Here is a 497,141-nt window from a genome sequence, read left to right on the forward strand (position 1 = left end):
CATGAATGAACCCTTTTCTGTGGGATCATTATCCAACTAGAAAAAGGGCTCCTCCAAGCACAGGTCTCCACCAGGCCAGGTCAGGTTATTGTGGCCTCCTAGTGCAGGCGCAATAATAGGCCAATGTGAAAAGGGTGCCATTCCTTCTTACACCTTTGATGGCAATTGGATGTGCAAATTCATGTTTTGAGGAATTTTCTTCCAAAAATGTGTTCTGCAAATACCACCTGTTGGTGGCACAATAATGTGAAAAGGGTGGGATGTATTCCTCAGCCTAGTAGGAAAGTGCATGAAAAATAAATAAAGTAGACATAAATTGCACGCTGCGTTCATGATTTGTGGCTTTTTGTTCAAAACAGGCTAATCATGCAGACTTTAGAAGCCAATTATGATGGAATATGAAATATCAGACAGATCCGTCTTGATCACATGACTATAGAGATACTGTGTACCGACCGATTTGTGGGATTTTTGGACAGAATCTGGGGGAGTAATATAAAAAATGTGTTTTACAAAAGTCGGCCTCCTAGTGGCGCTATACAAGGCAGATGTGAAAAATGCAGGTCAAAGGTCCTCTAGGGAGTGTGCCTCATAGTGGCACCAAAGAGATAAAGAGATATATAGAATCTCTTTGGTGGCACTATAACAGGCCGTTCTGGAGAATTTGGGGAAGAGGTTCATCATTGACATCCAGGGAGGGAGTGTGTGCAAAGTTCAAAGTGCAAAGTTTTGCATCGACCAGGCCAACGGTGCCGGAGATTATTAGCTGTACACAGACGGACGGACGGAGTGCAAACCACTCTCCCCATCACATGCCTTCGGCTGGTGGAGACAAAAATAGTAGATCTACAAGCTCGCAGTGGCTTGTGCTGTGAGTGAGCTTGTGCGAGGCGTTGTGAGCTTGTAGGTCTGATGTTTTTGGCACAGAGGTTTGGTGTAGCTAGAGTATTTTGACAGTGGTGTCAAACAAGTCTATGAAGCTATGAAATCTACAAAAAGGTTTTGATTGATTGATTGATTGAAAAATGTATTAACAGTTTGCAGAATTACAGTACATTTCAAGCACAAACTCAATACAAAGGCTGTTAACTGTGAGTGGACGACCCAATTAAGCATTACACTTGTTTACAACAGGGTCCACCATGTTCAATTCATCAAAACATTACAGGTTTTATCTATTCTACAGCAATAATTAATAAGGAGTCCTTGGGCTGAAAACACATGCTGTTTTTGTATTAGCAGAATATCATTACAATTACAGGACAAAATGCAGTTACAATTCTAACATTTCTAAATAATGCTATACACTCGTCAGCAATTTCCTGACACCCAACTAGCCAATCACAATGCCAACGTCCCTTCTGGAGATGGGATCTAACCGGTTTCCTAAAGACTGCTTGCAGACGTTTCAGGCAGCTACACGGACACCTCAAGTTGCACTGTGTGTGTGTGTATGTGTGTATGTGTGTACGTGTATGTGTATGTGTGTATGTGTGTGTGTGTGTGTGTGTGTGTGTGTGTGTGTGTGTGTGTGTGTACCTCAAGTTGCACTGTGTGTGTGTATGTGTATGTGTATGTGTATGTGTATGTGTGTGTGTGTGTGTGTGTGTGTGTGTGTGTGTGCGCGTGTGTGTGTGTGTGTGTGTGTGTGTGTGTGTGTGTGTGTGTGTGTGTGTGTGTGTGTGTGTGTGTGTGTGTGTGTGTGCCGTTACCACTAATCTCCAGCACGGCACCGTTGGCCCGATCCATGCCAAACTGCACACACACACTCCCTGGATGCCAACTATGAACCTATGCCGCAAATATTCCACAACGACAACGGCCTGTTATAGCGCCACCATGAGGCGCTATAACAAACACATTTCTGTAGATTACTTTATCCATACATCACTCAATTCGGTATATACACTATCTCCATAGTCATGATGTGATCAACACGGATCTGCACCATTTCCCATATTCCATCCTGATTGGCTAAATTGTCAGGTTACAAACTGTAAAGTAAGCTGGCGAAAACTTCTGGGAACTCAGATTACAATCATTCCAACAACTTCCTCTATCTACTCACTGTCTATTGTGTCCACGTGCAGCAGCATGGCAGCACCTCGTGTTGTTGAGTTCCTGTTGTGACAGAAGTACAGTCCAGTGAGGGAGGGCTGCAGAGAGGCCAGAAGAACCAGCACCTGTCCTGACCCTACCTGGACCAGGGAGCTGGAAGCAGGAGGCCCAGTCCTTACCATGTGTACTGGTGGCATCATCATTTGACCTTGATTATATACATGAAAGGTTAAAAAGTACTCTTGTTTACCTGTTACAGACAAAGACACTCCTTGACTTTTAAAAGTGTCAAATCTTATAATTTGTCGCATCACCGTTTTCCACTCTATTGATCCTCAGGGTGCAATCATGGTGTTTATTACCAATGTATTCAGTACGACCTTGATATGAAAGTCATTTAGATAAATTGATTTCAGGGTCCCAGGAGATTATGCATCAGTGACAGTGTGACCCACTGGGTATTCATATGAACAACTGATGATCTACTGATGTCGCATGGAGATGGATTAGTTCAAAACTATAAAGAGAAGTCAAAGTGAAAACCACTAAAACGTGTTGTTCCTTCCTCTCTCTTCACACGTTACTTCGATAAATTTAGGATACAAAACATATTAACTATACTGACTTTTAGTCATCATTTAGTTTAAATCAGCACGCATTATGAGACAATCGTATGTATTTGGCCTTGGGCCCTCATAGTCCGTGAGCCAGGATCCCAAATCTGGGGTCATCTGTACCAATGGGCTGAATAATTCTCATAGTGATTTTTGGGAAGGTATACATCCCTAGTGCTAGGAAAAATGTGATACAAGATATTATCTCGTCTGGACAAGATAATAATTATCTTGTCCGGACGAGATAATATCTTGAGAGAGAGAGAGATAGAGAATTCATCAGTATAGTGACATATGGCTCGACTAAGTAATTGATTCATTTTCAGTTAATATATTTGAAATTTATTGAGAATGAAGGGTGCAGATGTGTGCAAACATAGGCGTTATGGATCGTGGACACAATTCCAGAGGCTAAATCAGAATTATTTATTGTTGTGCAGCATGCATTTGGACAGGGGATTTGGGACTTCCCAGCATGACTTGGGAGGGCATACACACATGATTGGTTTATTGTTTTATTGCCATTTAATTAACTTATTGTTTACCATGGGGATGTGTAGGAAGGGGGATTGGGGCATTGTGTTGTTATGATTTATGTGTCAAGACAGTGGAATAGGGTTAATTGTGGGGAACACCCTATTCCTGTATTCCATTGTGTGCTTATAGCATTTGACAGTTGTGGAAAGTAACTAAGTACATTTACTCAAGTAGATCTACTGTACTTAAGTGCCATTTGGAGGTAGGCTACTTAATTCTACTTTACCATGGTGGAGTCTAGGGGTATTTCCAATTGTCAATACTTTCACTTGTACTCCACTGCATCTTATTATACTTTTTACTTCACTACAATTATTTGAGAACTTTAGTTACTATAGTTGTAGATTTTGATTATTACAAAACATACATGAACCACTTCAGCCCCATTTAAACTGAAATAGTTGTTCTACAATCTCAGTGCATGTTGTGTACTGCTGATTTCAAAGGTTTTAACATGTGATAACTTGTGAAACGGGGACATTCTGCATAATGAATACTTTTACTGTTGGTACTTTAAGTATATTTTGATGCCAATACTTATGTACTTTTACTCAAGTGAATTTTGATTACCATACTTTTACTTGTAACAGAGTGTTTCTACATTGCAGAATTGATACTTTTTTACTTAAGTAAAATAATTTACCGGTAGTACTTTTTCCACCACTGGCATTTGAGTGAGTGGTTATAGGCCAAATGGATGACACAAAAATGCGAAAGGCTATTGTTTCCATTGTGGTCCACGAGGACAGAGGAACTCACTGTGGTGGAGTATACTCTGGAGAAGTACTGTAGTTAGTTAGTAAGTAAAGACGAATGTTAAAATGGCCTGCAATGTATATCGTCTACGCTACATTATATCATGTACAAAACTGTTGCAAGGACACTTCAACACGTAGCCATGGATAAGTGCCAGAAGTAGGGGGCATCATCCATTTGAGGTATTTAAAGCGATCTGTTGCCCTGACCGTGAAGAGAAGAGTCAGCCCCATCATGGTGTCAATGCTCTCCTCCAGCCCCTAGCCATGGTTGATATCCACCATATAATCGTTGAGCAGCTGGGAAGGAGGTGGGGTTGGATTATTTCATGCAGCTGTGAGAGAGGCTGCATGAAGCACACACACTGGCACAGAAAGCACTTGCAGAGGTCGGCCGGGGCTCGCCAGAAACGGGCCCAATTTATTATTCCTAATGTGTGAGAGTGGAATTTGCCTTTGGGGCCTGGGTGTGGGTGCTAATGTGACCCCTCCCCTGTCACCGAACCATCCATCCATCTTCATTCGCGTATCCGTAGTCGGGTCGCGGGGGCAACAGCTCCACCAGAGAGCTCCAGATATCCCTCTCCATGAGTAACTTCCTCCTGGGGGATCCCGAGGTGTTCCAAGACCAGTGAGTCTATGTAATCCTTCCATCGAATCCTTGGTCTGCCCTGGGGTCTCCTCCTAGTGGGACGTGCCTCAAGGACCTCCCTAGGGAGATGTTCGAGAGGCATTCTAACCAGATGCCCGAACCACCAAAGCTGGTTCCTTTCCAGGCAAAGAAGCAGCAACTCTACTCCGAGTCTCTCTCGCGTAACTGAAGTTCTCACCCTATCTCTAAGGGAGATGCCAGCCACCTGTCAGACAAAACTCATTTCGGCCGCTTGTATTCGCAACCTTATTCTGTTGGTCATGACCCACACTTTATGACCATAGGTGAGAGTAGAAACAAAGATTGCTCAGTAGACAGAGAGTTTTGCCTTCTGGCTCAGCTCTCTTTTCGTTACAACAGTGCGGTACAGCGACTGCAATACTGCTCCTGCTGCTCCGATTCTTTGGCTGATCTCCTTCTCCGTCCTCCCCTCACTCATGAACAAGACCCCGAGATACTTAAACTCCTTCACCTGGGGTAATGTCACATTCCCTACCTGGACTGCACAAATCCATCGGTTTCCTGCTGAGAACCATGGCCTCAGATTTGGAGATGCTGATCCTCATCCCAGCCACCGTACACTCGACTGCGAACCGGTCCAGTGAGAGCTGAAGGTCTTGGACCGATGGTGCCCTCAGTACCACATCATGTGCAAAAAGCAGTGAAGCAACCCATAACTCACCGAGCCGTATACCCTCTCCGCCACGACTTCGCCTCGAGATCCTTGACGGCCTTTACTGCATGTCACCCCCCATCTCTCTCCCCATTTCCTGTCAGCCTACTTTCTATCCCTCCATAAAAAATATATAAAATAAAGGCGAAAGCCACAAAAAAACATTAAAAACATTTGGTGTCACCGAACCTTCGTAGTAATTGGACTGGACCATGTACTGTAATGGGCGGAAGCTGTTGGATGTGGTCCACTTCTACTACACTCTACAGCCGTGTTTCCAAAACAATTTTTGTGTTGGGGTCATAGATCCATTTTTATAGGTCATGACTTGAGTAATTATCTGTTTTTTATGTTTCCTATACAAAATGTTTGTATAAACATAGAAAAGAAGTCAAACATCTTCCAAAGCAATTAAAAAAAGTCCATACATATTTCTTTAAGAAATGGCTCATAGATTTATAGGGCTTAAGTGGTTAATTCATAATTTTTGTAAGTCCCAGTGAGACACCAAATTGAGGTTTTGGGCTGCAGGGGAACCACTGGTCTACAGTAGGCTACCTGTTGCAGCTGGTATAGCGGGCCACAAGCTGGTCCCCCGCCTATGGGATGGGCTGACACATTAGCCTCTTACTGACCAGGTGGAGGAAGGACCTTCTGGGTAAGGGACTGAGGTGCTTATACCCCAGTACCCATAGGACTTTCTTTCTGCATGCACGGTTTGATAGGGCACTGGGCAGGGGTTCTCAAAGTGGGTGCCGTGGCACCCTACAAGTATGCCGTGACAAAAGTCCAGGGGTGCCGCCGAATACTTTCAGAATATTTGGAATTTATCAATATTACTTCTGTTCAGTTCACTTTAGATCGTGTAAAAACGGGACCTCAGTTGCACTGTACTTTTTCTACATAAAATCTGTTTGCCAAAAATAGCTGATCTACAAGCATTGTAACGCATGTTAAGGAAAAATGTACATATATATTTCCATACTGTAAATATGACATAAATGCTAAAGTAATGTCGTTCAGGGATGCCGTGGATGAAAAGCTATTTACAGTGGTTCCCAGTTCCTTGAGACAAAACACAATAAATAATACTTAGTTTGAGTGGTCTTGTTTTTAATGGACCATTACTGCCTCCTAGCGGGGGGTTAGTGTAAGTGAGGGTTAAAAGGGTGTTTAGGGTCATAGGAGTCCCTGCCACAGTAGAGTGGTGGACAATGTACTCAACGGCCAGTACTCGAGTATACTTGCTTTTAACCCGTAGAACACTAACGTTGGTTGATTTTCACCCACACAATGGTTATGGGATTTCCATTGTGTTGCACTTGCTGGTGTCTGAGGTGGGTGATTCAACATTCAAAACAGGTAGTACGCAGGGCTGTTGAGTGATATCCAATGAGCACTTCCAAACTCAAACACTTACATCATTGATGGATATGTTTCTGAACTGCCCACAGCCCTCCCATGAGACACAGACTGAGTAGAAAGAAATTGTGGTATTTTATCATGATCATTAGTGAGGACCAATTATATGAAGATAGGTTGAAAACTGGTGAAGTGGTCCTTTAATGGCAAGATGGAAGCGGTCTGCATATGGTCAGTAAGCCAGACAAAAAAAAACGAGCCAATCGGTGACTGTGTTTCAACTTCTGTGTGAAACACAGTCACTGATTGGCCCGTCATCTTCTGATTTCTCATACTCGCTCCCAATGGGCCGTCCAGACTGATACCGTGGAGGGACGTGTGAGTGAATCCACGTTATCAGTCTGGCTGATGCCAGGCCAACTGTTCACTAGACTGCTGACAGTCAGTCTCCCCCGCAGCAGAGAGTGGTCAACATCAACAGATTGAAACCTTTTCTTTACAAAAAGAAGCAGAGGGAAAACGTGTTGACATGTTACTTACTCATCATGAGTGGTAAAAAGGATGATATTATATAGGAAGTTTGCTATTAAAGCATAGCCATGGTTCTCAAATTGTGGTGTTCCCCCATCTGTATTTTGTACAAATAGCCGATGCATATACGGTTAAAATTGTTGTGAATTTGTGATGCTATCTCATTTTGCTGTCGAACCCCTGAATCCCCTCAAGAACCCCTGGAATCCCCTCAAGAACCCCTAGGGGTTCCCGGACCCCACTTTGAGAACCACTGGCCTACAGCTCTTAGTCAAACTGCATCAGTAGCCTATTTAAGCCGTAATACTGAATGTTTTCCCTTTTTTCTTTTTTAAATGTGATAATCATTGAAATTCAGATTCACTTGGCCATATATGATTTATTTGGATTGCTTGATTGATTGCTTGATTGATTGATTTATTGGTTGGCTGGTTGATTGATACTTTATTAACAGTATACAGAGGTACAGTACAAACAGTTATCCTGCTAAAAGGATAACACAAAAAGGGAATGTTTCCATTGTGGTCCTATGTATTCAATTCATCAAGACATAAAGACAATACAATAATATACAATATAGCCCATGCAGTGATAGTCTGGCCATGCCAGGCTAATACAATACTACAGTATACTTACTACAGTATAGCCCTACAAGAAATCATCAATACTAGGAGAAGTCAGAAGTAAAAGTATATTTACAGAAAAAAACAATGGGGAGAAAAATATTTTTGCAAGCTAGAAGACTTATTTTGCAAATTGCAAATTGCTAATATTTACATGTGCTCTTTCGACAGTTTTAAGAGCAGGTTAAAAACATTTTTGTTCTGTAAACATTTTCCCCATGTTGTTACCTGACTCTCTTGTATAGGTCTATGTTTTGTTTTAATCCTTGTACTGAATTTTTGCATTATTACATTATGTCGTATTTCCCTGATTTAACTTGATTGTTTATGTTGTCTCCATCATACAGCACTTTAATTGTAACATTGTTTCAAAAGGGGCTTTATAAATAAATTTACCCTTTAATGGTGGTTTTGAAGGAGGGTTGGGAGTCACACTTTTGGATGGCTGGTGCCTGGTGGTAGGCACTGCAGGGCATTCCACAACGATGTCCCTCAATGGAAATGCAGTTTGCCAGAAAACAATATGAAGAACAGAACATTGAATATCCATAACATACAGGATACAGTCAACAACACATTACATCAGCACATTGTACATGAAATACAGGCAACAGCTGTGGTAGCCTGGCTAATAAGCCAGACGCGAATCAGCCGTTGGCAAATAAAAATTGCCTGCCACGACAGTGTGATATTAGTCTGGCTTATTAGCCAGGCTACAGCTGTGGTCCATCCACATACGTACCACGTGTAAGGCAGTCAGATATCTGAGATATGACAATATGAATAACAATGTATGAATATTACATTCATACAATATGTACATGTACGTTGGGATTGTAATCATCATCATCGTCTTCTTCATAATTATTGTTATCAGACAATAGTTATTAGTTGTAATGCAATTGTGTCCTTTAATAACCTCTTCATAACAGACAGTAGCACAGCAGCAGCCTCACCTGGCTGGTAGAACAACAGTGGGGCTTCTCCCATGGTCGCGTTCCAGTGCACGTCTGTTCGACTGAGAGCGCAGCCTCCCATAGGCGCAAGCGCGTTACTCTATGGTTGAAGTGCATCGCGATGCAGACGTCCTGGAACATACCCCACCGTGTTGTGCGTGACGCTCATGTTTCTGTCGAGGAGGAGGGGCATTGTTGCCATGTCTGCTTATTCTAAGCAACTTTGGACTTCTTTTTCTGTAAAGTTACTTGTAAATGTTGCTGATGCTTTGTGGTTTTAGGGCTGGTTTCTGAAGAGTAGTTGGTTTGGTTTGGTGGTTGGCCACTCAAAAAACATTATTATTATTTACTCCAGTGGTTCAGAAAAATGTTCATGACAAGTCCAGGACCCCCAATTGAGTTATGTATTTGTCCCTATAAAAGCCCCATCTGAAAACGTTTTCAGATGGGGATGGGAACGTTTTATTTCAAGATCTACTTCTACAAGCTCACAATGTGACGTGACGACGCGTTGTGAGGTTGTAGATCTGCAATTTTCAACCTGAAATTTGTAAATAGGTTTAAATTGCTTCTTTTGGGGTTGTTGTCACTTGTTACTGTATGTTTTTCCCTTTTTACTTCCCTAACTTCTCTAAATGTTCTGATGAATTGAAAATGGTGGACCCTGTTGTAAACAAGTGTAATGCTTTATCATGGTGCCGTCCACAGTAACAGTTTTTGTATTGACCTGTGCTTTCTTTTGAAATGTACCCATTCTGCATACTGTTAGTGTTAATAAATACTTCAATCAATCAATCAATCAATCAATCAATCAATCAATCAATCAATCAATCAGGTGGTTATGTTCCATTTGATATCCTTTTCCTATATCACAGCAGCTCCCGAATCTTGCTGCTGTTGCTGTGTCTGCACAGTGCACATTGTTGTACTTCGCCCAGCAGATATGGGAGTATTTTTGTCATTTGACATGCTTAAATGCTTTCAAGGCATCTCCTTGGGTGATTGTATTTGCAATCTCCTTCTCTCGCAAAATCTGGCAACATTAAGGAGGAGGAGGAGGGGGAGGGGCTAGACGCAGACTGTTACTGACACGTAACAATCGGTGCATTAAATGTAGTTAGAAAGAAAGCAGCCGCAGCATTGGCAACATCATCGTTACTTTGTATCCAGTCTGCTCTTTGATGCTCACTCCACCAGAACCGCGGCTGTTGTTGTTCGCACATACGTCTCCTTCTTCTTATTCTTCTTTTTCTTCTTCTTCATTCTTCTTGTCGTTGACGCGCTGGCGGCGGGGACGCGCAAAATGAGGTTCTCAACGCTGGTCTCGCTGCTGAGGCCCGTCGGCCCGGTGATTATCGGCATCTCTCTGGGCTTCACGCTGAGTTTGTTGAGTGTGAACTGGGTGGAGGAGACGGTGTGCTTCCTCGACAACGCCAGGTCGTCCGGCGACGATCCTGCCATAGCTCTGTCCCAGCAAGACGGCGCAGCCAGGAGACCCAACTCCATAGCGAGCACCACTGGCAACGATGCGGACTCCGAAGAGGACTTCCAGCCGAGGGTCGTCCCGTATAAACAAGTCCAGCAAAGTCCGAAGAAACTTTTTCGGTAAGGCAATGGAACAAGAACAACACTTATGTGGCACGATTATTGCCCAATACTATGCTGCAATGTCTGATTGGCCTAGACAGCCTATATGTTTTTATTATATGGTTATTATAACTTTTCTTGTGACCACCGCGCTCTGACTTAACACTTAAGGTGCGTTACCCGTTCAAATCATATAATGGAAATAAAGGTGATGGGTCGCACACTGCTTTAGTTTTTATTCGGGCATGGTGAATTAAAGACAACAGACGTGTCGGCTATCCAGCCTTCATCTAGCCGATTCGACCGTTATCAGTCGAAACGGGTGCTTCATCAGTGTCACTGATCAGTGTTACTGATGAAGGCTGGATAGCCGAAACGACATTGTCTTTAATTCACCCATCACCTTTATTTCCTTTATTAAGGTTGCCATTTGATTTGCATTGTCCCATTTGCTATTCTGTAAAAGCTGTGTAACATAATGCCTCTTATGTGTGCCACTTATGTGTGCCACTTCACACTTGTAAAGGAGACGTGTTTTATACTATAGTTTAAAAAAAATAGCCCATAATGTAACAATCTTATCCCAAGTTACACATTGGGCTATTATTAATTAACCTTAGGTGTGTGTGCAATATCAATCTTGTCCAGGGTTCGTGGGCTACAATGAATGTGGTTATGGCAATTTGGAAAATGACAACAAATCTCACTGTAGTTATTCTTAAAGTGGGGTCTGGTCCATGGTCTAATCTGCTATTTAAAAAATATTTGCATTCATTTTGAAAACTTTAAATGAGACATTTTGCATATTGAGTACTTTTACTTTGACATTTTGAACACCATACTTTTACTTCCAACAAGAGTATTTCTACATTGTGGTAATGATATTTGTACTTGTTGGTAAAACATTTGATTAGCCTAATTCTTCCATCACTGGAGTTGTGTCCTTGAAATAACTTATTTTTTCGCCAGATCAGATAACCAACGTTGCTCTGTTCTGTTCTGATGACATCACTTCATATTGTGTTGGTTGTCTGGTTGGAAATAACTGGAGAGGTTGTGTTTCCATGACAATAGCCTACCAATTAGCTTGATTAGGCCTACCCCACATTCCTGTCTAGAAACTCCACAGGTTCTGTTTACCCTCTGGGATCCAAATTCAACCTAATATTATGCACTAAACTAAACCACTGGTTCTCAAACGTTGTGAACCACTATTAACCACTGTTAACCACGTTAATGTATTTGGCTGCAGACCTCCATTTGGAAATATGCTGTGTGTGACCCCTGAAGACAAGATTTGTGTTAACATTTTTTTCTAATTTATTCCAATATTTTCACAATGTTTCAAGATAAAAAAAACACAAAAAACATTCAAAAGCAGCAGATCTACAAGCACACAACACATCTCACTGTAACGCGTGTGAGCTTGTACATTGCCCCCCCTTTTTTATTTTTTTGGGGGGGCTTTTTCTGCCTTTATTGATAGACACTAGACTAGACAGGAAGAGAGATGGGGAGTGACACACAGCAAAGGACGTCAGGATCGGGACTCGAACCCGCGACACGCTGTCAGGTTGGATTATCAGCCTGGGTGCCCAGATGGCTATACGCCAGCGGATACAGGCTTTAGTTCTGACACTATTATTGGTCTGACAGTCATTAGATCTACAACCTACCTCAAACCCTAACCTAAGCATAACGGCAAGCACGTACGCATGTTCGAGCGCTAGTCCGACCGTTGTTCCCGCATGTCGGATTAATGTCGGAATTACCATCGGATCCCTACCCGTCTGGGCCTACATTGCCTATTTTTTAATAGGTTTGAAGTGGTTAAACAGATTGTCATGCTATGTTAACTAATTTTCTTGGACCCCACATTCAGAACCTCTGCTCTAAACACTGAGAGTGTACCATTTGGTTACATTCATATTTCATAAACTCTCAGGGTTGCAAATGATAGGAGGATAGTACTGTGTTCAGGTTGTTCGGCATCTATTATTCAAGCCCAGTTTACGATTCAAGATTTCCTTTTATGTGATCCCATCACTACAGCAAAATGTGTTAGTTTTGGCTCCTTGACATGTAGCAACAAGACAAATTGTGATCCTCAATCTTATGTCTTTTTATGGGTTCTTTTGTTTTGGCCTGGTAAATTACTGTCAACAGTGATCTTACAGAGACATCTTGAATGGTCGTAGACTCGTAGTGGGCCAAGCCAATGCAGACTACAATCAGAAGCATCCGCTTTGAATGTTATCACCAGTAGGTTACTCATCAAGACCATGCAATGGAGCCAGTAGGCTCTACTGGAGCCTACTGGCTGTGATTAGGAAACGCAGAAGTGAAATTACGACTTGGTTAGAGTTAGGGTTAGTAATAGGGTTAGTAATAGGGTTAGTAGTCGGACAACGCGACCAGCGCCACTGGCTGACAACAACAACGTCTCCGCTCCAGTAGAGCCTACTGGCTTCATTGCATGGTCTTGATAAGTAACCTACAGGTTCATATGGGTTGATAGTAACATTCAAATCCGCTATCAGAAGTCAGGTTTCAGACATGCAGAACAGCATGGAATGTGCGCCGGTCCATGGCCAAGTATTTTCTGTCAACCATTTTGACCCTCAACAAATTGCAGAGGTTTTGTCTAAAACCTTTAACCCTTTAAACACTTGAACCCTAGCATCTGTATGGGAGAGACCATTAGTACAAGCTCAAAACATGTTGCAATTTCACCCCCTTTAAGCTTGTAGATCGGATATTTTTAGCGAAGAGAATGGAAATGATAAAAAGCAGTCCAAGTACAGAGCCGACTCAAGTCCCGTTTACTAAGTCTAGAGGCTGTGTCTAAACAGCTGTGAGTTGGTGCATTATTTGAGGTATAAGCCCTAGTCTTTTTGGCACAGTGCTAGTAGTTTTTACAGGCTCTTGTCATTGTGGACATCAGTGATATGTGGCTTAAAATCCCTCAACATAATGTCATTAATTATAAGCGTAATGGTGAGTAAAACAATATCACAAAAGTGATTAATCTAAGGGTTTTATTAGATCACCACCGTATTTGCATGTTTACTTTTCCATCCAGGGCACGCTGCTCTTTTGACACAAGATGGAGCTTTGTGCTCTAGTACGGCCATTCTATGGTTAGGTTTGGATCCTGTCCAACGTCAACAACTGACTTCCAAACATTACCTCTTTTCCCTTAACATACTTTCTATATTACTAGGATTCAGAACAGCCATGCTATGCATGAAATATGCAAAAAATATACTTGAGGTCTGGCTTCTCCACCGTATCTGTGATGGTAGGGATGAATCACGCATGCTGCTGCATGCCTTTTGGAAGTGTCACTTTTACTGGTAGTTCTTAGGCCTGTCACAATTATCGCATACTCTCTTGTGAGCTTTGTAGATTGGCTATTCTTGCTATTTAAAAAAAAAAGTTTTGTATAGTAGGCCTATTCAAGTTATTTGTCATATCTGCCCTGCCCTGTTTGCCCTGCTCTGTTTGTTTACAAAGCCTAAAACGCAAACGGAAATGCGGTAATTTCATTTTAAATTTTTCATATGTTCCAATGGTCCATGCCAAAAACACAATTAAAACATTAATCACAATTATTTGTGTGACAATTAAAATGTCATGACTGTGATGTTACACCACACAAGCTGTTGCATGCCTTTGGAAGTGTCACTGTTGCTGGTAGTCTGACACATCCAAAACCTGTTTGATGCTTTTAACAGGGCAAAGTACATCAGCACAGAGCTGGGGATCCGAGAGCGCCTCTTTGCCGGAGTCCTGACATCCAAGAGCACCATCAACACGCTGGGCGTGGCCGTCAACCGCACCATCAGCCACCACCTGGACACCGTGGTCTTCTTCACGGGAACGCGCAACCGCAAGGTCCCCCATGGCATGTTCGTGGTCACGCACGGGGACGAGAGGCTCATCTGGAACATGTTCCAGACCATCAAGTACGTCCTGGAGCACCACGTCAACGAGTACGACTGGTTCTACTTCGTCCAGGACGACACGTACACCGAGGCGGACCGCATCAAGGCCTTGGTGGGCCACCTGAGCATGGAGAAGGAGCTGTACATGGGCAGTCCGGAGGAGTTCATCGGCGGGGAGATGGAAGGGAGGTACTGTTACGGGGGGTTTGGCTACCTGTTGTCACGGGCGCTGCTCCTTCGTTTGCAGCCCTTCCTGGAGAACTGTAGGAACGACATCCTGAGCGCCAGGCCGGACGAGTGGTTGGGAAGGTGCATCATCGACTATGCCAACACCAACTGTGTCGAAGAACATGAGGTAAGTTTAAAAAGCAATTGATTATGTTTTTGACCGTGGACCCACAGAGTTCTGTATTTGTCAACAAAAGAGTAGGGAGACCAGCTCCAACCACTGCAGATGTATTAGTTCTATTGCGATATCATCCATAGTTTCCCAAACACTGGGCCGGGTACCATATGTGTCATAAATAAGGAAACACAATAGGGATGCTCCGATCAGGTTTTTTGGGACCGATCTCGATTACCGATTGTTTTTCTCATGATTGGCGGCCGATACCGATATTGTGCGTAAGGGGAAAACGTTTTATGTTTCCAAAATGATTATATGTCAAAACGGGGAGGGGAGGAAGGGGAGAATGTTTAGGCCTGTCACAAAGATGCAAAATTATATTATACTATATATCTGATTGACTTATACCACTTAAATGTTATAAGACGGCTTCTCCAGATAAATTGCGATCACAGATAGGGTAAATTGCGATCACAGAGAGGGTAAATTGCACCGATCGGCCGATCACCGATCGGAGCATCTCTAAAACACAATGAGCTTGTAGATCGGCTATTTTCACTAGTTTGGGTCCTGGGGACCTTTTGTGTCTCGAGCTAAAACGTTTGGGAACCCCTGTGCTACCATACAGTGTGGTCAAAATAATGTTTTATGTTCATTAAAATGATTCCCGAATTGTAGCTTTCAAAAAACATGTGGGAATAGAGTGCATAAATAAACAAGGTGACATCATTTTGTTTGGCCCAGCATCAGTCAGGAGACTCAGTTGCATGACAGAAATGATTCTGTGCCTCTGGGAATGTCCTGACATGAAACAGACAGACAGCTGTGTTAACACTGCAGTGACAGAGCTAAGACAGCGTGGACATCTGTATTATAGACAGTGGTGGAAACAACTAAGTAAATTTAACTGTACTGTACTTATGTACAGTTTTGAGGTACTTTTACTTTATTTGAGTGTCCATTTCTCCACACTTTATATACTTATATTCCTCTACATTTCAGACACAAATGTACTTTTTACTACAATACTTTGTAAAATAGTTTGTAGTTACTTTGCAGATGAATAATGAATATTATTATTACAAAATATATTGTCGCTGCCGGGGAGAAATCTCTTTATCTCTATATTCTAACTTTTTGTGTTTTTTCGTGAATTAAATTAATGCCCTACTTGGTCATACTACAGCGTCACACAAAAGCATCAAAAGTAGCAGATACACAGTATCTAGAGTAGACCAGAGCTATAGAGTAAGACAGAGTTACGACAACTCAGTTCACTTAATGGGGCTCCAATGGCGGCTCTTCTACATAGACTTCTATTGGCGAATAGGGACACTGGAAGTTTACATTGGAGTCTATGGGTTCGCGCGAGTACATGAATGAACCACGTGGCCGGGCTGTTTTCTGCCCCCTCAATGTCGCAACTCTGTGGCTCTGGAGTAGACAAGCTCGAAACCCAGTGCGAAGTGACATGTTTTGAGCTTGTAGATCTGCTGTTTTGGACATATGAGGTTTCCACCCGAAAGAGACAATATATGTTATTAACCACATACGCCCCATTTTATACTTTGGCTTTTCGGAAATAGCCGATAGAAATCTGCCATTTTCAGTCGACAGTACATCTTGGGATATTCATCAATACTTTTGTACTTTTACTCAAGGACAGTACAGGACGTTTCCTTGTAACAGACGGACATTGTGGTATTGCTACTAGAGTACTTGAGTACTACACCAGTGATTATAGAGCAGACTTGTATCCTGTCAGGCAGTAAAAGCAGCTGTTATAAATGGATAATCTGTCCAGGTGAGTTCAGGTAGGGTCAGGGTGTGAAAATAAATCCCTTGTGGACTCAACATGCCCTATTCCAGTAATGTCATTAACGTGTGAGGTCAAGAAGCTGAGGAGAGACCATTCTAGTAGTACCACTAGTACTGGGTCAGGTAAAAGCAGTGTGGAGCAGGATGTCTTCAGCCTGTGTCATTTTATTTATTCTCTCCAGTTAGGTCCTATCTATATTATATGAAAGGTTCATAACCTACGGTATGCTAACCCTGTCAGTCCACATGCAGATAGATTTATGCCGTTTTTGTACTGGTGTGAATGGTGATAGAATGAAGTTTATTCCTCTATTCTATCCACTAATGGTTCATACATTATGCAAACCTAACATGTTCAGCCTTTTATATTGTTTTTTGTAATGACTATTGTGTACCCGGTTCATACCTGTATCTATCAATGGACTGAGTGGGTAGAGAATCCATCTGGGAAACAGAAGGTCCCTGGGTTCGTGCCCTGGCCTACGTATGTGTTGAAATTCCCGTGAGCAAGACAAGAGCAAGACACTTAACCCCCAACTGCTCCCTGAGCACTGTACTAATTGCGCTCAGTGCTCCTAATAATTACAATGGGTAAATGCAGAGGACAAATTTCACTTTATGTGCAAATATACAGTGAAAAAAATACACCAAACGAGTTGGGAGTAAATACAGTGTGTCATTTAGGATCCACTTGACTTTAGAGAGCCCTACCGCTGCTCAAATTAACATGAATGTCTTAAAAGTCAATTCCAGTGTCCATCAAAATGCTCAGTTTTGACCCACATTTGGTTGCATTTGGACACAGAGTGAAATTAAAACCCATGATTATTATATCGCATACGAGTGTCCGCATTTTATTAACATACAAAAAAGTAAGGATTAAAAGTAGCAATATCATACACTATAAAAATACTCAAATGTATTGGCATCAAGATATACGTACAGTACCAAAGTACTAGTACTAATGGCAGATATATTTTGGTTGCACAGCACACATGCTCCCAATTATTTGTTGAGGTCCCACAGATTACATTTAAGGTGCATGTGTGATTACTATATCGTCTGTCGGGTGGAAACCTCATAATGTCCAAAACTGATCAAAAACTCTGTTCAAAAGAAGCAGATCTACTAGCTCAAAACGAGCTTGTAGAAAATATGGAGATAAGAGGTTTCTGCCCGACAGCAACGATATGTTTTCTAATATATCTGTAACTAGTAATAAAGCTGTCAAATAATTGAAGTAAAATGTAGAATATTTGCCACTGAGGTGCATTAAAGTAAAAGTATACCACAAAATTGTACTTAAGTAAATAGTACTTGAGTAAATGTACTTGGTTGCATTCGACCACTGGAAACGATCTTGTTAAGTGGGAAAACAAAGGAGAGAGAGTTTGGTGGTCATCAGGGCGCCTCAGGCGACGAGGACTCCCGCAGAGAGAGAGAGAGAGAGAGAGAGACACACACACTCTCACACTCTCTCTCACACTCTCACACTCTCTCTCTCTCTCTCTCACACACACACACACACACACACACACACACACACACACACACACACACACACACACACACACACACACACACACACACACACACACACACACACACACACACACACACACACACACAAACACACAGAAAGTAGGGGAAAAGTCAAAAGAAAAACTCTGGGAGGGCGGATGAAAACAGTTGGCATTTCACTGTGGTGATGGTGGAGGAAAGTAACTAAGTACATACAGTACACTCAAGTACTGTGCTTATTTTGTTTACTCCACTACTACAGTCATTTAACGACTTTAGTTACTAGTTATTTCGATCATTTAGATGATAACATCAGCTATTTCCCCCCCACAAAAGTGGCACTATGTAATTTATTTTAATGAATAACATGTTTGTCTAATCAGTATGTTAATTTGATATAACATAATGCAATTGGAGTGGTTGTATTTTGTCTCTCTGCTCTCCCTAAGACATTTAGATTGTAATTTGTGTCAAAGGTCATGCATTTCTCACCTAGACACAGGATCTGACACAAAGCTTGACCTGATTTAATTTATCCCCTGAGCAAGCAAGCTCAGCTCTATGGTCTCTATGCTCTAACCATATATGTGTGTGTGTATATACTGTATATAGCACTTGAAAAGAAACCAGGTTCAAAGGGAACCGTTTAAAATCCAGGGTAGAAGAGGATAGTGCAGCTTTAAGCCCTGGCTGTGCTCGCAGAGAGAACACAGAGGCATCTATTTAGCTGGAAAAGCCCAGCAATGACAGGCATGTACAGTATCTACTGATAATAATGTGACTCGAGGAACGTCGGGTTTATATTTAGATGCACAACGGCGTCGCACACTGAAAATAGCTGATATTTTAATGCACGGTGTGCACTGCGTTTGTAAGCTTGAAAATCGGTTATTTCCGCTGAGAAACATCAAGAACGGGGGGCCGGCTGTAGCTGAGAAGGTAGAGAGGTTCTCTGGTAAACAGAACTAGGGCAATGAAACTATATACTGTATCGACGCTGTCGGGTAGAAACCTTATCTCCTTATTTTAACTTTAACTGTTTTTTCACACTAAAGTATCAAAAGTAGCAGATCTGCTGTTTTTTAATTTGAAGACTGAAAAGTAAATATTTTAGACATAAGAGGTTTCCACCAGACAGACGTTATGTAGGTGTATCAAATTATCGAGAAGCAGGTTTAAATTATATTTTTTTACATTACAACAAATCAAAATCTACTCTGGTGTAGACTGAAATAATATTATATTTTACCTCGGCCCGTTTTACTAAAAATAGAGGGTTCAAAACATTGATTAATACAGTCTAAAAAAACAAACATGCAACAAGTCATATATTAAGCTTCTGTGCTACTGTAAAGATGCCAAGCTGTTGGCAAACATTAATAAGACAGACTGACCTTCCATCAAGCGGTGATTTGATATTTTTGTAATTTGTCTTTTAATAGCTTGATCAGATTGGATTCTCTCTCTTTTTTTTCCTCCTCCTCTGCTCAAGCTTCCTGGGCCGTTCTGTTTAGGTCACTTTTTCCCAGCCTGGGGAGGGAGTCCAACATTTTAAACATGTTGCGTAAGCTATGTTCAGATATTGATACCATTACATTTTCGGGAAACTAATAAGTAATAAAATAAGTTGCCGCCACAGGCAGTAGGAGAGGCGTTAAATGCCGAAACAAGAGTAGGCCTAAGACAAACATCTGGCGCACGTTCACACGTATCAAAATCAATATATGCATTGCCTTGTCTGCACATTTTGTATATGGTTGTTAAGCAATGGCCATGGCTAACTACTCCCACATAACATAATTGTGGAGCACATTAACATTGTGTACACTTTATTGTATCAAGATAAGGTTGAACATTTAGCAAAGTGCTCCCTTTTAAACCATTAAGACCTGAGGCCGATTCTACAAATGGCTTCTAAATCAACTTTCTCAAACTTTCTTCGTGTCAAGGAAATGTTTTGTGCCAGGGACCCTCAGAAGAGAAGATTTGTGATCACAATTATTCAATACTTCAAGATTTTTCAAATTATAGCAGATGTACAAGCTAGCTTTGAGCTTGTAGATCAGCTATTTTAAATAGCTAAAATCTAATTATTCTCTTTCCCGGTTTTAAGAGAATAAGATGTTTCTCTTTTCTTTTCTCTTCCAGGGGCTTCAGTATTATCATCACAAGCTGGACAAAGATGCTGCTGATCCAAGCGAAGAGGAGAGCAGTGTGCAGTTTGAGAACGCCCTGACCGTCCACCCCGTGGCCGAGCCGGAGCAGATGTATCGACTGCACAGGCACTTCAGTGAGATCGAACTGCGGCGAACCTACGAAGAGATCGCCAAGCTGCAGGTAACGGAAAACAAACAAACTAGATCACTGGTTCTCAACGTGGGGTACCTCCACGGGTACCAAATGGACCCTCACAGGTCTGTAATCACCAGACAAAGAGAGACGGGGGTTTGGTATGGCTGCATGGTATGGAATGCTGAGTTACAGAGTAACGTAAAGCACTTGTTCTCAATGTGGAGTAGAGGGGCCGTCAGGTTTCCTTTGGGGAGATTCTAAATGGACCTTTTACAGGTCCATTTAGAATCCATTAAATGGGGGGCTGTGGCCACATGCTTATCAAACTGAGTCTTTGAAATTTAAAAGTTTTAATCACTATTCAAGATCCCTTCTGCTCATGTCCAAATCCAAATTGTACTAATTGGTCCTAGTATGAAGGTCAGGTCCTTGAATAGGTAATTGTGTTCACTTAAATTGTCATCCTTAACTATATATATAATTGGTCCTCACTAATGCTCATTATAAGACCATTTCGGTCTACTCACCCTGGGTCTCATTGGTGGGCTGCGGCCAGTTAAAAAACCTGCCTACCGATGATGTCATCGATGGGGGTTTCAAGGTAATCAGGAAAGTTAGCGCTGAAACGCGCAAGCCATTGTTCTTGCATTAATAGAAGTTTGCATGTCACAATCCCTTTGAAATGAACCTGCCTATCGATCTGCCATCACGCTCCTCTGAGACGCAGAGTGAGTAGACATCTTATAATATAATGAGCATTGGTGTTGTATTGTGCATTGTATTTTGTTTTTGTACTTTGATTTTGCGACCATAGGTCGCAGATTACTATCTGCGACCTATGATCTGTCCGTCAGTCGTGACATCACACCTCGTGAAACGTCACAGCACCATATACGGCCATCAGTCCATCACGCCTCGTGACACACTCCATATATGAAGATCACGACAATGACCTCATCAAACCCTGGATACGGATAGCCATACATGGAGAAGACTGGATCATCACCTAGATCTGTATATATGGAGCCGGCCAGCAACTCTACATCTGACCTCACTCAAACCTCAAACCCTTTGATCTCCATATATGGAGCTGACCTGTTCTGACATTCCATATATTGATCCTTCCCCACCCGTCCTTCCTTTTCAATGTCTCCCTTTTCACTGATACCTGCCCATTCAAACTCTAGATGGGCCTACCCCAAAGTTATTAACAGGCCCGAAAATTAAGGCCTACCTGGGCCCTCATCAAACCCTGTACACTCAAGACACTGCCCTCCCTCCCACCCTTAGATCTCCATATATGGAGCTGACTTGTTCTGACATTCCATATGCTGATCTGACCTCATCAAACCCTGTACACTCAAGACACGCTCCATATATGGCCAGACCTCATCAAACCCTGTACACTCAAGACAGTGGCCCCGCTGCCACCCTTAAATCTCCATATGGAGCTGACATTCCATGTGCTGATCTGACCTCATCAAACCCTGTACACTCAAGACACGCTCCATACATGGCCAGTACAGAATTCAATCCATATGTTGATCTGACCCCCCATGCCAAAGCGCCAGCGCTCGCGCAGCAGTATCCCGTCACCCAGTCGGATGCGTGCACGATGCTTCTCGCACTCAGGGCTCCTACTGGTGTCTCAAAACTGTGTCTCTCACAACTCCTTGTGAGTGGTCCACAATTTTTATTCTCGCATGTGCTTTTTATTTTAATATGCATGTTGGGGAGTGACACTTTAATAAAGGTGACCAATTACATGAAAATGGCTGAAGTGCCTCCTTTTAACACATTCCGCTCACATTTCCACAGGAGCAAATAAAGAACGTGAGCGTGGTGGCCTTCGACGGCAACCGGACCTCCCAGTGGCCGGTGGGTGTCAATCCGCCCTTCGAGCCCAAGTCCCGCTTCGAGGTCCTTCGGTGGGAGTACTTCACAGAGGAGCAGATCTACGTGTGCGCCGACAGCTCTCCCAAGTGCGAGCTGCAGGGCGTCGACAAGCTGGACGTGGCCGACATAATCGACGTGGCCATGGGCGAGCTCAACAGGTAGAGCTGTCACCATTACACATTTTAAGTTGACGAATAATTGCGATTAACGATTTAATTGTGTTTCTGCCATTGGGCATTGGAGCATTATGAATAGAAATTCCAATTCCGTTTGCCTTTTAGGCGTTTTAGGCACAGGGCAGATATGACAAATAACTGAAATATACCAAGAAATTACTGGAATGTTTTATGAAATTTATACTTAAAAAAATAGCGGAAATAGCTACAAGCTTACAACACGTCACAAAGTGATGCGTTGTAAGCGTGTAGATCTGATAGTTCAGCTTTTTGTATGAACATTTTTCAACGTGGACATGATTATGACAAGATAATTGCGATTATCTCAAATAATTGCGATTAGACCATTTTGTAATAATTGTGACAACCTCATCAACAGGAAGTACGAACCTCTGCTCCATCTGAAGAAGCAGCAGCTTATCAACGGGTACCGGCGTTTCGACCCCACCCGGGGCATGGAGTACACCCTGGACCTGCGGCTGGAGGTGGTCAACCAGAAGGGCCACAGCCGCTCCATCACCAAGCGCGTCCACCTGGTGCGCCCGCTGAGCCGCATCGAGATCATCCCCATGCCCTACGTCACGGAGGCCACCAGGATCCACATCATCATCCCCCTGACGCTGCAGGACCGGAGCTACGCCAACCGCTTCTTCGAGGTATTCGCCTCCAATGCCTTTGAGACGAGCGAAAACGCCGTCCTGACGCTGCTGTTCATCTACGACCCGGTGGAGGCGCAGCAGGTCAACCACAACGACATATTTGCCAGCGTGAAGGCGCAGATCACCGCGTACGAGCGCAAGTACCCCGCCGTGAAGATCCCCTGGATCAGCGTGAAGACGGAGACGCCGTCACAGATCAAGTTCATGGACATCATCTCCAAGAAGCACCCAGTGGACACGCTGTTCTTCCTGGCCAACGTCGACACCAACGTCAACTCGGAGTTCCTGAACCGCTGTCGCATGAACTCCATCAACAACTGGCAGGTGTTCTTCCCCGTCCACTTCCAGGTAGGGCTGCCTGTCGCCATCATCAAATTGTACTTGACCATTCATTGTCCTAGAAATAATTCACCCTTTTAGTTCTACTGTATCTCTTCTCCACTAGTGTCCTCCCAAACATTTTAGTATAGTTATTTGTTGACGAAATTGACAGTACATTTAGTCATAGTTTTAGTCATCGCTTTGTTTTTATTTAGTCCTCATTTAGTTTTTGTCAGTGAAAAAATGTTAGTCGGCGAACATTTTTCGTTAAGTTTGACGACATTAACACCGCTACTGTGACCGGCCTACTGTACTTGCAGGACTACAACCCCGACGTAGCCTACCACAACCAGCAGCCGCCGGCCTCCGTCGACCTGCTCCGGGACTCGGGCCACTTCGACCGCCAAACCTTCGACGAGGCGTGCTTCTACAACTCGGACTACATGTCGACGCGCTCGCGCATGACTGCGGACGTGCAGGAGAACGAGGAGCTCCTGGAGACGCTGGATGTCTACGACATGTTCGTCAAGTACTCGGTGCTGCATGTGTTCCGGGCGGTGGAGCCGGCGCTGCACCAACGGTACCGCCAGCGGGCGTGCAACCCGCGCCTCAGCGAGGAGCAATACCACCGCTGCGTGCAGAGCAACCTGGAGGGCCTGGGCTCCCGCTCGCAGCTCGCCATGCTGCTGTTCGAACAGGAACAAGGAAATAGCACTTGACCGCATGTCTCATGACGACTCTTTCTCTGTGTGTGTGTGTGGGTGTGTGTGTGTGTGTGTTTTGTACTTACTATACTTGTGAGGGCCAAATGTCGCCATGAGTAGCCTATAGTAGAATTTCAGAAGGGGGCTTACAATCAGGAAAAGATTCAGGTTGTATTATTCTGGTTGGGGTTAGTATCAGAGATTTAGAGGTTAGGTTTAGGGGTTAGACTTATGCCTGATTTATACCTAGTTGCCTGCTGGTGTCATGTACAGAAAAGAGCCAATATATAAGCTCACAATGCGTCGCAGCGCAATGCGTTGTGAGCTTGTAGATTTGGGGCTTTTAGGGTAAAAAGAAGCAAAACATTTTGAAAATGCCATTCATAATGTCCTTTGCAAGTATAGTAATACAAAATGTGTTTGTGTGTTGGGCAGAGTTCTAGCTTGTGTGGAGAAATGAATGCAGTACATTCCTAATGAATAATTTTCTGCGAATTGTTTACAGTGTAAGTGATGTCCATCCATACAAAAGCGGTGCTGAGGAAACAAGCAGGTTTCCTTTTAGCACTACTTCTCTGCTCCGCTGATAGTAGATGGCTCAGATGGGTAACCGTATATATGTTTATAAATATATACACAACACCACAATCTGCATGCGTTTTGAGGCCTGCCGAGCTTTTGATGGTTTGCTCATTGGAGCATGCTTATCAAAGCACAGCTTCGTGTGTGCACTGTATGTGCCTTTCACATCTGTTTGCCATCTGCTGGATTGGATTCTTCATTGGATTTGTAGTCATTTCGATGCTGTCCACGTGTGCAGTTCAACACATCTCCAAACACTTCTACTTTCAACAACATTAAACCCTGGCGTCCCTATTTTGGGAAAATGTTATTAAACAAAACTCTTGTCTACAGAACGCAATGCGTCACAATGGGACTTGTTGTGAGCTTGTAGATCTGCTATTCATGTTGAATGTCCGTGGCCCCAGAAATGGGATGCTAGGGTTCATGTGGTTCAAGTTCTATGGCGTTGTTGTCGGGCAGAAACCTCCTATCTCCATTATGAGGTTTCCACCCGACAGACGATATTGTACTATGATGATTATATTTGTTGTTGAGTGTTAGATCGCATCATAGTCATTCCAACTATACCTTGTTATTTAGCCATAAAGAACAAACAGTGTTGTGAAGTAGTATTCTGTTACAGTTTAGTATGGAAGCACCAAGTGTTGGCACTGATATATGGACGTTGGGTCCAGTATGAGATTATTACTGAAGATATGCAAGAATAGATTGCTATTGTTATGCCATCATCTGATACCCTTGTCTAGAGAGTCAGGCTCCAACTGTTGATTATCATCTTAGCGATTTGAATAATTGAGAATGACTTTATTTTTTTATATATATCAATGAATCGGCGGGGAAAAATCCCAATAGATTTCTTTTGTAATTGACAAAATCAATTACTTTGGTCTCGTGTGCGAAAAAAACGAATCGCATTGTGACGCGTTATGAGCTTGTACAGTATATCTGTTACTTTTGCTGTATTCAGAAAAAAAGTTACATTTAATTTCTCCCCCATTATCTTCAATAATCGATTAAATTGATTAACTGCTGAAATACTAGAGATGAACAGAAAGGCTGTTTTCCAGTGCTGGGTCAGCTCCAGTGCATGCAAAGCTCCCAGGCTGTTTTCCAGTGCTGGGTCAGCTCCAGTGCATGCACAGCTCCCATGTTGCAGCTTATCCTGCATCCTGTCCTATTCCAGTAGGTCATGATGGAATTATCCTGATCCCATTCGTCCCAGGCTTGTACATGCATCTCTACTGGTGGCAATGGACTCTAGACGCTGTCAATATTTAGCCTCCCAAAGGTCATAGAGAAGGCTCCTGGCCGTGGGATCAGGGGAGTTTATTTAGATTCTACCTTTCCTGGATAGATCAATGCCTATCCTTGACTTTGTCAACAGAGGTCAATATGGGGGTGAGATGAAAGAATGCACAAAGGTCACTTTCTGGTCAAATGGCTATTTTCGACTGCAAGGACTAAAGCGAAAACCTACTTTAGGCCCTACACAGGATCGTGGTACAAAAATATCCGAAAAATATAGCTTGTAGAGCTGCTATTTACACAGTTTCTTACATCTTCCCCCTCAGGGGTGGTTGCGGTTATGACAAACAAAAAATACTAGCAGCAAGTCTCAGGATACTGTTGCCGACTTGCTGTTGGGCAGAAACTTCGTATCTCCATATTCAAACTTTTTGTGTTTTTGTAATTTCATGCCCTACTTGAACATACTACAGTGTCACACAAAAGCATAATTTGCTATTTTTGAATTTGAATCCTCCTGAAAAGTAACAGTTTAGGAAACTTGGTTTCCACCCGACACTATGGAAGGTTATGGTTCTGAAGTTAAGGCCAATACCATCTTCCGGTTCGGAAAGGCTTCCCCAAAGCACAGGTTCAGAGAAAAAGTTCTCAGATCATCTGAATGATGTCAATTTGTAGTTATATCACCCCCCTCCTTTCTGAACAAAGGTTTGGTCGTCTGAAGTATGGACCGCGATTTACCCTTCATAGTCGAAAAAGAGCCAAAAGCCATGGCCAATTCTTTTTTTTTTTTTTGTTTTTTCATTTGTCTTTTCAATTGTTAGAATATGAGATTATTAAGAATGTAATTGTTATGATTACATACATATTTCATGAATGTTGTCTGTCCAATTCAAGGAATAATAATTCTGTTTTGTGGCCATCATTATCATCAAGATGTTTTATCTAAAAAACAATATGTCCATTCGCTATTTGTTCGATATTAGTCTCACGAGCCAGACTGTTGCCAAACATCATATTCAAATGCTTCTGTCATACAGTCAGAATAGAATGGAAATGACAAACAGACGACAGTTTCCTGTCTCGGCTTTCGGGATATCGACTATTGTTGACGTTAAGTTATTGAATAATACTGTGGTTGTCTACTTACTCTTATCCAGGTTGTCGCTCTCTCCCTGTCATAGTGTACTCTAAAGCACTGGTTCCCATTACAAGTCTGTAACACTCAGGGTGTACAAATGGAACCAAATGCATCCGTAGGGGTCCATTTTGTTCCATTTGTACACTAGAGTAAAGTTGATACTGCAGGTTTTACAGTGCAGATGAACAAGAGGCCTTTATTTTGGCGGTGGATGTAAGCAGATACTGGACAACCTGAGTTCTGAAATGTCAGTTTTAAATTAACAACGTGCAATAACTGTACATTTTAATATGTAAAGAGTTTGATAACTGTCCAATTGAGGACGGGAGTTTTTATAACTTTTTAATTTCATTTGACATGTGCCGCGATGTGCAGTGGTACGTTTATACAGTATATTATTTATATATAACACTGTATGTGATTATTGCCTGAAATTTAAAGATGTATACTTCCTCGTTTTGCTGATGTTCCTTCCTTGAATACACTGTAAATGTACTAGCCAATACTTTTACTGTATTTGTTATTTTTCTCTGAGATGAACACTAATGACACTTTTCATCGTGAAACGAATGCATTTTCTTTCCTTTTTTAATCTTTGAACAAATTCTCTTGTACAGCAAATCCAAAGAATAGTAGGCAATCTCTTTCTTGTTGTTTTTTTAATGCTTCAGAAATGTCACGTGTCCGGTGTCGACAATAGCCGATATCTTATCTTTTTTTTCCCTCCTCCCAATTATGCCAATTCCTCCCCACACACATTTCTGTGCTGCTGTGTCGCACACAGAGCTCCAAAAAACACACCGTGGGTGCTGTAGATGGGTATGTAGATACACGTCCGGCACGCAATGCCGTCATACGATGAGCGTACAATGTTGGATGATAGTGTACACCCGGGCCCCATTTCCTGCTGTATGCTGTATATGATGTATCGCTGCATTCAGCAATGCCACACATCCCCGTGCCACATGCTGCCTTAATGTATGATCTACAACCTCAAAGCAAGTTTAATCTGTGAGGTATTTTTGGCACATGACACTGTCCTACAACTAAGTAAAGTATGGGGCTTAAAGGACCACTTTTGTCTCTACTCACTGTGTCTTAGACTTAGAGGAGGGCTGTGGACAGTTCAGAAACCTTTCTACAAATGACATCACTGGTCAGCATTTCAAACATTACAAATACAAATAATAATAATGGAACATTATTCTATTTCAGCATACAAACTTTATTTTTTATCATCTTGGAATCCACACTGACGATGTTATTGCTAGGCAGGTTTCTGAACAGCCTAGAGCCCTCCAATGAGACTCATAGTAGGCGGTTGTCCCAGCTTATAATGAACGTAATTGGGACCAATTACATTGAAGATAAGGTTGAAAATGGGTGACGTTAAAGGGGAAAACCACCCATTTTCAACATTTTACTATGTCATTAATATACCTTAGAGCTGTTGTGTGGAAATAATAAAAATAATTAACATGGTGAAACACATCCTGATGACATCATCAAGATGTGTTTCACCATGTTAATGATTTTTTTCAGACCTCTAGTTCTAGGAAACACAGAATTACTACATTACTATATCAGTCACCACTGTCTTCACTATAGTTGTGGTGTGGACTCGTTCATCCACTTGAATTTGAAGTATTTTAAAAACAATATCTTCATAGTTGTAGTCGTAGTGTGCAATGTGGACGGCACATTAGACAAAAACACATGCTGATTGATTACGTTGCTGTCGGTCAGAAACGTCTCCATATTTGAACTTTTCGCACAAAAGCGTCAATACTTTTGCAAATTTTTATTTTTTTAATCCTGAAAAGTATGTTTTAGACGTTTCCACCACAATTGGCTCAATTAGTCAGCAGGTGGTGTACATACGGCTCATGGTATCCCGTTGCTACAGCAGCGCCCCCTACTGCTCGCGACAAATCACACCCAGGTGCCACAATGTCCCGTGTATTGATCTGGTCAGTGGTTCTCAAACGTTATTTATTTATTTCAAGGACCCCCAAAACTCTCAAGAGTTACGGATCTGTCAGGGTCCATTTGGTACCCCCTAAAGGTACCCTGAGGGTCCCTGCGTGGACGCCCACCTTTGAGAACCACTGACCTAGTGTATGTCTTTTGGATTTATACGCTGCGTTTCTTTTTCTCCATCTGCCATTAGTGATGTTGGAAATGTACGAGATGAAATAATGCAAATCAAACGGGAGGTAGTGCATTCTATGTACATTGTATAGATATGTTCTCTTTATTTTTTGTTTGCTTTACACACCACCAGCCTGTCAGATTTAAAATGTTATCTTTTGCATTTGTATGTGTGCATTGCATACCTTGTCATACTATTTCACTTGTATTCTCTTTTTGATCATTTTTCAACCAGATTTTTTTTAACGGCTCGATCGGCAATTTGAATACGTAGGCTTTCAATTTCCACTGTTACATTGGCCTTTGTTCAGCAGTTCATACAATGCAGGTACCAAAGTACTTTATTTAAGTCCCTTTTGATAGTAAATTATTTTTTATCACACACAATCTGTTTCCAAGTGTTTTCAAATGTACATACATTTTGCATTCAATTGTATACTTACAATTTTAAATGAACTGTGAATCATTGTAATTATGAAATAAAAAAATATTTAATTATGAACATATTGTATGGGCTAATTTTTTTCCACAGTGGTAGAGTGATCTGTAGATCAGAAAGGCTTTGCAGGTAGATCGCATGACATGGCCCTAAAAATATATATAATTAAAAAAGGAAAAAGGCATCTGCCACTTGAATTAAGCTGACTTCATTGATTAACATCAAATCGGGCCTGTCAGCTCAAACCCACAATGCAATACTTTGTTTTCAAGAGTGTTGCACACAAACGTCAGATGCATTACAAAGTTAGACAAAACAAAACCGTACCAATTCCATTTCCGCCCTCTTATTTCCCATTCCAAGTGCGTTTGTCTTATGTAACACCAGTGCCGCTATTCCAAAGCCCCTTCAGGTACATTTTTTAATTATTTTCAGCAATGATATAATATTTTTTGTTGCGCTGGTCATTTTGAGTTTGAAAGTGTGGGCACCCCTGGTCTAGTATCACTTGGATAGTGTTTTATGCAAAGGAAAAGCTGTCTGTACACTCGGAGCTAAAGTGGCACTATGTAACTTTGTCCAAGTTATGTATGTTAAAGTATGTTAATACTAGCCTATAACTTCACTGGTGTATTTTGTCTCCCTGCTCTTCTTTATTGAGACATTTAGATTATATCAAAGGTCATGTCTCACCTAGATACAGGATCTGACACAAATTTATACCTTGAGCAAGCATTAGCTCAATGGTTAAAATGTCAAGACTTGCGCTGGAAACAGGGTTCAAATCCGGGGTGGAAGAGGAAAGCTGCATAGTGCAGCTTTAAGTTAACCCACTAATGATTGTACAGTCTGGATTGTTGAATCCAGAGATAAAATGCACATTTTCATGGTAAAAAATATGATATTGACTGGGGTCTATATATAAATATATAAATTAGAAAGGTTGTGAATAACTTGATTTAGACCATCATATTTACAAAATCCAGTTTGTCCTTTAGGTGTCAGTAAAGGAACACATATAGCCTATATGTATACAGTAGTAACCTATATTGTACCAAACCATACAGATCCCTCAACCCAGGCCTCTCTCAGACTCAGGTGAACAAATTCACAGTTTATGGTAGGCTACTTCACAACGACATCAGTTGGAAGTCTTTTTTTCCCAGATCTAAAAAGGACTGTAGGCAACATTCCTGGCCAGCATAAACCAAACCACCACAGGGCAGAGGACATGTGGGCCAGCAGTGTTGCCAGATTTTGCAAGAGAAACAAGCAGCCAAGGGCCATGCAAACAAGCCCAAAAGAAGTACGTTTGACCACTTCATATCAGCTATTATCCATTTTCAAAAACATATTGGGGGAAAAAAATATATTTTTGGAAACATTTTAACACAAATCTTGTATCCAGGGGTCTCTGGCACAAAATACACGTACATATTAATCTGGGGGTTGTTGACGTGAAAAACGTGACATAGGAAGCAAGCCCAAATAAGCAACTATAGAAACGAGTAAAAAAGAAACCACAACTAACCAATATTTACAAGAAACTTTACAGTAAAACAATGCCAAACGTCGCTTATAATAAGTAGACATGGCAACACTGGTGGCCCACTCCACCATCTCATCCAACGAACGACCTGAGGTATTCCTGATGTCTGGCGAAAAAAAAGAGGGAAATTGCCTCGAGAGTAAATTACAGCTTTTTCCAGGTTTCCATATGCAATACCCCGAGGCCTGCTGTAACCACATAAGTACAGAGCAGCTTGAGAGTTAATTGCATGTCATTACTTTGTACTATGTTTTTTCATACAATCCCAGGGACTTTCTCCTCCTCCCCTCATGGACACCGGGGTCATTTTGACTTGCTTGTTTTATAACGGCAGCGTTAAAAAAAGGAAGGGGAACTTTCCAAAACCATGTCTGTTCCGTGTGCAGCGGTGGAAGTACAATTAGTTGTTGTCTGGCAGAAAAACCTCTCATCTCCATATTTGTTTTTTCGTAAATTAACAGCCCTACTTGATGATACTGCAGCGTCACACCAAAGCATCAAAAGTATAGCCTAGCAGATGCGCAAGCTCGAAACGCAGAGCAAAGTGGCACGTTTTCAGCTGTGCAGTGGTGGAAAGTAGGCTAAACTAGCTCACTTTCCTCTTCTACCCCGGATTTGAACCTGGTTTCCTGAGCGAGCAAGTGCTGAATCGTTTTTTTTAACCATTGATACTAATAGCCATATGACTATGCCCGCTTGCTCAGGGGATAACATCTACATACATGACCTACCTGAAACATCTTCCAGAAAGTATGGCTACGCAGACGACCTTGCCATCATGTTGAGTCGTCCAACGTGGAAGGTGATGGAAGAGGGCCTGAATGAAGATATGGGCACCATGGTGGCATACCTTCGAAGGTGGCGTCTACAGCTCAGTGTCGGTAAGACAGTCGCAGCAGCATACCACCTTAGCACCAGGGAAGCAAGGAGGGAACTTGAGGTGAGCGTCGACGGCAAACGCCTGGAGGTCCAGCAAGCCCCGAAGTACCTTGGCGTGTGTCTGGATCGGACACTGTCCTTGAGACAACACCTTGAAGAACTCAAGGCCAAGGTGACATCCAGGGTTGTGCCTCGCTGGAATAACCTGGGGAGCCTCCGTTAAGACGCTGTCCACCCAAGCCCTGGTCTTCTCCGCAGCAGAATACTGCGCCCCAGTCTGGAGCAGAAGCCCTCGTCCTGGCCAGGAAAGCTCAAAAGCACGACTGGCCCATCCTGCACAACACCACAACAACTCCAGCGCCTTCCAAGCAGACTCAAGTCCTGCCACCCCTAGAACAAGGCAGCACAAGAGATTCTCAACTCCACCTCTGGGGACATGTCCAGAGATGCTTGGTTGGCAGCAGCGTGGAGCAGGAGTGGGAGTCAGCCGGGCCCTCCGCATGCATTGCTACATCTGGGAACTAGGAGATGACGCCATATAGAAGGAGATGACCTACATCGCCAGCAATGGACTACACTGAACCAATTACGAACAGGGGATGGGCGCTTTAATGCATCAATGCAGAAGTGAGGATTGGCGGACAGTGCGGCATGCCAGTGCGGTGACCCTGAGCAGACCTGAGCAGACCGCCGACCATATCATCAACACCTGCCCCCTTATACAGATCACCCTCGGAAGCCAGCTTCTTTGACCTGGGACCAGAGATGCGGGCGTGGCTCCACGACACTGAGTTGGACCTCTGGCGTTACACGAAAGAAGAAGAAGATCTGTGTCAGATCCTGTGTCTAGGTGAAACTTGACCTTTGACACGAGCTAAATGTCTCAATAGAAGAGCAGTGACCCAAAATACAATCACCCCAATTAAGTTATATAGTATTAACATACTCTACCATACAGATTGTATAAGTTATTTTGCATAGTGTGAGTGATGCTTTAAGTACTGTAGGCATGAAATGAAACCATAGGCTGATTTTGTAGTTTGTGTTCCAGACCATTTCACTATTTTCAAAAGAGCTTGACACATTTTGAAAATTAAGTATACTTTGATGCCAGTACTATTGTACTTTTACTAAAATAAATTGTTAAATAGAGAGTATTTTTTACATTGTGGTATTGCTGCGTTGCTTTACTTAAGTAAACAAAATGTACATGCTCTGGAAATGTATACGGCCCAACGATCTGACCCCTAAGTGGTCAGATGGGTGGGCCGCAAACACTTTTGAGATGTTCAAGTGGACCCTGATGCGGAAAAGGTTGAGAACCTACCGTTGAGATGCTCTTGCTCCTTTCTGCAACTCTGCAACTCATTAAGTGATATTTGCAAGGATAAACCACTGGCTCTCTGGGGTGACAAAACCTGAAACATTTTACACAGGGATGGAATTACTGCATTTTATATGTAAGTATATACATGTACTCTTTGGTATTTAAAAAAAAGACAAATATTGCACTTTTGTCTCCACTATATTTATAGGAAGTTCACTAATGCATTACGAATTAACCACTTTAGCTCTACTAAAAAAATAATAATATAGCAGATCTACAATCTCATGTCAAAATGCAAAGTGTTGTGAGCTTGTATATCTGCTATTTTTCACTTATATTATTAGTTTTTAATTTCTACATTTTAATACAGCAATGTATTAATATAAAAAAAAAGAAAATGCACTTTCTAATTCCTTTGATTACTTAAATGAATGTCAATAGCACTCCAAAACATGAACTCAATTACAAACTGCGACTGAGCTACTTTCACTAGTCGATAGTGTAATATTTGACAGGAGTATGCAGACTTTGTGGTTGAGCATACTTTACTTTGTCCATCATTGTGCATATAGGTGAATTCATCACTGGACACTGGTATAAACATGAGCTTTGTCATCATAATAAGTGAGCAAATGAATCTGGATGCGGATTTAGGAGACGGTGGCTTTATCAATCTAAACTTTAATAGTCATTGTATTTACCATAACATTTATAAAATGTGTTCTAACAGAGGCAACAGTCACAAGATTAGACTTCTGTACAAAATGCTGTAAAGCAGTACTTGTTGTCAAAGTTATTATGTCCCTTTTGTGTTGTCTCACTTCAGTGGTTCTCAAACTGTTTATTGGCATTCGACCACAACTCTGAGTGTACAAATGGAACCAAATGCCATTGGTTCCATTTGTACACTCTCAGAGTTACAGACCTGTAAGGGTCCATTTGGTTCCATTTGTACATTCTCAGAGTTACAGATCTGTAGTAAGGGTCCATTTGATTACCAATTCATCATTTAGCTCCCTCTGGAACCCCCTCAAAGACCCCGGCCTGGGGGACCCCGCCCAGACCACACTTTGAGAACCACTGTCTTAGAGGGTTTTATCAACGTGAAAATTGCTTCTTGACTTTTGAGATGGTTACAGACAGCTAGTTGCATTGTCCTGCACAGGTCATTTCCCCTCACTGGTCAAAACCTAAAACATTCAGTTGGAAATAAAAATAAAAATAAGCAGCAGAGATTCAAAACGTAACATTGTAGACAGGATGGCTTGCTGAAATTTTGAGAATATACAAAATGCAAGAAAGAATTCAGTTGGGGAAAATAAATAAATAAAGACAAAAGCACAAAACAGCAGAGATTCAAAATGTGATATTGTAGACGGTGGCTGGTTTGCCGCAATTCTGTGAATATACAAAAATGCAAATGTCACTTTTAAATTTACTTTTAATGGGGTAATGCGCCTAAAAAGACACGCCTGGGGACATTTTAAAGTCTACTCTGGTTTTGTGTGCACACCTCAGACAGTTTTTGCTTGACAGTTGCTTGATTCAATATTTAGATAACTGATATTTTGTATCAGACACGTCCCCCTCTTCCAACTCTGATAAACCCATTGAACTTCAAACTCCATCTTAACTGTCAGATTCTGGTGACTGATATTGCCCTTGAGTATTATGCGTGGGGTGGCCTTTTTTTTCTTTTCTTTTTTTTCTTTTTCCATTTACCAATATTTGATTTTATACCAAAAATTGCTTTTTTTTATTTTGTATCGACCCCATTTTGTATCTAAAGTGTTTTATAATATGAAATACACCATTAAACCCTATACTATTTCAGGAGTCCTCCCCCATCCCGAAAAATAGCCAATCTACAAGCACACATGCAGCAACAACACGTCGCGTTGCGTCGTGAGCTTGTAGAGCGGCTTTTTACACAGAATGTTCTCCCCTTCAGAATGTATAGGACGCTGGGGTTAAGTGGTCTGCACTGCAGTCACAGAACAGAAAGCTGAAGAATGTGAAGAATGTGCTAGGCTTCATGTCACAAGGCCTTCTGCTGCAGCACAACACACCAACCATCCAACCATCTGGTCGCGCGCATGGCCTCAGCCTGCATGCCACTGGTTCACAAACTATGGCTCACGACCCAATTTGGGGTCACACAAACTTTTTTTTTGTTTTTTTAAACATTCGTAACTTTAAAAAAAAGGCAAAAATGTTTCAAAGGATTGGCTGTTTGAAATAGTGCTTAAGTGGTTAATTCCTAATGTTCACTTCTTTTATACATTTTGGATCCCGGGGGAGACGCCAGATTTCTCTTTTGGGCCTTGAGCTGAAAAGAGAACCACTGCTGGACAGCACACTATTCAACCATGTGTTTGTGATACATCTGAATCAAACAAAATGCTGTAAAGCAGTCAAAGTGATTATGTCCCTCTGTGTTGTCTCATTTCAGTGGTTCTCAAACTGTTTTGATTGGTATTCAACCACAACTCTGAGCATGTACAAATGGACCATTGGTTCCATTTGTACACTCTCAGAGTTACAGACCCCTAAGGGTCCATTTGGTTCCATTAGTGCACTCTCAGAGTTTACAAATCTGTAGTAAGGCCACTTTCAAACTGGCATTTTTGCCCATATTATTTATTTGTGAAAGGACAACTCTGTTTGTCGCTGGCAGAAGCACCGATTGTCATGCACAGCCTGGCTGGTACAGGACGCCATCGGAGAGCATGATTGGGAACCTTTTGAAAATGTCAGCCTAACACATGATTATGCATATTAAACAACCAGTCACAGCCCATGATTACTAGCAGACAGGGAGGAGGGAGGAGGTGACAAGGCTGATGACCACCGTGGACCTGCGGCATCACAAACAATAATCACAACACAATGTGCCAATCAAATGGAGAGAAAATAATTGTTCATATACTGTAAATGTGATTACACAAGCCAAGAGTTGCTCGTTGTTTTATTAAAATATGGTCATTGGCTGTGTGTGGGCTGCCATTCTTTGTCTTCTATTATTATTATTTAATTTGTACTTCTGCTACTTCTATACTTTTGCATTATCTCAATATCACAAATTAATTATCTTGAGTTAAAGAAAATATTACTAAATTTGTATCCCACGATTTTTGTAACCCTTTTATTCACCCATTGTCTCAATTGTCTAATCAGGCAGAGGGAGTGTAGCGCCCAGGTTTAAATTAGATGTAATCCTGGGCGCTACACTCCCTCTGCCAACCTGGGGAGAGCAACGGACTGACCCCATGCTTCCTTAAATGCATGAGGAGTCCAAGCCGCTTCTTTTCACCTGATGGGGGAGTTTCCCTGGTTGGATGTAGCGCGTGAAAGGAACACGTTATTCCAACCAGTTCCTTTCCCCTCCATCAGGCACCCCGGCTGGCCGGGGGGAGGCAGTATAGGGACCAGGACTACTGCATGTTTTTTGGTAAGGGTGCCTACCCTAGGCAACACGGGGAGAACATGCAAACTCCTCACATAAAGGTCCTTTTGCAAACCCCACTTATGGGCACCTATGGGCACTGATGACGCGGAGGAGAGAACACACCTGTAGCGCCCACAGCATCCCCAGCAGGAATCTAACATAGGACCTTCTAGCTCTGAGGCGACAGCGCTACCAACTGTGCCACCATGACTAATTATTTTTAAACACACATCTTCTCTTCTGGGGGTCCCTGGCACAAAATAAGTTTTGAGAACTGCTGATTTAGGTCTTAATTTTTCATTTGAAAGAATATATATATATTTTATGTATCCTTAGCGTGCTTGGTGCAGAATAAGTTTCCGCCACATCGTGCCACATTTGGAGCTTGCACATCTGCTACTTTTGCTATTTTTTTATTTTAATCTAGAAATGTAATTAACTGTTTTGGACATATGAGGTTTCCTCCCGACAGAGACCAATTGAAGTGTTGATCTGCACAGTTGAGATTAGATCGGGTTTCATCACTCATGGAACATCTGTAATTTTTGACACATGACAGATGTGTCCAAAAAGTATAAATCAGGCAACAATGTGGAAGTAGGAACTTCTCTACATTGCATGTGGTTAATTAAAGTCTGTCGATTGTGAAGGAGTAAGGAAGAGAAAACAATGACCATCATTCTAAACAATGCCTTTTTTTATGGATCGAACAAACGTTTCCTTTTTTTTCTAAAGCTGTGTATTCATTTTATCAGGAGCTGCAAGATTTCAGTTGTACAATAGTACTACAATCATGAATGTTATAAACATCTTCTCAAAAATGTATAAATAAATTACTAAAATTAATATTACAGAAGTTATATACTGTATAAACAGCATGTAAAGAACAACCATTGAAACAGAACTTTAAAAGGTTCATTAGTTTTAACGTTGGATTTTTTTATGTACAGTTATAATCCTGCTACTGTCTAACACCTTTAGCACAGACCAGACAAAGTGGTTTATTTTCGTTGCTGTCGGCCTAGTCTCACGTAGCCAGACAACTATTACACAATCTAGAGTCTGGAACTACAACTCCCAAAATCCGAGTATAGAAGCTTGCATTTCCGTTCACGAAAATATATTTTAAAATATCTTTACATTTTATTTTGTATGTCCTTTTCTGCTAAGCAACAAGCTATATATGCTTAGGTGATTTCTATTTACTGTATATTAGGATAAATTTGCGCGACTGTAAAGACGAAATGAAAGTGGGGAAGAGCCTCCACTTCTACGTTATCGCTTACTCATGATAGAGCTTCCGTTGCTTGTATGACGGAAGCATTTGAAAATTGCTAAATGCAACAGTCTGGCAACGCAAGACTACTGTCGGCCATAAACCTCTTATCTCCATATTTTAACTTCTTTTCATAACCTACTTTGTTGTACTACGGTGTCGCACAAAAGAAGCAAAATGACAAAAATAGCAGATCTACTTTTGTAGATCAAAGATTTTTGCTGAATCCTGAAATGTAACAGTTTTGGACATATGAGGTTTCCACCCGACAACAGCGTGGAAGGTTGTTGACTTCCAATCCAAGATAATATATGATTAGAATGAAATAAATTCACAATATTCTCTCATATTCTATAGGCTGATTGGAAATGGAACAATGGCCTGTTGTTATGCATTATATATATTTTTATGTTGTATACAATATAGAGGGGTAATTATAGTAATCTCTTAATAATAAATACATCATTTGCCTTGGTGTAATGCTTCAGTATATGGTACAGGTGTATTTTCCGAGAATTAAGCAAATTAGTTTGAGGAGTAGGCCTATGGAGAAAAAAAAGGGAAAAAAAACAATCATTAAGGTGATCACTGATCATCGATCTCTCCCGATCGACCGATCGATCGATCAATCAATCAATCAATCAATCAATCAATCAATCAATCAATCAATCGATCAATCGGATTGTTCTTTGTTTCTGTGTAAACTGGATCAAGATGACAACGCAGTTCCTGTCCTCGTAGTGGTGACTGAATGAATGTACCAGAAAATGATTGGTCCTGAAATTGCAAAATTGCTTCTCACTTCTCGCTTGAAAGTGGAACAAAGTTGGGGGACAGGGTGGGGGCTATAGGTTGTCCATACATTGTCCAATGTGTGCCTACAACATGTTACGTACAAGTGGTCTGTTTAGCAGCGCTAATTTTGGCGTTCCACTTTGGCTGTAGCTTTTCCACTGGTGACAGCAAAGGAGAAGATTCTGTGACGGAGATGCCGAGGGTCTCGGTTTATTATCGCAGTGCTTCCCAACCTGCGTGGGGGGGGGGGGGGGTCTTGTCTGTTTGGAGGTAGTTCAAATTTTCAAACTTGTTGCACAAAATCCTAAAGTTTTGCTTTCACCTTCTGCCTGTATGATCTCAATGTGATATCAGTCCAACTTGTCCTACAAAAAAAATGTTTTCATAAAAACAGCAGATCAGATCTAGCAGATCTGCTATTTACGTTATTCGGTGTACAATAAGTAGCATATCGTTGCTGTCAGGCAGAAATCTCTGATCTCCATATTTTAACATTTTTTTCATTTTTTCCCCCTAAATCTACACCCTACTTGTTCATACTACATCAGATAGCAGATCTACAAGCTTGAAACAACACGCTTTAAACTTGTAGATCTGCTACTTTAGCTGTTTTTAAATTTTTATCCTGAAAGTAACAGTTTTGGAGACATGAGGTTTCCACCTGACACTGTGACTATATAATATAAGGGCTAACATGTTTGAAAATCACAAGTGTGCGTGCTCGTGTGTGTGTGTGTGTGTGTGTGTGTGTGTGTGTGTGTGTGTGTGTGTGTGTGGATCTCAGCTTTTGTCAGATGTACGGTAAGTAGAGGGGTTGGGAACCATTGTGTTATTGTACGCCCCCCCTGTCCACGGCACGGGGACCACTCACTCACATCTTTTGTTGTCATCAGGACAGGAAACAACAAACAACAACAAGAACAAACAGGCTGCTGCTTCTAGCAAGCAAAGTCCTCGAACACGCCTCCGTGGCGGACCCCTCCTCCTCCTCCCCCTCCTCCTCCTCCTCCTCCTCCTCCTCCTCCCCCTCCTCCTCCTCCTCCTCTTCCTCCTCCTCCGTGGTGGTGGTGGTGGTTGGGGAGGAGCGTGTTGGCGTACGGCGCCCCCTCTGGGTGACTTCGTGTCATGTCACTGGGCTCCTGCGTTGGAAACAAGAGCAGAGGCAAGAACAACATGTGTACGTTCATCAAAATGCACAATTTAACCACTTAGCTCATTAACTACCAGAGTCTCTACATACGTAGCCTATTGCATTCCTTGCCAGCGTTTTTGAGCATTCTATTACTAATCGTTCAAGACCCACAGAATATTGTGTTCTATTTTTTGATTGATAATTGATAATTTATCGACAATAAAATGCAAACAGTACAAGGGTACAGTCAAGCACAAATGGTCCAAAAGGATAGCACCGAAGAAAGACCTTGCGGTCTTGTTTCCATCCGGGTCCCATACATTCATTCAAAACACAACAATGACATCAGCAATGATGTATCTCAAACATAATTAAATATGGGTATATGTTGGAATAGAAATAAATTGGGAAAACAAAAAGGGGGGGTGGGGGGCTAAAGAGGTGGGGCAATCACATTCTCTCCCTTTGACCTGATGACAGTGACAGATGCATTTTCAGACCTTTTTTTAAAGGAAACCATTAATTTGCTTGTTTTCGTTGTCATATAAACACCTAAAAAAATCCGAATGAAAATGCTCAATGCGATTTAAAAACCATTCCGATGTAACTGGCCGGATTATTCCGATGTTGAATGCGATTGATTGATCGCGATCACTAATAAAATAAACATGTTTGGAATAGGCTAGCCTATGTATCTGGATTGCTACTAGGCTACAGTGCAACAAGGGACTCACAGAAAGACAGTGGGGGAGAGGACGCAATGCCGTCATGACCCGCTGTTCAGTGAACAAACACACACACACACACACACACACACACACACACACACACACACACACACACACACACACACACACACACACACACACACACACACACACACACACACACACACACACACACACACACACACACACACACACACACACACACACACACACACAGTCCCAAGAATATGCTATTATCACTATAATGTCCATCCTATCCCCTTAAACTTTTATAGGCTAAATTGCCTATTCCAAGTTGCAACCAAAACGTCATGAAACATGACGGCTTTGCAGTTTAATTGTAGTAGTAGTATTAAACACCCAATTTATTCTCTGGTAGCCTACAGTACTGCGCCCGGAATATATTATGCCATGCCATGATGATGATGATGCGGCGATGGTGTATCGTGCAGATAAGTTACATTATGTGATGTACAAGACCACAGATAGGACACGTTGTCAGCCTGTAGATCAGCTCTTACACAATGTACGTGCATTGTGCAAAGACGAAGCACAAATAAATCCAATAGCCTTGTGAGGCGCGCAGCTCAGAAAAGTTGATAAATGCGATGTCCCCCCCTCTCTGTTTACTGCTTTGTGTGTGTGTGTGTGTGTGTGTGTGTGTGTGTGTGTGTGTGTGTGTTCAACAGTCTCTCTCTCTCTCTCTCTCTCTCTCTCACAAATAACGAGCGACCTTGATACAATAATAATCAGTGTGTTGCGTGCCCTGGCCGTGCTGCCTATTTTCACACCCAATCGGACTTTTAATAAAGTACAAAACGAGATGATCACCTTCCCAGAGGAGAAGGGGACCCGCAGCAGGTGAAAAAAACATAAAGACGTATATGCCCGCGCCCCAATCCAATCAGAAGCCTTCCCAGCCCCAAAGCTGCTGCGGAATGAAATAATGGGATTTAAAAGTATCGTCTGTAATGTTTGTATTGTTAGGTTGTTCAGAAGGCACACAAAGACAGGCTGTTCAATAGGCTTTATTAACAGGACTGCATGGAGTGCTGGCTGCATACTGACTGAGACATACTGAATGAACTGCCTATATTTTATGTGTCCAACAGATGGCGTAGTTTTACATGAAATAACATGTCTCATGTCTTGAATATCACATCGGATCGTCCATGTAAACACTCATTCGGAATGACCATTTCCCATGTAAACTCGCAGCAAAAAACATTTACTTCCGAAGTATTTTATTCTGAAGTATTTATTCGGAATGACAAGCCGTAATGTAACCGCGGCCATTGAGATGTTAGAGAACCAGGAGGTGCAAGCATAAGGGCTGAATAAGAGCTCCAGCTAGTGTCCTGAGAGCTCTCTTGTTAACACTCCCATCGCCCAGGACGAAGTTCTTTGTCCTTTCTATTAGTAACGCCCGACGCCCAGGACGAAGTTTGATCCAAAAGACGAAGTTTATTGATATGAAAACGGATCGCATCGCTCCACAGCCTGGGAGCGCCTGTTGTGCAATCCTCGATGTTTAGCCGACGACAACGAAAATCTTAAAACGTTAATAACTCACGATCTAAATCATCCCGTCTAATTATAAAAAAAGATCCTGTGTTAGATGGCCCTCCACGGTCCAGTCGCTAGTCGCGATAGATTTATTCCTACCTCCCGTTGTTGTCGATCGCCTCTAGAGTGGTGTGGCTACATCTAGCTGCTACAGCCACATCCGGAACAACATCCGGTCCGTCGGTCAAAGTGCTCCGTGTTTATAAATCGACTGGGCACTATAATTTAATGGATTAAATAACCCCGGGCAATTAAAGTGTTAACAAATGAGGAGATTCTGCCCAAAGAGTCCTTTGGTTTACTCTTTTGATCGCTCTTGTTGCCTTTCCAGTTTCCTTCACCTGACAGTTTATTGTCCAGGATACAACCCAGATATGTAACCTCTTCTTTGCTAGAGATTACCATGTCATCAACTCTGACTCTAAAATCATTTACATTTACTCTACTGAGGGAATGGTTGGACCCAAAAAGAATGGATTCTGTTTTACCAAGATGCAATGAGAGTTTGTTATCAGTAAGCCAAGTTCGGATTGTAGTAAGTTCTGAGCTGAGTGCCTCCTCAACCTGCATTTTGTCTTCTCCGGATATCAGCAGTGCTGAGTCATCTGCAAAATTTGCTATAAAAGAATTGCTATAAGAGGGTTATGACCTACCGGACGAAAAGCCAGTAAGTATCTAGTGTACTTAATGAGGTATGCGAACCAGTGAGCTACAGTACATGACTGCAGGGGAGGCTGGAGACCAGAAACAACTGTGTGTACCTTGGCTTTCACGTCCTCCAGTCCCACGGTTGCTACAGCACTGGTCTGCTGCTTGTTCTGCTGCTTCTCCTCCTTCTGCTGCTGGGGTCTCAGCAGACGCTGCAGCCGCTGCTTCATCACCTGGGAGACGGAGAGAGACGGAGAGAGAGAGAGAGAGAGAGAGAGATCTCAGCATTACAGCAGTACTATTCTGCCTCCTCTGTGGTGCAATGCACTGCATTCACAGACTCAATTGTTATGTATAATGTATATCGTTGCTGTCTGGCAGAAACCTCCTATCTCCATATTTATACTTTTTGTGTTTTTCGTAAATGCTTGACCTACTATCATGTACTATGATTGATGACCCATGGTTGATTGATCATACTATGGTGTCACACAAAAGCATCAACAGTAGCAGATCCGCAGGCTCGAAACACGACGCAAAGCGACACGTTTCGTGCTTGTGGATCTGCTACTTTTACTGTTTTTGAATTTGAACCCTGAAAAGTAACAGTTTTGGAGGTATGAGGTTTCCACCCGACACAGACAATATCGTAGGCCTACATGCTTGTTTGGAATGTAGCATTATTCTTTTTTTGTTCTATTCTTAATCGCTGCCATATACCTCAGGTTTGGACCTCAGCTAATGACATTTCATTTCATTACTACTCTGGCATTTCAAATAAAATACATTTATTTTACAACTCATTGAAAAGGCAAAGATCTCCCTGTGCTCAGTTAAGGTCAGGCACAGCCAGATTAGCTATAGAAACAGGACCAAACAGATACACTAGGAAGCATACTGAATGTTCTATTTGTAGAAACTATTGTACATGAAATTAACTTTATGCCCTATTGTGGGGTATAATGGGCTGAATTGTGATTGTTTTGATTGGATAAAAGGATTGGACAAAAGGAATTGTGTCTGGGAATATCAATATTACTGTACATATTGATATTGTGACATGATATATATGGCGGGTGTCTTTTCCTAGTTTAATCACCCATTTTATACTAAAAATGTTCACAAATGTTTAAAAATAGAGGATCTACAAGCTTACAGCGTATTGTATTGAATATGTTATGAACCTGTAGATCATCTCTTTTTTGTGAAAATGTTAATGTAAATTACAATCAGAATAGAGTTAACATTTTAACAATAACACAAAACTATTACTAGGCTACTACTATTACTACTTCTACTATTATTATTACTACTACTACTACTGCTGCTACTACTGCTACTACTACTGCTGCTACTGCTACTGCTACTACTACTACTGCTATGCATATAAAAATGTAAAAATGCAGCCATCAATGTGAACCTGAAACAGTTAAAGCAGAACCAACATTGGTTAATTTATAATGACACGGATGACTTTGAACGATCTTCTTATTATAAATGTCTGCTTTGTCCATATCAGACAGAATTTTAGAAAGGAGCTATTAAAGGCACTCCAATGATTTATAAAACACAATTCCCTTGAAAAAAAATCATGCTGAAGAGTAATGGAACAGTCCTATGGAATAACGATTGGTTCTACAATTGCCCTTCTTGGTCCACGTTTGCTGGTGGTATATTTTCAGCCACTAAAACATCTGCTATGTGAGTTGTGCACTGTAGGGCTGCAACTATTGATGTGACATGATAGGCTGCAACTATTGTTTATACATTGTTTATACATCAACAAATCAATTAACCCACGTGTTATATTTCATTGTACAACGGCACCATGCAAACTTTGTGAAAATACCAGATCTACAAGCTCACAACACGTATTTTGTGAAATAATTTGAAATGTTTTGAAACTTGCCCAAAATAGGGATAGATTATGAATCAATAATTCTATTGGATGCGGTGCATCTGGTGTTGTCGAGCGTCTTTGCAAACACAATTGGCCTGTGTTCGGGAGAGGGAATCCGGGCAGGGAGATTTGTCACTGCACGCACTCCTACGTAGCGACAACGTGTGTGTGTGTGAGTGTGAGTGTGTGCGTGTGCGTGTGCGTGTGTGCGCGTGCATGTGCGCGTGCGTGGTTCAGACAGGCCTTGTACCTCGTAGATATAATCCAATATTTCTAAGATTGTCAGGATGCTGGCTCCGATGAACAAGCCCATCTGGCCACCAATGTCACCTGTATAGGAAGAGGACAATCACAGCATAATGGATGCTCACTTCAAGGCCAAGCGCAGTGAGTGTACACATACTAGCAATATTCTGACTGAAGCTGTTATCTTGTGAATCTTATCTTCTGAAGCGTGTAGACCAGGGGTCTTCTTCACCACCAGTTCTAGAACATTGGTTCTAGAACTGGTTCCGTTCTAGATTCTTGGAAGGAAGGAACTTTGCTTTCAAGGAACTGGCCATTTTCTGGTTCCAGTTCCGAACCCAACCAATTAATTTTCAGTGGAAACACAACATGAAGTCTGAACTGGTTCAATATAAGGTGGGGGAAAACCAAACCTGTTCAACTCTGGTGTAAAAGTAGCTTCAGAGTGTACACAAATGGACCCATGGCCTAATGCATAACAATCTAATACTAATCCAGTTTTATTACATTGTTCCGTAATATTTTGCCACACACACACACACACACACACACACACACACACACACACACACACACACACACACACACACACACACACACACACACACACACACACACACACACACACACACACACACACACACACACACACACACACACACACACACACACACACACACACACACACACACAGTACTTGCAGCCTATAGAGCATACCCAGTAGACCTGCTACATCATAGGCTTTCTTCTGCTCTATCGTTTCATAGTTCAGAGCTTCAAAGAAGATGTCCAACACCAGGAAGTTGTCTCTGGAAATAAAGAACAAGCAAGTGTTAGGTACAGTATGAACATTATAGACCGGCTGTTTTCCAGTGGTGGATAGTACTCTACTTACTGTAAGTACCCCTTTGAGTTATTTGTACTTACTACTTAAGGTATTTTAAATTTCCAATACTTTTACTTGTACTCCATGATTACAACCTGAGTTGCCTGAGTTACATAGTAATCGCTCATTGCGTTCGCAATCACTGCATTCGCAATCACTGCGTTCGCAATAAACAAGTGAAATTGAAAGTGACGACACAGCGAAATGAGCAGATTGTATTTGTATTAAAGAGATGGAGAGACAGGGAGACCCCTGTTATTAACAAACACTTTATACACCTTAACAAAATACTTTTTGTGTAACCCAAAAAATATCACTTACCCTAACTATAATATAGCATCACAATCAGTTTAACCACTTTATTTTCATTCGAAAATAGACGCTCAACATGCTCACAGTGCATTGAACTTGCAGATATGCTATGTTCTCGAGATCTATGTATCTCGAAAATGAGAAGAATTGGGAATATCAATTTTCACATTTTAACAACACAGATCTAGCATGGTGGTGAAAATCCTTTCAGATGGGGCGTCCGTGGCTAAATACATTTGTAATTTTGGGGGTTCCTTCCTTGACACAAAAAGTCAAAAGTTTCAGAACCACTTGCTTTTTAAGACCGAAACAATAACGTCGCAAATCCATCGAAGGTTTATGTTCTTATAGTTTCATTCTGGCCCAAGCCACATCGCCATAATAAATCCAGGGTGATTACACTAAACACACACTATATTGTGTCATTTTCATGTCTGCAGTAAATTATGGTGATGGCACTGTCACGCCACCGGCAATTAACATACTACATACATCACCATAATGACTGTGAGATTATGGGGTGGATAACACGAGCTACAAAATGATCCCAGACGACAACGATCCGTCACCGCGGGGAGTCATCGTAATGAACCCGAAAATGACCTGCCTGGACGACGTGGATGGAGAGACCTTACTAAAAACTAAATTGTCACCGTCGGGAAAGAAACCTCTTATGTCCATATTGTATGTAAATTAATGATCTACTTGATCATACCACAGCGTCACACAAAAGCATCAAAAGTCCAAAGAAGATACGCAAGCTCAAAACGCGACACGTAGCAACGCATTTTGTGAGATTGTAGATCACCTAGTTTTGGCGAAAGAGATTTGGTGTTGTTAACAGAAAAAAACGGTCCAAGTACAGAGCCAGCTAGAAAAAGTGTTCCTTTGGAGCAGAGGCCAGGTCAGGTCGGTTATTGTGGACCAGCAATGTGCTGCATGATTTGAGGCTCCTGCAAACTTTAGATGCCAATCTTATCCAATCAGGATGGAATATGAAAGATCGGACAGATCCGTGTTGATCACATGACTATAGGGATAATGTGTACCGACACGCGTGAAGTTTGGACAGAATCTGTAGTAGAGTAATATCAACAAATGTGGTGGGCGGCGCTATAAAAGGCCGATGTGAAAATTGATTCCCTAACCTCAAAGAAACTATGGCTCAAAACCACAGTCCCCGGTCCCCTCCTATACCGGATGCAGTGGTGTAAAGTAACTACGTGAATTTACTTATGTACTGTACTTAAGTACAATTCTGAGGTATTTGTACTGTACTTGTCTGTCAAATTTTCAGTACTTTTATTCCTACTCCTACTCGCGATGTGACGCATTGTGTGCTTCTAGATCGGCTATTTTCAACTTGACTGCAATGTAGTATTTTCTACATTGCAGTATTGATACTTTTACACATTGGAGTACTTTTTCCACCACGTACTACTGACCTGATGTAGTCTTCTGACTTGTCGTACTTCCTAGAGAGGTAGCGTGCGGAGCCCTTGCTGGGGATCTTGACCATGGACAGCTCTTTCCCATAGCGGGTCAGGTTGCACGGGGTCTCACATGGACACGTGTCCCCTGTGCTCTTCTGGAGCAGGGCTGCAGAACCGAACCAATTCAATTCAAAGGAGCTTTATTGGCATGAGAAAAATATGTTTACATTGCCAAAGCAAGTATCAAAATATAAAAACTTGAAAATGGGGAACGTATACAGTTGGAGGGTGTACACATCATTTTGAAAACAGAGCTACTGTATGTCACATTGCGTCGTTATGTTATGCAGGGTATAAAGCTAAAGTAGCAGCATTTTTTTTTCGCAGTCATGGACTTTTTTGTTGTTGGTCAGAACCACCACAACCGCAGTACAGTCAGTCATATTAGGAGGCAGAAACCTCTCATCTCCATAATATTGAAAATGTGTGTGTTTTACTGTTTTTTCCCCCTTAAATTAACGGCCTACTTGATCATACATACTAGGTAACCAACCAGGGGTTCGCGAGCTACCAGTAGCTCGCACAAGCCATCCAAGTAGATCCCGGAGTGAGCGGGTGTCAGACTGACAGGCAGCCAGTCCATCACTACCAAGAACGTGCATTTAGAATAGCTCGCAGTGATGGCCCCAGACATGTGTTGGGCCATCAACTGCGGAGTTTGTTTGTTTGACTATTATGCACAACTTGTGCATAATAGTCATGCATATCAGAACAGAACAGTATAAAAACCCACAGAGCTAAACAGCCTCTCACGCACTACTATACCTACACAGGCAAGCATGCAGTGACTACTCTACTCTGACTATGGAAGATCTGGCGGAAAGAACTCATAATCATCAATAATCATTTCCACCAGGAATTGGGAGCATGCATCCTTCCGACTTAGCCATGTTTTGGCTCAGCGCAAGGCACCATTTACGGACAGGGACATGGTTAAAGAATTGCTGAATGTCACGGTGGACTGCTTGTTTTCTAACCATAAAAACAAGGAGGAATTTAAAGCATTGATACAAACGTATTCAAAGACTTGAATACTTTCAGTTTGACGAGTCCACTGATATGTCACGGACACCGCCCAGCTAATTGTGTTTTTCCCTGATTTTACCACCAAAGAGGACTTTCTCGCCCTTATTCTGTTGAGAAAAAGGACCCGGGGTGAGGATGTGTACAATGCATTCAAGGATTGCGTGCATGAAGACAAGATTCCTCTTCATAAAATCCTATCAATGACAACAGACGGGGCCCCAGCGATGCTTGGCGTTCAATCAGGATTTGTGTTTGCATTAATTAACTTCGGATGAAATGGAGATTTCTGAACTAGTAACTGACTATCCACTGGAGGACAGAGCTAGAAAGCAGGACTTTTTTGTTCACTTGTGAGCAGAGAGAAGTATCCCCTGATTGTGTCTTGTGCACTCAAATGCCTACTTTGGCTCCACTTACTTATGTGAAATGGACTTTTTACAAATGAAAATAATAAAATCCAAGTTTAGAACTCGTATGACTGACTCACATCTTAATGATAGCCTCAGACTGGCAATCACTAACTATGAACCAGATTTCAAAACGCTTGCAGATAATGTGCAGTCACAGCAGTCTCATTAAAGGTGGGCTGACACTGAGAGTATTGTATCAGTCACCATAACTGTTCAAATATATGGTCATGTACTGTATGTATTTGTCATTTGAACATCTGTAAATGTGAATATTCATCGAACTGAGAAACCAAATATTGTGCTATATAAGCAATTCATTTCATGTCCTTTGCGTTTTGTTTTATTAAAAAAAAACTCAACAAATAAGATAATAATAATAATATGTATATTTCTAATACATTTGTCTTAATATTTAGGCATTAATTATATAACTATCAGTTATTTATTCTTAAACTATAGACTATAGATGTGTGCACATGCATTGAGCCTGTCAGAAATCGCAAAAAAACAAGTGTTTTTTTTAACAAACTTTAGTGGTAGATCATGGCTTACAATTGGGAATAAAATGGGCTCTTGGGCTTGAAAAGGTTGTTTACCACAGCGTAACACTAAAGCATCAAAAGTAGCAGATCTACAAGCTCAAAACGCGGTGCGATTTCGAGCTTGTTGGACTGCTGCTTTTGCAATAAAAAAAAAACATGCATCCATCCTTCCTCTTCGATGTCTCCCTTTTGACTGATACCTGTCCATTCAATCTCTAGACGTGCCTGCAGTGCAGCCACGCCTGGCAGCCGGCGAAACAGGTCCGAAAATTAAGGCCCGCCCGCTACCACCCTTAGATCTCCATATATGGACCTGCTCTGACATTACATATGTTTTTGTGACCAACTTTTTATTTTGTTTTTTTAAAGAACCGCGGGTTAGCACTGACATATGTTGATCTGACCTCTAGTCTGATAATTCTCACCTGTCATTTGAAATACCTATCACAGTCTGTCACAGTAAGGGTTCAGACTAATTGAGGTAGAACATAGCATCACACTTTTTCATTGCCTGCAATGCAGAAAGTCTTACTTTCTGCTTCTGCAGATGTCTGCTCAACATCATCGCAGAGTGGGTTGGCCAATTTACATTGGCAGACATCTTCATTGGAAATTGTTAAAGCTGACCTGCCATCACCAGAGATGACTGAACAGGAGCAGACGTCATAGGAAGAAAGAAATGCCAATGCAAGCTTTCGCAAGAAGTGTGATCTTCTGAGGTGGGAACGTTCACAGGTTTCTCAATTAGTCTGAACAATTTATGTGACAGCCTGGCGAAAAAAGTACAAAGACATGCACATCCAACCCAAACCTGGGCAGGTGCCGAGCGATGAGTATACTGTACAAGGATAAGAAATGAATACGCGTGTGACGCACACTGTGGGCTCCGATGCTCGTGATAAGTGCCTTTATTTGCACAAATGAATGACTGTGACGTTTCGAGCACAATGCTCTTCCTCCATGACAGCCTGGCTAAGCTATGAGTCAGACTCATATCACACTGTCAATTTTTTTTTTTGCCAAGGCAGATTTGCGTCTGGCTTATTAGCCAGGCTAACTATGATAGGCCCCTGAGGCGACTTCATCTTGGACACAATATAGCAGTGATTTTCAACCCTTTTCAATCAAGGTCCATTATTCTCAGCATTTGAGCCACGGACCACCATTTGATGAGATTTTGCCTCTCAGACCCAAAACTAAAGAATATTTTGTTGTTGTTGGACACGATGTTGTCCAAAATTCTATGCTGTATCGAAATAACAATTATTCTTCATTCCCTGATTGTGTTCTTGTAAATTATGTAATGCAGATCTTTAACAATAATTTAACTCTTGAGAGACTAAAATTAAACCAAATTTGGTTTCATTTTACACTCGCAAGAGTTAAAGCCCCTCAAGGACCACTGGTGGTCCCGGGCCACTGGTGGTCCCGGGCCACGGGTTGAAGTGCTTCAAGTGGTGTTCTATCTGCTTCCATGGAGGACTACTACTTTTGGATCTGGTTTGCTGAATACGTTTTTTGAACTGGGAAAGCAGTTTTAATGGCATTTAACTGGGATTTTAGTGTTGGATATTCAGTCACTTCACTTTGTGCTGCACTGCAAGCTTTACTACTGCTATTTTTTATAATTCTTTCAAGTGTGAGAACTTATATACTAACTTAGAAGGCATTTGTGGAATGTGGAATCGGCCTCAGGTCTTGTGGGTGGGTGGGTGGGTTAAAAGGCATACAGGCACACAGTGTTGCTTTGTAGGCTTGTACTGTTTCCAAGGTTCAGTGAAAGCAGACAGTGAAATAAATACCTGCCATGGAATGAGATGCAATGCATTGATGTTTTGCCAATATGGAATGGAGACAAAATAGTCACCGTCGGGTGGGAAACAAACAAAATGTTACTTTTCAGGAAATGGAGAAAGGAACCAGCTGTGCTCCAAATGAACTGTAGCTACTGTTTAGTAAGTGCTTGTTAATTTTTTTTCATTGGTTAAATATGTTTACAACCCACACCAACCAACACTTAATCACTTAAAGTGGCACTATGTAACTGTTTTCTTGTTTTAATGAATAGAAAGTGAGTATTTTAATATAATATAATTTACAGTCTGTGTGGTATGTATGTTAATTAAAGTATGTTGTTAATACAATATAACATATACAATTTGGGGGGTTGTATTTAGCCTCCCTGCTCTTCTTTTGAGACATTTAGAGTGTGTCAAAGGACATGTCTCACCTAGACACAGGATCTGACACAACATGATTACATTCATCCCTTGAGCAGCAGGCCAGATCTATTGGCTCAATGGTAAAAAATGTCAGCACTTGCGCAGGAAATCAGGTTCAAAGAGGAAAGTTACATGCAACAGGAAAATCCATCCAGCAAAAAATAGACGAGTTTGTAGATCAGCCATTTTTTTACTTTAGCGTGACAATGTTGTCTGACAATGTAGGGAATTAAGTTATGAGGGAAAAAACACTCAAAATGTTGAAATATGGAGATGCAAGGTTTCTGCCCAAAAGCAACAAAACACAATTATGCACATTCACACAGCGAGCTGAATTTCTTTTCGACATTAGTGTGACAATGTTGTCTGACAATGTAGGGAATTAAGTTATGAGGGAAAAAACACTCAAAATGTTGAAATATGGAGATGCAAGGTTTCTGCCCAAAAGCAACGGAACGCAATTATGGACATTCACACGGCGAGCTGAAAACAATGTTACACACACACATGTCAAGTGCACAAACACACAGAAAACAGATTGTTTTCTGAATTCTCTCTTCAAAATCTAATTCCATTCAGTCCAAACAAAAGAGAGAAAAACCACTGATAACGACAATTAAAAACTGATGATTAATGTCTTTTACAACTCCTATAATTAGGCTATTTGTATGCAGGAGCAGCTGCATCTATTCTTGGGACTGACATGAGGGGGGGAAACCCACCACCTACCTATAATATATAAATTATAATTTAACTTATTACCTTTCACAAAGGCGGGAATTTATTCACCCCATTTCAATAGAGACTATAGATTTAAAAAAAAATATGGACCTTTCTTGTTTGATATATCTAAGATTTCATTCGATCCGCCCATTAAATGGTCTCAGTGAACAAAAAAAGAATGAGATAATTAAATTTCTGCCTTATTTGCCCCGGTAGATGATAATTGTACATATTCCTCTACCCATGGAACTAATAAAGCATCTCTTTTTAGTGCCATCAAAATGCCTCGGCTCCTTTGTGCCGTTCTAATGGTGATGAGAATGAAGAGGGAAGAGAGGTCGGCTCGGCGGGTCGTGGGTTTCATGAGCGTTCATGAACAACGCCCCCGTTATGGATGCCGTTACTGTCGGGTAGAAACCTCATACAGTATGTCCCAAAAAACTGTTACTTTTCAGGATTCAAATAAAAAGAATTGCAAAAAATGGCCGGTCTACAAGCTCAAAAGCTTGTCGAAAGCAAAGCTTTTGAGCTTTGTTTGTTTTGCTATTTTTGCGTGACACTGAAGCATGACAAAGTAGGGCATTTATTTTTACAAAAAAGAAATAATAAAAAGTTGGAGATGGATATAAGAGGTTCTGCCTGACAGCAACAATATAGGCAGTAATAGAAGCATCACTTTGTTTATTAAAAACACATTTGCAGTGTGATGGAAACAAGCGCGTCGAGAGCTTGAATTGACACAATCACAATGAGGGGGAGAAAAAGTAATCAAGCGAGCCCACCTGTGTGTGCGTTTACGTAATGTGGGTTATTTACTGATGGCATTGCCGTTTCATTTTCAATTTTCATAATGAGGAAAAAAGAAAATGAAGGAACGAAGAACCGTTGCCTTACCGAGCGCTTTGTCGACACACCTGATTTTACTGGGAGGGCAGATATCGGCGGTTCCTGGAAAGAGAGAGAGAGCAAAGTACACAGAGAATGAGTGTTGATCAATCAGGGGGACAAAATGATCAGCCATCCGTGTCTGCATGCCGGGGGGCTTATCAATCACTCATCTCGTCAGTGTCAGGTGGAAACCTCGTAAGTGTATGTCCAATACTGAAAAAGGGGAACCTGTGTTCCAATGGATCCAATGTAGTTAAAATGTAGTTGACTGAGTTCTCTATCCTGATTGGATAAAATTGGTTGCATTTTCAGTTTATTAAAGCGCTGGAGAGACAGGGAGACTTCTGTTACATTTACCCTACCTTTAACCACTTGCACTTCATACATTAAAAAAAAGCCATAAATTAAATATGGATATACATGGTTTCTGCCCGACAGCATCGATTATTCTCCAAACGAAGGCTGGAAGCGGGAGGAGATGAGTTTCATCCACAGTGACGCGGGTCGTCTCAGCGTCTGATTGCATTGAGAAATGGAGCATGCTGCTGGACTGGCTCCACCCCCAAAGGCAACGTTTAGAAAGTCTTTAAAAACCAATCAATGCCTCACCTGGTTGCAGACAAACATGTCAGGCTGGGGGGTGGGGTGGGGGGGTAATGACATGTTTTTAAAGTATTTATTCATATGGTTCAATGGATTGAGGGGAGGGAGGGAGTGTGTTTGGAAACAGAGACAGCAAGAAAAATTTAAAATATCCCAGAGTTCATGTTTTTTTCTTCCAGGGACCTCTCTTGCTCCTCTTCAATTTGTGAAATTAAATATTTATTAGGAGACATTACGGTCGGCACGCAGGGGAACAAAAGGTTTAATTATGGTGAGACTGAGATGTGAGATATCATGGGCTGCGGCGCTATTCTTTCAGTGGGGCTCTCAATGGAAACAGGTTCGCTGTTTTTTCGGGTGAAGATGAATCTGTCAGACATTGGACTGATTCATCATCTGAAGAAACCCAGTAAAATGGTGCTCGAAGACTAAAGCATTATCATTTTTGTAATTGTCTTGGCTGTGGAGTCATTTATAGTGCATGATTTATGCCAGTGATTTCTAAAACTTTTTAATTTCAAGGACCCCGGTTTGATATGCATTAGGCCACAAACCCAAATTTGAGGTGATCGCCCCCCCCCCTGCCTCTCTGGAGTTTCATCAAATGTTAATTTGACTCTGAAAGCTAATGGTACAGGTCCATTATGGTTCCCAACTATCTGTTCCATTTAGCTGGGATCCCCTCAACGACTGTTAGGGATTTTGCTCTTCGACCGTAATCTCATATCGTTGCTGTTTGGGCATAAACCCCTTATCTCCATTTCGAGCTTGTAGATCTGCTACTTTAGCTATTTTGTATATGGTTTCCACCAGACAGAGACAATCTGATATTTATTTGTATGTATATCTTTCACCTGCTGAACGGAAATTAGTTGACTGTCTCTGAAAACACATTTTGAGATGCATGCACCTGGAGGAAGGAAGAGAATCATAAACATCAACGTTTGCACTAACTTTGTAGAAAGATAAACTCAAATGGCATAACGACTGTCTCTGTTTCGAAGGAAAATGGGCCTCATGTTCACATGCTATTTCTTCCTCCATCTATTGTCTTTATGCTAACAGTTTTTGTTTGTTGATGAACTTGTTATGCCTTCATCTGCTGTGTCTTCCTTTTTTTCCCCCCTTCTTACATTTTTATCCCACAATTACCCATTTTTCACCCGTTGCCAATTGCCTAACCCTAAACCCTAAACTGTAATCTGTAGGGCGTTAATAAAAAATCACACCTGTGTGAACTGAGTGGTGCAACTCCCCCTCTCCCCTCCCCTGCCTCTCTCTCTCTCTCTCTCTCTCTCTCTCTCTCTCTCTGTAATTAGCAGGCAACAGTGCAACACTATCTCTCTCTCTCTCTGTTTCTGGCACAACAGCGCCACTTTTGCTCCTACTGGTACTCTAAACATAGTCACATAGGTTAGGACGGACATTGCTGTTCCTTGGAGTGGTTGCACCACTCAAAAATAAAACGTTAGAATATGGAGATAAGAGGCAGCAACAGCAACACATTGCTTCAAGCCTCACCCGGCATGTGGACCATCCTGCAGCTGCACTCTTGAACCACCTGGCGGGTCTCGCAGCCCAGGCGGCACGCGCTGATGCTGTAGGTGTCGTAGCCGGGGATCATCTGCTCGTTGCTGGAGCGGCAGTTCCCCCAGGGCTGGGGCAGGTAGGTCAGCTACGTGCACGCACGCACGCACGCACGCACGCACGCACGCACGCACGCACGCACGCACGCACGCACGCACGCACGCACGCACGCACGCACGCACGCACGCACGCACGCACGCACGCACGCACGCACGCACGCACGCACGCACGCACGCACGCACGCACGCACGCACGCACGCACGCACGCACGCACGCACGCACGCACGCACGCACGCACGCACGCACGCACGCACGCACGCACGCACGCACGCACGCACGCACGCACGCACGCACGCACGCACGCACGCACGCACGCACGCACGCACGCACACACACACACACACACACACACACACACACACACACACACACACACACACACACACACACACACACACACACACACACACACACACACACACACACACACACACACACACACACACACACAGAGAGAGAGATCACCCCTGGCCTGTAGTGCATAGAGAAGAGGGGAGCTCCCCCTCCCTCTCAACAAGGTGAGCCTATAATTTACAACACTATAGCCTAGTTCTTAAACCTTTTCATGTCAAGGACCCCCAGATTGATATGTATTTGGCCGCAGACCCCCATCTGAAAATGTTTTTTGCCGGAGACCTCCCCAGAAGACAAGCTTTATGCGAAAATAAAATAGATTATTCATAATATTCGAGGCGTGCTCTTTTTCGGAAATACTATGGTCACTCACAGGTTGCGGAAGAGCGCCCTCTAGCGTAAACCATTGAAAATGCCACAAACGTGTCAATGGTGGTCTGGGCCGGGCGTTGACGTTTTTTTACATTTTCTTTTTCTCTTTCTTTGGTTAAAATAATAAATAGCTCTATATCCTGATAATCAGTAATCATTAACTTTAAAGCAGGGGATTATGAACTAGGGACCACCAACCTGACTAAGAATCAACCTGGGGACCACTGTTGTGTTGGGAGGGGGGATATGGGCGTGGTGTGTGGGGAAAAGGTTGACATTAAATAAAGTAAAGGGATTAATTTAATTTGTTAATTCGAGTTGAATGAAAACAAGCCCTTTGCAGTCATTAATTATGCTACTGGTCCAGCGCTAAAAAGATCGAGAACCAATGATCTATTCCTTTCCCGCGGTTACCCTCATTCCGTTCTCTTAACCTTCTGTGTTTTGTATGAGCGAGCAGACACATGCGATTGATTATGGGCACATTTCCTAATAATCGTGACTCAACAAGGCTCAACATCGGGTAGGCTACACTTTACTAGGCTACTTAAACGTCTTTTTTTATTTATATAAATTATTAGATGATTACATTTTATTCATGAAATACTTTTGAAACATAATTGGTTTGTAACTGATGAACAATTTTTTAAGGTTTTTTTTATATATAAAAAAAAGAGGGATATTTACTTGCGACCCATAAAAATTGGTCCAGTGATCCACACTTGGGGGCTCCTGACCCCAATGTTTGGGGAAACAGTGATCTAGAATTCTAGACTAGAGGCTAGTGTTTTGATGAGGAGGAGGAGGACCTACCCTCTGCTCCTGACAGGAGACAAAGGTCTGGAAGCCCGGGGAGACACCGAAGCCCAGCTGGTGGATGTACGGAGGCTCGTCCTGACTGTGGATCTGAACCCTGATGCCGGCCTCCAGGGACGTCTCATCTTCCAGGATGAAAGGGGGGGGGGGGGGGGGGGGGAGACGGACGGACAACAGAGGGTGTTCAGCCAGCGCTCTCCTCTGACAGCCCTCAGAGAGCAGGTTGACGCTAATTGCAGACAATGTAACAACAGTCACGGTCCGACGAATGCAAGACGGCATGCAGGGATGAATGATGATAATAATGATCACAGGGCAATTATGAAAGCCTGCATGGGCAGAATAATGTCATCAAGGGTCATTTTTGTTGTATAAAGGAATCAAAAGATATGCGTGTGTGTGTGTGTGTGTGTGTGTGTGTGTGTGTGTGTGTGTGTGTGTGTGTGTGTGTGTGTGTGTGTGTGTGTGTGTGTGTGTGTGTGTGTGCTCTGGTTTTTATATCTTTGTGGGGACACAAATCTGTTTACACAGTCACGTCATGGGGACCAGTTACGGTATGGGGACAAAAAACCTAGTCCCCATGAGGGAAACCGTTAAAAAACCAACCCAGGAGATGCTTTATATGTGCCTGTGAGGTTTTTAGCCTTGGCCCATAAGGGACGTTTTTTGATCATCGTGTGTGTGTGTAAGTGGTGCTCAGTATCTCCCCCTAAGGGTTTTAGCTGCTATTGCACTCATTACATTCTCACACACACTTTTGTGGCCGCACCCACATCATTATGTGGCCCCACCCACCCTGTTCCCCACAAGGAGGGATTATACCATCAAATTGAGTGTTAACAGGTGTAACAGAACAGGAGATTCCAGTGAAGATGGCAGCAAAAGCAAAACACAAGGTAAGCTATTTTTTTCTGAATGAACAATTAATAAAAACAGTGCTCAACCACAGATATTTGAAAAATCACTATAACCAGTATTTGACCATAACATTTTGTGAATTAGCTCTGATTATTAAGCTAGCTCAGTTAGCTAAATTAGCTCATACCATTTTGTGAATTAGCTCTGATTATTAAGCTAGCTCAGTTAGCTAAGTTAGCTCAAATGGCTCACATGGGCTGAAGACAGTTTAGATCAGTTAGAGGGATTGCTTTTCCTGTACTTTTAGGTTAGTAATGACCTTAAAACTACTGTTTTGTAACACAAATAATTTTGTGATGAAGTTAAGACACTTAGCTTCAGTTTAGCTTCAGATATAAGGATGATGTTGTTTGGTGGTAATTTCATGTAATGTAATCCAATGTGAGCTCCTGAAACGTTTATTTTGCTATTATTTTCTGTGAAAATAGTCAGAATGGGTATACAATTTCGTTTTTGTGTTAGGACTTTCTACTGTATAAAGTATATATGTTGAGTTTGGTCCAGTTTGTAGTGTTGTAGCATTAGCTTCCTTTAGCTGCTGTCTTTCTGTGTAGCACTGTAGCAGTGCAGTCAGTGACTCTGCAATGATGTGATATTAAAGAAAATGGTAATAATAGGCAGAATAATTGAAACATCAGAAGACGTCCCCATGATGCACATTAGCACGGGGTCCCCAATATGCATGTCTTAAGATGTGTGTGTGTGTGTGTGTATTTATGCAAGCTTGAAGGCAAAATATTGAAACTTCAGAAGACGTCCCCATGATGCACATTTAGCACGGAGTCCCCAAGATGCATGTTTTAAGATGTGTGTTTGTGTTTGTTTGTGTGTGTATTTATATGTCCCCGTGATGCACATTAGCTTAAAGTGTGTTAAATGTCCCCATATATCACAGAACTGAAAGTGTGTTCTAAATACCTACTATGTAACAAAATGGTATATTGGATTACATCAGGATGTTGTAATACTAGTAATATTATCTTACATGAGTTATTTCGAACTCACTTTTATCCAAAGCAACTTCCAATAAGTGCATTCAACATTGATAGTCAAGTGCACTACTTTCACATGCCTAACTCTTTTAATATTCAATGAATCTTATTCTAAACAGATGTTGAATGACATGCCTGCAACTGGGGGTGGAGACTCCCCCACAGACACACATGGCTCCAGCAGTTGCCAAGACATCCACTTCCATTGAAAAGGTAAATGGGGAGAGCACACCTTACAAGGATGTTGTGTAATGTCCTAATGTCTAGTATGACTGTCCATTCTCTCACACACTCACTCGGTATAATGATGTAAATTTAACAACATAGCCGCAGCCAACTGGTGGTGTTTTTTCCTTTACTGGGGCTTATCAGACTTAACATTATGGTAATGTTTCGGGGCCGGGCCAAGCCATGGGTTGGACCAGTTCGGGTCCAGGCTTTATTGTAAGGCCCGTTGAGAACTCTAACAGCATGTATGTCCCCGTGACGCACATTAGCCTAATGTAAAGGGATTAAAAGTCTAAATATTGTAGATCACATAATAGGCAGAATAATTGAAACATCAGAAGACGTCCCCATGATGCACATTAGCACGGGGTCCCCAAGATGTATGTTTTAAGATGTGTGTGTGTGTGTGTTTGTGTGTGTGTATTTATATGTCCCCGTGATGCACATTAGCTTAAAGTGTGTTAAATGTCCCCATATATCACAGAACTGAAAGTGTGTTCTAAATACCTACTATCTATCTACTATTTAGTATGACTGTCCGTTCTCTCACACACTCACTCGGTATAATTATGTCAATTTAACAACATAGCCGCAGCCAACTGGTGGTGTTTTTTCCTTTACTGGGGCTTATCAGACTTAACATTATGGTAATGTTTCGGGCCGGGCCAAGCCTTGGGTTGGACCAGTTCGGGTCCAGGCTTTATTGTCAGGCCCGTTGAGAACTCGTCCCCGTGACGCACATTAGCCTAATGTAAAGGGCATTAAAAGTCTAAATATTGTAGATCACATAATAGGCAGAATAATTGAAACATCAGAAGACTTCCCCATGATGCACATTTAGCACAGAGTCCCCAAGATGCATGTTTTAAGATGTGTGTGTGTGTTTGTTTGTGCGTGTGTGTATTTATATGTCCCCGTGATGCACATTAGCTTAAAGTGTGTTAAATGTCCCCATATATCACAGAACTGAAAGTGTGTTCTAAATCCCTACTATCTATCTACTATTTAGTATGACTGTCCGTTCTCTCACACACTCATTCGGTATAATTATGTCAATTTAACAACATAGCCGCAGCCAACTGGTGGTGTTTTTTCCTTTACTGGGGATTATCAGACTTAACATTATGGTAATGTTTCGGGCCGGGCCAAGCCTTGGGTTGGACCAGTTCGGGTCCAGGCTTTATTGTCAGGCCCGTTGAGAACTCTAACAGCATGTATGTCCCCGTGACGCACATTAGCCTAATGTAAAGGGCATTAAAAGTCTAAATATTGTAGATCACATAATATGCAGAATAATTGAAACATCAGAAGACGTCCCCATGATGCACATTTAGCACAGAGTCCCCAAGATGCATGTTTTAAGATGTGTGTGTGTGTGTTTGTTTGTGTGTGTGTATTTATATGTCCCCGTGATGCACATTAGCTTAAAGTGTGTTAAATGTCCCCATATATCACAGAACTGAAAGTGTGTTCTAAATACCTACTATCTATCTACTATTTAGTAGGACTGTCCGTTCTCTCACACACTCATTCGGTATAATTATGTCAATTTAACAACATAGCCGCAGCCAACTGGTGGTGTTTTTTCCTTTACTGGGGCTTTTCAGACTTAACATTATGGTAATGTTTCGGGCCGGGCCAAGCCTTGGGTTGGACCAGTTCGGGTCCAGGCTTTATTGTCAGGCCCGTTGAGAACTCTAACAGCATGTATGTCCCCGTGACGCACATTAGCCTAATGTAAAGGGCATTAAAAGTCTAAATATTGTAGATCACATAATAGGCAGAATAATTGAAACATCAGAAGACGTCCCCATGATGCACATTTAGCACAGAGTCCCCAAGATGCATGTTTTAAGATGTGTGTGTGTGTTTGTTTGTGTGTGTGTATTTATATGTCCCCGTGATGCACATTAGCTTAAAGTGTGTTAAATGTCCCCATATATCACAGAACTGAAAGTGTGTTCTAAATACCTACTATCTATCTACTATTTAGTATGACTGTCCGTTCTCTCACACACTCATTCGGTATAATTATGTCAATTTAACAACATAGCCGCAGCCAACTGGTGGTGTTTTTTCCTTTACTGGGGCTTATCAGACTTAACATTATGGTAATGTTTCGGGCCGGGCCAAGCCTTGGGTTGGACCAGTTCGGGTCCAGGCTTTATTGTCAGGCCCGTTGAGAACTCTAACAGCATGTATGTCCCCGTGACGCACATTAGCCTAATGTAAAGGGCATTAAAAGTCTAAATATTGTAGATCACATAATATGCAGAATAATTGAAACATCAGAAGACGTCCCCATGATGCACATTTAGCACAGAGTCCCCAAGATGCATGTTTTAAGATGTGTGTGTGTGTTTGTTTGTGTGTGTGTATTTATATGTCCCCGTGATGCACATTAGCTTAAAGTGTGTTAAATGTCCCCATATATCACAGAACTGAAAGTGTGTTCTAAATACCTACTATCTATCTACTATTTAGTAGGACTGTCCGTTCTCTCACACACTCATTCGGTATAATTATGTCAATTTAACAACATAGCCGCAGCCAACTGGTGGTGTTTTTTCCTTTACTGGGGCTTTTCAGACTTAACATTATGGTAATGTTTCGGGCCGGGCCAAGCCTTGGGTTGGACCAGTTCGGGTCCAGGCTTTATTGTCAGGCCCGTTGAGAACTCTAACAGCATGTATGTCCCCGTGACGCACATTAGCCTAATGTAAAGGGCATTAAAAGTCTAAATATTGTAGATCACATAATAGGCAGAATAATTGAAACATCAGAAGACGTCCCCATGATGCACATTTAGCACAGAGTCCCCAAGATGCATGTTTTAAGATGTGTGTGTGTGTTTGTTTGTGTGTGTGTATTTATATGTCCCCGTGATGCACATTAGCTTAAAGTGTGTTAAATGTCCCCATATATCACAGAACTGAAAGTGTGTTCTAAATACCTACTATCTATCTACTATTTAGTATGACTGTCCGTTCTCTCACACACTCATTCGGTATAATTATGTCAATTTAACAACATAGCCGCAGCCAACTGGTGGTGTTTTTTCCTTTACTGGGGCTTATCAGACTTAACATTATGGTAATGTTTCGGGCCGGGCCAAGCCTTGGGTTGGACCAGTTCGGGTCCAGGCTTTATTGTCAGGCCCGTTGAGAACTCTAACAGCATGTATGTCCCCGTGACGCACATTAGCCTAATGTAAAGGGCATTAAAAGTCTAAATATTGTAGATCACATAATATGCAGAATAATTGAAACATCAGAAGACGTCCCCATGATGCACATTTAGCACAGAGTCCCCAAGATGCATGTTTTAAGATGTGTGTGTGTGTTTGTTTGTGTGTGTGTATTTATATGTCCCCGTGATGCACATTAGCTTAAAGTGTGTTAAATGTCCCCATATATCACAGAACTGAAAGTGTGTTCTAAATACCTACTATCTATCTACTATTTAGTAGGACTGTCCGTTCTCTCACACACTCATTCGGTATAATTATGTCAATTTAACAACATAGCCGCAGCCAACTGGTGGTGTTTTTTCCTTTACTGGGGCTTTTCAGACTTAACATTATGGTAATGTTTCGGGCCGGGCCAAGCCTTGGGTTGGACCAGTTCGGGTCCAGGCTTTATTGTCAGGCCCGTTGAGAACTCTAACAGCATGTATGTCCCCGTGACGCACATTAGCCTAATGTAAAGGGCATTAAAAGTCTAAATATTGTAGATCACATAATAGGCAGAATAATTGAAACATCAGAAGACGTCCCCATGATGCACATTTAGCACAGAGTCCCCAAGATGCATGTTTTAAGATGTGTGTGTGTGTTTGTTTGTGTGTGTGTATTTATATGTCCCCGTGATGCACATTAGCTTAAAGTGTGTTAAATGTCCCCATATATCACAGAACTGAAAGTGTGTTCTAAATACCTACTATCTATCTACTATTTAGTATGACTGTCCGTTCTCTCACACACTCATTCGGTATAATTATGTCAATTTAACAACATAGCCGCAGCCAACTGGTGGTGTTTTTTCCTTTACTGGGGCTTATCAGACTTAACATTATGGTAATGTTTCGGGCCGGGCCAAGCCTTGGGTTGGACCAGTTCGGGTCCAGGCTTTATTGTCAGGCCCGTTGAGAACTCTAACAGCATGTATGTCCCCGTGACGCACATTAGCCTAATGTAAAGGGCATTAAAAGTCTAAATATTGTAGATCACATAATAGGCAGAATAATTGAAACATCAGAAGACGTCCCCATGATGCACATTTAGCACAGAGTCCCCAAGATGCATGTTTTAAGATGTGTGTGTGTGTTTGTTTGTGTGTGTGTATTTATATGTCCCCGTGATGCACATTAGCTTAAAGTGTGTTAAATGTCCCCATATATCACAGAACTGAAAGTGTGTTCTAAATACCTACTATCTATCTACTATTTAGTATGACTGTCCGTTCTCTCACACACTCACTCGGTATAATTATGTCAATTTAACAACATAGCCGCAGCCAACTGGTGGTGTTTTTTCCTTTACTGGGGCTTATCAGACTTAACATTATGGTAATGTTTCGGGCCGGGCCAAGCCTTGGGTTGGACCAGTTCGGGTCCAGGCTTTATTGTCAGGCCCGTTGAGAACTCTAACAGCATGTATGTCCCCGTGACGCACATTAGCCTAATGTAAAGGGCATTAAAAGTCTAAATATTGTAGATCACATAATAGGCAGAATAATTGAAACATCAGAAGACGTCCCCATGACTCACATTTAGCACAGAGTCCCCAAGATGCATGTTTTAAGATGTGTGTGTGTGTGTTTGTTTGTGTGTGTATTTATATGTCCCCGTGATGCACATTAGCTTAAAGTGTGTTAAATGTCCCCATATATCACAGAACTGAAAGTGTGTTCTAAATACCTACTATCTATCTACTATTTAGTATGACTGTCCGTTCTCTCACACACTCATTCGGTATAATTATGTAAATTTAACAACATAGCCGCAGCCAACTGGTGGTGTTTTTTCCTTTACTGGGGCTTATCAGACTTAAAATTATGGTAATGTTTCGGACCGGGCCAAGCCTTGGGTTGGACCAGTTCGGGTCCAGGCTTTAATTGTCAGGCCCGTTGAGAACTCTAACAGCATGTTTGTCCCTGTGACGCACATTAGCCTAAAGTAAAGGGCATTAAAAGTCTAAATATTGTAGATCACATAGTGTGTGTGTGTTTGTTTGTGTGTAAAAGTCCCCATATATTATGTGGGAAATCAGGTAAATGGTGCACTCACTGCACCTGACTTAGTCACATGACCACCAGCAGGAAGGATAAAAGTCTAGTTCCTCCCAGTAGAGAGCCATTTTGAGTCTGCCACAGACAATAGTGTTCCCCTCTCATACAGGGTGAAGTAGAGAAGCATGGTAGGCTAAGCTTTTGTTTTTTGCGGCTAATGCTGCCAATGGCTTTTGTTTGAGCACATGCCACTGTTGGCCATTGTTCATCTTTGCACTTTAGTCTGCATCCTTATTGTTTTATTTGACCTGATTTAAATGTATTTTTTTATATTCAAATGACTTGACCATGCACAAATTAAGTGATCTGCTGCTGTTCCTAGAGACCTTGAGATACTGGTAAAACAGTGTAAATATATATATTCTATGCACTGCATGTGTTTGTGTATTTAAATGCAGCTTTGTAATATCATTGTCTTCTCTTTTAGCTGTGATGCTGTTGATGTCCCCCCTGCCCTCGCATTGATTGTACTGTGCTATAATTCACTGCAAATCAAAGTAGGTTTTATTGTTTGTTCTTTTAATAATGATTTGAATGCAGTGTTTGTGTACTACAGTACGACTAGGGCTGGCAACTAATGTATTTTTATGTTTCCTTAAAGAGACCAGTCCAGCCACAGTTTTCCACTGTCATTTTACCCTTTTGTTTTGTTTATTTGAATTCTCAAGTTAGTTTACAGTAAGGGCATGATTTGAATTGTTTTCTTACTGGCATGTTTTAATAGTTTTCTCTCCATTTCTGTTACAGTGTAACCTTGTTAACACTAGCATGTCTGAAGTCAAATCAGACACAAGTAGCATGTGCTTAAATTCATATTTAGAAAATGTTTCAGATGTAAAACAATTCTGAGATGATGGACAAAATTACCTCTCAGACATGCTAGTGTTAAAGGCCGGGTCCACCCCGCTGCACACATCACTTTCCTCTCCTGTTGGGACTGCACTGTGGGACCTTTGGGTTTTATTGGTGTGTATTTGTTAACCCCCTGCACTGCATGTTTTGTATTTATTTTATTGTTGTATTGCACGATTTGTTTTTCGTGCTAGGCCTGTCCCCTTTCTTTCCCCAAATGTATTTGAGCTAATTATATACTTGTCACTTTATTATCTTATCTGCCTCACTGACGTATTGCCCTAACCTTTTAATATATACTGTGTAGTTATATATAAATAAAGTTGTTACATTTTCCACAAATGCCTCTCGTACATTGTTCCTGTTAAAGGGGAAGTTGGTCAAAGTTTACACTCTAGGGCAGGGTTCCCCAATTAATTTTCCTCGAGGGCCATATTTTGACTAGGGTACCAGGCTGGGGGCCGAGTCCGCACGCGTGAGGTCGAGGTCTTGCCCTGAAAATTCATTTTCAGGGCAGGACAGTTTGACATGCATAGGCTACTGACCCCCATTTAATGCCATTTATATCTGGGACCCCCCTCAAAAAAAAAGAAAAAAAATGTTTTTTTTTTTGTTTTTTTTAATTCTTCCGCGGGCCGCCAGGGGGCGCTCCGCGGGCCGCAAATGGCCCGCGGGCCGCCTATTGGGGAACCCTGCTCTAGGGGTTCCTCCTGCCCCCTCAACAAGCGGGAGGTGGCGTAGTCAGGATATTAGTACCAATTTGTTCGCTTGTACAATTAAAATGTGTCATTTATTTATGTCAACATTGTGCATTATCTATGTCAGGGTTGGGCAACTTTGATGATGGAGAGGGCCACTATATTTTCAGTCACTCCAGGGGGTCACAATGCATATACTGTCAAAAATAGCAGTCTACAAGCTCAAAATGTGTTGTGCTTTGACGCGTTTTGAGCTTGTAGATTGGCTATTTTTTAATTGGAAAACTGAATTATGTTTTAGCTATTTGTGAATTTATTATTATTATTATTATTTATTATTATTATTATTTTCCCAAATGGATTCATATGGTATGTTACCTTAATAACTTAATTACAAATTCATTGGACATGAAAGAAGGCAATAACATTTTAATACTAGTCATTAAGTTATAGACTGAAGTTGCCCGTTTGGAATTAAAGCTGAATGATATATCAGTATTTTGATTAAGCCCATATCTGGGAATGCCCATATATGGACATATTGTAGTCATAAATCCATATGACATCAGACATCTATGCATGTCAGACGTCAGTCATCTACATATGTATGTAGCAATACAGCCCATATATGGAGATACCATATATGGAGATAGAGGCATCAGTAATTAATTGTAGGACTCCCCTTTATGCCCATATATGGAGATCCCTGATGCCATCAATATCAAGTCCATGTCATCAATATTAAGCCCATATCTGGAAATGCCCATATATGGACCTATTGTAGTCATCAATCCAGATGACCTAATCAAACACTCAAGGTTGCCTCTCGCCCCAGGGCGTTTTACTAGTTAGTAATTACACTTGTTGCAAGGTCCCCATTAATCACATTAATTCAAATGAGGTCCCCATCAACCATGTTAACCAGATTTTTCACAAGTCCCCATATGGCATGGTCCAGCAATTACTTCATCAATTCTGATATTTAAAGTCGTGTATAAGCTTACAAAGCCATAGTTGTTATACCTGATTTTTTTCATAGCTGTATAACCTTTAGAAAGGGTGGTCCCCACGAGGGATGAAAAAAATGTTGGTCCCCACAAACCACAAAAACCAGTGTGTGTGTGTGTGTGTGTGTGTGTGTGTGTGTGTGTGTGTGTGTGTGTGTGTGTGTGTGTGTGTGTGTGTGTGTGTGTGTGTGTGTGTGTGTGTGTGTGTGTGTGTGTGTGTGTGTGTGTGTGTGCGTGCGTGCGTGCGTGCGTGCGTGCGTGCGTGCGTGCGTGCGTGCGTGCGTGCGTGCGTGCGTGCGTGCGTGCGTGCGTGCGTGCGTGCGTGCGTGCGTGCGTGCGTGCGTGCGTGCGTGCGTGCGTGCGTGCGTGCGTGCGTGCGTGCGTGCGTATACAGAGTAATCCGTTGCTGTCGGGTGGAAACCTCATACAGTATGTACCGTATGTCCAAAACTGTTACTTTAAAAGAAAAACACGTCTCAATGCAATGCGTTTTGTAGATCGGCTATTTTTGCTAACTTTGTGTCTGTGTGACACTATAGAGTAGTATGTTGAAGTAGGGCATTAATTTACCAAAGAAAAACAACATACAAAAAATATGGAGATGTGACCTTTTTGACCGACAGCAACTACAGTGTATATACTGTATAGTGTATGTATATGCACACTGTGTATCCACACATATAGTGACTGGTAGATGTATGGGAACCGTGAGGTTCCTAGTTCGATCCCAGGCTCCCCCAGAGTATCCAAGTGTCCTTGAGCAAGACTCTGAACCCCTAATTGCTCCCGGTGTGCAGGTTAGTGCCTTGCATGGTGTGTGAATGGGTGAATGTAATGCACAATCTATGTAAAGCGCCTTGGATAATGTTGCTATATAAATGCACCATTTGCACACACACACACACACACACACACACACACACACACACACACACACACACACACACACACACACACACACACACACACACACACACACACACACACACACACACACACACACACACACACACACACACACACACACACACACACACACACACACACACACACACACACACCAATATAAAGTGATGACTTTATATTGTGGGGGAGTAGTGTTGTGATAAATGTCATCATGTATGTAATGTATGTATGTGTTCCAGGGATGGGGGATGGAGGTATGGAGGTATTGTTGGACTTAAACCTCCAGAGATGCGGCGCAGGGCTGTGTGACATTAGATAGGATTGTGTGGCTTTACTTGTCTCTCTCCAGATGGGTAGATATTCGTCCTGCTGGATATCCAGCATGATCTCCAGGCCGTTTCCCATCCCGCCCTGCTTGCTCTTCCTGGACGTGCTCTTGTTGCCGTTGAACGTGTAGCATTTCCCATAGCGGGTGTAGACCTGCGTGGGCGAGAGAGAGAGAGAGAGAGAGTTAGATTTCCATCAAGGGAGGAAGAAGAGAGGGGACGGGGGACGGGGCACGTCGTCGGCATGATGAAAACATGACAATGTCCATCATTCCCGTGCCGTGAGGGGTATCGTATATTCGCCCAGCGACGGTGAAATGAAGCTGGAGATACCAGAGCGGAAAATAAACAACACAGGCCACGGCTGAGCTGTGGCTTGTAACTGTAAACTCAGAGCTTTTTCATTCCATATCTGTTCCCCCAAAACCTCCACGTCCATCTAGGATGATGGATTCTTTTAAGGGGGGGGGGGGGATTGCATGCATGCACGGCACGCCAAATGCGGGAATGTCTCCCCTCCGCTATGCCCTTTTAGATCGATTTGGATAGAAACACAGTTTGTTGTCAGAAAGGAGCAGTGATGGAAGAAGCACTTTTTTTACTCAAGTAAAAGTACCAATACTGAAATGTAGAAATACAATACAATTGCTGTTAAATAGTCTATAAAGCCAAAACATTTCACTTGAATAATGTTGATAAAACCGCATCGGAATCAACAGTGCAGAGCAAAACTTTGGTGTGTGTGTGTGTGTTGTGTGTGTGTGTGTGTGTGTGTGTGTGTGTGTGTGTGTGTGTGTGTGTGTGTGTGTGTGTGTGTGTGTGTGTGTATGTGTGTGTGTGTGTGTGTGTGTGTGTGTGTGTGTGTGTGAGAGAGAGAGATACACAGAGTTATTTAATGAAAATCAAGATGTAATGCACGCACGTAGGCTATACGCTATCAAAAACATTTCGCCCTGTGTAGCCTGGCTATTCCTGTGGGTGGCGTGCACGCAGAGAGAGAGAGAGAGAGAGAGAGAGAGAGGCGTCCTGTGTCAGTTGTGCGCTTGTATCACGGCATCCTGCACGTGCGTGAGATGTCAAAATGAATTGGAATAAAACACAAATGATGTAGCCTATATGTACCGGGTCTGGATCACATCTTGGTGAACTCTTGCAGTGTGTGATGCCTAGTCGGCTATCAAGCGTTTAGTGTGAAAGCCACACAGATATAATGACAGTCGATTTAAAAAAGGACTCCTGTGGTGTGAAATACATAATGATCTGATGACTCGCTGACAACTTTAAAACTCCTACAGTCTGTAGGGGTCATATCAGAAGGCATGAAAGCATCTTTAATCTTCTTTTCAAAAAGAAAAACACGAGGCATCACATCAGCACATATCAGAGAGGCCGCATCTCAAGGAGACACATAATCTCTGTGTTTATGTCCCTGATCTGAACGGGGGGGGGGGGGGGGGGGCCGGGGGGCAGGTGACAACAGTCTAATACATAAATTCAGCCATACCACCAGTAATGGAAGCATCAAAGAAGAGGAAATCATGTGGCAAGAAAGTTCAGCTGGGCCACAGATGACAGTGAAATGACAACGGAGTCAAAACGATTTGTCCGTGTGAATATTAAAAAAAAAAAAATTGTTGACCTACAAGCTTGTAAATTGGCAATTTTTGGCCAAGAGATTTGGTGTAGAAAGTGATGTTGTATACTGTAACTCAAGTCTGGTTCTCTAGCAGATTTACAGGGATCCGATGATAATTCCGACATTAGTGCGACATGCGGGAACAACGGTCGGACTACCGCTCGAACATGCACTGCTCCCGTGCTTGCGGTTATGGTTAGGTTAGTGTTTGAGTTAGGCTGTCGGTATAATGACTGTCGGACCAATAGTAGTGTCGGAACTAAAGCCTGTACCCGATTTACAAGCCAGCCAGCAAGTCTCTATTCTGACGTGTCGCAACAAGATGTGAGCTTGTAGATTGCCAATTTTCGCTTTTCAACGCCACTGTGGTTTACGTGTCAAATCGTCGATATAGAGGTGGGTAAAAAAAACCTGCTCCTTGATTCACCTAAATGAGCGAGATCAAGTCGGTTCAGGTTCTACAGTATATGTTGGTTTCGATATGTTTTCAGTTAACCACGGGGAACTTTTAGCCAACGTTAGCCATCACATTGTGAGCAATGTGATGTGAGATTGGGAGACTAAATGGGCCCGAGTGTGTTTTGGGGCGAGCGTTCCAGTTACCACGAGAGGCCCCAGCTTGTTCCTCTTAATGAGTACTGTGATGTCTAAAAAAGGGATGGTCGGGGGGGGTGGGTGTGCGAGATGGAGCGAGCTCTCATTTGCGGAGCGCGGGTTGCTGTGTGTTCTAATCTGATAGAGTTTCAGGATAAATCAAAGCTGCGGTCGTGGTGCCATCATCATGGTGCAAGCGGCCCCACATGGGCTATTGTGTGCAACAGCAGCCCTGCTGTTTCACAATATCCACAACAGTAATTACGGACAGAAACAAGTGGGGCCTGCATGCCCGCCCCAAGCCTTCATTGTTGTTTACCCAGGGAAGATGTATTTCCAGGAATGTCTACCGGACATCGAGGCCTTTGATCAGTGTGTGTGTGTGTGTGTGTGTGTGTGTGTGTGTCTCGCTCTGAATCCCTGACGTGTTTGGTCCCAATTGTCACTGAATGTTCTCACTTTATTCTTTATTATATTCTCACTTTCGGGTGGAAAGCTTTTGTGTGTCCAAAACTAGTGAAAGTATCGGTTTTGCAGTATAAGGTTACAAAGCTCATCGCAACACATAGTGAGCTTGTAGATCTGTTATTTTCGCTATCTTTGTGCGACACTTTTAAGTAGAGCATGCATTAATTTACGAAACATATATTCTAAATGACTGCTATAAAGTGTGCATGGTGTGCATTCATATTAATGTTTAGGCTAATTTCAGACCTACTTGAACACTTAGTAAACTTGATCTTTCACTCTGTACTTTCCCTCCCCACCAAGCCTCTTGGCCAGAAATATCAACTATTTTGGTTAAAGTTCTCCTCAGAATAGGAATTATATATATATATATATATATATATATATATATATATATATATATATATATATTCTATCACACGAAGATTTGGTGGCCCCCTGTAGTAACTTTGAGGACGGACGGGTTATTATGAATTCCACCAACGTTATGGGATAGACCCACCTTACCTATTATGTCTGATTGGCTCCCTAGTTTTACTGAGATTATGTTTAGGGTTAGGTTTAGGGTTAAGGTTTGCAGGCCCAAATAAGCAACTACACTTTAGAAACAAGCCCAAAAAACGGAAACCCGCATGCGCAATTACCAATATTTACAAGCCACATTTCAGAAAAACGTCTCTTATAATAAGCATGGCAACACTTGTTGGAAGTGATTAATTAATATGTACATGTATATTGTCCACAGATTGGTTGTGTGCAGAAGTCAGAACGTCCTATGACTGCCAGTGGCCACATTAGGAGGGGGTGCTGTGTTCTGTATCCATAAATGAACTCTTATTACCTAGTCCTAGCCTGACACTAGCCTGACACACTTGTTTCACTTCATTATTCAGACTGAAAGCCCTGCATGGCAGCAGTTTTTGGGATGAGCGTTGCCAAAGCGGCAGTCTTCGGCGATTGGTTCACACCAACCAATCAAAATAGTAGCAAAGCAGATGACGTCGTTGTCAATGTGGCTAACCCGGTTGCTAACCAAACAAACGAGCACTACTAGCATATAAACAAACACGGTAAAATATGTCGGATGATGATGTTTCTAAAACCTGTCGTTTCTGTAAAGATTTAATAGCCAGATCGATACAGTCGCAAGTTACCACAGTGGGGGCAGCCATGCATGTTTGTTGTTTGATGTCATCGAGTTGAAACGACGCTGATGGCCAATCAGCTGCTGTATCAGACTTTCAACCGAATCTAACACCGTCACCATGCAGGACATGTTTTTTCATGGGCGTGGCTAGCGATTCAGAGCTGGAGCCACCGAGCCAGACTAGTATATAGGCCTATACGTCATGCTCTTCATTTTACGTTAAGTGCGTGCACGCATGCATGCACATGCATGCGTGCACGTGAATGCAACTAAACCTATAACCTTTGTGTGACACTCTTGCATCAAGTAGGGCATTCATTTACGAAAGGAAATCATAAAATGCTGAAATATGGAGATAGGTTTCTATTATACCCCACAGCAACAACATTCAAGTTGAACTGTAGACAATGTTGAATATTTGGATAATTAGTTTGAACAGATGCAGTCACATCTCAGCCAAGAGTCTCTCACACTGCACTTTGAAGGGTAAAAGTATAAGTCTGAGTAATACTGTCAACCACTTTAAATATTTTCACTGTACTTGATTAAGTAGCCGACACACTGATTAGATTAGATGTGTTTATGGAGAGTGAGTTGTCTGTTGCATGTCTGTGCGTGTGGAAATTACAGTAATCATATTTAAAGTCAAATTAAATTATGTTGAAGCATTTTAGAGCTCTGGCGCGAACAACGATCTCAGCCCAGTTCTAAAAATGTCGCTACACTGAGCTTATCGTCTCCGTCGGGTGGAAACCTCATATGTCAAATTGTTAACTTTTCAGGATTCAAATTCAAAAAGTGGCAGATTGACAAGCTCAAAACGTGTCGCTTTACGTCACGTTTCGAGGATATGGACCTTCTACTTTTGATGCTTTTGTGTGACGCCGAAGTATGATCAAGAAGGGCGTTCATTTACTAAAATACGCAAAAGGTTACAATGTGGTGATAAGAGGTTTCTGCCTGACAGCAACGTTAAACGTTTTGATGAGAGAAACTAAGCACTTAAACCCTGTACACCGCATGCAGCGGTTCACAAAGTGGTCCTTTGATGGGGTTTCCAGTGCTCCACAGCTAGATTGGTTGATATAGCCTATCATCAAAATTGGTTTGAACACTTTAACTCCATTTTATAATTAAGCTATTAGAAAATAGTAATCTACAACATATCAAAAAAATTGCAGAGTTTATAGATCTGCTATTTTCTTTTTAAGTTTGTATCAAATCTGGAATCATTTTGAACATTTTAAACACCTTCCCTGGCAGAGACACTCAATTTGGGTGTCCTTGACATGAAAAGGTTTGAGAACCACTGATGTATACTTACTAAACTAAGAGGGGTTAGCTCTTGCTTTCACTTTTTGTATTCCCTCTAGGGGTAGGCAACCTTTAAGATCGATCACACTAAAATCATTTTTGACCAAAGATATATTAAGAATCTGTCTGGAGTTGCAAAATATAGTAGTTTAATTTTTTCCACTTGCTCTGGAAAGGTCTTTCAATATATTACTTTTTTGTTATTTACCAACTTCTCAATGCAGATCAAGCATTTCAGTCAGCCAGCAGCATTGATGGTGACAGCAAACAAATATGTCCAATGTTCACGCATTATTAAATTCTGTATTTTGCTTCAAGACGTTTATTTGTATTTTTATTTGGTGCAGTAGGCTACACTATTTTTTATTAGATTAAGAATACGTTTAGGCCTACAGCGATGATACATTTAAATGAATAATTATTAATTTCCGTTATTCTTTTGCCAAAGCAATAGGGAGCCATTTAAAGCAGTATAGTTACTTGTCACAGACCCCCAAATGAATATGGCTTGAGGCATCTTAGTATTTGTCTGGCTTCTCTTTTTGGTGGACTGCATGGCCCATGGGTTGCATCTGGGGGAGTTAAGCTGCCTACCTATCATCGATTCACCCACCCTCTCCCTTCATTGACACACTTAAGCCCTCTGCAGACAAACATATCTGATCCTCCAGGCTAACGGAGAGGAGGAGGCAAAGGAGGAGTATTCAACTTTGTTAAACAATCACAAGAACCCCCCTCCTCCTCAAATAAGCAACATATAAAAACAAGACCCAAAGAAGAGACAAAAAACTAAATCTGTAAAATGAAGGACAATATGGTGTGAAATTGTGAATGAACACTGTTATGACTTATTCCTGGACCTTTTCCGTTAGATGTGTCTGAAAATCTTGTAAATCTATGGAAATATCCATAGATTTAAAGGTCTGACAGAAGTGTCCGTAGAATAACGAGCAATGTCATGTCCTGGCAGCAAATTAATAACCTCACAATGTGACACTTTGACACAATGCGTGCAGCCTATTTTCAGAAAACGAAAAATGGCAATTGTCTCCACCAGCCAAAGGCATGGGGAGAGTATGTTTTGCACTGTGTGTGTGTGTGTGTGTGTGTGTGTGTGTGTGTGTGTGTGTGTGTGTGTGTGTGTGTGTGCAGCTAATCTCCGGCACCGTTGGCCCGGTCGATGCCAAACTGTGCACACACACTCCCTGGATGCCAACGACGAACCTCTGCCCACAACAGCCTGTTATAGGGCCACCATGAGGCCGATCTTTGCAAAACACATTTCTGTACATTACTCGTACACATTTTAACCATACATCACGCAAATCGGTATACACTATTTCCATAGTCATGTGATCAACACAGATCTGTCCGCTTTCCCATATTCCAATCCCGATTGGCTAAGATTTCCTTCCAAAGTTTGCAGGATGCACGCACATTCCCACTAGGCAGAGGAAATGCCACTTAAAATGGCACTTAAAAACTTTCAACTCAGCCTCATGGTGGCACTATAACAGGCCAATTCATGTTTTCACCTATAACTACATCAATCTGTGTACAACGTTGTATGCACATTACTAAACATTATGAACCAGACGGCAGATTATTGCAAAAATAAATAAGAGTTTATAAATAAGAGTTTATATTACTCCAAACATCACAAATGCTATTATATTCTAGTTTGGGGATATTTTTGAAACATGTAAACAACACAAATCTTGTATGGGGCCATTAGGGGTGCATGCACAAAATATTTTCAGATGGGGGGTCTGATGTGGACAGATACAAATTAATTTGAGAGAGAACCATTTAAACAATATTCAGAAGCAAGCCCAAATAAGCAACTACACTTTAAACAAGCCCAAAAAAACACCCAACTATACCAATATTTACAAGCTACTTTACAGAAAAGTCCAAAGTTGCTTATAATAAGCGGACATGACAATAACAATATACTGCCTGCGTAGCTTACTAGCTTGCCTGGGTTTTCTGCACTAAACACTTTGGGGCTCTTGTCTTGAGAGGACGCCAAGGTGTTCTCAAATGATATCCTGCGAGACCCCGGCAAATATTTCCCATCATCTTCGCCCAAGAAAATGGTTGTTGGCAGCATGCTCCTCTTCATTTTTCAGTCTCAGAGCCTCTTTCTGCACCAACCCCTTCCTCCAAGGCACCTACCCCCACAATCTCTCTCTGAAAGGGCTGCATCTGCGACGTGATTGATGGAGCATTTTTTTCTTGTTAACTTCTTGCGCCAAATTTAGCAAAAAAGGTAACAGGACTGACTTTGGCAATTCCCGAGCAGAGACTTAGTTGGCACTGCTGTTTGACTATCTAAACGGCAACAGCATGGCAGTTACAAAGCCAATGAACGGAGGAGGTATTGCATTCCTATAGGAGTAACTTGAGAGCCATTCAAGAGTTAATCACTTTGGCGCTTTAGTTGTTTCGTGTTCTTTTTCATTCATTTCAAGTTACAGGAACAAAGCTAGAGCATTCAGACTCTATGATAATAATTAATAAATTCACTAAAATGGACTTTACTACTCAGCATCATTGTATTGGTTCCAAGGGCATTGCGACTATAAAATAAGAGGGTGGGATCTAAATAGCAACCATCACAGCACCACTGGAGCATTAACATCAATCTTTCACCCATAACAATGACACACTTTGGAAAGATGCCTGCAGTCTGCAGCTCATTTGCATCTTTCTCACCCATTATGATTTAATTGGGTTTAATCGCAAGCATTTAAGAGTCTTTTGGTGTGTGTCCCCAGTCCCCCCCTGCCAAGTATTTTATTTTCAGTCCCCCTCTCTCCATTTAAATACATTTAGAGACACAGGCACTTGCCATAATTCATAACCCCTGAAACACTGGCTATGATATCCATCTGACACTTACTGTACTCCCATGCCACTTTGATATCCATCTGACACTTACAGTACTCCCATGCCACTTTAGCTGTCGTTTTAACCACTTTCAAGCTAAATGCTGAATGTTAAATGTTCAAAATAGCTCAATGTGTCACATCACTGTTCTATTTTCGCTACTCGTAATGCAACAAATTATGGGCTTAAAGTGGTTAACCACTTGAATCTTGGCGTCTCTAATCTGGGGGAGTCGGGGAGACATTTGGCTCGCTAGGCCGTGTTGTGCCAGGTAGCACCAGGTAAGCCTGGCATGGCCACTGGCACACTGCCTAACCTGAGGCGTTGTGAACTTCACAAACAAAATGTAATGCCTCAACTCTACAGTTGCAAATAAGTGCTTGTTGCCATAGTGGTGGGTACCAAGTTCAAATGATAATTATTTTGCAGGGTCTCCAGTTCAAAAAGTATTTTGAGGGGGGTCGCGACCTGAAAAGTTTGAGAACGCTTCACAGAGTGCATCATGAGAAAGCAAATCACGAGTATAGCAGGGAGGATGTTTTGTTAATTTAAACAGGGCGGCAGCACTATTCCACCCTCTACTGATTGGCAGCTCAGAGCCATTACAAGGCTGTCTTATGCAGGTTTAAGGTTGAGACAGGATGTTCCATGATTTAATGGCTTCATTACAGCCCTCCGGCAGAAAGCACTGATTGAGGGATTGAATATTTACATGATTTCAGATCCCCCCCTTCTCTCTCTCTCTCGCTCTCTCTCCAGGGCATAATGTGACAGCTCTGCCAGGTGAAAAGCACAGGCTGCTGGGGTAGATTTACTAAGTGATTTGCATCACATGCATCATCATGGTGATACAATGAAGTAATGTAAGGATGTGAATGTCAACATGTGCAGCGCTGCACTGAGACGACACATCACGTCACTGTCGGGCAGAAAACGTATTGTATCTCCATATTTCATCTTTTTTGTGTTTTTGATTTTCTTTTCAATTATTTTTCCAGAACTCAATTGCCCTAATTATTACTTCATCGTATGACAGTAAGAGTCAGGAAAAAGTAGCCAATCAACAAGCTCACAATGCGTCACACTGTGACGTGTTGTTTTGAAAAATCATAGGGTTGGTAACTACTGAATCCATTGGAACACGAGTTTCCACATAATGTGACATTCAGACATAATAACACTGCACTCTGACTATTCTTTGAGAGACACATGCGGTGTCCGAATCCGCCATTGCTTCATGGGGTGAAAAACAAAACAGCTTACCATTGGAATTGCATTTATGGTTACATTTTATGGATTTATTTAGAAAATGGCACTGGCAAATATTCAAAACTTTCGACGATTCTGCCAATAATCCTATTCTTTGAGACACACAGTTTTTTGGGGACAAACAAAAAATCACACGTTGATCCCCTTCCCCTATTCGCTCATTCTAGGATATGACGTATGTGTAGTCAAATACAAACTTGTTTCCATCGTGGTCCTATTCATCAAGACATTTAAATACATACAGTACAATGCTCTTTTATGGCGGTTTTGATTTGGTATAGGGGGTGGGCACAGGGAGTAGTTTCGCTCAGAACGAGTTATTCCGGTTGCCATAATTGTTCTATAGCTCTCAATGTGGCTAGATAGGTACACTACATAAGGAGGCACTAGACGTACTAACATGACAGACAGTTCTAGACTCAGGACGTGAACTGAACACACTACAACGGATTTAAGGATAGAACATGGGTCGGGCAATGCATGCTAGATAAGTAAGTAAGCAAAGGCACACTATTTGGAGAAAGTTACTCAACTGAGCGGATTGGATCTATATAAACACACAGAGTGGGTGACAGTGAAGAAGACAGATTATGATCTCCTATACCGTTTCTGACAGAAGTTAACATTTATCAGTATCTTGTTTGTGGAATGAGCTTTTGCACTCTTGATGTAGCCTGATTATCCGACTGTAGCTTTCTTGAAGCTTCAGTCTGACATTGTCTCCTGTCTGAGCGATTTCAAGGGGGAGGGGATTAGAATTTCCCTCAACCAGTAGCCATTGGTGTTGTTTTTCCCTCCTTCCTCTGTGTGTTGCGCTGTGTGATGACGCTGAAAACGGGACTCGGCGCTGATTGGTTGTTCATTAGACCCACCCCCACCACCGATTCTCATTGGATAATACATTTTTGTACCGAAGAAATTATAGGTTCACAGTGCAACACCAGACCAAGAGACGGAGTCCACTCAGAGAGTGGGCGGGGTCTTTGGGCTGGATCCAGGCTATTCTTGATGACTAACAACCGTCGATCTATGGATTGTCATAATCGTTTTGTGGTGGGCTTCGTTGGTGATCTCCAGATGCACATATACGTAGTAAATGAGGAGTACACAGTACAGTCAAGCAGAGATAATAACAAAACCGTTTTATATTATTATTGTTATTATTATTATTAGTAGTAGTAGTAGTATTATTGTCACTAAGTGACAAGCCATACGACGTCTCTTTGATATATCCGACATCTGATCCACACACACACACACACACACACACACACACACACACACACACACACACACACACACACACACACACACACACACACACACACACACACACACACACACACACACACACACACACACACACACACACACACACACACACACACACACAGCAGATCAGAATGTGAGGCAACAGGAGCTGTGCACCATTAATCTTCAGTCTCTGAACTGTGCACCTGGGACGCATGCTTGTCTGATAGGATGCTGAACACATTGCATTTATAGTGCTTACTAATTCCTCACTTCATTAAACTACTGACTGGGTTGTACTGTACCGTATGTATGTGTATCTCCCCCCAAAAAGATAAGATTCAGAGCAGAACTGTACCTGTTTACCTCACTCTGTGTCCAGTACCCCCACATTTTATATATATATATATATATATATATATATATATATATATGGCACTTACACATATGTAGATTTGTAGCTGGAGATTCACTGCAGTGCCAATTGCACTGCAGATGACCCAGATGACCCAGACCCAGATGTTTCCTTCTGGCTCTGTCCGGTACGGGAAATCCAACCTGGGAACTGTTCGGCAACAAGCGTGCTCCTCTAACCATTAGGACACCGATCGCTGCCCCCAAAATTCAATAATACAAGTCACCCACACAACCATGCACACAACGGTCATCATCATTTATGACCTCCGCTATGACAAGTGACCTTTGAGCACAGCGACACGGAGGACCTCTAAGACTAACTGACTGCAAAACAACAACACACAGATCCAACGCACACGGACAACCAGATACAAATACTCAAAAAATAGTACTTAAATTACAGTACAGTAGTAAATGTACTTGGTTATACTGTCCACGACCACCACTGCTGCTATCACAGGTACACTCCTCATATCAGCTGTCAATGGTATCCAGGGTAACCTCCCTGGGATGTCTCAGCGCTATGAGAGACACAGACAACATCCTCTATAGTCCCCACCGGGTACTGTGGCCTCGGACAGCACAATGTAGATTAGAAGCTCCTTGTTACATTCATACAACATACAGTATACAGTACATGTGTAAGCTGCATGGCTGGCTTTTTTCGCCCTAGGTCATCTAATACCTTAGAGAACTGCGGATAGTTTTTTGTCACACAAAACCACGTGTACACATTCATTATCCGCCCATTATCCAACCGCATTAATTATATCATCCTATTAATATTAAAGGACCACTTCACCACTTTTCAACCTATCTTCATATAATATGTCCTCACCAATAATCCTGATAAAATGGCACAATTCTTTTCTACTCAGTCTGTGTCTCATAGGAGGGCTGTGGGCAGTTCAGAAACCTGTTCACCAGTGACGTCATCGATGGGAAATCCAAGCTAATAGAAACTGCAGGCTTTCCATTCCTGAAAAACTTTAAAAGGAAAAACTTAAAAAAATCTTAACTTAAAAAAAAACTTAACTTAAAAAATAACTTAACTTAAAAAAAATCTTAAAAAACACAAAAAAAAGAGAACTTAAACAAAACCTTAAAAAATTACGTAATTTATTCTAATTGTTGTTTTTGCAATTTACGAGCTGCGTTCGCTTCCCGCGTTCGCGCGTCTTACTTGTATATACCATATCCATGGTAACAAACCGTCCGCTCTGTCTTCATTCACGCTCTCACATCCCAACGTCTTTTCATAATGCATATCCAGCTGTCGTCGGCAGGCTTAAGAACTTACATCACTCGCTATCCCACGCCAAACTTGTATTCCTCCTGTCACGGTGCAACCCGTGCCCTATATATATATATACATACCTGTACATATGCATCAAACTGCTTTCTACTGTATAACATGCAAGGACTAATGTTTTAAACTAGTGTGTTGAAAACCGTATGTTCACGGATTTGTTAGTTGTCTCATCTGCACTACTGGTGGAAATTCCCTTGATTAGGAATGGGCCAAGTGCTGTGCAGATATGGGGTGTTTCTTATGCTTTGAGTAGCTAATCATTGAGTTTTCATTCTGATTTATACTTGTTTAATGGTAACACATTATTGAGAATGTTTAGGTTACTTATATGCAAGGGCTTATTTATGGGAGCATTTATTAGTGAAGTATTTGAGAAGAAATTTGCTAATTGAGTCTGTGCCCAGTGGTAAGACTAAGATCCACTCCTATTTAAAGGAGGCTGCAGGGACAGGCTAGTTAGAAGTGGGCAATGACACAGGTAACATCCCTGAGGGAGAGCTACAGGGCTTTGTGTGATCACGGTACAGCCTGAAGAGAGTTCTTATCCGGTTGGGTTTTGTTCAGTAGTCTTAATTTCTTTTTGTCCTTTTTCCAGTATTATTATTGCTATTTTCCTGTTTTCGCACTGTTGAATCTGTACTGGACTTTAGTGGAGGCGTTTTGGGGAAAAATAAAGACCCTTAAACTGCATTTCTGACTGTTCATGGAGCCTTGGCTGTTCGGGCAACTTTACACCAATTATTTTTACTTAGTTTTAATCTCTCTCTCACTGCCTGTTGTTTTGAACGTTAAGGACACCAGCCAACGTGTATAGGAGGCAAATGTGCACCCCATTCGACTGGTATCATGTATTATGATGAAATACTAAATAAAAAATACTACTACACGCCGATATTTTGTGCGTTTTAAATGCTATAATAGGCCTATACTGTAGATAGATTCCATTCATTTATTTCCCGCATTATTTCACGCAGTTTATCCAATATTATTTAATAATATATTGAATTTACCCAAATCTACCCTAATCTGAAGTTACCCGCGGCAACCGTGGCTAAATCCGTCATCCGCAGGTCTCATTATAGGGTGAGATGGCTCAGGGTAGAGGACAGAATACAGCAACACAATGGGCCTGGTCTTCAAGATACTCAAGGGACCATGTGCCCGTGTACCTGTCTGACTACTTCAGAAGAGTGAGTAACGCCCACGAGCACAGCACCATGAGGGTAGCAAAGAACGGTAAGCATGAACTATATTTTCATAGCCTCAGATCAGATCTGCCCTTGACGTTGAGGAGAAGCTTCCTATAGGCCTCCTGGAGAGCATCATGTGGGCTCCTGAGTGATCCCCATTTGGCAGCTCCAGTGTCCACATGCCAAACATCTGGGACAAGTGGCACCCAGCCACTGGGCTAATAGCCCAGGCCCCACCACCATATATCTGGCCTGCATGGGCTTCGTCTCTCTCTCTCTCTCTCTCTCTCTCTCTCTGATGTGCTGACAGCGATCACTCACCCTTAATAAGACACTTGATCTATATTGCAGACAGTGAATCACAGCATCAGTTGGTCTGCCTTTTCATTCCAGATGCATTTGTTATAATGCAACAGTTAATCGAAATAATAAATGTAATCAATACATAAATCAATAAATTAATAATCCATCCCTATTTTTTTTTGCATGCCATTATACATTGGTGAAACGTTTCAAAAATTCAAACGATTCCAAATAAAAATAGTGAAAATAGCCAATCTACAAACTCACATGTTTCAAATAGAAGAGTGGTTAAAGTGGTTAAACTGAATTTTGTGCTACCGCTATATTAACTCCTACCTAGCTGGGGACCCCCTGGAACCCTCTCAAGGACCCCTGGGGGTCCCAGGAACCCCACTTTGAGAACCACTGGTATAAATAAAAGCTTTGGCCAGGGAACTATGACGTGGGCTTTGTCATTTTGGCTTCTGGGCAGGATTGATTTCGAGAGAGGGAGGGAGGGAGGGGGGAGACAGGGAAAGAGAGAGAGAGAGAGAGAGAGAGAGAGAGAGAGAGAGAGAGAGAGAGAGAGCTTAGGAAATGAAACCCTGTGTTAATGATTAGTGATGCGAGCCACTGTTGTGCAGCAAAGTATGAAATAGCTTAAGTGGTTAATCGATTTGTTCATATAAATGTATATTAAACATAAATAAATATTTATTAAAAACAGTGCTTCTGCATTAAAAAAAAGTAATTGATAGCATAATCCCTGCAATACTTGCAGCCATACACTCTTTTATTTTGTTGGACCCAGTGATTGACTGGGTTGTAGATCTGCTACTTTTGATGCTTTTGAGTTTGAATTCTGAAAAGTAACAGTTGGTCTTTTGGACAGTATGAGCGTTCCACCTGACAGAGACGATTTGTGTTAGCTCCCAGGACTAATTCTTCATGTAACTAAAGCCTAGAAGAGACAACCACCACCACTGCAAGATAAATGAGAGTGTGTGTGTGTGTGTGTGTGTGTGTGTGTGTGTGTGTGTGTGTGTGTGTGTGTGTGTGTGTGTGTGTGTGTGTGTGTGTGTGTGTGTGTGTGTGTGTACACACACACATGCGTGCGTGCGGGTTATAAGTTTAATATACAGTAGGCCTACTGTAATGAGCTGAGGCATCGTCTGCCTTCAATCTAAAGTTCTTTAACCTGTGCTAAAATGGTAAAAGGCAAGCCGGCTTATTTACTTGGATGATTTATGTAGCGTGGGGAAGAAGCATTATGGCATCCTATAGTCATGAATGTTGTCAAAATATTAAATATGATTTAATTCGGTGCGCTCTCTCCAACGCAGGTATGGGGTTGGCTGATTATGTTGCACCTATTGCACCACCTGGTGAATCAAACAAGGGTTGCATTACATGCAACAGCAGGGCAATGTTAGACTTCTGAGATTCTTCATGCTATGTTTATGAATTGAATACATATAGCTCCACAATGGAAAGTCCCCAGGACTTCTTTGTGTTATCCTTTTAGTGGTGAGGATGGTTGTAGTCGCACTTGGTTGCACTTTGGTTGTAGTATATATTTAAATGTAATACTATCTGTATCTTGTGATAATGTAGTATGTCTGTTCTTGTTTATGTAAGTTTTACTGTGTGTACTGTGTTTTTTTTATCATCTGCTCTAAAATAAATTGCCCAGTTTGGGACATACAAATAAACTTGACCTTGAAGCTCAAATGTCTGACTGTACCTCATGCTGTTTACAGTTCTGTCTAATAAAGTATTCAATCAAGAAAAATGGAGATGGTGGGAATAACCATGGTTCAATTTGTACAGGGTTAGTGATTTTATTAGATTAAAATAAGTGTTAAATTGCAGATCAAACACAGAGTAGTCTCGCGTTGCCAGACTGTTGCATCTCGCAATATTCAAATGCTTCTGTCATACGAGAGAACGGAAGCTCTGATCATGAGTAAAATATAAAGCGGAAGTGAAGCCTCCTCCCCACTTCCTTCAGTTTCCTAATATAAATCATCTAAGCATATATAGGCCTATACATAGTGTAGCTTGCTGCTTAGCAGAAATGGAAATAGAAAAATAAGCTTTTTTTAAATATATTTTTTTGAACGGAAATGACAGATAACAGATTACTCGGATTTCAGGAGGTGTAGTTCCAGACTCTATGTAGCATTCGGAGATTGTGGAATAGTTGTCTGATTTGGACCCCCATCCCAGCTAATCCTACTCTAGAATAACTGTGTTGTTACTAGATAATGCGGTATATAGCAGTTCACTTCACAAACGGCAGCAGTAGATTGTGTGCGACGTGTGTCTCAGTTCTCGGATGACTTGACACAAAATGACAAGCGAGCGTGGGGCTTATACTTATTCGTACCACTCTCATATATACCGGGGGGAGTGGGGGACAGCATATCTATAGAGATGATTCATGTCACCGTGATAGCAGATTGTTGCTGTCGGCCAGACACCTCCTATCTCCTGTTTCTTTTTTATTTTCTTTTTTTCACACATTAACGACTTGATCAAACTACATCATCCCACAAAAGCATCAAAAATAGCAGGTCCACAAGCTCGAAACGAAAGACGTCGCTTCACGTCGCTTTGCGTCGCTTAACCGTTTTGGACATAATGAGGTTTCCACCCGACAGAGACGAGATAGTGCTTCTCTTCTCTGCTTATGTTGTTATCAAGCTTAAAGCACATTTATTTTTCCAAACTGTTATATCATTTCCCCAGAGTTTCCTGGGAAAGAGAAACAAACAAACAGACAGACAGAGGTATGGTGTCTCAGTCATAATGCATTCTTTATGCATTCTCAGTTAATATGCAATTGCGGACACCCGTCTGAAAATATGTTTAGCCAGGGACACCGGCTTTTTGGTGATTTAGAGAGAGAGAGAGAGAGAGAGAGAGAGAGAGAGACACACACACACACAGAGAGACAGACAAAGATAGAAAGAAAGACAGACATAAGAGAGAGAGAGAGAGAGGGGGGGGGGGGGGACATAGACAGAGACACAGAGAGACAGAAAGACAGGCCGAGAGAGAGAGAGAGAGAGAGAGAGAGAGGGGGGGGGGGGGACAGAGACAGAGACAGAGAGAGACAGAAAGACAGGCAGAGAGAGAGAGAGAGAGAGAGAGAGAGAGAGAGAGAGAGAGAGAGAGAGAGAGAGAGATTGAGAGCTTGGGTGTTAATGACAGAGGTACCTTAATTAAAGCAGAATCTCTAAATGGCTGGAGCAAAACAAAGTGGACAGTTAGACAAATGCCCTACCTAGACGGGGCTATTGGTAGTTGCAGAGCCATCTCGCTCTCTCTCCCTCTCTCACCAAACAGAATAAATGATCACAACACTAGTGAGCAAATATGAAGGCCGATCAGGAAACACATTGTGTGCATGCCTGATGATAAGGGCTATATATATCCCCCTCCCCCTCCTCCCCTCCCTCCCTTGTTATTGGGCAGAAACCTTGTATCTAGGGATGCACCGATATGGAAATTATTGGCCGATACAAATGTTTAAAATATCAATTTAGCCGATAGCCGATACCGTTACCGATATATGTTTATTAAATAAACTTTATTTAGTTTGTATTTCCCCCTTTTGTGCCAGAGAAAGTATACATCTTCAATAAAATAAATAAATGTTCAGAATCTACAGCATGGTTGACTACAGAGATAACCAACACCCCCCCTCCCTATTAGCCCTATTGTGGTGGAAGAAGTAATCAGATATCATTGTTATTGGGCAGAAACCTTCATGTTTGAAAAATGCACAAACACAAGGTTGCAATGCAACCTGTCTTGAACTTCGGCTGTTTTTGAAGAGCCGTAGTAGTAGGGATTAAGTGGATAATGCATTATTTGTAATAATAATCTAAATTGGCAAAGTAACTACTACTGTAGTAACTAAAGATGTCAACATAACTGAAATGGAGTAAAAAGTACAGTATTTGCCTCTTGAGATGTAGTGGAGGAGAGCTGAGGTATTGAAAAATGGACACTCAAGTAAAGAAAATGTACTGAAGTACAGTATACTTGAGTAAATGTACTTAGTTACTTTGTCACCACTGTGTTATGATTGTGCTTATCTCACCATTCCTTGGCCCGCAACTGTTGGCCTGGAAATAACAACTGGAGATAGCAAACCTAAATGCCCCCGAGGCAAAAGCCATACAGTATGTCAGCTGTCTAAAAGAATCCAGTGTACTTGACACTTTGAGATGTGTAAAAATGTAAAGTGTAATGTACAAATCAAATGTATTGTAGTTTACGCAGGAAAATCCAAGAAAGCAGGTTGATTGATTTTTAACGATTACAACATCAAACATGATTGCCCAATAAGGCCAGGTGAAAGCTTTGTTTTTTCATAACGACATTTGGTTCACTGTTAGACCTGAATTCATGGAATAAATCAAAATAAAATGTCAAGACTGAAAATGTAATGAAGACATCATGACATTTCTGAGACCATTCATGCTAGTTTGATCACTTCAAATGTACAATCTACAAGCTCACATGTTGTGAGCTTGTAGATCTGCTATTTCCGTGTGCAGCATGCCTTCACAGAAGACACGCTGGATTCTATGAAATCCAAATAAATCAGTTGTGGCCACTGAGAACTTTAATCCATGTAAAGTTGTACTGACTTACAACTCTGTATGCTCACATTGCAAACTTTTATTTTTGGCAAATAGTCCCCCCAGAATTCACATATATTGGTATTGTGTCCTTATTGTCAATTACTTGCAGTTCGCTGCTTTAGCAGACAGTTTGAGAGTCCAATGAATAGTTTAGTTTTATCTGAAGCACCTTTTAATACTTTTCATTCGTTCAATATTTGTCAACACACAGACATAATGGGTGTTCAATAGCATTGATTTATGAAAAATACTCAAAGGGCCCTATTTTGAGTGTCTTAAAGGACCACTTCACCACTTTTCAACCTATCTTCATATAGTAGGTCCTCACTAATAATCATGAAAAAATGGCGCAATTTTTTTCTACTCGGTCTGTGTCTCATAGGAGGGCTGTGGGCAGTTCAGAAACCGTCTTCCAGTGACATCATCGATGGGGAATACAAGCTAATAAAAACTGCAGGCTTTCTAGTCCTGAAAAGTTGCAATGCAAAAATGGAAGCCATCGTTCTCACGATAATGAAAATCTAAACCTTTTTGTAAAAAAATCTTGTTTAAAAAATAATCTGCCTAATGATGATGTCACTGGAAGACGGTTTCTAAACTGCCCACAGCCCTCCTATGAGACACAGACTGAGTAGAAAAGAATCGTGCCATTTTATCATGATTATTAGTGAGGACCTATTATATGAAGATAGGTTGAAAAGTGGTGAAGTGGTCCTTTAAGTAGCAGGTCTTATGACTTAACTTAAGACCGGGAGGCGTGGCCAATGCTGTTTGGCTATTTTGAGTGGCCAAATCGCATCAGTCACAACTACATGTCTTAATTTAAGTCATAACACCTGGTACTTACGTAAGATGTGCAAAATATGCCCCAAAAACTAAAAAACCTAAAAAATGTAGTTGTTTCTGCCGGACAGCAACGATAGGCTATAGGCAAGACAACACACATAAAGCCCTATGAACAAAGGTTAAATTAATCTCTATTACAAGTGAAGACTGATTTAATCAGTCTTCACTTCAGAGGCAGGTCTCTAATGGAGACTCTGCAGTGATAAGAATTAATTATCTTCATTATGACTGTATAGCTGCTAATTAGAAAAACTGCATCTGTATGAACCAGCGTGGTTACATTAGCACTGGAAATGCTGTGGTGTTCTTCAGTGGTGGAAAGTAATGGAGTACTTTTACTTGAACACTGTAGCCTACTTATTGCGAACGCAGTGATTGCGAACGCAGTGAGCACTAACTATAGAAGATGGCTTAAACTGTCTATCTGTCTGTATGTGTGTGTGTGTCACGCTGTAACACCACCGGCCTGCCACCAGAGGGCGCAACTGTATCACACACACACACACACACACACACACACACACACACACACACACACACACACACACACACACACACACACACACACACACACACACACACACACACACAACTTAACTTGAAAAAAAAACTTAAAAAGAAAAAACTTGAAAAAAGTACGTAATTTATTCTAATTGTTGTTATTGTAATTTACGAGCTGCGTTCGCTTCCCGCATTCACGCGTCTTACTTGTAGGTAATGTTACTTCTTGCTCCCCATCGACTCCACATCTATGTGCTGTTGAGTGAGTGCTCTGTGCCCGTCAGCGGAGGGTTCCAGTTCACTCCACAGCACCTCTCAGCACACCTGTCTCCCGATGCCAATCTCACCACCTGAACGGCGTCTGCAATCAACTCCAGAGGCTACAAAACAAAAGCCATGCCTGCCTGCTGCTCGGCACCAGTTCCTCACCAGTCCACGTTTGGTAAAGTTAGACAGCCAGACTTAGGTTCTCCGTGTTTAGAGCTAGCCAGTTAAACGTCACGCCGTTACTGTGCATTGTATTCTCGTTGTGTGAACCTGCCACCGACTCTGCTTCTCCTCTCCTCTACAGTTATATATATATATATACAATCTCACAGCGCATTGCGATGTGACGTGTTGTCGGTTTGTAGATCAGCTAGGTCACTGTTATTGGTATGTTTTGAATATTTCTGGAATATCTTTCAAATTAAATACAGAAATGCATTGATGTTAAAAAGAAAATGTACGTTGTAATGTATACTTTTGAATATTTGTATTTATTTATTACATTTTTTAATATGCCTGTCAGTTACAAGTTTGACAGGTTGTGGTTCACCGCCCACCCCCTGCCACACACACCCGCATGCACGCACATGCACACGTGTGCACACACGCACATAACATTGCGTTGTTTGTGCGTCATGCGAGAGAGCCTTTCCATCCAGTACTTTGGGTGGTATTCAGAAAAAGAACAAGTCCATTAGGAGCATGGGAAAGGTACTGTATAGCATAGTGTCGCTGTCTGGAGGAAACCTCCTATCTCCATATGTGTTTTTTTTTCATGTATGAATTAATTAAATCGATTAAATCAAGTGCCTGCATTATACATATTGAACAAATTAAAGCGTATTAACGAGATCCATTGGAACACATACAGGTTCTTTTTTTTCCATTTCCTGAGAAGTAACGGTTTCGGACATACCAGGTTTCCACCAGACAGTGATGATAGAAAGGACAACATCAAACGAGGACAACTATCAGGAACACACAGGAAGGGAAGAGTTGCTTCTTTTATTGTTTTCTCTTTTTTATTTTGAATATTAAAGAATGTTTTTATTTGTTGTAGAACCTTTCAATGAGCTGGCAATTCAAAAGAACACAAAACGTATTAAAGTTAAGAGAATAGGAAATAATAAGAATAAGCACCAAGTAAAACAGACAAAGAGAATTAAAATTACAGGGCAGAATAAAAAATAAACCTTGTTTGTACTATATCGTCGACTGTCGGGCAGAAACCTTGTATCTCCACAATCCAACTTACAAATGAATGCCTTACTACTTCATCATACAAGAGTGTCGCAAAAGTGTGAAATCTACAAGCTCACAAGGGCGTCACGACTCACAAGAAAACAATGTTGGACAGTAAGCTATAAACACCCCCCCCCCCAAAAAAAATAATAATAATGAGAACCACTGGTCTAGAGCGAGGTCTAGAACAGACTGCACTGCACTGATGGAATCATTGGATAATCAGACATGAGCCTTAGGGTCTAACACTCATACACGTACAACAGCACGGTACATGATAAATACGTTTGTGGAAATTCCAGTACTTTGAAGTACATATTTGCCAAACAACTTTCAATTGTAGTGGAGTATGTGGAGTCATAATTCACCAGGAGTATCTATATTTTGACTGTCCACCACTTTCAACACCTTCTCATCTTGTCTTTTTCACATTTAACTCCAGTGTTGTGGTCACACCATTGCAAAAATCCTTCCATTTCAGACTTAAAAATGATAGAGTGTGAGGGTGTTATCAATCAGGGCACACCCAATATGCTGTTGTATGCTCCATAGTACCGCACCAAACACCCAATATGCTGTTGTATGCTCCATAGTACCGCACCAAACACCCAATATGCTGTTGTATGCTCCATAGTACCGCACCAAACACCCAATATGCTGTTGTATGCTCCATAGTACCGCACCAAACACCCAATATGTTGTTGTATGCTCCATAGTACCACACCAAACACCCAATATGTTGTATGCTCCATAGTACCGCACCAAACACCCAATATGTTGTTGTATGCTCCATAGTACCACACCAAACACCCAATATGTTGTATGCTCCATAGTACCGCACCAAACACCCAATATGTTGTTGTATGCTCCATAGTACCGCACCAAACACCCAATATGTTGTTGTATGCTCCATAGTACCGCACCAAACACCCAATATGTTGTTGTATGCTCCATAGTACCACACCAAACACCCAATATGTTGTATGCTCCATTAATTAGGCCTCACTCACTCACATATACAAAACATGTGTCTTATGATTGTCCAAACACCCACATTGTTGTATGCTCCATACCGCACCAAACCAGGCACAAACACTGTTCAGGGGTCCACCATGAGAATAGGGCCACATCAGGGGCACCAGGGAGCCACAATCGCACCGTTGCGTCAATCCGTACCAAACTTGGCACAAACACTGTTCAGAGGTCGATCAGCCATGAGAACAGTCATACCAGGGGCCTTGTGTGCCCCCAAGTGACCCCAAGGGGCCATTGAATAAATAGGTTATTATCTACATACACTGTATATTCTTCACTGCAGTTACATTTACCCTTTTACCAAGTCAAACCTGTTGTCGAGACTCTATTCGCCATTCACTGTTTCTGTTTACAGGGTGATTTATTCAGTTCATGATATTTTCTCTCATCCTGACATTTATTTCCTGAGTGATGGCAGAAGCATGAGATGAGTGTATTTGGAGGCCGTGAAAGGTCTGCTCACATTTTGTACGGAGAAAAGTGGAGTGATTCATCTGATTCATACTTCCGTAACACGGTGGTGTCGTGCACTAAAAATAACCGACCGGAACACGACAGTGGCCGTATTCAGCGTGCGACTGCAAAGTATATACTCAAGTAAATACTCAAGTATTCAAAAGTACAAATTACAAAGTACATTTTCAGAAATTGTCAGAAATGGTGAAAATCGCAGTTCGAAGTTTTTTCAGGTTACAGTGACAGTTTGATTGACAGAGCCTCTATTTGCAGGGTGTCTCACCCTTTTTATTTGCTCCACTAACCGTTTCCGTCCATCCGACGTGTCAGCACGTCCTAGGGGTCCCAATCGACGCGTCCTAAAGACGTGTGAGGACGTCCTAGCGCATCCTCAATGAAACGGGGAGAGATAAGAATATTCAGATTTTTTCCCTTTTTTTTATTTGTCAGTACGCCTCTCGGCTACCGTATGCTCCGCTCTGTCCCCATGTTAGCCTATCATTGAGTTAGCCGGCGGAAAGAATGACTCGTCTCTCCTAATCCAGGGCGCTTTCCGTGGTGTTGAACGGATCGATATACTGGCGCTTCATTTCTGCTCCTCATCCGTCTCTCCCGCAAAATATGAACGCTTTTTGGCATCCCAGAGCTACTATTTTGAAGGACTTCCGGCACTGATTGTGCTAATAAAGGAAATAGCTACAGTATAGCCCCCAGGGAAAAGGAAACGAGGCCGACCTAAGATCACCTGGCGCAGACCGGTAGAGGCGGAGCTGTTGGAGATGGGGCTCTCATTGGGGCACGGCGCAACTGGTTGCCAAGGACAGAGGGGAGGAACATTATCGATCCTATAAGAGCCTATAAGTAAGTACTCTACTGCATTTATTTCAAAACTTTGATTATTATTACAAAACAAAACATACATTAGCCAATTCAGCCCTATATATATTTTGGCCATTTGAAAATAGCAGATCTACAAGCTTGTGAGCTTACAAGTAGATCTGCTATTTTCAAAATATGTTTAAACAATTACAAGTAGATTTTGAATTCCGGATGTTTACTTGTAACGGAGAAGTTCTACATTGCAGTATTGATACTTTTACTTAAAACAATCGAGTACTTTTTCCACCACTGCCCTTTTTGGCCGTGCCACAGTGTCGTACGAAAGGGTATAAATTACATCGGTCAGAATTTTGTTTTAACCCATTTTGACCTGAGATCAGATTCTAAAAATGTCTTCTACATCCTGACAGTTTTCTGAAAAAGCTATGTTTCTATGTCAGTCGTTCTTCTTCCACTCGGTGGCGCGCTATGAGCTTGTAGATCTGCTATTTTTCAATAGCTAAAGCATAACATAATGCTAACACCAAAAGGGGTTCCCGCCCAAAATGGGTTAAAATAGAAAAATAGAGGCGGTTTTCAATCTGGAATGGACTTTAAATGTGACACAGAACTCTAGCGAGGTCAAGGGAAGATCAGAATATATCTTTTAAACTGGGCTGTTTTTCGGGGAACTTGCGCGTGTGGCAGACCGGCGACACCACGTCGAAACCGCCGCAAATCAATTTCAAAGCCAGGTGGCCTCTGACGCTGACCTTGTCCTGAGCCGTGTGAGGATTCCATTAATTCGAAGAGGGAAATGAAAGTATTTCAACTCCCCGCAATTTATTTCCTTTAATAGACAGAATGCCGAGGCATCGCCTCAGCCTCACCTTGCCATTTCCCTCTGTCACACACATGGGGGGATGATGTAGTACAAACACTTTACAGATCTATCATATCTGTGAAATGGAAAGGGCTGGCATCGGGTAATGAGCATATTTCATACCATGCAAAATTTGAGGCTTTAATACATTTTAAAGAGGGGACAGGAATGCCTGCCTGCCTGCCTCTGTGTGTCTGTGTGTGTGTGTGTGTGTGTGTGTGTGTGTGTGTGTGTGTGTGTGTGTGTGTGTGTGTGTGTGTGTGTGTGTGTGTGTGTGTGTGTGTGTGTGTGTTACTATACTTGTAAGGGCCAAACATCCCCGCAATTATAGTAGAATTTTGCTAAATAAACAAACAAACAAACAAATAAATAAATAAATAGAGGTTAAGTGTGTCTGCAGGTTTTTATAAATACTGAACCAATGAAAAGTATTAACAAGACAATAAATAACTAGGATGCAAACCGGAACACAGGATCTTTTATCCAATTTCCTGAAGAGTAACAATTGTGGACAGCGGTGACATGTGACGAATGAATCACATGTACCAATGAATGGCAGGGAGTGAAACTGAGCTGAGCAGGCCTTACAGTTTGCCTGTGACCTCCACTTTGCATAATCACATTGCTAGTCATCATGGTATGTCAACACTTATTTTCTTAGTGCCATGTATGTAGGGCCAGTTCCCATCTACCAGCCTTGAAAATATGCCACAATAACAGTAATACAAGGACCTTGCAAAACAGAGAGAGAGAGAGATAGAGAGACATATCCCAAGGTTGTTGTCAAAACGATTTAGGCTACAGTACTTACCACTAGGCTATGGTACTTCATTGTTACTTTTATCTGCAATGTCCATTTCAAAAGACGGTTTTCAAAAATGTTACAATAATGTCTTGGGTATAAAGAAGAAATATATATATATATATATATATATATATATATACACATACATATATATATATATATATATATATATATATACACACACACAATATAATTTGGCATGGTTTTCATAATAAAGTTTGTTTCTATCCTCTCCTTCACTTTTTTCAGCGGACAAATCTCTTTTTCTTTTTCAGTAAACTATCCCTGAGAAATTATGTTGCATCAGCAACCTACCCATGTTGACCTGGTCTTTATAGTCTCTGTTCGATGTCCCTGGATTCCTGCAAACAGAACACTTCCAACTGATCAGCATTGAAGTCGAAGCATCAGTGTGTGTGTGCACTGGGATGAAGAAATCAATGTCAGTGGATTCCCATTACACCTCCATCTCTGCCAGAAGAGCCTTCATACTGATACTGCGATGGAAAGTCATCAGCTGAACTTGCCCCAAAGGGGGATAGCGGAACGGCTGATATTGATGTTTGAAGGGTTGCCCGGGTGTCAAGAAAAAGCCCCTTTAAAAAGGATTACCCAAGCGAGCATGTCCTCCCTCAGCACTGCAGAGAACACTAGTTTGCAGCCATGGTCCTGTTTGAAGGGTCATTTTTAAGCACGGCAAGGGATGAGACAAACAACCAGAGGAGTTGGGAGAGACCATCCATCACTCCCACTCTGCTCCACTTCGCCTTTTTTGTGTTTGGACCGCAGATAAACCCTCAAAATAAGTTTGATCAAGCGGCTCTAAAGTAAAAGTGAGTGCAAAAAGAAAGAAAGCAAAAGAAAGAAAGTAAAAGAAAGTGAAATAAAGAAAGAAAGAAAGAAAGAAAGAAAGAAAGAAAGAAAGAAAGAAAGAAAGAAAGAGGCTTCTCAGCCACGGCAAAACAAAAGGTGTTGATGGGATGCATTAAAGTTGACGTTGATGGGATGCATTAAAGTTGACGTTGATGGGATGCATTAAAGTTGACGTTGATGGGATGCATTAAAGTTGACGTTGATGGGATGCATTAAAGTTGACGTTGATGGGATGCATTAAAGTTGACGTTGATGGGATGCATTCAAGTTGACGTTGATGGGATGCATTAAAGTTGACGTTGATGGGATGCATTAAAGTTGACGTTGATGGGATGCATTAAAGTTGACGTTGATGGGATGCATTCAAGTTGACGTTGATATATGCATTCAAGTTGACGTTGATGGGATGCATTAAAGTTGACGTTGATGGGATGCATTAAAGTTGACGTTGATGGGATGCATTAAAGTTGACGTTGATGGGATGCATTAAAGTTGACGTTGATGGGATGCATTAAAGTTGACGTTGATGGGATGCATTAAAGTTGACGTTGATGGGATGCATTCAAGTTGACGTTGATATATGCATTCAAGTTGACGTTGATGGGATGCATTAAAGTTGACGTTGATGGGATGCATTAAAGTTGACGTTGATGGGATGCATTCAAGTTGACGTTGATATATGCATTCAAGTTGACGTTGATGGGATGCATTAAAGTTGACGTTGATGGGATGCATTAAAGTTGACGTTGATGGGATGCATTAAAGTTGACGTTGATGGGATGCATTAAAGTTGACGTTGATGGGATGCATTAAAGTTGACGTTGATGGGATGCATTAAAGTTGACGTTGATGGGATGCATTAAAGTTGACGTTGATGGGATGCATTAAAGTTGACGTTCCGCAGCAGGCCCTATTTTATCCTAGATCATTGTACATTTTTGAAAAGATCTTTAAAGTGTGAGAAATACTGGTTTAAAAGGCATTTGTAGAATTGGCCTCAGGTCTTAACCCTAGAACTCTAAACATGGGTGATTTTCACCCGGACGATTATTTTTTTGTACTTTTCATAATGTTGCTGATGTCTGAGGTGGGTGGGTCTTTCAGTACCTTCATGATGCTCAGTGACATCATAATGTTGCTGATGTCTGAGGTGGATGGGTCTTTCAGTACCTTCATGATGCTCAGTGACATCATAATGTTGCTGATGTCTGAGGTGGATGGGTCTTTCAGTACCTTCATGATGCTCAGTGACATCATAATGTTGCTGATGTCTGAGGTGGGTGGGTCTTTCAGTACCTTCATGATGCTCAGTGACATCATAGAAGGTAGGTTTGTTTCCCTGCCCACATCCCTGTTTTTTTCTACAGGCAGGTGTTCGGGTGAATTTCACCCGTGTTTAGTGATAGTGTGATGGAGAAAAATCCAATACACCCACAATGGACTTTTTTATTTACTTCACTGGACCATTCTCACATGTCTTAGGAATGGGTGGACATTTCATTTATCTTTTTTTAGGAAAATTAAAAACATAATATGCACGTTTTTCACCGATTTTGACCCCCCCATGAAATGTTTTTTTTTTGTGAAAAGTCATGATGAAATATTAAAGAAGAACTCAAGTTGACTGTACTGCAATATATTTTGATGAGAAATATTTTTATGGAATCTTTTATATTGGGTAAAATATACCCGTTTTTAGTGATGGTGTAACAAAAAATATGTTTAGTGTTCTAGGGTTAATGCTTCTTAATGGGTCAAGTCAGTGGTGTAGAGGAAAAAAGAACAAGTACCAAAATCATGGTATTTTAACAAGAGGGCGAGTCAAGGGGAAGTGTACACTATATTCTGTATAATCCTTTCACAATGTTAAGGCATTACCTTGTTTTACGTACTTAGGTTATTCCATAAAAGCAATATGATTGCTGTAACTTCATGTTAAGCTGCTCGTACACAAACTGATGGAAATGACAGTGGTAGTGTAACGTCAGCCAGAAAATGGCATGCGTGTCTGTCTGCCATAATTGCAGCGGGCCCCGTGCGCCACCTGAGACTGAGATGTAGTCTCGTGGCGTGCGGAGGCATCTCATGGCGTGCTCCATGCAGACGGCGTTGAGCACATGAGATTGATGTGGGAATGCTCTTCCAGACAGACAGCCACATTAAACTTGTACAAGCGTGAGCTGTACTGTAGCATGCCTGCATGAGACACAAGCAACCTACTCCCTCATAGCCCATGTTTTTCTAATAGGTTTGAGCAAAGCTATATGGATCACTGGTTGAAACAGCAAGATCCATCATGCACGAGATTCATAAGCCCCAGCATAGACATCACTGGGGCCTGGGCCATTTGATATGAATATAAGGTACTGTATACTGTAGATTCCCAAAGGTGCATTATCCCCCCCCCCCCCATGCCTTTCAAAATACAGATGCAATATTACAGCAGTAATCCATAACTTGTGCAGTATGAAAATGGCATTGACGGACCAGGTAACGTGAATGGGAATATATTATTTACGGTGTTCATTTTCACAGCAGGCCAGCGGGGTATTGTAATTGGTCATGCCTGTAATGTTTTCTTTTCTTTTCTTTTTATAATAGAAAGATGACTTGAATACTGATCTTCATCAAACTAGTAGGGAACGATCAGCAGGCTGCCCCGAAGACAAACGTTTAATTAAACGGTTTCAAACGTTTAAAGGTCAAAGTTTTAGACTGATGATGGAATAGAGTAGAAAAGTTGTCGATTAATTAAAAATAGTGTACGTGTAAATGTACCCCCAAATCAGAGCTTTCATCAGAGCTTTCATCCCATCTATTAATTTACAAAACCTTCTGTCCTGGGAATAACTTGAGCACTTTCCAACTGAGAGGCCTCAAAATTGCTGTGTGCACGGTCCATTAGCACAATTGGACCAAAAGTTTCCGAGAACCACAAATATATATCTATATGTCTGCGGAACGCACCGATTGTGATGTGGGGCCTAATCTATGTGAGTTTTGCATCACATTTCTGTGCTGCTTAGCCAATATAAATATAAAAGTGTGTGTAATTGTGCAATGTATCCAAAAAATGCCCAACTGAAGCTTGTAGATCAGTTATATTCAGCAAATGTTCCCATCAGTAAAACTAGCAGGAATAAGGGGGGGGGGGGGGGGGGGGTGGATGATGAAGCATGACTATCATGGGCAGAACATCCTCACCATTCCCCCACCGTGAAATTCTCTGTCACAAATCAAAGAAGAGACATTTTCAAAGATCCAGTAAAGAAAGTGAATTTTATAAGACCTTTGGCAACGATGTCATCATCTCATTATTCCATGATATTGTAACATAAATCAAAATGTGTCGGCTACATCACACTCACAAATCAACCGTTTGGTTTTACCCATGAGCTGTGACCCCAATATATACAGTAATGCTTCACAGGAGGTCCAAACTATGTAAACAGATAAATATTAGACGCTGACCCCGGCTGAAATCCCCAGTTTAATTAACGCCAGGTCCCCTCTCAGTAATTTGGAGACTCCTTTATTAGAAATGTTAAATGTAGACTCCCTGGGGATGCTCCGAGGCACAGGGAGATGGTGGCACAATATGTTTTTAATTTCCCAAGGGGCCCGAGCATAGCAACTATTTAACGATGGTGCGGCTTTGCTGAATGAAACGAAAAGGTATATGCTTTTTCTGCACAACTGTCCTCATGAGTGGCCATCCTCAGTCCTCAGTCCTCATCTATCTGGCTTTTACTCAGAATTGCCAGATTTTGCAAAGTGGCCAGGTCTACAAAAAACAACAACAATGCAAATATTGTATGGGGGTCCCCAGCAAAAATATTGAGAGACATTTTCAGATGTGGTTTCTGTGGACAAATACATATACATTTCGGGGGTTCTTGACATGAAAATGTTTGAGAACCAACCACTGATTTAAACAAATGAACACTTTAGATACAAGGCAAGCACCCCAATATTTACAAGCAACTTGTAACAGAAACAGTACCTGGCGACGTGTTGTGGCCTTGTAGATCGGCTATTTTTGAATACCCTTGGTATAAAATAGGGTTAAGGTGGTTACACTGATTTTGATGCTTTATTAACTAATTTAGCTGAGGTCCTGGAACCCCTTAAGGACACCTGGGGGTCCTCGGAACTCACTTTGAGAACCACTGATGTAAATCAATCCAGATCATATATTGGCTTGTCAGCTTTTTCGATATAGAAGATAAAAACACAAAAGGGGAGAGTGGCTTATCAATAATCTATCTATCACATACATAATGAAACAAAGCAGTTCTAAAATGTATTTGTTCTCAGAGAGAGAATCTCAGAGCTAATGGAAGTTAAATGTTTGAGAGGGCATGTCTCTCTGTCCGTTTTAATTGGCACTATGATGTGTATACGAGTCTCTGTTACTAGAGCATTTGCCTTTGGACCGCAAGGTTGCACTCATGCACAAAGATGCACGCACTCACTCACGCATGCACGCACACAAACAATTTGAATGCTTTGTTTCCACAAATTACATTAGAGCTATAGGGAATCAAGTATAACAGGGTTAGACAATTCATGAACACCTAAGGGTACACAAGGCCAGCACACATGCATGCGCGCACACACACACACACACACACACACACACACACACACACACACACACACACACACACACACACACACACACACACACACACACACACACACACACACACACACACACACACACACACACACACACACACACACACACACACACACACACACACACACACACACACACACACACACACACACACAGCCTAGCTTGCTGCCTATGACAACTGAAACTGATTGGCTTTGTTCTATTTCACTCCAGCAATGTTCGGACCACTGATGGTACATTTTGATATGGCCCAGGTTTCCGAATGTGATTTATACATACTGTAGGCCTACATGTGTACACAAATATTGTTTTAATAAAGTAGCCTAATGGTTGGTACTTCAGATGTTGGAAAGCCAGGTCCGTGAATAGATGGAAAACCCAGCCTACTTCTAAGATAAGAAGGGAATGGTGTCAACAAAAACAACATCAGGTGTACTGGGGTTTGTAAGCAAAGACATCACATGTGTAATTAAACCATTGTGGTAACTCTCTCTCACACACGGGCACACACAAACACACGCATGCACGCACACACGCACGCAAAACAAAAACAATTAAATTACAGGCATATAAAAATGACAACCCTACTCCCTGCATTGTTCATGTTGTGATAGCTAAAGCCTAAATTGTGCCCATTACTATTTTCTGTGCCACAACACGAACATGCAACGTGTAAACCGAGCATAAGACCTCCACAAAAGCAGCGCATTCGATGAAAAAAAGAAAGAAGATGTAGCAAAGCAAAGCGCAGAGAGGCTGTTGAGCTGAAGGACGTCCCTGAAGGAAGTTCAGCATGGCTGGTCAACAAAACCCTGCTACGGTAGTTGTCAATTTTTTGCTGCAGGTTCCTGACATTTGCAGCAGTCACTCCTCAGTGTGACTTATAGGATGGGGGACGCTGTGGACGTAAAGTAACTAAGTACATGTACTGTACTTAAGTATCATTTTTACTTATTTTGTTTTTACTTTACCAATTGTCAATACTTTTTCTTCTAATCCACTACATCTCAGGGGCAAATATTGTAGTTTTTGGTAACACTTGTAACACTTACTCATAAGGTACCTTATGAGTAAGTGTGACCTACTTTTTACTCAAATGCAATTTTGTATTGTTGTTGAAAACTTTAGTTACTAGTTATGTTTCAGGTTTTACTTCAGCCCATATACTGCATGTACTCTGGCTATTTGAAAAAGCAAGCCCTACAAGTTGAGAGCTTGTAGATCTGCAATTTTCAAAGATTGTTATACGTGTGAATACTTGAGAAATGGGAAATACTGCACACTCTGCAGCCTCTCATGGTGTTCAGAGAACCTCTGCAGAGTCGACACGAAACATTGCCTGCAGGATGGGGGACTCTATCGAGGCTTCCGCTCCCCCAGTGGGGACCGTAAAAGGACAAGCAGCTGAAAACACTGCTGTGGTCACAGCTTCCACCTGGACACAAGCCAGCTCAACTCCATCACCCCAACGTGTGTGTGGGGTGATGGACACACACAGACACAGACACAGACACACACACACACACACACACACACACACACACACACACACACACACACACACACACACACACACACACACACACACACACACACACACACACACACACACACACACACACACACACACACACACACACACAGTATATATTCAGTGCATGCATCAGTATACGCTGGAAGACTACCTATACCATCTTTGCCTTTCATTTGACTGTTGACAGGCAGCATCTTCTAATCTGCCAGTAATATACTGCACGTTGCCCCATGTTGATGCTAATCGATGAAGACTTAAAGGACATGCTAATCCTAGTGCATCCAGTGGGACACTCCTTTATCCTCCAGGATTTTCACACGGTAACTTTAAAAATGTGTTGTGTGTGGAGCGAATGTTAGCAGCGAAAGGGATTTACATACAGGAGGCTCCAAGCATACTGTAGCTGCCATACAGTGAAACTTTTACTACAAGAGCCTAAAAGATTAGAAACAATAAACAGATTTAGCTAGAGAAATTAGTAACCAAGATCTATGAAAACATGCCCAGAAGAAGTGACTAGGCTATATGCGCACTTTAAATCTATATACTTGCCCATAATCTAGTTTTGAGCTTGTAGCTCTGCTATTTTCAAAACAAATCTTGAATAATTTAAATTTTTTACATATCATTTTTGGAAACATTTGAACAATATCCATGTTGTATGGGGGTCCCTGGCAAAATATTTTCAGATGGGAGTGCGCAGACAATATTAAACTCATTCCCCGCCTAGGGCGAGATTGGACGAGATTAATCAATGATCACAGATTGCCTAGGGCGAGATTGGACGAGATAAGGGTTTATATCATTCAATCAATCAATCAATCAAACTTTATTGACAGCCGTAGCCAAATTATAGTGATTAATAAGGATTTTTACCGGCTTTTGGCGTCACCGTCACCAGGTAACGGATCACTTCCGCGTTGGCGACATGATCGGTTATTTTCCATCCACTGGTCCCCGGCTAGTGCGTATGCAAAACACTCTTTGTATTGGAATTGAGCTCAGATTGAGGTGATCATACAAAACATCCATGTTTTGGGATGTCAATAAAAATCATCGCGACCTTGCTGGACCGTTTCCAGCGCTTAAGGTGGTTGCACAATGGACACGTTTTTCAGAAAACAGACGGAAAAACGCTGTTAAAAATCAGAGAAAAAATTGGGGGTCCTTGACATGAAAATGTTTGAGAGCCACTGGTTAAAACAACATTTGCAAGCAAGCCTAAAGCAACTCAAAACAACCCCCAAAAAAACGCAACGACTTTACAGTAAAACAAGCCCAAAGTCGCTTATAATAAGCAGACATGGCAACACTGAAGACAACCCATTTAATATTTTCTTGGCTTGCTGACATACTTCCTTTCCTGCGGCATGATAAACAAACAAATAAACAAACAAGCAACAACCGTCCCAAAAAGGACTGGTTTGGGGCGAAAAACAGCTCTATCACAAGAACAAACGCCATCTGTTATTCTTTATATGTGACATTTCTCAACCTCTACTTGGAGACGTTGCAATGCACAGTGGCCCAGTGCTGTGTGTGTGTGTGTGTGTGTGTGTGTGTGTGTGTGTGTGTGTGTGTGTGTGTGTGTGTGTGTGTGTGTGTGTGTGTGTGTGTGTGTGTGTGTGTGTGTGGAGGGAGGGATCATACAGCGAAACACCTGTTCTTTCTCTGAGGATGGCTAGATGACATCTGCAACTTTGGCTATGGCAGACGCCACTCTGTGCTGCTGCTAAGGTTATGCTGCAGGTGTCCATCATCCAACGGTCCCAGAGTAACTGGCTAGTGGCTAGTACTAAAAACTTTTAGCCGAGGAAATAAGCTGTAAGGGATTTAGAGATCTCAGTCCAACCGGCCGTTTAATTTAGTTTAAGGTTGCTCTGCAAACTGTAATCAGTGGTGGAACAAAGTACTCAGGCCAAGTTGAGTCAATGTACCGGTAGAACTGCTCAGTCAAATTTGTAGTTTAAGTACTGGACTGGAGTACTTGTTTTAAAAGAAAAAACATACCCCATTAAGACCTGAGACTGATACAAATACCTTTTGGTACCTAAATGGTACAGTAGTTCAAGATTATTATTTAAAAAAACGAATAGCAGATGTACATGCAAGCTTGCAGCGCAGCACAAAGTGATGCACTGTGAGCTTGCATATTTGCTATATTGAATAGCCAATGTATACAATAAATACAAATTGTGAGCTTGTGAGATCTGCTGTCTTCACTATTATTTGAAAAAGGAAGAAGGCCGTGAGGGTTTTAATTCATAATGTTTCTAGAAATGTACAGTAGTAGTCAAAAGTAACATTTGAGTGAAAGTGATAAGTATCTAGTAAAAATACAAAGTAAAGTACAGATACTCAAAAAATAAATAAATACAGTACTCAAGCAAATATGTCGTTACTGTCGACCGTGTGCAGACAGTAATGAGGTGACGTCAAGCGCAGTGGGAGCTCTTTAAGCCAAGATGACGGCTTTCTGCTTTCTGACATGGTGTAATTTGTGTCATCGTGTGCAGGCAATATTCAACTAAATTGATGTTTTTTCTCTCACAAGGGAGCAAAACGGTCCGAGGGAGATTTCCATCATCAATTCCTAGCACTTTTCCCTGAAAAGACTCTGCTGTTGAATAGAATAATGATCATTATGACTAAATGTCTGACTTTAATCCAGTGGTGTGTTTGCCTCAGTGATCCTCTTAAGCAGTACTTACTCCACATTAGGGATGTTTTTACAGTTGACATGTTCCCGCCTGGCTTCCCCCCCCCATCAATCTCCGGCTCAAACCACGGGGCTGGATGCCATTTCCAGTCAGAGCTCCAAAAAGGGGGATCAAATAAGACAGATGATTGATGGTAAATTATTCTCCTTCTGATCCTTGAACTGTACAGCATGGCCCACGAGTTATGACTCAACTAATGCTCAATTTATGCGCTGTCACTGACACGACGATGCTGCATGTTTCGGAAAAAGACGAGCTACAAGATCACGAGGTCGCCGCATCCGCAGCCCGTCGTGAGCTTGTAGATCACCCGGCGTGTGCACCACTGCCATACGGCAGAGCATAAATCGGGGGCATAACAGAGCGAGCAGGGATCCGAGGTTGCCACGGGAGCGAAGCGCTAGCGTGTAATTGAATTGAAAAAGCACAAAGCGACTGGTAAGATCACACTCCAAAGTTCCTCAAGCCCGCAGATTTGAAACCAAGTCACGACCCCATACCGGCGGCAAGCCCTGTTAAGTGCCATCCAAGTCATATCCCACATGCTTGCATGTGTCTCTCACTACTGTCACGGGGAATCCAAATTCCCCTCATCAATCGAAGAGGCAGTTGGGGGAGGAAGACACGATCCTCTGACAACTTTTCACATCAGTCTGGGGGGGATTAGGCTGAAGGACGGTTTAACGCCGGTCTTGCCAGAATCCCAGGATTTTTTTCTTCTTTTTTTTAGCCATTTAAACTAATTTCAAGGCTGGCTCCGCAGCAATTTTCTGGATCAATGGAATCGTCATAGCTCACTTGGTCACTCGGCCTCTTATCTGGAGTTACCTAGCGTGAACAGGGCTGTTGGGTGGCGGCAGGGTTGGATAAGGAGGGGGGGGGGGACTATGCTAATCACCCAGTTTGAAGGGGTGTCTGTGTGGGTAAACATTCTTCTCCTACGGGACATCATCATCACCCGATTTCGCTCCCTCCACTCAATCCAGAAGGCCAGCCACACTACAGCAGCCAAGACTGTATTTATGATGTGTGCTCGGCCACTTTCAATCTCAAGACAGATTATGCTAACAGGCTACAGCTACTACTGCCTTGAACATGTCATGTTGTCATTGGTGGCAATAAACACAGGAGCACTCGGATGGAATGGAGCCAAACCCGAGTTCCTGTTTAACACAGAAAACTCAGGTCATCCCCAAGGAGCATCCCCCATTTTAAATGAATGTGTTTCGTGATTTCTTTCAATCTGGTGCGTATATTATAGGCAAAGCACATAAAAAAATATATTCTTCTACAAGCTCAAACAATGTGTCATTCTAGTTTATTTAGTTAAGCTTGGCCTCCCATTTACTTCAATTCGTCAAATAATGGAATATTGAATCAGGAATGTGACCATGAAGGAAAACTATCTCCATTAATGCAAGGCTTCACGGGGTAAGTCATTAATAGAAAAAAGTAATGTTGGCAGTGAACTACCCATTCTAAGTGGTTAAACTTAATGAGGCTTGACACGCTGCCATATTTTCATGGCCAGAAACACAATATTATTAGACAGGATTAATACACGATGATGCACTCCACAATTGTAATGCAGTTACAAAGTTCCCCTAATGAGTATCATGACCTTTAGAGCTAGTTACCCAGTAAAATATCTCTGAGTCCATTAATTTTACACTGACAGTGACTCATTGGGAGAAAGGTTCGAACCCCGGTTTGAACCCCGGCTCCCCGTGTGTCAAGGGTCCTTGAGCAAGGCACTGCAGCCCTAAGTGCTTCCAATGAGCAGGACTGTGCCTTGCATGGTTTTCTCCACCCTCGGTGAGTGAATGTGTGAATAGGACAATGTGCTATATAAATGCACCACTTATTTTATTTACCATTTTAAAAACATGATTTTTTGACATTTTGTAAAATGTACAAATTGCACATAAAAGTTCCAATTTACCGCACGCAAGCACGCGCACACGCACACGCACACGCTCACACACACACACACACACACACACACACACAAAAGAAAATACCCCCAAACAATTGATTATTTTCATGACGCTAAAAGTCTTGAAATCAATCTACTGTGAGAATAACAAAAAACTTGGCTTAAATGTAGCCGCTGTGTAATTATGGCAGAAGCCTTAGGCACAGATAGTTGAAATGCATTGGCTTTTGAAAGGATACGAGTGCCGGCTACCCTGGGCAATCCTCAGCATAAAAAAATTATGTAAATATATACCATTTCATTTTAGTAGGCACACACTCGAGATATATATTTTTGATTGCCCTCCAATAACCATGAAACTATAAGCACATCAGAGCGCTTCAGAGATATTGTAGGGAGTGTGGTTGGAAGCCTGCAACATCGGGGGGTATAAAATGAATAAATGGCTACAAATCATTTCTGTAGCGTGGCTTCGGGGTGGCACAGCCACAGAGCCACATTATCACTTAAGACTATTTATTCAACGTGCCTGGCTCCTCTTATTTCTATGAGCACAGATAAGTCAAATGTTGCGTATTGCAATCTTCAAAGTTATTCAATCTTGGAGAGCAAAGTATAAGAAAAGAAAAGTATAAAGGTGTCTGTTACGATTGTGACAATTTACTTTTAACGATGATTGTCATATACATATAGTTGTCATACAAATAATCTTTGATTTATGACTTGATTAAACCATAAGTCTATAAAGTGGTGGAGAGGCCGGGAGGGGTGGGGGGGGTGGCTGGGGGGGCAGGGTTGGATGTGGGAGAGCTCGTGCTGCGCCAGCTCCATTGCGCAGGCACCACTGATACAAAAGTCGTTTAACGATTCAAAGGTGATCTACAGCTAGATTACAGCGTGTGAGCTTGCAGTGGAGATCTGCCATAAAAAAGAAAAACTACAAAGAAAGAAATATATATGAAATATATTAAAAAACTATATATTACTTGATGTTTTTTCTCTTTTTTTTTACTTTCACTTGTTTCTATATTGTGCAATTATACTTGTACTTTAATTAAAATAATTGGAGTACTTCTTCGACCACCACTGTGCTGTTCTGCAGCATTGCCTCTCTTTACCACATGGCTGCCATCATGTCTACAGTACACTGGCTCAGGACGAGAGGAAAAAGGAAAGCATTTAAAAAAAGAAAAAAGAAAAGCAAAGCAAAAGGCAACACTTTGAAGGCAGACAGTGTGTGACACTTCTGTTCTTCTTCCCTTGGCACTGGGCTCCATTTGTTCTTATGTTTCAATTACCAGGGACAGCGGGACGCCACAAAGGGTTAAAAAGCAATTTCCCCACATCATGACAACTGTACAAATGTACGGCCAAAATGTTGGAGGGGAGAGAGAAGGGGGAGAAGAGGATGGGGACAGAGGAGGTGGGGGGGCAGGTGTTGGGGAGATAAGGGGGTGAAAGAAGCGGGGGTGGCAGTGGCGCAGTAGAGAGGTTAATCCCGCTGTTTAATCTGTGGAGGTATGGGAAGGCCTTATCTTTGGCTCCTGCTTGCCATGGTGTGTGCGCTCTTCTCTCCTTCAGCATCCCTGCATCCCTGACTGTCTGACATCACTCAGTTCCGAGGTGGTTGAATGGTTGGTTGGGGGGTATTCCTGCAAAGAGGGCAGAGCCTGACCAATTTTTGGGGGGATGGGGCTCGATGCCGATCCCGAATTCCAGATGTTCCGGCCCAACCAAGTAAGGCTATCCAACGTTGAAGATGCCACTACCTACTGGCGAAATGTGGAATTGCAGCACTTTAATGGAGGTGGATGGACGTTCATGACGTCATGTGCGTATACAAGCCCGGACCTCAAAATTGTAGGGCTCAGAGTCCCACTTCAGAAAAGATGAGATGTATTTAAAATGTAAATAATCGATTATTTCAGTAGCAAGAGCTTCATAATGTCTTCCAAATCTAGTCAACCAGGCCTGCAGTAGGCGATGCACTGGACAAATGTGCATGACATTATTTCAATAAACTAGAAATACAAGGAAATGTTAGAGGGAGAAACAACTCAATGAACTTTAACGACTGTCCGACGGGAGTCATGTAATGAAAGACTATGGTGATTAGTATTATTGCCATCACCTGGGTGATGGCGTCGTGTAACTTTCCAGACGTTAAGCTGTAACACAGCCATGCAAAATAACACTGACAGAGGTATGAGGTGAAGCTTGCTCAGTATAGCAGCGGTTGCTAAACTATTTGGATTGGACAATCGCTTTTGGGGTGGGTTTAGCGAGGGGCTAATTGTGTTGCAAGCTTGTAGATCTGCATCCTTTTAGAAAAATGTGTGAAAACTTTGAAAGGTTTCTCCTATAATGACATGCCCCAAACAGTAATGCCAGGTTGAAAGTGGTTAGAAATCATGACACTGAAAATTCAAATAATGGCTGATATATGGGCCAAACCAATATACTGTATATCTGTCTTGCTCTAGAGGAGAGAGCACAGTGCAAACCCCAACCCAGAGCCATGAACCTCTGCCCTGCTGATACTGTAGCTGCTCCGTCTCGCCTGGTCAGTGACCACCACCACCGAGGCAGTTCCGCCATCGCAGATTGTGATGTTGCCAATTGTACATTCACTCAAGTACTGTACTTGTAAAATGTCTTTCACTTTACTTGAGTATTGATGTTTTATACTGTACTGTACTGTATGTCTACTACTCCACCACATATCAGACTTTTTAACCCTCTTCATTTTACAGCTTTCGTCACTAGCAGTTACTAGTTATACATTAAGTATAAAATAGGGCTTACAGTATCAGTATGTGATAATTAGTCCAATATCATGATATACGGTAGTATGTGTGATTCTGAAATAGCCATTCTGCCTTATGAGTACTACTTTCTCTTTTGCTACGTTAAGTATATTTTGATGCTACTGGTTTTGTAGGTTTGTTAGGTTGTAAGTACTGTTTAATGATAAATAATGAAGAACCGTTACTTGTAAGAAAGTATCTTTTGTACTGTGGTATTGCTACTACTACTCAAGTTCAGTTCGGAGCCAAAGTGTATGTCTGTTGCCTTCCATTTCCCCCTGATTTGTTGTTGTTGGTGGTGTTGTTTCCGTGAGAGAGAGGGCGAGAGAGAGAGAGAGACTATAAATCAGGGCCAAACGGGACCAGTGGAGGAGAAGACTGGCGCTCACTGGTCTGTGGAAAGGCTGCTGGTGCCGACAACGCTGAGCAGCTGTCAAGTGGCCTCCAGGCAGAGTGAAACATGGCTTTAGTATTCATGGAGGTACAGTAGACGTCACGGCCCTGCTTATCACACCATGAGGCCCATGAGCAGAGCAGGCTGGGTCCTTCTGAACAGCAAAGCAAACACTGATCTATGCCTCTGTGGACGACGTGCTCAGAAAAGATGAATCGATTGTACTTAACCACTTAACACATTAACCCATACAAATGCTTTCTAAATCAGTAGTATAACACTATCAAGATAAAAACAAAGCAGATGTACAAGCTCCCAGCGCGTCACGAAGTGATGTATGTGTTGTAACAGGTGAACATTAGGCGAATACAGTCAATGTTAAAGCTCACTAATAATCAATTTACCAGCCCTGAGGGCGAGAGGCGTGCACGCATCCGCCTGGGTGACGGCAGACGGCAGACTGCAGGGCGAGCGCTGGCGCTTTGGCATGGGGTCTGTATACTGGCCATATGGAGTGTGTCTTGAGTGTACAGAGTTTGATGAGGTCAGATCAACATATGGAATGTCAGAACAGGAAGGACGGGTGGGGAAGGATCAACATATGGACTGTCAGAACAGGTCAGCTCCATATAGGAGATCTAAGGGTTTGAGGTCAGATTAGAGTTGCTGGCTGGCTCCATATATGCAGAGGTGATGATCCAGTCTTCTCCATGTATGGTTATCCAGGGTTAGATGAGGTCAGTGTCGTGATCTTCATATATGGAGATGGCCATATATGGTGGCTTGACGTGTCATGAGGCACCATATATGGAGATCTAAGGGTCTTCATGATGTCACGTGACGTCACAAGGCATGACCTACGGTCGCAATATAAAAGGGAGGGGATCAAGCACATATCCTTGAAAGAAACTGGTAAAACATAAGTTTACAAGGGTTTAAGTGGTTAAGCCTTATGGTAGAGCTCTCGCCTTTGGACCATATAAGTTAGATGCAGGGCACAGCCAATTCAGAACGGCTGATGGTAGGTATGGCACTCCATCTCAGCATTCGATCTCCCAGGGGGCTAGCGCATTGTAACAGGGATAGACCTCGTTCTCTGCTGATACAGACAATTATACTTACTTTGTTGTACAAGCCCACAACGCTAAAACCCTCCTACTGCAGAGAGATCACTGAGGTGTCAGCCTTGGATGCCGAGAGAGCTGCTGGAGAGCTAACACGATAAGTGCTACATCCGCATCCATGACAACTTCAAATGGGGAATAAGTCAATTAGCATTAGCAAACAATACCCCTCCCCCCTCCCCCCCGCACGCACGCACACACACACACACACACACACACACACACACACACACACACACACACACACACACACACACACACACACACACACACACACACACACACACACACACACACACACACACACACACACACACACACACACACACACACACACACACACACACACACACACACACACACACACAAAACTTGCTGGTTAGTATTTATTCAAGCTTCAAATATGACTTTTGAAGGATCGAGGTTATCAGAAACAGCATCAATTAAAGTAAAGTTTAACACCTGCACACTTGCACCCAGTCAGGTCAAAATTGTAGAAATATGAATACTTTATAAAACAACGCTTTCAGCCATCGTACACGATTAACATCTCAAAGACAGTGGATGTTCTATCTTTAGTCACAACGCAGAATGCTTCAACACAAGATAATAAGAATAGTAATCTTTGGATAAAAGATCACCTGCCTGGGACCAGTGGTGGAAGAAATAATCAGATTTTGCAATAACACAATGCAAAAATACTCTGTTTACAAGTGAAAACGGTCAAAAGTATTAGCATAAAAAATATACTGCAAAATATGCTGCGTTCATGATTTGAGGCTTTTGTTCAAAACAGGGCAATCTTGCAAACTGTGAAAGCCAATTATAGCCAAATGTAATATGAAATATCGGACAGATCCAACTTGAGCACATGACCATAGAGATACTAACGATTTGTGAGATTTTTGGACAGAATCTGGAGGAATAATATCAAAAAATGTGTTTTACAAAAGTCGGCCTCCTGGTGGCGCTATAAAAGGCAGATGCGGAAAATGCAGGTCAAAGGTGTGTCCGTGGCCTCTAGGGAGTGTGCATGCAACGTTTCACGCAGATCGGTGCAGTTTTAGAAACAAAATATGAAAAGCTGCCTCATGGTGGCGCTATAACAGGCCGTTCTGGAAAATGTGGGGCAGAGGTTCATCGTTGGCATCCAGGGAGTGTGTGTGCAAAGTTTGTCATCGACCAGGTTAACGGTGCCGGAGATTAGCTGGTAACGGACGGACGGAAGGACGGACGGACGGACACATGGACGGAGTGCAAAACATACTCTCTCCCCATGCCTTCGGCCTGGTGGAGACAAAAAATAAGTTGTCCCAACTTCAATTCCCTGTGTAGGCGTAATCTGTTTTGAAAATGATTATGACTCCATCTCATGAAAATCTCTTCCATTACTATATCAACTATGGAACCGTTATATGGATGACATTTTCTGGTTCTGTTGATAGTTAATTGCAGATTTCTGAATCTGTGACGAGAGTGTTCCTAACTGAGATGAATTTCTCAATCACTACCATGCATGAACATTTAAAATTCACCATTAATCATGATGAATTTTCTTGGGACATTCTTTTGATATCGTCTCTGTCGGGTGGAAACCTCATACAGTAGGCCTATGTCCGCTGGACGGAGAGAGTCACTGGAGTCTAGGCTAGAGTTGGCCCTTAAAGCCTAATGCTGTGTGCTGGAAAAATAAAACATACATAAATACAACATACAATTTACAATTTACATTAAAGTGTGGTTTTAAACGTGGCATGAGGGGCATCTTTTGATGTGGACTGGAAATTAGCAGACCTACTCGTATGGTTTGCTATTTTCAAAGCATAAATCAGGCTTCACAGGGTCCATTTGGACCCCTGGGGGTACCCCGAACCCGATGTTGAGCCTCCCGAGTCCCACAGCCTGCAGGGTGGGTACATAATACATAATTCTGTTGTCAGAAGTTTCCGGCCATCCTCGGCTTAACCCACAGAGACAGCAGTTGATCAGTTTAGCGCTGTGGAATAGAGAGATGTGTGCAACAGTGTGACAGCAACAATCTGCCATTAAATGAGAAGAAGACTGAGGAGGAGACGCTGCTCCAGCCTGAGGCAGAGATGGCTGCTTATCCACCAGGAATCCATCACTCAAGTCTGTTCAATATACTTCAATGTTCATATATTCTGTATTGTCGCTGTTGTCAGGCTGTTGTTTAACTTTTGCGTGTTTTTTCGTAAATTAATAAAGCCCTACTTGATCATGCTACAGTGTCACTCAAAGGCATCAAAAGTAGCAGATCTGCAAGCTTGAAACGTTTTGAGCTTTTATTTTAAATCTGCTCCTTTTGCCGTTTTTGAAAATTAATCCTGAAAAGAAAGGTTTCCATCCAACAGAGATGATATTTATTATACTGTACTTGAGTACATTTTACTTCCAGTATTTCCATTTCTCGATTCTTTATGCTTCTACTCGACTAGGCTACATTTCAGAGGTACCTTTTAGCTTTAGTTACTTGTTACTTAATTCAAAAACTAAAAATGACTTTTAAAGAATTGTGTTGCGATGCATTGTAAGCAATGGCCGTTCTGCATAATGAGTGATGTACTATAACTTTTGCTACTTTAAGACGATTTTGATAACACTTCTGATTTATGAGTAAGATTTTGAATGACTTTTACATTTGTATTTACACTGTGGTATATTGCTATATCTTTACTTAAGTAAAATAAAATAATCTCAGTATACTTCTATACCATCGCTGGAGTACGCATGTTGAAGTTATCTGCTGACTACAACAGTGTGCAGTTGAGCAGAAGTTCATGTTACTATTTTACCACATACAGTACAGTATATAAGAGTATATACTGTATTAATAACATATTGTTTCCCTCGGGAAGAAACCTCCTATCTCCATATTCAAATGTGTTGTGTTTTATTGTAAATGAATGCCTACGTGATCATACTACAGCGTCACACAAAAGCATCAAAAGCTTTTTCTTTGCTTTGCGCCGCGGTTTGAGCTTTTGGATCTGCCTTTTGTTTTTATCCTGAAAAGTAACAGTTTCCACCTGACAGAGACGCTATCATTGCTGTCGGAGACCTTGTATGTCCAACAAAGTTATTATTTATACATAGACTCTTGATAGTACAGTACATTTCATTGGTTCAATATATTGACAAAACCCACAGACCAACATACTTAACCACTTTCACTTTCACATTAAATTATTTCAGAAATAGCTAAAATAGCCGTGTGTGTGTGTGTGTGTGTGTGTGTGTGTGTGTGTGTGTGTGTGTGTGTGTGTGTGTGTGTGTGTGTGTGTGTGTGTGTGTGTGTGTGTGTGTGTGTGTGTGTGTGAGGGCGCGCGCGTGCGTGTGCGTGTGTGTGTGTGTGTGTGTGTGTGTGTGTGTTGTTTTACAAATGTCTGCCATTGGTAATAACTTACAGTTTCATCATTGACCTTGCCTCAGCCACCTTTGCTGTTTTCTGTTCCAATACCTTTATGTGCTTCACTCGGCCCGTAATGATGTCTCTCTCCCATAAATCCCCTAGATCAATATAAACAACTGCAGAATAAATTCAGCAGGCCTCAGTTGAAAGGCTAACGTGAGGCCATATCTGTTGAGTGATATTTGACCAAGGTGACACAGATATGAAAACCCGTCATGGGTGAAAGATTAACAACACGTGTTCGTTGGTGGATCTATTGTTGAGGTTGGGTTATATCAACACAGTGATTGCTGTGAGAGTTCAGTCTCACTGAGGCTATGGAGCTACGATCAGTGGTGGACGAATTATTCAGATTTCAGACATAAGTAAAACGTAGATAATACCCAGGGCCCCTGCCCTGGGTATTATCTACGTTTTACTTAGATAATACCCAGGGCAGGGGCCCTGGGTATTATCTACGTTTTACTTATGTCTGAAATCTGAATAAGTCTGCCCTGGCTTTCAGAACAAGGACCCCTTAGCTGAGAGAGAGAGATGAAAAGTAGATAATACCCAGGGCAGGGGTCTGCCCTGGCTTTCAGAACAAGGACCCCTTAGCTGAGAGAGAGAGATGAAAAGTAGATAATACCCAGGGCAGGGGTCTGCCCTGGCTTTCTGAACAAGGACCCCTTAGCTGAGAGAGAGCTGAATCAGGGACCCCCACTTTATATAGTGGGGGTCCCTGCTTCATCTCTATATTGGATAAAGTATGTTGCAGAATTAACTTTTTCATAGATTTCACAGATATACAAGCTTGAAACGCGGAAGTAACAGTTTTGGAGATATGAGGTTTCCACCCGACAGATATAGTATATGTATATATACATTGAAGTCAAAGAGTGCTGGGTGGACATGGCTATGAACAAACAATGTTTAATTTTTGTAATTCTTGTGACCTTTGCATTGCAGATAATCGGATCAGGAAAATAAGTGATATATCATACGTTTTCTGATCGCTTGTTTCTATATAATCGTATTGAGGTAAAGAAGCACAGTGTACATGTCTGACTCGGCACTAGTATGGGCTGTCATTGCCAGACTGTGAGGTGTTGACAGGCTGTCACTAATTGACATCATCTCTGTCGGCTCACGGCTGGAAACCTCATAAGTCCAATACGGTTATTTTTCAGGATTCAAATTCAAAGTATCAAAAGTAATAGATCGACAAGCTTGTAGATCTGCTACTTTTGATGCTTTTGTGTGACGCTGTAGTAGTATGATGAAGTAGGGCATTCATTTACGAAAAAAAACAACACAAAAAGTAGAAGTAACAGTATTGGAAATTGGAATTACTCAAGTACAAATACCTCAAAATTATACTTAAGTAAATGTACACATATCACCTGTCTGGTGCAGAGCTATTCTTTGTGACTAGCTGCGATAGATTGGTGACATGGAGTCATGCGACAGAGGAAGCAAATAGCAGCCAGTCAGCCTTTTTGGCTGAGAGATGAGCAAGACACAGAACGTGAATTTAAAGGGACATTTCACAGCTGGAAGAAACTGCAGTCACTCAATGTTAATATAGTATTTGTAGTAGATAACATTAGCACAATTTGAAATTTGCACCCTATTGCCAGAACAATAATGAAGTCTGTGTGTTCTGTGCACTACCCCTCCTTGTGGAGAGGGGGAGGCTGTGTGGAGGTGTGACTAGTGCGAGTACTCCCAACGCACACTGTCCCGGGCAGCGCACCCCCCGCGCCTCCGCCTCCCAGTTATTCTGCCCCTTTTTCCATACGGTTGTCATGTTTTACTTTTACTTTATACCTGATGTAAAGAAGCCTTAGTGCCTTTCTCGTTTTATCCTCGTAGCAGTTTTTGTATTGATCTATTTACAAATGTCAATCAAGCTCGTTTGTTAAATGTAGGTTATATAATTGTAATATAATTTGAAAATGTATAGATGTCTCTTCAACAAATTCATGGGCGTAGGCTTTTTCCAATAAGCCTATCTCACAGAATTTCCCCGCCCCCCTTAATACGCCCCCTTTTGGGGTTAGTGGTGATAGCGTGACGTCACTCCATAGACGCTACATGTTAACAGAGGTAATTTAAGAAGTCTACAACTTTTGTTTTCTCAAGGTAAGGTTTGTTCTATTTGTTCGAGCTGATTTACCATCTTGTTTGCTTCATAATAATATTGGTCTGTCACATTTTTACATTAGAAAATGTACTTAGATTCTCCAGAGAAAAAAACGTGTAAATGCTAATGTTAAAGACACCACTATTTACCGGAAGTGGGCGTGAAAAGCGGGCTGTGAGATAGGCCTATTGCAGTCCGTTTTTTTTTGGGCCAGGCAAAGCGATCATGCTGGCCAGGCAAAGCGATGCATGGGATGCATGCCTAATTATTATATTATGTTCATTCCATACCAAAACTCTATCGCGCGCACACCCGCACGTGCGTGCGTGCGTGCGTGCGTGCGTGCGTGCGCGTGTCTGTGCACGTGTCTGTGATGTGTATTTTCATGACAAATTTTGGTCATGAACATGGCATCATAACTAAAATATCTAAAAACACATACCGGTATTACACACAGGAACCCCAGGAAAGTGTTTATTGTGTCCTAAACATCATTAAAATAAGATGCAAAAGGGGTGAAGTGGCCATTTAAATAAATAAAAAAATATAAATGGGTAAAATAAGCTTGTAGCCAAATTATTTGAAAAATGTTACCATTAATCTTTTCCCAAAATTATTAATTTGCAATAACAAAATTTATATACTTGAGTAAAATCGAAAAGTATGTTTCATTAAAACTACTAGAAGTACAGTTATTTACAATTATTTCAAGTTACTTAAGTAAATATAACTTATTACTACAGTACCTATACTGTACCTCTGCCTCCTAAGAAGTAGAACGGAGTGGCTTATTGTTTTTATCAGTCTGTAACACGCGACAATCTGTCCCAGTTACAATGTGCTAAGCTAGACCCCTGGGAGATGGATTGCTGAGGTGGAGCGCCACACCTACCATCAGCTCCCAGTACTTCCCGCACGACTTGCCGCACGACATGCTACTCATACGCTGAGTTGGTGGTGCCCAGGAGTGAACCCATGAACTTGTGGTCCAAAGGCGAGAGCTCTACCGACTGAGCTACACTAAGGAATGTATCTACACAAATTAAGTGTTTCTAATCCATCTCTAATGAGACTGTTATTACAGGGACTGAAACCTTACTTAACCCATAAGACCTGAGGCCGATTCTAAGAACGTCTTCTAAATCCTAACAGTTTTCGGAAAAAACTCATGTTGCTATATCAGTGGTGCTCAAACTTTCATGACAAGGATCACCCAAATTATAGTTAAATTATAGTTTTTGGCCGCAGACCTCCCCATCTGAAAATATTTTGTTCCAGCTAGGGACGTCCAAAAGCAAAGATTTTAGTTAAAATATTCGCCTTAAAAATTATCTATTCAGATAAGATTTGTACACAGATGCTTTCCCAGTTTTAATGGGTTAATCTCACTGGAGAATCCAAGATGCAGAAATGGTCAGCTCTCTCAAACAGAAATGACTTTGGTCGTACATTTTACATTGCATCCATACAATTTCTGACCAGAAAGGATGAGTGAGAATTGTTTTTCAAGGAATCATTCTGTTCTAAGGGAGAAAAAACAAACAAACAAAGGAAAATATATTTTTGCACCTAATTAAAATGGCCCTGGCATCCATGGGCTGCTCAAAGCTACATTAATGCAGAATGGGAGCCACTTGCAGCTTTGATATTGAAAGAAATAAACAGTCACACACAAAAACAAACCCACATTCCCAGGCCTCCGGCTACAAAAACAATTACCAGGAAATCCATTTCTACATATACCACTTCCCTTTCTGTTAATGACTCTATTAATGACTACATTGGCTGAGGTCCTAACATCCATTTTGTTTATTTTTGAGAGAGAAAATGTTGGTCTTGAGGGGGGAGCTATTCCACAATAAATCCTCATCCAAAACACCCCTCTCTCCCTATAGCTCCCGATAGCTGAGTGGTTAAGGTGCGTAGGACCCATAGGGTAGGACCACACAATACAGTAAACCTTGTATGTTTGATCTTCTGATGTATTGTGATGTTTTTTTCTATATTGTATTGTTGTAATGTATTGTATTGTATTGTATTACTCAACGACACTGAAAATGAGTTTGATTACTCAGTGTAATTTCGAGAATAAACAAAACTTGAATGAATGTCAAACCAAAACTGTTAATCAAATTAAAAAATAGCAAAGTAGCAGATCGGCAAGCTTGAAACGCCACGGTTCGGGTTTGCAGATCGGCTACTTTTTATACTTTTGTGTGACCCTGGAGTAGCTTGATTAAGTATAGGATGTTAATTTAATAATGCACAGGTAGCCAGAGACGAGATCCCGAGATTTGATAAATTTGCCTTAATCCAGAGTTTAAAAAAGATTAATTACCTTATTTTAGCGTCCATGTAAGAAACAAAATCCCTGCGTGCACATGCGTGCACACGTCTTTAGTAACATTATGGCTCATAATGAGATGAAGTATCATGATCGGAGCCTAATACAGCATTAATTCGAGCTCCCGCTAAACAAAACATTGACCGTATCGCTAGTAGGCCTCTGTGAGAGAACAACTTCTCTGCTCATGTTGCACATTTAGCTGGCACTCGGCACTAATTGTACGACTTTGACTTTACCGCCCCCCCTACACCCACTGGGGCTCATTTACAAGGAAAAAATACCTTTTTTTTTTTTTAAATAATATGGGGATAAGCGGTTTCTGCCCAACGATAGGCTCTGTTACCAGTTCCACTCCCGGGCGGGACTGCTTGTCAATCCCCTCCCCTATACTATCTCTCCACTTCATCAACAAAGACAGAAAAGGCCTTAAAAAAAAAGAAAAAAAACTGTATTACCTCTGGAGTTGAGAGAACTGAGATTACTATCTGAAATATATGTTCAAGCTTCCGTGAGCTTTCATAAGGTAATCTCTGAAAGGACTGGGGAGGAAGGAGATTTAAGGGCGCTCTGAGTCATTGTTCTGAACTTTTCCATAAAGATTAGTTGTATCAGTAATGCTAACAGCCCGGAAAATGTGCCCACAGCCCCGGAAAATCACCCAGAGTAGAGGTGTCTGTATGAGTCTTTAACATTCACTCTCCTCCCATGAACAGTGTTCCCATACTGATATTCCATTAGTTCTCTAACTTTTTATGTCAAGGATTCTCCCACAATCTCTAATTCACTCGAAACATATATTTTTGTAACCGTGATCAGCAACGCTTTAGTTATCGGCCGTGACTAAAGTTTGTTTCGATTAAAAACAGAATCTGGGGCCCGGGCGGCTGGCGTAGCCGTCTGGGCACCTTGGCTGGTAATCCAGTCTGGCAGTGTGCCGCGGGTTCGACTCCCGATCCCGACGGCCTTTACTGCGTGTCACCCCCCCATCTCTATCTCCCCATTTCCTGTCAGCCTACTGTATACCTATCCCTCTATGAAAAAAATATTTAAAAACGGAATCTGGGAAAAGCTAAGCTGAGTAAAACCATTAGATTTTTTTTAAACACAGACAGGGGACACCATCTCGTTTCCCGTTAATTTCCTGTTTTATCGATCTCCTAGCAACCGAGGGTCATTCAGACAGTAGTGACGAGCGCGATCAACCTTAATCAATAAAAAACACAACATCGTGTCTTTCTTGTCTGTGGCAACCAGAGCCTGGGTTACAGCCCCATAAGGGTCCATTTGGTTCCTAACTATCAATCATTGTGCTGGGGACCCCCTGGAACCCCATGCAACCCCCTTATGGACCCCTGGGAGTCCCCAGACCCCACTTTGAGAACCACCATATTAGAGTGTGTTTTGTGTTTCAAACTCATAGAGAGAGGCCCACTGGTGGTGGGCTGTGAGGGGATTGCAAGTAGCCTATGCCCCCAAATACAGTAACTGGCAAAACACTATGATTGTATTGCTAATGGATGGCTGCCATGTTAAGTGGCCAGATTGGTCGGCCGTGATCCTGAAAAGGTGGATAACCACTAGACTGTTATATTTACTGAACACTCTGGGAGTGGGAGTACCAGTGACAACCAAGCTTGAGCATCAGGAGATGTTTTATTTACAGCATCCTGAATTGTGATTTACGTAGAATTTTCAATTTGGGTGTAATTTATGTTCTTTAGTCAGTGTTTAGTATGGCTGGGTGATATGAATTCAAATCAACATCACAATTATTTAAAACTTTTGCCACGATTATGATTAACGCACGAATAGCCGATGCATTGTGAGCTTGTCGGCTGTTTGTGATGAAGAGATTTGGTGTAGATGGAAAAAAGTGGTCCAAGTACAAGTCTGTTTCTCTAAGAACAGAGATGGATTTAAAGGCGTAGTGAAATAAAAAATACGTTTTTCACACGTAAAGGACCCATAGCCTGGAGGGATGCAACGCTCTGATTGGTTCAGAAACTTCAGAGCCAGCGTTTCCAGCATGGACAAACTGAAACTTAAAATGCCCACCATTTCCGTTTCACTGCGCCTTTAAGTGGTTAACTCAGTTAATGGTTCTACTTCTAGTCTTCTAACTATGGATATGGATATATTTTCGGGTTAATTTCCCAGGCCATCAAGGTCGGTTCTTCACATTGAAATAGTTTTCTTTTTGAGGACATTATGACCAGCCGTTTGGGGCAATTGTTTTCAGGACATTTTCCCACTTCTTTTTCCTTTCTTTTTTTAAAAGAAATCGATGCAACTTTGGCATTCTCCAGCTGACTGCCGCAGTAAGCACACTGGTTCACGGTGTTAATGCACAGTTGATGGCTAATGACAGGTATATTAAGTGATCATAGGACTTTAATGGCCTGCACTTATCCCTTCGGCCATCAAAGACAGAGACAACAGAAGCTTGCTGCTAGGAGGGAGCTCCTAACAGCTTCTGTTTCCCTGCCAAACCAGTGGCGTGCATGTTATAGCCTCCCCTGGCCCTCTTCTCCTCTGGATTAATTGTTCTGCCTCCTCTTCGTCACAACGGACCACCAGTGGTGGAAAAAGTACTCACATTTGTTACTTAAGAAAAAGTATCAACACCGCAACATAGAACTCCGAACTCCGTTACAAGTAAACGTCCAGAATGCAAAATGTACTTGAGTAAAAGTACAAAAGTATTGGCATTAAAATGTACTTGAAGTACCAAAAGTAGAAAGTATTCAATATGCAGAATGTCCCATTTCAAGTTTTCACAATGCGTCGCACCGCAACGCAAATCTAGCGATTTGTAGATCGGCTATTTTCAAATGGCCGAAATGTATATAGGGCTGAAGTGGTTAATGTACGTTTTGTAATAATAATCATAATCTACAAGTAACTAGTAACTAAAAGATTTCAAATACATGTAGTGGAGTAAAAGTACAATATTTACCTCTGAGTTGTAGTGGTACAAGTAGCCTACAGAACATTTACATACATTACATACTGTACTGTACTCAAAATCATACTTAAGTACAGTACTTAAGTAAATGTACTTAGATACTTTCCACCACTGCTGACCACATACTCGTAAGCCCCAATATTCTATGTTGAACGATGAATTGCAAAAATACAGTAGCCGATCTACAAGTTCAGAACGGCTATTTCCGCCATTTTGGGGAGAGGGGAGGGAGTCTCCAAGGTGTGCTTTTGGTTAAGTGCTTTTTCATCAATACAATCGTTACCATTGTTTTTTAAGGTTTAAGGGAGAGGTGGGACGAAATCTACAAATGTAATAATCAGCCATCTGTTTGCATATCAAAAAATATCAAACAGTTTTGTTAGTACAATTGAAGTGTGACAATTGTCACATGCAGTGAAATAGGGAGAATTCAAAGGAGGGAGGTTGATGCATGCATGCCCTAAAAGGATCTTAATACATCTGAGCCTGGGCAGAGACAGCTTATACTGCAAGCAAGCCAGGCAGAGGCTGATTGAATATGTGACATGCATTTGCAAGGAAATATAAACATGAATGATAAATGTGTCACAACACAGCATGCTAGGAAGCTCGTTTCCGCATATGGAGGAAGAGAAGATGAGAAAAACATGGTGTTTGATTTCAGGCAGATTGCCACGACAAGAGTCACGTTGTGTGTTCTAAAGTAACATGAACGAAGCCTTCAGGTCAGAGGGGATGTGGCGACACACGCACGCACGCACGCACGCACGCACTTTGGCCAAGTTGATTCCCTCTACCTTGCCAGGAATCTCATGGGGGCTCTTTTAAAACACAATCTAACACCAACAGTTTAACCACATGAACCCTATAGCGGCCCTATCTATTCTGGGGCAAACCTCAACATGGTTTATATGGTTCAGATCTGTGACTGCTGCGACTTACGGTACATTACAAGCTTAATTCTTCACAGTAGCCCATCACCACGTGTGGCCTCCTTTTCCCTGGTGACGCTGTGCGCGTGCACATGCGCACGTGCATGTGCACGTGCGCGCGCGTGTGTGCGCGTGCGTGCGTGTGAGTGATCACCACTGGTTGGGACTTATCTTGTGAATCTCAGGATCCACTTAATGTCGATCTCAGACCTCATGTTATACTGTATGTGACCTGTCTGTGACTGACATCAGTTGTCTGCTTTCAAAATGACTACATATTGTTTCTGTTAACACAGTATCACAATCATTTCAACCACTTTATCTATGTTTCATAAGCTGGCTATTTAAAAAAAGTGTTTGGATTTGATTTTATAATTTCTTATTATAATTTCCATTATATATATACACCGGTATATATATTTATTTATTTTTCTTCGGCGGGACATGCATATTCATGAGCATTAGAATGGACCAGATGCAACATAAATACACCAGTTAATACACCAGTAATTAGCAAAAATGCTAAATTTCATCCACAGTCCCCACGCAAAATATTAAAACAAAACAGACAGGCAGTGAAGCACACTACCGGTACGTTACGAGACAAAGCATAAAAACATATATACAGTGTACAAGAAACAAAGAACAAGGTAAAAGGTGCATCTATATAGTTTAGAAGAGTTTATAGGGCAATATAGAATTGCAAGTAAAGTAACTTGTGCATACAGTGCATCATTGCTTTCAAGTAATATAGGATATGCTGTCAAGGTGCACTACTAAACTATACATGGTCACAGGTTTGGTTGTCGAGCAACCATTTTTTTAGATTGTACTTAAAGGATGTATATATATACGCACATGCGCACATGCACACGCACACACTTCTGGGAGTCCCAAATATATCAATTTCGGTGTCCTTGACATGAAAATGTTTGAGAAACACTAGTTTCTACACTAGTAGACATAATGATCTATATCTCCAGACTGACTCCATATTTGGGCAAGGTTTCACCCTTGTTTCCATTCAGCTCCTTTGACTTCCAACATATCATTTTAATTTAACTTAAATATTTTCTAAAACAATACAGAACTAGTGGCAGTATTGGATTTGCCTTCTGGCACTGTGCACAAGAAATTAGGTGCTGATCGGTCCAGCGGTTTATGAGATTAGCTCCACAGAAACGCACGCACGTGCGCACACACACACACACACACACACACACACACACACACACACACACACACACACACACACACACACACACACACACACACACACACACACACACACACACACACACACACACACACACACACACACACACACACACACACACACACACACACACACACACACACCTCTTATAGACAGCCTCCTGCAGTCACGCCGTAAAAGAGCAAAATAGAAGAGTGAAAACGAGTGTGTGTGTGTGTGTGTGTGTGTGTGGGCGTGTGTGCACATGCACGTGCGCATGTCCGTATGTGCGTGTCGTGTCACTCATCCATCAATTCAGCTAGCATCAATTCTCTCTCTCTTGGATCAGTTAATTTCCTTTCAGTTGGTAACTTCTCACATTTCATCATTCATTCATTTGAAATGCCAGCAGTTTTCATTGATTTCCATTACTCGCTCACGTCTCCTGGATGATGCCAAGGTTAGTTTGGTCAGGATATTCCAACATTCAGTGTTTGAACCCTCTCCATTGTGCCGCATACTGCAACCATGCACTTCTTACAGTAGTGCTGTTGCATGCATGCATTTTAACCACTACCGAAAGTAGCAGATCCAAGCTCGAAACGCAGCGGAAAGCAACGCGTTTTGAGCTTGTAGATCTACTACTTTTGTTATTTTTTTCCTTTGAATCCTTAAGTAACAGTTTCGGACCGCTCAAAGCGCGATCGGGATCGGCCCGATCAACATCAAGAATGTTTGATATTTGCTTTGCCCCGCTCCGATTATCCTGTAGTGTGTGGTGCTATCAGATTTCAGATTGAAAAAAATCGGCTAGTGTAAGGCCACCTTTAGTGTCACTTGTAGTTTGGTATAGATAGGCCTACTGTATGTTAGACACACAAAAAAACCCTTTCGATTATTATTATGTATTATTTTTTTTTTAAATAGAAGATCCACAAGTTCAGAACGTGGCACAATGACACACGTTGTGAGCTTGTAGAAAGGAAAATTATTATTATTCCCCTCTGTACAAAATCTCCACACAGAAAAAAGCCCACAAGGCATAGCATCGTGACAAGTTATGAGTTTGTAGATCTGCTATTTCTGCCGAATCTTCACCCATCATGACATGCCCTATAGGGGCATTCATGTGGATACATGCTTTTGACATGACAATGAAACGTTTGGATTCCCTGAAAGAAAGTGCAGGGACAAAAAAAAGAGATTGAAAAACAAGATGAATCAAACCAACTATGACATGTTTGTATTTCCCCAGCCACTGGCGACCGGGAGCCAGCTGACCTCTGTGAGTACTCTCACTGCCTCGGTATACAACCTCCTTCTACTGGAGCTCCCAGCCAGTGTACTCTCACTGCGTCGGTACAACCTCCTTCTACTGGAGCTCCCAGCCAGTGTACTCTCACTGCGTCGGTACAACCTCCTTCTACTGGAGCTCCCAGCCAGTGTACTCTCACTGCGTCGGTACAACCTCCCTCTACTGGCGCTCCCAGCCAGTGTACTCTCACTGCATCGGTACAACCTCCTTCTACTGGAGCTCCCAGCCAGTGTACTCTCACTGCGTCGGTACAACCTCCCTCTACTGGCGCTCCTAGCCAGTGTACTCTCACTGTGTCGGTACAACCTCCTTCTACTGGAGCTCCCAGCCAGTGTACTCACACTGCGTCGGTACAACCTCCCTCTACTGGCGCTCCCAGCCAGTGTACTCTCACTGTGTCGGTACAACCTCCTTCTACTGGCGCTCCCAGCCAGTGTACTCTCACTGCGTCGGTACAACCTCCTTCTACTGGAGCTCCCAGACAGTGTACTCACACTGCGTCGGTACAACCTCCTCCTGGAGCTCCCAGCCAGTGTACTCTCACTGCGTCGGTACAACCTCCTTCTACTGGAGCTCCCAACCAGTGTACTCACACTGCATCGGTACAACCTCCTTCTACTGGAGCTCCCAGCCAGTGTACTCTCACTGCGTCGGTACAAACTCCCTCTACTGGAGCTCCCAGTCAGTGTACTCTCACTGCGTCGGTACAACCTCCTTCTACTGGAGCTCCCAGACAGTGTACTCTCACTGCGTCGGTACAAACTCCCTCTACTGGAGCTCCCAGCCAGTGTACTCTCACTGCGTCGGTACAAACTCCCTCTACTGGAGCTCCCAGTCAGTGTACTCTCACTGCGTCGGTACAACCTCCTTCTCCTGGAGCTCCCAGCCAGTGTACTCTCACTGCGTCGGTACAAACTCCCTCTACTGGAGCTCCCAGTCAGTGTACTCTCACTGCGTCGGTACAACCTCCTTCTACTGGAGCTCCCAGCCAGTGTACTCACACTGCGTCGGTACAACCTCCTTCTACTGGAGATCCCAGACAGTGTACTCTCACTGCGTCGGTACAACCTCCCTCTACTGGCGCTCCCAGACAGTGTACTCTCACTGCGTCGGTACAACCTCCTTCTACTGGCGCTCCCAGCCAGTGTACTCTCACTGCGTCGGTACAACCTCCTTCTACTGGCGCTCCCAGCCAGTGTACTCTCACTGCGTCGGTACAACCTCCCTCTACTGGAGCTCCCAGCCAGTGTACTCTCACTGCGTCGGTATTAACTCCCTCTACTGGAGCTCCCAGACAGTGTACTCTCACTGCCTCGGTACAACCTCCTCCTGGAGCTCCCAGACAGTGGTGGACAGAGTACTCGAACCCAGTCCTTGAGTAAAACTAGTGTTGTTGTCGGGCAGAAACCTCTTATCTCCATATTCCAACGGTTTGGATTTTTACGTAAACCAGCGCCGTACTTGATCACGCTACAGCGTGACACACAAAGGCATCAAAAGTAACAGATCCACAAGCTCGAAAAACGGCGCATTTTGAGCTTGTACATCTGCTACTTTTGATGCTTTTGAATTTGAATCCTGAAAAGTTTGTTATGGACATGCTGTATGAGGTTTCCACTCAGAGACGATAGATACTCCTGGTCAAATTACTCACCTCACCTACAAGTGCAAGTTGCTCCGCTCCGCTAGTAAATATACTTGTCCACCACTGAGAAATCAAAGAGCGTCACTTCAACTCCCCCTGTGTATAAGCACACACAGGTAAACAGAGAACGGGCTATTTTCTGATGGTGTACACACGCATGAACGCACGTACGCACTAAGAGCGGTCCAGGGTCCAGGGGACATACTTGAATGTCACGGTGGATCACATCACGGCTGCTGGGGGGGAAATGAGGTCGGCATCGCAAAAGCCAGGCAGAGACTTTGGATGACCACACAGACTGACCATTGGTTAACACACTGGGGGTACAGTACAGTACACATGAAACAACTAGCACTCCAACTAGCCAATCAACCATCATTGTTTTATGGATTATTGTATCAATTATCTTTTTTTTATATTAATCAAATAATCAAGAAGCATACCATTAACGCCCTATACTTGATCTTACTACAGTGTCACAGAAAAGCATCCTCTAGAGATCCACACGCTTGAAGCAGGGCACATTTTGAGCTTGTAGATCTGCTACACTTGCTGCTGTTGAATTTGAATCCTGAAAAGTAAAGGTTTTGGACATAATGTGGTTTCCACCCAACAGAGACAGAGACATTCTGCTCATCTAGATTCTCGAGTCGGGTCATGGGGGTTCCAGTAGAGAATCCCACACTTTCCCGGGTAACATTATTAGCTACAGTACATCCTAATGGGGGATCCCGAGGTATTGCAAGGCCAGCGTGGAGTTATAATCCCACCCTTATTCAAACTACAACAACACACGTGCGTTTCGAGCTTGCAGACCTGCTACTTTTGTGCGATGTCAGATGATCAAGCAGGGTGTTAACAGTTTGACTGCAGAATTAATTAATTGCAATGCCCCGTTGACAGCCTATGATTGCACTAACCTTTGTAGAACCACCGCACCGACATCATCGTTCCATTTCATGAAAATCCGCTTTAAAATGGTGTGATCCTTTGTCGTTAATCCAAAGTACCGATCAACAACAAAAAGAGCGGAGGAGGAACGCTCCCACTGCACACCACCGCCGCCATTGACGATATGCAGACGGCTGTCATCTTGCCAGCAATGTGCTAACTAGGTGCAACTTCCAATAGACAGCCCATTCATCCAAACAGAAGAGTCCTATCTAATTGTATTAAATAACGTCAAACTCACCAACATTGCAGCTGTACGAAAAGTTTGAATTATCGTCTTACTATCTGCAAAGTGTTTAAAAATCCACCGTGTTATGAGCTACTTCCTGTCAAGGAATGAAAAAAAGTGTCAGAGTTTGGAAGCACTCGTTATCAGTAAAGCAACCTCCTGCTGCCTCCTGCATTATGTGCAAATTTAAATCAGGTGGTACATATGGGCTGTTGAGTGATAGTCAACGAGCACTTCTAAACTCCAGTACTTAGAAAAAAAATCATCTGCAAGGAATTTCTTGACAGTGAGTAGCTCGTAACATGTCTACAGTGGATTTTTATTAAACAAACACATTGCAGATAGAAAGAGGATAATTCCCAACGCATCACCTATCCCACTCTGTCTGATGGAAAGCCTGTAAGTCTTAAAAGTTAAAACGTATTAAAAACACGAATTAAACAATGAAAACGTATTGTATGTAATCCGTTATTGGGAGAGAAGCTGTTCTACATCAATTAACTCGTGTAATGGGAGGGCAAGTGTTAATTTAGTAAAAAAGATAAGATAAGATGGAGATAAGAGGTTTCTGTCCGACAGCAATGATATCCTTTCAAGCAATGAAGCAACTGGGGAACAAATCAATTTAATGAAAATAGCTGTACTGAATGATTAACGACATTGATGAGAACGATAATTCCAATCACTACTATATACCTGCCTCAGTCTGTGTCATGGTGCTTTCAAATGACACAGCAAAACGTTCAGAGGCAACACCCCTGGAATCCAAACACTGACTTGTTTACGCGCAGATGCTACATTATCTTGTTTTTCACTCTTTATGTGCGAATAAATAAAACTCAAACTCAACAATAGCTGTTGACCAAAGACGATGTTGAGGCACCTTTCACATAGGAAGGATTATTGCAAGTGGGGGCCCACTTGCAATATCCTCACGGCCCACCAGTGGGCCATGGCCCATAGATTTAGAACCAACGGTGTATAAAATGGATTAAAATTGAGTAGTTCGATTAACCGTGGCACCTCTAATTAACAATAGAGAACAACATATTGAAGAATGTGCTGATTTCTATGGCACGGTCACACGCTTGTCTCCATCATGAATGATGGAACATGCTTTCTCCAGTCATGGTAGCCATGGAAACAGACAAGCAATGTCTGATGTTTTTCAGTAGATTCAGAATCGTGGACATGAACACAAACATGTTTACTGTATATAGGACTCAGACTGATGCGCTATAATTGCAACGTCAATTCTAATTAAAGAGCATCATGTCGTCTGTCGGGGGGAAACCTCATATGTCCAAACTCCAAAACCTACTTTTCAGGACAGCAAAAGTAGCAGATCTACAAGTTCAAACTGAGTTACACCACTCACTTCACACGGGTGTGATTCTGATGGTGTTGTGAGATGCAGTAGTATGACCAAGAAGGGTATTAATTTATGAAATAACGGAAAAAGTTACAAATAAGAGGTTTCTGCCCGACAGCAACGATATGCTACAGTATGTAGCCCGTCAAATTGAGACTCAGAAAAACATGCACCCAGTGCTGATGATGCCGTACAGACAGTGCACAACTACATGATGCTGCTAAGTGAGATCACTTTGAGTTCAAACCCATCTGGCTTCACTGTATGGTATACAGCAATAATTTATGAATTCACAAAAGAGAAAAGAAATTGTGAAGCAGAAAATACAAACAATGCAAATGTCTCCATAGCTTCACCGTTATATGAAGGCAAACCGATTTAACTGTATTTATATTTGAAGACTTTATCCAACCTGTCACAACCAAAAACTGTGCCTTAAAAGCAACTAATAAGCATTTTCAGTTACAAGTTTCCAACCTACACTGATTTCACTGATTTGTTGATAGCTAGTGTTGATGCATAAGATTGTTGCCTGAAACCGTATGATTACCCTGATAACATCGCCCGGAGGGACGGTCGTAAGTATGATAATCCTGACCCCATGGCCCGGAGAGACGGCCGTGCAGTGACTACATAGACGTTGTCAGATCTGGGCTCTAGCGTTATGGATTTGATTAGATTTGATAGGTTGAAGGCAGAGGAGAGTAATCTTCCTGAGCTATGCTCAGAGAGAAGTCCAGTGCACTGTATACTCGCTTCCGTTTTCAATTTCATTAACAGTGTCACTTTAACCATGCACATGAAACTGTGCTTCACTATGCTGGAGCGTTGCTGTCAGGCAGAAACCTTGTATCTCAACTCAAATCTTATTTTTTTAATGTTTTTGTAATTTTATATGAAGCATTGTGAGCTTGTAGATCGGCAGCGACGATAATGTTTTCAACTTGCCTTCTGTAGTGCCATGTATCCATTTTTTTTCTTTATTTTTCTTTCTTTTTGTCTCCACCAGGCCGAAGGCATGGGGAGAGAGTATGTTTTGCACTCCGTCCGTCCGTCCGTGTGTCCGTCCGTCCGTCCGTCCGTCCGTCCGTGTGTCCGTCCGTGTGTCCGTCTGTGAACAGCTAATCTCTGGCACCGTTGGCTTGATCGCAGCCATACTCTGCACACACACTCCCTGGATGCCAGAGCTGAACCTCTGCTCCAAAGTTTTCACATTGGCCTGTTATAGCGCCACCAGGAGGCCGCTTTGTGCAAAACAAATGTTTTGACAGTACACCTACAGATTTTGTCCAAACATTACGCAAATTGGTACACAGTCTCTCTAGAGCCATTCAACGAAACGGGTCTTTCAGATTTTTCAGACTCCATCCTGATTGGCTACGATTGGCTTCCACAGTTCGCAGGAGTGCTCCGTTTCAAACAAAATGCTGCAAATCATGAACACATCGTGTGATTTCCGTGAAATCTTGCACGCACATTCCCACTAGGCCGAGGAAGAAATGCCACTTGAATATTTTCAACTCAGCCTCATGGTGGCGCTATAACTGGCCGATTTGTGTTTTTACCTATAACTGCACCGATCTGTGTAAAACCATGTATGCACACTCCCTAGAGGCCAAGGAAAAACCTTTGCCTGGAATTTTTCACATCTGCTCTTTATAGCGCCACCAGGAGGCCAACATATGTAAAACACATTTTCTAATATTACTCCTTCAGATTTCATCCAAATTTCACGCAAATCGGTACACATGCTCTCCATAGTCATGTGATCATGTGATTTGTTTGATTTCTCATAATTATCCATCCTGATTGGCTACGATTGGCTTCTAAAGTTTTCAGGAGTAGCCCGTTTTGTACCCGTTTTGTACAAATCGCCACAACTCCTCAACGCAGCGTCCGATTGCGGTGAAACTGTGCATGCTTATTCCCACTACTAGGCTGAGGAAGAAATGCCACTTGACAGATTTCAAATCAGCCTCATGGTGGCGCTACAACAGGCCAAGTCGCGTCACACACACACACACACACACACACAAAACCCAAATAAACATGTTTATATTACTCCTAAACATTTTTCCAAACATCACACACGCTCCTATCCTCCTGGTGGAGACCTGTGCCCAGAAGGGCACTTTTTCTAGTTCTTTTTCTTTTTCTTTTTCTTAGCCAATTATTTTTCTCCCCCAAACACAAAGCAATTGTGTTCACATAGACACCTGACAAAGCATCTATCCATTTCTTTTATCATGCACCTAATGTATAGGCCTATTGGAACTGTAATTTTGTTCCATGTTCCTTTCCTCTTTTTTCTCTCTCTCACCATATTAACTCTTTCTGTAAGCGCAATGTTGAAAGCTCACGCAAAAACCCGATTCAGAGCACCCCTATAGATAATTATTTTCATAATATAAAGCTGTTCGTTCTTTCATTCATTCATAATATGTATACCCCTCGTGGATCCCAAATGAAAATATTTTGGGCCAGGGATATTCAAAATATTTCCCAATATTGTCATGCAATGCATTCTACTAATCCTGCCACCAATGAAAGCAATAAGGTACACCCACACACTGTGTATCTGCTCGGCACAAGAGTATTGTCTTATTTAATGAAGCAACGTTTCGGTCACTATGGACCTTCCTCAGGCACTAATCCTGCCACCAAAATGTGGAATGCCCTACCAGCAGCTATCAAACTTTGCGACTCCCTATCCTCAAACCTACCCACCCTAATAGAGCACATGTCCGCAAATTTCAACAGGACCTAGAATATGTCTTCTCGCTTGCTAAGTTGCCACCCGAGAGTACCGTCAGCAAGTTAATGCTGTCCTTGAAAACCATTGAGAACCACTGTACCCCCGTTACCAAGACATGCATGATGATGACACATGAATTCAAACCACAGCCATTACACGGTGTGGTAAAGTAAAATTAGGGAGATCAAAACAGGAAGTAAACTGGACGAGATGAGGCTTTTAAAAAAATAGAACATGCCAATCCTGGCAGGCTGCCTCTATATTTATACCTTCAGCTGATTGCTTCCTGTGAGCGTTGAGGTGACTCAGTTGATCATGGCTCAAAGCCCCCGACATGAAGGCGAAAAACCTTGCTGTGGCCTCTGTGACGCCTGGGCATCACGCTGCACTGCTGCTGTCAGCAACATTGGAGGGCCTTTTCTAAATGTCACCAAACAAAGACATTTCCCCCCGCAGATGTGCAATGGCCCAGGTGGCAAGGGAGAGCTCTTGAAATGGAAACTCACACGAAAGAACGAAATTCCCTGCAGTTCCCATTAGTGGCCCAGCAGATGTCGCTATTTCCCCTCCTGCTGTCTGCAGAAGCATTAGGGTTCAAGTGAATGAAGTTTTGTTACTTGTTAACATAGGAAACATTTTCTAAAAGACTTTGTTTTCAATCACTAGTTTAAAGTATTTCTTTCAATTATTATGCAAAGTAAATTGTGGTAAAAAAGTACGGTAAACAATAAAGTAGGGTATGCTAGGGCTTCTACCGAGTGAAGACACCCTCGCTGCAGTTACAGCCAATAGCTGTTTTCGGTTGCTTTTCGGGACCAGCGGATTTAATTTTCGGTCTGCATAAAGTCCATGGGTCACGTGACGGTTACCTTTGTCCGTATATTTATACCGTCTATGGCATGGACCAGGAGACCAAAGGAAGAAGCAAAAGGAAAACAAACCATGTAACTGTTGTTGTGTGGTAATTTTACTCTAGTCGAGTTATTTAAATGTTTCTATATTTTATACTTCTTCTACTCCACTACATCTCTGAGGCAAATATTGTAGGCAATGTTTTACTCTGCTACAATTGTAACTAAAACAATTGACAGCTTTACTTACAATGTTTTAAGATTTATATTATTATTATTACAAAAACAGTTTTCTACTTACTCGGTTGACATTTTCTTTTATTTCTACATTGTGGTATTGCTACTTTTTACTCAAGTAAATATCAGAGTACTTCAAACTCATTAAGCGGTACAGTGATTTCACATAGCCTCCAGCTGTATTGGTTAGACAGCGCAGGCGACGGGAATTTGGCAAAGGAGAAGGTCAACGAACCGATGATGAAAATGGAGTCCATTGATTTTGCAGTGAAAAATGGATAGACAGGGGAAGGGAGTGCTTGTTGGGCGGACTAGGCACTGTGTAAATCGTTCCTGGGCATGGGAAATCAACTTTGGCAGATACGGTATTGAAGCGCTACCTGAATATCGTTGCTTTCGGGGCAGAAACCTCTTATCTGGCCTGGGCCATGGCTCAGCGGTCCAGGCACCTTGGCTGGTAATCCAGTCTGGCAGTGTGCCGCGGGTTCGACTCCCGATCCCGACGGCCTTTACTGCATGTCTTCCCCCCCATCTCTCTCCCCATTTCCTGTCAGCCTACTGTCTGTCCCTCCATAAAATAAAGGAGAAAGCCACAAAAAATAAACATTAAAAAAATAAAAAATAAACCTCTTATCTCCATATTCTTTTTTAACTTTTTATTTTATTGTAAATTAATGCCCTGCTTCGTCATACTACAGTGTCACACAAAAGTAGCAAAAATAGCCAATCTACAAGCTCAAAACGTGTCGTGAGCTTGTAGACCGTGAGCTATTTTTGGCATTTATTTTTATTATGAATTCTGAAAAGTAACAGTTTTGGACAAGCAAGGTTTCCCCCTGACAGTGAGGATATATCTGTGGTTTGGTAGAGAGAGAGAGAGAGAGAGAGAGAGAGAGAGAGAGAGAGAGAGAGAGAGAGAGAGAGAGAGAGAGAGAGAGAGAGAGAGAGAGAGAGCGAGCAACATGCCCCAGGAGCTTTACTGTGGTGCTTTAACCTTGACTAGGAAATGTGAACACACTGTGAGATCTCAGGGCCTCCTCGCAGTAGGAAGAAGGCTACTTAGATTCAAGAAGAGTTGTAACTTTAAATGTCTCCTCCAAATTATTTGATTGTTTGGCTCTCCACTTCTTTTTAGGCTTTCTTTCCCGCTGATCCTAGAAGCACCTTCAAAATCAATATACATTTTAGACTTTCCAAAATCTCCTTTGAGCACCCGGATGGCTTCTGTGTTTTTCTACTCAAAAACTAAAATGACTATTAAGCAATATAGCAATACCACCATTATAAGAATACTCTGTTTATTTGAACCAATGAGAAGCGTTAAGACGGGCTTGTGGCTAAATAATAACTACAATGGATCCATCGGATCCATGTAGTCCTTTTTTTTTTTCATTTCCTGAAACTAAACATGCAACCGCCCGACAGTGACAATTATGTGAGCAGCTGGCTAGCTTGATCTTTTTTTGGGAGGGAGGGAGGAAGGGAGGGATGGATGGTGGTGGTGGTGAGGGGGTGTGTGTAAACAGATGAACCGATGGCCTTTCACAGTGTCTTCCAGGAGCACAGGCGTGCCGCGGTGCCAGGCAGCGTTGTTCAGCACACTGGCTCCCCCAAGACACCAGCCATCCTCCTGGACGCTGTAATGTTAATTAGTGGCTGACAGCACTGGTTCCATTTACAAAGGGGTCAAGAGAAAAGGTCATAATACATCATAATTACTTTACATGGAACTACAACAGCTTTGCTTTGAAACTTGAGACCTGAGACCTAACGCAATGTGATTTGCTTGCCCCCTCCCTCCCTCCCCGCGTGCAGCGTTCGCTTTCCATTTGATACAAAATGCACTGACTACACTAACACTGCTGATTAAGATCATGCAACTGATTGGACTAAAGGGCCGTTCTCCAAGCACTGTAATGATAACGATATATATATTTATTTATTTTTCACTAGAGGAGCCTCTTGAGTTGCAGCAACTCGTTTTCAAGGGGGTCCTCAACAATATTGTTCACTTGTTCACATTGTTTTTGTAGTAGTTGTGGTGTATGGATACTTCAGTTAGGAAGTTTTCTGAATCTATTATCTTTTAATCTATTATCGTTACAATATAGTGCTAAACCTATAGGACACAGGTATGGGCAAACTTTTCAGGAACATGATCATTTTGCCCAGTCATTCTCACAACCTTTTGAATTTCAAGGAAATACCATGACAATGTGGAATGCCCTGACACCATCCATTAAAGGATGTGCATCACTGGTTTCTTTCTAAATTGGCATAAAAAATAATAATCAGATATTTATATATTTTTATTGCGACCAAAGGTATCGCTTCATGAAAACCTGCATCTCCCGTCCGTTAATTAGTTAGCCACCCATGTCTTCATATATGGTATCGCATCTCGTGACATCATGGAGACACTTAGATCTATATGGATCTGACCTCGTGACATCTCGTGATATCATGGAGACACTTAGATCTATATGGATCTGACCTCGTGACATCTCGTGACATCATGGATACCCTAAAGCTGCGCTCAGACTTGGATGGTTAGAGCGGCGTGATTACATACAAAGTCAATGAAAAGACGAGAAGTTGTGTGAACGGCGCGGCACGACCTGGCACGGTACAAACGGGAGTTACGGGACGAACCGAGGCGAATATACTGTATATATTCAGGTCTGACTCATGCAGCTTTAGATCTCCAGATATCTCCACCCTTAGATCTCCATTATGGTTGTCAGTCCAGACACTGCATTCGAAAACATTTTCCTTTTTTTTAATTGACGTTTTCAGGCCTGAAACAACAATATGGTCATATATTGACATGCCTATGGAGATCCCTGATATATTCAATATTAAGCCCAATTATGGGAATTTATTTATACCAGGTTGTTCAACCTGGTATTTTTGCATTTCATATCAAAATAGAACATCTGAGCTACAAAATAACTATTTTCTTTAAAAAAGAAAATGCAATGCAGGACATTGTGAGCTTACAGATACACCATTTTCACAACTTTTGAGCAACAACACTGTCTGGCAGAAAGGAGTTTGAGAAACAGCGCTGATATCCCTTTCCTATCAGTGCAATACACCATGATTTGGCCAGCGTATCGTCTCTGTGTGGTTGAAACCTCATATGTCCCAAACAATCATACTAATCATACGCGTGATGCTGTAGTATGATGAGTAGTATTGTAGTATGAGGCGGTAATTTGCAAGAAAAAACCCACTTAGAATATGGAGATAGGAGGTTTTTCCGGGCCGACAGCAACAGTATGCGTGCTAGTGCGGCAAGGTGACGAGGGGGCCATGCTGAGGCTGTTAGCCTGCACTCCGGCAGGCCACATGCACCTGCCTGTCGCGCTATGACCTTCCCCGCTTTGACCTCGACCCGCTCCTGTTCGTTCCCCCCTCCTCCGCCACGGCGTCACGCACAAACCTCCCCGAGGATCAAATGGTCGCCACGTCCTCCTCTGCCCCTGTCAGCCGCCAAAACATCAGATAGCTCGCATCCCCACTCCACAGCCTTCTGTCTCTGTCTGTCCATCTCTCCCTCTCTTGCTAGGGGTGGAATGTAACTAAGAATATTTACTCAATGCTATATCCCCAAATTACAGAAGACTAAGGAATAAAATCAATAAAAACTGTGGAATTAGGCAAAAATATGAAGTATAGAATAGTTAGAAAATTGGTGAAGCGGTCCTTTAAGTAAAAACAAAAAAATCAGAGTAGCCTACTTGTTTTCTAGCGATGCTATAGCCACAGACATAAAGACAGGTAGAAGTGTAGCAGGCGGTCACGGCCATTCATGAATCATCACACCTCGTATAAGCCCCCCGTTGTATCTGCTAAACAATTTGGCAGAGATAATACAGCATTAGTGTCCCCACCTTCATCATGCTGACATTTGTTACGCCTCGGCGGAACAGAGCCTTTTGATCCTGGCCATGTTTCAACAGCACATCTTTAATCTGTGGAAATGAGTCAAAGGGCCACGCCGTCGCTTTAAGGCAGGCGCGGGACAGCAGTCACATTACTCACAGTGAAACGCGTGTTGACACCCAACTCACAAAACAAAACCCTGCTGTGGTGAAAGCTACTGTAAGCAAATGTAACCATTTACTGTACTTGAAGCTGCGCTATGTAGCTTTCCAGTTCTACCCCGGACTTGAACCAACGGGTCTCCTTGCACAAGTGCTGATATTTATTTTTTCCACTGAGCTCTGCTTGCTCTGGGGAGAAATAACATATTACCTTCTGGTCAAAATTTGTGTCAAACCAGAAACAGGATTGTGTCAAACCTAGACACATATGATCTAAATGTCTCAAAAGAAGAACAGGGAGACCAAGTATTGCATTAACATACTCCACCATACAGATTGGACAATATCATTTCATTCGCTAAACAAATTTACACGATAGTAGTACAATTTTGTGGTGCTTTTACTTCACTTGAGTAGGTCCATTTTTCAATACTGTACACTTCTACTGCACAACCACAACACTTTTTTTACTCCACTACAATTAATTGTCAACTTGAGCTACTGTATAGTTACTTTAGGGGGGGATGTTGTAAAACATTTGAATGCTTTTAGTTATTTTACTTTGGTACTGTAAGTAATCTACGTTAGAATACAGGCAATTTAGTAACAGAGTATGCCACTGGAAAGAACTTCCTCCCCTACTGGCTGCTGGCTGTGTGTGTGTGTGAGGGGGGGGCACCCAGCTCACCCCCTTGTATCCCCCCAACCCAAGGAGATTAGAGTGAAGACAGGGAGACAGGCATACGTGTGCTGTGCACGCAGCAACGTGACGACTTTGTGACATCCGTGCAAAAGGGACCTTATTTTGACAGACTCCGGTTGGAAATGGGCATTTTTAATCTGCAATGCTACTGTCAGCGCGAGGAGAGGGACAGAGAGCGAGCGGAATGAGAAACATCAATCTCACAAAAGTAAAGATGCTTTTTTCACCCCCTTTTTTTTTTTGAAGATTTATTTTTCCATACCAATGAGACCAATGATACTTTTGGGTTAATGTGCTCTTTTTCAAGGTGACTGCTGTACATATGCTGCATGAATCCTCACGCTATGACACTTTGAAAGCTTCGCTTAGCTAAATGCATCACAGATCAAAATGCCTACATGTACAAGTATGACGTGGACGGTAATGAAGTACTTTTACTTGATTGTACTACTTACAAAACTAGTAAATGTTTAGAGTATTTGCACTTTACTTGAGTAATATTATTTTCGGATGCTTATGACTTTCACTCCACTACATTTCAAGTTCAGAATATTGAACTTTTTACTCCACTACACTTTTAGGAAAGGAACATTATGAATCAATCACTTAAGCCCTACTGTATATATTCATTCAAATATATTCAAATATTCAAATATAGTGATAATAGACGATCTACAAGCTTATGATGTGTCGCAATGCGACGAGCGTGCACTTGCAGACCTGCACTATTATTTATATTTCATAGGAAATGTACTTTGCAAATTGTACTTTGAATAGTTAAAAGCATGGCACTTTCAAATACCTCCTGTACTCAAGTCCAAATTTGAGTAACCTTCACTTGCTGAGTAATATTGACAAGGAGTATCTGGGGATTAGGGTCCTTTATTATCCCCAATAAATACATATACACCCAGCAACTGGCAAGAGACAATAAAAAGAAGAAGTACAAAAATTCTACTACTATTAAAAGGAATGTCTAATTTTACAAAGGGGTATTTAAATGGAGAAAAAAAAATGTCCTCGCCACTTGGATAGAAGGACCCCAATGGAAACAAGCCATAGGTTTATATAAATTCTCATGGCAGACCAAGAGAATTTCCTGTGATCTTTTTTTTGCAAACTGCTAATAAAGTAATCAATCAATCAATCAATCAATCAATCAATCAATCTTCAATGCATAATGTTATCTCATCATGTCCAAAACTGTTACTTTTCAGGGTTCAAATGCAAAAGTAGCAGATCGACGCGGAGCTGTGTGTGTGTGTGTGTGTGTGTGTGTGTGTGTGTGTGTGTGTGTGTGTGTGTGTGTGTCTACATTATTTGACTCAAGTACTGCGGTTGAGTACTTTGTCCACCAAATGGACGTGGACATACTGTACAAAAGACAACTGGGGGCGTCTCCACATGCCTGAATGATTTGAAAGCACATTTTCAATCTGTGTCTTAACTGGTGCAATCAGGCATGCATGGCATAATTGATTTATTACAGATGTGGCTGAGTGAACAGCACGGAGTACAGTAATGCAAAGGCTTCCGGCAGGCTAACTGTCCCCCATCGCTCTCCAACCCTGTCACACAGGAACAGTGTGCATTTGTCCGAGATGACTAATGACCGTTACGTAAATGACAAGCGTCATAACAATCCATGATCCATGTTGCTGCCTTGCATGCAAAGCTGCTTTGCTGTTGTGAGCTGTTTTCCATCTCTGGACTATAAATGTGCTATGCCATAGCTGTTAGGTTAATTGTTTTACAAAGATGCTGTTGTATTGATCCCACATTTCTAAAGCAGTGGTTCTAATATATATCTGGCCATGTGGACCCCCATCTGAAAAGGTTTTGTGCCAGGGACCCCCAGACAAGAAGATTTATGTTTATATTTGTTTTCATTATTAAAAAAATCCAAACATTTGCAATATATTAAATATTAAATAAATGCGATAATATTTTTCCAAAAATAGTAGATGTACAAGCTTGTAGATGTGCTATTTTTGAGTATCCAACTCGTGTGATGGACATGACAGATTAAGAGATGTCGTTGTGCGTGTACCGTGAGCGGTGTAGCGTGAAGTGTGAAGTGCGAGGACGCACTCCCAAATAGTGATGCGGTAGATGTATTGCCCCAGACAAGACCTGGCCACAACAACTCTGCCAATCGGTCTCAGCTCTATTGGCACGGTAGTTGTGCATCGGTTTGCAGGGCGGAAGACTGGGGTTTGATCCCAGCTCGGTGAAACACTTGATTACACTATTAACTACTTTTGCTGGGGACCCCCTGGGACAATTTGTTGCTGTCAGACAAGAAACCTGGTATATTTCATCTTTTTATTTGTATTTCTTGTAAACGACTCGCAAAATAATCAAAAATAGCTGACCTCACAACGTGTTGCATCACGACTCATAGTGAGCTTGTAGACAGATATTGAAGTGGAAAGTGACAAGTGGTTAAGTCTGTCTGGTTTTAATATTTAGAATAAATTATAACTACTGTACATTGCATCCATTACGGAGATCACGGCTTCTCAAGTAAAGTTGTTTTTTTTTTTTTTTTTACATCCTTCCATCCGACGGTGATGAATTGGGGATACTCTGTCTCATTTGTTTTTTTGCTGTTCAGGCAAACCTGCTATGTAGATGTGAGATAATGAGGCTGCCACTGACTCGTGTTCCTCCTGCTCAAAACAAGACAGGATCTCACACAAGAAAACAAGGCTCTCACACCAAGCTGAGTCACTTCAAGCCACGCAGGCCCCTGCTGATACAGGCATAATGTTCCATTGTGTTATTTCTTTGTTACCAACGCTACAGTGTCCATTAATAACACAGCATTCAGACCTCTGTCTGTATGCTGTGATTGGTTCTTATGGAAGGCTATTTCTGCCACTTCATTTATTAACCACTTTCCCTATACTTTTGGCATGTCATTGTTGCGACTGAAGGTCGCATTTACTATGAAATCCTGTGTGTCGCGTCCGTCACACGACCATATATGGTTGCCAATCCATTATGCCTTGTGACATCACGTAACATCATGGAGACACTTAACACCTCCATATATGGTCACGCCTCATGACATCACACCTTGTGACACGTCACACCACCATATATGGCCATCTCCATATATGAAGATCATGACACTGACCTCATCTAACCCTGGATAACCATAGATGGAGAAGACTGGATCATCTGCATATGGAGCCGGCCAGCAACTCTTGTTGATCTGACCTCATCAATCCCTGTACACTCCATATGTTTATCTGACCCCCTCATGCCAAAGCGGCAGCGCTCGCCCAGCAGCCTGCCGTCTGCCGTTCACCCAGGCAGATGCGTGCGCTTCTCGCCCTTTAGGGCGAGGTCGCTTCTCACCCTTTAGGGAGAGGTCACTTCTCGCCCTTTAGGGAGAGGTCGCTTCTCGCCCTTTAGGGCGAGGTCGCTTCTCGCCCTTTAGGGCGAGGTCGCTTCTCGCCCTTTAGGGCGAGGTCGCTTCTCGCCCTTTAGGGAGAGGTCGCTTCTCGCCCTTTAGGGCGAGGTCGCTTCTCGCCCTTTAGGGCGAGGTCGCTTCTCGCCCTTTAGGGCGAGGTCGCTTCTCGCCCTTTAGGGAGAGGTCGCTTCTCGCCCTTTAGGGCGAGGTCGCTTCTCGCCCTTTAGGGCGAGGTCGCTTCTCGCCCTTTAGGGCGAGGTCGCTTCTCGCCCTTTAGGGCGAGGTCGCTTCTCGCCCTTTAGGGCGAGGTCGCTTCTCGCCCTTTAGGGAGAGGTCGCTTCTCGCCCTTTAGGGAGAGGTCGCTTCTCACCCTTTAGGGCGAGGTCGCTTCTCACCCTTTAGGGAGAGGTCGCTTCTCGCCCTTTAGGGCGAAGGCGCTTCTCGCCCTTTAGGGAGAGGCCGCTTCTCGCCCTCAGGGCATCTTACTGGTACTACATACTAACAGACACGCACGTCACCCAACAGCATCAAAAGTAGCAGTTCCGCAAGCTAGAAACACAGTGTGAATCGACTGATTATTTTGAGCTTAAATGTTTAGAATGTGTTGTTGATGAAACACCTGATGAATGTGCATAGAATATATACAGTTAAGAACATAAACATCTCTTTGTGTTGACCGGCATGCTTACCGAGGATGGAGCTATGACTGGTATAATCCCGATCCCGACGACCTTTGTTGCGGATCACTCTCCATCTCTCTCTCCCCATTTCCTGACAGTCAACCTTTTTATATGCAAATGATCAAAACATCTATTTTCACTATGAATCAGCCAATATTGCACTTATATTGCACAAATAAGGTGTCTAGAACTATTTTAAGGATCACAATGAATTTATTAAAGTGTTCACACATACCTGTGGCATGCTGATGTGCAAATGAGTGCTGCCATTACAATATAATCAAATTTGTACCAATTATTATTATGCCAAATGTTTTAGCCAGCTGCAAAATAATAGCTTTCTTCACCAATGTGCTCATAAAGGTGTCTTCCAACGTTCCACCATACTCCTCTGGGGAAACTCTTTCAGCAGCGGGCAAAGGGCTCAATTGGGCCGGAAGCTGCCCACATTGCCCAGCGCAAAAAATTGTACTTAAGTACAGTACTTAGCAAATGTACTTAGTTACTTTCCACCACTGTCCAGCACTTACGCTTCTGCTCTGGGAAACTTAGTGGGAGTCAATCAAAGTTGAGACATGAGGTGAAAAACTGAAAGAAAAAAATAATAATTGGCCAATATGAGCCTGTGGGACGTCTAACTAGGGGTTTGTGGGGGGCTGAATCCATTCCAACCCTTAGTTTTTAGTAACAATGACTCCCCTGGCCAGATAATTGGCAATATTACTTATGGGCCTATCCATCAAATTGTGGTGGCCATCATTTTATTTTCACTTGCAATTTTTTGTTGAGTGGTATATTTAGATTATTGGGGATTCAAATGGAAATGGGTATAATTTGAGTCTATATCCATGTTTGTGATGAACATCAGAACAACAGAGATAACATTACCATGGTGCAGAAATCCCCTTACCAAGTGCATATACTCATTGTCTGTTTCTTGTTCTCCACACCAATGATGAGGTAGGTGTCTTTGCATAGCGGATGGTATGGAATGGATTCAGCACCCCCACAAACCCCTATTCATATTTTTCCAGCTTCTGCACAGCATGTGTTCTCAACTTTGATTGGCTCCCACAGTACCACAAAGTGTCCCAGAGCAGAAGCGTCAGCACTGGACAACGTGGGCAGCTGCCGAACCAGATGAGCCCGTGCTATAAACTATAGAAGTATATTTCCGGGGGTGCACTGCATGATACCCCCCTCCTTCCCACACTACTATATGTATTTTGCCCGTGTACCCTTATCTGAAAACAGTTGTGCCAGGGACACCTAATAAGAGAAGATTTGTGTTAAAACATGTTCAAATTATTATTCAATAACTTTCAAATTATTATAGATTACCTACAACGGGTCGCATCTCAACATGATGCAAGCTTGTAGATCAGATATTTCAGACTAATAGATTTGGTGTAGAGGGAATCTAGGGGAATCTAGGGAGCGCAAATGAATGCGTTATAAACACAAGAAAATAGACTACCTATGGGCAGAACACACAGCATTTTAAGATACCTGCCACAGATACTCTCTACTCCTTCCACTTAACATAAACGGCACAGCAACGCTGCTCTTTTAGTGAGCATGAAATTTCAAACACGGAGAGACACTGTTAACATTATGTGCTTTTGTTTAGGAAAAAGGTCAGCCCACTACCACTGATGATGTGCTTTGTATCTGTCTCAGTGGCAATCTAGTTTTAAATTACCTAATTATGTTGATGAGCGAATCGAGTGCATCCCGGAGCCCCTGCGCCGCACGCTTCCATAGACCCTGCTTATGCCGAGTCACGGCGGGCCACCGGCGCTGTCATGTTAGAGCCTGACGATGAGAGGTGCGGGGTTCAAACTAATACTGCATGTAGGCCTGTGGCCGTGGAGCCTCGACATGTTCTTAATTAAGCTAAACACCTTCCTTCCTTGTCAGGTCCCAGTTTCACAAGCAGGTCACCATGCACGACCATTTCCACTTCCAATCTTGATCTTGATTTTAATTTAATTAAAAGAAAAATGTTGTTTGTATTAAAACATTTTTTCAAACAGTGAAAAGACCAGATATACAAGAGCAGATATATGAGCTCTGATATACAAGCTTACGAGTGGCTATTTTTGCTAGTAAGGCTTTGATTTGTAAAAATATATATATAAAAAATAACATGGGCATAGCGGTCGCATATGGGTGTATCAGCTTTGTTTATGGTTATGTCTGAGTCAGAGTGACGTGGTCTGCAATGTGCATTTATAAAGTGATTTTTATTTTTCACCCAACTCCATTTACCGTGAAACTGATTGATTTCAGTCATTTGCGACAGTTTATTTTTTAAAGGGCGTCTATCTGTAGAATAGATGATTTCCTGCTGAACATGAATGCTCTTATTGATCAGCCTTTGGAGACAAAAGACTAGGCACTCAGAATCTAGTTTGATAGAAAATATAAGAAAAGCAATAAAGCCCTGACATTTAGCCCACTGAGGGCTGCCAGATTAAAAAGTCCCCTGTGGTTGGTCTGGTGGTCTTCATCAATTTTTGACACGTTTTTGACACAAGGACAGAAACACGTGTCAGTCTCCGATTCAATTATTAATAAAACACAAGGTAAGAATACCTCTGACATTTGGGCAGAATCGGTGGACGTTGGCCCTACATTCAAAGAATCTTCAAGAACCACCATAACAGTGCACGAATGGACTCAAATGGACCCGTGGACAGAGGTCCAAGACTGGGGTTTGCCAATGCTGAGCGTTCCATAGGAGGGTTGTATGCTTTTACTCTGGGGTGTGGCATGCAGTACAGTACATGCACCGTCTGCTTGGATCAGCCACCTTCAAGGGCATCTCTGTCATGCTGGCTGCTGCTAGATGCAGGTTTCTTCTTTTGATCCATTTCTTGTGAATGAAGTAAAAGAAAAAGACCCACCTCTATACCTTGGCTTTTAACCCCACTTGAGTTCCTTCGGTCCTTGTATACAGTATGTTTTGTCTCACTGTGATGCTGTTGCTTTTCTGTTTTGTGATTTGTCTCAGTTGTTTTACTGTTTGTACTTTGTTTTCTCGCTGTTGTTGTTCTGTGTGGTAGCTATAGTGCATTTGTTTTTATTTACCTGTACAGCACTTTGTAAACCCTGAGTTGTGAAACGTGCTATATAAATAAAGTGGATTGGATTGGATTGGAAGTAGGCCTAATTCTGCACTTACCTGGACTTGACTTGTCCATTTAGATACTCTCAGAGTTACAGACCTATTTACAGACCTGTAAGGGTCCATTTGGAACCCCCAAGTAACCCAGAGGGTCCCTGGACCTCACTTTGAGAACCACTACAACAATATGTAATGCATGCATTTGCAATACTGTATATGATTGAATTTGTGTGCATCAAAAAGAATTATGAAGGCCAAAATCTGTTTTTAAATCGAGAGAATCGTTCAGGAAACGGCAGCGTTAAAATCCTAAAGAATCCCAACTCTAAATGGGCCTGCATGACCACACTGTAAAATCCTGTGTGTTAATTTAACTTTAATAGTGTAGACAGGCCTCACAATTACAGGCCTTTACACACTGCAGACCTGATGAATAAACAAATAAAATATTCACAGGTCCAATATTTCACATCAAAACGTTCATTATAATATATGAATAGTTTGAAGATTAATCATAATAGATGATGCCTCATTCATAGTTCATAGCTGGCTTTTTACTCGCAGTGCAGATGCTGAGCAAAATCTGCGTTATTCCAAATAAAGATTATGTCACTTTTTCATAGCATAATGGTCACGTTCTGTGTGAATGTACTCGTGACAGAAAAAATACATTTCGTGGGCGAATTAATCGCATGAAATCATGTGTAAGGACCATATTGCAGAAGGATTTGTGACTGTGTATAAGCTGAAATTACACAGCCCCACAAAGAAGCCAATTCCAATAGAGTTTATTTTTTTCCTCCAAAGTTTTCAAGTGTATGATGATAACCAAGCACGGATAATTCTGACTATCATTAACCTCTGGCTGACCCTAATTGAGCTTCTACAATCCCAGGAATCTGGAGGATTAATGATACATTTACATAATTAGGGTCAGCGATGGACAAACAGCACATGGAAGAACCAAGTACATGATCGTTGTCCATTGAATGTAATTAACGTTGTGCTGCTGCTAAAACCAGCAGCAGCTTATGGCGCAGATAACACAGTGTTACATATTCTACCATGTTTGACACAGCAAACCGGGCGTCCTTTTGTATGTAGACCATGATATTATTCAGATACAATATCGCTGTCAAATTTGAGCTTGCCGATCTGCTACTTTTGCTATTTTTGAATTTGAATCCTGAAAAGTAACAGTTTTGGACATAATAATATGAGGTTTCCATCCAACAGAGACGATAGACTGTATGAAATATATCGAAGATAACAGGGATATATGTATGTATATAAATAATATACAGTATATATTTCTACTGTGTAGGCCATATAGTTCAAGAGAAGAAGAGGGGGAGAGTGAAGGAGAATGAGAGATAGAAGGAGAGAGATATGATCGCGAGGTGATGCACTGTACGTGCAATATAGCATAGCATCTGTGTCAGTAAAGAATTCAAAGCAAACTTCTTTGTTGTTACACAGGTTTATCAATAGACATCACACTCATACAGTATACCGGTACCTGTATATGGTCATAGAACTACAGCCTTGCACCATGAACTATACAGAGCAGATCAGAATTCAACCTCCGTCATACAGTATACTGCAGAACAACAAGAGACCCCGCCCCTCAAGCACTGCAATATAAGCTCCCTGTGTCCTAACTCTCACCTCAGCTACTGCCATATTATATTAGATACCTGTAACATCCTATGCAGCAGTTTTTATTTCTATTTCCTGTAACATCCTATGCAGCAGTTTTTATTTCTATTTCCTGTAACATCCTATGCAGCAGTTTTTATTTCTATTTCAAGCACTCGCAGTTTGTTATGGATCAGGCAACGTGCGTCTTTCTTTCTTTCTTTCTTTCTTTCTTTCTCTCTCAGAGACCCCAGTCCACAATGCTCCCTCCCCCATAGGCATACATCAGGTGGTGAAACACCTGCCTATGCACAGCCACACCAGAAGTCCAGACCATGCTCTCGACCACCAGGCTCCAATACACACACATTGGACAGAACCTTTCTCCACACTGCTGTCCGGCTGTGGAACAGCCTACCAGAGCATGTAGTTGATTCCATCACAGACATTGGCCTTCAAGCCTTTAAACGCAGAGTTCATAGACATCTCCTGACCACCCCCCACACTGACTGTTGAGCTGCTGTGATGATTGATGATTGGCCAAAATTATCTTACTTGGCAATCGTTCATAATTGCATCGGAAAGAAAATAATAATAATAATACACGGAACTAAGTAGGTCCATTTGGTTCTATTTGTACACTCTCAGAGTTACAGTCTCAGAGTTACTATTTGGTTCCTAAGTCCCTAACTATCTCATATGTTCCCCTATGGCTGACAGCCCTTGAGTGACTGGTAGTCTGGCGCTCCACCCATGGCCCTCTCTCTCTACCTGACTCACACACATATACAGTATATTGTTGCTGTCGGGCAGAAAGCTCTTATCTCCATATTCCAACTTTATGCTTTTTGGGGGGTAATTAACGACCTACTTGATCATACTACTGCGTCACACAAAAGCATCAAAAGCAGCAGATATACAATTTCGAGCTTGTCGATCTGCTACCTTTGCTTTTTTATTTGAATACTGAAAAGTAACTGTTTTGGACATAATATGTCCAAAACAGTTACTTTAGGTAGAAACCTCATATTATGAGGTTTCTACTCGACAGAGACGACATGGGTCATTACAATGTATTCCCTGTATGCAGTGGCCCTTCAAAATGTACTATAGCTGAAAAGTGAAGCTAATTGAAGCATCTTCGTCACTAATGATTGACAATAATGACAATAATACCGAATACACTAGACTATGAGAATTTAATGGGACCAAAACAGCACTGCCTTCAATATTTGTTAAGCTAACGTTCAGTGTACAAATGTGGTCAGAGATGAGTCTATGATCAAACGGACAAAAACACAGCAAAATGATTGAGTAGGTAAGATTCATACGAGTGCAACTCTTTCATCTCAACAGCACAATCAATTACAGGACCAAAATGCTTTTCTGAATGTTTTTTTTCCTCCTCTTATTTAAACGAGGACATGTTTCTTCTATACCACTAAATTGAAAATTTAAATTAAGTTCTCCTGGGCTTTGACTCCCAAACCTCTGAGAGAGAAACCCCATCCTTTGAATTTTTATGACAATCTAATGGCCACCATTCCACATTAGATAACAGAGGAGCCCGTATCCCTCTGTGCATTCTTGAATATAAAATCAAACCACCTGCATGCGACAAGGCATCATTCACCACCAACCCCCCTCCAATGTTTCTTGCACTGAATCCCATTTAACACCTGCCGTTGGTGGTCGGAATCAGTGTGATGTGCTGCGTTAAATGTCATTATACATAACGGGCAGAGCTACTTAACCCATTAAAACCGGAAAGCAAACACAAAAATAGCAGATATACAAGCTCTGAGCTTGTATTTTTTAAACTGTGAACATTTTACTGAAAATCTTTGACTTTTTTAAAGCAAACATTTTTAACTCAAATATTTGCTTCTGTGGGTCTCTGGAACAAGATATTTCGAGATGGGGGTCGGCGGCCAAATACATATTCATTTTGGGGGTCCTTGACATGAACACTTGAATGTGAATATGGCAACCTATTTATTTATTTATTTTCTCCAGAAAACAGTTCGGCCTGAATCGGCCTCAGGCCTCAATGGGTTAAAGAAATATGCCTCTCACATTGTGCAATGTGCAATGTAGCAGTTTGTGCATGGAGAATAACATGCACTGGAGGTCAAATAAGACTTAAAACCCCGTTAGACTTGCTTCACATGCTGAGAGCTTTTTAAAGGTTAGAGGGCCCGTCTTGCTACTTGCCTTAGCCCTTATGCCTCAACGTTTTTTAAACCTCAATGCCTCAAACATTTAAAATAGTGATCAACATGGTGTGAGTTATAGGCTATTCAACATCGTAAATAATATGAGAAAAAAATAAAGTTTAGGCATACTGTAAATAAGGGGTAAGATTGGGACCAGAGTGTCTTACCGGTAGGCTACCTTTTCACCATATTTTCTTCATCTAATATTATTTTTACTTTAATATTAATATCATTTTTTATTTCATTACAAATATTCATTGGAGACTTGTGAGCTCAGGCTAATACCATGGTAGTTGTCCGATGTCACCTGACTTTGGTACTGGAACGATTTGGAGTGCTGATCAAACACCAATATGTTGCAGCTTGCACACGTATGAGTGAGTGATAAATAAACCCCTCCTGATGCTTAAAAGCCTTGATATATTTTGTTGTCACGCTGGGCAAGACCTAGCTGGTAGTGTCTAAATGGAAGTACAGGATTTTGGCGGAAGTAGGCTACAGCACAAGGAAATTACGGTGTGGCTTTACAAATACGTTTACATTCTCTGTGAATTAAACGAGTGTTGCGAACTTGCAATTGGTGTGAAGATACTTTCTGTGGGAAATACGTACAACGGAAGTCCTGCCCCTATACTCTCTGACCTAGGTCAAGACCATGGGCTTTTCCCCTGACTAAAGACTGATAACTGAAGCCACAAATAGCAGATCCACAAGCTCATAACGCATTGGGTAGGTCTGCTATTTGTGGTGTATAAATCAAGCATTCAGAGTACAGCTGTACTTTTTTTCTTCTTCTTTTCCCCAGAAGTTGACGGTTGAGGTGAAATCCTCGAGTGAACCTCCACACGTCCCCGCAGAGCTCAGATGAGCCGTCATTAGCAGGCTTGAGGGGCTGAGAATTACTGTAGTGCTATTTAAGAGAGACACTTCAAAGGGGCCGCATTGATCCGAGAGGTTGAAATTATAATCTCAAAATCTGATGACTGCTTCAGAGCGCCTCAGTAGTGCTAATTAGGGAATATTGATCCCATATCATAATGTTTTAAAACAAGACAATCCCGAAGTCTCACCGCGTAATCTGTGAGTGTGCAAGCTCAGCATTTTTCTTTTGGAGGGCACCTCCGCTTGCTTTGATGGTATATAAAAGGTCCGTGGGAGGAGGGAAGGTTCTTAGACAGAAACTCGCATCGGTAGAGCTTGGGGAAATTGTAAACATCTCTCAACTTTCCCCCTTCTCTTTCCTTTCATCCATTAATTCCCTCTCTCTTGCTCTTAAATAAACTAGGTGGGGCTGAAATATTCCCAATCAGCGTCATATTTGTCGTGTTCGAGGTTAAAATGAGAGCTGCTCCGTGCATGGGCTTCAGTGGCGTCCAGAGTGAGTGACACGTCAGTGACAGGAAAACAAATGTGAGCCTTCATCAGAGTAGGCATCCACGCAAACAGCGACCACCCCAGGGCCGCACTTTGAATTGCTAATTCGTTTGGTGATGAGGAAGAACCACAACAGGTTTTGATGGTTTGATGGAAAAAAGCACAAGGTTGCATGAGTCCACCTCGCCTCGTCTTCTTTTCAAAGTCATCAATTCAGTGTGTTTTTCACTCTACCCCGCCCCCCCCGCTGCTCGCAGACAGACAGTCCACTATTTCCAACAACATTGATCAGCCTCGGTTGCTGGCTGCCAGGGCCGGAGGTATTATTAGGGAGAAAATGATCAGCCGGGGCCTGGAGGATTGGCTCACTGCTGGGAAGACTTTGATGGACTTCCACCTAGGAAGCCGTGGAGTTGGGGCGGGGACAGTCGTGGAAGAAGTACTCAGATTTCTTTACCTAAGTAAAAGTAGCAATACACCACAGTTCTAAAACCTTTTCATGTCAAGGACCTCCAAAATTATATGTCTTTGGCCGTGGACCGCCCGTCTGAAAATGTTTTGTGCCAGGGACCCCGTCACCCCGCTCAGAAGAGAAGATTTGTGTTACAAAATTCAGTGTTTTCAAACACTTTCAGGATTTTCAAAAATAGCAGATGTACAAGCTTGCAGCACGGCACAACAAAAAAACAAATATGGCATAAATGGTTAATGCATGTATTAATAATCTAAATCTAAGTAACTAATAACTAAAGCTGTCAAATAATTCTACTGGAATGAAAAGTACAATATTTGACCCAGACGTGCAGTGGAGTTTACGTTTAAAGCAAAAAAGTATAAACACAATTCAAATACTGAAGTGCTTCTGAGGAGGCGCAAAGGCAGAGAGAGGTGAGGCGAGGGCAGTCTCACCCTGGTCTGTTTGGAATGCAAAATATCATAGAAGGGAGAAAAAAATAAAATATTCTTTGCACTCGAGCTAAGTGATGATGACGTGTTGTCATGTTCTTCGGATCTGAGGCTGGGATTCTAGTGGGGAAGAGAAAAATAGTAAAATACATCTCTCTTCTGTGGTTCAATTCAGACGGCCATGGGAAGAATAACACTATAGCCCTGGCTGGCATTGCCAGACTGATCATGTGGAATTACTCAAACGTTCCACCACGTATATCATGGGGGAACGTTGAGTGATTCCACGCGATCAGTCAGGCAATGAGAGGCTAGAATAAGACTGCTCGCCTCATTGATCACGGCTCATCTGACAATGATGGGAGGACTATGTGTGACAAACATGGTGAGTCCACTCCAAAGAGATTCCTCTTCCCAACAATTAGTTATATCTATCGTGGTTGTCAATGTTTTCAAGGAGCCCCACATTGATATGTATTTGGCCGTCGACCCCAATCTGAAAAGGTTCTGTGCAAGGGAAATATCACAAACAAATATCTGGACCTATCCAATTAAAACACAGGGCTTCCAAAGTTAGTGGGAGGGGCCTATTTTACAAATAAATGGATCGAAAGGTGTGAGTGGGGCCTAAGGCCTCACTCACACCTTTCGATCTAGCATACAACATTGATGCATTGCATGCTAGATGTATGCAAGATGTAAGTGTCATGGCCGCCCCAATGCATTTCCAATGGAAGTCACATGGTTTGATACAACATTTTGGACTACAAGCTGTTGTATGGCTTTCGGCTGTGTTTCGACTGCCCCCCTCCCCCTCATACAACACAAATGTTGTGTCAAACCATGTGACTCCCATTGGAAATGCATTGCGAGCTTGCATCAGCTATACATCTCATACAACAAGCATACATCAATCTGTTGCGACCGTGTGAGTCGCCCCTAAAACATTTGAGTATTTTTCCATTATTGCACAAATGGCCGCATGCAGAGTACCTCGGACGTCAAGAGGGTACAAACGGTGAGTAAGAGAGGCCTGACAAGAGAACGCATGGAGGTTGAAGACAAGACAGGCAGGTTGCTGAAGAGACCGGGAGTCTGCTCAGAAGCCCGTCTCTGGATGAATAAACTGTGTTTGAATAAATTGGTTTTTTTGTACAAATTTGTATTAAAAGTCTGTGAGACTATTTTGACCTTGAATAAAAAAAGGCCTCCGTGCCATGCTGGCTGTTTGTGGTCACTAAGAGCATTATTCATAAGGAAATGGGATGGGATCCCGCCAGCGAGGATATATTATAATACTTTTACTTCATGGTGTGGTCCACTGAGTGGGTATTATTATTATGAGTCAGAAGAGCTCGGCTTGGCTGGCACTCCCTCCCCTGCTGCCTTGTTAAGACCACATCAATCTTCTTAAATATCTTTCACAGAATCAATGCGTGTGCTTTATGCTTACAAATGGGGGAAAAAAGAAAAAAAAGAAAAAGAAAACAAGGGCCAGGTGCCTTTAGGGAACATTGGCTCCTCGTTCTTCAATAGTGAAAAATAATCAAACTTGGCAATTTGAGCACATTTTCTTATATAGGCGGATATCAACCTATTTCCATTCCATACCATGTCCCTCATTTCTGGGTTAATGGCCAAGGATCCCTTGTGGTAGAACATCCCTTTCCATCTCACAGGCAATCCAATGTACTATATTTCCCTGTATTGTCTCTTAACCCGTTGTGAACATTTGTGCAAATCGTTGTGTATATATATATGTGTGTGTTTTTAAACTCAAACCTTTGCATCTGGGGGTCCCTGGAACAACATATTTTGTAATGGGGGGTCCAGTCTGTGGCCACATGCACATACTTTTGGAGGTCCTTGACATGAAAAGGTTTTCATAACCACTGATATAACTTTTCAGAAAACTGTTCAGTTCACAAATCTAGCATAACTTGCATAAGGAACCAACGTATAAAAGATGCTTTGGTAAAGGCTTACCCATAATCATTAAAACCCTCTAAAATGAATACTTAGACCCCCCCCCCCCAGATCTACAAGCTAACAACGATGAGTCACTTTACAGATCCGCAATTTTTGGCCAATGTTAGTGGTGTAAGGGGTTAAAACGTATGCCCTGAAAGAAGTCACCGGAAAGCTTACAGTCAGTATCTGACAAGCCTGAGGGCACAGAGCGGAGAAAACATTGCCTTGAATCGCCATGATCTCATTACCAATGGAGATTACGGGGCTGCTGTGGCCTGGCTGTGTGCAACGCAGAGGCAAAACGTAGGTACCCTGAGATGAAGTATAACGCCACATTAAAGACATTCCGACAGGCACTTAAAAGTATTCTGGAGCGACTTGACTGCCCGGCATCGTGGTGCTAGGGAACCAAACAGAATGCAAAAATAATCAACTATCCACTCCCTCTCACTCTAATCTCCGTGACTTTCTGCACTTAAGCTGATAAAGTCTATTAGAGTGAAGTTAATACATTGGGACCTGACACAGTTGGTCTCCCAAGTTCAGGCACCGCGTTTCACCCCACACATCACCGCCCGAGATGTCGACAGGAATAATATGAGGCACATAAGAGGGCACTCTGATGCATTGCACTGTAAACAGGCATAGCAAACACAAGCACACTATTGAATAAGATATATCTCTGAAGAAGGCCAGGCTCCATTGCTTTTGTGAACTGCCTTTTCTTCCCCGGAATGACACTGGCAGATTTTATCTACATTAAAGTATGAACGGCACAAATACATTTACGTATGCCAACACCCAGTTACTTAACTATATGCCCTATATACTTCATTGGACGGTGAACAGTGAAAATGGCCTATGTACAGTACAACGCATTGTGATGTGTTGTCAGCTGGTATAATTGACAAAATTGTTTTAACAAAATGTCAAATCTTGTCAGAATGAAAATCTGCCGGAAATGGGATTAAGCTGGTACCACATACAGTTAGTGCACTATATAAACTAAAAAGGTGCAAAGAAAATACTGTTAAACATGAGTTGAGCCTGGATCCAGTTTAATTCAAAGTGAAGCAACCGCCCACCGGACTACACCTGATGTAAAGCAGGACCCTGGTTAACATTCCAATCATGAGCCTCTTGGATAGTTATAAAAAAAAAGAAGGAAAAAGAAATGTCAGGTCATTATAGATCGCATTTTTTGCCCGGGTAAAATGAATACATGAAAACTTTATTACCCACAAGACGCGGCAGCAACAGAGGAAGGACGCCGTCTGAATAATTCCGAGTCCTTTCTTTTCTGGGTTTACTGGTCAGATCAGACGCCACGAGCCAAGCCCACCATGTCCCACCCCCAACCACCCACCACCCCGCCCTTGAGTTCTTTTTACAAGTTCCCTGGGCTGTCATGTCAGGGTCACTGCCTAATCACATAAAGGTTTAATCAAAGTGCCAGGAGCCAACACAGGAGAGGCATTTCTCAGCACGCCGCGTAGAGGGATTAAACCCCACCAGCACTTCTCCATCTCTTCCTCCTCATACATACACTGTATGTATGAGGAGCCGCCGTGCCAGGCGGCTGCATCACCATGCACCAGCACACAAACCAAATGCTGGAAGTACTACAGTACAGTACAGTACGTACAGTATACTCTGATGTTTTTAAGTAAAAGTAGAAATACCACAGTGTAGAATGTTACAAGTAATAAAGGTCCTGGCTGTATTAGTGTATTCACAATGTTTTGCTTGAGTAAAAAGCACAGACGTATTGGCATCAACATATATTTACAGTGTAAGCAAAAGTGTACCGAGTATGCAGAATGAACCATTTTCCCCTTTTTTAACCTTTCAAGTAATTGGTTAAGAAATTCTTTGCAATAATCTAAATCTGCAAGCATAACTAGTAACTAAGTAGTGGAATAGAAAGTACAATATTTGTCTCTGAGATGTGGCAGAGTAGAATTACTCTGCCACTTATACTATATCGGCTATGTGTCCAAATGTGTTACTTGCGGGAATAAAATGAAAACATAGCAAAAGTAATATATTGACAAGTTCAGAAAAAGTGGCGTGGAGCTTGTTACTTTGGATATACTTTGCATGATCAAATAGGGCGTTTATTTGAAAAAGTTGAAATTTGGAATAAAACGTTTCTGCCCGACAGCAACAATTTATATAATAATATATTAAAGCAAAAGTGCCTCAGAAGTATATTTAAGTACAATACTTGAGTAAATGTACTGTTACTTTCCACCAGTGCACACAACACAACCAACAACATCTCCTCGGCACCATGCACCCTACATTGCTGCTTGTCTGTGACTGCTGGGTTTCTCCTGTAATCTGTTAGACAGAATACAGGGACAGGCCGGGCAGGCTCTGTACTCCGGGACAAGATAGATGATGGGATAGAGGGGGTGTGTGTGTGTGTGTGGGGGGGGGGGTGTATAAAGGAAATAACTCCTATGGACGTCTCTGAGCTGGGTCAGATGATCTGAAGTTTGAGAGCATGAGTAGAATGTTCAGGAGAGGAGCACTATGAGTAGAATGTTCAGGAGAGGAGCACTATGAGTAGAATGTTCAGGAGAGGAGCACTATGAGTAGAATGTTCAGGAGAGGAGCACTATGAGTAGAATGTTCAGGAGAGGAGCACTATGAGTAGAATGTTCAGGAGAGGAGCACTATGAGTAGAATGTTCAGGAGAGGAGCACTTGGTGTTTCTACACACAGCCAGTTCCAAAAGCTTCCAGGGATTTGCTGGTCGTATACCTGCCAAACACTCCTGAGCATAGCAGGAGACTAGAGATTTAATTTGGTTTATAATGGAAGAAATTACAAAATATATATATATTCCTAATGTTCCTATGCTAGTAAAATATCAAACCCCCTGTCAAAACCCCTGTTAAAATGCACCAGAATAACGGGAATTACATACTGTGTTAAAAGGTTTTGGGGGAGGACCCCCCCCCCCCCTCTCCCCCCCCTGACAAACGTGTCCCGCCCACATTCATTTAAACATACAATTTTCATTCTGTGTATCAGAACTTTGTCTTTACAATTTCAATTGTGTATAAAAGCACTTTGTAAACTTGAGATTTTTAAAAATGCTTTATAGATGATATTGTAATAAAAATATATATTGATATTGTGAGCCCAATAGCATGTATCATATCGTGAAATGTGAAATCGTGACACCCCTATATAATATTCAAAGCAAATGGAAATGTGCGAGAGGTTTGACATAAAAAAGTGCATTTGACAAATGATTCTATATACAGCTCCTAGTGACATAATTGACAGGCAATTTAATGATGCTGTTTTTTATCAGTGGGAGAAAAGAAAAGTGTATAACATGTGGGTGCATTGACAGGGCTATTATGGCTGTATAATCACCTGGCCAGCATGGGAAAAATACATACAATTATGATACAGTGAGTAGTCAGCATCCTCAATGTGGAGAGCAAACTCTGCCACAACGCTGGGCTTATATAGTCATTTCACTAATCTGTATGTTAAGCCATATAAAATGTGATGTTTCACAAACCATGAAGAAAAATACACAAAACGCTGCGGCTATAGTGTCTTTCTGTACAGCACTGTGTGCGTGTGTGTGCGCGCGTGCGTGCGTGCGCATGCACGTGTGTGTGTGTGTGTGTGTGTGTGTGTGTGTGTGTGTGCCAAAGGACTGCTTCTACAGCACGTTGGACACAGTCATCCAGAAGACTCCACCCAATGACAAACTCCTGTTAATGGGCGACTTCAACACTCGAGTGGGCTCTGACTACAGGCTCCGGGAAGGTGTACTTGGCAAACATGGCATCGGCAAACTGAATGACAACGGTCTCAGACTACTAACACTCTGCTCTGAGCACCACCTTTGCTGTAGATTAAATAATATTCCAAAAATGAAGGATTGACAAAGTTTTATTGAAAGATCATGATCAAAACAGAACAGACTGGTGTGCTAGATGGCAGCTTCCTTGTGAATATAGCCCACAAAGCACAGCTTAAAAGAATACATTATCTGTGGTTGTTCCTCGGCATACATGCAGTTTCAGGACCAGTAATTCTGTGTAAACTAAGGTTGAAGGATCTCTCAGATTAGGGGCTGAGTTGGGCCCTTCAAAAGCTTCCTTTGGCCGTCGTCTTTCTTGTGCACTTTACTGCTCGGCTGAGCCCGTTTACTTATCCGTGGGGAGTGGAATGCAAGGTAATTGCATGTTCATGGCACAGATAACACCGGACTGGCCATCAACGAGAGACGGTTTTGCTGTGGAAAACGAAGTGGAAAAACCAACATTTTTGCTGTCAATCTTATTTTCCCAGTGCTATCTGCGTCTGTGTCAAATTTTCTTTCTTATACAATTTGGCCAGTTTTGTTGACTAGCTTATGATGCAGTAATGGTCTTTTTCCTTTCTGTCTTTTTTCCTTCTTTTTTTTTAGGCATTAAAAAGGTCTTAAAGGTCCTTAGATTGTCCTTTCATTGTCATCTCCCCTGGGTCGAGTCAAAAACCAACCAGGATCTAATATTATCACAATGAAGTATTTTTTAAAACCAAGCACTCCAGCACTTTAACTCAAGTACACATTTGACTGAGCAACTTTCACTTGTAGTTGAGTAACATTTGACCAGGAGTAACTTTAACTCTTTAAGTACTGGGGGTTGAGTACTTTGTCCACCAATGGCAGCATTCTTCAGTAAAACGACACAGATGGGGTAATGGGACATAAGAGGTAAACCACCACATCTCTTGCAAGTGAGCTTGCAGCGACAAAAAAAGAAAAAGTAAAAAAAGAAAATCCAGTTCTGAGATATGTACTTTCACATGAACAGAAAAAACACATCTCATACCGTATGTCCAAAACTGTTACTTTTCAGGATTCAATTTCAAAAACGGCAAAAGTAGCAGATCTGCTGGCGGCGTGAAGCGACATGTTTCAAGCTTGTACATCTGCTACTTTTGATGCTTTTGTGTGACGCTGTAGTATGATCAAGTATGGCGTTCATTTACACACAAAAAAAGGAGATAAGTGATTTCTGCCCGACTTTGATTGATTGACTGATTGATTGATTGATTGATTGATTGATTGATTGATTGATTGATTGACATTATGCAGAATAGGTACATTTCAAACAATTGAGCACAACTCAATACAAAAACTGTTACTGTGGATGACACCATGTCCATGATAAAGCATTATACACTACAACAGGGTCCACCATTTTTAATTCATCAGAAAACTTCATCAAACGCACGTCCAGCAATCTCTTTCAAATGCAGAGAAGGACCTCTCACATCGTCTCCCTCTCCCTCTCCCTCTCTCTCTCTCTCTCTCTCTCTCTCTCTCTCTCCCCCTCTCTCCATCCCCTGCTTCTCACGCCTTTGTCCACAATACGGAACACTGGTAGTGTCTAATGAGATGCTAATCCTTGGCAATTCATGCCAGTGTTTGGGAAGAGGGAGGGGGGGGTTATTTATTCAGTGGTATCTACTTTGTATACATGACATGTTATGGCTGTTGAGATCAGGGCCTGTGTGGTCCAAGTACATAACCTGAATTGGAAAGAGGCTTGGTTTAAAGGTGACCTCTCTCTGAGTATCATTATACTCAGTGTCAGGGTTCAATTTGCTGTGGGGAATCCATGCCTCTGCATTTGATAACAACCCCCTTATACATTTGGTGGGAATGTTTTATCCGCGTGCTTGTGGTCAGACTGAATTAAATACATGCATTTACATGTACCTAGGTTTTACCTACAAGTTTCTGGTCTGACTTAATACAAAGAAATCTAAGCACTTGTGCAGGAAACAGGGTTCAAATCCAGGGTATAAGAGGAAAGTTGCATAGTTCAGCTTTAACCATTTAATGAAAATATGAATGGTATCTACATTAACACTTTAACCCTACTGTAGCACACCATTCTTTTGGTCTACAAGCTCACAACGTGTCATGAAGGGGTTAAAAAACTGAACCCTGATTATACTCAGTCTGATGCTGGTGTCTGATTCAATTTCCGTCCCGGAAATATGTGTAACAAATACATGAGGTTTTAATTACTCTGGTGGTTATTGCTTTACTTTACATGGGTACTGTGCAGTACATACCGTAAAGATTGAATACATGAACACAGTGTTATTATTGATCCCGCTGCTTACAAATGAATTCTTGGGCTCCTACGATTCTATTATACACAGAGAGCAGCAGTAACAATGCACTGACATTGATTGCTTTATTAATTAGCCACAGCATCAAATAGCATTGTAATCTGGGTGTGCGTGTTTGTATAAATTAACCTTTTGTGATTAACTTAACCCTGGTGTGTTTGGATGAGTTGTGGGGCTGTTGAGGTGATGGATGCATGCACGACTGCTTGACTTCATTACAAGCTGTGGTGGAAAGTAACTAAGTGCTTTTACTCAAAAACTGTACTACTACATTACATCTCAGAAGCAAATATTGTACTTTTTCTCCATTACACTAATTTGAAGGCTTTAGTTGTTTTGCACATTTAGATTATTATTACAAAAACATACATTAAACCACAAAAGGTCCTTTCAAACAGGCAGCGATTAACGTGCCTAGTAATTTATTTTCAATGAGACTTAATTGCAGTCTTTTTCTGTACGGACGGAGAAGTCGATGGGCGACAACGCAAGCGTATTTACGTGGGCGCGGTCCCGTGAAAGTGCTGCGCGCGTGCTCGTTTCGTGCACACGCCCGCGACTGACTAGACCTGGATTCTGTTGAGCTTTTTTTTACGCTTGCATTGTCGCGCCCCTCTTGAGCAGACCTGGAGCAGACCTGTCGTAGATCCAGGCGAGAACGTCTGCGTTAATCAATGCCTATCTGATGATGTACAAGCTCACGTTGCATTGCGGCACGTTGTGACATAGATCTTATTTTTGAAAAACTTTGAAAAACATTTACCAATTTGAGAACATTTACGTTGGTACTTTAAAAGTAGGCCTATACCTCAAAATTGTACATTACTTGAGTACATGTATTTACTTTTCCACCACTGCCTTCTACTTGATAGAGGAATATATATCTACATTGTGGTACTTCTACTTTAAGAAAAATAAAAAATAAATAAACAATATGACTACTTCGCCGCAACACTGATTACAAGCTGAGTCAGGCGGACGGGAAATGAGGCAAATAATGCCGCAAGTTGGAAGCGCGGGACAGCATAAGGACAGGTTGAGACGGCAGGGCGGCCGGCTGTGATTTAGCTCCAGAGACAGCTGGTCATACGTGGGGAACGGACAGCCAGGGAGCGAAGGCAATCTAGCTGACCGCTCGGTTTCCTGCTGCGCTCATTCAGCAGCACTTTTGGGAAGCAGCTGGAGCAGTGCCAAGAAGAGGTGTGCTGTGGTGTGTTGTCTCTGTTGTATTGGATCCAAGTCAAGGTGTATTTTGTTGACTAAAACTATGGCGAAAAATGCTTGTTGAAAAAAAAAACCTAAGCTATTATGATTAAAACTAAGATTAAATATATTGACAAATAACTAGATTAAAATGTTAGGGAGGAACTAGTGGAGAGGAGATCCTGCAGCAGAACTAATAGACAAGTCATTTTATGTTTGGTTGTTCTTGGGTGTTGCTCTACAGGCTCACAACGCGTCCGTCATTATATCCATCAACATATTTTATTTTCAGGCCAAGAAATGTATTTTACATAAAAGGTGGTGCCGTGAGACGTTTACACCAAGGAGAATAGTCCTTCAACATTATAAAATTGCATTTGTTTCGGTGAACAGCAAAATCCTTTTCTTTATTTTTACTACAGTTGGAGACCTCGCCCAGAAGTGTCTGTCTATATGAGAATAACACAGTGCCTGGCAGAGTTAGATCCTGGGGACTCTGGGGAGACACCAAATTTCTCTTTTGGGTCTCGATCAGGCTGAAAAGGTTGAGAACCACTGCTCTATTCAAAACATCTCTGGGCTTCACAATACCATCTCTTTCTCTCTCTCTGTCTCTCTCTCTTCTCTCTCTGTCTCTCTCTCTCTCTGTCTCTCTCTCTCTGTCTAATCGCAGAATGATCGTGCACACAACCTTTTATTGATCTGATAGCACTGCATTTCCACGACAGCAGCCAAATAGTATATCCTCAGGGTCGGCGTTTGCCAAGAGACACAATAATATCTGTTGGATTATCCTGATATTCACATACACAATGGATTTACTGCCTCTGGCACAACTTATGGGCTTACAGGGCTCTGTTGTGGCCCAGGGGGGTGGCACGGTAATTTCCCCCATTTCGCATGCCATCACTTCAGTGCCCCCCCGAATGCCATGGTAATTAATTATTTACCATTACCCAAATGCACTAATTAATTGTCAGTGTAGCACGCTTTAATGGAAAACGTATGTGATCTATCTCCAGGGATCAGGTTTCATGACTAGTATACATCGTTTTGGTGTAGGGCAAAAACCTTGTATATCCATGTTTCAACTTTTTTATTATAATTAATGGCCTACGGCTACGCTGTCGTATATGCAAGCGTACCAAACTGATTTTTTTGTTTTCTGTTAAATAAAGAGCTGGAGCGACAGGGAGACTCCTGTTACTGAACAAACACTCTATAACAATGAGTACTATCAGAATTTAGAGCTATTTAACACGTATTTTAACCAAAGAAAATCACTTTACTCTACCTTTAACCAATGGGAATAAAGTATATTAACAAGAGCTTGTGACTATTAGTCCATCCATTGGAACAAATGTTATTTTTGTTATCCCATATCCTGAAAAGTAACAGTCTTAGACATACACGGCACGCTATAAGGTTTCCCCCCGACAGCAGGCAACATGCTAATTAAACGTCCTGTTAATTCTCTCTTTGAGTAGATAGATAGATAGATACCGGTGAAGGTCAGAGAGGCAGGGAAAAACGCTCAGTGATTTGTGAGTGAAGCCCAGTGACATTTATTTCTTCCCCTGGACTTTCAAGATGCGTTCAGAAGCGCTGCCATTAGCTCGTCTTCTCCCTCTTCTCAAAGAGAATGTCAAGGACACACGTAAACATTGACGGGGGATGACAGATCTCATTACCGGTCATATTTATTCCAAAAGAGATGCCCTTATCACAGTGTTTATAATTACATTTTAAATTAAATTTTAAAACATCTCATTTTCTCTTGCAAGTGTATATACATATGTGTGTGTATATATATATAGCAAGTGTATATATTTTTTCCCAACGTATTTACTTAACCCATTAAAAATGGGAAAGCATCCGTGTCATTTTAGATTTCAGCTGTTTCTCAGCTTTGTGCAGTGCTGCAAGCTTGTACATCTTCTATTTTTTAACTTTTTTTTTTTTTTAAATCTTTTGATATTTTTAAAACACAAATCTTCTCTTTTGGGTGTGGCACCCTGAGGAAGACGATGGTGGAAACGTTGGTTTCCTGTACCTTTTAAGTGAAGTTTAGCATTGTGGCTACTGGCTGAGAGCTGTTACTCTGGTGTGCTCTCCCTCCCTTGTGGCTACTGGCTAAGAGCTGTTACTCTGGTGTGCTCTCCCTCCCTTTCCTGATAATTTCTAGAAACATTTTGGGGATCGGCACGGAGAACTTTTAGATCTAGTGATTTAGAAAGCATTTGTAGAATCGGTCTCTGGTCTTAGTGGGTTAAAATTGGCCTATCTCACAGCATTTCCCCGCCCCCTTTTGGAGCTAGTGGTGTTATTTTTTCTGCGGTCCATAGGCTTCCATGTTAAAAGAGGTATTTTCACAAGCCACAAACTACTGTTTTGTAAAGGTAAGGTTTATTCTACTTATTAGAGTTGTTATACCATTGTGTTTTCTTCATATTATTATCGGTCTTTGACATTTTAACATTAGGAAATGTACTTAGATTCTCCAGAGAAAAAAAGTGTAAATGCTAATGATTAAATGACACCACTAGCTCCGGAAGGGGGCGTGGAAAGGGGGCTGTGAGATAGGCCTATTGGGCATTCGGAAGTCTAGAACAACTAATTATGGCAATATTGTATCTCACTCCCTCATCAGCTGTCACTGAACCACAGACGTGCATGCGTGTGTGACTGTGTGTATAATATACATATACACAACATTATTTCAAAGGACTGGCCCAGTCAAAAAGGTATATTTAAGGGGGTAAAAAGCTTCAAGATACACACTAAAATGGTTCAGAGACACAGCACAGATTATCTATAAATCCCTCACTGTTCTGGTGTGAAGTGTGATCAAACCCTCAAAATCAATAAACTAAACCTGGTGCATGGAGACACCTAAGAAAACCTCAGCCCATAATATTAGAACACTTAGTTACACAGTCATTAAAATCCCTACAGTTTCCTACAGTGGAAGTAATGACCGTTTAGACCCTATGTTAGTTGAACACGTCCCCAGGGCTCTATAGAGCACCGAAGTCCTGACGTCACTGCCCTCTACTATCAGTAGAGGGCGCCAGTCCCATGGTTCGTGTATTTTTTTATAAGCATTATAATCTCCATAGGGGGATTTTAGATCGCCTCATATAAGAACTGTGTTTAAAAAATAAACCGATCACCCCGGCCTTTTCACTCATATGGATATGAAGCAACGAATGAAGGTGGAAATGTACAAATATACCCAAATAGTAACAAAATAAGCGTTAGAAACGAGCCAAACAACCCAGAGACTACATTTCCGGGTAGGCTGCTTCTGCCCGCAGCCCGTCGCACAACAGAAACTGAACGTTAATTACGTTTATTTTAATTTTATTGATATATAATGTATCGTGGTTAGTACGAGTCGAGTCACCACCAGCTGAGCTTACGTCAACGAGGAATCTCAGGAACGCAATATGTTGACAGCTGGGCGTGACGTATATGCTCAGCGACATTGCATTCATATGTAGTTTCAAGGCTTTTGCGGTCACATTAATTCCATTTTCTCTAGAAACTGGCTGTATCAAATATGAATGGACATCATTAACGACGCACAGCCACTCCCCTGACAGAAACGCCGGGGTGGTCGGTTTATTTTTCAAACACAGTTCTTATATGAAGCGACATAAAATCGCCCTATGGAGATTTCAATACAAATAAAAAAAATACACAAACCTGTGTGTTGGTGCCCTCTACTGAAAGTGACGTCAGACTTCGGTGCTCTATACTTGGTCCCCTCATTTTTCTCCCTCTACACCAAATCTCTTTGCCGAAAATAGCCGATCTGCAAGCTCACAATGGGTTACATTGCAATGTGAACTTTGTTTTTTAAACAGAATCATCAAAAAAGGAGGAGAGACATGGAGATCCCTGTTACGGAACAAAACGTTTTGGACAAAGTGCTGAGTAATATACTGTAGAACTATTTAACACTATTCTAACAAAAAATATTGACATTAAGAATTTGTCAATGATGAAGATTTCTACAATTCAATCTTCATGTATTGTACACAGTATGGATGATGGTGATACTCATTGTTACAGCGGCTAACAATTTGAACGCATTTGTTCTCAAAGCGGGATCCAGGGACCATCAGGGTTCCCTGAGGGGGTTCCAAATGGGATTCTTACAGGTGTGTAACTCTGAGAGCATACAAACGGAGGGTTCATTTGGTTCCATTTGTATGCTCTCAGGGTAATGGGGGCTCCATGGAATGAAAAAGTTTGACAACCACCAATTAGTGTGTGGCTGTGTATGATCTCAGCTGGGTTCCAAGTTCCCCAGCCTAGAGCATACATTACGTTACGACTACTCTGAAGTCTGATCACAAATCGCTGATGTCTCCATGTCACATAAATAGCAGATATAGAGCTCCACAACCTGATATTCTGGCGTCTCGGTCCGGGACCACGCGCCACGGGTAGGCCACCCTGGGGGGAGAGGGGGAAAAGGAGGCGGAGTGAAGCGCTGTCAGCTGGGACGGGTCCTGGAAGGTTGCTACATTCCAAATCACCTCTTCGTCGATCAAATCAACGACACCTGTGTGACAATGCCCAGGCAGTACAAAAGCCTCTGTCCTCCTCATTTCCCTCAGAGACTCTCCCGGGGAAGCAGGCTGGTGCGCGGTGCTCGGTAAGACAAGCCCATATTCCTTCCAACACAATTCCATATAATATGACATAGATAGTAATTGTTGTTTCTCACCTCGCAGGATCACCGCTTGGCTGCATGGTAATGACCGTTGGGCTCTGAGGCAAAGACACTTTCCCCCCTAACCCCCCACCAGTGAGACTAAAGACTAATTATGAGAATGTTCATCTTACCTGTCCGTCTGAGGAGAGACCCCAGTAACACCCCATCCCCACGACTTACCAGTTTTTCCCTTTTCTTTTCATCCCCATATTTGTACCTTTCTCCCAACCTTTTCTTACAGTTTAGTCATTATGCCAAAATCCAATTTTCCCCACACTTGTGTGTCACTGCTAAGCCCTACAGCAGGTCCTGCGGGAGGTGTCTCCTTCATGGAGACACAAGCTGCTTCTTTTCACCCGACGGCAAAGACTTTCACCAGGAGGGTGTAATGCATTCAGAGGAACACACTATATCCAGTGGTTCTCAAACTCTTTCATCTCAAGAAAACTCAAACTTAAAATGACTTTGGCCGTGGACCCGCTATCTGGAAATATGTTCATTGTTGTGCAAACCTATGCATTGCATAGGTTTAAAGTGCTCAAATGTATTTTGAAGCTATATCGTTGCTGTCGGGCAGAATCCTCGCTCTTATCTCCCTATGCTCACTGACGCCCTACTTCATCACATTGCAGTGTCACATAAAGCATCAAAAGTACTGTAGCAGATCTGCAAGATCTTGTAGATTTGCTACTTTTGCTGTTTTTTTTTATTTGAATCCTGAAAAGTTACAGATTTGGAACACCCAGCAGAGACGATGTTATCAACGTTTGCTGGGGACCACCCGGAACCCCCTCAAGGACCCACGCCATTTTGAGAAACACTGTAGCAAATTGACAATGCTCTATTACAGTAGCCTATACCTTGTGGTAATAGAGCAGACATATTATGATTAATCCACCCTGACTTCATGCTATAATCTCTTTGTACATTTCATTTCGTTGTGAGTGTTTTTTTCTTTTTCAGTAATAGTTCCACTGGGACCGTCAAGAAAAATAAACACAACAAGCAGAAACATAGAAAAACAGCTGCGGGATATTATAGCATAATATCTGGGACAGGTACCAACATAAATGTGCAGACATGCGACCCTGAAGGGTGTACTGTAGTTACATTCTCTATGGTGCTTAATAAAATGGCCTCATGTTTTATTGAATCTGTCACCAGACAGGAGTTGCTCTGAGTCAATTCACACAGGGACTTTAAAACCCTGACTGTTTACTGTAAAGGCAGAGTAAGTGAGATTATGTTTTGTTAACCCATTTAGGCCTGACGTCGACATTTAAAAAATGTCTTTAAAAAAAAAAAAAAACTCATGTTCAACCTCTATATCAGTGGTTCTCAATATTTCAAAACATGTTGTTCCAGGGACACCCCAGAAGCAAAGATTTGAGTTAAAAACTGAAACTCTGAAAGAATATATATTCAAAGATGTCAGGCACATTTTCACGATTTCTCAAAAATAGCAGACCTACAAGTTCATAGCGCGGCACTCGGTGCCGCGCTATGAACTTGTAGGTCTGCTATTTTTCAATAGCTAAAGCATAACATAAGTTAAAACACAAAGGGGTTCCCGCCCAAAATGGGTTAAAGTAACTGTTCTGATATCAGAATAATCGTGTCACATTACAGGTTTACGGGTGTAATACAGTAGATGAATTTAGTTTTTGTTGGAAGGGGAAAAAAGACAAGGTATCTCCATTATTTACACCTACACGTAGCATATCCATCCAAACAGTATGTACATGAGGAAGGTGCATGAGCATAGTAGCAGGTACAGTATATAGGCCTACTGTTCGTTAGCCTGGCTAATAAGCCAGACCGAATCAGCCGTTGGCAAAAAAAAAAAAGCCTGCCGGCGGATTGCGGTCTGGAGAGGCTCAATTGTACGCCCATTTCCTACACCAGAGAACTGGTGTGGCCAATCGGGACACGGTATGCAATATGGGCGGGCTTTGGTACAGTGACGTTCAATGCTTGAGACCTTTGACTGACAGTAGCTCTGACCAATTGCGTCAAACAGAAAATGTTTGAACCCGCCCCCCAGGAAACAAGATCCATACACAGCATCTCCAGACTCAAATACCACACGACAGTGTGATTTGAGTCTGGCTTATTAGCCAGGCTAACTGTTCGTGACATTAATGCAAAAGGATTATCAGTGCGTTGTACATAGTAGTCATTGCTATAAAGTGTTTGTTCAGTAACATGACCTCCCTGTCTCTGCAGCTCTGTAGTGAGTGAATAGAAATTCAGCATTTCTAGGTCAGGAGGATACACATTTTATCCAATGAAGAGGGAGAACTCACACTGCAGGATGCAGGATAATCAGGTGAAATTGGACGTGATGGTACGGAAATTGGAAGTGAATGTGCAGACAAAGTCGGAACTTGAAACTAATGGCTCATTGGCCTAAATAGGCAACCTACCTGGAAATGTATTTTCTGTTTATTATAGACATACAAAAACGCTAATGTTTACAGTCTCAGAGTTACAAATTGATAAATTAACTGTGCACACAGGATTTTTACTGTGTGCCAAATTTGGCCGACTATCACAGAGAATTTCGGCTGATAAACTTGAGTCACGGATTAAAATGAGAATGTTTACACAATGTTTGAATGTTTAATGTGACTGTAAAACAAAGGATAATCTTAGTAGTTCAAAAGGAATAATGGAATAAATGTAAACAGTGTTATAATGTGGACTGTATATTGCGATGCATGCATTTGCGTTGTGGTGTAAACACCATTTGCTGCACCGAACACAAGTAAGAGTAATACACTGTGGACATCGTTGCTGTCGGGCAGAAACCTCATATCTCCATATTTTAATTTTGTGTTTTTCCGTAAATCAACAAGTAGCAGATCCGCAAGCTCGAAATGCTATTTCTGAATTTGAATCCTGAAAAGTAACAGTTTTGGACATACTGTATGAGTTTTCCACCCGACAGAGGCGATATTCAAGCTCAACTACACCAAACTGCTAATATTATTAAATGGTAAATGGTGCATTTATATAGCGCCTTTATCCAAGGAGCTTTAGAAGATTGTGCATTACATTCACCCATTCACACACACATTCATACACCAATGGCGGCGGAAACCATGCAAGGCACCAACCAGCACATCAGGAGCAATAGGCCTATCTCACAGCCCGCTTTCCACGCCCACTTCCGGTAAATAGTGGTGTCTTTAACATGAGCATTTACACGTTTTTTTCTCTGGAGAATCTAAGTACATTTTCTAATGTAAAAATGTGACAGACCAATATTATTATGAAGCAAACAAGATGGTAAATCAGGTCGAACAGATAGAACAAACCTTACCTTGAGAAAACAAAAGTTGTAGACTTCTTAAATTACCTCTGTTAACATGTAGCGTCTATGGAGTGACGTCACGCTATCACCACTAACCCCGAAAGGGGGCGTATTTAGGGGGGCGGGGAAATTCTGTGAGATAGTCTTATAAGTGGTTCAGTGTCTTGCTCAAGGACACTTCGACACTAACTCTGGGGGAGCCCGGGTTCGACCTGGCAACCTTGCGCTTACCATCCAGCCACTCTACCCCTGATCATGAGCCACCACCGCCGCCCACAATGACATTAAACTATTAAATTATTAAAACATGAAGCTAGAAAAAAGTCCCAGTGCTACCGTTATGAAACCTATACAGTATATCCAGACCTTGACATTAATACTATATAATTACATTACCTTTAACATGTTCATGTTTAATGTGTTCACTTTTAATCCGTTCCACTCTCTCTCTCCCATTGGAGTTAACTCCCCCCCCCCCCCCGTATATTTCTTATGCATTATGCTAATGTGCCACTACGTTACATTATATAAATGAATATAAATTTAAAGGCATGTCTAAAAGCACCGTGCAGGAGTAGGCTACATGTTCCAATTTAAAGGCATTTAGCACTTAGCACTTAGCAGACACTCTTATCCAGAGCGACTTACAAGGTACAAGATCAAAGTAAGCAGCATGAATCCTGGTAAACCAACGACAGGGTACACGGCCAAGCAAACAGAGTGCACAGAAAAGCAATTAAGTGCTGCATAGTAACAAGGACACAAGGACAGGTAAACAACAAACCTAGCATCTGTCTACAGAACATGCTACTATAGGGGTCTTCAACATATTTCAGGCCAAGGGACCCTTTAGCTCAGGGGTTTTCAACCTTTTTATACCAAGTACCACCACAGAATATATCTGGCTCTCCAAGTACCACCATAATAACTGATGTTAAAATACAGGAGCGTAGACCTGCCTCATCCTATTCAGCTATTAACACGGGAGGAAATTGTAATTTATACCTTCTTTTTTTTTGTTCAATTCCCAAGCCAATTTTGCTGCTGCTCTGATGAAACTCTGTCTAATTAGCACAATTGATATAATATTTCTAATGTGATTAATCCATCCTCAAATCTTCTATTAACGGCTAGGTATGCTGTCATGCTCATTTCAGCACAACTGGAGAGCCTATTTCAACCAATTGCTTGGTTAGAAGAACTAATATAGAATTAATATAAATATTTCATTCTACCTTTGTCTTTTTTGGGTGACTCCTCTGAGTACCACCAGAGGGGGGCTCAAGTACCACTAGTGGTACTAGTACCAGTGGTTGGGAACCTCTGCTTTAGCCGATAAGGGAGAGATGAAGCAGGGACCCCCTCCACTACATATTGTTTAAAATTGCAGCTTTTCCATGGATTTCATAGATAGCTTCATAGACTTGCTAGATCATCCATCAACAATAACAAGTAACAGGTAGCGCTGCACTAGCTGAATGATCCCACAGGCAGAAAGCTCTTGATAAGATGAAGTGGGCTGAATAGCCACCAGAAATGGGGTTTCATCACACTTAGATAGAGCAGTACACGTGCCCACTGCCCAGTCATAGCTGGTGCTAATGTGTGTGCGTGCGTGTGCACGTGTCTTTGTGTGATGTGTGTGTCTTTGTGTGATGTGTGTGTGTGTGTGTGTGTGTGTGTGTGTGTGTGTGTGTGTGTGTGTGTGTGTGTGTGTGTGTGTGTGTGTGTGTGTGTGTTTGTGCGCGCGCTAAAGGGAGAGCGAGAGAGACAAATTAGAATCAAATTATTATAATCTGTTGGCTCACTGATCAGCTTTAGGGAAATATATTCATATACAGTAATTTACATTTTTTCCATCTGGTGATAAAAATGTGTGTCCATGTGTACACAAATGCACACAAGCTTTGCTCTTTAAGTAATTGTTGGCCCTGTAGTCAATAACTCATGTTTTTATTGATACCAAAGAAGAAAGGTGGAAAACTGGTGAAACGGGGGTTGTATATTTTCTGGAACATTACCTTCAGTTAAAATGCACCCTAGTTAACAACAGAAGATTCTCTTACAGCCCCAGAAGGTACTGAACAGGGTCATAGCCGACAAAGTCCACGATACAGTTAAGGTGTCTGGGCCTGCATTGGAACGTATTTTATATGATAACAAGTAAAATGTAGGACAGTGGGCCTGTTAATGGTCCAGTCGTCCCCTCCCCTCCCCCCTCCCCTCCCTGGGGCAACAGAGTTAATCGGAGCAATAGGTCTCCTTCCTGCAGGATCAATGTCAGCACAAATTTTCAGATTGCTTTCCTGATGCGCGCCAAGTTATCTGTGATTCAACTTTAATAGGTTATTGAACGGGCCCGGCATTTAGGGAGCGCCGCCGTATTTCACCTTATTGACAATCAAAAGCACACAACTTTCACATTAGCATACATTACGGGTAAAAAAACTGAATTAGTCCTGACAAGTCACCGCCCGGAAGGTTGGGGTGAGGGTTTACATGCTTTTTTAACCAATTAAGACCTGAGCCAGAGTCTAACAATGTCTTTGAAATCCTAACAGTTTTCTGGGGGAAAACAAATATTGCTATAACAGTGGTGGTGCCCAAACGTTGTCATATCAAGGACCCCCAAAAATATATATATTTGGCCACAGACCCCCCAATTTCGAAACCAGGGAACCCCAGAAGCAAAGATTTTAGTTAAAACATCATGCTTTAAATATACATTCACAAATAATTATGGCCACATTTGACTGAGGGACTGTCATTGGATTATTATTTTTCATGTCAAATGAAAGCAGGGAATCATAGCTATGTGTGTCAAATTGACATATTGGTTGTTCAGTTTGACCCACCAGTTTTGGAAATATGGCTTATAGAGTAATGTCTTGCAGAAAACAGTGAGCCTGCGCTATAAACACTGGACCAGGGCTAGAGCTTGTATATCTGCTACTTTTGAATAGCCAAAGTACAAAGTATGCGTGGTTAAAATGACTGACGATATACAGTATTGACCAATTATGCTGGGAACACCTCCCTATATACATGTAGCCTGATATTAGCTATATATAGCTAATATCTTAAATGACACAGAATGGGACCGGGTTAAACAAACCGCGCTGCCGTTCCCCTCCCTTTATACAGGCTTAATAAAAAGCTGAATAACTCGAAATCTACGGAGCTCTCCATGGTTTGGATAAAACGCGCAATGTTCGGAGGTCTTTGCTGATTATCCGGTGGTCTAGATGGGAACATTGGCGCTTTCTAGAGCAAGGATGGCTTCATTTTAGCTCGCTAGCATTGACGCTATTTATTTATCATCTAAGACGGCCGCCCAAACAGGATGTGAGTCCAGCGTGTGTTACATTACAAACGGCTTGGCAGTCTGCGGTTGGCTCTGCATCCAGCAGGGGGCAGCAGATGGGTTAAAAAGTGAAATATCCCTTTAATGCCCTAATTGATCACGTCATATACAGGTGTGATGGTACAATTCGGGAGTTTACCAGAGTTTGTAAGAAAGTTTAACGGGAGTTTCCTGCAGTATTCCATGCTTTTTGCGCAGTCTACAGCGTCACACAAAAGCATCAAAAGCTAGATTTGCTACTTTTGATGCTTTCGAATTTGAAACCTGAAAAGACAGAGACGAGACGTTATCCATTTCATTATGCATGTGTATACACAGAGTCATCCTAAATGTTGCAGATGTCCTTGGCGCGTCACAGTCTCCTCCCTCCCTCGCTGTCATCTTGGATAAGCTCACGGTGCCGGCGGCGGCAACCGGATGCCACTCAGAAGCTTTGTAGTACCATGTACCTAAAAGCCTCGCCAAGCAGGTCTCAGGAGCCCAGCTGTTTCACATTTATTTGGAGAGCAAATTGGAACGTGCGCCGGCGGCGGCTAGCTACATCGTGTGCCGCATGGCGGCTGTGTCCCCTTCATGAAATATTAGCGCTATAAATTTGTCTCCTCGTGTTAAGTCTTCTTTAATGAGCTGCGTGAACACACAAACGCGGATAAGCACTAACATGGAGATGTAAAGACAGTAAAGACACATCAACCCTCCCCCCCCCGCGCGCGCGCCCGCAGCCCGACACCACGGCTGCTGTCATGCAGAAGGTAAAGAAAAAGGCAGCACACTACGTAGCCACAATGTAAAATGTATGGAATAAGAAGAAACTAATGTTTCGACCTAGCAGGGGTTTCTTCAGGGATTGAGGAAATGTTGTCACGCAGAAAGCTTGCATCTCCATATTTCAAATGCTTGTTTTTTTCCCATAAACTAATGGGCTACTTTGTCTTTATATGTCTTGATGAATTGTATAGGACAGTAGGACCACAATGGAAACAGTTCTCCTTTATTGTAAAACTGTACCTCTGTGCTTTTTACAAATGTTCACTTAAAGTATTCTATCAATCAATCAATCAAATCAATCCTGTGTCGTACAATAGTAGAAAGAAAGAAATACATAAAGAAAGAAAGAAAGAAAGAAAGAAATACATAAAGAAAGAAAGAAAGAAAGAAAGAAAGAAAGACAGAAAAACTGGTTAGGTGTCTGTAGCTTTCATAAATATTTAACCACTGAAAAGTATTACCACCTTGTGACTACATAACTGCATTGTATCCATTCGGAAAACAGGTGATTTTCCCCATAATATGCTACAAAAGCAACGTTTCAATTGGACATACAGGGTCGCCACTTGACAGCGGCTGAGATCATGACACAGGATTCTGGCTCCATGTTGGCCAGCTCAGTATATTGTAAAGCATTTCCTCGGATGCCCCCTAACTGAAATGTAGTGCTGGAATGACAAAATGAATGGTGGCAAATCAAGCACCGCGTGCTAAATCAGATGACATTTCGCTGCACCTGAAGGTCGAGTTGTTTGTCAACATCCGTGCAGCCCCCCGACAGCAGTCTGTCTTGTCTGCCTGTCTGTCTTTCTGTCTGGTGAGGACCTGGCTGTCTACAGTATGTGTCCCCTGTCGATTTGTTTCTCTAATTATGTATAGTATATGATCTTTAGGACTGACTGTCCAGAATGGTATTTATAAGTGATCAGATGTGATTTGTGCATTCAGACATTGTCAACCTATGGTTACTGGGTTACACTGGGGCCTCTTCCACACTTCCGTTTCGTCTTTACAGTTGTGCAAATTTATCCTAATATAAATAGAAATCATCTAAGCATATATAGCTTTCTGCTTTCTGGAAAAAAATTAAATAACATGTAAAGATATTTTAAAATATATTTTCGTGAACGGAAATGGCAGCTTCCTTACTCGGACAAAAAACTGTAAATACGGAACTCTCCACTGGACGGATGAATGGTTGCTCTGCCCGTGGCACGGTTCCGTTCCGTCCCCAGTGTAGCCTAGCCGTAAGGATGTATTGACAGAGGCATGAGTAATAATACGCAATGCTTTGTGAGCTTGTAGATCAGCCATTTTCTCGAGCGACACGTCGTACAACAAAAAATATATAATTGGTCATCATCAATATCTGAGTGTCCAGACTGAGGCACAGCTTTAGAAATCAGATTTAAATCGCATTTCTAACAACCTAAAGAAACTGCTTCAAATATGATTCACAAAAATCTGCTTCCATGTGTTTTATTGTTGCTCAGACTTCATAAAACCGATCTGATTCCAACATGGATAGAACAACAACAAAAATTGATTTGTGATGCCAGTGTGAACATAGCCCATGAGAAATAGCTAGGGTTGTCCCGATCGGATAGGGTGATCGGAAATCGGGGCCGATCACGTCATTTTGAAATTATCGGAATCGGATCGGGAGTCAAAAATCGTGATCGGGACATCCCTAGTATCAATATCATGATATTAGACTGGATATTGTCTGTGATTTGGGATATTGTACTATTGTGATATGGCATAAACGTGTTGGCAGAAACCTCTTATCTCCATATTTTAACTTTGTTTTTTTGGAAATTAAAAGTCCTACTTGATCATACTACAGCGTCACACAAAAGCATCAAAACTCCACAAGCTCGAAACACGACACAAAGAACTGCGTTTCAAGCTTAGATCTGCTGTTTTTGATGCTTTGATGCTGAAATGTAACAGTTTTGGACACGTGAGGTTTCCATACGACAGAGACAATATGCAGGTAGAGCGGCAGTGTCGTGTGCATTCTGCTATCCTACTATACATCTTGTGTTGTCGCCGTTGTCTCCGTGGCAAATGTCACCAAGACGAATTCCTGTGCGTTTATTGTCTGGAGCCATTAAAGTGATTGTGATCGATGTCATGCTTTTAGCTGCCACCGTGCACTTTTCCCTCCAACGGCAAAGGTAAAAGGACACGGCCCCAAACCTAAGACAAAAGAAGGAGGGAACGTGATTATAGGTTGTTGTTGTACTCTTGTTATTATTCCGCTGTTTGTCCCTCTCCACTGTAATAATCTGTTAAAAGACATGAGCCCGCGGGTGCCTAGTGCCTAGTGCCTATACGCAGCTACATCGATGATGGCGAGCAGGAAGACATCAGCATTAGGAAGGCATTAACTTAAATTATTCAGCATTTGCCAACATAGCATATCATTCCATAAGCGTTGTGTACATTATTAACTACAAGGAGAATTATGGCAGCGATATTTACTCAACGTGAGTGGGAGAAGAGGCGGGGTGCCTGGTAGGGGTGCATGCGTTTGGTCCGACGCACTAACAGTCCTTCATGAGTCCGACACCCTATTAAAAACCTACTTAAATCCTAACCTAAGTTTTCTGAAAAACTTCCAATCTTTTTTGTTTTGTTTTTGTACGATATCACAGTAGTGTGACAGGAAACAGGGAGAGAGGTAGGGGGTGACAGGCAGCAAAGGTCGTCGGGATTGGGACTCAAACTCACGACACGCTGTCAGGATTACCAGCCTAGGTGCCGGGACCGCTAGGCCGGCCCAGGCCAAAAACCTCCAGTCTTTATTCAAAAATTATATACTCATGTTGCTATATACATGGCAACATCTAAAACCACACAGATGCTTTCACAGATTGAAAGGTACAGTGTAACAACGTATAGTCTTTCCAGGTCTAAATGGGATAGACACCACAAAGCACACATTTTGACAATTCATAGCAGGCCGCTCCCAAGGTGCGTGTACCACGTCTGTGTCAGACATCATCTCACACGGCAAGGATGGTTGAGCTGGTCTTCACTGCTGCCCACCCCCCTGTGCGGCACGGATATAGATTCAGACATAATATCACACCTGTCATAACACCTTAGTGTCGGTGGAGTGTGGGTCAAACCTGGTTTGCATCAATATTGGGAGCAGGCACAACAATCCCATCCATGCAAGAGGAGGGAGAGGTGAACAGAGAGAGAGAGAGGACACTGTGAAGGATTGTTTGCCGACAACAGTGGACAAAGCTCACTCACGCTCACTCAGTACTTGAATCAAAGTAGATATTCCTGGTCAAATATTACTCCACTCCTGAGTGAAAAGGGCTCTGTCAAATATGTACTTGAGTTAACCACTTAAACACGGTTCACCGGAGTCCCTCAGGGCTCTATACTAGTATCGATTCTGTTGTCTTTTAATTGTGGTCTTTTCTCTATTATTGTAGTGGAAATAGCCGGTCGACAAGCTTACGAGTCCCAGCGAGGCACATTGTAGCTTTTCGAGTTTCAGCAAAAGCTTTTAGCACAATACAGATGCTGGGGTTTAAGTGCTTAAAATACTGGAATAGTACGTAATATTAAAAAGTAAGTATATTTGCATTTATGTAGACTGCTTGTGAACATTTTCCCCCCCAAAAAGAAAGATTTTCAAACAAACAAACAGGAAAGACAGATGATGCCATACAATTTTTACATCTCAACAATGTGGCACGCTTAAGCTTGTAGATCTGCTATATTTGGCAAACAGATTTGGAGTAGAGTGAAGATAGTGTACCAAGTACAGTTGCAACTGGGAGGGGGAACATTAGACATAATTCAGAATGCGGGCCAAATGTCCGGCCAGGCAGGCTTGTGTATGCCAGGGCTGACATTTTCTACTCCATGATGTCTCCATTGGCTGAGCGCTGGCCTGTGCTGACATTTACATCTAAGTCACAATGGCCATGGTTCTTTCTACATGGAAAAGACCTACTTGGAATTTCAAAAAGCTGTGTGATGTCTTTGGGGAAAAGAAAAAGATAAATACGACATTATGCTGATAACGGGAAACAGAGAAGCACGAATCCATTAACTGGCCATGAGCTAAAAGCTTGTTTTTTAAAAGCTTGTGAAATTTTTCACAAGTATGTTTAACTAATGTAATCAGGTGTGTGCGTGTGCGTGTGCGTGCGTGTGTGCGTGCGTGCGTCATTCATGGTGCACGCACGTATGACTAAAGTACTGTGGTTGAGTACTTTGTCCACCAGTGTTTGTTAGTCATCTCACACAGCTGCACATGGATTATCAAAGCAACACCTTTCAGAGAATATATTGTATTGCCTTATGTAGCTGGGATCTACGGATCTACGCTTATATATATCGCATTCTGAAGACCAAACTCTCGCCTAACTCTGCTAGTATTAACAAATCATCTCTGTGCTGTCGGGCAGAAACCTTGTACGGTATGTCCATGTCCATACTTCATCAAGTTTTTTCATAAAAAAGGTGGTTATACTTCATCATATATATACAGCTGCACGGAAAGTTAGAAAAAATAACACATCCACATGATCAAAATGTGCCGCAATATGTAGCGATCTTGTAAATCCGCTATTTCTGTAATTAAAAATACAAAAATAAAACCTTAGTTTAGCGCCCCTTTAAAGACTTAGATAGCGGCCCTCACACCTACTGCATGTCACACCGCCGATCCCACTGATATGCCCATACTGTATAGAGATATCTGTACCTACTGTAGCTATCAGTCTTTTATGCACACGGCAGCGGTGGCCGAACGGATATCGGCGCGGTCTTGATACCGGAAGGTTCCTAGTTCGAATCAGCCGTCCGACACGTTAAAAAATTACCACCGCTGAAGTGCCCTTGAACAAGGCATTGAACCACTACGATGAAATGTGTTCTATGAGCAGGGCCTGGCTGGAAACAAGTTCTTGAGCTTAGCCCAGATACCCTGGGTAAATATAGATTTCATTTCATTTCATTTCATTACATATGGAGCTGCAACGGGAACTCCTGTTTATGGTTGAGTTGTAGTGACACGAGCATGACGACGTGGTCCGCCGGCAAGCCAATTTTAATATATTGCCTATAATGAGACGCTAAATAGGGACGCCAGGTTGAAAGTGGTCACTTGTGTCTGTGGAAATTATAAATACATAAATATATAAATATTAAACGAGTATTTCACCTAAAACATGACTTATTTTGTTATGAATTACACACCCCATGAAGCCTTCAATTCATGGTGATATTTATTGTTTTTGTCACTGGAAGGAGACCCCCGGGCAGATCAAGGACCAAGGATATTATCTCCAAACTGGCCTTGGAACGCCTAGGGGCCTAGGGAAGATGAAGTTACTAATGGTGTCCTGGAGAGGGAAGTCTGGAGCTCTTTCCTGGAACTGTTGCCCCCGCGGCCCGACTCTGGAGAAGCGGTTCAAGGATGGATTGTCGAATGCCTAAGGCAATAATTTGATGACCGACGGAGTCTCTGGTCAACAAATGATTGTTCTAGGAATGCGACAAAAACAAAACAATTTCTGCAAGGCGTCATGGGGTGTGTGATTGTTAGAAGTAAGTTTTTTGGGGGCGAACTATTCCTTTAACAAGATCTAGTGACTACGTACATCGTAATAACTACATTGGATCGATTGGAACATGGGTTCATTTCTTTTATTTCCTGAAAAGTAACAGTTTTCTGTACATGCAAGGTTTCCACCAGACGGGGAGGCCCAGCCCAAAACGCAGGGAACAGGATAATTAGTCACACCAGGCTTGGTGTGAGAAGGACAGGGAGACGGATGTATTGATCTTCTGGTAAGGGGGGATTGGGGGGGGGGGGGATTGGGGGGCAGAGTCAGGACTCAGGAGTCATGATCAATCTTATGAACGGAGTCTCTCATTCCGTGATGGAAGCTTTTATGTGTGTGTGCGCACACACACACACACACACACACACACACACACACACACACACACACACACACACACACACACACACACACACACACACACACACACACACACACACACACACACACACACACACACACACACACACACACACACACACGTCCGTGTTGTCGCACAGATGCAAGCCTACATACCTAAGGTATAGATAAACATGCATGCACGCACACACACACACATTTGTATTAGTATTGTGAGGACATCAACAATTCAGAATGGTAATTTTATGTGACAGCTATACAGCTGTAGGTGTAAAAGGCATCCCTAACAACCATAACCTAAAATATGTATTATTTGTTTTAAACAACCGTTTTAAGAAAATTATCATCACAATGTGTACTTCTCAAATTCTACTGTACTTGCTGGCGCGCGCACGCATGCACGCACGCATGCACGCACGCACGCACGCACGCGCACACTACTAAGAGCTTGGTATACTACTTGTCAGAAGGAGACAAATGTCTATGTGAGTAAAAGACTCCCAGAGGTTAGATCTGGGGGGTTGGGGATGGTGTGTGTGTGTGTGTGTGTGTGTGTGTGTGTGTGTGTGTGTGTGTGTGTGTGGGGGGGTCTTTTACTTGGGGGCGGGGGCTTTAACTTGCACTAGCTTTTATCGTTGAGAGTTAAAAGCCTTCCGCGAGCAGAAAACCAAGCACTCCCCAAACCTTGCATCATTGAGAAAGACAATTTAAATATTTAATATACTGTATATAGTCATAGTCCGGTGGAAACCTTGTATAACACACATATTATTTAGTCACAAGCTCTTGTTAATACAGTACTTTACACAGGTTCAATATTTATAAAAACCCATCGTCACATTTAACATCTACTATCTACTATTCTACTATTGTTCCTAATTACTGCATGGCACCGACGAAGGCCATTCATTTATGAAGAAAAGAAAGAAACTTGAAATACAGTCAGAAATACAAGGTTTCTGCCTGACAGCGACAATATATACAGTATATATACACAATATACAGTTTGTGTATTATTTATACAGCTGGGGGTTGATAGTGATGGTAAATGCTCTCAGATATAGACTGTTTGCATATGGGGGTTATCTGGTGGCTGGTCACAGGTGGGCTTCATCTGATTAGACGGTGCTGATGCATATCAGTAGGAGCAGCCAAGCAGCGGGACTGTAATTCATCTTGCTGTGATACGCCACAGATACAGAACAGGAGGGGGTGCAGCTGGGTGCATATTAAACCAACTCAGTGCCAGAGTTGGACAAAGTTGGCTACTCAAACCCTTCAAGTGCTAGATTCAAAGTATACAGATACTCCCGGTCAAGTAGTACTCTAACTACAGCAGTGGACCCAGAGGTAGAGCGGCCGTCTTGGAATCCGAAGGTTCCTAGTTCGACACATGGCTCCTCCAGGCTAAGTGTCCAAGTGTCCTTGAGCAGCCTACTGCCAATCAAACTACCTTTGTTGGTTTCCTCCGCTAGCAGTGTGTGAATGGGTGAATGTCAAGTACATTGTACGTCGCTCTGATGGGTTGGAACAACTAGAAAGGCGCTATATTAATGCAGTCCATTTACCAATTAGTTGCTCAGGCAAATTGACCAAAAATATTGATTGATTATAAATCGATTATTTGATTATATTATCTACAAAATGTGCAATAACCGATTAAATCAAATAGTTAAATTAGCTGTTGGACCACTACCAGCTGGTGTTGCTTTCTTTTCTTCTCTATTATTTTCAACATGTACAGTAGTAGCCCCTGATGCTAGATAGGAGGGTGTGGAGGGCAGCGATTCAGGAGTCCCGAGTTGGTGTTGTTGGCCAATGGCCATGCCGCAGCCTCGCATCGCATCGGTGGTCTCAGCTTGTGTCACATGTAAGAAAGAAAGGGGGGCTCCTCCGAAGGGAGGAGTAAAAAAAAAGGTTGTGAACCCCAGACGTAGTATAAGTAGAATGGAGGAGGTATCATGGTGTGGTGTGATGTTGTCCTAAGGGGTGGTGGTAGGCGTGGGGATCAGATCAGTGACAGCATGCTAAGCTGCAGGGACACCAACAGCACTGCCACCGTAACACAGCTAATTGACAGGCTGGCATGGGAGGAAGCTCCAGTCACTTTCACGCCCCCTCCCTGGCTCCCCCCCACCCCCCCCTTCCCAGCTGCCTCCGACAGGGGAAGGCGGGTGGTCGAACAAAACGGTAGAGAATTAGAAGTGCTCAGATTTACTAAGAACTAAAAGTAGCACTACCACGATACAATGATATGGTAGTATAGCACCCAAATTGAGAACAAATTGAGAAAGTTCTCACTCTTCTGCTCTGCCACCAAATTGTGGAATGCCCTGAAAGAAGGCATCCATTAAAGGATGTGCATCACTGGTCTCTTTCAAAACTAGCCTGAGAAAAAAAGAAAAAAAAAACATCTACCAGGAGACCACAAGGGGAGGTAAATATAAAGGAGGTGTCATTCACTGCCACCGTTTTTTGTTTTTCTCCTTTGTACATTCAGTATAGTGTTTTATTGATGACATCATGTGTATTGTATGGATTGTTTATGCTATGTTGATAAATTGAATACATAGAAACAATAGAAAGTCCCCAGGACTTTTTTTCTAATGTTCCCCCCAGAATATGGATATACAACTAAGCTTTACTTGGCAGTAATTAAAGCTGTCAAATAATCATAGTGGAGTACAACACCCCCCCCCCCACACACACACACACACACACACACACAAAAAGTACAATATTTGACTGGACTAAAAGTATAGTGCATCAAAACATGGACATACTCAAAAACGTACCCAAAGAAAGTACCTTAAAATTGCTCAGAAGTGTACGTGAGTAAATGTCACTTTCCACCATGGGTGGTTGAAGGGGGGGTTGTGGGGGGGTTGTGGGGGCAAAGGGGCAGGCAGGCGGTGCTGAGGGACATTTTGGAAACGGTTCCAGTGTGTGTGTGTGTGTGTGGGGGGGGGGCAGTACAGACGTGCAGAACCCACTAGAGAACCAGATGTCACTCTCCCAGCCATCTACTCATGTGTAGCACTCTCTCCAAGAGAGACATGTCACCCCGAGAGACAGAGTCGGCGCCAGCTGAACAGCACTCCACAACACACACACACACACACACACACACACACACACACACACACACACACACACACACACACACACACACACACACACACACACACACACACACACACACACACACACACACACACACACACACACACACACACACACACACACACACAGCAGCGGTGGCCGAACGGATAGCGGCGCGGTCTAGATACCGGAAGGTTCCCAGTTCGAATCAGCCGTCCGACACGTTAAAATTACCACCGCTGAAATGCCCTTGAACAAGGCATCAACCACTACGATGAAATGTGTTCTATGAGCAGGGCCTGGCTGGAAACAAGTTCTTGAGCTTAGCCCAGATACCCTGGGTAAATATAGATTTCATTTCATTTCATTTCATTTCATTTCATTACACACACACACACACACACACACACACACACACACACACACACACAGCTACACTTGTGAGGACATGCAGCAACCTTTTAGGATGCCAAACACTGAACGCTGACAACGCTTTTTCTTTTTTAATTTCTTTTTCATTGTGAGCTTGTAGATAGGCTGAGTGCATGGGTACTGGCACGGAAATAAGTATAAATTAGGCGCAACGCCAACCAACCCAAGCCCTAAACCTAATGTCTAATCTATGTCTATGTCTAATCCTGACCTCAACCTGAATCTGTTCCTAATTGTGAGCCTATAACTGACCTAATCTTTGTTGAAAGATGGAAGAACCGTTTCCCTTGTGAGGACCAGGAAAAGTGTCCTCATAATGTCTATTTCACTTAGTCTTATGGGGACATAATGGGCTACGCACACACACACACACACACACACACACACACACACACACACACACACACACACACACACACACACACACACACACACACACACACACACACACACACACACACACACACACACACACACACACACACACACACACACACACACACACACACACACACACACACACACACACACACACACACACACAGTTTGTACAGGGATATGTTTGTAGCCGGACAAGACAACGGCTGAAATGTGAGACACAGACAGCTCCCCTCGGCTGCTGTTTTATTGCTAAATCAAACTGGACAGTTTTACTGAGCGCACCGTAAAATCCTCAGTGTTAAGTTAACTAAGAGTGTAAAACACGGACCAGAATGGGCCCATGAGAGTTAAATTATAATTTCTTTGATTTGATTGTTTATAAACCCTATGCCCCCCCCCCCCCCCCCCCCCCCCCCACACACACACACACCCACTGCCACCTCCACCTCATATAATAGTAGATATACAAGCCCACAACATGTCACAAAGTTGAGACACTTTAGGGAAGGCCAGGTATGCTGGTCTGGTATCAACTGCAGGCTTCATTATTTGGTCCAGGAGTTATACTTGGTCCAGGTCCACTTTTTTTTTTTAAACACCAAATCAAAAATTGCAGATCTGCTATTTTGGACAAAATCTGCTATTTTTGGCGAATGCCCCCCCCCCCCCCCCCCCCCCCCCCTCAAAAAAATAAATAAAATAAAAAATAAGAAATGTAGGATACTAAGCTCAGTCATTTTCCTCAGATTACATTTTGTGATGTATAAGCATTGCTTGCGAGTGAGGTAGACGCATGTTCGTTCATCCATCATGGGAACCAGAGGGTGTACTGTCTCGGACGGTACGCCCGGTCTAGCAGCCGCTCGCTCCTCCTAATCTGTACAGAAAACCAGTGGCCAGCCAGCCCGCACTTGACAATCAGTCACCATATTGATTTGCATTCACGTGTTTGGGTTGATTTCGCTGCCATATGATAGATGGGAGACGAGGGAATCCGCATCATCTGGGGGCTCACGTCATTAAACATTCAATTACCTATAAAAACACAGCCTCTCTCCTCCGCCCACAAAAGGACAGCTGGATGCAGATTAATGACAGATTATGCAGAGAGGCCCTTTAAATGTTGTCCCTGTTAACCTCCGTTTTATAGATCACCTCAGAGGCCATGCCATGGCTGTTTAGTTAACTCCATGAATATATGTAGAAGGCAGGGATCTGTCCTTGCTGAGAGCACAATGTGGTAATGCAGCAGCAAACACAGCTGAGAGTCAAGAGCAAACCAACCCGTTGCTTCTGCTTATAAAAAAAACAACATGCAAAGAGCCGAAAGTGCTGGCGGCTCCATCTCAGCGGCAGCCCCACAGCCCAGTACACGAACAATTACTCAGAAAAGGATATATACTAATCTATTTATTCATGCCTTGTTAAGTCAGCTTTATCGGACACGATTAATCTGAGTCAATAATGTAATCTTTAATTATAAAGCATGGTGTTAATACCTACATCAAATAATGATGGTGGTGGACCACAACAACTCTCTCCACAGCAGCTCATTATGGATGATCATGCACTGGATGAGACCAGCCAGCTCATTTTATCCACCAGTCTTTGTTAGTTTAGTCCACGCAATAGGTATTGTTGTGAGTAGTGAAATTAGGAATGCTGCACAAATTCCCTTATTTTACCAACCATGTTCTAAAATTCAAAAAAGGGATTTTGAATTATTATTATCTGCTTTCATTAATTTTATATATATATATATAATATATATATTTTACAAAAATGTGCAACTACAGTACAAAAAGAAAACAAGAAAGAAAATCCCTTGCAAAATAAAACCATAAGAAGCTAATTAAAGATATCCCATCAAAGAATATCTGATTAGAACAATTTAAATGTCAGAAAACATCTCAATCGCATGTAATTAAGCTGAGGTCCCGAGAGTGCCGCCTGGACATTACCTAAATAATACATCTGGAGCTCCCAGAATGATCAACTGCGACAGCACACCAATCCCCATATCAGCATCACCAGGCAAAGAATAACGGCGAAAATGCTACAGCGCGATACTGTTGCATTTGTGAGTACACTCATACTGTATGCATGTGTATATGCATTACTACACCGCCACACAAAAGCGTCAAAAGTAGCAGATCTACAAGCTCGAAGGTTCTGAGCTTGTCATTCTGCTGCTTTTGCCATTTTTTGCCATTTGAATCCTGAAAAGTAACCGTTTTGGAGGTTTACACCCGGCAGAAATGATGTGTTTGTGTGCGCGCGTGTCTGTCTGCGTGCACGTGCACAATCACATGTGATTAATAGCACACTGACTGTGATGATACATAGCATGCTTCCTTCCCTGCGGTCGGAGCCGACACATGATGAAAAGAGGAGGAAATACACGTGAGAGATGTTGATGTGTATACAGTACAATACATACAGCCCTTTGCCCGGGCTCTAACATCTGCCAGTTGGACTGCTCTCCCCTTCCCTGTCCCAGTGCTCCCAGTAATAACCCCACCCCCCCTACCTTCCCCCTCCCCACACTCTCCCAGTTGCATACTGTCCTCGGAGAGGAGAGGGCTGAGTGACCTGTCAAGCGAGGAGGCATCAAGCAGCCAGTGATAAATGTAACTGACAACCAACTCAAAATAAATGCAGTTTACATACATAGCTGACAGGGAAGAGAGGAACTATTTTGGGGGCAAAAACATGAATAAATAAAAAGAAAAATGTCAAGCGTAAAAAAGAAAGAACAGCCGATTCACAAGCTCACGCGTTGTGAGCTTATCGATCAGCTATTTTCGCTATTTTACATGATGAAGTACACGTGTAGGGCTCAACCTGTATAATGTCACGGGTGGATCTTTAATTTCGACCAAGTAACCCCAGTGTCAGAAGGGGAGCTATGGTTCATTGGCTTCTATGATTGACCAGAGGACAGCCTGGTTCATGGACGTCTGCTAAATACCAAGTACTTACTTGTCAAGCATGTTTCACACAATGTTTTTTTTCTCATTTGAAGACCAGTGACAAGCTACAACAGTGGTTTGCATCACATCCCGGAGGACATCCTCCACAAACTATCATGAACTTTCAAAGTCGTTTCATTTCAGACCAAGTTTCACCATATTGTTTATTTATTGCTCTCTGGTGTCACAGGTACTGGAATTGACACATGGGGGGAAACTCGTCCTTCGAAGGCGCTACGAAGATGGAGAAATGGTACGTCAACACAACAACATTGTGGAGAAAGTTATGCTTGCTGTGTGGTGTCGCCGTTGTGTCTCTGCACTGCGTAACGTTTCTTACACCGTCCCATCAAAGGTAATGCAGGGCCATTGCCGTGATAAGCAACAATGCTTAGGTCTCAGGGAAGGTGAGCATATCAATGTTCAACATACCCTATTAAGGCCTGACACCCATGCTTTATCATCACTAAAGCAATTGCATATTCCTATTCCTGCCGGAGAGATGGGGGAAATCCATCTCTTGCAAGGACAGAGCCTTTAATAAATAGTGCACACAACGCAGGCATACACTCACTCACTAGCCTCTCTCTCTCTCTGTTTGTGTCTTGCATACACACAAGTCTCCCTCTCTCTCAACCCAGCCACCCAGCCACCCTGCCACGCACGCTCACGCGCACACACACACGCACGCACACACACACACACACACACACACACACACACACACACACACACACACACACACACACACACACACACACACACACACACACACACACACACACACACACACACACACACACACACACACACACACACACACACACACACACACACACACACGCACACACGCACACACACCCTCTCTTATGAAAATTGTTTCATTCCTTTTAGTCAATCTGGCTAATGCAAAAATCATGTATGTCTGTCTCTAAATATTTAATCGCAACAGTAAGATTGAAATACAACGTTAGTTGGAACTCCTCCCCCCCACCACCCCTCTGAAAGGTACACAAGCTCAGAGAGAGGCAGTGGCTCTGCAATGTCAGAGAGAGAGAGAGAGAGAGAGAGAGAGAGAGAGAGAGAGAGAGAGAGAGAGAGAGAGAGAGAGAGAGAGGAGACGAGAGAGAGAGAGAGAGAGAGAGAGAGAGAGAGAGAGAGCTGGAGACGAGAGGGCTGAGGTAGAGAGAATGAGCCGGCTATTTCAGAACGTGATTATTTTGTTGCCGTGCTCTCTTGTCGGAGACAGCATTAAAACCACAGTTTGTCTTGGAAAAGTATACGACCACACACACAGGCACACTCTATTTCCCTTCCCTTGGAAGCTGGCCCCTTGTTCCGTGACATATTAGATTCTGGTGCGCACTGAAATACAAGGCTGGAGGGAAATGCACTGTTGCTGCTGCTGCTTTAGAACTTGATAAAAGACACGTAACGGCAGAGACTAATATGAAGCCCAGAGCCATGAATCCTGCACACACAAAAATGTTTCCCAGAAGCCACATAGAAATGCCTATCACAAAAGCTCGACTTTCAAGAAAGACAAGAAGTGTCCTACACATTCCTCAGATGTGCAAAATTGCTTTATTCAAACAAAATGTATGCCAGAATAAAACTAGTTGGATATGCCTCGTTAAAGAGTTAAAGATTTGACGTTGGAAAGTGGCAAAGAATTTGATAAGTAACGGCTACATGATGTCTATAATGAGACATCTGCATTGCAAGAAGTTTGAGAAAACTTTTCCCCTTACTGACTCACCACAGAGAAGTCCTCCACGGAGCAGTTCTGCCCGCTGAAGTTGCAGCTCATGAGCATCTCCTCCAGCTGGTGGCCCGTCCTGTTGAAGATATCCTGCATGTCGGGGGCGGGATACTCCAAATCGGTGGGCTTGTGCCCGTCCTTGTTTTTGGGCGGCAGACCTGTCAGGTTCGCCAGGTGGTAGATGTCGGCGTCGGTGAGTGCGGAGAAGCGGAAACGGTTGATGTTGCAGATGGTCACAGCGGGGAAGACCATCTCGGGGGTGGCTTCTTCGTTCAGAGCCGTGACATGAGGGTGCTCCAGGTAAGAGATGGCACACTTAGCCGCATGGTAGAGAAAGAGTGCCAGGGACACCACAAAGGCAAGAGCCCAAAGGGTCTGCCGGATGCCCAGGCGGCCAGAGACAAAGATGTGGTTAATCCCGTGTAGGGAGCAGGAGTTGGCAAATCCGGCCAAGTCCTTGGCCGGAGGTGCGCAGCTCTCCTCGATCAGACTCTCCCTGTCCCCATCCTGCTTGACTTTCTGCTTCTCATCCTCCTCTGCAAATTTGATTTTGCAAACAAATTCGATAGGCATGGGGGCAGCCAGGTCTGCGTTTGGGGGGTGTTGTTGTAGATTTTCTTTTGGGGGGGGTGGCAGCTGTCAGCCTTGCATTCACACTCCTCTTCTTCCTCCTCCTGTTGGCGTTTGTCCTCCTCGGAACAGGATACAACAGAACTTCTGGAAAGAAGAAAAAAAAGAGTGAGGAGAGAGGAGAGTTTGCTGTTGCTGCTGCCGCTGCCTGTGCTGTGACTGATCCTGACGCTGCTGCCTCTCTGCCTGCACGGCTCGTAGTGACTACAGCGCTGCTGCTACTGCTGCTATGACTTACTGTGTGTGTGTGTGTGCTGCTGCTGCCTCTGTGCTCTGGATGCTTGTCTCACTACTTGATCAGCTCGCACAGTCCTGCTTATCAGCAGTAATACAGCTGTCAGAAAAAATAAAAAAGAGGAAGAAAACAGCACACCCCCTTGCGCCCCTGATTCCGACTCTTGGATGAAAATGTAACGTTTTGAGACATGCCCAAAGAAAATTCCCTTATGGGGAGGGAGTGGGGGGGGTCTGGTCTGCTTAATTCATAAGGAGACAAACACATCTGATTATTTGCTCTTCACTGTGGTTGGCAAGACAACTTTGCTCGGTCATCCCCCATGCTTCCCACGGAACCCCCTCCCCCCCAACCATTGCTTAATTCACTTGTTTGGAACACTCTCCCACTCCTTAACCAGCATAAAAGTCGATGGCAAAGGTTGTTCTGGAAACCTTTCATCTCCATATTATTAATTATATGTTTTCGTAAATGAATGCCCTACTTGTTCATGTTGCAGCATCACAACGCTATGTGCTTGCAGATCTGCTACTTTTGCTATTTTCTTATTTGAATCCTGGAAAGAAACCCTTTTGGACATTATGAGGTTTCCACCGGACAGAGACGATATAGACCATTTTAGGCACACAATCAATTAGCAATTTCCCACGGCTGGGCGAAATCACCCAGTGCCAGATGTCTTGTATAGGCTGCTAATTAGAATAATACAAGCATACAAGTCAATAGTTTAATTATAAAACCTAAAAGTACAAGATCAATTCGGACTGTGCAATGGACTGTACAATCATGGTTGATAATGGTCGTTTTTCAACTGAAGTTGATAACCTCCATATAGCTCAATCTTATCAGCTGGTACAGTAGATCAAAAGGAGGTGGATGCATGTCCACCACTGACATAGGGCTTAAGTGGAAATAAATAACCGCTAATTGGAACAATGATGAGGAGTGAGAGAAGTGTAGAACAAGCACTAGGCATCAATGTGCTGTTTGGAACATAGGAAGAAGGGGGAAACAGTGAAAGACAATTATATCGATCGGGCTCACACATCTGTCAGAGATTAAGAGAGGCAGCACAATGGTCTTTTCTTATCAGGAGCTAATGGTAGCATCACAGGCTCCCGCACGAATTTGAATTAGTAGGACGACCATCTCCCTCCGATCTGGAGCTCCCGATGCTGCTGCTGAAGATGCTGAAATAAACTATTGATCCGCCCCATCATCCCATGATCCTTTACAGTCTTCCCTCTGTGCTCGTTAATGGCCCATTTCCAAGTTGCCAAACAAAATTATGCAAATGAGGGGCACAAGAGTGGAGCTCCCTAATGCATGTTATTTCCCTTTAAAATGGGATTAGTCATGCGGGTCACATCGCCCGAGCGCCGGGACCTTTAGAGAAGAGGCATATTTAAAGGTGAATTGAAGTGCTCTGAAGACACGCGCACCCCGAGTCAACGCTGTGACTGTGAGAGCGTAGGAGACGCAGGATTACTCCAGACTGACGTGAAGAGCTAAACGTGGGCTAGGAGTGATCCTGGAAATCCTACCCCAGCTTATTTCTCCTGATGATGATGAGTATGAACTATGGAGAAGCATATCATGAATTAGATTTGTTTTCTCTTTTTTTGAGTGGTGCAAACCACTCCAACAACCAGCTTTGTCTGTATGTTTGTGTACCTGTGTACCTACGTGTCCGTGCACAGGTGAGCATGGTTGCTATGGTTAGTGTGTAACGTCACTGACATAGCTGATCAGACTATATAAGACCTTGCACCACTCAGTTCACACGGGTGTGATTTTTACTGTAACTAACGCACATCACACATTTACTTTTCTTTGTATCAGTTATAGTTTCTGTGAGAAGAAGTGGGCTAGAGTAAGAGCATGATAGAAAGGAGAACAAAACTCTGGATAGACACGGGTCCAAAAAGAAAATCTAAAAGTACACACACACACACACACACACACACACACACACACACACACACACACACACACACACACACACACACACACACACACACACACACACACACACACACACACACACACACACGGTACATATCTTGTATATTACAATAGCTAAACTATTGAAAAGTAGTAATTGCAACGGTTTAAAGGGCCCCTCATCAGTTGGTTTTAAATCCCCCTATATATTATTAAAAACGAGACAGTGACTGAAAGTTCTCACGGCCAACACACATTTTTCTTCCTGTGTATTTTCTCCGATCTAAGTCATCACACTTCTTCCAGCATTTTTTATTCTGCCATCTGGAGAGTGATAGACCCTTAATGGCTTGTTCTCCCCCCGCCACAGAGAGATACGCACAGATATCTAGGATATTGCCTTCACTTGGAAAAAAAAGAAGGGGGGACGATGAATTGCTGCATGTTTCAGCCATGCCTTTGGCGCACGGCAGGGTCCGCTGGACATGGGATGTTTTATGACGTCCTTCCCCCAGAGGATGCTGGGGACGTATTTACAGTCGCACGGTGGGTGCTGATCATCATTCCACACAGGAGGGGAGAGGGGAAAAGAGAGAGGGAGGGGCGATGACTAAATACCAAATGTGAAGCATACAAAAAAGAAAAGGAACACATTGTGGCCACATCTGGTGAATGGAAATTTTCAAACAGCGGATGATGGCATTATGTGTGTTTATATGCGAGGTCTATTTGTGCCAACAACGCTCACATCCCCTGATCCCCTGGCTGGCCAATAACCTTTATACCCAACCCCTCTGCTGGTTAAAGTCCCAATATTACATGGCACAAATAAAATGTCACTGAACTGTAATATCTATCCTTCCACTCAGCCATCCGCGCGTGCGTGCGTGCGTGCGCGCACGCACGCACGCACGCACGCACGCACGCACGCACGCACGCACGCACGCACGCACGCACACACGCACACACGCACACACACACACACACACACACACACACACACACACACACACACACACACACACACACACACACACACACACACACACACACACACACACACACACACACACACACACGCACACACGCGCACACACACACACACACACACACACACACAGCTCTCAACATGTCACAGATCAGTAGTTTCCAGTGCACGAGACCGACACGCAACTAAGTATAAATCAGAACCCTATAATCCTAAAGCTAACCTAGTCTAAATGCCCAATTCTAACACTAACCTCAATGTGTTTCTAAATGTAAACCTAACTGTAAAGATCTCTCATTTATTGTATTTGTTTTACCATAAAATAACCATTATTATTATGAGGACCAGGAAAATGGTCCTCACAATATGTACAGTAGTTCTCTAATTCTACTATTTCTATATATATTTCTATAATTCTATATACTTGTGGGGACATTTGGTCCTCACAAATATAGTAAAACAAGCACACGCGCGTGTGTGTGTGTGTATGTGTGTGCGTGCGCATTTGCCTACGTACGTACATACGTATACATTTATATAAACTAGAGCGGTGCCCATTGGGCACTGGCCTACTTGGCACAATGCAAGTTGGAAATGCATGTCCCACCCAGTTATTATGTCTGTGTCCCTTTTATGCCCATATATGGAGTTCTTTGTCAGGCATGCCCAAATATGGAGTCAATGCAGGTGTCAGAATGATGTCTGAACGGGCCAGCTCTATATATGGAGATATAGGGGTGATCAGGTCCAGAGGCCGGTCAGAGGTTTTTGTGCTGGTTCTGTACAACCGACTATCCGACGGACTCGACACCGGGCACTGCACTCCCTGTGGGGGTGTGGAACGCGTGTGTCGAATTTGAAGTCGGTGGGGCGAACGGTTCTCGAGTTACGCGGATTACAGACGTACACATGTACGTACGTTCTAGGGGTGTAACGATATATTTGAACAGCAATACGATACGTATCACGATACATGGTTGACGATACGTTACATGGACGATATTGGTTAATTATGGTGATACAATACGATAGGATTCAATGATTTAAAATCGATACAGTATCTATTTCGCAAATACATGAAATACTGTATGTGTGAAACTTGTGGATAGTGCAGGTTTTTAAGGGAAACAGTGATTCTCTGGCAAATATGGACATTGTATATGAACACATATGGACAAACCCACGCCTTGACATGAAGTACAAACATGTATCGATACTTAGTACTTACTATTGATACAATTGATTATTTGCATTGCAAAATGATTCGATACCGATTATTTCCATTGCGATACGATACAAAGTCAAACGATACAATATGTTGCTGTTTAGACATCGATATAATTCAATTTTTTTCAATTAAAATCGATATTTCGATAGTTACTATATCGTTACACCCCTAGTATGTGCACACAGAGACCTTTATAGTACACACAGAGACCTTTATAGTACACACAGAGACCTTTATAGTACACACAGAGACCTTTATAGTACACACAAAGACCTTTATAGTACACACAGAGACCTTTATAGTACACACAGAGACCTTTATAGTACACACAGAGACATTTATAGATAGATATCTTGGCTGAACCGATGACTGTTTTCTGTGTACACTCAGGGATATTTAAACACAAAGGATAGTAAGCGTGTGCGGTTATCTGTAATTAATTCAACAAACCTGGGAACAAACCTGTTGTCTGTCAGTTTTTATTTTGTTGTATTTTTGTCTAGGATCTTGGATGTTGTGTTCAGAAGTGTGTGACCGTGGAGAGGGCGTTTTTTTCTTCAAAAGGGTACAGAGCAAGTAAAGAGACGAGAACAAAAGAACAGGAACCAGGAGAGCCGTGACGCTGCTGGCTGCCATCGACAAATGCATCCGAGAACTGCTCTATTCAAAGGCAGCAGGAGCTCCAAGATTGTAGAGACACGGCCACAGCAATTTGTCAGACATGTACAGTACAGTACATTATGTTTTTTTGCTCTTCAACCACTTAAATGCACTTCCCTCACATCCCTCAAGGCTCTATATAGAAGTGACGTTTCCGTTTTTCACTCTACATTATAACTGAAAGTAGCCGATCAACAAGCCCACACGGCGTCTCAAGGAGGGGCAATCCTTCTATAGGCCGTTTTCAATATTTTTGGATTGGCTTCATGTGTTTTATATAAGACAGTAAATAAGACAGTAATAAGACAGTATATTCCTGCAGTCTCATTTCTTTTCAATCCTTAACCTGCTACTTGGTGCATAGTTCTTGTGAGTTTTGTCTCTTATCAACCGTCAGGCTTCACATGGCTAACACTTCATCTCAGTTGGTAGAGCTCTCGCCTTTGGACCACAATTTCCAATTACAATTTAGGCAGGCGCTCTTAATCCAGAGCGATTTACAGTAAGCAAGGACAACATCACCTGGTAATACATACATGACCACAAGGTCATGGGTTAGATCCAGTGCACCGCCAACTCAGCGGTGTTCATTTTGACAGCAAATTCAGATTTAGTCTTGGTCTTAGACTTTTGAATTACACACCATTTAGTTTTAGTCCTATTTTAGTCATCTGAAATGTTTTAGTTGTAGTCTAGTCGTAGTCGACTAAATATAAAAATCTTAGTCTTTTCGTCTTAGTCAACAAAATGAACACAGTGTATGAGTAGCACAGCAATCCGTCTCCCAGGGGGCTAGTGCATTTTAACGGGGATAGACCCATCTCGGCTGACACAATAAGCCCCTCCAAATGACTTGGTAAAAGAAAAACTCATGACTGAACACTGTTCAGTCATGAGTTTTACTTTTTGCTAACTGAGATGTGGGTCTCCTGCTCCACACGGAACACAGAGCAAAGCAAGACTTCGACTCTCCCATGGCTGGCTGTGAACTCCACATCCACGTGTGGAGAACACTGCTTTGGGCTACATTATCACTTACGCAACTGCTCATACAGCAGGCTAAAGTAATTCCGTTACTCTCCTTTCAGCAAATTGTGCTGAATTAACTGCTCTGGGAATAACAAGGCATGTCCTATTTAGGTTGCTTTCGAGTAATTTGTATCAGCATAAGGATCTTAATAAACTAATGATGATGCATGTTGGCAAGAAAGGCATTATCAGCTCAACTTATTTGTTATGACTTATTGCAGTACAGTCCATATAGTTATTCAGCATAACACCATACAGTATGTACACTGTCTTATATGTAAAGCCTAACATTAGTTAGGTGTACTACAATGGAGGCACGTATGGATATGTCCCTGTATAATTATTATTAACATTGCACTTATTTTTGGGGTCAATATTCATAATTAACACACACATGATGATGACATTTTAATCCGACAGCATGTGGTAAACAACCCTCAAGTAAACCGTTTAATTATCAGACTCATGGCTTTATGGCAGAAATAAACATTTGCAGTATTAGGTTTGTTTAATATGGTGCTGAATAACAAATGACTTGAGAATTGACAGCTAGAGATAATCGGCTATTGAATAAGTTATAATAAGTTAGGTATATTATTTATGGTGTATAATATATACAGTATATTTCCCTCATGATGTAGAGTCACAAACAGTGCTATGTCTGAATTAGATTTGTTATTTAAACTGATGTGAACTCCGGCTCTTGAGATATTTGGTGGAGTATATTCAACTCACTTTTGTCTATCACTCAGAAAATATCTAGTTTTTATTTTTTCCAGATAGCAAGAGAGACATAACTGGTGGAAAAGAAATTGCCCCCCGTGAAATTCGATTCAACTCTGAAAAAGGTGCGTCCACAAGATAGCCCAATGCATTTATTGAACCTGACGGGCATTTCCTATACTCTTGGTATACATGCAACTAAACTTTTAGACTTTGCATGTACTGTATATGTAATTACAGTTTGAAAGGTATTAACCCATTTTGGGCGGGAACCCCCTTTGGTGTTTTAAACATTATGTTATAATTTAGCTATTGAAAAATAGCAGATCTACAAGCTCATAGCGCGCCACCGAGTGGCGCGCTATGAACTTGTAGGTCTGCTATTTTTGAAAAATCGTTAAAATGTGACTCAAATCTTTCAGAAAATTGTCATGATTTAGAAAACCTTTTTTATTTTATTTCGACGTCAGGCCTGGATGGGTTAATGCTTTGATAGCAAGTAGTGTACAGGTAGAGGGATTGGGCTGGGGCTGCCTGCTGCCTGCTGCCACCTCAGCACTACTACAGGCAGGTATCTCTAGTCAATAGAAAACCTGGCTCCCCAAGCACAGGCGGGGAGAAAATGTCAGATTAGCATAAAAGCTACAAAATATTGTATTTCCTGTTTTTCCTCAACGTTTCTTATTTGAGGTTGTGGGATTGCGGAGGCTGCAGACAAGGAGCTGATATTTGCTGTCTTTATTTTAAGCAAACACGAGAGCTCCCAGCTCAGGGAGAGAAATTCAAATGGGGTTGTTACAGTATAAGTGCTATGAAGGGTACTTGAATGAATGGATTTGCTTGTTCCCAATGCTTTTCAAATAGGTGGCAGTGAACTCTCAACATCTCCATAAAAAAAATTATATCCACTTTGTGTATTCCATGTCTCAATTTTCTTTATTATAAACAGTTGTATTAACCCTCTCCCGAATGTTATAAAATGGTGCATTTATATAGCGCCTTCATCCAAGGCGCTTTACAGAGATTGTGCATTACATTCACCCATTCACACACACATTCATACACAGATGGCAGCAGAAACCATGCAAGGCACCAACCAGCACATCAGGAGCAATTAGGGGTTCAGTGTCTTGCTCAAGGACACTTCGACACTTAGGCCCTTTCCCAATTCCCCCCTTCTCTCTGGCCCTTAGCCCTTCCCCTTGCTGATGCGCGTTCACGTGAGGAGGAAGGGTTTTCTCAATTCTCTTTGGAGCGAGGGTTAGGGCCGAGGGCGAGGGTTAGGATCCCTTCAAATGAAGGGACATCGCGACCCGACTTAAAACGGAGGGACATCACAGAGGGCGGAAGGCGGACGAGGTAAGACGCCTTTTTCGTCCCTTATTATGGAAGAATATGATAATAACCAATATTATGTGTTAACAATCTGCATCGCCAAAAATATCGCAATCTCTAGCAAAGGTTAACGTTACCTCACTTGAACTAACGATATGCTACGGCGTTGCATTCATACAACGTTACGGTAACGTTACCCATTCATTTGGCAGCGGCGCTTTATTATATTTTATTTACCGCCGGTGCCCCGGTGGAACAACTCTGATGCAAACTAGCTTAACTAGCAGGCATCAGTCCGAACCCCCAGACCACGATATGTCAACATTCTGCAGTTTTGGAGCTCTTAAAAGCCGTGAAATAGCCTAATGTACCTACATAACGCTGTCGCTGCATAACGGCTACTTGGTGCAGTGATAGCTGGTATGGTTTTATCATGACCAATGTTATGCTAATCCCCACAAGTTGCAAAAGTTACATAACTACGGTAATTAGCAATGGTGTTGTTATTTTCCCCCAGGCAAACCAGCTATGGAACAGACTGCAAGCTGCTGTACAGCCTGTACATGGGATGGCGATGAATCACGATGGCATTTCCATTGTCCTAAATGTTGAATTTGAAACATTATCATTCATATGTAGCATACCACGACTTGTCATAGGACATGATAGAAAATGACTCTGTTCTTAATTATATTAAAAACAATGAACACGGTGACCACAGCCCCTTCTTTCTATACTGTAAATTGTTTTTCCTTTTTCTAACCCTGTATATGATATATAACTGTACCCATTCTAAACAAACTGTTAATACAATAATCTATGAATCAGGTACAACTGTTGAGCAGGTGTCAGAATGAGCTATATCTAGCTGAATTACATTCTGGTGGGCTACCAAGATGAGACAAAATTACAATATATTTATTTCATCATAACCACAGCCATGTTAATTTACGTTCCATCTCTTCTCCCAAAATAGCCGATCTACAGCTTATAGCAGTGGTTTCCAAAGTGGGTTATGGGGACCCCCAGGGGTCCTTGAGAGACTTCCAGGGGGTCCCCAGCTAAATGATAGTTTGGAACCAAATGGACCCATAAGGGTACATTTGTACACTCTCAGAGACATTGATTTTACAATATAAATTGGGGGTCCCAGAGACAGAAATACCATCAAATGGGGGTCCATGGACTAATGCATGTCACACTGGCGGTCCTTGACACTGCTAGAGCCGTACAAATCTATGGGGTCCCTGGCATATCTCTTCAAATGGGGGTCTGCGGGCTAATTCGTGTCAATTTGGGGGTCCTTGACATGAAAACGTGGCCTATAGTGAGCTTGCAGATCAGCTATTTTCTGAGAACAGGTTGTATATCAATATATTATATCACATATCAATATCTACAAGGGACGTTCAATATTTAGGGACGTTCCAATTCCTAGGGGGATGATTTATCTCCCTACCCCTTGACACTCATTATGTAGGGGCAAGGGGAAGGGGCAAGGGCTGAGGGGTAGGGTTAAAAAAGGATGAATTGGGAAAGGGCCTAACTCTGGGGGAGCCCGGGTTCGAACTGGCGACCTTGCGGTTACCATCCAGCCACTCTACCCCTGAGCCACCGCCGCCTGTTATCCACAATTGCCAAATAATGGCCAAGAATTTTATTTGCACAATTATATTTACATTATATTATATTATATTGAGAAATTGAAAGCCTTCGGCAGAGGACGGCTATTATATGTTTTCAGACCTGTCTGTCCTATACTCATAGACTGGCCTACAATTTGAGTGTACAGGTTATTCTTGATACATCACGTCACAACCATTTCGGCCTAAATTTTATTCCATTTTGCCTTGTCTTTAAAACAGAGTTTTGCTTGCTACTCCGCCCAAAGGATTTGATCGAAAATGCACATAAATTACTAGGTAGTCTCTGGAGTCATGTAATAAAAAATGTTATGTTCGGTGATGGCATTACCAAATGGACCCTTACTGGACTGTAACTGAGAGTTACTGTATTTGGGTCCTTGAAATAAAAATAAATAAATACAAGTTTGAGAACCACAATATTAGAGATACAACAGTAAGGCACAGTATAAAGAAAATGTGTTTAGAGCAAAAATAATACACAATGAAAAAGTTGAATTTAGCTAGTGGCACTAGATGAACACAAATATGTTGATTTAGGATCAACAAACCTGACTCAGCGATCTTTCTTCCTGACAAACGGAAAGCATAGAAAACGGAAAGCATCATAATAAAATATTAATATTGAAGAGAAACGACATCCAATATCAAAATGGAGAACCCATATTGATGTTGACCTCTATAAAAAATATATAATTTCAGACTAAACAAACCAAGATCAAACTTATCACAGCACACAGACTTTTTAGACTTAATGACTTCCGATGAAGGATTTTTGGGGGTCGGCCAAATATGCAGTCCAACTATGAAAGGCCCTTTTTTTAAGGCCTCTACTCCACTTCCACAATCAGAACACTCGAGCTTGACTGGAGCTTTCATCTCCCTGAAAATGCTGAAATGACTGGTGTAGCTTTGGGAGGTAACAAATCAGCTTGCATTAATGCTGAGATTGGACATGGTGTTGGTTCAGTAGCTTAGTTCAGCCTTGGCTAGCACAAAATTCTTGCTACCGCGCTGTAATAATGGTAAATGAAAGTACAGAAGTTATGTCGCCTAATGAGGGCTCTCATTATTAAGGCTTGTACTATCTACTGATGGGCCATATGGGTACTCATTTTGCTGTATACGTATGAATATTGCCCTAGGGAAAGAACAAATAAATATATAGGGAGCCAGCCAGCGCAGTGGACTGAGGAATTGACATGCTGTCTGACTGCGCATGAGTGCAAAGAGCAAGGTTCACTGATTTATTTTCATAGCCCTGAGGACATGTTTTCTTAATACACACATACACTGTAGTGTTAAACAAATGCAAAGTGTTACTCATACAGTTACTCATACTATACGTATGCTGTGTGTACATATACTGTACTAACTTATTTTTCCCTCTCCACTGTGCAATGCTCAGTATTACTCTCTACACAGTGCCATTCTCTGTGTTATTTTCTAGATTTGTAACTCTGAGATTGTACACATGTAACAAAAAGAACCCTTACGGGTCCATTTGTACACTCTTAAGAGTTAAAAATCACACCCGTGTGAACTGAGTGGTGTAAGGTCTTATATAGACTGATCAGCTGTGGTCTGACGTAATGTCTGACGTAATGAAATCACACCCGTGTGAACTGGGTGACCATAGCAACCGTGCTCATTTTTTGAGCACAGACAGACAGACAGACACGTAAACTAACAAAGCCAGTTGTAGGAGTGGTTTACACCACTCAAAAAGGGGCATGGGACTCTATACTGTGGGCTGATTTTGTTTGTTTTCCAGTTCAGGTTAACCAATTGAGCCCCAACATCGTTGGAACGTTCGCTAATAGCAGATCTGAAAGCTTACAGATTGACTACACTAGTGAGTTTGTAGATTTTCGTGTGAGTGGAAAAATAAGTGCATACCAAGTACAGCTGCATCTCAGGTCCCAGGGTTTAAGTGGTTAAAAACTACAGCAGATTGGCTTAGCGCTCCAGGCACCTTGGCTGGTAATCCAGCATGACAGTGTGTCGCGGGTTCGAGTCCCGATACCGAAACAACTTTGCTGTGTGTCTTCCACCATCTCTCTCCCCGTTTCTTGTCTACTGACCTGCCTCTCTGCCACTCACCTGCCTCTGCCACTCAGGTGGAAGAGCGCATCACTGCATGCCTGGCTGACATCTCACAGTGGATGTCCTCCAACCACCTCAAGCTGAACCCAGACAAGACTGAGCTTCTCTTCTTCCCAGCTAAGTCCTGCCCTATGCGGGAGCTAACTATTTCCGTAGACAACGCCCTGGTAACGTCTGTCCCAACAGCCAGGAACCTTGGTGTTGTCCTGGACAGTCAGCTCTCGTTTAAAACTCACATCACAGCTGTCACTCGATCCTGTAGGTTCACACTCTATAACATACAACGAATTAGACCGTTCCTCACCCAGGAATCAGCCCAGCTCCTAATCCAGACAACAGTCTTGTCAAAACTTGACTATTGTAATTCGCTCCTTACTGGCCTACCGGCATGTGCACTTAAGCCTCTCCAACTGATCCAAAACGCCGCAGCTCGTCTGGTCTTCAACCAGCCAAAATTCTCACATGTCTCCCCCCTGCTCCGCTCCCTGCACTGGCTCCCAGTCGCTGCCCGCACAGAATACAAAACTCTGATGCTGGCATTCAAAGCAACCAAAGGTATGGCTCCCCCATATCTTGCAAGCATGATTGAACCCTACAAACCCTCCCGCGCACTCAGATCAGCCAACGCAGGAAAGCTGGAAGTACCCTCACTAAAAACGCCGGGACAACGCTCCACACGTCCCAAACTCTTCTCCCTTCTGGCCCCAAAACTGTGGAATGCACTCCCCGTTGCAATCAGAACTGCAGCATCACTCCCAATCTTCCGCCGTAGTCTGAAGACCCACCTTTTCAGACTCCATCATGGCCCATAGCACTTATCCTACCCCCTTAGATAGCACTTTTTAGACTTAGATAGCATTTGAAACAGACTTATAGCATGTCATGTAGACAGCACAATAATTGCATTGTATGTAGTCATAGCACATCATAGTACATAATGTATAGCATAGTATAGTATATATGTATATTTAATATGTATAGTGTCATTATATAGATATGTTCTAGTTACGTTCTTAGCTTACGCATGTTTCTTGATAAATGCATTTTATATATGTGATGTATTCCCATACTTTTGTTCTTGCCTAATGTAAGTCGCTCTGGATTAAGAGCGTCTGCTAAATGCCTAAATTGTAAATTGTAAATTGTAAAGTATGCAACGCAGCTGCAGCCAATACAATTAATAATGGGTGTGTAAATTAGATTTAGGTGTGCCCATGAGGCTCGGACCCGTGTGACAATGGTCAACGCTGCTTGCACATTCAGTGTGACACGCTGTGAGCTTGTACATCTGCTGTTTTTGAGAACCACTGGTCTAAACCACAGCTCTACATCCTGTAGTGTTTTCTGAAAAAAAAAAAACTTGTTTTTTCACTTTGTTTACATTTTTAAATAACATGGATGCTTTCCTGGTTTTAATGGCTTAATTGAGCACTGAGGATTATTATTATTATAATTATTATTATTAGCCAGGGGAGGTTGGCCGAGCCTCAATGTAGGGATGCTATAGGTTTCATGATGTTCAAAACTGTCAGTGCCGATGAAGGGCATCAACTAGCAGGAAGTATTCTTTCTACTGAGGCAGGTCACAAACCAGTGTTGTTTTTGGCAGCAAATTTTGATTTTAGTTTTAGTCATAGTCTCTTGAATAGTTTATTTAGTTTTAGTCACATTTTAGTCAATTGGAATGTTTTAGTGTTAGTCTAGTTTTAGTCGACTAAATGTCAAGATTTTAGTCCACTAAATCTACAGTTGATTTAGTCGACTAAAATGTATTTTGGTGGGCCTTGATGCTGTCGTAATGACTGATTTTACACTTGCTGAAAATAGCCATATCTACAAGCTCACAACGCGTCGCAGCGTGACGCGTTGTGTGCTTGTAGATCTGCTATTTTCAGCATGCAACCAAGTGTAAAATGACTTATACTGGATCTCTTGTCCACTAGTCCCTTCCTAACATTTTAGTCTAGTTTTTATCTGTTGACGAAATTGTCAATACATTTAGTCTTAGTTTTAGTCATCATAGGCTTAGCTTAGTTTTAATTTAGTTTCCATTTAGTTTTCGTCAGTGAAAGAAGGTAGTCGAGTTTTAGTTTTAGTCGACAAAAACAACACTGAAACGCAGGTAACTGAAAAGAGAGAGAGAGAGTCTCTCCCACATTGCTAGAGTGCGATCTGTTATTTCTCTTAACCGACCCTCCTCCGTGCATGAAAAATGGAACGAAATGCATTCTATCCCGTGAGCACAGTGGAACAAAAGCTAAATGTCATCACCAGTTGAATTTTCACCAAAACCCAAAAGCATTCATGCGAAACTCATGCATATAGTTTATTGTAAATAATAAATGTGCTTTCTCTCTGAGAGCACAGGAGAGAGAAGAAGACAGGGTGGGGGGTGTGTGGGTGGGGGCAAAAGCACTCACTCTCTTCGTCTTTTGTAAGATTCATAATGTGATTTTTTTTTCTCCCGTGGAGGCTATCCTTGCAAAAGTAGAAAGAAACCCTTTTAGCTGTTTACAATCCTAAATGCAGTATATCAGTCTGACACTGAGAAGCGCTATTATGATGGAGGTCTAAGGTCTACAAAAATAAATGTACCGGTAACCACTTAAGACAAATTTCATACTTCGCCTTTTACTTTAAGGTTTTCAAACTTTTTCATGTCAACGACCCCCAAATTAATGTGTATTTTTTGGCCACAGGACCCCAGGACCCCCCCCCCCATACAAGTTTTAAAGTGTTAAAAACGAATTAATATATAATTATATGGGGAATGCCTGGACCCCCTGGACCCCACTTTAAGTACCACTGCTACAAATAATATATTTCTTTGGACACATCTCAGAACCAATTATTTAACTTTTTACTCCACTATAATTATTTGACAGCTTTAGTTACCTATTTTAATGCTATTAAAATAGTAAAACTCTGAATACGGGACTTATACAGTACTTGTTACAGTAATTGTGGTATTTTACTCAAGTAAAGAAAAAAATCGGAGAACTTCATTCCGCCACTGAACAAAACCAAAGACTGCGTTTCACTGTCTCCAGCTGAGGTGGCCGGTAGTATGTACAGTGCTATATCGTCTCTGGGCTCTATTTTCGTCACTGCCGTTACCCGCGACGCTGCCCGCAAGACAGCCGCTGCCCGAAGATTACGAGTATAGGAGCTTGCTTGTAATTTTCCTAATCAGCAGAAGTGAGTGCCTGTCAATTCCTTGTGTCCATTGTCTTTATAAAATTGTCTAGTCAAAGAAGTTATTTTACTTATTGTGCCATGTATTGTGCGTGATTCCATTAATTCAGTTTCATCACCCATAGAGTTGGGGTTTAAAGCTGAGCGCTTCTCAGTGTCAGACTGATATACTGCATTTAGAAAGCTCGGACAAAAATAGATCCCCATATGTTCAAAACTGTTACTTTTCACAGCAAAAGTAGCAGATCTATCTAAGTTCAAATGTGTTGTGTACGATCTTGCAGATCTGCACTTTTGAGTGACTCTGTAGTACAGACTACAGTATGATCAAGTCGGGCATTCATTTACGGAAAAACACAAAAGGTTTGATTATGGAGATAAGAGATTTCTGCCCCGACAGCAGCGATATAATTGATAGTGGTGGCTTGGAGCAATGCAATGATTATGGCCTGGTATACTTTATAGAGCGGCGGGGGGGTTGTGATTAAGTGGACCGAAGGGGGCTATATTTCATAAGGACATCCGCCCCCCCACACCCTCCACTTTGATTATCTGTGTAATACCTGTTACAGTTTGATGTCTTGATGCAGAGCGGGATGCCTCATTACGGGACAGCTGCTGACTTGTTATTGAGGCTCCGCGGCCTGTCAGTGCGGGACAGATGGAGATGTTTGCAACTTTGCATGTGTGTGTGTGTGTGTGGGGGGGGGGGCATGAGAGGTACCGCTGACCCTCTTACATAACCCCCACCAGCCTCTAGCGCCGCCGCCTGCCCGACAACACGACACACGCACAGAGGTGGACAGAGTACTCGACCCCAGTACTTGAGTAAGAGTACAAATACGACCTGTTCAGATTTACTCCACTACAAGTAAAAGTAGCTCAGTCAAAATGTTACTTAAGTAAGAGCAAAAAAAGTACTTGATTTTAAATGTACTTACGTACAGTAGTACACTGAGTAAAAGTACATTTCGTATTGTTCATGAATTGTTCATCAATGAATTGCTTTTATTTTTTCACATTTAAGATATAGGACCTTGTAACTCTTTTTCAGTTCCAGTTCCCAACAGTTACCTTAACGATTACTATATAGATATAGATATTTATATAGTTATATAGATTATTATTATTATTATTATTATTATTATTAATGTAGCCTATATAATATTTAAAAAAAACTTGTACCATTGCTGTCATGGCTTTGTCACTGATAGAGCTGTATGATTATGGCAAAACCTATGTGTCCATATTTAGATCAGTTATTATAAAAACAATGCCAATCTTTTTTTAACAAACAATCTTGCAAATGCAAAAATATTTTATTATTTTATTAAAAGCAAAAATAAATACGGTTTTCCAATCTAGACACATAGCAATAGGCTACAACATGCATGTATGCATTTCATACAAGGTGAGATATTTACCTTTCTAATTTATTAGCTTTCAATGATAGACAGGGCAAAAAAATATTCACTTCGCTTCAGTAGTTTTGATTTGTTTTAACCAAAATGTTACAGTAACAGTGCTCTCTCTGTTGCTCAGCGGACTTTGTTAAACTTTCGGACGAGGCTTTCTTAACAAGCTTTAATAGGCTACAGGTGGAAAGAGGGGAAGACGTCAACTCTGTATGCACATTTCTTGTAACAGCAGTGTGGGTGGATGATTTAGACTACACATGATCCCAACATTTTGTGTTGTAGTTGGAAGCTAGCTTCTTGCTACATTAAGGAATGTATTGGAACAAGTAAAGAGGAGGCAACCCTGCAGGTAGGAAGGTAGCTCTGGTCCAGTGCGTTACGCACAGTAGGAATAAATAAATTATGACAACAGAAAAAGTTACGTCTGTAGGGGGGCTTGCTTCTGCTTCAGCAGTGTCAGGACTCAGGCACAGCACTCTCTCTAGTACCAGAGCTAGCTCCGCCTCCAGCGATCTGCAAGCCACAACGCGTTGCTGATGCAATGCGGTGTAGGCTTGTAGATCAGCTCTGTTCCCTGCGCATTAATGCAAATACGATGGAGGAAACAGCCGAGTCGAGCCAAATCCTTGTCTTGCTAATTTACTTGAGTAATAACAAAAAACATTGCATGGATGCACCTGGGACGTATCCTCAGTGATGTATCCCAAGGTCATCGGGTTTCGGGTCTCTCGAACATTATACACCTCACTCAGGCGACCCAGCTGGGGTGATCAAGTCCCGACTTACGTCCCAGTAGCTACCCTCAATCAGTCCCATTAGGGCAAAACCAGGGCCACACAATCCATTAGAAGTTGGAACTACTCCAGAACTACTCTGCCAGGGCTGGGAGGTACACTTCTGGCGCATGGAAGGACTAGGCTCTGTGGATTGACTCCTGTCCGGGCCCCTCCTACGTCTCAACAGGTCCACTCCTGCTCTCACCAGGCCCAGGACCTGTGCGTTGCACCAGAGTCCCAGCACCAGACACTTTCAGGAGTTGTGGGCAATGGTTCCGCAGACTCCACCCGAGCGAGAAGGTGGTGTTGCGGGCTCTGCTTGCTGCTTGAATGGCCCTCCTAAAGGCCTCACCGAGGGTTTGTTGGGCTTCCTCCTCACAGAGGACACAGGCTGCGGCGCTAACCCATACTGCTCACCCGGTTGCTGTCTACATTCCGGCTGTCACCCGTCTCTCCGGTGGTCACCAGACTATACCTGGTTGTCACATAGTATATTCCTATGAGTCACTATAAATAGAAGAACTATAACAAAAAACATTGCATGGATGCACCTGGGACGTATCCTCAGTGATCCAAAGGTCATCAGGGTTTCGGGTCTCTCGAACATCATACACTCAGGCGACCCAGCCGGGGTGATCAAATCCCGAATTACGTCCCAGTAGCTACCCTCAATCAGTCCTATTAAGGCAAAACCAGGGCCACACAATCCGTTGGAACTACATAACTAGTAAGAGTAATACGTATGAAAGAAATATAATACTCAAGTAAAGTACAAATCCTCAGAATCTGTACTTAAGTACAGTAATTAAGTACTGTCCACCTCTGCACACGCATCACAAGCCCGGGCCTTCCTCCGCTCTGACAAGCCCCTGTCAGAGCGGATGCCTTCCCTATAGGCCTGCCTCACTGTCCACCCCATGGCACACGCACGCACGCACACACGCACTCACGCACGCACGCACGCACGCACGCACGCACGCACGCACGCACGCCCCTCTGCTGTCGGTCAAAAACCTTGTATCTGCATAATTCATCATATTGAGTGCAACCATAGGGTGCAGCCGCTATGTCCGTCCCTCCCTATGTCTGTCTGTATGAATGTCTGTATGTTTAGGGTACCAACAGGTGACAAAGTGGCGCTGTTGAACACACTGTGCACAGGTGCATGATGGGAAGCTGAGTTTGTTTTCATAAATTCACTAATTAACTACTAATCAATTTGTTGCACAAGTGTGTGGCACAAATGTAGTGACAACAGCAGAACTACGAGCTCACACCGTGAGCAGAGTCCCACACTATTGTTTTTGAGTGGTGCAACCATAGGGTGGTCTGATTTTTTTTTTTTTTGGCAATAGGGTTTTGTATACAGCGTTTAAGCCAGTTTATTTCTCGTTTAAATGGTGCCCCATTTGTAAGTTTGTGGGATGAGCAGCGAGCATGTGGGTTGCAATCATGGAAAATCTGACAAATCTCTGCCATTGCCAAATACTGTAGCTTGCCAAATACTGTAGCTATTCTGCTGTTGTTTTGAGCTATGTACCTCAGACACCAACAGTATGCCTGAGTTATGGGGTATATGGGATATGTTGGGTACATGGGGTACCTGTGGGGCTCTGTGTCTCCCCATAGGATCCCACTGCCACTACTCTTACAGGCCATATTTTCACATACACCTGCTGAGTCTGAGTCCCTATGTTTGTATGAAGGTTTTTTCCCCCAGATAGGGGGGGGGGGGGGGAGCCTAGGACCTCCTGGGCAGAAATAGCAATTTATGTGACTTTGAGGGGAAATTGTCCCGCTTTAAAAATAAGTCTTGTTTTCCGGGAGATGGTGAGTAGCGGCGCATTCAATTGCCTCTGCAAGTTTGCACTTCTGGTGGCATGCAAATCAAGAGACTGTCAGGGATAGGAACACAGAGAAAAAAGAAAGAAGAGTGAGGGTGGTAAAATGTCCTCAACGATAACACATTACATATAAACAACAGTTTTTAAAGGGAGCTGGATTTTATCTAAACAGCCAGGCACCCCACGCTAAGTGGAGACTGTCACAGACAGCCACTTTGTGCTTGGAAGAGCTAAATTTGGCATCTCTAAAGACATTCTGATACTTTGGATCAGTGGTTCTCGACGTGGGGTCCAGGGACTTGAGGGCGTTCCAGGGGGTCCACAGCTAAATGTTTGCTATAGTTAGGAACCAAAATCTGAGAGAGTACGGGTCCATTTAGTTCTACTTACACTCTCAGAGTTTCAGACCGACAGACAGACAGACAGACAGATATCTTGTGTCAGGCCCTGACACAAGATATTAGAACCTGAATAAATCATGTAATGTTGCTGTATCATCCGGGCCCTGATCAATCCTGGCCGGATCAATAGCCAAGTCTTCAGGCATGATGTCCGGGGGACAGTGCTAGTCGACACCTGCTCATTAGCATGGTGTGAATAATTGTCTCTCCCAACTGATGGGAGAGACAATGGGGGCCAGGGCCGGGGACAAGAAGAAAAAATAGCAGGAGGGCAAGGAGGGGTGAAAAGCATAAATATTGCAGAAAGAGTCCCCCGATAATGGGATTTCTCGCAGTGGCAAAATCGTTGATGTGGGGTGGAAACCTGGTAAGTCTAAAAACATTACTATCCAGGAAATTGAAAATAAAAGCTGTGTTCAAGTAATTATTTTAGCCCCAAGCTCTAAAACCCACAGATACACAATCACTTTGACTTGAATTTTTTTCAAAAATAGCAAATGGCGATCTACAAGCTCAACGCGTTACATCGTGACACGTTGCAAACTTGTCGCCTTGCTTCTTTAGCGTGATGCTATCGGATGACAAGGGCATTCATTTATGAACAAATAAAATAAAGAATAATCAAAGATACAAGGTTTCTGCCAGACAGCGACAAAATAGAGATGGATCAATATTCCACAATTTGGTAATTCTGGAGATGTCGCATACAGTTTATTATGGCGCAGAACAATATACCTACTGTATACTCAAGGTCAGTTGTTCATAAGGGATTCTGGCCGTTCAGAGCATGGAGTTCAGTTATCTGACAACGCCTCATATTGTTCAGTCTCTTTATGAATGCGAGTCGATTTTTATTTTGTTCAGTGGAGAAAAGATAAAGCAAGTAATAGACCCTTGGTATTAAAAAAGTATATCCATGGCACTTTTAGCCTCTTTCAAGCAGAGGGTGATGGAACAAAAACAATTTGTGCCACTATTTGTTGCATAATTCATGGTATATGCCTGCTCTGCGGCAAGGAAAAGGAGTCCCGTTCAACTCAGTCTCTACTCTCTCATCAGAGAACATTTAAGTCATTAAATTTACTGAAGTGTATCACGATTCATCCTGTGAATGTGACTTTTTTGTCTTTGTATGTTAATCTTTTTCTCAAACTTCTAAAGCAGTATACCTGCACGAGACAAAGTACTGGAAACTGTTTTTGCCATTGCCATCTAAGTGGCAATCAAACCCAATATTCTTCTATATTAATTTAGCCATTGAATGTTCTTGCCATGGCTTTCATAGGCTGTTGCGAAAAGGGTTGTCAGTCACAATTTGTTCCTCTAAAAACAGGAACAAATTGTTTACAGTCTATAGTAACCAACCAACGGAATACATTATCATTTTGTGTAAGGACAAACCTCTTTATAAGTCCCCCCCCCCCCCACACACACACACACACAGGAATCTGCAGTAAAATAAACATAATTCAGTGTTCGTCTGTAAAATTGTGCATTGTGAACCATCATGTTTTGAAAAAGCAGAAAATAATGTGCACAGCTGCAAGCAGGTGCAGACGAATGTGCCCACTACAAGGACAAACACAAACGCAACCAAAGGGGTCCTGTATGAAGGCTAAGGGGCTTTGTCCACTGCACTGGTTCCTGAGTGCAGTGCGTATGTTTTTAATTGTTCACATTGGAAGTGCCACATTCTTGGAAATGCCAAGAGCGTGACAAGGCACTGAATATCTATGTTGCGCTACGTGTCTGGCATTTTTATCCGGCTACATATCAAACTTGACAAATTTAGACCAAGTGGTGCAATGAAGAAAAAAGTTAACTGTTTTAAAGGGAAAACATGTTAAAGTAGTATCTATATGCTTATATTTACAGTCTTAACCTACACTAATATTGTATGGTAGACCTTTATGATGTTAGTATAGCTTGCCCCCGTATGCTGGAACATAAAACAAACAGTTTTGTCAATGTTTTAATCTGGCAATTCCCGAGAATTATATTCTCCTCCAATTGTTGCTTTACTTATGCATGTTAGAAATAGTTTTGATCATGTGGAGTAAACATAATGATCCAATAACATTATTTAGCGCTCATCACATGATCGGGTTCATTTAATTCACAATGAAGCAATTTAAGCAAACTGTCTCTGATGTAAATTACAGCAGCTACTGTACATAAGGTCTTTGTCCTAATTTAAAAGATGTCATGGCCTATCTAGTCTACAGGTGATAGATGTCGATGGCCCGCAAAAACATATTTATTTAATATTAACCACGATTGGCCGGTGTCCCTTAGAGCTCTATAGAGCGTCGCAGTCCCGCCTCCTACCCTGGACCAGGAAATGAAACCCAATGCATTTTTCCCATAGACATTTCTTAAAGTATTTATTTAAAGACGGTTACGCCGCGGACAAAGCCAACTCGAGTCGTGACAACTCATGACAACACAAACAATATTTTGGACCAAACAAATAATTACAAAGAAGAAAAACAACAAAAAAAGTGTTGTAACCTGCCGTTTTTTTCTTCTTTCTAATTATTTGTTCGGCCCAAAAAATTGTGTTTGTTTTTTGTCACGACTCGAGTTGGCTTTGTCCGCGGCGTAAACGTCTTTAAATAAATACTTTCTGAAATGTCTATGAGGAAAATGAACGGAGAATCATTTCCTGGTCCATGGTAGGGGGCGGGACTGCGACGCTCTATAGTAGGCCTCCGCCTCTTTTCACTCTACACCAAATATCTTTTTGAAAATAGCTGATCTACCAGCTCACAACAGCTACAGTACATCTACATCTACAGTTACAGTATCATGTTTCATGCTACTGTAAGTAGCATAAAAGAAAGTAACTTCAAGAATGGCAATACTGGTTCAAACCTTTGGTCCATTAGGGGTGTAAGGATGAGCATGATCCACAGGGGGCACTAGCAGGGCTGTTAGACTCTTAGCAACCTGCGATGCGTGTAAACTGTGCCCTTAGCTCTTGAATCCAGACATAAGCGCTTTCTGTTCTCTCAGGACTTTGATAGTTAAAATGAGTGTGTATGAGTGTGTGTGCGCTTATGTGTGTGAGGTTGTCTGTGTGTATGTGTGTGTGCGGCATTGCCAGACCCCATGTGGGCGTATGTGTTAGTAAGTTAGTTTGCTTGTGTGGGCGGGGTCATCAATGCTGTGCCATGCGCATGTGGATGAGTGGGGTTCTTAACCCATTGAGACCTCCTGAGGCAGATTCTACTAAATGTCTTCTAAATCTTATCATGTTTTCTGAAAAGCCTGCGGTTCTAAGCGGTTCCAAAAAATTATATGAATTTGGCTGCGGGCTCCTATCTCAAAATATGTTGTTCCAGGGCCTCTCAGAAGCAAAGATTTTGAGTTCAAAATGTTTGCTTTAAAATATATAATTTATATTCAAAGATTTAAACGATAAAAAATAAAAAGCTCATAGCGTGGCACAAAGTGACGCACTATGAGGCTGTATACTGTATGCCATTTATCAATACCCCAAGTAAAAAAAGTAAAGTGGTAAAAATCTAAAATGACACAGATGCTTTCCCGGTTTTGCTGAGTTAATGCATTCCGTTATGTGTGCGGGTGGGAGGTTAGGGTGATCACTCTATATCTTTGCTACATTGGTGTATTTTGCTACTATTGATCTATCTTTAATGTGAAGCGACATTGACTTTGCACCTACATGAACTGTGCTATATTATGAATACAATTGATTTGAAATTGAGGGTTCTATGAAGGCACGTATACTTTCAGTGCCAATTTTGTGGATAGGCCATTGCTTGTGTGGATCATGTGTCAGTAATATTCCTCTGACAATGTGCAAGTCTCATTGTCCAATGACAGCTAGGGATGCCCTTATTCGATCTACTATGTGTGTAAATTCAATTGATCGACATTGATTGGGATCAGCTACAGCATTACGTTCGATAATTTCTAATTGCACTCCATCAGCTGTCAGATAAATGGACATTGACCTCAAGCTATTTAACAGTGGCTAATGTCTGCATATTTTGAACATAAATTACAACCACATTTCCATCAGGCCCTGGCGCCTGATGGAGGGGAAAGGAACTGGTTGGAATAAGCGTTATGTTCTTTCCACACTCTACGTCCTACCGGGGAAACCCCCCCCGTCAGGTAATAAGAATCTGCCTGCTTCATGCATTGGAAGGAAGCATGAGCTCAGTTCGGGGCTCTCCCCAGGTTGGCAGTGGGAGAGTAGCGCCCAGGATTACAGTTTAGGCAATTGGCACCGGTAGGAAAAGAATTGGATAAAGTAAAAAAAACAGAACCATCTGAAGTGAGTGGTGCTGTACCTGTGCTGTGCTGTGCTGTGCTGTGCTGTGCTGTGCTGTGCTGTGCTGTGCTGTGCTGTGCTGTGCTGTACAAGCCCTCCTCCCTGGCGGAGGAGATAAAAATTGGTTACCACCACCATATTTGATTTCAGCACACAATAGACTAGGCTCAACCCCTGGCTGTGTGCTCATTGGGTGGTACAAATAAAATATTTAGTACTACAATTGTAGCTTATAGAAGATTCTTTCTTCAGACTTTCTCGTATAGGCTATTGTTTTCTATTTGGTGTTTGTACAAAAAAGACACATTATCCTTTAAAGTGGGCACATCAGGCACATTATTTTGGGCCTTGTTTTCACACCCCCATCTCAAGAATGAGATGGGGGAGATCAAATTGTCGCACGTGAGCAAAATTCATTGAGGCGAGACAGAGAAATTGGACATCTGCAGCGAAGATTTTCCTTTTTGCCTGTGAATTTACGGTGGTTCTTTTGACGGACTGCAGCATTAATTAGATCTGCAGAAGACACAATGGTGTGTGACCTTTCCCAGTGCTTTTGCCGTCACCTCCAGATTGGGACATTTAACTGTCGCTGTGGACAATTATCTCTCAGGTACCTCCTGCAGCGCTGGATAATAACACTTAATTAGCCAAAAAGCAGAAAATGCGGGGCGGACATGCGCTCTTGTCCCCAATTGCTCTACTTCCCTCCATCTCCCTCTCTCTCTCTCTCTCTCTCTCTCTCTCTCTCACACACAATCACATGACCTGTCAGAATGCAGCACTCCAACAGGGGCTTGCGGTGCGAGTCAATCATGCCCCACTCTGCCGCCTCACTGCCATTCAGCAGCACAGCGAGGGGTTCAGCGTGCAGGCCGGCCTCGCCGTAATCAGGGTATTCACAGGTATTTGCCTTTCAGGGGGACATGGAGGTCAGAGCTTTCGGAGGACAGTGTAGGATGAGTGCCCATCTGCCTCTCTAGCCCCAGAGCCACTCATCAGCAGCAACCAGCCAGCAGGAGCGGAGGAGGAGCGAGGAAAGATTTTGCCACCGAAATATATCATGAAGGCTATGCAAACACTCTGAGGTCACATTCAGTGCTGGACAAAGAACTCAGCCCCGGTACTTGAGTCAAAGTATACCGTGGATCCTGGTCAAATATTAGTCAGCTTTAAAGTGAAAGTTGCTCTGTCAATTTGTACTCGAGTTGAAGTCCTAGAGTCTTCGAAATGCAGTGGAGTGAAAGTATCGAAAAATACATTTATATGCTCAAGTAAAGTACAGATGCTCACAAAATACCGAGCTACTGTAAGAGTGCCAGCTTGCTCAGCAGATAAATTAAATGTGAACCTTCAGTCCATAGTATGGTATTGTACTCGAGTTGAAGTCCTAGAGTCTTCGAAATACAGTGGAGTGAAAGTATCGAAAAATACATTTATATGCTCAAGTAAAGTACAGATGCTCAGAAAATACCGAGCTAAGAGAGCGTGCCAGCTTGCTCAGCAGATAAATTAAATGCGAACCTTCAGGTCAAAATTCATGTCAAACCAGAAACAGGATTGTGTCTAACCTAGACACAGGATCTAAATGTCTCAATAGAAGTGCAGGGAGACCAAAAAGTTATATTGTAATAACATACTCTACTCCATACAGATTGGACAAAATAGTTTTTTTCCCCCCACAAAAAAAGTTAAATGTTTATTGTTACTGTCTCACAGTGTGAGCCACATGGACAGTGTGCAAACTCTGAGGTCACATACAGTTGGAGGCCATCGATATTGTCCTTTTCTTTTTGCTGAGGTTTGCGTGATCTGCGCAAAAGGACAGTTAACCCATTTTGGGCGGGAACCCCTTTTGGTGTTTTAAACATTGTTATAATTTAGCTATTGAAAAATAGCAGATCTACAAGCTCATAGCACGCCACCGAGTGGCGCGCTACGAGCTTTGTAGGTCTGCTATTTTTGAAAAATCGTGAAAATATTTATTTCAGAAAACTGGAGGATTTAGAAGGATTTTTTAAAATTTTGAGGTCAGGCCTAAATGGGTCAAATGATAAGGGACAGTATCGGTGGCACCCAACTGTAACAACTTGGGCCAGTGAAGCAATGGAAGAATTGCTGGCCTTTAGTATGGTGTGGATGGTGGGGGCCTAAACTCACATTCAATAACCCAGAATGTCCCTTGAATGTCTCAAATCAATACTCATCTAGTTCTTGTAAAGGCTTGATTTATACTTAGTTGCGTGCCGAAAATAGCAGATCTATAAGCTCGCAATGTGTTGTGACGCTGCAGTCTTTTGTGAGCTTGTACTGTAGATGGTCTATTTTCGGCATGCGACGCCGCATATAAATCAAGCCCTCGACACAGGCGTATGGGGTAGAAATATTCTGCCGTGAGAGTCAGTCAAACTAGATCTATCTCCCGTTTGTCCATAAAATGTAAATGTGAATTGAATGCCATGTGCGTACTTGGCTCGTGGTCATACTGCAGATAGACCAGGCCACACAGCTCAGACTGATCTAGAGGCTATTATGTCAGGGTTGTCCACAGCCACAGCACCAACCAGTGTTTGCAGGAGATAAACCCCCAGATTATCTAGTTGAATCACTGTAGGGTCTGTGCTCAGTCCACAGACGCCTGCTGAGTGTGTCACACTGCACGAGGGCGTGGGGGCAATGTAGATTATCCAAGAGGAAATATAAGCAGTGATTCTCTACCTTGTTCATTTTAAGTAGCCCCATTTTTTTAATCTTTTTTAATCCCCATCTACATTGTACAGTCCTCACTGCTAATTTAACTCTGGTTCCATTTGTACACTCTTAAGAGTTACAAACACTGTAAGGTGAGACACACAGTATGTGTGTGTGTGTGTGTGTGTGTGTGTGTGTGTGTGTGTGTGTGTGTGTGTGTGTGCGTGTGCGTGCGTGCGTGCGTGCGTGCGTGCGTGCGTGCGGTAATACTGGGAAGCCAGTATTACCCACTGACCAAAACTCCAAAGAGCATTCGATGTCATACACTCTTTTCAATCAACTATAGTTTATTCAGAGCCAGAAAAGCCATCAGACCCCCATCATATGCAAATAGTATTGCAACCATTTCATTTCAAATCATACTTTTCCATCTTGCCAAAAAGTCTGCATGTATTTGACAATCACTCCAAGGTAGCCGATTGCCCAATAGAGGTGTGCCACAGGGACGGCGCAGACTAATAGCCTCCTTCCTAACATAAGGGCAGCCTCAACCCAGTCAGCTAAGGGAGGCAACTCATCACTTTGAAGCAGTATATTGCCAGGCACCCACAAATTGATCTGTGGCCATGGACCCCTATATTTGAAACAGAACAGTGCCCAGGACCCCTCAGAAGAGAAGATTTCTGTACAAATAAATAAATAAAATAAAATATAAATTGGACAACATTTTCAAAAATCTAAAATAGCAAATGTACAAGCTTGCAGTGCATGCCGTGAGCTTGTACATGTGCGTTTTTGAATAGCCAATGTATAACAAAGTACTTAAAATACACTATACCCCTACTCCTAAAATACCAATGAGCGTCACGCCTGTCACAGACACGTGCAGAGTAAGTTCAGTCAGGAAACTCAGTGCAGAAACTCAGTGCACGTCCACATTCACTCATCCAATCACACACTCATTTCATTCTCAGACTGCTCTATTTAATCTGGAAGTTGGCACTGCTCATTCCTGCTTGCTTTGCTGCTGTCATGCTGCTGCACTCACAACTGCTGCCTTTCTCAAACACTGCTGCTCACACACCACCACCCCAGCTACCACCTGTCATACATAGAAGCAAATTCATCGCCAAACCATAATAAATATATTGCTCATTTTATATTCAATAAAATATATATTCTATCTATTCACGGGTTGTCCTGACTGAACTATGAATAAAGTAGTTCAAGGACCCCAGGGGGTTCCTCGACCCCCCTTTGAGAACCACTGGCTTAAAGCAGCAGGATCACCCAAAATAAACAGACTGGGAGAGAGAGTGATGTCCAAGCCTGACTGTTATCCTCTCCACTGCCACATGTATAGCAGTCCAGTACTCTAGAATTCATTAATTTGGTTTTCTTCACCAAATTAGGCACACAAGAACTCATGAGTCATGTGACAATGGGCACTGGTAAGCATTCAACAGGGGTGGAAAGTAATTAAGTCAAACCGATACTTCTACTTCACTACAGAAGGTCTCGGGGACTCTGGCTGCTGTGACATGCTGACTATTACTGCAGCGCAATATATGGGGGAACAAAGTTTCTGACTGTTTCTCCGTCAGTTAAATTAAAAGACAGAGCATGCATGCATGTACAAAAGCGCATCGAACCTCTGTGGACTCCGTGTGACTGCGTGATGGATTACATTTATTCATCGAGGACGAGGTGAAAACGGGTGCCTCTTTCTTTTTTCTTTTATGTCGGCTCCACTGAACTCGGATCTCAGGGGTCCATTGTGGTTTGGGTCCATCATTTTCAACCCGTGAAGATCTCTATATGTAACTATATAATTTATTAGTTCATTTCGGACGAGTGATGTCCTTAATTAATCCAATGTTTCATGCAGTTGTAACTTAGCCTACTCTAACAGAGTACTTTTTTCCTCAGTTAGTTTGTATATTTACATTATTATTACGACGCCATATTTTATACTTTATACATATTTTCCCAAATTAAAATAATTGGTAGATTGCTAGACTGCTGACCCGGATCTACTTCGTTTTAGTGTGTTGCACGCTGGACGCACGTCTGGTTTGGGCGGCCATCTTAGATGCTAAATAATTAGCGTCAATGTTAGCGAGCTAAAATTAGTCCATCCTTGCTCTAGAAAGCGCCAATTTTCCAATAGAGATCATCGGATAATCAGAAAAGGCCTCCGAACAGAGAGCTCCTTAGATTTAAAGTTATTCAGCTTTTTAGTCCGCCTGTATACAAGAAGTGAACGGCAGTGTGCATGTGCGAAACCTGTCTATGATCGCTGAAGAAGGAAAGGCCAAGCAAAAAAAAGAAGAAAAAAAAGAAGAAATCAGCGATCCAGTTTGATATCAATAATAAAGCTTATCTGACATAACGTTCCGCCAATAGTGGTTGGTTGCCGGTTGGACTTTAATTGGCGGAACGTTCCGTCACGAGCAGTTAATTAATTTGTTAAGACGATTTTGATACCTTTGTGCTTTTTACTGAAGTACAGGACTTTCACTTTTGAGCATTTCTACATTGTGTTATTGCTATGTTTACTCACGTAACAAATCAGAGTAGTCTACTTCTTCCACTACTGGGATGCAATGTTGCTACGTAGGCCAAACACTCCAATATCACAACATCTAATCTAAAAACACCTTTGCCTAGTACTGTACATCATTCCTGCAAATCTCACATTCATGGCCTGGTGGAGATATGCACTCTGCGGTGCACACCTTTCTCATTTAGCACATTTTGTGTGTATGTGTATGTGTATATGTGTATGTGTATGTGTATGTGTATGTGTATGTGTATGTGTATGTGTGTGTGTGTGTGTGTGTGTGTGTGTGTGTGTGTGTGTGTATGTGTATGTATGTGTGTGTGTGTGTGTGTGTGTGTATGTGTGTGTGTGTGTGTGTATGTGTATGTGTACTGTATGTGTGTGTGTGTGTTTTTACTGCTACTGTATTTCTATTGTTATTGTATTGCTATTCTCCTTATTGCTGCATGTGGTGGAGCCAAAACTCCCACGAATGTTACTCTCTTACACTTGTATAATGGGATGTAAACAATAATCTTGAATCTCCTCTCCTGTGAAAAGACCTGCCACTGCTAGAGTAAATATCCTCTTGTGAATAGGCGGCGGCCTATTCAAAATGATGGAATGCATTGAATGCATAGGGTACAGCAGCATATCAATACTTGGCTCCCTCTCTCTCGCCTCTATGCATGTTTGATAATGTTGGAGCAGTGAGGATAAATTAAACATCCATCTCTATCTATTACGTTCAAGCATGCAGCAGCGAGCTAAAAAACAAACAGTTTGGATGCTGCAGCCTGCTGAACAGGATCCAATAGCCCCACAACCCCACCCCCATGTGGCTGCATTAAGCCTGATTTATATTTGTTGTATGACTGCGCCGTGCAGCAAACATAGCCGATCTACAAGCCCACAGCGTGTCACAGTTGCGATGTGTTGCGGGTTTGTAGATCTGCCATCTCCAGTCTGCCACGCCGCCATACGACGAAGCACAAATTAAGCACTAGACGCCAAAAAGCCTGAGCGAGTGAGATGATGTGTCTGCGGTGGTTCTCGATCAATCACTGTGAAAATGACGGACGCCAAGAAGGCCTGAGATCAGAACAATAGAGCAGACACTCAGTAAATTACTTCAGTCAGTCATCAATTACCCACGAGGCTGAGTGCGAAGTACAAAAGCTGTGCTAATTACATTTAATCTTCACTCTAGATGTAAAACAGGAGGTTAACATAATATCACTTAACCATCTTCATGGTTCAGCGGTGCCAAATGACTAGGCTAATGAAAGCCAGTCTGCCTCACTAACACCGCCTGACTGGTCATTTTTCCCCCTCCAGACAGACAAGGCGCTCTTGAAAATCCAATTTTCTGTATGCTTGGGCTTTTTCTATGTCTGTTCACTTGTCACATGCGTTATGTCAAAGAGACTTTTTTTTATTTTATTTTAGGGGGGTGCATTTCGCTCAGCTGTCCTGATATCTATCATTTACAGCAGGTAACAATCTTTGGATAGAGCAAAGCCTTTCTGCATGAGTTCCCCCTCTGTGGCGAGGACCGGAAAGTGGATGGAAACTCTTGAGTGGATTGAATGAGTTCTGGGGGGTTGAATATGTCATTGTTTTTTTCCCCTCAGGAGTCAGGAGGTAAAAGCATGTGTGTGTGTGTGTGTGTGTGTGTGTGTGTGTGTGTGTGTGTGTGTGTGTGTGTGTGTGTGTGTGTGTGTGTGTGGTGGAAAAGCACTGACATTAAGAATGTAAGTCACTTGGGGATCAAACTCACATTGCAGTGTGCACTTTTACACTCTTTGACAAGAATCAAACTGGGGCTCAAAAACCACACTGAGAATATGTTCTTATATATACTGTGTGATGTTATAGGTTCCAACGTTCAAGGGTTTTATTATCACATGCTTGAGAAGAAAAGGGTCCCGCACACTGTCTTTCACTTATAGAGCAGTAGTTTTATTAGATGACAACGTTTCGGTCTAAACGACCTTCATCAGGTATCTGGTTTCTGGTGAAGGTCGTTTAGACCGAAACGTTGTCATCTAATAAAACTACTGCTCTATAAGTGAAAGACAGTGTGCGGGACCCTTTTCTTCTCATGATTCGCATTTGGTTGCCGGCTCCGACGCACCTGTCCTTGTAGGAGTGCACAAGGCCTTTTCGTTACATTATCACATGCTTAAAATACAGATGCCGAGACATGGACACTCACAACACAGCAGTAAAGAGCCGTTTAGATGGCATCTACATAGGAATGCTACGAATGGCACTAGGTGTCACATGGGAAGACCACATCAGAAGTGTGGACCTCTACGGGGACCTATGGCGGAAGTACCGGCCAAGGAAATGATGTTGACATTTTACAAATCTGTTTACATTCTCTGTGTATGAAACAAGTGTTGTGATTGGTCGGAAAATATGTGACCAGATTTGACTGAGAGACTGCCATCGCGCAAATTCCAGCTTTTCACCAGAGGAGAACTTTTTTTTTTTTTTTTTCTTTTGAGCATGTCTGAAAAAAATATCAGAGCTGAAATCGACATGTAAATATGAAATAAATGCTTAAACATGTAGCTAGGTGTAATGTTAGAGACCACAGAAGTGAACTTTTCATGCCTGTTTTCTCAACTCGCTGTTTTCTGCAAGACATTACTCTATAAGCCATAACTCCAAAACTGGTGGGTCAAACTGAACAACCAATATGTCAATATGAAGCTATGATTCCCTGCTTTCATATGACATGAAAAAAAACGAAAATTCAAAAACATCCAATGGCAGTCCCTCAGTCAAATTTAGTCACATTATTATGGTATCCGGCGGCCCGACATTTCCGCATATGCACACATATGTCTTAGGTTGTGACCAGGCTTTTCTCTTGGCAGATCAGTACGGCTGGGACCGAGGCTAGGCAGATGAGTACGGCTGGGACCGAGGCTAGGCAGATGAGTACGGCTGGGACCGAGGCTAGGCCAAAGCCAGGAAAGGCAATAGGCGTACCTTCTATACGTAGACACTGCGAAGCGACAGTGAACCTAACAACATAGTAGGGCAGTTTTTTTGGGACCCTTATGGTGTTTAGTTGTGATTTCTTCTTGTTTCCCTGGTCAAAAAATGTCCCATGGGGTTAATTTTAACACAAAGAATCCCAAGAACGCGGGATTTTAACACAAATAATTTTAACAAAGAATCCCAAGAACGCGGGACCTCGTTCTTCTCTCCACCACCTGCCTGTGCCAAAATTAGGGAACTCAATTTCTTTAATTGCATTGAATCCAATTAAAATGCTTTTACCTACATATGGATCGACGTGCGCGCGCAAGCTTATAACTCCTTTTTCTGCTCGAAATGAGCCAAAATCCAGTGTTTGGAAGGTTCTTAACATCCCGCGGATCTCTTATGACTCGAGAACATGTAATTCGGGTGCTGTCAGAGGCTCTAAACCGCCCTACTCACTCACACACACTGTCTGTGTCCCACATGGAGATCTCTGTATCTGTCTGTCATGGAGATCTCTGTATCTGTCTGTCTGCCTGTGTCTAAAGAGTGCAAACTGACTGTGAAAAGTGGACTGGTTAAGTAATAAATTGGCAGGTGTGGGGTTGCCATGGCAATCAATTGGCTGAGGCAGAGGCTGGAAATTGCACAGGTGAGGGCTAGGGATGTCGGGGGGTAACCGGTTAGCCGGTTAGCCGACCGTTAAGAAATATCCGAGTATGCTTATCAGCTTTACGGTTAATTTGCATAATAATAAATGAGTGTTCTGATTTAAATCCCTTTATTTTAGATCGTTTTTAGTAATACAGTAGTACAACATAAACATTACAGAGACTGTAGTTGTCACTGTACAATACTTTAAAACAGTTGTCATGTTGCACACATGCCTAAAATTGCTGTTATTTGCGCCGCCCAGCAGGTCACACTCCACTCCAGGCTGCATGAACAGCGCTGCTCGGGTGCTGTTTTCTGGCCCCGCAATGTCCCAAAGTTCTCTGTTGTACTTCAATGGCTAGCTTTGCGGTAGTCAAAACTTAAGCGAGTGACAGCGAGACGAGATTAACACATGTCGACCGTATCAATGCAGAGACCTACTTGGCATTATTAAATCCATTATTGGCCTGGAGGGAGAACGTTTACAGCCACCGTTGCTTCCTCCTCCTCCTCCTATCAGTCTCCCCACACTGGCACGGCTTACGGCTATCAAGTTAGCCATGTGCTAACAAACAGAACACGGTGACATGCATGCTGATCTTCCTTAATAATAAAAAAAAAGGCTTAGCCCATGCGTCCAGTGGCTTTATAGGTATCGGCTGCTCCTGGACTGGACCTATTTATGTTTTGGACTAGAACCGGCGGACACCTGTACGCGCAGATGCATGCATGCAGATGCATGCATGCAGATGCGATGCGTTGTTTATTGATGATTAAGCCTACAACAATTTATTTATATTATTAAATGTTGCTTTTTTTTGTCATTTTTTTTATTTATTTGGGTATAGCCTATTAAAAATAAATAAAAAAATGTGTTAATTAACCGGATAATGCCATCGGCTACCCGGCTGGAAAATTAACCGTTACCGACATCCCTAGTGAGGGCACTTGGGCTAATTAGGCCCACTGGCAGAGCCTGACCAGAGCCATTGGCTGAGGCAGAGGCTGGAAATTGCACAGGTGAGGGCACTTGGGCTAATTAGGCCCACTGGCAGAGCCTGACCAGAGCCTTTTGTGGTGTTTGTGGACAACCGTGGGTCCGACCGACTCGACCGGCACTGCACTCCCTGTGGGGGTGTGGAACGTATGTGTCGAATTTTAAGTCGGTGGGGCGAACGGTTCTCGAGTTACGTGCAGTTTACTATAAATGCACCACGTCTTTGTGTGCGTGTACGTACGTCTGTAATCCACGTAAGTCAAGAACCATTCGCCCCACCGACTTCAAATTCGACACACGCGTTCCACCACACCACATGGCGTGCAGTGCCCGGTGTCGAGTCAGTCGGACCCACGGTTGTCCAGAACCGCCCCAAAAAGGCCTCTGCCTGGGCTCTGGACAGGGCCCCTGCCCAGTGTCCATATATGGAGCTGGCCTGTTCTGACATCATCACACACACACACACACACACACACACACACACACACACACACACACACACACACACACACACGCACACACACACGCACACGCACACGCACACGCACACACACACGCGCACACACACACACACACGTATGCAGGGAGAATCATAATGGAACCCTCTCCCAGCCACTGACAAGCTAGCCTGCTTCTCTCCACACACAAAAGGGCAATTTCTTGCTCCACCTGCAGTGCATTCTGGGAGAGGGTCTGACTAGAGATTAGTAGAACAAAACCTCTTTTGTTACATTTGATTAATATTCTTGTTCTAAAACAATAGGGAGAGCAGCTGTTCTTGTTTTAAACATTCAGACATATTAATGAACATGGAAGGATTATTGTTGTCATGTATTGACGCAAATATAAAAAAGTCATTTTGTATTATTATGATTTAATATTGGTTAAAAAATCACACCCGTGTGAACTGAGTGGTGTAAGGTCTTATATAGCCTGATCAGCTGTGGTCTGACGTAATGTCTGACGTAATGAAATCACACCCGTGTGAACTGGGTGACCGTAGCAACCATGCTAATTTTTTACGCACAGACAGACTAACAAAGCCAGTTGTAGGAGTGGTTTACACCACTCAAAGAATATATGATTCAAATTCAAATGTTGGTGGAGAAAATCCACCATTGTTCATTAGTTGGGTATTATTGCGACTGCAGGTCGCATTTACTATGAAATCATGCATTTCCAGTCAGTCAGTCAGTAACCCTAACCCATATATGGTCATGCCTCGTGACATCACATGATGTTATCAATATTAAGACCATATATGGAGATCCCTGATTATATTGGCCAGCAACTCTACATCTGACCTCAAACCCTTACATCTCCATATATGGAGCTGAACTGTTCTGACATTCCATATGTTGATCCGACCCCACCCATCCTTCCTCTTCGATGTCTCCCTTTTGACTGATACTGTCCAATTATTTTAAACCCTAGACGGGCCTGCCCCAAAGTTATTAGTGCAGCCGCGCCTGGCAGCCGGCGAAAACTAGAGTTCTCAACAGGCCCGAAAATTATGGCCCGGCCCTACCTGGGCCCTCATCAAACCCTGTACACTCAAGACACTGCCCCCGCTGCCACCCTTAAATCTCCATATATGGAGCTGACCTGTTCTGACATTCCATATGATGATCTCACCTCATCAAACCCTGTACACTCAAGACACACTCCATATATGGTCAGTACAGAATTAATTCCATGTTGATCTGACCCCCCCTTGCCAAAGCGCCAGCGCTCGCCCAGCAGTCTGCTGTCACCCAGGCGGATATGTTGATCTGACCCCCCATTCCGAAGCACCAGCGCATGGCAGCGCTTGCCCAGCAGTTTTCTGTCACCCAGGAGGATGCGGATGCTTCTCGCCCTCAGACGTCTTACTGGTTAAAATTATCATGTTTTTTTTTCTCCAACGATGTGGCTATTTTGAGCCGAGAAAGTATGAAAATCCTTTAAGCTGGATTTCTCACACCTCCGGTTTATAGAAAAGCATGCTTTACTTATAAGCTGTATTTCCTAAAAGGTTGGGTCAGTCTAATCAAGTTATCCAACCTCCAGCTACTAGTCTACACCTTCCCTTGGTATGGCAAATGCCATGTGATAATTTGTTTACATACACCGGATCTATAATCTTATTATTCACAAATACGAGAATAACCTTTGATCATCATCATTTTTCGACCGCGGTCGAGATCATGGATTCCACAATGCTACGCCAGACTTCCCGGTCCTTCATTGCCACCCCCAGTTCCTGCCTACTGAAGCACTTTAACCACTTAAACCCTATATAGAGTAATTTGTTGACCAGGGTCCCCAAGGGATCTATACTTGGCCCCCTCCTGTTTTTCCTAAGCGCCAAAGCACCAATCTTTGCCAAAAAATAGCCGATCTACAAGCTCACAGCACATCGCAACACTGTGCGTTGTGAGCTTGTAGATACCAGTAAGATGCCCTGAGGGTGAGAAGAAGCAACAAGTCTGGGAATGCCCAATTGCCCATATATAGACCTTTTTTTTTTCTTTCTGTTTTAATTGACGTTTTCGGGCCAGGTAGGGCATAACATGTGTGCTAATTAGTAAGGCCAGGCGGTGCCTCTGGCCAGTCCAATTAGGGGCCAGTTATGGGCCAGTTAGGGCCGGGCCTTAATCTGCCGGGCGCGGCTGCGCTAATAGATCAGATCTAGGTGATGATCCAGTCTTCTCAGGGGATGAGGTCAGTGTAAGAGCCATATGATGTCTATGGGTTTATTATCAGCTATCATGGCGCCCGGAGATGCAGAGGGGATTCTTATAGGAAATAAGGTATATTCCAAAGTTCACCTGACTTTAGGTGGCTGCCAGTTACCTCCTGAACGTCTGCAGAAAAGCCCCTCTGCTGAACATGGGCTGGCGGCCGACAAGGAGGAGCAGCTCAGGCTGCGGGGCTGCGAGATGATCCAGGCAGCAGGCATACTGCTGAGACTCCCACAGGTAGCCATGGCCACTGGACAGATTCTCTTCCACAGGTTCTACTATTGCAAGTCATTTGTTCGACACTGTGCGGAGCTGGTTGCCATGGCATGCGTCCACCTGGCCGGTCCGGTCCACCAGTGGTGCCACTGGTGCGGTGGTATGTTGTGTTCAGCCGCCGTCAACAGCCCGACACAAATAGATCCACCACACCACCGTCCACATCAAGGCTTTTAGAACAACTACAACACGTCAACAACCCCTGCATCGTTTGTATTGTAGCCTACATGTGGGCCTGCATTGGAGCAGCAATGTCCACGACTGGGGGAACGGGGCACCGAAAGACAGTCTTTCTACAGGAGAGGGGCCTGTATTTTCGGTAGCTTGTGCATAGTAGGGCACCTAAACCAGAACTGCGACAGGCGCATTGGGCGCTTATTGTTCAGACAACGCATAGCCTACCACATTCTACTACATATGGAAAGGAAAGAAACATCTGACAGTTTAAGTTGAACTTACAGTTGGACCACTAAATAGGCCTACCTGACCCAAAATATGACTGTGTATGTGAAGTCAGTACCTACAGATGAAATGTTTTTTTAATTGGGATTTTCTTAATGAATGCACTTTGCCTGATTTAGCCTATTATCTAAAATGTGTTTTGTATTTTGTTTGGTGTTTTGTTTTCTATGGCTCTTTGTACATTTCGTTTAATAATTGCTCTGTCTATAGTGTCTCCTGCCAGTAGCAATTAGGGGCCGGTGTAAGAGCCTTATGATGTCTATGGGTTTATACTATTTGATGATGTCACCACAGGGCATGGCCAAGGTTGCCTGTGTGTATTTAACGCGTCCCCAATCAAGCAGCAGGTGTTACTGATTGGCAGAGGCACACTGTTTTGAACTGTGCTCTTGGAGCTGTGGTCTGAGTATGTGTATTGTGTAGCGTTTGACCGTTTATTTATTGTATTTATTGTGCTGAAGTATAGGACAACGGCGTAAATAAATATATTGTATTAACTCAACGGACAACGTTTTGACTTTAGTTAATTTGATCACACGTCTGAACAACCTCCTTGCCATCAGTATACCAGTGCCTTTTCCTACAGGACTGGGCACTACAGTCAGTGTCGTGATTTTCATACATGGAGACGGCCATATATGGAGCGTGTCGTGAGGCGTGATGGACTGACCGCCATATATGGTGGCGTGACGGACGGACGGACTGACTGACTGCAGGTTTTCATAGTAATCTGTGACCTACGGTCACAAAGACTGACATGCCCAGAATAGGGACCCTAGGGTTCATGCGGTTAACTGAATAAATAGATTAATTGTAACCCAGCTCTGTTGACCTAACTGATGTCAACACAAGCAGCTGTGTCTTATGCGGCAATTTGAGTGAAATTTTCCCACTTTATCAAATTGTTGTGTGTCTGCTGAGAAGTGACACCTACTCTTGTGAAAATGAATGAACACAAACTGAAGGGTATAGATTAGGAGAGATTTCATTTCATTTCATTTCATTTTTATTTCGCACATAGTGTAACACAATACAGTACAAATCATAATAGATAACAATTCATATCTTTCATAATTCATTTGTCTTTCATACAGTATCTGATACACCTATGACGAAAAGGAGCAGGAAGAAGAATAAATTCTTATAAATACCTGCCCCCTTTTCACTTAAAAGTTTAGTTTACTTTATTGATTGGCGCATACACATCTAAACAAAACAAAACAAAAAAACAAACAAAACAAAAACAAAACAAAAGAGAAAAACAAAACAAGCAAGAAGTTGAGCAATGACACGTGCAACAAATGACAGCTCTAGCTCTAGTTAACCTATTCATCGTCTTCATATTGTCTAAATATTTGATTTTTGTAATTTCTTTTAAATTGGCAAATATTTGTACAACCCTTTAAATTGTCATCCAGAGAATTCCATATTCGGATTCCTGTTATTGAAGGACACATCAGTCTTTGAGTGGTCCGTGCAAACTTATGTTTGAAGTCAAATTTCCTCCTACTATCCCTACTTTCTGAACTAGGATCGAATAACTGTTGTAGATGAACTGGTAATGTTTTGCTTTTTGCCCTAAACATAATTAATAAGGTTTGTAGCTTCACGATATGTTCAAATTTCAATACTCTCGATTTTATAAATAGACTATTTGTGTGATCTCTATAATGCACTTTGTGCATGATTCGTACTGCCCTCTTCTGTAATAAGTATAATGGTTTTGTGGTGGTCATGTACGTATTCCCCCACACTTCAGCACAATAACTAAGATATGGAGAAATTAATGAAAAATATAATATTCGCATTGCTTCCTTTTCTAGCACATGCTTCACTTTGTTTAAAATAAAAATGCTCTTTGAGATCTTTTTCTTAACATGTGCTATATGGGATTTCCATGTTAATTTGTCATCCATTATTACACCTAAGAACCGAAATTCTGATACTCTTGCGATGGCCACTCCATCTATGGATAATTCCACCTGGTCATCCTTTTTCCTATTTCCGAAAACCATGAACTTCGTTTTTTCCAAATTCAGCGAGAGCTTGTTTACATCAAACCATTTTTTGAGTTTTTTCATTTCATGTGTAATGGTCTCAGCTAAATTATTTAAATCATATCCAGAGCAATGAAAATTTGTGTCATCTGCAAACAAAACAAATTGTAACAATTTTGATACGTCACAAATGTCATTAATGTATAGATTAAATAATTTGGGTCCCAAAACAGAACCTTGAGGGACTCCACATTCAATTTTCATACACTCTGATGTGTTACCGGCCCACTGCACATATTGTTGTCTATTGTCTAAATAGCTTCTCATCCAATCCAGTACCATTCCTCTCACGCCGTATGTGTATAATTTAGAAATCAAAATTGAATGATTCAAGGTGTCGAAAGCTTTTTTTAAATCTATAAATACCCCTATTGTATATTTATTTTCATGTGTTGATGTTGATATTTCCTCCATTATATTCATTAAAGCTGTTGCTGTGGACCTATTTTGCCGAAAGCCATATTGGCATTCACTCAACAATTGATGCTTTTCAATAAAAGCATCAAACTTTTGTGCAAAGATCTTTTCAAGCACCTTAGAGAATTGTGAGAGCAATGACACTGGTCTGTAATTATTGAAGCTATGCTTATCTCCTGATTTAAAAAGTGGAATAACTTTTGCAACTTTCATTCGATCTGGAAACTTGCCTGACTGAAAGGATAAATTAAAAATATAACAAAGGGGTTTGATGATACAATCAATTGTCTTTTTCACTATAACCATGTCTAACCCATCACAATCAGTGGATGTCTTATTTTTAGACTTTGTTACCATAGTTAGGATTTCTTGTTCACTAACATTTGCCACAAACATAGATTGCAACACTTTACTACTTCCTGTCCAATCTGTTTCATCATGATTTTCAATTAAGTCTGCCAAATTTGGTCCAATGTTTACAAAAAAAGAATTGAATTTGTTCACCATTTCGTTCTTGTCTTTTATAATTGTATTATTAGTATTGAAATGACTAGGTAAGTTTGTGGAAACTGGTTTATTACCCATTACTTTGTTTAAGATATTCCAGGTACCTTTAATGTTATTTTTATTTTCATCCAACAATTTGTTATAGTAATCTTTCTTGGCCAGTCTCATAATTAATACTAACTTATTCTTGTACGCTTTATATTTCATTTCGGCATTCTTTGTTCTAGATTTGATAAAGTCTCTATACAATTTGTTTTTCTTTTTAGATGCATTCTGTAAGCTTTTTGTTATCCAAGGTTTTCTGTTGCCGTTTTTTTTTTGCTTATGTAAAACTAATGGACAGTGTTTTTCATACAGTGCCAAGTATTTATTTAAAAAAGCCTCATATGCTGCATTAACCTCATTCACATAGACCCCCGTCCAGTCAACCTGCCTAAGATCATCCCTGAACATGTTTATTGCATTATCCTTTCTTATTCTTATATATCTAGGCACATTTTCCTCCTCATCCTTCTTGATTTGGCATTCTAATGTAAGAAAAATAGGTAAATGGTCGCTGACATCATTTATCACCAAACCACTTGTGATTTTCTTCTCCAAGCTGTTGGTAAAAATATGGTCAATTAATGTAGCAGATGTTTCCGTTATTCTACTAGGCTTTGTTATTAATGGGTATAATCCTCTGCCGTATAGTGACTCCAAATATTCGGATGATGCCTTATGGCTGGATACCTTTAAGAGGTCCACATTGGTATCTCCACAGATAAAGAATGTTTTGTTTTCGTTTACCCTACTTAATATATCTTCAAGTGTTTCTGTGAATGTTTCTACCGTTGACCCAGGTTTCCTATATATACAAGTAACAATTATATTGCTCCTTTTTTCCATCTGTATTTCCACCGTTACACACTCCATTAGGTCATCAATTGCCATTGTCATGTTTTCGACTGATTTACAATTCAGTTTATTGTCCACAAAGAGTGCCACGCCTCCTGACTTCTTATTTGATCTATTTGTGTGGTATAATTCATAACCATCCATGTGGAAGTTACAACCCCTTTCCTCATCTATCCAAGTTTCCGACAAGGCTATCAACTTGAATTTACCTTTAAGAGTGTTCAGAAAATCATTGATTGGAGTAAAGCTTTTGTAAAGGCTCCTACAATTGAAATGTATTAACGAAAATGTGTTACGTAAATCAACCTTATCCCGAAACTGTTCTTCTGTATAATAATCACAGGTGGCATTGATGGAATTAAACACATGATTTTCAGGATCAACATTATATTCAAAGTCGTGCAGTTTATACTCTGTATCATCCTCCATTGGGAATAAATGTTCAATTGTCTCTGACATTTTTTACATTAAAGTTTTGCAGTTTGTTTCCATACACGATCGATGCATTGCATTTTAAAATACCTTTAGATTCCAGTGCCGTTCCATCAGCCCCAGTCTTAGTCCCTGCGCAGGCCGTCCGCCAGATTGGGAATCAGTCCCGGTGTTTAGTATATCGTCAGTGTTGAGCAGAAACCTCTTATCTCCGCGTTGTTGATTGATTGATTGATTGAATAGTTTATTAGAGAGAATGTAAAAAACTGCAACAGAGTACATAGTCAAACACTTAGTACAACAGGGATAGTACAACAAAACCTGTTGACAAAACTGGCCAGCTCTGCTCTGTTTCCTGTAAGTCATGTGATGTGATTCAGTTCAGTTGTCAACACGTGTTTATCACCAGCAAATTCACACACAAATGATCATAAACACTGGATTAGTTTAGAGTTAAGTTTAGTATAAGGGGCCAGTCAGAACAAATACAGAATGAGAGTCGTTTTGGTGTAGCAGTGCTTCTATTTTTGCTGTGTCAGAGACAGCGGAGACAGACAGGAGCTGTCTGCCTGATATGAGTGAGCTGCTGATGAAGATTGGAGGCATGGAAGCCCGACTGGAGGCCACAGAGACGGAGAATGAAGGTAACGTCAAGTCTTGGCGTGAATCTAAAGCTGTTTGAGCAGACACTGCATCTAGTTTAAAAACTATGTACACAATGGAAAATCTTCTGTTGGGAACTAACTTTATAGCCACGTCGTCTTGCATGTCTATATATTTCTTACTTCAGCCATGGAAGCCAGGCTGAAGGCAACCGAGCAGCAGGTGGCAATTTTACAAGCAGAGACTGAAGGTAGGATAATATTCCTTGGCCCTATTAAGCTTTACCCCTTATGCCTAAACATTAAAATAGTAAAAAATAGTAATAGCCGATCTACATCAACACGTCGTGAGCTTGTAGATTGGCTGTTTGAACTATTTTAAAATGTTTTTCAAAAGAGTAAGGTTCTCTCTCTCTCTCTCTCTCTCTCTCTCTCTCTCTCTCTCTCTCTCTCTCTCTCTCTCTCTCTCTCTCTCTCTCTCTCTCTCTCTCTCATCTCTCTCTCTCTCTCTCTCTCTCTCTCTCTCTCTCTCTCTCTCTCTCTCTCTCTCTCTCTCTCTCTCTCTCTCTCTCTCTCTCTCTCTCTCTCATCTCTCTCTCTCTCTCTCTCTCCTCTCTCTCCTCTCTCTCTCTCCTCTCTCTCTCTCTCTCTCTCTCTCTCTCTCGCTCTGCAGATGGCCGTTCTACAGACGGAAAATGAAGATAACACATGTTTGGTGTGACATGTAATCTAGTTTACAAAACACTAACACATTTAAACATTTCTGTTGTGCGCTGGGATCTAACTTAAACATGCAATCTTGTTTTCTAGTCATGGAAGGATTAAGGCTGCAGAGCAGCGGGTGGACATTCTGAAATTACGGCTTTCTGTCAAAAATGCTACCATCTCTGACTTTCACTGATAAGAGCCAACAAGTGCAAAACACTAAAATTGACATGGTGCTTAATGAATGCATGAATAGTACGTTTTCCACCACTGGGTAGGACAATCTCTGCCTGGCATGGTCTCCAGGGTAGGAACACCCAGTCTGCATCTAGTCATGAAGACTGAAGAAACATCACCCCCTGGGGCCGTGTCAGGATTCAGTCTCTCTCAGAAACTTCACAATTATATCTTTTATTAAATAACCTGTCCTGCATCACTTGTCCCTTATCTGAACTGCACCATACCAATAAAGTAATGCACAAATGCCATGAAAAACATCTTTGGAAAATGACTTTCTTTTCCTAAATGCGTGGGTGAAACTAAGAAAGCAAAAGACCTCCAAAGTGACTAGCGCATGTCATTGGCTTGTTTCTCCTCTAGAACAGATAGGGAAACGGTCTCTGCGTTTGCATGTGTGTGTGTGTGGAAATTCCCAGGAAGGCAGGCTTTACTACTCCATCACAATAAGCATCAAAAGTAGCTCAAAACGTTCGAGCTTGTAGATCTGCTATTTTAGCTATTTTTTAATTTGAATCCTGAAAAGTAAAAGTTTTGAACATATGAGGTTTCTACCCGACTGAGACGATATATATTATATACAGTACACTATATATATATATCACATGTCTTATTGTTGGCTACATCCAGATGATAGATCGTAAGGAGTGGTAGCTTGTAATGGGGTTGTACAGGTAATGAGGGAATGGGCACACATACACTGAATGACAAATGGCCAATTTTCTCCCCAGCCTCAGAAGACCTCCAATACACTCCCCAACGTTCTCATAAGACATATTGCGGGTCTCGGGGCACTCTCATTTTAGGCAGCACATTTCTAGTAAAAAGAAAGGGAATTTAAAAAAACGAATATCTATCAGTGAAATGGCACATAGAAAAATGGTAGGTGTAAAAGAAAGACCAGCAGTGTTTTCGCGATAAAGCACGAATTTAAGAGGGATGTCGAGAGAGACCAGTGCAAAGACTGATGTTGTCCAGCCGCTGCTATACAATTACGCAGACAATGTTTAACAAGATCTTCCGAGACTGAATCAAAGCGATGAAAGTAACCTGGAGGGATGCGACAAAGAGCTGATCGACAAAGCACAAACACACGCAGATCTTAAAGTCATGTCAACATGGTTATGAATAAGTCACTTTCGATACTACAGACGCCTAGGGGGGGGTGTCATTAAGTGCAACACAATATACCTAGATTTGACAACTTCACTTAGTGCACAGTGCATCAATGCAGCATCACCATTGAGAGCAGAGAAACCTATGTTCAAAATGGTTACTCTTCAAGACAGAAAAGGATTTGACGTAGAGGGGACAAAGAAAGGCGAGTATAGACCCCTGGGAGAACTCAGTATAGTATATTATATAGGGTTTAATTGGTGCTGAAATGCATTGAATGTACAAAAACATGATTCACTATTCAATCATGTTTAACAATACAGTTATTTTGCAGCATCTAACATACAATTTAGGCATTCAAAGCAGACCCTCTATCCAGAGTAAGCAATGCATGAACCCTAGAAATTGTTAAAGCAGCAGGCCATTTCGCTGTTCTTGCATGACACACAAAAAGAAAGGACATTCATTTAAAAGAGATACAAAAATGTGATGATAAATAAAACGATGCCATCGCGTCTACAGGTGTCATCGTCACAAATAGCAACACATTCTGACCTTAGCAACAGTAATCAACCACGGTGTGCTCATGCCATATCAACACTGAAATTAAGCCACTTTATTCTGTGTGACTACATTGTTATCTGGAATTGAGTTTTGCTTGAGTGGGATCTCAAATGCAGCTCTAAATGTCAAATGAGAGCCATTTAGCTACACTTATCAGCGAAAGGTTTTTCTTCTTTGTTAACTTCAGCCCGCAGGCATATGCCTCGACTCATTTCCCTTGTCATGATATTAAAACATAAATAATCTTCAGCTTTCCTCACACCCAACTCCACCGTCGCCTGCGAGCTACTGACAAATGTCATTTTATATTACCCCCTTAAAAGCGGGAAAGCATCCGTATCTTTTTAGATTTTAACCACTTTAACCATTATTGTATACTCTGGCTAATCAAAAATGTCAGATACCGGTATACATGTTCATTACGAGTCCACGCTATGAGCTTGTAGATCTTAAAAAAAAATAAAAAAATAATAGTGCAAATCACGGAATATATTTTTAAAGCGAACATTTTAACTCAAATCTCTGCCTCTGGGGGTTCCTGGAACAAAATGTTTCTAGATGGGGGTCAAATACATATTTTGGGGGGTCCTTGACATGAAAACGTTTGAGAACCATTGAAAAATAAACTTTTTGAGAAAACTGGAATTTAGAATTCTGCCTCAGGTCTAAATGTGTTAAAAGCAAGAGAAAAACAAACCTGAATGTCAACCTGAATCTGAAAACATGCAAGGGCAGCTGATATTTTGAACATACAACTACTATGTTGTGACCTGCCGTGTCCAAGCGTGGGCAGGAGTTTTTAGACAGATTCAGTGACTTTGAGAAACTTGAGCGCTTTTGAGACATGAATTCCCAACCCCTTCATGAAGGCGGACATACTGTAGGTGAGATTTCAAGACAGATGGCTGAACTGTTCTGTGTCAGTCCTGTGGAGATAGAGATGGAGGCTATAAAACTCCACAAATGATATCCAGTTAAAATCTCGACAGCATTCACAGCATTTCTGGAACACAGCAGAGCCAGGAAACGATATGAACCTTCATCAAGCAGCACTTTGTTTGGGTCAACATAAACGTCTATTTTCTAACATGAATGTTATGAAATCTAAAAGCCCGTTCACTCCAAGCACTATAACTCAATCATCCAGTAACTCTAACTATAAAGATAAGTGAATTGAATACACGTGACCACAATGCAAACAAGCCCCTAGGGCTTTTTGTGTTATCCTTTTAACAATCATTGTAAACCGTACCTCTGTACAATCTGCAAACTGAAAGTATTCAATGTGTCTTGACCATCATGTCAAAGTTCGTATCAGATCCTGTCTCTAGGTAAGACATGACCTTTGGCATGATCTAAATGTATCAATAGAAGAGCTGGGAAACAAACTACAACTACCCCAATTGTGTGTGTGTGTGTGTGTGTGTCTGTGTGTGTGTCTGTGTCTGTGTGTGTGTGTGTGTGCGTGCGTGCGTGCGTGCATGCGTGCGTGCGTGCGTGCGTGCGTGCGTGCGTGCGTGCGTGCGTGCGCTCACATGTGTGTATTTCTTGTGGTAATGTTTAGTAAGATGCTAAAGTAAAGACATTAAGGGTTTATATAAGTATATCTAGGGTTTAAGTGGGGCTGCTGAAATGCAGTAAATATATAAACATGTATTTACTTAGTAGTCAACAGAAAAGGTAAATAGGTAAAGTGCAAACAATCATGAAATGCCTCAAAGAAATTACGATATAAACTAGACTACCAGGTAAACATCACCTATATGCCTATAAACAATATGCTATCAATATGGTAAGTTGGTAACCTGACATCTACAGGGTATACGAGCACATGCAGGCCATGTCAGACCAACACTATTATGTTAAATTGTATTTACCATTGCTTATTTTTCTTTCGTCATTTGTTGTCCCATTCCATTAACAGCAAATAAAAGATTGATGTCTCCCCTGCCTCAGGCACAGCACCTTTCCCGTAATTCAACAGGCAATGCTTACAGGCAATTGCGCAACTGAGCTGGAATACTAATCTCTCACAGAAGTCCTATAGCTTTGAAGTGGACTGAGGAGCTACGGAGAAAAGACTTCATTTTTGAGTGGTGCAACCACTCCAAGGAACAGCAATGTCCGTCCTAACCTATGTGACTATGTTTAGAGTACCAGTAGGGGCAAAAGTGGCGCTGTTGTGCCAGAAACAGAGAGAGAGAGATAGTGTTGCACTGTTGCCTGATAATTACAGAGAGAGAGAGAGAGAGAGAGAGAGAGAAGATAAGATAAGATCTTTATTGTCACTGTATGAGACATACAACGAAATTCCGTTTAGTGCAGCACAACATATAACAGTATCAAGAGAGAACACAAAATACAACGAAAAAACACTGATTGGGCAACTTCATGCCATAAAACTGTTAGTCCGTCATAGTCCAGTCCAGTCAAGTCCTCTCAATCCATTAATACATATTCTAATGCACTGTTAAAATAGTAAAATACACCAATACAATGATAAGATAAAATAAGGGGGACCACACAATCACAAATTTAAATAGATGGAACAGAGTCCAAAGTTCATGTGCAAATTCATCATCAGTAGGGGGGGGGGGGGGGGGGGGGGGGGCATGGGGGAATATATTATATACTATATACTATTGCACTTGCCCATATGCTATTGCACATTATATACTATATCCTATTGCGTTTGCCCATAGTCTATATTGCATTTGCCAGTTAGGACAGTCATATGAGAGTGTGTGTGCGTGTATGCGAACCGAGCAGTGTTTTCACTGTGCACGTGTGTGTGCACGCGTGTGCGTGCGCGTATGTGAACTGAGCAGTGTTTGGAAAAAAGCTGTTGGACAGCCTGTTGGTTGAGAGAGAGAGAGCGAGAGAGAGAGAGGGGCAGGGGGAGATGGGAGTTGCACCACTCAGTTCACACAGGTGTGATGTTTTACATTTACCAAAGGCTTGAATGGAAGCAAACATTTTTGTCTTCAAATATAAAAGATGGAAGTCAGAAGAACAAGGCAACACAATTCAAACGACCTGACACTGTGATTTAATGTTTAACTGTCACTGTCATGTAAAAACTCACAACCGTGTGAAGTGAGTGTTGCAACTCCGTGTGGGGGTTCCCGGAACATCCAGACCCCCAGGAACGTGCCCAGGGGGCCGGGCCGATTCCGGCGAGCTTCCCCGCATGTGTGTGTGTGTGTGTGTGTATGTGTTAGGCTGCACAACAGTGACACTTGGTTGTGAAAACAAACCAAACGCAATTTTCGTGCTCGGACAGACCCAGCCACGGACGGACACAGCCAGCTAGCCAGCCAGGGACGGACACACATAGCTTTCCTGTGGGTCTGGAAGTTCCGGGGACCCCCACACAGAGTTGCACCACTTACTTGACACGGGTGATTTCTTTAAAATCAAATACATGCAATTATCAAGAACTATAATATTATCTCTGTCAGGTGGAAACCTAATATGTCCAGCACTGTTACCTTTCAGGAGTCAAATTCTAAAGTAGCAAAAGTAGCAGATCCACAAGCTCAAAATATGTCTTTGTACGCTCAGAGCTTGTGGATCTGCTACTTTTAATACTTGTGTGACGCCGTACTATCGCCAAATAGGGTGTTAATTTATGAAGAATATGGAGATAAGAGGTTTCTGCCCGACAGCAATGATATGCTACAGACAGTATGTCCAGACAGCGTTCTACTGTTTGCTTAAACTATAGAGCAAATTGTAACATTGCTGAACACAAAGAATCACTTTGAAATATTTAAGGAATTGTAGGTCTTTTAACTGTCTGTTTTAATGGTGGTGGTGGTTGCACAGTGTCTGTGGAATGGAAATCATTTGAAGTGTAAACCCGGTTCCACTGAGGTAATAGGCATTGCATTGTTGTCTCCCACTGGACCAAGCAATCTCCTATGCATGTACAGCACACATAATCACACATATCGCTGTAGGACAGAAACCTTGTATGTCACCCGTGTGAAGTGAGTGGTGCAACTCCGTGTGAGGGTTCCCGGGGGTGGGGGGGGGGGGTTCCAGACCCACAGGAACGCACCCAGGGTGCCGCCCCGGTTCCGGCGAGCCGCCCCACGTCCGAAACGGTTGAGAAATGACAGAGTTAGCGTGTGCTGGTCCCTCTACTGTACCCTCTACTGTACTGTACTGTACTGGCACACCTGAAATCATCATATATACAGTTAAAATGTGCGTGTGTGTTTGTTTGCGCACAGGTGGTGAAAAACAACCATGCTGTTTTCATGCTCATACCCAGCCAGGCAGGCAGGCACCCACCCAGCCACCCACACACATAACTCAATATTCCCACCAATGGAACCAATGTAGTCATTATTTACTGCAGTTGCAAGCTTGTTAATACTTTGTTATTGGTTAAATATTTATCAAACTCACAGAAAGACTTTTTTGGTTATGGCCTTATTATAGAAAAGGACCTGGGACATACTAGCATCATGTCCAGGGTGTTGTACTTGTACATCAAGCTGCCTCACGCCAAAGAAACAGGCGATTGTCTCCTGCCCTATGGGCCTAATGGCTCGGCTAGGCAAGGTACAAAAATTTACTTTGTTAAAAATGGAGATACAAGGTTCCTTCCCCAACACAGATGATAATTCCTGCTCTGCTTTGGACACACATCTGCCAGATGCTTCAATAAACAACACAAATACACTCCCTGACATTATATTGTTGCTGTCGGGCAGAAACCACCATCTCCATATTATAACTTTTTGTCTATAACTACTTGATCATACTACACACAAAACATCAGAAGTAGCAAATCCACAAGCTCGAAAACGTGCCAAGTTTTGATGTTGTAGATCTGCTACTTTTACCATTTTTTTATTTGAATCCTGAAAAGTAACAGTTTTGGACATATCCACCCAACAGAGACAATATAAAACATATTTGTCCATACTGCAGCCATAACATGTTGGACATTAATTGTTTTGTTTACAATATAAATTATGTTTTGGAGACCATGATCCAAAATACCCATCAACTCAATACATGCACCCCTTTTTTCATTTTCCTATCAATACCCTTTTTGATTGTGTGTGTGTGTGTGTATATATATATATATATATATATATATATATATGGGCCTGCACAGGCTTGCCCTACCACTTTTGACCAGTAGGGACGGCGGCTTCAACGTTGCCCAGCCATTCTGCAGGCTTGTTTGATTCAAGCCCTCAGAATGGCTGGGCAACGTTGAAGCCGTCTCCCTACTGGTCAAAACCTGGTACTGTAGGCTAAAATGATGAATGAATTCATGATGTAGACGTGACGCAGAGGTACGACAAGAACAGCGTGAGGGGTACTATGATAGGAGCCAACCAATCATATTAACGCTCGAGGCGTAATACCGGAAGACTTTGTCGTTCTTCCGGGTGCTTCAAAACGCCACTGAGAAACTTCTATTGAAGTGAATAGCTGGGGGCGGGGCTGTCGCTCCTCATTCCTTTCTCTAGATATATTATAGCTCTATGGTTTGATTCCTGGCTCCTTCTGGCTCATCCTGGCTTTCATGTGTCCTTCAACAAGACGCTGAACCCCAAATTGTTCTCTCTGAGCAGGTTGGTGCCTCGCATGGTTTCCTCCGCCGATCGGTGTGGTGTGGGTGAATGAGAAGTACATTGTAAAACCCTTTGGGGAAAGTTGCTATATAAATGCAGTCCATTAATTTATGTTCTCTCATACGGTGGTGTCGTGCACCGAAAATAGCAGATCTTCAAGCAGTGTGTGCTTGTAGATCTGCTATTTTCAGCATAGGACACCGTCTTATGAAAACATCTAAATCAGGCTTGAGTAAAACAGAGTTATCTTCTTGTTAGGCATAGTATCCATTACAAGTCTGCTTCAATTAAGTCTCTTCATATAGGGGACGTACTATGGAGTGCATATTATGAGCCATGAGCCTAGCCGAGCCATGAGGCCCATATCATAGGAAATAGAAGTCAGAATACTGTTAACATCTACTTGTTGAACATGGATTTGATTGAAAATATATGTGGCAGTGGCACACAAATGAGCTGTGCATGCCAATCACTGGCACACTGAGCATTTTCTACAGCACAAGTTGATGGACCATTTCAAAGAGATTTATTTTCTTTTAAATTAAATTAAAACAAATTAAAGCAAATTCACCACATGCAAGTTCCACATACCCGTGTGCAAGCTGTCAAAGCAACTTCATCAAGCCAACTTTTTTTTTTGCTTTATTGCTCTGAGCTTTATATGCACAGATAAATGTTCTTGCGGTTGACAGTTTTTAATATAAGAATTGAAATGATGCAGTAATTTGTGGAGCAGCTAAATCTAGTATTGACAGCACTTACCGAGCGGCTAGCGAACAGTACGCCTTGTCAATCACGCGCGCCTCGTCCCTTCAAATGTTTGCTCTGCAGCCTAGAAGCTGCTGACATATTAGAAGACTAAATCCGACGTTAACGCCTCAAAATGGTTCTAAAAAAACAGAAAGCACTTTTTTTTATATAGACAGAGTTAAAGTAAGTGAAAGAAAAGAAAGGCAGGCACCTAAATCCCTCTGCATTCTCATTAGCTCACAAAAGACAGCTAATAAAAGCCTGACCTTCACACCATGTTTTTAAAAGAGAACCTGTGGTTTGAAAGTCAAGGTCTATATGCCAGATAAGCAGCCGTGCGTTTCTTTTTTAATCCCCTCTCTGCTGAGTGGGGCATCTGGTTAAATAACTGCCTTTTCACCCCTTTCCCTTTGTAGTAGGGATTTCTGTTACGACTGTGCTTCCCTCTGCAGATCCCCAACGCTTCAGATCCGTCCATTGTGTAGGCACATTGTGTCAAGCTTAAGCTCCCCCACCCCAAAGAGTCTTCCTGGGCTAAGGCAGCATATTCCAAACCGTGGCATGAACCAATCCTTATTTCCAGTGAGTTGAGATTATAAAACTTTTTCTTCTTCCAGTGGTGGTAAGTAACCAAGTATATTTACTCATAGGTACTGCAAGTAAGCCCTGGGGAATCAACGATTCCACAGCCATGTTTGGCCTATAGGGCAGGAGCCTATCGGCTGTCTCCATGTACAAATACATCCCCAAGCCAAAATGCACAATACAGTACATCGTGGTACTGTATGACCCGGCCAGGGAATTGAATCCCGACATCCCTATCTCAGGGCAGACAGTCTACTCACATGCCACTGAGCTGTTCATGTACGGTACTTAAAAGCAGCACTAATATTTTTATATTTTCCTCTTCTACTCCTTTCCTGCGGAAGTCCTGCCATTTTTACCATTGGGCTAATAAAGACTGCCTGTTTGCTCAGGGGATGAACTGAATCTTGGTCAGAAATTGTGTCAGTTCCTGTTTCTTGGTGAGATGACCTTTTAATGTCTCAATAGAGCAGCATGGAGACTAAATACAACCATCCCACCATCCCAATTGCATAAGTTATATTGTACTCAACATACTCTACCATAGCCTGGCTAATAAGCCAGACCGAATCAGCCGTTGGTAAAAAAAAAAAATTCTGCCAACGGATTACGGTCTGGAGAGGTTCAATTGTACGCCCATTTCCTACACCAGAGAAATGGTGTGGCCAATCGGGACACGGTATGCAATATGGGCGGGCTTTGGTACAGTGACGTTCAATGCTTGAGACCTTTGACTGACAGTAGCTCTAACCAATTGCGTCAAAGACAAAATGTTTGAACCCGCCCCCCGGGAAACAAGATCCATACACAGCATCTCCAGACTCAAATACCACACAACAGTGTGATTTGAGTCTGGCTTATTAGCCAGGCTAACTCTACCATACAGATTGGATAAAAAAAGAAATTGTATTCATAAAAAAGTGCCGCTTTAAGTACAGTACTTTTACTTGTGTAGTAGGTCCAATTTCCAATCTTTATGCTTCTGATCCACTTCATCCATTTGAAAAAATACTTTGTAGATGTGGATTATTATGATTACAAACATACAGCAGTAAGACGCCCTGAGGGCGAGAAGCGACCTCGCCATAAAGGGTGAGGTCGCACTGAAACAACAGAGCTTCTTAATACGGCACAGTTGAGAAGCAGGAGTTAAACTATTAACTATTTTATTGAGCTAATACTAAGCCGGGAAAGCGGAAATGAAAATAACCAAATATAGGCAAATAGTCCTGGTAGGGTTTACCTAAACTCTGCTTCCACCCAGTGGCACAGAAAGAATAAGAACATGAATTGGCCTGTTATACCGCCACCATGAGGCTGATTTTAAAATTTTAAGTGGCATTTTTTCTACGGCCCAGTGGGAATGTGTGTGCATAATTTCACGGAAATCACACGCTGTGTTCATGACTTGAGACATTTTGTTCAAAACGGACCAATCCTGCAAACTTTGGAAGGAAATCTTAGCCAATGGGGATGGAATATGGGGAAGCGGACAGGTCCGTGTTGATCACATGACTATAGATAGTGTATACCGATTTGTATGGATAAAATGTGTACGAGTATTATAAAGAAATATGTTTTGTAAAAATCTGCCTCATGGTGGTGCTATCACAGGCCGTGGAAAGAATTGGGCAGAGGTTCGTCGTTGGCATTCAGGGAGTATGTGTGCACAGTTTGGCATCGACCGGGCCAACGGTGCCAGGGATTAGCTGGTAACAGACGGACAGACGGACACACGGACGGAGTGCAAAACATACTCTCCCCATGCCTTTGGCCTGGTGGAGACAATTAATCTGGTGTCCGTGAGGTCAGATGTAGCATTGCTGGCCGGCTCCATATATGCAGATGTAGATAATGATCTTCTCCATGTATGGCTATCCAGGGTGATCTTCATATATGGAGATCCAGGTGATGATAGTCAGCTCCACATATGGAGATCCATGTGTTGTACAAACTAACAATATGTCCATATATTGACATTCCCATTATGGACTTAATATTGATGACATCAGGGATTTCCATATATGGGTATAAAATGGACTGTATTAGGATGGGTTCCCTAACAGGGCATCGTCTGGGAATTCCCTCAGGGCGCCCTCAGGGTGTCTTACTGATGTATGTATGTTCGTAATCATCATCAATCATCATCAATAATTCACACCTAAAAGTATTTGTTTTTATTGACGTTTTCGGGGCGGGTAGGGCGTACAATTAGTAAGGCCAGGCGGGACCTCGGGCCAGCCCAGTTATGGCCCAGGTAGGGCCGGGCCTTAATTCTCTGGCCTGTTGAGAACTCTTGAACTCTTGCTCTTGGCTTGTAGATCTGCTATTTTCAAAAGATTTTGTCAAATTCTTAAAACAACTTGTGAAACGGGAGAATGATTATTTATTTATTTAACCACTGTTTTCCTGCTTCCTTTTTCTCAGTTTACAATAGCTGCCTCTTGGTCAGTTAGTTATTATGGCCGAATCTAAAAACCAATTAACTGTTTCAATGCACATTTGGACATCATCTTTAGCTCATGGTGCTTCCGATCCAAGGTTTCCAAGGCAACAAGGCATTAAGCAGGATGCGGCATGTTTTCAATTTAGGCTAATAGTGCTTCAGCCAGGTTAATTACTTATTAAAGATTTCTCTTCTTTAAGTGCATACAGAAAGGGTCAAAGTCATGACACAAGCTCATTATTCCTTCCCCGCCTTCCCCGCACGCCAGATCCCAATGCAATGCAAGCGAGGCTTTATCCACCTCCCAACGTGGCATCCCTATTTTTAAGGCAGTATAGGTGAAAAATGTTGAAAATCTTGAAAATGTGCTATATTCGCTACTGAAAGAACAGCAAGAGAAAAACATTGTTTTGGGTCCTGGTGTCCCTTTTTCACAAGCTTTCAATGTTGTTCAAAAGTAGCATATCTACGAGCTCACAATGCATGATGTTGTTACGTTCATCCATCTGCTATTTTCGCGCAACACCGCCGCATGACAACCGTAACATATGGTTAAAGGTAAATGATTAAAGGCAGAAATGGTCAAGACACGCCACAGGCTCATTATTCTTTCCGGGCCATGCACTCCAAATCCCAACACAATGCAAAGTGAGGCTCCTGCACTTTATAAATATGCATTTGCGGAGCGGCGTCGACTTCACAACCTACCAGGCAGCATTTCAAATCAAAGCCGTCTCAAATGCACATCAGAGGGATCACAGGAGACGTCAGTATATGACAGATTCTATTCTGCTTTCTTTGGTAACGCCAGGACCGTCCCCCTCAGGCATGGGGATATCTGGTCTCTGCGGAAATGATATTCGAGGCTGGTGGATGACGCAAGCTGGTTAAACTAAGTGACAGATGAGCAGAGCCCACATCCACCCCCGCCACCTCCACCCGCCCATGTACCCATCCTCAAAAGCCCCTGTTCTACTCCAATAAACCTCACTGGGGAAACTCGCTGTCAAAAAGCTGTAGTCCCTGGAACTACTAGTGTATGGCAGGGGTGTCCAAAGCTTTTTCAGCTCGAGTCAAGACCAAAGAGGAACAAACGTACCAAAATATATAATTTAACAAAAATGCTATTTCTTAAGGGTTTTTGTTTGTTTGTATTTATTTACAACAAAAGATCAAGCATTGCGCTAGTTGATGCAGGTCATGCATGGAGTCATATATTGTATGCCTCAGCTCTAATCAACTGTCAGTCTGCTGATTGCTTTCAATCCGCCACGCTTTTCTACACACCAATCACACCTCAGTCCCTCAAGCCCGTCCGTTTAAATACATCTCCTACACTCCTATACTGGATCTCAATTGCTGCCACATGCTGCTGTTGGCAAGCTTGCCTCCACCACCCCAGCCTCCACCTTATACTGTAGTTCAGAGTCTTGCGTCATTAAAATGTTTAAACTGAATATAAAACTGAAATTCATGTGTGCATGCAGTAAACTGAAATTCAATGTTTGCATGGCATTAAACTGAATTCAATGTTCTATGGCTTATGACTCAAGTTAATCTGATTACATGTCTTGCTATGGGCCCACTCTTGGGGTTTTTTGCATAGCTTTTCCCTAATTTTGCTTAGCATATTGCTTAGCAATAACATCTTAAGAGCAGAGCCATTAACGCTACGTTTAACTGTATTCCATGTGTTGCAATAAATGATTAAATACTTATGACACAAAGATAGCTTGAAATGTTCTCATTATGTCTAAGGCCCAAACCGCACCAATGATTTGCCATGCAACTCCTGTGATCAAACGGTTGCGAGTAGTTGCATGAAACCATTTCCCACAATGGCAGTTGAAAGGAGTTGCATTGGTGTGACATGTCCTTAAAACTGTTTTGTTGCATGGATTTGCAAGCAGTTGCACTGGTGCGGTGGTTTGGGCCTAAGAAGTTGGACAGAGATAGCCATGAGAAAATGAGCGAGAGAGAGTGACAGAGGGAGTGAGAAGAAGTGGCAGACAGGATGAGTCAGTGCGTCAGTGTGTTTTGTGTTATGCAGACACAACATTAGTATGGATACAGGATACTTTTATCTCTCCTGTCTTACCAAAATGCCTCGCTTGTTAGGAAGATATGCTCAGACACAAAATGAGTTTTTCTTTCTTTCTTTCTTTCTTTCTTTCTTTCTTTCTTTCTCTTTCTTTCTTGCATTCTTGCTTTCTTTCTTGCTTTCTTTCTTTCGAAACCTTATGGCAAATCTATGCTGTCGTACAATGGTGCTGCTTGCCAAAATTAACAGTCAGCAAAAACTAGAATAGTGTGGATCTTGGGATACACATGGGAACAGTGTGTGTGTGTGTGTGTGTGTGTGTGTGTGTGTGTGTGTGTGTGTGTGTGTGTGTGTGTGTGATATCTTTGTCTCAAAATGCTATGTTTCAGCAAACACTGAGGACTTTTTCATCTAAGTTTTAAATCAATACTGTATATGGGGCTAGATAACAAGTTCTGATCAGTCAGGAATAGGCGTGCATTTTAAATATTAATAGCCAACCACTGTGTGGTATAAAAAGGGATAAAGCACACAACAAAACCTAATTCTATTTTACAACTGGATAAATGTGCTCCTTGGAGCACAGGTCTCCGTCAGGGTAGGTAGGCTATTGTGGGACAGCAATGTTTCACAGCAAGCGGATGCTGTGTTCATAATGATGCATTTTGTTCGCAATGGGCAACAAAAAAGTTGCCCAAGTCTACAGTTTCACACCGATCGGTCCACGGGTGCCAGAGACTAGCTGAACAAAAAATATCTGCCTGTTATAGCACCACCATGAGGCAGATTAGAAATAGTCAAGGTCAAGGTAAGGTAAACTTTACTGTCCACAAGGGAAATTTGCCTTGGGCTTTCACCCCTGCTGCAGCCACACACAAAACATCAGTGACAAACAAAATACATAATAGAGGGAGACACAACATTACACAAGTGCACACATAGTGTGAATAATCCAACCTCTTACAGTCACTGCCGTTTCAGAGCCTCGTTCAACATTTTAGTTGACGCTGGTACAAACGTTTTTTTTAAACCTGATGTACTTCCACTTCGGTTCTTTGTACCTTCTCCCAGAGGGCAGAATTACAAACTCTCCATTTAAAACATGGGCAACATCACTGACAAATTTTGAGCCTGTTTTAATGTAGCCTGCTCATAAATAGACTGCAGTGAGGGGAGTTGTCTTTCCCTGCAGTTTGCACCACTCTGAACAATTTGGAGAGATTACCGAACCAAACTGATACCAAATCTGACGAGGCTTTCCAAGACTGCTCGATAGAACACTAACATACATCTTTGGTCAACACCATGAACCCTGAGACGTCGGAGGAAGTGCAGTCTTTGCTGTAGTTTACTACAGACTAGTCTACATGTACTCTACTGTCTACATGTGTGTTCCAAGTTAGTGAGTTGTCAATCCAGATGCCCAAGTAGTTGTATGAGGAGACCTGTGAGATGGCTGAGTCATGAATGACCACAGGCCTGTGATCACCAATAGTCTTGGGGTCAAACACCATCTCCTGTGTCTTCTTAACATTAAGAACAAGGTAGCCTGAGCTAACGCTAGACCTTTCTGGCCTAGATGGGAGGGTCGCGGCTCAGATTTGCGCACACCCTGATTGGTTCACCGATCTGTCCGTCAGCCCCAGTCCCCCCCCCCCCCAGTGCAGCACTGTTATTGTGTCGACCAGAAGCAGAAACCACTGGTTGCTGTCAAAGTTATTTCCACAGAGTCGGCACACGTTGGTTTTTTTCTTAGACGGTGTGGTGGGTTCTTCAGCCATTCTCCTCATTTTCCTTGCATAGCCTCGTTTGAAGTTCCACTGGTAATGATTTCCTCACGGTGTCATTTTGAGGGGTGCACACTGTTCAGAGCCCTGATGTCACATCATTTGAAGCGACGCCTACGCGGAAGGGTTGACTCCCACGTTTAGGCCAGTGCAGCCCATGCGTAAATCCAGGCTTTCATTTTTCGCGCAGACGAAATGAAAGCCTGGGTATCGAGGCTAAGAACAAGGTGGTTGTCATCACACTACTTTACAAAGCTCTGTACCTCTAAAAGGTAGTCAGCTAAATCCCTATCCTTATCCAGAAGGGCTAATATGGCAGTATCATCCTCATGGACTCTGCGTTCATGATTTGAGGCATTTTGTTCAAAACAAGCCACTCCTGCAAACTTTCTAATACTACTACTTAGCCAATCAGGATGGAATTTGACAAATCTGACAGATCCGTCTGCATGACGTGACAGAGTTCACATGATCACATGAGTTAATGTGTACTGATTGGATAAAATATGTAGGAGCAAAAAAAAATCAGACCTGTCTGAAGTGAGTGGTGCTGTACTGTACTTGTGCTGTACAAGCCAGTGGTGCGCGGGCGGGCCCGTTGCCCGCAGGTCCCGCGGGTTGTCCCGGGGGCGGGCGGTAGGGCATTAAGCAACTAGTCGACTAGTTTACTAGTCAACTAATAAATCCACTAGTGGACCTTGTTGGTACTAGTTGACTAGTTGATAAGGAGAAAAAAAAAAAGTTTTTTTTTTTTTTTTTTTTTTTTTTCGATTTTGTAGGCCTCAAGATCAGGTAGATTATAGTTATAGTCACCATGTACACAGTTTTTCAATGTACAAATATTTATTATTATTATTATTATTTTTTTACATAATAGGTAGTTAAACAACTAGTCGACTAGTCGACTAGTAAACTAGGCAACTAGTCAACTAGTAAAAATGACTAGAAGTGAATGCCCTAGCGGGCGGACGGGTCAAGATTTTCAGCGCAATTATCGCGCAGCGGGCGGGGCGGGTCACCCCCCCTTTCCCCCAAAAAGGAGGAAAAAAAGCATTCCGTTACCTGCTCTCCTACTCCTCCTGCTTAAATCATCAGCTTGTTCTGTTGCTTATCTTGTGCTTATTATAGGGGGCTTAGCCCCTGCCTTTTTGACCGTCGGAGAAAAGTGTCCTTTCCATCCTGAAATGCATGTTAAAACAATTTCCCTCTCGGCTCTCGCCCCTCTGAGGCTCTAGTCTGAACCTGGCCGGCATCATCAGCGCATCTGAATTAAATCTTTCTTAATTGAGCACGTGACTGTGCAGGCGTGCACAGTGCGCACACACAGAATTATAGGATCTACAAGCTCACAATGCGTCGCAGACGACACGTTGTGAGCTTGTAGAGCGGCAATTTTGGGTGTGCGGTACCACCGCCACGCAACGAAGTCGAAGTATAGGCACAATCGAAACTAAAATGAGAACATGCAGAGATTAATTTCGAGTGGAGAGCTACACTGCATGCTGAATGCTGAGTGAAGTGAACCGTTCCGAAACAGATAGGCGGCCTATGTCATGTCACGTATGTGTATAAGTAAGTATGTAAGTGTTGGGCTTAAGTTTTATATGTTCATCCGAGGGACCTCTCTCTCTCTCTCTCTCTCTCTTTCTCTCTTTCTGTCTCTCTCTCTCTCTCTCTCTCTCTCTGGCAATCAAGCAAATTTGATTATGCATGCGATGAGAAACTTATTATATAATAACTTATATTAATAGCGTATTTTTGTTTTTGCGGGCCGCGGACCGCAGGACGGGCGGGTTGTTGATTAATATATTGTTTTGCGGGGCAGGTTGGTGCAGGCTGGCTCCTGTGGCGGGACGGGACGGGTGGGTTATGCAAAAAAGCCGGCCCGCGCAACACTAGTACAAGCCCTCATCCCTGGCCTGAGTGTGTGTGTGTGTGTGTGTGTGTGTGTGTGTGTGTGTGTGTGTGTGTGTGTGTGTGTGTGTGTTAGGCTGTGCAACAGTGACACTTGGTGGTGAACAAACACTATTACACTATTTTCATGCTCAGACAGACCCGCAGCCACCCAGCCAGGGACAGACACAGGGACCCAGGGACACACATAGCTGTCTATAGGAGTGGTTGCACCACTCAAAACAGTCTCGGCCACACCTTTGGCTGGCAGAGACAATAATGTGCTGTGCTGGGTAGGCAAACTCATTAATGTTTCAGAGAACTACCAATTGGGCTTTTATAACCTCTGGATACACTGGCTAGCTAGTATCCATTACTGTATGGTGACTATTTTATTTTTTCTATTAGTATTATTTGTTACTTCTCTCTCCATCTCTTTTTCTGTACCCGTCCTGTGTTTCACAACTGCTGTAATGCAATGGCATTACATCTCCACGGATCAATAAAGGTCTGTCTATATATATAGGGTGGAAAACCCTGCATCATGTCAAAGACAAAGCCGTGCAGTCATTTTATTTGATTGTATTATATGAACACAATGATTTGTTTTTATTGTTTTTGTCTTAACTTAAATTATTGACAGGTACCAGCTAAAATCTCTACACAGCCTGACAATCTAGCCTCCTACAGAACCATGCTGTAATAAAGACCTCATATGTTTGAGGAAAACCCTGTCGCTTCGTGCCACGTTTCAATCTTCTGGATCTGCTACTTTTTATGCTTTTGGTGTAGTATGATCGAGTAGGGTGTTAATTTATGAAAAGACACAAAAAGATAGTTGGATTCTGCCCAACAACAGCATAGTGAGGCTTTGGGGATCAGGCGGGTGTGACCTTTCTGCCAGTGGAAATTACAGAACACGGGCTCTGCAGTCATGTTGACGAGAGAGGTGCACAGCCCCCCAGGTGCTGACGATAGGAATGCTCATCTCCCTGTCTGTCAATGAGGTTGACAGAGAGTACACAACCGGTCCCAATTCCCATCCCCAACCGCCCCACTCCAACAATGGATACACACACACACAGTACTGTTGGGATAAGAATTACGGTATCAACGGTGGTTCTCAAACATTTTCTTGGCAAACTGATTTGAATTTGGCCGCCTACCCTCATTTTAAAGAATTTTGTGCCAGGGACCAAGAGAATATATTGTCAACATTTGAAAACATTTTCTGAAAATAAAAGACCTATAAGCACACAACAAGTGTTTAAATTGTTCCTCGATTTGCTGGGGATCTTCAATCACTGCATCAAAACCATGTCAAAAAGCACTACAATACTGGTGAGTGCAGTGAGACTGAATGTCTTCATGTCCATCTACAGGGAGGGTTGGACACCAGGAACATTGGCAAAGCAATAGGTCTACAGAGTTTATGCCAGTGCAGATGATTATGAGTTTAGGACAAACTATAGCAACATCCGATCCATTATCAGATTCCATCTGCGTTTTTTTGCACATTTTGGAATGTGTGCTTAAATTCCTGAATGGAGACACCTCAAAATTCAAATAAGTCATAAAACACTTTTGCGCATGCAAAAAATGTAATGTGCAAATACTATGGAAACACTTGCAGAATAGGTTTTACATTACAAAGCATGGACTCGCATGATAACAGTTGGAGAAAAAACAAAAACAAAAAAACGAGATGGGGAGCCAGTGGAGTGAACACCCAGAGGGTGGGTGTGATGTGGAGAGATTACGCACTCTCATTCAGGATCCTAGCAGTGCGTTTTGCTCTTGCTCTCTCGAAGAGTAGGCCTAGAGCCTACTCGGTGAGTAAACATTTCCAAGTCAAACACTCTCTCACCCTCGGAACGGACTAGGAGGAGACTATACTACTCCACTAGTAGTCAACATCAACACGTCCAAAATGTAAATTCACCGGACAATCATCGTGTCCATTCACACATTGAGCTGTTAAAAGTCCTTCATCCATGTGTAGGTCTACATTTTTATCTGTTGTAGGTTGGCCTATAGTGCTTGGAAACTAAACCTGCCCCTGTCAGCACACGTCTATTTATTTAACAGACAGTCTGATTGAAAGACAGCCGCTGGACAGCCAGCAGACTTGCAGCCCAATCACCAACCAGACAGTCCATATATAATATTTTTATAGCCTAAAAGAACGTCAAAAAATGAAATATAAAAATAATATGCGTCTCACTTCACTGGCAAAATATAAAAATAATATGCGTCTCACTTCACTGGCAAAATAGCACCACCTACTGCTTATTTCATTAACTTATTTCATAACTCCCAAGAATCGCATTTTATCAGTAAATTGTTTCGAATTTCTGATACTTTACTTCCTATTTACGAAACACCTTGACGGAAACGCAGTTAGAGTTGGGCTCTTATTTTAAAATAATATACACATTACTCGTTCCTACTTAATTCCATCTGTAAAGAAAACAAATGATTTACTTTACACCATGGTAAAGGGGTTAGGGTTAGGAATTGTAGCTACAATACAGAATACACAGAGGAACAAACTAATTTTATCTTGCTGCCGCAGAGGAAACAAAGACATCGTGCCCTCAAATCATAACTTATGGTACTTTCAAGTGCTCCTTAGAAATTTTTCATATAATAACCATTGCAAATTTGGGAAATATGGATTTCCGACTTGACAAAATGACAGAAAAAAATGGGGTAGAAAGTAAGAAAGTTAAAAGAATGTCAAAAGTTAACAGTAAGAAAATAACATTTTGTTATTTCTCTCATAGTTTAGTTCTGGCCACCAATACATTGTGACAAATGCCCTGTCTGGACAAAGCTACCATGGCTCAAGACAAGATCAATGGAGCATATAGACCCACATATTTCATAAAGAGTTGGAGGTGAGCAAAACAAACAAAACACAAACCTAAGCTTGTCACAAAATATTTGAGTGGTGACAGAGCCATCACCTGGCAAAGAAATACAGCAATAAACTGAGTGACATCTTATTCCCAAATTCCCAAAACTGCTCTTACAACAACTGGAGGTCCAAAGGTCTCAAGTCTCCTTTTTAAACTACAAGATAATCACAGCTGAGCATCATGAAGTCCTGACTGCACAAAACAAATCATCACAATGGCCTGACATTTTGATTGCAATTTACTCACTGGGATCAAATGACAACTGCACCCCTCCTTTTGACCCCTCTACACCACATATTTTTGGCGTAAATACAATTTAGTTTATATACAATCTCACAACGCGTTGCATTTGCGACACGTCATGAGCTTGTGAATTGGCTATTTTATTCAGAATGTTTGCCTATTATGCCCTGCCCAGAATATACACTTGCAATAAGTAGGGTTCCAGTGGTTCACGCCAGAGGGAGAAGGCAATGCGATGGAGCTCACAGCACATCATTTAGAACGGGTGTAATGGGAAAACATGAGAGAAGGCAATTAATATTTAAAAGAGGAACCCAGCACATTGGTAACGGCAATGATGCCATGGCTTCTGGATGGCACTTTGCAAATATTTAAAAATTGCATAATTGAAATGGGAGAATGCAATGGGGGGAGAATTTCATGGCTCTGAGGTAAGAGATATAAAGCCCTATTTTATACTAACCCTAAACTTGTAGATCTGCTATGTTCACAATGTTTTGTTTTATTTAACTTTTTGGATTCCCTAAATAGGCGTGTGAACTCTAGGGTGTAGCATTGGCAGACAACTGGTGTAGTTACGAATTATGCCATCGGTGACACTGATGACATCACTGAAACTCACCTGATCGTGTCATCAGGTGAATCAGGTGATGTGTTCAGCCCCGGCCAGAAGAACTGCTCTCATAGTTGAGTCACAGACTAAGGTTCTGTGACCTTAGACCTCTGGCAAGGATGTTTTGATGATTGATTTGACCTCTATGGACCCTTTATAAAAGATTTAGCCCCCAGGTCCCTCGCAAAAATCCCAGCATTTTTTGCTAGAGGGCCAAATTCAAAATGGCCATAGCCATAGCCAAAAAGAGGTGGAGGATGAGGAGGAGGAGGAGGAGGACGAGGATGATGCACAGAGGAGGAGGGTGGAGTCATCTGAATCTGATGATTCAGAAACCAGTGACAGAATGCTATCTGACACATGTGTTTTGTGTCTGTAAAAATTACAACCCCCAAATAGATTGCTTTCCTATTCAAAAGTAATGTTTTCACTCCACTGGATGGCGGCCATATTGAATTCCGGGGCCAAAACGAGGTCTTATGATTAAAATTGTGTCAGATTTGGAATCCTCATGCTTGACTTGTATGGAAAAGTGTCTTCATACATGATTCTAGGTCATCTAGATCAAAAGTCAATTTTTGGCTATGGCGCCGGACGCCATTTTGAATGTGGCCTTCTAGCAAAATATGGGATTTTTGCGAGGGACCTGGGGGCTAAATCTTTTATAAAGGGTCCATAGAGGTCAAATCAATCATCAAAACATCCTTGCCAGAGGATGGTCACAGAACCTTAGTCTGTGACTCAACTATCAGGAGGATTGATTGATGTAATACTTGAATTTTTCAGTTTGAAATAAGTACAGAGGTACAGTTATACAATAATGCTAAAAGGATAACACAAAAAGCCCCGAGGGCTTGTTTACATTGTATTGTGGTCCTGTGTATTCCCAAAACAGGGCATTTCCTGTTTACGGGCTATTTAATCTCAGCCTGTCAGTTATGAAAAAGCATTAACAGTTGTGTTGAAGATGCAGCAGCATTTTCATGAACTCTCTGGAAAATAATCTAATAACCAATGTTCATAGTGTACCGCTGAGCTTGGAGCAACAACACATTGCTTTTGATGCAATATGACGTATGGTGATGTAGTGGAGAGCATTGGCAACTCCGTGCCTGCTCCCTGAACTATATTAGTCAGAGAAAATGGACTTTTGAAAGCCCTGAGGTATAACGGGCCAAAAGAATCAGTCACGAGTGCAGAAATGGAATAACAGGAAGAGTGAACAACAACACAAAAAAACACATGCTGTGAAGTATAAGTGAAATCTCCATCACACAAGGGATGAATCATCAATCATTGTTAAGGAGTTGATGTACGGTAGCTACAGAAATGGTGCACGCCAATAACTAAGCATTCAAAATAGGGGTCCAACATTGAAGTCAACAGTAACATTATACTGTATATAATCAATGTTAATAAAACAAGTAAGACGTGTGAACGCGGGAAGCGAACGCAGCTGTTGTGGCAGTCTGACACACACACACACACACACACACACACACACACACACACACACACACACACACACACACACACACACACACACACACACACACACACACACACACACACACACACACACACACACACACACACACACACACACACACACACACACACACACACACACACACACACACACACACCTTTTTTCTCTTTTTGTTAAGTTTTCTTATTTTTTTAAAATATTTTTTTAAAGGTTTTTTCTTCTTTTAAAAAAAAAGTTTTCTACTGTGTGTGTGTGTGTGTGCATGTGTGTTTTTTGTGTGTGATACAGCTGTGCCCTCTGGTGGCGGGCGGGTGGTGTTACAGCGTGACACACTCACTCACAGACAGACAGACATGTTCTGCTGGTTTACATAGTAATGGCTCACTGGCGTTCGCAATAATCAGAAAAAGTAGCAGAAATAGACAACGAAGTCCAGGCTGCAACTGTTTATCACTCTAAACCTGCGTCATAAGAAAATTGCAGATCTCCTCTCAGCAAGTATGCGTGCTCTATTAGCTCAGTGGTAGAAATCTCGGTTTAAATCCTGGGTAGGACATGAGTTCATACAACATGAAATTCAACTTTTCAAAAATAATTTGGTGTTTTTTGGGCTCCCCTATTTGTTTTCTATCCCCACAAATACGCAATTTTGAACAATCAGGCTCTCTCATCAGATAGGGGCTTTTATAGAAATTGCCCTCAGGAACAGCTCAACGGATATGGTCATATGCGCGATGTCATCAGTATCACCCTACTTTGTATAATTCTTCCCCCTCAGTTCAAAATGTGCATTTCCACTTTGTTTACAATCTCCGCCATTGTTAATTTTCCAAGCTGGCATGGAATGGAAACAAGCCTGGGTTTATCTAGCATCAGTATTATAATGACTCAAAGATTAAATAAATTGCATATCAACGCCCCCATCACATCAGGATATTGTGGTACTGCAGCTAAAACTGCTTCAGAGGCCAGAAAGAGATGACTTGGACTGGTTATATCAAAGTGCTGATTTAGGCTCAAACCATTAGAAATACGTTTGAGGGGCATAAACAATATATTAAATATTAAAAACAAATTAAAAAAAGCATGTTATAGCTTCTTTAAGCTCATGTCCTTGGACGAACCTTCCTTCGTCGTCTCCAGTTATTTCAGTCCTCCATCTTCTGGCTAGCTTCATTCCGCCCCTGCATCTTTCCCTAGTATATCCATGGGGGTAGGTGTGGCATGCCCTTGTGATTGATGCCCTTACTTGGTTCCCACAGCAAAAGTTTGCTGGCTGGGAGCTCCTGGTGTCTATGGCAGTGTGACCGGCAAGCCTCATTCTCCTGGCTATCTTCCCACTCACCCCATTGGTAGCCTGCCATACAGATGCGTGCTCGTGCTGGCATCCATCCAGGGATTTCTGGATAGGGCAAGCTTTAGGCTCCAGCATATAGGAGAACGGAAGTTCGGTTTTCTTGGCATTTAGTGCCAACTGCCAAGACCAACCTTGAAGCTTGAGTTCTACAGCTCAGATTACAGCTTGAACTCTGACATTGCTTCATGAACCTGAAAGGAGTGGGCATATCTATCTCAACAGAGATTCTCCCTTGTCACCTGTATTGCTTTAATGTCTACAAGAGAGTATTATGTTGGAACTAGTCTCTTGAGAAACACTATTGGCTCAAGGTATTTTCAAATAGTCTCCGTCGGGTGGAAACCTCATATGTCCAAAACGTACTTTACAGTAATTAAAATGAAAAAGTAGCAGATCGACAAGCTCAAAAAGCGTTGCTTCGTTCCACAATTTGAGCTCGTGGATCTACTAATTTTGTGACATTGTAGTAAGGTGTTAATTACGAAAAAACACAGACTGTTAGAATATAGAGATAGGTTTCTGCCCAACAGCAACGGAATACAATCTGTACAACGGAAGCACTGAAAGAGTGCAAGACTGTAAAGCGGACACACACACATACATTTGTCCTACTGTAGGCTATATAAAATGAGTCGAAGTATAATACCTAGTTTGTTGATTAGCAGAAATGTGAATGTAAAACTACCCAGGTTCAGATGGGGGTCCGCGGCCAAATACATATTAATTTGGGAGTCCTTGGCACGAGAAAGTTTGAGAACTACAGTTTGAAGTGGTTAAACATTCCTGGAAGAAGAAAGGCTATAACACGGGGCGGTTGCTGCTGCCCTTTCCTGCCTGTTGTGAAGGACATTCCCTGTTCTCCTGACTGGCCAATCAATCAGCCTCCCACAGAGAGCGGTGGCTTCCCTGTCCCTGTCAACGCAACTCATTGTTTTTTGGCCACACCACTAATGCAATGTCAAGTTCTCAGCAGCTCATAATCGTCCTTGTCTGCCAAAAAAAAAGTCTTCGCAAGGTGCAGAGTGTCACTCAGGAGCAGAATGACAAAGTAGAAAGGTTGGTGTGCTTTTGCGGAATGCATATCTCTGCCAGGCCGGGTAGCCTATACCCAAGGCTGTTTAAGATGCAGCCGTCAGAAGCTGCGGTTGGAGATAGCGTTTCTACGACATGTGACAAACGGTTTCATGAAATCAGCTCCGGAATCTCTCCACACACACACACACACACACACACACACACACACACACACACACACACACACACACACACACACACACACACACACACACACACACACACACACACACACACACACACACACACACACACACACACACACACACACACACACACACACACACACACACACACACACACACACACACACACACACACACACACACACACACACACACACACACACACACACACACACACACACACACACACACACACACACACACACACACACACACACACACACACACACACACACACACACACACACACACACACACACACACACACACACACACACACACACACACACACACACACACACACACACACACACACACACACACACACACACAGGAATAATAAATAAATAAAATCTCTGTACCTGGCCTTCGCAGGACAATACGTGCTAGGCTGCAATGAAAGGGGTTGTACAGTAAGAAGTCATACTATATTATTTGTATTTCATTGTACTCTCATTAGGTTGAAAGTATTAGTGTTTTGTGATGTCATTATTCACTTCTCTGAGAACCTGAGCTCCCTCTAAAATACAGTTTTAAAAAGAAAATAGGAAAAAAGTGATGAAGAAATAGGTTTTTATACTTTACTGAATTACTGAAAGCTTGACAGTATCTCAATTTGCATAATTTTTTGTCTGTGTGTCACATGTGCTAAAATGCAATTTAGTGTAGTTTTTTAATGTCTAGCTGGGTCCGTAATGGGAAAGGATTGGTGGTGAAGACGAAATGGCAGCCTACAGAGACAAGGGAACAAAGGAACATTTTACCAAGTGAGAGTGAGTGCTTTTAGTGCTATTTCTGTCCCTTTTGAATCTAGGTGAACAACGCTGAAACTCTTCCTTGTCTGTTCTGCTAAGCCTCACACACACACACACACACACGCACGCACGCACGCACGCACGCACGCACGCACGCACGCACGCACGCACGCACGCGAACACACACGCGTGAACACACACGCACTCTGCAACCCCTGCAAATGGCCAGTGGTGGAAAGTAAATAAGTACTTTACGTCAGCCCAATTTTTAGGTACAGTACGTTTTTTTTCCCCATTTTTCAATAATTTATACTTCTGCTCCATTCTCCAAGATGCAGCTCAGAGACAAATATTTACTACACTACAATTACTTGACAGCTTTAGTTACTAGTCACTTTGCAGATTTAAATAATTAATGCAAAACATCTAAACCACTCTGTTATACTTTGCCAATTCGAAAATAGCCGTTCTAGATATGCTATTTTCAAAATTATATATATATATATATATATATATATATATTACTGTAAGTATTATTTTGATGCCAATTGTCTACTTTAATAGTAAAATGAATGTAGACATTTAGCTTTTAGTGTTTTATTATGTTGTAGTATTGCTCTTTTACTTAAGTTAAATATCCGTGTACTACTTCTACCACTGCAAATGGCCTACTGTTAGTTGCAAAAGCTTCTGATGGGAACCCTTAACCAAATAATCCACAACAAATAATCTGTATAAAACGCCATGCATGTGGGTGTCTGTAAAAAATATCTGAATACATTACAGAGAAAACACGACTTACTTCAATTTCAGTTTTCCCTGTTCTTTGGCAAGAGCGAAAGAAATATGTGATCTGTCGTGTCACTGTAATCCTATCTAAACTCCATATCCAATTATTAGCATTTCATTTCCTGCTACAGTTCCTCTATGGGGTACTTACTACTTGGTACATGTGTACCTTAAAGACCATACCCTAAAGGTTTGCCTCTGAATCACCTTGGGGGATTTCCTTCCATTTTCCACCACAAGCCATCAGTGTTCCCACTGTAACCGCCGCACAGAACACAATTATGGCCACATCTATAAGTGCTGGGTATGTTTGTGGCAGGCGATAATGAAAGGCAAAGGCAAAATGAGTTTTCCGGGAGAAAATGATTAGGCTTGTTTTTGCTATAGGCAGTGCATGTAGCACTGAAGCAAGAGTGTGGTCTAGATAACCTTTTACTGCGTATCAGACGGGAAATCCTCTTTTATCAGGAGAGAGGAGAGCCGGGGGTTGGAGGGTCCCCAAAGACGCGCCCATAGCCCCTCTGACGATGATGGGTGGACAGAAAGATCAGGGATAAAACAGGGCGGCGGGAGAACTAATATTTCCTCCGCGGCTGTAATATAATGGCTTGGATCTAAGCTGTGATAGATTTTTCTTTGACACTGTGCAAAGAATTTCTTGTCGCTATCATGATTCCATCTGTGAGCGCAAACAATGGCGAGAAGGGGTCGCTCGTCTCGTTTATTTGTTTCACGCTTGTTCTCCATTCCCTGCAGGGTAATAGTTTGCAGAGATGTGTCATTGACTAAAACAGACAAACATTTAAGCCGAACGCTGCCTTGACTGTAAAATAGTCCGTGGAAGCGCAGCTGTATCGATTTCATGTCCCAGGCATACAAACAGTGAAGCAGGGGTAGAGTACCATCTTTATCTGTGCTTTCCATCGGTATTGTGAGCGATAGGAGAGCGGCCCTTGGCTAACAGCGCTGGCCTGACCTCAGTACATACATGGACAGCCTGCAGAGCAGCTATGTATCGTCCTCCTCGTCAAACACCCTGCCAGCGTCCAGGTCTTTAACAAATGGACCGATGCTATCTGGCTCAACAATACAGTGACTTCAACAAAAAGCAATTCACAGAGACATTCAGTATTTATAAATGTCAACTTAAGTAAAAGCTAGGGTCTGAGGGCAGAGAGGTTTTGTAATTAAAGGTCAGCGTTGGTGATAAAGCCGCTTTTTCTTCCACCCCCCCCCCCCCCCCCCCCCTTACCCCCCCAACATCTCACATTTTCTTTTCTCCTTTTCTCACACAGCGAGAAAAACAAACAATCAAGGCTGAATCCTAGAAATACTCATGAAAGTGGAAATGGGTTTTGCAAGAGAGGCACTGTGTTATTGTACTGTATTGTTTCCAAATTAGTTATGCAATCTTCAGTGCACTGTAGTGTGAATACTTGAGTGAATACTGATTTAAACGTAGGGCTTTTGAAAGATGAAATATAGCCCCTATGCTTACGCTTTTATCTAGCAATCAGCAGATATAATAATGCCCATTAGGGCATTATTATTCATGTGTGTTCCCTTATATATACAATTGGTATACAATTGTCAATGATAGAAAAAATATTAAGTGTATAGTACACATTGAGAATGCTCTAAAGGCAGTTGATGTAATATTTTAACCACTTAAGCTTGATATACGATACGGTACTTGATCTTGTATCTCGGCTATTTACTCGTATTTTAGAAAAAAATAAATAGGGATGCCAGTTTGACAACTAAGCCAGAGAACACAATGCTTAATGGCGTTAGGAGGGAATTCAACAGTGTAAAACCTTGTCTGCTGTCCATCAAGCCATCCCCAGCTGGACCTCTTGGGGGCTGTCAGCCTGTCCCTCAGCAACTGCCAGTGGGAGGAACAACTCAATTTACAAAAAGAGCAACCATCCTCCAGAAATGAATAAAAGGAGAGGGAAAGCCTGGCCGGCATCAGATGAGACACCTGTTTTCACTTGAGCAACGTGGTGACAGCCAAAGAGCGCGTGGCCCCCTCTCCACGGAGCAGGGCCTTTAAATTGGCCCTCTCCTGACAGAGACAGCTAAAAACTTCCAGAGCAAGCGGCCTAGACAGTTACTTGCTTGTGCCGTTCCTCTCCTGGAGCAAAATCGAAAAGCCTAATGAATTAGCAAGAATGCTGGTGCCTCGGATTGCAAACGCAACCCTGGGCTCATGTTTTATAGCCTGTACAAACACCCATTAACATTAGGGCTATCACATTAGGATTTAAAGCAAATTGAAGATAATAGATCCCTGGTGGCTACCCAGGACTTGATACAAATAAATAGTCACAACATTGAAACAAAGTATCTCCTTTGCATAGCACTAATTACATGTTTGACAACATTTATCATTTTCATGCTCTATTGCATCAACACATCAAATCTATCCCTTGTTTACACTCTGCCATTGGCATAGCGGTATAACCCAAATGGATAATTCAATTCTCCAGAGCCATTATGAGAAATCCTTCTGTTAAGTACTCTAATTAAAAAAGCGGAAGTGAATTGATCACACAAGTGTTTCGGTGCCTTAGATCAATTTGTTCACGGTCATGTCAGATTTCCCAATCAGACTCGAAACATGAACTATACATGATTTACGATGCATTATTATCAATATTGGTATTAAAGGAGGGGAAAAAAACGATGATCACAACACAAGTGAGACTGAGTAAAGTAAAAGAAGGCCATAGCACAATGATAGCAAATTCACAGCATTAATCTACTTGTTGATTGCGTTATTTCATTACTACCAACACAGGCGGCAAAAACATTTTTTTTCTTCATTCAGATGAGAGAATGCACAGGGGCTCACGACTGACATAGCGCTTCAGAAAACCCGGCGGTAAATCTACGGGCTTGTGGCTGTGCACAACAATGCATGGGTTTGTTATTAATTCGAGCCAAAGGACTATGATTAATCATAATATTCATGAGGCTCCGGCGACAGAGTGGGAGTGACCTTGACTTATTTCCTCAACGCGCTTATGCGGGCCCCGGAGTCAGGGAATATCAAAGGGGACACTCTCCCATAGATCTGGGGCAGAGACATCGCCCACATCAGTCACAGGCCCCCGGGCAAAACCAACACGAGAGACAAGCTTCACTGCACAAAAATCACACCCTTACTTAGCTTGACTACTATAGAGCTGCCCCCCCACAGTCAAGACAAAAAAGAGGGGAAGGTGGGAAATCAAGTAAATATTGTAACCTACAAAACACATCAGCTAAAACACTCAAATTAATCACCATTGTAAGTTTTTGATTGATATCTTCACCAAAAAATAGCAGATCTACAAGCTCACAAAGTGACATAAAGCAGATCTGCTATTTCTGTAGAATGTTCGGCCCCTGATTAGGGGTGCTACCTGTGGCAAGAAAACTGACACTATGGGAGCCAAGACAGGGCACAGCCAAGGACTGTCTAAAGAGGACGAGACGCGAAGACCGTACGAGCGACGCCATGTTGCTTATGGAAGGAAAGAAACATGTGCAGTTGAGACCAAGGAAGCTGAACGCGGAAGTGTTGGCTGCATGAGCCCATTGCGCATGTTTCTTTCCTTCCATGGAGCACCATAAGCAACATGGCGCCGCCCGTACGGTCTTCGCGTCTCGTCCTCTTTAGACAGTCCTTGGGCACAGCCAGGAAATAAAAGCGGCGCACCACCTACATAGTCCATGAGCCAGCCCCCTAATTTGCACGTTAATTACGAAATGGGTAGGCAAATTCTTGTTTGAATTTTTGACTAGCTGTACATCTCTACTTCACATTTTTGTATGATAACCATTGCAGACTAGTAGCTTAGTGGTAGTTGTCATGCATTGAATACATGCACCCCTATATTGTCACACAAATTGTGACAACAAATATATGATCAACTTTTGAAGCTTACTTTGTGCAGAGACCAATGAAACCACTTTTCTGCATAATTCAAATATGGGGAATTGATTGGACTGGTTATTTTACTTCCACAAAACTGCTTAATGCAGTATTTTGCACACACATCTAAGACATTTAAAATAAGGCTTGTAAATATCCCCATTTTGGAAGTGTGTGCTGAGAACCAACATGTTCCTAAAGACTATAGAAAACTGCTCACCATTCTAAGCTTTAATTGGTGAGTGGTAACATGTGTTTGTAAGTTTTGTAACTGTAGAGATACAATCAGAAACATTATTATAGTGTGATAACACAAGCCAGGACCATACCTATAGAATCAAATGGGTGGGCGAAGCTGGTGTGATTCATTTTAAGTTGCTGTGCATCTCTACTTCACAGTTTGGCATGATAACCATTGCAATTTTACAATTTACAATTTAGGCATTTAGCAGACGCTCTTAATCCAGAGCGACTTACATTAAGCAAGAACAAAAAGCATGGGAATACATCACATATATAAAAAGCATTTATCAAGAAACATGCGTAAGCTAAGAATGTAACTAGAACATATCTGACACTATACATATAAGCTATACATATATATTATACTATGCTGTACTGTTATTGTGCTGTCTACATGACATGCTATAAGTCTGTTTGAAATGCTATCTAAGTCTAAAAAGTGCTGTCTAAGGGGGTAGGGTAAGTGCTATGGGCCATGGTGGAGTCTGAAAAGGTGGGTTTTCAAACTGCGGCGGAAGATCGGGAGTGATGCTGCAGTTCTGATTGCAACGGGAAGTGCATTCCACAGCATTCCACAGTTTTGCAGACACATACCTGTACAGCTTAGTGGTCGTTATCATGAATTGAATATGTGGACCCCACAAATATATGATCAACTTTTGAGCCATTATTGTGTAGAGACCTACTGTATACGCACACCTTTCTGCATGATTCAAGTATGGGTAATCAATTGGAATAGTTATTTTACTTATTCAATACTTTCATAGATTGCTTAAATGGCTTTTTAATGCAAAATTCTGCACACAAATTGAATAATTTGAAAATAAGTCTTTCCCAATTTAAAAGTATGTGCTGAGAAGAACCAACATTTATTTTCAAGAAGCTGAAGTCTTCACATGCAAATTGTACTCCGCAATAGTGTTCTAGCTGCTGTCCTGCAACTGCAGTCGCAAATGTAAGCTCCCAGAATGCACGTGCTCGACCAATGGCTTGAAATGCACATCAATGTGCAAATTACAAACATGCAATAACCAACCCCAAGAAAGAGGACCTGATTATCACAGAGGCAGACACAGAGGCAGGACTGAATTTGCTATGCATTAGTGTCCCAGAACCCCCTGAACCCTCTCCCTGCCACACCCCCCCTTGGCCTTGTCATTCATTCCTCTTTTGTATTTGCCTCTAAAAATGTTGGAATGTAAAAATGAAATGTTCACCAATACAACAGCCTCTGTCTGCCTTCTGGGTCCCCACTTTCCGCGTACATTTCCACATAACTAACTCATCTTACTTGATAAACTGAACATTTGGACCTTCAAACTCTGTGTCATATGAAGCAAACCATTAGTCAAATTTGACTTGAGGTGTATAAAAAAAGTAATATATATAATAATAATAATCACCAAATGCCTGCTCACATCATCATCATCATTTTTAAAGTCCGCTTTCCAGGCACCGCTAGGTTGGACTGGACTCTCTATATGGCTTTCTTCCACTGGGAACGGTCCATGGCCACCTCGTGGTCGATGCCGAGTTCTTTCATGTCAGCCAACATGGTCGTCTACCAGGTCTTCTTAGGCCAGCCACTGGGTCCCTCTAAGTTAATCGACATTACTTTCTTCACCCTACACCCTTACTACGTGTCCATATCATCGCAGTCTGCCTCTGCTCACCACATCCACTATGGCCTTCAATCCCATTCTCTGTCTCAGCTCTGCACTGGTCTTTCTGTCCCTCAGTGACACACCACACATCCATCTTATCATCCTCATCTCTGCTCTGTTAAGCTTATCTTCATGCTCCACCCTCAGGGCCCATGTCTCACTTCCACTTTGGAGTGGTGGCATCTCCGCCACCAGTGACCAGTCCAGAAGGTCCAGTTGGGGGCTGGTTCGTGGGCACCAGGTCATGTCCACACACCGGTGGGCCTGCGTGCCGCACGTCTAGGGTCCAAACCTCCTCCAAGTCCCTGGTAGTTAAGCCAGGGTCTGGACTGTACCCTGTTACTGTCTGTCGCCACGTGGAGGCACTACATAGGGCTTGATGTTAGAGAGGCTATGTACTGGCAGAGAGAGGCTTATGCACTCGGCTCTCCCGTTCGCAATATGCTAGCCAGAGGTGGAGGTTGACCAGGCTTGTCACCAGTGACAAGCACTAGCACTAGGAACAACCTGACTTCTTACGAAGAAGAGAGAACTTTTCACAGTTTTTTCTTATTATGCAATGATATATAGAACACAAACAAACATTTGACATTGAAATGTTAACCAAATGAAATAAGAATGTTGACTCTGGCTTTATCCAATATTCTGAGTTTGATACTGGAAAGTTAGGCAAAATCGGGCATATTTTCCTATATAATGCCTAATTTGCATATTTAAATATACAATTTCAGAAAACGTGTAATACAATACATGATTGTCTTCATGTAATTACTCAACTAGGGAAGTTTCATGGTGATCACTAGTTTTTTCATCCTATTCACCCATCATGTATATAGGTGAAAATAACAAAATGTGTGATAAATATGAAAAAGCTACTCCTGTGGAAGGGTTATCATATATTAATTTACTTATATTGACCCTATGAAAATGTAATATAGGTATGGTTTTGCTCACTTATTTCATAATGAAAACTTGTCCGGCTCATCAAACATAGACACACTGATGTTAGACAGGAGTAGGACGGTGTGGAGGGCAGCGATTCAGGAGTGCAGAGTTGGTGTTGGCTATATACTGTAGACATTAATGCAGTATCACTTAAATTTGACTCTGCTAACAGCTATGGCAATACAATAAGGTAATTCAAAATTCCCCAGCACAAAGCATGCACTGTGACAATAGTTTTTTTTAACAAATTATTTATGGTCCCAACCTTGGATTTCTACTTCAGGCTACACCAAATGTCACGTTAGGAGTGTTATTAATAGGGACCGTTCCTCATTCAAGTCGCCCCATTTATTCTGCACCGTCTCCCATTCTTGTCAATTTATGGCACTCCAAGGGAGGCATCTGATGACCAGACAGACCAGCTCAGCCCTTTTCCTGGAGCTTCACGTTCTGCAGCGCCAGCATCGGCTGTCAGGGACATTTAACACAGAATTTACATTATTTATGAGGCTACCTTTGAAATGCTTTCCTTAATTATCTTCCAAATTTCCATACGGAACTCGTGCACGATTCGGGTTGGAATGTTTTGAAAACACAAGGGCCTAGCGCAGCACTTGCATGAAGAACAGCCGGGCGGGGGTGGGTCGTGCTGGGCTTGATGGGGTTGATGCTAGGTGTCCAAACAAATTGAGTTGTGTTCCAGCTGCTGACTGATCATGTTTACCTCACCCGTCTTGCAACACGCATTACGGATAAATGAGTTTTAACCAATTTACAACACTTTAAGCACGACGGTTTCCTAGGTTACTTTTCTTATCCAATCACAAGGCATTATGCCCAGTCTATCCCCTCCCCAAAACCATTACCTCTCAGCCCATAAATGGCAGATTAAGTTAGAGGACTTGGGTAGATCCATTCTAAATAGCCCTAGGTTAACTACAACAAGCAAAATAAGCCAGGAACTAAATTACCTTTGTTTGTGCCTGCTAAGGATATCATTCAAAGTCACTCAAGCACGAATTCACACAGTGTATCATGGGGGAAATACCTTGTTCATTGTTTGAGGCAGATCATTATTATTTTACTATATTTCACAATTTTCAACCACAGGATCATGGTTTGAAAGTGATTTTAGATCATATTTATTTGTTTTGCACCTCTGGGATTTATCTGAGCAGGTAGTATATGCAACAGAGAATAGCAATATATCTCCATTAGATCAGAGTTTATTAGTCGTAATAGCCTATTATTTCAATTAGAAGTAAATTAATAAAATCCATTAATCAATGTTTATTATATAATAACTCTGGAACGCCTAAAGTCGCAGCTGACATGAACAAAATCATTGTGTAATAAGGTAGCAGAGTCTGCCACGGTCCAAAAAGACAGCTGGCTTGTATTTACAGGCTTTGGCAAAGCATCAAAATACAGGCCAAAATTGTAAGTGTCACCATCAAAGGTCTAATACATGGTGACTATAAGTGAGGACCCCATTATGAAGAGAGACACTTTAATATTGTCTGAAAGTTTTTGCCTGCCAACCCCTGGCCTATTCAAAGCTGACATTTAGTTTTTAAGCGCTGTAAGCCGGTTGTTCTGTCAAGGCTGAGTCCTTGACGGAAGATTACAAGGTGAGACTGCAACAGATTCTGAAATAAAATACCTCCAGCAGGAATGAGGCGAGTTGATCATTTGGGGGATGTCATTATAGGTAAATATTTAAAAACATGCAAATTGTGTGCTTTTGGAAATAAACTACCACTCCACCATCATGGAATCTACCTTGCTGACTCTGCAATGTCGAGATGTGTAGAATCTACACAAACAAAACTGGCAGTGTTCGGGGGAGGATGGCCGAACAGGTAGGGCGATCTTTGTCGCTGGACTAGTGACGCCTCCTGGTGGAAGCAGTGGCAAAACAAAGACATTTATGGGGAAGATTAATTGGCTTAGCGATTAAATTGGGAGATAAAAGCAGTAGAAGGGTCAGAAATGTCAAATTTACAGAGAATGAGGGGGTGGGGCGGAGGTGAGCGGGTGGGGTTGACATATGCCCTTACTGGGCTGCGTTCACACATTCAAGACACCTGTCTTGTGTCTGTCTTGTGGCTGTGTTTAATGGCCGCTCCAATGCATTTCCAATGGAAGCCTATATGGTTTGACCAAACATTTTGTTTGATGGGGGGAGAGGGGCAGAATTAACACATCCATCAAAGCTGTGTTCAGACACAAGTCAGGTGTCAAACACAAGGCAAGTGTCTTGAATGCAGCTCAGTAAGGGCATATGTCGACCCTGCCCGCTCACCTCCGCCCCACCCCCTCCTGGTGCTGCGGCCATCTTGGAAACTAAACACAATATAAACAGTGGGAGAGGTGTGGGGCCGAGAAAGGCCCTTATTGATCAACATGCTCACGTTGTGAGCATGTTGATCGGACGTTTTCACGATTTGTCATACGATTTTGCTAAACATGTTTGAATAGTTAAAATGGCCAGTCTACAAGATCACAACGTGTCAATGTAGATTGGCTAGTTGAACTATTCAAAAATGTTTTGTAAAATAGTAAAAAAAAAAAAGGCGAAGAAGTTTAGGGATAAGGGGTTTAGCGGTGACGAAAATGGAGCCCAAAGTGTATAGGGCTTTAGTGGTTAAAAGCGCAGAATCCCCAGGAACTGGGAGGGGAAACGGTGTATTTCTCACTGACAACGTGCTGCTGCGTTTCCCTGATGCGTGCCTAAATAATGGCCCTCTTCCTAGTCACGCAGCCCAGTAATCAGTCGCTCCTTCACCATGTGGCAGAATGATTTATTCCCTCATTGGAGCTTAGATTGAGGTTTTAATGTATTTAACGAATTGCATTCTATTCTAAAAATGATACGACTGGGTGGTATGGGATGGGGGGCCTCGAGGGGGGGAGGGGGGGGGGGGGGGCTGGAAAGCTGCAACTAACCTTGTCAAAATATAACAAACAAAGGATTCAGACACTGGCAAAAGGTGAAAGAATTATGCTGATGCTCTCCAATTCTTGTGAGTAAACAGATTATATAATTTCCTGTGCATCACTGTATGCGCTACATTTATTTACATGTGATTGTAATGGTTTTTGTCATTTCCCAATGTGGGCCATATAAATGTGTGTGTGTGTGTGTGTGTGTGTGTGTGTGTGTGTGTGTGTGTGTGTGTGTGTGTGTGTGTGTGTGTGTCTAATTACTTTGCAATATGTACATCAGCGTATTCTATAGAAGTGATGTCTCACAGCTAAATGGGTGTCACGATGCATCCATTCAATCAGAATGGCGTTGGATTATTTTAGCACCACTACAGGGCAATCGTCAGAGGAGTCTCAGCAAGTCAGCACTAGTGCAGCTTCCGCGAAGGGATGCAGAGACTTATTTTGCATGGAGGTGGAACACCGAAAGGGTAGAACCAGAGATGAGGTGGAGAGGAAATACCTTCTCAGAGACATGGACACAGCGAGAGAGGAAATACCTTCTCAGAGACATGGACACAGCGAGAGAGAGACCGGAACAAGGAAGATAACGCTGAACGAGATCCAAAATAACAGCGACTGTCTCCGGACAACATTCATTATTTCTCCATTGAGCCACAGCCTCAGTGCTGAGCGGGCGCCGTTGAAATAAAACTTCTCAATACATTTGACAGTATAACAAGCGAGAGGATGAGGCGGTGGATTTACAGTGCTATACAGTATCATCATAATATCGCCTTAAATCACAGTGGAACATGCACGGGATAAATCCTGCAACTTACTTACCACAACATCCATATGTCCTGTTTGTTTAAGAGAGATAGGAGGGAGGGGTAGAGCATTTCATTTAAAAGCTTCAGATCAAATCTTGTGCTATTCCAACGCCAAATCAGCTTTAACGGAGAACAGATGCCACTGTGATTTCTTCATGTTCCTCCTGACTGCTGCTGATTTAGAAAGTTGAGCAAATGCTGCAGTCATACTTTTCAATCAAAACCACGTTAATTACTGTACACAAGGGGTTTTCAACTGATTACTGATAACGAGGGACCACCACCCTGGCTAAGAATCAACCTGGGGACGACTGTTGTTGGGTGGCGTGGTGGAAAAGCTTGAAATGAAATATTGACTGTTAAGGGCTTGATTTAATTCACCTCAAATTAACAAATTAAATTAAGCCATTAACAGTCATTATTTTACTAACATGGTGGTCCAGACTGAGCTAAAAAAAAGATTGAGAACCACTGAACTATTCCTTTCCCATAGTTATTCTGTTCTCTTGACCTTCCATATTAAACTCACGTCTGATTCATTGTAACTTATGTATGAGTGAGCAGACACGTGCTATTGCATGATAATATGGGTACATTTCCTAGTAGGCCTAATAACAGTGACCCAACCAGTCAATCCGGTACACTTTCCCTTGAAATTCCTTTTCTGTGGAAGTTCTTCTTATCTGACTTCCCTAACTGACATCATACATCACCAGGTCATTAAGTGCACTGTTTCCCAACTACTAAATGCATGGTCAGGGACCACATGCAATACCTTCACGGACCACCAGTGGTCCACGGACCACCAGTTGAAAACCCTTCACCCATTGCCTACTCACTTGCATGTTCACACATTCATACTACATGGCTTTTGGGGTATCCTGTTATGCATTTTCATTTGCATAGAAATCTGCATCATTTGGAATATATATTTTCTGTGCGGCACACATGAGCTTAATTTATACTCCATCACACGACCACGTCGACATGATCCGCTTAACACTCTTCTCTCTGAACAAAATCAACCGGGAAAAACGTTTGGAACACTTTTCAGGCGGTAAGAGTAACTTGAAAGGGTCATGCGATGAAGTATAAATTAGCCTTTAATTTCCCTGTAGGAAAATTGTGCTACAGCACAAAATTAAGTTTGACTTGACATTGAGGCATTGATTTAACAGAATTGTGAATGTTGCGAGCGAGAACACAGCAGATCCTCTCTGCAGGCTACTGGTCCACTAGGTTCTTGTTCCCAGCTTATAAAGCACTGAAGTCTTACATCACTGCGGCTAGAGGGCGCTATTCTTTTGAAATTCCCCAATTCTTAGATCACGTCATATAAGAACTCTCTTTAAAAAAAAAATCACACCCGTGTGAACTGAGTGGTGCAACTACGTCACATACTAACCATAGCAACCATGCTCGTTTTTTTGGTACGAACACGTGTACACGGGTACAAAGCCAGTTGTTGGAGTGGTTTGCACCACTCAAAAAAATCACACCCGTGTGAACTGAGTGGTGTAAGGTCTTGTATAGCCTGTCTGACGTAATGAAATCATGTCTGGCGTAATGAAATCACACCCGGGTGAACAGGGTGAACATAGCAACCATGCTCATTTTTTCTGCACTAATGTCTGACGTAATGAAATCACACCCGGGTGAACAGGGTGAACATAGCAACCATGCTCATTTTTTCTGCACAACAAAGCCAGTTGTAGGAGTGGTTTACACCACTCAAAAAAGAACACCCGGCGATTTTACTCATATGGATATGAAGCATCAACTGGCACTGAAAAAGAAGCCTACTAATTTCTCTAAACAAAACGTTATTAAATGTAACTCAATATCATAAATAACACTGCGTTTCATACAGTACATGACAGAATCGCCTGGGTGATTTGTTTATTTTTAGTTTACTTTTAATATAAGAACTGCCTTCACGGAAAAAGAAAATTCTATTGAACTTCCCTCAAGTTCCCTGTAGAGAATTCTAGACGCAATCTAAGATTTCTCTACAGGGAATTTCAATAATACTTCTGTGACCCAGAAGGTAGCGAGAGTGACGTCAGGATTTCAGAACTCTATTGTGAATGCAACTCTCCCATCACCCCTCTGATCCGGTACATTTGACACTTTCCTTTCTGGTAGAAGATTTGTGCAGCCCGTTCCAACTGAATTCATTAGCAAGCTCTCTTTTCCTTTGTGCAATAAGAAACCTGTGTGTGCTTCATTTGCACAACAGACATGAGCTTGCTTATCTCCTGGGGGAGTGTGAAAGAATATTTCTTGGTGTAAACCATGTTGAAATGCTTGACCATATGCTCATATTAGCCAGTGTGTGCAAGGCCGAGGTGAGGATGGCAAAGACCAGACTGAATGTGAATCATTCTTCCTTCACAAGCCAGGAACGTGGAGCACAGAGGAGGTCTTATAATGCCTCTCATCTACATGAAGGACGGCTTGCATCTCACACAGAGGCAGGGAACTGCTCTAACAACAATAACACAGAATATGTATATATAAAATAAGTTTTATAAATCAACATTATATGAATGATTAACCTGTTAAGCATTATTTGTGTGCATGGTATTGCATGGTGTCATCCATTAATAGGGATAATATCTACAATCTCACAATGTGACGAGTTGTGAGCTTGTAGATCTGCTGTGTCCAAAATAGGGATGACTATTCATTATTTTACAAGATTATTGTCTCCACCAGGCCGAAGGCATGGGGAGAGAGTATGTTTTGCACTCCGTCCGTCCGTCCGTCCGTCCTTCCGTCCGTCCGTCCTTCCGTCATCAGCTAATCTCCGGCACCGTTGGCCCGATCCATGCCAAACTGTGCACACACTCCCTGGATGCCAACGACGAACCTCTGCCCCAAATATTCCTCAACGGCCTGTTATAGCGCCACCATGAGGCCGATTTAGGCAAAACACATTTCTGTAGATAACTCGTACACATTTTATCCATACATCACACAATTCGGTATACACTATCTCCATAGTCATGTGATCAACACGGATCTGCACAATTTCCCATCTTCCATCCTGATTGGCTAAGATTGGCTTCCAAACGCACATGATTGGTCCGTTTCGAACAAAATGCCACAAATCACAAACGGTGTCCAATTTCCATGAAATTATACACACACATTTCCACTAGGCCGAGGACGACATGCCACTATTTTCTTTCCAAAATCAGCCTCACGGTGGCGCTATAAAAGGCCAATTCCTGTTTTTACCTATAACTGCATCGATCTGTATACAACTTATGTATGTGCACTCCCTAGAGGCCATGGAAAAACATTTTCCCTGCATCACTCCACATCTGCCGGTTATAGCGCCACCATGAGGCCGATCTCTGCAAAACACATTGTTTATGTTAGTCGCACAGATTTCATCCAAATCTCACGCAAATCGGTACTCTGTAGTTATGTGATCAAGACGAGCCTGTTGGATTTCTCAGATTCTACACTGATTAGCTAAGATTGCCTTCCAAAGTTTTCAGGAGTAGCCCGTTTTGTACAAAATGCTGCACATGTCCTGCTCATCCAGAATTCTATCCTCAGAGATGCTATGAGTAATCTGGCTCTGCATGTTTATATTACATTTTGCCAAACATCACACACACTCCTATCCTCCTGGTGGAGACCTGTGCCCAGAAGGGCACTTTTTCTAGTTGATTATATATTTTAACAGCAATGTCCCTATGTCCTAACCTATGTGACTACCGGTATGTCCCGATGTTTAGAGTACCAATAGGGGGTGCTGTTGCACCACTCGCTTCAGACTGGTCTGATTTGAATATATAAATCGATTAAATTGATTAGTTTGATTAACTACATTACCACTTTTTAAGTAATTATCTCCATGTGCATGTCATCCTGCAATGTCAGCAATCAGCTATCAGCAAGTGTTGTTTAATATTTTAATAAAGATAAGAGATATAATTCCACAACAACAGTATACAGTAGTTTGTCATGTTGTTATTTTAAGTGATGACTGGTATTGACACTGCTCATCACTGTGGATAACGAAGCATTACGTGGAAGGCTTAGCTACAATATGACAACAATATCCCCGTAAATGTGTGATTAAACAAAATTAATCCCAGTTCTCTCAAAAGACAAAATCGATCAGCTTTCTCAAAAAACAAAAGTTGAGGAATAAGGATCAATAAGGATACAGATCAAAGATATTCTATGAAGATATGAATAAAATAAATAATAAATAAAACAAAGGTGCATCCAGGTGGTGCAAGGGTAAATCTCCTACCAACAATGGTGGAGAATGGGGTTAGAATACTAACTTCACACACATCTCCGACTTGGAGCTCTGGTGCGCAGTGAAAGCCACTGGTTGCGTCTGCGGGTGAAAAGCTGCGCGGGGAGGGTGATCTCTCTAGACTCTCGAGTCCCAGGGCTACTTCTCGGCCTTAAGCGCATGACCCACATCATTCCAACACACTTTGCTAGTTTGGGATGGCTCAGGGTATAAGAGGGTATATCTTTGGCATTGGTATTTAAGATGCCAGTAGTCAAAGAGACAATGCCCTCAATTATCAATACCCTCAAACTACTTCTCCAAAGTGAGTCACACCCACAACACTAGAGGGAGCAGCCACAGAAGGGGGTAGCAGTGAAAGAGAAAATACAAACATACAAACTGGTAAGGACTGAAAGCAGGGGAGGAAATTAATTAAAAACAAAAACGGTGGGAGAAATGAAACAAATCCGTCAACAAAGAAATGAGCAGAACATATTAATCAGATAAATTAACACGTAAGAGCTGCCCTTTACATTTCTGAGGTGTCCCCAGGGAACATGCTGGCTGTTAATATTTAATACATACACATGTAGTGTCGCAAATCAATCTGTCTTGCCAATTAGTAAAAATGTATTCAAATACTGGTAAAAATGGCACCCCGCTATGCTGTGAACTGCTGACATAGGTACAGTAGAGATTGATATGCAGGGATGCATGTACATGCAGCGTGGGGAGAAATACAGAGAGCTTCCCAAAGTAAAAACTAAAAGAATTCAACACTGCGTAATGTAGGTAGCCTAACCATGTGTTATTATGCCGACATGACTAGAACATGTGGGTTGTAGCTAAGTTATTATTATTATTATTATTTTTAGAGAATCAAACTGTCAAATGGGTGGACATGCATTCAAGAGTAAAGTGGCACAAGATGTTCCTCTATTCTCAAAATGTATGGTAACGTTCATGCTGTTGGGCAGAAACCTCTTTCTGCCCAACAGTTTTTTTCATAAATGAACACCCTACTTGATCATACTGCAGCGTCACACAAAAGCATCAAAAGTAGCTGCGTTTTGCCATCTTTGAATTTGAATCATGAAAAGTAGCATTAACAGTACGTTAAAAGTAACAGTTGGAAATACCGTATGAGGATTCCACCCGACAGAGACGATCCATTACTGTAGATGCACTGTACAAAATTAAAAGATAACCAGTGGTAGAAATGGCCAGGTGAGAATGTAGCTACTGCAGGGTGACCTTGCACTGACATCTGGGCAGGCATCAGTAACCATTTAAAGCCAAGATGATAATGTTATTATATTATTTCCCATTGGCATGATATGAATACAGTAGTGCGCAGTAGTGCCCAACCTTGGACTGCTTTAGGACAGCTGTGTTAGTTGGTCAGATGGGTGGGTTCAAGATATCCAAGGATTCCTCGTGCATGCAGCTGGACACCACTCATAATATGAGGTATTTGCAACAGGTACTGACAGTTATGTAGAATTAGTTTGCTCAATGCATTTCACTCACTTTGCATCCTTGTATAAAGGTGTGGGATGGAGTGGGGGCATCTATATAGTATATATTTAATTCTATGCAGTGTTCATACTTTGCTGAGCCAACTCTCCCATTCTCACCTCGGTTAAAGACTGAAAATAAAACAAAATGGAAATAATTTGCCTTGAAGGCATTATTAGCGCTAAAAAGGGATGTTTATACAGTATATTGTTTTCTTTTTGTCTGGCACTGCCGTCTGGTTAAGACATCCACCAGTGTGGGTGTTAACCCGTCTGGTTAAGACATCCACCAGTGTGGGTGTTAACCAGATATTTTCTAGCTCGTGTGGAAGTCACATGCACCTCATAAATATGCATACACCCAGGGCGGCTGATGGAAAGCAATAAGACATGATCATCACAGAGATCCGCCTGCTGTCAGTTTCCTCTACAGGGTCCATCAATAAACAGTGACAACCAGAGCCCTTGACCTGCCTCTGACAGCCTAGGGGGTTAAGAGAGGGAAACCCCGCGCAACTACCACCACTACCAGCACTAGCTCTGGTCCAGAGAGTTACACCAACACCAAGTTCTTCTGTATTGCACAGTGTGTAGGGGGGGTGAATATTGATATTGTTATTTGAATATTGATTGTTATTTTGTTATTTGGCCTAAATCCCTAACCACACCAAAGGGTCAAGACGGTTTTAGCGTTGTCCCTGCGGTGTGATATGTCTTGTTGACCCTAGTGATTCAACACATGGAATTCAATGGCCCAAACCACACCAAAGGGTCGAGACAGTTTTAGCGTTAACTCCTTGCAACCGTTTGGACCCAAGGAGTTGCATGGTGACCCTTTGGTGTGGTTAGGGCTTTAGACGTCTGGAGATGTCTTTAGGTCCTTTTTAATAGTATAAAACCGCAAAAAATCGCTAACAGCGGCCATTTTGACAGCGGCCGTTGCTAGGCAACGCCTTACTCAGAGCTCCCAGACATGTTTCGCGCATACGCACAGCCATTCACTTCCTTGTTTACGGGCCGACAAAACTTTATATACCTAAAAAGTCAGGAGTAACCTGCCCAACACTGCTATACCTCCATAAAAAGAATATAATTTACCTCAGCATGCGTTAGGTCCTCCTGGTCAAACTCCTCACTGCCAGGTGAATATTGCAGCTGAAACATGGTTGCCTGTGCTCTCCCGTCAGCACTGACAAGGGACTGCAATACAGAGAAAAACAGGAAATGTCAGAAATCGATGCAAAAACATTTTTTAATGTATTGAAAAACAAGAATTGATTAAATCAATTAATTACCAGCTGCATTATTATTATCTGCGGGGGTCCGCTATAACTGCCTCTGTCAGTTTTAGCGCAGTAGTTTAGGTAGGAACCAAAATTCTCTAAGGCGGAACTATTGTGTTCTGAGTCGTTGTTTTCCGCCCTGGCATATTTGCGGTGCGCACAGACACACACATAATTCATACATTTATGAATTACTAACCAGTTGCTGCCATATCTATCTGTATTTAATGTAAGGGGGGGTCTCCGCGGAGGTCTGCGCGGTGTTTGCCGGCAATGTGCCCTCTAAGTTTTGTTCGGTCTGAGCAAACACTCGAACCTCCTGAGCAGACATCAGCAACTGCTGTGCAAACATACGTCACCTTGACACCAACTATCCAAACGTTAGATAAAGCAAAGAGAGCTTTACACAGGTATGATTATTATTATATTTTTTTCCAAATGGATTTTGGGAGTGAATCAATGAATAGTTACATAAGGTTACGCAATACAAGTGACAACCTTTTTTTGGAGATCAAGGTGGTAGGCTAACAATGTTAGGAATATTCAGGTAGTCTATATCAGTGGTTCTCAACCTTTTCAGGCTGTGACCTGACCCCCCAAAGTGATCATATTTGAACTGGGGACTCCCCACCCAGACAAGCAACAGAATGGTTCCACAGATAAATGTAGTGAAAATAGCAGATCTACATACTCTACATCTACATTAATAATAATAATAATAATAATAATAATAATAATAATTGTTATTGCTATGTACAAAGCCCCCTATGCCTGGAATCAGCCGCTCCATCATGTGACAAAAGCCTTGAGCCTTACAGACAGAAATTCTGGGAAACTTTGGCTATCAGTGTGTGCGGCCACTCTTTTGTCTTTTTAAGACTTAACTCTTTAGATGTTTCTGCCGTGAGCTGGCACCACTACTAAGACTGGTGTGCGTTTAGCATCCTCCTGCACAGCTTCTGACAACAATGGCATGGTTTGAGAACTGAGCCAAATATATAACTATAAAAGACGATTTAACCGCGACGACGACACACGCTTAGTCTTCATCATCATCATCATCGTCACAGGCTCAGCAGCAATTTTTTCAATGGTATAATAAAGTTACAAAGATGTAACATGTGTGCAGTTAATATAGAGCAGAAGAATGGATTACAAGAGCAGACAATGTCATCAACAATGTCAGAACGCAGCTGTGGTGTGGAGAGGCTCAACAAAACTGCGCATGCAGAGATCAGTGCGACGACGGGTAAACTCCAAATGCTAAACTCACTTTAACTTGTAATACGGCAAGTCTGTAAGTGATTCCATTCTCTTGCATATTGCACCTTAGTGGGGCTTTCTCTGCAGTCTGCACATACTGGAGGTTGGATGATTCGCTCACTGCACTGTCTGTGCAGGACGGACTGTAGTAAACATCCCCCTCCTGTATCGGAGCGTGTATCGGTGACGGTCTCTGTTGGTTGTTGCTGGAGACGAGGCAGCAGTATCGGTGACGGTCTCGGTTGGTTGTTGCTGGAGACGAGGCAGCCAATCAGCAATCAGAAGTAATCGGCAGTATGGTTGCCAGTGTTGGCAACTGTCGTGACAGAAATAAGCTAACCAGCCTCCCAAAACCAAACCTGGACAAACCAGGCAAGCAACTGGAAATATGCGGACTAGGCAACCCACTGATCAGTGAGACTAGGGTGTCGACTAGTGAGGTAAGGGTGTCGTTCTCTCGCAATTTGCGGTGTTGCAAGTTTCAGACCTAGTCATACACCACCTGCATGCTTTGCAAGAAGCTGGTAAAAAGAAAAAGAAGAAAAACTAAACATTCTGTCCAATTCTGAACGTGGCTTTACTGTCAGAGTACAGTACAGCATCCACAATGCACTGTTAAAGATTTGGTTCTAACCAAATCCAAAATGACTGCGGTGCTGTGGAAGCAGTGCCAACAGAATGCCTGAAAAAGGCTGCGAAGAAGACCTGTGAATTGGCCCTTTTAACCCGTAAGTGTATTCGGCCATTTTGTTCCAGTCGGTCACCTAATCTAGCGATAGAAATGCTAATATGTGACTCAGGCTGGGAAATAGGTCCTCAATTCACCAATAGTGAAATGGCAGAAAATGAGAATATTCGATTTTGTTTTTGTGTGTCTTTAGTTTTTTTTCTTCATATTAACACATTCATTCCAACAGATGTTTTAGAGTCATTAATGGTTACATTTATATGTCAAAGTATGATTGTTTTGGCTAACGTCTCTGTGTTTTGGGGGTGGAGAAGTGCAGGCCACCCTCTGGACAAAATGTCAGCTTTGCACACAATCTGTCAGAATGAACTTGACCTTTCCTCTAGTCTAGCACCACCCTCAGGTCAAAGGTTTCCTCTAGTCTAGCACCACCCTCAGGTCAAAGGTTTCCTCTAGTCTAGCACCACCCTCAGGTCAAAGGTTTCCTCTAGTCAAAGCCTTTCCTCTAGTCTAGCACCACCCTCAGGTCAAAGCCTTTCCTCTAGTCTAGCACCACCCTCAGGTCAAAGCCTTTCCTCTAGTCTAGCACCACCCTCAGGTCAAAGCCTTTCCTCTAGTCTAGCACCACCCTCAGGTCAAAGCCTTTCCTCTAGTCTAGCACCACCCTCAGGTCAAAGCCTTTCCTCTAGTCTAGCACCACCCTCAGGTCAAAGCCTTTCCTCTAGTCTAGCACCACCCTCAGGTCAAAGTGTTCCTCTAGTCTAGCACCACCCTCAGGTCAAACCTTTCCTCTAGTCTAGCACCACCCTCAGGTCAAAGTGTTCCTCTAGTCTAGCACCACCCTCAGGTCAAAGCCTTTCCTCTAGTCTAGCACCACCCTCAGGTCAAAGCCTTTCCTCTAGTCTAGCACCACCCTCAGGTCAAAGCCTTTCCTCTAGTCTAGCACCACCCTCAGGTCAAAGGTCTTGACCTTTCCTCTAGTCTAGCACCACCCTCAGGTCAAAGGTCTTGACCTTTCCTATAGTCTAGCACCACCCTCAGGTCAAAGGTCTTGACCTTTCCTCTAGTCTAGCACCACCCTCAGGTCAAAGCGTTCAGTTGTGTTCCACTTTAAAGGCAATTTATAGGCTACTTTTGAAATTACAGTACTTTTATTTCACTTCAAGTGTTTGCTGCCACTTACTGTACATCAAACAATGTAGATTAATAGTTCTTTTTTTTTAATGTTTTTTTGTGGATTTCGCCTTTATTTTATATTTTTTTATGGAGGGACAGACAGTAGGCTGACAGGAAATGGGGAGAGAGATGGAGGGAAGACATGCAGTAAAGGCCGTCGGGATCGGGAGTCGAACCTGCGGCACACTGCCAGACTGGATTACCAGCCAAGGTGCCTGGACCACTGAGCCATGGCCCAGGCCATAGATTAATAGTTTTTAGGTGACAAACGATGACAAAGCAATTTATTCCAATTAGCACTTTGGTCCAGTTGGGTGTAAGAAGCAGGATAGCCCCTAGGGGCCAGTAGCTAGTGGAAATGTAGTCGACCACCAATTTGAATGTAAATTTGTCTAGCTACTTGATGTGAAATCATTCTACATTTACTACTTGGTTGTGTGCCGTTTTGTTCGAATGTTTTGATGATACAGCACCATCCATATTCATGTGCGGACTAGCAATTGCAAGCTTCAGACTAAATTTGACTGGGAATTATCTGCATCAAAGCTGCTGTTGAAACGTGTTAGCCTTAGTACTAATAAATAAATAAGAAACATTCTGTCGTACCATTCACTTGGGGAACACTACTTGTCTGTCTGCATTTAAGCGTATATAACACGGTGACAGTGGTTGGAGAGATGGAAAGGTTTATATATTTTTTGCCTCCAGTTAGTGAACGCATCGGTAGACATACAGGAGGGCATGACACACCGGAGTTCTTCTCCTCTCCACTGTCAGAGAGGATTAACCTTTATTTATCCTAAGTCTCCATTTAAAGAGGCTTCCATAGCCACTAGCCAGGCAGGGCCCTCGGGAACACCCGAGGGCTGTGTCCCACAGTCCTCCACCTACCATCGTCCACTTCCACGTGAGGCACCAGTGTTGGAACAAGGCGGGCAGCTGCACCACAAGAAGGTTGTGACCCAGCCAAGACTCAGCTGCTGTTAAATCTTAACTCTTATAAAAGACTTATTCTTTAGATTGCCTGGCTGGTTTTATTGTGGTGTTATGAAGTCCCCCAATACTTTAAGGGCCACAGGCCCATAAAGTATATAATATATAAATATAAAGTGATAGTCAAATCACGTGTAGAATGTGTGTTGTAGTATGCGCAGAATATGCGCACAGAATGATAATTAACTAGAAAAAGTGCCCTTCTGGGCACATGTCTCCACCAGGATGATAGGAGTGTGTGTGATGTTTGGCAAAATGTTTAGGAGGGTGTTTTTTTGTTTGTTTTTGCAACAATTTTCTTCATTTTGTTGAGGAAATGCAGAGCCAGATCACTCATAGCATCTCTGAGGATAGAATTCTGGATGAGCAGGACATGTGCAGCATTTTGTACAAAACGGGCCACTCCTGAAAACTTTGGAAGGCAATCTTAGCCAATCAGTGTACAATCTGAGAAATCCAACAGACTCGTCTTGATCACATAACTACAGAGATCATGTGTACCGATTGCCATTTCTTCATACGCCTTTGATGGCAATTGGATGATTTGAGGCATTTTGTTCCAAAAATGTGTTTAGCAAAAATCAACCTGTTGGTGGCACTATAACAGGCCAATGTGAAAAGGGTGGGATATATTCCTCAGCCTAGTAAGAAAATGTGTGAAAGATTTCACGTAAATTGCATGCTGCGTTCATGATTTGAGGCTTTTGTTCAAAACGGGGCAATCTTGCAAACTGCGAAAGCCAATTATAGCCAATTAGGATGGAATATGAAATATCGGACAGATCCGACATGAGCACATGACCATAGAGATACTGTGTAACGTTTTGTGAGATTTCTGGACAGAATCTGGAGGAGTAATATCAAAAAATGTGTTTTACAAAAGTCGGCCTCCTGGTGGCGCTATAAAAGGCAGATGCGGAAAATGCAGGTCAAAGGTTTGTCCTTGGCCTCTAGTGTGCATGCAACGTTTCACGCAGATCGGTGCAGTTTTAGGTACAAAATGTGAAAAGCTGCCTCATGGTGGCGCTATAACAGGCCGTTCTGGAAAATGTGGGGCAGAGGTTCATCGTTGGCATCCAGGGAGTGTGTGTGCAAAGTTTGGCATCGACCGGGTTAACGGTGCCGGAGATTAGCTGGTAACGGACGGACGGAAGGACGGACAGACGGACGGACACACATACGGAGTGCAAAACATACTCTCTCCCCATGCCTTCGGCCTGGTGGAGACAAAAAGATACACATTTATGCTGTGCATTCTGATAAACTGTATGGGCAGTTACTTTGTTTTTAGCAAGCAACTCTTGCAGTCTATGTAAATCTAGGAAACAGTGTCAGCATCAAAACCAGGTAGACATATTATCTGTATTTAACTATCCATCTGGCATGACAGGCTTAAAACATGTGACTCAAATAGATATCGAGAAAACACAAGAGAAACGACTTTCAATGAATGAACAGGCCGTGTTTGTACTGTAAGATGCAGGCAAATCTGCAGGGGTGCTGTACTGTATGTCATTGGTCTTTTAGCTCCGCAACACTCCTCTGGCCTATTAGGCTGAGATTTATGGCTTCATAACTATAATTGCTGAAGGGCAGCTGCTTCCATTGCGTGATTCCTGAGTGCATCACCTGCTGTTTCTGCCTGAAACTCAACATAACAAGTAGCATGCTCCTGATAAATAATGTCTCCCCTTCAAAAGGCAGGCGCACCCCCAGGCGCACCCCCCCCCCCACACACACACACACACACACACACACTCTCACACCCTTGTTCTAGCCATGACAACCACAGCGTGACATCACGTGAAACTGAGAGGTGAAAAAATCACCAGTCACAGTTTGTCTCCCTCCATTTGCTTTAATTTATGATCTTGTATGAATTAAAAAAAAACGGACCCCCCTACGAGTACCTTCTAATTTAGAAGAGGTAATTAATTAAGATTAAAGGTGCGTCCTAACAGGAGGAGCCAGTGGGCTGGAGGAGATTGAGAGCCGCCCGCTGTGCGCCGCCATAATCCTGATACAGATGTAACCCAGCGAAAAATATCTAAGACTCACTGTGTTGACGGTGCAGTCTCACCTCGCAATAGGATCTGCCGGGAAACTCATCAATCCTCTTGCCTTAAAACATTCTCTAGCTGCTTTGAATTTCAAATGCAATCACCGCAATTCGCCCACACTTGATTTTGAGTGACAGTGCAAAGGTTAGCTGTGGCTACAAGAGTGGATGATCGCGCTGTAGTCTCATATTCAAAGTTAAAGGCACAATTCAAAAGTCTGACTTTATTTACCTTGGATATTTTTTTCTTATCAGTCAACTGGTTTTCCAACACTACTTTAGAAGTCATTGCCATTATGATAGTCTACTTCATGTATTAAATGCTCAACTGAAAGAACTGCATTAATTATATACCAATGTTGATGGTCTTCCAACAAAGGTGCAATACACAGTGTAATTATATGCATACTATTCCTAACATCTCAAACATCTCAAACTCAAAATAGCAACGTAATAACAAGGCCATAAAATGGACCATGGGTATGAAGTTTAGTTGTATCTGATTAGAAACAAGTTCATGAAAGTTGGAACTTTCAGGACATGTGTGTCATTGTTTACAGCCTGAAACCATCAATACACTTTCAAGGTCTCAAAGACCACATGGTCACAAAGATCCAGAATTCCAAGTTAATCTGTTCACAGACACACGTGACATAATTTGATAGCACATTGTGCATAGACTGCAAAGACCTGTTTTATTTATGTACAGTTGGAGGCCATCGATATTGTCCTTTTCTTTTTGCTGAGGTTTGCGTGATCTGCGCAAAAGGACAGTTAACCCATTTTGGGCGGGAACCCCTGTTGGTGTTTTAAACATTATGTTATAATTTAGCTATTGAAAAATAGCAGATCTACAAGCTCATAGCGCGCCACCGAGTGGCGCGCTACGAGCTTTTAGGTCTGCTATTTTTGAAAAATCGTGAAAATATTTATTTCAGAAAACTGGAGGATTTAGAAGATTTTTTTTTTATTTTGAGGTCAGGCCTAAATGGGTCAAATGATAAGGGACAATATCGGTGGCACCCAACTGTATGTATCTAACCTTGACCTTTAACACCCAGATGTTCATCTCACCATTCACATTAATTTCATCACAGCAAAACAAAAAAGATAATAAGAATAAGAATAATAGAATAATACAATGTGTGGAAATTGTATTAGTATAGCAGACCTACAAGCTCACAATGTATTGCCTCTACAACACTCGTGAGCTTGCAGATTTGCTATTTTCAAGTATGAATTCAGTTTAAGATTATGTCTTGGCAGAAGTTGGCACCTCTTTATATCAATGTTCACAGCGGGTAGCATACTGTGCATGGTGCATGCAGAGAAAATGGAGGAAGGCTTCTTGAGAGGAAAAAAAGAAAGAAAGACAAATTGAGGAAAAGTGCAACTGCCGTCTACCGCTTGCTGTGGCAGCACTTCCTCAAGCTACAAAACATCCCAATTATCAAACAGACGTCAACAGTTAACATCCTGCGAAAAAGGTGGCGAGTTTATCACTGCATAAGAAAGTTGATGTGTGTGTGTGTGTGTGTGTGTGTATGTACGTACTTACTACATAAGTACGTACATACGTACATACGTGCATACGTACATACGTGCATAGCTCGACTCTTCATGTGAAATCATGTGTTGGTGCACATAGACACCGTATACCACATTTAGAAATGCTATGGTAAAATGTGCAAGGCTTCTAAATTATTCATCATGTTTTGACGAGCATATCACCATATCATATGTATGTGTATGACCTCATTACGAGCTATTCTTCCCCAAAACAAAGCTGTGATTCTAGACACAAGCTAAGCTTGTATTTATAATATCTCCACAAAAAAGCCAGCCCTTACGGCAAATGATCTACAGCAGGGGTCTATCACAGGCCAAGGACCCCTTAGCTGACAGAGAGATGAAGCAGGGACCCTCCACTCCATATTGTATACAAGTTGCAGCGTTTACATTGATTTCATAGATAACTTCATAGATTTGTTTGACAGCACTGTCATCAGTGTATGTTGGATTGATGTTAATATGCATTGTCAGATATTTTACCACTTAAATTGTCAATACTTGGTAAACTTGACCTTGACCTGATCTACAGAACTTGAATTTCAGTTTGGAGTGTGCTCAAAACACGCTTATAATAGTTTAGATCGAGATGGCTTTGTGCTCTGTGTAGCATGACGAAAGGCCATACTGTATCTGTAAAATGCTTGGTATTTATCATTTTTCTTTAAGCAATTTTTCATCGCAGAACTCAGAACAGCCCACAATTTATAGGTGACTGACTGCAACTGCAGGTGCTTATACGTGAAACTGCATAATTGCAAAATGCATGGATGAAAAAATATGATCACCTAACGTTTTCAAATCAATTTAGCTAACTTATGCACTTATGTTTTTTTTTGTCTTAACCACCTTAGCTACTTATACTGCTCTAAAAAAAGAAACCACGTTTGATTGTGGAAGCAGTTATATTAGACAACATAATTAATCACTTTAGCTTAGCTGACAGAAACAACAGCTCATAAACTCACCGTAGTGACAAAGACCTTATACAGAATTCTGGGACGCACTGTGACAGATGTCATTGATCATTGGCAATTAAAACCAATGCCGCCGCTGTTCCAGTGACATGTACATTTGCATCAGCACTGGGCTGGAGGCCAAAAAAGCCTTCCCATTAGAATAATAAAAAAAGAACAAAGCATATGTGTGACTACAGTAGCATTACAATGTATGACCTCCAGAAATCTAGATGTATGGCGTTAGCATGGTGTTTAACCACTTGAATATGGAGATCTAAGGGTGGCAGCGGGGGCAGTGGTTGAGTGTACAGGGTTTGATGAGGGCCCAGGTAGAGCCTAGCCGTAATTTTCGGGCCTGTTGAATAACTAATGCACTAATAACTTTGGGGCAGGCCCGGCTAGAATTTAAATGGACAGGTATCAGTCAAAAGGGAGACATTGAAGAGGAAGGAAGGATGGGGAAGGATCAACATATGGAATGTCAGAACAGGTCAGCTCCATGGAGATCTAAGGGTGGCAGTGGGGGCAGGTAACGTATGTATGTATACTTGTATAACTTGAAATAATATACTGTGGTCGGCTGGACCAAAAGTGGTATGTATTGGCGTGGTAGGTATATTTCTTATAATTGGCTGTTGATGGTGACGTAACTAAGATAAATTATAGAATATGACCATCATGACCATCATACAGCCAATTAGAAGTGTATACTTGTATACATAACTTTTATGTAATTTGAAAGTAGTATACTGTGGTCGGCTGGACCGAAAGTGGTATGTATGTATGATGGCCAAGGTGGTCATGGTGGTCATATTCTATTTACTTGTAATTGGCTGTTGATGATGACGTAATTACGATAGGTCTCAGATTACATACATGTATACATACACACGTTACCTTTTGCCCACCCGACATTGAAACATATCTTAATTACGTCACCATCAACAGCCAATTATAAGTTATAGAATATGACCACCATTATTATTGTGTGTGTATTTTCTGCCCACTCTTTCTTCCTTTTCTCCTGAAATGTACATACACTCTGAAGTGATATTGCCCTGTTGCCCCTGTTAAGTGTTGACTTGATGCCATATGTAGTCCATCTGAAGAAAGCGAGGATTATACAGAGACATTGGAGATGGAGTCACTTGGAGGGGGCATGAGGGGGGAGGGAGGGAGGAGGGGTGAAAAAAATCCTGGGAATTGCACTTGTGTCCTATGTATAAATATAAATGCTGTCTATACTGTACTGCTTTTTCCAAATAAAATAAATATAAAAAAAAAGAAAAAAAAAGAAAAGAAAAAAAAGGATATGACCACCATGACTACCACGACCACCATACCTGTACATACATACATACATACATACATACATACATACATACATACATACATACATACATACATACATACATACATACATACATACATACATACATACATACATACATACATACATACATACATACATACATACATACCACTTCTGATCCAGCCGACCACAATTCTTGCACGCTCTGCTTGCGCAAGTAATAAATATCGTCCCAGAACATAGCTGATTGACTAGCTCAGTAGATCTGCCACTTTCTCAGAAGGTTTCCCCGAACACGGATGCTGGGGGTTTAAGTGGTTAAAACAGAAGAGGTCTTCGATCAGCTCTGTGTTCCCTTAGCTCTATGTTCCATGGGTTGGTTATAGGTTTTGGTATGAGGGAACATAGGGCTGAGGGAACATAAGATCTGAGGGAACACAGGATGTGAGGGAACATATGGGCTGAGGGAACATATGGGCTGAGGGAACATATCGGGCTGAGGGAACATAGGAGGTGAGGGAACATATGGGCTGAGGGAACATATCGGGCTGAGGGAACATAGGAGGTGAGGGAACATATGGGGTGAGGGAACATATGGGCTGAGGGAACATATCGGGCTGAGGGAACATAGGAGGTGAGGGAACATATGGGCTGAGGGAACATAGGAGGTGAGGGAACTTAATGGGCTGAGGGAACATACAGTAGGGGCTGAGGGAACATAGGGGCTGAGGGAACATAGGTGAGGAAACAGAGGCTGAGGGAACATAGGGGTGATGAAACAGAGGCTGAGGGAACATAGGGGTGATGAAACAGAGGCTGAGGGAACATAGGGGGTGAGGGAACATAGGGGTGATGAAACAGAGGCTGAGGGAACATAGGAGGTGAGGGAACAGAGGCTGAGGGAACATAGGGGGTGAGGGAACATAGGGGTGATGAAACAGAGGCTGAGGGAACATAGGAGGTGAGGGAACATAGGGGGTATATGGCAACATAGGGGCTGAGGGAACATACAGTATAGGTGAGGCGACTGTGGCTCAGGAGGTAGAGCAGGTCGTCCAATGATCCATGGGTCGGCGGTTCGAATCCCGGCTCCTCCTGTCTACATGTCTAAGTGTCCTTGGGCAAGACACTGAACCCCAAATTGCTCCCGATGTGCTGGTTGGTACCTTGCATGGCTTCCGCCGCAATCGGTGTATGAATGTGTGTGTGAATGTAATGCACAATCTATGTAAAGCGCCTTGGATAAAGGCGCTATATAAATGCACCATTTACCATTTAACATAGGGGTGAGGAAACTGAGCTGAGAGAACATAAGGCTGTGCATGTGGCTGTCAGTCAGAAATCTCTCTTCTCTTCTCATCTCTTTTTTTTTTTTTTTTGTAAATGAATGCCCTACTTGATCATACTACAGCGTCACACAAAAGCATCCAAAGTAACAGATCCGACAGAGACGATAGGCATGACTCCGAGAGAATAAAGACACACTCCCCTTAGATACAGTGAGAGCTACTCTATAACTGGACCACAAATATTGTGAATTGCCCCAAATGACAACACAAAGCTATGTGTAATTTCCGTGTCCTGTCCCTGGGAAGAAAATAACAACAACAGTGTCTCAGGGTTGTAAAGAGTGTCTGGGACGTAATACATCTCACCTATTGATTCCCAGACAGCAGAGACTAGTGTTTAAACAATAATTGATTTCTCTCCACAGAATGTTTCTGGAATCATTGATTTGAACACATCAGCAGCTGCTACGGTACTAATCGGTTTGGGTCTGGGCTGGTGAAAAATCTTATCATGACTGGAAAAATTAACGTTGGCTTTGCCGTTTTGAGGATATAACTGATATCGTAAATTATTAGCTAATGTTTCTTCTCACTGTGCAAACGTGACTCTAATGATCCTATATGGAGCTAACACATTTACTCTTATTAGTTCCAGTTATTTTCAAAACATTTCCTTCCAGCCTGTACAAAAGGGCAATGTTTCTCGAATATGGCAGTTTAAATTATTACATGAGCTACTTTCACATTAGTAGCCATCATTTTTCTTCAACTTGTATTGTTTCACAATATTGAAGACATGCCTTACAACCACAACCATAGTTGGGGGTGAAGATTCTACTAAAATAGCAGATCTACAAGCTCACAACATGTCGCAACGAAGCATGTTGTGAACTGCTATCTTCGCATAGCCCTGGGGGACGAAGCAGGGTTTAAATGGGTAAGAAGCAAAACAATAAATGCTCAAAAGCAACTCAATCAGCACTCAGGAAGATATTACTTCCTTCATTTTCCCTGTTTGGATTAGACAAGCTAATGCGTTCAACCAAAATACTTTACATTTATCAAACCATTCCCAGTAGTGGATCTCCGCAAACCAATATAATAAGGTTGGAAAATAACTAGTTTGAGTGTATATAACATACTGGTGTATGTCAAATATACTGTACGACATCAAATATATGATCTGCTTTAATTTGAAATGTAGATTTACATTTGCTTGGCTGTTTGAAAATGATTATTTTATTTTTGTAATAAAATAAAACTGCAAATAAAGTTAAAAGGGGACTGCGGAAAACATATTTCCATGCCAACATGAATTTGTAGTTAATGTATTAGTAATTTAGTATTTGTATGTCAAATATTGTTTTAGGTAGATGTTGTAAAGGATTGTTTTAGGTGGATAATTTGATTATAATTATAATTCCAATCAATGTGACCGTTCCTGAGCAGTCATATGCCAACATATTTTACACATAAAGCATCTTTGTGAACAAGTGAGCGCTGTGTAGATTGTCTTCAGAGTGGAAGCCAGTGGCATGTTTCCATAATAGTCTTGGCTTTGGTAGCCGTTTCCCCTCAGCAGCTGGTTACGGCTACAGTATGTGTTAATGTGTTTATTTACTGAAGTCCAAATGCACAAGAACACTGGAGAGTGAACATAGTACAAACAGACACCCTCAAACAAACATACTGCTCACAAAACAAAGTAACCAATTGCAATGCATCCAACCCCAAAATATGTGTCAACATAATTATGCCATCAAAGGATGAGCAGAAAGCGTTTTTGGAACTATAATTGAGTTGAGGTGTCAGGTCAAGAACAGAGAACAGCATAAGCAGTAGTAGTCTACTTATTGTATAAGTATTTTCTCTATAGCAAAACAGCAACATTGCACAGAAACAGGCAAGGTTGTTGATACATTATTGTCCCTTCGCTAAACCCCACCCCAAAAAGCGATTGTTCAATGCCAATCCATATAGTTTAGCAACAGTTGCTATGCTGGGCAAACTTTCGTCACCTCTTACGCCAGGGCTCCACCGGACGCGTTGCGTCTCCGTCGCGTGCGTCAAAAAACGCACCGGTTCAATTTTAATGCACGCGTCGCGTCTCCGTCAACGCAACGCGGGCAGTGGAGCCACCCTTCATTGATTAAAAAGGGAACATTCCCTGACGGTGACGGAGACGCGACGCTGACACGCCCGGTGGAGCCCTGGTGTTAGCTGTCAGTGTTATTTTGCATGGCATACACAGCTTAACGTTGGGAAAGTTACACGATTCAGCCACGCAGGTGATGGCAATAATACTAATCACCATAGTCTGACCATGCATTCTGCATTGCATGAAAACTCCTGTCAGACGGTCGTTAAAGTTGATTTTTGGATAGCTGTTTCTCCCTCTGTCACTTCCTCGCAATGCCAGTTTATCCTACTAAAAATGCGCCACGTCTCCGCGTGTCTGCGTGCGTGCGTGTGTGTGTGTGTGGTTGTAATGCACGTAACTCGAGAACCGTTTGCCCCACCAACTTCACATTCGACACACACGTTCCCAACCCCCGCAGGGAGTGCAGTGCCCGGTATCGAGTCGGTCGGACCCACGGTTCTCCAGAACCACCACAAAAGGCTCTGCTCAGGCTCTGCCAGTGGGCCTAATCCGCCTAAATCCCCTCACCTGTGCAATTCCCAGCCTCTGCCTCAGCCAATTGATTGCCATGGCAACCCCACACTTGCAAATTGATTACTTAACCAGTACACTTTTCACAGTCAGTTTGCACTCTTCAGGCACAGGCAGACAGACAGAGGCAGACGGACAGATACAGAGATCTCCATATACAGTATGGGCACAAAAGGGACACAGACAGATAGTTAAAATGGGTGCTATGACAAGTTGACAACGGGTATTATTAGATTCCTATGTTGCATCGTTCTCAAGTAGGCCGGTGGCCGACGGGCACGTACAGGTCTAGTTGAAATAATGTCATGCACATTTGTCCAGTGCATAGCCTACTGCAGGCCTGGTTGACTAGATTTAGAATATATTTTGAAGCTCTTTCTACTGAAATGATTGATGATTTATATGGAGAAATCCCCGTCATTTAACATGCATCTCAATGGGGGAGAAGGACAGCTTGCCATGTCTCCTCGCTGCTAACGTGCCTATTGGACAAGAATGGGTTGGGGAGGGACTTTGCGAAGGGCTAAATGTGAACTCTAATCCAGCTAGTTGTCCATCTCATGCCGTCGATTTCTAGGGCATATTGATTATTTTCTTAGAGATTATATTGATTACTGTACTTGTTTGATGAATCAATTAACACAGCCGACGCGAATCGCGTATCAATACGTTATCAATTAATCAAACGTCGGGTGCGGATCACGTATCAATACGTTTCAATCACTTTTTTATAGCATACTTTCATTCATCTTTTTACCCACCCGGACAATGAAGAACCATCGCCCTATCATTGCTGCTTAGTCCCGCTCACGTGATCAGAAAAAACCCCCCAAAAAAAACAAAACCCTCCCCTCCTGAAAACAGGAGGGCGGGCCGCTTTACGTGTATAAACCAGTGTAAAATGGCTGCGCCCATGCCGATCTAGTCTGTGTGTGAAAATAATCAAATTTCACCTAACCTCGCCTCACCAGGCTTTCCTCCACCTATTGGCTTTTATACTCGATTCCCCCCTCCCCTCCTGTTTCTCCTGCAGGAGGAGGGCCTTGCGAGATGGGGGCTCATGTCTCGGGAAAAAACATGAACGGAACGCTGTTACGCTGCCTAACACATGATCTGCAGATTCTGCACCAGATCGGCATTGCACATGGACAGATGCATGTTTACTTCTTCATACTGTAGCGACCAAACGATCCCCGAGCCTACAATACTACGAACTAACAAACGAACTACAGTATCGAGAGGGGCCGCCATGACAACAGACAGTCTACCGTTGGTGGATCACGTATCGCCATGCAGAGCCGTCATAATCGGAGATCGCTCAGACGTGTGATTGTAACGCTTTTTTATTCATTATAATTGTAGTGATAAGACCGCAATGAACGCGTCGGGGACGTAATCGACCCGGGTGTAATGTATAACGAACTTTTCCGCGTCCTAAACCGTGCATGCCCAGGCATGTTCCCTATACTAGCTTGAAAAACAAAATCAGCTCATGATGACAACGCGTCTCACCGTTATACTATAGTTCTGAACCGAACGGTGGAATGGGACTTTTTATAGCCGTACGATCAAGACTTTTGCTGCCCAATGTGCCCATGACCCCCCCCCCCCCCCCCCCAATGTTACTGCGATCAAAACAATGAAAGCAGTGAATCATCATCATCATCTAAAGGATGCAGAGTTATGAAGGTTTATAGTCAGACATTGACAGGCAGATATAACAATAAACACAATAAATATGCTATACATCCTATACACCGAATGAAAGCCCTGAATGTGTACTTTTACGAGGAAAAGAGTAAACATTGATCCCATGTACAGTCTGTCATAAATTGGTTACTGGGTGGATGCACATTGCGCCCACCAGATATAACTGCAGAGAAGACATGGACCCGAACTCAATATTCACAAAATAAGGCCTATAGCGACATATAAATACTATATACCGTATGAAACAGAAGACTCTCTGCTTTCATAAGAAAAAAACTTCTACTGTAGTAATAATAAAAATCACACCCATGTGAAGTGAGTGGTGCAACTCTGTCCCATATTCTGTTCTCTGCTTATTCAATACAGCTCGCTATATACGGACTGAGGCAGAAAGTCATGTAAACCTTTTATTTACAGTTTGGTCTGTAAACTTCTACTGTAATAATAAAAATCACACCCCTGTGAAGTGAGCGTTGCAACTGTTCTGTACTTATTCACTACAGCTCGCTATATACGGACTGAGGCAGTGAGCGGTGCAACTGTTCTCTACAGTTGCGCAACTGTAGAGAACAGTTGCACCGCTCACTTCACAGGGGTGTGATTTTTATTATTACAGTAGAAGTTTACAGACCAAACTGTAAATAAAAGGTTTACATGACTTTCTGTCTCAGTCCGTATATAGCAAGCTGTAGTGAATAAGTACAGAACAGTTGCAACGCTCACTTCACAGGGGTGTGATTTTTATTATTACAGTAGAAGTTTACAGACCAAACTGTAAATAAAAGGTTTACATGACTTTCTGCCTCAGTCCGTATATAGCGAGCTGTATTGAATAAGCAGAGAACAGAATATGGGACAGAGTTGCACCACTCACTTCACATGGGTGTGATTTTTATTATTACTACAGTAGAAGTTTTTTTCTTATGAAAGCAGAGAGTCTTCTGTTTCATACGGTATATAGTATTTATATGTCGCTATAGGCCTTATTTTGTGAATATTGAGGAGTTCACGTCCATGTCTTCTCTGAAGTTATCTGGTGGGCACAAGCTGCATTCAATAACCAATTACTGTCTAACTGTACATGGGATCAATGTTTACTCTTTTCCTCGTAAAAGTACACATTCAGGGCTTTCATTCGGTGTATAGGATGTATAGGATATTTATTGGGTTCAATTTTATATCTGCCTGTCAATGTCTCTGACTTTAAACCATCCATAACTCTGCTCGCTGTTCAAGATAACCACTTCCAGGCAAATGCAGGTGTTGCAAAAAGGTCAATATCTCCAGAATGGAACATGGTAAAATCAAAATGTATTTTTTAAATTGAAGTGGACAAGTTCAGCTTTCTTTTGATGTATGCGTGTGATTCTCGCTATAAGAGAACATTTTGCTGTGGGCCCCCGAACAAGGCCTTTGTGCAATGTTAAACGGTAGCAACATCCAAATAGGCCTGTCGAGATCTTGTAGCAATCAAAGTGTTAAGGAGTCCTCCTTTCTAATAACTTGGTTCATTTTTAATCAACAAAGACATAAAAGTTGAAATTGATTTTTTTTAAATAATCAACCAAATCAATTAGTTAGATTAAACCACGTATGCCCTATCTCATACTTTGCCATTTTGTGTTCTCTTCACACTAGCAAGTTGCAACACACTTTTTGTTACTACTCCAACAGAGTAGATTTGGTAAATAAGGCTTGAGATGCCTGCCTCAACATAAAGAGTGATTTGGTAAATAAGGCTTGAGATGCCTGCCTCAACATAAAGAGTGATTTGGTAAATAAGGCTTGAGATGCCTGCCTCAACATAAAGAGTGATTTGGTAAATAAGGCTTGAGATGCCTGCCTCAACATAAAGAGTGATTTGGTAAATAAGGCCTGAGATGCCTGCCTCAACATAAAGAGTGATTTGGTAAATAAGGCTTGAGATGCCTGTCTCAACATAAAGAGTGATTTGGTAAATAAGGCTTGAGATGCCTGCCTCAACATAAAGAGTGATTTGGTAAATAAGTCTTGAGATGCCTGCCTCAACATAAAGAGTGATTTGGTAAATAAGTCTTGAGATGCCTGCCTCAACATAAAGAGTAGAGTTGGTAAATAAGGCTTGAGATGCCTGCCTCAACATAAAGAGTAGATGGGGTAAATAAGGCTGAGATGCCTGCCTCAACATAAAGAGTGATTTGTTAGCGTCAGTGTACCTCCTAATCACATTGAGGGGATTAGTGAGAACTAAACTTCAAAACAACAGAACATTTGATTACTATTAACAGCAGGGAGTGTAGCTGATTATGTTTTTTAAAATTTCGGCCTCATTAAGGAACAGTGGGATTGATGTGAATTAATTAAACTAAAATGTTAAGTTAAACTCGACGCCCACATCAGAGCTCACATGTGGTGACTGCATGTATTATGTTTTAATCATTATATTTTACATTTTGTGTTTTTTAATTTATGTTTGCACATTCACCCATCTGTTGGCTCAAGTAGAGCCTTGTAGAAATAGTCTGTTAAAAGCACGGTATTAAACATTTACTTGAGTAAAAGTACAAATGTATTGGCAATTTGGCATCAAAATGTACTTAAAGTACAAAAGTAAAAGTACTCATTATGCAGAAGGACACAAGAGAGAGAGAGAGAAAAGTACATTTGCCTCTGAGATGTAGTGGAGTAGGCTATAAATAAAATAATAATACAAAAAATACCTAAACATTGTACTTAAGTTAAGTAAAGTACTTAGGCCTACTGTACAAATGTACTATGCACAATTATAAATTATACTGTGCTGCTCACTGTTTCAGGAGGAATGTGTTGTAAAACAGAGGTTCTTAAAGTGGAAACAACTGAAGCTTTCTCAAGGACCAAAGGTCCAGGAGAAAAATAAAACATTTTGACGAGTTGTGAGCTTGGAGAAAATGTCTAAATAATTTCGCCCAAAATGTACACACATTCTCTTACGGTGGTCCCACACGCACAATCCTGGAAATGAGATGAACTAAACATTTTGATTAGCAGTCACTGAGCTATAGTGAATAACATAAACGGTTATATTTTTGGTATGCAAGCCAAACCAACCTTGAACTTACTTCAAACGACTTGACACTGCAGTAGTTAGGGGCACTAAAAGCCCCACAGTCACAACACAAATTATCTATTCATTCTCGGTGTCCTTGCAGGACCGGGAGCATAGAGACCACAATACATTTAATTATTCCTCTGGAGTCATTAGTATGCTGGTGCATCAGTATGCTTATGAGATGCAATAGTATTAGGTGTGCATAACAATTAATGAATCAATTTAATCGATTCTTTAAAAAAGCTATAGATAATAACTTTTGCTATTTTCGTATGACACTATTGTACGGTTAAGTATTGAATATAGGTAGGCCTAGTTAATCACACTAACCAATTATATATATGTGACCTCTCCTATTCTGCCTGCTGTCTCATCAAAGATTGACGCAAGTCCAGGTTGGAGTAGTTGTTAGAGTGTGGTTTATTCACCTGAGAAAGCACAGTTGGGACACACAACCACAGCTCAGACACAGTAACACATGTGGTCATCTCCCTCAGTATGGAGTTCCTCTGTACTGACATAGTGATCGTATAGTGGTTATTTGTTTTTACATAGTCTGACAAAAATACAAAATACAAACATTCCCTTAAATACATGAATTCAAGTACAGCAGAATAATTCCCCTCTAAAACTCCATTTCTATGTAAGTGGGAAGCAATGAACATTAGTGCCACCCACTGAAATAAATGCAAAAACAACAACATTACAGATGCACAGGACATACCTGAGAAAGCACAGTTGGGACACACAACCACAGCTCAGACACAGTAACACATGTGGTCATCTCCTGTTCAGACACAACATACTCCATGTCAGAGAATTCTTATGTAACACAGGCTACACAGCACACAAGCAGAGCTAGCTAACATGCTAACCGTTTTTTACACACAATGAATGAAATAAGAAATGTCATACCATGAAATACAAAAACGAGTGTTACTGAATAACATTATGTAAACATAAGTGCATATCTGGTCACTTATATGAAGCTTAGATGTTTGTAATTAATTTGTTTGTGCCTGAGCAAACAGGAGACCATCTTACCCTCAGTATGGAGTTCCTCTGTACTGAGGATTACCCACAATGCAACACAACATCTTGTGTTGCATCAAAACCAAATGTATTACATACAAAACGAAATAAATTAGCCATGGCTGTGTCCCAAGTTTAACATAATTGAACTATAAAGAAAGTATTTCTTAACACTGTTACATACACCCCCCTTAAATTATGTTAAATTCTTGTGCAAATCTCTCATTAACCAAAAAACAAAAACATCTTGACCAGTGACCACTCAAAAAAAGAGTGAATGAAACAGAGCGCCGACGTATTACAGTCAATACAACATCCTCCTGTAAGGAGTGCAAAAGAATAGGGCAACCCCACACTTCTCACAGACCGATAGAAGATGCCATTTACACCTCCTGAACATCTTAGCCCACATTGCACACTTCAAACAAAAATGACAGTCACAAATCACTATCCCAAAACAAGGCTCATCAGAAACTTAGACTTCCAACGAAAACAGAAAAAAAACTCTGGTTACTTAGACCACAAACGTACTCTCAAAGTGGTTCAAAACAGAACTCGAAGGTGAGGTATCCTCAACCTCTTGTGGCGACATTTCACAAATCAATCTTTTAGGAGGTCTGACATGTCTCCCAACCCTGGTAGTGACTCCACCAGCTTGACCTGCACTTACACCCTGAGGCTGTGTGCAAACAACTTCCTGGCTAACATCATGTAAGAGATCTAAGTGAGACACACTGACTGAGTCTAGATCAGGTGAGTGAGCTACAATGACAGGGGAAGGGGCTGTCTCAGGAGCTACACTGACAGGGACTGAATCAGGAGAAGGGAATGTAACGGCAGTGACAGGGTCAGGGAAAGTGACTGCATTGGTAGGGATGGGTTCAGGGGAAGGGACTGCACCGGCTGGGATGGGGTCCGATCCATCAGGGGTATCGGCTATGTCACCAGAGAGGGAATCACTTCCTGCAGCCATGGAGAGAACTTCATCCACATCACTCCCATCAACAGAGTCCTCAATCTCAGGAGTATTCATGAGCCAATCCATAGTCTGGACATTACGATCCTCACCACCAGCTGCCACTGACTCCTGGCCACTTCCATCGGCTACGACACTGAGATCCGACCCAACAAGGGAGATCGGAGGTTCATCCTCATCCAAATTCAGGAAATTCACTGGGAGAAGAAGGTTCCTGTGCACAACTTTCTCCTTGCCTGTCTGCGCGTTTTTTATCCTGTACACGTTGATGTCAGGTCTCACTGACACAACGTCATAAGGAGCCGAGTCCCATCTGTCAGAGAGCTTCCTTTTGCCCTTTTCACCACGAGTGGCCAGCAACACCCTATCGCCCACATCCAACGAAGAGCCTTTGACTCGGCGGTTGTATATTCTGGCGTGACGTGCTTGCTCTTGGAGGCTGTGTCTTCGAGCAATCTCTGCGGCTGCACACAAGTCCCGCCTCAAGCGAGAAACAAACTCAGTGCGGCTGACCACCTTGTCATCCTGGCGGACATGTTGGAACATGATGTCAATGGGAAGACGCGGGACTCGCCCGAACATCAGGAAGAAGGGGGCAAAGCCGGTGGTCTCGTGGACTGTACAGTTGTAGCAGAAGGTCAATGTCTGTAGCATCTGTGGCCATCTGGCTTTTGCTGTAGGGGGCAGGACTCTCAACATGTTCCCCAGTGTCCTGTTGAAACGTTCCGCAATACCATTACCCATTGGATGGTATGGGGTGGTGCGCGACTTGTGAACTCCCGCCATCTCCAGAAGCTCTTTCATGAGCCTGCTCCCGAAGTTGGCACCCTGGTCTGAGTGTATCCTCTGGGGAAAACCATAAATACAGAAGAAATCATCCCACAACCGACGGGCAACTTGCTTCGCAGACTGATTTCGACAGGGAAAGGCATGGGCCATTTTGGAGAAGTGGTCTGTTACTACCAAGACATCGACTGTCTTCTTGTCACTCAGCTCGGCAGACCAGAAATCGATACACACCAATTCCATCGGTGCAGATGTCTGTATGCTCTCAAGGGGTGCACGGGCCTCAGGTTCAGGTGTTTTGCCAACGACACATCTCTCGCATCGACGTACATGGTTGGCTATATCATTTTCCATTCCGATCCAGAAGAACCGTTCCCTAGCAAGGGAGAGGGTTCGTGCACGGCCCTGGTGACCAGCATTATCATGGACACCACAGAGAACTTCACGTTTGAGGCTATCAGGCACAACGAACTGGAAGAGCTTCTTGTCGAGTCTAAGGTCCTTCTTCACTCTGTACAGGATCCCATCTTGCACCCGTAGCTTCTTCCAGTGTCTGAGGAGCTTGTTGACACAGTTAGGTTCAGATGCTGCCTCCCGTCTTGTAGCTCTTTTATGCCGCTGCACATAGAACATGACCCTGCTTATTGTGGCATCCTGCTCCTGAAGACTCAAGAGCTGGCTCTGGGGAATAACAGTGGAAGGGTCTTCTCCAGGCAACTGGGGCAACGGCGGACCAGTACCGAGCAGACTGGTCATGCCACTGTCACCATGGGCAATCAACACTGCTGACACTTCTTCAGGGCTGATGGAGCCCTCCGCAAGTTGAGAGACAGCTTCAGCATCGGAATCAGATGATCTTGGTTCCACTTCCCGAACAGCTTGACAGTTGTTTGTCAGCCGGAAGGCATCCTGTACTGTACCCCTGACAACACCATTGACTTCATCCAACAGTGCGATGTAAGGCTCTTTCATCAGACGGTGACTGATACATGACCGAACAAATGGCTCGCGACTGAGGGCATCGGCGACAATGTTCTTGACTCCTGGGACATACTTCAGATCGAAGTCGAACGCTGCTAGCTTCGCCACCCATCTTTGTTCACATGCGTCCAAGCGGGGCTTTGTCAGGATATAGGACAGCGGATTGTTATCCGTCCAGGCAGTAAAGTGCCTCCCCTTCAGCCAATGGCCAAACTTGTCACAAATGGCCCACTTCAACGCCAGAAATTCCAGCCTGTGCGCTGGGTAGTTAATCTGTGACCGGGACAGTGTCTTGCTGGCAAAGGCAACAGGACGAGCAACAGTCTCACCTTGCGGAACTTGAGACAGGACTGCGCCAATTCCGTCGAACGATGCGTCAACAGACAGAATGAAAGGCCCATTGAAGTCAGGGTGGGTTAAGGTGACACCATCGGCTAGCTCACTCTTCAGGGTCTTGAATGAGTCTTTGCATGCGGCAGTCCAGTCACTTGCCGTAAGCACTGGTGGAGCAGAGAATCGTTTCTTGGCCTTCCTGCCCTTCATAGTCTTCTGCACCTGTCGCCCAGAGAGGAGCTTGAACAAGGGCTTAGCTTTTGCAGAGCAATCAGAAATGAAGTGCTGATAATAGAAAATTAGGCCCAAGAAGGACCTTATCTTCTTCCAGGAAGGAGTGACACCGTCATTTTCCATCAGGTCAGCCTCTCCCACATCCATGATGGCCCTCATCTTGTCAGGGTCTTTCATCACCCCATCTCCACAGATGACATGTCCCAGAAACTTTACTGATCTCCGCAAGAGATGACACTTCTTTGGGGCTAGCTTGAGCTTATGGTTCCTGAGACGGGAGAACACCATATCCAGACGCTCAAGAGCCAGCTGTTCGGTGGGGGCAAAGACCATTACGTCATCAAGATAACAGAGCAAACTGGTGAAGTTTTGATCCCCGAAGATCGACATCATCATCCGCATAAACGTTGCAGGACTGTTGGACAGACCTTGCGGCATCCTGTTATACTCGTGGAGGCCAAAGGGTGAAGAGAAGGCTGTGTACTTCTTGTGTTCCTCATAGAGTGGTACATTGTAGAAGCCAGACGTTAAGTCCATGGTAGAGAAGAAGACATTTCCCCCAAGCGCAGCGAGGGCATCTGCCTGGTGAGGCAGTGGGTGCGCGTCTTTCACTGTCTTTGCATTGAGGCTCCTGAAGTCAGTACAGATGCGGAGACTGCCATCCTTCTTCCACACTAAGACCAGGGGTGACGCGTACTCACTGTGCGATTTCCGGATAATGCCCCTTTCCTCCATGTCATTGAGAGCTGTTCTCAGCGTTTCGTACTGACTGGGCGGTACCCGACGATAGGGTAAACGAAATGGCCTCTCATCTACAAGGCTTATCTTGTGGACAAAGTCTGTGGCCTCCCCGCAGTCCATCTTGTCTCTCGAGAACACACTCTCGTAGCTTTCAACAAGTCGCAGCAGTCTGTCTTTCCACATGTCTGACACCTCACAGGAGTTCAGGTCCAGGTCCTGCAGTCCCAGCTTGTTTAGAACCTCTTCCATCTGTTCAGGAGACCTTGTTGCCACAGAGTGCTGTGTGACACTCTGCATATTAACAGAGACCTTGTCGGGTGGGGACAACTCCTCAACCGCAACACACGGGAACACATCCGCAATCTTGCTGTTCCTCTTCAGAATTACCGTCTCAGTGCTAGGATTGATCAGTTTCAGGGGCACCCACCTGTCCCCCCACAGTGGCGATATAACACGGCCCACCAATACATTCCTGGGCCTGGATCTCGACTGGGTTGCCTCAACAACTACTGTGCTCCCCACTGATATGGGTGCAGAGGCAGGCAGCTTGCCCCAAACAAGGTGTTCACACAACGGCTCAAGCATGACACTCTGTCTCAGTTTTACAGTGCCAACCTTGTCCGGCATGGGTCCTCCCTTCCACTTCTCAGAATTGGATAGCAAGGACAAGAACTGGTAGCACTCATCGTCGGCGACGTCAACTGGCGTAGCCAAAAGACTCCAATAGTTATCAGAACTCTTCATCTGACGTAAAAGCACCTTAATAGCATTGCTGCCGACAATCATGTCGTCTGTTTGCCCTGGAATGACCAATGTTGGGATGAGCAACTTGAAACCGTAGATGGCCACTTCCAAATCATAAACCGCCGTCGGAGTGACATGGTGACCCCCAGCACCAATTACAACAATGTCATCAGCAGGACTTCTCTTAATGTCAGGGCAGTGTTGCAAAATGCGTGCCACAGCAGCCTCACTCAAGGAGCATGACATGGAGCCACTGTCAATCATGGCTTTCAGATCAACTGCATTAGCAGCACGAACATCAGTATAGAACAAACTGTCAGCTCTCTGAAGCCTGTGTGTCAACTGGAATATGGCAGTCTTCCCGGAGGCTGTGACAGAACAGAGAGAGTCATACACAGATTCCAAATCTTCGTCATCACAGTTGGGAGGGTTACTGGCATGATCCACACTGTCCTCCCTTAAGTGTGGATATTTCAGTTTCCCGACTGCTGATTGGAGGTTGGCAATGTGCTGTTAGGGCAATCACGTCTGGAGTGGTCTGGTGAATGGCATTGGAAGCAGAGTCTATGTTCACGGCAGTGAGTCAATGCAGAATGTGCAGTGTCTTGACAAACAGAACAGGGCATGCTATTCAAACCTCCAACCCTGGGGAGTCGTGGGCCAGACTGTCTGGTCGAACTTGGAACGGGTCTTTGCTGCAGCACCTTCTCCAACATGCTGATAAGGCGATTCAGGGCATCAGGGTCAGTGGCCTGCGGCTGCATTGAGCTCTGTCCCTCAGCAGGTAGTACAGGTGGTGGAACAGTAGCAAGAGCATTCACCGACACTCTTTCCTTGGGAGCCCTGCACATCATTGACGCAATTTCAGAATGATACTCGTTCAGAATATCTTGAACTTCATGAGCTGTCCACTTGTCTATTGTTTTAGACCTGAAGGTGATAGCAAGATCAGTGGAGGGGCAGTTCTTTATGAACATACGTGTCACTTCAGTACTAGGGCTGTCCAGTGTCTTGCCCTGCTCCTTCAGACGCTCAGTGGCTAGGTCGACAGCGCGGTTCAGCCTGAGCCAGTAGTCAAACGCATCCTCACCCTTCTCAGGAAGTGTGGTGTAGAAGTCTGCCAACGGGAGCGATGAGCATGGGGCAGAATCAAAGTGCTTCCGCAGAAGGCCATAAACAGCGTCAGGGTTGCGGGTGATGTCGATATCACTGTTCCTGGTCCCAAACCTGACAACATCCTTGGCTTTGCCTCTGAGGTGAACGAGGATCTCCTCTGCTTGTTCCTCAGGCTGCAAATTACCCCTTTTAATGAAATTCCTCATGAGCTCCTCCCACTCCTGTATGGAAACAGAGTCCGAGCTGTCTCCTCTGAAGCATGGGGGCTCCTTCAGTTTCCGATGGGACACATATTGCAAATGGGAGACATCAAGTGCAGTTGTTGTAGACACATTGGCATGGTTAGGTGGAGGGGCAGCACTGTGCAAAGGGGTACTGACAAACACATTGGCATGGGCTGGCGAAGGGGCAGCACTGTGTAAAGGGGTACTGACAAACGGACTGAGGTGAGACATAATGTCCTGTGCTACACGCTGACTGACCTGCTGAATTAATACATCACCCATCTGACTGACAATACTGGCAGCAATGACATCAGGGGTAGGGATAGGGGAGGCTTTACTTTGGCTAGCTGGGATAGAGGAACCTGTGCTTTGACTGGCTGGGGCAGGGGAATCTGTGCTTTGGCTAGCTGGGGTAGTGGAACTTGTGCTTTGGATAACTGGGGCAGGGGCGACATTAGTACTGAGCAGAGGGGCTCCCGGTGCACTCTGATTACCCGACATCATGACACCCCCCTGAACAGGACTGTCAAACTGTAAATTCACAGGAGGCTTAAAACCCCTACCTCTGCCAACCCCAAAAGGAGTCACAAAAAATCCCCCCTTTGAATCACTCATTTGAATCGTGGAAAATATAAAATATCACAAAACACAAAGCAAACAAAAAAAAACTCTAAAAGGCTTGCACAGATAACTGGTAAAAAAAAAATCAATCTGAGTCTCTGACCATTAGTACTGTATCAAACCAACACGTCCACCTGACTTCATTGACTGTAGACGAACAGCAGCAGCAGAACAGTCCCGGATCGCTCCTTAGCATCCACAGCTCAATAGAAGAGTCTCGAGTCACGGCACCAATGTGACCTCTCCTATTCTGCCTGCTGTCTCATCAAAGATTGACGCAAGTCCAGGTTGGAGTAGTTGTTAGAGTGTGGTTTATTCACCTGAGAAAGCACAGTTGGGACACACAACCACAGCTCAGACACAGTAACACATGTGGTCATCTCCCTCAGTATGGAGTTCCTCTGTACTGACATAGTGATCGTATAGTGGTTATTTGTTTTTACATAGTCTGACAAAAATACAAAATACAAACATTCCCTTAAATACATGAATTCAAGTACAGCAGAATAATTCCCCTCTAAAACTCCATTTCTATGTAAGTGGGAAGCAATGAACATTAGTGCCACCCACTGAAATAAATGCAAAAACAACAACATTACAGATGCACAGGACATACCTGAGAAAGCACAGTTGGGACACACAACCACAGCTCAGACACAGTAACACATGTGGTCATCTCCTGTTCAGACACAACATACTCCATGTCAGAGAATTCTTATGTAACACAGGCTACACAGCACACAAGCAGAGCTAGCTAACATGCTAACCGTTTTTTACACACAATGAATGAAATAAGAAATGTCATACCATGAAATACAAAAACGAGTGTTACTGAATAACATTATGTAAACATAAGTGCATATCTGGTCACTTATATGAAGCTTAGATGTTTGTAATTAATTTGTTTGTGCCTGAGCAAACAGGAGACCATCTTACCCTCAGTATGGAGTTCCTCTGTACTGAGGATTACCCACAATGCAACACAACATCTTGTGTTGCATCAAAACCAAATGTATTACATACAAAACGAAATAAATTAGCCATGGCTGTGTCCCAAGTTTAACATAATTGAACTATAAAGAAAGTATTTCTTAACACTGTTACATATATATATTAAAAAAAAACATTAAAAGTTGTATTTTGTCTCCCTGCTCTGCTATTGAGACATTTAGATCGTATCAAAGGATATGTCTCACCTAAACACAGGATCTTACACAAATTACATTACATTCAAATTATCCCCTGAGCAAGCAGGAAGATTATTAGCTCAATGGTAGTCTCGCAATACCAGACTGCTATCTCCTACAATTTTCAAATGCTTCTGTCATACAGTCTGGAGCACGGAAGCTCTAATTATTATTAAATCATGAGCAAGCGATAAAGCGGAAGTGAAGCCTCCCCACTTCCGCTTTGTCTTTACAGTCGCGCACATTTATCCTAATATAAATTGAAATAATCTAAGCATATATAACTTGCTGCTTAGCAGAAATGGATTTAACTCTTTCCCTGCCGACCACTAGATGGTGCTGTTGGCTCAGAGCACCATGGTTTTCAAGCTGCACGGCCCTATTTTAAAGTGACACGAGCGGATTTGTAGTACTTCCGCTAACACAGACTCATTTCCGGGGTACTTGTTAGAGACGTAACTTTCAACTTTCATCATTTTATGACTATTTGAATACTTTAAATTAGTGATTTTGTCAACAAAATCGGCAATGTAACTAATAACCTATGGTCATGAAGTGTGGGTCATGACCGAAAGAATAAGGTCGCGAATACCAGCGGCCGAAATTAGTTTTCTTCGACGGGTGGCTGGCATCTCCCTTAGAGATAGGGTGAGAAGTTCAGTCACACGAGAGAGACTCGGAGTAGAACCGCTGCTCCTTCACCTGGAAAGGAGGTGGTTCGGGCATCTGGGTAGGATGCCTCTCGGGCGCCTCCCTAGGGAGGTCCTCAACGCACGTCCCACTGGGAGGAGACCCCGGGGCAGACCAAGGCGCAGTTGGAGGAAACACATCGACTCACTGGCCTTGGAACGTCTCGGAATCCCCCAGGAGGAAGTCACTAATGTTGCTCTGGAGAGGGAAGTCTGGAGCACTCTGGTGGAGCTGTTGCCCCCGCGACCCGACTACGGATAAGCGGTTGAAGATGGATGGATGGATGTTATAGTACAATATAGTAGCCATTTTCAGGTATTTGTATATTTTGTTAACGTGTGAAATTGGACAGTCTGCATAATGACAAAAGTACAAATACTTTTGTACTTTTACTCAAGTACGTTTTGAATACAGGATCGACATTTACTTGTAACACATTATTTCTACATTGTTTCATTGATACATTGATTTGAAGCCTGAGGAAGGTCGCAAGACCGAAACGTTGCTTCTTAATAATAAATGCTCTGAAACTAGCAAGTGGCGGTGTGCGGGTGTCCCTCCTTTCTTCCACATTGATACAAGTCCGAAAATAAGTCTGACTGGTGGGAACGAGTAGTACATTCAGCCACACAGCCATTGTCCCCAGGCACACCACAAAGCAATTTGGCCATGCAGTCCTTTGTGCCAGTGGCCATCAGGCTTCACAACCAGGCCTGACCCCCATATGTTCTATTCTGTTCTGTTCCCTGGGATTATCGACTCTTGCTCGACTCTGGCACATTTGCAAATGGACTACTACTGGGATTCACTTTACAGAACCATGGCTGATTACCTGCTGTGAGACTCACTTTCTCATTGTTGATTAGACTGTACAGGTTATATATACTCATATTAACTGTTGATTACGATATACTGCATACTGTGGTGTATATCGTCTCTGTCGGGTGGAAACCTCATATGACCAAAAACTGTTACTTTTCAAGATTCAAATATAGCAAATGTAGCAGATCAAATAGCTGAAAGTGCGGCGAGAAGCAACGTGTTTTGAGCTTTGCAGATCTGCTAATGTTGATGCTTTTGTGTGACACTGTAGTGTGATCAAGTAGGGTGTTCATTTACAAAAGAAATTAAAGTTAAAATATGGAGATAAGAGGTTTCTGCCCGACAGCAATGATGTGATCCAGGTACCCACAGCTGAAGGCCAGCTAACACTACGGATACTGTATATCAGTCTCATATTCACTAGTCTTATTGCGACCATATAAGGTCTCATTTACTATGAAAACCTGCATTTCCCGTTCGTTCGTTGTGTCACCCATGCATCCATGTTGCTTCTCGCCCTCAGCGAGGGCGCGCGCACGCGCACACGCACACACACACACACACACACACACACACACACACACACACACACACACACACACACACACACACACACACACACACACACACACACACACACACACAATAAATGGATGGAATACAATATGATGTTCAAATTCACATTACTCAGAACCACCAGGGTATGACAGGCTCCAACAATAATTAAATAATCCCCTATAAATAAAGTTCATTTATATTATTAATTATCAATAAGCACAAGCAAGCAATCAAGCAAGACTGCAGAAGTTGGCAGCCAAAACATGTCTGCTCTTGCAGACCTAATAATAAATACATCTCTCTCTTGTGCACATCACACACAGGTAACTGTGTGGTGCAGCAGCCATGGGTGGAATTATAAAAGAGGCATGAGTCACTGGGTCGGGAAGGGCACTGGTGGTGGATGTAGTTGAATTAGTGCTGCTCATCACGGACAGATTAGCTAGGTTATCAGTACTAGCGGTATCACTGGCTTTAGTGGAGTTGACAGGCCAAAACATCTGTGTTATAGATAGCGTTGACGCAGTCAGGAAGAAACCTTGTCACACAAAGGTAGCAAAAATAGCCAATCGACCTTGACCGTGACCGACTGACTGGTATTGACTGTTCACTAAAATAGTTGATCTAGAAGATCGCAAAGCATGAAAGTGGTTAAGTGTGTGTGACTAAATGGATAACTACATTGGATCCATTTTTTTTCTCCATATCCTGAAAAGTACCAGTTTTGGACATGAGGTTTCTAAACGACAGCAATGATATTGAACTTGAACGCACTGTTAACGTTACTGCAGCTCGATGACACTTGATCCACTTGCGACACTTAGACTTGTAGCTCGGCTGTTTTTTGTGCGATAATGTCGCACAACATATATATACAGATAAGCAACCATATAATGTCTTTCTCATTCCCCAATTGACCTGTTAGGTATCACTCCTCATCCTTGACCACCATGCTCAAAAGTTGGATTTGAATAAATGAACGACTTTAAACCATGTGTCCTCATTTTGGGCATGTCGTATTGTCGTAATATCATTATCAATCTGGGAACCCATCAGACAGCCCTCCTCTTCTGACCGGTGGTGCTCATTTGTAAGTATAAGCTAGAAGAAAGGCAATGGGGTCAGTAATCGTCTTCAGTGTAAACATCAAAAATAATTCAGTTGAATGGTTCTTGCTGTACTGTATTTTATTATCATCAAGCCAGGATTTGTTGTTTTTCCTTGCTATACAGGTACAGTACATGTAGTGCAGAAGTGGGGCTTATATTTAGCTAATATTAAACACTACTATTGTATCTGATTGTATCTGGGATAATGCAAAGATTGGCTCACTAGACATAATTCAAATCCGAGACCAAAAGGAGACCAATGTTGAAAAACAAAATACAGAAAGTACGTTCCTACTTTGGCTTGTCAGCACTATGCCAGCCCATGCTTAAAACCCTGCAATCAGACAAGAACAGGATCAATTATTTACATACATATTGATCATTTAACATTTTGACAGTCCAGCAAATACTGTACGCTAAATGAAGACATGTCTATTTATCTGTCTTCTCACACCATTAAATTCACATCGAAAACCATTTGCACCTGTCAATGTCGTGTTCTAGCTGCTCCACTGCATCCACAGACACTCTGTTCACACTTTGATGAATTGAAAATGGTGCTCCCTGTGGTAAACAAGTGTAATGCTTTATCATGTAACAGTTTTTGTATTGACCTGTTCTTTCGTTTGAAATGTACGTACCCATTATGCATACTGTTAATAAATCAAACTCTACATGCCACAGTATTAGCACCAAGTTGTACATTTCTTTCCAATTTAGTTGACATGCCAATTACTGAATTTCGCACACACTTGTGTGTAGTAGTCTTGTCACTCACTGCCTACAGAGTTCTCACTCCATGAAGCCTTTAATATTAGTCTTTGTGGCTTTCCATTACGGTACAAAATAATCCAATTTGGTTGCCAGAAGCTTGGCGACCAAACTCAAATTTACTACAACACATGGTGTTGGACATGGTGTGAGGTGTAACAGCTTGAACATAATTAAGACACATATCTGATCCAAAAACAGAGTTGACAGCATGAATTTTAATGTCAACGTTCACCAAAGTTTAACGCAATTGTTTGCCGTCACTGATCATGGCAATTCCATTCAAATGAGTGGAATTATTATTATTACTTTTCCTTCAACACACAATACTGATGATTTACTGTGTAATGTTTCCTTTCAAAGGTACTTTGGAAAGTAACTCGGAAACCTTTTTCAGACTGTGAGCAATATCTCTAGTGAGCACTATTTTGATGGTTGTAGAAGAAGGCATTTTAAAAGTGCTGAACCTTTGATGTGGTTTTGGACTTGTCCACTTGACCGCAGAGGATTCTTTTTGGGATAGGGGGAACAAATCTAATTGTTTTGGTGAGAATCCAACAGAAGCAAAGCTGTGAAGCAACACTGTCTGTACATTGGGATCCAGCACGGGCAGAGGATCAAGTGGAGAGCACAGATTCATGAGGCTCCAGTAACAGTGGCTGTGCTCTTGGTTAAATACTCAAGCACATACCGGTAGTAAAGCCAGTCAACACAGTACCAGTGATGGGGGTAACGCGTAGCGCCAGAGTACTGTGATTACTTTTTTGTGTAAGACAGTGGTTCTCAAAGTGGGGTCTGGGGACCCTAGTGGTCTCTAGTGGTCATTGCATATTCAGGGGGTCCCCAACATAATTAGTTAATAGCATCAATTTTAACCACTTTTTTTTTTAAACTTCCTCTTTTCAAAAATACTAGAGCTTGTATTTTTGTTGAAAAATGTTGAAAACTATTGAAAATAGTTGTTGGAGAGTTGCTTCAATGAGAGGTCAGAAACCGCACCGGTCATATATATTATTAATATTACTGCTGGGGCGTTATCGGCGTTAACGGGCTGCGTTAACGCGAGACTCTTATCGCGCGATAATAAAAATATCGCCGTTAATCTATTCTCAAAGTTGGGTCCCCTATGGTTGGGTCTGGGAGCTGGGTCTGCATAGCGGCCATGAGGCGCTGTGAGAGGACTGTGAGAGGGAGTCGGGACGTTAAACAACAACAGCAACACGTTAGTTCTACTTACTAGAAAAGAAAGAGGCAGCGATGGAGCCATAAGTCCATATCCATAAGTTCGGGGACATATAATTGCGCTAAATACTGTTATCCATGACGGCAGCAGGCTGCTGCCTCCTGCTAGCTATTGTGCTAAGCGAAACCACAACAAACACCCCTTTGACCAGGGTTGCCACATTTCGTGACTGTGAGAGAGAAACAAGCAACCAGGTCTATGAAAATGTTAACAGGCCAGATCAAGTCAGAAAATCAGAAAATATTATTAAGTCTAAAATAAGCAACTATAGTGCTGACTGTCAAACATCATTGTCCAATGTTGTTTTAGAGCAGTGGTTCTCAAACATTTTCATGTCAAGGATCACCAATATTTTAAAGAAACCTTACAGTTAAACAAGTCCAAAGTAGCTTATAACTAGAAAAAGTTCCCTTCTGGGCACAGGTCTCCACCAGGAGGATAGGAGTGTGTGTGTGATGTTTGGCAAAATGTTTAGGAGCAATATAAACGTGTGTGTGTGTGTGTGTGTGTGTGTGTGTGTGTGTGTGTGTGTGTGTGTGTGTGTGTGTGTGTGTGAGAGACGCGGCTTGGCCTGTTGTAGCGCCACCATGAGGCTGATTTGAAAACTGTCAAGTGGCATTTCTTCCAAAGCCTAGTGGGAATATGCATGCACAGTTTCACCACAATCGGACGCTGCGTTGAGTAGTTGTGGCGATTTGTACAAAACGGGTACAAAGCGGGCTACTCCTGAAAAGTTTAGAAGCCAATCGTAGCAAATGAGGGTGGATTATGAGAAATCAAACAAACCCGTCTTGATCACATGACTATGAAGAGCATGTGTACCGATTTGCGTGAAATTTGGATAAAATCTGAAGGAGTAATAGTAGAAAATGTGTTTTACATATGTCGGCCTCCTGGTGGCGCTATAAAGAGCAGATGTGAAAAATTCCAGGCAAAGGTTTTTCCCTGGCCTCTAGGGAGTTGGCATACAAAGTTATCCACAGATCCGTGCAGTTAGAGGTAAAAACACTTTTCGGCCAGTTATAGCACCACCATGAGGCTGAGTTGAAAATGTTCATGTGGCATTTCTTCCTCGGCCTAGTGGGAATGTGCGTGCACAATTTCACGGAAATCACACGATGTGTTCATGATTTGCAGCATTTTGTTTGAAACTGAGCACTCCTGCGAACTTTGGAAGCCAATCTTAGCCAATCAGGATGGAGTCTGAGAAATCTGAAAAACCCGTTTTGTTGAATGGCTCTAGAGAGACTGTGTACCAATTTGTTTGGAATGATGTTTGGACAAAATCTGTAGGTGTACTATCCAAAAACTTGTTTTGCACAAAGTGGCCTCCTGGTGGCGCTATAACAGGCCGTTCTGGAAATGTTGGGGCAGAGGTTCATCGTTGGCATCCAGGGAGTGTGTGCAAAATTTGGCATCGACCAGGTTAACGGTGCCGGAGATTAGCTGTTCACAGACGGAAGGACAGATGGACGGACACACACACACACGGACACAAGGACGGACGGACGGAGTGCAAAACATAATCTCTCCCCATGCCTTCGGCCTGGTGGAGACAATGACTAGACTTGGCAACACTGTGAACAGTTCTACAAGGTCACAATATGAAATACAAGGTATTAATAGGCAGTTGTATTGTTAATATCCATAATTAGGGCTCCTGGTCTAATGGGCCACCTGGCCTGAGAAACCCGTTCTCAAGGACTTACTTACTTCTGGTCCTTATTTAGGTAGCGCACACATATTTTGAATGCCTTTGGCAAAGTTCAAATGAGCCATTTTAATCTAGATTAATCTAGATTAACTCCAGGATTGAAACAGCCCCCAAAAGTCCTCTTTTGGGGGGCTGTCCGTTTAAAAAAAAAAAATTCCTTCAAATGTCTCGGGCTTTGCACGTATCTGTACACTCACAGGCCATTCAAGCATGTGTATTTACAATTCACGTTCATGGTTGGTTTGGAAAACACTATTGAGAGGCGGACTTCCAGCCTGAACCCCAGAATGTGTATTATTCATAAACCCTGCCTGCGCTCAGCTGACAGCTGCTGCTCCCGACAGCAGATCAAAGAGACTAGACTCTGTTGTCTCCTCTCTGAGGAGAGTTTGAAATGCCAAAACACTATGCCATATCACCATTGAAATGCAGAAAAAGTAGGCTACTTTCTTAGCTTTAATTGTGACCAATGAGAAGCAAATTGTATTGTCTGCAAAGGAACTGTGTCTGTCGCAATTTCGCAAATAAAAGTTCTGACCGTCAAGCCCATGTCAACAAACGCCACAGCTGTGTGCAAGGTGAGCCCTTCTGCAAATCAAATTGACCGAATATTATTTTGTACAACCTAACAAAGCATGAGATATGATGGTTTGGAGAATGGGCTGGTCTCTCTTTTTATAAGATAAGCCAAGACCGGGCCTATACGATTTTGCATACAGGCCCTCAAACCTTTTAATTTCAAGTACCCCCATAACTCTGAGAGTAAAACCAAATGGACCCATAAGAGTCCCATTTGATTCCATTTGTACAGTATCAGAGTTTAGAGTTATAAAAAGGGTCCATTTGGTTCCATTTGTAGTACACTCACAAAGTTACAGACCCATAAGGGTCTATTTGGTTCCATTTGTACACTCTCAGAGTTACAGATCTGTAATGTTTGGAACCCCATCAAGGAACCCTGAGGATCACACCTTTGAGAGCCACTGCTTTAAATAAATACATAACTAATATAGTTATGTATTTAGTATATTTGATGAAATTTAGGAGCATATAACTTTTTTGTTATAGATTATTTTGACATCTGAATTTAATTCAAACCGTGCACGCATGTCACATGCACGCGGACGCACGACGCGTGTGCATGTGTCCTCTTTTTGGTAATTCAGAATATGGTAACCCTACAAAAGTATCGTTGTCTTTGTGTACCGTGAATACCCACCCCACAGAAACAAATTAAAGTATTAAGAGCTTATGACCAAATCATTATATTATTTTCCTTACATTTAGGTAATTCCTGTTTTTAGCTCAGCATCGACATTGAATAAACTATTTATTACTACTTTGAAATGATTGAGGGGAATTACGCTTATATTTCCAATTTTCCATACAAGCACTTATACTCAAAGAGTCCCACAGTGAGGCCAGTTGATGCCACAAGTTGCTTGGTTTCATAAATCAGTAAGTGGTTTGATGGCCAAAAGTCTACTACACAGTAGAAACGTGAGGAGAACCAAGTGACATTTTTGAACAGTCAATACACAAGTAGTCCAAGACTTGGCTTGCTCAACCCACAGAACTTAGATCAAAGTCGGGTGCCGATTCTAAGCAAACACAGTCATCAAAGGAATCCACCAGCAAGCAATCTGCCTTCGTCAGCGAAACATTGACGAATGCCAGAAGTAAGGAACGAAACGTTTGATGACTGCTGCTGCAGTATACGCTTTGAAACCTATTTAGTGAGTGCAGATTGTTCCTTTGATGGCTGTCAATACACAACCATAAGACTTGGGATGAAATGTATGAGCTAGTTTGCAAGATTAGACCACACTGTCACAAATATTTTAATTAAAAATTTACAAATTACGTTCACCTGCACAGTAACAAAATCATTGAATCCGTGAACATTGCATTGCCAGACAAGAAACCACGGCATGCATAGACATAAAATTACAAATCATTTTACAATAGCTTTTACATTTTACTAGCAAAATGAAATGTATAGTAGACATTATGACAAAAGAGAATGTTAATTTTAACGTTAGTAGAATGTTTGCTCATTGTATTCCAGGACAATAAACACAATGAATAATCATATTTACCGGTAATAACATAACATTTATATAGCACTTTGAATTATGTAGGAGTTGTGGCATTACATTTAGACTATTTGGGCAATGTTTGACCAGTTTTTATAGTATAGTTTGTTGATTACTTTTGAGTGATTACTTTTTAATTCTAAAAGTATTTTTTCATTTCATTTTATGTATTTATTTGTAGGTATTAAAAAGGTTTTAAACATCTTCACATTGGATGAAAACAATTGTATTTTTTCGACTAGTAAACTAGGCAACTAGTCAACTAGTAAAAATAACTAGAAGTGAAAGCCCTAGCATGAGCATGAGCTAAACATGGCTAACATAAATAAAGCTGTATATAATAGTGTCTGGACTGTTTGGCCAGCCAACAATATAATTAGTTTGAGTTCTAGTAACATCGATATGGTAGATACATTTCACAATATTCTAGTTTAATGTCTATGTTATCAAAAAGACACCTAAACCATTGGTTCTCAAATTGGGGTCTGGGTACCCCCAGGGAGCCTTAAGAGGGACCCTCTTTTTCTTTCATTTTTATTTCTAATTGACGTTTTCAGGCCTGAAACAACAATATGGTCATATATTGACATTCCCATATATGGGCTTAATATTGATGACATCAGGGATCTCCATATATGGGCCTAACAGGGATTGTATTAGGGCATGCACGCATCCGCCTGGGTGACAGCAGACTGCTGGGCGAGTGCTGTCGCTATGGCATCAACTTTGACCAAAAATGCACAATGAAAAGAAGGTATGGGTTAATGGCCATATATAGCGTGTCTTGAGTGTAGAGGGTTTGAAGATGTCACACCGACATATGATGGACTGACAACCATATATAGAGATCTAAGGGTCTCCATGGTGTCACATGATGTTACGAGATGTCACAAGGTCAGATCCAGATATGGAGAACTAAGTGTCTCATGATGTCGCGAGATGTCACGAGGCACGATACCATATATGGAGACGTGGGTGACTAACGGACGGGAGATGCAGGATTTCATAGTAAACGCGACCTTCGGTCGCAATAACACCCATTCGGTGGTACATGGCATCTACACTGAAACGTTGATACCAACACGATATTACAAGTTACAGTTAAGACCCAACCAGATGCCACTGTAAACGCTTACATCTGAGCATATGTCTATGCATGCATCGCCTCACATGATCAGTCAGAATAAACTACTGTACCAATGGACATGATCAAATTGTCACTATCTGACAGGCCCATTCATCACTGCAATAGCAGCATCCTCCCCGTCACCGGCAGCCTCTCAATCTGTTCTGCTGGGATGCACTGATTGAAATATGAAAGCGTTTGTTTTTTTAATTCATTTTGTGCACATTTACAGTACACTAGACATGGTGCAGTCACTCCAGGACAAAGACAAACAAAAACAGAAACTATTGTTCGCCAGTACGTCCCTTTACCACAGTAGTATTAAGGACAGACGTACAGTTCTGAGAGATCGAGAGACAAACCTATATAGGTTTATGAATTATCTAAACAAGCACTGATGTACAACATGAATAAGCATTGTTTTGGATAGGCCTATAGGCAGATGTTTTCAGGAAGGAAGTAGTTATTGTGTTATTAGGTGAAAGTATAGTCTGTAGTGTTGAAAGTGCACTGGGGACATCTGTGGAAAACCCCATTAAGTGCATCCTGTGTTGAGTTGTGTGTGTTTCTGTATATTATGGTGCTATATTGAATGAGCTGTAATCTGGGCTTGCTTGTCATCGAGAAGATGTTATTGCAAATTAGTTTCCAGAGAGTTGCATCAATATTAATCGATAAATCTTTCTCACGCTTTGTGGTGTGGATTGATGTGGTGCTGGAGCCTTGGATTGATGAGATCACACCTGCCAACATTAGACAGTGGAAATAGAGGGACATTTTCCAGGGTATCAACAAATGGCCGGCCATCCATAACCCCCGTACTGCAGATAAACTATATGAAAGTAAAACTTTCTTAAATGTGTAACCCACAATAAATTAAAAGATAATTGTGTGTGTGTGTGTGTGTGTGTGTGTGTGTGTGTGTGTGTGTGTGTGTGTGTGTGTGTGTGTGTGCAACAGTACAGGTACTGTATGTGTGTATACTGTACATATGTGTGCGTGCATGTGTGACTAGCCTTAAAATTATGTGGTCTGAAATGTAATGAAATGTACCATTTCTTCTTCATGGGTGGTTTCATCGATTTTCACTCAGAAACAGAAAACTTTCAAACAGAAAACTCAGCAGTGTGTGCTTGAGCGAGCGCAGTGGAATCCAGGGAATTTGGCAGGTATTGATGAGATAAGTCTGTATAAGTTTCATGGCTATTGATATGGTTATTGATATTGCACATATTCGTGTTACTAATGGTGGTGGTTCTGTTATGTGCTACTGTATGTAGTGCATTAACCAAATGTGATTTTTCTTTCCGCCAGTGATTATATATATATATATATATATTCCATCCAATAAAAACTAGCAATTATCGGTTTCTCATTGAAACAGTGCAAGTCGGGACAGACCTGAGGTGTCGTGAAATACGATTGGCTCTGCACCGTGTTTAGAATGCATGCCGTGTAGACACAAGTGCAATATCAATTCATCCACCAGAGGGCAGCAGGCTTTCTGGCATGAATGCAGTCTTTCTGGCATGAATACTGCCACCCATAGGCTACTAGTGTTTCACCGCTTCAGTGACAGTGAGTGAGTGTGACCAAGCCCCCAGTAAGGCCAAGGGGCCAGTGAGGCACTCCAACATTGAAGCACTGGGCCCTAGTGGTAAGAGGAGGGACTACAGGCGGACCCGTGGATTCATGACCGGGAAACCCCGTACATTGAGTGCTCGGATGCACTTCCGCATTGGACCACCAAAATGTGTTGGTCCAATGCGGAAGTAGACGTTTTGAGACGGTCCTTCCGGGTGCTTCAAAACGCCACTGAGCAACTTCCACTGACATGGGTCCGGGCTGAACTTCCGCTCACTCGAGCCATTGAGTTATAATTGTACTTCCGGCAGTCAACTTCCATCTAAGTGAATAGCGGGGGGCGGGGCTATCCTTTTATTACGTCCATCATGGCAAAACTCACGTACAGTATGACATAACAATGAACAATCAACCATGAATGGATTAGTGGAATTACCAACTACCAACACCAGAACACAGAGAGCCTGCTGAAAAAAACTATATATATGTATATATTTAATGCACTACTGCGATTTTATTGTTATTTTTTTTACTTGTGAATGTTCTTTTAGTTGGGGAAATTGTGAAAAAAAAATCTTGAGTGAAATCAAACAAATGGTATTGTAAACAAGTGGTCTGGTTCCAATGATGTTCCGTTAATTAACCACTTTCACCCTATACTTATTTGACCGGAGTGCCCCAGGGCTCTGTATGTGGCTCCCTTCCTTTTTCCTTTGAACACCAATCTCTTCGCAGAAAATAGCCGATCTACAAGCTTACAATTTGCATTACAAAAACAGGGGCACTATAGGGATCATGACGTTAAAAGAGAAGGTGCGCTTGTTGATTACAAAGTCTGGTTGAATTGACCGTAGGGCTGCAAGTATCGATTATTCACTTAGTGATTACTCTATTGATTACAGTACTTTATCGATTAAACAAATTGTCGATTAAGCACTTAAGCATAATTCTATACTACAACACACAACGTTGTCATGCACAAACAGTAAAAATAGCAGATCCAGTACAAGCTCACAATAGGTTATGTGTCATAAACAAAAAGTCTCAAACATTTAAAAAAATAACTATATGCATTATCGTTTGATAGATAAGTTCATATAGTTCAATACAGATCATTACATTCTGATAGTTCTAATATATTGGTGACCATTTGAGTGACTGAATTTCATGATTCAGGATGTTTATTGACACACAGATGTACATGCATGATGTATTGTAATTGATCAGTTGTAAGTAAGTAATACTAGAGAAAATCTGGGGCATTTACACATCTAAGCTGCTAGCTATTCTGCTGTGTCTGATTAGTGATTATAGTTTGTTATTTGTTTTCCCAGTGCACTTTTGTGACTATCAAAGCATATTGAACCAACTGGGTGTGGGCTGGACAAGGGTCATTGAGAAGAGGCAATTGATTCTGGGTAAAATTGACATTTTGATTGTTGTAATGCATGCCTGTAAGAGAAAGTGATAAATTATGCCAGTGTTTTAACTTAACAGATCTTTGGTGGGTATGCAGCTGGGACCGAGGCTAGTGGGTATGAGAGTTGAGGTGGAATAACTCTGGAAGATTGGAGGAAATATCAATTGCCAGATATGGAATGTCACCAAGTTTAAATGCTGAAGGGTACCTTTGCAGCCTTCCACTGGTGTTGATTTTGGATAATAGAACAGACAGGGATAGAAGACAGCTTAAACACTGCAGGTAATGATAATAATTGATTGGTTGGGGGTAAATGATGGGTCAGCCAGTGGGTGCACTGACCATTATCGTCACCGTCGGTGGAAACCTTCTTTTTATGTCCAAAACCGTTACTTTTCAAGAAATGGTCCCATAGTTATTATTTAGTCATAAGCTCTGGTTAATATGTTTCATTGGTGCAATATTAATACAAACCCACAGACAGACTTAACCACTTTTACGCAAAAAGTATGGCATTCATTTAGGAGAAAAGAACCTAGAAGTTGAAACATGGAAATACAAGGTTTTTTGCAGAGATACCTCATATCTCTCTGCGAGTTGTGGAGACGTACATCACGTGTCCGCTCTCTCTGCTCTGGGGTTCCCATCTCTCTACACTCATATTGATGTATTTTGTTTTCTATTTGTTTTGCTTTCCCTATCGACTAATACATTGTCAGCAAGTGCAACTTATACTGCATATACAATAGACAGTTTTACTATTCCTTTGCATGGATTGTACACAGAACTCTATTGGACACCATACTAAATATATTCCCTCATTCAGCGTTTTGATGATGGTGGTAGGGACCAGGGAAGATGTGGGTCTAAAAAGCTGTTCAACTGGGTTACGATCTAGTGACTGTGAAGGCCAAAGCATATGACTCACATCCTTTTGATAGTCTAACCATTCCGTGACCCCTCCTACCCTGGGGATCACTCTGAAAGAAACACCTCCCATCAGAAGAGAAACGTCTCATTACAGGATAAAGGTGATCACTCAGAATAACTTTTGTATTGATTAGCATTGACCCTTCGCCCTTTAAGGGGACAAGTGGACATAAACCACGGTAGGAAATTGCCCTCTCACACAGCATAACAGAGCCCTCACTGAAGGAGTCTCTCTAGGTCTTCCTCAGACGAGACCTCCATAGTCACTTCCGGTCATCCTGGTTCTCATCAAAGTATATAGCATCCTCTTTCTCTCACATGCATTGTAGAGAATATGATTAAGGATGACTCATCAAAGAACATTGCTTTTTATTTTCACTAACCCTAACCCACCTCAAATGTGCATTCATCTTTGTAATGAGTTTATGCACTGTAGACCGACTATAATATCCGTCTCTACGTAGCGTTGTCGCCTGACTGTTCTTGCTGATACAGTCTGATCACGTCCCACATTGTTTGACATTCTTAGTCACCTGAGGAAGAGCTGCTCTTTTCTTCCTTACATATCACACCTAGTCGCAATTATTTTGCATAATCGTCATAATCGTTACCATGTTGAAAAATATATTTTAAAACATGTTTAAAGCATGTCAACAAGCTCACAATGCATCGCGATGCGATGTTAGCTTGTAGATCGGCTATTTTGTTATGTATTGTCATTAAATATGTCAGTCTCTCTATTTAGATTACTTGCCATATATGCCCTGTGAAACTTCAAAGCCAAAAGAAAAGAAATGTAATGTTTATGCATATGCTCCAGTGTTCAACGACAGAAACGCAATTATTTGGGTGATGATTAATCGTCATGTCACGCCCTAGTCACACTACTGTATGAGAGAAACTTTCAGCAATGTTGACTCTCAACTATACAGATCTAAACAGCAAGGCAGCACAATGTCTTTCCCTATGAGGATGAAACGCAGATATCACTTTAGTCACTGTTCTTATTGAAACATTAACAAGGTGAGCAGTCTTTATGACTGAAGCGCCTGCTATCCGACCGTGGCCAAATAATAAATAAACCTTTCATATATAGTCGCCACCCTCCTCCAAAATCCAGGTCAACTGGGCCTGCTCAACATTTCTATACATGCCACACAGCCAGGTACAGGATGCCTGCTTAATTGTATCATGCATTACATACTATAAGACCTTACAGTTTTGTTTTTACCTTACAGTTGGCCTTAATTTGGTAACGAAATACATAATAATTTTATGTTACAGTTTGCCTTAATTTGGTATTGTAATACAGAATAATTTGCATTGGTTCTAAATAAAAAGCTTTATCTATTTAGGCCACTGGGGGTCAGGGGACCCTCAGGGGTCATGGGGGGGGATGGTTCCAGGGGGTCTTCAGCAAACAGTTAACCCATTTAGACCTGAGGCCAATTTTAAAAACACCTTCTAAAGCCTACCCAAGTTTTCTGAAATACATACAAAACAAAATACAAACAAGAATGACACGAGTATCATTAACTGCCAGGTGAAACAAGTGCTGTCTCCGCTGTGCATCTGTCGTCGTCGTCCCCCCCCCCCCCCCCCCTAGCCAACAACTCCTTCACAAAACATATAGTACAGTACAGTAGTTGCATTGGCTAATATTTCCACAACTTTGTCACAATTAAACGGAGACAAAGTAGATGCCAGTGCGATAGCCGTGATACTCTGCCTTTAAACATTACAATTAAAACCAAAACAGCAGACCACCTGATAATTCAGTCACACACAGTGATTGTCAACCCAAGTGATATTCTGTCCACATTTCAGCTTTAACTTTCTGCCAGTGAGATAGATTAATTCCTCAATTGAAATCCAGGCCAGGTGACGCGCGTCCCTGAATAAACAATAGTTATCAAATAATTTACTCCCACTCCTTATATCCTAATTAGGCATATTTACTTTGCCAATAATAATTTTCAATTTCACGCCATTTTAACTTGAAGTTAATTAAAACAAGGCTGTTCATTAGCATAGTTCCAGACCTTCCCATGCCACCGCACCTGCACTGGAATGCAATGCAAATGGATGGCACGGGAAATACAAGGCCAGCATTTAAGTCTCAAATGAGAAGTCTGAGAAGGACAAGTAGAAAACACATTAATACATTGTATTAATAAACATGGCTGAATCTCCTTAATTATTATTATTTTTGCTTGGTATGCAGTAAAATGGAAAGATCGAGGGTCACCCTAATGTGAGTTTTTCTAATATTAATTATGCTCATTCACATGGTTCCCTGCTGGTCCCTGCTCTTGCACAAAGGGAGGCTTGCCTTACAACAAATCAAATCAATAATTAAAGTCCTGACAAATGTCTTAGAAAGTGAATGTTTGAATAATGCCCGAAACATTTGAACTTAGTACATGAATGATCTTGTTCCCTGTTGATTAATCATGTGAGCCTTGATGAGGGGTGGTACAAATAAGGTATAATATAATTACATCTACAAGCTCAAAACGAGTTGCTTCATGCTGTGTTGAGCTTGTATAGTATCTGCTACTTCTGATGCTTTTGTCGCGCTGCATTGTAGTATGATCAATTAGGGCGTTAAGTTAAATTACAGACACATATAAGATAAGAGGTTTCTGCATGTGCATGTAAATGTTGGGCTCTCTCTTGCAGAAGCAAAAGGTTCTATGCAATGCCTACAGCCCTTTCCCCCCATTAAGACTAATGTGAAGCATCTAGTCTTTTGTTCAAGGCAAGGTAATTTATTTTACCTCAATCCATTTGTAATGAACTGTCCTCCCCTGCTACGCCCATGAGCAACTCAAGTGTGTTACAGCAGCAACTTTAGAAAAGACTCGACAGTATGTGGCAGACAGCGGGGAAGATGGATCGCAAACCAAGAATAATTTTTTTCTATTATGGTTATTTCAGGTTACAACTCGTGTCCTAGGAGTCACCATAAAGTAACTATAAAAAGAAGAAAGGATTAACAAAAAGCCGCTGTGGCAGCAAAGACCCAGGCTCCATGGTATGCATTCCTTCCGTTGCTCTAACTGTAGTACTGTTCCATTTGTTACTGCCCCAGAGAGCACTCGAGACCATGTGCTGCTTTGCATGATGAGAGCTAGCAGTGCGTGGCGCTGCCGCTTTATGTTTGTGTTCCCGTTTTTTCTACGTGGGGGCCCAGGAAAGGAACGTGGCGTATCGGTGTCTTCATTAACCGGCCCAAGAACCCCCTGCTTCTCCTCTGAGACGGAAAGGCTTGTTCACAGTGTGGAGTGGGGGGTGGGTGGCTGGTGGGGGCACCTCTGGTTTGTTTCACACAGCCCCACAGCTTCACACAACCCTGCCTCCCTGATTGATGTTTTTATAAGTAAGACCTCGTGCCGCTTCCCCCGCTGGGCCCGCCGTCCATGCTTCCTCGCATCAATCAGGCGTCATTTCCATTCCTCCCGCCACCCGTCTGACAGAAATACTGTAAAGGTGATCTATGTGTGTGTGTGTGTTAAGTAATTATTAACTGTCCAGCTACACTAATAAATCATTAGCATCTCCACAAACCCACTTCACCCCCTGCCTTTACGCGCGCGACTCCCCGCAACCTTCCCTCTTCCTTTCTGCTTCCCTAGCTGCCTCTTCCACTACTCTCCATTGCCCAATTCATACTTAGTTGTGCGATGGTGCCGTGCACCGGAAGCCAATCTGCAAGCCCGGCTTGCAACCAGATCTCCGTACTGTATATGCATATATTTGCAGATCGCTTTGGATCGGCCAACCGACTCGCCGGGTGCAGGGCACAACACTCCCTCAGGTCGTCATCGAATTTAAAGTCAGTTGGCCATAAGGTTCTCAAGATATGTGACACACACACACACACACACACACACACACACACACACACACACACACACACACACACACACACACACACACACACACACACACACACACACACACACACACACACACACACACACACACACACACACACACACACACACACACACACACACACACACACACACACACACGTATATATCAAGCTCTTAAAACTGTCCTGCTTTCTGAAATAATAACAACAAAGCCAGGCGGTGACTTGGCTGTTGCCTCCGTCCTCCTCTTTTGGCTGCAGTGGCGTTGCTGGGGGATTTTTAATTGCAGTGCTGAGGCCGATGTAAGGAGGAGGAGGAGGAGGAGGCTCGCCAGGCCGGGAGCGTACCAGGCGGCCTTGGGCTGCTGTGGCGTTAATGAGACGGCTGCCATCAATCAAAAGGCTGTGGGAGATGACTGTAAATAAGGCTGTGATTAGAGAGAGAGAGAGAGAGAGAGAGAGAGAGAGAGAGAGAGAGAGAGAGAGAGACAGAGAGAGAGAGAGAGAGAGAGAGAGACAGAGAGAGAGAGACAGAGAGAGAGAGAGAGACAGAGAGAGAGAGACAGAGAGAGAGAGAGAGACAGAGAGAGAGAGAGAGAGAGAGAGAGAGAGAGAGAGAGACAGAGTGAGAGAGAGAGAGAGAGAGAGAGAGACAGAGTGAGAGAGAGAGAGAGAGAGAGAGAGAGAGACAGAGTGAGAGAGAGAGAGAGAGAGAGAGAGAGAGAGAGAGAGAGACAGAGTGAGAGAGAGACAGAGTGAGAGAGAGAGAGAGAGACAGAGTGAGAGAGAGAGAGAGAGAGAGAGAGAGAGAGTGAGAGCAAGAGCGAGAGAAAGAGATAGAGATAGAGATAAAGAGAGAGAGGGGGGGGGAATGCACTCCCCTCTTGTTTTGAGCTTTATAAACATGTGTCAAGGTGACAGAGGTCAAGGGTCGGGGAGGGCAGGGCCAGGTGCTGTTATTGGAATCTGAGGGCTAATGTGATGACACCGTGGCATTCCCAGAGAGAGAGAGAGATGTTGAGAGAAAGACGGTGAGAGAAAGATGGTGGAGAAAGAGGGATAGAGAGATAAAAATGGAGGGAGACACAGAGATAGATAGAGAGAGTTGTACTGGTAGTGATGCAGAGGCAGGTGATAGGCCTAGACTCAGGAATGTGGATGAACTGAGCAAACTGCACTAGAAAATGCTGAGTGTCTACATAACCGTGACGGTGTAAAAAAAAAAGAACCTTAGCAGGTCAAATTTTACTCAGTCAAATTGACACTTTTTAACCGTGCATTTGTTGAAGCATCTTCAGCTACAGCTGTATGCTGTGTCAAAGATTGCAGCTTATCTTAAGATATGAATAGCAGAGTCAGCAGAGTCCTGGTTTAGCAGGAAAAACTGGAACATGAAGGTGGTGAACTTTTGCCATGTTGGGACCATTTTGACAGGCTTTGAACTCTCAACGTGGGCTCTGCTTTTCCGGACCAAAATAACCATATTGGGATTTAATCTGATTTAGCCATTTTTGTCCTCTCGTCAGCATGATATTGTGAACCAAATCTGACCAATACCATGTACTGTAGGTCTAGGCATATGACTTCAAATCAATAGTATGATTATTTCAAATTAATAATGAAGAATAATACAGTGGTTAATAAGAATAGAACAATTCAAAATAATAATAATAAAAAATACATTCTGTTGTGTAGATTCGTTGATATACAAGAAATGGAGGAAATATTAAGTCAGTAATTGTTTCTAAATTGGCTTCGTTATTATTTTTGGTTAATTTCCCAGCCCTAATACAATATGTAATATCGTAGCAAACTGGGTTTCTACTTTAACCACGTGAACCTTAGCATCCCTAGGCATGTCCCTAACATTTTAGTCTAGTTTTTATTTGACAAATTGTCAATCTATTTAGTCATCGTAGCTTGGTTTTAATTAAATTAGTAAAAGAAGGTAGTCGAACATTTTTCGTCAGTTTTAGTTGACAAAATGAACACTGAATGTCCTCCCCCGTCCTCTCCTACACTGAACACCTGCAGCTCTTTCGATTGAAACTGTGAATGGTTGAGCTAATCACACTTTACCTTTCCGATGAAATATGTTTTTAGAGAAGCTTAGAAACTTGAATGAGATTACAAGGTCACCGTTGAAGTGCTGTACATTATTATTACATTATGAACTTTTGCAGAGTGCGAGCTGGATGTTCGTGCGAGCCCGCCGCAGGGCTACATGCACCAGTGCACTAGAATGGCTGGATTTTATGATCAGGACTGCGAGCCCAACCATTTGTAATGCAAATGAGTTGGAAAATTACTTCCTTCGCATTACGGAATGGAATAATTACCAAAAATAAAGCCAATAATAATTGTGTGTTTAACTAGGCTACTTTTAAGATAACGGATTTTCAATTGTCCCCCTTTGTTTCTGCCTAGCACTGATGATTGAGCTGTCATAATTATTCTTCAAGCTAAAAATGTGAGAAATGCGTCCATTTATCAGGGATTATACAAATCTGACTGATACTAGTGTTGTGTTATTTACATTGTGTTAGTAAGTTAGTAACTTTAAGTAGTTCTTCGTAGTGTTTAATGACATAAACCCTATAGTGTTCCTATTATGGCCATGTCATAATAGCCGGAAATTTGGTGAAAATAGGCAAAGATTTGGCCAGAAATAGCAGATCTGAAGCTCACAATGAATGCATTGATTGGCTATTGCCAAGAGATTTGGTGTAGAGGGAAACAAAAAGACGGGTAACCAAGTACAGGTGACTCTAGTCAATATAATACTCATACTCAGCAAGTACAGTATACACTATGAATTATCCAGTTTTTTTCCCTCTCTTGGGTATAGCTACAAACTAATGAAAATCAATTCTAGCCACAACGTCCATTACATTTAAATTAATGTCTTTTATTGGCATATACTATTAATATATTAAGCTCAATACAATAGTCTACAGCACAGTTGAGAGACAAATAATGACCGTGAGGATCGATAACCATGGACATACCAACACTAGTGCAATACAATGTGCACTACATCCATCACAACAAATGGGCTCCCCACTGTAATTCACCGTATTCAAAGAGAACGTACTGAACAATACAGACAATTCCAATCATAATACAAAATTTAAGAAAATATTGCCAGTCTATATTTGCATTTGGTAAGCTACTGTAGCTAGCCTGTATGCAGCTAGGCTGGCAGGACCTCTCTGAGGGATTCATTCATATGAGAGATGAAGGAAGGGCACTGCCTTTCCATTTTTTAGTTGGCATACAGCGCACTTCCACGGAGCCTAATTACATGTAGTACCCTGAAACAACAGATACTCCAGACCCTAACCCTTTTGAATTTTTGAGTGGTGCAACCACTCCAACAATGTCTCCAACAGCAATGTCTGTGGCTCAAGAGGTAGAGCAGATCGTCCAATGATCCATGGGTCGGCGGTTCGAATCCCGGCTCCTCCTGTCTACATGTCGAAGTGTCCTTGGGCAAGACACTGAACCCCAAATTGCTCCCGATGTGCTGGTTGGTACCTTGCATGGCTTCCGCCGCAATCGGTGTATGAATGTGTGTGTGAATGGGTGAATGTAATGCACAATCTATGTAAAGCGCCTTGGATAAAGGCGCTATATAAATGCACCATTAAATGCACCATTAAATGTCCTAACCTATGTGACTATGTCCCGATGTGTAGAGTACCAGGCGCTGTTGTGCTAGAAACAGAGAGAGAGAGAGATAGTGTTGCACTGTTGCCTGCTAGAGAGAGAGAGAGAGAGATAGAGGGGTCTGCTAAATGCTAATTCCCCCACACAGTATCTGTCATTTCTCGACCGTTTCGGACACGGGGCGGCTCGCCGGAACCGGGCTGGCACCCTGGGCGCGTTCCTGTGGGTCTGGAAGTTCCGGGGGCCCCCACACGGAGTTGCACCACTCAGTTCACACGGGTGTGATTTTTAGGAAACTGAGGGGGAGACAGTGAAAGAGAATCAGAATGAGCACTGGCTGGAAAGAATTTGATGGTGGCTAAGGATGTTTTTGAGTAGCTACAGACGTACAAAAGCACATTGTGGTGTGTTTGAGTCCAAAACTACAAAAGTAGTACTCCATTAACTACTGACCAGCATCATTCCCAAATTCTTGAAAAATATGCAATGAACATGTGCTGACATTATGCTTTTCTGTCAGAGATGCCCACGAGTCACGGAGCTCGAGTCCGAGTCGAGTCAGGAGTCCCATTTGTGGCGACTCGAGTGCGACTCGAGTCTCAGTAAAAAACAAATCCTCCGGTTTAATTAATTTAATTATTTATTTATACAACGGCAGGAAAGGCTGAAATACAGTGATCTACACCCAGCCCGAAATGAGAAATGCACATAATGAATGTTTATCAGAATAGTAGGCTATATAGCTACATATAATATAGATACATTTAGGCTCCGCCGCTCTTTGCGTCTATATTAAGTATCAATCAAATCAATGACAATTGCGCACAGCATCGACATTCCCCGCTGTCACCACAGCCAGTTTCAGGAGGAAAGGCACAATGTAGTACTACTCACGTGGCTGTTAAAGTTCCAACCTTCTCGTGGTTCCATTTCCAGAACAGGAGTTTTAAGTAACGCCAAAGCAGTTACTGTATGTCCAAGTAGTGTCTCCGTTCGAAAAGTGAACATTGCACGAATCTTATTCGTGCAATGTTCCAAAACAGAGCTACAGCTATACCGCCGTGACAACTGACAAGTGACAACTTTAAATAGGCTATTAAATATCTAATACTGTAAGTTTACGGTTTACATCAATCAGGCTCTCAAACCTATGGCTTGTTCCAATGCGTAATGTGCGCCGGGCCGGCTACCCCCAAAATAACAGACATACAAGCTGTCGACACGCCGTTTCATGGCTTGTTGACAGCTTGCAGATCTGTTCTTTTGGACACAACATAATCAATGATGCACGATGGAATATAGGCTACAACTAAACATTTTTGTAACCAAATAAACCTGTAGGTACTGTAACATTACGTGGGCAAGGTGGGCAACATATATGGAACTTGATGTTAATGCAGTGAACATTAATTATGTAGTGTTTAATTCTTTCTTTGTCCGTATATATACGTACCCCGACGCTAGGGGACGTCATATCCCAGGTCTATATTTAGTATTAATATCACTATAGTCCAAGATTAAGATAAGTAAATTTAAAGCAATTGACAATTTAAAAGAAATAATTGAATAATTATACTGTATACGTGATAACATATTTTATTTCAGTTTATATACCTTTATTTTCATCGGATATCGATGATTTATTTTTCTTTGAGAAACTAAAAAGGGATCCAGGACAGTTCTAAATCGATAGAACTGTATTTCTTTTATAGATAGAAACTTCTACCATACTTCATAATGCTACTTTTTTACATGCAAAAAGTAGGTACGTAGCAAATAGCTAAACCTAATAATTCAATATTTCAAACGTTCTTTCACAGAGAAGCTGAGATTTGACAGTTTGTAGCGGTCGACAGTACTTGCGCGCTCTGCTTGCGCACTAGTAGGCCATTTATGGCCTACTTGTGTGCAACAAGCAAGTAGGCACTCGACAGAGTGCAGTTCTAGTTTGCATCTATATTGCCATTCTTAATTTAAGCCTAAATTAAAAATTCCTTGTGTTAGCTTTCCCTACAGTATGCATTTGGGAGGTAAGCTAGCAAATAACATCTTGAATGTTTAATCTTCTATCTTGACTCCTCTTATCCTACACTTGAGTATTCAGAAAAAGAGAAAAAATATATCCCCAAACGAAACATTGATTTTGTGAAGTTGCTGTCTCATGCAGAATGATGGAGCGGACACTGATGCCCCCTATCCTGGTATGAACTCCAGGGTCGAGTGCATCCATGCAGAGTAGGCTGGGGCGGAATAACTCAGACTAGCCTGATGGCTTTGGATGAGAACATTTTCCGCCCTCCCATCTCCATGGCAGCGATAATGATGACAGCGTTAGCAGGAGCAGCAGCTACATAGTTGGGTGCCATGTGCACAGGCGTCCATATAGATACGAGGGAGATATCATGGTCATGAGTCTCTCAGGATCATTAGTGTCCATCCCACCAAATTACAGCGCCGGCTCAGTGCCTTATCTGTGATTATTGACACACTGCGTGTACGCAGCTGCACAACACCTAAAACAATAGGGATAGAGGCTATGTGCATGCATAAAGTGAATGGCAGATCGAGTGGTAAAGTGAGTGACAAAGTGAATTTAACGTTGTTTTAAGTCATTTAATGCAATCAAATATGACTTTTCTGTTTGGATGTATGGGCTGTCAACAATGCCAGAAAGTAGTTTTTGCCACTCAGTAGGCATAACTTCCAGGTATGATGATGATGTCACACGCATACCCTCTATTAGGAACTGTTCTCGGCCAAGGTGTGGAATCTGACTTGGAAGCCACATTGGTAAGACTCTCCCTCTATCTCTAGAAACAGAGATATACAGACATCAGAGAATTGTGGTGTAAAGGAGATCCATCATTAATGCTGGCTTTTCTTGTTTTTTAACACACAACCAAAAGAAATAGGTAATCGACTACGATGTATTTAATAAACTATTGTACCAACACGAAACGAACTTGACTGAGTGACATTAAAGGCTGTTCTTCCCAAACAAAAAAAGGCATGCTAATTTTGTGTAACCCCCTCAGTTGACGTCAACTGAGGGGGGGTCATACATTGTAATTTCTCTTTCTCCTTTTGTCATTAAAGACAGATACAGTATTTTCAGTGGAACAATACAAAGCCTTTCTTTTGCGAGAAAATGGGCAAGATGTGACTAAGTCGTGACCTTGCAATGGCAACGACAATAGATTTGAATCTATTAGGCTAGTCTTAGGCTAGGCTAGACAGTGTGTGTGTGTGTGTGTGTGTGTGTGTGTGCGTGCGTGCGTGTGTGCGTGCGTGCGTGTGTGCGTGCGTGCGTGTGTGCGTGCGTGCGTCTCAATAAGTCAGGGACCAGCAAATTACATTATTTTAAAATGTGGGTGGGTGTACATGCGGACCTTAGATACCCTGCCAGCAGTGTTGGAAAAAGTACTCACATGTTTTACTTGAATCAATACCACAATGTAAAGTAAAAAGAGTAAAAGTACTGTATTCAAAATGTACTTAAATGTACATTAAAGTTCAAAAGTATTGGCCTCAAAATGAGGTCAATACTAAAGTATAAAAAGTAGAAAGTAAACCATGCAGAATGTCCCGTTTCACAAGTTTAACTGTATAAAATGAATACAAATCTACAAGCTCACAATGTGTCGCATTGCATCGCTGATTGTAGATTGATCGTAGATTCTTTATTTCCAAATGGCCGAAATGTATATAGGGCTGAAGTGATTACTGTATGTTTTGTAATAATAATCAAAATGAACTAGTAATTAAAGTTTTCAAATAATTTCAATATGTCTGAGATGTATGAGATGTAGTGGAGTAGAAGTAAAAGTACTGAAATTTGGATATCAAATATTGTACTACAGTACTCAAAATTGTACTACAGTACTTGAATAATTGTACGTATTGGTAGGTACTACAGTACCTGCCAGCTCAAAGGCAGAACAACAATGACGCACCACCATTCTCTTCCGTCCACACCTTCCATACAGAAGACTGAGGCGGAATAACATCTCAACATTCCAGCCTCGAACAGGTTGCATTGTGCAAAAGGAGCTTCTGTCTCACTGACTTTTGGCTTTATCTCACCATCCAATGCTCTCCTGGATCAAGACATTTCTCCCACATACAGATTCAAATACCTGTAACAATTTAGTATAGCACATCTGAGCAAATATTGCCTCTTCTGGGAGGAATGGTGTTTAAGGGCGTTTGTAGCAAAAGGAACTGTAATGGTTCTGCATGTTTAAGGCATTGGGACTTCATCCCTTTAGCTGCTCGCACTACACTCCTAGAGATCAACAAAAGGTGTGCGTATAGTGATTTTCCACTTCAAACACAAGGGAAGAGAAGTTAAGTCTTGATATAAATATAGGCTCTATTCTTAAGCATTTTATCATTCGGGGCATGCAGTGACAGAGATGAGAAAAGAAGGGGATCAAAAGGTTTCGTTTAGGTTGCAGAATGAAAGAGCTTCTCTGGGTGTACATAACGTATAGTAATGTACATGTTGAGGTTGCTCTACAATGATTAGTCAAAGGACGGTTCAGTAGGTTTAATGGCATGGCTATAAATGAAACGGACTGCAAGACAGACAATAAGAAATGCAAACCTCATTAGGCTTTCCTTTTGTGAGTGTGTATCTGCAGCAATAGTTAACCATAATACAGATTGTGTGATAATAGCTTATTAAATTCAAAGTTCACAGTGGTCATGGAAATTAATTTCAAGCAGAGAGCACATATTTTTGTAACATTTAAATATGCCAGGACTTCTCTAATTGCATGACAAATGGTATTAGCCCAGCAGAAAAGCTAACCTACAATAAAATGACAACACTAACTGCACTAAATCCACGTTTCATTTAATCCAACTCAAAGACCACAGCTAGCCAATTTAGGGGCTTCCAGCGAGCATCACAATCTGCACTGCAGCGGCCGATCTGATCAACCAAAGATGTACCGTACTGTAGGAAACAATACACTTAAGTTGACAGGTCTATGTTGTGTACTATCCAGAGATTTTAAGTCAATTAAAGCAGACCATCACTTTGCCAAACTTCGGCATTGAAAGGCTTTGTGCATCAAGCCAACCCAAGCTATATTGAACAAAATGCCAAAGAAAGGTTTGGACAGAAAATAAATAAAGAAATAAACTTTCTGACATCCTTATATTGGGTGTGTCATATTAGGTAGACATTTCCAAACGTTTTCCATACCTCCGAAAATAGCAGATCTACGAGCTCACAACACGTCGCTCCTGCAACAAACAAAGTATGCAGGGCTTTAGTTCACCTCAAGTCAAGGCAGAAAAAAGTGATGTCTAATTAATGCAACCACAATATCAAGGATTAAATTAATTTATGATCGGAGGTGTATCATGCCCGGAACACATTGTGGCTAATTTGAGGCAGACGTCCTATAGTGTAGCCTGTGCCTCCTCCAACAATGGCCAGGTAGACACAGGGAGATTTGTCAGGCTTTCAGAGTCACTGCTGGAACTCTTCCACCCTCTATCCCTGGTTCTCCCCCCATCCCTCTATCCCCGCTTCTACCTCCATCGCTCTTCTTTAAATCCAGAATAACACCCACCTTCAGGCCCACACGCTGGACAAGAACATGAGCAGAGTGCAGATAAGCAGACCGCTTTCATCTTCCATTTTCAATCCCTTTACTTCAAATCATTTTAACATCCATTGTAATACACCTTGAAGTGTTCTTGGGGATTTCGACAAATGCATACGAATACACTCTTATCAGGAATATTTTGGATTTTTGAACCCGTTTCCCTTGTATGTAATATTCTTGTTCACTTATCTGAAAACTATGGTACGAGCTTGTCGAACTGGTCTACAACAAACCGATTGGACTATTAATTGTGCATCTAAAATACAGATGGCCATGAGCCTTCAGTCCTGCCCATTAGTATAGCCAAGAAGTGTAGAGCTTCATGAACTGGGAATATCTCCCGTTGTGGAGGGACCATTATGCAGCCTCTTTCCAAGACAGCGTGTGGGTGGGAGGGCCGCACCTCATGTGGGTGAATAAACATTGTAATGTTATACTGGGGCTCTTGCAAAACAGATTTAGAACTCTTCATCCAGCAGGTGATTTTTCAGGTTATATTTTAGTACAGCATGGGTCTTTGTCGGACCATCGTTCTTCCAGAAGCAAAGAAGCTGAGGGCTTCCCGTCCACTGGGACCTTGGCCTACAGTGCATCTCTCTCCATTAGTCTTGTCAGGCCTGATCCATGCCCCGCGCACGCACGCACGCACGCACGCACGCACGCACGCACGCACGCACGCACGCACGCACGCACGCACACACGCACACGCACACACACACACACGCACACACATGCATGCATACACACAGGGGTTTCAGATGTGGTAGTGTATCAGATAGCTTTGTTCTGCAAACAAGCTCGGTGAGACGACACCGTGCCAAAACAGCTCATTAAACGCCATTAGCCAGTCATTTCAGCTAAGTGAATTCCCTCTCCACTCTTCTGGTTAGCAAACAGCTTCGGGGGGTCACAGCTAAAGATGAAAAGGAAGGGAAAAAAAGAAAAACAGGAAATGGAGCCGGCCACTCACCCGAACGGTACTCGTGGGACGGACATGAGGGATATGCGCTGTTGTTTTTAACGATCAGAGAAAAGGATTTGAATCTAATTATGCTTTTAGAAAAGGCAATGTTATTGTTGTGTGTGCTTGTGAAAGCATGTTACCACCTCCACTTCCTCAGGGTCAAGGAAGAGAAATCTACAGGCGATGCATATCAAATGAGCAATGCCACACCAGGGGTTTAATTCAGGCGATTTGGTCGCAGGACTGTTGCAAAGTTGATAATCGGTGATGAATAAACAGTTATTGCTGCAAAAACAAGTATATTTACATGACATTTTCTATATAGTTCAAAGTCAAATTTTTACACATTTAGTTTCTGCAAAAGGCCTGTTTCTGTTCGTCTAAAGAAGAGCTTTAGTTGTAGAAGACATACACATGCTGTACTGTAACCTGCTTAACATGACAAGAACATCATGTGGATCGTGTTAGGTATAGAGGAAAGAGGAATACCTTGCACAGATCAGGCTATGCCGTTTTTGGAACGAAGAAGAAATACAATAAAAAATAAAATAAGGGACTACTGGGAGTTCATGCTTGTGCACCTTGAACAGAGATAAGTTGGGAGACTGAGCATGTGGCTGCTTATGTGGACCATTTTAGACCACAGAGGGAGTCACAATAAAGCCTCAGAGACAATTTTGTTATGGCGATTTTGTTTTTTTATAAACATTTTCTCATCCTAGGAGAATGACATGACGCCAGTCAGGTCTATTTGAAAAGCTGTTGTCTGGTGCCGGCCAGCAGACGCCTCCATAAATCAAGGTGACTCTGCAGAGTCAGACCGCAGCCCAAAATGGAGACTCCGCAAAAGATTAATATGGCTCAAGGTTTTGATAAAGGTCAATTTTGCAAAAGTATGCATCCGTTTGAAGCAATTACCACCGGCGATCTGGCTCCAACCGAAGAATTGGAGTTGCCATGGATACTTGCTGCACAGGAAATGAAAACGTTGCCTCCGCATGACAACATCGTAAATGTATTCATTAAACTTTGTTTAACCTTAACATGGGAAGGTTTATCCCCATCGCTCTAAAAACAAAACCTACATGTACTTGCATGGTTTTGGTAATATAAATGCTGCACTATGAGTTGGATTTAAATGTATATATAAATACAGTGACTAAATCTAAATCTATATTTTTGCCATTAATAGCCATATAACCTTCATTCACGTGTCAATCGTGATGCCCGGATAGCAGCAGGGCTCCATGGATTGTGATGCTGGTCGGCCATATCACAGATCTTGAACTACTACTACTATTACTGCCTGTCTGGAGTTTCTAGGATTTCAAATCTCCTATTGATTTTAGGAAACCCCAAAACCCTTTATTCTAGCACCTCACTGAGTGAATATAAAACATATATCACTCAAACTATTATTACTTTCTCTTGTATTCCCACTACAACAAGCACAGTGCTGATTGCTCCAAGGGTGATAATGTCGTATAGGGTTACAAACATTGGACCACTAGTGGGGCTTCTAGACTCTTGTCTTGTTAATTACATAAACATTGTAATAAAGTGGGGATTAAGCTGGTGCCATCTGCCCTATCAAAAGGATGACTCAAGTTCACTTATAGGATGTCTGGGCATTTTCTTTCTATAGATTATTGTACATCAATAGCCTCCAACGCATACGTGTGATGTGTTCAGAATTTCTCAGCCTGATAAACACAGAATGGAAATTTTACATGAATAATCTGGAGGCCAATTATGCTCCTGCGGGCCACAAGTTTAACATGAGGCCCGCCAGGAACATAGGAATATAGACACGTAGAATAGCGTAGCGTGCCACACCCGGAAAAGCCATTTTAACAGCGATGTATTCATTAATGCATGTTTTAATACGATCGTATCGAAAGCTACCGTTCGTTAGCTTTGTTATGCTTCTGAGCCAATGGCCGCGGCCATTTTGAAGATGCGCGCGCATCCACTTACATTGCCTGCTCTGTTTTCAGACGGCTGTATCTCACAGAAGCGACATTGGAGGGGTCGCTTTGTCCGAGACAAGCGTTTTCAACGGCCTGTAGCAGGCGCTGTGATACTCGCGGTCAACTTTTTCCACCACCGACCGAGAGAACAAGCACCAGCTTTGTCAACAGACACGGAATGGTTTCATAGTAAAATGCGATTACGGATATTTGGCTCTTCAAAGTAAGTGTTACGCGCGATAAAACCCTGGCAGGACGCGGCGGAGGGATTGAATAATGGTAGCGGTCAAACGGTTAAGTTCCTCTCCAACATGCACCAGAACATGATACACATCGACTGCCATGCTCACGCCAACCTCCTGGCTTCTTGATAAGTGTGGATGCTAAAACGAAGCAACCACTCAATGTTTCTTTTCCCCTTTTTTTTCCTGATACATGATCCACAGAAAATCCAAGAATATCGGTCTGAGAGCCAATTCTTGACCATCTGCCACTGTTTGTTGCACAAAGTTCTGAGAAAAAGTTTAGATGCATCCAAGTCAATATCTCATAGATGTGTGCCACGACCATCTCAATGAGAGTAGCAACTCATAGGTATTAGTATGATTTCAGCGTCGCCACAGTGGTAGGATATTGGCTGTGGCACTGGCATTTCTTCTGAGGGCAATATTTCTAAAGATGTAGCTGTCATGCATTATGATTTGCCAACATTGTAATTCAACATATATTACCAGGAGGTTCTCTGAGAGTCACGGTGATAAAACCGCATCCTGCTTGAGATGATATGCGCGCACTGTGGCACTGCCACACGAGTGAACGAGGGTTTCATTAACCCATGTTGGGCGGGAACCCCTTTTGGTGTTAGCATTATGTTATGATTTAGCTATTGAAAAATAGCAGATCTACAAGCTCATAGCGCACCACCGAGTGGCGCGCTACGAGCTTGTAGGTCTGCTATTTTTGAAAAATCGAAGAACCACTGACATAGAAACATTTTTTCAGAAAACTGTCAGGATGTAGAAGACGTTTTTAGAATCTGATCTCAGGTCAAAATGGGTTAAAACCCTAAACACAAGGGATAAGGATAAAGTTGTCACAATGTAATGCCTTGTCAGTCGCTGCCAATGATGTCAAGAGATTGGCGGGGTTATTTACACCACAGCGGCCCGAGTTAATCTGTCTTGATGCTCTTAGATCACTAATCAAATTGAAAGACAGCGTAAATCACAGAATCATAGAATAATCCACCAAGCACATGGCTCTAGGGGTCTGATAGCTTTTGGAGGAGTTCAGCCAGAAAATGAAATGAAAAGGTTTATATTTGACAAAATATGGGAAAGCAGAGCATCGGTCTTATTCATTAATGACTGCATGTTGTCCACAGATGGTTGGATCTCCTGCAAACTAAGACATACTGTACAGTATGTTAAAGAACATGTCATACTCTTCGGCAGAACAATTAAAGATGGAGTGCCGTGATTTTTTTCCACCCTTAAACACGATCATCAGGTATTATTGCGAACGCAGTGAGCATTTACTATGAGACCCAGCAGATCCTGTCTGTGTGTCTGTGTGTGTGTGTGTGTGTCACGCTGTAACACCACCCGCCCACCACCAGAGGGTGCAGCTGTATCACACACAAAAACACACACACACATGCACACACACACACACACACACACACACACACACACGCACGCACGCACACCACACACACACACACAAAACTTAACTTAAAAAAAAAACTTAAAAAGGAAAAACGCACGCACGCACACACACACACAAAACTTAACTTAAAAAAAACTTAACTTAAAAAAAAACTTAACTTAAAAAAAAAGGAAAAACGCACACACAAAACTTAACTTAAAAAAAAACCTTAAAAAGGAAAAACTTTAAAAGGAAAAACTTAAAAAAAACTTAACTTAAAAAAAAAACTTAAAAAATAACGTAATTTATTCTAATTGTTGTTTTTGCAATTTACGAGCTGCGTTCGCTTCCCGCGTTCGCGCGTCTTACTTGTTAGTATATAAGGAGGAAGAACTTTTTCAAAAAAGTGTACAGTATTTGTTAAAATGATGGTTTTATGTGGACACCAGTTCATTAGGTATGTGTGAGATAACCTTAGCACCACCCACCTAATCCAGTCCCTCCGCCTCCTCCTTTAAGACCACCCACTTGTCCTAGTCCCTCCCCCTCCTTATAAAAGGACAACCCATGGCTCTGCCCTTTTGATGACAGAGAGGACAAATTAGTGTCTGTAATGTAACAAAAACTCATGTTTTTGTGAATGTTAGAAGTTAACACTTCCCATATTTCTGAGATGTCGGATAAGCACCATTATGCACTTATACTGCCACCATTTATCCATGTATAGGCCTATAATCCACGCATCCATACCATATCAGACCTGTTTTTTTCTGATTTTTCTTTAATCATTTATTTATTTCCTCCAATTATATTGACCCTATTGTCACAATCAGCATCCACCTCATCATCCAATTAAATCATAGTTTAACAGCCGAATCAATTAGTTTGATAGATCATTTAGCATGAATAATTCACTCGTGTGTATGTGGCAGCTCCGCCCACAAAGGTTGTAGTATTTAGAAAAAATGATAATGAGGGGGAGGTGCGTAGGTGCGTGCGGTAATTATACGTCACACTATGAGTGTTTATTTCATTGGCCCGTTTGACTGTCAAGGGTTCAGCCTCCAGGAAGAAACCCTAAATACAAAGTTAATACACCATTGCACATAAAAACGACTCCAGGGTGTCTAATGAAGTACTGTCACCTCATAGACACATGAAAAACTGGAAAAATACCAAAATTGTGGCACTTTTCTGTTTTCTCCCTATTTTGCTTCACTTATTACCTATGCTGCTACATTGTCTTAAGGAAGCCGCACACAAAATGTTTTACTCTTACAGTATGTACCTGCCTGTACACAAGAAACCTTCTACACTAAATGGTAAATGACTGACTCATAACCATCATAACCTATGGATTAATTAACCATTTTAAGAATTTGGTATGTACACAGTCAACTAATCCAATACTATTGATCATTATATAATGTAGACGCATGGCAAGCAGACAGCATCAACCAGAACAGTTTTTAAGCTTTGATGTCTAGTTAATTGTATTCATATGTAAAATCATTCTGTGTGATCTTATCCAAAATGCCTGACTGGCCATCTTTCTCTACTACACTGACAGAAAAGAACAGTGTTCCCTCCATTGTTCCTCTCTTATGAACCCAATCACATACTGCAGCCAGGTAAAAAAGAAAAAGTTCCATCACGACTGTCTTTGATTCTTCAATAGACTAAGGCACATATATGCATATTTCGTGGTTCATTCACATCTCCAATACAACTGTGAAAGCCTAACGGCCAAAAGCCTGGCTGAAAGGATTAAGTTCAAAGGCAAGCGAGAAAATGACTCGGAGACTCAAAGTCCTCCGCTATGCAGCAGGCCTTCTCAATGCGACAAGACTTCACCAAGCTCTGCCAAGCGGTCAGATAGCCTTTTCCAGTCAAACAGGCTGAAACATGGAGGCTTTGCTCCAGTCAGGTTGGGCAGGATTTGGAAACATTCACTATACAAACTCACAGGGAGGGCCTCCATAACATTTTCCAGACATTAACCACAACTCCATCACTTGTTCCATGTCATAGGCAGTCAGGGAAGACACTCTTGAGAGGGTTTATTTTACAAAAGGTCATGGCTGGGAGGATTCCCTCAGATGACACCAATCTTATTTATTTATTTAAGGAGTTGCTTGGACCCCGACACGTTGAATACTAAACTTATTTGGAAAGTTTGGAATGTTCAAACATCACTCGATATAACTTTTACCAAACGTGGGTGAAACAGCGTGCAGCCGTGCACGCAAAGAGTGCACGTGCGCACGCACATGGAGTGGACGGATTGATTGATAACCAAAACAACCCTTGCTTAGCACCTCGCTTACAAAAGTGTGTGCGCAGGCTGCGCAGCGCAATACGAATGACCGACCTGTCACCTGGCTGCCGCTGGATACATAATTTTATTACTATTAGTCAGTGGCCTGCATAACGAGCAACGGAAAAAAGGCAAAGATCCCCCCACCACCTCCTTCCACCACGCCGAGGTGTATATGTACGATGTTTTGTCTGAACTGAAGCTGTCAAAGCCAAGGAGAATGTTACAATACTAATTCACCATCGAGTAGCCTCTGCACTGAATATCACACTCGCATGATAGAACAGCAGGATACAAACGGATTGTCTGTCTGTCCATGAGCAACATGAAATGAATTGATGATTATCTATCCATCCATCCATCTGCATAAAAAACTAATAGTCTATCAGCATAACAAATTGATTAGGCTATAGATTATATAAAAACAACAAAAAATCCAGATGAATATCAATATTGTGATCATTTCTGAAAAGATATTGTGATATAATATTTTGCCATATTGCCCGCCCCTGCCTCATATCACTTTATTAAAGAAAAATCACACCTGTGTGAAGTGAGGGGCACTCTTATCATCATACATCATCATGAATCATCTCATACTGGCCAATCAGAATGCCTGTTGCCTGTGATTGGTTAGCTGATTTGCTCGTTTACATATGACGTACATTTTCCTTTCAATGTCAAGGCGTTTAATGTTTTGATGTTTAATTTATGTCATATTTAGCTGAATTTTGACCTAATTTCTCCGTTCATTGTCAATGGCAAATCTTGAGACGTGTGGGGACTAAAGCTGTATAGGAGGGGCTAGCGCCCCTCAAAAACACATTATTTGCTAACTTTTCATCGTGCTCCTAAAATAATTTGTGTGCTACTAGATTTTTCAACTTAGTAGCACACGTGCTACTTGGAAAAATGCTAAGCGTCAAGCCCTGAGGCCATCACTTTATGGAATTAATTCTTCCAAGGATCTATGAGTCCTGTGTCAACCAAGTGCACCACAGGTTGCTCCCTCACATTCCTTCAGGACATACGCATGGAATAAAGCTAAATCAAATCTCAAGACTGAAACCTTTTGTCAGGCCAAGTCCTGATCTGTGATTGTGAAACAGGCATGAAAGGATACTGTATGTTGCACACTAGCTCTCCATTTCATAAACAATTAAGGATAATACGTTGTTATGTTTAAATATCGTTCTATAAAGCCTGCATGTTCTTGTACTACATAAAAATTACAGATTCAGGCTTGAACTTGTATCCAGGGGGATGGGTCAGGACAGGAAACCACAAGCTGGTGCATTTCCCCATTAGAAAGATTATCTGTATCTGCAGCAGACCCTTTTATAAGCACTCTATAGTCACTAAAAAGCGGAAGACAACATCACCTGCATCTCATCAGAAACACAAAAGCAATGTTGATGCAAACATTACTTTGTAAAAGCTTTCTTATGTTTGAGTGAGTGTAGAGAGCAGCTCTTAATGGTTCTTTGTGCCCGCTGGTCCTGATGAAGAGCCATGACGAAGGTTCATTGATTGACCATTATGTCTGCACAACTACAGGAGATTAGAGAGAAAGCATTCAAAATGAGCGCTAGATTGAAACCACTCCAGCAAACCAAATTCAATCAAATCCAATTTACATATTTATCTATTTTTGAGCGGTGCAGCCACTCCAATGCACAGCAATGTGTGTCCCTATGTCTGTCTGTCTAGGGTACCAACAGGTGACAAAGTGGCGCTGTTGAGCTCCACACTGTGCATGGGATGCACACGCAGATCCGACACGCGGGAACAATGGTCGGACATGCACTGCTCCGTGCGGGTTAGGTTAGGGTTTGAGGTAGGTTGTCGGTCTAATGACACTCGGACCAATAGTATGTCGGAACTAAAGCCTGTACCCACTGTGCACAGGTGCATGATGGGAAGCTGAGTTTTAGCAGCCATTACGACACACACACACACACACACACACACACACACACACACACACACACACACACACACACACACACACACACACACACACACACACACACACACACACACACACACACACACACACACACACACACACACACACACACACACGATCTGACCCCCCCCATGCCCAGCAGTCTGCCGTCACCCAGGCGGATGCGCGCCCTCGGGGCGTCTTACTGGTTATTTTAAAATTAAAAAGTTTGATAACCAGTTAACCACTGATTTAACACCATAAGCTTTTCAGAAAACTGTAAGGATTTAATGCCTATTCATGCTCCAGATTTAGGTGATAAGGAGACCACCGAAACGGTCGTTAGTAAAAACAAGAGATGTGTTTGGCTGAGCGGGAAGTCGCTTACAACCGTGGCGTGACGTCATGTTGTAAGTTTTCGGGCCTATTGAGAACTCTAGTTTTCTGCGCTAATAACTTTGGGGCTGGCCCGTTTGAATGGACAGGTATCCATTCAAAAGGGAGACATCGAAGAGGTAGGACGGGTGGGAAAGGATCAACATCTGAAATGTCAGAACAGGTCAGCTCCATATATGGAGATCTAAGGGTTTGAGGTCAGATGTAGAGTTGCTGGCCAGCTCCATATAAGAAGATCTAGGTGATGATCCAGTCTTCTCCATATATGGCTATCCAGGGTTTGATGAGGTCAGTGTTGTGATCTTCATATATGGAGACGGCCACCATATATGGAGACGGCCATAAATGGAGCGGTGACGGGCTGACGGCCATATATGGTGGCGTGACGTGTCACGAGGCTGACGGACTGACAACCATAATGGAGGCGTGATGGACGGACTGCCTGACGGACAGGTTTTCATAGTAATCTGACTGCGACCTATGGTATAGGCCTTTAGAAGTATGAATATGAATAGGCCTTTAGAAGTCATATAGAGTCGGCCCCAGGTCTGTCAAACAAATCATACAGTAGGTGTCATAATGATGTTGTGCCTTTAGTTTGGGACACTCAAATAGCAGACATGACTTCTTAAACCGTACTACACATACAGCCAGCTGGGTGTTGTCCCATCTACATTATTTCACTTTATAACTTTCCACAACTAGTCGACTACTTTGTGTTAGTAGCCGACAACTATTCAAATTCAATAGTCGTGAAACCCTAGTGTGTTCTGTTCTGAGCATGTCATAAGTGAACACTCAGCGAAAATAAGCAAACATTTAGTGAAAGTAGCAGATCTACAAGCTTGTAGTGAAGAGATTTGATGTAGAGGGAAAGAAAATGGCGGATTGGCTCAGGGCCAAGTATAAACGGTGATACTGTAGGTATAGAGTAAACCATTATTAAACTGGTAAGATCACTTCAAAGTAAACTGTGGCAACCTTGGACTTGCATCACAGCATTTCTCAACCATGCGTCCTGTTGAAGACACCTGTTTTAATTGGTGAACCGTCAAGCATCTGTATCTGCCAGTATCATGACCTACAGTCTAGCATCCCAGTAAATCACTACCCCTAGTACAGTACATCGGGCCCTAGAACTCTGTTAATCACTTTCTCCACCTATAAAACACAGTTATATTCTTCACATCAGCTCTGAGCTTCAAGGCCTTAACATTCATTTTCACTCATTCTTGGCAACACATTTATCGTTTTTTTATGTGCTCGTCTCTGCACCAAGTGCCGACACAAATCCCTTGTATGAAGGTCTTACGGTACTTTGCTATAAAGTGTTTAGTTCTAAATGTGTCAAGGAACAGTAATTTGCATGCAAAGAATACAGATAACTGCATTCTTCGTGCAGCATAGTTCTTTATAGAAGTTATATAGCATTGACAGATATCCTACACCAGGGCTTCTCAAAGTAGGTGAGAAGTTGACGCAAGCCCAGGGGTGCCTCAGAATGCTTTGATAATGTTTGGAATCCATCAATGTCACCACTTAGACCGTCTATACTTAGCAAAATGGATCAGAGTTAAACTACACTTAAACTACACTTGGGATCATTAACCTGCGTTTACAGCAGCATAATTACAGACAGAGACAGTGTTACAGATTAGTTAACTCATTGCAAATTGTCACCGAGTGTGACAGAGGTGTGCATGTGCACCTACAGCCATCTCAAGGTATGGGGTGACCTGAGCCAAAAATGTTTGAGATCCACTGCACATCTTAATTTCCATATGTGGGATCAATAAAAGGTCAATATAATCTCTATCAGTGCAACCTAATCAGGAAGAACTCACTATTGTATTCCATTCACATCAACATTGATCAAGCAACAACTCAAGTGTGAGATACTTTATGAAAATGGCTATTGGTGCGTTCGCGCGGGCAGATAAGACGATGCAAAGACACGAGTTGATTTAGAGCAGCTACATGCATCATTCCATCTTTGCAACGTCATGCTGCTGGCTTCCATTGACAATGAATGGTAGACCGCATTGTTAAATCTGCCCGTGTGAACGCAGCATATGATCAAAAGCTCTCAATGTTATTTCAAATGCAGAGAATCCCAAAATAGTCAAGTCCAATCTAGTATTATTTGAAAAATAAAACGGTTCAATATGACTTTTCCATAGTATCGATACTCCTGTTGGTTCAGACTTGCGTCAGGGCCAGATTACACAGCGCTGCCCTGGAGTGCCTACGTGCAGCCCCTCCCCTCCTGACTCGCTCACACTCTAATGCCGCCAGTGTTTTTTCATCTATCCTCCACTCTGCTACGTTCTTTAACATTGCTTGTATTTCTATTATGTAAGCTAAAGGCTCGTCAAGATGGCATGAGCAGAAGCGTCGCAGACCGTTCTGTTCTGATAGATGAACAAATAAGCAGAAGTGCTGTTTGGAAATAGCCTGGTTTCCAGCCTGATTCGCTGCGTTCCGTGAATTTGTTTTGTCACTTTGAAGTGACAACAAAACAAATTCACAGAACGCAGAGAAGCAGGGGGGAAACCTGGCTAGTTTGGAAATACTTTGGAATTAAATCCGATGAACACGGAAAGCCAAAGGACAGTTGCAAGCCCATATGTACCGTGTTGTCATCCTATTATTGATAGTTAGTGCGATTAGCTATTGCTAATCAACGATAGAAACCTATCGTTGCATATCCGGTCTACAAAGGGGGATACGAAAACGATTCTCGGTTTGCGGGTGTGTGTGTTACTGGATATAGTTGAGTAGGCTATGAAAATGCATAAGACTGCACAGCTATTATTTGTAATTACAACCTCTGAGAAATTTGCGTGGTTGCATGGTATCGAAAATGGTATCGAATATCAATATTTTCCAAATATCGTAACAGTCCATTATCGTGACACTAGTCCAATCACTAATTAGATTTAAACAGCAACATTATCTAGTACTATTACGTTCATCCCTAGTTTGTGTAAGTCCAGTTGCCGTTACCTTGTGAACAACAAGCCTACTTTATAATCCCAATTCAAATGTCGCAATAGTAGGTTTAATTTAGTAAGTATGAAGCTAAACTCTTGAGTGACAGACTGATGTTGGATATTAGCTCTCTACAGTCTGGGGCATATCCCCTGTAAGAATTATACTGAATATTCTGCGAAGAATACTTGTCCTTTTACTGTAGGGGCTCAAATCAATCACCTCTGTGCATCCGTTGTTTGGTCTCACCCTTCTTTTCAAAGTACACTATCATGATCTTTAACATTATCTCTATATATACTGTATTTCTTGTAGATAATGTTCCATTAGTCATACAACTGATGGACCCTTGTCGCAGTCTCCTCTCTCCATGGCATCCATGGTGTGTCATCATCAGTCCTTCTATCCTTCTTTGGACCCCAGGAAGAATAGTTTTCACTGTAGTGAGGACTAATAAGGATACGGAATAAACAATATCCTGCTGTTTGGAGAACTTATTAAACAAGTAAACAAGTGGAGTGGACCCCCAGAACCTGAAGACAGTTGAGACATGTGTCCCCATTGCCAAATGACTGTCAAGGTGGCCCCGGTCAACTAACAGATCGCTGCCTAACAAATCATTCACTCTGAACGATTTCTTCACGTCCGGTGGATTCGATTTCCTATTTGTGACAGAGACTTTTCTATGAGCTACAGTATGTGAGTCAAGCCCCCTCTCCAAACTCTCTCTCAGTGACTCTAACATTTTCTAACATTATCTATTGTATATATTTAAAGGCCTCTTCCACTGCATTCCTTTGACCACTAACCCTTACTACAGTTTCAATTACAAATATAGCTGCAAGCAGCTAAAAGATGGGGTCATGCCCAAAAAGAAAAAAGCTATATGCAATATACACATTATACAATGAGCTAAATAAACATTGATGACTGAAATGATTTGACAATAAATAAAAATCACACTTGTGTGAAGTGAGGAGCGCTCTCATCATCATACATCACATCCGTGCTGCGTGTATATATTAATAATTTTTCTGCCATCTACGAACATATTCGGACCCCCTAGGCTAGGGTAGGCAGGTGCCATCTACGAACCTGTTCGTAGACCCCCCGTATACTCCATATATGAAAACGGTGACTGTCAATTTACCTTTTAGCATTGCTCCGGTTGCTATGCAACACCTCCGTCCCCACCAGCTATGGGATTTGTACATCCAGGCTCTATGCATCTCCATTAAACGCAGGATTTTCAATGCGCTGTATCTCTAAAGCTTTGAGCGCTGTCCATGGTGAGCTGTCGCACAAAAAAAAGGAAAAAAGGGGAAAAAAAGAAAGAAAAAAAAGAAAATCCTGTTTGATATCAATAATAAAGCTTATATGACGGAGCGTTCCGTCAGAAGCAATAGCAACCGGACCAATGTTAAAAGCTGATTAGGGGCTCAACCACTTCATATATGGAGTATACGGGGGTACGAATCCGTACCTAGCAGATAACGTCCCATAGCTGGGGGGTACGAATATATTCGTACTTACAAAAAAAGTGTTAATATATCGTATGACATCACAAGAGACCATTTGACTTCCTTTTACTACTACTATCCTTGATGTGTCCACTTGAACATTTTCTTACATTTCTTGCTAATAAGGTAACTGACATTAGATCATTTCATCTTCCATTAATGATACTTCTGCATCTCTTGGGTCTCTTGAGAGCACATCATAGCACAGAGAATCCACTCTAAAAGTTTCAATCTGTTTAGAAGAGCGTGCAGTTAATCTCACAAACCACTGCATCAATTCTTTAATTAATGTATTTTCTGCATGTGCGCAAATATTTTATTCTGACGTCATCCATCATTAGTCGGAGATCCAGGGGGAAGCTGCACACACACACACACACACACACACACACACACACACACACACACACACACACACACACACACACACACACACACACACACACACACACACACACACACACACACACACACACACACACACACACGCCAAAAGTTTGATAAAACTTGGAGTTTGTTTTGGGGATATTAGGACCAATATCGTATAGTGCTCGTATGACAAACATCCCTGAAAACTAATCAGTGTTGCACGGGAACCAACGTTTTGTACAATGGGTTTCAGATTGAGGTTAGAAGAACCGGTACTAAATATTTCCCAAACAGTGGGTCGGGAGAGTCGGGACCCATATGTGGATCATGGACGAATGTTCATGCGTCGCAAGTAAATACATTTTTTTGTTTCCTACATTTTGTTTTAAATAATTTCAAAAGATAAAATAAATCCCACTACAAATCTAATTCAAATGTTTTTTTCTAAATAATTCCATTTAAAAAAAGAAAGAAAATCCATTAATTAGAGGGGGAAAGGAATACTTTTAAGTGGTAGTGAAAATATCCAATCTACAAACTCACATGTTTTGAGCTTGTAGATCGGCTATATTTACTATTTTGGGTCCCGGGGAGACAGCACTTTTTTGAGTCTGGAGCTAAAATGTTTAGGGACCACTGCTCCATATGGTCAGCACTAGCCCTGGTTCCAAACTATTACAACTTACACCTTACATTGTAATATAAATTGGTATGAATAATGATTCATGCAAATCGGTTAACCACTTGAACCCTAGCATCCTTAATCTGGGGGAACATTCACCAAAAATAGCTGATCTACAAGATCACAATGCATTGCAATACAATGTTTTGTGAGTGAGCTTTTAGATCCGCAGTTTCCTTTGACGAGATTTTGCCTATAGTTAAATACTAGCATACTTAGTATAGAGCCCTGGTGGACCCCAGGCAACTAATTCATTCATTAATCAAATACGGTTTAAGTGCAGTCAAGCCTCAAAGATGAATCACTCCCTGGTAATTATGTTAATCTGATAAAGACACTCTGTTCAATTGGCGTTGAAGTGGACACCCTCTCAAAGCCAGATTCTGTTTCAGTTTCAGTTTGTTGATGGCTGCTAAAATGGTTATGAGTGCTCAAGGGTGAGCCGTTAGGGGTTGTGTGTCTTGCTGCAGGGACACTTCGATCCAGTAACCTTCTGATTACCAGACATCCTCTCTAACCACTATGATATGGCCGATCTGTGATCCCATGATGAAAAAGCCTGAAGCTTTTTCAGTCAATTATTAGTTGATAGGATGACTACATTTGAATTAAAAATAATAATAATCTGAATGAATGCTGTTTCACCTTCTTTATCTTCATCTGCCAAGCCTGAATTGTACAGCATTCAAATACATTAATCCATAATAATGTATTACTGATGGGTTTCAGTAGTGTAGAGACATTATGGATAGTTGTTCTTCATGTCCAAAAATACAAAGCCAGCTTTGCCAAGGCTGGTGATTCAGTGTAGTATTTTTCCTCTCCTCTCATATCAGTGGCCGGTGTTGCAGGTAGCCTTACATCCCACTTGTAGGCACACATGCTTCTTACCCAACTTCAACGCTTCTAGTATCAGGAAGATGGACTGTCCTGTCTGCGAGACACACTCTAGCATCCGTCTTCTCCCCACTGATATTATGAGCCACCGGACTATACCGTAAAGGCTATACCAGTTTAAGCAGTTTCTATTAAACTGCTGTCTTTGTTCAACAATGTTTGGCCTCTGCACCCAAACTGCATTTAGTACTCGTTTTCAGGCATAGATGTGGGCACTCGAACACAGAAACCAGTGAAATTGAACTTGGAGGCAGATGTGCCACAATTATTTCAGAAGTGGGGCGAGCCAACAATTATAATTTATACTACACAGGTATGTGTGTGCAGTGGTGTAGTGATGTAATGACGCACCAGAGCTAGGTCTGTCACAATTATGACATTTTATCTGCCGATTGTCACTCAAATAATTGCGATTTAATTGTGTTTGTCATTGAACACTACAATATATGAATACAAATTCGATTTCTGTTTGGTTTTTGGGATTAGAAGTTGCACAGGGCACATATGACAAATAACCTAAATGTAATTTAATAACTTTATACAACAAAACATGGAGGTTACTTTAGTAACCATGGTTCTTTAAGTAAGTGAGCGAAATATTTCGCTCTATGGGAGGTTTTCCTTGAAAAACCGAGGTGCAGAACTTCATTTTAATGAACTCATCGCAGGACAGAAACTCTGCCCTGCGGGTTTAAGAGATGCGTGACGTCAGACGCCAAGACCCTGGGGGCTTAAAAGGGGGGTCTACGTCACCAGCTCTCATTCGAACACTTTCCTTCTGCCAAGAGCAAGACAGAAGGGTGTTCAGCGAAATATTTCGCTCACTTACTTAAAGAACCATGGTTACTAAAGTAACCTCCATGTTCTTTTAAGTTGTGTTCGCGAAATATTTCGCTCTATGGGACCTTATGAACTCCCGTATCTTGAACTAGCCAAGTGAGTCCTAGGACTTAGGAAGTAAGGGCTAGGGAACCTTAGGTTCGTAGCCCGGTCCCACAGGGTGGAAAGGTGCCAGTCTTAGACTGTCACATGTCTTTCCAGAGCTGCTGAATAGGGCAGGGTGGAGTCTGCCCTGGGCAGCTTGGGTTTTATAGAGGGAGCTGGCAGGGGGGGTTACTGCCTTATTTCCTCTAGAGCTCTTATGAAATGGACTTACCTGAAGTACATTTAGGGTGCGGCAGCCGCAGCTCCTAAGACCGCGTGCGCCAGTGAGGGCGCTGCCACATCTAGGTTATAGTATGTGGCGAAGGTCGAGGAGGAGGACCAGCTTGCCGCTGTACAGACATCCTGGATTGAGACACCCTTGTGGAGTGCCCAGGATGCTGCCATACCTCTTGTGGAATGAGCCCTCAGTGTTAGTGGGGGCTCCACTCCCTGGGTAGTGTAGGCCAGGCGAATGGCCTGCACTATCCAGTTTGAGATAGTGACCTTTGTGACAGGCTTTCCCAGGGTTCTGGCGCCCCAGGATACGAACAGCTGTTGACCTATCCTGGAGGGGCCTGTTCTGTCCATGTAAGTGCGAAGGGCTCTCACTGGACAGAGGCAGTTCAGCCTCCTATCTTCTTCGGTAGCGAAGGGAGGGGGGTGGAAAGCCTGCAGATCTACCGGTACACAAACTGAAAAGGCGTTCTTTGGTAAGAAGGCTGGGTTTGCTTTAATGGTGACCTTGGTTGACCTTTCGTCGAATCTCATGCACTCTGGAGAGGTCGAGAGTGCGTGTAGATCGCTAACCCTTTTAGCGGTTGTTAGTGCAACTAGGAGGGCTGTCTTTAGCGTAAGACATTTTAGGTCTGCAGTCTGCAGTGGCTCGAAGGGTTCGGTGGTTAGAGCCCTGAGGACCAGAGACAGATCCCATGAAGGGACCAGGGACCTGTTGACCTTGTGATCCCTGCGTACGCCCTTCACAAACTGCTTTACCAGAGGATGTTTCCATACAGTCTGGTTATTAATACCCACATGGCAGGCTGAGATAGCTGCCAGGTGGGTTTTAACTGAGGAGAGGCCTAGTCCTCTGTCTAGGAACTCCTGCAGGAATGTTAGGACGTCGACTACTGAAGCTTGGAATGAGATAACCTGGTTAGGTCGTTCTGAGCACCACTGCTCGAAGATGCGCCAAGCTGTTTCGTAGCGAGTCATTGTTGACTGGGCTCTGGCTCTCTGAATTGTTGCAACAACATTCGGAGGGAGGCCGGCCTCAGTTAGCATTAGCCTCTCACGGGCCAGACCCACAGGTCTAGGTCCTTGGGGCAAGGGTGGAAGATTTCTCGACCCGCTTGCGTGAGAAGATCTGCCCGTAGAGGGAGCTGCCATGGCTGGTTGTAGAGGAGGGGGGCTATCTCCGACCTCCAGACGCCCCAGGCTGGTGCTACTAGTAGTACCATCAGACCCTGAGTTCTCACTCTGTCCAGAGTGGGAAGAATGAGACTCAGTGGGGGAAAAGCGTAGAGGAGGGACCTGGGCCATTGGTGTGCTAGGGCGTCTAGCCCCAGCGTCGATGGTCCCCCCATCGAGAAGAAGAGAGGACACTTCGTGTTCTGCTCTGCGGCGAACAGGTCCGCCTCGGGTGTCCCGTACCTGTCCCAGATCTGGTTCGCTACCTGGGGATGTAGCGACCAGTCTGCGTAGCGGAGGGGTCCTCTGGACAGCAGGTCCGCCCCTGTGTTTAGGATACCCGGGACGTGACATGCTGTGATGGATAGAAGATGTGTGTCGCACCACATTGTGAGTCTCTGAGCCAATTGGTGCAAGCGAGGGGACCTGAGACCCCCTTGCTTGTTGATGTAACACATAGCTGTTGTGTTGTCCGTCCTGACCAGAACGTGACAACCTTGTATGCGCGGTTCGAAATCCCTCAGAGCGAGGAAAACCGCCATCAGCTCCAGATAGTTGATGTGGTAGGAGCGCAATTGTTCTGTCCACATCCCCCTGGTTGTAGTGCCTTCCAACGTGGCTCCCCAGCCAGTCATGCTGGCGTCTGTGGTGACAACTTTTCTGGTCAGAGGTCTGCCCATAGGGACGCCTTCTGAGAGAGTCTGTCTGTCTGCCCACCATTGTAGGGCCAGCACGCATTGTGACGTCACTATCACCCTCTGGTGGCGACGGTGCATAGGTATGCGTAACGCATTCATCCACCGTTGGAAAGGTCTCATATGCAGCCTGGCTAGGCGAATTATGTGAACCACTGAGGCCATAAGCCCCGCCATCCGGAGGCATGCATGGAAAGGAATCGAACGTTCCTTTTTGAATGATGCTGCGGAGTGTATTATCGCCTCTATTCTCTCTTGGCTCGGGCGAGCTGTGAATGAGATCGAGTCTAGTGTTATACCGATGAAGTCTATAGACTGTGTCGGAGTTAACATGCTCTTCTCCTGGTTGATTTGAAAACCCAGTGAGTGGAGGTGGTTGAGTACTAGATGTGTGTGTAGCAGTACCTCTCGTGGAGAGTCTGCTGACAGAATCCAGTCGTCTATATACGTGGCTAGACGAATGCCCTGTTGTCGTAGTGGATTTATAGCTGCTGCTGTGCATTTCACAAAGACTCTCGGGCTTAGGGACATTCCGAAAGGGAGGACATTGTACTCGTACACTCTCCCTTTGAACCCGAAGCGCAGAAATTTTCTGTGCGGTGGGTAAATTGGAATATGAAAATATGCGTCCTGTAGATCTATTGACGTAAACCAGTCCCCTCTGCGGAGTGATCGCAGTAGGACTGGAGGCGTCAGCATTTTGAAGCGGAATCTCTTCAAAAAACGATTCAGGGCTCTTAGATCTAGAATGGGGCGGAGTCCGCCGCCTTTCTTTTTTACCAGAAAGTAACGGGAGTAAAATCCGTTGAGAGACTGGTTGGCAGAGACCTCTGAAATGGCGCCTTTCTTTAGGAGGGAAAAAATTTCCTCCTGCAGAATGTGCACCGCCCCTCCACTCGCTCGAGAGAAAATAACTCTCTCGAACGTGGGTGGTTTCGAGGCAAACTGGAGCCTGTACCCTGTCGCTATAGTGCGCATGATCCACGGGGATGCCCCGCAGCTCCGCCACTGTGATAGGTGACAGGACAGGGAGCTCCCTGTTCTCGAGGGAGGCTCTGTCTGTGAGGCTCTGGTGCCCTCTAGTGGCCTGGGCGCGTAGAGGGATAACCTTCCATTTAATTTTCTCTCTCTCTTTGTGAGAGAGTGAAACAAAATGTTGGCGTGACGGCTCTGGCCTGTGACAGCTTTTAAAGCTGGCACAGAGCGGGTTATGCCTCCCACATTTGGGCCTATGCCCTTCAGAGTTCGTTTCATTGTTGTTTTTTGTGTTTTTTTGTTTTTTTGTTTTCTCTTTATTGACAATAAAACAGACACATGTGAATTGCACATTACAACATTTTTGGGGATTAGTACAGAGGCAGCATCTGCATGTACGTCCCTCTTGAAACCTTTGAGTCTCGGCTCGAGAGTGAGGTCCGAGACCACTACTCTCGGCGTTGACCTCTGAACTGTAGGAGGAAGGGGGGGTGCGGCCTTGACCCCCCTCTGAACCCGGCCGGGCAGGTCATTTACGCTTCCCATAACCACGTCCTCTGGGAGCGTCCTTCTTGTAGGCCGGGGGAGAGCGGCGGCTGTCGGCCTTGGGACGTCCTGGGCCTCTCTGCTGCTGCTGTCTGTCCCCGCCACGGTCCTGGTTCCTAGGCGGGCCCTTGTTGTCCCCCCTGGGCTTCCATGGCGCCTTCTTGGCCTTGTTAGGGCGGCTGGAAGCGGTCTGGGTGGCCAGAGGTTCGAGAGCCTTCATGGTTTTATTGGAGGTCTCGGCCTGTTGGATGGAGATGGACATTTTTTCAAGGGCCCCGTGGAAAAGGCTGTCAGGGGCGATGGGGCCTGCCACCATGTCCCTCTTGACAGAGTCGGAGAGGGGGGCCAGGTTGACCCACCTCATCCGCTCTTGTAGGATGGTGGACACAAGGGCCTTCCCTGTGTGGTCCGCTATCTCGCACTGCAGAGACGCCATCTCGTGATTGAGACGGCGGAGCTCAGCCAGTTGCTCTGGTTTGGACGTGTTCCCCATCTCCAGGAGGAGCTTCTCTGCAGATCCCTGCAGGAGAGCTCCAGCATTGACTGCTTTGGCCACGAAGCACAGGTGGCCATGCAGCCATTTGTTGATTTTGGAGGCCTCTTTGTCTGCTGTGGTGGAGAAAGTAGGCTCTCTGTCCATGGGGACCACCCGTGGGACTGAAGGGTTGGCCAGGTATGAAGCCACGGCCTTGTCCATGGGAGGCATAGAATTCAGGCACATGTCTTCCATGCCCACCACATCCATAACGCCCCTGGTGCTGCGGGAGGAGCACTCTGCCTCCACCAGGGGTTTTTCCCAGGCGCTGGTGATGGTCTCAAAGAAGCCCAGACCACGGGGGAGTCTCTGCTTCTTTGGTGGGGGGGGGGGGGAGATGTTTCTCATTCCTACCTTCCCACTTCAGCCTTTGGGTGGTGGACTCATGCCACTCATGGTTGCAGCGCTGGACCGCCTTCTTGTAAATGCCCATGATGTTGGAATCATCCATGAGCATGTCAGTGGGGTCCTGTGCCTCTGGCTGCTGCTGCTGTTCGACCTGCATGGTGCCGTCGTCCTCCTCGGGGAGGCGGGGCATGTTGTCGTCATGGCCATCATCATTATTGTCGTCGTAATACTCGTAATCTTGGTAACTAGCCTCGTCGACGATAACGAAATCCTCGTCATAGGGCGCCTGGAAAGAAGGGACATATTCACCTTCTTCTTCCTCCTCCTCCTCGTCGGCCCAGCGTGGTGGGGAAGGATCCTGGCGCGCTGCGCGTTTAGGCGGGGGTTCCATAGTGGCTCTGACGAGCAGCTGGCGAGGTATGGCCACTGGAGCGGGAGGAAGAACCTCCGCGGGCTTTGGCTGCCCTGTTGGAGGAAGGTTATTCCCGCTGTCTGGCTGGCGAGGCCTGGTTGTCACTTTAGGCCTCGCTCCCAGAGCCTCGTATTCGGGGGCGTTGGCAGCCCTGACTGCCGAGGCCTGGGAGGAGGTGGCGGTGGCTGGAGCGCGGGTCCGTGGGGCCGCGACGGGCTGCTCCTGGGTAGCGTTGCTAGCACGTGGCGCCGGGGTGCTGCGTGCTAGCGGCGGGAAGTCCATTCTATGGTCCAATCTCACCCTCGGGGCTGTGCGTGGCTGTCCTCCGGTTGTCAGGACTTCAGACGGCCACGGGTCAATGGGTTTTTCGTACTCGAACTTGGCAAAGTATTCTTTAACTCGGAAGAGACGAGACCTCTTGGTAGCGTCGTTGGTGTGGTCGCAAGGGGAGCAGACCGCTCCGTCCCCGTTGACCGCATTACGGGCATGAGCGAGGCCCAGACAGTAGAGACAGACCTGGTGCTCGTCCTGTCCGGACATCGTGTTGCCGCATGCTCCTACGGCGCATCTCTTCTGGGGTCTTCCCTCGTGTCCACGACGGAGACGGCGTTCCTCAGAAGTGTTCTTGGTCTTCGACGTGTGTTTAGACATTCTGTCGAGGACGAAAAGCTAGCGTTTAGGCGCTAAGGCGTTGACGGCCCGGCGAGAAAAGCTAAGCTGAGAGAGCAGGCGTTGGCGGCCGGAGCTCTAGGCTAACAAAGTTAGTCGTAAAAGTTAAAAAGCTGAAAAGTGAAGCTTAGGCGGTGGCGGCCCGAGCTAAACTGTTAGCTAAAGCTGGTTAACTTCCCGCTCGAGCGGCAAGTTTACCTGTAAGAAACTAGTAGTTTCCGAAGCTTGTCAAACTAATAACTTGCTAGGGAAAAAGGCGTGTAAATTCTTTTTCTTTCTGCAGTTCAGTATCCAGGGATGTCGGAGAGTCTCACGGAGCTCGAGGCCTTCTCTTGCCCGATTTTCGAGACGTTAATCACTCCAAACAAACTTGGCTAGAAATTCTTGCGGTACCTCTTGGCAGAAGGAAAGCGAATGAGAGCTGGTGACGTAGACCCCCCTTTTAAGCCCCCAGGGTCTTGGCGTCTGACGTCACGCATCTCTTAAACCCGCAGGGCAGAGTTTCTGTCCTGCGATGAGTTCATTAAAATGAAGTTCTGCACCTCGGTTTTGCAAGGAAAACCTCCCATAGAGCGAAATATTTCGCGAACACAACTTAAAAGAACAATACATAATTAGTGGAAATAGCCAATCTACAAGCTCACGTATGGCAATGCATTGTAGATCAGCTTGTAGATCAGCTATTTCCACTATTTTTGAAAATCTATATGAACATTTTTCAACACGGAAACGCTTATGACGATTAAGCAAAATAATTGTGATTATCTAAAAATATTGTGATTAGACGATATATGTAATAATTGTGACAGGCCTAACTGGAGCACAGCTTTAGGGTGAAAAAAGAAGATTTGTGTAAATGTTTTGTTTATTATTTGAATTCATCATTGAGGTGAGGCCTGTTCCGCTGTGGTTCCCGTTTCAGTAGTTTAACTTAATTAAACATGGCAAGGGCCACCGGTCTTGACAGGTGGTCACGGGGTGGTCACAGGGAGTTGCTATTGAGCCACTAAACACAGTCGCTTTATTTATCCAGCGCTAGTTGAAATGGAATAGCATTGAGGCTGAAGGGAAAGCAATCGAACATGGAGCTGCCGCTCGACGAGAGCTTTGATTAGCGGTAAGCCAACTTTATAGGTTTATCATTAAGTATCAACGACCATCAGCTGGTCACAGTCACAGACACTCAGCCTCTGCAGCACTCTAACTGAAAGTGACTACACGGCCACTGGAGTACTGTTTCATTTCTATCCCCAATCTATGTTCTATCCAAAGGCCCTTGAATGATGGAATATGATTAAGGATTACTGTGATTATGGTAAACTCTCATATCACACATACCATAATTCACTGACAAAAAAAAACATTTTTGAAAAAAATATATATATCTGAATTATTTCGCGGACCCTGTGCATCGCGGACCCCACTTTGGGAACCACTGGCCTATGTAATGCAGCAACAATATAACAACAACAGGCTAGATCCCCAAATAAAGTCCACTCCAAACACAACAAATACAAGAGAGAATCAAAGACTATTTGAATAAGCCAGAACACAGTAATAATATCAGAGCCTAGTAGTGCCTTTAAACACACACAACACATGTATGTGCGTGCTTGTGTGTGCCCAACAGTCCAATGTCATCTGGAAGGCAATCGTAGCCAAGCGGAATGGAATATGAAACATCGGAATGATATTTTTTTTTGCCACATTACAATGTGTACACATTTGAGGTTTGGAGTGGACAAGTAGTGGGTATTGAAGAAAATAGTGTAAAGTTAAATGGAAATTAAGACTGTACAACCTACAACCTACTAGGCCACGACAAAATGTAGAGTGGCCTACTATAATGCCACCATGTGGCTGATTTGAAAAAATAAATAAATAGGAGTGAAGTGTCTTCCTTGACCTACTATAGGCCTATTTTTTCACCCAGTGTCAATTATCTAATGTAATCCTGGGCGCTACACTTACTCTGCCAACTTGGGGGGGCAGCGGACTGACCTCATGCTTCCTTCTATGCATGACGAGTAGTCCAAGCTACTTCTTTTCACCTGACAGGGGGGAGTTTCCCCGGCCGGACGTAGCATGTGGAAGGAACATGTTATTCCGACCAGTACCTTTCCCCTCCATCTGGCGCCCCGGCTGGCCAGGGGGAGGTAGTTTTAGTTTAACACCAATCGGTCAAGCTGTTTCAGAGATTAGCTGCATAAAGACACGGAGACAGACAGACAGTCTTTACTTAACATGAACTCAAATGCATCAGTCAAACCACAGCCAATCAACTCATCACCATTCACCAGGGGTAACAATGAGGTTTCAAACTGACAGTCAGGCAGAGATTTGATGGTAACGTGTCATTGCTCCGGCGTAGCCACGTAGTCGGGAGTAATGGGATGTCAGAATTACGGGCAGTCACCGATTTGACAGCACTTCCACAGCCATTGGTGTGAGATTAGTTAATCTGTCATCACTCATGGTATCCTCAGATAACTTTTAAACCATTTCAACCCAGAGGAAAAACATAACTCCCATTTAATCTATTGCAGATGAGAATAGATGAGATAGACTGACTGAAAAATGCAGTTGTCATTACATTGCATTAAGGATGAAACAAAGCATAGAGGATACGTAGGCATGTGAATCTCATCATTGAGGCCGATTCGATAGACATCTCGATGCACTGCCAGCGATACGATACTTTAGCGATACATGGAATCCCCTGGCGATACGATTCACCCCTCTTCCTGATTCGATGCGATTTGATGGCGATTTAATTCTGGACAATGCGATGCGATACGATGGATTTGATGGCGATTCAACACAATAGAAATGATTTATATTAAAGCCCTGTTAATTTCCCATAACATGTAGGCTACTAAAAATGCATATATATATATTTATTTTATACGTTTTATCTCATGATTTTGCAACCCATTTTTCACTCAGTGTCAATTATCTAATGTAATCCTGGGCGCTACACTTCCTCTGCCAACTTGGGGGGGCAGTGGACTGACCTCATGCTTCCTTCTATGCATGAGTAGTCCAAGCTGCTTCTTTTCACCTGACAGGGGGGAGTTTCCCCGGCCGGACGTAGCATGTGGAAGGAACACGTTATTCCGACCAGTACCTTTCCCCTCCATCTGGCGCCCCGGCTGGCCAGGGGGAGGTAGTTTTAGAGACCAGGATTACTGCATGTTTTTTGTGAGGGTCTTTGTGTAGGGGACACGGGGAGAACATGCAAACTCCACACAGAAAGGCCCTTTCGCCAACCCCGCCTCAGGTATGGGCACTGATGACACTCCCCCAGTACCCACAGCATCCTCAGCGGGAATCAAACCCAGGACCTTCTAGCTGTGAGGCGACAGCTCTACCGACTGTGCCACCGTGCCCCCCGAAAAATGCATTTAAATTCAAAGCAATTTATTGGTTTACTGTAGGTTAGTGTAGAGCCCTGCAGAATTTAAAAACGCGCCAGAGAGAAGAGGGAGAGAGGGTTTTTGGTGTACCGTATCCATGACATGACTCATGAGTGTTTGCTTGAAAAAGAAAAAGGACACGTTTGAAAACTTGACAGTGAGTTGTGAACACTGACTGAACAGTACCGTCTGTATAGGCTTGTTTTCGGGGACGTTTATGTGACACGTTTGCTCGACCTGCCGTGAAGACAGTACACAGTACATCGCAGCCCATAGTTTAACCCGAGAGGACCGGTGGAGAAGAGAATTCGGCGACCGGGACTGACGGTCGCTATTCAACGCTGCCTGGTGGAGACGTGACTTCTGTTTCGTGGAATAAACACATACACGTGGTTTGTTCATTCACTCCCAAGCCGTGGAGCCCTCGTGATCTTGGCCGTGGCTCGTAAGGAAGCGTGAGTAACAGGAGGAGGACATCAGACACGATCTGGTTCGTTTCGTCTAAGGAGTTTTGGTTGTTGTTTTTTTGTGCACCAACGTATGGGCCCCAACGTCTAGAAAATCCAAGCGCTTGGTATTAGTTCTCTTGAACATTTCTGAGTGAACTGTGACTGTTTTGTTTATTTTGTTTAACTTTAAGGTTTTTGTTTTATACTGCATATTGACTGACACCACACACACATATATACACACTGTAATTATTTACTGAATATTTACGGGATACAATTTTATTTCTGGTTTAAAAGGTAAAGTGAACAGGTTCAATGTTCTTGGGTTTATAAGGTTTTTTGATTCTTTCAAGGTGGTCAAACTTTATATTCAACTGTTTTGTTAGCCTGTTCAAAGTAATTGCTTTTTGCACATGTTTTACACATCCACACCTGCACGCTCATCTATCTCCATCTCTACACACGCACACCCACTCACACACAACAAATCCCTGTTGTTATTCTGTTTATATGGTTGCCCTGAGCGTGTTATTGACTATACGGAAATTGTCATTTCTGGTACTTCTACTAACTATTCACATTTTCTGGGGAATACAAAAAAAGCTCATAGTTTATGAGTTAGTAATCTCCGGTGGAGGCACTGCACCATTTAAGTACTCTGTTAATGTTACCAACACAAGCCTGCATTATTACTGGTAAATTAGGTGAGTCAGCCAGTTCAACACCAACAGCTGAGAACTCAGGATTCTGTTAATTAAGACAATATGGCCCTTACACGCTGAGGAAAGGGTTACATTAGTATTAGGCTCTACATCTCTGTCTAACAACCCAACTACAAAAGGGTCTGCTCTCTGCTGGTTTAGAATTGTTACATTATTGTCTCCAGACAGACAGACAATTACTCCTAAACATTTTGCCAAACATCACACACACTCCTATCCTCCTGGTGGAGACCTGTGCCCAGAAGGGCACAGGTAATATAGTAGTAATATAGTAGCCTATACTGTATAGGTATGTATATATTATTACATGGGTCTTTAACAGCGGACCCCTATAGTCCTCAATGTTATTACAGGGATGGGGGGCTGCCAAATATTGTGTGATAGGAACCTTTTTAATTTTCCAAAGGTCAATTTGAGATTTTGAGTATTGAGGATTTAAGAGATTAAATGTCATTAATGTTTCTAAGATATTAATAGAAAATTAACAAATAAACACAAAACATGAATTTACATGTCACACATTGATAGTGCTGTCAAACAAGTCTATGTCTAGTTTAAACACAGTTTTATAATATAATAGACTAGTGGGGGTCCCTGCTTGATCTCTCTCTCAGCTAAGGGGTCCTTGACCTGAAAAACATTGAAGACCCTGGCCTGTATTGTTATATGGATATAATCCAACGTTATGCAATCATTAGCCACAACAGATCTACAAGCTCACAACGCATCGCATGCACGCTTGTAGGTCTGCTATTTTAGGCACGCGACACCGTCATGCTGCAGAGTATAAATGAGGCTTTCTCCCAGCAGAGAGAGGAGACAGTGAAAAGTTGTGAAACCGTTGAAAACTACTTTGTTTTTTAGCAGTACACCCTGTAGCGTTGTTGTTGTTCATGTGTGCAGAAGCTTTCTTTAATTACAAAATGAACGCATTTTATTGCGTCAGAGAATCGGCGAGAAGAAGAAACATGCAGCTGTGGATCATTATCGCTCAGCATGCCACTGTTTTTTTTGTGGCTTTCGCCTTTATTTTATATTTTTTATGGAGGGACAGACAGTAGGCTGACAGGAAATGGGGAGAGAGATGGGGGGGATGACATGCAGTAAAGGACGTCGGGATCGGGAGTCGAACCCGCGGCACACTGCCAGACTGGATTGCCAGCCAAGGTGCCTGGACCGCTGAGCCACGGCCCAGAGCATGCCACTGTTAATCAAACTAATCAACGGACACTTGGACAGGGGTTTTATAAAGCCAAGTGTTGCTTCTCTTCAATCTCTTGCATATTTTAACTACTTCTCTACTGTACTTTTGTAGTCGTGGGTGTTCCGTCTGTTGTCTGACTGTACAGCACAGCTTGTGTGTTCAGTGACTCTGGCCACGCAGCACGCCGCTGCAGACAGCTTTTCTTTCCCTTTTGCTGATGGTGCATTCAATGCGCCTCGGAAACAGAGACTAGGATGAAATTCATCATGAAAAAAACCAGTGCAACCATGGTTTTTACAGATGGAAGCACTCTGCGAACGATGCATCGCGATTTCACCCGTCAATTGTATCCGATACACAGTGAATGAACCGATGCACTCGCATCGCGCACGTCTGTATCTCGCGCACACACACACACACACACACACACACACACACACACACACACACACACACACACACACACACACACACACACACACACACACACACACACACACACACACACACACACACACACACACACACACACACACACACACACACACACACACACACACACACACACACACACACACACACACACACACACACACACACACACACACACACAATATATAGAGGCTTCAGCCCCAGGCCTACAATGATCAGGGGCTTATCACAAGTCACACCATCTATTTTAGAAAATCACAGTGTTGTCATTTTTTGTCAAACGTCCATCCATTAATATCCATGTTTGTGGCTGGCGAGTGGGCCGATTTACAAGTGACCCCACGTGGCCAGATACACTAGATTACTGATACAAGAAATGCTGTGACCTACATTTATGTGTAGGTCTGCTGTCAAAGAATCGGACAACAAAACATTTGAGAGTGGTAACACAAAGTGTTACGAGAACAACAGATCTGTGATAAGCAATGATTACAAAAAAAATCTAAGCTAAGAGAATTGCTTAAACTTGTAGATAAATGAAACAGAAAGATCATCATCACCTAACACTGAATGTGTCATGAGGAGAATGAGGACCAATACTGAAAGTATTTAAGTTAAGAAAAGTTCTGTCTGCAAAGTTTAAACCAGGTATAAAAGAGTGGGTGACATTAGTTTGTGCAATCTTCCTGCAAATTATCCATAATAAGTATCAGTAAAAATAGGTAAATGAAGATCAAATAACAAAAACAAATAAATACATAACCTCACTGATCTGTGAGGGTAGGTATTGATGAATAGTGCATTAGATTTTAAGAACATAATCAAGGACTTAAAAAAAGAACAAAGACAATGCACTTCTGATAGCTAGCCCATTCATTATTTTCCAATCACGTATGGTGCCCGGTTTTAAATAGGATTTTTCCCCCCATTGTTCCTGTTGTGCATTGTATTAATACGTACTAATTAACTGATATAAACTGGATCTGTGTTCACGAATTGAGTGAGTTTCATATTAGGTACTGTATGTCTCTGTCCGTGGTGCTGAATCACTGCATTGTCATGCGTCATAATATTGATGGATTCAAAGGCCCGCCGAGGCCAAACAGACAGTGATTAGAGTGACTCCTGTGTTCTTGCTCAAGTAGGCCCAAGTGATTGTCATTTGTTAATATAAATTTCTGGCTCAGAGAGTTAGAAGACACATATGTCTAAAGAGACAGAGATGGGGTGGAAAGGGGCCAGGGGGAGAAGGTGGCATATAAAGCTTCTCAGCCACAGTACAGGGCCTTACTACAGGTTAAGGCGAGACTGACAATTTAACACCAGCAAAATTGGCAAATACTAGATATACAGTGCAACAGTACAGTAATATGGATCAATATGTATAAGTGGGTATGTAGTTGTACTTAATTGAAATGCAATATTCAACCTCCTTCCATGCACATACATGGCATGCCACAGGCAGGGAGAGCAGAAAGTAAAGACCCCATCTCTGGCATACTACACAACAGAGCAGCAGCAACAATGACATCAGACAATGCCATTGATAAAATCAGACAAGCATAGTGGAGGTGGGTTTAGAGACAGACAACCTGCGGGTAGGCAAGATTAATCATGTTATAAAGAGACCTCCATAAAGTGAATGGCCAGATTGGCAGTTGAGCGTCATCTGATAGGGGAGGGCTTGGCAGGAATCAGCCGATGCTTAGCATGGGAAATGGTGCATTTACATAGGGCTCCTCCCCAAAGTGCTGTACAATGTGCCTGGCATTCACCAATTCACACACATTCACACACCGATGGACGAAATAGGGCTGCATCTATTTTTTGTCAAATAGGTTTTTATTGAGAACAGATTATAAATTGTTGTAGATAAAACAGTGATATGAATTACATTGTTCTTTTATAGAAAACAAAAAATGAAAGAAAAATTACAAGGACAAAAAAGAGAAAGAAAACCCTCAACCCTCCCACCCATACTGCTCAGTGACACCGCATACTATAGAATAAAATAGTAATTTGAAAAATGGAAAACATCTGACAGAAAATGTCGTACAGTCAACCACCACGCTGCATCTATTGATTAGTTTATGCATCACCGCCAGGAGGCCGGAACGGTCCTTCTGTGAACAGCTAATCTATGGCACCATTGGAACGACCAGTGTTTTTAAAATTGGCTTCATGGTGGTGCTATAACAGACATATATATATATATATATAACAGCCAATTCACATGTTGGCCTATAACTCTTGAAAAGTAGGGAGCACAATATATTTGAGTTTTTCCTAGTATCTGATGGAACTTCACACATTTGTGTCAGGAACTCACTAATCATGGGCGCCGCAGGCCTAATGGTCAATGTGGCTCTGATCCAGCGTGACAGCGAGTCGCAGGTTTAATTCCCGCGCCTGACGACCTTTGCTGCGTGCCACTCCCTGTCTCTCTTTCTACTGTGTACTATCAAAAATGGCAAAATATCTTAAAAAAAAAAAAAAAACACAAATCATTATCAAATCAATATGTTTCAGTCAGATTTAAGTGTTATTCTCAAGCGATATTCTATACTCTGTTGTACAAGTGCTGTACAACATGTGTGCAGTTGTAGAATGTCTGTTTCAATATTTTTATAAAGATTCCCCACCAAAATTGTCTCGGCTACATTGAAAATGAGGGCCTGCCCCTCAATTGTATTTCCAAGTACAAATAATACAAAAAGACAAGCAAACGGGAGCCAGGGATCAAACGGGGAACTTTCCGAATGCAAGTTCTACCTGCTAAGCACCTGGCAAGCTTGAGGCAAGCTTGACAATCTTTAACACCGTTAGACAATTGACAACACTGTACTGTATATTTTCTGGAACGTGCTGGCTGGGACCTTTTTCTATTCCCATTCAGGAACCACATGGTTTTGACTTACAGAAAGAAGAAAAAAAGATTTTATTTTGAGTACTAGTGTACAACGTTTCGGTCCAAGTATCTATCTATTCCCAAACAAACACCGATTCCACCTATACTGGAAGTATTTGTCATTTATTTTGGTACCATAACCCATGTAAACTCATTCAACACGCATGCAAGTATTATGTTGGACATCTTTATACGAGGCAATAGGCTAAATCAAGAAATGCATTAGTCTTTATCTTTCTGCATGCAAAGTCACAATGAACAGCTTAAACATGTTTTTTTGTACACTCTTTTGTACAGCTCACCCAATCATGTTAAACCATCAGTGACCGTATGCACGCAATTCTTAGGTCTTACTGTAGACAGAAAAATACAGAACAATAATAGTTCATCTTCTTACCATTTGTTTATTATTCGGTTCGTTCTGGAAGTTTTGAAATCAGAGGATGACAATGCATGTTCATTAGACGGTGATAATGATTTTCTAATCTGAGTCGATTTAAAAATGTCCTCGTAATACCTCGGAAATTACCCTGAATTTAGTCGAGCAGAAGCAGCACAGTTTTTAATTGTACCAGATAGAGTTCCAATCCGTGTCCTTTCTATATAATTAGTTTCACTAAATTATAGCACCCAGCTAATTAATATTTCCATGTCTGCCCAAATGATGGATTAGATAAACTGCATTATCCCCCCCGCTCAATAAGACTTCCTCCTGTGGTTAACTGTTTACACATGCCAACAGAAACATATTTATAGTGATTCTAGCGTTTTGTGGGAGATTCATTTGCGCATCAATTTATGGAAATGTTTCCCACATTTGTGGTCACTGAGGCAAATGGATCTTCAAAACCTATGAATGACTGGAAGCACAGTACAAAGCATGCTGCTCAAACTCAAAATGTAAATTTGGTCCTCCAAAGACCATTTCTGACAATAATAATAACATCATTCCAACCCATGTTGCATTGGGTTTCCTTCATTAAAAAAAAAGAAAAATACCTTGTAAAACGTCCAGCAGTGCTGGAAGAAGTAATAGATAGTTTAGGGTAAGTGATGTTTTATTTATTTCTTCCTTACAATGGTAAAGCTGTATGCTGGGATAGTAATCATTGCTTGGTGTTTAGTCAGTAACAGGGTTCTCCCCGTCTCTCCACATCTTTAATAAACCTAAAATACATTTTCAGGTGGGTTGTCAATTCCACCCAATCAGGAGAAAGTACTCATAATATGAGTACTTTCTCCTGATTGGATGTATGTGATATATTATATCAGCTTCAATTTGTGTCTGCTCATTTCTTGGTGTCATCACTTCCAATTTCACTTGTTTATACTGTATTAGTTCTCTCTCCTGATTGGATTAAATTTGAATAGTGACATGAAAAACAAGTTGTGTTTATTAAAGAGCTGGAGAGACAGGGAGACCCCGTTACTGAACAAACACTCTTGCTATGGCAATTAATACTATCAGAATATAGCTATGTAATACCTTAAAATGTAAGTACTTTACTCGAGGGTATAAAGTACATACCGGTAATAACATTGTTGGCCAGTACACAGTATACTAGCTACGGATGCTTCTGAGGTTTTTGCCTCCACACATTCTTCCATTTAACCTAAGACAGTGATTCTCAACCTTTTCCAAATCAAGAACCCCCATATATGGACATAATGGTCAGATCTGCTGTGCGACATAGGGCAGCATAGGGCCATGCAACATAGAGCGACATAGGCCCATAGAGTTTAGATGTGAGGGCCCGAACCGCTAGTAATACTAAATATACCTAATGGCCACTGCCAAATCGCCTACAAAATGATTGCACCACAGGCACCAACTCATGTAGGGAAAACTGCATGTTTTGTTCATAGACCCATTTTGATCATAGGAGTTGATCTTTTTCCTGTCATTAATCACATCTTGTTCTGGACCAGATCCAGATAGATTAGAGGAGTACAAACACATGATGAACAAACACGTGATTGTCGGGCCACAGGCGACTGTTAAGCTGGTAGACTATTCTCCCAACCCATTAATATACACACCACCACTTAGGTTGTATTCAAACTAGAACAAAGACATCTGACAAAGATTAAAAATGTTTTTGCCGGTGGTGAAAGAATGATCTGCCATTCAGTCCAGTGGTTCAGCTCATCCCTCCGGTTTCTCTCCCTCAATTTTTATCTCAATTCATGTGGGTCATGTTTTCAAACTAATTGCTTCTTTTTTCCAGTGTGCAAAATGATGGTTTCTCTCTGGAGAAACGACTCAGATGAACAGATGAAAAGCTCCGATGTCTGAAAAGGGGGACTGATAGATGTTGCACAACTTTGAACATCATTTGACATCCATAATCAGCGGTTGCACTGGAATGTTACTTTAAAATAAATAGCTCCCTCTGCGTGTGTGGTCTTATGTTACCTTAACCCATTTAGACCGTATGACGTGTGGGAATGTCATAATTAATCCAACCGACGGTTCCTAGCACATTTCCATTGATATCAAACCAGAGAAAAATATTCTGAATGTCTCTCTTCTTTTTTTTTGGAGTTGGCCTCCAAGGCCACCATACTCCTTGCTCTTTGCGCACGCTCGTTGTCGTTCACTTCCCTGTATATGGATCAGAAAGAATGCCTCGTATCTGCTAATCTAGGGAGCTCTCCGTGGTTTTGACCAGATGGATATATTAAGCTCTTCATTTCTGACTTCTGACCTGCCTCTCGTTCAAAATATGAACGCGAGGGATTATTCAGCGATTTTATCGTAACGATAGCGAGGTAAGCAAGCAAAATATGTCTCCCGGTTTTTGTCCGGAACGGAAGGGGGGGGGGCTTTACAGAGTAAAAGCGTCCATATCTTCCCGGCACCCAGAGCTTCAATTTTGAAAGAAATCCCGGCGCTGATTGTGTTAGTGTCCCCATCCTCCCATTCTGGGCATGTCATGAAGGGGAACATTTGGCAAAAATAGGCAAACATTCTGTGAAAAAAGAAGATCTCCAAAGGCAGCTCAAAACTCGTCTCGAGATTGACCAGTGGAATGTTTGACAAAAAATGTCCACCAGTGAGTCTCATCAGCAATGCGCAGACAAGTTCCGAAAAATATATATATAATTATATATTATATATTAATATATATATTTCCCCTCCCTGCAACTAGAACAAACAGTTTTGAACATTCCCAACATTTCTAATCATGTAGGAGGGATCTTTCACCTGAAAGATGGTCCTGGGAAAAATTATTTGTATTTGTTTATTATTTTTTAAATTCAAATCTCAGATAATAAACTGGGTTGGAAAGAAAAAAAGAAAGAAAAAAGACTTTGGGTGGTTTTATGTCTTTGTACTATGAAAAGCATTTATACTTTTGATACGTAAAGTAAATTTAATGTGAGGTACTTTTAAGACTATCACTAGTGATTTCCTTATGGGTGGACATTAGTTTTTACTGGAATAAAAAGTAAGGCTTTCAAGTACGTTATTCACTATTGAAGTTGACCTGTGCTGGGGAAAAGGTCATAGTGTGTGGGATAGGGATTAGAGGGGATAGTTCAGGAGAGTAAAGTTTACAGTACAAACACCCAACTCTGGCAATGAAGTTCTTATTTTCAAACCATGCCAGGGGCATGCTGAACTTTCAAGATGCTTTTTCTTAACAGCACAAAATATAACGAGACGGAGAACGCTTGGAGAAAGACAGGACAGGCAACATTTCCCCCAAAGCTCCCCGTGGGGCCAGTAGGAGGAGGCAGAGGAAGCTCACTACAAGTTGTGTGTTCCACATGAACCCTAGCATCCCTATTGCATGTCATAAACATTCAGCGAAAATAGGCGATCGTTCTACAGATTGACTATTTTCGGTGAAAATAGTCATGTGTGGGACCCAAGTCAACAAACATATAGGGTTTAATTGATTTAGGTGGGTACCGTTTTGAGGGCTACAATAAAAAGGGCTGCAAATGTCTTACTGGTGTTATACTTCATCACGCGGTGTCATGCAAAAATTGTGAAACTAGCCGATCTACAATCTCACAATGTGTTGTGATGCAACGCGTTCTTAAATATAATCTGAAAATGGTCGTCTATGTCGATGACATACCAAAAATAGGCATTCATAAATTATTATTAGAATACCTGTTGTACCTGTGTCAGAGCACCCATTCCACCCATCTGTCTGTGTCCCTTTTATGCCCATATATGGAAATTTCTGTATCTGTCTCTCTGTGTCCTTTATTCCTATATATGGAGTGTTGTGATGTCAGCCTGGGCAGAGGACTTTTGTGGCGATTGTGGACAACCGTGGGTTCGACCGACTCGACATCTGGCACTACACTCCCTGTGGGGGTGTGGAACGCCCGTGTCGAATTTGAAGTCGGTGAGGCGAACGGTTCTCGAGTTACGTGGATTGCAGACGTACACGTGTACATATGGAGTTCTGTGTCTGGCATGCCCAAATATGGAGTGTTGTGATGCCAAAACGGACCAGCTCCATATACCTGTATGGAGCCTGGGCAGGGGCCCTGTCAGAGCCCAGGCAGAGGCCTTTTGTAGCAGTTTTGGACTATCGTGGGTCCGACAAACTCGACACCGGGCACTGCACTCCCTGTGGGGGTGTGGAACGCGTGTGTCAAATTTGAAGTCGGTGGGGCGAACAGTTCTTGACTTGCGTGCATTACAGCCGTACACACGTACTATACGAATATCTGCAGCACTCCTAAATAATAAGCAAATCGTTTGCGGTGGTTATTAGGATGTTATAACTTATTACTGATACAGCAGAAGGCATTTAAACTGCAAGTATTGGGTAGTGGTAACCTGCAAGTCAAAGATTATTCTTTTTGTCAGGAGATTTTTGATCACGTCTTTCTGTGCGCGAGTGCATGCGTGTGTGCGTGCATGCGTAGTTGCGTACATGTTTGTAGCAATCGGTGCTACTGGGTGGTATTAAACCTATGAATTAGTCGTGGGTGTTTTGGGTGTTACATTAATAAAACCACTCAAGAGCCTTAGACAAGTCCAATCACATGGAGCAAAACCAGGGTCTGTGATATCAATAATCACCTGCATTTCATGCAACACCGTGACCGAGTTCACTAGTCCGGAAGCAGTCTCTCTGCTGAAAATTCCAGAGCTCTATATATGGTGCGTTCAGTCTGAAAAAGTGCACTATAATGCCGCGTTCACACCAAGGAAGCTAGAAGCAGCTTCTCGCTTCGTGGTCCCATGTTATCTCTATGCAGACCAGCTTTTTCGTTTTGAAGCTTAGGGTGAACAGCTTTTTTTTTTTTAGCGTGCTTTATTTCTCGTGAAAGCTCATCTTTGACGCAGCTTTTCAAAGCTAGATTCTGGCTTTAGCTTCAAGAAGCTGCTTCCAGCCAATCAGAGCACAGCGTGGTTTGAGGAGGCGGAGTTTAGCTCATTTGACAAGGGCAGAAAAACCTCCGAGCGAGCTGACCGCACCGAGATCGAATTAAAATATTTACTTTTTAAATAAGGGCTGTATATGTAATATGAATGAATATTTGGCAAGACCATAGCATATTTATGGAAAGAAATAAAAGTTTATATGAGCAACAAGTTGTCGAAGCGGTGAAAACAGGTTGTGTTCCGTCACTTGCGAGCCAGTTCTCTCCCAGTGGACTGGCACGGTGGCTGGGGAGAAGTGCCCCTGCAGTCACCCCCCCCCCCCGGTTCCCACCGACCGGAGAGGTGAACAACTGAACCCCGTCGCTGACGCTGACCGTGGATTAAACACACACACACACGGTTTATACATTAGCAGATATAGATAGTCTATAGACAAAGAACTAAACAATATAGTTAAAACCGTTTTTCATGTCGGACGGACCCCTGTCTTTATCCCCAAACTCTCCCCGGGAATAGGGGACTCGGGGAGGGGATGAGCAGCGCGCTCTTTCGGTCGTGTGCACCGCGTGTGTATGTGTGTGTGTGTGTGTGTGTGCGTGTGCGTGTGTGTGTTGCGTGTGTGTGTGTGTGTGTGTGTGTGTGTGTGTGTGTGTGTGTGTGTGTGTGTGTGTGTGTGTGTGTGTGTGTGCGCGTGCGTGCGTGCGTGCGAGAGAGATCACAATCCATCAGTCAGTGGTAGCTAGCTGTAACCTACATGTTGAAATTAATTTGGGCACCGTCAATCATACCTTTGAAAAATAATGAATAGCCTTTATATCAGTTGTATGATATGTGAACATCCCTGATCGGCTGATCCGACCTAAACTGAGGACTATAAATGATAATTTGCAGTGTGATCACCCCCACCTCCCCCCCAAGGCTCAACCCCACCCTGAATTGTGATGACGGGGTGTGTTGCTGGCTGCAGGGGGTCTCGTTATTGGACCTATAGCACCTGAACACACCCCTGTTTGTGGAACAGTTTGCAGACCTATTCCAGCCAAAAAAAGTTTGGGGGAACAATAAAAATGGAGGGCCAAGGAAGAAAAAAAAAAAACAAGAGAAGGTGGGAGGATCAATTGATAGTGGCTGTCAGCCACTATCAATTGATCTATGACAAGAGTCTCGTCGACTTTCGAGACAAGAACAAGAAGGAGAAGGCATGGGAGGACATCGCTGCTGCGGTTGGCGAGTCAGGTCAGTTCAAATATTAGCAACAATGCTATAGTTAGCGGTTTTCTACCTCGGACGTTGGTACCAATGTAAACATGCTACTTGATTTATGAAAACAGACAGGTTGTAATATTTTGGAAGTTTGATCTAAAAAAAATACTGATCTGCATCAAAGTGCTTGTGATGCCATGTACTGCTTGTGGAAGACTAGTACTACAGTACAATTGTATCTGACTGAACTAATAATAAATCATTTTCTGTTAAGATGAATGGATAGTTTATTTTCCATCTGCAGCCATCTGGCACTAAGCAACATGCATATTATGTACTAGGCAATGCATATTTTCTGTGTAATAACACAGTCACCAGTCCTTTGTGTTAGTTATAGTTGGATGCTCATTGCTAATATAGAAATAACAAATTAGCATTTATCATACAATATAGAAACCTGAAAGCAGAAATGTATGGGAAGCCGTTTAGGCCATAAATGCATAGTCAACTCGCACATACATGTATACTTCTCTTGCATATTGGTACTTCACTTGCACATACATGCATATTTCACATACACATACATACTTCACTTGCACATACATACATTTAGGTACTTCACTTGCACATACATATATATTTCATTTACACATACATACATACTTCATTCGCACATATATACATACTTCACTTATACATACTTCATCCGCACATATATAAATACTTCATTCGCACATACATACATACATACATACATACATACTTCATTCGCACATACATACATACATGCATACATACGTGTGTGAGTATTTCTTTATGTGCGGCTGCGCAGGACTATGTGATGTGTGTACATGTCTGAGTATGAATGTAACAGGAAGGCACAATGCCTGAACAGGAAGCTCGATTTCAAATGAAAAGCTTATGGAAATGCAACAGGAACAGGCCCCTGTGTCTGCCCAGTGGCTCCCCAGTACCTCCCCAGTGTCCCCTGAGTGCCTCCCCAGTGCCTCCCCAATGTCTCCCCAGTGGCTGCAGTTTCTCCCCAGTGCCTCCCCAGTGCCTCCCCACTGCCTGCCCAGTGCCTCCCCACTGCCTGCCCAGTGCCTCCCCAGTGTCCCCCAGTGTCTCCCCAGTGCCTCCCCACTGCCTGCCCAGTGCCTCCCCAGTGTCCCCCAGTGTCTCCCCAGTGCCTCCCCAGTGCCTCCCCAGTGTCTCCCCAGTGCCTCCCCAGTGCCTCCCCAATGTCTCCCCAGTGGCTGCAGTTTCTCCCCAGTGCCTCCCCAGTGTCTCCCCAGTGCCTCCCCACCTCCCCACTGACTGCCCAGTGCCTCCCCAGTGCCTCCCCACTGCCTCCCCACTGCCTGCCCAGTGCCTCCCCAGTGCCTCCCCAGTGTCTCCCCAGTGCCTCCCCAGTGCCTCCCCACTGACTGCCCAGTGTCTCCCCAGTGCCTCCCCACTGCCTCCCCACTGCCTGCCCAGTGCCTCCCCAGTGTCTCCCCAGTGCCTCCCCAGTGCCTCCCCAGTGTCTCCCCAGTGCCTCCCCAGTGCCTCCCCAATGTCTCCCCAGTGGCTGCAGTTTCTCCCCAGTGTCTCCCCAGTGCCTCCCCACCTCCCCACTGCCTCCCCACTGCCTGCCCAGTGCCTCCCCACTGCCTCCCCACTGCCTGCCCAGTGCCTCCCCAGTGTCCCCCAGTGTCTCCCCAGTGTCTCCCCAGTGCCTCCCCACTGCCTGCCCAGTGCCAATGCCCAGTGCAATAAAAAAAAATTACTTTATCAAAGTATCCTCCTCATAACAAAGCCAACTGCTGCAAATTATTTTGAAATTATACAGGTAAAATAAATTAAACCAATTGGTCAGCATTGGAGGCAACTCATAATACATTAAATTGTAAACACACTTCTCCACCGGACACACACACACACACACACACACACACACACACCCCACACACACACACACACACACACACACACCTGTTGCACCGGACTCCGTTCCGGTGATATTGATTATTTATTAAGTAATAAAAGTATGCCTACTAGTTGCCCAAGTTTCACATCATCTGCTAATTAAAAGCAAACTTTAAATTTGCTGATGCTGAGGGTCCGGGGTGGTGGTGGAGGAGCGGCCTCCTACTGCCACGATATAGGCAGCCGAGGAGGGTCAGTGACAGACAGACAGGGCCACGATAGGGTCTCCCTTCCCCGGGAGAGTTGGGACTGAATGTCCGGAACCCACACACATGCTGTTTTAATTTATTTTACGACATGCTGGATATATACAATTGTATTTCTTTCCATAAATACGGTATGCTCTTGCTAAATCAACATTAAAACATTACATACAGAGCCGCTATTTAAAAAAATAGCCCGGAGCGTTTCGCCGTCCTCCGGGGAAGAGGACGGCGGAGTGGGGGGTTCCCCCCGCCAAGATGAGCACATGAGCCGGAGTAAAAGAGGGAGGATCGAGACCGGTCCATCGTCTCGTTCGGTTATTTACAAGCATGTTTACCAAGATTATATTATTTATTTATCCATAAATAGGTTATGATGTAACTAAATATATAATTATTTCTCCTCTACAGCCGCTATTTAACATTTTAGACTTTAAAATGCGCGTCTGCTCGGACTGTCTGTTTTCCTTCTCGTCTCAGGGCCAGTCCAGGCCGCTTGATTGACAGGTACCTTGTTCACGCCCACTTTCTAAAAATAAAGCTGCTTCAAAATGATTTTAGCTTTGCTTTATTTTTCTAGCTTCCTTGGTGTGAACGCGGCTTAAGGCATTTGCATTACGGGCTTTCAAAGCTGATTATCAAGTTTAATCTCATCCCCTCGGCTTGTTATTGATTACCTTCCGAAGTCTCACATGCCGTCCGACAGCTATCTAAACCACTTGTAAACTTACCTGGCACTCACACTCCCCAGAGTGCAGTAGACGTGTTAGTTGTTCATTTAAAGCCCATCTAATTAATTATTCAAGGGTATTATTTTCTACATTGAATCTATTTCCTGCATCAGCGATGCTGATAATGGCTCCAGGGGGGATTTGGGAGCGGCATACTTTAACCTGCCCTGCTTCTTACAACACATTGCCTTCATAATAGTGCTTATTCAACATACTGTACACACACATGCACACACCACAATGTATGCCTGCCTGCCATATATGCCTGCAAGCGAATGCACACACACATAAACACATGCACTAAAAATCAATGATTCAAGGGCTTGAAATGTTAAGCAAAGTATGCTACTAAGTGGAAAGTCTTGGCACTGGTCTGGTACAGTATTTCTCCACTTGAAAATATTTGACAGATTTCATGTAGATATAGAGCGGTTTCTCTCGCACTCAAAGCGTTGTCAATAGTCAGGTCAAAACACCAGTATTAACAACTTTTCTGACAGAAACGTAGATCTACCGACTTGTTTATAGGCCAAAATTAAGTTTACTACAAAATTAGGTTCACCCACTGGAGTTGCCAAGATCTCACTGAGTCATATCAATGCTCTACACTACAGTCTACAGGCTAATTTGTTTAGCTATGGGATGCAACCCAAAATGGGCTGTGGGCCGACCTCTGGTGGGTCCCTACGTGACAAGAGTAATACTATTTTCAGAGTTTTCATATAGAGCCCCAGGGTAGGAGACTAAATTGAAGTTGAATAAAGATCAGGAAGCTTTGCTGTTAAACAGCTGGTAACTTTCTATCACTCTCACAAAAAAGTAATCCTCCATTCACATTTGATTAATGACACGCTCTGCCAGTTATTTCGGTTTGAGCATGTGCGTCAGACGGCTTCCACTCATCACAAGACTGGCTGTTGTATAGCCACTGGAATCACTGAAATCTTTAGTGCAGCAGTTAAGCAAAATAGGATGTGCTTTACTGTTATAGCAACATCCATACTCTAATCTACCAGAAAAATATTCAAAATGTAGCTTTTTCTAGATTCATTTGAAAATAGCAGCTTATAAATCGGCAAATAGCCGCATATATGTTTAAAGTGCTCATGTGGCCTAGTAGCTTCTTTTGGCCTCGTTTTCCTAGACCTCTTTGCTTACAGTATTTCTCTCGCAAAATCTGGCAACACCGTGGCTTATTATTTGGGATAAAGATGTTCCTTCTGGGAAAAGAAGGCAAAATTGCTAATGTGTTGTCCAAAATTAAAATGCTGACCAAACAGCTCCCATGGTATCCAATACTTAACGACTTAAATGGATGTCCAAAAACTAAAATATAATTAAAATGTGATTAAAAACTAAAAGTAAATTTCCCTGGCCCGACTTAGCCCAAGTCCTTTGAATAATGACCTTATCCAGCTAAGTCATTTTCAATGTACCTGTTGTGAAACAACACATTATGAATGAATGTAGTGTTCACAGTTGCCTTCACACACCACATCAGGTGGATGGGGAACTTATTACCAACCTGCTCAAGGAAAACAATCTGTTGCTTGTCGGTTGGCTGGCTGGTTGGCAACCTGCGTTTTAACACCCTGACTGCAATTTATGTTTCTTAAGCCAGTGGTTCTCATGTGAATATTAACCAATATTTATTATATAATGAGAATACAAGTGTGCATATAATATATTATCTTGGCGTTCGGCTCTGCTGCATTTCTCCCTACAATAAAACCCCCCATGGGAAACATCAATAACAGAGCCCACCGGTGGTGCTGGGGTGGTGGTGGGAGCAAACATTACATACAGTAACAACAACCAGGAACCATGAGCAGAAGGAAGGCAGGAAGAGCATGCCGTTTAATGAGCTTAAGTAGCCCGCCCAATGGTCAGCTGACTGCCACATCAGTGTATCATTTATTCAAAATGTTCCAATATTTCAAGATACTTTCAGAAATAGCATGTAGATGCGATGTGAGCTTGTATATCTGCTTTTTGAATAGCCAACATATATAAGTATATATAATATAAGTATTTTTGGATACTTTCACAGTACTTTATGAATTAACTACTTGAGCCCCGTTTCAAATATAGTGAACATAGCTGATCTACAATCTTTCACTATTATTGATATTTTTTGTACTTTATGTGTACAAAATTGACTGAAAACTTTGACTTAGTAGTCTAGCAATACTGTATTTGACCAGGAATATCTATACTTTGACTCAAATACTGGGGTAGAGTACTCCTTGTCCATCAGTGCACCTCAACTTGTCTCCATGCTTCACATCACCAGACAGTCTTGGGGCTATATGTCCACAGTTGCGGCAGAAACGTTTTTAAAGAATCATTCGAACACACACAAAAAAACAAGAAATGATCACATAGTGATATTTGTCAGGTGAAAGAAGAGCTGTCCCCCCCCCCCCCCCATATTAGTCAGATTATTATTTTAGTAATGTGTATGTTTGTGTGTCACAACCTTGTGCATCGCGGCAGTTGTTTGCGTTCGTTTCCGACGTTCTGTGCGTGGTTCAATGTTTTGTTGTGGCTTTGCATTGGCTGCGCTGCGCTGTTTCAGCCGTGTTTATATCGAGTACTAGTTATATCGATACTCTTCCTTCCCTGTCATCCCGTGAGTGTGAGCATGCTTCTCTGCTGCGTTGCTCTGCACTGTCTGTCTGCACTGCAGCCTGCATGGCTGCCAGGGATATTTGCCCCTCCTCTTCCCATTGGCCGGTAGCCTCGGTCCCAGGCTTACTCATCTGCGAAGAGAAAAGCCTGGTCACAGCCTAAGGCAGAGACGCTATCGGCGGAAGTGTCGGTCCGGAACATCCGACAAAAGTATTTCTCCCGGATACGATATTATTCCGACCAATCACAACACTTGTTTCATTCATGGAGAATGTAAACTGATTTGTAAAGCATCAATGTAATTTCCTTGAGCGGTACTTCCGCCAAAATCCCTCAACTTCCGCCCAAAACAAATGATAGCCTCTACAGCTTAGGTCTTGCCCAGCGTGATTGGCCAGAGGGCAGCTTTGCCGTTGCTTGGTGTCCCATTGGCCAGAGGAGCCAATCAGGTTAGGCTGTCAGTATGACTAGGGCTAGAACTTTTCAGCCCTAGAAGTATGCCAAAGTGAAAAAAGGAAAAAGCTAATAAAAAGGCTGCCAGCTGAAGCATTTGGTCTGATATGGCTTTTTAAAAAACATTGTACCATACATTCTGGCCCTAGGCTGTGGTCAAAGATAACTACAACTCCCCCTAAATAATAAATATACATGAAATGGTTCTTCTGGAGGAAGAGTTTTCACACAGTCCAAATTACATTGGACAGGCTAACCTAGTTAAAGTAGAATCTGATGTGTTGTTGTGAACAAAGTGAGAAAGTCAAAAAGGTTTTCAACACGTTTGTATCAATTGATTGATTGATTTATAGCAAACAATTCATTCATTCATATACAGTATGGGAAAGGTGATGTACAGTGTGTTCAACCACTTAGTACTGTAGGTGCATGGAGCTACATACTACTTCAATATAAAGTAGCAGATCTACGAGCTCAAAATGTGTCACTTCGCGCTGCGTTTCGATCTTGCAGATCTGTTACTTTTGATGCTTTCACGTGACGCTGTAGTATGATCAAGTAGGGTATGCATGTACGACAAAACAAATGTTTTCATACTATGTATCAGGGGCGACTGTGGCTCAGGAGGTAGAGCAGGTCGTCCAATGATCCATGGGTCGGCGGTTCGAATCCCGGCTCCTCCTGGCTACATGTCGAAGTGTCCTTGGGCAAGACACTGAACCCCAAATTGCTCCTGATGTGCTGGTTGGTACCTTGCATGGCTTCTGCCGCAATCGGTGTATGAATGTGTGTGTGAATGGGTGAATGTAATGCACAATCTATGTAAAGCCCAAGGCGCTATATAAATGCACCATTTACCATTTAACATTTATCAAGTTAGAACTATCAGCACACATCCACACATATATATTGCTAGAGGCCTGCAACGGGAACGGGAGCCCGGGGCGCAAAATGTTGCCGCGCGGGCGGTATTTAAATACCTGCGGGCGGGCACGGGCGGTCAAGATAAAATAAGCGGGCCCTGCAAAATCCCGCATCCTCCCGCAATTAAAGCGGATGGGAAACCTCACCTGACCCAGCAGCATAAATGAATGAGTCGCACGCACGCACGCACGCATGCATGCACGCACACGAGCCACACACAGTTGAAAAATGATGGAACAGCAGCAACAACAAACTGAACAAAACAAGGAGACAACAAATGACGCTGAGAAGAAGCTCAAAGCAGGAATTAAATTAAAAGAAAAGAAAGGAGCCAAGTCAGACATATGGCCACGTTTCTCCGTTGTTACAGACACAAATGGAAACGAACTGGAGTTCACTAGTTGCAACAACTGCAAAAAAGTGTTGACCTACAACAGCCACAAATCTGGTACGTCTGGTAAGGAGGCATACCTGTACGTCTGGAGGCATACCTGTACGTCTGGAGGCATACCTGTACGTCTGGAGGCATACCTGTGCAACTCTTCCCGGTTGTCTTGAAACGAAATGTTCTTCCCGCAGCGGCTAAACAAGATACTATGCAGCAATGTGTTACACTGTGTTGTAAAGATATTCGGTCATATGATGTGGTCACTGGGGCCGGCTTTGTAAACATTGTCCAGCACTTTGTTAATCTCGCTGCTAAACATGGCAAATTCAATGTCAAAAACGTCCTGCCTCATCCAACCACGGTATCCAGACACGTTGGGAAAAAGGCCCAAGCCCTGAAGGCGTCCGTGGCAGCGGAAATAAAGCCCATCATTGAAACATATGGATGTGCCATCACCACCGATATATGGAGGATTACCATAAAACCTTGTTAATTTCCAGCACAATCCATTACACGGACAACGACTTTGGGCTTGTGTCGAGGGTGTTATTTGCGGCTCCTTTTGAAGATGGTATGCCCAAAACACAAGACAACATCATGAACCTGCTGTTCCAGAAACTCGCTGCTTTTGGGATAGACACATCACTGTTGGTTAGCCGTGTTGTGTTCGTCACTGACCGCAGAGCCAACATCGTTGATGCCCTGCGCGCATACACCAGGCTTAACTGCAACGCACACATCCTAAATGTCATCCTGTCAAATGCATTTGCACCAGCTGTGGAGAAGACACCCCTGCTGTCTGAACTGATAACTAGTTCAAAGAAGTTGGTCAAATATTTCAAATATTTAGGTCTGCAGAACAGCTTGGACACATCACTTAAGCAATCTATCGAGACGGGATGGAATTCAAATTATGACATGATGCAGTCTCAGCATTACTGTTGGCCAACAACCAATATGACAGAATTGTGCAGATCAATGTAAATACACTGAAAACAGTGGTTGACTTCCTAAAGCAATTCAAAGAAGCCACCAATGAGCTTGAGGGAAACAACTGCACAACCGCATCGCTTGCCCTGCCATGGTCCATCAAACTCATTGAACATTGCCAAGCGAACACAACTTCACCCTTGCTCTCTGAAGTTGCCAAAGTGTGCATTTCACGCCTGCAAGAACTCATGGGCACCTCAACATATACACCAAATAAATCTCTCCACATGTCGTTTAGGATGGCAACGTTCCTGACGCCTAAACTGTGACTGATACGGATGCTGGGCCCTGATGCAAGAGATGATGTAGTCAAAAGTATTATGTAATGTAATAAGAATGAATTATGTGGACTAGACAGACAGTTAATATTATAGGCATATGCTAATTTATTGACATTATTTTGTTAACGTGTTGCCCTATTTATCCATGTAGGAAAAGGCCAGGCCTATTAATAATCATAATCATTCTAATCCAAAGGTGCAAAGGAATATATCCCAAAGATGGAGTTTGACCAGGTCCCACAAACGGAGGAGGATGCGCCAGCGAAAAAGCAACCGGACAGATTTGCTGATTGGGAAGATGACCCAGCCTTGATCGAGAACAAAACTGTAGACGATGAATTTACGGAATATATCAGCACCCGACTCGCGGAGAAGCCAGACCCTCTCAAAACTGTCACGATTTAGCCTGTGCATCCCTGCATCCTCTGTGCCCTCGGAGAGGGCTTTTATAATGGAGGAAACCCACAGGTCATCAGCAATATTCTGTTCCTCAACAGCAATATGATGAGGTAGATTAGCCAATATTGTGTAACTGTGGTTTGTCACTTTGTAGGCTACTTTGTTTGATACACGCTTATTATTTTTGTATCGTTTATTCCATGTTCTTGCATTTCATAATTGCATTAATAGTCTGTTTTTTAACATTGACTATACGTTTGGATGTGTATGTAGGCTATCTTTTATTTAGGCATAACCAACTACCTTGTGCGTGCATGGCACAGTTAACTTTAAAGCTGCTGAGAGCGGTGTGTGTGTGTGTGTGTGTGTGTGTGTGTGTGTGTGTGTGTGTGTGTGTGTGTGTGTGTGTGCTAGTGGTGGATTAGCCTCGGTCCCAGGCTTACTTTTCTGCGAAAAGAAGAGCCTGGTCACAACGTAAGGCAGAGAAGCTATCGGGCGGATATATCCTCCGGAACATCAGTCAGATGTATTTCCCCCGGATACGATATTTTCCCGACCAATCACAAAACTGGTTTAATTCGCGGAGAATGTAAACTGATTTGTAAAGCATCAACGTCATTTCCTTGGGCAATACTTCCGCTAAAATCCCGCAACTTCCGCTGATAGTCTTTTCAGCGTAGGTCTTGCCCAGGGTGGTGGTGGATAGGCCTATACTGTGATTTGATTTAGATAGGCCTATATTTGGCCTGTACTAGTTCTGCCTTATAGGCCTATATTTGTAGGCTATTTTGGCTGCTGCGCTGCCTTCAGTCAGTGCCTTGTTTGCCTACTCCCTACTGTGATTTGTTGTCGTTAAGTTGTTTTAAAGTTCGGTCGTATATATAGGCCTATTTGTATTTCGGCTGCTGCGCTCGTGCGCTGCCTTGTTAGGCTATAATAAAAAGGCCAACGTTATTATTTCATCCGTTTGTGTGGTCACTGCTGGTCGTGCTTTTACTTGTTATAGAGGAATATTTTTTAAATGTTCCCGACAGGTAGGTTATAGCCTATGTGAAATGTGAATAATAGCTAATAATATTTGGGCTAATAACCACAGTTAGCTGTCAATATGGTTGTTAACTTGTTGCTGTCGTCGTCCTCCATGGTGCTGTATAATAAAATGCTGTATAGCGACGCCACCGTCTTTCTTTCTCTATTAACTTGCGGCCTCACGCCCTCATTCCGTTTGTCTGTATTTCGATCTCAATTTTGCGGGTTTAGCGGGACTAAACGATAAAATTGCGAGATGGTGCGGGACTAAATGGGACTTCAGGCAGCGGGAGCGGGCGGGATTGATCTGAAATTCAACGGGAGCGGGCGGGAACGGGATCAATAAATCACTCCTGTGCAGGGCTCTACTTTGCACCTCACCTGTTCCACACGCAGTCTATTGAGTGACTTCCAGGTTGTCCAGCCAAGGTCGTGGCCATTAGCAAGGTTTCTTGTTGATGTAATTTCTCTGTCTAGCCATTCAAGAGTGCTTTGCCATTCATCTTCCCAGATGTTGGCCCTTGCTACTTGTTTGGAAGTGAACGTAAGAGTAACAGGTCACAGAGCAGTGTAGGGTGCCTTATGAGAGTACGCAAAACGAGAGACGACAGAAGCAGATTGCTAATAGGACAGAACGTGATTAAACGGGTTTATGTATGTATGTGTTTGTATTCAATAATGAATTAATAAAAAACCATAAAAGCACGTTTGAATTCGTAATTATAGACAATCATTGAGACACTCAGTACGTTTTAACAGCGGGCGACAGCCAGACGAATTTTCCGGAAGTGCATTATTTGTCAATGGGACCCGGCAACTACTGGCGATAGAGGCGATAGCAGGCGAACAGGCGATGGTCGAAAAGTGGGCGGAGTGGGTCGGCCGAAAAGATAAAAATAATTCATCTTTTGGGCGACGTCGCCCAGCGATAGTGGGCGATAGACAATGAAATTCAAGCGACGTTTGCCGTTGGTCTCCCGCTGTTAAAACGTACTGTTATTTCATTCAGTGAGTTTTAATCTAGCCACAATCGGCCAGTCGGTAGCCAAGCCTGAAACGCTAAAGAACCGAACATGAATGGATAAACATATGTATTCCTACAAGTGATGGAAGAGTGAAGGTTTCCCTGGGGACTGGGATACATTTCCACATGCATTTTAATGTATATGCATACGGACACAAAAATGGAAAAACTGGAAAGGGGCTTTATGTTTAAAATCTGGTAGATTTGCTATACCTGAATTCACCCAGTGACAAAATAGAGATGCCAGGATGAATGAAAGTGGTTAAAGGGTTAAGAGAATATTGGGATCATAATCTAATCCTTGATAATATTATTGCTGCTCATAATAGCCTCTTGTCTTGCCAGCCATCACAAAACCAATTAATACTGAAGTGCTGCTTACGAAGACGAAGAACAGGCCAACTTAGGAGGCTACAGAATTAAAGTTTTCCTCCTCTGTGACATGTGAACTACAGTAACTTTTCATACAAATAGTGACTCTCATAAATAAATATAATGAAAATGTTGTCAATCAAATGTATTCATTATCGCCAAACGATTATACCGAGTGTTTTCCAAACAATGGTTTCCTTATGAACAGACTGCATTCACATGACTCTCCTGATCAGAATTACATTTTAGTGACATGGTGAAAGCATTTAAAGAGCACAACACCATTTCTAAAATCACAGTGGAAATATATGCACAACGAAACTAGGTGAAGGGGTTGGTGTTCAGGGGGCAACTCAAAATAATAAATAAAAACTAGGCTTGCCTATGTGCCGTGGTGTGTGTAAGAGAAAGAAGTGTGAGAGAGAGCGCGTATGAGAGAGAAAGTGCATTAGAGGGGGAGAAAAGGCTGCTAGAAAGAAATTGCTTTACACAAAGGATCCGGTAAAACTGCTCTGGTCTATTCTCAGTCAAACAGACCTGCTATAGAAAATGAGGTGATGATGGTGGTGCTTGAGACTCACCTAGTAGAATTCATCATCATTTTACCCCCACCATTTCCTCCCTTATGTATCAATTTTCATTTGCATCATATTTGGGTTGTGGAAACAGTGGAATGATATTTGCATAATGCGTACCTAAAATGTTCTAAAAACATTCCGACACCTAAACACATTTTAAGGTATACTGTAGCACTTGTTTGAATAATAATCATTATGGCTTGCATTACCAGCTTCAACTTGGTATGAAGACTATCTTTATCCATCATATAAACAGTGATTTAAAGGCCAGCCGACACCACGTTTTTGCGTCCGATCCCAATTTTGGAGAATCATGGACAACAGATTAGCAATGTTTTGAACAATATTTTGTTCAACTTTTTCCAAATCTCACAAATACAAATAAACAAAAATATAACTTCTTGTTAATTCAATTAAGCTACGGTACATGAGAAAAACTAAGCAAAGATTAGTTTCAATAACCTGAACAGGCCTCATCAGGCAACACAGCCCATCTCTACCCATAGAGTGCCTCTGTCCTTAATGCATTTAATTTGACATCTTTCTATTCCAGGGATTCTCAAACAGTTTCATGTCAAGGGCCCCCAAATTAATGTTGTTTGCTCTGAAAATCTGCTCTGTTTTCTATATTTGTTTTAAACTAGCAGATGTACAAGCTCACAACACGGTAGAACGGTTATTTTGAAATAACTAATATACAGTATGTATGAATACTACATTCACTATGAGCAAGTAGTAAAAAACTCTACTTGATCACTATGTAAAATATGTAGTGTTGTAACTACATATTCACTACACAAACCTCTACATAATCACTATTTAAAAGGCTGTAGTGTTTTAACAGCTTTTTCACTACTACGCGTGGTTACTACTGGGAACACTACTGTTTCACTACAAAACTCTACTGGTGTGTGTATGAGTAGTATAATGAGTAGTGTATAAATTACAGATTTTCATGAGTTTAACTGTACTTTAACTGTACTATGTACTGTAGGTTTAAAATGATGGAATGCTAAATAACATATTTTACTGGGGACCACACTTTGAGAACTAAGTCTGTCTTTTAGTTAATGGAAGCATTATGTCACATTCTTCAGAATAACTATCAGAGCATACTCGCAGTACGAGACTCATATTTATTTTATTCATTTTGTTGCTATATAAATATCAAGGGCAAAACGAAACACCGGCAATTAGACCTCTGCTTGCAACCTCTTAATCGGCTTTAAAAGGCTGCTGGGAATTAAAAATGTGGTGCAGTTCAATTTTAGGTAATGCAGTTACTCCAAAGGTGCGGAAGGGAACTCCAAAAAAGTACAAACATGTGGCAAGAAGTCAACAACACACACACACACACACACACACACACACACACACACACACACACACACACACACACACACACACACACACACACACACACACACACACACACACACACACACACACACACACACACACACACACACACACACACACACACACACACACACACACACACACACACACACACACAGCCCTGAAAGAAAGCCCACACTGCCCTCTGCTGGAAACAGAGAGGTGTACTTTTTAGAGGTGTGACAAGAATGGATGTAACTCCTTGAACCAAGCGAGAGACAACACGCAACCATTATCCCCAATGTTTGTTGCAAGGAGTTGCGACTAGTTCCAATGGTGTGGTTTGTGCAATTAGACAATCAACACTGGGTGAAAATAAATAGTGTACAAAATGTGGGATCAAAACAAAATACAAAACAAATGACTCTTTGGAAAAGGGCCACATGTTGGAAACACATAATGGCCTAATTTGAGAAACAGTAACAGGTGATAAAAAAAATCACTTTAGACTTAATTTGCTCCTTACCAGGAATTGTGCTGTTATCTTTCTTTTGTGACATCGCTTTGCTGTGTGTGTGGCCCTTGACTCCATGGCAGGCCTCCAGGAATCAACCTAGCAACAATCAAAGAGCGGGCCAGGTCCATCCATCCATCTTCAACCGCTTGCCTGTTTGGGGGTTAAGAATAAATAAAATCTTTGCTTCTGGGGGTCCCTGGAACAAAATATCGGGTCGCCGGCAAATACAGATAATTTTGGTGATCTTTGACATGAAAAGGTTTGAGAACCACTGAAGCAACATATATGTTTTTCAGCAGGATTTAGAAGATATTTGTAGAATTGGCCTCAGGTTAAAACAGAATGGCAAAACATTTCACATCAAACAGTCAATTGTCAACCGTGCAAAACAATGTGGTAGTCCGTCTCTCCAGAAGGGGGTGTGTGTGTGTGTGTGTGTGTGTGTGTGTGTGTGTGTGTGTGTGTGTGTGTGCGCGTTTCTGTGTGTGTGTCGCCGGCTCCAGTCCAGAAAGCTGCTCACTCAGAGCAGGGGGAGGCTGCCTGATTTGTTGGTGAACATAACTATAGTTTGACAAGGCATCAATACAAGTCTTATTATCATGCAGGGGCTGTCTGACAGCTGCTGTCAGCACAGCCGAAACATACATCCCCCCTAGGACAGGGTGTTCCTCCGCCACTTTAATCTTAAATGTACAGAATGTGCAAAATGATGATCTTATGGAAATGATGCAAATAATCACACACTGCCATTCCCCACCATAAATTTGTGACAGCCTTGCATTATGCAATGAGACGAATGGTGTTCCATCTCCCCAACACCGCATTGCCTTCGCAATGCAGAGTGATGGTGTGCATGTCTTAATAAATATTGCAGCGGGACACATTTGGACCATTCTACACCATTGCATAAATCAGGAAGCCTCAGTCCCAACTCCCAAACCCCACATTATCAGGCCCTTCACTTGGCTCTGGGCTCCTGCAACTGCCACCCACATTCAAAAGCATCTGCAAAGCTACCATGACTTTTCTTTGGTATGGAATGTCCTGTGGTAACCTCCTGCTATCAATCCATAATTTCAGTACAATAACAACGCCCTCTTGTTGAAAACAACTCCATCCGGCTTCTAGCTTTAATGTTCATGCCGAGTGGTTTGATTCATTTGTACTTACTGTAAGTTGTTGGTTCTTTCCCCACACAGTACACGCTGTCCTTTCTGATACAGGGACTGAGAGCAAAAGAGAAGGAAAACGTGAGTTTTATTACATAATGTGCTTTGAAATCATAACATCTCTGGTTACATTGTTAATTGAGAGATGTATGTACTTGATGTCCAATTGTCCATGTAGAGATCAGGATTAGTTCCATATGGGTTCACAAGGAATAAAGCTACAAGTTCAGTATTGTGAGCTTGTAGATCTGAACTTTCTGTTCCATGGATGGCATTCTTACAAATGATTTAAATCAGTCCTGGTGACTGAGAACTTTAATAGATGTCCAAATCAATCATTCAATATTGTAAACAATGGGTAGCATAGCCCTATCACAAAAACAAATAAATCTACTAATTAAATTATTTAAGAATGTGATATACCCATAATTAAATGTCAAATTTATCCCTTGTTATTGAGTTTAAATTATTGGTTCTCAAAGTGAGGACCCATGGGGTCCTTGGGGGAAATTAGTAAATTTAGTTGATATATACTAGTGCATCAAAATAATTTTAACCATTTTAACCATACTTTGGCTAATCTGAGTTCCCATAATTTTATTTTTCGCCATACTTTGGCTATTCAAAAATAAATGGCACATAAGTGCGTAGGCATGAAGTCTCGCGTGCGTCATGCTTGCGCACATTCTCTGATGTGCATCATACAACATATTCTTATGTATTCATGTTCATATTCAACATATTCATATTCAACATATTCTTATGTAGCCCCATATGTGCCCTCTCCCTACGCTCATTCTGTACTAGCTACAGAATGAGCGTAGGGAGAGGGCACATATGGGGCTAATTCTTATGGTGACTTCACTTATGGTGAACTTGGAATTCTAGAATGTTTACAGATGCAGTTTCCTATCTGTAGCCTATTTTAAAAGTATGAGAAATAAACCACACGAAATATTGTTGACAACGGCTGGCAGCCGCGGCCTACTGGCAGTGGCACAGGCCTGCCCTCCTATGGGCCTGCCTCGTGTCGTGTGTGTGTGGACGGCTTAACCCAAACATATGATAAACGTCAAAAATAAACCGTAATACAAGGATAAATAAACTTCAACTTATCTCTCCCCATAATGTCTGTCTATGTATCCTGGAGTAAGAGTCATACTTTCTTCGCCTACTTAAGTTACCACTTACCAATGATACAAATTATTATTTTCCACTGAGCCATAATGCACAATAACAGCGACAGCGCCCTTCCTTACCTTTCTGTTATGATTGACCTTTCCTCCGAGGTGGAAAGTACTGGTGACGCGAGGTTATGTTTGACCAGAATGGAACACGAGCTGTTATTGTTAATCAGTATCACCATTGGTAGCAGCTGTGAAGGAAGGAAGCAAGCAACGTCCCAAACGCCGTCATTATGCCAGTAAAGTTGCTTGCAATGCAGACATGCACCCAAAGAAGCAATACAATGCAGACATTAGCTCTGGTCCACTTTACTGCCTGCAACGGCAGTAAAGTGCAGCCGTGCAGGCAGAAGGAGGCTATGGACCAGGCATGCAAACAGGTCCAGGGTGAAAAAAGTTATAGTGAAGGTAGACATCACACCTGTGTGAAGTGAGGGGCGCTCTTATCATTATACATCATCATACATCATCTCATGAACAGAACAACTGAATTTATGTGATTGGTTAGCCGATCTACATATGATGTAAAATTTCCCTTCATTGTCAAAGGCATTTCATGTTTGTGTCGCCACAAATTACGTCATATTTGGCGGACAGTTGACCTAATTTCTCCTTTCATTGTCAATGGAAAATAGGCCTATGAGACCGTGGGGACAAAACTTAATTACGTCATATTTGAGGCACATATGACCTAATTTCCCCTTTCATTGAACTGAATTAAACTGAATTTATGTGATTGGTTAGCCGATTTGCTTGTCTACATAATGGTACATTTTCCCTTCATTGTCAATGGTATTTAATGTTTGTGTTGCACTGTTGCCACAAATATACGTCATATTTGGCAGGCATTTGACCTAATTTCTCCTTTCATTGCCAATGGCAAATATGAGACGTGTGCGGATATACTGTAGGAGGGGCTAGCGTGCCTCAAACAAGGTAAAGGTATAAAAACCTACCTCAATCATGTCGACACATCCACCTACGGACGCGAATATTGTGTTCATACAAAGCCAGTTGGTGTCTTTCTGGGTCCATACTCAGAGGCCAAAACACACACACACACACACACACCAAGCATGTTGTGTGCTTTTACTGTTTTGGGATTGCACATTTGCACCTAGAGTTTTGGGAAGGAGGTTGGCAGAGTTTCAGGAAGTGCATACAGCGTTAAGCAGCTGAGAACCATTAAAATACGTTGCTGTAGTTTATCCAATAAGTAAAAGTAAGGAGTACAATTCAGAAGATACTGTAAGCACTTAAGTAAGTAGCACTAGCCTGTCTGATGAATGGCTACGGAATGTAAATGGAAACGAATGGTTACACCATTGTAACCCATGTTAGTTTTATTTTAACACTATTATACATGTAGGTCATATGGCAGATCTCTGCAATCACTTCCATCTTAATCATAGTAGTGACTGGTGACCTTCTCTAGTAATATATTGTAACTACATACAGTACACTGATTTATCCCCTCTTGTTAATTGCAGCATTCAAGGAAATGATGGAAATGGCTGTGCGTTGGAATAGCGGGCTTTGAAATGCCGGTGTGTAACCATACAGTAGAGCTGATAACGACACAGCGAGTGGTGGCACTGGTTCACCCCTCCCTTTTTTGTGAACCTTTGTGACCTGGACACGACTATTGTTAGGCCCCTGAGGGTCGAGGGCCAGAGAAAGGAGGGTAATTCTCACAAAACATGAATGCAACGTATTATTCCGTCACCTAAAATTGAGGATGTACAGTACTTGTAAGTATATCTTGCAGCTAAATCCTCATCCTTCTATTATAGCTCTCCATCTATGCTACTGGTGTCCACCATCTGTATGAATGGCACCCTTGAGGCGGACAAGGGTGGCTAACACATCTGCAGAGTTTCTGGAGAGACCTCAAGACAAGGTAAATATGGAGTGATTATTTGACTGTTAATTATTGCTCACCTTCATTGTCGGATAAATCTAATAATTGTGCCTTTGTGCAGCACTGGAATGTCTTTTCTAGCTTCTATTAAACATCTGTGTCATTGTCAACATATGTTAAACTTGTTAATTAATTTCCTGTGTTGCCAAAGGACATGACATAATAACACAGGGCATTTTGCATTACAACAAGCCTTTTCATCATGGCATCATGAATGATTAAACCACCAGATTTCAGTGGCACATGACATTCTTTCAAACATTGTTTGTGTTCCATCTTTTGCTGATTTAGTATTTGGCCACATTAAGGAAAAGCAAATGAGTTTCTGAAAGGTTGCGTTCTACCCACTGAAGTCAAACTAGGCTTGCCTCGGGACGATTCTGTAAAACATGTAGTGGCTTTTAGTTCCAGCTATTAAGTCATTTTCAGAGCTATTCAACTGTGTAAAAAGTGATCTGTTTGTAGTGGAAAATGTTGATTTCAATGATGAGATGATTGTTACTCCTGCTGAAGTTCTTGAAGCAGTTCCCAGGTGATCCGGCCAGAGACATGTGTGCCGTGCGGCAAGAGGCTCCGCTTCGGGAAGATGGCAGTGAAGTGCAGAGACTGCCACTTCATCGCACAACCAGAGTGCAGGATGATGTGTTGTGACGGCTGCACCTTCTATGGCACAGAATCCTCGTGGACAACAGGTGCTTGGAGTGTGGTGCTCATTAACAATAATGTCTGTTGGGTGGAAATGTCCAAACACAGTTTGTTTTCAGGAAATTGTGGGGGGCGAGGGGGGGGGGGGGGTGATCTGTTCCATATGAATCCAATAGTTAATCACATCTCTTGTTAAGTCTGTCTGTGGGTTTTATATGCAACCAAAGAAAGTTAACTACTTGTAACCTGGTCTCTATTTTGGGGCATTGGGTAAAATGCTGTGGGTTTGTAGCTCGGCTATTTTCACTAGGTTTTTGCCAAGTGTTCATATAGTCAGCGGTGTTGTTTTTTTGTTTTGTTTTTTGCGAGCGTAGGATTTTTTTTTTATCTGATTATAAAATGTGTGTCATCTTCAGGACACACTTCGCTCCATCAACCCATCCGAGAGTCCCCGACTTGGTAGTGAAGTGTGTGAGTGAAATTGAGAGAAGGGGACTGAAGGAGGTGAGTGTCCCAACAGTGTAATCCACCTCTGAGATGCGTCCATTAATCAAACTAAACAAATTTAGCGGCTTAACCCCTGACCTCTTCCCGTACGACAGAGAGGACTGTACCGTGTTCCCGGGAGTGATCGCTTGGTGAAGGAACTGAGGGAGAAGTATGTCCAAGGGAAAGGAACACTGTATCTTGGCGAAGTGGATGAGATACACAACATCTGTGGCCTCCTGAAGGATTTCTTTAGGAAGCTGAAAGAGCCACTGATAACCTTCAAGCTCCATTCAAAATTCATGCTGGCCGCTGGGATGTTATATTATATAAAATAATCATCCCATGCAAACTTTTCCAGAAGATGGTAGTAGGGCTGCAACTATGGAGTATTTTTAAGGCATTTTTGGCTTGCAGCTCATGCAACAGGGGAAAACTGTAGCCTTGTGCTCATCTCCTAGTTGAGTGTGTGTGTGTGTGTGTGTGCGTGTGCGTGCGTGTCAGAGATGATGAGGAGACTGCAGCATCCACCATGTACCAGGTCATCAGAGACTTGCCAAAGGTCAATAGAGAGACCCTGGCCTTCCTCATGCTTCACTTACAGAAGTAAGAGCTGCTGTATGGATGTATCATCGTCTCTGTCTCATAGGGTTTAGGACTAATTGGATAATGTTCTTTCAGACAAACAGCATTTACTTGTTGGGGAATTCTACTTTTGTGTAGAAAAGGTAGAATGCAAGGCAACTTCTGAATCAACTGTGCCACATCACAGATTTACAGTTGTAAAGTAGTGGGTAAAATTGGTTTGTGTGCAAGCTCAATTTTGTTATCAGGAAGAGGAGAGTAGGGATTCACACTTTTGTGGCAGGGCATTCCACATTTTGGTGGCATGCAGTAGAAAAAAAGTAACGCCTTGTTTGTGTAACAGTCAGTTATACAATATTTTTAAAAGGATAACACAAAAAGGTTTGTCTCCATTGTGGTCCTGTATTGCTGATTCCCTTGGTTTTTCATTTCAGGTTGTGGGACACATGCTGACATTCCCTGACGCTTACTGGAAGAAGCTGTCCATGATGCAGGACAGTCCAACCACGGGCAGAGCTAGCTGTAGCAGTGGTAGACACACACAACACATTAGACATTATACATGAGCTGCGGACGGTCGTTCGGGTTGTACCAACCACAGGGTTTTGAATACTTAGTTCAGTCATTTACTGTAGCCTGTCAGTATAGTTCTCAAACATGTTCAGGTCAATGATGCTCAAACTGATGCATAGCCTACTAGGTTGTAAAAACTAGAAATTAGAAAAGATTTAGCTTTACTAGTAGAGAATGTACTAGTGTTTTATTGCGGTATATACTGGTTTTAAGTTGTATTGTGTTTACTAGTTTCTTTTACCAAAATCATGTCAAATCTACAGTGGTCTTTATGGGAATACAACAGTGGAGAGTGAGCGTTTTGTCACTCTGATTGTGCAGTACGTCCTTTATTCAACAGACAACTGAAATTATCTTCACACACATCTGTTCTGCTTGTCACCGTTTCTAGCTTATTTTCCTCCCCTCACGTCCCCGGAACTGAGCAGGTACAGGGATGCTGCAAATACCGGAACTCTGGGGGGGAGAATCAGGAAGCTGGGCCATGACTTTACATAAGACCTCTAGGTGTGTGTGTGTTTAGCCACATTCAACCTCCAATCCTGCAAACTTTGAAAGCCAATGTTAGCCAATTAGGATGGAATATGAAATATCGGACAGATCCGGCTTGATCACATGACTATAGAGATAGTGTGTAACGATTCGTGGGATTTTTGGACAGAATATGGAGGAGTAATATAAAAAAATGTTTTTCAAAAGTCAGCCTCCTGGTGGCGCTATAACAGGCTGTTCTGGACAATTTGGGGCAGAGGTTCATCGTTGGCATCCAGGGAGTGTGTGTGCAAAATTTGGCATCGACCAGGTTAACGGTGCCGCAGATTAGCTGGTAACAGACAGACCGACAGACGCACACACGGACAGAGTGCAAAACGTACTCTCTCCCCAAGCCCTGACCTGAGTCTGCTCTGGGTCTGCACTTTTCTTTTTCTTTACAATGTAAAATGTAAATGTTGCTAGGGTCAAAGTGGTTTAAGTATTTGCTCAAAGAGCCTCTCAGCCCCAAGTGGATAATGGACCATAATGAAAAGGCCTTGGGCAAAGATGAATTAGACCACTTACAACAGGGCATACTAATGACATTTTTAAAGCACTTATGTAACCAACTAACCATATGCTGTTAACTCAAATGAGCCTTTTGGTGATTGCCATAACTGCTGAAATCAAAGGCTTCTAACTAGTTGGTATTAACGATTCAAGACCCAATGCCTCCTGCTAGTTCCACATTAAAAAACATCACTGGTCTCATAGACTGCAGTTTAAATCGACGATCCCATTTCTTTCATTGGTATGGCGAGGAACAAATTAACAATTAAAATGCTGCAAACGATAATCACAGCCTCACAAATTATTACCTCCCCTCATTAACCACAGTGGGTAATCCAAGGTTTTTATTTCATCTTAAAAACACTAGTGCAAGTAACAAACCCAACCCCCATCCAACTAACAGAAAGGTACCCTTGAGGAAAATGAACACTGTCAAATAAAACCTTGTCTAAATCAAACTAAATTCAAGCAAATTGCATTACACTACAAGGGTGTCCGCAGTTATTCTCCAGCTCAATAATTTTCCATGAAAATCCAATATAAAGTTATTTGAACGGAAAAGGTTTTCAAGGTGAATCAACCGGGAGGCGATTAGCCCTCTCGTCTATTTCCATTGTTGCTGACGCCAGAGAATGCAATTGCATAACGGCTTCACACCAAACAATACATAAAAAATGTCCCATATCTTCTCTTTTGACACCTTATATACAGTAACTCAGAGAGGCGGTGTCAGGGAAGCTCTAGACGAATCCTTCATTCATGACAATAAGTGGACAAAAGCATCCAGGAGATAACTAGAGAATAATTTGGATTTTGAACCTGCGTGTGAGGTCATCATGTACGGGAGGACAAAGGCCACGTTTTGCCACATTAAAACTGGTGTCCCTATTGTGTTGCTGTCGAGCAGAAACCTTCCATTTCCATAATATAACCTTTTGTGTTTTTTCGAAAATTAATGCCCTACTTGATTATACTACACCATCACACAAGTAGCAAATCCACAAGCTTGAAACATGGTGCGAACTGCAAAGCGACGCAATTTGAGCTTGTAGATCTGCTACTTTTGGATTTGAATCCTGAAAAGTAACAGTTTCTGGACATATGAGGTTTCCTCCAGACACTAGAGACAATTTGTTTAAAAAATAGCCTATGCTTAATGTCACATGGCGAAAATTGCAGAAATAGAGGCTTGAACATCATCTGTGTGTCAAATTGAAGTGGTTAACTAACTGGATTTTTCTTAGACCTCTCCTAGTTTGATTATGTTTTTGCTTTTTTTCTACTAGATCCTCGGCTAGAAAACAAAAACAGATATAGAAAACAAAAACAGCATATAAATAATTCGCCCCACACGCAGAAAAGGCCTATGGCAACAAACCAAGAACATTTTATGTAATGTGATTGTTAAGAAAATAAAGACGAAAATAAAGATTATTGCATGTAAAAAAGCTCTTATTCTATCTAAAAAAGTACTTATTCCATAAGAACAGAATTAATTATGATAATCAAAATATTCCTGTATCTTCCTTTCAAAACAACTAAATAAATGTCCCATATCTTTTCTCTTCTGACATCTTATATACAGTAACTCAGAGGCAGTGTCAGGGCGGCTCTAGACGAATCCTTCATTCATGACACTAAGTGAACACAGCCGGCGTCCATGCATGCAGGCAGATAACTAGAGAATAATTTGGTTTTTGAAGCTGCGATTCAGGTCTTTGTGCGGCAGGACGATGGAGTTGAGAATGATGACCTCTGAAGGGATGGTTACATTACAACCTGAGGAAGAGACAAACATTCACATTCAGTACTGGTCAGTGGAGTGCATGAGCGTACCCATGTAGTGTAAAAGTATTCACATTTTGGTATCAATACTGCAATGTAGAAATATTGTATGTAAAAGTCTGGTATTCAAATTTGGTATTGATATCAAAGTGTACTTAAAGTAACAAGTAGAAAGTACTCATTCTGCAGAATGTCCAATTTCACACGTTTTCAAATGTATACAAATATTTTGAAAATAGCAGATCTACAAGGCAAGCTCACAATGCACAGCTTGTAGATGGGCTATTTTCAAATGTTAATGATGCCAGACCAAGGGCACAGCATGCCTAATCAAACTTGGGATGATGGGAATCGTTCACGCCAGGAAAGTTGTGTGTAAATGTGGCACGTACCTAAATAACCTGAGGACCAAGATGAGGCCAGATGGCCATGTCATGGCTAAAGTCTATTGTTATATTAGGACCAGAACATGATTTATTGATGTATTGAAAGATGAGCAATAATGACGTTATATAAAACCCAATGTCAGGGTAGATGAGCCTCAGACAATCTGTATAACGCGTGCTGCACCGTGTCTCTGTAGACTAAACCCTCTGCATTGCGTAAATAAAGCCACACTACTTGATCAATTCTCTGGAAGAAGAACCCAGCCACAGAAATCCGAAACAGCCACAATGCCATAGAACAGTGGCTCCCAACCTTTTCTTCTGGATCAGGACACCACATTAAACATTACACAAAGCATGTTTAATGGTCAATCAATTGATTGTGTTCTGGCTTGGATGAATGGAATTCCGGATTGATTATTATAACTACTTTCAACGTGCCGTGCCATTCCGATTTTGGATATGTTATCAATTGTCATTATGTTAAAAAATAGCTAAAATCGTAATTTGATGTAGTATATAGGGTTTAAATGATTAAAGATTTGGGTTACAGGTTAAAGCGTCGCATACAAACTTTTTTTTTCTTTCTTTTTTTTAACTAACGGTTTTAGACATGAGGTTTTCACCTGACAGAGACAGACGACACTTAAAGTGCAGCCAAGGTCAGAGTCTTCTTACCCAGAATAGTAATTGAGGGTGTGAGTTTTCCTTCTCTAAACAGGGTCTCACTGTCGATCTTTGCATAGGGGTCGTTGGGGTTGGGGTCGCTTGGAGTTCCCTCCACTCTGGCCCACTTGCCAATGGTGCTGTCCCATCCCACAATGCAATTCAAAACACAGCTGTGATCCTTTACACAGAGCCGTGGGATAAAAGAAGACAAGGAGGAGGAAGACAAAATCGTTAATTTCATTATTATACCAGGTTGAGTCAAGGCATCCTATTAGAAGCAGTTGTCACCAATAGGGTTGGGACCCGGATCCAACATTGAGAATCGGCTCCATCTCATTCTCAAAAAAATAAATTTGAAAGACCTGAGAGTGACCGGGTCCATTTGGGAGTGGGACCCTATAGGAATAGTTAAGGAACCAGAACTGTTAAAATCCTAAATGATCCCAAGTTCCCAACCCTAGTCATCAATGCTCCAAGCAGCGGCTCAGCTACTGTAGTGTCCACAGTGCTTCACAGTTGATGAATTATGCTTAGGTCATTTGTTTTATCTTTGATATTAAAGCTTCTGTAAGTTTGACGTGTTTGTAAGAAAAGAAAATAGCTAGGGTGTTCAGTAACGATATCTCCCTATCTCGCCAAGCTTTAGTAAACAGATACCAATTTTATCCAAACAGGAATGAGAACTCATTCAAAGATAACTTATCAGCATAGAACGGATATTGTACGCTCACAGTACAGCAGGAAAAGGCCCTGCATGGCGTCTACACAAGTATGCTACGCCTACGACTGGCGCAAGAAAGATTGAATCATAAAATGTTTCCTTACACAAACAGTGTGTGTTTACCTGTAGAGTTGCACCGTGCAGGATGACGGATTCTCTCACTCTGACTCCAGCACCAATAGTTACTCCTTTGCCAATGGACACATTGGGACCCAACTGTGGAGAGGAACGACACAAGAGATTGTCACCATAAACCACATCTGATTAGCATTTAGCAACATCATAATGTGGAGAGAAGACAGTTTAACTGCTTTGAATGTTATGTGGTATGCCTATTATATTGCATTGTGATAAATAAATAAAAACATTTGGGAAAAAGACAAAATAGTAGATGATGATCTAGAAAAACTCAAATCACAATCCAATGTGCAGCTCACGTGAGTTTATAGATCTGATACTTTGACTAATTCTGCATGGCACCATTGTGCAAATATAAAATATGCCTTAAATGCTTATTCCATTAATTGATGTTCACAACTATATATATATATACTGCATCTTTAAAAAAACTAAAGAAAGGAATACAATCTCGAATATCCAATTGAAAATGTAATGGAGAATATTCACTAAGAAAAGAACTGGTAGTTACAGCCCATTCACATCTATAATAAATGCATTATGGAAGACAGTGTAGCACCTTACCACAGCAGTTGGGTCTATGTTGGCTGTAGGATGAATATAGACATTACCTAAAGGAACACGACATGCAGCATGATTATCAATCTACATCTGAATGAAAGAAAATAATAATAATACTGTACTGTATTCGGCTAAGCTAACATACCACTTATTTTGGGGCCGCCCACTTCATTGGAGGCCAGTCTCTCAGGGTGGGTTTTGTGGTACTGGTTGAGGTAGAGACGACTGGCATAGATGGCAGAGCTATTGAGAGACGGGTGAGAATAAAACATAAAACACAGCCCAGGGAGAAGGAACATGTCTATGTCCAATATATCTTTATTTGGGTACAACATTGGAGAGCAATGGAGACCAACAGTTAACAGGGGGAGAGAGACGGGGAGTGACACGCAGCAAAGGTCTTCAGGCTCGAGAATTGAACCCACTATTCGCCGCCAGGCTACACCAGAGACCTTATGAGGCATGCCCCCCAAAAAAGAAATATTATTGAGCACCTTTGAAATGCTTGGTCCGGTAAACTGTACTCATTCCAGACATTGCATCCAGCAGTTTAAAATCCTATCTATCTTACAATTCATTTCTCCCCTTTCAAAATGGCCGCGCTGGCGGCTTCCCCGGGGGGGGGGGGGGAAATACCCCCCACTTATAAAATCACTGGTCTATGCACTGAGACCCGATCAGCAGACAAGACTGTATTGTTTATTCGCCAGCCCCCTCTCCACCTGCATTAATGCATTGTTCTAATAAATCATTACTGTGTTCTGTGTACCTGCTTGGAGTACCAGATGAGGCAAAACTCACCATCAGATATACAGTATGATCGATTTCAGTACGGTCACATAGGGTGATCTCGGCCCTCTAGACAGTGGTCCCCCCACCCCCCCCCCCCGCCGCCATCTGAGTTACAGACACTTCAGGGCCCATTCCTATCAATCAATAATTTGGCTGGGGTCCACATAGAACCCCCTCAATGATCCCTAGAGGTTCTAGCACCAAAACATGTTTAACTAAAAAATTCGCAATTCTGGGAATTTGCAAGTGTGGTTGCTAAGTACACTGTACAGTATGATAATGTATTGACCCACATGACGTCACAAGGGGCCTAATAATAAAACTAAAACCTTTTGGGGTTGCTCTATAAATGAAGTCGGGAAATTACTAGTCTGGTGGTTGCCTTGTTACTTACAATGCATCGAGACTCCTTGTGAGCTTGTAGAGCTGCTATTTTCTAAAAGATTGTGAACAATTTAGAAAGCTCTCGCCTAAAAATGAATGACATGCCCCAAAACAAAACATGGATGCCAGGTTACAGGTTGTTAAGCGTTGTAAGCAGATGTAAGATGATTAATGTGCTCACCCAGCAGACTTGATCTGGCTCCAGAAGCTGAGGGTCTTGTAAACGTAGAGCTTGCCCTGTCCTGCCATGGCAGTGAAAATGTCCTGCTCCAGCCGGATGGCTTCAGCCCGGTGCCAGCCGTTTGTGGGCTCCTCTCTAAAAAAAAGGGGGGGGAAAGGGATTTACACTTTAATGATGACAATAGAGCGCCGAAGTCCTGACGTCACTCGCTCATCCCCTCGATTCCCCTGGTTCACGGAAGTAATTTCTCTATGGAGAATAACATGGGGTCATCTTAAAATCGTTTCATAAAGCGTTGTGGTTCAAAAATAAACAAGCTGTCTCTGCGTTGTCAGGGAGGTGTCTCTGTATTGTTTACAACAGTCAGTCACTCATATATGATCTGTTTCTAGCTAATTACTAATTCAGTAGCAGTAACAATAGCGTTTTCTCTCAGTCAGTTGATTCTTCATATCCATATGAGTGAAGCGGCCTGGATGATTTGTTTATTTTTCAAACACAGTTATTATATGAGGCAAAATCCCCCTATGGGGATTACAATGCAAATACAAAGTACATGAACCCACGGATTTGCGCCTTCGTCAGACTTCGGTGCTCTATAACTGATTCTCAACTGGGATAACGACGTTCACTATGCCAGTGAATCAGACATGTCAGTTCAGGGCTAGTAAAAACCAACACAGACCGTGATGGGAGCAGAACTAAACTTCCTACACATTAATTGCCCTCTCTGGTTGACTAATGCACATCCAAAACGGGTTAATTGATTGTGATAGCCCAAAGATAAAAGGAAATGTTAAAGAAAATATGAATGAAAGGAATATTAAAAAGCAATATGGTATCCACAATGAAAGTTTATCCAAAGAGGAGTAGGGTGTGGTTGAAGGCAAAGCATGGCTAGTAGTGAGATCTTTGGAAGATTGTGTAACCGGTAACCCAACCCTTACTTTTGTGTGTCCTCACATCTGCAAAGTGTCTTTACATCTCGTGATAATGCACTAAAAGCAAGTGACAAACACAAAACACCCAATATAGGCCACCATGTGAGCTCTCCCTTCTCTCTAAGATATCGTCTTTGTCAGGTGGAAACCTCATATGTCCAAAACTGTTACTTGCTGTGCAACAGTGCCCCCTGTTGGTACCCTAAACATAGGGACATACATGGGGACGGACGGACGGACGGACATAGGGATGGACATAGGGATGGTCATAGGGACATTGCTGTTCCTTGGAGTGGTTGCACCACTCAAAAACACAGCAAAAGTAGCACATCTACATGCTCAAAATGTGTCGCTTCGCACCACACTTCCGAGATGGTGGATCTTCTACTCTGCATGCTTTTGTGGTTTTGTGTGACGCTGTAGTATGATCAAGTAGGGCATTCATTTATTTTAAAAATAAATAAATGAAGAGATGACTCAGATGAGGTTTCTACCCGACAGCAACGATATACTGTATATCACACACAGACACCATTGATGAACGTGAAATGTGAAAGTCTAATTATAAAGAGTGAGGTACACATCCAGGAGCCAAAAATATTTGTTTTGGCAAGTACTGATAGCACGTGTCCTTCCTTACTACCAGAGCAGGAAAGGGGTACTCTGCCTTATCACAAATACACTATGAGGGGTCACAGTACACTGAACTAAGTGTCACTGTGTGGCCGACCCTGTACTCCAACCTTCTATGGGTGGCCAGCCAAAACAGAATTTCCTTTAGAGGAGCAACAGTCAAACAAATCAATTCATACGATTATAAAAAACTAGGGATGTCCGATAGACTTTTTCGCCGATATCTAATATCCCGATTATTGTCCAACTCCAATTTTCCAACCAACTGATATCAACCGATACCGATATAAGCGGTCGTGGAATTAACGCATCATGCCTAATTTTATTGTGATGCCCTGCAGGATGCATTCAGAAATGTAAGGTTTTCCAAATAAAAATAAACATTATGACAAATTCTGGCAACATTTTATAAATTATAACCGATAACGATATTTTCAGATATTACATTTTTATGCAAATATCGTCCGATAATATTGTGAGGCCGAAAATATCAGACATCACTATAAAAAAGTAATTTTAACTTGATTTGAATGAAATGATAGTCGATCTACAAGTTCACAAAGCATCACAATGTGATACGTTGTGTGAGCTTGATGATCGGCTATTTTCGTACGAGTGGTTGTTGTAGGACAAATCAGACTAATGGAATTAGCAGATAATAAAAAAAAATGTCTCTTCCGTTTTCGTGCTGATACATTATATAAAAATAATGATAATAATAATGCGCTTCACGATTATTTACTACAGTAAGAGAACATAGATAGAGTCCACTACTGTATGTCTACGTCACACCCAACACCAGTGCACTTCTACAACCACACTGTACAACCTGCTTGTACCAACTTACCCATCATATGGATATCTGGCGAATGTGGGGGTGAGAACGGGAAACAGAAATCATGGCGGAGGAAGAGGAGAAAAAAAAAAGACAAATGAAGAGACCCAAAGGAAAAGGAAATTAATGGTATTCACATGCACTCTCCCACACACAGATCCCCCCATGGAGGCCCTCGTCCTCCACTCACAACAGCATGTCCTGTTGGTTCTTCTGGAACACGGCACCGATGTGCTGGAAGATGTCAGGTGTGAACAGGTAGATCCCACAGTTGATGATGTCGCTCACAAACGTGCTGGGCTTCTCCACGTAATGCAAGACCTGAGAGAAATGTCCAAAGGAGGGGAGTATGACATTTTCGTTGAAATGCAGTAGCGAACACAATTTGTTCTCTGTCGTGCGACTGTGTCACATGTAGCCGATATAGAACCACCACAGCTTTGTTGAGTGAGCTTGTAGACCTGCTACTTTTTGACGCATGATTGAGCATAACTTAAGGGCACAAATGTGTCAGGAGTATTGCTTGTTACCTGATTATAAACAACATGTGCAGAACTGGATCCATACCTCATGTGTTTCCTGGTTTTCAACAATACAGCCATAGTTCATAGACTGCTTTCTGTTAGCCTAGTGGAAGGAGAGAGATGATGATTTGCTGTTATATCACACAATGTTAAATCCAATTATTTGACCACAGCCAGCATTCCAACAAAATAATATGCAAACAATAATCAATTATACCAAAACAGAGAACATTCTGAGTGCTGTAACTGTTGATCATTACTGCACCAGATGCAGCATGAATGAATGAATGTAAAGCTTTCTTTCAAACATGCTAAAAATAGACAACAAAGTCAAAGAATTAAAATAGGTGCAATATAATAAAAAACGAAATAAAAATCACACCCGTGTGAACTGAGCGATGCTGTGTGTGTGTGTGTGTGTGTGTGTGTGTGTGTGTGTGTGTGTGTGTGTGTGTGTGTGTGTGTGTGTGTGTGTGTGTGTGTGTGTGGATGGAATGCAACCCCAATTAGCTGACTGCTCACAGTGCTCAGTGTGAATGGCCTGGCTGCTCAACAGTGGCCCCAATGCAACCCCAATGATCTGTAGGGGTCAATGGGTCATACTCTAAACAGACATAGGGACATAGAGACAGACACCCATTGCCCTTCTTTGGAGCGGTGTGCACAGCTCAAATAACAAACAACAAGCCTCACTGACCACAAAATACTATGATTTTCTTTTCACAGCATGAAATGCAAGCACAGCTTGTCAATCAGGAAAAGACTCACCGTTGTCCCCAGGATAACAAAGCTGCCAGGTTCTCCGTGTTCCTTCTGAAAGTTGAGCATCTCTGGCAGAGGAAACTCTGAACAGACGTCAGCGTTCAGGACAAAGAAGGCCTCCGGGCTTCCGGAGAGAATCTGATCTCTGAAGTGATAGATTCCCCCTCCGGTACCCAAGCCTGCATACTCCTGCAAATACCTGGCCAACACAAATTCAAGAGCAATGGATGCTGGCTTTACTTCTGCTGGTGGCACACGGAAGCAGAGAAACTAAAACCGCACACACAGGAACAAGTGAGAATGCCCAATTCAACCTTAGAACATATAAGTTATAGGCAAAAAAAAACTATTCTGAAATATCTATTATGTTGTCATTTGTTTGTTTCATTTTATGCTATGTTTACTGTAATCAGGGTGTTATTGGAAAAGAGAGCTTGCGCTCAAAAGAATTTGCTAAAATTGTCTTGTTTTTTATTTTAAACTATAATCTGTATGATGACCATAGTATGTGTGGTAGTGGGGTGTGGTTGTAGTTGGGTGTGGTTTGATGTTATAGGTGAGTGGGGAGAGTCGAGGCCTGCCGCCCCAGCCCCACACAACAGGTTTGTATGAAATGTATATGACGCGAGCCAGACTAGATTGCCATAGTGGTCTGGCTACGCTTCACTGGCTCTCTTTTGTTCTTTGTCTTGCAGTGATACTGAGGCCAGGCAGACTAGGATCATTACACCCCGTTGTGAGCTTTTAGTTTGGCTATTTTTGATGTCACTGTGGTATGATAATCAATCAATGAAGTAGGGCATTAATTTCCGGAAAAACACAGCTTGCGCTTGTAGATAGTCTATTTTTGAAAGAATAAATAAATAAATAATAATAATAAGTTCTCTTCTGTGGGTCCCTGGCACAACATATTTTCAGGCAGGGGTCTGTGACCAAATACATTTTTGTGGAACCTTGACATGAAAATGTCTCAAAAATGTTTGAGAACCACTGGCATACAGAATGTGTGTACTTTCATGACTGTGTTGTTTACCTAATGGAGATTTTGAATTCCTGCTGTGCATTTGTCAAGAATCTGGTGAGTTCTTCATTTGGTTGATAAAAGCCCATGAGCAAAATCTCCTTCATATTCGGTACCTACAGAATACATAAGATGTCACATAGGCTATTAGACAGAATTAGAGACACAGGCTGATATGAACAAAAATTACATTTCCCCAGGAATTTAAGAAAAACTACCAACAATACTTTTGGAATACTATTCCAACACCCTATATTGTATAATTTGTTTATTCAAAATCATAACGTGCCACGATGCAAGACAGTGTGAGCTTTTAGATCTGATATTTTGGATTAGGGTTATGAAAATTAAGGAGTGCAAGGTTCTGTGATGTTTTAGATCGGCAATGTTCAGCAAAGATGTTTGGATTAGAGGGGGGAAAAGCAGACCAAGTACAGAGCCAACAGTCATGTTTACTTAGTACTGAGGGAGGGTTTAAGTGGTTAAATGTCTGAAAATACAACATATTAATAGAAAAGATAAGTAAACCAAAAGAAAACGTGATTTTTTTTGAAAAAGTTGAATCCGCAACACAACTGTAAGTGGCGTCCCTAGTAGTGGGTTGCTGCTTCATCTCACTCTTAGCTAAGGAGTCCTTGGCCTGAAAAACATTGAAGACACCTGGCCTAAAAGGTTTATATGAAGTCACCCACCTTTGCACATGCTTCGATGTGATGCTGGAGCATCGGAACTCCAGCTACTGGAAACAAGGGTTTGGGAACTTCAAATGACAGCGGCCTAAACCTTGTGCCTGCAAAACAATTGCTTTTAATTCATGATTACATTAATTAAACAAACAATTTAATATGATTACATGTAGCCTAATTGACAAACGGATGAGGTACATTCATTTACTGTTCTGCAGTGCTTACTGTTGGCTGTGTATGCTCGCATTGATTCTGATGAGCATTGATCATTGATCGATCAGATGGTTCATATTATTGCTTTGCTTGTTTGGTGTTATGCCATGATATTCCATGCCATTATTTTAAACAAACCCACCACACAAATAAATACATGTCATGCTCATAATGGTAACGCACTAAGGAGTGGGCAGTTGGGCACCTCGATGTAAAATTGGCTATTAATAATCAAACATGTTAAAATGCAATATTTGGAGAACTGAAGTCTCAAGTAACGTGAATGTATACATACATGTTTAGAACATGATTTAACATTTGACTATTAAGGTCTAATATTTCATAGCAACAAAACCTGTATATCCAGTCATTGTGGGCTGTGGGCAATCATAAACATAAAGTTGAAGGATAAATGCCATTCCATTTAGGTCTGATACCGTGGTTGTTCACATAACATTTCTTGAGAACATTTCCAAAAAATATTTTACACGGAGGTGCCCACCACTGCCCACTGCCCAGTGCCCACTCTTCTGTATCATAATACACATAATAGTAACAGACTACAGTACACAGCGTTCAGTCTAATAAACTGCACATCATCGCATCCAGTGAAGGGACATATTCTCACCTTTCTGAGGACCACCGATTAAAACCACTGCCTTCAACATGTTGATTAAAGATGAAAATGTGATTGAAGATGATAAAATGTGACACAAAGATAAACACTCTGACAGGAGCTCAGCTGTTTACCACACGTCACTCTACTATATTCCACTTCCTTCTTCCGGAGCTCTGCATCCCATAGCCCAGAGGGACGGTCCACGCTCTGATTGGATACACATGGGTTGCCTATAGCAACCAACACGACCATCCCTCCGCGCTATGGGACCGAGGCTACTACTCAATGCAGTCAATGGCAGTCACTCAGTCAGAGACAGATTTGCCTTCTTCAATAATAACTCTGTATGAGGTCTGACTGCAGTAGTAGCAGTGGTGGTAGAAAGTAACTAAGAACATTTACTTAAGTACTGTACTTAAGTACAATTTTGAGATATTTGTGCTTTACTTGAGTATTTCCAATTTCCAATACTTGTACTTCTATACTCCACTACATCTCAGATCCAAATATTGTACTTTTACTCCACTGCATTTATTTGAAAACTTCAGTTACTAGTTACTTTGTAGATTTGGATTATTATTACAAAACATACATTAACCACTTAAGCCCTATATACATTTAGGCCATTTAAAAATAGCCAATGTGACGCATTGCGAGCTTGTAGATCTGCTATTTTCAAAAGATTTTTTTTTAATTAAAAACATTGCCTACAGTAATACAGTATATGTTAACTGGCTGGGGAAATACAGTGAGCAGAGATATAAATAATATTAAAAATGATAAAATAGGGCCAACCGGATGGAACAATGTGACATGACATTAAGTAGGGATGGGATGAAAACATAATTTTCCCAAACATGGGGCAAAACACAAAACAGGGAACAGGCCAAAGTTAAAGATGATTAGGGATGTGCATGGTGACAAATATGAGTGACATGGAGAAACCTTGACATTAATTGTGGGCAAAATCAAATCTATCCATCAACAGTAATGAGAGTACTTGTGATTAGTTACTTTCCACCCCTGACAATTATGAACAATTCCATGTAAGAACCCAGATCATGCACTTCATTGTAATAGATCTTAATTTTGATTATTTTTAGTGTAACCTGAGGCATGTTGTACTACAAACTCGTTACCACCCAAGGCCCAGGTTGACACGGGTCTTCATTTGCATACATAGTAGGGTTACGTTTTCCCATGGGAGGTCCATTATTGAGAAATATAGCCCATATTTTAGTTACTAACATATACAGTATAAAACTATAACACACAGCTGTAAATGGAGGATTTTGACTTTCAGAGATGTTCATTAAAATGTAACCTGAAGTAAAATGGCTCTCCCATGTGGCAGCAATTATAACTCGTCACTGTCGGGTGGAAACCTCATGTCTAAATAAAAAAAAGAGCCAAAATAGCACACCTGGGCCATGGCTCAGTGGTCCAGGCACCTTGGCTGGTAATCCAGTCTGGCAGTGTGCCGCGGGTTCGACTCCCGATCCCAACGGCCTTTACTGCATGTCTTCCCCCCCATCTCTCTCCCCATTTCCTGTCAGCCTACTGTCCCTCCATAAAATATATAAAATAAAGGCGAAAGCCACAAAAAAAAAAAAAACATTAAAAAAATATATATAGCACACCTACAAGCTCATAGCACGTCACAATGCGACGTGTTTTGAGATTATAGATTGGCTATTTTTTTCTGCTGACCATGCTGGCTTTTTGTGATCCTGTAGTGCGACGAAGTAGGGCATCATATGTCCAAACAGTTACTTTTCAGGATTCAAATTCAAAAACGGCAAAAGTAGCAGATCTACAAGCTCTAAATGCATCGCTTCGCACCACATTTTGAGTTGTGGATCTGATATTTTGTTGGTTTTGTGTGACGCTGTTGTGTGATCAAGTAGGGCGTTAATTTACTAAAACACAAAAAGTTAAAATATGGAGATAAGGTTTCCACCCCGACAGCAATAACATCTTCAGCTAGGAGTCACCTGGAGAACTAGGAGCTAGAACTGACTTGTGTCCTCAAAAATAAGAAATGTTTATTCCTGTGCCACTGTGACATTACTTTATTACTTGGAAAAGTGACACTCAAACTGCATTTAAATTGATAAAAAATAAAAATAGGAAACCAAAATATTCAAATTCATATTGCAATGAAACCACATTTATTGTCTTCACTGTACTCAAAAAAATATAATGTATTGTCACAGTTTTTATAAATCATTCAGTATGTTATTATATACAGTAATATTCACAATTTTGGCTTCAGAAGATTTTTAACCAATGATCTATATAAAAAAATATTCCATCAGGTTTTAAATGAAAAGAAAAGAAGAAAAAAAACACAGCTTCATGTTAGGCGATTTTACAAAATGAAAGAAATTAAACATCTTAATAATTGCATCTACGGCCCGGACAGCTAGGGTAGTGTTCTGGGCACCTAGCAGTTGCGACTTCCAATCCCTACGACCTATGCTGCGTGGCACTCACCTTCTCTCTAGCCCCACTTCATGTCAAGTCTACTGTAAACTATTAATCAATAAGGCAAAAGCCAAAAAAAGATCTTACAAATGTGTGAACGTTGAATACATTTACAAATACTCAATATGGTCCGTTACCATAATTAACCACTTACGCCCAATACACTCTATCATATGCCAAATAGACAAATCTACAAGCTCACAAGTAGTCACGATTTCAACTATTTCTGAAATTCACATGTAGTTTAGTGAATATCTGGGTGCAGTGACCCTGCCAATGTCACCTAAGGCCTACATACCTATAGCCTGGCATGGCCAGATTAATATCACTACATAGATATTAGTCTGGAATATCCGTGCATTTTCAATGGGTGGATAAAAGAAAATGCCTCTGGTGATAAACCCACCCCCATATTTGCATACTGGGTCCTGATTAGTGCCCCGCAACTTTGAGGGCAGTGAAATCCAATCACAACCAAACTAGCCAGATTTGAAAATAAATAAAAATTGCAGAGGCTCAGTGAAATCTGTCCCTTCATGAGTCATTTCATGCTCTGCACGCACAGTACTATGATGAAAGGTAGTGTAATATAACAAGAAAATCGAGCCCAATGGTACAGTCCTGTCTAATGAATAAAACATAATTTTAACAAATCTGTATTAATGCAATATATTTGGCAATATGTGCAGTAGTTTGAGGTGGGTCTCCCTACTCTTCCAGTGAGAGATTTCAACCCCAGTGCCCCCTACTGGTTGACAATGTTATTTGAAGCAAATGACGATGTTGATGTGCACATGATGTGCCATTATCTTTACTCTCAGACATCATTATTATTACCATTCTACGTCAGCAGAGGGCGACAACGGATGTAAAACGTACATATTATAGGCCAGGCATAGCAGTGGCAACCATCATTTGTGGTTCCACAAAAAAAAGGGGGTTTTCATTTTTCACAGATTACCAAAAATATCAATATATCAATTATTTTAAGCTTTGAATCAAGCCGTGGCTCCTGGTGAATCATGACCATAAAGCATTTGATTCTGTGAAATAATAATTTAATTACATGCTATATATTTAAAAAATACTAAAATAGCATTAGTTTAGTGGTTTTCTTTTCTTCATAGAATCAATGCTTTTATGGTCATAATTCACCAGGACCCTGGATGGCATGATTCTAGGCCATACCATATACTGTATAGCTTTAAATGGCCACCTCTGCTATGCCCTGGCCTATATAGCCAAACTCCATGACAGACTCGATAAGATTAATTTGAACCACTGTCCAGAATGGAGCATTAGCAGTTAGTAAAGCTAATTAAAAACATTGTTAGTCATACTTCAAATGTTGACTGCCACCCAGTCTGTGTCAGGAAAGAAAATAGCTACTGAAGCTGAAGCTAACAAATTATTTTCTTTTAGGAAAATGCCTCGACGTTTTTACCATTATTTGTTAATCAAGAGAGCAAAATCATTCATAACAAAACTGGTGTAATAAACGTTTCACAGCACCGTCAAATAATCAGAAAATGTATCTTTTAAATGCCCTCATAAAGCCTTACAGTGCAGTTAAGTAGTACCAACCTGTTCAAGTACCTTTAAACCCTGAATTAACCCATGTGGTTATTACTTTGCGACACATTCATTATCGCGCTGATTATTCAGAATCCAAAATGAGGGAATGCTACACAACACATGCAAGTTTCCTTCCGTTTAGGGTGAGCCCATCGTGTCTTTTCAATAAAGAAGACACTGGAGCAATCGGATGATTGGAGCCTTTTTCTTTAACCCATTAAAACCTGGAATGCATCTGTCCGTTTTGATTTTAGCTATAGCAACATACGTTTTCCAGTAAAATCTGTGGTTTGGTTTAATACCATGCAAGCTTGCAGGGCGTCACTTCGTGCCACGCTGCAAGCTTGTACATCTGCTATCTTTGAAATTTTTTGACAAATTTTGGAACCGGTTTGAGAAAACGTTGAATAATTTACTTTTTTCTCCCCCTCTTCTGCACAAAAAGGTTAGGCATTTGTAGAAACGGCCTCAGGTCTTAATACAGAACAGGGTTCAAGGCAAAAAAGGATGTTTCGATGTCAGATTACATCTTCATCAGGTCAGCCGTATTGCTGCACCAGTGTCTTCTTCATTCAGCTATACCAGTGGTTTTTCAGCCCATTATTTATTTGGCATTTGAGCTACGGACCACCATTTGATACGATTTAGCCTCTCAGACCCAGAATATTTTGCTGTTGGATAAGATTTTGTCTGTCGTTGATGTTGGTACCGTAGGAGAGATAACAGGCAAACTTTGATCAAAATAACAAATTATTTTACATTCTCCAACTGTGTAGACTTCTTGTAAATGAAGTGATGCAGATGTTTAACAATAATTTAACTCTTGAGAGCGTAAAATGAAACCAAATGGATCTGTAAGGGTCCATTTGGTTTCATTTTACGCTCTCAAGAGTTAAAGATCTATAAGGGTCCATTTGGTTACCAACATCATTTAGCTGGGGTCAACCACCTGTAACCTCCTCAAGGACCACTGGTGGTCCCCGGACCTCTGATTGAAAACCACTGAGCTATACTGTATGTGTCTGCCCCTGAGATACACCGGACCAGCCTGATTTAGTAGGCTCGAGGCCGCGGTGGAACCTCCCTTTATTGGTGTCATTGTTTATCTGTGGGACCTCCTGCTGTTGTAGAGGACCTTGCGCTGGGACAGCTCCTCCAGAACCCGGGCCCTGAACTGTGTCCAGTCCTCGTCCTGGTACTGCTGGAGGCCCAGGGCCACGTGGAGCTCCGGGGAGTCGCTCCGCAGGAAGGGGTTGTACTTCTTCTCCTCCCCAATGGTGGACGGACTCTATTCAAAAAGTAGGGGTGAAACGAACAAATGGATTTAATTGATTATTTTAAAATATATATACATACATACATGTCGTTGTTTGTGCAGAAAACTCATATCGCCATAATTTTTTTATGTAAATTAACGCCCTACTTGATCATACTACAGTGTCACACAAAAGCATCAAACATAGCAGATAACCTATTAAAATGTTTTCACATCCATTTGTTGATATACAAAATATAAGATTGAACAAATAAGCAATTGGTCGATTCACTTGTTTGCTACAAATACAGACTGTACAACCTGTAAACAACACCCTGTTGACTCCTGGCAAATGAAACACACAGCTTTACATCTCTATTCCCTCGCTGCACACATCTAAATCAAGTATTTTCTGTGTGTGTGTGTGTGTGTGTGTGTGTGTGTTACTGCCAACATCCACAGTTAGGCCCCGGGGAGTGTTTGTTAGACAACCATATGCCTCATCCAGTACACGTGGAGTCACCAGTCGCTGCCGACAGTGAGGAGTTTCCCCCGGGAGAATGAAAGGCATGCAGAGGTTTACCACTGCTGCCTGCCGGCCTCCCACTACTCCACCGACAGGAATTTGACCCAGTGAGTTCTTGTTTTATCTCTACACCACCCATATTTGAACCACTTAAAACCTCTGCATTTCATTTGGTCCCGGTGTCCCCCAAGGGTCTATATAAATTACTTGTTCCCCTTCTTTTTTTACCCGATCTACAAGTTATAGTTAACTAAAACTAACGGATACTAGAATTGAAAATAAGATCAAAACAAAAACATAAGGCTTTACAAAAACATAACTATCTGAAACGGTATTGTGTTTACAAAATAGGCCCTTCGGGCTTGGCCCCTAAAGAACTTGAACACTCCGTCTCATGTGCTGGTGTTCTTACATTCATGGTAACATTACAGGGTGTTGTCTCTTCGGTCTCTGAAATTATCTGGGCAGACCCCATGAGTCTGTGAGCTGTTCAGGAGGTTTAAAATGGAAGGGATTTCAATATGGAACATCTAACCCCTAAGCACCAAAATTAACCTTGATTTTACTATATAAATTGGGGGTCCCAGAGATAGAAATGCTATTAAATGGGGGTCCGTAGCCTAATGCATGTCAAACTGGGGGTCCTTTATTTTAATTTAACAGGTTGAGAATCACTGCTAGAAGTAAAAATCTTCTCTTATGGGGGTCCCTGGCATATCCTTTCAAATGGGGGTCTGCGGGCTAATATGTGTCAATTTGGGGGTCCTTGACATGAAAAAGTTTGGGAACCACTGCTGTATATAGCTAATCTAAAATGACACAGATGCTTCCCCGGTTTAAATAGGTTAAGTAATACTTCTATGTGCTATCCTCTGGATTTTTATTGCCTCATGTGTCATGGGATATTGCCTGAATCATAAAATAAAGTTAATCCTTCACATTACCAGTCATGTGTAGTCAGAAAGACCAGAGATTCTTCATCTAACTGATTACACCTGGAAATCGGAACTATAAATTCAATGCAGGGGCTACAACAACGGAGAGAAGCAGCACTAAACAAGCCTCCGCCTTGGGGCTTCAAAAACAATCCAGATACCGTCCCAATATTTAGGCCTGCCCTAGAGACATTCTTTGAACATTTCTGCAGGCAGAAATCTCCTCCGATCGTCCAAATGTGAGACTAGGCATCTGTGCTGAATATCAATACCGACTAAGGCTGTGGTGATTCACAGAGACAGAGCACAGACAGCAGCACTGAGGGATTCATTCTGACTACAGTGCAGACACGCTGTGGACCTGTGATAAGCCGTTTCTTCACCAGGTGTTGTTAGCCAATGTGAAAAGCCTTTTGGGACAACAAGTTGTTGCTAACAAGGAGTCAAGGACAGAGGATTCTTCTCAGTACCGTGCACAGCTTCTGGCCCCGCTGCCCAGTGACCCACTGGTATTTGGTCTCCCTGGCAGCGTTACGTGGCTCCACCTCGCCAGCAAACAGCAGATTATCCTCAGCATACTCGTGGCCTGTGGACAGTGTTGGGGAGTTCCAGACACGCACGCGCGCACGCACACGCGCACACACGCGCACACACACACACACACACACACACACACACACACACACACACACACACACACACACACAGACATCAATGAATTAATTAATTAACCACGTATGTTCCAATGTTGTAATAATCCACCGGGCGGAGCGATGTTTTTACGGAACAGCGCCTGCCACGTTGCAGAGCCGAATAGCGTGCAGTTTACCGGTAACTCAATGTATGATGCTGTCCTCTGGCCTGTGGAGCAGTAGTGAGTTGGCACTGTAATGGCGAAGATTAACACCCCGAGCGGCATAAACAGAGTTCTCCGTCCTATCAAATAGTAACGCCCAGCGCTCAGGACGGAGATTAATAAAAGGACGGGGATTTATTGATGTCAAAACTGATTGCATCGCTCCACAGGCTGGGAGTGTCTGTTGCGCAACATTCAATGTTATTTCCGGTTGGAACGTCATCGAAAACGTTTCCCCCCATTTTAGTCGATCAGATCGAAAATCTTAAAATGTGAATAACTCTTGATCTAAATCATTCCTTCCAATTCTAAGCAAAGATTATGTTTTAGACGGCCCATCGCGGTCCCGTCGCTAGTCACGTTAGAATTAATCATACCTCCCGTTTGGCTACATCAAGCTACTTCAGCTACATCCGGGATAGCGCCTTGTGCGTCGCTAAATGTGCTCCGTTGCTGTAAATTGCTGGGCGCTCTGATTTAATGGTCCTAAATACCCCTGAGCATTCTAGGTGTTAAAAAGGTGAGGAAATAAGTGTTATTTAACATTTTGGCCAAAAAGTGCATTTTATACGTGTGGTCGGGGGCTCAGAGTGCGTCCACTAGGGAAAGTAGGCTTTCAACTCCACGAAACCGTCTTTGTATTGGTGAGTAGTGAGTGTTATTTTTTTTATTTTTGCAACAGTCGATAGGATGTGCACATCTGTGATGTGTGCAGGAAGTGAGTTACACGCCCCCCCCCCCCCCCCCCCCCCCCCCCGCCACACAAATACACACGTCACTCACCACGTCCAATCTCTAACACAATCAACACACACATACTGCATGTGTGTGGGCGTACGCACGCGCACGCCCACACAATTTAGGAAGACACCCCTACCCGGCCACAGTAGTGTGTCATCACTCAACGCTCCAACGCTGTCTAGAGATGACAGCATCGTTGGGGAAGAACCCTCAAACATCCTGCCTGGAAACACAAGAGCTTGATGGGAATGTCACAACAACACACAAGCTAGGGCTGCAACTATCCATTATTTTCTTAGGGTCAGGGATTATCCTAACTATGATTTTTCCGATTCATTGAATAATCGAGAAGCAAGGAATGGATTATCCACTTTAGTCCTAGTTTATACTTTGTCACACAACGGTGGGTGTGTGTGTGTGTGTTCTACTAAGCTCGATATCCCAATGTTTAACACAACAGTATTAAACAAAAGCCGATCTACAATCTCACAATGAGTTGAATCATTTTCACATTTTTTGTACACCACCATTGTGCAACAAAGTGGTTACTCAGACTAATACATTTAGTTGATTATAATAAATAAAAATCTATTGTGAAATATCTTTGCGACACAAAACCTGATCCTCGATTATTTGGTTATTGGTCCTAAATATGGTTTTGGATATAATTTAGGTAAATTGCCCCCTAGGCAGCCCTGCTCACCGCATCCCGACAGGAACACCATGTCTCCAGAGAACAGGCTGCAGGGCCCTCCGAGGGCCCGTCCGTCCAGGAGGTAGATCATGTGGCCCACCGTATGTCCAGGAGTGAACAGAGCCTTGAAGTGCATGTGGCCAACAGTGACCGTGTCCTTGTGTGAGAGGGGACTGGGTGACAGGAGGAGGGGGGTTCAGTTAGCCCTGTCACAATTACTACATCATCAATTATTTGAGATAATCGTAATTATTTTTGCATAATCATCATAATCGTTTCCATGTTGGAAAAATGTTCATGCATTTCCAAACATAGTTGAAATAGCAGATCTACAAGCTCACGTGTCACATTGTAAGATCACGTGTCACGATGCAACACAATGTGAACTTGTAGATGTGCTTAGATATTTTCAGTTATTAACGTTTATTAATCCATTGAGACCTGGAACGCATCCATGTCACGTTAGCGTTTAACCACATTAACCATTAACCCATTTTGGGGCGGGAACCCCTTTTGGTGTTTTAAACATTGTTATAATTTAGCTATTGAAAAATAGCAGATCTACAAGCTCATAGCGCGCCACCGAGTGGCGCGCTATGAACTTGTAGATCTTCTATTTTTGAAAAATCGTTAAAATGTGCCTCAAATCTTTCCGAAAATTGTCATGATTTAGAAAACTTTTTTTTTTAATTTCGACGTCAGGCCTGAATGGTTTAAGTTATCAAATGCTATAGCTAATCTACAAGCTCACAGTGCTGTTGTCCCAAACATGCATGGATGGCCCTTGGCCCCATGTATTCTAGACTAGCACCACCATTAAGTCAGAATGTCCACTACTGTACATGCACAAAGATATCTCAATATCTACTGGGCAGACTGCCAATGAATATGAAACTTGCTGAGCGCATTCATGCAGAATGATATGATTGCTATCTTGCTAACTGCTGGACCACTCATTGTCACATTTCTTGTGCACACACTGTGCAGTAGGGCTATCTTAGTACCCCCACACAAATATTATTTATTTGCATAATGATGCATGTCTATGGGGTTTGGATCAGGCTGAAACCTTGCCCATAATTATTTGGAGTCATACATACAGGCTGGCCACATGACATTGAAGCCACACTGTTCCTGGCTGTTCCGATTATTATGTTTCATTTTCATAATGGTACTTTATTTAATTTCACTGTGGTGTTGTTGACATTTTGTACAGATCCTTGAAATTAAAATATTATGTATATCCATTGTTGTTGTTTTTTACCCCACTCATGCACAAGTGTGGTCATCGGTTCATGGTGTGGTTGGGTGTAGCAGCTAGCAGGGCTTTTATACTTCATGTGGTTTGGATCAGGCCTATCAACACAACACCCTGGGGTTTGTTCATAGTTAAGACATGTGACGGTGGAAAAATGAACTGAGCATATATTATCGCCTCTGTTGGGTGGAATTGGAAACATCATATGTCCAAAACTGTTACTTTTCAGCATTCAAATTCAAAAGCAGCAAAAGTATCACATCTATAAGCTTGAACCGCACCACTTTGCGCCATCTTTCGAGCTTGTGGATCTGCAACTTTTCTTCAAGTTAGTAGATCCAAAAACGTTAGAATATGGAGATAAGCGGTTTCTGCCCAACAGCATCGATATACCATAACAGAGCTGATAACAACGCTACACTAGCCGTGATGTTATCCATGAATAGCCTTTTTCCCAGTGGGAAACAGAGTATCAGAGAAGAGTGTCAGTGACTGTTAATCTATGGAATACTTTTTCGATTAATACAAAAATAATTAAGAAGCACTCGGATCACAATGATGAAATCCATGTAGATTAACCGATTAACTGTTGCACCCCTACTGATATATCTTTGCTGTAGGGCTGAAACCTCTTATTTTTTTATTTTGTTTAACCTTTTATTTATGGCTTTTGACAAAATGAGGTCCAAACAGGTACAGTATAATCCAATTAATGTCATGCTGAAACCTCTTAGACCGATATTCTAACGTTCTGTGTTTTTTCGTAAATTAATGCCCTACTTCGTCACGCAAAAGTATCAAACGTAGCAGATCCACAAGCTCGAAGCACCGCGTTTTGAGCTTGTGGATCTGCTATTTTTACTTGTGAAAAGTAACCGTTTGCTGAAAAGTAACTGTTTTGGATAGATAACAGAGACGATATAGTACATACGTCACAGTGTGCACGGCAGCCTGGGACTTACTGTGTAAGGCCAGGGATGTTATCAGTTGCATTTCCATAAACCGGGCATGAACTATGGAGCTTTTTCAGCGCTTTGTTTCCCCCACTGTGGTCCCTAAGAAAATATGGAAAGTTTTACCATGACACAAAATATGAGCCATTATCAGTTGTGTGTGAAAGGCAAGGCAAGGCAGTTTGATTTGTATAACACATTCCAATAACAAGATTACAGTGCAGAAGAGAAAGAAAACGTAAATAAATAACTCAATCAAAGGCGGAAAACAGAAAGGCCATTAATTGTGCTTTAAAATAAGTAAGAGTGGCAGCAGACCTGCAGTTTTCTGGAAGTTTGTTCCAGATATGTGGTGCATAAAAAACTAAAGCTGCTGCAGACCTTTCCCAGATGACCCGATAGATCTGCTTTCATCTTTATACAGTACATGCATCCATCTACTAATGCATGCATGCCAATGCGTGCACATTTCTGTCATATTTCACATAATTGCCCTCGAGTCCCCCCTCCTCCAGGCCCTCCTTTTACCCACCCACCCTTGTCGTTTGCGTGTTCACCGTGGAATTTGCTAATAGCCCTGAACGTTCTTTACATTAACCCTGGCGTCCCTGTTTTAGGCATGTCATTGCAGGCGATATTTCGCAGAGTCTTGGCCTATACACAACATAATAATTTATACTAAATCATATCGCAGTAAGTGGGTACAGCATGCAGACTGCACAGTATCATACTAGAAGATGTAGATAGATTCTCTCACCAGTGTTTGTGTGTACAGAGGATTGCTTCTAACGCCACCCCCTCTTCCTCGAGGACTGCCTGCAGGGTTACAGAGGTTTGTTTAATCCTTGGCATCAACAGCAGTAACACTGTGGCCTCCTGTGATCAGAAGCTTATTAAAATCAACAGCTTTGAGCGTCAATGGTTGATTCATGTATGCAGTAATGGAGAAGAGAAAAAAATGACACTGGTATTTCAGTTAAAGTGAGTTTACACAGTGAAGTGAAACATCTCATTTACAGTATACTCTTTTTTTAATGTGAACTGGCTCCCCTTCACTTTACACTAACAAACATTAAAAGATTACACTTTTCTAGAATAGAGCAGGTATTTCTATTTTAACAATATAAAAAGCTAGTCACCTGTACTCTTTGAGGATCTGCAGGATCTACCACCACTGCCACGCTAGAGGCCATGTCAATCACAAGATAGCTGTAGTTATCAGACAGTACTGGGATGGGAATTATTTTAATTCCTGCGGAATAAAAAAATAAATTAGAGAAGCTACGATGGGATTCCACCAGACCAGTTCAGTTTATGCACACCACCGAGACTGAATTGGTCAGCACCAAGACTAAATTTAAAATTAGAGCGTTATTAACCTGCAATACTTTGGGGTTTTTTTTCGTTTTCACTGTTGCTACACTTAAAAGATAACAATGCCCTACTTGATTATACTACAGCACCACACAAAAACCTGAAAAGTAACAGTTTTAGAGTAGACACATCACCTGACAGAGATGATATGTGTAACACATACAACAGTAGTCTGCTGTTGTTCATGTTGTATCTTGCGATAATAGTTGTCTGTATGACATATACATAAGTAGTTTTAGTTAGAAATGTAAACATTTTTGTTTCGTTTTTATTATTTATTTATTAGTGTTAAACTTTTTAACTTTTCCAAGGAATGACCCACTGTTTATAGAATCTATAGGCCCTTGCCCTGGCTAGACCAACGCATTCTACTGAACGGAGAGACCAGAAGGGGTTGGGTTGCGCACCTGATGGGATGTGAAGTGCTGGCTATTGTTGACTGAGATAGTGGGCTGTGGCCATAGTAAATTAGTGTGGATTTAACCACCAAGACACAACAGAGGGGCCTCTAATAGCATTAGAGCTTTTAAAAATGTGGCATTAGTGTGGCAAAGAGATTTGTGTCCTGTCCTCTCCCGTTAGCCATAATCTGCTATGACATACTATTAGTGGCTATGTATAGCCAGAAATAATTATATTAATGCAACCTCTCCCTTCAGACCACATGTCAGAGGAAACTGGGAAACATATTGAAAAATACAGTATTTTTATTGAAATTGAAATCACCATCGGTCCTCATCCCTATCTGAAATAATCATCTAGCTTCTGACACGACCTACACCAAATGGAAGGAGAAGGGCCTAGTGTCCTTCAGCAACTTATATACATGTAGGTCTACTGATCTTGGACTGTTCAGATCTTTGGGAGACATTGCCTCCACATATAATTTACAAAATCTTAGATTTTTTAGAGTCTTTCAATTGCACAACTTTGCAAACACTCATTTTTCATCATAGCTTACCTGAATATATTGGAATCTATAATGTCACCCTCAGACTCCCTGAATAACATCTCCTCCATTTATAATGCTCTATCTCTTCTAAATTAACCACACTCTCTGGGGTGAGGTATAAATGGGAGAGGAAAACTTGGGACAGAGTTACACGAGGATTGGTGGAAGGAAGCGCTACCAAGGATAAACTTGTCTTGTTTATGTGCCCGTATGTGTCTTATCCAATTCAAAGTGGTCCATAGGACACACTATACTAAGGTCAGGTTGAGCAGAATGTTTCCAAACACTAATGACTCCTGTACCAGGTGTCTTCACTCACCTGCAGACCATACACACACTTTTTACTCCTGCCCAAAACACTTTTTTGATACTCTCTCTTTGGCTTTCCTGTGTCTCTGTGTCCCCTAGTTGCTATTTCCGGTGTGTCTCCTGTGGTGTGCAGATTCAGTAGGTGCCAGGCAGATTTAGTTGCCTTCACCTTCCTCATAGCGAGGCGTCACATTTTGCTTCACTTAGCCCTGCCACGACATCCTGGCTAAAAGACCCATCATCCACCTAGAAAAAATGTAATTCTCAACTAGAGGCTCATTGAATAACTTCTCTAGAACCTGGGACCCTTTTCTTGTACAGTATATATTAATTATTTAACTGCAATTGATTAATAATCCTTCTCTCTTCTTTCTTTTCCTTTATATGGTCATTTTTTGTCTACAAGTTTCTTTCCTAATCATTTTTTGTAAGTCTTGTTTATTATTGTCTATTCTCCCCTCAGGGCTAGTGGGTGGGTGGGTGGGTATGCGTTAATGTTGGTTTTGTTTTGTCATGTTTGTTGTTGTCGTTTTTTGTGTACTATGTTCCTTGTATGTCTTGTATTATAAAATGGAAAAAACCCAATAAAACATTATGTAAAAAAATACAAATACAGTATATTAAATAAAACCATCCTTGACCATGGACACCTCGGCACTGTCCCGTCTCCAACTGGTCCAAAATGTGGCGGCCAGACCCTTGACCGGTACCAGGAATAGAGACCATATCACCCCTGTCCTGGCCTCTCTCCAGTCTCCACTAGCTACCATGCAGTACGGTTCATCAGAATCAGAGAGGATTCTCCTTTTTGTCTACAAAGCTCTAAATGGGCCCATTGACCTCTAATCCTGACCTCTAATCCTCCCCACACCACTAGGACCCTCAGGCGGCCGTCCCGACTCCCGATAACGAGACAGAGGCTCAGGGGTGACCGTGCCTTTGCTGTCGCAGCCCTAAACTATGGAACAGCATTCCCTTACACTGTTAGGTCTGCCCCCTCTGTTCAGTCTTTTAAATCCAGGCTAAAAACTCTTCACAAGCCTTTGAATCCCCCTGACGACTGAATTTGCACTATCCTACTACGTTTATGTTAAGAAGAGCTTGTTTTTCTGCTTTTAATGTTTTTTCTACTGTTTGACTATGACTGCATGTTGTTGTATTATTGATTGTTCTGTTTTGATGATTATCCACTGTAAAGCACTTTGGTACAATTTAACTCTAACCCTAGATATATGCATTTGATTTGATTTTGATTTGATGTTCTGTAAACAGCAGTGCTGCACAGTGCTAAATGTTAATACGATGTAACAAGTGTTACATTGTTATAGTGGAACCACAATGGTACAGTGGTTCCATACAATACCATACCAGTGGTGGAAAGTATCCAAGTACATTTACTCAAGTGTTGTACCCAACTACAATTTTGAGGTATTTTTCACTTTACTGGCATAATTCCAGTTCTCAGTACTTTTACTTCCACTCCACTACCTCTCAGAGGAAAATATTGTACATTTACTCCACTATAACTATTTGAAAACTTTAGTGACTACTTACTTTGTAGATTTTGATTATTATTACAAAACCACTTCAGACCGTTATATACAGTATGTTTTGGCAATTTGAAAATAGCCGATCTACAAGCCCTACATCTGCTATTTTCAAAGGATTTTAATACAGTTTATACACTTGACAACTTGCATACAGTACCATTCAGTTCTGTGCACTGGGTTCTGGAGTGTCCAGATGGAAACTGCTCGCGGGCTTTCCTCATCTGCATCTTGTAGTACATGTACCCCAGTCTGGTCCGTGTGTACAGCGTGTACCTAGTGGGAACATTACAACAGCAGTGTTTATCAATGTGGACCCCCAGGGGATCCTTGAGGTGGAGTGGAATGGAACCCAGGGGGTCCCCAGCTAAATTATTGTAAATATAATTTGAAATGGACTCTACAGCTCTGTAACTCTGATACTGCACAAATGGGAGCAATGGACCAGTGGCAAGACAACTGGGTTAGTATTGTATGTATTCATTGTGTATGTTATGTACGTGTACATTACAGTATGGGTGATGCTAGGCTAATGCATGTACCGGTAGGTCAACAACATCAACACAGACATTCCTGCAGTGCGACAGACATTCTCTAGTCTCTACTAACTCACGCGATTCTGAACAGCGGTGTCTCGGTGCGCGCCATGGTGCTGCCGCTGTTGTTCTTCCACCACAGCCAGCGGGCAGCAGCTCGTCTGGAGCAGCAGCGGCGGTACAAGCAGAACACACAGCCCAGAGATGAGAGGACTACCACCAACAGCACACTGACTGGAGACCAGTCATTCAGCGCCATGGTGGAGTGGGCGGCCTCCCAGTCACGTGTGTTCACTGCCGGGTTTAGAGCGACGTGTACGCACGCGTTCTTTCTTTTTTTGGGCAAGCAACAAAAGCACAGGTGTATTTCAGTAATTGTGCAAATGTGCACCTCAATGGACAGTACCACCACCATGTTGTTATTGTTATCCATTTAGCATCGTACCACTGTAGCCTATTTGCAAATTATTGAAATAAATAATGATTTTAAATTGAACATTATCTAAAGTTTAATACTCTTCAACCTCTGTATGCCCAAAATGACTATCCACAGGTTTATCCACAGGTCATGTCATTAGGCCAGGCCTACCTATCAATAAAGCCATTGATTTATCCATGATTCACATAAAAAAGTTGTATTTATCCTCAATATTATTATTATTATTATTATTATTATTATTATTATTATTATTATTATTATCATTATATCATCATTATCATTATGAGCGTACTTTATTTGTTCTCACAAATCAGCAAATTACAATCACATCAGTATCTTAAAATCCTTACTTAACTGTATGTAATCTACCTCTGTCATTGTTTAGCCACAACAACAACAACCATATTAGACTGGTCTACAGTACACAAACCACAAACGTCAATCAATGTAATATTATACTATAGTGACACCACATTTCTACCTCATATTGGCTGCTGGCATGTGTGCTGTGTTGGACTTTGAAGTTTGAACTGGAGTAAGTTAATCATTCGGTGACCTCTAGTGGTAGTAAGTGGTAGTATCACATCCTACATGCCCACAGAGAACTTTAAACGGTGTATTCGTACAACATTCGTTATATGCAGATTTAACACAACATGGTGCGACCGTCCTGTCATACACACAAGAACGATGCAAGGAAAAACAAGCTAAGGGCAGGCTAAACTGTGATGTAGGTTTTTCTTAAAAATAATAATGATAATAATAATAACAAAACAAAACAAAACGTGCACACAAACTCTAAATAGGCCTATAGTCTACCTTAGAAGCTGTCTCAAAATACATAAGATCAAATGAACTAACTTTCTTCTTCTGACTGAGACGCATTGGCAGTGTGAGTTTCACAGAGCATATCTCATTACCAACAACATGACATCCTCTTGCGGTGGCTGATCATCAGCAAACCTCCAAGGACACTAGCGGTCTCTCACTGACAGGAGTCAGGACCAAAGGCACAATTCTCCCATCTCTACTAATTCTATAACATCAAGGTAAGCATTCCCCCCCTGTTATTATGTATTCATGTATGCTACATCATCAGGAAATATGCTTATACTGTACTGTAAATATAGGCTAATTTGTGTGTCACTGTTTTCTTTGGCTTCAGCATTAATATTTTAGAATGCATTATTGTTACCTAGGTGGCCCTGAAAACAGGCTAGGCTACTGTAGAAGGATACCAAACAACTCTCCCCTTTACCAACTCGCCCCCGCGAAAAGTGTTAATTTAGTTAATAGTTAATTTTGTATTTCCCTCCCTCTCCCTGCTGAAATCTAAAATTATCTTGTAGGCCTATACAGATTTATTTGATTGTATATTAGTCGATCAGCTGTACTTACTCTGTAAAAGCAAGAAAGAATAACATGAGACAGAGAGGTGACTGCTTTCTTTCAGTGCTGTGTAAACAATCCACTTAGTTTTATTAAACACATTTCTTCCATGTAGCCCATGTTTTGTAATATAATTGCATCATCATGCTAGTAGGCTATTATGTCCATGAATATACAGAGTGAACTCAACAATTGTAAATTAATATGATAATACCTTTTATATAATCACCAACATAAATTATGCTTGTTATTTACAGCTAGACACATCCTACTGGATATTGTTATTTACAGTACCTGTAGCCCTGTAGGGCTATAGCTTGGATAGAGTGAGAGAGTCTGTGCACCAACAGTAGGCCTATGTGGTTAAAGCTATTGCTGGGTGGAATTGGAACAATAGGCTAGTTGACAGCCAGGAGTTTTGAACTTTTGAGACCATGATATATAGTTACTTATCAGATATGGGTAAAGATGATGACCCAGAAGACATAATATGGTTCATAGAGTGAGGAGAAAAAGCAATCACAAGTTCACTTATTTAACATTATATGACATGCGGACTCACTCTGATGTAGTTGTTCATCACTCATCCCCTCTTAAAGGTGATCCACTGTATCATCATGTCCAAAATAGATTCCCCTCCAGCCTACGAGGAGGCTCTGCAGGCTCCCAAGTATGGGAACTACCCACCACAGTACGGACCACCGCCCGCCTATAGCCCTGACCCTGGCATGTACCCCGTCAGCCAGCAGCCTGGCTACCCAGGCCAGGCAGCCAACTATCCCCCGGGGGCTGGCCTGATGAGGGCAGGGCCTGGCTACCCTCCATCTGGGATGCCCACCGTCATACCGACTCTGTCTGCTGGAGTGCCCAATTCATTCTCAGGTTGTTGTGAGCCACAATAACACAGGATTTGAAACACAGACATCCAAATAACAACATTTTTCAATGGCTAAAGCGGAAGCCTATCTAAACCCCCTGCTTGTTCTACAGGAGACATGGATGATTTTCTGAGTGCCCAGTGGGAGAGCACATCTGTTCGACACGCCTTCATCAGAAAAGTAAGTAAGAGTGTTTGTACTTTTGACATTGTCATTCAAAGCAAGAAGTGCCAGGACTTATGTTGTTTTATTATTTCCTCTCTTTTAATCTATGGGCAGGTTTACTTGATTTTGACCGCTCAGCTTCTCGTCACGGTGTCAATTGTTGCTGTCTTTACATTTGTGTAAGTATAGTGTCTCAGACATATCCCTTATTAACTGTGTATAACATGGTTTGATGACAGATTTGTAAATAGTAAATCCTCAAGTGTTATGTAACTCTGAGAATGTACAAATACACCCTGTATTGATTGATTGATTGATTGATTTAAGTATTTATTAACAGTTTGCAGAATTACAGTACATTTCAAGCACAACTCAATACAAAAACTGTCAACTGTGGACGACACCATAAAGCATTACACTTATTTACAATAGGGTCCACCATTTTCAATTCATCAGAACATTTAGAGACGTACAAATATACATTTCTATATAGCCTGTAAGGGTCCATTTGGTCACATTTGCATTTGTATATTCCCAGAGTTACGAAATAAATTAAATGTGCATTTTAAGTGATATATTTTTTTGAGGGGCGCCAGCCCCTCCTATGCCCAGCTTTCCGGGTTTGTGTGAACACAAACATTGGCTTGTGATTGGCTGATTACCCCATAGCGATGATTTGATTGGCTGAGCAAACTAGCAAAGTACATATAGAAGATAAAAGTGAGGGCAGAACGACGCCAAAAGTGATTGGCCGGAATGACATTTGTGATGATTTGATTGGTTGAGCACGGAATGTGCTGTATGAACATATGCTGATAAGACTGCCCCTCACTTCACACAGGTGTGATTTTTTTGGTTTTGTTAAAAAGTTAAAGCTCGATAAATCACTGCATGCTATTATATGGGTTGGTGGTTCCCCATCTCTCCAGCTCTTTACCAAACAACATACATTTTCAGGTGGGTTACAAATATCACCCAATCAGGGAGAGAACCCCACAAAGATAACGTATCATGTTCCAGTTCCAAACCTTTTCTTCCCTAGCATTTCTTTAATCATCATTTCAAATTTCACTTGCTTATTATCCTGTATCCTGTATGAGAGATGGGGAGAAGAGACCCCTGTCACTCAATGTCAAATGATTTATGAGAATATAGCTGTTTAACACTTACCGTATTTGAATTTGAACACACACACACACACACACACACACACACACACACACACACACACACACACACACACACACACACACACACACACACACACACACACACACACACACACACACACACACACACACACACACACACACACACACACACACACACACACCACTTTTAATTTTGCTGTGCTGTGTACTTGTTCCATTGTGGTGCATTTTCTTTGTATGTTTCCAGTGGTGAAGTGAGAGTCTTTGTCATTGAAAACCCTGGCATCTATTGGGCATCATTGTGAGTATAGATAGGATGTGTCCTTTTTCAGATAAGGCTCTTATAATCAGATGTATTTGTGCTCATCCCATGACGGTATAATGAATGCTACCTTTCTATCCCCCTATAGTGTGGTTTATTTTATTGTTTACATCGTTCTCATCTGCTGCAAAGAGCCAAGGTAACCATGGCAACGCTCCCCACACTATAACTATAACCATTATGATTGATGACTCTTATGATTAAACAATACACATGATTTGTTCTTATTATTATTGATTAGATGTATTTATTAGATCCCCATTAGCTTGCTGCACATGACAGCAGCTACTCTTCCTGAGGTCTCACACATGTCTTCTTGGTTTATTAGGAGACGCTTTCCATGGAATCTGATCCTGCTGTCAATTTTTGTGAGTAATGTTCACTGTCATATATTTTTTGAGCACCCCTCCTATATTCAGCTATAGGCCTAGTGTAGATTTTTGTCCTAACACAAACATTAAATGCCATTGACAATGAATGGAGACATTTACGACACGTCATATTTGTCTGAGCAAATCGGCTATTTTGTGTTAACACAAACATTAAATGCCATTGACAATGAATGGAGAATTTACGTCATAATGTAGACAAGCAAATCAGCTATTTTCCCCTAACACAAACATTAAATGCCATTGACAATTAATAGAGAATTTACGTCATATGTGTCTGAGCAAATCAACATGTTACGTCATGATGATGTACGATGATAAGAGCGCCCCTCACTTGACCCAGAAGACACACAGGGGTGTGATTTCTTAAACACGTTCAACCCTATATCGAGCATGTCCTCATAGATAGAAATTTCTCCCAAATCTCCAGATATTTCCAAAGATGTCAAAAAAGTTCCCCCCCAAAATGTCAACCTGGTGTCCCTATTTTATATCTGTTTTAAAATAAACAAAATCAATATATATATATCAAATAAAAATAGCAGCTCTACAAGCTCACAACGCTTTGTGATGCCACGAGTTTGTAGGTGAGTTTATTTAACAAAATAGGGTTCAAACTGACTTTGCCAGTTAGTTTCACATATTTCATGCATTTACTGAATATAAGTAGCCTACTGCAGGTCATTTTTGTGTTGTTTTGTTTTAGTTCATAATGTATTAGTCCACTAGCTGCAGTCTTCATTCACCATCTCCTATTGTCTCTTGTAGACTCTTGCAATGTCTTACATGACCGGAACAATAGCAAGGTTTGTTCTAAATTGTGACTACAAAGAAACCATATTGATACTGATAATGACGTGGACACAGTTTTCTCATTTTCAACCTTATTCTGTGTTTTTTCACAGCTACTATGAAACAACAGCAGTGTTTCTTGCAATCGGAGTAACAGCAATAGTGTGTATAGCTGTGACGATCTTCTGCTTCCAAACCAAGGTACGGAGGATGTAAATTGTGTGTGTGGTGTGGCCTCTCTGAAACTTCAGTAGCCTGTGGCTGGTGAGAGGGCGTCTTTGTTCGCTGTGTAAAATAACTCCTTTGTCTCGGATTACAACGGGGTACAGTGGCCTTTAAATATTCATGGCTTGTTCAGGGTAAGATGTATGTTATGTGGATCCACCTTCTAAATCTGATGTAACTGGAAATGAATGTTACAGTGTTTCAGCGTATAATATCGAATCATGTTATTCATTGCAGTCTTCCTATTAAAAAAAAACGGTTGTTCTTCCCCGTCCATTTCCATTTCGTATGGCCTTGAGCCATTGAGCATGTTATTTGTGACCTACTCCACAGTGCCCTCTAATGACTACGCTTGTAATCACAGGTGGACTTTACCTCCTGCTCAGGCCTTATGTGCATTCTCTCCGTTCTGCTCCTGATCCTCGGCATCATCACGGCCGTCGTCCTCTCCTTCCAATATGTGAGGACACTTTGTTTTTAATTTTACAGTCAAATAATACTTAAAGGGGAAGTAAGTCATACTTATTTACACGCCATGGCTCTGCAGGAGACCACAGATTTAGTAACTAGGACCTGACCCCTTGGGGGTCATAGACGCCCTGTTGAAGACCCTGCTCTATAGCAATGGTTATGTTCAGAACATAGAGCTTAAACCCTGGTGTCCTTTTGTTGGGCACCATTTTTAAATAGCAGAAATAGCAGATCTGCAAGCATTGTGAGCTTACATACATACATCAGCTATTTTCACTATTATACTACAAAGTATGTATCGTTTTTAACATACTGTACTCCCTTTAAAATGCCCCTGCCCTCCCTTGATTGCTTTAAGGCAGGGGTCTTCAATGTTTTTCAGGCCAAGGACCCCTTAGAGGCACCCCCAACTTTATTGTATAACATTGTGTTTCTGATTAATCATTTTCATAGATAGCTTCATGGACTTGTTTGACAGCACTATCATCAGTGTTGGATTGATGTTAATTTGTATTTTCAGACATTTAACCACTTAAACCGTCAATACCTGATCTATCACTCTGTACTTAGTCTGCTCTTTATTTGAGGGGCAGAGCCATCTAATATAAGAGTTACGATATTGATGGGGCAGACACCGAGCGCTCGAGCGCTGTTCATGCAGCCTGAACTGAGACAAGCTGGAGTTGGAAATACATTGTTTTCAACAAGGGCGGCGCAAATAAGAGCTATTTTAAGCATGTGTGCAACATGACAACTGTTTTAAAGTATTGTACAGTGACAACTAAAGTCTCTTTAATGTTTATGTAATGTTGTACTATTACTAAAAAACAATCTAAAATAAAGGGATTTAAGATCATTAAAGCTGGGCTCTTGCCTGAGTCCAATGCATTTCTGCCTACTTCCGGTCCAGGCAGGACTTGTCCCAGATGGTTGTCCCCATTCTCAATAGAAGTCTATTTAGAAGAGCCGCCATTGGACTGGCTCCATGAAGTGAACACAGTTTGCGTAACTCTGTCTATAAGGCTCTGGCCCCCTCTGGCTTTATTGGATGATGATTGGCTGATCACCCCTTAGTGAAGACGCCAAAAGTGATTGGCCGAATGACATTTGTGATGATTCGATTGGCTGAGCACGGAATGTGATGTATGATGATAAGAGCGCCCCTCACTTCACACAAGTGTGATTTTTCCTTCTACACCAAACCTCTTAGCCAAAAATAGTGTGAGGCGCTGTGAGCTTGTAGTTTGGCTATAGTTCTTCTCAGAATAGCGATTCTGGGGATCAAGTGGTTAATGTTACAGAAAATGTCCTATCACACAAAGATTTGGCGACCCCCCTGTAGTGACTCTGAGAACCCCCTATTTCTCAGGGGTCTTCAACCCCTGTTGAAGACCCCGTATCAAAGCAGCCCTGTTGGGGAGTAAGCTATTTGATTTACCTTTACAGAGACTTCTTCTTATCTGCTTCTTATCTGTCACTCCACAGGTCCCCTGGCTTCACATGCTCTACGCTGCCATTGGAGCCATCATTTACACCCTGGTGAGTCACTTCACGGTTCCACACGAGACGCATGTGTTCAATTAGGAAGCAAGTGGAGAGCTGTCATGGTTCCTTCCTTTTGACCGATGTCAAATTGCATCGTATTCTATTTAGAATAAAATAAAAATATTTAAGGTGTTTTTTATTTTAGTTGTAGAGGGCAAGTATAATGTTTTAAGGCATATTTGTCTTATTAGCCAGGGATCCTTTTAAGGCAAGTTGCCCCTTGCCAATATGGCAGAAGGTTGACCTACGATCCCAGTGGCCAATGCAGCATCGGCTTATAGTATGTCTGCCTTTAACGGACCACTCCACATATTTTCAACCTACAGTACAGTATCCATCATATAATTGGTCCTCACTAATGCTCATTATAACATTCCGTCCTTCGTCTACTCGCTGTCTCATTGGTGGGCTGTACATTTTTCATAAACCAGCGACACCATCGGGAGCCAGGTTTGATCATTTCAAAACCCGTATTTTACCTTTTTAATAGGATGCAAGAACAATGGCTTTTATAGATGATGATGGTTCACTTCAAGGGAAAAGGCTTGCTTAACTCAGGTAGTCTTTTAAAGGTTCAGGCGTGTGCTGCTGGGTGCAGATTCAAAGAGAACATATAGATGTCAATCATCCGGTTTCTGAACTGTTCGCAACCCACAAATGAGACCCAGAGTGAACAGACCGAAAATGTGCCATCTTTATGTTCATTAGTGAGGACCAATTGAAGGTCCAAAACAGTGCTCCCTTTACTATATCAGATCAAACATTGTTTGAAGTGATTTTCTTTGGTTAATTTGTGTTAAATAGCCCTATATGATGATAGTACTCATTGCTATAGTGTCTCTCCAGCTCTTTATTAAACAGAAAATGCATTTTCTGGTTGGAATCAGGATAGATAGACGGGCTGCTGAGGCTGGTAGACGGGTTTCAAAGGCTGCTGGGGCTGGTAGACGGGCTTCCGACAAAATTGGAACTGGAACAGATTGGCTGAAACTTTGTTACCTACCTGAAAATGTATTTGAAGTTTATTAAGGAGCTCGAGACAGATCCCGCAAATCCATGTTGTCATTTCTTCTCTTCCCGTTATAGTTTTTATTGTACAACACCAAACTCCTCATTGGCAACCGTGAGTTGGCCATCAGTCCAGAAGAGTACATCTTCGGTGCCCTCTCCCATTACGTGACGAGTTGGTTTCTGAAATGTTCGCAGCCCACAAATGAGACCCAGAGTGAGCAGACCGAAAATGTGCCATCTTTATGTTCATTAGTGAGGACCAATTGAAGGTCGAAAACAGTGCTCCCTTTACTATATCAGATCAAACATTGTTTGAAGTGATTTTCTTTGGTTAATTTAAGTGTTAAATAGCCCTATATGATGATAGTACTCATTGCTATAGTGTCTCTCCAGCTCTTTATTAAACAGAAAATGCATTTTCTGGTTGGAATCAGGATAGACAGACGGGCTGCTGAGGCTGGTAGACAGGTTTCAAAGGCTGCTGGGGCTGGTAGACGGGCTTCAGACAAAATTGGAACTGGAACAGATTGGCTGAAACTTTGTTACCTACCTGAAAATGTATTTAAAGTTTATTAAGGAGCTCGAGACAGATCCCGCAAATCCATGTTGTCATTTCTTCTCTTCCCGTTATAGTTTTTAGCGTACAACACCCAACTCCTCATTGGGAACCGTGAGTTGGCCATCAGTCCAGAGGAGTACATCTTCGGTGCCCTCTCCCTTTACATCGACATTGTCCAGATCTTCCTGTTCATCTTGCAAATCAGCGGAGGCGCCACCGATTAAAGCAGTGGTTCTTCTCAACCTGTGGTGGGTCCCCACATGATCGTTTGGGGGGTCCCCAGATGACAGTAGTGTGACAATTTCAATACTAAGAAAAAGACCATAAGCCTACTGCGTCAAAAGTAATCAACAAACTGTACTATAAAACTGGTCAGGCCAAATTGTCAAATAATAGGTACATTTGAAAACAGACTATCTACAAGCTTACGCTGCCTTGCAATGCTTGTAGATCGGCTATTTTCACAATATTGATCTGTGGAACTTAGTCAAACGAAATGTTGTCAAACTATGATTACGTTGGGGGGTTCACGGCCCAGTGGTTGAGAACCACTGGATTAAGGAGTAAAAATTAGGCATTCAAGGCACAATTATTAGTCACACATCTCTTTAGGCCTTACATTGTGTTACTCAATGGAATGACTGGTACCAATTGGTCTCAAGCAAGACTCTTTAATCTGACTTTTTAAATCCATCTGGATTAAAGCATGCCTAAATTGTAATAATCTGTCAGTATTGAAAAATCTATATGCTATTTTCTCATGTGTCATTAACACTTTGATTGTTTTGTTCCTTTTTTCACCTAGTCATTAAAGGGTGAAGTGAGTTCAGTATTACCATGGATTTATTGGTTGTAAATGCCATTGTATGATTGAATCTTATCAAATCAATAATAAATTACCCCTTTATTCCGGGTAAAAGGCCTTCCGGTGGTAATTCATGTGTCATTGTAATATAGTCATCTGTTAATGATTAATGTTCGTGAACTCCTGCAGTCACGGTTAATCAACCAATTAGGAGGTGAGGTTAGAAAACACATCAGATGTAACATATTAAAGAGAAGGAGAAAAGGCATCGGAAAACGTGTGATTCAAGTCCGTTTTTATTGACTTTTAGCCCACCAATTAACTTAGAAAACATCTCTACTAATTATAATACCTGTGTATTAGCGTGAGACCACGAACAATATTTCTAACTCTGTAGTAGCAGTGCTTGGACGTTGTGTATCAAAGTTACGTCGTTTTAATCCCCATATAAAAGCGCTAAAACAATCAAAAGATTTATCGATCGGGAGATGGATTATTGTGTGTGTAAATCACTTGCCCCGTTTCTAAACATGGGCGTTACCACCTCTTCCTTTTTAACCACATAAACCCCAGCATCTGTATTGTGGGGAAAGCTTTGGCTGAAAATACCAGATCGACAAGGTCACAACTCGTCACGTTGCAACACGTTGTGAGCAGGCCGATCAGCTATTTTCCCCACAGTAACAGAACATTTAAAATACACTAGCATAGAGCCCTGAGGGACTCCGCTCAAACATGTGGGGTGTACGTGGTCAATGTCTTGTTATGGTGTCATACGACAAACCACCATAATTCGCCCTATTGTTTATGATTCCCTTATATTAATGTTTAATCATAGTGGCACTTCATAGGGTGGCGCTAACTCCAATACCTGCTCTTCAGGATTGTGGGTTTTAGAAAATTAGTGTCCTGACGCTAGTAGTCTGTGTGTCTGTGTGCCTGCCCAGTGATGGTCAGGGTCTCCGTTGGAGTCAGGTGGTCAGTGGAGGGGGGGTGCAGTAGGTAGGGGGCTTGTTCAAGGGGTCAGACGTTTGGGGTCACGTGGGAACATGGAGGTTTGGCGGACGTTGTGAAGGCCGAGGTACAACATGCAGACTCTCTCCAGGCCTGCAGGGGAGGAGAAGGTGTAAGGGTGTAAGAGGGTGTTATCAATCCAGTGGTACATTTTAGACATTTGGCTGATACTCTTGTACAATGTTCTTGTGAATGTGTACAGGGAAAATGTTTTTTTCTTTTTAGTACAGTGGTGTATATTTCTGCTACACAAGCAACAAAGAAAGAACAACAAAAGTGTCGTCCTACTAGGTGTACCCTCCAACATGCGTTGCATTCCTTACCAATTCCACCACCACCATGTGGGGGCGCTCCGTACCGGAAGGAATCAATGTACGCCTTGATCTTCTCCAAATCTGTGGAATTAAACAGAGAGAGGAAGTTCAAAATGCTATAACATAAGTGATTAATACACCATAATACCTCTATTCCACAGACACTGACCACTTTAGACATCTGATAACCAGCTGTGTTGTCAACCTTTCTTCTTGTACCACTACTAATTGCTATTGTACCCTTTGATTGTTTTGTTGAATAGTTTATTAGACATAAATGTAAAAACTGCAACAGAGTACAGTCACAACACTTAGTTCAAAAGGGATTGCACAAAAAAAAAGTACTTTGAGTGCTCACATCCTGGGTATGGACTGATTTAAAGAAAGTGACACAAATTCTTAAAAGATAACGACAGGCAAACAAGATATATTTTCAAATATAAAAAAATAATAATCTCATAACTAACTAGAAAAAGTGCCCTTCCGGGCACAGGTCTCCACCAGGAGGATAGGAGTGTGTGTGTGATGTTTGGCAAAATGTTTAGGAGGATGTTTTTATTTTTCTTCATTTTGTTGAGGAAATGCAGAGCAAGATCACTCATAGAATCTCTGAGGATAGAATTCTGGATGAGCAGGACATGTGCAGCATTTTGTACAAAAAGGGCCGCTCCTGAAAACTTTGGAAGGCAATCTTATTCTTAGCCAATCAGTGTACAATCTGAGAAATCCAACAGACTCGTCTTGATCACATGACTACAGAGATCATGTGTACCGATTGCCATTTCTTCTTACGCCTTTGATGGCAATTGGATGATTTGAGGCATTTTGTTCCAAAAATGTGTTTTGCAAAAATCAACCTGTTGGTGGCGCTATAACAGGCCAATGTGAAAAGGGTGGGATATATTCCTCAGCCTAGTAAGAAAATGTGTGAAAGATTTCACGTAAATTGCATGCTGCGTTCATGTTTTGAGGCAATTGTTCTCTTCTTGCAAACTGCAATCTTGCAAACTGTGAAAGCCAATTATAGCCAATTAGAATGGAATATGAAATATCAGACAGATCCGACTTGAGCACATGAACATAGAGATACTGTGTAACGATTAGTGAGATTTTTGGACAGAATCTGGAGGAGTAATATCAAAAAATGTGTTTTACAAAAGTCGGCCTCCTGGTGGCGCTATAAAAGGCAGATGCGGAAAATGCAGGTAAAAGGTTTGTCCTTGGCCTCTAGGGAGTGTGCATGCAATGTTTCACGCAGATCGGTGCAGTTTTAGGTAAAGCTGCCTCATGGTGGCGCTATAACAGGCCGTTCTGGAAAATGTGGGGCAGAGGTTCATCGTTGGCATCCAGGGAGTGTGTGTGCAAAGTTTGGCATCGACCGGGTTAACGGTGCCGGAGATTAGCTGGTAACAGACGGACGGAAGGACGGACGGACGGACGGACGGACACACACACACGGACACACACACGGACGGAGTGCAAAACATACTCTCTCCCCATGCCTTCGGCCTGGTGGAGACAATTAGTAACACTGGTTACTACCAAGTTACTTAAACAGTTCCGTCTGCTGAAGCCACCAATACAGTATCTCTATTTTATCTCTAGCCATCCTGTAAGAGCCATATGATTGCGACTTTGACACAGGCCTCCTAAAAGTTGTTTTTAGAAGACTTCCACGTACCAATCTGGTGGTGCATGGCTCTCTCAGTCAGCATCTGAGCATCGTGGACTCTCTGAGCTCCAGAAAGAATCTCTTCTCCCCTCATGAACATGTCGTATGAGTTGGAGTATTTCTGGAAAGAAAACACATTGCTAATGAGGTCGTGACAGGAAATGCAACTCAAAGTGCTTTACAGAGCTTTACAGAAAAAGTACACATCCTTTTTTTTATAGCAAAATAGCTCACGTGATGGAGACCAACTGTTTTTACCATTCATCATCGTACTAAGTAGGGCTTAAAGACCCAGTTCACACCTCCAAACATAAATCTTCAGAAATATGAATCTTTTATCAATAATTTCCATGTCAAGTATTTTTTCCTCACACAAATAATAAAATAAAATCCATGACTGTTTATAGTACCTTGAACTTGGCTCCATCTTTGCCCTACACAGTATTTGTTAACCCATTAAGCCTGGGAAAGCCTATACGTTGTTGTATAATAACTTGTTATACCTGTAAAACTGAGAAAGCATCTGTGTCATTTTAGATGTTGCTACTGTATGTATATAGCAACAGGTTTTTCTGGATTTAGAAGGCGTTTTCATCTATCTGAGCCCCTTTGACTTCTATTATAAAATCCAAGTTTAATATTTCAAAAAGTAAAAAAAAAAAAAAAAAAAAAACGAACATCCGAAAATCATTCCACCACAAAATGCAAAACATAAAAAGGGACTTACAGCGTTGTGGGGGTCAGGCATGGTGTAGAAAGGCCTCACAGCCAGAGGGTACTTGTCCAGCACATAGAAGTCGGTGTCATACTGACGGAACAGACAGAAATGTACGCAACATTAAAAGTCATGTCAAGTCAAGTGATGTCCCCCTCACTGCAAGTAAAGCAGCAATCTGTAACGTTTATGTCGTGCCCGGGATATGAACCCCTGCATGAGTCCCCTGCACAAGTGCCAACATTTCTACTGCTGTCAAACAGTAGTGATCCTGCAAGACCACAATATGTACTACATTACTCAATAGAAGAGCAGGGATACCACCTCCATCACCTACAGTTTGTGTTATTTATATTTATTAACATGCTCTACCATACAGATTGAAACAAATTTAGTTTTATTCACTTAAAGGGACATTTCACTGCTGGAAGAAACTCAAGTCATTAAATGTTAATAGTATTTGTAGTAGATAACAGCAGCACAATTTTAAATGTGCACACTATGGCCAGAAGAATAATTGTCTGTTTGACTAGGGTTTGACTGGATTGCTGAATTCCTACAATGCCCATAATGCTTTCGTGCACTTCCCTCATTGTGGAGAGGGGGAGGCTGCATGGAGGTGTGACTTTGTAGTCCAGGAAGGAAGTGAGACCACATTTTCATGACAGGTTTTTGGTCATGAACATGGCGCCATGACTAAGATATCTAAGAAAACATATAGCACACACACAAACCCCAGGAAAGTTTGTCTTGTGTCCTAAACATCATTACAATAAGCTCAGGTTGCAAAAGGGGTGAAGTGGCCCTTTAAAGAGTATGGATTGCAGCTTTGTTGGAGATGGTTAAAATGAAAGAACAATGGAACACATGATGAAACTTAATATTACTGTACCTTTTCCTTGACAAGGCGGCCAAGCAGCTTTTCATTGGGGGTGCTGTGGGGGAAAAAAAGACATGTCAAGTATTATTATTGAGGTGATCTGTTCCCTCAGCCAACCGATGCATCATTTATTCTCACATCAAGTTGCGGATGCGACGTGATGTGAGCTTATAGCGCGGCACCGGCATAGGACAAAGTATAAACCGGGCTTTAGGTCTGGTTCCTCACACAGATGCGCCAGTCAAAATTAGAGGTCATGAGGCTGGAGCACATGGATGATAGGAAAAGGTTTTAATAGCTGCAAATAAATGCATGTGTTAACTTACTACCATGTATACCGCAGTATATCTGAGGCCATAACATGCTCAAACTGACTGATGTACGGTTACAGAACCATATAGGATATAATGGCGATGTTGGATGGTACAAAACTGTTCAAAAATATATATAGTGAAAATATCGACAAGCTCACAATGCGTATCTCGACGCATTGGGAGCTTTTAGATCTGCTATTTTTACTCTTATAGTGTGACACTCTAGTCGCTCCCTAACATTTTCGTCTAGTTATTTGTTGACTAAATTGTCAATATATTTAGTCTTATGTAGTTTTACTCATCATAGCTTAGTTTCTTATTACGTTTTGGTCTGTGAAAAAAGTAGTAGTCGACAAACATTTTTCGTCATAGTTTTAGTCAACGAAATCAACACCTCAGACCTTCAGTAAAAGTAAAAATACAAGAAATATTACATAGTCATATTTGTCAAGTGAAACAAATGCCGTCTCCGTTGTTTTACATTTTACATGATAAAATATTAGTGTCAATTCTAGCAATGATAATCAGAAAAGACCTCCGAACATCGGGTGTTTTGTCAAAACCATGGAGAGCTCTGTAGTGTAGATTTAGAGTTATTCAGCTTTTCAGTCAGCCTGTATACAAGAAGTGAACACGGCCAAGGATCGCTGAAGAAGGAAAGGCCAAGCAAAAAAATCCCATTTGATATCAATAATAAAGCTTATATGGCGGAGCATTCCATCAGAAGCAGTTGACGGTTGGATTTGAATTGGCGGAACGTTCCGTCAGTTTTTGTGTTAAAACGGGCCTGTTGTATGTCAAAAAAATCAAGTAGTTCTTCCACCACTGACCTCAGGTCTTCCTCGTCTCCCATGTCCACGCCGGCCTTGCGGAGCATGGCCACACCCTCCATATACTCCAGCCTCAGGGTGGGCTCCAGGAACTTAAAGGGCTCGCTGGGAAACTGCTTGTTTACTGTCTGGATCTCTGTCTGGAAGCTGACACAGAAAAACACACACACATCCCCCCCAGATCATCACACACTGTAGGATACCTCACTGTGTTACACTGGCTCGCCGTGGGCCTTTTTTGTTGTTGCATCAGACACTTTGTAAATAAATTCCCCTCTTTTTGCAGAGAGTAGCTTCGTCTGCATTTTTGTCAGCATTCTTTCCATCACTTGCTTGTCCTACATTCATTGTGCCAAGAGCAAAAACATGTTTTCTTTTCTCCGTGCTACACTATGTCAGTCCACATGAGGGCAGGAAAGACCTGCATAGCATTTCATAGCTGCCTCCCTTTGGTGACAGGCTGTTGTCGGGAGAGAGCATTGAGCGATTTGACAATATGACAAGGATATTCCCCAACATTAAAACTTGCTTCCACAGCTGAATGAGCTGTTGTAAAATAACAACACTTGGAGTTCGCCAGACATCTGCTAAGACTGTACAAACTGTGTGTACAGCTTGTCAAAAAAAATCATCTCTTCGACAAAAGCTGAGCCTACTGTGCTGAGCCTGGCATGTCATTTGCAGCCATTGTTTTAGTGTGATCGCAATGTGTCTGCTCATTAAATTTGACGAGTACAAAACGGCCTTTTCAATTAGAAAAGTACAAATTTGTGAGCCAAGGATGACAGTACAGGCTGGCATGCTTCGCACAATAATATAACACAATGGGTACCACCAATTACCAAACTAATATAATATAACACAATGGGTACCACCAATTACCAAACTAATATAATATAACACAATGGGTACCACCAATTACCAAACTAATATAATATAACACAATGGGTACCACCAATTACCAAACTAATATCAATGTGTCCTATTAAGAGTTTGAGCTTTGAAATGGTTTTCTTCAGGAGCGTCATATGGGGTCTCTCGGCGGATGGCACTAATGTTCACATAGAACCTAAGCAATTCAGGTCTTATGCATATTTTCCCCAACTATGGATTTTCTTTTCAGATCAACGCCGAGTGCAAATCCATGCCTCTCCATCTACATGCGAGTCCTGCACGGGTCCAATTTTCGAAATCCGCACCCTCCCCGCCCGTCAATCATTAGTTCCGCAACCCGCGATTTATATAAAACTCGAAACCAGATCCGTCCCGCCCGTCAACAAATGGACCCGTTACCAGTTCGTATCACAGGCACCGATAGCTATCTTTGACTTTATCCAACACTGCATGTGGTGGTGGGTGACGGCGGTGGTGCGTTGCACACGGAACGGAAGTCATGTAGTTGACTGAGGCTACTGCTGCTCATTATCACAACATAGTTATATCATCATTTCGACCTAAATGGCGTAATATATCAACAAGGATGGATGATAAAAAAAAGATTAGCCTGATGACAGTCTTGATCCAAATAGCCTTGGAGATGGTCATCACTGTGCACGGTGCAGGACTGGGGTGCAGGACTCTGGGGTTTGTAGGACTAGTAGCATGCCAAAGTTTTTGCTATTGCCATTGAGAATGCATTGGGCGTTTAAGTTAAATAACTCAGAAACTACAAATCATTTCAAAGTAAAAAGTTCCAGCATGTGTCTCCACAGTAAGCTGAATTATAAAAAGTGTGAATGGAGTTTCTAGGTGAAAGTGCTTTTTTGACGTGCCAATATCTGCCATTGAGCCCCATTGTGAATTTCTCAAATTTGAAAGCACTATATTTCTAAAACTATGAAACATTTCAAAGATTTATTTTCAGGCAAACATGTCCACCGTAAGATGAACCTAAATAGGTTTGAATGGGGTCTCTAGGTGTAAGTATGTAGGACTAGTAGCATGGCAACGTTTGTGCTATTGCCATTGAGAATGCATTGGGCGTTTAAGTTAAATACGGGGGGGACATATTTTGACAGCAGAAACTGCCTGTCATAATTTCTCCCCCCTCCCTATTCCAAAGCCCCCCCAGGTACATTATATATTTAAACTATTTTCAGCAATGGTACACTTATTTTTTCAGTGGGTAGATCTTGTTGAGCTGGTCATTTTGAAAGTAGATCTCACGTCATAAATGTGTGGGCACCCCTGATATACAGTATATTGTCTGTCGAGTGGAAACCTCATATGTCCAAAACGGTAATTTTTTAGGATTCAAATTCAAAAGCATCAAATCTACAAGCGTGTTGTTTTTGTGTGAAGCTGTAGTGTGATCAAGTAGGGCTTTAATTGTGTGTGACACAAAAATGACATCTTATTTTAGTCCACCCTCAAATCTTTTCCTGAAATGACATCTGCTTTTGTTTTTCTTACTTGTCTCGGAGGCCTTTGAAGATCTGCACCATGGTGTCAGTGATAGAGTCGATGACCTCGTGGTAGTGGTAGTTGAAGGCTAGCTCGATATCCAGACCCACGAACTCTGTCAGGTGACGGTGGGTGTTGGAATCCTCCGCTCGGAACACTGGAACAACCAACGGATGGGATTTCACATCACAGAGTTCTCAAGGGGGCCATAACACGCCTGCATAATCAGGTCTTTCTAGTCTATGGCAGTGGTTTTCCGAACTCTTCTGGATCAGAGCCCACTTGAAAATTGCACGTGTGCATGTTCAGAACATATTTATTTTAACGATCAATCAATTGATTGTGTTCCAGCTTGGATCAATGGAATACTTTATGTTCCTATTCAACAGTATCCCAATGAAATCTAATTTAACCATTTTAAATCAATGTTACATTATGATAAAAAAAATCTTAAGAGGGCTTTTTCTCCCCAATTTAGTCGTTATGCCAACTAATTCCTCCCCACACACATTTGTGTGATGTCACTGCTGTTTTATCCAACCGACTCACCCGACTGGGAGGATGTGGAGCGAGTGCTGTCGCCTAGGTTTTTTCAGACGGTATACCATCATTATTCCCTGCACGACATGCACAAGTATAGGCTATACGCTCAATGGACAAAATGATTAGCAGCCGGTATGTGCTTTTTCCCCCCAAAACTTCGGCACAGCTATACTAGCGTATGCTGTGATAGGGCGTGTGAGGCGGGAATGGCTTTATTTTTTGTACACTACACCATTTGACCACAATAGATGGAAATGACATACTAGCATATGCTTTATATGCTTTTTTGCCTAAACTTATTTGCCATATTTTACAATTTTGAAAATAATATATTTCAAATAGCCGATTTACAAGGTCACAACGTGTCGATGTAGATCGGCTAGTTGAACTACTTTAAAATGTTATTCAAGATAGTAAAATATGGCAAAGAAGTTTAGGGATAAAGGGTAAGGCGCGCCCCAGATAGGGCCATTTGAGCATTTGTCCTAGCCGCCTGGCTTCCCTCCCCCGGACAAGCCCATCAGAGGGCCCTCAGCCCACTGCTCTTTGGTGTTTGGGTACTTGGTGCACTGTTGGTGGTCATGGAGATGAGCGCGGTGATAAAAAGTGCTGACAAGTCACCAGCTCATGCGAGGGGGAGAAGTTGTGCTTGGACGGACTGGCACAATGTATTGGCTAATAGATGGAAACGACTGATTGCTTAATACTGAGATAACGTTGCTGTCGGACAGAACCTCTTATCTCCTTATTCTAACTTTGTGTGTTTTTTTTGGTAAATGAATGCCCTAATTGATCATACTACATCATCACACAAAAGCATCACAAGTAGCAGATCCACAAGCTTGTTTAAGCTTGTAGATCTGCTACTTTTGCTATTTTTGAATTAGAATCCTGAAAAGTGAAAGTTTGACATATGAGGTTCCCACCAGACAGAGGGATGAACACGCAGATTAGAAACCAACGGACCAACATGCTGAAACAACGGTTGGACATGCGGTCGAACATGCACTGCTCCCATGCTTGTGGGTTAGGGTTATGTTAGGGTTTGAGGTAGGTTGTCGACTTGTCGGTCTAATGACAGTTGGACCAATAGTATGTCTAAACTAAAGCCTGTGGCACAGGCTTTAGTTTAGACATACTATTGGTCCGACTGGGCTCTATGCACACACGCCATTTTGGAAAGAACTTGGGCCCCCTTCCCTACTTCCTTCACAGGTGTTAACGCTGATACTAATGAAGGCTCTGTTCCATTCTGGTCAAACAGAGTCAGGGTGCTGCTACTGTGCGTGTTGGCTCACTGGAAACACTCCGCTACCCCTGTGGGTCTCAAATTGTCTTTGAGTGGGTTCCAAATGGCCCTGTATGGATGTGTAACTCTGAGAGTGTACAAATGGAACCAAATGGACCAGTAATAATACCCAAAAAAAAGTAGTATTTGTGTTTTGAAATTATAAATTTTGAGAACCACTGCACACTGGTGCACACTAAATGGAACAGAGCCATAATTAGTATCATCAATAACACCTGTGAAGGAAGTAGGGAAGCGGCCCGGAAGTAGGAAGTTATTCTGTGTGCATATAGAGCGTCGCAGTCCCACCCTCTTGTGAGACCCGGAAAATAAATCCCTGTTCATTTTCCTCATAGACTTTTCAGAAAGTCTATGACTTTTCTTTATTTAAAGACGTTTACGCCGCGGACAAAGCCAACTCTTGTCGTGACAAATGACAATAAACACAATGTTTTGGGCCAAACAAAGAATTAGAAAGTAGAAAAAAACGGCAGGTTACAACACTTTTTTTGTTGTTTTTCTTCTTTGTAATTATTTGTTTGGTCCAAAATATTGTGTTTGTTGTCATGATTTGTCACGACTTGAGCTGGCTTCGCACGACGCTTAAAAGGTCTTTAAATAAATACTTTATGAAATGTCTATGGGAAAAATGCATTGGGAATCATTTCCTGGGCCTGGCGTCGTCATGAAAGGGGGCGGGACTGCGACGCTCTATAGCCCATTGGCCCCTGGGGGACTTTTCTAGGTGTGGAGGAGTGTAACAGGAGGTGTGGAGTAGTGTAACAGGAGGTGTGGAGGAGTGTAATGGGAGGTGTGGAGGAGTGTAATGGGAGGTGTGGATGGGGGAGTGTACTGGCAGGTGTCAATTTGTATACCTGGTCCCACGCAGAAGACCTTGTCGAAGTCACCGCAGATGCACATCTGCTTGTAGAGCTGGGGTGACTGGGCCAGGTAGGCACTGGTTTTGAAGTAGGACACAGTGAACACGTTGGCCCCGCCTTCACTGGCAGCTGGAGGTGGACATCAAAGAAGGTAGGGCAACAGATAAGTTCACGCACACCACACAATATCCCTTCAAACATGCTACAGAATATCTAGACCAGTGGTTCTCAAAACTATGTTTGGGAGTCCACGGTCAAATGTATTTTTGGCCGTGGACCCCCATCTGAAAGGATTTTGTGCTAAGGACCCCCATACATGTTTTGTTTAAAAAATACTTTTTTTTTAAATGCGTTTTTTTTTCTTTTCTTCAAATAGCATGTATATTAGGGTTAAATGGTTAAACTTATTTTGAACCACTGATCTAGGCAACAATATCAGTTACATTCTTTATATAATTACAGGGAAATCACTTAAAATGAGAAAGGGTTTGATAAGGTGACTGCACAGGCAGCAGAATGGATCTGTTCAAACTGCAGAGCAATGACATGATGAGTGGAGGAACGTTTCGTGTCGATTTGTTAATATATAAGAAATAAACAATAATGAATGTTAAAATAAAATAAAACTTGCTTCTGGATAAGTCAATAATCCTACATGAGCAAGATTAGTCAGTTACTGAGAGTTTTAAATTATGGTTTCGATACATTATCGGTTAGGGTTAGGCCCAGACCTAGTCAGTGCCCCCCATAAAACCAGTACAGTATTATGAACTCATATAGTATAGGACTTTTCAAGTTTCAGTGTTGTTATGACATTATGTTATGTTATGCCATTCTGGAGGGTGGGGTCGGTTTCATGCTAGTGTACTGAAAAACATGCCACAGGGTGGAGCAGGAAGTCAGTTATGCGGTTTTTACAACTACCACCGAGTGAACTGAAAAAAGCGCCAGATTTGAATTGAGTGCCACGTTGACTCGAGCAGTCATTGGGCGCCAAAGGAAGAAGGGGGAAGTGAAAGTGTCATTTGTTTATGCCACACTTCTGACTCAAACCTGGTAGGCGTGTGGGTGTCTGTGGTCTGCAGAAGAGCGGCATGAGACCGCTGCTGCGGTTCACTTAATATAACAACAAACTGCAATCCTTAAGTAGAGAATTTAAACTAAAATACATCCCCAGACCCTGGAACAAAAAGATGAAAAGACTGAGATTAAAACCGGGTGCCTTTCACTGGTGCAAAAGTTCGGTTTTTCAAACAAAATACTGCCAACCGTAATACAGACAGAGCTTTCTACCATCAACCAATACTTACTTAATACTCTAGTTTAAATGTAAAAATAATATTTGTTATATATTATGTTTAGACTGATGATAGGTTCTTGGTAATTCTGTACCGTGCATGTCTGTACTGTACCGTGCATGTTTATGCATGTACTGTGTAGTGTGTGTGAATGTGTCTTACTGTACTTGGTGCTCATAACGAGTGTACTGTGTAATGAGCATACGTATGCGTGAAGATGTGAAGAACGTGACGCTTGGGAGATGAAACTTAAGGACGCGTTGTGAGCTTGTAAATATCGTCTGTCGGGTGGAAACCTCGTACGTCCAAATTTGTTCGTTTTCAGGATTCAAATTAAAAAATAACAGAAGTAGCTGTCTAAATACTTCCTTAATGTCAATGAAGTCCACACCCACAACACCAGAGGGAGTTCAACAAACCATTTGTAACCCAGATTCAGCTCAAACAAGGGACTAAAGGGTAGATCTCACAAAAAACATGCAGTAATCCTGGTCTCTAAACTGCCTCCCCCTGGCCAGCCGGGGCGCCTGATGGCGGGGAAAGGAACGGCTATGTCCGGCCAGGGAAACTCCCCCCTGTCCCCGCCAGGTGAAATGAAGCAGCTTGGACTCCTCATGCATAGAAGGAAGCACAAGGTCTGTCCGCTGCCCCCCCAGGTTGTGTAGTGCCCACTGCCCAGGATTACATTATATAATTGACAATGGGTGAAAAAATTGGTTGCAAAATTGTGGGATAAAAATTATTAAAAAATAAAAAAAATAAAGTCTGAGTTCATTCAATTAAATTCACGAAAAAACACAAAAAGTTAGAATATGGAGATAAGAGGTTTCTGCCTGATGACAGCAACAATATGCTATTTTGGATGCGTGACATCTGGCGCACAACTAAGGCTTAAATTAGCCATGAGTGGTGCTTGTTTGTACCCGAGATGATTTTGGGGGTCTGGATCTCCACAAAGCCCTTCTTATAGAGGGTGTCTCTGAAGAGCTGGCACACTCCTGACTGCAGGCGGAACACGGCCTGGCTGGTTGTCGTCTGTGGGCGGTGGACACAAAACACAAACAAACAAACAAACAAACACGCACACATTAACACGGCCGCACACAGAGTTAACACTCGTACTTGCGTGATTCACCCTGGTTTATAAAGTGATCGTAAATAAAGTTTGCGAAGGCAACGCTCAACATTTTCTGTTTGTGCATGTCTGCTCAGCAAAGAGCAAGCATCACTCAGTCAATGTGTTGTCAGCGGTGGCGTGGGTGGGATGAGTTCAAACTCAGAAAAAAGGCCTGAGGACATATAACCATACAATTAGAAATGAACAACCTGACATCATGTGGGAGCAGTAAAAAGTAAACTACACAGGGGGGACTATAACAACGTTAGACTGTATAGTGTGTCACTATATAGGTGTGTGAGCAGCTCCCTTAATCGATTGACTCATTTCACTGGGTTTTTCCTCAGGAAACTGTCTCTATTGGCTTTCAACTCTGGCAATTATTCATCCCCCGTAAACCAAAGCGGTCTAGCAGGCCACTGCCCCCCTTTCAATACAACGGGACCTAAAAAAGAACCTGCTTTAATTGAAAGGCTTCGTATTTCTCTTTCCAGTGATTGTCCAAAGTCCCGAATGGGCGTCGTCCCAACTTCTCCCATTGTGAGAGAGGAAAAGTGATAATGACTGAATACTGGCAACCTCATCAATCTACAGACAATGCCGCGGGCTCCGCCGTCTAGTCGAGATTACCTTCAGCTAATTTTCAACCTGAATCTTGTTAAATGTGTAAAAATAAATTGACCTTTTCTCAATTGTTTTGAAGGGAAGGGGAGAAAAAAAACATAATCTAGATTCTATACAATCACCTCAACTGCTATATTTTGACAACTGCCAACATCTGGGCCTCACAGTGTGAGGTGTTTTGAACTTGTAGATCTCCTATTTTTGGCTAGTAATCATAATATCATATCATCATAATAGATAGAGATGCTAGGCTTCAAGTAGTTCATGAAAAAAAAGAATCCTATCACACAGAACTTTGGTAGTAACTCTGAGGACCCCGTCCCGGGCCAGCATTTGAAGACCCCTGGCTTAAAACGGACAACTACTGTACCACTGTGAGAACCACTGCTGTACATCACAAGGTAACACATTACAACATGACTCACAAGCTCTGAAAAGACCGTTGACAGATTCAGAGGTTACATAACGAGAAAGCCCTTCCTGTTTATTACAGTTTGGTGTGAAGGTGGCATTATATCATTAGTGGGTAGTACTGTCCCCACTTCTCCTTTTGACAGCGTGTCCCCATGGTGAGGGCAGGGAACATCACTGACTGTGTGACTTGCATCACAGTTTCGATTGGTTGGATGGTGGCTTGAGGTTTTTTTTGGTAACTGCCACAGTATGGTTTCACACTTCCAACTGAAGTTTCCAACACCTAAATCCTAATAGTTTTCTGAGAAGCGTATCTCGCCTGTCAGGTGGAAACCTCATAGGTTCAAAACTTTTACTTCTCAGGATTCAAATAAAAAGATAGTAAAAGTACTGTAGCAGATCTACAAGCTCTAACATAGGCTGATAACATAGGCATTAATTTGCGAAAAGTCGAAAACAAATTTATAGATATGGAGATGAAGTGCTTTTTGCCCGACAGCAACAATATATAGCTTATACATAGCAAAATCTGAACATGACAGATGCTTTCCCAGATTGAATGGGTTAAACTAAAAGGCAGTGAAGTTAGAGGGGGGTAGAGTGTATAAGAACAAGCCATTCATTACTGAAGGTCTTTTATGACTCCCTGTTAGGGTAGACGCCGGCCTGCCTGCCTGCCCGGCCGCCCGTCTCGTCTGCCTGCCTGTGTGAGAACAACTTTACAGCTTCGCTGAGCTCTGAGGTACAGAGAGAGCTGATAACAGGCCCAAGTCCAAGAGCTCAAAGGGCAAAGTGTTGTAGAAACAGGTGTTTTGGGGCTTTGACAGTGAGCTAGCCAGCTCTGCCGAGCGCCTGCTGCTTCCCGTCATCCGTGTGACCAACTAACGTGGTTCACACCAGTGAGACCCTCGGTTAGGCTGAAAGTTCACCACCTCAGTGGTGTCAAGGACCCCCAAATGTAGTGTATTGGACCCACATCTGATAAAGGTTTTGTGCCAGGGACCCTCATAAGATTGGTGTTAAAAAGATTATTCAACATTATTCCCAACATTTCGACAGGTTTTGAAAATTTAAAAAAAAACAGCTGTAGTGTGCTGTAGTGTGGCACGAAGTGACGTGTTGTGAGCTTGTACATCTGCCATTTTTGAATAGCCAGCAGAATAGTTTCATTACCGTAAGCAAGGAAATGCATATTCTTTGCATATTCTAGTAATCATTGCTATAGATCAGGGGTGACCAAAAGGTAGATTGTGATCTACCAGTAGATCACAAAGGCTGTGCAGGTAGACCACATGACATGCCCCTGGCATAAATAATTTAAATTAAAAAAAAATTAAGGTGACTTGATTGATTTACATCAAAAGGGGCCTGCCTCAAACCCACAATGCAATACTTTGTTTTCGACAAAAATGACGAATGCCATGTGCTGAAATTGAAAGTGTACACCTGACCACCACCACAAAATCTGGATCGTTAGTTTAACCGCAGCAGCCTTGCATCTTTATAGTCTTAAAAATAGGGGAACATTCGGCAAAAAACATCATTAATCTACCTATTTTCACTATTATGCATGGTTTAAGTGGTTAATGGAAGCCAGTCATCCAAAATGGAAGAACAAGAAACCGGCATTGAAGGGAATGAAGTGCAACTATGCAAATATTAATATTCCATTACATGGGTGTTGTGTTGTCTGCACCATTCAGAATAACACAGCATTCCAGACTTGCAAACCGTACGTTATTCAAATCTTTATTCAAAGTGAGTGGCATATTCAAAGAGGGTGCATAATGCATGCATGCACACACTCACGCACACACACTGTCTATAACTTATCTAACCTAAGCCCTAATGGATAGATGTCTAATGTTAAACCTAACCCCAAGCATAAAAACTTGGGGACACCAATTTTTGTGTTCATATTTGACATTTGGCACTCAGGCCTGTCTAAGGTACACACACACAAAGATGCACGCACTCACTCACTCACTCACACACACACACACTACAAAGCCCCCACAGGTAGATTTTTAAACTATTTTCAGCAATGGGATAATATATTTTTTGGTGGGTAGATCTTGTTCTGCTGGTCATTTAGCAAGTAGCTCTCAAGTAAAAAATCACACCCGTGTGAACCGAGTGGTGCAACTACACATTTATTGTTATAGTTACTGTACTGTAGACTGTAGACTACTTTTTTGCTACTACAGTAGGCTGCACGCATGCACACACGCGCCGCGTTCATGTGTGTTGCTACATATGCCACTCACCCCTGGGGTGTTAACATCTCCAGTTCCCTGTGCTTTGCTATAGTTTAGTAACTTTTGTAGCTGTTCCGACAGCCCAGCGCTTCCTACTCCACTGACAACCAATCACAGCGCTCCAAATTCCTCGAATCCCGCAGCCATCCTAGGAAAAATAAACTTGCGTTCCGTTCACAGCATACAAATATATATCGTCTATGCCTCTCTCTCTCTCTCTCTGTAATTAGCAGGCGACAGTGCAACTCTGTCTCTGTCTCTCTGTAATTAACAGGCAACAGTGCAATACTATCTGCACAACAGCGCCCCTACTGGTACTCATGAGTCACACACAAACATAGTCACAAACATAGGTGAACACACACAAACATAGGTGGTGAACACGGACATTGCTGTTCCTTGGAGTGGTTGCACCACTCAAAAAAGTGTGGGCACCCCTGCTATAGATAGATGTTACTGAATTTGTTTGTTCAGTAACAGGGGTCTCCCCATACCATCTATCCAGCTCTTTATTAATCAGGAGGCCCTTGAAATCAAGGGCGATATCCTCTCATTTAAAAAAGGGTCCTTCTGCACACCAAGTGCACCAAGTACTTCAAGTGCGTAGGAGCAGGCAATCTCTGCCTGAAAAAATATTACCCACTTTGATGGTAAACATCCCTTTATATTTCGTTTCCTACATTTGGTTTTTCATAATTATTTTTTCAAAAGATAAAAAATAAACAATGTATAATACGAATCAAGCAATTCCATAAATAATATAAAAAAAATATAGCAGATCTACAAGCTCACAACGTGTTGCATTGTGATGTGTTGTGAGCTTGTAGATCGGCTTTTTCACTAGTTTGTGTACCGTGGAGACACAAAATGTCTCTTTTGGGTCTCGAGCTAAAATGTTTGGGAACCACTGCTCTATCTGCTCTAGCAATGATTACTATCAATTATACAACAGGTCGTTTCGAGGAAGCAATCTGATTGGTTGAAACAGCCTTCTAGCCGTGGTTCAAACGAGCACCACTCAATTATACAACACCACTGTTGTATAATTGCAATATTACACTTGTGGGTGTGGTTTAACGTAATTATTGCCACTTCAGTGATGCTTGCGGAACTCGACTACGTCTCGTTCCTGACCGCATCACTGTCGTGGCAATAATCACGTTAAACCACACCCTCTCGTGTAATATTGCTTAATTTAACACTTAAAAACAGAAAAATATCAGTTAGACCCCCCGTTAACCTTTAGCCCCTCTCGCACTAATAAAGTACCAATGCTCAAATGTGCCACTGGCCTGAAACACTTCTGATGCTTCACCCGGTAGCCACAGAGTGAGTCAGATCATTTTCTATGCATATTAATTTCATTTTGAATATTCAAAACTTTTGATATGACTGTGTTGCACTTTATTCCAATTGCCATATTTTCTTCAAAAAGCTGGATGGGTTTTAATCAGATGAATCAAGTTTGCCCTACGGGCAAAAACTGATTTCATGCGGTTTCAACTAGCTGTTGTTGTCTAGATTTATCTTAGCCTGACAGTTAACAAGCCTCAAATATGAACCTGTTCCTTTCTGTGGGATTAGATAAATCAAGACAAGCAACATGTATAACACGGGCTAATAATGTAATAACACCGGATAATGTGATAACGTTTCATAATGTAACATAATGAAAATATAGTAGGTGTGCAGGGTGGATTTCAGAGCGTTATTTGTACCCCCGGGAGAAAAAGCAAATATCTTACCCTGAGGTCAATCACCCTGTTATCTAGTCTGGTGTCTTGGTTTACTGTGGCTCTGCCATCCTGAAGGGAAAAGAAAAGAAAAGCAATTTAATCAGTTCTCAAACTTTTTCAAGTCAAGGACCCCTAAATGTATTTTTCCGCAGACTCCCATGTCCCATCTGAACATGTTTTGTGCCAGGGACCCACAGAAGAGCAGATATAGTATAAAGACTAAAGAGTATTACAATGGGTCAAAGTAGCAATCATATACAGATTTTAGACCCCTAAACACTGGAATATTGGTCAGATCTTATGCACCCTAAACACTTGGATATTGGGTGTCCATAATCTAACCATTGAAGCCCTGTTTTATACTTTAGATGGTGTCACACAAGAAAAGCAAAAATAGCAGATATACATGTAGCACTGTGATGCATTGTGAGCTTGAAGAATTGTTATTTTTGAAAAATACAAACCCCCAAAACACATGGTTGAAAGTGATTAACTCTGAGGGTGTAGGGATTTTGCATTGTAACCTGCGATGCAGCCTTTGCATATGCAGCATTTGCATAATACGCGAGTCCCAGAAATTAATCACCCTTTCCTTAGACTGTTAAGAGGTCAGAGGGGCAGCAATCGAGGAACTTCTCAGATGCCAACAACAATGTTTTAGCCCTTTATCATGTCAAAAGCAAGTCTCTTGCACACCTACAAAGGTGACAGGTGCATAGAAAACCAAACGAGGGTGCAACGCGCTGAAAAAGAAAAAAACTCCTGCTCACTGTCTTCAAATGCAAATAAAGGTTTTAATGAGAAACAACGTTTCAGTCGGTTAGACCTTCATCAGGTTATCTTTAGTGCCTAAAGATAACCTGACAAAGGTCTGACAGTTAGACCATCAGGTTATCTTTAGTCTGTTAGACTCTAACAGGCTCCAACAGACCAAAATGTTTCCCATTAAAACTTTTATTTGCATTTGAATACAGTGTGCAGGAGTTTTTTTTTTAAATATGAGCCAATGGTAAATAAATGGTGCATTTTATAAAGCGCTTTACATAGATTGTGCATTACATTCACACACACATTCATACACTGCTGGTGGAGGAAACCATGCAAGTCACCAGCCTGCACATCTTCTTGCTCAAGGACACTTCGACACCAGCTCTGGGGGAGCCCGGGATCGAACTAGGAACCTCACGGTTCCCATCCGGCCGCTCTACCGGCCATTCTACCCCCGAGCCACTGCCGCTCCCTGCATGAAACATTTTGAGAGAGTGATCGTGATAACCTACATTTCTCCACGGTACGCAAACTAGTGAAAATAGCCGAATACCCAAATATGATCTACATGAAGAATGAATGATCTACATCATTTTGTGATCCAATGACCCAGTTAGAACCTATCATTGGTAGCAGGGTACATCACAGTTGTAATACCTGTGTGCACGAGTGTCCAGAGCCCCATTCTTATAGGCAGCCGTAACCGGTAGAGAGGCCTGTCTGGTAATCAGAAGCTCACCGGTTCATCATTGAATGGCGCATCTACATGCCAAAGTGTCCCTGACACTGCCCAAGACAATTCAATTCAATTCAAAGGGCTTTATTGGCATGAGAAAACATACGTTTACATTGCCAAGACACTTAACCCTCAATCCAGCTGCTGGGTGAATGCAGAAAAGTAATTTCCCCCGTCAGGACAATACAATACTCCTTTTATTCTTTTCTTCCTTCCACGTCCATGTCACTTGGGGTCACCGAGCCCAGTGCAGGGCCCAGAGAGGAGACAGCTGAGGGACTGTCACTGTTTATGCAGTAAGCCAATCCATGCAGCTGCAAGCAACACTGGAACCCAGGTGTTTTCTGTTGGGGGGGATTGGCCCCCCCGTCTGTCACGTCACATGCTCCCATCTATGCTCCTCTTGCACCTGCTGTCAGGGTCGGTCAGGGAGGCACGGGACACTTTCCCAGCCGGTCTCTGTCTTTCTGTCGGTCAGGGAGGCACGGGACACTTTCCCAGCCTGTCTTTGTCTTTCTGTCGGTCAGGGAGGCACGGGACACTTTCCCAGCCTGTCTCTGTCTTTCTGTCGGTCAGGGAGGCACGGGACACTTTCCCAGCCTGTCTCTGTCTTTCTGTCGGTCAGGGAGGCACGGGACACTTTCCCAGCCTGTCTCTGTCTTTCTGTCGGTCAGGGAGGCACGGGACACTTTCCCAGCCGGTCTCTGTCTTTCTGTCGGTCAGGGAGGCACGGGACACTTTCCCAGCCTGTCTCCGTCTTTCTGTCCCACCAGTTTGCCTGCCTATGTCCTCCTCATATCTTTCTGCGTGAGACAGAGTGAGCAGGATGTGCCCTCGGCTCTATTAGCTCAATGCACAACAGGGCCGCTGGGAGAGTGTGACCTCACCGCCCCTGGGAGCTCTAGTTCCTCCTACCATGAAACATTTACAGTTTCAGCTGATTTCTTCCCCGTTTCTTATGGTCGTCTCACTCCCGAGTTCCACACGGGTTCTAGCTTCCGTTGACCCTGTACTGACCCTGTGGCTACAGTGGTCATAAAACTGTCCTGTTTTTTTGCACGCCATTATTAAAGCTTCCTCGTTATTGTTGTGACAGTCGAGTTGAATGTTCTATTGTGTTGGTTAATATAGCATTCATTATGATCACACAGTTGGATATTGTATTATTTTTGTCTAGGGCAGGGAATGCTGTCTTGTGTTTGTTTATTTTAATTGAATGGTTATCAAAGTGGGGTCCGGGGAGGGGGGAGGGGGTTGGTTACAGGATAACCAAAATAGCACATTTACAATCCCTTGCTAATTCTAAAAGCTATTCTATTGCTAGTTTGACCCATTCTAATACTCTTTGGTTTTTATCTGGCAGAAATCAGTTGAATCATTCATCCCTGCCATTGGGTCTCACCTCATCCCCCTCCCCCTCGGGCCTGACGGCGTCATCCAACTGCAGGGGCAGGCGCGGCTCCGCCTGGCTGACCACAAAGATCTAAGAGAGGGAAAGGGAAACACACACACACACACCACACACACACACACACACACACACACACACACACACACGTACGTAGGAAAAAAACATTACAGGGTTTCATTGGACACATGTTCAGAAAAGTGGAAAGTACCTGGATTACAAACAAAAAGGGGCTCGACGGCAAAAGTGAAAGAAAACTGTTTGAAACTGAAAGTCTTGCGTGAAACTTTTTACGTGCATGCAACTGTGGGTGGGTGGATGTATATGTGGTTAAATGGGGGCGTCTGTGTTTATCGATATGGAGTTTTGCATTGTAACCTGCAATGCAGCCTTTGCATATGCAGCATTTGCGTGATAAATATTGTCTGTGGGAGGAAGATTTTCAAATTGGGGCGGTTGGTTGGGGGCGGCGCACTTGTGGTAACATCTCCAGTGTGATATATGTTCATTAATTCATGACATATTTATTCATGTCACCCCCTTCCCAGCAGTTTCACCAAAAAGTATTGTTTAATGACTAGATATAATTTCAGGAGAAAACCTTTTTTCACACATATACTTCTGATACAGGTGCGTTGGGACAGTGACAAATGAAGCAATCATGAACAAAACTCCTGCACGCTGCCCTTGCTCAGCAGCATGAGTATTATTCAAATGGATGTGACGCTTTGGTCCCTGTGGACCTTGTCTTAGACATTCTTCATCTAGAGTGTATTAGACACCTCAGTGGTTCCCAAACTTTTTAGCTCAAGAGCCAAATGAGAAATTCTCCCAGGGAACCAAACTAGTTAAAAAATCTGATCTACAAGCTCACAACCTGATGAGACGCGTCGTGAGCTTGTAGGTCAGCTATTCACTACTTATTAAAAGTTTTTATTTTATTTTATGGAATTTGTTGACAATTTATAAAATGCAAATGCAAATTTCTGAAAATCTTTTATTATACATTTTATTTTTTCAAATAAATTCTGATTATTCACTTCCACTGTTTGTGAAACAGTGCTCTACACACGCTTGACCTCTTGAGTGACCGAACGTCATGTCAATTTGAATAGAACTGATGCTGCTGTGCAAGAGCAGAGTGCAGGATTTTTGTTGGTGGATTTTTGTTCACGATTGCGCCACCTGAGAAAACCTTTGAAAACTCGAGAAGTGTCAATGACACCCTCTAGTCCCATTTATACTTTGACGTATGATGGTGTAGCGCTGCAAAAATAGCAGATCTACAACCTCACAACGCATTGCGGTTACGAGGTTACAACAACCTACGATGTTACAACAACCTAACATAAGATTTAGAACAGTGGCTTAGAACAGTCGTTATCAAATCAAATATATAAGCTCACAGCGCATTACTTCATGCAGCGCTGCGTGCACTTGTTGTATTACCATGTTTTTTGTTCTTGCTTATTGTAAATCGCTCTGGATTAGAGCGTCTGCTAAATGCCTAAATTGTAACTACTGATTTAGAAGGCCTCAGGTCTTAATGGGTTATAGATCTGCTATTTTCGGCACGCGTTCCCAGTATAAATCAGGCATCAGGCCATCAGCTCTCACCCTCTCGATATGCAGTTCCACATCCTGCTGGGTGCAGCTCTCGATCTTCTGGTCCACCTTTCTGACAAATGCCTCCACATCCACAATGCTCTCCTTGGTGATGCTATGGTTGAAATGGGGGGGAGAGGGAGGGGAAAACCACAGTGAGTTCTTGACATCTAAAGAAAGACTCATTGTGGGAGGTTGAGACACTAGTGAGACAGGCGTTGTCTGCACGTATACTGTATCTGTTAACTTTCCATCCAATCCCCATGATTGATGTTCACAGATGAGTGCTTTTATGATTCACAAGGCTGTGTGTGTGCGCGTGCGTGCATGCGTGCGTGCGTGCGTGCGCGTGCGTGTGCGTGTGTGCAAGCGATGGAGTGGAGCACTAGGTAACCACAAGCGTACACAGACAATTTTTTTTTAAATCACTTCACATCCTGAAATACTCATTGCTACAACGGCAGACACCTTAAGTCTTCAGGAGTGTCTTTAAGGGCGGTTTCTGTGCTTGTGGCTTTTCTGTCAATTTAACCGTCTGTCTACTATAGGCTCAAACCACTTGCATAACACGCACACGGTTGGTTGGTTGGTTGGTTGGTTGGTTGGTGGGCTAAAATCAAATAGTTGTGTAAGGGGCAGAAAATCTGTGTGTCATTTGCAGCACGCTGCCGCAGTTTAATTTGAGTAATAATTTTGTATCTCGTCTGACATGAGTCAACTGTCACCTCTGTGACACGTGTGAAAACATTGTTTTTAATGTACACCCATTATGAGCTTGTACATTGGCTGTTGACAAGAAAATGTTAATAAGGTTTAATATGTTCACTTTATGTGTGTATTTTATTCATTTGCTAGTTCATTTGCTAGAAGAGGAAAGTTAAATAGTGAAGCTTTAATAAAATGTCAGATTGATTTCAAGATATTGGATGTTTTTTCCCCTTTTCTTTTTTTCTTCAATAAAAAATAAAAATAGGGAATTGGGATCAGCATCATCCACAAAACTCTGGCTTGGTTTGGGCTCTACAATGAACATGGGTTAGAACCTTTCCCCACCAACCTCATCCATGCATTCCAAAATACTTTGACATAATTATTTGGTCATATATGTGTGATTGCAAAGAGCAGAGGGCACTCTGCCGTCTAGTCATGCAGGGTGCGCTCATCTTCATCGCCGAAACCCTGAGGAGGCCTGAGATGCAAGGAGCGTTACCAACTGTCGCACGATGCAAAGCCAGATGGAGTGCCACGCTGTAATCCTTTGGTGCATCCCATTAAAAAGCAGTAATGAGAGCCAGCGTAGGGCTGCAGCTGCTGCAGAGGCCTCTTCCGCCTCAAGCAGGCAGGGGGATCAGCTACACAAATAAATCCCCACATTAATAACCTCCTCCTCGGGGGCCCTGTGGCTCGGCCGGGGACGGTATTGCTTCAGGAATGCACTGAGTCTGATTAGCTATGACAAAAAAGTCGACAATGCCACTGTGAGATGGAAACTAAATGGATAGAGATGGGAGTTGAGATAACTTGTTGAATTATGCCACGGAGATTGAGGGGGGCCCCGCCAACTATGGTAGTGATTTTAGGATCAGCGTTATTGCGGCATGACCAGGGTCACTTGACGAGGATTTAAGGGAACAAGATGCTCTCAGATGATCAGGGTCTAAGCCGAGTAGACCTTAATTGAATTGTTAGTGAGAGGAGGATTACTTGGATTCACAATTACGTGACAGGTGTCTTCCCTATGAAAGTCATCTCTTGATGATTACCAGGGGAGGGCTCATCCTAATCCAGGGAGTTTTATGTGACTCGTCTGTCAACCCAGCCAGGAAAACACTAGCAAGTAGCAAATGATGGTTCCACGTGATTAGAATCATATCGTAGAGTATACATGGGCAACTGGCGGCCCGGGGGCCACATGCGGCCCCCACCATCACTTAATGCGGCCCTCATGTCAATATCAGAATACTATAGTTAGGTGAATTATTGATTTCAGAAATGATTGATTTCAGCTAATTACTAGGATTAGAACGTTTTTTTATGTCCAATGTATTTGTATTTGGTTCATAAAGTTAACATAAGTATAACTAAATGCATTTGAAATTAAATAAAAAGGTTACTTTTCAGTATTCCAATTCAAAAACAGCAAAAGAATATTCAGGATTTCAATTCAAATATAGCAAAAATAGCTGATCTATAAGCTCAAAACGCGTCGCTTTGCGACGCGTTTTGAGCTTGTAGATCGGCTATTTTTGCTACGACAATGCAGTGTGGCCCTCTGGAGTGAGTGTGGAAATATAGTGGCCCTCTCCATCGTCAAAGTTGCCCACCCCTGTCGTAGAGTATAAAAAGGGGAAAGGATTTTGTCATCAGAGAATCGGGTCTTACATCAAATTCCCCTGACAAGATGTGACATGGCAGGCAGCGTGACTTGGCTATTTGTGTTTATCGGCTGATAATAATTTGGCAATCCTGCTCTCACTTTCACTCATTCTGTTGAATGGAAACGTTGCGATGTTATCTGACCGTTAGCCCAACTATATAAACTTGCGCAACCAACCAAAACAGAGGGGAAGTAAGAGATGCAACACCTCCAACAGAAAAGCATCTCTCTAAAAAAAATAACTTAATTCAAGACCATGTAGAAATCTCATTTCTACATCTGATTCCACTATAAAATGAATAACTCTTTTGTCCATCCTAATCCAATTTTTACACTCAGTGGGGTTGTGACCAATAGATTTGACATTGCACATCTCCAATGGCAACCACAGGGATTGAATGAACTCTTCAAGCCTGACACTTATATCCACTCATATTGGATTGGTCTTTTATTTAACAATTAAACAGCGCCTGAAACAGGCATTACCTCTCCATCAAATAAAACAATATATAATCCAAACTCCTGTCAATTGTAAACGAGCGGTAACATGAATGAACTCTTCAAGCCTGACACTTGTCAGAAATAAAATCAACCACTGTTGATTTGATTGATCATAAAGTTAATGTGAGTGTGGTATACAGGCATGGGAAAAAGCGATGCGATGCCGATGGAGAAATCCCACATAGTTAAATTACCTCATAGTCATGCTGCATGCGCTGAAGAATTAGAATCCAAGGTTTGTCAATCATATTATGGTTTATGGTTGAAAGTAAACCATAATTAGTCAACTTTAAGAAGAGATCTGCAGTCATTGTGCTGCAGACAGTGCAGAGTGAGAGCAGCTCCGCTCTGCTAATTGATCTGACATTTGGCAACTTGACTGGAATTACAGTAATTAGTTATTTGCCAGCACCTGCTCCAATATAGGCCTAAATCAAATCAAACTGTATTTATATAGCACATTTAAAACAATAGAAGCTGACCAAAGTGCTGTAGGCCTACAGGCTGAAACAAGTGGAGCATCACCATCGGCGCACATACAAAAAGAACATCATTAAAAAAAACACAGGCAAATAGCCAAATAGTAGGCTACATAATTAAAATAATACGATCAGGTGCAATTAAATGCCGAAGAGAAAAGGTGTGTTTTCAGTAGAGATTTGGTCTGGGTCTGTCGGAGCTGCTCTGCTGCATGTCGTGCATGGGAGTTCACAGTATGATGTTACAGGTCAGTCTTCAGACAAGAAAAAAAAAAGATATCGCTGACAATGGCAAAATCAGTTCTCTGCATCGCCAAAATAAATCTATAGGCCTAGTTTCATTCGTGCCATTATACTCGGCCTATGCACAACGATTGTTTTAATTCAAAGTGGTATAGCTATTCTGCACTCACCATGTGAATCCAAGCAGGTCCTCACAAGTATAGGTAAAACACCGCCAGGCCACCACAAGCTCCTCAGCGCAATGGCGCATCGATAAAAGTTGAGATTTCTCTAGTGGCATATTCAGGCAATCCTCAACAGATTGTTAGAATTCCAAGTGATCTATAATCTGTGAAGTTTATATTTCATGTGGGTGTAAGTAATGTTTTTATATGACTTTTATCAAACATGGTAGCCTATATTTAATGTCCACTGAGCTGTGGTGCGCTTGCCTACTCTCTCAATTAGGGATTTTCCCATGGTTATTTTCACTCTCGTGTACAACCTTTATTCAAATACGGTATTTTAAAATGCAACCACACTTTTGATTTATTTTTCCTGGGACTGCAGCTGCACTTGCATTGCGAGGCGCAAGCATGGGACCAAAATGGGCCGCCTTTTTTAATTTTATAGAATAATCGGTTTTTTATTTCAAGATCGATTCCCATTCTTATCGAACGGACGTCGATTAATCGATTTTTTTGGGTCAGCCCTATTGACAACAAAGCAGATTTTCTCAGACTAGGACTGACATTGCTTTTTTTTGTCCCAAATTTGTGAACTCAGTCCGTTCACTATTTTCTCCTCTGTAGGTTGGCTAAAATTGCACATGGGCTTTGACATTATAGAATGTCAAATGATTTTTTTCTTACATTAGCATTTTTGACACAGGCTATGGATCGTCACAGTCCCACAGCCAGACTGGACGGACAGTTGCTGGTTGGTTGTCAGGGTGACTGTGGAAGGGATGTGAGATTTGGGTATTACTCTTACAATATTACATATCACAAAACAAGTGTGGCCATTTTGGTACTACTACAATAATTTTGATAATAAAATCTCTTTGTGGCAGGCCACAAAGTCTTTTCAGATGGCGGTTGGTGCCCGCACCCACTGACGGAGGCCACTGTACTGTACTGTCTGTCTGAAACTGACCATGACAAGCTGACTTGTGTTTTGTGGCCGACTTCCACTAAACCTCAGTGCACAGGGACACCCCATGAAAGTACATGGAAATGTCTAGCATGCACGTGACAGGAGTAAGCGACGAGTCGAAACCTGCATTCTTCGCCGACAGGCTCTTCCTTGATATCGAGTAGGTGAAAATTATTGTAAAAGAGATGTTTTCTCTGAGCCAAGTGGTATCAGGGCTGATAAAAGAGAGTCTGAAATGCTTGGCAGCGCACAACGCTATAATTACCCAGCCAGGCTCTTAAAGAAAGTGCACCTCGAATGTGTTATTCCTGCTCATTCATAGACTACCAGTAATGGGCTTCAGTCTGACCTCCTATGATGATTGATGACACGGGGGACCTTAAGTATTCCTTCTTCCTCTTATGCAGAATACGCTGGCTGTTATCTAGGACGGGAACTGCTCCATTAAGACACCGCTGAGGACCGCCCTTCTAGAATAGCCGGCTTTTGTTGTCAAAGTGAAGAGATGATCGATCCCCCTCCCCTCTCCACCAGAGGACGTGTGAAAAATGGATAAGAGGACTTGACTATTGGTGACTGAGATTTTCCCACCATTGTTTTTTTTCCGGGCCCGTGCTGACAGGAAATGCAGTCTCGGGTACTCACTTGGCGGCAAACTTGACCATCTGCTTGCTGGCACGATCTCCCACGGCGACCAGTGCCTGCACGAAGAACTGCTGCTGACGCAGGACCAAGAAGCACTGCTTCCCTGTAAAAACAACAACAATAGACAAGCGGCCGGGCCGTTAACAGATCCCCTTTCATTCACAAGGAGACGGCCTAATGGGCTCGTCAAAATAAAATAAAAGCTGTGACCAACAGTGTTGGCTGTACCAAAAAGACAGAGGGTTTAAAAGAAGCTGCCTTGGGTCTATAAAGGCCCTTTTCTTCTGCAGGTAAAGTGTCAAACATCTGTGAATGGAATTTGGTCTTTGAAGGAGGCTATATGATGATGGGGTGTTACTGTAGCTGACTCTTTCAAGCGTGCACACACACACACACACACACACACACACACACACACACACACACACACACACACACACACACACACACACACACACACACACACACACACACACACACACACACACACACACACACACACACACACACACACACACACACACACACACACACACACACACACACACACACACACACACACACACACACACACACACACACACACACACACACACACACACACACACACACGGGAAGTCACTCAGGCCACCCAGGTGCTTTGATGTCACATGTTTGTGGGAAGACATGGGGCTCTGTCTGTGTGTGTGTGTGTGTGAGAGAGAGAGAGAGACAAACAGAAACGGTCTCATCTCCGACCAAATTAGGATGTTATTCTGCTCTCAAGGACATCCTTTGGATGAGACGGAGTGAATGAATGGATGGGAAGGGAGGAAGCACCTCTTGACATGGAAGTTGTCCCGGAAACACAACGACCACCAAATCAGAGCAACGCCGCGGCTTGTTCATCATCGCATTGTTAGCACAGACTAGAGGTGTACGTGCTTTGCTCGTTTTCTTTTTTTGTTGTTTTGTTTGGCGGGGGTTGTTACTGCTAAATGGGTTCATTGTATTCAAACGGGACAGAGGCCCTCATACCTGGCTGCTACAAGCCGGGACCGGGGGTAGACAAGGTTACTTGATATATACCCAGGTCGTTGTTGACATTGTCATTTTGACAACCAACGCAATGATATCAAAAACACCCTCTGGGGTTTTTTTAACTCTGGGGGGGAGGAGGAGGGGGGGACTGGAGCTTGATGAGAATATATATTCTGGAAAGGATAGCAGGGGTTAAGTCACACATCGCCACCAGTGTTGCCAAGTTTGCTTATTATAAGCAACATTGGGCTTGTTTTTCTGTATACGTTGTCGGTTGCAGTTTTCTGGGGTCTAAAGTGTAGTTGATTATTGAGGCTTGATTCATAATGTTGTTTTTTTTTATAACTTTGTTTATTGTTTTTTTCACAGAAGCATTATTGAAATACTGGAGTTAGAAAATAATAAATGGTGGCATTAACAGCTTCTCTTAATAAACCCCAAGTATAACGTACAAGAATAAAGACATTGAATTTTCACCCCAAAGAAAAAAGACAACAGAAAACAAGACAAAAAACCTTAAATACAGGATCAATAAAAGTTGAAAAATAAAAGGCGATTCATAATGTTGTTTAACCCAATGGTTCTTTCACGGCAAGGGCCCCCAGATTATGTTGTATGTCACAAATAGTTTGTGCCTGGGACCCCCATACAAGATTTGTGTTGTTAAAATGTTTAAAATATTCCAAATGTACTATTTGATAAATCTGCATATTGAATCAGATGATATAAGGTATTATAATAGGTATTTTATGATTTGTATATACTTTTTGTTTTGTTTTTATTGTACTGTTAAGTGTATTATGTTGTGCCCCATGTGTTGTAATGCCCATGGGGCATCGGTCCATGTATTGTCTATGTCTCTTTCTGTTTAACACTTTGACTCATGAAAACGAGTTACACAAGTTAATTGACTGTAGAACACTTTCCCTCCCATTCGCGAGTTACCCGAGTTATGTTTTCATTGTTTAATCTGAGTTTTTAATACATTTTAAGTTTTTTGATTGATTGATTGAAATATTTTTAACAGTTTGCAGAATTACAGTACATTTCAAGCACAACTCAATACAAAGACTGTTAACTGTGAGTGGACGACCCAATAAAGCATTACACTTGTTTACAAGAGGGTCCACCTTGTTCAATTCATCATTTAGAGACGTCTATATAGCCTATATAGCCATAGAACAGAACAGGAATTCATCATAAAGGAGGTAAAAAGGGAAAAGAAACAGTGAGGGGAAAAAGGGGTGGGGGGGGGGGGGGGGATTACGATTTTACGGGGGCCAGTTTAGAATTGCAGCCGTCCGTAGGTGCCCTTTGAGAGGGGTTTTGAAGGAGTCACGGGATTTGCATGTCTTAATGACTGTTAACCACATTTTGGTGGCATAGGAGCGAAAAGAATGTAGTCCCTTGTTTGTGCCGAATCTGGGTTGTACATGGTTTGTTGCACTCCCTCTGGTGTTGTGGGTGTGGACTTCGTTAACATTAAGGAAGTATTTAGACAGGTACATGGGTATCTTGGTGGTGTATCTTGGTGGTGTATCGAATCTTGTGCAAGATGCTGTACTCTGTCGTCGACCCTAAGCCATTCCAGCCTGTCAAAGTGGGCAGGGGTGAGGTGGGTTTGGGGGGTGAGGCCAAGTAGGAGCGTGACCAGTTTGTTTTGGGAGGTCTGGAGCCTTGTTTTAAGGGCCTTTGAGGTGCTGCGGTACCAAGAGGTGCATGCATAGTCGAAGAAACCTTGTACAAGGGCTCCTGTTAGGGTCTTCAAGGTGTTTTTGTTGACCAGTGAGGAGATCCTGTAAAGGAATCTTGTTCTTTGATTGACTTTTTTGATTACGTTGGTGGCCATTTTATCACCAGAAGGATTAGCCTCCATGATGGAACCTAGGTAGTCATACAGGCTTTCCACAGGACAGAGTGGGATAGGTGACGCGTTTGATGACGTCATCCCGTCACGCAGGCGTGCAAAGGGTTATGGGAAATTGAGGCCAATGCATTACAATGGCGGCGGTGCTGCGCATCGCGTGCTTTCCTTCTCCGCTCTGTTGTTGAGATCACCACTTTGGAATATTTTTGAACACTACAACAAGTGATTACACCATTTTAAAGTGGCTTTTCATGACAAGCAACTCTGTGGTCGGCACAGTGAGTGGCTCTTCAAAAGGTTCGTGAAAACATAATCTGAGTTCACTAGTGAAAACACGGCGGGGAGATCTGGATCACGATTGTTTAATCACGGCATTAAAACTATTAATAAAGATATTGAAACACAAATGTACAATTTTTTTCCAATATTCTTTGTTGTTGAAAATAGCAAATCTCAAGCTCACAACGCATTGCATCGCAACACGTTGTGAGCTTTTAGATTTAGATATTTTAAAATAGCCGTAGCCTAGACGCTTCTTTTGGGCTCATTTCATAGACCTGGTTGCTAATTTCTCTTGCTAAATCTGGCAACACTGATTGCTACCTCCATCCATGCTGGCTGGAGGTGGTCTTCTTTCACCAGGAAACAGATCATGACGAATAACTCTCAAGACACCAGTGTACATTATTTTGATGTAATGGTTGCTGTGCATTTCTTTTCAGAGGCTGACCTTAAGATGTTGGCTGAGTTGAAGGGTGCCATCTGAAAAATGGCATTCCTCTCCTTATGTTTTTTTTGTCTTTATCTTCTTGCCCAAGGGCACGGGGGCTTTTTTGGGTTATAGTACACCGAGGATTAGCGAAGGGGTGGAGTGGAGGGTGGGGCAGTCAAGTCTGGGCTGGGCTGGCTGTTTCTTTGGTATTTTGTTAAAAAGAAGGAGGGGGAGAGGGGGGGGGGGGGGGGGGGTCTGTGGTCTGAAAAATTGACGGACAAAGAGGGTGGATGAGCTCACCTTTGGCTCGGCTGGTGTGGATTCTGGCACGTATCCACATCAGCTGGTCTGCTTTCTCGGGCGTCAGCTCCTGGACGCGCACCAGTACTCTTTCTGGCTCACACACACAAAACATTTTGTTTTAATACCTCAAAAGGGTTCAGTACACACCTGTACAGTATGTGCAAATCACACCACCATGTCTGTACACACACATACACACACTCAGTGACACAACGTAGCGTAAAGCAATGTGCATAAGAAGCATGCATATTACACACCCTTCTCCCCGTGAAACCAGCCAGCAGCGAGCGAGCGTGCACACACACACACGCGCACACACTTCAAGCAGCCACAGGATAACACAGGCACACTCACACACGCATAAACACACACAAACCCGTACACATACACACAACAAAAAGCTCCTCGCGTTACAAGAGGGACAGCCGTGGTGATAAATATGACACATTAGACGGAAGAGTTGGTGAAAAGCCGTCCAAACTTTCCCCCCATCCTCTGTGGGCCCAACATGACAAATTGACTCGGGTTTCACCTGTGTCACTCAGAGGCATACGTTAACCTCATTATCAGTCAGGGGGAAGGAGGCAGACAGCGCGGCAACACTCGAGAAAGCAGAGACGCTCCTTTGGCTGGGAAACCTACCTCCACCCACATGAAAGGCCCTGCTCTGTAACCCCCCCACTCCCACCCCATGGCCAGGCATGCAGGTGGGGGGAGGCTCCCACTTTGTTCGCCATCACTGGAGCTGAAAGAACAGCCAGACAGATGGACGGCCTCCGCCGGCCTACCTGTTGACTTCAATGGCACTCGTCCAGGAGTTTATCGCCAGGCTATTAGTCACTGCAATTATATCTCTGAAATCTTTGCTATGGAGATGATGAGCGGGGTTGACTAAGAGCATTTGTCACGGAGCTCATCTGCTGTAATCGCGTTATCTTCACAACTTTTAACACACAGGCTGCCTGAACCAAACCTGAACCAGGATGTTGTTGATCAGGATGCCCTGACCATAATATGCCGGTGTGTTGTGAGGCTTGTACATCAGCTAATTTTGCTGTGCAACACTGTCAAGTCTGTCATACTACAAAGTGTAAATCTGACTTAATCCTAGAACACCGGAGTCGGGTTTAGTGGGGTTTCCCATTTAGTTGGGTTTAGTGTTCTAGGGTTGGGTTTAGTGTTCTAGGGTTAAGAGAGTATTGAATTGTCCCAAAGGAGAAATTACTTTGCTGAATTCACCTAGCAGAAGTTAAGGGTTAAAGTGTCTTGCTCAGGGACACTTCTGCACGAAGATAAGTGAAGCGAAGGTCGAAGGAGGAGTGACCTTCTGACTACCTCTCTCTACCCACTCAGCCAGACTTACCCAGTTTCTGCTGTGACTGGTTAAGAGGCGACACAGCATAGCGATCCTTGGCAAAGTCCTGAAAGCACAAGAGGAGTGCTTGTTAGCTGGGGAACTTTGTGGTTTCATTCAAGGTGATCTCGCTGTCAATACATTACAAAATTAACATTTCTTCTGGCGGTGTTCTACTGCTGAATAAAACACCATTTGGCTATTGGTGTATACACAAAATGCTTGATGAACACAATTTGAACGCGAAATGTCACATTCATCTCATGATTTGTCTGCCTGTCTGGATTGCAGGAGATTATGAACCTTGACAAAAGATAACAAAATTCCTAAAGAGTGGAGAGTGAACCAAGTATTACACAGTGGTTCAGGGAATTGTCTTTATGTTTACCTTTGGAAAAGATTGCATACATTCTTAAGGACAAACAAGAAATGTTTCAGGAGGTGTGGGGCCGTTTTATAAGATACATAAAGAACAATAATTTGTCACATTTAATGGATGGAGCTGAAGAGGAGTAGTGCTGTTGTTTTTTTGTTTTTTGGCTATTGTTGTTTTGCTTTCTTTATATCAGTAATTGTCTTGTAATGTTCATTGTTGTTTTTTTTGTATATTTGTATTGTCATTTGTGTGTAAAAAAGGAAAATAAATACATTGTTGAAAAAAAGAGTGGAGAGTGTGTAAGAGGTTCAGCAAATAAGTATTTGCATACAAAGTTGCTGCTGCAAAGGTATGAACAATTTAGAAAGACCGAAAGGCGAGGAACTTTGCAGTTTGCAACTTTGCAGTTTGCAACTTTGCAGTTTGCAACTTTGCAGTTTGCAGAAATATATTCCTTGCTATGAAATCCATGTTTCAGGAAGTGAAATTAGTTAATGAAATACTAAAGTCTCTGCTTTCAGCAATCCTTTGAAATACCAAAACACTCAACCCAAAACACAGTCACCCCAGGGAAAGTCTGACGGTATGCTAAACGTAACCTCAGAAAACTATGCCTAAAACTAACCTTATTCCTAAACATAACGTCAGTATAAAAGGGTGGCTAACCTCATTCCTAAACTTATTTCTAACATCACCATTATTATGACCACGGTCGAGATAATGGATTTCACAATGCCACGCCAGACTTCCCAGTCCGTCATTTCCATCCCCAGTTCCTGCTTACATGCATGTGTCCCTAGCGATGACATCAGGGAACGACAGTTTTTCTACCTCTGGTCTGCTTTGAGGCAGGATTCCAGAAAAGAAGGGAAGAGATCCTCATGATCAGCTCTGTAGCAGTGGCCAGCAAACTATGTTCTTCTGGATTATGCATGTCATTGCAGGCTGACCAGGCCATACTCTCCCTAGTTTGAAAGTCCTTTTGGGGAGAAGATTTATATGAACCCAAATACTTGTAGTCATCAACCTGTTTCAAAGGAGTGTTGTTAAGTGTTTTATGCTCGGTAAAAGAATACAAGAACCTCTGGTCCGCGAAATAAATGGGGGAAAGTGTGTTTTGGGGTGAGCCTTCCCGTTGCTATCCTGTGTGGTTAACTGAAACTTTTATTGGCCTAGTCTTGGTTGTACCAGCAACAAAAATGCAATGGTAATATTTGGGGAGGCCCTGGCTAACATGATTGAAATTCAGTTAGTCAAAGTGTTATGTGTCCCTGTCTATACTAAACAACATGTACCTAAAGCAGTGGTCAACTCAATGTGCACTGCAGTCCAGGAACACCCAGGAGTCCTTGAGGGGGTTCCAGGGAGTTCCCAGTTAAGGAGAATTCAATGCTAGAAGGCTTTCTTACCTTTATTTGTAGTTGTTAATGCCCCACCAAAGAGGTCCAGGTGTTATTTCGTGCAAAAGCGCATTATTGGCTATTTATTCTACCATAAGCCCTCAATGAGGGTCCTCTCTTTATAATGTAAATAGTATCCCAAGCGGCACACTTTACTACTTATTTCGATGGATATAAGCGAATTAGCACAAAAACCCAACCCCCATTGAGGGCTTATATTAGGGGATATAGCCAAAAATGCACTTTTGCACAAAATAACACGTGGACCTCTTTGGTGGGCACGTAACAGCTACAAATAAAGAAAGCCTTCTAGCATGGAATTCGCCTTTAAATGATTGATAGATAGGACCCTTACTGCTCTTTAACTCAGAAAAGTGTACAAATGGAACCAAATGAAGGTAACATTTGGTTCCATTTGTACACTGTAAAGGGCCGTTCTGACTGCAACTATAACAATAAAAAGTCGAAATAATATATATCGAAATATTTATAGTCATCGTTATAGTGCTCAGTGTAAACGCCCGTTTAGAGTTCAATTAACAATGAGGATTTTACTGCATAGTGTACTTACATCCTCCTCTGTAGTTTGTTGTTCGGACGTCTGTAAAACAAAGAAATTAGGTGGGTGAGACGGGTACAGAAAATATCACCACAACACGAAGATGCTCCATTTGATTCCAAACACTTCATGGAGAGGGGGTTCGATATTTCACACATTCAATGGGGGACACTCGATACCATTTGCTTTAACAACCATGTTAAACATCGCTCTCATCCATAGGGAATTTTAATAAAGTGAATGAAATCGTGATAAAAGCTATAAGAAATCTCATTCCAAAGCCAAGAAGCTGGGGTGGAGATCCCTGGCTGGAAGAACCCCAATCTCTACTGTACATGGCTTTGGGGATCACAGAAAATGAGTAATGGCATGGGGAGAAATTGCTTTGTAATGTACGGTTATTATTTATCTCTTTACAGACGACACGGCGGCTGCAATGGGGAAAATCACTCCCCGTGCCACGAGATAGACTCTTGAGGAGGTAACGGGTCCATTTCCTATGCAAATTGGTGTGAGTGCACATGCAGATGGGATGGCTGATGGGGTTGGATTGGATGGGAACCACCCCTCCCCTTGATAAGAAAATCCTGTCGCATGATGGACGACACGGCTGGATGTGATGCACTGAAGCAGGCAGGATTCATTTGTAATACAGACCTGCTATAGTCACAATAAGCAACACGCTCCCGCAGGAGTACAAATAACCTGTAACTAAAATAGTCACACTGTAACTCATAATAGCGGAATAGGAAGTTCAGTGTAGGATAGTCACTCAATAAGTAATTTAACATTGAAAACTGTCAACTCTTAGCTTGTGCTTACGATGTTAATATGCTGAGTGTACAAAAACTATCAGCAACACCTGCTCCTTCCACGAAACGGGCTATGTTTACAACTTACTGGACGAGTGGAGTTGTGCACGTGGACAGATCCTTATCGAAGGGAGGGGAAAACACCACAAGAGTGACAAATGATCATCATGCAAACTGCATGCAAATGTGTTCTCTCTGCAGTAAATACATAGCGGTTTTATGTTGCAGGCACCAGGCTAGTTTGTTGTTAGCCACCTATAGCCGAGCTTAACTCTGCATTGACTGTCGGTCGAAGATATAAAATACTTAAATGACCGCGTGGTGGTTTGACACTGACAGACGGATGGATCAGCAGCATCGCCCATCTACTGCAGTATGAATCTGCCCGCTAACGCAAACGTATAACGACGTGTGAGATATGAGAGAGAATAGTTATATACCATAATATAGCGAGAGAGAGAGAGAAAAAAAAGTGTCACTCAGAGGAGGCTGCAGTGAGAGGAAGGCGGTGAAACGTTACGTTAGTCCATTATCTATTTTATCCCCTTTATTCTGACATTGTTGATGGTGAGAAGCCTACTTAGGCTAAATAAATCCCATTTTGGCAAACTGAAAGAGCTCTAGCACTGTGCACTAAACACTCAAACACCAACTTGATACAGATCTAATATGTAGGACATCACATCCAAGATGGCCCGATTACATGTTGGGGTTGTTTAGTCCATATTTTGTCTACTTCCAGTGTATAAGAAAATAGCTCTTTGTTTGGGTGGACACATAAACAAAGCCATGGGGACAGGAATACCGAGACAATGGATTCCCCTTAGCACAAATCCCCTCCGCTGCCCCCACGCCAACCATCCTCGAACCCACGGTGCCCAGCCTCTCGGCACGTCACCTCCCTACCAGCTGGAGTGTGAGGCCGAGGCTGAGGGCCGATGGGCGGATGTGGTGTGCGACAATCCAACAAACCCCACTGACCAGCTTGGCCTGTTTCTCAGCCTTCTTTGCGGCTTTCTCCGCTTCCTTCTGCTGTTTCTTCAGCCCTTTCTTTGACTGGGCCTGCTCCTCCTCCTCCTCCGCCGCCCTGCCAACAGGAAGACACGCACAACACAAACACTATAAGTCAACTTCCAGCTTCTATTCCTCAGCCTGGCTTCCTGGGAGGAAGTCGTCGGCCGGGTGGGAAAATCAATTTCCCGGGCCGTCACCACCTCCTCCACGTTCCAGCGGCCCGGGCGGTGCGGCCTGCCCGCCCGGGTCTCTGCTGGCTTTTTAAGTCTGCTGTTATAGCTTTAAAGCCATTGTTTTCACACGCTTCCACAAACAGCTGTAGGCCCTGTGCGTGAGTGAAGGGGACGGGGAGTCTCAAAAAAGTGAGATTAAAACTGGATAAACATGGAAACAGTCACAGCAGGCAGACTTTTAGATTTTTTGCATTGGCTATTCAAAAACAGCAGATCTAAAGCTCAGTGTGTCACTTCGTGCTGCGGAGCAAGCTATTTTTAAGTGTGAGAAGTACTGATTTAGAAGCGGCCTCAGGTCTTAACACATTTTGTGCCCAAAACGTCTGTGGACGTCCTGGGTATTACCGCACGTGCATAGCCCAAGACGTCTGTGGACGTCTTTGGAAAAAAAAAAATATATATATATATATATATATATATATATATATTTTTTTTATTATTAAAAAAAAAATCAGAAAAATCAAAACACTTTTTTTTCTTTTTTTTTAACACGTGGTGCCAAAGTTTGTGTTTTCGCCATTGAGAATGCATTTGGCGTTTAAATTGAATAACTCAGAAACTATAAAACATTTCAAAGTAAAAAGTTCCAGCATGTGTCTCCACAGTCAGCTGAATTATAAAAAATGTGAATGGATTTTCTAGGTGAAAGTGATTTTGGGCAGTTTTGCGTGGGCTCTCAATGTGTTAATAGGTTAATGCCATTGTCTTCACACTCTTCCAAAAACAACTGTAGCCCTGTGTGTGACTGAAGGGATGGAGAGTCTTAAGAGGCAGAATGTCAAAACGTAGGTTAAACTGTATCAACACGGCAGAGCCCTGTGTGAACCTGGTGTGAACCATGCAGGGAGACAGTAGATTCACAAGGACTGTAGTCTAATCCACCCAAGCACTTGGCGTGGAAATAGATTATCCCATTATGATGATAACACTCAAGCTTATCTCAAGGTAAAGGTGTCTTAATTTGACTAAATACGAGAAATGAATACAACATAAGAGCTGAGAAAGGACCTGAATTTAAAATGTAGACGTCAGTAATGCTCTTTTATTTTTTTGTAGTAGTAATAAAAAACGATTTAGCTGCATAGAAATGTGTATATTACTACACAATACACATACGTTTAATTGTAATTCATTAATATTTCATTGTGAAAACGCTAAGTCAGCAAATAATAGTACTTAAAATAAAAGTACTTGTCCCACCCATCCACTCAGTGTGACAAACAAATAGTTTGAAATATGACACTATCATATAACTAACCTGACACAGCACAGATAAGACAAGTCCACACTCAAGTACAGAAAATAACTGTGACCGACCCTGCAATTATTTTTGCCAGTGGTGGAAAGCAACTAAAAATACATTTACTTAAGTACAATTTTGAGGTATTTGTACTTTACTTGAATATGTCAAATATTCAGTACTTTTACTTCTACTCACAATGTGTCGCGAAGACTCTCGATGCGACACATTGTGATTTGTGAGCTTGTACATCTGCTATTTTCAAAAGCTTTTTATACATTTGAAAACTTGTGAAATGGGACATTCTGCATAATGAGTACTTTTATCTACTCTGATAAAGCAAGCCTATATTTCAGCAGTGTTTACAGGACCATAATAGAAACAAGTCCCCAGGACGTTTCTGTGTTATCCTTGTAGCTATACGTCTCACTGTACCAGCCAGGTGCTGTTTACATTTCTGACTAATAAAGTATTCAAATCAATCAATCAAGCAGTGACGGCCAGGTGTCTAGACCTAGAGGAAGCCTTTAAGAAATATAGAGCTGCACTAATTTAGTCGCAGGAAATAACAAGAACCAATGGCTACTATAAATAGTACAATACAGTCTAAACAAAAACACCAGATCACACACTCAACTTCCGAATGGCTCATGAAAATATTACGTAGTATTTACACACACTTCCACCGTCCGCCCACGCTCTGATTATTTTGAAAGTGGACCTGTGGCCTGTAAGTAAATAAACTAACCATCCTCCATGTATGTGTGGTTCTCAAAGTGGGGTCCGGGGAGCCCCAGGGGTCCTTGGGGTGGTTCTAGGGGGTCCCCAGCAGATGTAGTTAACTTAGCATCACTAATTAATCATTCATTATAACCAAATGTTCACAGAGCTCACAGAGTGTCATCAGAGCTTGTACATGATCTGCCATTATTAAATCTTCTCTTCTTGGGGTCCCTGGAACAAAACCTTTTTAGATGCGGGTCAGCAGCCAAATACATAACTTGGGAGTCGTTGAAATGAAAACGTTTGAGAATGTTGCCTAGTCTATAGCCACTATTTGTGGTTAGCCTTTACACATACAATACAATGTTCTGTAACATGAAAAAAAAACATGTAAAGTTACAGAACATGATAAATATCTAAGTGTTCAAAACAAGTATTATTTTGATTGTAGTGAATAACACCGGGATAATTTAGTGTTTTACAGATATTTGTTGAGGCTGGGTGGGGACACACAGTATGAAACCGGACAATCCCGGTTGAACCGGTATTGTCTGGTATGTTAGGGGTTAAGTTATGTGTCTTGCTCAGGGACACTTCGACATGTATGTAGATAGATGGGTGACCAGGGGGAGCCAAGGGTCAAACCGGTGACCTTGTGAATACCAGACAGCCATCTCTCTACACACTCCACTACAGCTACAGCCACACCATGTCAGATCTAACTAAGTAAACAGGAACATCATTGCTGTTGGTCAGAAACCTCTTAAGTTCTCCATATTTTTCGTAAATTAACGGCCTACTTGATCATACAACAGTCACACAAAGTAGCAAAACTGCAAGCTCGAAACGCAGGACGAAGTGATGCGCTTTGCTATTTTTTTTTCTACTTTTGCTATTTTTGAATTCGAATCCAGAAAAGTAACAGTTTGACACAATTTGGGGTTTCCACCTGACGAAGACGATATACTGTATATTTTGTAGAATTCTTGACCTTGCGCTATATTTTTACGTTTGATATTTTATATATCCTACTCTTATATTGCATACTTGTTCTCTGGTTTCACTGTCTGGGAGCAATGTACCAAGTTAAATTCCATGTACAATATGTAATAACAAAAAAAAGAGAGAAAGACAGATTCTGATTTCACCGACTAGTACAAACCAGACTACTAGCAATGTAATTTCCTGTTTACCCTATGAGGATTCTGATGACGAATGACTGTGTGGTGCAGCTGTGCTGCATGACACATGTGTTGGGCTGCCTGTCAATCCAGTGCACCTTGCAGCTGTCTATTCAAAAGACAAACACGTGCTGACAGATGGACTAAGTAAGGACTTTCCTTTTTAACAAAACGTCTGTTTAGCTATAGTGATTTACCTCCTAGTTCTCATGCTCACGTGATTTAAAAATGTTTTTTTCTCTCATTTTTTAGTTTGTTGCACTTCTTGCACTTCTTTTAAATGTAAAGTAAGATATCAATAATAATATGTATTCCAATTATTTTTACTATTATTATTATTATATCCTCATAAGTGTGATCAACTGATAAGTGGGATTTGCCTGTCATATTACACAGTCAAACCTTCAGTATTTAGGCGTGCAACAGTTAAACACAAACTCAATACAACATTAAACGATTATAAATAATAATTGATAGTGAACAATTTATAATAATGGATTTGGCGGAGTGCATGAAATCATTCCATTTTTGAGCGCTAGGCCCTCTTATGCCCTCCTTTGTGCATCTGTGTTTACCACATTTGATTTGATTGGCTGAGCACGGAATGTGATGTATGATTGATGTATGATGATAAGAGCGCCCCTCACTTCACACAAGTGTGATTTTTATTTTTACATACAGTAAGTGAAGTCCTGAAATACAGGTGAAGTCCAACAACAGTTAACCAGAAGAAGTGTGTAGAAGTATTCTGCGATAAATCAACAAATGGACTTCTCCAGTGCACCTACAGTACCTTTTTTGTAAACAACAACACACCTAAAGTCCAGCAACTGTGCAACAACACTCAATATAAGCTCACATTAGTTACAGTTTCTGACAGGACTGTCTATTCCGTACGGTTACTTACAACCACCTAGGGGTAAACACTGCAAAGCAGAATGCCGGCAATGACACCACTGAGGAACACGTGCTAAGTTGAAACACGTCCATCCGTTGCTCTGTCCGTGGAGTGGTATAAAAATCACACCCGTATGAAGTGAGTGGTGCAACTCTGTGGGGGTGGGGGGAGGAAGTTCCAGACCCACAGGAACGCACCCAGGGTGGGGGCCCGATTCCGGCGAGCCGGCGAGCCGCCCCGCGTCCGAAACAATTGAGAAATGACAGAGTTACCGTGTGGGGGTCCCTCTACTGTACTGTACTGTCACTGTACTGTACTGTACTGGCACACCCGAAATCACCATATATACAGTTAATGTGCGTGTTAGGTTGCGCACAGGTGGTAAAAAACAACCATGCTGTTTTCGTGCTCAGACCCAGCCAGCCAGCCAGCCACACACATAAGGGAGTGGTTGCACCACTCAAAAAATGAAAACGTGAAATGATTTATTGTGTGATGCTGGCTGTTTTCTCAGTTATCATAGAACATAAGGGCCCAACAGTTAATTGAACTAATCAATTTAATCCATAATCATTTAATATAATAATTGATTCCCATTTTTGGCATGTCATTATAGGCAAAAGAAATACGTGAAAATAACAGATCTACAAGCTCACAGCCCACACTAGGGCTTAAGTGGTTAATCGATGTGTTGATTCATGTGGGTCTTGTCAGCCACAGATGGCATGGCAGACATTTGAGCCACCAATTTATAATAAACATTCCAGTCCGTCTTCATACTGTTGAAAACCCATAGGCTGCTCATTGGCCAGAGGGGAAATTAACAAGACCTGACAGGTTCACTTCATATGAGTTGTTTACAGTTAACAGCACATTGAAGTGTGTATTACATTACACTTAAGTCTCATCAGCTTAATGCAGTGGTTCTCAAAGTGGGGCCCCTTGATCTCTAGGTGTCCTTTGGGTGATTCCAGGGGGTCCACTAGGCGCAATTTGCAACCCTAGATAGATTTTTTTTTACAATGGGGATGAATCCAAATTGCTTTTGCAATCTGCTTGTATTCTTTTTTTATGTGTGAATAAATAAACGTTAATAAACCCACCAACATTGCACCTGTAGGGAAAGCTTGAATGATCCTCTTTCAATCTGCCAAGCGTTTGTTTCATAAAAATCCACCGTAGACATGTTATGAGCTACTTTCTGTCAAGAAATTATGTGCAGGTGATTCTTTTTCTAAGTGTTTGAGTTTGGAGGCACTCGTTTTTATTAACGGGTCACGCTGTTGCCTCCTGCATTATGTGCAAATTCGAAACAGGTGGTACGCAGGGCCGTTCAGTGACATCGACGAGTGCTTCCAAACTCCAACACATCACCGCAATGTTGGTTTAAGTTTAATGTTGTTTAATACAAGCAGATCGCAAAAGCAATTTGGATGAGTGGGGAGTAAATGGAGGGTATTGCAACTCTAGATTCATTCCATTAAAAAAAAATCTAGAGTTGCAAATTGCGGCTAGGGGTCCCCACCCAGCTAAATGACTGACAGGTGGTAAATTGATGGACCCTTACCAGACTGTAACTCTGAATGTGTACAAATGCAGCCAAATGGACCATGGCATGGTCCCATTTGCAAACACTCAAAGAGTTATGGGGGTCTGCACCTTAACGCATATCAAACTGGGAGGCCATGACATTAAAAAGTTTGAGGACCACTAGCCATGGTTCACATGGCGCTCGTACTTCACAAGCGTCATGGCTTAACTTCCGCCTGTTTTACGTGATCGCTACGTTTACATTGTAAACGTGTACATAAACATTCAGATTCCAAATATAAAGTACTCGCCACATGTGCCACGGGTGTTCGAAATTTGCTGGGACAGCGATTAGCATTACTGCATCCCGCATTGTTTAATATAAAGCATTTTTATCCGAGCCGTTTGTTTGCCATTGGCTTTCAACTACGCGTCTCTATCAGTCGGGAGGAGTGTGGCACTCGGTGTGTTCGATATAGGCACGCTGACCGCACTGCCAACACAGACTAATAGGCGAGTGCGCTCCCGGTGTGCAACTGTGAATTTCCCGAACGAACCCCGTTTGAGAAAAGTAGCCGGGGCACTCGGATAAAAATGCTTTTTATTAAACAACGCGGGATGCAGCAATGCTAATCGCTGTACCAGCACATTTCTAACACCCGTGGCACATGTGGCGAGGACTTTATATTTGAAATCGGAATGTTTATATACACGTTTGGACTGTAAATGTAGCGATTGCGTAAAACAGGCTGCAGTTGCACCATGACTGTCATGTTTCAGGGCTAGAGGACCACTAGTAAATAAGGAGTTCTCCAACATATTCATGTCAGGGGCGCTAAAATAGCCACCATTTGAAAATATTTTGTGCCAGGGACCCCCATAAGAGTATTATTATTAACATCTGTCTAGGTGGGAGATATAGTGGAGAGAATTAAACATAGGATCTATTAAACAATAAACATAGGAACATACGGTAGTCACATACATTCTCTCATTGGATTAATTTGTGGCCTGTGAAACAGTGAAATTAAACTGTTCCTCAATGTGTTGATGAACCCAATCAAAGACCCTGGGGGTCCTCAAACCACACACAAGTGCAATAGTATATGGGCAAGTGCAATAGTATATAATAAATAGTGGTCCCCCCTATGGATGATGAATTTGCACATGAACTTTGAACTCTGTTCCATCTATTTAATCTTGTGATTGTGTGGTCCCCCTTATTTTATCTACTCATTGTATTGGTGTATTTTACTATTTTTAACGGTGCATTATAGTGCTCTTATTATTATCTCACTTATTGAGATGACTTGACTGGACAGGACTATTACGGACTAACAGTTTTATGTCATGAAGTTGCCCCATCCGTTTTTCTTCTGTCCTTTTTGTTCTCTCTCTGTTGATACTGCTATGTGTTATGGTTGCACAGTTGCACTAAACAAAATGTCGTTGTAATGTCTCATACAGTGACAATAAAGATCTTGTCTTGTCTTATCTTACCTTGAGAACCACTGTCGTAAAGGACCTGGCGTCAACAGACAGACTTTTAACACGTCCTCATCAGGTGACAGGTCCTAGTAGGGAACGTATTGGGGCTAGTCCTCAATGAACAACACCTTGCAATGTGGCTGTCTGATGTTAGCATTAGCTGAAGCTGTCATTGTGATTATCTTGTGCATTGAGCAACGTGCTGCTGTTGGAAATGCGTTTTGTTGCACATAGTGATAGTTTCTATCTAGAAGTTGGATAAATGGATAAAATGTAAGATGATGCAATCAACTGTAACGCTAGCAGCTATCATGTCTAGCGCTAGCATACACTTGCTACACAATAAGTAGCAGAACGTGCTTTTTAGAACTATCGTCCACATGTATGACTTGTATTCTTCTCTTACCCTCCTTGCACCTCTTCTTTTGTCATCTCAAGTTGTATCCGTGTCTTGTTTGTGCAGAAAATGCAGTTTGACAGTTGTTAGAAGGAGAAACAGCTGTTCACTCAGTCAGCATGGATGTCTGAAGGGGAGGAAGGACCAGTATCGGCGACGCGCAGAAGAATACCGTTTTGTTTGAGATCCGACTAGAAACAAGCAGAGGACGCAATTCATTCCATGTGATTTCAAATTTTCAATATCACTTTGTTCAAAATTAGATATTTTAATTCAGTACTTCTATCTAGATAATGACAATAAAATAGATAATATCATATAATATCAGAAATATTAATAATTTGACTATTCAATCTTCTTCTCTTAAATAACAAAAACGGTGGAGCTTGCACAAACAATTTACCCACTCTTTAAAATTGTGATGTTACAATAAAGTTGAAAAATGACATGATGTTAGTTTTGACTTTTGAACGTGTGTTTATTTGTTTGTTGAAGATAAGATAAGTTAACCCAAATTTGTTCATTCCCATGGGGAAATTCAGGCGTCGTCATGGCAGCAAGAAGTAAACATGAAACACAGGAGACGCAGGCTAAAGGGAAAAAGTAGCGGGTTAGGCCTAATATTATTATCACTCTACTTTTTCACTTTTAATAATAAGGATAAAATAAAGATATATCAATATCAACAGACTTCTAGCCATAGGCCTACAGAAAAGGTGAACTAAAGGTGAATCAAACTTTTGAGAGAATTGAGAATTATTTCTGTGCTGTACCTTGATTGATTGATTGATTGATTGATTGATTGATTGATTGATTGATTGATTGATTGATTGATTGATTGATTGATTGATTGATTGGTTGATTGATTGATTGATTAATTGATTCATCCATAGATTCATTAATTCATTGATTCTTTCATTCATTCATTGATTGAAGAGTTTATTAACAGTTTTGGAGAATTACAGTACATTTCAAGCACAACTCAATACAAGACTGTTAACTGTGGACGACAAAAGCATTACACTTACACATTACACACAATTACACACATTACACACAATAGGGTCCACCATGTTCAATTCATCACAAGACCTCAGTTTACAATTTACAATTCAGGCATTTTATTTAGCAGACACTCTTAATCCCTGTGACTATAAGCAAGAACAAAACATGGTAGCTAATCCATCAAATACATACAAAATAGTCATCAAGAATCATACGTAAGCTAGCCTAACAGACTAGTGGAATATGATATCTATATAATGAAACTATGCGTATACACTGACTAATGCTATCTAAGTTACATAAGTTGAGCCTTTGCATATTGTAAGTTCATCAAGGCTAGGGCAAGTACTACGGCAAGTTTGAGAACCAACCACTGACAACTGCACTGGGTCTAACTGAGTTAATGTGATATATTCTATCATACTGTAAATGTACTATAACCTATACATTTGTATCACCAATGGATGAATGGAATATGCAGACTATGCAGTGATTGTGATACCTTATGGCATATAATATTACACAATTATTGAATAATTCATTTCAAAACCATTCATAAATGTAGGCCTACACAGCCTGTAGCCTAATAGAAAATAGCAGATCGATGCAACAATTAATGCAACCTGTTGTGAGCTTGTAGATTGGCTATTTTCCCTATATTTAAATTTTAAAGTATAAAATAGGGTTTAAGCGGTCATTATGTGGGCTATCCCTTGTCATGAAATTCCTTTCACACCTTTGGGTCGAGTGCATTAATTGCATGCAGTGGCCTTTTGACCAGTGAGCACATCACAGTTGGAGCACAGTAAAGTTGGTGAGGGTAATTCAAGTCATTTCACAGGCTATTGGCCACAAGAGCTCCTGGTGCAGGAAATGGCCTTCCTGCCGTTCAATTCCCAACCAAAACAATGTCACCATTAATAATAATAGGCCAGTGCCCAATGAGAATCTCTTTGTTGCTAGTCCACAGACTGGGATATTATAAAATAATTTAACATGGTGACAATCATTTTGATTAAAAGGACAGCCAAAATTAGACCGACACAGGCAGCACATATGCATGCATGGTCCCAGGTTCCAGTGTTAAATGCCACAGATATGCATAGGCTATTGCTAATGAATCTTAAGCAGAACCCGTTTCCTGATGCTTTCAACAGCTCCTTCCTTTAACCCAGTAAAGCAAACAACAAGAAGAAAAACCCCACACACATTAGACGCCTCTCAATAGGTTGTTAAATCAAAATATTTTGACGGTTGGCGTTTGTTTAAAGTGATATATGTCAGTGCAGTGTAGATTGCATGGGAAAATGATAGAGAGCCCAGATGGTTTTGATTACGATTTGATCATTAGGTATGCTTGCCTGGTCTGTCTTTGAAAACAAACAATTCAGTAGCCTATATAGTCTAATAGTGCACCAGACTAAGTGGATTTGTTGATATGGCCGAGGCGAGGGAAATCAGGGAATTCATACAGCCCTTGAAAAACAATAGTGGAATGTTAGTGTATGAATGTACAGTTTGAGTTAGAGTTTGTTTTTTGTTTTTAACAACAAAAAGCTAAACTTTTACAAATGAACAAAAGATCATTCCCCCTGATCTTTGGGTAAAATTATTGTAAGGAATGATGCAGTGTTGTAATGTAACTGACATAACTATGGCACTAACACGTCCTTGGTTACGAAAGAATTCCCACTGTGGCCCGGGCCCCGGGCATCATCATATGTGTGCTTTTTGCAGTGTAAGACGCTTCAGATGAAAGCATCTGCCAAGTGTATAGCTAGCTATAGTTATGTTGTTCTATGGTTGTTACCTTGTTTAGTAGTGCTAAAGTGTCTCCATGCTTTAGCAGAAGTGTCCTCCATGAGGATCACTGACTCATTACAATGTAACAGTGTAGTATTATGACTGCACTGTCTGCACACAGCTCATACACAAGAACAGGCATATTCCAATTAAAAATATACAGATACAGTGATCTTGCAAGTTTATTATATTTACAAATGCACAGGTTGGTATGCACTGGATCTTGCACATGGCATGTCTCTGTTTGTAATTGTGCACTATTTAGCGGGGGAGGGTGGTATTTGATCCCAACCCCAGCCATTTGTGTGTGTGTGTGTGTGTGTGTGTGTGTGTGTGTGTGTGTGTGTGTGTGTGTGTGTGTGTGTGTGTGTGTGTGTGTGTGTGTGCTTAACTGCCCATGAAAAAATGAGGTACTATCTGCTTGCTCACTGACATTGAGGATAAGAGCAGCAGCATAACTAATTGATCTATTATTATATCTATTATTATTGTTGTAGTAGTAGTAGTAGTAGTAGTAATTCATCAACATAGCATAAATGATAACACAATAATAAGTGTCATCAACAAATACAAAACACTATAGACGAGGGAAATACGTATAGTCTATGGGAAATTTCATTTACGGTACTTTGTGGTCTCCTGATAGATGTTTTTTCAGGCAGTATAGAAAGAAACCGGTTATTTACATTTACACCTTTCAGTGGATGGTGTCAGGGCATTCCACATTTTGGTGAAAAGCTGAAAAGCATGCATGCATCATAAATTAACCAACAATGTGGTAAAACTGGTAAACCATGTAGCAGGCAGAAGCTACGAATCAGAGCCACCACTAGTTTATTTTTGGTAGAAGCAAAAGAGCTCAGATGAACTCAGAGGTGTGTAAATGGTCTGTGTCCCCTTATTATTCAGACTGAGGCAGTTGAGGTTTTATGCTAATATGAGGGAATCATTCTGCATTTTCCAACCCAATAAAGCCCTCTTGTTGTTATCCTGTTGACTGTGTGAGACCTTAAGAGTCAGAAAAAATGTCCATAATAAAGCACAGGGCTTGATGGCTGTACTTCACACTTTTTTTTCAAATGTAAAGAAATGTAAATGTGTCCTAGCTGGAAGCTTGGATGAATGGCAGCAAAACACAATGCACAGGAGCTATTTGACGACTTCATTCTTCTTGACATCCTTTGTTGTCATGCTTTCTTTGGTTTACTTTCCACCTTGAACAACTCTGTGGTTCTCAAAGTGGGGTTCGAGGACCCCAGGGGTTTCCATGGGGTCGATCCCCAACAATTTGTGAATGTAATAAAATCAGTTAAACCACTTTATCCCATTTACGAGTTGAAAATAGACGATCTTCAAGCCCACAATGCGCCACAATGTGAGCTTGTAGATTGGCTTATTATCTTACTTGGACACACAAATCGTGTACGAGGGACAAGGTCCTCTGCACAAAATATGTTCAGCTGGGGATGGCCAAATACTTATTACAAGTTTTAAAACCACTAGATAGAATCTTTACCACAAATGATTGACAGTTAAAGCAGGCCAAGATGAATGTAACTTTTTATTTTAGTTTTTCGTCTTGCATGCATGTCATAGTGAAAGTTATTTCAGAAGATATTGTGTAGCCAGTAGCCACAGGATCCACAAAAGCCACATCTTCCTTCTTTGCATGGCATAATTCAGTTTGAACATTATTATTCTGGTTTATGGTCTTTGCAGCAACTCTCAGAGAGAAAGCACTGGGGGTTGACCCTCTGACCTTCAGGTTTGTGTTGTGAATGGAGATAATACATGTTTACAAGCCTAACATAATAAAGGCAGTATATCTCCACCAAGTGAAGGGAATGAGAGAAGGGAACTTAACATGTTATTTTCTCTGTTGAGAAGCCATATGGGTGCTAATTGTGAATTTGTGACTGAGGATTCTGGCTTTTGGGTCACGGTTGCTTAAGATGTAAAAAAAAAAAAAGAGTGCACAGATGTTCTTCCAATTACAGGGCCCCTCTCCTGCTCAGTCCTTCTCCTATACTCTCCAGACGGATCAGGTAGACACTGATGTGTGTATGTGTCAAGCTTCACTCTAGCAGCCCCCCCCCCAACCCTGAGGGCATCCTCTGGGAAGTGATGTTTAGGTTGACAAATAATAGTTGACAAACGTTAAAAATTGTATAGGGTAAAGGATTTATTTTTATGTACAAAACTGAAAAAGTCAATACAAAATGTACATACCAACACAGGGTATATATAAAAAGCACCACACATTTTTTTTACAAGAAGTCCAATGTGAATGACAAGAGCAATAAATAAATTTGAGCTTTTCTGATAATCACTCAACTTAAGTGCAAATGCACAAATGCTAAGTATACGTACAGATATTCAAAAGCACCCATGCAATCCTTTAAAAAAACACAAAAAACTAAAGGTGCAGCAATTCCCTCAAGTAAGATGCAGCCTTGACAAGTCTAGAAAAAACAAGGTTGCATACAGTAAAATATGCCTTTGGGAATGAGGACATTAAGACCTTTAAAAAACCAACAATAAAAAAAGAATCAAGTAGTAAACAAAGCAATAATACAGAATGTATAATATTTACAAATGTACAAAATGTAGTAAGTCCTTTGAAATGAAAGCTTTATAGTATTTGTGTTTCCCCTGAGAGTCTTAAGCCAACGGCTTCAGTCGTGCATGCAGTCTGTCTGTTAACTGGACAAAACACTGGACGATTCAGATTCAGTCGACACAGATGAAATGGGCCCTCGCTTTTTTGTCATGAGAGTCGTTTTCTGACTAGACTTGCTGCTGAACGTCAGCGCCCTCCGGGCCGACATCTTGAACCTGACCCCGAGAAAGGCGTACAGGATGGGGTTGAGGCAGCAGTGGAAATAAGCCAGGGCCTCCGTGATGGAGATCCACTTCTGCACGCCGTTCTCCAGCGCGCAGCTCTGCGGGATCACGCCCAGCATCATGAGCGTGTCCACGAAGATGCCCAGGCAGTATGGCAGCCAGCTGCCGAAGAAGCACAGGACGAGGATGATCGTGGTCTTCAGCGCCTTCCTCTTCAGCGCCTGGCCCTTGGAGCCCTGCGACAGCTTGGCGATGATGATGCAGTAGCAGGTGGCGATGACCAGGCCGGGCAGCACGAAGCCCACGAGGATGTGCTGGAAGCGGAACGCCGCCATCCATAGCGTGCTGTTGGCCTGCGGGTAGTTGCGCTGGCAGATGATCCGCGAGCCCTCAGTCGGTACGCCCTCCATGCCGGCGAACACGTCGTTGGCCTCCATGTCCTGCACCTTGGCGAACACCAGGTCGGGCACGGTGAGCAGCGCGGCGGGCAGCCACACGCCCACGTAGATCACGCGCTCCGCCAGCAGCTTGCGCGTGGCCTGGCTGTTGGTGGCGCGCACCACGGCCAGGTAGCGGTCGAAGCTGATGAAGGCCAGGATGAGCACGCTGCTGTACAGGTTCACCGTGTAGATGGCGTGCACGGAGACGCACATGAAGTTGCCAAAGTGCCAGCTGCTGGCCGCGTCCACGGCCCAGAAGGGCAGCGTCAGCACGAACAGCAGGTCGGCCACGGAGAGATGGAGCCGGTACTTGTCCGTCATTGTTTTCACCTTCTTCTGGTAGCCCATGACCACCACCACTAATCCGTTGCCGATGATGCCCAGGATAAAGATTATTCCGTAAACCGTAGGCAGGAAGATCCGGTAGAACTCGCTGCTGAGCGCCCTGCCGCAGGGCTCCTCGAAGTCCTCGGGCATTTCAAAATCCCCGGACTCATCATCCGAGCTGTTGTCGTTCTCGAATACAAACACATGTTCCTGAAAGCAGAGATGGGATTTAGGTTAGAATTTGAAACACAATATAGTTATAGGTTTGTAGGCTAATTGTGCACCGACGATGCTTTAGCCATAGGCCTACATATTTATTTTTATATGATAATTAACTTTGGAATTATAGACACAGATCAAAGAGTATAGCCTACAAACTTAAAAGTTAAACAAAAAAAACTAAGTCCTATTAAATATTCTACTGGCCAGGCTTGGGAGCCTGGGAATTATTTAAACAGTATTTAATATTTTAAACAAACAAATGAAAACAAATAAAAAGTGAAAACTCACCTCATATGACATGTTGGCTGTGCGTTGAAAATGTGTTCTGTCTCTGTGATGTGAGTGAGGTAGGCTCCTATATCTGTGTGTGTGGTAAGGTGGTTAGTAGGTCTCCTCTCCTCCTAGTAGTAGTAATAGTAAATTCTAAAGGGACCTGCACTCATAAATACTGTTAACCCTTAACCCCTCCCCCTCCGGGGGGGGGGGGGGGGGGTTAAGGGGGAGGGCCCACATCAGGGCGCGTGTGGGGTGTGCACAAAGCACAACACCACGCACAAGACGCGTCGTCGCTGAAGCAGAAGTCTCCAAATCGGGCAGGCTATAAAATGAGCGATGTTGTGTTCAGTGACAACTGACAAGTGGCAGTGAGTCAGTGACAGTGTGTCATGTGAGTAGATGGTGTGTTACCGTGTGAGAGAGGAGTTTGTGTTGTTTACACTTACACTTATGTCGTTTCCAACTTAACAGAATGCCCCTCTCTTGCTCAAAGAGAGAGTGGAAAATTAGAGTGGTCTTTTTGTATATTTCAGACTCATATTTCTGTATACAAATCACTGTGTGACAGTGTGTGCACTGTCACATATGTTAGGCTATTATGATGTGAGAATTAAGTCTAGTACTAGTTTTCACCACCCGAGTCTACATTTCTCTCAACCCCTCTACACATCCTGCCACATTTTAAGTGCTGTTATGTCTGCCTTCCCAAGTGCTGATTGACCCCTCTGGATTTGAAAAGAACCGCACTCTTATGTGGGACTTCTATCAAACAGCGCATAGTGTATAGGGTGCCACTGAGAAGGGTGTTCATTCTCTTAATACTAAAGTCTCACCACACCACTCTCACCCTCTCTGATTTCAGTTTAGTAGAGCGATGACAGAACTATAGGCCACACAGAGCTCCCCACCTTCTCAGCTCTGATCTCAACCAAAATTGTGGCCACTTTTGAAACTGGATACATGCCATGTGTGGCTTGCAAATGTTGTTAGTACTCTTTGATATATGATAGTAGTGATTGATTGTATGAGTCTATCCACGTTGTCGGTTCCACAGATGTAGCTGTTGCTTGTGTTGAAGTGTGAATCCTCCATGATCACATTTACAGAAAAGCTTTTGCATGTTTAACTTGAAACCATCTGGCCTTGGACGCTGTCTAAAATGTAACAATGTAGAACAGTTGAATAATCCAGTAACCACTTGAACCCAACATTAATATGCTGGGGGAACATTCACCATAAATTGTTGATCTACATTCTGAAAGCTCACACAACGCATCACTGTGTGAGCTTGTAATTCAGCTAATCTATGGTAAAGACATTTGGTGTAGATTGGAAAAATAACAAGTATACAGTGCAACTCTGGTCCCCTTTACTATATGTAGAGGGAGTCTAAATGGTCAATCCACCAATTATCATCAAGCAATCCAATAATCACCAATAATCCAGACGTTCATTAACACACTAAACTACTAATTCATATTAGCCTTTGAATGCTTATCAAAGTTGTTGCAGTGTTACCGGCTAATCTAATACAATTCTCTGTCTGTGTTGCCAGAGTGTGCCTGTGTGCAGTGTCTGGGCCCCTGAGGAGTTGGCAAAGAGGAGTCTGGCCAGGAGAGAATGCCCACTGTATTGGTATGTTCTGTTGCTCTTATCAAATCCATTCAGTAGCAAACTGCTTTTCTGCTATCAGTGTCTGGAAGTCAAAACCACTGGGCTTTATCCAAATTACTTTCTGTTCAAAGGGGAATTACATTGAAAACAACTTTTTGTATTTCATTCTGCAGGCCGAAGACCTTTTTTTAATGAGAAGTTGAGTTCTCACTAGCATTGATACAAATTGAAATGGAAAGTCACTTCCTGCATGTATTCTTCTAAAGTAAACAATCAACACTTTAAACAACAGATGAACTATGAATTGTTTTATGATAATCCAGTAACTGTAATCTTATAGCTCAACTAATTATGTCAGAGTTCATAAACACATTAACAAAAGATTTTCATGTTTGAACAATAGTACTACCAGGGCCTAATTCCTGTAGCGGTCGCAGACAATGTAATCTGATAATGTCACTGTATGGTATTTGCATTTGTCTTGAGGGTTTGTAACTTGGTATTCATAAAATAGCATATCAAATTTGTGAAATGCTGTGAAATGACTTATTTTTTATATTCATAATAGAAATGTCATTCAGGTTTATTTTAAGCAGGCATTATGTGTAGAAGCAACATGGTAGAGAAATAACCTTTATGACAAGAAAGAACTGATTCATAAGTGTAACTTTGCCAAGGAACTAGACTTGAGTGGCAGACCGGTGGAAGGTTTATCCTTTGGGAGGAATCCAACTTGGGGTTCAAAAACTCTTTTATGTCATTCTGGCATTTCAGACAGTCTCAAATAACAGAGACAAAGAGAATCTTATCAAAAGTTTCAGACACGTTTGAGTCTTTGGCACAAGTCTATGCCCTTTCTTGCATTGTTTGTTCTCTGTGGCATGTAATCTATCATCTACCTATGCAGTCAAATCCAGAATATTATTTTAACTCCTTACAGCAGTGGTTCTCAAACTTTTTTATGTCAAGGATCCCCAAATTTGTATGTATTCAAGTATTTGGCCGCGGACCACCATCAGAAACTAGTGTTTCAAAAATATTCCAAAACAATAAAGTATAAGATCTACAAGCACGTATAAGCACGTTGCATTGCTGGTACATGTATATCGGCTATATCAAAGTGCATGGATATATTGATTTCGCTGCTATATTATAACTAATTTGCTGGTGACCCCCCGGAAGGCCCTCCAGGACCTCTAGGGTTTAGAGGTCCCTGGACCCCACTTTGAGAACCACCGCTCTACAACATGTAATCTATCATCAAAATAATAATATTGTTAATGTTTTTTTTTCCAGACCAAGTAGAGACATGAACTGTAAAGAACTATTTTGTCAACTTTATCTGCAACTACTATGATTTATTGACTTTTCAAAGTCAAGAGTAATGAATTCAGAATGATTATTATGTCTGCACGATAATCACTCGTCTTACACAACTAGTTGATGTTTTCCCCTTTATTGTGTTGTAGTGTTGGTGAGTGTGTGTACTGTGTAGCTTATCATTTGATTGCCATTTCAACTGAAGGAATGTCTAGTATTATTCTCATAAAAACACAAATTGTGTGTGTGTGTGTGTGTGTGCGTGTGCGTGTGCGTGTGCGTGTGTGCGTGCCTTTCCTTGGATGCAACAAGGCTGCAGATTGCGATCGACATAGGCAGCAGGGGTCCTACAAAAGGTCCATGAGCCCACTTAGAATACAAATCATAGCAAGTGTGAGTGGCAGGGCTGGGGGTTGGGGGGCTCTTCTGTGAAGAATGGCTATTGAAATGAGGCAGAAGAATGCTTGTTGTGAGATAAAGAGAGGAGTGAACAGAGCTGTTCAGTCAACAATGCCAGACAGTCACAGTCACCCAGTTCCAACTCATAAAGACTTGCAGGGGTGGAAAGTAACTAAAGTACTGTACTATATCATGTATTGATACTTCATACTTCTATTCCACTACATGGAAAATGCTATACTTTTTACTCAACTAAATTAGTTACAAGAGTAACAAGACACATTCTGAAATGGGCATTATTATTTTTGAATATCAGCTCTCAACGTGTCAGACTGCGAAGTTGTGTGCTTGGATAGCCGATGTACATACAGTTTAAAGTGCTCATGTGGTCTAGTTGCTTCGTTTGGACTTGTTTTCATATACCTGGTTGCTTATTTCTCTCACACAATGTCAACTGGCAACACTGAATGCCAGTCACAGTCAGTCATCCAGTTCCAACTCATCCAGAGAGGAGCCCATAGCAAGTCAGATCATTTTCATAATGGTATACCACTGCTCAAATATCACCATCACTTTCTCCCCCCATCTCCTTCAAATCACCACATAGAAAATAACATGTTCTCTTTGTTGTTGAAGCTCACTTGGGGTGTCGCCCCTAAACACATATAAAAGGGTTGAATAGCTCATCCCAAAAACCTTTAATCTCCTGTGTGGGGATTGCCAGGTGGGTTACGTGTATATCAACTCTGTACATGATAGCTTTATGATTTTTTTTCTTTATTCATGAACCATGGCTCACCTGTGCGTGCTTGCCAATGCATTGTAGGCTGCATATTTGTGGGACTGGAACAACGGTGAGATTGGGGGATTTTTTTCTTCTTTCTGTCTTGCAAAGAGTCCCGTTTTCGCTGACAGTTGATTAAGTAAAGCGCAAAACATCTGATGCTTGGTTTTAGTGAACTGCTTATTTCACTCTCACATTCATTTAATTTGTTTTAAATCTCTTTTCATAGTCTTATTGTACTTTTATCTATATTTTGATGTGTAGGAAAATATTTGTACCTGTCGAAAATGAGTGAATGCACAGGGAATCATGTTTTCGCGCCCTTTAGAATCCTGTGTTCTTACATGACTCAGAAGAGTTGGAATGTGCCTGCATGCATGTTATGGTATGTGGTATTTTCAGCATTCATGCTGGAATGCATAACATTTATATCTGCGTTTATCAGTGAAGGTTCCATCGGGGTACCTGTGTTTTTCCTTCTCTCCATGGTCCATGTACAGAGTGTCTCTCGTAGAGTTAGACCGATATATTGTTTTGGCCGATCTATCGGCCGTTGTTTGACTTTTTTTGAAGAGGTCAGTATCAGAAAATAGGCGATGTGTCCCATTTTTTTTTAACCACTTTCAATCTGGTCTCCCTAATTTGGGCATTATAGGAGAGCATTTTCAAAAGTTAATTAACAGAAATAACCATTTTATTTAACGACTTAAGCCCTGTTCAGAAATTCTCAAAAATACCCAATCTACAAAGCTCACAGTGTTATGATGCGTTGCGAGCATGTAGATCGGTTATTTATTTATTTTATTTTTTGCTATACAATGAAACAAACGGCAATCGGGGGACTACAGCATCGGTTCCTAAACCTTTCAGGCTGCTACCCCCCAAAATAATAATAATTTGATAATATTTGAACTTGGCACCCTCCCTCCCTCCACTCTAACAAGCACTTGGAATTGTTAGAGTTGAGGAATTACATTTAGTTTGACTCGGTTCCACAGATAAATATTGTCTCTTTCTTACGTAAAATTTGACAATTTGGCCAATTTGGTATTAAAGGTCTTACAAGTCATTAAACTTTAACTTTAGAAATGTGCAAATATCCTGTATAGTGTATACACTTATTTTGTAGGTCGGTTTGTTTACCGGGGGGACTTGGGGGACCGCCCCAAAATAAATCGGAACCACTGGTAGAGGACTCTCCAAACTGGGGATCGGCATCGGAACCAAAAGATCAGGCATCGGCCAGGCTGTACTCTCAGGGGAGTAGTGTAGTAGAGAGTAGTCATGGTCTATGTACAAGGTGTCTCTTGGGAAGGGAGGCTGCCAAGTGGGATGAGACATCCATCCCACATGCTTGTTTGCTTGTGCTCTCTTTTGTTAGGGGTTTGTCTTCTGTGACAAGCCTAAAGCCCCATGCAGGGGTACCACACACTAGGGTACCACTGCTGTTCTCCATATATGTAAATAATCTCTGGGATAATTTATAAAATGCTGCATTCCATTTTAATGCAAATTATACAGTTACCGCACTTCTCCATCAATAGTACAAGCCCTTGGATTCCTGCAGTCTGGTTTTGATGTGGTTCTATCCCATTTTAACAGACACAAATACAAATTCAAGGTATAAATGGAGTTAACCTCCAAAATCTTAGAGACTGCTCAAGGCGTTAACATTTTAATTGAAACAAGTCTCCAGGACTTTTTTGTGTTATCCTTTTATCCTCCGAAAGTCACTGTGTTATGTATCCTAAATCAAATCACACATTGACAACCTTGTTTCTAAACTGAAAATTTAAGTTTTATTTTTAAGAATGAAACCCGGTTCTCCTTCCATTCAAGGAAACGACCGTGAAGGTGCACCCAGCCTCAGTCTACAGAAGAAAACTTGAAGAATGATACTCAGGCATATATGAATTATCATAGGACAAGTACAGGTATTAAGCAAGAACAAAAAACATTTTATTTTAGGACTTGTATGTTATAAAGGGTATTGAGTAAAGTATTTTTACATAAAGCTGCCAAAGTGAAATATATAAATTGCTAATTATATTTCACTCACAAAACCATTTGAAAAGCTCCAAGCTGGCCGCATGCTTGTGTTTAAGAAAGGGCTGGATTCTCAACAATGCTCCCTGCACTTTAAAGACAAAGGTTGTGTTATCTTGGCATGGCCCTTGCTTTCCTAGACTTCCTACTTTGCTAAGGGCTTGGATATGTTGGCTCTTTGAAAGCTATTTCCTTGACTTCAGTCAAGGTCAGTAGTTTTTTTGCGACCAAAGGTCAATTAATTTAATTTAATTTAATTAATTTACTGTGAAATCCTGCGTCTAAGGTCCGTCGGTCACACCACCATATATGGTGCGTTCGTCCGTCACACCACCATATATGGTTGCCAATCCATCATGCTTCGTGACATCATGGAGACCCCTAGATTTCCATATATGGATCTGACCTCGTGACATCACGTGACATCATGGAGACGCCATGCATATATGGTCATGCCTCATGACATCACGCCCTGTGACACGTCACGCTACCATATATGACCATCTCCATATATGAAGATCACGACACTGGTCATCTAACCCTGGATAACCATACATGGAGAAGACTGGATCATCACCTAGATCTGCATATATGGAGCCGGCCAGCAACTCTCTCATCAAACCCTGTACACTCAAGACACGCTCCATATATGGCCAGTACAGAATTCATTCCATATGTTGATCTGACCCCCCGTGCCAAAGTGACAGTGCTCGCCTAGCAGTCTCCCGTCTGCCGCCACCCAGGCGGATGCGTGCACATGACCTCGCCATTTAGGGCGTCTAACTGGTATTATTAATTTGGAAATAAAGTCACAGACACTTATGAATGTAATATGTTTACATATATTTAAACAAACCTAATATACTGTCACAATTCAGTGAATTCCATTTCACCCAGATTGAAGTCAGTGTTGCAATTTGTGTTCTCTTATAAACGTAGTATTGAACAATATATTTTTGGCTGCCTGTTTCTTTTTTCTCCCCCCCCCCCCCCCCCACACATACTAAAGAATGCCTTCCAAACTTGTCTGAACAAAAAGTTTTTGCTTTCACCGCATTTTAAGGAGAGCAAATGGTTACCATCCAGTTGTTTTTCTCCATATTACTTCATGAAATTCTTAGTGTTTAAAATGGCCATTTTGTTGCACATCAGAATATGTGTTTGTGAAATATGTTTTTATTTTCCTCATTGAGAACAGGTGGAAGTGGTTTCTCTTTGTTGCTTTGGGATCATGATCAAGTATCACTGACAGCTCATGCACACATTATTGTGTGTACTGCTCCAAGCCTAAGTCATTTGTTACAATTGTCAATACAGTTCATTCTTTTTTTTGTATACACAGGAACAATGATCCATCATATGGAACATACTGTATGTATTCCTACTCTGAAATTTGCATGGCGAGGACTAGGTAATTGATTATGCACTGTATGGCCAGTGGTTTTCAAAATCTCAAAGCACACCTGTATTCATAACGAAAACAACATAAACATGCCATATCGTTTCGGATAGGTCTCAAAATAATGCTGATTATTTAATCGGTTTTCACCAGCATTTTCTAGGCGTGTTTCCATTGTGGTCCTCTGTATAATATCGGAATCGGTCAGAATCGGTATTGGTCATAATTTCATAATCGTGCTGCACCCCTATGCCTAGGTGGTACGTTTTTAACTATTTCCTTTAGAATCCTACTGGGAATTTAGTGTGCACAAATAAATACATTTTTTTTAAAACAAAATAATAAATAATACATAATGATGATAATAATAATAACAATAACAATAATAATAATAATATCAGTGCTTATTCATAACATTTTCTGTACTATACATATATATATATTGCAATAATAATGTGTGATTATCATTCTTTACCGTGTCCCCGGGTTCCACCCCAAATCTGCCAAACGGTTTGCTGTATGTCATTCAATTTCTTTATTTTGTGCTACTGCCCATTTGATGGATATTGTTCTTCTTTTGTATACTAAGCCACAGTTAGCATGTGGAATGAGTATATGCTTATTTTCATGTTGGCATTACCTTCACACAAGATGTAACATTTCTTCATAAAAGCAAACATCACAAAACAATCATTCATCAGTATCTAGTTTGATAGTCTGACTGTGGGCAACAACAGGAAGAAGGCGGTTGGTCCTTCTGAACATCTCTGCAGAGATTATGTTGAGCCTTGCCTGTCATGACATGGAATCCACGCAGAATTAAGGAAAAAAAGAGTGCATGAGCCAATAAAAATGTGAAATGGGTGACACTGCCCTCGAGGTGTTGAGGAGAAATATATACTCACTTTGTTGGCATAGACTCAAAACAAGCCACAGGGGAGGTTGGGCAACGGCAGCTTGATATTACAGAGGAAGGGTGTTCTCTATGTGTCCATGATAAATGCAAGCGTTCCCTTTCCTTATGCACCAACGTCTAAAATGTGGTTTTGCTTTGCAACAGCCTTAAATTGCTGCCACACTGGTCGCTGCATGCCAAGCTGGTGTCTGGTAGTGCCCTTTCATGCTCATCTCCAATGTACTGTATACAGTTAATTTTAAACACATTGCTGCTTCTGATCGATCAATTTGAATTTAACTACTTTCCACCGAGACATTATTTGGGGCATGTCATTATAGGCGAAGATTTCCCCCAAATTACTAAAAGGTTCAAAAGTAGAAGCTACTTTACGAGCTCACAACATGTCATGGTGTGTTGTGAGCTTGTACAAAAACATGGTTATTGTTTGCATAAAGCATAATGCCAAAGTCAAACAGTAAAATCCTCACTTACTGTATAGGATATACTCAAGAGAATAAAAATGGACCCAATGGACCCTCCCACATCAGTCTTGCAGGTCCATGTTTACACTCTTAGCCCTATATCTTGCGCTACCCCTTACCCCTTATTCCTAAACTTATTTGCCATTTTTTACTATTTTAAAACATTTTAAAATAGTACAAATAGCCGATCTACAAGCTAACAACCTGTCGATGTAGATTGGCTAGTTGAACTATTTTTAAATGTTTTAAAATGGCAAATAAGTTTAGGGATAAGGGGTAAGGGGTGGCGCAAGATGGAGCCCTCAGAGTAAAATCAACATAGAAGATTTTTACTACATGCTGTGGAAAGTCACTTACACCAGTCACAAATATGACCATACAGCAACGAAGCTTGAAGACCTATGCTTGAGAGATTATTCTCTGTGGGCACTAGTACTAGACCTCCTTTAACTTTTGTAGAACCTGTATGCAACAGAAGGCCAAAAAAGCATCCATCCAAGCCTCTTGTTGTAGTTGGAGGTGCTCCATCTGCTCTGGCAGGCTTCCGGAGATGAGTAGAGACGGTCCCCCTTCACTCCTCCAAATGCAATAAATGCTGAGCTCAGCCCTGATGTTCAGAGATAAGAGGACAATGCGGACAGATGACAACGGATAAGCTTTCTAGAGAGGAGGGGAGAAGGGGAATAGACCTGCTGTCAGGACACACTTCTCATTTCCCTGATTCGATCTACAGTAAAATAATAATAATAGAAGTTTTAGATTAAAGCAACATGTAGGCGACACATGGTGATTCTATGAGTGAGTTTGTGGCTTGAGATTATGCCAAAATAAATTCTGAAAAAGACACAAATCTGTGTTCTTTGTGGAGAGAAATAGGATACCTAATTAGCCTGACAGTAGTACCTAATATCTTTTGTGGTTTAATTCTGAAGTATGGCATTAATTCACTATTTTATAGCCAATAAATTCATGTAAACATTCAATCAGGCATCACTATTCTGGTCATGTCATTATAGGCAAAAAAAAAAAAGTAAGATCAGTTATTTTTTGCCATTTTGGAAAATCGAGGATAAGTACCATTGACTTATTTGTCATTGTGGAATGGAATTATGGCATGTTTGACCATTGTAAGGCACTATGGCAGACACACAGGTAATTATGGACACATTGCTATATTGTGAATATTATGTCTGTTGAATTAACAGAGTCACTTCTTATTAAACTAACAGAGTTTCATTGTCACTATTTGAGTTAAACAAACCCAACGTTTTAACCTCTGCTTCTACAAACAGGCTTTGTGCATAAAACCTGTCGCCTTTGGCACATTGCTGTTAGAGAGCTGATTTATAGCCCCCTATATGCTCAGCACAGAACTCTCAATTTGTTATTTAGACAATGGAATGGAAAAACAAATATGGCTGGCATGCATACGTACGTAGCACGTCCTCGCACGCTGATGCCTTCAGCATCCCGTGTTGAGTGACATGATGCGCTGGTCTACTCTGCAGTGAGAAGAAGTGTCCAGCGTTGGATGTGAGAACAAAGTACCAATGGAGCAGTGTTGCCAGATGACAGAAATAAGAACCAGAAAACAAGCGCCCAAAAGAAGCGACTGACCACATGAGCACTTCAAACCTACATATATTCAAATAGCCGATGATAGATAACGATACAAGCTGTGAGGTTGTAGATCTGCTATTTTCAAAGAAATCTTGAGGAGAAATAAAAGTGCAAAATGTGGATTTTTTTTTTAAACCTTTTAACAAGCCAGTTGAAGCCAGCCCAAATAAGCAACAACACTTCAGAAACCAGCCCCACGGCCAAAATCTACAAATTTTACAAGCAACTTTACAGAAAAACAAGGACAACGTCGTCTATAATAAGCAGAGTAGCAGACCTGGCAACAACGCTGACCAATGGAGGTATGTAATATATCAATCCTGGCTGGAGGGACACATTTTACCACCCCGCTGGTGCCTTGACGTCTGAAAGACGAAACCGTCCGTCTATACTGCCTGCCCCCAAGCCAGCTGAAAACAAATAGTTGTTGTATTTTCTCCTTCCTCTTCTGTCTTCAGGAAAGGGCTGCTGTGAAAAGTAAATAGTGGCAACCAGGCACCTGTTGAAATTAGGGATGGGAACAGATAAGATTTGAATGATAACAAATCCATTAGTAATCCCTCTCTATTGATTCCTCATCAACTTTCAGTGTGGCCTATGCAGGTTTACAGCTGTATTATTATCTCTGAACAGTGTAGAAACAGTCTGTCTAATAACATTTTAATAACATTAAAAATTAAATTAATTACAGGGTTGTTTTTAATTAGCTTTTCAGACGCGTAGATAAGTTGATGGGTTTGCAATGAATACCAGTCTGAGCAATTGAAAAACAAGTCAGCATTGAAAAGGAATTACCAATTCAGGTTCTCGACTTCCCATCCCTGGTAAAAAGGTGATTTTCACACCCCTCCTTCCCTCTGCTCTGCCTCTCATAGGGTGAGTTTGTTGAGTTTACAACCCTGATCCTGAATGAAGCTACACTCTCTTATTATTATAGTCTACTCATCACAGTGGCGGAACAAAGGCAAGTGCACACACTGCTTTGATGCGTAATATAAATCAACGTTTGGATGTTAATGCCATACAGCTAATTTCTGGAGGACTTGGAGACAAAGGTATCAATTAGTCAGGCAGTCTAATAGCTGACAGAGATGAGACTCCTTGACAGGAGTCTTGTGCACACTGCACACAGCATGTGGTGTTAGGCCTTAGTTTGTATCGAGGCCGACAAGAGAGTCATCCCTTGAGAATATAGAAATGGTGGGGTTTTCAGAGCTGAGTAAACAAACACTCCGTGCTCTCTCGCCCCGATAGAATTTCCTCCTCATGCCGCCTCCGCGGTCAAATCCTAGAGGTACTCACCCTAGACCTGGGAGCCTTTGTATTCCACCGCATCTGGGTTTATTTTCCCAGAGTTTTAAGAACAATTGAATTATTTTCTTTTCTAAAGACTGCAAAGACTTTAGATTCCCCGGCTGATACAGAATGTTGCCATTTCTACCCTCCCGAGGATTTGCGAGGATTATTGTATTTTGGTGTCAACAAGGACATGTGGTACATAGTACTCCACGATGAATGCTCACAGACCAGCATCCTGTTCGTTGCCCACTTGATTATTTGGCAGGACCTACGTTTTTAAAATGGTTTATGACAGAGGAAGAGCACAGGCGTTAGTCGCCCTGCCAGCAAACCAGGAATAAATTTATTATTATTATTCAGAATCAGGGTTCCATTCCTCAGCTGCTTTCGATATCCTCCTCCTCGTCATTAATGTTCACTAGACCTGTGCCCTTCGGCCACCAGCCTACTTGGGAACGATGCAAGTTTGGAACCTAGTATGCAATACCTGTTGTCGTAGCACTCGTTTTAACCGTCTGTCTGTGTCCCATATGGTGATCTCTGTATGTCTGTCTGCCTGTGTCTAAAGAGTGCAAACTGACTGAAAAGTGGACTGGTTAAGTAATCAAATGGCACAATTGGCTGAGGCAGAGGCTGTGAACTGTACAGGTGAGGGGACTTAGGCTCATTAGGTCCACTGGCAGGTTCTCGAGTTATGTGGATTACAGACGTACACATATACACACAGAGTACGTACACACGTAGAGAGACGTGGTGCATTTATAGTAGCTGGCCGGTGAGGTTTCATCCCTGCTTCTGGTCAGAGTCAGACTGAATTAAATGTAGTAACTGTCTGATATGTTTGATACAGTATATTTATGTTTGATAATAGCAAAAAAATAAAATAATTTTGAATTTAAAGAAACGTCTTCTTTTGTGTGTGTGTGTGTGTGTGTGTGTGTGTGTGTGTGTGTGTGTACGCGCGCACACATGTGTGTGTGTTTTTCCCCAAACGAAAATAGCTGATTTACAAGCTCACAACGCATTAGGATGCAACATGTTGCCACTATTTGTTGTATGACATAGGGCATTTAGGGCTCCATTTTCGTCAGCGCTAAACCCCTTATCCCTAAACTTCTTTGCCTTTTTTTTTACTATTTTGCAAAACATTTTTGAACAGTTCAACTAGCCAATCTACATTGACACGTTGTGAGCTTGTAGACTGGCCATTTTAACTATTCAAAAATGTTTTGCAAAATAGTAAAAAAAGGCAAAGAAGTTTAGGGATAAGGGGTTTAGCAGTAACGAAAATGGAGCCCTTAGGCTTAAGTGGTTAGAAAATGCCCCACCTCCCCACCCCTGTTTTTAGCTTTTCTTTATTTTTTAGGCTATAAATCAAACCCTGTTGCCAGTGGTTGCTATAAAACATCCCACTGTGATGTACAGTATAAGTAAACATCAAGTTTGGAATTACTCATCAATGGTTTCTATATGAAACATGAACCTGATGAAGATCCCAGCGATCTAAACTTTGATAAAATTAGTGCAATCCGCAATCTTGTTTTGGTCATAACAGAGATGCAGACATTTGTTTGACCCCCCCCCCCCTGCACCTGAACAAGCTGGATATACCCACTCCACCTGTTTGATCATTTGAATGAAAATATACCACTGATGATGTAAGGAGTTACTGCACCTGATCACTTATCAGAGCCAAGAACTTGAAGAGCAGGATGTTGCAGCAGTGAGATCACATTCTGAATACAGACAGACTCATATTGTTTGGACTGATTATTATCTGTCAAGCACCCAGACACTTGGATATTTGCTGTGGGATATTTGCTTTGGGTAGAGGTGTCCAGAAAAGACAAGGCCCAAGGCAACCGACAGAGTGTGTTATTATCAGGTAGTGTCAACAGGAGGTTCCGGGTTATCATCAATAACATCTACACGACCGCAAGAGCTATGTGTGCTTCAGTTTGTCTCTTGAGTCCCGTTTGTGATCTCTTGTTTACTTTGGTCTTGTACTCAGATAAGTCGATTTGTTTTGTATATTTTGGCTGACACACTATTTGTTCCTGTCACGAGGGCGCATGGTCTGTATTATGACTGCCATCATTGCCATGCAGATATCTGAGAGTGTTTTATGTTATATCCATGTTCATAACTTCATTTTTACCCTTTCGTGTGCCTCTTTCTTATTTGAAAAGCAAGAAATCGAGATTGCCTAGCCGAGCCGGCCGGGGCCATACAGGCAGCTGGGACTGGCCTTTTGTTTCCACTCTATGAATCAACAATTCATTTCCAAGCGATCGGTACAAAAAGGTGATTGTTTGCAACGTGTCCCGGCCAGTTCCACTTTACGGTTTCCTGAGCAAACCCTCTAGACAGTCATTGCTCAATCATGGTTCACCTCTGTGGCAGAGGCCACAGACAACAGCTTTCACTCCCACTTGAAATCAAATCAATGGCAGATCCATCATGGGTCCTCATGCCTCAGGGTGCATCTTAGGATCTGCAGGGAGCTGCCCTCTGCTCTGTCCACTTGCTACTCATGTCCAGGAGCGGTGTGTGTGTCTGGTGCGTGCGTGCGTGCGTGCGTGCCTGCGTGCGTGCGTGTGTGCTTGTGCATGTGTAGAGTAATATAATTAGACATGGTCTCCATCCTGTGGGACATATTCATCTGGTTTTGCACGTCATCTGACAAAATGAGGCCACTTAGTCATAATATATCAGCAGATGTATAGGCCCTACAAATTTAATCAAATGTACGGTATAAATGTACTTCCCTGGAGAGGGAAGTCTGGAGCTCTCTGGTGGAGCTGTTGCCCCTGCGACCCGACTACGGATAAGTGGTTGAAGATGGATGGATGGATGGATGGTATATAAATACATGCATAAATATCTCTCAGTCAACCTCATGGAAATTTAATAAATACCTAAAATACCAGTCAAATTAAAGGCATGGGTTTTTTCCGGAACATTTTAGTTGACTTTTAATTGATTGATTTTATACTTCATCAGTCAGAAATGTAAGCAGCAGGTGGAACAAAAAAAATGTCCTGGTGACTTGTTTCCATGGTGGTCCTCTGTATTCAATTAATCCACATAGCATAAAACGTAACACAATATTACATAGAAACACTACTGCAAATGTACAAAAGAGAAGGGAAAACTGCATTTTACCTCCCCTTGTGGTCTCCTGGTAGATGCTTTTTCAGACAGATTTTGAAAGAAACCAGTGTAAGTCAGTTTCACTTCTGTCTTTCCTAATCACAGCCAATATGCTCCCAGTATACATGCAGTAGGTCGATAACATCATCTTGATAAGTAACCTAATGGTGAGTATCGGTAGATAACATTCGAAGTGGGTGTCCTTTAATGGATGATGTCAGGGCATTCCACATTTTGGTGGCAGAGTAGATTTATATCACACCATGATCTGGTTTCAGATAGACCTAAGGCCTCTGACCTGGGGACGTGCACATTTTGTCAGGAGCACACAAATGTCACCTAAAGGAAGTCCCATTTGCTTCCATTTGTATACACTTTGGAATAATTAACACACAGGCTTTTGATGTGTAGTAGCCTATATGCTCTGCTATCTGGCATTCTCATTACTTTAAGTATGGTATCCCTCTTTCTTTCAGTAGCACAAGCAATGGGTGCACAATGTGGGTTTTATATTCATCATAATAAAGAAATACAATATGTATATCTGCCGTTATATATTTCAACAATATGGCCTACAGATACAATGAGCATATTTATGTGTATGTATGTATGTATGTATGTGTGTGTGTGTGTGTGTGTGTGTGTGTGTGTGTGTGTGTGTGTGTGTGTGTGTGTGTGTGTGTGTGTGTGTGTGTGTGTGTGTGTGTGTGTGTGTGTGTGTGTGTGTGTGTGTGTGTGTGTGTGTGTGTGTGTGTGTGTGTGTGTGTGTGTGTGTGTGTGTGTGTGTGTGTGTGTGTGTGTTGGCAGCGGTGGCCGAACGGATTGCGGAGCGGTCTTGATACCGGAAGGTCGCCAGTTCGAATCAGCGGTCCGACACGTTAAAATTACCACTGCTGAAGTGCCCTTGAGCAAGGCATTGAACCACTACCATGAAATGTTCTATGAGCAGGGCCTGGCTGGAAACAAGTTCTTGAGCTTAGCCCAGATACCCTGGGTAAATATAGTAACTTTGCTTTGATGTATGTGGCAAACAACACATCTATCCAGTTTCTATGACAGCTGATCCAATGTTTTTTTTAACACCTCCTGTTTTACGAGGATCAATGCGGTCACGCCCCAGCCCTGAAACACTGATGTGGTGAAAACCTTAAGTAAAAGCGAAGGTGAACCTTTTTGCTCCACGCAAAACTTTCTTCTGCACCTGTGACCTGACCCTCAAACACCTTGGTGTTGTTCAGGCTGTTTATTACTCACCTATCATCGTCTGTGGTCCCGGGAGACATGACTCCAATGCTATAAGGTGACTCACTATTACTCACCACATTTACCTCTTCACCTTCCCTCCCCTCCCTCCTTCATCTCCACCACCTCCTCCTCCTCCACAGTGGTGGAACGTAAATAAGTACATGCACTTGAGTTATTCTACTTGCTGAGTTTTTGTTTGTTTTTTGTTTTGTTTTGATTTACTTATTTCTTGAGTATAGCCTATTTCCAATTTTCAGTACTTTTGCAAATATTGTTCTTTTTACTCATCTACAATTATTGAATTCACTTTAGTTAATAGTTACTTTGTGGATTTAAATTGTTATATTGTGTATTTGACTGAATGAATAAATTATTTGACATGTGGATCTGGAAGTTTTCGTTTTAAAAGATTTTGAAAACAAATTGACAAATTTGAGTACTTAAGATGGCAAAACTTTTGTATTTTTTTAACTCAAGTAATTGTTTTTAATACAGAACTTTCACTTGTGTTGTGGTATTGCTACTTTTACTTAAAACATGTTATTACTTTTTCCATCACTGTTCCTCCATAACATAACTAAGACACTAAGACATATCCTATTTCTCAGCCATGGTTTCTTCCCTGTTCTGCTCTATGATTCATTAGATTTTGTGCGTGTTCGAATGCCCAGAAGGAGCAGCGGCAGCAGCAGACTGCCATTATAATGGGTCTAGGAAGATTGTTTCTGCCATCATCAGGTTTCCAAATCATCTGCGGGGCATGTTCTCCTACATAGATAATGATGGCCTATTGGCTTTGTAACTGAGATGGTGCTAGGAGAAATATAAATCACTAAAAAAATAAGCTACTTCTACGTTAAGTTATATAATGCATACCAATTATCACACAGCAATCAGTAATTATGTGACACAGAGAAGAAGAGTTTTTTTCCCCCCACACCATCATGCCTAATTTATGCTCTGTCATATGATGGTGTCACATGCCGAAATAGCACATCTACAAGTTTATAGATTTTCGGCACGCGACACAGGCAGCATCAGTGTGGCTGTTTTGGTGCAGTTGGAAATAAGACACTTTCACTTTGAGTATAACCGGATAATCTTTTAATTTCAGAGACAAATGTCTCCGCAGATCCTTCATAAATATTACAAAGCCTGGCTGTGTCTCACAAGTCGGCAAGAAAAACACCATTGCTTCACTTTTACGATGGCTGGCACCGCCCTGCATGATTTTTGGCCCAAACAAGCCCTTTTTCCGGCATGCCAAGCTTTGTACTGATAATGGAATGATTGCTTTTCTTTTACTGATGCAATTTTTTTTATACATACCCGACCAGTCAGCACCTGTTAATTTTATATTCTTAAAACACAGTAATACGTATAATGTACATGCTCACACACACAACCACACATAAGAGAGGCAGTCAGGCAGATAATGTGTTTGTGTCAAAGAGTGAGAATGTGAGAAACATGTGAGTCAGAGAGAAACACTAATTTGTTTATCAATGTACTCATTCACTCTGTTGAACGTTGTACAGAACAAATACCTTTAAATTCATTCAAAAATGTTATATATTATATTAAGTTAGTACAGTATATGTGATTGCAAAGTTTCAATGCGACACAGCTCTCTTTAGGCTACACGTGTTGTTTTTTTTAGATTATTTTACATTTCTTTGTTTTTATTTCACACTTTCTTTGGGAAATGTAATAGTTTCCCATTCCAATAAAGCCTGAACTGAATTGACAGAGAGAGAGAGAGAGAGAGAGTACAGTGGGGCAGTGAGACCAAAGGAAAGAGAGAGACAAAAATTGAAAGAAAAACACATTGCTCAATCTTGGACATGTAGAGAAACAGGCTGAACTGTTATCGAACCGTCACCTCTTGTTGTCTGTCTGTGACGTGTCATAATCATCAACACGCACGCACGCACGCACGCACGCACGCACGCACTTCAGACGGGTCTGATTTCTTATATGCTAACTATAGCCAAAATTAGCTGATATACAAGCTCCGTTGTGAGCTTGTAAATCAGCTCATTTCCATGTGTACCAAGTATAAATCATAACCTAACCGCTAAATTAGCTCTATAACTCTACATTTGGCCTTCACAAGTAATACCTGTACACACGCGCACGCACGCACACACACACACACACACACACACACACACACACACACACACACACACACACACACACACACACACACACACACACACACACACACACACACACACACACACACACACACACACACACACACACACACACACACACACACACACACACTCTCTCTCTCTCTATCTTTCTAGCTGTGTCAAAATGCCATAGCAGCAGCGAGTAGCAGCAGTTCTCTCCGTTCTGCCTGCACTCCCCCTGTCCAGTGAGTGTCAGTGATC

General features: G+C 42.2%; 7 protein-coding genes across 7 annotated transcripts; 2 read left to right on the forward strand and 5 right to left on the reverse strand.

Annotated features, from left to right (window-relative positions):
- The first annotated feature begins 9,832 nt into the window (after positions 1–9,832).
- On the forward strand, positions 9,833–28,438 carry LOC306934708 (chondroitin sulfate synthase 2-like). The gene is made up of 6 exons (XM_079517400.1): positions 9,833–10,366; positions 14,086–14,650; positions 20,129–20,317; positions 22,091–22,326; positions 22,724–23,351; positions 23,645–28,438. Exons 1-6 carry the CDS (start codon positions 10,065–10,067, stop codon positions 24,041–24,043), a joined length of 2,319 nt encoding a protein of 772 aa, XP_079373526.1. The 5' UTR covers positions 9,833–10,064; the 3' UTR covers positions 24,044–28,438.
- An 11,363-nt stretch (positions 28,439–39,801) lies between these two features.
- On the reverse strand, positions 39,802–383,183 carry asic4a (acid-sensing (proton-gated) ion channel family member 4a; the record flags this gene model as incomplete). The annotated part of the gene is made up of 14 exons (XM_079517753.1): positions 383,091–383,183; positions 381,833–381,888; positions 380,672–380,812; positions 273,780–273,881; positions 186,495–187,214; positions 68,602–68,746; positions 57,375–57,502; positions 55,710–55,863; positions 53,592–53,645; positions 47,727–47,880; positions 45,801–45,892; positions 45,088–45,167; positions 43,051–43,170; positions 39,802–40,002 (listed from the first exon to the last, which is right to left on the reverse strand). Exons 5-14 carry the CDS (start codon positions 187,068–187,070, stop codon positions 39,802–39,804), a joined length of 1,704 nt encoding a protein of 567 aa, XP_079373879.1. The 5' UTR covers positions 187,071–187,214; positions 273,780–273,881; positions 380,672–380,812; positions 381,833–381,888; positions 383,091–383,183.
- A 5,415-nt stretch (positions 383,184–388,598) lies between these two features.
- LOC306935212 (mannose-1-phosphate guanylyltransferase regulatory subunit alpha-A) lies at positions 388,599–400,287 on the reverse strand. The gene is made up of 12 exons (XM_079518168.1): positions 400,130–400,287; positions 399,295–399,392; positions 398,615–398,718; positions 397,588–397,780; positions 396,863–396,922; positions 396,486–396,616; positions 393,887–394,021; positions 392,675–392,772; positions 392,533–392,579; positions 391,954–392,046; positions 391,119–391,287; positions 388,599–390,048 (listed from the first exon to the last, which is right to left on the reverse strand). Exons 1-12 carry the CDS (start codon positions 400,167–400,169, stop codon positions 389,948–389,950), a joined length of 1,269 nt encoding a protein of 422 aa, XP_079374294.1. The 5' UTR covers positions 400,170–400,287; the 3' UTR covers positions 388,599–389,947.
- Positions 400,288–402,260: 1,973 nt separating this feature from the next.
- pnkd (PNKD metallo-beta-lactamase domain containing) lies at positions 402,261–416,432 on the reverse strand. Its single transcript, XM_079518471.1, has 9 exons — positions 416,196–416,432; positions 415,743–415,858; positions 412,540–412,652; positions 412,158–412,216; positions 411,410–411,502; positions 409,199–409,362; positions 408,632–408,718; positions 407,369–407,484; positions 402,261–405,470 (listed from the first exon to the last, which is right to left on the reverse strand). Exons 1-9 carry the CDS (start codon positions 416,375–416,377, stop codon positions 405,285–405,287), a joined length of 1,116 nt encoding a protein of 371 aa, XP_079374597.1. The 5' UTR covers positions 416,378–416,432; the 3' UTR covers positions 402,261–405,284.
- A 2,131-nt stretch (positions 416,433–418,563) lies between these two features.
- On the forward strand, positions 418,564–425,678 carry LOC306934931 (protein lifeguard 3-like; the record flags this gene model as incomplete). The annotated part of the gene is made up of 11 exons (XM_079517754.1): positions 418,564–418,828; positions 418,937–419,004; positions 419,104–419,168; positions 420,358–420,441; positions 420,551–420,601; positions 420,791–420,830; positions 421,620–421,657; positions 421,757–421,844; positions 422,233–422,328; positions 423,825–423,878; positions 425,529–425,678. 11 exons carry the CDS (start codon positions 418,564–418,566, stop codon positions 425,676–425,678), a joined length of 999 nt encoding a protein of 332 aa, XP_079373880.1.
- Positions 425,679–426,537: 859 nt separating this feature from the next.
- Positions 426,538–471,738, reverse strand: dars1 (aspartyl-tRNA synthetase 1). Its single transcript, XM_079518013.1, has 18 exons — positions 471,573–471,738; positions 463,841–463,946; positions 462,060–462,089; positions 459,722–459,779; positions 458,356–458,448; positions 454,457–454,559; positions 449,090–449,192; positions 447,467–447,547; positions 444,570–444,629; positions 439,335–439,446; positions 437,108–437,242; positions 434,411–434,558; positions 431,999–432,145; positions 430,867–430,909; positions 429,987–430,067; positions 429,269–429,380; positions 427,597–427,668; positions 426,538–427,366 (listed from the first exon to the last, which is right to left on the reverse strand). The coding sequence occupies exons 1-18, from the start codon at positions 471,596–471,598 to the stop codon at positions 427,275–427,277; spliced, it is 1,602 nt and encodes a 533-aa protein (XP_079374139.1). The 5' UTR covers positions 471,599–471,738; the 3' UTR covers positions 426,538–427,274.
- A 4,803-nt stretch (positions 471,739–476,541) lies between these two features.
- Positions 476,542–478,606, reverse strand: LOC306935151 (C-X-C chemokine receptor type 4-like). Its single transcript, XM_079518049.1, has 2 exons — positions 478,493–478,606; positions 476,542–478,192 (listed from the first exon to the last, which is right to left on the reverse strand). The coding sequence occupies exons 1-2, from the start codon at positions 478,502–478,504 to the stop codon at positions 477,071–477,073; spliced, it is 1,134 nt and encodes a 377-aa protein (XP_079374175.1). The 5' UTR covers positions 478,505–478,606; the 3' UTR covers positions 476,542–477,070.
- Between the last annotated feature and the right edge of the window lie 18,535 nt (positions 478,607–497,141).

Source organism: Electrona antarctica (genome assembly GCF_951216825.1).
Source record: "Electrona antarctica genome assembly, chromosome: 13".
NCBI lineage: Eukaryota > Metazoa > Chordata > Actinopteri > Myctophiformes > Myctophidae > Electrona > Electrona antarctica.

Coding starts and splice junctions, on each gene's coding strand:
- LOC306934708 (XM_079517400.1), top strand. CDS start 10,065: ATGAGGTTCTCAACGCTGGTCTCGCTGCTGAGGCCCGTCGGCCCGGTG. Junction 10,367..14,085: donor AGTCCGAAGAAACTTTTTCG/GTAAGGCAATGG, acceptor TGCTTTTAACAG/GGCAAAGTACATCAGCACAG. Junction 22,327..22,723: donor GCCATGGGCGAGCTCAACAG/GTAGAGCTGTCA, acceptor CCTCATCAACAG/GAAGTACGAACCTCTGCTCC.
- LOC306935212 (XM_079518168.1), bottom strand. CDS start 400,169: ATGTTGAAGGCAGTGGTTTTAATCGGTGGTCCTCAGAAAG. Junction 398,719..399,294: donor ACATCGAAGCATGTGCAAAG/GTGGGTGACTTC, acceptor TGTATTCTGTAG/GTACCGAATATGAAGGAGAT. Junction 396,617..396,862: donor AAAACCAGGAAACACATGAG/GTATGGATCCAG, acceptor CATTTCTCTCAG/GTCTTGCATTACGTGGAGAA.
- pnkd (XM_079518471.1), bottom strand. CDS start 416,377: ATGGCGCTGAATGACTGGTCTCCAGTCAGTGTGCTGTTGGTGGTAGTC. Junction 411,503..412,157: donor CTCTGTACACACAAACACTG/GTGAGAGAATCT, acceptor ATATTTTCTTAG/GGACCACAGTGGGGGAAACA. Junction 408,719..409,198: donor GGTGTTCCTGTCGGGATGCG/GTGAGCAGGGCT, acceptor TTGTGTTTCCAG/GCAGGATGTTTGAGGGTTCT.
- dars1 (XM_079518013.1), bottom strand. CDS start 471,598: ATGACAAAAGAAGAGGTGCAAGGAGG. Junction 444,630..447,466: donor CCGAGGGGGAGGGGGATGAG/GTGAGACCCAAT, acceptor TTTTCCCTTCAG/GATGGCAGAGCCACAGTAAA. Junction 430,910..431,998: donor GGAGACGAGGAAGACCTGAG/GTCAGTGGTGGA, acceptor TTTCCCCCACAG/CACCCCCAATGAAAAGCTGC.